General features: G+C 35.0%; 1 long non-coding RNA gene and 1 pseudogene across 1 annotated transcript; one reads left to right on the top strand and one right to left on the bottom strand.

Moving 5' to 3' along the window:
• Positions 1-121,291: 121,291 nt before the first annotated feature.
• On the bottom strand, positions 121,292-124,369 carry LOC122918123 (annotated as a pseudogene).
• Positions 124,370-220,698: 96,329 nt separating this feature from the next.
• Positions 220,699-502,800, top strand: LOC122917068. Its single transcript, XR_006386347.1, has 3 exons — positions 220,699-220,791; positions 221,992-222,082; positions 502,750-502,800. It is a non-coding gene; the product is annotated as an uncharacterized LOC122917068 (long non-coding RNA).
• The last annotated feature ends 73,916 nt before the right edge of the window (positions 502,801-576,716 follow it).

Here is a 576,716-nt window from a genome sequence, read left to right as displayed (position 1 = left end):
ATATTTATTTAAGTTTCTTCCATGTTTTCCCATGGGTTAACAGCCCATTTCCTTTAAGCAATGAGTAATTTCCCATTGTCTATAGGTACCTCAGTTTATTTATTTATTTATGTATTTATTTATAAGATTTTATTTATTTATTTGACAGACAGAGATCACAAGTAGGCAGACAGGCAGGCAGAGAGAGAGAGGGAAAAGCAGGCTCCCCACTGAGCAGAGAGCCTATGCAGGACTCGATCCCAGGACCCTGAGATCATGACCCAAGCCAAAGGCAGAGGCTTAACTCACTGAGCCACTCAGCGGCCGGTACCTGAGTTTATTTATCCATTCACCTAATGAAGGACATTTTGGAGGCTTCCAAGTTTATGCAATTGTGAATAAAACTGCTATAAATATTCATGAGCATGTTTTTGTGTAGACGTAAGTTTGTAGCTTCTTTGGGGAAATACTAAACAAATGATTAGTTTTGTAAGAGACTCCCAAATTGTCCTTGAAAGTGACATTCCATTTTATATTCCTATCAGTGGCATAGGAGAGTTCCCATTGTTACACATCCTCATCAGCACTTGGTCTGTCAGTGTTCTCATAGGATACAATGAACTGTCCTGTGAAATGAGATGCTGGGGGGCAAGAATGATGATGTTGAATGTCATGCCTATTTAGCTGAGAGATCCATGGTCAAAATTCCTTTGATTTTAAGACTGTGAAGAAATTTGATAATCTTTATATATCTGTATGGTAGGTGTTGTTCGTGCCCTATTACTGCTCTAACATATTACCATAAACTTGGTGGCTTAATACAAATTTATTATGTTATAATTCTGAGGTCAGCAGTCCTAAAATCAAGGTATTAACAGGGTTGCATTCCTTTTGGAGGCTCTACAGGAGAATCTGTGCCTTTGCCTTTTCAGCTGTTAGAGGTGGCCTGCTTCTTAGTCCCCTCTTCCATTTTCAAAGCTAGCAGGGTAGTGTCTTGAAACCTCTTTGTCTCTGAACTTCCATTGTTATATCTCCTTCTCTAAGCATCCTGTCCTGATGAACCTCTTTGATTACCCTGGGTCCACCAGGATAATACAGAATAACCCCTAACTCAAGATCACATCTTGAAAGTCCTGGTTATATTGTAAGATAACGTATTCATAGGTTTTAGGGAATAGGATGTGGAAATCATTGGTGGTGACATTATTCTGCCAACCACATGAATTGAAAACATTGCATACAAATGTAATTTGTATCAGAAGAATATAACTTTAACTCAGGGAGGAGAGGACCAAAAACAACCAAACCAACAAATAAGAGTTTATAATTCATAGTTGAAATGTTTTATTACCTTTTATCATGAAATAATCCCATGTTCATTGTGGCTCATCCAACTAGTAAAGAAATAGTTTATATATCTGTATTTTATATGTATATATACATATATATGTGTGTATATATATATACACACACACATACTGTTTCTTCACTTTTATATATGTATACATACACACATATATACTGTTTCTTTATATATATATATAACATGAAGTAAAAATGAACATGAAATTCTAAGGCCCATTGACAATCACTATTAAAATATGGTGTTTATTATTTCCAAATCTTTGTCTTTCAAAGAGTGTCAATCCAGGACCACAATAATGAAATCTGATGCATGCTTCAATCATATTGGTAGACTGCATATTTCTTTGATGAAGATCCAGGAAATGATTGGCTTCAGGTCAAGTTCTGTATGTCTGTTATTCTAAATAGTTGATTATTTCCTGTTTTATTGACTTGCTATGAAAGTGAAATGTCAATTTTAACCCTCTACTTTTGCTAGTCTATTACTTATCTCTTATTAATCAACTACTTATGTATCTTTTTTTAAAAAGATTTTATTTTTATTTAGTTGACAGAGACATGGTGAGAGAGGGAACACAAGTAGGGGGAGTGGGAGATGGAGCAGCAGGCTTCCCCCTGAGCAGGGAGCCTGATATGGGACTTGATCCCAGGACCCCGGGATCTTGACCTGAGCTGTAGGCAGACACTTAAAGACTGAGCCACACGGGCGCCCCACCTACTTACTATTTATCTTAATTGAGGAAAAGGCTATTGTTTAAATCTTCACTTGACTGACTCTTATTCCCTTCTAACATGAACCTTCTTGGTATTCATGTCATTTTATTATTCTACCATAAATTTTATATTTAGATTTTATTCTACAGAACTTCCTTTTGGAGTCTTCTGGCAAAGAACCATTATATTCAAGATTTAATATAATAGACAACAATCAACTGAAGATGAGCTAATAGAATATATGCCTTGAAAAACTAGCAAAATAGCTGCAACTGTGCCAAGACAGATGAAGAAAAAAAGTTTAATGTGTGTTTTATTTAAATTTTTTTTAAAGATTTTATTTATTTATTTGACAGAGATCACAAGTAGGCAGAAAGGTAGGCAGAGAGAGGGGGAAGCAGGCTCCCCACTGAGCAGAGAGCCTTATGCAGGGCTCGATCCCAGAATCCTGAGATCATGATCTCAGCCAAAGGCAGAAGCTTTAATTCACTGAGTCACCCCTAAAATGTGTTTTAAATAGAACATAGATATAAGGTAGCATTTTAAAAAGAAGCAACAAAGCCAAAATTTGACATGAAATGTAAGGTTTCTAGATGTACTGTATACTGAATTAGTAGTAGGAACCATCCATCGGAAAGGGGTACCAGGCCTGAAGAGTTTTGCAAATAATTTTATTCCAAAACTCAAAAAACAATAAATCTTATCTTGAACAAACTCTTCCTGTTATTGACTATCTCCTTTTATGTAGGTATTAATACCAGGGATGCAAGAATAATTCAACAGATCAAGGTATTTTTCTATACAGAGTAAGATAGAGCAAACAAGTGAACACTTCAACTGATGTAGGAAACAATTTGATAAAATTTAATATTTGTTTGTGATAAAAATCTTACAGATTAGGAATAGAAAGGAACATTCTTAATCTGATAGTATTTTGCATTAAAATCATTTAAAAGTATAACTAATGGTGAATAAATAGTATGATATTACTTTTGGGACATAAAAACAATGCTTTTATTTCGCCTACTTTTGAAAATAAATGACAAGTTGGTGTAAGAAGGATAAAGGTAAAAATAAAATATAGCAGCTTTATTATTGATAAGGATTCTTAAAGAACGTGGTTTGTGTATGCAGCCACATTGGCTTTCTAATTCTTTTCTCCTCTTTTGAGCTTGTTTCCCAAGTGGAAACGTTCCTCTGCCTGTCTCAATGTGAGCACTGCGTAGATGGCCAAGGAACCTAGGATTCCAAAGGGTCAGTGGTTTTGAGGAAATATACCCCAAAAGGGGGTGATTAGAGAATGCTTAGTTCCTTATCCTAAACTTAACAGTTTGATGAGTAGTGGCAATAGCCACATGGTATTGTAAACTTGGAAGTCTATGGAAATGTGAGGAATGAGTAATAAAATTATAACTTAATAGTTTTTATTGAAACCAAAAACAAGGTGGTGATTTCTACATTATATCCACTATTTGATATTGTACTAGAGAACCAGGACAATAGACTAAGTCATCAAAAATGAATACTGTTACACTGAAAATAAATTTAAAAAATTAAAACAAAATTAAAACAAAAACAAAAACAAACAATAGTTTAAGGAAATGAGAGAAAGACATGAAGATAACAAGTGTAAAATCAAGAAAAATAGATAAGAAGTTAGAAACATTAAGGGGATTCAATGAAGTTGCCAAATATAGCATGAATATTGAAAAAAATAGAAGAAAATTATACAAAGGGATAAAGGAAAACTTGAAAACTGGCGAAATGTGTTAACAATTATTACTGAGAATATACATTTCATAAAGGTGACATTTCTCCTTCAAGTCAATCTACACATTAAATGCAGTACCAATTACAGTCCAAAAATAAATTTTTCTGTGTAAATTTACAAATTGATTTACAAATTTCTGTGGAAGAATAATGGTCCAATAATAGTTAAATAAGGAAAGTAAGAATATGGAGGTTAGTTGATAAAACAGAGTAGGAACTCAGGAACAACCTGTGGAACTCATGGAAGTCTGATGCATTTGATATGAAATAAAGGAAGAGAGGCAGATTATCCAATAAATGGTGTTAATACAATTTATTGTTATGAAAAAGAAACATTACTACACTATGTACAAAAAGGAATTATGTAAGTTATGGAACTGATGTAAAACATTAAATTTTTTAAAAATTAGAGGAGATTATGGGTAGAACTTCTACTTTTTTGTAGGAAAATATTTATTAAACAAGACATTAAAAGTATCAAATATAAATGGAAAATTGATAGGCATGTCTATTTCGAAATTTTTAATATTCTGAGAGTATATTTCAAAATAAATGACAGCAGATTACAATTAAAATTATATACATTTTCATGGGCCTCTGATCCCTTTGAAAATTATACAAAATTGCAAATTATGTTCACAGTCTATAAAATGAGTGTATGACCTCCAAATTAATTATAAGAAGCACTATTTTAGGCAATCTGTACTAAACTCTGCCTGTATTCACAAATACTCAGGAGAGCAGGAGAGTCCCCTTTAATCTATTTGTTCCCCAAATTCTAATACTTTTTGGCACTTGTCTTGACTCTTCAACTGGTCCTTGGCTTTCAGACTCAATACATGTATACCACTCTTTGCTTTAGGAAGAATTTGATTGACTTTTTAAAGATGTACCTGTTAACGATAGTCTAGAAAAGACATCTGTTACCCTCAGTTTTGCAATAGAGCTATGGTGGGATCATTCCCTCTGAGAATTAGAAATTAGGAGTAGATATATCTGATAGCTATACCTGATAGCTTAAGTGTTAAATTCAAATTTCTTATGAAATTTTTAAAAAATGAATACTTTTTAGTATATCTTTTGCAATATTTTGAACATACTTCTAAAAATGTGTGGCTTATGTGAAATTCAAATTTAACTGGTATAATACATTTAGCAATCCTATTCTCTGGTGTAAAGGCTTGCCATTGCTCACTCCTAAGTAACTTGAGTAACACCAGTATTTCCATTCTTTGGAACATAAATAGGGATTTTATGAATATTGTTCTCTGAATCAGAAAATGATTCATCCCTGGACTCCTACATTAAATTTATTGCAGCAGACCAAAATCATTCATCATTCATTACATTTACCTTCCCAGGTGATTAAAACAAACAAACAAAAGAACCTATGATTTAGTTCACCAAGATTACCAAAAATACTCAAATTATTTAAAACTGTAATTTGAGGGGTGCCCTGGGTGGCTCAGTGGGTTAAAGCCTCTGCCTTCGGCTCATGATCCCAGGGTCCTGGGATCGAGCCCCACATCGGGTTCCCTGCTCAACAGGGAGCCTGCTTCCCTCTCTCTCTCTGCCTGCCTCTGCCTACTTGTGATCTCTGTCAAATAAATAAATAAAATCTAAAACAAAAACAAAAACAACCCCCCCCAAAAAACCCACTGTAATTTGAGTCAAATTTCTAAAACACCGAGAATGCTAGTTTTACAGATTCTCTTTGAGAATATTTCTTTCACCTTTACTCCTCATCTCCCCCACACATACACAGTTATTACCTCCAAGCCTTTTGTTTGACTTTCAAATTTATGTTCCAAATACATTTTAGGTGGGTGTTATGCAGGAAATCAGGGAACTGATACATAAAAGCAAGCCTTAGAAAAATCTAGTCAAAATTGAAGAATTTAACGATATAATACATTTTGAGTATAAGAAATTTAAGTTTCCTAAATCTATTATCTCTGTTCCATAGCATTTTAAAACATTGACTCAAATTATACTTTAATGCCAAGGAACAATTAAGGGTGCAGATGAAATTAAGGTTGATAATCAGTTCACCTTAAAATAAAGATATTACTTTGGATTATCCGCTGGGCTGAATATGTTCACAGGGATTCTTCACACTATAAGGGAAGCAGAAGAGGAGTCAGAGTCAGAGAAATACTTGAAGATTATATTCTGCTTGTTTTAGAGATGGAGAAAGAAGTCATAAGTGAATGGGCACAGGCAGACTGTTGAAGTTAGAAAAGGAAAGGAAACAGATTCTTCCCTAGAACCTCCAAGAATGCAGCCCTGTAATATCTTGGTGTTAGTCCAATGAGAGCCTTTTTGGACTTCTGACCTCCAGAACTTAGAGATAATGAATTTGTGTTTTTTTAAAGCCATTATATTTGTGGTGATTTTCCAGAGCAGTGATAGGAAACCAATACAAATATATAATTTATATAACAGTAAAAATTTTCAATTCTAAGCTAAAGTTTCTCTCTTCTAAGGTAGTGCATTGGGTTGGTATATTTACTTTTTAGCCATCATTTATTGGGCTTACTATATGTGAGTACTTTGCTAATATACTTTACATATTTTACTTCATTTTTCCCCAACCAATTAGGTTATGCTCTCTTCATGGATAAAGAGACTGAGCCTTAGAGGGATAAATTCATATGTCCACCTTTGAAAAGCAAAACAGATCTATCTGAATTTAAAAGCTCTTAAGTATTCCATCTTCATTAGTAGAAATAGCTAATGTGTGATATGCACATCACTAAAACAAATTTTGGTGGGGAAAAGGATACACTGTTCTCACGGGTAGAAAGATTAAGGAAGATAATGGAAGAACTTTGGGTTAAGAAAAGTTTGCCTATATTATTTATACTATAATCTGGGTAGATATTTATAAAATTTTTTAAAAAGATTTATTTATTTGACACAGAGAGCACAGCAGTGGGAGTGACAGAGGGAGAGGGAGAAGCAGGCTCCCCGCTAGGCAAGGAGCCTGTTGTGGGGGTTGATCCCAGGACCCTGGGAATATAACCTGAGCCTAAGGCAGATGTTTAACCAACTAAGCCACCCAGGCATCCCTGGATAGATATTTCTACGGAGACGTTTTCTATGGTTTTCTGGTGTGCTCGTACTGAAAGAGATATATTTCACGTGGGTTGAAAGTTGTGATTTTTCTTGCTTCATGCTAATGTTGGCATTTTGTTAAACATTTAAAAGAAAAATTTGATATTAATTCAAGTAGTGACCTTAACTAATATTGGTTGTACTTTTGGTCCTGATAAAAATATGAATCGTGAACATGACACTGGATGTAGATGGCTGGAAGAGAAGTTGAATGATCTAACAGTTCACAGGACTAGCATCATATTGGGCCTAAATGAAACAAAACGTACTTTGCCCAACATTAACTATATATCAAGGCTTGGTAATGGAACAAAAGATGTGGGGGAATCTGCTTTACTCTTAATTCTAAAATTCTCGGATACTATTCTAGTTTGTTTTATTCCATTTAACTTTATTTTAAAACAATCAGGAACCATGAATAGAATGCCGTCTATTTTATTCTTTGCCATATTTCCTGCTTGAATGCAAAATCCCATTCACTGTTGGGATTTGTCTCATCAACTCTTTTTCCCAGACAGAGAACTTAGTGGACTCACATTTAATGATAAGTAAGTGTATGCAGTATTTAGGTAAAGTTTATATTACTTATAACTGGTATTTCAGAAAGTGTTCAGACTCGGGGAAAAAGAAATTGACTGAAAACTAAGAAAGCAATTAAATTCCTTTGTTAGACTTCTTTTTTTTTCTTTTCTTTTTATTAATTGAACATTGCGATAGTTTACTTTGCTTTCTTGTATCAAGAGTGATGTTTTGCATCTGATTGTTGATGTCTCTATCTTTACTAGAGCAGATTTCAAGAACTTTTTGTTTTCCAATTGTGAGACCCAAATGTATCCCTGCTCTTTTTATGAAAGAGACTCTGACCCAATCTGGCTGAAGCAAAGAAACTCACCTTACTGAAAAGTCCTAGGGTATAGCTGTCTTCAGGGGCTGAAACATTATCATTAAAATTGACTTTCTCCCCGGGCGCCTGGGTGGCTCACTGGGTTAAAGCCTCTGCCTTCAGCTCAGGTCATGATCTCAGGGTCTTGGGATGGAGCCCCGCGTCAGGCTCTCTGCTAACTCCTCTCTCTCTCTCTCTCTGCTTGCCTCTCTGCCTACTTGTGATCTCTGTCTGTCAAATAAATATATAAAATCTTAAAAAAAAAAGAATTTACTTTCTCCATCTTTTAGCTCTTCTTTCCACTGTGTTGACTTTAATCCCATGGGAGCATCGATTTCTATCATCACAAAATCAGTTTCAGAGGGAAGAGAGCTTGCTTTCTAGGTTTGAGATCTGTTGACATATTTGGTTTAATGTGAATCTTGTACCCTTCCTGTACCAGCCCTATGGTTGATCAGTGGAAAATCCTAAGTAGCTAAGCATAAGTCATGCATTTCATTTCTGGGGACAGAGTCAACCTCACCAGATCCAAGCAGAATGGGAGTAGTGGCATCATTATCATAAGAGGTGGAGATGGATGCTAGGTTGGGAAACCAATGAATAATCACAAGGTCCTATTTTTCTAGACCCTGCTTTACAACCAAAGTGTGAGGAAAACAGTCACCCTTGATTATTCTGACAAATGGTACTCTGCATTCTCTTTGCCTGGTTAGGATGAGTTGAGTTTAGTGTATCCTTTGAGGATTATGGAAGTGACTTGACCTTTGTAAGAATAAAAGTAACACCACTGACATCAGCTCAAATGAAACTAGATTTCCATAGTCAGGTGAAAAGTTGCTGAACAGTGCCTATTCTAAAAGCAGATTACAATGAAAGATGACACACGGAAGAATTAAAGTAGCTGTTAATTTTAGGTTCTTGCTAGTTTTAGTTACAAGAAAGAATTTAATTATCTTCAGTTTAGGTAGCTAGCAGAAGAGAACATCTGCTTTCTTGATCTAGAGGGAGTTAAAATCAAAGTTTTGAGCCATTGAAATAGAAGGGTTGGGAATCCTGATTGAACTTTATAGCAGATGAACAAGTACAAGAACATAACTTTCCTAAAGATACATAGATAACTAGCTTGAGTTTTTTTGGACTGGTTAAGACCAGGATGGGTTTATTATTAATTGAGGGAAACCCTAAATGTATTCAGCTTCATATGTAAGTACTATGTCATTTAAAATTATGAGTAACTTTCTTAGAAAAAGATTTGAGGAAATTGAGTTTGATAACTTGAACCATGTATATTTACTCACTGAAGTGAACTTTTAATCAATTTCTTTTAAATGACAATGCAATTGGGATCCAAGGAAATGAATCTCGTTTACCACTCACATTATCCAGCTAATTGAAGTCAAATGAGTCAGACTTATGCACTGCCTTTGGTGCTCTGATGTGTATAGTTTTCTGGTTTGATTTCTAATCCAGAGAATTCATTGATGTGGCAAAATGATGGGCTGAGAGCTCAGCCAGCTAACAGAAAAATGGTACACAATGTATAAGAGACTCCTCTGAAATCCAGTTCAATGAAAGTAGTGTTTAGGGCTTCCTGAATGAATTACAGCCTGGTAAGATACTGCTAGAAAAGCAGCGAAACCATTAGCATAGACAGTAGAGATGCTAGGCTGGAATGCTTTTATATGCCAATTTAATGTTTGTGATTATGCTGCACAGATTCAGTCCTTCATAAACCCATTTCTATGGCAACAGAGAAATGTTGAAAGCCCATGGCATATAGCTAAGACTTTTGAAAATTCTGACTACTCTAAAGGAATATGTTATCTTCTTTTAATGCACAAATTTTAAGAAATTGAAAATTACTGAATAACCCATGAAGCAGAAGATCTGACATCTTATAGTTAAGCCTGTTGAAAGCCTTATTTGATAGCTTATTAAATGCAGCTGGTATGTTTAAAAGTAGACTAGAGGGGGAAAAAAAGAGTTGAGTCTGTAAAATGCTTTAGTCCAAATAAGCCTTTAACACTTTGGTGATAGTAAGAAAATGCAGCCCATCTTCCTGCAGCAGTTTACTTTTAGGATTCCTTTACAGTTTTTGAATGGGATATTGTGAGATGCAGCACAGAGATTTCAATAACAAATAAATAAACAGAAGATAACCCGGGGAAACTTTTAATAATCTGATAGCCTTGTAAATGCTTTCTTCAGAAATTAACTTTGGGGACTTTGACATTTATTTTCTTATAACAAGGGTGAATCGATTATTGAATGGTTGAAAGCACACAATGCATATTGATCTGTTCATGCGTAGCCACTTTCTCCCAGCAGGCACCTTGCTGCCTGCAACATATTTTTAAATAGGATTACTACTCATTAAATTACAATGACCTGAAGCAGTGGTCAACGAAAATGAAATTGCCTCGGTTCATCATGGTTTGGAGCATTGCCATGGACATTCAGTGGCTTGCTTTCCCTGACGGAAGTCGATCTGAAGTATATACATGGATGACCGCTTCAATGTCTAGAATTGAGCAGAACAAAACCCTAAATTTTGTACCTATGACCAAGGCTGAAATATGAACAGAGCATTATATCACAATGACAACTAGTTTTGAGAAATCTTTATTAAGCAATATATATTCTTAATCGATATTTGATATTTTGTGTAGCAGTTTACCAGCTACTGATGCAAGAGATTAGAGTTTAATTTTAGTCAATATCAGAATGCTGATGAACAAAAAACCTGTTTTCTTGCTGTAAAAATAAAGCATGTTTTGTAATTTAGACTATACAAGGCAGTCTTTTGGAAAAAAAGTTAATTGTCCTCGATTTTTTTAAGCTAAGGGGAATTTTTTCCTTTTGTTTTTTGCTTTTTTTTTAATGGCAAAGAAAGTGTATAGGCAACTGCTTTAAATTAATGTCCCAAGAACGCCTGGGTGGCTCAGTTGGTTAAGCGGCTGCCTTTGGCTCAGGTCATGATCCCAGCGTCCTGGGATTGAGTCCCGCATCGGGCTCCTTGCTTGGCAGGGAGCCTGCTTCTCCCTCTGCCTCTGCCTGCCACTCTGTCTGCCTGTGCTTGCTCTCGCTTCTCTCTCTATGACAAATAAATAAATAAAATCTTTTTAAAAATAAATAAATAAATAAATAAATAAAATAATGTCCCAAGATATTAATGGAGGCATCTAGATTGGATGATCATTGGAGGGTATGAAGAGGTATAATGTGGGCATATTAACATTTTTCCAAAGGTAATGTATTATTCATGTAGTAATTCTTGACCATTGGGGATAAAAGACCTTAAGTGCCTTGTTACTCTCTTCCTGCTTATATTTTATTATTCCATGATTTAACCTCTATTTATACATTACAATCTGTCTAATAATTTCTACCTTCTTGATTCATTTTCTGATACATGAGGACTTGGTATTTGTATATGTTTCATATCTTTCTCTGAGAGATCCAGGTCCTATGTTATGATAAAAACTTGGGGGTCCAAAACCCTCATTCTGGTATCTTAAACTCTGTGTCTATCAGGACTTCCCATTATATACCTTAATGCATTGAGAATTTATTATTCATAAAAAGATCATGTAATCTCTTCATTTCCTCTGAGAAATTGGGGCCAGGCCAAAAGAGTCTTGTGATAAAGCATCAGGACCATAAGCTCAATCACAAGGTCTGAATTTCCTTTTTTCTTTTCTTTTTTTTCTTCTCTTCTCGTTTTTTTCTCTTTTCTTTTGTTTTGTTTTCTTTTCATATCTCATGTAATATAGTTAGTTACAGGAGCCCATTTAGTTCCACATCTCTGTCTCTCTAAAGTTCAATTTATTGTCAGGTATCTTCATTCTGGTGTGACTCTGACTTCTATGTCTACTTGAACTGTCGCAACTCTTTGGAAACTCAGAGATTTCACTATTGAGTTAAGTCCCTGGGGCTTTGGGCTGGGATACCTATGAGCTTGATGCCGCACTAGTAAACTTACTATTCAGGTGTGGTCTTAGTGTTTACATTTGTCTCTGTATCCATACTATTTCTTTATATTCAGAGTGAGCTTCCCTTTTTCCTGGGATATCTATAATAGTATCTTTAGCACCCCACTGACTCTCCTATATAAAGTGACACCCTCTCTACTGTCTGCAGCATTCTCTGTTGCGTTACTTTGCTTTGCTTTCCTCTGTAGCACTTCTCATCTGACATACTGCACATTTACTTAAATATTTATTTATTGTTGGTTTCCTTCCATTTGAGCCCCTTTGGGGCAGAGACTTTGTTTACTGCGATTTCTCCTTTTCCTAGCTATAAATGCCAAGTAATTATTAGTTGAGTGATTGACTACATGCATGAAAGGCTGAGTTTTGAGGGTTAAGATCCTAATGACAGTCTTCTATCTGCTTTTAGGAACAGTCGTTGACAATAAGATTCATGGGTCTTTGAGGAAGATATAAAACTGAGAGACCAAATTACATTCCTGATATTTATAAAAATTTTATAATTATTTTAGTTGAACAGTTTTATGTTTTACTGGTTGGAACCTTCCGATAATTTGGATCTACATAAATAGGTATTACCTGTATGCCAAGGAAACAAGAAAAGTGGAAGAGAAAAACTTTGGATCTACATTAATCGGCATTATCTATATTCCAAGGAAACAAGAAAAAGTGAAAGGTAGAAACTGATATCTATCTAAGAATGATGTTGCCCTTTTAGAGAGTAATGTTAGTTAACATAGGTAAGAAGTTCCATATAATAGTTTTTGCTTTATTCCTGGTGCTGAACTAAGCTATTCATGTTTATTGTTCAAAAGTATAACTACTGTTTGGACATATGAATGGATTATGATCTTGATAATGTAATGTTTGGAAGACTTAGCAGTTCTTTCACCATAAATCCCAGGAGAAACTAGCTCCTGGTGTAAGTCCTATGTAACCTTCCTGTTGTGGAAATAAATAACATGACCACATATGAGAAAGAACTATCACCACAAAAAAGAGATCATTGCTCAATCAGGGTGAATTTAAGGATGGAAATTTAAAATGCAACAACAAAAAAATGTCAGCTGTTTAGGAATAATTGGTTAAATGGAACATTCAGCCTCACTTGAATGATTTTGGATTATGAGTCATGATTTCATCTCAAAAGTTAAGTACTGCAAACCCCTGTGAATTTTAAAGTCTAATAAATAAACCAGAAAAAATTAAAAAAAAAAAAGGAAAACTAAGCTGGTTGGAGTATAAAAAGATCTTAACAAAAGAAAGTTCACTTGAGGATATGAGCATATGTGAAGTTCCGGAAAATATCTAGAATTGATGATCCTTTCTTTATGCTGCTCATCATTTCCTTCTAGAAATTGTGCTGCTTCCCTTCTTGGAATTCTTTTCTCCCTGATTTTATTATCCAAATCTTACTCATTATGAGGGCTTCCTTCTGCAGGAAACCCACCCTATCAGATTTTACACTGAGCAATCTCTATGTTTATAAAACCTGGGAGATTTTAAACTTATACATGGTATTTCTAAACTTTAGTTCTTTGATTTTTTCAATAGGATTTTCAGTAACTAGGGGGCAAGGATCACAGTGGTTTTGCTTCCTCTTCCTTTTTCTCCTTCTCCTCTTTCTTTTCTTTTCTTTCTTTCTTTCTTTTTTTTTTTTTTCTATTCTTCTTCCTTTATTTCATTTGATTGGTGGCCCATTGATAGAGTTGAGTATGTTTTCTATTTCAAGGTGCTTGATAAAATTTGGGAATGTGTAGTGCAGTTGAAAGGTTTGGAGTCAAACAGGTGTGGCTTTTAATTAATAATCTGCCAAAAATCTAGTAGGTTCTTTGACCTTAGGCTAGTTTCTTCCCTTTATTTTTAAGTGACTGCTTTAAAAGGATATACCTGTTAATGCCTTTGTGAAATTAAACTTGATAATGCACATGATCTATTTGACATACAGAATGTACTTGGGCATGTCCTAATCTCTTCTCATCTTTATTTTACTCATTTGACTTTGTGATGATACTCATTTTTTGTGTGGGTCATGAAATCTAGTATGGCAATTCTAAATGAAGATACTCTGTCTGATCACTGTGGTGCTACCTAGAAATGCTTGGTAAAGTGGAAGATAAAAAGAATTATTTAGTGAAGTAAATGGTCATTTTGGGGGTATAAATATTGTCCTTTCATTCCAGTTTTCTAATTTTACTTCCTCTCTTCCTTCCCTTCCTTCCTGCCTGCTTACCCGCCCCTTCCACAAAAAAGTATAACACTTATATCCAGAGATAAAAAGCAATTTAAAAACTTTATATAGTGGTTTATAAAGTGGATATACACATAAAATTCATTTTATAACACCTCAGAGAAAAAAATGGTATTTCATTACTTCATTCCTTCCTTAGTTTGACAAAGAAGCAGTATACCCTTAATGCGTTCATTCCGTTGACAAAATATATTCTCTAGAAACTCATTATGAATTTAAAACTATACATGGCTCTGACTAGGCACATCTTATATCGTTTAAAATTTTGATCTAATTCTGGTGGTTAAACTTGACATTTCTTTCATACATTTTCCACAGATGATTTACCTTTCATATGATATATAACATTAACATCAATTTTCCTACACTTGATCTAATTTTATTTTTTGTCAACATTTCTTTTCACTCAAGTGCCTTTGTCTAGCTTTTTTTTTTTTAAAGATTTTATTTATTTATTTGACAGACAGAGATCACAAGTAGGCAGAGAGGCAGGCAGAGAGAAAGGAGGAAGCAGGCTCCCCGCTGAGCAGAGAGAGCCCGATGTGGGGCTTGATCCCAGGACCCTGAGATCATGACCTGAGCCGAAGGCAGAGGCTTTAACCCACTGAGCCACCTAGGTGCCCCTAGCTTTTCAGTTCTTATTGAAAGTTGCAACACTATCTGATTTATCATAACTCAAATATTTCATTTCATAATCTTTCTTCCAAATCATTTCTGATTGTGTTAAATAAGACAGATTCATTTTCTATCCTCTCATCATTTCCTCAGTGGTCTCTATTTTCATTATTATTTACCTTTACTTTTAGCCCTTAAAATAGTTTATAATTCTCTATTATAATATCTTTATGGAGGCCATTTTAAATTTTTGAATAAAATTTTATGATACACAAAGTGTTAGCAGAACTGGAATGCATTATGTCTCTGTACCTTATTTACTCTCTTTCTCTCTTTATATATATTTTTATGTGAACACTGAAAAAAAAGATTATATACACTTATACATATATTATTTAACTAATGTTAAAATGTGAAGAAATTACATTTTTCTCTTATGATAAACCAGTATTGTTTGTTTGTAATTTTATTTATTTTTAGTATCTTTTCAATTTTTATCTTGCTTTTTTTTTTTGCTCTTTCCAGAATGGAAAAGTTTTGTGCATTAGAAAGTATGGACAGGATTAACCTAGCTATTTGCTTTTTTTCACTTTTGAGCAATATGTTTAATACCACCTTTCTTGAGAAAAAATTATTTGGTTGATTTTTATAATAACTACTTTGGCATAAGAGAGAAATCTCTGTACTTTGGGGACCCGAAAATAACCTTGTATAATTTAGAAATAGTATTTCTAATTACTGAACTTTTTGTAACTTTGATGATAATACTGATTTCTAAACTTTTCCCATATCCATATAAATAGATCTATGTTTACTATTGATCTCATGACCTAATTTTTCTCTCTGGACCATTTTTTTTCTTTTTGTTTGAGAAAAAAAAATTGCATTTTCAAAATACCTAAGGACCAGATTAAATTAAAAAAATATTTCGAGCATTAAAGTTTTAGTTGCACCTGCAATCACTTTTTTTTTTTTTTTGACTAACCATTTGGAATAATTTTGCCTAAAACAGCTCCTTTTTATTACTTTCTTACTGGCACTTAAAAAAAAGACACATGTTGCCATCTAAAACTGGCATCCCTCCCTCAGCCTTAATGTATTCACTTAGGAGTAGTTGTAAAATTCCAACTTAAAGTACTTTAGGGTCTGCTTCCTATTCCAAGATCTACTGGAAAAGAAAATATTTGGAAGGGGAGCATACCCAGGAATGATTTAAATATAAATATGGTAACTAATGTTAGTCTCACTCTATGACTATACTTACCATTTTAATTGCTGCATAGGGATTCTAATTACTATTTGTTCTTGCTATTATTAATTTTTTTTTCATTTGGCTTCTTTTGATACCAATTTAAGGAAATGTTTTCTAAGAAGTAAGGCACTTGTAGGATATTGTGATCTTTAATAATACAAACAACTATTCAGAGATTTATAATCAGAGATTACTTTGAATTTCTTAATTCCTTTATATAAATGGGCACTTGACTATATGTGAAATTTTTTTTAATTAGTTATGGCTGACACACACACATTAGTTTCAGGTGTACAACATAATGAACACTCAACTATAATGAAACTTCTAATTTTACTGCTCCAACCTAGTCTTACTCAAAATTTAAAATTAAACCTAGTTTTTTTTTTTCTTTTCTTGTTTCTTTTTTTTTTTAAGGCTCCTATCCTGTATTTAAATCATTTACAATGGAGTAACCAGGTACTAGGGGTGTTTATTTCTTGTATCCATAGATCCAGCAAAGACTCTAGATGATTCCAAAAGTTTCCTTTCTGCAAGAATAAAACTTCCTGGTTTCGTTTCTTTGATTCCTTGAGCCTAGCTATAATAGATTGTGTTAAATTATATGACCTAATTTATGTTAATGGATAAACTAACCAATATGTTGTAAACTTCTCCCCAGATAGTTTTTCCTCTATCTTAGCAGTAGCGAGAATTTTAGAAAGTGCATCTTAACAGAAGAGGTAAATTTTATCATGTTGATACGTATTGCATCTCCCACATCATAAGGCATTTTTATCTGCCTATTTTTCCCACAAGTAAAATCAGTTCTGTTGAGTAGACTTCAGTGTTAGGGGCTCATCTGGGTTAACTGAACCTGATCATGTTTATCTCATGAGATTTTAATTGGTCTGATACGATTATGATGCATTATGCATTCAGCACCAGATTAGTGATAATCTATCTATAGAGTACAATATCATTATTGATTGCATTTATCACATCTTAATATGCTAGCAATGCAATATTTCTAAAATTTTAAACTTTAATGTTTTTGAATAGGTAATCATTCACATGGCTCAAACATTCAAAAACTGTGAAATGATAGTAAAACTTCCATAAAACCAATGTTTCTCAGCCACCTGGTTTTTCTTCATATAGGCAACCACAGTTATCCCTTCATTTATATCCTTATGAAAATATTGTGTGTGTATATATATATATGTATATATACAAGACATAAATACACTTCCTCATTTATCTTTTTAAACCAAATGGTTGAATATTATAATCATACATATCAGATATCATTGTTTCATATTAGTACATAAAGATGTAGGTTATACTTTGACTATGGATGCAACATATAGATATACCACAGTTTATTTAACTAGTCCCTTATTAATGGATATTTAGTTTTTTCCCAAACCTACTCTAGTTCAAACAGTCCTACACTGAATAATCCTGTGCATAAATTATTTGTACCCATCTGAGTTGAATTATATTTGAATTAGTTGTATTAATAATACTTGATCCTGATTTAATAATACTTGGTGCCTTGCCTTACTCAGTTTTTGGTAGTTTAATTTTCCTTTTATTGAGATAAATTTAAAAGCATTTCCAAATAAAACATTTTGTCACTAAAAATAGAAGAATGTTATATCTTTAAAATTACCTTTTAAAGAATGAAGTATGTGATGGTTGATTTAATTAAATAAAAGAAAAAGGACAATGCATTCAGTGTTGGAGCTTACTTATTCAACTAGTATAGCATGAAAATATTAGAAGTAAAAGGATTTTGAGGATGCTTTTCTGTAGTAAGCCAAAGGATCAATGAAGGAGGATAAAACTGCTTTTCTTCTTATTTCTAAAGCCAATTACAGTATGAATTTGAATCTGGATATGGCAAAGTTTTTGGTTTTCTTGCTTCCCAGGCTTGGTGTGTACTATGAGAAAGAAAAGCAGGCACTCATTTGAGGCTGATTACATTATAGATACAGGGAAAAATCATAACATCTCTCTTCCTATAATCACATTTTTACCTCCTCATGCAGTGCACACCTGTGCCTTGTTGGCAATTGTACTCAATGGGAAGTCACACATCACATAGCTCCAGTAAGGGAGGAAATTAGTTTCTTGCAATATGTGTCCTTTCAGATGACACTGGGTGTTTCTTACTGAAGATCTGAGATATAAATAAATAAAAAGTCAGAAGAGAAACTTTGAACAGAATTCAGTGCAAAGGGCTTCTGGCATGATGGGTACAGATCTCCTTGCCATTGGTAATGGAATCATAATGACTTTAGTAAATGCTCATGTCTCAGTTTATTTAAAATTTAATAGCAATTCAAAGAAGAAAGCTTTAGAATAAAATTATGTATACTAACTCTGCACTTTGCATGAATTTTCAGGCTGGCTCAGCTGAACAATTAGGATGTGGCAGTGCATTCATTTGCCATATGAGTTCAACATGGTCTTCCCCTACCCCACCCCCTGCCCAGTCCTCACTGGAAATATTTTGCAGCTGTGTGACTTCCACGTTGCAAGACCATCTGAATTTCTCTTGTAAAGCCAAGATAGTTCTTGGAACTTTTACTTTGCTGGATAGTTTTCAGTTTCCCAATTATTTAATCTTCTTTTCATTTTTTTGTTAGCTAGTTTCAAGCTGTGTTTCCTATCTATGTCTTTGTTTTACATATTTTATGGTCTGGACTATCACATGCTTGGATGTATTTTGCTACTTCCTTTATACAATTAATGTCTGTATATAAAGGGAAATTACTGCATTTGTGAAGTTATTTGTCAAGTTGGATTACTCAGTAAGCATATTAGATATATGATTAGGGCAAAAACAGAGAGGGAAAATCATTCAAAGTTTTATTTGAAGTTTTTATATGTTTATTTCACAATAAACATAAAAGTAGTCATAATTAGAAAAAATCAGGGTTTTGCTGGAATTGTTTATTCTTATTTTGTGACTTTGTGTCACAAATATTTGGAATTTTATTTAGAAGGCCATGAAGTCTCTTGAAATCCTTAGGCTCTTTAATAATTTTAATCTGATCCTACTCGTGAATTCTCCCAACCATTTTTTTTCTCTTCTTCCCAAGTTCCCAGATATTAGAAAAGAGAAAAGCTATTTTTTCTTTTCATTTTTCTACCTCATCCTTTTTATAGGCAGACTGTTGTGTCTACAGAGCAAAAAGAGTCATAGTTCTAAAATCTTGATCTATTTTAGGGGTTGACAGTGATGACACATGAGCCAAATCCAATTTGCCACCAATGTCTGTATGGCCTACCTGCTAAGAAGGGTTTTGCACTGTTTTAATGGTAGGAAGACAATGAAAAGATGAATAGTATTTCATGATAAATTAAAAATTATCTGGAATTGGGAGACCCTTATTTCCAGGAAGAAAGAGTACTCATCCTGCTAAGTATATTTAAAAAATTACATATGAAACAAACAATAAGACCCTGAAAAATAGAAAAAGAAAGACCATTTAGGGTCTTCAGGACACAAACGGTAATACTGTGATATGATGAGTTTCTTTAGTTTTCTTTTTACCTCATATAGCCTATCCTTGGAACTGAAAGAATCAGAAGCCTGCAAATGTCAATGGTCATATAACAACAAAAACCTTATTTTTCTAGCCAAACACTAGGAAAGGCACAGGCTAGGAAGACAGAAAATTTTCTGACAATAACAACTATACTTCAGTCAAACACCACAGAAAAGCTTAGTCCAACTCCCTACTTTTCTGGCAAAGTCTGAGTATGAAACCTTTGCAAGGCTGTAATGAGGCATCCCAGCCTCCCTGGTTTTTCTACCAGGGTTCATGTGGTGGGTCCTTCCTTTCATCTCCCTAGCATCTGTGGAAACAGTGTGGGGAGCCTAGACTCTTATCTAGTAGTAATGAGATGGGTCTCCTCCCTCCCACTGTGGTGGTGTCAGAGGAAGCTTAGTGGTTATTCAGGACGTTCACCAGTGTCCAGTTGTAATGAGTCCACCCCTTACAACCCATGGTATCAGTGGAGGCACTCCTGTTCCTCCCAGTCACAATAGTATTAATGGAGGCCTGGTGGGGAGCTAGAACTCCCACCCTGCCAGCAGCATCAAGGTCTTTCTACCCTTGAGAGTCAGGGTATGTCAAGTGGAGAATCTGGATTTCTACCCTGAGTTTGAAGTAATGAGATGGTAGTACTTCACATTTTTCCTTTGGAGCAGTGTGAGAAAAAGTCAGCTAAAAATACAGGTTTTAAAGAGTATCCAGAATCTCATAATATAATACTGAAAATGTCTATTTCCATTTGAAAATTTCAATTTGAATGAGAAATCAGTAGATAGCAATATCAGTATGAAAAAAAATCTTAGAATTATCTGACAAAGATTTTAAAGCAGACATCATAAAAATGCTTTGATTAGCAGTTACACAATTGAAATAAAATGAAAAAAACAGTCTTAACAATGAAACAGAAATTCTCATCAAAGAATAGAAGACATAAAGAAGAGCTAAATGGTAATTTTAGGATTAAAAATCTAATAACTGACATTAAAAAAAAAAACTCAGTGAGATGACTCAACATCAGAATAGGAAAATTAGAGGAAAGAATCAGTGAACTTGAAGATATAACAATAAAATTTATCTAGTCTGAACAACAAAGGTAAAATTTTTGGAAAAAATAAACAAAGCTTAAGGACATGTAAGACTGTAACAAAAGATCTAATACATCACTGGATTCCCCAGAGGAGAGGAGAAAGAGGGGTGGGAGTAAAAAATTAGTCAAAGAAATAATGGCTAAAATATTCTTTTTTTTTTTTTTTTAAAGATTTTATTTATTTATTTGACAGAGAGAGAGATCACAAGCAGGCGGAGAGTCAGGCAGAGAGAGAGAGAGAGAGAGAGAGAGAAGCAGGCTCCCGCCAAGCAGAGCCCGATGCGGGGCTCGATCCCAGGACACTGAGATCATGACCTGAGCCGAGGGCAGTGGCTTAATCCACTGAGCCACCCAGGCGCCCCATGGCTAAAATATTCTTAAATATGTTAAAAGTCAGTCAAGTTGTTATTCAGGCCCAGAATTCTGAGAACTCCACACTGACACATTATAGTTAAACTTCTGAAAACTAAAGGCAAAATAATAATAATAATAATATTGAAAGCCAAGAGAAAGAAACAAGTATTTGTTAAATAGGGACAAACAATTCAAAGGACATTGTGTTTTTCATCAGAAGCCATGGAAACCAGAAGGAAATAGCACACATTTTTCCAAATCCTAAAAGAAATGGGCTCTTAATATAGAAATCTTTACTTGGTGAAAATAAACAAAATTTTATTCTAAAATAAGCAATTATATCTATAAACTATTAATTATATTATTATTGGTAAAATGTTAACACTTCTAGAGCACAGTGAGTTGTTTATATATAAGATAATACAGGGCATTATTACTATAAGTGATATAAAGAGCATCTTGAAAAACTGTTGGAAAATCAAAATGGAATCCTAAAAGAATGTTCAAGTAACACACAGTAAAAGAGGAAGAAAAATGAAGGAACAGAAACCAAAAAATAAAATGGCAGACTTAAGCCATAGCATATTAATAACTACACTAAATGTAAATGGTCTAAATATATCAGTTAAAAGGCAGATTTACATAGTGGATTAAAACACATGCGCATACATGTTCACACACACACACATTTGATCTTGCTTGTATGTTGTCTGTAAAAACTCACATTAAACATAACAAAGCAGCTAGGTTGATATTTATAGATCATGTGAATATTAGTATACATAATAGCATATATGTTATAATCCTAAATATGTATGAACCAAGCAACAGAGCTACAATGTATGTGAAACAAAAACTGATTGAACATGAGGAAGAAATAGACAAATACATAATGATAGTTGGAAACTTCAGCACCGTTATATTAATTTTCTCAAATGTCCATAACTAAGTACCAGAAACTTGGTAGCTTAAAACAATAGAAATTTATCCTCTTTCAATTCTTGAAGTCAGAAGCCTCAAATCAAGGTGTTGGCAATTCCCGCCCCCACTCCCCGAGGTTCTAAGGAGAATCTGTTTTATACCTCTCTTCTAGCTTCAGGTAGTTGCCCAAAATTCTTGGCATTTCTTAACTTACAGAGATACCAGTTCAATTTCTGTTTCCATAGGTCCTCTACTGTGTCTCAAATCTGTCCCTCCTTTTCTCTCTTAAGGACCCTTGTTGTTGCCTTAGGGCCTATTCTCTATTCAGGCTGATCTCATGACAAGCCCCTTAACTTAATTACACCTATAAAGAACCCCTTTGTCAAATAAGGTAACCCTCACACCTTCTGAGTGAAGATGTGTTTTCTGAGGACACCATTCAATCTATTACAGCTCCTATTTCAGCAACTGACAGAGAAAATAGGCATAAAATTGGCAAGGATAAAGTAATAACACTGCTATCAACCAATAAGATATAATCAACATTTATAGAACATTATACCAAACAGAAGAATACACATTCTTTTTAAGTGTTTATAGAACATATACCAGATTAGATCACTTTCTGTGTGTAAAACAAACCTCAGAATATTTAGGATTGAAATCATACAGAATTTTTTCTTTTGCCACTATAAAACTAAACTAGACATAAGTAACAGAAAGATAACAGGAAAATCTCCAAACACTTGGAAACACATGTAGCTATAAACAACACATTTCTAGATAATTTATGGGTTAAGGAGAAAGTCTCAAGAGAAATTACAAAGGAAACATTTAATTAAATGCATATTAAAATAAAACAAACAAATTTGTGGGACACAGGTAAAGCAGTTATGGGAAGGACATCTATAACATATTTTATATTTAATTTTAATTAAGCAGATTAAATTAAATAAGTTTAAATTAAATAAACAGAAATGTCTCAAGTGAGTAATCTAAGACCCTCTGTAAAGAGCCTATTGTAAAAAGACCAAATTAAACCCAAAGGAAGAAGAAGAAAGGAAATAATAAAGAGAAGAACAGAAATCAAGGAAATTGAAAACAGAAAAACAATGGAGAAAATCAATGAATCCAAAAATGGCTCTTAGGAAAAAAGAAAATCAACAGACCTCTGGCAATATTGACAAAAGAAAGAGAGAAAAGAAAAAATATTACCACTACTAAGAGTGAAATGGGACCTGTCACTACAGACACTTTAAACATCAAGAAGGTCATGCAGGACTACTATAACTGTATACACATATATTTTACAACTTAAACAATTTCTGAATTCCTCAAAAAGTAAAAATTTCTACAACTTACTTAATATGAAATGGGACATTTGAGTATCCCTATAAATATTAAGGAAACTAAATTTGTAATTTAAAAACATATAAGCCCAGATGCTTTCACTGAAGAATTCTACCAAATGCTTAAAGAATTAATGGCATTTCTACACAATCTTTTTCAGAAAATAGAAGAGGGAGAACATTTTCTAACTGAATTTATGAAACTAGTAGTACCTAGATACCGAAACCGAAAGTGGTTAGAAAGAAAGGAAAACTATTGAATTATATCCATACCATGGCATACTACTGAGCAATAAAGATGTACAAATGTGACACATAAAATTTGGATGATTCTCCAGAAAATTATGCTATATAGAAAGAGCCAACTGCAGAAGTTATAGTATTCTTGAAATGACAAAATTATAGGATGGAGAATCAATTAATTGTTGCTAGGAATTAAGAATGGAGCTTGGGGAATAGAATGGGTGTGGTTATAAAAGGACAACATGAGGGTTCTTTATGGTGTTGTAGATATTCTGTCTCTTGACTCTGTCAATATCAATATGCTGGTTGTTATATTCTACTATGGTTTTATGAGATGTTATCTTTGGGGAAATAGGATGAAGGGTGTACAGGATCTCTTTGCAGTATTGTTTACAACTTAAGTTAATCTACAGTTATCTCAAAATAAAACAAGCAAAATTACAGTAAATTCAAATTTCAGTGTCTATAATTTTTTATTTTTACTCAATCATATGCAGTTGTCTATATATTGTCTATATGTGCTTTTGTGCTGAAACAGCAGAATTGTTTAATTGTGACAGAGACTTATAGCCTGCAGAGTCCAAAGTATTTACTATCTGTGTTCTTTTTTTTTTTAAGATTTTATTTATTTATTTGACATACAGAGATCACAAGTAGGCAGAGAGGCAGGCAGAGAGAGAAAGGAGGGGCAGCCTCCCTGCAGAGCAGAGAGCCCAGGATTATGACCCAAGCTGAAGGCAGAGGCTTTAATCCACTGAGCCACCCAGGCGCCCCACTCTCTGTGTTCTTATAGAAAAAGTTTGCTGAGCTCTGATCTATTTGATGAACTTCCCTCATCTCTGCTTCAGCAGCTGTCTTTTTTTGCCAGTCTTTAGCATTTTCTTGGTGGCTCAGTCCTGCCCCATACTTACCAGCTCATGTTTTCAGGCTGAGAATGCAATGCCCTTTGGCTCTCTTGATTAGTGCTCTTTTGTTAACCTTACTTCTGGTCTATTCTAGGGCTTATCTTGTATTGTTGGACTGGAAACTCATCTTTTGCTTTATTTCTGAGGACAGGCCTTTAAATCATATCCCATTTCTAATAGGTGATTGCTATTTGGCTGCCTCAAGAAAATTTGTTTCTGAAACAAGATAGTACCCTGTTTTGATTTCTTCATTCAATAAGTACTTATTAAATGATTTTTATACCAGATCCTAGAAATTCAGGATCACAAGGCAGACAGTTTTCAGTCTCATGTAACTTAAATTCTTGCAGGATAAACAGACAATATTCAAGTAAGCAAATAACTAAACAAGATAATTTCAGAAAATAAGAAAGTGTTGTGAAGAAAATAAAGCAGCAAGAAGTATTATGGGTGGTTGTCCTTAACTAGGCAGGTAGAATTCCCTCTTCCTCAGGAATGATCAGTCTTTGTCTTAAGGTCTTCAACTGATTGGATGAAGCCCACTTATGTTATAGAGGGTAATCTGCTTTACTCAAAGTCTACTGATTTAAATATTAATCTTAAAAAAATAACCACAGCAACATCCAGATGTATTTGATCAAATACCTGTGTACCATGGCCTAGCCAAGTTGACACATAAAATTAAATATACCTAGAGAATTTAAGCTGTAGATACCACAGCCCTGAAGAGACCATGTTGGACAAAGTGTAGGAATTTCAGGAGTAATAGGTGGAATCTGATGCCTAATGATCAGAAGGACACACCCTGATTTTGGGGCTGTGCAAGTCTTGTCAAAGTTATTGTTGAGGGTATGAGTAAAACCTTGGAAATAATAATTATGATTAGTTTATCAGCTGCTCAGAGAGGTGAAGGCTTAGAATTAGATTTGATTCAAAGAAAATAAAGAAATGTAGTTTATTTTTCATACTCAGATTTATGGACTTGATGTTAAACATGATGTAGAATGCCAAGGAGGGTGAGAACAGGTCACAGGTTAGGTTTTAATTTTATAAGAGAACATCTATTTAAGAATTAAAAAGGCACAGGTAAAACCTCTTATTTGTGCTGCTAGTGTTAGAGTAGGATGTCTCTGTTAATGCTAATTCTAGTCTACTTCAGCTCCTGTTTCCCCTCTGAGACCTGGTGAATTTGAGAGGCAAAAAATAAGACCACCATCAGAGTTTTTGTGATCCATTTTCAGAGTTCTCATTACAACAAATGTATATTATTATATTAGTTATATTAGTTATTATTATATTGCTTATATTATATATTTATATATTATATATTATAATATATATTAGTTATATTAGTTATTATTATATTAGTTATCTTGTATTTGTAAAACACTGGGCTGTGTACTCAGGAAAACACAAAGACATAATATCTGCACTGAAGGAATTAATGCTGTAGGTGGAGGTCGATAAGCAGGCAGTGTATATACTGACCACTTTGACTTTTGGGTCAGACCAGTAGGGGTTATAATTCCACACTTAAACTGACCACTAGCTCTATGCCCCTGGACAACTAATATATTCTCTTTGAGACCATTGTAAATGGTAATAATACAGTGGATTCACATGTTATACTTGAGTTACTTACTCAAGTAAAAGAAAAAATGATAATCCCATCTAATCAATATTATGCTTGAAAATATCCCATCACTTAGGAAATACTGCATCCACAGTTTCATATATACAGAGCTACACAGTACCTCTTATGTACTAAAATTTGGCAATTTCTAAATTGGACTAATGAAAGAATAAAAGGATTGTCTGTAAGTAAGTGTCTGAACATTCAACCATTTTTCTTTCGAAATTGCTATCAATCCCCAGGGAAAAATGGGGAGTTAGGTAGGGAATTATTTGTTTCTGCTTTCTTAAAACATTTTCTTCATAATAAATCTTTTTAATTATGTGTATGTGCTTATAGATTTGATTTCATCGTGAGAATTAAATTGAATAGTGAAATAGCTACATTTTTTAAGGAGTCGAGGGAGAGGAGATTTACTGGGAATATGTTCTAAAGCAAGTCCAACTACAACTCCAGTGTTGTAAGACCACTGTGCAGAGTAAATAAAACACTTAGATAAATCACCTATTCTCACACCTGACATAGGATAAACACTCAAATGGTAACTATTTTTGGTTAGTTTAATTGATTTATATGTTATAGATATAATTTGATCATCATAAGGTTGATTGAACTAAGTGATGGCGTCATTCAGCCTTAAATTCTCTTAAATATTTTTAAAGTCTAATACATGATTGATTCTGACATTTTGCACAACTGTTTAAAGTATCTTGAAAAAGGATCCCTGGTTTGGAAAAATGATGCCTTGTTTGGAAATCAGGAAGGGCCACATGGGTGTTTTGGGGACACCCTTGAATAGTGGTGTTTATAGGCTAAAAAGAGTGATTTTGACAGCCACTTTTGGCTGAATATACAACAATCGCTCCGCTTCCTACTCTGGCCTTTCCCGATGTCCTTGCTGTGTAGAGCCCTGACTCTACAACAGACCAGAAGCTTTCTTTTCCAGCTTTCCTTGCTGCTAGGCACAGAATGATTTATAAAATATGGCTACTTGGTAGCTTCTAGATCTTTTATCTCTAATTATCAGAGTGAAAGATGAGACAGACATTTTTCTATGAGCACAAAAATATAGGAAACATTTCTGTAATACTATATGCCACATGCCATGTTAAGACATTTATATTTATATCTTTCATATTAAAATATTAAATCCTTACTTCACATATATTAAGTCATGAAATCCTAGAAACTATTTTTTCTCTATGTTATAGATGAAAAACAATCTAAAGCTCAGAGAACTTATATATATTCTGAAGGTTACAAAGCAGTAGATTTTGAACTCAAGTCATCTAATTCCAGCAGTTGTGGTCTTGGCTATTTTCTATGTAATGAATTCCAGCAGACTGGTGATGATAACTGATAGAGGGAAAACACCGGCTCCTTTTCTCTTGGGACAGAAAATTAACCAGAACATGCAATTGAGTTCCTCTGCATCTTTTTTCCTAAAGATTTTATTTATTTATTTATTTATTTATTTACTTGTCAGAGAGAGAGAGAGCACAAACAATCAGAGTGGCAGGCAAAGGCAGAGAGAGAAGCAGGCTTCCTGCTGAGCAAGGAGCCTGATGTGGGACTCCATCCCAGGACTCTGGGATCATGACCCTGGGATCATGACCTGAGCTGAAGGCAGCGGCTTAACCGACTAAGCCACACAGACATCCGAGTTCCTCTGCATTTATAGAATTTAGGAATATTTAAGGTCTTTATTGTTTAACTCATGGTTAAGTGGATTTTCTCTTATTTACAAATAATAAGAGATAATCTAGGGATTCCTTAGGCAGTACTGGTGGTAGTGTTGGAGTGGGAAATGAACATTTCAGGGAGAGCAGCATGGACAAATTCAAGGATGGGGTGGGTTTAGGAATTGTTATTAATCTACATTTGCTGGACCAGGTTCATGTGAGAGAGTTGTAGGCAGTGAGTCTCGAACTACAGGATAAGTTTTAAAGTAATAGCATCTAATTCCAATCTTCATTAATCTCAGACAGCACTGAGTGTTTCTTTTTAAGGTCGTTTAACATGGGAGCAATAAATGGAGAACATTGCTTTAGGAAAACAACCAGATAGTGTAGAAGGTCTTTCTTCCAGAGGTATGGACAAAGCTGCAATTGCATTTCATAAATGTGGCTACAGAAACAAATTTCTCTATGTCATTTGTAACTGAAGAGTTATCTCTAGCCCTGAATTGTATTTATATATTTGCAAACTCCTAAGAAATATCTATGCCAGGAATATCTGCTGCCCTTTATGTTTACATGGAGATGTTTGATTTCTCACTATTATCTCTTTAATCCATTGCAAAATGTTTTAGAGCAAAATTACTTCCATTATCATGTCCTCTAATGCTTTTTTCTTAGAATCCATATAATGTACAGCTTTGTAGTTCCCCTGTCTAATGAAACACTACTGGCAAAGGCTCTAAATCAAACCTAGGCTTTACTTTAGTCCTCCCATTTTGCTGAAACTGAAGGACAGATCATCTGTATCACCAACATTGGTTGTTTACTTTTTAACATTGCCTCTATTCTCCTGATAGTAGAATATTCTTTTCATACCAGAGGCAGTGTACTATAAAGAAAAAAAGATGGCTTTTGATTGAAAGAGAACTAATTTCAGATGTGACTCTAACATTTATATTTTATGTCCTTGGATAAGTTCTACTTAAGCACTCCAAACCTCGGTTTTCTCATCTATAAAATGAAAATAGCAGTTTTTCCTTGTAAGGCTGTCGTGAAGAATAAATGAGTCAATATATGTGTTCAATAAATGCTAGACATCTTTTCTTTTTTTCTGACTCCTAATGAGTAAGTGGAGGTAATTATTAAGAGGTTTTTGTAATATATCCTGGAAATATGAAAGATTAGAATTATTTTTTTAAAAAGGTATTAGCTATTTTGAATCTGTTTAAATATTACTTTATTACTTTATATTATGTAGTTCAAGATGAAGTACTTCTTTTGGAACTCTTTGTAGTTTGTTTCTTTAAGATACTTGTATTACACTGATTTGCAGAGCGCTTAACCCATAATTTTTATATCTAAAAAATATGTTTCTTCTATACTCACCTGCTGCCTGTTTATGATATCAACAAAACAGTCACTATCAAATAGTAGCAAAACAGAAAATCAAACGAAACATGGAGGGCATTCTTTGTGTTCTATTTGTACTGATTAGTTCTTTGAAAAGAGAAGATTTTATCATAGGTTCTGAAGGAAGTTCTTACTAAATTTGAATTTATGTTCACAGATTGATAGTAACAGATTTTCACTTTGTTTTGACATAAAGCAACCATGACATTTAACGGTGACTCACCTGCAAGAGAATGATAAAAATCAGGCAGTTGATCAAATGAAAACCAGTCACTAAGTCAAATATAAATCTGATTTACCCTGATACTCACCTTTGGTTTGATTTTCATGGGCATCTCTGGAAATTCCAAATGTATCTACTAAAAGCAGGTACTTCAATGGTTCTAAACTTAGGGATACTCTGAACAGAGAAGTTCAGGAACTGGGAGACCCATAGGTGAAGGTATGAGATAAGTAAGTCTAAATTCAGGAAAAATCCAGGACAAATTTTCTCAATAATGTGATATTTTTCATAGGACTGATAACTTCTAAAAAGAGCAACAAAACTAAAGTCATCTTTGGAAATTGAAAGCACTTTCATAATTTCCTGCTAAATAAGTACTGACTTAATTTTGACATTCAGTATTTAAAATTGGGTTCACCATGTGTCTTTCACAGTTGAATTTATCCTGGGGATGTTTAAGTAAGTTTCTGGTAAATGTAGTGTCAGTACAGTAGTGATGATGGAAGAAAATTAGAAAAATCCATACATTTCAAACCTTAAAAAATTATGTAACAGAGTTATAAATTCCAGATATAGCACTTATCATCCCTGTGTCTTCCCTTAAACATCCAAGGGAATTATAGACACAGTATCAAGATTTAAAGAAAGCTCCAAAAAGCATTTTAGATCCCCCAAATAACATAACTGGAAAGGAATTGTTTGAACCAATGTACTCATTTCATAGGATCAGAGACTGAGGCACTGAATTGATTTACGTTGAATGACAACAATAACAAGGGTTATGAAGATTTTACAATCCAGCTGAACAGGCAATCACTGGAATCACATTATTTGCACGTGAACAACAATTATAAGGAGAAACTTGAAGGTGATGGTCTTTCTGATAACACTACACATAGAAAAGAGATGATAAAAGGACCACCAAATATGTCAAATAAGCATGTGAAAAGAGGCCTCACATTGTGTGTCAAGAAAAATGCAAATTTAAACAACAGTGAGATATCACTCTACACCTATTAGAAAGCACAAAATTCAGAACACTAACACCACCAAATGCAGGCAAGGATGTAGAGTAATGGGGATTCTTATTGCTGATGGGAATGAAAAAGGTTACGGCCACTTTGGAAGAGAGTTTGACAGTTTCTAATCTACGAATCATACACATACTATGTGATTAGCAATTTCACTCTTTGGTATTTACCCTAAGGAGTTGAAATTTATGTCCATATGAAAATGTGCACATGAATGTTTATAGCAGCTTTACTCATAATTGTCAAAAGAGGGAAGCAATCGAAAGTCCTTCAGTAGATGGGGCACCTGGGTGGCTCAGTGGGTTAAAGCCTCTGCCTTCATCTCAGGTCATGATCCCAGGGTCGTGGGATTGAGCCCCTCATCGGGCTCTCTGCTCAGCAGGGAGCCTGCTTCCTCCTCTTTCTCTCTCTCTGCCTGCCTTTCTGCCTACTTGTGACCTCTCTCTGTCAAACAAAACAAAACAAAAGTCCTTCAGTAAATGAATGTAAATAAACTGGTATATCTATACAATGGGAAATTATTCAACACTAAAAAGAAGTGAGCTATCAAGCCATGAAAAGACGTGGGAGAATCTAAATGCATATTACTAAGTGAAAGAAGCCAATGTGAAAAGGCTACATACTGTATGATTCCAATTATATGACATCTGGAAAAGGCAAAACTATGGACACGGTAAATCCCAAATTGCCAGGAATTGGGGTGGGGAGTGGAGGAAGGAGGGATTAATAGGCAGAGCATACTGAATTTTTAGGACAGTGAAAATACTCGCTATGACTCTATAATAATGTATACATGTCATTATATATGTTTGTCCAAACCTATAGAATATACAATACCAAGAGTGAATCCTAGGGTAAACTATATGGACTCTCGGTGACTATGATGTGTCCATGTAAGTTCATTAGTTGTAACAAATGTACCGCTCTGGTAGAGGATATTGATAATAGTATACTATGCATGTGTGGGAGTAGGACACAGGGGATAGAAGTCTTTGTGTCTATCTCTCTATTTTACTGTGAACCTAAAATTGATCTAAAAATATAGTCCTGAAGATACAAAAGTTTAAGAGAGTTAGTATTAGTTTAGCTTGATCCTAGATTGTCCAGGTGGCGACAAGCTCAGTCTAATCCAATGGAACCATTGTTTTCACTCCTATAATTTCTTAAAGAAAAATTGCACCAAACAGTTTATACTGGCAGGGAAGATTTTATTCAAGACTATTGTAATAGGGATTGAGGTTATTGAAATAAGGGAGACAGTGAACTCAATTCTGTTGAAACAAAAGGTAAAAGAGTTTTTAAACATTGGAGTAAGTTAATGGGAAGGTACCAAAGGGCACACTGGTCAATGTGATTAGATCATCTGTGTTTGCTAATTGCTGCTTATCAAAGTTAGGCTCCTACTTTCTCACAAAGTCTCAGAGATAGGAGTACTATCTTTCTTGATGATTACTTCTCACAGGGATGGTTCCCAGGTCTTAGAGGAAAATAGCCTTGGATTACAAGAGTCTCAGAGAAGATTTATATCTGAGAGGCAGAGAAAGAATTTACAATTGAAAGATTTCTTTTAAAAAAGGGGGGGGAGGAGATTGGGGCTTATATTCATGAAGATACCTGTCTGAAGTGTTATCAAGGTAAGGGGAAAGGTAAGGCTATCTTGGTATGATACCACTGTTTTATAAGTCACCTTTATATATTCACATGACATTTATGATTATCTAGATGAGTCATGTAATTCTCATAAAATGGTATTAAAATCATTTTGTAATGAATCAAGTGCTCAGGAAGTACATGGTTAGACAGTGTCTCACAATAAAGACTTGAAAGAAGTTGCATCTAGGTTTTTGACTTTTATCTAGTACTTCTTCTAGGTGTTAGCTTGTTTCTTTAAAATAACAACAATATTTGGATAATTTACAGTTTCTATAGCACTTCCATGTTGATTACCCAATTTGCATTTCACACAGAAGGACAGGTAGAGAAGCAGTAATTACCTTTAATTATAAATGAGGTAATTGAAACTCTGAGAAATTAGGACACTTTCCAAATAATGGAATTGGAATCCAGTTATCATGATCCCATTAACTAATGAATTAAACACATATTTAGACAAATACCCAATATGTGTTCAAGTTCTATGTCAAGAGCTCGAGATTCAAAAGGTAGCAAAGTCTCTGCCTTTGTGGAGTTTGCATCCTAATGAGAAGATGAAAAGGCAGAATGAGAGGAAAGAAATATGAGAAGGAGATTATAACAGGAAGCGATAAGGGCCTTGAGAGAAAGGGTATCCTATCAGGAAGGGTAGTTTTGCTTCTTTGAATGAGATGTTTGGGAAGGCTTCTCTGAGGAGCAGACATTTGAGCTGAGAATTAGTATAATAACTTCCTAAGAGAGGGGACAGAAACTATACAAGTCTAGAGGGGGGAAAAATCAGCAAAATACTTATTAAGTGCCAGATATACTTCCAGTCCCTTGTGAATATGAACTCGGATAATGCTCAAAGCTTCCTTTAAGGAAGCAATTTTTTTTTTTTTTTTAATTCCAAAGCTATAAGTGGCCACAGGAGGAAGGCTGGTGTGGCTGGAGCATAACGGGAAGGTAGGAGTACAGATAAAGCTGAGGTCAAAGAAGGACTAAAAGTCACTGGTAGGGCTTATGACCCATAGTAAGGAGCTGGGATTTTATTGTACAAACTATGACATCAACTAGAGTGTTCAGCAGGAGGTCATGAGATCTGACTTACCTACATCACACCAAACATCATGGACTCCAGGGCACCTGGGTGGTGCAGTAGGTTAAGTGTCTGACTCTTGGTTTTGGCTCAGGTCATGATCTCAGGGTCATGAAATAGAGCCTCGTGTCAGGCTCTGCACTGGGTTTGCACTCAGCACAGTCTGCTTGAGTTTCTCTCTCCCTCTCCCTCTGCCCTTCCTCTCCATGCATTCTCTCTCTTGCTCTTTCTCTCTCAAATAAATAAAATAAATAAATATTAATATTTTAAAAAATTAAGGTTTCCTTCTCTTTAATGTTTGATATTTATATTCAGGAACTATTCCTGAGGCCAGCTATTATCAGCCCTCTACCTGTGAAAATAGGTGAGGGGAAGTAGAAATAGTGTATAGATGGGGAGAGTTGGGGCTAAAGCTGGACCATACCTTATTGTATGGAAACTCTCCAACAAAACACTGGGACACATGTTACAGTACTGATATTGACAAATATCTTTTTTCTGTCAACATAGGAGAGCTATGTAGTATAAATATTACAGTAGTAATATTCATTTTAATAAAATTTCATTTTATTATTTTTCAAAGTTTTTATTTAAGTAATCTCTATACCCAATGTGGGGCTCAAACTCATGACCTTGAGATCAAGAGCTGCACGATCCACTGACTGAGCCAGCCTGATGCCCCTGTAAATGGTCATTTCATTTTAATACACTTACTGCAACTCTTTATCACTAGTGGCATCATTCTGGGTATTTTTCAACAGGCACATTTATCTCTTGTTATTCAAAGTAGTTGACATGTTGATCTGCAGATTTGTGCCTCTTTGAAGAGACTGTGTTTATTGTTATTACGTTGAGACAGTTTATCAAGGTCAAAGTGTAAATGAAAATAACCAATATTCTACACAGGAGTATTCAGGAAGAAAGTTGCAATTCTTTCTTGACTCTGAACATATGGAGCTTAGGTTGATATTTGATATCTACTTGGGAAAAAATATGATGGATGTATTGAAAGTTAAAGGGAATAAAAAATAAAATGTATATAAACTGCAGTCTTAAAAATGAAGTTAAAAAAATTTTTTTCAGCAATTTGCATTATAGATTTTATAATCCTTTAACATCCTGAAAACAGAAGAACTTACACAGAGATTTAGTGACTTTCAAGTCAAGCAAATTAGTTGATGAACAGGGATCATACAAGAATATCTTTCTTAATAGAAAAGGCTGAGATGAATAAAAACCCTTGAGATCAAAACACTAAAAAGATTAGGCCAATTGAGTTCCAATCAGCATACTTTTCCGTAGGCAGAAGAGGATTTTCAGCCGTGTTCAATGAGTTCTTTTTAAAAAATGATACCTGAGTGACGAAGTGACGAACACTATTACAAGGTAGGGAGAAATGCTGATGGCACTTCTCTCCCTCCTTATTGCAGCACTTCCTTCAGTGCAGTTGGTGGTCTCGTTACAGACAGAAGAGCCCACTTGGCATATCCAGTGTTGGGTAGTTCCGACCTCTAACGTGCCTCTGGGAGAGACTGAAGATGAATGCACCGAGAGCTCTGAGTGTCCCAGGGTAAAGAGCGCCTGAGTGCCAGTGTGAATACATTTATTCCTGGGACTAAACATTTTTTCCCTTTCTCCTTGGACCTTGGTAGAATATCTTCTCATGAACTTCTAGGTGGGTACTGTCCTTACTTAACCAATCTGGCTTCCGGGTTGTCTGTTTAGTAAATGCTCTCAGAATCTCCAGACCCATGCAGCTGTTCTAGTTTGATGGTCGACTTAACTGTGAACGGTGCCTCCTGACATTTGCCTGTGAAGATGACTTTGGCAGAGTTGTTAAGAAGGAGAGAAGGCGATTTTGTGTCAGTTAAAACGCATCAACATTTTAATTGTTTTCGTTCATTTCCTGCCCAGAGAGCTCTTGAAAGTTTACCCATTCTGCCTAGAAATCCGGGACATTTATTCTGCCCTGGGGGTTCTTGGTGCTCGGGTATATCCATTTGGCCATATTTCTCTTTGGTGTGATTTCATGTTTATAAATTATTGTTTGTCCCTTTTGTAATAAGGCGCAGGACAAGATTCTAGGGAGGAAGGGGGAATAATTAGCATTACCATTCATGGGGAAATAGAAATATGGCAAAACCGGCTTGCTTCCTTGGAGCGTTTGGGATGAACTACCATGATTTGGAAACATTTTGTGAATTTACAAAGATCTTCAGGACTAACCATAGTTTACCATGTGAATTTTGTATTGATTTTTAGCAATTTCAAAAATTGGAAACTTAGCTTTGTATACAGTTCTAGGCTCTTTAATTAGATCTGTATATATAATTCCAAACTGCTGATGGAAACTTTATGAATTGTTTTAAGGTTGAGGAGAAAGAAAAAGAAAGAAGCACTTTATCTTTTTATTTAGTGGTGATTTTCCTTGTAGTGATTGAAGTGAATACAATGGAGAATTTTACTCTTGTTAGGCTATTTTGAATATTTAAAAATTTTTATAATATTGTGCTTTCATATCATTCCACTATAAGTTGTTAGAGCATGACATTTTCATAATCCAGTGTTAAAATAAACTTCATAAAATAAGAAATTGTTAAGGCTTTATTTTGTTTGAGAAGGAATGTGTGTATTTTCCACTTAATTTTCTAGGCTGCTAATTTAGTTACTAAGAGCTTCATAAATTCTCTTTTTATAAACTGGAGAATTATAGGATGATTTACTAAAGGCAATGCATGTGGAACAAAATCTAAAGGTTTTACAATCTCTGCTTTTCTGTGAAAAATGTGGTTTAACATCTACCTGGATAATTTTGCTTCCTGTATCACTGAGACATGTCTCATTTTGTCTCCACTTTGATCATCTTTCGCGGGGATTAATTCACAACCTTCCTGACTTGTCATTTCCTCTTCATTCTCACATACCGCCAGCTAGCTCGCTTTGCATTTTAGTAAAAAGCCTGCTGTACTTTAGTAAAGGCATGGCTCTGTGTCTGGTCTATGTCAACAAATAACACTATGATTTGGGGTGGATTATTTGATAGTAATCTATTTACTACATGCCTCACAGAGTGTTATGATAAGACATGAGATAAAATACATCAGGACGTTTTTAATGATGAAGTGCCATATAAGTAAGAGACATCTGCGCTTATTATGTCTCCCTTGCTCGGAAATCTTCAAATTGTTTTCTGTTTCTTAAATAATCAATTCAAATTTTTCCTGTCATTCAAGGACGCCCAATCTCCTACCTTAATATTGTCCCTTAATATTACTCTTACTTTTCCAATCCTATTCCCTTCCCTTTCATGCACTGTTGATTTCAATGATGTTTTCCAAATTCTGAGCTTTTGTACATGTTATTTCTTCTACATAGAATTTTCTTGTCCAAATATCCAAACTGTTATACATTCAGGAGGTTTTTCATGATTGTGCTCCCACATATGGAAGCAATCTCTCTAATATCTGAAAACCCAAATCTGTTTTTCTGTGTTTCATCACTTTCTGTGTTATTTATGATCAGACCTTATCTCCAGTACTCTACTTTTCTGAAAGGTTCTTTTTACCCCAAAGTACCTAGAATTTCCAACTGCACATTTTAGTTGCTCTATAAAATTTGGTGAGTAAATATAAGAACTTATTGTTTTTCTTTTTTCTCTCTTTCAACATTTTTTTCAGCTTTGGACAAAGTAGTAAGATACTTAACATGTACAATGTGGTGGTTTGATATACATATACATTGTAATGAGATTCCCCTCATTGAATTCATTAACATATCCATCATTTCACATATTTACCCATTTTGTGTGTGTGAGAATATTTAAGTTCTACTCTCTTAGCAAATTTCGATTATATAATATAGTATTATCAACTATAGTCATGCACTAGATCCTCAGACCTTATACATCTTTTACTTGAATGTTTGTACCCCTTTATCAACCTTTTTCTATTCCCCCTCTTTCCAGCCCCTGGCAATTACTTTTCTACTCTGCTTCTGTGAATTCAACTGTTTTGTTTTTTTTTTAAGATTTCACTTATGAATGATACCATGCAGTATTAGTCTTTGTTTGTCTGCCTTATTTCACTTAGCATAATACTCTGCATTTCCATCCATATTGTTGCAGGTATTGTTGCAGATAAGATGATTTCCTTCTTTTAACAGGCTAAATAATATTCCTTTAACTGTATATGCGTGCGTGTGTGTGTGTGTGTGTGTGTGTGTGCATAGATGTATAGACAGATAGCTAGATAAAGATGTTTATCAAGAACTCTTAGGCAGTTTCCATACCTTGAGTATTGTGAATAATGCTGCAGTGAAATATGGGAGTACAGATAACTCCTTAAGATAATGGTTTTGTTTCCTTTAGATATATATCAGAAGTGGGTTTCTGGGTCATATGGAAGTTCTGTTTTTAATTTTTTCAGGAACCTCCATGCTATTTTCTGTAGTGACTATACTAGTTTACATTAACACCAAAGTGTATCAGGGTTCCCTTTTCTCCACATTCTTGCCAATATTTATTGTCTCTTATCTTTTTCATACTCACCCCAACATACTGGTTTAGGATACCTTCATAGCAACTTTGATTCATGTTTCTCTGATGAGTGATATTGAGCACCTTTTCATGTAGTTTTTGTAATTTATGTAGTTTATGTCTTTTTTGGAAAATACCATCTAGTAAGGTCCTTTTTCCATTTATTAATTTGGTTATTTTTTTTTTTGCTATTGCATTTTATGAATTTCTTACATATTTTGGGTAATAACCTCTTATTGAATCTGGGGTTTACAAATATTTTCTTCATTTCCCACTCCACAAGTTGCCTTTTCATTTTGTTGATGATTTCCTTTGCAAGCTCTTAAGTTTGATGTAGTCTTACTTGTTTATTTTTGCTTTTGTTTCTTTTGATGTCAAATCCAAAAAGCATTGCCCAGACCCATGTCTGTGGAACTTACCCCTATACTCTCGTCTAGGAGCTTTATAGTTTCAGGACTTATATTTAAGTTCATAATCCATTTTGAGTTTATTTTTATGGATAGTGTACAATAGGGGTCCCATTTCATTCTTTTGCATGTGGCAATCTAGTTTTCCCCACACCATTTATTAAAGACACTATCTTTCCCTGCTGAATATTCTTTGTTCATTTTTCATACATTAACCATATATGTGCGGATTTATTTCTAAGTTCTGACTCTGTTCCATTGTTCTATGTGTGCATTTTTATGCTACTAACATACTGTTTTGATTTTGATAGCTTTGTAATACAGTTTTGAAGTCAGAATTGTGATGCCTCCAGCTTTGCACTTCTTTCTTGAGAATCCTCTGGCTCCTCACTGTCTTTTGTGGTTCCTTACAAATTTTAGAATTGTTTTTTTCTATTTCTGTGAAAAATGCCCTTAGAATTTTGATAGCAATTGCGTTGAACCTGTAGATAGCTTTAGATAGTGTGGACGTTATTTATTTATTTATTTTTAAAGAGTATTTATTTATTTATTTGAGAGAAAGAGAGACAGAGTGAGAGAGTACGAGAGGTGGGGTCAGAGGGAGAAGCAGACTCCCCATGGAGCTGGAAGCCTGATGTGGGACTCGATCCCAGGACTCTGGGATCATGACCTGAGCCGAAGGCAGTCACTTAACCAACTGAGCCACCCAGGTGCCCAAGTGTGGACGTTTTAACAACATTAATTTTTTGTTTCTTCTACAATTTCTTTCTTCAGTGTCTTACAGTTTTCAGTGAATAGACCTTTTATTTCCTTGGTTAAATTTATTCCTAGGTATTTTATTCTTTTTTAAAGTTATTGAAAATAAGATTGTTTTCAGATGAACCTTTTTTTCCAGACTTGAAGGATTAATAACGCATTGGTTTCAGAGAAATTAAGACGATCATTTTTCTTATTCCCTGAACTCCTTTCAAGAAGTTTCTATGTTTAATGGATCCTAAGGAAAAAAAGATTATTACTATGATATGATGATTGCAAGTATGTACAGATTGCAAACATTTGATGTCAACTTTCATTTTTTAATTGAAAGTTAGATAATGAGCAAATCTTTTGTTAAGAACTGCTCTTTCTCTCTGTGTAGAGATTTTCTTTGAAGGTTATCAATTTCTTCTGACAATCCCCTCAAGTTAGTAATATCTCTTGTTTAGACTTTACTCTTAGGGACAAAATGCTGGAATGTTGTGAAGGCAAGGAAAATTTTTTCTTTACTCTCAACATCTTCCAGAGAGACATATTAACAAAAGAAAAAACAGAAGTTTTATTACATGTGCACAGAGGCCCAGTAATGAAGTTGAGTCCTAAAGAAATGACGAAGGTAGGCAGTTTTTGTACTTTTTAGACAAAGCAACAATAAATCTGTGAGGCATTGACAGGACAAAGAAAACTTAATTTTGGGAACTTCAATTAGTAAGGAATTCTAAACAGAATTAGGGTTGTGGTGAAAATCAGTAAGAAGTAATAAGTGTTGTTTATACAACCTTCTCGGCTCTAAATTTCCCATCTCTGATGATAAGGATGCCTCTTTATTTCCTCGTACTGGGAGGGTACCTTGCACGAGAGATTTATTTCTTGCTTCCAGGGGCACAGGAGAGGATCGGAGTGTCTTTCCTGCCTTGACTGTCTCTTAAGTAACTTTTATTTGGAATAATCAATATGCCAAAGTGGCCCATTTGGGGGTAGCCTACCTCTGGCTCCCACATTTGGAAATAAGAATGAGGAATAAGAGGGACATGTATCTATCTCATTATTTGTTTTAGTTCTTGGCCATATTGGAGATAGTGTGTGTGTGTGTTTGAAGGAGTGCGTTGGGGGTTGTCCCAGGAAATGTGGGCAAATGACAGAATTTTGAGAGTCATTTGGGAAGATTTTACATTTCATTTGCTCTTAATGATAGTTCAGTGTATTTAATGAATGTTATGTCATTTGTATTTGTATAGTTGATGGGACATGTACTTCTCTTATTTCATTGAGGAATTGAATACTTATTTGGAAATGTTACACCATTCCTAAAAGGCAATAAAAAATGAAGGGAAGAGTTAGATTCACTAAGTGGAACATTTGTCCCAGGTTTACTCTATATTTCTTTTATGTGGGTTTTCTAGTCAGTATAATGGCATAGTAAAACTTCCTAAAACTTTAGTAGCACAAAACATCGTTTATTATTTTCAGAGACTCTGTGGGTCAGCGATATTTTCAGGGCATGATGGGCTGCTTTGTCTCTGCTCCATAACGTGTAGGGTCTCACCTGGAACGTATGAAGACTGGAGACTGAAATTAGTTGAAGGTTTCTCTGGGCATCTCTGCTTCTAGTCTCTCTATGTGATCTTGCAAACTTGGTGGGTTTAAGGTAGTTGGACTTCTGACAAATCAGTAGAAGACTCTGAAGTCTCACAACCAGAGAAAGAGAGGGAAAGTCAGCAGAAGCTGAATTGCCTTGTTTTGACCTACTCTCAAAAATCACACAGCATCTCTTCCTGTATTCTCTTTGTCCAGGCAATCACAGAGTCCTACTCAATTTCAAGGGGAGGAGAAATAGACCATACCTTTGGTGAGAGAGTGACAAATTTCCAGAAAATCATGTGGGACCAGAAATCTCACACTGGCCATTTTTGGAAAAGATTATGGTGCATGTGTTGAACTTTCAACTTAAACTATGGTATAAGATTATAAAATTTAACATAAATTACTAAGACTTGGTTTGGGAGTATCAGTCTATTTCAGACTACTATTCTAGATTTATTGTTTTTTGGGTGGTTCCCCCCACCCCCAGGATTTTAGAACTTCTTAGTTTTTCTTACTAAGTTGCTTCAGCAATGGTCATATGCTTGACAACAAAAAATAAAAATTAAATGGGCATATTTAAACAAATATATACTCCCACAATGATTTCCCCAGAAATAATGACCATGTAAAAGTAATTAGAACTTCAACTGTATTAAAGTTGGCTTCCTTTTGCTGACTTGGTTCGGCAGACACTAATCAAGCTTAGGAGGACGATTGTAATTTCAGCATACAATATCCAGAAATAAAGTGAACGTGAAAGACTCTGTGACTTTCAGAGATGGAGTTGTGCCCTTTCTAGCAAAGCCTTTTATTTCTAAAATGTGTGCTGTTTCTAGCAGACCTGAGTCATTAATGCCTGTCTCCTTTCCATGTTGTTCTGGATGGCCAAAGCATCATTATTGAGAAACTACTTTGTGCAGGGCACACTTTTTTCCTAATTGCTTTGCATAGAGATGAGTGCTTTTTCAAGGTTGAAGGCTTTGGTTGAGATGAAGACTGCTATTGAGATAATCAGAGCATATGTGGGGAGGGTAAGGGGGTCAATGTTGTTCTAAGAACAGAGCCTTTTTCTCTTTTTCAAATACAGATCTATTCTAAGCCTTTAACATTTTCTTATTGTTGTTTTGCTTTATTCCCATCTGTATATTCATTTTACCTTTCACAGTAATACCCCTTAGACACACACACACACACACACACACACACATTAATTCTAAGAAAGACTAAAATCTGTATTTCCATGATATGGGCCTTCTTTTAGAAAATAGTTCTTTTGTGTTATTATGAATATTGCAATCAGTTGGTATATTTCTGTTAACCCACTCTAAATATATACTTTATAGAACTGAAGGCAAAGAATACATACTTTGGCCTGCAACTTTATGCTTCTAGAGTAGTCAAGCTTTTAGTACATGTCATGCTCTAACCTTTAAAGCATAGTCGTAGACCACTTTTTTTTATAGACTTTACTAGGTTGATAGTAAAGTAATAAGTGAATATGTTGATAGTGTAAGTCTATACTTCAAATGCCATTTTATTATTCACTGTAGTTTTTATGCATTTTGATTTAACTTATTATATTTTTGCCCTGAGATAATTCATGCAAACTGTGCCATTCAGAAAGGCAGAGTATATACCTACATGGTTTTTAATGTATTTTTTATATGGATTTAGAGAGCTGAAGTGCAAAATGAAAATGGACTTCTTGCTTCAATATTTTGGTCCTTGTCCTCAGGCAGGTAAATATCTACTCTGAACCAGGTGCTGGGATGTAACTTCATGAGGTGCAGCTCTTAGTGTTAACATTACTTGGAGTAGAAAACCTCAAATGAGGTTTTTGTGATGCACTTTTCTTGCCCACACCCATGTTTGTGTGGCCCAGGGACATCTGTAGTGAGGTATCTCTCAGGGGCAGGGGGCAATATTAGTTACCAGCATTCTGTGATTTCTCCAATAATTCAGTGAACCACTAGTATTTCTAGTAATGAAATAGGAAGAGAAAAAAAAAAGAGGAAAAAGGGACAATGCAAAAATGAATAAAGGAAAATACAGCTAAATGTAGGCAGGAAAGCAAAGATTAGATTAGCCATACGGAAGCAATTCCTGTCTGATTTGTTAAATAATATAATTTGAATAAGTGAAAAAGGAAAATTAAGCCAAAGGAAATAGCATGGGCATATGGACCAAATTGAGTCAAGATTATAAAATTAGAATTTAGTTTTTTTTGCCATCTTCTGTTTCTCTAAATGTTTATTTCTGTTCAGAATCTATGGCTATAAAGACATATGCATCTTTTCTCTGAATGTTTTTGAAATGCTTTTTCTGAAGTCTGGGCTATACTAAAAATTTCAATTGTTTATTCTAAACTTTAGGTGGCTGAGTAACTTTCTATATTCAATAATAATAATGCCAACAATATAATAAATATCTACTCTGAACCAGAAATTGTACATACATGCATACACACACACAGTCTACTCTGAACCAGAAATTGTACACACACACACACACACACACACACACACAAAGAGTAGATGAAAGTGTGCAGAATTAACCACCTCAAAATATTCCTTTTTGGCATATGGGTTATTTTAGGATGGTTACTTTTAGGAAACAGAGGGCAGGAAAAGCTCTGAAAACAGTAAAACTTACCCTTTCATAAAAGACATTTATATATATATATATTTTTGGGAAATCCCTCTCTGTACCATGAAGTGGATGACTCCAAATCTCTAGAGACTGCTATTAATGAAGGGGCAATGACTTCAATCTGCATAGCAGCTTTACTCTTGTTCACTGTGCTTTCCTTGATAACCTCCCATAACGGGACCCCTACTACCTCAACATATTCTTTTGTCTTTAGCTGAAGATGGTATTTAAGGTGATAGCCTGGGCCATTTGGAGTAGTTACTCAGTTTTCCAGGATGTTTCTCATGCACAGTAGAGGTACACGTGTTATTAAATTTCTTTTTGTTTTTCTTTTGTTATTCAATCTTATTTTATAGGGGGGGGTCTCAATCATGAAACTTGAAGGATAAAGGGAAAATTATTTTTCCTCCCCCACATAGGTCATTTTGATTCTATTATACATATACATATACAACTGAGATTCAGAATGTTTGCCCAGAAGTACATATTTTTTAATTGGCAGGCCCAAACTACATCTTCATAAAAAGTCTGTTCTTTCCCCACTGTTCTGTCATATCTGTTGGTCACAAGTAAGTCATAAAATTTAGAACAATAGTTCTTAATGTGGCTTCTGCTTAACAGGTGCAATTATTTGTAACTCTGGTCAGATTTTATTTTATTTATTTATTTTTTCATTTCGTTTCATTTTATTTTATTTTATTTCTTTTCAGTGTTCAGCATTCACTGTTTATGCACCATACCCAGTGTTCCATGCAACAATACATGCCCTCCTTAATACCCACTACCAGCTTACCTAACCCCCCACCTCCCTCCCCTCCAAAACCCTCAGTTTGTTTCTCAGAGTCCACAGTCTCTCATGGTTTGTCTCCCCCTTCCGATTAAAAGGATATTCCATTGTAAGTGGAAAAAAGGCTTAAACTTGTGTCAGGAAATTTGAAGTTTCCCATTGGAATTATGGGTTTTTGTTGTTGTTGTTGTTGTTCAGTTAGGTCATCTTAAAAAATGTAATCTTTATCTTGTACTGGCTAACCTACACTGAAAAGGTCTTTTTAGAAGAATGAATTAGAGATCAGAGGTTTATGTTCAAAAGCAAAAAGATCAGAAAAAAACTTTATCTCTGCTAATAACCCTTACTCATGGAAAGACCCCCAAATCAGATTTTTGTGTGTGACTGAGGAAAGGACAGAAATTTCTCTTGAGCCTACAGGGTCTCAAGTGCCTTCTGCTCAAAATTATCCATATTCTGGGGGAGCTATTCTGAACCCCTTCATGTTTCATTAATTATTAGTTATTTACAAAAGTCTCTTTTCTGTCTTCTAAGAGTAGCCCTAGTGTCCTCCCCCAAAATTCATCTTACTCTTTCATCCTTAATAACATCTCAAAAAAAAGAATGTAGGTTAACCAAAATAAACATTACCACTCCTCTGTGACTTCCTTTTATCCTCACGTACTCTTAATTATGTTTCTGTTGATGCAAAAATAACAAATAGTCTGTTGGCATTTTTAGCATGTGCCTAGCACAACAGCAGAAGAACATAATGGATAAGAATTATTATTATTATTATTATTTTTAAAGATTTTATTTATTTATTTAACAGAGAGAGATCACAAGTAGGCAGAGCGGCAGGCAGAGAGAGAGCGGGAAGCAGGCTCCCTGCTGAGCAGAGAGCCGGACACAGGGCTGGATCCCAAGACCCTGAGACCATGACCTGAGCCAAAGGTAGAGGCTTAACCCACTGAGCCACCCAGGTGCCCCTGGATAAGAATTATTAATTGAAATTTCAGAATGTAATGTAAGTAGTCATAATGGACAGAAAGCTATCTCTGGATAATTTTTACACCAAGTGTATAATTTAGTATTATTTGTGAATTACATGTGGAGGTGATGAGGCTGGAAATGAGGGTTAGGAATGAGACCTTTAAGTTTATAAAGATATTAATTCCTCCCTGATTCCCATTCACGGGTTCACAGGTTTCCATTCAGTTTAGATCACAGCCATACTACTCACCTTCTCTCCTGCTTGATTTTCAATGTGGGTTTTCTCCATAATACATCCTATGAACAAAATAAATCCTTCTATTACTTCATTCAGTGGATCTATGTCCTATGACATTGTATTTATTTCCATAAGTTAGTATTCGCAGCTGCCTTTGTTCAATACCAGCATGCAGGGCAGTTTGATATCGTTTGGTTCTCTAGCACAGAAGTGAAGTCACCCTGTGGCTAAGCAGACACGTAGAATGACCTGGTGGTAATTTGTGGATATTTGTTCAGGAAGGCATCTCCCTTAGGGGCTCCCTCTGTTCCCTTCAGTGCAGGAGCTGGACTTCCTATTTAAATCTTGGGATATAATGAGCTGCAAAGTAGTTATTCTTTAAAAAAGAAGTGTTGAGGGGCTCCCGGGTGACTCAGTGGGTTAAGCCTCTGCCTTCGGCTCAGGTCGTGATCTCAGGGTCTTGGGATCCAGCCCTGTGTCTGGCTCTCTGCTCAGCAGGGAGCCTGCTTCCCGCTCTCTCTCTGCCTGCCGCTCTGCCTACTTGTGATCTCTCTCTGTCAAGTAAATAAATAAAATCTTAAAAAAAAAAAAAGATTTTATTTATTTGACAGAGATCAAATGCGGAGGCTCAATCCCAGGACCCTGGGATCACGACCTGAGCGGAAGACAGAGGCTTTAACCCACTAAGCCACCCAGGCACCCCAAATAAATAAAATCCTTAAAAAAAAAAAAAAAAAAAGAATTGTTCGTATTTCATTCAATTCCTACATTTCTGAGAAAGGCCTACAAATATTCCTCTTTTCTGTAACATTAGTCTAGTTGTAATTTTAGTGGGGAAAATGCCTTAAATAGCTTAATTTGGGATAGACAAAAATTAGATGAACAGAAACAGAGCTTGAAAGGTAAGTAGAGAGCTGAGGTGCTGTAGTTGGTCTTTGTTCTTGAGAAAGTTGCCAGACTGCTTACGAGTGTGAAAGAGAGGATGTGTTAGGGTCCCATGGTGCCTATTAAGGCTTTCTAAGTAACAACTGAACTTCACTGGGCTCTGAGTGCTTGAGGTAGATAGATGGCTGATGCTCAGATTCAAATGCTACTCCTGCCTGAAGGCCCTATTTTTTGAAATACTGAGATAGCTTGTAAATTCGCTGAATGCAAGGGAATAAAAGCGACTGTTATTCACCAATTAAATTCTTTCCTCCCAGTGCAGAAATCAATCCTGTACTTTAGTCAGTGGGGGAGATAAAACTCTAGGACAGCAACCAGCTGTGGTGGCAGAAGGAAAGGCAATGAGAGTTTAGAGACAGGAACCACGCTTGGCTCAAACAGGGGAAGAAAATGGACTCAAATTGGCATTGGGTGTTCACTCAAGGGCATGTATCCTCTGTCCTCGGCATAAGCTGATAGAATCAAAATAGACCACATGGGGCAAAGGGCTGGCTTGAAAAATCAGTGTAAGCAGCTTGGTTGCCTCCCATAGATGTGGAGGAGCATTCTGCGGTCACATCCCAAGGGCGGACAGGAAACAATACTCAGTTTTCACTTTGTTTGCCATGACTATTAAAGAAAAGTCCAGGAGATGGCTGTTGGAGTAATGAAACCAGCGTATTATGAGTGAGTGGAGACCAGGTGACTGGGAGCATTGTGGACTGAATGCAAAGTACTTTGAATGAATAACCCAAGGCAGTGATTGTAATTGAGTGAGATTAAATTGGAAAACTTTCAGAGGCCACGATGAAGGGATTACATTGCCCACAGCGCTAGGAGAGAACATGCATGTAAATTAATTGAGCTCACGTAGGCCAGAACTTGGATCAGAACATCTATATTTCACCAACGGTACTTATGGAAAATTATGTATTTTACATAGTGGTACATAGTGGTATAAAAGAAATTCTTTCCCTCTTTAGGAAAAAGCAACCCAGGAGTCCTGGAATAGTGAATTGGTTCTAGAATTTTCCCTATGATCAGTTTCCCTTCCTTAGCGGATCCCTGCCTTATAGAAACAGGGACTGTGATTTATCCCTGCTGTGGAACAGGTGGCTCCAGGTCCTTCATTATAACTGAGCAATTTGTGATGGTCCTGTCACACTCTCAATTTGCTTGCCCATGGATTGGTGGGTCTTTCTGGGTCACAGGAGAAAAAAGCAATCCCAGAAGTTCCTCCTTTTAAAACGGTATTCTTAGGATAATCTAATGTGTTCGCTATTTTACATCAAAAGCCACTGCAAGAATAGCTCACAGGATTGCAGCCTTGAAGAAGCATGGGGCTGGAGCTTCAGAAGCCCCAGCTTACCTTGTGTTCTTTTTTGTAGGGCTCTGAATAAGCCATACACAGGGAACATCACAGTGGTAACTCTGCTTAGTGATCACAATTTCCTGCTTTGTGTTTTTGAAAAGTTTTACTTCTCAAAGGGCCTAGATCAGTAAGCCCTTGACATCAAACTTGGACAGAATTTTTGAAATTTCATTTAAGCACAGAAATTTGAAGTTGCCTATGATTGTGGCATGCCTTATCCCCAAAGTGCATGAGTTCACATGTTGGGCTCCTGTGCAAAACAAAATTGTACACATCCACACGTGTGTGCATCCACACACGTATGTTTAAAAGGTATTTACTTATCGAAAGTGTTTTTAGTGACCACATGCTCAGCCTATACAGGTAGCAAAAGTACCGTCATGTTTTATCCTCTGATGTGGGGTAGGGAGCCCTATTGTGTCTACTTGGACTTTGGGGGAAATTAGTTTATTACACACCATAGCCAGTTATGAGCAAGGATGTGAGTGAACAAGAAGTAGAGGATGATACACTGAAGAAAGAAAGGAGAGAAAAGGATGGTGAGGAATGCGTCTTACTTGGGGGTAGTGCTTATATGATCTGAGAGGTGACATCATGGGAGGTGGCAATGGAATTTGGGAAACCCAACTCTTGACAATTATACATACCTTTAAATCATCTCTTGCTGTTAGTCATCTATCCTTAATATTGCAGGATAGCAGAGTTTGCTACTCCAAAATATCTCTTTGTATAAGGATTATCTTGAGCTGCTTATTTTTAGGCAACCACAGACACAGGAGAAGCTCTGAAAACTGAATAGAAGTTAACCTTTTGTAAGAGGCATTCAGATGTATAAGGAAAAAATCTCCATTTGTAACGGTGTCTCCCTCTGTACCAGGAGGAGGAGGAGGACCAAATCTACCCTCATAGGTAGAGCAGGCAACTGACAGATCTGCCAACAACCAGACCTTATTGTACTGTGCTTTGTCTGATCATCTCCCATACCTGATTTCCCTCCCACACAATCTCTTTCCTCTTTAGCCGGAGATGGTATTTAAGATGGTAGCTTGGGCTATTTCAGGGAGTTACTTAGTTGTCCTGGGTACTTCCCGTACAGAAGTATGGGATATATAGAAGATACATATGGCATTAAACTTCTGTTTGCTTTTTTCCTGTTAATCTGTCTTGTATTACAGAGGAGTCTCAGCCAGGAACCTAGAAGGATAGAGGAAAACATTTCTCCTTTCTCTAATAATATTTTTCGTTTATTGTATTGGAAATTCAAAATCTACCACCTTTCTCTCTCTCTCTCTCTCCCTTTCTCTTTTTGGGGAGTCACCCCATTGTTCTACTTTTCTTACTCTATCTGGAAACACAAGAACCAAAATAACATCATCAGCAAAAATAATAACTCTTCTCTTTGCATTTTTAAATTCTTTTCATTTTGCTTATTTATTGCCTCTTCAGGTGTTCTTCTGAAAAAAAGTTTGCAGACAGGAGTTAAGTAAATATGAAACTGACCGCATCAGGGGTCATACAGCTGAACCTAGTGATCTCAAGTTTCTGACTTCTTGGCCTGTTTCTTATGCTTCTAAGCATAAAGGCAAAAAACCTCATTTGTGTCTTTGCTCTGTTTGCTATACATGAAAAGCTCTGATGCAATGACATTGGTTTGATATCTTTAAATCACACAAAAGTTACTAAGTGTAACACATTTTTCCAAATTTTATTTTGCTTTTTAATTTGTTTTTACTTTTTTGATATGCATGCTGTTCAAGATTTGACACACATGGAAACACACACCTACATATACACATTAATATGTTTTTTTTCCTTTCTGAGTTATTTACTGTTTTTTAAGCTCTTTCTCCTTCTGAATCAGTTTCTTACCAATGTCTTTATTTTTCTGATACACTTTTTTTCTTTAACTTGAATCATCTGAGATTTGTATCAAAGTGTGCTATGAAGTGTAAATCTGTCCTTTTAAAAAAATAATTGTTTCATACCACCTACTGAATAATTTACTCCTTTGTTATTGGTATCCATGATCCTTTATATCACATATTAAATTCTTTTGTACACAGAGGTCTATTTCAGGGTATCTTTGTGGTTTTCATTATGTCTGTAAATTTTCTTGCCACTATCACAATATCTTATTATTGTAGATTTATAATACACTTTTGTATTTAGCACAATAAATTTACTTCCATTATTTTTCTTTGTCAAAAATATATTAACTTTTAGACGAGTTAATTCGTGTTTGTATACAAGGAATCGCTGTGCTAACTTCAAAAACTGTCCATCTGAATTTTATAGGCAGTGCCATTAAATCTATATATTATTTTGGAAGAATGTGTACTCATAAATAAATCAGTTTGCTTTTTCTTTTTAAGGATTTTATTTATTTATTTGACAGAGTAGAAGAGAGAGAGCACAAGCAGGGAAAGCAGCAGACAGAGGGAGAGGGAGAAGCACGCTGCCCACTGAGCAAGGAGCCAGATGCAGGGCTCTATCTCAGGCCCCTGATATCATGACCAGAGCCAAAGGTAGACACTTACCTGACTGAGCCATGCAGATGCCCCAGTAAATCAACTTTCTGATTTATACTAATAGAATAGTTTATGATTTATTCAAATCTTAGTATTTTATATGTTTTTCATGAAGATCCTCTGAAATTTTTTTTGCTATCTGGAAGAAATTTTTTATTATGGTTTATAGTAGCTAATTTAAATTATTTGCTTTTATTATTTTTTTCTTAATAAGTGTCTATACTAATTAATTCCATTATTAACTATAAAACTTTATAGTAGAGTATATGGGGTTTTCTCAGAATAGAATTATACTAATGAGAATATTGTTTCCTCCTTTCTAAGTGCTATGTTTTTCTTTATGTTTCACATCTTGTGTATTTGTTAGAATATTTAGAAAAATGTTAAATAATATTAGGAAATTAAATATGCTAATCTCATTCCTGAAACCTTTAGAATTTGATGACCAGAACTGGTTTTGGTCTGATTTTAAGATACATTAATGGTGAATTGTTCATTTCTTAAAATACATATCAAGAATAAGTATTGAATATTATCACATGTCTTTTTGGAATCTGTTGAGATTATTAAAAGTATTCTCTTATTTGAACATATTCCTGTTAAAAAGATTTTCTGTGATTTGTATTCCTGAATTGAAACTGACTTGGTCATGGTAGATGCACTGTTGAATTCAAATTGCTTGTATCTTATTTAGAAATATTCATATCTATATTCATAAATGAATTTTCTTTAAGGTTAATTTTATATGTCAAATGTATAATATTAATCAAATTAAAGTTTAATATTGAACAGAATTTAAGTGAATATAGAGCAGCAGAACATTTTCAAACTTTTTATGCCATTCTCTGCCAGGTATGGGATCATGCTTTTCTTAAGACAGTATAGTTTTGAAAAGCCACACATTTGCATAATGTCTTTGCTGTTGTTCCTTTGTTCTTTGAGTTGTACTGAACCAATTGCTTTAGAAAGTTATTTCCCAAATTCTTCCCACAGGTAACATTTAGGTAAATAAGGGTCTTCAAAGTTAGAATCGGGGACTTGATACTGTTGGTATACATCCTGGAACATCAAAGAGCAAGGCCAGAGACTCTGAAGAATCATAACATCAAAAACTTCTCCCACCACTCCTTTGGTTAAAATGTCTGTTCTGATTAGAAAGGTATCAAGAAGGAACCAGGAAAAAAGGCAATAGTGCTGCTGACAAAGTCTTAGGGAAAGGCATTCCTTCACATTGATTCTGATGAGGGAGTTCTATCAGACCATCAGTAAACTCTCTTCAGATCCTTCCATCCATTGTCCATTGTTCCTATCTGCTTTCTGTAATGGTGTATATGCCAATTATCTGTTCCTTGGGAATGGGAAAGAAGTTACTGATAAAACTTTCTTTTGAGACATTTCGTAATTTCTTTTCACACTTCTACTTTATATAATGCTTTTGTTTTTCTCAGGTTTTCAGCTTCTACTTAAACTAGATTTTGTAACTGTGGTTCCCAGAAAGGAGTACACTGACATTGTTAAATTTATCATCACAGAATTATACATACATAAGTTAAAAATCTTCTCTGTTGTTGCTTCTGTAGGTCCTTTGACAATGAATCATTAATTTGGTAAACTATTTCAGGTGGATCCCCCTGAGCTGTAGTTCACTCTGAAGGTTTTGCTGAGATTTTTCCATTAATTTCTAATTACTACAGTGGAATTAAATTTCCTTTTATAAGCTTTCTTGTGCTATATATGGCAGTTGTAACTTTGACACCCTTATCGTGTCACTTGGATTTCTGTGTCTGGATGCTCTGTGGGCACAGTGTCTTTTCTTCATTCAGAGTTCTAAATTTGCCCTTGGCAGTGAGCTGTCTCTATTTTATGACATGCTGATCTATGAGCTATGTCTCTCCTTTGTCTGTTGTTGTAAACAAACCTGAGATGACTGGGAGTATTTCTCTAGTGAATGAATAGTCTGCTTAACATTCTACAGTTTCAAGCATGACAGTATAAGAGACTCATAAATACCCTGGTTGTCTTGCCCCATCACTGACTTTCAGGAAATCCTGCTTAACTTTCATATCTTTACTTTGGAATGAAAACTTGGAGGTCTTCTGAGAAGCCTGAAAACAATTTCACTGAAAGATCGGGGAATTCTTTGTATTAGCCAGGTATGGAAGTAAAGTACATCTGGTTATTTTCTACTCTTTCGGCTTTCTATTGACCTTCAATGGATATGAAATTTAATTCCCTCAGTCTCCTCACAGCATATGGTAAATGATTAAGAATCAGTGATTCTCATCAATTGTGGAAAATGACAGGACAAACATCATCTGAAGATGTGAACTTTTTTTTTTTTAAGTGTAATGACTGATTTGCCATAAGCCACCTACATCTCTCTGTTTTCCCTTTCACCAAAGGCCTGGATCTGCCAAGCAGCTCATCTCTCTACTGGGGCATGGAATAGAATTTTTTTTTCCAAGTGGTGATTAAAAACCTACTAATTACTTTAACTAGAATCATTCTGTAGTATAGAAGCATAGTCTCTGCTTAAGCCTGATCTATTTTATAGTAAACCTACACATGCTAGACTGTTTTATTTAATGATAGCCTTTCTCACTAGCTAAAATTGTATTTTATATTTTAATTTATGTATTTGTATCTATTCTATGAAAATATAAGCTATATCAGACTAGGGACTTGTCTGTCTTACTCTCTATCATATCTCTATTGTCTAGAACAATGCCAGGCATTTAGGAGTAAATCTTTCCAGACTTTCTGATATATTTACCCTTCTTTTTATTAGTGTGGATTAATATTTACATTTTAAATTGAATAGTCTCATCTATATGTATGTTAATACTATAAACTATCTCAAATCTTTTTAAAATACAGTAGAGTACAAATGAATAATAAATAAGAAGCCAACCAGTATAGTGTACTTGCAGATATGGCTTGAATTTTCTTAAATTATGTTGTGATTTAAAGAATATGTCAAGAGAAAAGGGAAACAGATACTCTCATGTACTGTTGTTGAGCATATGACTTGGTATAACTTTATGAAAGGAAATTTGGCGGTATCTAACATTATATAAAAAGCACACACTTTTGACAAAGTGATATCATGTTATCAATGTTAGAAATGTTTATAAATATAGTCATTCCAGTGCACAAAGATTTTCGTTAATGAATATGTATTTCAATATAGTTTTAGTAACAAACAAATCAAACCAAAACCAAACCAACCCACCCCAAACAAATCAAACCAAAACCAAACCAACCCATGCCAAATCTGGAAGAAAATCCAATGACCAAGAATCATTGAAAATTATTATGGGGAATATCTGATGTAAGACTATGAATCAGTTAAAAAAAAAAAGGAAAAGAAAAGAAGTAGTTCTGTAAGTTCTGACATGAAAAATTGCCAAGACACAAAATAAACAAGTTGCAGAATAATGAGGTTGTATAATTTCATTTTTAAAAGGTTTTTATTTTCATATTTATATAACAATAATTAATAAATACTAGTACAATTACCACATTAGTTAGATTTTGTATTTTAAGATTAGAACCAGTTTGTCAGAAACATAAACCAAGTAAAAAGATCAGTATAATGACTTAACTTTTGGTGAATGTATCACAGAATCATGGATATTCTCCAGGTGAGGATCTAAGAAGTGATTTTTGTTGAAGGAGAGGAAGAAATTTTCCTTAGTCCAAGGTTCTTCCACCCTGACAAAGAATTAAATTTACATGAAAAAGACTAACAGGAAAAAAAAAACCAAAGTGTTTTATGTGCATATGGAGGCCCAATAATGAAACTTAGTCCTGAAGAAATGACCAAAGCAGGCAGTTCTAATACTTTTTAGACCAGAAGACAATAAATCTGTGAGGAATTGACAGGACAAAGAAAATTTAACTTTGGGAGCTTCAGTTAGTAAGGAATTCTAACGGAATTTGGGCTGGGGTAGTAAATTAGTAAAAAGTAATAAGCATGTTTTTTATGCAGCATTCTTGGCTCTAAATTTCTTATTGGTGATAAGGATGTCTCTTTACCTTCTGGCACAGGCAGGGTACCTTTCAAATGAGAGATTTATTTCTTGCCTCCAGGGGACAGAGGAGGTTCTGAGTGACCTTCTTGCACAGGCTGTCTGTTAAGTAACTTATTTAAAATAATATGCCAGGGGCGCCTGGCTGGCTCAGTGGGTTAAAGCCTCTGCCTTCAGCTCAGGTCATGATCCCAGGGTCCTGAGATGGAGCCCCACATTGGGCTCTCTGCTCAACAGGGAGCCTGCTTTTTCCTCTCTCTCTCTCTGCCTGCCTCTCTGCCTACTTGTGATCTGTCAAATAAATAAATAAAATCTTTAAAAAAATTTAAAATAATATGCCAAAGTGGCATATTTGGGGGCAGACTGCCCTTAACCTCTACACAGTGTAGCAGATAGGAATGTAATTTAAGAACTACAGACGGGGTTGATTTTTAGCTATGACCTTTGATTGCTATGTAATTTCAGATCATTACTTAAATTCTCTGAGCCCCATTTCCCTATATGTAAACTGGAGATAATAAGAATGGTTGATATGCATTGAGGGCTTACTGTGTGCTTGAATACTTATTTAAAACCTATATCACCAAGCCTGTAAGAAAGTAATTATTTCTGTCTTACAGATAAAGAAACCAAGGTACAGACAAATTAAGTAACTTGTCCAAATGATAGAGTTAAGCAAGTGTTAGACTTGACATTCCAATCCCTGCAGCAGGACTTTGTATCCTGGCCACTTAACCAACACTCCATACTCATAGCTGTCCATACTCATAGCTCGTTTTGCTAGAAAAAAGTGTATTTGACTATCATAACAGAATGCCTGACATCTGGTAAGTTGTCATTAAATATAGTTATTTTCTTATTCCAGAAATTATGGTACTGTGTTCTGTCAGGTCGAGACAGTAGAGGTCTCAAGAGCCAAGCCTTCGTTTAGTATTTTGGACTTTGACAATTTACTGAAATATATGGTTGCAAAATATAAATTGTACAAAATGGATTTATATGTTAAACTAAAAAATAATTAATACCCAGACTTATGAAGTTTTCCCCCCATAATCAACAAGCTAATGAAAGGCAGAACCTCTCCTTCATCTCCCTTTCTTCCTTCCTCCCTTCCTCCCTCCCTCCCTCCCTCCCTTCCAATTTCTCTCCCTCACTGCAGCCTTCTTTCTTTCTTTCCATACATAGGTATGTTGGGATGGCATATAGTTGGAACAGGGGTCTAAGCTACCTTTAACCTTAAAATCTGAGCACCTAAGTTAATGAACTCTTCATGAAACTGCTGCAAGTTCGGCATACCCATAAAAATAGCAACGTCATTTGGAGCTTGGTCATGGACAGGTGTGGATCTGAGGGTGGTGAAGAGTCACTCTATGGCTGCCAGCTAGATGACTGTACACCTGTTTATGGGTGCCACATAAACTCAGGTGGAATCCTGGTACTCAGCAATGGAGTATAAAACAGATCCCTGATTAGAAATGTACAGTTGGGAGAATACTATATATTGATGGTAAGCCTACCGTGACATGGCATGGGAGATGGCAGTGCTCTACAGTTATCACACCTCACGTTTGAGGGAGGTTAGCAGAGCTGTCTGCGCACATTGAAGGATGGAAAATGATAGCTATTGGAAATGTAGTCTAACAACAGTCTTATAGTGACATAGACTATTAGGTAAAGAGCAACTTAGAATCCATGTTGGTTGTCATGGGCCCTGGGTGTTATATGCAACTAGTGAATCATTGAACATTACATCAGAAACTAAAGATGTGCTATATGTTAACTGATTGAACATAATAAAAATAAATACATAAATAAAAACAATGGTCACCAAAATCAACCAATCAATCAGTCCATGTTTGTTCTTTTTTTAAAAAATTAATTATTTTTATTAACATATAATGTATTATTTGACCCAGGGGTACAGGTCTGTCTTACAGATAAAGAAACCAAGGTACAGACAAATTAAGTAACTTGTCTAAATGATAGAGTTAAGCAACTGTGAATCGTCTGTGACTCGTGTGTGAAGGTCTGTGAATCGTCAGGCTTACACACTTCACAGCACTAACCATATCACATACCCTCCCCAATGTCCATAATCCATGTTGGTTCTTAAACTTTGCCCAGTAGCAGAGATGAATGACTAAATTTATAGTTCTCAGGAATTCATTCCTGGAATGCTTCAAAAATGTTTTAAGAATTTCCAGCATGAGGTACAGTGGTAAGCTGAGAATGTGTGTATTTGGTAAGGGAGGAAGTAATGAAGTGACTATCCTATAGCAGTGTTAGGCAGGAGCAATCCAGTTTTATTTCCCAGTTCTTGTGAACCATATGGGTAATTTGACACAGAGCTCATGTGATAGAATTAATAACTGTAAGTGATGCTCTTATTTCAATTTTGGTCTATAGATCTTTGAAACTTTGATATTTCATTATTTTGCTGTCAGTTTTCCCTGGAGTAGACCTTGGCATAGGATCATTTGATTTTTTTTTTTTTTTTGTAGTGTTAATACTACTTCTGCTAGATATTTATTTTTAGCAACATTGTCAGGTTTTATATGATGTATTTTCTCCGCATCTTTGAAGATAACATTTTGAGTTTTTAAGGTATATTTTTGGTTGGCATTAAATCATTGTCATATGCATTACCACACTGCCATCCCAATTCTTACTCAAATGTACAAGATAGTAAAAATTCAGTTATTTTTTTTAATATTTTATTTATTTATTTGACAGACAGAGATCACAAGTAGGCAGAGAGACAGGCAGAGAGAGAGGGGGAAGCAGGCTCCCTGATGTGACCCTGGATCCCAGGACCCTGGGATCATGACCTGAGCTGAAGGCAGAGGCTTAAACCACTGAGCCACCCAGGCACCCCAGTTTTTCTTTTTTTTTTTTTTTTTTAAAGATTTTTTATTTATTTATTTGAGAGAGAGAGACAGTGAGAGAGAGCATGAGCGAGGAGAAGGTCAGAGAGCGAAGCAGACTTCCCATGGAGCTGGGAGCCCGATGTGGGACTCGATCCCGGGACTCCAGGATCACGCCCTGAGCCGAAGGCAGTCGTCCAACCAACTGAGCCACCCAGGCGTCCCCCCAGTTTTTCTTAATAGGAAAAAATAGAGTAATCTCCAAATTGAAGAGGTCAAGAGGGAGAATATATTAATGCGTATTTGACATAATTTAGAACATTGATTAGCTTAGTCTGTGAGCTGTTACTCAGGTATTAAAAGTAAACTTTTCCAAACACTGGGATCAAATAGAATGCTGCATATTATCATTAGAATCCTTTTTTTTTTTTTTTTTTACAAACCGAATTTCTTTGCAACTTTTCTTTTAATTCAAAAAGGTATAGTAATTAGGTCAGCTGATGATCTAGATGTTGGTCACACTTATTTTTAAGTGAATTAATTTTTGAGTTGTGTAAAAATACACTAAAGCCTATGATATATTTTCTGCTTTTTAAAATTGAAATAACACCAAAATTTTTATTGTTCATGTTTTTAAAAATAATTTTTAATGTCATAAAACCAAATCCTTTCTACCTACAAGTATGTTTTAGAAATTTTATAGTTTTGCTCTTTTGTACCTGAGAATTTCTAATGAAGAGTGTGACAAAGTGTCCACTTCTCTGGATGGAACTGAATATTGTTTCTAAAACAAAATGTCTCCCCTCCAGGGTCTAAAGGTCTAAAGGTTGAAAAGGTCTAGGGGTATGGGTTTATCTAATGAAAAGTAAAAATAAAAGAATTACAGCTAGAAGCTATGTAAATGAATCAGGATGGCTTTTGTTTAAAAATAAATCCAGCATGTGAAGCAATTAGCAAATATTAATATAGACTCATGAATAGAATCCCCTCTTAAATTAAACCCCTTTACCTAAATTTTAGTATCAACCATGTTGATATCATGGAGAACTGTCAGGAGAGCTGACATTCTTGGAAGACATAACATCCCCTGTAACCTTTAAAGAAAGCTGCTTTCTGAAAGCCCTAAAGGCAGACTGGTCGGAATGGCATTTGTATAGTGTGGTAGGAGATGTTAAAATAGCAACACACGGAACCCTTTCAAGCAATTTTTATGCCATGGACAGTGAGGCTTTTGGAAAGAAATCTATAAGTAGTGATTTGTCACCACTTATGTAAAGTGGAATAATTTCAGACATTTTTTTTCCTAGATCAGAAAGTGCTATACCCAAAGTGAATAATAAATCAAATTTGAATCTTCTCATCTTGATATATACATCTCTGAGGATATTATTTTTAAACCTAACATTTATGTCTTCATTCTCCACAGAACTAAAGTCCAATTTTATAACTTTGCAAATTTTTTCAATCACTTCCTTTGGTGTAACAATTACAAGTGCAACATATTTGTAATAAAACTGTCAACCATGGTTCAATTCAAAATGTATCATGGGGAAGTCAAACTTCTGAAGTGGGAAAAATCTGGTACTTTCCTTTGAGAACCAGTAAAGGTAAACTTACAGGATACTTCAGAATCAAATAGAAATTTCCCAAACTCAGGGAAGTTTGAACTCCAACTTTTCATAATTACAAAACGGACTTTAAGGGTACTTAATAAACTATTGTCTCCACATTTTTAACCAATGTGGCGGACATCGTTTTCAACTGTTGTCTACCCTGAGAAAAGACTGACTTCATATTAGAGAAAAAAAAAATATCTATTTATATTTCACCCTCAGTCAGTTGTATTTTTACTATCAGTGAGGCTTCTGAGATCAATGTGACTCTATGGTTTCTTGTGTGTGTTTGTGAAGTACAAAAATGAAGCTGTCTATCTCCCTATCTAAAATATCCTGGAAAGACTTATAAGTCCTCTATTTTGTATGTACTTTATAATCTGAATATACTCTGTAATTATTTACTGATTTTGTCCTCTTCAAGTTTGTACATCAGAGATTTAACTCAATTGCTCAAGATTCCACATTTGTTCACAGGATTCACAGTTTCAATTATTCATAATTGAGTATGTGATGATCTATAGTGTTGACTTTGTTTAATACCTTCCTCTCAACAATAGTTTATAAGATGTGGGAGGTATTTTAGCTGAGGTTTTGGTTTCCTCACCATCAGCTTTTTATGCTACAGTACGAAAACAGTCTGAGATTACTGATGAACTTTTTCTACTTAAACCAGGTTACTGACGAGGTTCAATGTGCATAAAGAAGTTGGGATCTGCCAATTCACAAATACATTAATGGCTAAGGTTCAAACCGTAGTATAATAAATGTACATAGTTAGGGGTTTTACTCTTTGAATGCTATCCCTTAAAACAAACATCTATTTGTGATTTTCATATTTATGTCTTCTCTTGATTACATTTTAAACCCTAACGTGTAGAGGTCTTATTTGTGCATGTTGAATATAAATGTAGGAGTAGATATTCAGTTGCCAAGGTAAAACTCCACTTTTCTATTGACTGTGAGGATTTCCTAAATCATGATAGGGGTATTTCGGTAGGGCATATGAAATTGCTGAGTATAAGTGTCAAGATATTGTAACTTTACTTGTAGTGATCTCATGCCTTCTAAAGTAACCAGGCAGTAGTAATGCTATGTAGATGTTTTCCTGGGTAAACAGCCAGTCTGTCCATAGGGAATAAGTTTAATTATCAGTTTTTCTTTGCCTCTTTGATCATTCTAAACCTCTGAGTTATGAATACTTTACTCTGAAGATACATCATCTGGGAAGGTTTCCAGATTCATCTTTAAAGAACTGAACTCCCAATTTGTGATTCTTTAGGTCATCTTCTTACATTGGAAATATGACCAGTAGCAGTACATTAATACTAAAAGATAGAATGAAAATTCTTTTATATTAAAATCCTTTAGGAATCATTTTGGAAATTACTTGTGAGTGAAAAATGTAAAACATGGGGGGGGTTTTTGTTGTTATTTCTGGCTAAATTTTTAGTAAAGTAAATTCTTTTTTCGTCAAGTAGGTTTATTTACTGCTTAGAAGTCCATAATTCAATTTCGATAGAGGATCCTATTTACTGATAGCAACATAATGTTTTGAAAACATTTATTAAATTGTTACATATTTCCACAAGTGACTTGTTCAACATCAAAAAAAATCATTACGTACTAAGAAATTCTTTATCCTCTGAAGTGGAATAATGTAGAATGTCACCTCATTCCTAGATAATGGCGATATAACTCCGATCCTTTTAGTTTTCTTGTCAGAGGACAAAAAAAAAACCTATACTAGAATTTACACAATAGTGAAGTCACTTTGCCGAGATAAGATTATATGATAAAGAACACCCTTTACTTGAGATATTTGAGACAGTGCCTTTTCCCTAAATATTAGACAGACAATTACGAACACACACATCCATGCACACATGCACAGCCTTAGAAAATATATATTGATCTTATGACAGACTTTTAATTCACTGAGTTACTTTTTTGGTAAAGTTCATTATGACCACATAAAAGAGAGAAAGTGATGGTTGCTAACTGTCTTTGAGATAGCTATATCAACTCTTTCTTTTATGGCACTGAAATAAGATATAAAATTCAGTTCGAGCCAACCGGCCCTTATCTGCTTTGATGTTTCCTACTGTAGATATCAGTCTTTTGAACCTTAAGCTTTTGACTTGACCACTATTTCTCTTGTATCTGGACATACTTCCTGCGTTTTCGGTTGCATTTCAATAATTCTAATTATAAAAAACAATGCTGTTTTCCTTCAAATGGAAAGGGACTTAACCAAAAGCAATTTGTTCAAAACAATATTTTGTTAGAAAATACACATTTCTAGTTCCAGGGTTTTTTCCATCCCTTTTTTGATTCTTTATTGTTTCATATTCCCCTTTGAGTCATTTAATTTTACCTTGTGCTCTTTCAATACTAAAATATTTTAATACTGAAATATAACATGTAAGTGTACTAGTTGAAAAAATCTATTAGAAAAACGATAAATACATATGTTGCATATTTAGAAAGCTATCCTGAAGAATGTGACTTGTGTATGTGCATGTCCATACACATGTCTGTACATACAAGCCAGTAACAGAACTGGACTTTGGAGACGTTAGAAGAATTATGGTTATTATAGATTTTCATATCTTGAATTCTCTCGAATGAGCCTGCTTTGCTTTCATACAGTGAATTCTGCTTCCATTTTTCATTGCTTTAAGACAAAGAAAGCCTAGTCCTAGGCTTTGCAAGGTACCCACAGTGATAGTTGCAAGACAGAATTGGGTTTGAGGTAGAGAATGAAAATACCACAGGGAAAATGCCAGTGCTACACAAATGTGAGCTGAGCACATGTCCATATGTGTGCGTATACACACACCACACACACACACACACACATAAACACGCACACAGTTTGCTTTTCTCACATACCATTCTGTCACATAATAAAGAAAGTAGTACTTTGAGAGAAAGATCCCGCTAATAACACTCAAATGCTTTATAAATATTCACAGTGGTTTGCATGCTGGATGCTGATCCATTCTGCCCAGTAGTTTATTCTCCCTGTGACTGCTTTTCAGTGCAAAGGAAACGATACTTGACTAAGCAGACGGGATCAGCATGATGCAAATACTGGTAGGAAATGCATAAAAGAATGTCACTTGAAGAACAAAGTCCTACCTCATTTCAATTTCAAAATATTTTTAAACATTCTGTAATTTTGGTCAGTGTGTGGTTTTGTATTTGCAGTTATAAAGCGTTGTATTTACACATAAATTGCAGACTCAACGCAGTGAGCTACTGGCTGGCATAAAACATTGACAACACGTTTAGACAGCTTGTGTGTTTGTATGGAAGGCAGTCACATATAAGGGATGAGTTCCTGAAAACCAAGCATAATTCAAAGTTATCGTATTTCAAGAAAATTTTCTTAGAAGAATAAATGTAAACAGTGAGTGCCTCCTTTGAATGCCTAAATATTTAAGTTTGTCGCCTATTTTAAAATTCTTTTTGTTTTCTCTAAAATAGTTACAGTAATTTATTTAATAGTAACATCAGGGAGAATCAGAGTCATTCAGTCATCATTTCTATCAGTCAGTGTCCATTCCGAAGACAAAATCTGTGGAACAATTTGAATGAGGAGAGTTATGTTAAAAAGGTTTGGTAGTTAGAATTCTAAAGATTACAGTATTACTGATACGAAGAGCGGTTCTTACCCCTAGGGATGAGATAGAGCACCCAAGGAAGAGTTACCTCACGACCACTTAGAGGCAGACCTTGAAGGAGGTGGCACAGCTGAGGCTTCCTGGATGGCAGAAAAATCATCGTACTGCTGCCCTGGTAGAACCTGCTAGAAACCTGACCTCTAGAGCTTGCCAGAAATCCACCTCTGAGAGTGCTGGGGTAACCGCTTCACCATGAGGTGTCTCTCCAGAAAATTCTCAACTACAAGACTGTCTTAGCCAGGTGCTATGGTAACTGCTGTGCTCCAGGTGCTGGTGACTAATCAAAAAGAACCTGCCTACAGTGCAGGCGAGGCACACACCAGAATCAGGAAGGAACACACTTTTCTCATGCAATGTCCTTCTCACCCTCCTGACAAACCTTAACATCCTGCCAGCAAGTGAAGGAAAAAAAATACTTAAAAGGTTCTATTTTTTCATTGAGCAGGCAATGAAAAATGTATCAGGAGCCAACAGACAGTAAGTTGGTAACAGGCACAGTCTTTATCTTAATATTTTATTGCCTCTAAATTTTACTACCAAATTACGGATTTCCAGATTTTTTCCCCTACCACCAAGCGCCATTTATGGCCACTTAATCACTTGAAAAATAAAGACTATAAAAAGATTTTATATTACATTGAAGGTGAACATTAAAATAATGTCATGAGATGCACTCAAATCATTAATAGAAGTATTTAAGCCCATAAAAATGTGTTGCTCAGATAATAGGAATATTCACCAAATGAAATGGAGTTAGAATTTATAGTTCAATCACCATGATTTTAGAAACTAGGCAATTCTTGATGTGTTTAATTTTTCGATATTTGTGTTATGTTATATTTTGCATACAAAGAGATTCATAAATATATTTTTTTCATATTACTTTATATTTTCCAAAATCAAGTTCATGGAAAATACAATTTCACTAAGGATATCCTCCATCATGTGGTTAAACCATTACTCTTTGCTGTTGGACAAACAGACGAGAGTCTAGAATGATGATCCTGAAGCTAATCGCTGTAATGGAAAGAAGTTGTTCTCTCTTCCATCCATCCCAGTGAGGAACTGGTCATTTTTCAACACTCTCACATTGTCTTTAACCTGTGCTTGACTCATTCTTGCTTACATAGTTGAAATTATACTTGGGGGAGTTTCTTCATCTTCTTAAGCCATTTTACCTTTCAGAGTTTCACATTATTTTTAGAGAGTAGGAGTCTGGGGCTCTGGGCCTGGAGCCCAGTCCTCTATCCAAACCTCTAATTTGAATTAGTCACCCTGTAAAATCATGCAGGTCATTTAACCCTTCTCCTTAGCTTTTCAACCTCTGAAGAAGAGGTACTGTTTTCACTGATAATGCTGAAACTGAAGTCATTCTACTTTAAAATGCCATTAAATTTAGAAAAAAAAAAAACACAGGCTTGAGTCACATTTTATAAGAAGTTTTCTTCACATTGAGCTTTCCTTCTGTAAAACCAGTGCTAATATTACAAGGAGAAAGCATTTTCCAAGACGGATACTTGGTCGACATTCCTGGCTTATGAAAGACAATGATTTCATGTAAGAGAGTGCCAGGTATGCCTTTGGGCTTTATATTAATTTGTGAAACATTCCTTTCATTATGTTTCCTGTTCAGAAATTATGCACATTTGAATCAAAGCCCAATGACAGTGTCTAGTAACTGAAAAATATTTATTTCTCCTTGGAAATCTTACCTGCTTAATTACCCAATCTTTTGGGAACACAGCCAAAGCCTAGAGTAAGTCTTTTGTTGTAGGAAGAAAAGTGAAAAATAATTTGGTGCTAAGGGGAAACAACTCTCTTACAGCTCTTGTGGACCATCTTGTCATGTTTGGAGTCGCTCTGCTAGGCTGCTGTTGTTATCTGGTTTTGTGTCATTATGGTTCACATCATATGATAACCTCAAGGTAAAGAACTCATTTCCTTTACCACCCTTCTTTTTTCTTCTGCTCTCTCCTATTCATGTCCAACTTGCTCTGGCTTGTTCATATTCTGGGAGTAATGGGGTGAAGTTAATATAAGACTGTTAACTCTCAATTACTCAGGGGCTAATTATTCAGTCTATTGATTGCACAGTCCAGCCTTTGCTTTTCCTGCCTTTTAAAGGGTGGTTGGCTGCCCGTTAGAACTTGAACCTGACAAGAGTAGGGGGTGGAGAGAGAAAGCGATAAAATTCAAATCTATCTCTTCTGCAGCTTATTAGCACTGGTTAAGAGCGTAGGTGAATGGCAAAAATATAGTTTGGGGACACCTGTGTATTTAATTTAGTCTTACTTTTCCGTGTCATCTTTTACCATGGATAATTGAGTTGGCTTCATTACCTTATGTTCATATAGTTAATTCTCAGAAGTTGGGTTTTTTATTGCTTCAGGGCAGTGACTTAATGGATACTTAAGGCATTTGAGGGAGCTATGGGTAAGCTACATAAACTTCATTTTTCAGATAGGGAAGTGGAGACACAGAGTTTTCAAAATGAAGAGGGGCATTTGGTGGATTAAATGGGTCAAGTGATTTTTCACTCTTTGGTGTGAGCTCACACATGTATAGATGTGCTAGAACTACCTAATGCTCATTTGTCTCATCCAGTGGTTCCCTACAATAGTCAGCAAATCTAATATAAGTGGAATATTAGAATAGTGGAAATCTAATATTAATGGAATGTTATGGAATGTAGTAAGTACTCAATAAGGGTCAGCTTAATTCCATTGTAGTAATCGTAGGTGTAATGGTATTAGTACTACTACTAATGAGGTCTTTGGTTTTTTAATATTTCAAGAATAATAAATAAAATCATGCATTTACCAGTGGTAAGACTGTGTAGGTAATTAATTATATTAATTAATTATGTAGTAATTTAATTTCATAGTATGGTTTTATGAGATTTCCTTAGTGCAACTCCTTTATTTTATAACTATGGAAACATGGGTCTAAAGAGTATAATTATTTTTCTAAGTTCACCTTAGAAAGGCAGAGGTGCCAATGGAATAAGGATGTAGGACTAGTGGCTCCTAACTCACCTCCCCCCTTTTTTTGATAATTGTACTGATGTTGGATCACCAGTGATTTAACTCCTAGAATGAATAAGTGCCCTTCACTACCAGTGTTCTTGATGTTCTGATTGGAAATGGGATAGAAGAATAACTTTAATAAACTTGGGAGGAATGATAACAGCAGCAAATCCTTAGGTGTTAGTAGTCAAACAAAATGCATGGAATGGTTGTAGAAGTAATGTACGTTACTTCTAAGGCAAGTCTTTTAGAAATATGCATGCCATTTCCATATTCTTTCATGTTCTACCAGCTGGGTACAGAAATCCATGAAATCTTAGGGGATAGAAAACCTATAAGATAGATATGTCCAGTGTCTCTGGATTGCTACATGGCGGAAAACAGCTTTTTAAACAGGAATATCTGCATCAAACTGCAAGGACAATGAGAAAATTCCATCATCGTAAGATAATGACATTTAGGGGGTATGTTAGTAGTACTGCAAATAACATCTATGCTAATTTTTTACAAAAAAAGTTATAAATTTGCAATGTCTAAACTATAATACATATAAGCATAAGTATTATATTTTCTTATGAAATGAAAATTCAGTTTGGCATAAGTAGTTACTGTTTATTTTAAAGAGGCTTCTTGTAGTTATTTGATAAGGCATTCATATAATAGTATCAGAAATACTGAAATATAAATCTACATTCTTCTCAAATAATATCTTGTTATGGCGAACAAAATAAATTACACTTCAAATTATTTGGACTAAAAACAATAGTGAACAGAGCGTGCAGAATGGCACATACAAAGTATGCAAGACTATATGAAGTTAAAGCAGCAGTAATGTACCATAATTTATAATAAGTATAATACTTTTTATTCTGTCAGAGAAGTTATCACACTATGAAATTTAGGTGAATTTCTATAACTAATATTTCTCTTTGAAAATAAAATTAGATTTATAGTTTCTCTTTTTGTTTTGTTTTGTTTTGTTTTATCACTTTACCAGTGTCTCAAAACTACGGTAATGTTCACAGTTTCTCCTGATGCCACCTGGTATTTAATCACATATATTCACACACAGAGACGTGAGCACATTTTAAAAGAAAGACTCCTATATTTGACTGCCACCATACTCCAGATCGCCGTGCGTTTGTCTTTAAGGCTTTAGCTGAAATCTAACGCCAAAGCTTTCTTCCTGCTCCTCTCTTCCTGCCAGTCTCATTTATTCCCTGCTTCTCATCTCAGAGATTCTTTAAGAGTATAACCAGTGGCTCCTTTCCCAGAAGACCCCATTTACAGGACTGAGGCTTAGAGCTAACTTAGAGAAGCAAAGTCTCTGGTCAAGATCCTACGGCGGCTCCTACGGGGGTGACAGTTAAATCATGCTAGATTGGGGCTGATAAAACCAGGAAGCCAGAAGCTTCCAGACTGCATTGGCTATCAGTGTGAAGAATTGTGCTGCCCACTCCACCCTGTAACGTTGCTGCCCAGCATGACCTGAGAGGAGATTCCACTTCTCTCAGATTCAGTTGCCGCGTGCCTCTCACACCGCAGGCGTATCACAACACTGAGAAGGATCCAAGCAAATATTTCTCATACAACATACTTCCCATACTTCATCTGGTACTCAACTAAGAGACAGTAATTTACGACCTCTACGACTGGAAGGGGGAAAAAAAAACTGGCCTGTGTCCCTGTTGAACTTACTGAAAAGATCCTCATTAAGCAAAATTGTTGATGATTGATTCTACATGACTTTCATGATATAAACAGACTTTAGAACCTAAGTTCTGAGTAACACATGGGAATCCTGGTCCACTGGGATTGGAAGTAACAAATAATGCTTGCATATGGCTTCCTCGCACCCATTGTCCCTCTCTAGGAATGCCTTTTCCACTTCCCACTTCTCCCCCTCTCAGCCTCTCTTCTTCCCTCCATTCCTTACTTCTTTTTCTTTTCTTTTTTTCTTTTTTTTTTTTTAAAGATTTTATTTATTTGACAGACAGAGATCACAAGTAGGCAGAGAGGCAGGCGGGGGGTGGGTGGGAAGCAGGCCTCCTGCTGAGCAGAGAGCCTGATGTGGGACTCGATCCCAGGACCCTGAGATCATGACCTGAGCCGAAGGCAGAGGCTTAACCCACTGAGCCACCCAGGTGCCCCTCCTTTTCTTTTCTTTTTTAACGGAGACAGCTGCATCCGGTTTTTGGAACCTGAGAATAAGTATGCTGCCCTTCCCAGGTTGGCTATTTCTATAATATAGAACATACAACTGTTTCCTTCCATCCCTCTGATAGCACTGAATCAAGCTTGACTTCACAACTGATTCTGAGATGTCGCTGGTACAACTTTTGGCAAAACAAAAAGATTTGCCTGACTTTCTTCCAAAAAATCTGTTTTGTTCCACTTTCAGCCTTACCTTTTGCCCTTGAATAATACATCTTACCTTTCTCCCTTTCTAGCTGGGGATAGTTTTTCTGTCTCAGGAATAAACATTTGGAAAATGCAGATATCTCAGGAAAAGTCAATTCTTTGACTTAAAATCATTTGTCCCGGGAGTCAGAAATTGTGTTAAGTGTTTGACCTGAGACAAAGACAAGAGGGAGTTTGAGGTATATGTGTCTGTGGGGGTGGGAGTGGGGTAAGTTCTTGGTGGCTGGGGAAAATTCATGACTCCGGAGGATTAGAGACCACAGAAAGAAGCTTGCTTAGATTTCCATCTTCCTTTTACCCATGGCCAACTCTGTTCCTCTTCAACTATGTGGATGCAAATAAAAAAGAGAGGCATTGAAAATATGCTACTGGCACAAACTACTCTTTCTTATTCCTTTGTAATATGGTTCTCTATCAAGTTACAGTTCTAATGAGAAATTGCCTCTTTGCAACTATGGAATATGTACCAATGTTCTGGAATAATCTTGCTGAGAATGCAGGAAAAACACAAGCAATAGACAGAGCATTGCAAATCAACCCATTCGAGTTTTTTGTTATGGGCGGGGGAGGCAATCATACTCCATTCCTGCTGACAGAACTCTGGCTCAGAAATAAATATTGGCAACATCTCTTTTCTATACCAAATACAATGAATAATTTTTTTTCACTATAAATGCCATAATAAACTTGCTCTGTTAGGAAAGAACAGAGATGAATGAAGCTTGACGTTCCCTGGTTTATACTCAGAGAATAGCTATTCATTGTGTTTTATTCTTGTGCTACAAAGTAAAATATGCAAGTTTATCTTTTAAAATTACTCAGGGAAAAAAATAAAATTACTCAGGAAATGACAATGAATTGCAAAATGTAGCACAGGAATCTGGAGGAGAGAAAATAGAGGATATACTAATTAATAGAAATGTCTTGTCTCCCCCATAGGAGATCAAGCTAAAATATAATAAATTTTTCCTTAACATAAATCTGTCTTAATGATCAGTAATTCAATGTCTTATCTGTTTGTGATTTTAAGCCTCAATGCAAGTTGCAGTGCTTTGATATCCAGTCCGAATCTGTTATCATTGGCTGATGCAGTGGGAGAAGTTGCATTCTGCCCAAGGCTCTAACAAGCCTGCCTAGTTTTCCATCAAAGGACTAAAAACAATCAGCGGCTTTTTTGTTATTATTTTAAAAGAATCTGTAGTGGGGAAAATGACTATTCTGGAAGAAACAGTTAATATATTCAGTGCTTTGTTCAGTTAGACCCCCAGTTTCTTGATGGCGACCATGGTGTTCAGCAACACTCTATAAAATTAACATCTAAAGCACAAAAGACCCCCAACAAATAGTTTTAACAACAACAACAATAACAACAACAACAACAATCCCCCAAATTGGCAAAGAAGCAAAATGTGAACTGAGGAGATCCTTAAGTTTGAGACAAATGTGTCAGGAGATGTTTCCAGTTTCAAATCACATGAGGTAGGAAAAGTAAGAGATTATACAGGTGTTACCTCATAAAACTGAACTTTAACACTGTACTTATTTTTTTCTTTAAAATGCAGTACAAAATGGACTCATCCTTATTGTAGTCTTTAAATAATTATTAGGCTTAATTGCCACAGTTCGTAGAAATTTTAAAATTAGCTAGTGGAGTTTATCTCTCTGCAGTGCTCAGTGTTAATAAAACATGCCGCTCCATAAACACATTTCACATCATATTTGTCCATGATTATTTCATTGTTTTTCCAAGTACAGATGCCAAGAGACAAAGTGTTGCTGAATTCCTGTAATTACAAGCATTTCCCTCAATTTGTGTCCATGAAGTCTGTAGTCAATCTCTATTGTCTTCTGCCTTAGTTTTGAATCTGTCCCCAGTGCAGGAATGTCAAAAACACCATTTAGCTACACAGCCAGCTCAATTTAAAGAAAAAAAAAAAAGGAAAACCGTATTCAAGCTACTAATTAAGAAAAGAAGAGAAGTGAGCTGTGAATAAAAAGAACTGCCTTCTAAAAGGCTTTAAAGAGAAACTTGCAGCTCTGCTGCTTTCATAAAAGGGATGATTCTTAGTTTTCAAAGCTAAATTCTAATATAGCAGTCAGAGGCAAATTTAACTAACTCCTTAATGTTTTAAAAGCAGCAATGTGAATGAGAATTCAGGTAATGTCCATTTCTTTTCTACCTTTAAAGGGGAGCTTAGTTAATTAATTTTTTTTTTCAGTTAACAGGCGCTTGTTTTTCTAGAAGCTGCTTCTGTCTCTTTAAGATCATTTTGACAATTTTGTTAAATATGCATTCCTTTGAAAAAAATGCAGTGATATCCTATAATGCACAGATATCTGGCAAAATTGTCAATAGCATTTTCTCCTCAACAGATAATCTTCAAAATGATTTATTTCAACAGCTTCTCAGATGTATTTAGAATAAACCGTATTGTGAGAACCATAGATAAAGGGTAAATGATTTAGACAGGTCAATTAATAGCAAATAGTGAAAAAATTCTCCTTCCATTTAATGTTGCAATGTAGAATTCTCTTGCAAGAAGAGGGTGAAAAATTCCAGATATATAACCGGAAGTAGAATCTAAGCAGGCTAAAATCTAAAATCTAAGTGGATTTTGAATCTACTTCAAAATCTAATATCTACCTTGAGGGCAGGAATGTCATATGTTCTCTTGAAATTCATTCTTCATCGTTCCAATGCTCTCTGTATTGATTGACAAAAATATGGAAAGTTCTATATATTCAGCAATATGTTACTGATTTTGGTTTAACTGGATAACTGTGCTGGAAGAATACCATATATTAAACTATTTGGATATCTTATGTTTCTTTATGTTCCCCTCACGATGCTTTGAACATGTAGTAGTCTAGTCAGTTGCCCTTATTTCCATTATTATTCTCCCAGAAATGAGAAGCCCATTGAAGTCCATCAATAGTTCACCATGTTCATTTAGGTTCTCATTTTTTGTACCTTAGGACCTACGTCCAGGAGCACTTACATAAGAAGGCCACTAGATGCTGCTAGTATTCTTTCCATTGCTCAGTATTCCGCAAAGCCTTTCCCTTCCAGGATGAGTCCTCAGACATTGAAGTCTGTCCTATCAAATTGGAGCCATTTGGCTTCCCACCTTTAGGAGTAGCTTGGTTGCTATCTTCAGAGTATTCCTTCTTTTAGGCAGGAGGAATTAAAGAAGGCCCAATTTTGGAGACTTATTCTCAAATGACCTTGTAGGATATTGTACCAAGACCCAGTTTTTACCGAAATTCTATTTCCTCCATGCCTGCAATTCTGCTTTGGACCTCATGCAGCGTCTATGAAGGGTTGGATACTTGGCAGTCTCCATTTTCCCTTCTACCTTCAGCCCCCAAAGATGGAGTTTTATTTTTCAACCTGATTTTGACAGCTGGATCCCTGCCACCTTCTGAGAAATGGCCTGTCTTCCAGTTGCTGATAACCATCTGAGTGTTTTTGTTGGTTAAAATACATGGTCTGTACATATATTCATAGTTAGTTCAGATGGAAGGACAATATGGCTTCACTCTGGTGACCAAACCAATACAAGGGTTTCATCTGCTAATCTGACTAGCTGGAACAGTGTCCTTTTCCTTTCTGTAAGTACTTCTTATTTCTACCTCACTCCACTAACTTATTTAATAGAGTGAAATAGATGAAGATAATGTTCGTTGGTATAGGAAATCATTCTTTGCCCAAGGTTATGCGAGTAGCCCCCTTTCCTATGATACTAAAACTTTTGGTCTTACTTGAGTGAATCATGTTTCCTAAAAATTAATACTTAAGTGTGTTGATTGTAATGAGATTATTTTTTAAACTAGTAACATTTCTTGTGATTACTATTATAAATAATATATTTTGTTTCAAAACTACAAAAGGATATTGAAATAAGGAAAACTTCAAAACTTCAGTTATCTGTGCTCTTATGTGTTATTTCTATTATAAATATATCTAGTACTTTTAACTGTGTGCCAGTATTCTACTAAACCCTTTATAAAGAGTATCTTGGGCGCCTGGGTGGCTCAGTGGGTTAAGCCGCTGCCTTCGGCTCAGGTCATGATCTCAGGGTCCTGGGATCGAGTCCCGCATCGGGCTCTCTGCTCAGCAGGGAGCCTGCTTCCTCCTCCTCTCTCTCTCTCTGCCTGCCTCTCTGCCTACTTGTGATCTTTCTCTGTCAAATAAATAAATAAAATCTTTAAAAAAAAAAAAAGAGTATCTTTCTAGGTTACATTATTAGGTAGGTAAAATATTTGCTCTATTTTTTCAGGTGAGAAAACTATAACCCAACTATAACAAAACTATAACAGAGAGAGATTGCCCAACATATCCACTGTTTTACAGCTCCTAGGTAGTAGGGCTTGAATTAAAATACAAGTTGGACATCGGAGTTCAGTCCATCAATCAATGTAATACATCCCTCCTCTACTTTAAGCAAATTTGTTTACAAGAATTAGAATAGCTAATAAATTTTCCATAAATTCTTCACTTTATATCCTTTAAATATACTTCAGTGAAAGAAATTATGAAAAATGAGCTTTATTAAATTGTTTACCTTAAATATGTATTTGCTCTTTTTATGCTGGTAGTCAGGCCCTAACACAGTCTCATCTTTCACACATTTTCAGTGGAATTATTTGGTATGAAATGTCCATGAAGGTCTTAAAGCAAAAATGTCTTTAAGGAAAGGCTAGTATTATGTTGAGAACAATTTTTTTTTTCCTCACAGGTTTCTGAGTTCTTCAGGGATCTGAATTTCATTTAAATTAGTGGAGCTCTGATCAGATTGTTCACTTTTCACTTATGATGCTTGCTATCTATAATTTAGGAGAAATGCATGGATCTGTTTTGTTCAGTGTGGTCTCTAAAGGGCAAGTTTGATATGGAAAGCATTGAAAAATGGTAGCATATAGTAATTTATGGATTTTTAAAATACACCATCTATAGTAATTGGGTTTCATCTAAAGACTGTAAGGAGAGTTTTTCCCCTAATTCTGACAATAAAAATTATTCTTATCTAGTTTAGTTAAGAAGGAAAATAATTCAGGTGCTCATTGCTCAGAAACTAATGATGACTTTGAAATCACTCACAGCTATGCAATAATTCCATAATCTATAAAGAGGATAGGAACATATCCTCCTGTAAGAAATACTGAGCTCATTGGGTGAAAATGAATTACCTATGATCATTTGTTGGAAAAAGAATATTCAGATGTAGATCTGACTATGAGGATATGTGGCAGAGAAAATGCAAGTGCTATTAAAGATAACATACTGTGGTGTCGAAGGAAGAAGCCTATCTTCTACTGAAGATGATTTTGCAAAATATATCTGGGTTAGTGGACATCCTTCAGTAAATATTTAAAAAATATGTGCACCCTAACTACAAGTAGGCTTAACAGAAAAAAAATATTATACATAGCATATGATATTGTAATAGATTTTAAAGACTATAAAGTCTATTCATTTGCTTTTCAACGTTTCTGTCTGATTTGATGAAATCTGAGCCTGATTTCTTAAGTGTGTATTAATCAATGTAACTTGGAGGTCTACAGTAGATGTCAAGTAAGATCTGGGCTCTATGTTTAGACTTAACATGAACTACTCATGATAACTTTGTTAATGATCTTTATGCCTCAGTTATTTTATTTCTAAATGTGCGATACAGTTAGTCCTCAATATTTCAGAGAGAAAATTGTAACACACTCTAAGTAAAAGCTAACATGAATTGTTCACATGGGAAGAAAGTTTACCAAGGGAGATTGTTCAGGATATAGGGAGGGAGGGAAATAAGAGAAGGTGATTAAAACAAAAGGATGGAATAGACACGGAGAGAGTTGTTCCCAGTGGAATTAAAGGGGAAGGAGAAAATTTAGAGTTTTTTAGGGGTGGAGAACTGATCCCATCTTTCAGTGGACAATTCATCAAGATATCACCAATGAGAGATCTGTGAATTCCCATATAAGTATTATGTTTTGGAAGTTTGATTATGAAGTCAAGAGGATGACCTTGGAGGAATTGTTTTCATTGATCCAAATACCAAATGTAACTGCAAATACCAACCATAGCTTTACTCAAAATGACATGAATTATTACTTTCAAATTGATACCTGGAAACATGTATTTAAGTACCAAAGATGGGAAGGACGACTCCTAAGCAAGCAAAGAAAGAAATAAAAAATCATTATGTATATTCATTAAATAATTTCTACCCATCCTTTAATTCTTATAAAGATATTAAAAATTTTAAGTTATCTAATTTTTTTAATGGTTAGATTTCGAACGTGTAAAGTCTAAGTCCCACATAAAAAGTGAGACTATCTTATTCTAAAGAAAAAGACCAAGGAAGAAGATAGTTAATTTATATATTGAGACAAAGTATTTAAAATATAAGTAATACATATTTTAGAAAGAAGCTGGTCATAATATAACAAAAGCATTGTCAGAGTCACTTATATTAGAAGCAAATCCACTTCAAAAGAAGCAAACAAGAGAATCTCCTCATCTTGGCTAAAGCCTGATGAGGGTAGAGAGAATATTTGTATTCTGCTTATTGCTGCCTAAGTGTAATCATGAGCAAGTGCCTTCATCCCTTCGAGTCACCTTGAAGGGGGAAAGAGTAAGAGGATCATTAACTGCAGATACTTGGACTCTGAAAAACAATCTGAGGGGTTTGAAGTGGCGGGGGGGTGGGAGGTTGGGGTACCAGGTGGTGGGTATTATAGAGGGCACAGCTTGCATGGAGCACTGGGTGTGGTGAAAAAATAATGAATACTGTTTTTCTGAAAATAAATAAATTGGAAAAAAAAAAAAAAAAAAGAAAGCATCATATTGAAAGAATGGCCTCCAAAAGGAGGGAAGACAGGCTGAACATATTGTAGAAATACAGCTGAAGTTTACTATTACTTAAAAAAAGTTTTGTTGACTCATACTCCATATATAATACAATTCCCCAATTTAAATTATATAATTTGATGTTTTTTAGTATGTTTGCAGGCTTAGGCAACCATCTCCACATTCCATTTTGGAACATTTTCCAAAATGAACCCCCTACCTATTGCAATGATTCCCCACTTAGTAACCTACCTTTCAAGGCCATTCTTGGCAAACACTTCTATCGATTTGCTTATCATGGACCTTTCATAGAATCCAACAGTAAATGATCTTCTATTACTGGTTTCTTTCATCTTGCAAAATATTTTCAATGTTCACCCATTTTGTAGCATGTATCAATACTTTATTCCTTTTCGTACCAATATGCCATGTTTTGTTTATTCATTCATCGGTTATTAGTTTTTACTTTTTGGCTATATGAATAGTGCTGCTATGAACATTCCTGTACAACTTTTTATGTGGAAATATGCTTTTATTCCCATGATTACTTTTTGTATCAGAAATTTTTTTATATCTGATTAGTTTAAGGTAAATAAAAAGTATGGCAAAGATGAAAAAGGAAACAAACAATACATATTAAAGTTTGTGAGGTGTAACCTATTTGCTACATTGTCCTTGAAGAAAATAAGACTTATAAAGACATGAAATAATTATAAATGTAAAAGTCTTTTGAGCTACTCTAACAAAAGGCAGGATATTAATCTAAGTTTTGGGGTACTTATGTTGTGACTCTGGTCTAGGAGACATATTGAAACTGAATTCTATCATAAAGGAGGAGATAGCTGGTATAATTAAGAAGAATGTTTTGCCAGTGAAGTCAGGCTTCTGATTATGATTTCAGTGTATTTGAGTTCGGTATCCCTTGATAGTTTATATTGTAGGGGTCATATTGTTACACATCTGGCATCATGTCTTTTAGGGAAATTCCGTCTCCACAATACCAGGTGGACTTTCAACACATGATACATCCCTTTGGAGCAAATTAACTGGAAGTAGAAAGATGTGGGTGTGTATTTTCTTGTTACTAAGTGATTAGTGAGAATAGACTAGAGTGATGAACATAAATAAAAAATTAAGAAAAATAAGTAACTGTTCTCTATTTAGATGTGGTAAACATATTTATTCCAAAAAGAAGAAAAAGGATAATTTTGATAACTAAGGACATACTTAATAAGTGGGTTAATACATTCCTGACTTTTTTTTATTTTTTTAAAAGATTTTATTAATTTATTTGACAGAGAGAGATCACAAGTAGGCAGAGAGGCAGGCAGAGAGAGAGAGAGGAGGAAGCAGGCTCCCTGCTGAGCAGAGAGCCGGATGCGGGACTCGATCCTGGGATGCGAGATCACGACCTGAGCTGAAGGCAGCGGCTTAACCCACTGAGCCACCCAGGCGCCCCCATTCCTGACTTTTAAAGTTACCCAAACAAATAACTGAACATTCTAATTCCAATACAGAAATTAACATAAAAATCATATTTGAGTTTAAACTAAATGCTAAGATGCTTGAAAAATCTCTTTAAAAAAGCTTTTTAAAATGTTGTTTAAGAAAAAACAAAGGTTTGGGGCGCCTGGGTGGCTCAGTGGGTTAAGCCGCTGCCTTCGGCTCAGGTCATGATCTCAGGGTCCTGGGATCAAGTCCCGCATCGGGCTCTCTGCTCAGCAGGGAGCCTGCTTCCTCCTCTCTCTGCCTGCCTCTGTGCCTGCTTGTGATCTCTCTCTGTCAAATAAATAAATAAAATCTTTAAAAAAAAAAAAAAAGAAAGAAAAAGAAAAAACAAAGTTTTTTTGTTTGTTTTTTTCCTATCCCTGAAGATGAAGGCTCTGGTCCCAAATAATAATAATCACACAAAATTCATAAGTATACTGAGAAGAGGTGCCCAGGGAAGTCCTAGTAAATGAATAAGCATATGTGTAGTGCTGTGATTAGAATATAAAGCAAAACCCTGGGGTGCTGGGTGGCTCAGTTGGCTAAGTGTCCAACTCTCAATTACTGCTCAAGTCATGATCTCAGGGTTGTGGGATAGAGCCCCACCTTGGGCTCTGCGAGGGGTTGAAGCCTGCCTAGGATTCTCAATCTCCCTCTCCCTCTGCCTTTATCCTCTCTCTCTCTCTCCCCAGGGAGGGAAGAAAAAAAAAAAAAAATATATATATATATATATATATATATATAGTAAAACTCTGAAAGGCCCTAAGTTGAAGTTAAGTTTCAAATGTCTAAATATGCTTTTTCTGGGACTGTATTTTTAACTTTAAAAAAATTGATATTCTTCAGACACATTATCTCAGAGTACATTATATTCTGATACTCATATGCCTACCTGAATGTCAGATTCTGTATTTACATTTATCTTCCAATTGGTATATAACTCAATTTTGCACTCCCAACAAGAAATCTTTTGTGAAAGACTCCATACAGTTTGTAAAAAATATTTCTTCAAAAATAAAGCAGGTGATGTTGCTTTAGTTCTTACAGTTCTAAGCCCGAGTTTAATTGTCCTTGGTCTTCCCTTGTCAACTCTTCTCAGACATAGGAACCAGTTAGATAATGACTAAGGTTCTTAGCAATTGATTTTATTTTAAATTTTTCTGGGGGAGGGAACTTAATTGAAGTAAAACACTAGGGAAAACTTGAAATGATACAATTTGATGGATATAAAAGCTTTTATAGAAGATATAAGCATAATGAAAATAATACAAATCTGCATTTTTTAAAAGTAAAGACAAGCATAAAATCTTACTTCTTTGGCTCTTTAAATTTTTGTTTTTCATTTTGATTGCCTGATTGCTTAAGTTTATATTCTAGTGTTATAAACTATCTTGTTCTATTTGCATCAGTGCAATGATGATCATAGCTAAAATTTCTACATAGTTTTTCATATATGCTGTATATTGTTCTAAGTACTTTCACATACATTATAACAATTGTTATCATCAAAACAAACTATGAGAGAGATAGATTATTTTCACATAAAGAAATGAGAAGTGTGGAAAAGTTAGGTAATTTCTCCAAGGTCATCATACAATAATTGTCAGAAATGGGATTTGAATTTAAGCAGTCTGATTTCAGAGTTAGATCGTTAAAAATTACTGCATCTGTCTTTCATATGTTAATATTATAAGCAGTCTCTTTTTTTTGTGTGTGTGTGTGTGTATGAAGGGGCTTGATGCGTATCTCTAAAGATAGATTCAGGGGTGCCTGGGTGGCTCGGTGGGTTAAAGCCTCTGCCTTCAGCTCAGGTCACAATCCCAGGATCCTGGGATCGAGCCCCGCATCGGGCTCTCTGCTCAGCAGGGAGTCTGCTTCTCCCTCTCTCTCTGCCTGCTGCTCTACCTACTTGTGATCTCTATCAAATAAATAAATAAAATCTTTTTAAAAAAGTACATACCTTAATGAAACAATTTATTTAAAAAAAGATAGATTCATTATTTGCCACATTTGTGTGTATAATATACTTATTCCTTAGGAGTATTTGGCCAAATATTAAATATTGGCCAAATATGAAAATCAAAATAAATAGTTATTCTGATATTACCTGAGACAGGGGAAACTTCTGAAGAAAAATACATTATTCGGTCCTGGCCTTGCCAACACCAAAGTTTAAGGTTTCAGGTTCCCATCCTCATTACACGGCACTTCCCTCTAGGAATTAAATATATCATCATCTAAATGTATCAGATCTAAATCAAAACCTATAGCTATGTTTTTCAGGTCCTCTAGAAAAATAATAAACTTTGTGGAATAGAGAAAATGGGGATTTATCATTTTGTTTTAAAAATAGATGTTATGATATTTTAAATATCCCATAAACTATAGTGTCAATATTTTTGATGGAATAGGACAAAGTAAGTCAAACTAATTTGTTAAATTCTCCATAGTGCTTCAGTATCAATGTCTTTCAAGTGTATTTTTTCATAACTCCTCTTCTGAAGACATATCTTTCATTTCTCCAGTGTGTACACTAAAATTAACTATCATTTTTTCTTTTTTAAAATTTTTATTTATTTGTTTGTCAGAGAGAGAAAGTGCGCAAGAAGGGGGAGCAGTAGGCAGAGGAAGAAGCAGGCTCCCTACCGAGCAAAGAGCCAGATGTGGGACTCCATCCCAGGACCCTGGGATCATGACCTGAGCCAAAGGCAGCTTAACCAACTGAACCACCCAGGCATCCCATCATTTTTTCTAATATAACATTGCATTTAAATTAATATAGGGCATTTAGTTTTATTTCATGTGAATTTCATAACAACCCTTATCATAATGTTTTATTATTTTTATTCACTTGAAATTCAGATTCCATTTTGTTTTCTTTTATTCCATGTCAGGATGCAGTACCTTCAGCAATGATGAGACCATGGCAAAGGGCTAACTTACAGTGTCCACTACTGTGTCTGTCTCATTGTTTGGTTAGGGATCGTAACTAGAAGCTTTGGCAATTTTATAAACTCAACAGAATCAGTATCAAACCATGATTCTAAGGTGGTGTGGTTTGGGGTTATTTTGTTTGTTTGTTTTTACCTTCCAAAGCATTTTCCTCTCTGATTATGGAAAAATGACTTTGATGTGGTATGACAGACTACTGGGTATTGATACCTTTTAACAATCTACTTTAAAATGGAAAGACACCCAGCTGTGACAAAATGACAATGCAGAGGAAACAGGTTGATGTAGTTACTTGCCTCCATGTCTCATTAGGAACATTTAAAGATGACTTAAAATTCAGGAATTGGGAATGTGTGTGTGTATATATATTTACACCATATATATATGTTTTGTTTTATTAAAAATGATTGGAATATGAGCTTTTAGGACAAAGGAATTATGACTTCACATAGTGTTTTGAATAGTCCTTATAAAGTGTATCTACTCAAGTGCAATTAAGTAGCCACTGTGATAATTATCTCATCTATATTTTGCTTTCTCTCTCTAGCCTTTGGATACTCTGCTCTCTGACACAGCAGGTAGCTGAGATACAAGAACTTTGTCAAAAGCACTTTGAATATGACTCTGACAGCCTTAGTGGCTAGCAGCTTTTGTGCCTTTTTAGGAGACAGAGTTGTAAATTGCCAGTCACAAATACAAATGAGCATTGCTTGCCAAAACTAACAAACTAATAAATAAATAAATAAATAAATATTTGAATTTTATTCTAATGTCCTATAAACCAGACTACATGCTTTCTAAGGATGGAAAGATCTATAGCTTTGCAATTAATCTGAATAACAAATATCAGTTAGGAATACTTCATGAATAATTCATATGAATATTAAACTACACAATGTTAGGAAGCAGGGTGTCTGTAGAGGTAGTTGGCAAGTGTTTCTGGTATGTGTGAAGTTACCAAAATTGGGCTGTTGAAAAATATTATTCTTTTTTTTTTTAAAGATTTTATTTATTTATTTGACAGACAGAAATCACAAGTAGGCATAGAGGCAGGCAGAGAGAGAGAGGAGGAAGCAGGCTCCCTGCTGAGCAGAAAGCCCGATGCTGCGGGGCTCGATCCCAGAATCCTGAGATCATGACCTGAGCCGAAGGCAGCGGCTTAACCCACTGAGCCACCCAGGCGCCCCGAAAAATATTATTCTTTTATAACTACATCTTTATTAGAAATGCAGGAAGTACTTACAATGTTATTTGAACAGCCTCCCAACACGTAAGTTATGTGGCAAAGCTTAGATGTGGTAAAAACATGATGGATTAGAAAGAGGCTTTACATCTTTGAAAAAGAAAGATGTTCAATTGCATTGTCAAAGGAACTATACTTATTTGAATTAACGGCTGCTGACTTTTGCCTGGGGTTTTTTCCAGATGTCAACAGAAAGGATAAACATAATCCTCAATTACTCCCCCTGCATCTGCCAAGCATTCAGGCCGTGTCCAGGTGAACAGCATAGAGAATTAAGGGGAAAGAAACCCTACCACCCCCTTCCCCATTCCTTTAAAGCAGAATTAATGCCATGCTAATTGAAATGGTTTCATTTTGTTCAGAGTATTTCTTGAAAATTCAGGTGCTGTAAAATGTCAGTTGTTATGTTTTGGCTGAAAATGGATTTTAAAAATACTTTAAATGGTGTTGTTATTGATCTCTTGAAAATAACAGTTGAGTACAGTGCTCTAAAAACACACTTACACAATAAAGTCCCAATCGTTTCCATTGAGATTTAAGAACACAATGATGACAAATCTTCCCTCAAGTGGGCTATGGGGTTCTCAGAAGCATCAGGATTCCTTGATTAACTTTTGCAGAGTGCCTTGAGGAAGCAAATTTCAGGAGCAAGAGAATTCTCTAACAATGTGGTACCTGAGAGCAGTTAGACAATGTAACATTGACCAAGCACCCAACTTTCCCCGGGGTCTAGTTCTGTTTGTAAAACCAAGAGGAGTAAGGTCCTTCTTTTTGGTGGGTATCTTAACCACCTGAGAGGACCAAATCTCTGAAGGTTCATTCTTATTCTACATCTGGTAATATTTGTAGATTTTGCAAGAAAATGGCTATAAAATCTCACTTTAGGGAGTGAAAGAATACACTTCTCTGGTTCATTTTTCTTTTGTACTACTCAGACTAAAACATTTTTTTCCCCATCTTTTCCACCTTCCTCCTTCCCTTTCTTGCTTCTTTTTTACCTTTATTTCTATTTTTTGTCTCAGATGCTTATTAAAATCAATAAAAGCAACTGAAACATCTGCTTGAGTTAAGATGCTTATTGGTTTTCTTAAACTAGAAGTTCAGAGATACCCTGGATTCAATTGATAGTTGATCAGAGACAACCCCAAGTACTTAGTTTCTTTCCATTTCTGTACTTTATCCTCTACAGGGTCAGCTTCATCTTAATTCAAGCTTTTCTCTAAAGACTACCTCTTTTCTGATAGCTTTCATGGGAGATCAGGAAAAACTTTTTCCTTGAAGATCATCTATTCCCATAGCCAAAGCTGGACTGGACCCAAACCTGAAGTCACTGCCAAGCAGATGGAATTTCTGATTTGCTTAAGCCAAGGAATTTCAGTTAGGTCTCAATACCACCTGAATTGCCTGGCCCCAAATGGAGGAGATGGAGGAGAAGTAATTGACTAAAAGGAATCAGCATGCTATACTCAATTTCTACTCAGTTTCACCTGGTCACGATACTGTAAATTTAATTCAACAACAGTGTCTCTAAATTATATATGGATAAGATTTATAAAAGGCACTTTACATATATATAAAAGGCACCTTCCTGTGCCTTTGAAAATTATATATAGATATAATTTTACATAATATATAATAACCAATTAGATCAGTTCCCTCCCGTCTCCCCTTCTCTCTCTATAGATAGATAGATAGATAATAGATATTTTGTTGAGTTTGTGTACTCGACACCTTCACTTTGATGTGTACCTAATAGACCCTTACAACTGAGATTGTCTCATATCGAACTCTTGATTTCCATTCTCTGTCCACTATATTCTACCTCTACTCTTTCCTGTCAATAAAAATTCACCCAGTTGCTGAGCACAAACATTTTGAAGTTATCCTTGAGTGCTTGCTTTTCCTGACATTTCATATCTGTTTGGTTCAATATTCATTATGTATCCTGTCTTCTCCTCCCTCCACTGCTCCTGCTCTCATAAAGCTACCAGCTCCTCATTTCTGTAATGACCTCTTGCTTTCCTTGGACTTAAACTCTCACTACGTTATTCTACTCTACTCACTATAAAAAGCATGATATTTTATAAACAGATTTTTGTCAGAAACAGCAATGGCCTCTGACCACACTGAGAAAAAATTCCAAAAAAAGATCCTTTATAATCTGCCCCTTGGATATCTTACCACTTTCATTGCTTCCCCATTTATAAGCCTATTTTGGTCTTACATCTTTCCTCAAAAGTAGTAAGCACATTTACTGTATTTCACTAAAAATCTATTTTTAAATAGATTGATGAGCAATTTTTCCAAGTTGTACCACCTTACACTCACTGGTAATGTGTAAAAATTCTGTTTGCTCCACATTCTTACCAAAACTTTTGTCTGATCAGCCTTTCCAATTTTACCCATTTTGGGTTCTGCTATTCATTCCTTCTTTTCCCTGCTCTTTTCATTTCTTTCTTTTTCCTTTTCTTTTTCCCTTTCCCTTTCCCCTTTCCTTCCCTTTCTCTTTTTCTTTTTGTGTGTGAGTGTGTATATGTATGTCTGAAGGGCTTGCCTTTAACAGTTTTGCTTGTGCATAGAAACCATTAATGAGTAGAAATTATATATCAGGGAGATTATTTGTAATGATTAGATTAATCATCTGTTCTATTAAGGATGGATCCTTTTTCTTCTTTTGGTGAAGTATTATTTACTGAGCAAAAATAGTGTCTGCCAAAATAGAGTGTCTTGAAGTCCTAGAGTTCACAATCCTGTCAATTTATTATTTTTTCTGGATATCTGTGTTTTTATATAAGAAGTAGTAGGCTCGTTCATTTTTATTTAAGCTATTCTGCCTTTCCTGTTTGCTTGGATGTTCAGCATGACTGAGAGTCCATGAGACTTTTCCTGTGCCTTTGAAACATGAATATATATTTGGGAAAGCATTTTAAGAAGGTTTTATTTTACACCATCTATTTGTTATGTTATAATTTACTAGTACCTTGTTGGCTCCTCTCTGTTGAAACATGATAAAAAAGGTAATTAACTATAGGCAAAGTCTAGATCTGGGGATTCTTTCTTCCATAGTTAGAATAAAAAATTGCATGGACACCATTTGTTATATAGATTCTTATGTATGGACAAAACATGACTTTTTTTGAGTCTGGAGGTATGAAATTATCTTATTATATAAACAAATAAATACATGATTTAGGGGAAAAGTTTTATGTCATATTTCTCTTATTTTGTGAATACTAATCTTTTGGAATGGTTACAAATTTATTAAAGGAAAATTATTTTCTGTTTGATGAATATTTTGTTTCGTTTCTCTTTAAGAGGTTAGAGTAGTGTAGATTTGGAAGAAGAAATGGAAATAAAATCTTTCTGAAGTTCTAAATCCTTCAAGATAAAATATGCAAAATTTCTTGTAACTGCTTTTTATATGTAAATCCCAATGTGTAGCACATAGTAGTGTCTCAATAAATAGTTATTTTCTGGCTTTTTAAATGGTTGAGTAATAAACCACTGAATGAAAAAACCATGATTTATTTATCCACTCCCTTGTGATAGACATTTGGAATTATTTTTTCTAGTTTTGGACAATTATAAATAAATCTGCAATGAAAAATAATAGCTAGCTAGCTAGCTAGATTTCTCACAGATATGTTTTTTTTTCTATACTATAAATATCTAGAAATAGAATACATACAGATAAGTATGTATTTTACTTTCAAATAGATTGATTAGCAATTTTTCAAAGTTGTACCACCTGACGCTCACTGGCAATGTACAAGAATTCTGTTTTTTCCACATTCTTGCCAAAACTTGGTCTTAGCAGTCTTTTTTTTTTTTTTAAATAATGGCATCCCCTTTATTTGTGGTGATTATATTATTTTTTTTTCCAATTTATTTATTTTCAGAAAAACATTATTCATTATTTTTTCTCCACACCCAGTGCTCCATGCAAGCCGTGCCCTCTATAATACCCACCACCTGGTACCCCTACCTCCCAGCCCCCCCCGCCACTTCAAACCCCTCAGATTGTTTTTCAGAGTCCATAGTATCTCATGGTTCACCTCCCCTTCCAATTTACCCAAATTCCCTACTCCTCTCTAATGCCCCTTGTCCTCCATGCTACTTGTTATGTTCCACAAATAAGTGAAACCATATGATAATTGACTCTCTCTGCTTGACTTATTTCACTCAGCATAATCTCTTCCAGTCCCGTCCATGTTGCTACAAAAGTTGGGTATTCATCCTTTCTGATGGAGGCATAATACTCCATAGTGTATATGGACCACATCTTCCTTATCCATTCATCCGTTGAAGGGCACCTTGGTTCTTTCCATAGTTTGGCGACTGTGGCCATTGCTGCTATAAACATTGGGGTACAGATGGCCCTTCTTTTCACGACATCTGTGTCTTTGGGGTAAATACCCAGGAGTGCAATTGCAGGGTCGTAGGGAAGCTCTATTTTTAATTTCTTGAGGAATCCCCACACTGTTCTCCAAAGAGGCTGCACCAACTTGCATTCCCACCAACAGTGTAAGAGGGTTCCCCTTTGTCCACATCCTCTCCAACACATGTTGTTTCCTGTTTTGTTAATTTTGGTCATTCTAACTGGTGTAAGGTGATATCTCAATGTGGTTTTAATTTGAATCTCCCTGAGGGCTAATGATGATGAGCATTTTTTCATGTGTCTGATAGCCATTTGTATGTCTTAATTGGAGAAGTGTCTGTTCATATCTTCTGCCCATTTTTTGATGTGTTTGTCTGTTTCGTGTGGGTTGAGTTTGAGGAGTTCATTATAGATCCTGGATATCAACCTTTTGTCTGTACTGTCATTTGCAAATATCTTCTCCCATTCCGTGGGTTGCCTCTTTGTTTTTTTTTGGCTGTTTCCTTTGCTGTGCAGAAGCTTTTGATTTTGATGAAGTCCCAGAAGTTTATTTTCACTTTTGTTTCCTTTGCCTTTGGAGACGTATCTTGAAAGAAGTTGCTGTGGCTGATATCAAAGAGATTACTGCCTATGTTCTCCTCTAAGATTCTGATGGATTCCTGTCTCACGTTGAGGTCTTTTATCCATTTTGAGTTGATCTTTGTGTACGGTGTAAGAGAATGGTCGAGTTTCATTCTTCTACATATAGCTGTCCAGTTTTCCCAGCACCATTTATTGAAGAGACTGTCTTTTTTCCACTGTATATTTTTTCCTGTTTTGTCGAAGATTAATTGACCATAGAGTTGAGGGTCCATATCTGGGCTCTCTACTCTGTTCCACTGGTCTATGTGTCTGTTTTTATGCCAGTACCATGCTGTCTTGGTGATCACAGCTTTGTAATAAAGCTTGAAATCAGGTAAGGTGATGCCGCCAGCTTTATTTTTGTTTTTCAACATTTCCTTAGTGATTCGGGGTCTATGGTCTTAGCAGTCTTGTGAATTTTAGCCTATCAGGTGGCTGTGTAATTATAGGAATGTCATTGTGATTTTAATTTGCATTCCCCTCCTGATACTATTGATGTTGAACACCTTATTTTTTTCTGGCTATTTGATACTCTTCTTTTTAAATGCCTTTTCTTTTGCCCATTTGAAAAATTGAGTTGTTTTCATTTACATCCGTACCTTGATTTGTAGGAATTCTTTATATACTCATGATACAATTCCTTTGTCAGATATATGAATTGCATATATCTTCTTGTAGCCTGCACATTTTTGTGGGATCAATTTTAAGTCAGAAAAAGTAATGAAATGTTTATCCTGATGATACCAATTACTGTCAAGGGTGAATAGAGTCAGACACTTGAACTGAATGAGCCACCTAGAATTTCACTTGTTGTTGCTTCATTATTAGTGTATAGGAATGCCACAGCTTTCTATACATTGATTTTGCATCCTGTGACTGTAGAATTCCTTTATCAATTCTTGTAGTTTTTTGGTGGAATCTTTAGGGTTTTCTAAATACAGTATTATATCATCTGCAAATAGAGTTTTACTTGTTCCTTACTAATCTGAATATTTTTCACATCTTTATGCTGCTGATTGCTGTGGCTAGGACTTCCAGTACTATATTGAATAAAATGGTGAGTGGACATCCTTGTCTTGTTCTTGACCTTAGGGGGAAAGCTCTCTTTTTTTTCCCATTGAGGATGATGTTACCTGTGGGTTTTTCCACATAAGGCTTTTATTATGTTAAGATATGTTCCCTCCAGACCTACTTTGCAGAGGATTTTTATCATGAATGTATGTTACACTTTGTCAAATGCTTTTGTCTGCATCTATTGAAATGATCATATGGTTTTTATCCTTTCTCTTATTGACATGATGAATCATGTTGATTGTTTTGTGAATATTAAATCACCCTTGCATCGTGGAATAAATCCCACTTGATTGTGATATATGATTTTTTAATATATTCTTGGATTCAATTTGCTAATATTTTGTTGAGGATTTTTGTATCTATATTTATGAGAGGTAATGGCCTGTGGTTTTCTCTCTCTCTCTCTCTCTCTTTTTTTGGTAGTATCTTTATCTGGTTTTGGTATCTGGGTGATACTGGCCTCATAAGGCACCTCTACTCTTAGATTTCATGAAGGTCATTAATTTTTTTTCCTGCTCAATTCCAGTGAATAGACAAAATCAATTTTTTCTTAAAATTCTAGTTACAGTGGCTTCATGATATATTTATCAGCCTAAGACTTCTCAGGACACGGACATATCCTGCAGAGAATGTGAGTTCCGTGGCCCTGGTGGCACAGTTTGGTACCGAGATGTTGTGACATTGTCTCAAATATTGGAGATGTAGATGTACCTGCAGTTACTAAGGAATTGCATTCTCTGTTACATTTGACTCTGTTAAATGCTGCTGTGAAAAAGGGGCAGATAAGTGAGAGACTTTTGGGTATAGAATATATGGGAAGGGGCATCTCAGCCAATTCAGTGACCATTCTTCAAGTCAGTCCCCCCAGTGCCACTGAAACAGGGCTAACACAGTATTTTAAAGCTCTGAGATTAATACTGTGTCTTTAGGGTGTATCCACTGCTCCTTTAAACCTCTGGAATTGCTTTCACGATGATGAATTCTGGTCCTACTGATATGCTACATTACAAATGTGACAGGGGACCCTTGAGAATTATAGCAGAGTGTACTTTGGAGAGATCCCATTTTCTATATGTAAAAGCCACTGGGTTCACTCTTTATATAATTCTAACTTGAAATGAAAATTAATATATGGTAATCAGAGTTCATGTCATAAGAATACTTATCTTGAGAATACCTCTTTTATCTAAGTGTTCATTAGCAAAGGTAATAAATCTAATAATCTCTCCCAAATAATCATGCATTAAAAAACTATTCCTGAACAGGGATACAAATGTGTGTCACCTGAATTAACTAAGGAACAATTCTGAAGAATTTAAAGATCAATTTTAAGCAGGTGCTAGGATTTTATTAACTGTTTTTTACTTGCCAGAAAAGAGAGCCATTTCTCTTTATCAATCAAGGCTCGTACACTTCATTTAGAATCTTTGACATTTGTAGTTATAAATAGAGCATGCGAACAAGAACAGGACATTTAGGTGACTCTTTTAGTAGAGTTGTGAAGGATAGGGTTATGCACACTAATAATATGATTATCAAAATTGTTTCTGATGATGTATAGTATTGAAAAATGGGTATGATGATTTCTTAGTCTGTACTCTACCTAAGGGAAATGGAAATAGATGAAAAGATGTATAGCAGTTAAAAAGATCAGGATACGGAAAGAGCAGTTATCATTATTACAGTAAATTTGGTCTGGAATATTTGAAAATGAGCCTGAGCACTTGGTTGATAACCATTGCCCTGAAGAAACCTACAAATGATTTCCCCTGGAAGTAGGCTAAGGAAGATAATTCCAAAAGGACCTTCTTGATTATAGTTAATAAGCTTTCAGCCTGTAATGATGTCCATGCACACGGAATGAACAAATTCCTGAAGTGGACTTCTGATTTCAGTAAGTCCTCGGGATTTTCTTAAGTAAAAATGGTCCTTTGTGTGTATTAACTGTAGAGGTACATATGTGTAGGTCCATTTGTATATGCAAATTGTAATGCACATGTAGGCTCTAGTTAGAGAATACAAATTCTCTTCTCCTGTACATTTAGCTATTTGCATTGATGTCTGTAAGACTGGCTATTATTCAGCAGGAATGGCATAGTAATTCTCATTTCATTTACATTTTATAGGTTTGTACCAGGTGTATGTCACTTCATGTATCGCATTTATGACTCAGAAACAGCTCTATTTCAAGCCTGTATTTGTGTATATGTGTTTGTAGGTTTCTATTTTAAGAATTTAAAGGTTAATTATTTTAAGAATTTAAATTTATATTAAATAAAATAAAATTTATATTAAATAAAATTTAATTATTTTAAGAATTTAAAGGTTAATTATATTCACCTGAATAGTGTTATTCACCTTTGGATGGGCTAGCTTAAGATAGGGAACTATATTAGGCAAAGCTCATAGTAATGAAAATCTCAAAGGAGAGGAGGCATTGACGCAGGACAACTTGGCCTTGAATCCTGGTTATAATACTTACTGCCTATTTGGCGTAAGTCCCTAGTTTCTTCACTTGTAAAATATGAATAATGATGATAATAGCACCTACCCCATAGGAGGTTTTTAAGATTAAGCAAGATAACAAATGAAAAGCACCTAGCATATGACTTGAATGAAACATAGTAAATCTTGAGTAGCCAGTAGATACTGCTGTAATTCCTTCTAGATCAGTAAACTTCATGAAAGTGGTGGTAATGGTGGAAGAACTGCCATCTATTATATTTCCAACATAAGCAGCTGCCTCACCACGAGGTGCTGTGGGCCAGAAGAGCTAAGAGATTACAGATGGTCTGGAACAAGTTATTCCTTCTGCCTGAGAAATAATTTAGGATGAATTTTGAAGTTTAATCTTCGTAATTCATCAATATTCTTTAATAGACACTTTAATAGACAAAATTAGAAGGCTGAAAGAGGAACGGCATGCTAAGTTTTCAAAACTGGGTATTCCAAGGCGTTTTTGGAAGAACTTATTCAAGATAGACATCCATGCCAGGGCTGAAGAATCAGAATGAAGCATAGAGTTATTTAGAGAACATTCACAATTCCAAAAAGGCAATCTGGGTAATTCATAATAAATAGTGGTGGCTTTATAAGACAATTATCATCAATAAACATTTATAAGCATTCACAAGGGCCAAGACCATACCTTGCACTAGATGTTACTGAATAGACTAGACTAGACTAGGCTGATTACTTAACTCCAAGTCTCACTTCAGTTCTGGAGACCTGGTTATCTGTTGATGCATCAGGGAGTAGTTATGATGGGAAGTGATCACAGTAAGCTTTTATTGTGACTACTGAAAAACATGTCACACATGGTTTCAGATTTTTGATGGAGCAACTGAAAATAGGATTATGTTCAAATATGTCATATTCATCAACATGACTTTATTTAATGTAGGAACTGTTCCAATGAAATTTTTAAAAGACTTGAAAACGACATTTCTTTGATCTTGTTTTTGTATCACTCTACGCTATCCCGCTTTTCGGTTAGCTTTACAACCACAGCTTTACACATACACACACACGAAATCATGGGGGAATTCTCACAGAGAAATACTTAAAGATTCCAACTTTATTTCAGGCTACAGCAGAATAACTTAGAGCAGACAGAGTGAGTCCTAGTGATTGTACTAAGTGAAACTCCCTAAACTCTATTTTTGCCAGTGGACTTGGGGTAATTCATATCAGCATAGAAAGAATGGACAGTTTGGGGTTACTCATATATTGTGCTTGGCTCATGAGCAACGTTAATGTACCTTGTTAGGTGACTCTATATATCTCAGCATTGAATGCTATGCACATAATATTAAGATTACCTTTTATTTTCAGAAAGAAGCTCTTAATTACTACATTGGTTACCTCTATCTTTAGTAAATATCTCCCCCTTCCTTTTCTTAGACCTGGGGCTTCTTAGATTTTGTATAGACACATCATGGGGACCCATTCTATTAAAATGCAGATTGTGATTCATTAGATTTGGGGGGGGACCTGAAATTTCCAACAAGCTCTCAGTTGAGGTCTTTGCTTGTAGTTCAGGTACTACAGTTTGAATAGGAAAGCCTGAGTCAACACATTGGCAGCTACTCTATTTTAAATGGAAATGCCTCAAATTAGGGGAAAATGTGCCTTTGTCCTTACTGGGATCTGTTTGCTTTCAGTTCCAGAACTATGAGGAAAGACATTCTAATGACATTCTATCAACCTGAGGGAACAAATCCTATATCTCAGGATATTCCTTGTTTTATGTAAGACTTCTTTTAGATTTCCTGACAAATGTCAATAGTGAAGCCACATTTTTTATTTTGTTGTAAATTTATGAGGAGAAGCTTATCAGAAAGTAAGTGTCATCTTGGAAACAAAATCTGAAATGTTTTATTTCCATTCCTTTGCAAATTAACATGGATGGCTATGTTTTCAATCTTGGATCCTTTTTTTTTTTTTTGAAGATTTTATTTATTCATTTGAGAGAGACAAAGGGAGAGATCGCACAAGGAGAGAGGCAGAAAGAGAGGGAGAAGGACTCCCCACTGAGGAGGGAGCCTGACATGGGACTCGATTCCAGGACCTGGAGATCATGACTGAAGTGGAAGGCAGATGCTTAATCTCTGAGCCACCCAGGTGCCCCCATTATTTTATTTTAGTCCCTCATTTATTATTGGGTTAACATTTTGAAAGAATACCAGAGAGATCATTTATTATTGGGTTAACATTTTGAAAGAATACCTTTTACATAGTTCTTTTGCATCCTGGAACCTTTCTCTCAGTAGAGCTTGATCAGGAGGCCGAGGCATACTATCCACTGAAACAAGCATGCACAATAATCTAAAGGGAATAAAGAGTCAAATTCTTGACTTTTGAGCTCATAGGTAGACGTTTGTAAATCTGCTATGAAGTCAAAAGTTTGAAAGTTGAACCTCTTTTTGAGCTGGAATGGGTAGACTTTAGTCAGAGAGAACAGTTTTGTTTGAATTCCGAAAGAGGGGCTCTGAATATCAAGAGCAAAACCTAGGGAACTCAGGGCTCAGAGTTGACACAGCAAACCGCACACTAGGGAAACTGTATGAATGCCATGAAAGCATTGTCCCCATTCACATGGAGCCAGTTTTGATCACTGGTTGAGAGAAGATCAGAGGGAATGTGACTAGAACTCAGAGGCTGCCTGGAATTGTGATCTGGGTGGTGGGGGTGAGGAGTGGGGCTGGGCAGTTTATACATACACAGATATGTTTAGGAGAATCTGAGAATAGAAGACACATGTGACCGGCTTCACAGAATATAGTTGATGAGAACTACAAACCTCTTTGGAAGACTTGTGTTTAGTGTATTGTTAAAGAGACAGAGCGGCAGAGGCTGAGAAGAGCACCTCTAATATACCTGCTGGACTGTCTCAAAGTCCTGTCCTCTTAAGATGGGGAGGGATATCTGAGAACAAAGAAGCCTAGGTCAGCATGAGGAGTGTATACATGCTTGAGCTGGATGGAGGCTATCGGCAGAAAATAACAGCAACTCATGAGGAGACTAGAAGAGATGTGTTACATACAACATTGAGAATGGAGCCCTGGACCAAATCCCCAACCATACTGCCAGCCTTTGAGAAGAGAGATTACCTCAAGAAAGAAAGGAAGGGAAGGTCAGAATGGAATGGAAGTCGTGGAAGAATCCTAAGGCGTGACCGCTCTTTGACGAAGTTATATCCTAAACGGAGATCAAGATTCAAACTAGAAGTGATTGTGTTTAACTTGAATTGTGAAGACTGAGTTACCATCTCATCCCTGGGAATTGGGGAATTGAGGCTAAGTGAGCTAAATTAAGTTTAGCAACATAATAATGAAGTTACAATTTATTAACCTGAGCTCTGTGCCTAGGTCAATTCATAATATCTATAGTAAGACAATGATAATAATAATGCTAGCCCTACTTACTTCAATTTTAATTAGTAGGAAAAAAAACACATTCCTATTGAAATTCAGAGTAGGGATCAACCTCAGGGATAATCAGGTTTTGTCATTACTCTTCTCACAATCTTTGAATACTTTTTCCTCATTTTCTGCATAACGCTCTAAATCCTTTATGTCCCTGGGAGACCTATAGGATCTTGCCCTTTAGCCCCATCTTTTTCCGGTTGCCCTGTCACTCTCTTTGTTCCAACTATATATTCTTTTGGTTTTTCAAACCTGACCTGCACTTCCCCCACCCTAGTGCCTTTTCAGATGTAATTCTCCCTGCTTGGAAAATTCTCCCCTCCAACCACAGGTGCAAGTCAAGTTTCCTTGTTAAATGCTCCCATATCACCTGGCATTGCTTCTTTATAGTACTTACCACAGTTGAAATATGTATTTGTTGTTGCTATGGATAACATAAGTCTTCCCTCACGGTCTGTGGACTTCAGTGCCTCAGAGACCATGCCTGTCTTCTTCTTGGATGTAGTCCCAGAGTATAGCACGGGCCCGATGTGGTTACTTACACATTAATACTTGAGGAGTGAGCAGGTGTATGAGTGAATGGTATGATCCAGTACTCTCATTTTACACATGAGTATATAGGGATTGACGCATCTGCATTTTCCAGATATTGTTGAACTATAACCGAAGGTGTTTTGTTATACCTTGGGAAGAAGATTGGAGAAAATTTTTTCTAACCCTCGAAGATACTCAAATGAAATTCAGGAATATCAACTTGTTTAAGAAATCATTACCCCATCTCCTACTGTCCCAGCCTTTTTTTACTATATATTATTTTATGTTTATTAGTAAAACTTGTTCTTAAAAGAATTGTTGGTCATACCAACATATGTTGGTATCTTATGTATTGTGTTATGGCTAGAATGTAACACTTCTATTTATGAACAGTGAGTTGGTCTCCTTGGCTAGCTTCTTAAATTCTGTGGGATGTTTGGAAAGACGAATACCCATCAGACTGATAGTGGCCTCTTATAGGTACTTTTTTCCCCCATGTTAGCCAGAAAGGTGCATAATATTTTTTAAAAAGATGTTTGTTATACCATCAATAGTGAAGCATTATAAAGACCATGGAAACAGCCATACATGTCACTAGACAAAATAAGAGTCTCAGCTTGTATTCTCTTATACAAAATTACACAATTTTAAATTGCACTAAATTGGTACTAATTTGGCAATCTTAGCTTGGATATGCTTCCAGTCTTAAAATTCTAAGGACTCTAGACTTGAGGGGAATTCACACCAGGTTTAAATGAAATGTATTTACAGCACAGTGGGAGAAAAGTTTTATTTTATTCCTGGTTTTCTCTATGCTTCTTGGTGTGGAAGCTGTGGAACTAACCAATCCTTATCAATATTTAGCATCTCTTCTTTAAAAATGACAAGCTTTTGGAAAATAATTCAATATCAAGATAAATAACCATAGTTCTGGCTGCCTAGGTATGTTTTAAATACTGTTGAGGAGAGGGAACATTTTTCCTAAGAAAACTATATGAATGTCAAGCAACTATTTTTTTCTGTAAGACCTTATAAATAATAACTAACATTGTGCTAGGACAATAGAGGATTTTCTCAATCTCCTCTGGGTGCCAGGTGGAGTACTGGCTGTTAGCTCGCATTTATGACAAAGTATTATTTTTCTGCTAAAACAGATGGATTTTGAATTGACATTTTGACATCACAGGAAAATACATACTGTCCTTTCAAATACTCCTCTCGGATATATCAGGAAAGCAACTATTAAGTGAAATGTATGACAGCAGGACTTCATTCTACTTTTCTTATTCGAGTGTTTATTTGTTTGAATTGGCCATAGATAGGTTCCTAAGGATTTGAACTGTGTCAGAAATGATTTGATTTAAGTCAAACAACGAACGCAGTCACACCTTGTCACCACTCCCCAAATGACTTTTTGGGGGGATGGGCCACCTTCGTGGGCAAAATGTAATAAGTTCAGTAAAGCTTTCCTGGGCATTGCCTCATTTGTAAGATATATTTAAGACTGGAAAATGACATAGGAATATTTACCAGCTACAGATATTAACAAAACAATTTCTACTTCTATAAATGTGAATGTGAAAGTGCTTAGAGACAAGTATGTGACAGCTTGAAAATAGCATATAAATTATATAGCATACCAGAGAGAGACATTACCAGAATAATTTCTGTATCTGTAAATGTAGACTTAGAGATATGTTAGTTTTCATTATAGAAGCATTTGCTCAGGGGAATTATCACAGTGGGGATTTTATTGTAACTGTGTGTATTTAATGGGCAGTTGGTAAAGATTAATTGATTATTGTGTTTAATTAGGTATAGGGGAATAGTCAAATCTATTTTATTTTTTATTTGGGAACTTCCTGTTATTCTTCATGTGCAGATTTCTCCACGTTTTCACATATTTGAAATTTAGATTTTTTTTTCTTGATCTACTTACTAAGTTCATTCCTTTGGATTTATTTTCTATTCAGATATGAGATTGTTTCTAATGTAAAAATACACCTTATGCATTTTGACAACCCCATTGAAGATATACCTTCTGTTCACATTTGCCTTACCCACACTTACGTCTGCCTGTATGAGCCACCGTAGTAAGCTGTAGATCATTGCACCTTTTTCTTCAATTCTTCTGAAATCATTCTCAATCATTTTGATAAAAGCTGTCAGTCCTTATTCATTTTCCCTTTCAAAAGGACTCGAAAGGTGCTGCGTTCTCATTTGTGTGCCTAATCCAGTCTTGTTAGCAGTACACTTTGCTTCTCCAGCGTGAACTTAGGTACTATTTAGCGTGAACTTAGGTACACCACAGGCAAAAGTATTATTATTATTACTATTGAGATTACTATTACAGACATTTAGTTGTGACTTTTTTCTCAAGAACTTACTTTGTAAAGCTGGCTAAAAATTATGTTCAGTTTATATTAACTTTACCTTTTAAAAATCATGTTTCTAAATCTTTTGGGTAATATTGTAACAAAAGAGTGTTTCAAGGTCCCCTTTCTTTTACGTGAAACCAGTTCAGTCAGCAAAGTAGAAGGCAGAGCTTTGACTCTCTTCTTAGATGTCTCCTTATTTGAACGATCCAGCTTTGTCTGCAGTGATTACAGTGAATCACAGTAAAATGAATATGCTGAAATATATATTCCAGGAAGTGTGGGTATTTTTAATTTGCCTGTTCATGTAATTTAGACCTCAAATCCATATCAACCTTACAATTTAGTCAAAAGAAAGATGTTGTCAAGCAATTATTGTGAATTCCTAATGTATGCCAGGTACAAGCACTTTGTCATTTCAACCATACTGATGGGGATGACTCTATGCAGATGAGGAAATGGATGGTTATCAAGTTTCAATAACTTGACTAGTTATTGTAAATATAATAACTTGACTTCTGAATGACAGAAGTGTGAGTCAAATTTGTGTCTTTCTGATTCTAAAGACTGAGATCTAGTGAACTTTTGGATTAGGTTCTTTCATGTTTGTTTTCCTTATCTCTAATGCTTAATGGTATGCTTTTAGACCTTGGTAATGAATCCATGGTTATAATCTGAGTCTTAGATTCTTAAGGTTTCCATTGCCAACATTTTCCTCTGCTTCAACCGATTTTTTTAAATGATTCAATACAAGAACTAGGTTGATTGAAACCTAAAATTTGAGATAAGAGACTCAATAGTCATGTATTTCAAAATTCAAGCTCCCCCCCCCATATGAAAATCTCTCTTATGGTATTTGGAGATAGCAGAGAGAGAACCTCAGGTTCTCAGGTATCAACCATATCTTATATGGTCATTAATATTTAAAGTATTTTACTAATGATCTAACTGCTCAGTTTACTTCTGTTGGGGGAGATTATCAAGAAGATATAACTGCCAGTCGACCTGTGAGCTGCATCTGGGCAATTGGAGACTCTGAACCACCTCACCTGCCTTAGAATATGTGTTCTGCTTGCTTTCCCTGCTCCCGGAGGTTGCTCCAAGCATTCAGCCTTGAGATAGGAATGTGTTGAGGCTATCTGGACTGGGTATGTGGCTAAACCCGGTTAGGGCCTCTATATAAACCTCTAGGAGTTGGCTGGTGAGTGCAGTCCACTGTTTTGAGGCTGTCCAAGTCAAGCCTCGTGTATCAGTTCCCTGCATTACTAAACTGGCTATCCACCAATCTGGATTCATCTGCCTCTTAGGTCTCTCCCTATACTTCATGTATGGGGGCCAGTTTCAGATTATATTGGGAAGTTTCATTCCAACTTTCCTCTTGTGGTTGAGTTCTAGCTTCAGAGCATTGTGGTCTGAAAATATGCGGGAATGATCCTAGTCTTTTGGTACCAGTTGAGACCTGATTTGTGACTGAGGATGTGATCTATTCTGGAGAATGATCCATGTGCACTAGAGAAGAATGTGTATAATGTTGCTTTGGGATGGAATGTTCCGAATATATCTGTGATGTCCATCTGGTCCAGTGTGTCATTTAAGGCCTTTATTTCCTTGTTGATCTTTTGCTTGGATTGTCTGTCCATTTCAGTGAGGGGGTGTGTGTGTGTGTGTTAAAGTCCCCTAGTATTACTGTATTATTGTCGACGTGTTTCTTTGATTTTGTTATTAATTGGTTTATATAGTTGGCTGCTCCCATGTAGGGGCATAGATATTTAAAATTGTTAGACCTTCTTGTTGGACAGACCCTTTGAGTTTGATATAATGTCCTTCCTCATCTCTTATTATAGTCTTTGGCTTAAAATCTAATTGATCTGATATAAGGATTGCCACCCCAGGTTTCTTTTGATGTCCATTAGCATGGTAAATTGTTTTCCAGCCCCTCACTTTAAATCTGGAGGTGTCTTTGGGTCTAAAATGAGTTTCTTGTAGACAGCATATTGATGGGTTTTGTTTTATCCATTCTGATATCCTGTGTCTTTTGATTGGGCATTTAGCCCGTTTACACAGGGAAACTATTGAAAGATATGAATTTAGTGCCATTGTATTGCTTGTAAGGTAACTGTTACTGTATATTGTCTCTGTTCCTTTCTGGTCTACTACTTTTAGGCTCTCTTTTTGCTTAGAGGAGCCCTTTCAATATTTCCTGTAGAGCTGGTTTGGTGTTTACAAATTCTTTTAGTTTTTGTTTGTCCTGGAACCTTTATATCTCTCCTATTTTCAATGACAGCCTAACTGAATATAGTATTCTTGGCTGCATGTTTTTCTCATTTAGTGCTCTGAATATATCATGCCAGTTCTTTCTGGCCTGCCAGGTCTCTATGGATAAGTCTGCTGCCAATCTAATATTTTTACCATTGTATGTTATAGATTTCTTGTCCTAGCTGCTTTTGGGATTTTCTCTTTTTCACTAAGACTTAGGAGTTTTACTATGAGATAACGGGCCCTATTTTTATTGATTTTGAAGAGGGTTCTTTGTGCCTCCTGCTTTTGATGCTTGTTCCCTTTGCCATTTGGGGAAATTCTCTACAATAATTCTCTCCAATATACCTTCTGTCCCCCCACCCCTTCTTCTTCTTGTGGAATCTTAATTATTCTAATATTGTTTCATCTTATTGTATGACTTATCTCTCGAATTCTCCCCTTGTGGTCCAGTAGTTGTTTGTCTCTCTTTTGCTCAGCTTCTTTATTCTCTATCATTTGGTCTTCTATATCACTAATTCTCTCTTCTGCCTCATTTATCCTAGCAGTTAAGATCCTCCGTTTTTTTTAAGAGCCTCCATTTTTTTATTGCACCTCATTAATAGCTTTTTTAAAATTTCAGCTTGGTTAGATTTTAGTTCTTTTATTTCTCCAGAAAGGGCTTTTATTTCTCCAGACAGGGTTTCTCTAATATCTTCCATGCCTTTTTGAAGCTCAGAGCTTCAAAAGCTTAGCACCTTGAATATCGTCATTCTGAATTCGAGATCTGACATATTACCAATGTTCTTATTGATTAGGTCCCTAGCCTTTGGTACTGCCTCTTTTTCTTTTCTTTTTGTGGTGAGTTTTTCCACCTTGTCATATTATCCAGATAAGAATATATGAACAAGAGAATAAAATACTAAAAGGGTGGGAAAGACCCCAGAAAATGTACACTAACAGAATCAGAAGAAACCCCAAATTCAAGGGAAAGAAAGGGGATAAAAAGAAGTTTAAAAAAATAAAAAAAAATTTAAAAAGTATATATTAAACTGGTGAATAAAACAGATCCATGCACTTGATTTTGGGTATATTTGACTTCTTAAAAGAAACTACCTTCCAAAATTTTAAAGAAAGAAAAACTTAGATATATACAAAAATAAGGGTAAACACGATGAAGGGATGGACTATGACTGTAAAGATGAAAATTTTAAAAAATTCTAAAAATGGAATTGATAAGTTGGTTGGAAAAAGAAAGTGGAGGGAATTTGCTTAGACTGGAGACTAGAACAAAGCCCTATGCTATATTTAGGGTATATTTTGATCTATTAGAAGAAATTGTATCCCAAGAATTTTTTAGAAGAAAAAACCCTATATGTATACAAAAAATAAAGTTAGGTACGATAAAGGACAAAATATGACTATAACAATGAAGGTTTAAAAGATTTTTTTTTAGAAAGGTATTGTTAAGATAAACTAGTTAAAAAACATTAAAAGAAGAAAGAAGAAAAGTTTAAAAAGTTAGAATAAGAAAAAAATTTTTAATTTAATTAACTTTGCAAGACTAAAGAATCATGGGGAGAAAGCCATGAATTCCGTACTTTGCTTTCTCTTCCTCTGGAATTCCACTGTTCTCCTTGATCTGTGAGCTTGGTCTTGGCTGGATTTCTTGCTGATCTTCTGGGGAGAGGCCTGTTGTAGTGATTCCCAAATGTCTTTGCCTGAGGCGGAATTACACTGCCCTTGCCAGGGCCTGGGCTAAGTAATCTGCTTGGGTTTGATCTCGGGAGCTTTTGTTCTCTGAACGCTTTCTGTAGAGCTGTAGAGGACAGGAATGAAAATGGCAGCCTCCCAATCTCTGGCCCCACTCCTCAGTGCACCCTTGTAGAAAAGCGCTCAATCACTCCTGGTCCTCCAGCTGTACTCTGAGCTCACCTGGCCTGTGACTGAGCATTTCTGTCTCTGGCACACAGCCCCATTTGGAGTCACCAAACCCAGCAGATTCCTGCCTCCAGAGAAGGAAGGTGTGTTTCCCTGAACCTGCCACTTGTGGGTTTCCCTAGATCTGCCACCTGTTCAAAGAGCAGTGGTCTGACTGCCATGGATCACAGTTTAGGGTAACCCAGAGGTGAGAGCTTGCTCCTCAGCTCCTTCTCTGTAGCCAGCTTCTCCGCTCTGATACCTGCGAGCTCTGTTGCACTCAGACATCCCTGATCCTTCTGTGACCCTGCAGGACCTGAGACCACGCTGTCCCTGCGAGGACACCACTCCCCTTGGCCTTTGGAGCTATGTCCCTCAGTGGAGCAGACTTTTAAAAGTTCAAATTTCATACTCTGTTGCTCCACCTTTGCTGGGAGCTGGCCCCTCCCCCGGTGGTCTATCTTCCTGTTGCTTCAGATTCACTTCTCCGCACATCCTACCTTTCAGAAAGTGGTCGATTTTCTGTTTCTAGAATTGCTGCTCTTCTTTGATTCGATCTCCTGTTGGGTTTGTAGGTGTTTGAAACGGTTTGATAACCGTTTCAAATAGCTGAACTTCTGCCACTGATGTCGTCTCAGTCTGCTACTCCTCCGCCATCTTGACTCTCGCTCCTGTAGTGGGAAGTTTCAGAAGAGGTTTCTAACCAACAACTTTTACCACTTTAAAGGAATAAAAGTGAGTAGCTATTTTATGGGATGCCTTGGTTATTTTGCCCTTTCACTCAGCGACCCCTGTTATAATATTGGTCTAGAATTTATTCTGAGTTTCAGATAATGATTGACAGTGAAATCATCATTAATATTTGTAGGGTTTCCACAGGGTATGTGATACAGATGGTGAAAAAGAACATACATCAAGAGATTTGCTAACACATAGCTTAATCAAACTCACTTGTATCATGGAATGATAGAGGTCAATGAGTGTGAAAGGTAGCATAATCTTCTTTTAGTTGAGGAAAATGGATTATAAAGGAATAATTAATTGATAGTAGAGCCAAGGCAAACACCTGCTCATCCACAGAGCCGATCAGTCAAGGAGGCTTGATTTAAAGTCTGGCTGCTTGAGTTTCCATCCCATTATTCTATATAGTCTATGAGGTCTGGATATCCCCTGAGTAGGCCATTGAAGGGTTTTTGGAGGAGGACTGGGTCATATATTTCCTTCCAGTGAGTTCTGAGTCTTTTAGGCAGAGGTGGAGTATGTGTTGCTCTATGAAAGTGACCTCACATCATATCCCCCACAGTTATAGAATAAGCTGCCTCCACACTCTCCCCATGCACTGCCCCACCAAGCAGTTTGTGTTGCTGCTGTAGGACTTCTGGGTGGGGCTGCCAGTCCAGAACTATTCTGAAGCTCTATACAGACAGGTTCAAGTTCCTTCTCATCATTGAGTCCCAGAAATTACCACAACTCCAACACCATCCATGCCATTCCTAGTCAGGCACCAGGCTAAGAGTGTTTTCTCTTTATCCCACTGCTTTGGATAAGATGGAGAGTGCTGGATTCACAGGGAAGATGACAATACTGAGGTAAAGAGAGGGAAAGGGACTTGGCCTGCAGTCACAGAGCCAGGAAACAGCTGGTAAGAACAGATCACTGATATAGCCGTTTCTTCTTTGCAGCAAAGCTAGAAGAGGGGTTGATTTCCCCCATCTTATCCCCTGAGGAAGCTGAGACTCAGAGAGTCTAAGGAACTTGTTCAAGGTCACAGAACTGTGAAGGAGGGCAAATAAAAACAACAGGAATAATAATATTAAGATAACATTCTTGATAGTTACTATATATCAACCATCATCTCAATGAATGCTCATAGTTCTAGGAAAGTAGATACTATTTACCCCTATTTTGTAGATGAGGAAACTGAGGTCTCAGAAGTGAAGTAACCTGTGGAAAGCTCATGGCTATAAAGTAGAGATGAAAAGAAAAAGAAGCTAACCTTTATGGGTTGTCTTGCTATTTAATTCTCACATCCCTACTGGGAGAACTGGTGCAATTACCTCCATTTTGAGGAAAATTGGGCTTAGAACATTTATTTGATGAAGGTCACACCATTAATAAATGGAAATATAAAAACAGTAATAATAATACTAATAACAATAGTAAGCTAACATGTATTGAGTACTTACTGTGTGCCTAGTATTATATCACTCAGAGAGTTAAGAGATTTGTGCAAGACCACAGGGCCAGGAATGACAGAGTGGGGATTTAAATTCAGATTCCTAAGAGGTAGAGCCTACTGTGGGAAGGGAAGTTGCTGAACACCAAGGCCCTTCAACTTGGAGGACATCAGCTGCTTGGAAGTCTTTCTGGCACAATAGGCATTTGCAAGGTAACTTCCTCACCTATTGTATTAGTTGCTTCAAGACAGGGTAAGGTCCATGCCAAGACTATCTCCCATGATGCAACTCAGTGTCTCAAGATACAAGCTTGCCAGCAACTCCTGGCAGACATCATGCATGACATCAGGGTGCTGACCCCCAAAGACAATGATGAAGCTGGGTACAAAGACAAAGAGGCCAGGGGATCTCAGAGCAGGGGCAAAATGACTGATGACAACCACCTGCAGAGGCATGGAAGGAGATGGACCTGTACCTCCAGCCTCTGAGTCTTACTCACATTGGTAGAATGCCATTTCCAGGCTCCTTCTCCATACCTGAGTGGATCTCCACTATTGGTGGTTTTCTAGTTCTGTCCCTGCAGTACCAAGAACGTTCTGCAGGGGCACAGGGGCAAGAGAAGTGACCCTGAAGTTCTTGATCAGAGTCCTGGTTGTGAAGGGTCCCACTTTGTCCCACTATCACCAAAGTAAATTGGTCCCAGGACACCCATAACCATGTAGCTTGCTGGAGGCCAGGGAGGAGTATGGAGGGGGTCTAGACTTCCTGGCCTGACCCACAGGGAGAAGAATTCCCACAGTTCTGAGGCCTCTCTGTTAGTCCTATTTTACAGGTTGGAAAACTGGGGTTCAAAAGAGGGAAAGGGACTCAAAACATTTTTATTTTTGTCCTCTGACTTTTTATATCTTATTTTCTACTCCAATATATTGTTTGTTTTAATAACTTTTAAATCATTATGAAGAATCTAGAGTTTTAACTTTATTTGAATAAATGTAGAATCTTGTGTATGTACTAGGAGTCTTTTGTATATGGTAGCTATTCAATGACTAATTGTTAATTTGAATATTTTAATTAGAAAATGTAAAGGAGTCTCTTTATACCATTTCAGAGAATCCATGAGTCCTATTGATAAAGGGATTTAAACCGAAGTGCTATTCAAGAAAGGGTAAGATAATAAGCCCCACAGGTAGGAAGAAAGAGTATGCTAAGGATAACGACCCTCATGCCATGAGATGTAAGGTCCTGATGGATAGCACAAGTGGATTTAAGAGGACGTGAAAGCAAATGTGCCTATTCAGTTGCTGATCAGAAAATGACAGATGGATTCCCTGAGAAAGCTGAAAAGGCACACCAGAAGAAGAAAACAATACTATTTTTTAAGATAATGGAGACATTCTTCACAGATCATTTCTGGAAAAACCAGCTGGCAAGTTTATCCCCTGATTGAGGCACTGAATACTTTTCAATCAGAGCACAATGAGTTGACCTAATAAAAGTTTTCAGAACAAAAGTAAAGCAAAATTGAAGACATTATAGGCAGCAAGCATTTTACCTTTGCACATTTTGCAGTGCCATTGAACGATCACATTAACCATCTTAAGGCAGTGTTTCTTAAAGTGTCTAGGGGTATTCTGAGACCCTTTCAGGGTTTTGTGAGGTCAAATCTATTTTTATAGTATTACTAAGATGTTATTTGCCTTTACCAGTTTTACTCTCTTGTGGATACACAATAAAATTTTTCCAGAGGCTACATAAAGTGTGATATCACAACAGATGGAATGCAGATTTGTGAATATAGCTGTCTTCTATTTAGTAAAGGTACTGCAGAGGTTTCCAAGAATGTAATAGAATACACTTCTCTATTTTTTTTGTTTCATTTGGAAATCTAGTTATTTTTACTAAAAAATATTATTTATGTTATTGTATAATAGGTATATTACGATTCTCCTAAAATTAATTCATAAATTTCTCAGCTTTAATTTCAAATATAATAAATATTGATAGATAAAATAAACATCAAAAAAGCTCTTAGCATTCTCAATGATTTTTTTAAGTATGAAGAAATCCTAAATCCGGAGAATTTCAGAACCTCTGTCTTTAGGGATATGAGAATATTTCTTCTAAAAACTGCCTGTGGATGCTAAAGATTGCACATGATCACCAATGCCCATTTTTCTTCCCCATTTGGAAATACAGGAGGAGAATACTTTCTCACATCCGTACAAATAAGCAAACCTATGTGGCTAGTTCTAGAATGCATTATGAGTAGCAGTGATACCTATGTGTCACTATTTGTCAAAATGTTTGATGACCAGTATGAGATTTTTTTAAAAACTCTCTTTTCCTGCCATTGTGACCATGGCAGCATGTGTTGACATAAATGTGCCAAAGATTAAAGCAGCCTGGAATACTGAGCCAACCTTAGAAGAAGAGTGACTCTGGGGGACCACCTGGACTGGCAGTAGATCTGGCATGAGCAAGGAAAAATTTTTTGTTAGTGAAGCTTACAGGCTGGTTAGTACTGGTTAGCCTATCTTAGCGTGTACCAGAATTGACAGATAATTTTAAGGGCTCATTACATTGATAGCTAAGGGAAAGTCCTCATACTATTAGAAAAAATGGTGATTCAGAATATTTTTTCAAAACTATCATTGATTGATTTTTGATGCTTTAGAGGTAATTAAAAAATTACATCAGGCTCTGTGTACCTAATATACCTAATATAGATATATAATACCTGATATAGATAATATATAGTTCCTTCTCTTTAGGAACATGTGACCAAAATGCTGTGTTTTGGGGGGGGCTGCTTTGGGATATCCAGAGCTCAGATATAATAATCATTTGCATTTATAGAAAGTAACATTTTCCTATATAGTAGCTCACTGAATGTGGTTATTAAATGATTACTATGTAATATGCACTCTCTTGGAGATAAAACAGTGACAAAGTCTTCAATGTCACCATTTAACTTAAAGGTAGGAACTTGAGGAAAAAAGGGCAAAGTCTGAATGCCAAGGCAGTTGGCACATTTTTCCAGTGCTTTCCAGGATGTCCCTGCAAGGCCTTAGGTTGCATCTTATTGACCACTCTTAGCTATGAGGAAGGTTGGAAATCACAGGGTTTTTTTATTAGGTAAACTGACACCCTGCAGAAAACTGGTGGTTCTCAATAAGGTAGAAGAGCAGATGGATGTTGAGTAGGGAGCCAGGCATGTCTTCTATACTTATCCTTGGTGTTTTTGAGGATCTTGCCACCTTAATTATGCTGAAAACATGAGCTCTCATGTGCTGGGAAGGCGCGGAGTTCTCAATCCCTAGTGCTCCAGAGTATCACTGTATCACCCTCCACCCTGGCTCAGAGAGCTGCTTCCGGTCTAACAGCATTCCCCTTCTCACATGTTACTTTAGAGGCTAAGACGTCTTTGAAAACTGCCTGCTGATCCCTCTGCAGCAATGTACCACACAGTCATACTCTCCCCTGGATCTGCTCTGGGAGTCAAGCCCAGGTTCCCTTTGCTCTTGGACCCACAGACTTCTGTTCTCACAGTGTCTTCTAATAACAAGGAAATTGGCTTTTCTTTATGTTGTAAACCCAGTCATATTGCCTATACCTAAAAATCCTCTCTGTCCTTTGGAAGCAGAAGGACTCATGGACTATTTTTTCTGATGTCTGTCTCCATAAAGCAACATTTTCAGCACCAGCTCCCCATTGGGATGGAAAAGAGGGTGAAGAAAATACCAGTTACCATCACAGTGTCATTCTACTACATTAGTGACTGGTTTTCAACATAAGGATGTAAGGTTTCTGATATGCATATGCACAGCATGCTATGGGAAGCCCTAGAGATCCATTTCAGGAGCTCTCAGTGATGACTTCCTGGAAAAGGTGATGTCCAAACTGAGAAGTTAGTTGAATTTATCCAGTTGAAAATAAAAGAGGGAAGGAAAGGCCAAAGAAGGGAAAGAATGAGAAATATTACAGAGAAAGGAAAAAACATGTGTAGAAAAAGAAAAAAAAATTATGAAGGAGTCAAGAGCTTGTCAGTAATTCAGTCTATGGCTTGAGAGTACAGTGGGAAATGGAGAATGGTGGGGATGGAGAAGGAGTAAGAGAGGAAAAACTCATTTGGATTTTATCCATGAGGAAACTGAGCAGTCCTAAAGATTATACTTCAGTAATATCTCTCTGACTGCAGTTTGAAAAAAGGATTCAAGCAGTGCAAAATTGGAGTTAGGGAGACCTTCTAGAGATCTGCTGTAATTCTTTTGATAAAAGATAATGTGAGGTTGACCTCTTGCTATAGTAGTGGGAAGGAAATAATTGAATGAATTGGAGTGTTGGTATGGATATAGAGTAATTGCTACAACACAAATCAACCTTTGTCTTTGGATTGGCAGTTGAGTGTATTTGGTGACATTCTCTGAGACATTCCTCATTAGAGGAAGATCACATTCTATGAAGCAGCCCGCCTATTTAAAGTCCCTCCCCATTTCCTGTTTCATTTGTTTTTAGAACTTAGTAATATGTGTTATATTTTATTTTTTCTGAGTTTGTACATTGCCACTACAATGTAAACTCCTTGTGGAAAGACATTTGTGAAAGTTTAGTTCTCTATTATATCCCTGACTTCTAGAACAATGCCAAGCACATGGTGGCTACTGAATTAATATTGGATACATAGTTGAGCGACTGGCTGTTCAAGTGAGTAAGAATGGGCCAATAGTAAGATAAATAATGTTCAGTATTTAGACCTTCTGTGTGTGAGTTGCCATTTGACATTCTTTTGGGGATATCCAGGAGACATTAGAGATATTGTATGAAGCTCAGATGATGAATTGATGTAGAAATAGAACTTCATATGGGTCTCAAATTATGGGTAGCCTTTTAAATAGTAAGAGTGAATGAAATGTCTATCCTGTGATTCATCTCTTGGTTAAAGAAAATGTCCTCTCCGGGGTGCCTGGGTGGCTCAGTGGGTTAAGCTGCTGCCCTCGGCTCAGGTCATGATCTCAGGGTCCTGGGATCGAGCCCCACATCAGACTCTCTGCTCAGCAGGGAGCCTGCTTCCTCCTCTCTCTGCCTGCTTGTGATCTCTCTCTGTCAAATAAATAAATAAAATCTTGAAAAAAAAAAAAAGAAAAAGAAAATATCCTCTCAGTAGCTATTCTACTTCACAGCTACTTTTGTTCATGATAGAAATTTCATTTCTTCATCAAGACCATGGAAGACTCCTTTTTGAAGGCAGCTTTCCCACACTTCACTCTCAATATTTTCTTCACCAGGAATATAATCTCTTCATTGAGATGTATTGATTTTTATGTTTCATGTTATATCTTACATGTCATGCTCTATCTCATGGCTTAAGTTACTTAGATACATGGGGACCTTTTAAGATTTTGTGATTGACAACTAAGAAGTTGCCAGAAGCAAAGGCTACTTATCTTGCACTCTTTCCAGTCTTATTTAAGTGTTCTTGAAAAATGTTATATTCACATAAGTATTTTCCTAGAACTTCCCATTTTCTTTCTTCTAATTATTCCTTTTTACATTTTTAAAATGTCCTGTACCTAAGTGATTTTTCTCAGGAGAAAAAGTTTAAGATATCAGACAGATACTTGCTTTTTCTTTTCCTTTTCTCTTTTTAGAATGGAGTTAGCCTCCAGTTGGCCTCTGTTTGTAATAACAAGGAAGTCAGAATTCTTCCCACTAGTCAGAAACAGAGCCAAATTTCATCATCAATGGTAAATTTCATCTACCATCAACTAGAAGGTAGAGGTTAGTGGTGGCTCTCTGTAGTAGTTATTTTGGAGATAACTTAATTTTTTTTTTTTTTGCTTTATTTTTTAGAGTAGATGTGAGAGGAGTCCTCAGATTGGAAAGTGTTGATGTTCATAAAAGTGGCTGGAAATGTTATGGGGCTGAGGAACTGATGGGGGCCAGGCATCACTAGTATGTTATTTTCATCCCAGGCAACAAGGTACACCATAGGAGTCTTAGGAGACTCAAGACAGATTCATGAGGTGGGGGATAAATTGACTGACTTTATAATAAGAAGAAATATTTCTAGGTTTTATGCGATAATTAGAGTATTAGTTTCCTTAAAGTTTCTACTTAATTGATAGAGTTTCTTTGTAAGAGCTTTAAAGAACTTGAGGGTTGCAGATGTGAAAAAGGGCACTATCTGCCTAGTATTTTCTTTTTCAAGAAAGTATGCCAAATTATGTTGAGATTCCTTAAAAGTCATCTCGGCCCTTGTAGTAGCTTCTGTTCACCCAGTGTGAGGGATGGCTATTGGTTGTTATAAAATTGTTTGCAATCAGTCTATAAATGATTCTAGAAACATGAATGAAAATATCAAAAACTTGGCTTTGCCATATAAATTGTAACATTTGTGAAGTCAGGGCCTGTGTGTTATTTTTTTAAAAATACTATTCATCATATGTCACAGCACTTCATATAAATGGGATTAAACACATATTTCTTGGTCATTCATTTGTTAATTATACAAGTAATTTGAAATCATGCTGTAATACATGATTTTTTTTTTTTTTGGTAGTAGCTCTGTATTTGCTGTATGCAGGATGTTTGTTTTTAGCTTTTAATTCCCTGACTTGGAAGTCTTACAGGTAAACGTTTGAGGCACAGCATACTTTACCTAGAAATTTATTAGTAGAATTTTAAATGGAACTAAAGACTTAATATTCTTAGCGTTTGTATTTGATAATAGAAATGATTCTTAAAATGTTTTTTTTCCCCTGTGGATAGAATAAGCCCTTTGGGAATCAGTTATTCCTCAGCTGTGCAATGAATAGTTTTCTCCTTATCTTGAAAAAACAAACTAACCCTTGGAGATCAGCAGATATTCATTAAGGGAGTGGTTTGAGGTTGAAACATGGATGGATCTACCCGTTTGCAGGGCAGTTCCTAGATACTTATTTGAAGCTCTAAGCAGAGGTCTCTATATTCCTCCTTCATCCACGATCATAAACAATTCTGACGTAGTTAAAAAGCTTTTATAGTAACAATTTAATCTTCTGTCTTTGGGGGAGGAGGCAATGATAAAATAATTATTGTCCATAGAAACAGCTCCAGCTCTTCATTGAAAATCCAGTAACAAATTGCACATGGAGTCAAATAAAAATAATCTGTTTCCTTCCAGTAACCATAAATTCCAAAGGCAGATTGTTATTTAACCCTTCGTCCATTTTTTTTTTTTTTTAATCCCTAACACCAATCCCTGGCATTGGTGAATAACATGATTTTAGATTTAAGCCTGTTTCCCACCTCAGGCTTAACATTTAATGTCACAGTTTTAATAAAATGATTCATTTTGGAGAGGTAGAGAGCCAAGCAAGCATGTTAGGTACTGGCTATTTATTAATAATAAATGTAAAATACCCAGAGAAAATATACATTCTTAAGCTAATCAGACAAGTGGCTTCAGGAATTACAACACAAAATCTTTCATCTGTTTCTTGAAAACACTGGAGCACTGGAGTTCAATATTGATGGAAAAAAATCTGTAAGCACAGGCATGGAATGCACAATGAATCTCTTTGTATAGTATACACAGTGAATGTGTTTTATGTCAGTGTGTGTGCATGTACAGCACAAGGAATCTCTATCTAGGAAAGGGTGACTTGTGGTTAAAGGACTTGCTCAAGTGAGCTAAATTACTTTCAGGTACCTGGCTCTCAGTAATGCCATGTGATTTAGTGTTGCTCCTCCTGATCCATTCGCTTCTATGTGACAGAAACTTCCAAGGAAGGTCAGTGGTATATCTAAGAGATTATGACAGCTGAATTATGGTTTCAAACAGGTTTGGCTTTTATACTACCCTAGAAAATGAAATAGCTTTTGATTTATAGTCATTTTCCATTAATATGCATTTCTCTCTTGTATTTCACTTGAAATTAGGCAGGCCCGGTTTATACATTCCACATTACTTCTTGAGACGCCTTCCGAATTACATATTTTAAACAAATCATTCTGTCTAAGCTGACATCAGGTGCAAACAATGAGAGAATAAGTAAGAGGCTCTGAATTTCCCTAGCTATTAATAGCAACATTAAAGGCATCGAGACCTCTCTGTATGACATGCTAGTCACGGTATATTTCTCTGTTAATAATCTTGTATGCAGCAAAAATTTAAAAAGCACCAGATTAGAGCTTCTATGATATCCATCATTGGGTTTTTTTACGTTATAAATAATTTGGGAAATAAATTTTCAGGTTTCTGGGTCTTTGATGGTAGAAAAGTGAATCCGAAATTTTATAAACTTAATCAAAAGTAGAAGAGAATACATTTTCTTCTACCTGCTAAAATGTACTATTTCCCTTTCTGGATGGTCTTGTGATTTTCCCTATTACGATTGACTGGATAGAAACTTCACATTCCTCTGCCTCCTCTTTCAGTCTACTCTGGATGACTTTCAAGGGCACTTCAATCCAAGCTTTAGAAGGATAGGAAGAGTGTCAGCTGATAGTCCCAAATCTTCACACTGTGGTTGACTGCAACTTTTGAGCTTAAAGATATGCTACTCTGGGTTCTCTTAAGTCTAGGTTTTGAATGTAAAAAGAAATATATTTTACAGCACAGGAACACTAACTTACATTTGCTTTGCCTCACTCCGTTTACTGTATGGAAGAGTAGATCTGCTATCACTAATTCATTGATTTATTCAACAAATGTTTGTCACGTGCCTGTTGTCTACCAGATCTTCTTCAAGAAATTGAGAATACAGAGATGATTACAACTATGTCCGTGACTTTACAACACCAATTTCTCACTAATGAATTAATAATGTTATTTGTATTATTTATTGAAATTAACTCTGAACTCTTAAGTTTCCATGACCTGATGAAATCTCACAACCTCTTACCCATAAAAGGAAGGGCATATTAGGGGAGAAAGAATAATTTCATGTATAAGTATTGGGAGTTGAAAGGGAGGGAAAAGTTCTGCAGGAGACAGTGATGCTGAGGCCCTTATCCATGCTTCATCCATCAGGAATGGCCTTTCTGTGGTGCAAGAACACTTTTCTTACATTTTAATTCAGGTAGTGACTCATTCCTCAGTAAACCAAAAGCTTCCTACATGCCTGATATATTTATCTAAATTATGTGTAATAAGGCATCTCTTTATACTTTTCAGAATGCTCAGTTTGAGGAAACTATTTTAAAGAGAATTATACAGTTTTGCCAAGGAAAGAGACATGGGACCCCATTAAAAAAAAAAAAAAGATGACCTGTAATAAAGTTGCATGGAAGTATTCTCACAACCACCTGAAAATATTTAAATGCAACTGAGTTCTTTGTTAATAGAAAGTTTGCTATTATTTTGGAGCATTAGAAGCTTTTGCTCTTACAGGGACCAGTTAACCAGGAGCTCTGATCGCCACAGCAGGAAGTATTTTTTCTTTAATATTACAAATTTATGCCTGAATGCATGAAGCAGTTTGTGTTGCTGGAGCTGATGGTCTTCCTCCTCTTCTTGTCTTTTCATGCAAACCTCATTTAAAGATCAGGTCTGTGCAGGCCTGCTTCCAGCTTAATCTGTTCTTCTCCATGTATTGCTGTCTGCATCATTCTTACTGATTTGCTAAATAGCAAATCAAATCCTGTGTTACATGCTTCCCTAAACATCGCTCTGTGCCTACCACGTGCTGTGTTTCAATCAAAAACTTATAAATAAATAAGTAAAAAAAAAACTTTAACAGTGAAGTTTGCGGGTTAGTGCAGTTACTCTTCACTATGGATGAACATTAGACTCAGTGGAAGACTTTAAAAAAATGTGGATTCTTGGGGCGCCTGGTGGCTCAGGTCATGCTCAGCAGGGGGCCTGCTTCCCCCCCTCCCCCTCTGCCTGCCTCTCTGCCTACTTGTGATATCTCTCTCTCTCTCTCTCTGTGTCACATAAATAAATAAATAAAATCTTAAAAAAAAATGTGGATTCTTATTCCTCACCAAGTCTGAGTGGAGAGTTATATCAGTACCTTAACAATTTTCTCCTTGTGATTTTACTGCATGTCTGCATGTCCCTTGGAAGTGGAAGAGATGGCCTTGACAACAAATAGATATTAAAGGATATAATAAATATTATTGTCTGGGTGCAGCATATAGTGAGCTTACAGATTGGAGGATGCCTAGCTCTGCATGGGCAGGTCACCTGACTGAGGAAATGATATTAGTTTAAAGATGATTGGAGCTAGATCCGTAGAGTAGATAGGGAAGGTCAATGTATGCAAAGTGCATAGAGGCATGAAATAACTAATATTATAACAGTTTTCTAGTACATAGAAAAATTCCAAGAGTTCTGTGGTGAATACACATTTACCTTTACCTATATTCCCAAACTGTTAATATTCTAGAATAGCCTTTTGAGAAAAACAAAAACAAAAAAAAACAACCAAAACAAAGAGAAGAACCAAACCAAACTCTAACCAAACAACAGACCTTTAGCTTCTTCTTAATGCAAATATCAATGAAATAAGGCATTTGATGTTCTAGTTATACTTTTGTTGATGCATAAATAATATGCCTTTTAAAAAATTAATGTGCCCTATCAAAATTACTTACTGCATTTATGAGACAACAGTCTAGTTTATCTGTACAGTTTTAGCTAACTCTTAAAGTCTGATTCTGTGTGTGTGCACGTTTTGCTAACAAAATAGACATATATGCTTTATATAAATATATCTATTTTTAAGATAATACTTTATAAAAACCTCTCCTTCTCCCTGCAATTCCAACTTGTGAGAATTTGCCATATTTCTTTGGGAAATTATCTGATATAATCCAGTTCTAAGATGCTTATTTGCTTTCCATGAACACCTGTGATAATACTGAGGAAGAAAAAAGAGGACTGTCAATAGAGTTATTTGACAGCCAATATACAGGGGTACATTTTCCATTAGAAATTTGAGAATTAGTAACTCTGGAAAAAAGGGCGAGAGTTAATGTTTAAGATGACCACTTTTTTTCTGGACACAAAAGTAAATGTCAAAGGTAGGCAGCGTATTGGCTTTCTTACCATTTTTTTAAACCATATATTCCTTATAATCAGAAGCATGTAGGATAGTATCCATCCTTAGACCTATGTTCTGTATTGAATTGTATTTGATTTTAATTATGTAACATGTACTATTAGAGCATTAGTGATCTCATGAAATAAAGAGTTTAGACTAAAATGTTTCTTAATCACCTTCTAAGACACACATCTCATAACTCTATGTAACACATCCTTTAGAAATTGTCCTAAGGTATCATTTTGGTTCATAAAACTATTTTAAAATTTTTGGAATTATTCCAACTTGCTCATTAATTTCCACTATTTACAATGTATTTCTTGAGCAACACACAATACACAAATGGTCATATTGTGTAAGATGTATCTGTGTTACAATAATTATTAACTCGGGAAATAGAAAAGTCAGGACCACTGAGGTGGAATTTAGAATTCTGCTCAGTGTTCAGCATTATTTTATTAGTTATCACATTAAATTGAAACCATTTGAATGTACTTTTGGTAACATTTTTGCTCAAAGCAGATAACGCTTATGAATCGCAGATATGTGAAACATCTATAACATTATATTAAGGTTTAATGTTTGTGGTGGTCAGATCAGAACTATCAAATGCAAATTTCTCTCAGGTGTTCATGCAGTCAGGAATGATTTTTAGGATAGATATGCTAGTTTGAAGCATGGGTTAAATAATTTCTGAGGTGATTCCACTTCTTTTCCTTTGGGCTGGACTAACTGCTATCTCTATGTTAGATATACAGTGACTTATAAATGTGAAGCCTGATCTGTAGCTCTAGAAAGAAATAATAAATTGTTGGTCACCTCAGGCATTTAGACTGTTGCTGGTAAGCAAAGATATTTATATACACTATCACTTGAGGAGGGCACTTGTCCCAGATTTCCAGTGTATCCTCTGTTGTCTTGATTTGGGGATCTTTTTTTTTTTTTTTTAAGATTTTTATTTATTTATTTGATAGAGAGAGATCACAAGTAGGCAGAGAGGCAGGCAGAGAGAGAGGGGGAAGCAGGCTCCCTGCTAAGCAGAGAGCCCGATGTGGGGCTCGATCCCAGGATCCTGAGATCAAGACCTGAGCTGAAGGCAGAGGCTTAAACCACTGAGCCACCCAGGCGCCCCTGATTTGGGGATCTTTGAATAATGTATGTACTTTCTTATATGTTAACAGGCATATTTTCATTAAGGGGTAGCCATTATTATTGTTATTATCATCATTATTTCCTTCAAAATCAATGCTAATATTTTTGTCTTGAGGTGGGTAAGTCTTTAAAATTTTTACTACCCAGCATGAGTTCTCATTTCTTAGTAATACCCTGATTTTCTTTTTGAAAAATTACCTCTTTCCCATTGTATGTGGTCTGGAAAGTGTAGTTAACCGTATTGTACTGTTTTTTTGGCCTGTTGAGTTCAGCTAGAAGTTCCCCCACATCTCAATACTCATATATACTCAAGGGGTACATGTGAAACCCAAGTTTAGCCAAATAGAATCTCTCTTCTAGGATTTTAAGTCCTGAGTAGAATGAAACAGGGTGGAAGAAACATCTAGAATTTATTCATTCCAGCAGTTAGTTAGTTAGTTAGTTTGTTTCTTGCAGAAAAACAGCTGTAGTCTGGGTTTTTGCCTGATTCTAATTCTAATCTTGGTTATCCTCAATTCCATCCACTTGTAATGGCCTAATATTCTTCTAATAAGTTTATTTTCATTATGTTTATTTAGAATGGGTTTCTTTTGTTCACAAACAAATTAATATAGCTCACCCTGAAGTTAAGTTACATAGTTAAATAACACCAATAACTTTGAACAAGGAAATTAATATAGCTGTTAGGCTTCTGGTCCAGAAAACTGCCACCTTTTTTGAATCTTTTTTTAACTTTGAGAAGTCCTTTTGCTCTTGACCTTCAGAAATGAACAATTCTAATAAAATATTAAAAGATATGGACTTGATTTATTTTAGTAGAATGAAAATGAAAGGGGAGAGGTTTTTTTTTTTAAGCTTGACAATATCGATGTCTACTTCCCTCTAATTTTAATGCAGAAGCTGTCAGTGTACATTAGAGACAACTCAGTAAATCTTTACAGAGAGGAGACATTGAAAAATATTCTCCTGATTATCCATTTCCCTTTTGAGACCAGAGCTAAACTACATATGATATACAATATGTTTCAACCAAAATGGAAAATATAGCTAATTACCATTTTAGTCAAACACATCAGGGATTACAAAAAAAAAGGTAAGCAAATATAGCCTATTTCTAATTATCCAGGGAGAGAAACTTTGTGAATTGTTTTCATAGATCTTCTTTCTTATTCTCTGTTTCTCTCTCTCTCTCTCTGTGTGTGTGTATGTGCATGTGATCACCTATTTGAAACTTTCTTTTGCTCATTTGCAACAAAGAGGCTGCATAAGCCAGAGTTTAGCCCAAGCTGTTCTCCTAAAGGGTAGATGGAAAGCAATTGCTTCTATTGATCATGGCCATTTTACTCAATTTCACTGATCTACATACTTACATAAATAAGCCAGAGAGCTTCTTTAATATTCCGGCAGTTTTCACTGTAGTGGAAGCATTTGGTCCTGGTTACACTGCAGCTGCTTATTTTCTGTATGACCTTGTATGACATCTCTTAACCTTTTTCAGGACTTGCTCTTCATGCTGCATAATGAAGTGCTTGGATTAAGTGATCTCTAAGGACTTTTTTTCCCTCTAAAATGAGAAAGGTAGATACTGTTACAAACGATTGTCAACATATGCATCCCTAGGATCCATTTCTTCAGCTGAGTGAAGTCAAATTCTGGTAACCTACTTTTCTGTGGAAAAAACCATCATCAAAGATTGTGTATAATTGCCGTGTTTCCTCCGTATTAGTTTTAGGTTTACCAAGGGTGTCTCTTCATGTAGTGCAATCTTTACTTAAAATATCTCATGAACAGGATGACTCATCTAGTTTTAAAATTAAATCTTACTGGCCAAAATATGGTATTTGAATCAGATCCTCTGAGTTTTAGGATGAAATTGGAAGCTTAGTGTTCACTTTTGCTTTCGAGTGGTTTGCTAGCTTGAATATAAGACCTTTATGCTCTGTGTGAAGAAAGTATTACAATGTAGAGTACTATGTGGTTTATCTCTCAATTAAAAAAAATCTTTTCCATATATCTCAGAATAAGTTTAATTTGACAAACATTGAGTACCAGGAACGGTTGTGGAAGATAATGGTACAAAATAAAATAATAGCTGTATTGTGCAATAGTAAGCTGCAACAGTCTACTTACTGAATATGCCTTTCCAATCTTCAGTTCCTTTTTTCCACTGTACCCATACATTAACTTAAAGGTAACTTTTAGATCCTTGATTTTTCAATTTTCTATCTCCATATCCTAGCCTCATTTTCTTCTGCATTTCGTCTTGAAACCATGAACCTCCTTTTCTCCCATAACCTCAAGAGCTTTGTCTCCCTATCTTTCTCAAAACCTGCATGCTGAAGTCTTGTTGTCAGCCTGGATTATCCATTCAGCTGTGTTCAGGCAACCAAGCACTGTTAAAGGAAATCACATAACTAGGGAAAGATGGGACAGAACAGATTTATGGTTTCTAGCTTCAGTTGGGTACTTAAATCTTCCTGGAAATCCTTTAAGCTTTTCATCAGTCTCTCTTCTTTTATTACAGGCTTCCATAACTCTTCCCAAAATCCCTAGCCTACTCCTGTCCTTTGACTCACAGAAGTCAACTCTGCCTTGGAATTCATAGAGAAAACAGACCAGACTAGGAGGACTCTTCTAGTTTTTCAACATATCTGTATCCACTCTAACCTTTTCCCTGTCTTCTCAGAGGAAGCAGACATTTTTTCTGTTAAAAAAAAAAAAATCCCCTACTTTGCTATGGGTACCATCATGCCCATTTCCTCAGGGACATCAGTTCATCAAATATCATAGCCGAATCTTACAATCTTATAACTGCAAGATTCCTGTAACTACTTCTTTCAATAAATTTCCATTCCTGCAACCTAAAACAGTTAGTAAGCCCAGAAATCACTTCAATCTTGTATATTTTTCTAACCTTCACCCCATATAATTCTGTCCATTAACAACCAAGTTTATTGAAAGAATGCCCCTCATCTCTTACTCACGCCTCTTATACATATGTGATTAGAGTTCTATACTTGGAAATTACTGAACTACTCTTGCCAATATTTCCCAAAACTTCTAATTGTAAAACTATATGGTTCTTACATAATTGATTTCTGAGTGGTATTTGATAGTAGAGTTGACTTTTTCATTTCCTTCCCTTTAAAATGCTTTCTTCTCTTGGCCTCTTTGTTTTCTTTCTACTTTTTGAACTGTCTTGGCATCCTTCTTGGAGATGTATCCTCTACTGCATTCCCTATTTCTCTGTTTCCCATGGTTTCATCTGAAGCCCATTACCTTCTCAAAAAATATGCTGAGTGACAAAGGGCAGATTCTGCTACATTTTCTGTGACCTCACTATTGCCATCAGCTGCTTCTTTGGACTCCTCAGGAAGGAAAACCTTGGGAATCAGGTTTCTGAGAAGATCCATGGTGATAACAAAGAAATATAGATTGATGACTCACAATGCTGGACTCAAACACAAACTTGCTGCTGTGCATCTTAGCCAATCTTCAGTAGTTCTATGTTTGCTCCTGTTAACTGGCCAGTGGCACCTCAAATCAGCTTGTATAAGACTGAACGCATGATTTCTCTGCCCTAAATCAATGGTTTCATTTTATCCTTCTTAGTAAATGGCACTTCATGTTCATCTGATTTCATAAGCTAAAAATTAGAAGTAATTTTTTTATTATTCCTGCCCTCCTCATTCCTATTGTTTCCTAAGTCCTGTCAATTTCTAAATACCTCTTCAATAAATTCTGTTTTCTCTGTACTCAAACTCTATCTTAGCTACGTTAGCTTTGTTTAGCATAAATATCAACTGTATTATTTCAGTAGTTTTATAATTAATGCTTTTGTCTCTCACTTAGCTTTTTTTTTTTTTAATTTTTAAAGACCTGATTGTTCAAACTCTTGTGTGAAACCTTCAGTTGTTCTTTATTACCTTTAAGATAGAATTTAAACAATCTTGGGTATAAAAAAACAAACAAACATGTATTTATTTTATTCAGTCTTTTCCATGTCTTTTCCTTCCATGTAGCCCCTTTTTGGACCATACCCTAATACATGCTTTTTTTTTTTCCCCCCCTGTGGCTCTTCACTACAGTCCTTTAATGCTTCCTTTCTTTGCCTTAGGAATCACTATAAATATAATCTCTCAAAAGCATTTTGATGGTCCTCAGCAACCCACTCCCAACCATACCTATTGAATTCTTTTGTGCTGCCCTTCTCATGTCTGTTCTTATCTGCCAGCATATCACTAATGTATATTTTAATAGTTTGATAACTTTCTATTTAGTTTATGAGAATGTGAGATCTTTGAAGATAAGAGTTATATCATTTCCTGAGTGCCTAGCATCTTTCTTGTATAGGGCCTATGAGATATAGCTAATACAAAATGAAAGACTGATGAATGAATTAACTCTAGCAACTTCCAGAGTCTAGTGATTTCTATAAAAATACTTAACAAATTTGTAAGGTGAGTGAGATTTTTAAAGGTAAGTGGGCCTGGTCCGTCATGGACCTGGAGCTCTGATTTTTAACTGCTCTCTACTTATAAATGAGAATCATATATAAACATATAGACATATATAAATAAATGAGAGTCATATATAAACATGTCATATATAAACTTATAAATGACAAAAACCTTCTCCAATCTCATGTTAGACAGCATGTACTCATATCAGAATGATGTGAACAAGTTTGTTGATGATTAATGAATTCAATGAAAAAAAAAAAAAACTGTACCTTGCAATGTCAGGAGAATTTCTTTGTCTGGACAGGTAGTCAAGTTTCCTGTAGAAGGAGCTAGGGAGATATTTATTCTTAGTTTTTTTTCAGGCTGGGATGGCTTATTCAAGTTAACTTCTGAATCTGCTTTCTGCCAATGGTCACAAGTCATAAAAATTGTTCCACAAAACTCCTTCAGTTTGCAATATTGACTTTCCTGTCCACTAACTTTATTCTGTCTCTTGATTGATCTTATTTGCCCTTTGGATTCAGTACAGTTTTCTTGCTACAAACTTGGACCATAAATACTGTCGTTCTAAATCCCAGTTACATAGCCTCAGGCTTCCTTTTGGTATAACCCTTCCTTGGTTAATCTAGGCCAGTGTTTCTCACTATGGCAGTATGCTATAAATATCTGGAGAACTTAAAAAACACAGATTAGCAGTATTTCAGCCCAGACCAATTACAGAAATCCCTGAATATAGGGTTCAAGTGTGGCCATTTTAAAAAAAGCCAGACATGAGTATTATTGACAGAGACCCACTGGTCCAACACAGTGAGAATTTTGTGTTCTGAAAGGAGAATAAAGGACACCATCCTCTGTTCTTTGGAATAGGGAGTTGAGAAGAGTCTGTAACTCAGTATGGAGTTAGAGTTTTCGATGAAGGCAATATTCCACTAAAGGGATTCACAGGTAAGTAAAGTAAGTTTTAGAATGGTACCATAAATAACTTACAGTAATTACTAGATCATTGATTCAGTTTAACTGTGTTCCAAGACAAAGCAATTTCCCAAAACCTCATCTAAAACTTTTGATGTGGAAACACCTTTGTAACAATACATGAAATTTTATTTTTCTCCTGATTACATTGAGTAGAGGATATGCCAGAGATTTTAATTTCCAGAGGTTTAATTAAATTTTCTTTCAATTAAAATGTTAAGTTTCCTCTATTTGAAATTCCATCTAGTAGTAGCAGTAGTAGTACCAAACTATTAAAAAGCTGTTAGGAACATATACTCATACACTTATCCACTAATGGCATTAGTATAATAAAAGTTTGTTTCCAGCATTTTTGTTTCTGGGGAGGTCTAAAAGCTGAAAAGCTTAATCTCTGAACACATTGTTTTTATTTGCAGGACAAAAATGAAGTAAGTTTACTTTGAAATTAGAAATTGCTAATCCTATTTCCTAGAGTTGTTAACAGTGAGTCACTGTTTACAATTGGATTATCCACTGAACCCAGGGCCGCATACCATGTGTGATGGAAATTGAAAAAGCCCGTATGACTAGCTGCCATTGATTTCATGTTACTGCACAATGGTAAATGTGCCGTCTCTTTAACACTATACTCTATAGCTCTATTAAAGTGCACATTCACGATTAGAAGCACATGAAAGTAAGTCATTGGTGAGGAGAAAACTTTAAATACAATTATAATATTAATGAAACTGACTGAACTTTCGGCTGCCCCAAAATAATAATTTTTTTTTTTTTTAGGAAAGCATTTATAAAAATGTGCAGGTGTCATCAAAGTCATCATATCATTCTAGGAGATAACTATTCTTTTAATTTTGTTTTCGTTACCGGATAACACGAGTTGATCTCCTGGTCCTCATGTTAGGATGTAAATGTTATCTTCAGTCCTCTTTATGTAACAGTATATTACTCAGGGTACTGCAGAGAAATGGATTATGTGTATATGTGTTTGTGTGTGTGTGTGTATAATGGCATCAATACAATAAAAAATTCTTTTCCAACATTTTAGTTTGTATATCTTCATTAGTATCTCTATCTGTATATCTCTATTATTATCTATCTATCAAGAGATTTATTATAAGGAATCAAGGAATGGCCTTAATGATTACAGAGGTTAGCAAGTCCTAAGATCTGTAGGGCATTCAGCAAGCTAGAGATCCTGATGGTATAGTTCTAGTCCAAAGGCCAACAGAGTCAAAACCTAGGAAGAATTGGTATTTTAGTTCAAGTCTGAAGGCAGGAAAGAATTTATCTTCATAGTTCTTTATCTGAGTATCATCTATACTTGGATTCTCTCTTTCTACACACACACACACACACAGAAATCCACTCTTTTTCACTGTGTTTTGTTTTACTCTTACTTAAATATTAGCAATAATAGAGCATTCATGTTATGTGTGTGTGTGTGTGATAGTGGGATTTAGGTAGGGCAGAGAGTTAGGTGAGGAAAGCTGTGGGGCAAGTACCCCAGTACATTACATTCGTTAGAGAATATTTTGGGGGATGCATGGGTGTAGGTGGGACTTGATAGCCAAATACTGACAAGAAATGTCTTTGTAGCCTGCTCTCCTTACTCTCATCCAAGGAAGTCTAAAGGGTTCTGCACAGGACCTGAGTTCGTTCTAGAATGTAGAGTTCTAGTTGACTTTGCCTAGATGCTTTATGGTGGACTAGGGTTTTGTATAGGCAACATCTCCAATTTAAACCACGGCTTCTGAGGAAGTCGGTACTAGAGCAAGAAGACGCCATGCCTGGGGGTGTCAAGCAAAGGACAGAGTGAGCTAGAGATCAGGGCAGCCTCTGTGCTAGAGATCTCCTTGAGCTGGAGCCTGCTCCTGCTAGAGTCAGAGAAGCAGGAGGCCCAGGTGTAGGGTTAGCTGTAAAAGTGAGAAGAGGAGAAGATCTTGACACACAGGGTCCTGGGGTTTCCCTGTCTGCCTTGCTGCTTCTCACACTCACCCTCCTCCTACGAGGGACAGTTCCACCTACACATTGGTCAGCATACCTGATAGGTCCAACTACTAACTGCCATGTTTATTTTTTTCTCAGTTTCTTCTGGGAACCTTCTTGTGAGGGGTGTGTGCAGAAGGAGGACACAAACATTAACTTTGTGTTTCCTGGAATCCAGACTGGGTTCGCCTTGTGCAGTGAGTGCGAGAGGTGATGAAGAGTACCCCCGCCCCTCATTACGGGGAAGAAAATCCATGTCTCACAACCCAAGGGCTGCAAAGGTCTTGGCTGCCCCTCTACTTGGGGAATGGAACCAAATCTACCTCTGTCCTACCCCCCCTCCTCCAAGTGATTCTCACTCCCTGCTCACCATAGGAAAAGGATGCCTTGGGATCAGTGACCCCAGCTCCAGAGCCCTGAGGCAGCGGGGATGAGGGTCAGTCATGGAGTCATGGTGGGGACGATCAGAAGAGAGATTACTTTTTCTTGAATTTGTTCTGCTTCCACAGAACAGTTTTTCAAATTCTTCAGGAGATAGGGAAAGTACTCTGGATAAGTCCTCACTTGACAGACACATTTCAGACCTCATCTGATCCCCACCCGGAGGAAACTTGGTTCACCTCTTATTGTTTGCTGCCAGCATTTCATAGTGACAGATCTGCAGGCCTGGCCTTCCAGGCTCACTCCCCCTGGGCTGAAGTCTGTGGACTGTAGCTAGCTCAGGGTGGTCTCACCATAGTCAGAGAACAGTTGGATGTCCTAGGTCTTGGGGAGGTTTGAAAGGGTGTCTGATCCAATAGGAACTGAGTTTTCCTTAAGTAGGCAATGACATTTTCATTTCTCCCTTCAAGATTATCTTTCTCGAGTTAGAGAGTCACCTTACTGAGTTCCTGTCTTTGACCCTTCCTGAGACCCTCCATCTCTTTTCTGGCATTATCATCTTCCTCTAACTCTTCCGGTGATGTCTTCTGCTTCTTTCTTTCTATCTCCACAATGGCCGGTGACAAACTGCATGACCAATAATCAATTTCAATCTTGGTGAGCAGGTTGGAGTCCGGGGCTGGGCTGCAGGGAGCATGGATGACTTGATGACAAGATCCTCAGAAGAAGGCTTGTGCTGAGAGCTGTTATCCATGGATTCTCTCTGCTTATGGATCTGTGTCTGCTTATACATGTTGGAATCTGAGTAGGATGATGATGGAAATGGGCCAGGGTATTCTGGGGGGTCCCGGTAATTCTTGGGGCTAAAGCCTGGGAGATGGTTCCAGAGGTCCTGCTCTTTACCCACACTTCTGGGGATGGGAAGGGGGAGGGAGACATGGATTTGGTGAAAGCAAGATCTTGGCTTCTGAGCCGTTCCATGTGTTCCAGGAAGCAATAGGGACAGTGGAACTTGTAGATCATGATGAGGTAATTATGTCCAGGATAATTTTGTCCTTGGGGATGGCAGCCAAGTCCTTGTAGCCCAGCACCTTAATATCTATGATGTTTGTGTGCCAGCACAACTAATAAAATTAGTTGTGCCAGCACAACTAATAAAATATTTGTAAAAATTCATCTGTGTATTATGTAAAATAAGTCAGGTTACCACCAACAGCTTGTGATAAATTAAAGCTGTGAAAATTGTTGTTAAAGGACTATAATACCGGTATAACTTGAAATGTTTAAAGCTATTATTTTTAAAAAACAAATGTTTAATTTTGTGCAAATGCCTAAAAATGGGCTATATGTGGGATTTTGGTAAACTAGATATAAACTAGTAACTAGATTACTATTTGGTAATTTGGATATTTGGTAAACTAGATATAAGAGTTTGGTAAACTAGATATAAGAACAATGGGCAATAAATTTGATTGTATAATATTAACATTGTTAGATTGATAATTTAGGTCTAAATATATGAACATGGGTGTATTCATAAGTAAATTCAATATGCTATGTAATATGTATTACATAAAATAAGCCAGATTACCACCAGAAGTTGGGATGAATTAAAGTTTGTGAAAATTATTGTTAAAGGATTATAATACCAACCATAACTTGAAAAGTTTTATATATATATGTAATGACATATATATAACATATATATGACATTAATGTATTCTATGAGCTGGAAAATATAAGAATTAAAAGTTTTAACAGATAGTATATACATATGAATTGAAATGTATATGTAAAAATAGTTTTTCTACAACTCAGTTAATAGTCTTGAACAACCCTGAGTGCTTTTACTTGCATTGGGTCAATCTGTGAATCAGTATCAAAATCTGACTGCCTCGATGAATCAGTGATTTCCTATTTTTTGAAGACTCTCCATTTTTCCCTTGATCTCTTGGGATGCAGTTTGTTTGTTTTATTATCTCCCCTCCCCAATTTCTAATTATTTGAATACTCTTATTTTAGTTGAGTCATGGTAGTAGCAGAACAAAACAATAGATTGGGAAATCAGGGAACAACTACTGCAGAGCCAATATAAGCAGATTTAGGTATACTAATTAGTGGTTTTCAAGAATTTAAACATAGATGTGTTTTCCTAGAAAAGCTTCAGCTCCAAACAGAACAGAGATAGCTGAGTTGGCATATAGATACTTTGCAGATTGCCGACTCAGTGTTACATTACTTCACAGTTGTTTACTGTGAACTTAAGGGCAAACAGGACTCCTTTAGCTTTTCCTTATGAAGGCAAAGGGAAAACCTTCTGTTTTAAGTAGGATGTGGCTTATAGAAGCATCTTATTAAAATGACATTCTCCCTGTGGGCATATGTATTAAGAACCAGTTCACCCAGCCTAAAATCAATTACTTCTGCCTATGGCAAAGAAAGTCTGAGTTAAACATAATTCTCAGAGGTAGTTAGCATTCCATTGAAGGTTATTGCTTCCATCCAAGAGAGGAGTTATCCAATTTAATCAATTCTCTGAGTGTTAAACCTCAGATAGTAAACAAGTTAAATTATGAACAGTGCAATTATTAGGTATAACAATTAAGACACTGTGTTTTAACTGGATAATTCGCTGAGTAATCAATGGTTAGCCAGAGAGTTCTCGTTGTTTAATACTTATTTGAACTCTTTCTCAGAAGTGAACACCTTTCCAAATTCACTTATTTCCATGGCTTTAGACTTGCCCTCCTCTTGTGTGTTTCACACATTGCTCTCAGAGTTTTCTTTCCAGAGGAAAAACTGGGGTTGCTCTTCTGCTCAAAATAATCACTTTGCTCTTCTGTGCTCTTTTGGTAGAATGCAAACAAATTTATGTGTCTCCGTCAGTGCTTCATGATCACCCTATTTGCTTCTTTAGCCTCATCTTTTATCTCTGTGTGTGTCTTTCCTTTCTTTCACTTGACTTCTACGCTCCAGTCATTCTGGATTTTTTTTTTCTTTAGTTTCTCCAGACGTGATATAATCTCTCACTTCCTAATTTATTTCGTCATTTAGTTTTCAACATAGATACCAATTTCACTGGACATCTTTTCCAGACTGGCCAAGATGAAATTGATATTCTTGCTGTGTGGTCCCAAAATGCTCTGTTTTTCATCTATCCTGTGTCTCTCCATGTGGAACTTGCTGGCTTATTTAATCCTATACCTCTTCTTCACACTGTTGTATTCCTATAGGCTAGGCCTTAAGCAGGTAGTAGTTGATCAAACAAATGTTTATTGAATGATTGCATGATAAACTCTTTGTTAATGTAAAGGTGTTTCTAAATCTCTTACGGTTAATAAAGAAATAATTCTCAACACATCCCAGAAATTTGATACACTTCCATTAGAAGTTATAGCTTACCTTGTAATGATTTCAAAGGCAAACGGGAGGCATAGGAAGATCTCTATTATAGGAGTTGTGCATGTGCGGGAGGGTACATTTAGTTAGAAAAGTTCCCAGCTAACATATATTCCTCTGCAGCAGTATGGCTTCTGAACTAGATTCAGGTATTTAAGCACAGAAGTCTGAGCTCTTCCTAAGCCAGCTATATTTTAAATATGACTTGAAAGTCTTTATACCTAAACCTTGGGGGAGGGAAAAAGAAAAAGACCTCATCATTTGGATATTACAAGGAAAGGAGAAAATGGCTAAGCAATTACCTGTGCCTCTATTTTCCCAGTCTAGTTTTAATAGTTTCATTTCTCACTTGGGAATTCTTTTACTTTCCATTAATGTTAATGGCTCCTTCAAGATCAGGACTTAGCTGTACTAGCTCCCTGTTTAAGAGGTATATGGAAGTGCTTGTTAGGTGTTAGGGTTTACCCAGATAGCATGAATCTTAAATTATAGATAGAAATCTTATCTGTAAGCAGCTACTGTCCCTTTTCCTAGTTACAGTTCATTAAAAGATTTGGGCCATGTATTCATACTAAAAAAAACAAAAGAAGACATGGATATTAGAAAGTAAAATGTTTAGAAATTTTTTTAAAAAAGCAAATATTGGCTTTTGGAATCATCAGCTTTTAGAGATAAATTAGGAGGGAGCTTCAGAAGCTTCAGAATTCTCTCAGTAAGGAATGGGCAGCTACTTTCTTAATACTGGACAGGATTTACTGAAGTGTTGGGAGAGTGTAGAGGAAAAATGGCTTTACCGATTTTTTTTTAAATTTTGCACCCTATATCTTAGAGAAAGAATGCTTTGATAGAGAAGAACTTACTATTTGAGAATCAAACATTGAGGATCATGATGGATGGGTCCATTAATGGTATGGAGATAGGAAGCTCTCTGAGAAAAGCAAATTTGACTCCTATATGACACAATGTAAAGTTGTTGATGACTTAAATGTAACAAATATTTCGTAGTGTTTGAGGAAAAATAAGTAAGTTGTATAACTATTGACATTAGTAAGTCATTTAAAAACAAAATACCATATTGCATGGAGCACTGGGTGTGGCGCATAAACAATGAATTCTGTTATACTGAAAAGAAATTAAATATAAAAGAAAAACAATTCTTCATTGACTTTGTTTATCAGAGTAGACGATAATTATATGGAGAATATGGAAACACAAACCTTAAAAAGGAGGATTTCTCAAATATTGTAAAATATTAATCATAAGTTAGAATAAAGGTATAGCTGTTTTTCTTGTATGCTTAGAGCATATTTGTATTTATAATTAAATATTCAGTAATAGAAAAAAAAAACCAGAAGCCAAAATCACCATAAACCTCTTTAGTAAAATTTACCACAAAAAATTTTTAAAAATAGATATTTTTCTATCATATATACATGTTGGTTTGAGGACATGTTTGAAAAACACATACCTAACAGAATTTTCTTAGTTTATAATGAAATGTCACAAATAAATTGGAGATAAAAATGGAAAAAAAAAAAAGAAAATCTTTCTGTTAAAGGGATAAATAGGCATTTCATACATGCAAAAAAATAACCGGAGCACCTTAGTGGCTCAGTGGGTTAAGCCTCTGCCTTCGGCTCAGGTCATGATCCCAGGGTCCTGGGATTGAGCCCCACATCAGGCTCTCTGCTCGGCCAGGAGTCTGCTTCTCCCTCTCTCTCTGCCTACTTGTGATCCGTCTCTGTCAAAAAAAAAAAAAAAAACCCACATAAATCAATGATACAGATGCATATACAAGCATATTATTGTAGGGGGTGCGTGGGTGGCTCGGTGGGTTAAGCCACTACCTTCGGCTCAGGTCATGATCTCAGGGTCCTGGGATCGAGCCCCGCATCAGGCTCCCTGCTCAGCGGGGAGCCTGCTTCCCCTCTCTCTCTGTCTGCCTCTCTGCCTGCTTGTGATCTCTCTGTCAAATAAATAAAATCTTTAAAAAAAAAAAAAAAGAATATTATTGTATATCCAAAATGTTAAGTTCCATGGGGGCATGGAATTAGTCTGTTTTATTCTGTTTAATGAAAATTATTGGAACAGTGTCTGACACATAGTAGGTACTTAATAAATATTTATTTTTGTTGTACTGGTATGTAGTAATGATAAAAAGCAATTTAATGTGGGGTGGCTAGGTGGCTCAGTCAGTTTTAAGCATCTGACTCTTAATTTCAGCTTAGGTCATGATCCTGGAGAGATGAGATGGAGCACTATATCCAGCTCTGTGCTCAGTGAGGAGTCTGCTTGACATTCCCCCCTCTTTCTCTGTTACTCCCCCTGTTCATGTTCTCTCTTTCTCTTTAAATAAATCAACAAATAACCCCCTTTTAAAGGAAGCGATTTAAAGTGTAAAAATATAGAAATGGTTATGTAATTAGGATGTATTCAAGAAATATACTTTTATGCAGTTATTTAAAAGAAAGATATGAAGAGTGTGCTATTCAAGGACTTTTATTATATATTAAATATGTCCTTTAAAAAGCAGGTAACATGGTGATCAGTATAGTCTCAGGTTTGTAAGTGTTTTTAAATGGTGCACACTGAAAGGTTAACTGTGGTTAGATATCATGTAATAATTTTTTCTAATGTTATATTGTTACCTTTTACTTGCCAAAGAAAATAATAAAGTGAATTAGTGAAAAATTCATGTTAATAATTCTCCACAACTAATGGAACACATTTCATACTTTTTTTTTTTATGTTATGTTAGTCACCATACACTATATCATTAGTTTTTGATGTAGTGTTCCATGATTCACTGTTTGTGTATAGTATGGCTAAAGGCTTGTGATCTTACTCTCATTGTCCTTTGCATATTAATGAACTACTTTCTCTTCATGTACCCTTTGTTATAGGCAACCTGAGTCTCTAACTTATCTACAAAGATAACTTTATTCTGTGTATTTTAATATTACTTCAAATATTTTCTTTTTCTGAAAAAATTTTTTCTAAAAAAATAAAGTTACCTTTTATTTCTGTTAAAATGTCCAAAATGTATCTTAATAATAAACTTTTAATTTATGGAAATGTAATTTTAATTTAAAATTTTTTCATTTTTCTATTTTGTATCCTTCTTATGGCATTTAACATATATATTATGTTTTTTTCTTTAAAGATTTTTATTTATTTGAGAAAGAGAGAGAGAGCAGGAGCAGGGGGAGGGTCAGAGGGAGAAATAGGCTCCACACTAAGCTGGGAGCCCAATGCAGAACTTGATCCCTGGGATCATGACCTGAGCCAAAGGCAGACGCCTAGCCAACTGAGCCACCCAGGCACCCAATATATTTGTATTTTCTAAACATGTAATTTTCACTCATAGAATATGTTTTTTGATGATATGGACTAATGTGTTATTTATCACTTTACACTGTATAATGCATAGCAAAATAACTTGAATAGAGCAGATGATTTTTTTGAATTCCTAAGCTGAGAAGATGTTGTCAGAAAAGTTCAAATATGGTGTTACTCCTGTAGAAAGAAAAAAAGATAACATTTATAAGGTGGCTTAAAATTCTAAGGAGAAATTTCAGAGTAATTAGCCAGTTTTTATTTCATCTGCAAAATAAGAGTTTATGAGTATATTCTTAAATTTAACTCAAGTATACAGCATTAGAATGAGGGATATTTTTAAACCAATGTTTTATTAACTCTGGGTCATTGTTATGCTTCATTTTACAGCAATTAATATATGTCAGTGATCTTATCAGATCACACATGCAGGAGTCAGAGCAAATGTAATTTTGAAGCTCTCCTGAGTAAGAGATTTGGGACTGATATATGCCTGCAGAAGTTTTTGTGATTTTCTCCAACTTCCAAATATCTGAAATCTTTCAGAGCTGATATGTTTGAGAATTTAAGACCAGAAAGTTTAGATAAGCATCTTAGGAATTATGACTATGTTTTCTCAAATGTGGCAGGTGTGCAGCACTTTATTTTGGCTTTCATACAGAATCTTGATCCATGCAGGAAGTATGCCACTTTATCTGTCTCAGTCATTAGTTCTACTGACACCACTAAGTTGGGAGATCCAAATGCAATCACGGATAGCACACACCTGTTTAATACTTAACAGCTCTTGTCATGGTGGTCATTTAAAAAGAAGGTGGTTCTAAATGCATCCTTATCTCCTGGGCAAGTCATCGTGGGGTCAGCACATTTCCTCACTTGTCTGACTTTGCTTCTGCGTCCATCGTGTCCTTTAACTCTGCCATTAGCAAGCAGTCGTTCAGCGAAAGGTCCCTGTTGCCTCAGCTGGACCCTCCAAGTCCTCTGAACTTATAGTACTCAGATGCTCCAGGAATGGCTGTTTTTATTTCTGTTTTTCCCAAGAATGTCTGAGTAGGTATGTGTTAGACTTGAGTTTATGAAACAGCTGAAGCAAAACAGCCTGTTCCACAGTGAAAAATTGGGAAGTCTCACGATGAGTTGCCCCAACTCTCTGAGCTGGGGATAAAACAGGGCTGATTTATTTTGAAGGGTTTTTGCTCAGATCTCATTACAGCGCTTAAGAGGCTGCCCCAACTGTCCTCAGGTATGAACAGGAGAATAAACTACAGCCCAGGGAAAGGGTTGAGCTCAAATGTCCTATTGAGATCGGGCCTTTTTCTTTATTATTGATAGCAACATCATTACCAGCGACCGTCACCACCACACACACACAAAAATATTTTCTATTTTTTATTTATGCCCACAATGCATGTCTAGTCAGGTTGCACATTTGCCTGGAGAACACCACTAAACTGCTTTCAGACCATTTTTCCATGTTACTCATGTGATTATATTGTGATGTTGTAGATGTGATCACGGATATTTAAAATATACAGTTTAATTGTATTGTAATTTGCTTTTTTCCCTCTGTTTTCAAAGCTCAGGCATTTTAACAGTTTTCAAAACCTCAGGCATTTTAACAGTTTAGAAAAATATTTTAGGGTTTCATTTTTTTTTTCCAGATTAAGACAATGTATGCCTATAGCATTATTTAAGAAAATGGTGTTTTTTTCTTTCAGACCCCAATTTCCACTCATTATCAGAGAGCTGAATCCTAAATCAGAGATTGCGGAGGAGAGATGTGCAACCTGAATAAAACATTTCCAGAAGAGCCTGAATAATGGTTCTGAATAAAGGGAACTGAAATGTTCTTGAATTATAATTGGGAAAATTTTAAATATGTGTACTCAGGAACACATGCACTAAGAAGAGGTTAGTTATTATTATTCTTTGTGGTTTTTAACATTTATGGGGCCCCCAAAGTATTTTTAGTTCTGAATTGAACAGAAGTGGTCTGATAAGTGAGCTCCCATCTAAATTACCCATGTGGAGATTCACCTATAATCATTCTCTGTGCAGAGAGAGGCAGCATTGATAAACTACTCCCGAATAAGTGGACTGTTAATGCTAGCCATAGAGTCTAACTCACAGCAAAGTAAAATAATTAGTTCAGACAAATATGGCCTTTAAAAATATCACTTGACCCCTTTTTTTTTTCTTTTGCCTAATTTCTCTGTGGTAGGGCATTCAGAAATTAGCAAACACATTTATTGGATTAATACAAGATTACTGAGAAATTTGGAGAAGGAAGTAAAGATGGAAAGATGAGGAAGACTAAAGATTAGAGTCAATCTCTAACTCCAAGGGCTTTATACTCCATAGGTAAGTAACCGAATATCTTTTCTCCTTTGTCTCATATGAACAATATAGAATAAAGCAATGGCTACTTTAGAGAAACTGCCTCTGATACTTAATTCTGTAGAGCTGTGGTAGAAAAATTTCTGAAGCAATGAATATTATAGTCCAGAAGAAACTTTAAAAAAGAGAGCTTAATCCTATGATAATTGAATGTTAGATAGTCAAGAAAGGTAGATATGTGAGCCATGATAGAATCTGTAAGAATGAATACATGTTTCTATATGTAAGTTTCTGTGCCTGTTAATTTATAGGCACAAAAGTAAAAAATGGTCCTACCACCTAAGAATAAACCAAATATCCACCCATAATTATAATACAGGGGATGCTTTGAATTCTAAGCTAAATATAGACTTTATTCTCTAGGCATTGGGGAGCTGTTGAAAATATTTGAGCAGGTGAGTGACATGTCCAGAATTGCGTTTTATGAAGATTAACCTGATGGCATTTTCAGGATTGATTAGCGTGAAGCCTGCATTGTGACAGAACAGATTGTGGTAATGCAAGTCTGAAATATGGTGGTGGCAATGAGAGTAGAAAGGAAGAAATTGATTTGAAAGATCCATGACAGTGGACTACGGGACTTGATTATTAAATATGTGACCTGAAGTAGGGAGATGTCAGTGATGACTCCAGACACTTTGAAACTGGATGAGAAACCAAGGATGGAAGGGAAAGAAAGTCCCGACTGTTAGTGGTTTATTATTATTTCTTGGATGCTGTGAATCATGTAACTGATTACATTCTAAAAATCTTGGGTCCAAATCTGTGTTCCACATCTACTAAGCATGCTGTGTCATCCTACCGTTTATTTTCTGCACAGTCCTGCACTGCCAACCATAGGTATGACATTACTGAGAAGTGTACCATGTGGCAAAACTATAGTTGACTATACCAAGAGAATGCAGAGATATGTGATTTAATGTATTTTTAAAACTTTAACTTTAGTCAATAAAAATTCTAGTAAAAATCTACTTCCAAGATAAACTAGATCATTGAGTTAGAAATCTTTTTTAAGGGGCACCTGGGTGGCTTAGTGGGCTAAAGCCTCTGCCTCAGGTCATGATCCCAGGGTCCTAGGATCAAGCATTGCATTGGGCTCTCTGCTCAGCAGGGAGCCTGCTTCTTCCTCTCTCTCTGCCTGCCTCTCTTGTGATCTCTGTCAAGTAAATAAATAAAATCTTAAAAAAAAAATCTTAAATTTATCTGTCTCACTGAAACCAATACTAGACAAACACACACACACACACAAACACACACACGTATACCACATAGGTAACTTTTCTCTGAGATCACTGTTCGGGAAATATTGCTGAGGTGGTGTAATGTGCTAGGGCAAAATCTTTTAGAATTTTTATATTATGCAATGTGTATTTCATTTTAAAGTTTTCAAACCACCCCTTACTGACTTGAAAGTTAATGTATCTCACACTTACATTCTCCTTTGCATTTTTAGCAAGTTGCAGGCAACTTCTTTTGTAATTGCTTCACATGTTCACAAATTGCCAAGATCCAGAAGGACATGTATTTCTACTCTTCCCTCCACATATTAAAGAGTATGGGCTTTAAATAGATGCCTTATACTTGAAGCATCCCGTAGACTTGTTTAAATGGTTCAGAAAACTGGGGAAGTAATAATTCCAGTAGACTCTTTTGCTTGAAGGGATTAGGGCTATTCTGTGTGGAAATATATGTGTGGCACTTAACAATTTTATTCATATATAACAATTACGCAGAAAAACAAAAACACAATTGGTAAAGCCACAACTGGGAAGGCATTTTACTAACTTCCTTTGTGATTTCAAATATTCTATTCCTTTGTGATCTCAAATATTCTATTTTCCTCTTTTTAAATTTCTTATCTTTATAACTTCATTTTCTTTAACAATATGTGTTGTCATTCTCAAACTGTGGAGATATCATGGTGGTACATAAAGCCAGAGGATAAATGTCACTATCTTTATAGAAAGTGTGAAAATGTTACTTTAATTTTTGGGGACAGGTTCCAAAGCTTTAGCAGTAAAATAAACATTTACTGTTGTTTTTGTGTATAGGCAGCCTTCACAGGAATTTAAGTGATAAACTGAAAATTTCAAAAGGATGTAAGGTTTGGAACAGGAAGCTATATTCTCTGCCCATGATTTTTTTTTTCCAATTTATTTATTTTCAGAAAAACAGTATTCATTATTTTTTCACCACACCCAGTGCTCCATGCAAGCTGTGCCCTCTATAATACCCACCACCTGGTACCCCAACCTCCCACCCCCCAGCCACTTCAAACCCCTCAGATTGTTTTTCAGAGTCCATAGTCTCTCATGGTTCATCTCCCCTTCCAATTTACCCAAAAGCACATACCCTCCCCAATGTCCATAACCCTACCCCCCTTCTCCCAACCCCCCTCCCCCCAGCAACCCACAGTTTGTTTCGTGAGATTAAGAGTCACTTATGGTTTGTCTCCCTCCCTATCCCATCTTGTTTCATGGATTCTTCTCCTACCCACTTAAGCCCCCATGTTGCATCACCACTTCCTCATATCAGGGAGATCATATGATATTTGTCTTTCTCCGCTTGACTTATTTCGCTAAGCATGATACGCTCTAGTTCCATCCATGTTGTCGCAAATGGCAAGATTTCGTTTCTTTTGATGGCTGCATAGTATTCCATTGTGTATATATACCACATCTTCTTGATCCATTCATCTGTTGATGGACATCTAGGTTCTTTCCATAGTTTGGCTATTGTGGACATTGCTGCTATAAACATTCGGGTGCACGTGCCCCTTTGGATCACTACATTTGTATCTTTAGGGTAAATTCCCAGTAGTTCTCTGCCCATGATTTTTGAAGGACTTGCTCACAAAGTGATGTGAGTTTAGTGGCCAAGACTTCCAAGTATTAGGATTAAACAAATCTAGTTTGAGTTCTGATTCCATTACTAACTAGCTGGGTGGCTCTGGTATTTACTTAATTTCTGTAACTGTTAGCTTCATTGTTTGTAACATAAGAGTATTACTGTGATCTGTGGTTACAAATATGAAATAAGATATTGAGTGTAAAATACTTAGTACACCCCATTGCATGATTACGGGTTCATATAGGGTTCCTTGTATTAATTCACACCTGCTATTAGCGTTATAAGGTAGTCATAAGAGAAGATACCTTTTGATATTGTGAATTTTAAAACACCTTCCTCGGGCACCTCATCAGTTAGACAGTTGTTTTTCTCTTCATTGCTTTGTCAATTTTGTGTTCTTTCCTTCATTACCCCATACATCTCTATATTGTCATTGTGATTTAATAATTTGGTTGCCTTTGTTACTCAAAGGAAAGTGTGGGCTTCCTGAGTACTTGTTCTGGGAGTGGCTATGGCTGTCTCATTATATGCTAAGTGGGGATAGGTTTGTGTAAGATCATATCTAAACCTAAAGTTAAAATATTGTTCATCACAAGTTTTGTGTACTTCCATTCTTTGGTTCTAGTCTGAACCAAAATACTTTATTAACTTGATAAAGTTATTTATAATGAGTTTTAATCACATTTAAGTAATGTGTAAGTTTTAAACCTCTGTTTCATGGTATATTATGGACAAAGCAGGACAGTTTGTACCTCTGCAAGGACAAGGACAAGGACTAGATCATTTATGAGATGAAATTCCCATTCTAAGGGAATACAAAAAATGCAAAAGTTTCAAACAGATCATGATCCAATTAGGCATTCATTTCCCAATTCACCATATGGGAAGGTGTTGATAATACCCATATATTATTCAGTTTCCTCAAGAGCCTGATTTATTATTTTGAAATTAGATACAGATTAATTTGAAGCAAAACGCTGCTGTATTAAACTTTGCTCAAATGCCTAAAGATGCAAGTGTATTTTCAGTGTAAAGATAAATTTCAGAAACAGCCTTGAAGGTTGAGGGCAATCCTTTCTTTCCTACCCCTGAGTTTCTCTTTCTGTGATATAAAATAGGAACATATATAATCTTCTTTTATACTTAATGACACTTTAGCAACTATCTAATTTTCTTCTAAGCCCCCAAATCAGGCATAAAATAAAAATAACTTTGTAAAACTTAACACAATAAAATAAACCACATACAAAGTAGACTTAAGCAAATTAGAATATGTGACTCATCATGCTAAGGCCAGTTCTCCTTAAGCAAACCTATGGATAGAGATGCTTATGTTGGTGATTTAGGAATAATGTCCATCTCATTTTAGTCTGAGTTACCTTGGCAAATTGAATCATGTAGTTTTACATTTTTTCCCTCTATAACATGGGGAATGATCCTGGGGATTGCCTGGGTTTCTGTTCTTCAACACAGGCTAAATTTTGGAAGAGTGTGTGTGTTTGTGTGTGTGTAAACAAAGTTATTTAAAGTCACCACTTAATATATAATCCTTGTCAAAGATTGTTGGGGAGAGATAATTAATGCTTGGCTCTTTAAGATTAAAGTATTTTTAACATTTTGAGAATTTCTTGTATGTGGAAAGATTTGGAGCTGTCCTTCATTCATAGGTGGGTGTGAGATTATCTGAAGAGCAGTGTTCTTCTCGACTGGGGCTCTTTGAACATGGATTCTGAAAATGCAGGGAATCAATGATCACTTCTAGGACATGAGCTAATTTTAGGTAGTAGGAAAACAAGCACTTTTTAACTTTAATTAGTTGAGATTTTTAACTTAAATGTGGGGTAGGAAAATAACAGCTAGCAAAATAAACAGAGATTTCATGAGATAACTGGAATTAGTGTGAAATCAAATAGGTAGTGTCAATAGCAAATATCTGTATTCTTTGTCATGATATGTGACGTCTTATAAGGATATAGCCAGAATTATGATGATATTATGTAAGTGATTGAAGTTTGGGAAAAACTGCCCTTAAAAGGGGGGAAAATAGGCAAATCATGTATCTTTTCCTCTGTCTTATTTCAGTTGGGGCTACTGAGCATTTTTTGCTTTCACCACCAATGAACAAGGGTGAATGCATTAGGCTAATATCTTCCAATGGAAAAGAATATAAGTAATTTTGTATGTACTGTCTGCTAATGCATTTCTTTTGCTTACTTTGGTTTAAGGTAACGCAGCAACTGGTTTTAAATTACACTTTGTGAAGAAAGCTCATCAGTTTTAAGTAGGGTTCATATTTCAGGTTAGAAAATTTAAGTATTCAGAGAACAGATGTTGGTTAAATCTGTGTGCGCATTTTTTCATTCACTTGAACATTCAACAAATATTTATTAAGTTTCCATTTTCTCTTTGAATTAGCCATAATATCCTTATAACAATATTCATATTTTAAAATTTTAGTTTTATTTTTGTTGCTGTCAGGAAAAAGAAAGCCACCCACATTTATTTGTTAGGTAAAATTATCATGGATCTTATTATTTTTCTTGTTTTAAGAATCTAAAGCAGTGTTTTGCAAGTATGAGGTCATGCACCATCTTAAGAAGTCTCCTGAGATACCTTCCAAAATATAAGTTCTCTACAGGTGGGGTCTATGAGTCCATAACTGTAATGAGTTCTTAAGGGATTCCTATTTGTACTTCAAAGATTGGGAGCCACTGAAGAAAAGAGTAGGGACTGAATTAGAATTTGTGCAAAATTCTGCATATAGATAGATGTTAAACACACTCTTTAAATAATAAATAATTATGGTTCTATAAGTGAAGGAATAGCTGATTGGTTTTATTCTTCTTTCATTCTCTTCTCCCCTCTTTTCCTTCCTCTTTCTCCTTCTTGCTTCAAACCCCCTCCAAAGGCAACCTCGCACAGGGCCTCAACTCCTTAATTAAGGCTCCTTGAAAAAGTTGATTCCTCTACTATTATCTTTATATACTCTTGGAGACCCCCCAAGTACAATGTTTCCATTTCATTTCCTTTTCAAAAATGCTTAAGAAGTGAACAATGCACATACAATGCTCTCCATCTAGAAGCTGAAAAATAAAGTGCCTTCTTTCAGAGAATGCTGTGGCTTGAATAGGTGACTCTGCTTTAAGATATTTTCATTGATTCATTTGATTCACTTTCTGTTGAACTGATCACAAATTGTCAGAGTAATTGTCAGTCTCAGAATAATAATATTACTACTTCTAGCTGTACCTTGGCGAGGAAAAAAAAAAAAGGAAAGTTAAACACATCTTGTTCTAATGCAGAGATGAATAACACTCAAAGAGTCCCATTGTGGTGCTTCTGGCATTGGTCAACAAAGCTGCAAAGCAACGTGGGACAAACAAGGAAAAACGGGGCAATGTTCCCATAAATTCAAAATTAAGTTCCTTCTTCAATTTCCGTGAAGCAAACTCCCCGTGGTGAACATCTGGCAGACCATTAACTTTTGTTACTTTATTTTATTAAAAAATCTTAAGGTGAGAGAAATTTCTCCATTTGGAGACTTGATTTAACGTTGAAGCTGAAGTCTGGGCCATCATGTTATCATTTGCATAGTACCCATGATCCAAGACAACATATTGTCTGTACAACCTTTACGAAGCTTTCCACCAAAGGTTGCAATTCTCTGTCACTTTTAAAAATCATTAATCCTGAGAGTTATATTTTTAACATATAAATCAGCTGATCAGTGGCCTGTATATGCTGGAGGAAAAGTGACTGTGAGATTCTTCATACTTTATAGCTTCTTGCTTGCATTTTTTTACTGTATTATTTTCAACAGGAGCTTGAACGTCAAAACTATTTACACAGAGCTTTTTCAATGATCCATCAGAAGGATGTGAACTGTTGATTGCACCATTTTCTTTATTTGCACAGCTGCTATAACCTTCAATCTAAATCATTTTCTTACTGTGTCTTCCCTTTCTCTTTTTTTTCTTTTGTAAGCTGTCACTTTCTAAAGTAAACATTTCATATTCCACCATCAGAACTATTTGTGCACATTAACTTTCAAGCCATGCACTTGCTTATTAGTCAAGTTATTTTCTGTGAAAAATACTGGGTAAATGTTAGAGAAACAAATGATTTATTTTTTGTTTAATTTAATGCAATTATGAACTTCCGTCTTTATAATGCATTTCTTTGATTGCATGTATGCAGCTATCATACCTCTCATCTATCTTAATTATTTGACATGATTTTTAACCTAAGCAATTTTAAGTTGAAACATTTATTCCGTTTTGGGAATGATTTTAATAGATTTTTCTCTAAAATAGCACAGAAATACAGTTTCTGTTTATTACAGTTACCTTGTCTCTGCACATTCATACAATAATTACAACAAGCTGCTAACCAACCCTGTATCTTTCGAGAGTATTTTGAATGTTCTTTTAGTTTTACAAAGTCTTTTTGAGTATAGGCAGGTAGTAAAACTTCGAAATTGACTTCTGAAACTATTCCAATGCCCTTTTTTTTTCAGTTTATAACAATTTTTTGATGAAAATATTTTCAGATGTAAAAAAATTAAGTAGCTAAATCTTAAGATTTGTTTTTGAATAATCATATATTTCTGCATAGAGTTAAATTAAAAATAAAAAGAAATTTGGTTGTTATGTATTTTTCCCCAATAGTCTCAACTTAAATATATACATCTGCCCAATCAGTATACTAACTACTCTGCTGTTTGCAAAGTGAATTTTATAGAATTACTTTGTATTTGGTGGTAGCTCTGAAAGTTGAGTTAGGGTAGATATGATTAGGGAGATAAGAAGTCAAGCAGGAAAGACATGATTTTGAATAGGGAAAAAATAAGGTTCAGATTTTAAGGGATTTTTATAAATGTTTATATAAAAAGTAAACGCAGCAACCTCTTCGACCTCAGCCGCAGCAACATCTTCCTAGGAACATCGCCAAAGGCAAGGGAAGCAAAGGCAAAAATGAACTATTGGGATTTCATCAAGATCAAAAGCTTTTGCACAGCAAAGGAAACAGTTAACAAAATCAAAAGACAACTGACAGAATGGGAGAAGATATTTGCAAACGACATATCAGATAAAGGACTAGTGTCCAAAATCTATAAAGAACTTAACAAACTCAACACCCAAAGAACAAATAATCCAATCAAGAAATGGGCAGAGGACATGAACAGACGTTTCTGCAAAGAAGACATCCAGATGGCCAACAGACACATGAAAAAGTGCTCCACATCACTCGGCATCAGGGAATTACAAATGAAAACCACAATGAGATATCACCTCACACCAGTCAGAATGGCTAAAATCAACAGGTCGGGATATGACAGATGCTGGCGAGGATGCAGAGAAAGGGGAACCCTCCTACACTGTTGGTGGGAATGCAAGCTGGTGCAACCACTCTGGAAAACAGCATGGAGGTTCCTCAAAATGTTGAGAATAGAACTGCCCTATGACCCAGCAATTGCACTACTGAGTATTTACCCTAAAGATACAAACGTAGTGATCCAAAGGGGCACTGCACCCGAATGTTTATAGCAGCAATGTCCACAATAGCCAAACTATGGAAAGAACCTAGATGTCCATCAACAGATGAATGGATCAAGAAGATGTGGTATATATACACAATGGAGTACTATGCAGCCATCAAAAGAAATGAAATCTTGCCATTTGCGACAACATGGATGGAACTAGAGCGTATCAAGCTTAGCGAAATAAGTCAAGCGGTGAAAGACAACTATCATATGATCTCCCTGATATGAGGAAGTGGTGATGCAACATGGGGGCTTAAGTGGGTAGGAGAAGAATAAATGAAACAAGATGGGATTGGGAGGGAGACAAACCATAAATGACTCTTAATCTCACAAAACAAACTGAGGGTTGCTGGGGGGAGGGGGGTTGGGAGAAGGGGGTGGGGTTATGGACATTGGGGAGGGTATGTGCTTTGGTGAGTGCTGTGAAGTGTGTAAACCTGGCGATTCACAGACCTGTATCCCTGGGGATAAAAATATATATTTATAAAAAATTAAAAAATTTATTAAAAAAAAAAAGTAAATGCAAAGTTTTATGGTTCTAAATGTGCTGTTCTTTCCTATATAGTGGGGTTTATTATATTTTTGGAGAATTTTTAATTTTCTTAAGCCATTTTTAAACATATATACAAAATAGGTTATAAAAAATTCAAACAATTTTTGATGTATAATTGAATCCCATAGCTCCTTGAGAGAAATACAGGAATCATAAAGAATTTTATACTTGTATTACTTTTTAATTGTATGAGTAATACAGAAACACTTGATAAATTATTCTAAAACCCTGAAGTATATAGAATTAAAACAGGCAAACCTGCTTTTAGCTTTTAGAATTTTAGGAATTCTAGTTCCTTCTACAAGGTAACAGTGCAACTTCTTTATCTATTTCTGCTACTTGATTTTTTTTCTTTTATTTAAAATATGTCATGGAGTTCTTTTCATATAATTTATCTTGTTCTTTTTAATTACTTCAGAGTTTTCTGTAGTAGCAATATAATATAATTTTATTTAGAATTCCCTCATTGTTGAGCAGTTTACTCTTATTTTTGCTGTTAACAAACTGTGCTGCTGTGAACTTCTTTTGTGATATGTTTGTATACACAAGTAAATATTTCTAACAGGTATGTTTCTAGGAAAAGAATTATTGGTTCACCAAATTCTCACTTTTGGGTTTGACACATCTTGCTATAGTACTTTTCTCTATCAACAACATATAAGTGATCATTTGTCTCTCCCAGTGCCAAACCAGATATAATCAATTATCGATTATAATTATTTTCTAGTAATATTACATTATTACCTCAATTTCTATCTTGTTGATTATTGAGAGCATAGATCAGTTTTTCAGATGTTTATATTTTTCCTAGGAATTGTATGTCCCTATGTTTTGACCATTTTTCTGTCAAGTTTTTTTTTTCTTATTGATAAGAAGAAGTTATACTTTATGTAATCTAGTCAAAATCTTAACATAAAGGAGATAGAAGAGTGAGGTAAGTTCCCAGCCCTGTGTTGTAGCATCTGCAAAATCTGGACATTCAAGGTACCTTTCTCATAGTAAGGGCTGAATAGTTGTTAGCTTTTATTAGTTATGACTATATATCTAAATCTACAGTGCTCTTTCTGAAGAAGTCTATTGAGACTATGGAGCATAAGAGTACAAAATAGGGTAGAAAAATTCCAAAAATGTTAATTATGTGTATTTTTCTTACCTAACCTGCAGATTCCCAAAGGGAATGAATCTTTAAGAGGGTCTTTGGGCGCTTTTCAAAAATTAAGTGGACATTCACTGTCTGATTCATTTAATCAATACCGACACAAAGGGAATTTGCTTAGGCCTCCTCTCCAAATATATGTCTTTCTGATTCATTTAAATTTACTTCTTGTATGGTATAGTTTAATCAGATAATTGCTGATTGCTAATGAATTTATTATTTGTATATATAAGTAGTGTACCTATAAAATTTGTGGGAATTTATTTCCAAATTTAATGGCTAGACTATTCCAGATTACTAATAAGTTTCATGAAGTCCCAATATTAAGTCTATTTTCCTTGACTCTTTGAATTTTAAGTTCCACTCTATATTTGTGTATAAGCATATATATATATATACATATATACATATATACATGCATATTTTATCAGAGAAAGATTATTTAGAGAAATGGAGGAGAAATGAACCTAAATCTGACCAGAAGACATACCTCATTCTTGAGGAACAAGAAATTTATTCTAATGTCCATGCAGGCAGATTGTGATAGGTGATTTTAATATATAAGGACTTTTCCCTGACAGTGTTCTCATTATTGCAATTCCCCAAAATTCCTAGTCATTCCAAAGACTTGAATACTTTTATCACCTTACTGTACTTTTAATCTTCTTTGAAGTTGCTTATGTATTGCTCTTTTATTCGGAACCTTGATTTTTACCCACTCGATCTGTGACTTGGGATTTTACCTGCTGAGGTTCTTGGAGCTGCTTTCTTACCGGCTGACCCTTTGCGCTCTCAACATGCTTCTTTACACTCACCCTCTGCCTTTTCATCTTTCAATTTATATCATCTCCCTCATTCCTCTTTTCTTCAGCTGCACTGAGCTTGTTTTATTTTGTGCACATAGACGAAAAATGCCCTCATGACAAGAAATGTCACCACTAATCTTATTTTCCATTTCTAGTGTGTATTTTATTAAATTTTTTTTTTCATTTCTTAACCTACATAGTGACACAGTGCCAGGCTTATTTCAAGATTTTTAACTCAGTCAACACCAACTGGCATGTGTTAAACCAGGAGAAAAAAAAGAAATCAAACAGAATAAGAATTACCGGAAATCAACTGCACTTTCTGGATGAAGAACTTTGGTAATTGAATTGTTATGTAGCCACTAGGTGTAGAGAAAGGAATATAGAATGCCCAAGATAAAACTGAGGAGAATTATTGAGTCTGTTAAATTAGATTTGAATAATTGGCTCCTGTGATAGAACCTATTCCTATAGGAAAGTGTCATATGACTCAACCTGAAAAGAAAATTACTGTCAGTCCTAAATCTCAATGACAAAGCAGCAGCAAGCCAGATACGTAGTACATTAAGTAACATAACCAAGTGCCTGGTTATGACTGACCACTAACATCAGGAAACAAACATTGCATAGCTATTAGGTGTAGAAGAGCTTTTTTCTGTTTCTATATGTGCAAGTAAGAATGGGCAAATGGGAAGATTTGAAGTTTTCCTGTTTTTGACATTTTACTGAATAAATTGGGGCTAGCCTGGAATTTTAAAGTCTTTTAAAAATATATTTTCATGGGGACGCCTGGGTGGCGCAGTTGGTTGGACGACTGCCTTCGGCTCAGGGCGTGATCCTGGAGTCCCGGGATCGAGTCCCACATCGGGCTCCCAGCTCCATGGGGAGTCTGCTTCGCTCTCTGACCTTCTCCTCGCTCATGCTCTCTCTCACTGTCTCTCTCAAATAAATAAATAAAATCTTTTAAAAAAAATATATATATATATTTTCATTACAATCTAACTCTTTGCACATTTTGGTGTAAACATTTGTTTGAGTAACCCTACCCATGTGGGTGTATGCCATAAGGTGAGGGAAAAAAGAGTGTCAAATAGCAAAATTTTGTTTCAGAAAGAGCTTTTGATTTCTAATGATGAAAAAATGAAATTGATTTTTAAATACAATGAGAAATATTAGCTTATGTTGTATCAAAACAGTGCATTGTAATGATCTTTTCCAAAGCCAGAAGTCATCCCAACATAATTCTAGTGTTTCTGGAAAAAAAATTGTTATTATTTATGATTATTTATACCTTATAACCTTTCAAAATAATCTCTTATTTTGATGTTTACAGAATATCCTCTACTTACTTAGGTGGTCTAACATAATCTTTGAGGGCCAGTACCTTTGTTGCAGGATGAGTTTACTGGTCTTCCATAACAACTACAGCTTTGGGTTGGGTTTTGATGTCTTATATCCTGAAAAGGAAAAAAAAAGTTGAGTTTTCATTTTTTAATTTTTACTATTTATTATTTTTAAAAAGATTTTATGTATTTATTTGTCAGAGAGAGAGAGTAAAACAGGGGGAGCAGTGAGCAGAGGGAGAATCAGGCTTCCTGCTGAGCAAGGAGCCTGATGCAGGACTCAATCCCAGAACCCTAAGATTATGACCTGAGCCAAAAGCAGACACTTAACTGACTGAGCCTCCAGGCTCCCCAAGTTGTCATCTTTTTTTAAATAAAAATGATGAAAAATATAGTAACCTAAATATAGTTTTTAGGATAAACAAAGAGTTGGGATGAAATTTAAATGTAGCTTACATATTATGGATAGATTTTGTGTAGCTTAGATTCATAGTACTATTAGTCTTTTTTATCAAGCTGATGAAGATACATATCTCATCAAAAATGTGTTGCCATTTTCTTATATTTCGGTGTAATTTGACTACTTCCACTTCAAAAAACCACAGTTGCCTGATGGGATTTACTAGTTATGTCTTGTGAAACAGGAGAATTTATGCTAAGGCCATCGCAATTTCCCTGCATTTATTGAGGATTAGCAACAGATTGGTAGATAAATGATACCCATGGAAAGCTAAGGATACACTGATCTTATAAAGGTATTGTTTTGTTTTGTTTTTGCAGGGATGGGCTTAGCATGAAAGGCCTGCTGTGTCTGCTTCCAATGCTCTGCGCTTTATCAGTATAATCAAGAAAGGCTCAAACCTGAAGTAGCAAGGGATGAGTCAGGTCCTCAGTTCAGAGGCAATGTTGGGGACATAGGTGAAAACCCCTGTTTGCTCAGGGCTCTGGGCTTCAGCTTTCCTGTCACTGCCCTGTACTTTCTCAAATGTTAGAAAAGCACAATTGGAATGACATTCCACATGACTAGTGCACAGGCTAACAATGTTGATAGAAAGGATAAACAATAGCTGGACCCACATATTTTATGAGAGAGTTGGGAAAGAAACACTAGCTAAAGAAAAACAGCAGACATGCTGAATACTGAGAAAAAAGAACATATTCTCATACGTTAAATTGCAGAAATAGATATTTGGAACAATTTTGAAGTCATTGTTGTTGATGGGAACAAATAGGTAGTGTTTATATATATATATATATATATATTTTTTTTTTTTTTTCCATTTTCTCCAACTCTTTTCTATCCCTTCTCGGCTGATGATATTGCTTTTTAGATGATTGAGGACGACTTCCTTCTAGGAGCTCAGATTAAAATATAATATTTTAAAACATTATAATTTACAAATAACCTTCACATTCACTATCTACGTAGTATGGCCTTAATTATGTGTGATGTGCATTTTATTCCTTAATATTTAAGGATTAAAAGGAAGACAGATTATCTAACATAGTTTAGTGTTCCCCAACTTACTTCATATGGTTTTCTGTAAACCAAATTATTGATCCCATGAAAAACTCCGGAGCTAGAAAACATAAAGAAAATAAAAGGACTAATCAATTTGAATAGGTAAATTGTATGTTTCTGCATAAATTGTATGTTTCTGCATGGGGGAAACATAAAACCCACACGGAATGATGAGGAGAATAATGATATGATGGTATATGATTTTCGAATTGCTATCTATTCCTTTAAATTTCTTTGTCCTAATGAAACTTTTTCATTCAGACAACTAAGTATTTAGTGTTTTGGCTTCAAGAAGGGATAAGATCACAGAAAGTAGAAAAAAACAGCACTTGAGTTCTGTTATTCAAATTGCCAGTTCAAATCAAGAGCTAAAAATTATGGTTCTTTTTTTTTTAATGTTATTCATTTATTTTGAGAGAGACAAAGATACAGAGAGCAGAGGGAGGGGCAGAGGCTAAGGAAGAGAGAGAATTTCAAGCCGACTCTATGCTGATCATAGAGTGCAACGCAGGGCTCCATTTCAGGACCCTACGCTTGTGACCTGAGCCAAAATCAGGAGTCTGCTGCTTAGCTGACTAAGTCACCCAGGTGCTCCATGGTTCATTTTTATATCTTACACTCCAGGAAGAAAAATATAATTGGAAGAGAAATAATGTATATCACAAAAGAGTAAGTGAATAAGTAGGTATGTAGATAGGGTAGATCCCAAACAAGAGGCTTTTAGAGCCATTGCTTGCGAGGAATGGACCTGGCAAGGATAGAGCACTGATGTTTCAGGGTAATTTGAAGGCATAAATGATCTGTCCTCCCCCATACTTTTTTAAGATTTTATTTATTTCTGAGAGAGAGAGAGAGAGGGAAAGGGCATGAGCAGCGGGAAGGCAACAGAGGGCAGAGGGAGAGAAGCAGACTTCCTGCTGAACAGGGAGCCAGACGCGGGGCTCAATCCCAGGACATTGGTATTATGATCTGAGCTGAAGGCAGACACTTAACTGACTGAGCTGCTCAGGTATCCCTGCCTTCCCTTTCTGTACAGAGTTCACATTGCATCAGGACACAGAGAGGAAGTAGCTGTAAGCCATGCCTCGTCAGGGAGAAACAGATGGGGAGCAAAGTAGTTAACTTCACTCCAGTTATGTTTCCAAATAACAGAATGAACTCACTTGCCTCTGGCCAACTTATATTAGTAGTGAGTGAGGAGGGCTCTTTCTGAAGAGGCTATGTACTTGGGAACAGGGATGGTTTAATTTTCTCTACAGGTAGTGATGTTTGTACACCTGTTAGAGCTATGTAGAGTTCTGTGCACTCCTGGCAGAATCTAATCCGCTTGGGGGCATCTGAGTGGCTCAGTCAGTTAAGAGTCTGCCTTCAGCTCGGGTCATGATCCCAGGGTCCTGGGATTGAGCCCCACATTGGGCTCCCTGCTCAGTGAGGAGACTGCTTCTCCCTCTCTCTCTGCCGGTCCCCCTGCTTGTGCTTCTGCTCTTTGTCAAATAAATAAATAAAATATTTAAAAAAAAAAAAAAAAAGGATGTAAGCCCCTTAAACCGAATGCAACCCTGAGTATAGTTAGGAGGAGGCTTAGACTGATTGGAACTATGCTTCTATCACTCAGTGAGACAGAGATTAATAAATACCTGTTTTTGTTGTTAAATTAGATATAGCAGATTAAGGCTTACTTGTTAAGGAGAAGGCCTTCTTTCCCTGACTAAAGGAGATGCCTTGGCAACATGGTTATCAGGCTTCACAAATTTGGCATTAATTTAAAAGGTTGAAAAAGAAAGTGAAACTAAAAATTAAAAACAAAACAACAAAAACATGTCACATGTACTTGATCAGAGGAGTTATTAATTACTTGTATTTAAATATTTAATGCTACTTATATGTGATTACTGTGTTGTAACTAAGAAGGAATGGTATAAAATAATGTATAATTTTGATGACAAATTATTTAAGGTAGCATCTTATTATTTTTAGCATTTTAATGGGTTTGACTATCAATTGCATACTAATTATGCTTCATATTGCTGAATTTTGTCTCTGGTTTATTATGTAAATTTTAATCTCCTATTATGAGTATAGCCTTTTAGCTGTTTCAGAGTGGCTCTCTTTTTGTTTTGTTTTGTTCTTTTGCTAGACTCTTTCTTTTGTTTAACTCTGTTTCAAAAATTCATATTCAAATAAATTTTCCTCTTTATATTTGTGGCCTGCTGGCTCATTTGGTAGAACATGCAACTCATCTCGTTCAGGGTTGCGAGTTTAGGCCCCACATTAGGAATAGAGTTTACATTAAAAAAAGAAAGAAAAAAGACACCATTTAAAATGGGCTGTCTGTTACTTCCATGTCTAATTTATGTTCATTCAACTTAGCTAATGATAGCATAATTTTGAGTTTCACAAGTCTACCAGTTGGCTTGTTTCAGTTGGAGGCTAAATTTATAGTAACTTATAGAAACTCAAAGCAATTGACATCATTCAATTACTTGACTCTTCCGATAGCCATGTCTTCTTCATGAGAGAGAATTTGTATATAATAAGAGCTAAAAATCTTTAAGTGGGCCTGGGAAAAAATGGATAATGGCTAAATACATGCAAAAGCCTGAATGATCTTTTTAAAATGCAAATAAAATCATATTATTTCCCTCTTAAAAACATACTATGGCTTCTCGAGACATTTAGAATAAAATGGGGGGAAAAATACCTACCTTTACCAACAAAGCCTAGTATGTTCTATCCCCTGCCTACCTCTGAAATATAACCTCATGTCTCTTCATCTCCTGAAATTTTATTGACCTTTTTCAGTTCCTCCAGCATCTCCTGCTCTTTCCAGCTTTAGTATCTTTTGTATGTACTGCTTCCCATGCCTGAAAGCTTTTCTTCCCGACCTCTTCAATCTGGCTCTTACTCACCTTTCAAGTCTCATCATGAAATATAATTTCTTCTGTCACTCTGGACACTGGAGTGCCATTCTGTCATTCTAGTCAGAATTATGTAATTGCTCCTGAATAGTACTTTTTCATGGCTTTTTCTATTACCTAGCTCCTATCTTGACACATTAAGGGCATTCTAAGAATGCGTATTGACTGAGGGGTCATTGGATTTCTGAAGTCTCTCAGACTGTATTTCTTAAATATCAGTACATCTTTATGTGAGAGTTACTGAGATCTTTGCTATTTCACTACCTCATCATACTTCCTACCCCAGTGACTATTCGCTTCCATTCCAAATTATTGCTTAGTTGCAAGTTCAAGAGCTCTTGATCTGGAAATTCATTGCTGTAATCTTCAACACTCAAATTCCAAGTCTTTAATGTTTTCCCTCTTCCCCCAAGTTCTGTCATAAGGGCCGAATGGGAAAGACAGTGCTGGGAAGAAGTTGAGCAGAGGAGCTCAGCCATTCCTCTGGAAATTTCCATGTTTATAGCCCTTGGAGATGAGGTAACAGAACATGCTCATGTTAGCCATCAGATAAAGAAACTGCTTCCTAATGTTTTATGTCCTGATGTAAATGGGTGAGAATATATGAGGACAGATAAGAGCAGATTTCTCAGTCTATAAATTTACCTAAAAGCTTGATGGCAAGCATTACATCATGGGGTATTTATATCTGTCTGTGGATTTAGAAACTGCATTTTTTCCCCATTGTTTTATTTTCTAGTTTAAGTTTCTTTCTCTTGCATAACTCATTGTTCAGTGAGAGTCCCCATGGATCAGTTGGCTAAGCAACAGTCTGGAAACTCAGGTCCTCTGTAGCCCATACCCTGCTGGGTTTTTAATTTGCTGTGTAACCTTGAACATGCCTCTTAATATCTCTGTGCTTCAACCTCAGGATCTGTGAATGAGTGGAAAAAAGTATTAAACTCCGGGCATATTTGTGAGGAAAGACTAGTAAATGTGGTTGAAAAGCACTGTGAAAATATCAAGTCCTGACCATAAGAAAAAGAGGAAACCAGACAAACCCTAGAACAACTGAGCTATGTACTTACAGCTGCTGATGGAGAGATTGAGTTTTGATGTGAGGAAAATTTTTCTGACAGTAAGTTGTTAAAATAGGATACCTCTTTGGTTTATAATGTTTCCCTGCTGTTTCACATTTTATTATGTCAATGCCAATCTCTCATCAAAATATATGTGGAAGCCATAAAATAGAAATTGTCATAACTACAGCCAGTTATATGAGACATGGCCAGGCTTTGAGTAAACAGCCTTTGTTAGTGGTCACATTTTATCTATAGCTCAGATAACTACTAGGCTGGTACTACCAGATTTTGTCAAGTAAAAATAATGGTTTTGTTGTTGTTGTTGTTGTTTTGGCGGCTTTAGAATTTTACAGCTTAAAGTACTGTTCTTTCCACGAATATTTCCTTAATTAAATACCAAAACAGAAATTGCAAATTGTTGAATTTTAGGCCCTTGAGAACAGGGGAAGAATGTGTATCTATGTACTTTTTAGGGGCTATAGGAACCACATCCTATATAGTCATTTATTTTCTTCCTATTTCCAAATTTATTACCAGACTTATTTAACCTCTTTCTTGAATATATCTGAAGGAGCTGACATCTGGTAAGGAATGATCTTCTGGAGGAAGGGATTAAAATAGTGATTTAGGAATTGATGTGGACATGAAATATTGTTTAAGGAGATTCTAAAATATTTGCCTTTAGAAGTCATATAATGAATTCATATAAACCCATTAATTTTCAGGAATCCAATGTTGTTCTCTTCAACTTTAATATTAAATATTATTAGATCTACTTTTTTATAGTTGGAATATCAGTCTTCTGAATGTGTGTACGATCAAAGACCCCACCTTTGGAATCAATATTTTTGCAGTGATACCTGAGCAAGATTAGAATGTTGCTAATAATAATGAAAGTCTCAATTAAATATAAAATCCAATGTAAAAATTCTGTGGCATTACCATATGGTTAAGAGGTTTGCTTTGCATTTATAAAGATTGTCCTAGATATGTCAATAAACTCTGATGGATATGAATAATATTTCCATCAATTTATCTGAAGTAAATCTTGTGATTCTTAACATAAAAGAAAGGTGCTTGAAGATTGTGAGATCATTTTGGTTTTATCTACAGTTTTTAAGTTGAAATACTTAGTAGTTTTAGTTCAAGTTTGAGTCGCTAACTTGTCTGTCCTTGATGAAGAAACTTCAAAGAATTTGGAAACACGGTTTCAATAAATTTGTCAATTTGCAGTTTTTCCTAATTAAATTACAACTTTTAAGCATACAGCTTTTAATTGTAGCTATAGTATATTGCATTTGATTGTTTAATTATTGAAAATATAGTGCAGGCCTTTCTTAACGTGTACTTCATATACAACTTTCAGTTTCTGAGCTATGGTCATGTCTTAAATGGATATTAAATTATCTATGCGCTCTTGGCTTAAAGTTTCTTTCTGATATAACCCTTTTCTTTTTGTTTTTGGTTTTTGAATTTATAAAAACAGTGGTGGCAAATGCCTTTTTGAATTACGGCATGGTTAAAAAAACTTGAATCAATATCCAATACAACGTGTAGCATTAATAACATCTGAAGCTCTATATTGAGTTTTCTTCATGATCACAGTAAATATATCTTTTTCCAAGAGGAATATACAGTGTTTGCCTTTAACAGTATAGGTTAAAATGAGAGAATCTTAAAGGAATAATGGAAGAAAAACAGATCCAATGAAGGCAGAAGCTATATTTTACTTAGAAAACCAGAAACAAAATTTATAGCGCACTCTTTAAATAATACGTTAGTTTGACTCCTGCTGTGCTATATAATTTCATACACTTAATGTGAACTTGGGGACTCATTTATATTTGGACCAAGTTCATCTTACCTGCATCAGTACCAAGTGAACTTAAAGGACAAGCAGGAGAAGCAGTAGCTTATACATGGCAATTTTCTGAAACTAGTTGACTCTTACTGACTTATCACAAAACATTTGTTTGATATAGTGTGCAAAGCAGCATTCAGTATGTTAAGACTTCTTCATGTGGCATAAAATTCTATTGGTCATTAATAATATTAATACTTCTGTAATTCACATGATCACTAAAATTGAAATTACGTGCTCTGTTCACATTCTGTTCACAAATTATGTGCTCTTTCACAATGGAAAGTAAAGAACTGAAGAACTGACAATTACTTCCTGGAGTATAATATATTGGCTGAATATAAACAGTTTAATAAATATCTTGCCTTCAAACTTCATCAATAGGACAACTCTTTTCCTAAGATCTATTCTACACATACCTCTCAGTACATCACGATATTTTTCTTTTTTTCTTTCTTGGAGAGGATTGACTAGTTAATGTTTACAAAGTATTTTGAAGGTGTCAAGTGCTATGGAAGTGCTAAACCCAATAAAAAGTATTTTATACTGAATCTGATAGCTGATTTGTGCAGCATCGAGCTTTGTGAGTGAATAGAGCAAAGATGATTAAAATCAACATCATTTGTAATTTAAAATACTGTGAACAACAAAGAAGATCCAACTATGGCTTTCGTTTTGGCAGGCTGCAAATATAGATTGCTGAACAGCGGTAGTCTGTCAATATAAAGCATTTAGCACTTCACTAAGCAGCTTGAGAGTTTTCTACTTTAGGAAGAAAAAAATACAGATGAAATCAGATTTGGTGTAACATTATTTTGATGGATTGACTATATCATTATTAAAAAGAAAACTAAAACTCAACAAAATCTGAGAAGAAATAGTCTTCGCTATAGAACTTATCAGCCTGGTGAATGTCCAGAATGAGATTCTCTCCATGAAGTCTCCTCATTCCATCCTGAATGCACAGAGTGATGATGAAGCCAACTGCACAGGAAAACAAAGCACAGAATTCATAAAGAAAGATTGACAATGGATAAGAAATTGGTAGCCACTCATATAAGAAGTTGTTTTGGAATCCAGTTGGGCAGTTCCCACAATCAGTTTCAAAAAGGCACAAGATTTTTTTATTAAGTAATCAACATTGATTGAGTCCATAAAATATTCTCAGGCCTTTGGGGGAACACTTTTATTTATTATGTTTATATAATGCCAGTCTTAAAAATAGTTTAAGATTGCTCTTAAGGGATATAAAATGAGTAGGACACAAATAATAAACTCACAGAAGTAATAGTTGGAGAAGTATAACACAATGCCTAAGTAGAATATCTATACTACAAAGGAGAATGTGGAAGTTACATGAGTAAGATATTGATTCGACATTTAAGGAATTCATAGGAAGAGATATTGCATCCATCAGGGGAAATCAAACACTACTTTTAAATAAGGTGTTACAGATTTGCCAATATCTATCTCTCTCTCTCCCTATCTCTCTCTCCCTCTCTCTCTCTATCTATTGAAATGTTTCTGAGAGAAGAGCAATATAAATAGATTAATTTGGTTCATTAGTTACACAAATATTTATCCTGATTCTTATATTTAAAAATAAAGGTCTTGTATTTAGGAAATGCATTACTTTGCTAATAAATCAAGGCTGTGCATTTGCGGTTCACTGATTAGTTTTTTGTTCTGTTACAGAATATTACTAAGACAAGTGTGTTTAAGAATAATCCACATGTAATTTTTGAAAAGTTGCAACAAGATTCATTCTCTCTTTTTTTTTTTTTTTTTAAGATTTTATTTTATTTATTTGAGAGAGAGAGACAGTGAGAGAGAGCATGAGCGAGGAGAAGGTCAGAGGGAGAAGCAGACTCCCCATGGAGCTGGGAGCCTGATGTGGGACTCGATCCTAGGACTCCAGGATCACGCCCTGAGCCGGAGGCAGTCGTTTAACCAACTGCGCCACCCAGGCTCTCATATTTCTACTTAAGTTTTGGGCAGATAGGCAGAATCATTATGCTTCAATCATTTTATTGGCCAATGGACTTTCTCAGTAACAAAATTGGAAATATGACCTGCCAAAGAGTTAAAGAGAACTAGGCACTTTGATAGTAGTAAGACTATATTTTTATTATCATTCTAATCCCTTCCACTGATGCTTTTATTCTTTAGCTTACAATCTTTATATACCTAAGACCCCCATCCTGCTTCTTAATTTCCTGCCATCCATATTCCTGCTCTCCCATCACTAACGTGTTTCCTTTCCCATATTAGAGTTTCTCATGTATCTGCTTTAATATGCACACTCCTTGGAGAGTATTTTAAAAATTCAGAAGTGTAAGGATATTAATAAAATCTCTCATGATCTCACCATCAGAGATATTTTTCTAATATTTTAGGGTATGTCTTCCAAATCATTTTTTTCACCCCTACACTTTTAAAAGTTAGTAGACTATATAAATACATATTTAACCTCATATCATCAACTTTCCAGAGGTTTCTTTTGGAAGATGGTAGTGGTGTCTTTTCACCATTCCTTAAATCCCAAGAAATAGGAAATAGCAGTGTCTCTCCAGGATGGAGAGACGTTCATTTGTAAAGCTCCAGGTCAAAGTATTGTGTGAACAAGGCTAGCCTTACTGTTTTTCTGAAATATTTGAGAATGGAGCATCAACCAACATTTATTGAATTCTCATTGCATGCTGGGACAGCATTATATCTAGAATGGAATGGGGTGTGTTGGGATGGCAGGACTATAGCTCTAGCAAACCTAATCTGTGCATTCATGGCACAATAGTTTTTGTGCATCTCCAGTTTTTCATTAAACATTTGGCTTCTTGAGCCTTAAGATAGTTAAATTCATTTTTAGATCACCAGCACCTAGCATAAAACACAACATATGCAGCGTTTAATGAAGGGTTCTTGAACTGAATGTCAGGGCTATCCTAGGTTACTTTAAGATGACTTGAAGTCCATTTTTTTTGATGAATGATTCCCAAGTTATATATGAAACACTCATAACTAAAACAATGACTATTAATTCTGGTCCTTCCCACATGGCAAGTCCTTACTCTGTAACAGTTAGTGTGCTTTATATGTATTGGCTGATATCACCTACAGAAACCTGAAGGAGTAAGGTCCCTTACTGGATGATTTTACGATAACTGAGGTTCCGAATCTTGACGCAATTTTCTCAAGTTCATGTAGTGAGCAAGTGGGGAACAGTATGTGGACCCAGTTCTGACTTGAGTGTAACCCTTATGCGAGACTGCCTCACACCAACTAAAGGGAGGCACCAAGGATAAGAAAACAGAACTCCCAGAACTTAAAACCACTCATCTGTTCAGTTCAAAGGTGATCTGAGAAGGTCCTTAAACTCATTTGCAAAGATGAAATAACTTAAGTTCTATTAAGTAGAGGTAAGACATAGAAGAACCATGAGAGACTATGGACTCCAGGAAACAAACTGAAGGTTTTGGAAGGGAGGGGGGTGGGGGGATGGGGGAGTCTGGTGGTGGGTATGAAGGAGGGCATGTATCGCATGGAGCACTGGGTGTGGTGCACAAACAATGAATCTTGGAACACTGAAAAACTAAAATTAAATTTTAAAAAGGGGGGAGGTGGGTGGGGGGATGGATGAGCCCAGTGATAGGTATTAAGGAGGGCCAGATTGAGTGCCTGGAGCACTTGGTGTTCTATGTAAGCAATGAATTGTGGAACACTACATCAAAAACTGATGATGTACTGTATGGTGACTAACATAACATAATTAAAAAATGATTATGAGGCAAAAAAAAAGGACCTACTAAATTTTCTTGTACTGTATTCATTTCTAAATGCTTAATTCTGAGAAGGATATTTTCAACTTGGGATTTATCCCACAGAGACTGAAGAAACTAAAATCCATTTCATTTAAGAGCTACAGTAATGGGGTTTTAAGAGCTAGGAGAAGAAAAATAAAAGAGTATATGTATGATTTTGAGGGAGGGTTATTTGTAGGATGTGGGGTTGAAGCGAAGTTTGGGGATGTTGACAGGAATCGAATCCTATTCGAAACATTCCATGTTGGAGTGTGGATTTGCAGAAGTCTGAATGAGAATCTATTCCATGTGACTATAGAGTTCAGACTTAAGAACAATGGATGAAAATTCCCAGGAGACCAAATCTAACTGTGTATAAGGAATATCATTTTAACAATTTCAGCTGTCCCTCCCACCAAAGGGCAGGTGAATGTGCTTTTGATCTTTTTATTACCAAATGTCTGGCAACATGCCTGACTTGCAGTCAACTTCAGTGTTGGTTTACTAAATACTTGAATGGATGTTCAAAAGCAGTCTAAAGAGCTAAATGATGAGGTATGGATTCCTATTAATGTAAGGTTCATTCATTCACAGTCATTGACAGGGACTGGCTAGTATGCCGTGGAATGGTTCTTGAAGAGCCTGGTATGAGGAAAACCTGGCATCAGGCAAAGTGCAGAGGCTTTGCTACGAAAATCTGGTTGCCAGGTTAGGGTGGAGGTGTAAGCTGGACAATGAGCTATGGATTCCTGCTTAGAGACCAGATGAGTCCCAGTGCTCGGGGTGGGGCTGAGGCGGCCGATCCGCACTAAGAGGTTCCAGCTGTCAGGGAACAGGCAGGCCATTTACATGAGTAAGTCTTAGACAACTTTGATATAAAAGATTTTAGCATTTTGATGAGTTAAGATTACTTGAACACTTGGAAAAATAAAATTGCAGATCTTTTCATAAACTGTTAGTAATTACTAAAAGAAATCATTTCCAGAAATAGTATGTTCAAATCAGTGGTTCTCAAATATGACAGCATAAATCCCAACTGAGAGCATTAATTCTGATTTAGGAGTGGGATGAAATTATTTCTAAGTTAACTTTTCTCTTTTAAAAGAAATTAATCAGCCTCCTTTTCTCTTTCCCCAACCAATAAAATATAATTATACAGATTTTTTTAAGGTTTTGGGTGCTCTCTGATATATGGAAATGTTTTTTTCACTTATATTTATGAACATCAGTGAAATATTCAGTTTAAAAATGAAAGTTTAATTAGCTTTTGTTTACATTATGGTAAATAATAGATTGTTTTCATTTTAATTAGACTGAATCATCTAGTAGTTTGGGGTTTTTTTCCCCCTTCTAGGAGGCTAGTAGTCTGTCTTTAATGTTTTTAAAATGAGAGAAAAAATTCTGTCTATTCCAAATATCAATTATTCTGCTCTTCTTATTAATAAGAATCCCAAATTTTAGCTGATGACCTTGATGTCCATTGCAAAAGTTAGGTTTCCTTTGAAATGGTTATAGCCTTATGAGTAAATGTTGATCAATGAGAACTAAGTGTTACTTGCAACTTCCAGCAAATATCCTCAAAAGGAATGAGGTTTCCATTCTGATACTCTTTCTTTATTCCTGGAATGTGGACATGATGACCAGAGCACAAGCAGCCATCCTGTGAAATGAGGCAACACACAAAGGATGGTAAAGTAGCAGGAAGCTGCAAAATAGCTCTGGGCTGCCTAAATCTGTTACTGAAGGAGAAATGTTGACCTTGTTCATCCTTTTTTATTGGTGGTTTTTGCCGCTGTTGTATATTGCTGAACTTACTGCTGCTATACCAGAAGATTTAACTGTCAAGGGCATACGTATACACGCACATACACACACACACACACACACACACACTCATATTTGTGTAACACAATTGTAATTGATTTGTGTTGGAGCTGCTCAGTAACCTTTACAGTTGTGACAGTGATTAAAATTTACCAAACACCTTTGGCGATTTGAACTGTCACAGATTGACATCAATGACTGATGTATTTCTAGATTTTGCCTTCTGGGAAAGAGGAAAGCTGCCCTTGAATCTTCCTCCAAACAGTATTTTCTAAGTTGTTGAAATCTGTGTTTGGAAAATAAATCATACATGGGAAAGAGAATTTAGAAGAAAATAATAAAGTTTTTAGGTTAAAAATACATTTTTGGCACTTTGAGTCCACAATAGTATAAAATTATTTGTGATAAATAATTATTTTATTTAAAAGTACTGCAGCTTAGGCTGTTCATTCAAATGATGTGGAAATGATGTGGAGTAGTATAGGATGGATTGAGTCCCAAGTTTTTGCTTCTCCTTGTGGTCTGGTACCTTTTGATCCCATGGGTTTGCTCTTTAGCACAGACTTGACTGCAATTAATTAACTGAAATCTTGCCGAATTCCGTTCACGGAAGCTGGAGCCAAAGGCTCCCTCCTTGCCTTTGGGTGCTAAGGGCATTGTGCCGATACTTTGATTTGAGGTCATGTTTATTCCTTTATTCATGCTGTTCACAATGTGGCTGCTAAATGTACACCTATATTAAGAATTCCTGCTGTTAGCGTAGGTATACCAAATGGAGTCCAAATCATGAGTAAATGCTCTACAGGGAAATTGGGCAAAGTCTGTGAAACTTTTTTTTAAGCCCTAGGAATGTTTAAGAACATCTTTAATAGAAGGAACTAAATTACATTTCCATTTAAGTCTTGTTTTAAACAATAGTTCACCCAAGGCAAGAGGAATATGTAAAGATTTTTGTGACTCTAAGATCCGTGCAAGAAAATAATTGCAAAAACAATTTACACCGAAAGTAATTCTAGCTAATTGTTTTTAAAATGTGTTAAAAGTAGCATCTCAAAGAGTCGTGTTGTAGAGATTTACAATTTGTTATTGTGCAAAAATTACTAATAAATGTACTGTTAACCCTGTATCTATAATAGCAGACTGTCCTTATATACATTCATCTACACAGATGCGCCATGTAGTAGAGAAAGAAAGTGAGATTTGTAATTTCACTTAGCTGATTCTGATGTGGGACTAGGGGGCGTAGTTTGAAGAAGCTGACTTGCTTATCTCATCACAAATACAGGGAGGTCTTATGTCATATAGTCATATATATGCATATATATGTTATTCACTTATTCTCACTCTTTTAATCTGTCAAGTATATATATGTGTGTATATGTATATAAATGTGCATGTGTTGTAAGTGTGCAACTCGATGAATTTTCACAAATTCAGAATACCAGGCAACTAGGACTTATGTTAAGTAAAAGAAAATTTCTAACTTCCCAGGTGCTCCTGTTCTCTTCCAGTCCCAACTCATCACGAGGATAAATAGTATCCTAACTTCCAATGATACAGATTTTTAAAAATATTTTTCTCAGTTTTAAAAATTGAGGAGTAAAATATTTTCATTCAAGCAAAGAGAGTACAAGAGTTTTAAGAGTTCAGCTTAACAAATGTTTATACATATTATATACTCATATAACCATCAGTTAAGTCAAGATACAGATTTCTATCATGCAAGAAGTTTTCTTCCTCCCCTTTTCCTGTCAATACTCATCCCCTCCCCAGAGATAACCACCTTATAGTCATACAAGTCTTATAGTCTTACTCTTAATTATTTTTCCAGTGAGACTTTATTGGGTTAACTGCTGTGCTGCCTGCTAGAAATGAACAGCATGTCTCTGCCTCTAAGGAAATTACTACAGAGAATCTAGATCCATAAGCAGGAGATTTCAATATTTTGTGCTGGGGGTTATGATTGAGATAAGGTGAGAGCTCCCTGGGAACTCTAGAAAGAGCAGCTAAATCCAACTTAGACATTCCATTAGGCATCCTAGTGGAAGGGTTGACTACAGCAGAGGTGAAAGCTGGGGGGGAATTAGCCAAGTAGAGGAACTGCAGAGGAAGCCCTTCTACTGAATCCTAGAGAATGAAAATCGAATGACTTGGAATGCAGGAGGACTGGATCTTAAAATGTTAGATGGAGAGACAGAAAATAAGCTGCAATGATAGTCAGAGACCAGGCCACGTAAGAAATCCGGGCTTTGTCTTGAGAGTTTGTGGCAGATATGATATGAGCAGATTTGAATTACAGAAAGTTTGCTGGCTATGGTTTAGAGACTGAATTGAAAAGAGCAAGAATGGACTTAGGAGATTCAATCTTGAATTGAAGAAAGGGGATTGTCTCAATATTCGAAGTGACTCCTGAACCAGAAACAGGAGTAATAAGAACTACATCTAACATTTTAGCCCACATTCACCAAACCATTAACCTCAGGCACTGCTGAGCGCTTTCATAACCTACTGTTTGTGGATCCTCAACACAACAGGGGCAGATCTAACCAACTCCATTTTATTGGTAACAGACTGAGGCACACAGCTGAGCAACATGCCTAAAATCACACTGTGAGAGATGGAGCCAAGATTCAAACTCTGAAATTCTGACAGTAGGACTTGCCTTCGTAACCACGCTGAATAGAACTTCTCTGTTAATACATTTGATTCCTCATTGGCACGTGTCTTCAGTTCACATCCACTGTGAGCTGAGAGGACTTTTCTCTGTGAGGAGAAACCTGTGGAGTTTTGTTTTCTTGAACCTGTACTCCCATCTTCACTCCCACATATCTAAAATGTTCTTTACTCTAAGTTAAGGTGTTTTAATAATAAAACTCTTACAATTTTCTGAGGGTTCCGTTAATAATTAGCGTAATGGTCTAAGCCATTCATTAATGATTTCTCAGTTTCTTCTTTTCTTTTTTAAATTTTTTTTAAAAAGTTATTATTATTTTTAATTTTATTTATTTGACAGCCAGAGATCACAAGGAGGCAGAGAGTTAGGCGGAGAGAGAGGAGGAAGCAGGCTCCCTGCAGAGAAGAGAGCCCAATGTGGGGTTCGATCCCAGGACGCTGGGATCGTGATCTGAGCCGAAGGTGGAGGCTTAACCCACTGAGCCACCCAGGCGCCCCTCATTATTTTTTTAGATTTCTCGTTTTCTTTACTACAAGCGAATTAAACAAAATAAACCTTGTTTGTATTCTGTGTTGTTCTAATTGCCATCTGAATCCAGTGCACAGTCCCTAACCCAGTACTTTAGATCCTCCGAAATTCTGAGGCAGTCTGTGGCTACACTCATTTTTCTCTCTCCAAATCCCAATATATCATAAGCCAAACTCCACCTGAAATTCTTGCTTTTCCTTGTGCTGCCCTGCTCCCTCATACTTGTTTTTGTTGCCATCTTGAATGATCTCTGCCTCTCTGTTGGAATCCAAGGCACTGTTCAGGGCCTCTTTAACCCCTCACACCTGTCCCTTAGACTTCATTTAAAATGGAGTCCTTCTCTACTAAACCATTGTATTTCTATAGTATTTGTTTATAACAAATATACTTGTTTATACAAATATATTTGTTTATAACAAATAATAGTACTTTGTTTATAATGCTCCGTGAGAATTCTATTTGGTGCCCTTTCAAGGAAACTTAGAAGGACTGCTTGCCTGCTAAAGTGATCTCACCATCTGGCTCCTATTGCCTAAAGTTTTACAATTAAAACCAGAAGCGGATTTGCCATGAAGCTAACCAAGTTTCAGCTTCAGTGCCCCTCACTTGAATAGGCAGGCTCCTGTGAGTGCTGGGAATTGAGGAATATTCTAGGGGAGAATGGAGACAGGTTGCTCTCAGGAAGCATGCATGTGTAATCATATTTGTAAATTTTCTAAAGATATCTAAAAATATAAACATGCACGCTCTCTCAGGTCTTCAATATTTTGTTGGGATTCTTTTCTTATTCTAAAGCCATGATCACTTTCATACCCGATTTTGCATTTGTAATGTTGTATTCTCTTTCTTAGCCCTACAAATTATACAAGCTTCAGGTTTTTTCAAATCTGGATCTATCCCTAATTATCACATTATTTCACTTACTTAAGTCAGAGTAATGCCTTGCCTGGTTTCATATTCCGACATACTCCATTTTTATTGCTGAGATAAAAAATTGTTTCCATTTTTATTGCTGAGGATACTTAACCATTTTTCAGATAAACGTCAGGCCTGGTTAGAAATCAGTCTTATTCCCAACCCAAGCATGAAAGCAGTAACTCAGTCTGTCTGCAAAGGTCAGCAATGTTTGGATCCTTTTGTGGTCTTGTAGTCAGGTTCTAGGAATCCGGTACCTTTTCCCTGTTTGTTATCATCACCTAATGACTAAATCACTTTGTTTCCTTGAGTCCCTGCCTGGGATATTTGTTAGGGAATATAATCTCAGAGCTGTAGGAAAAGACATACTGCTTAAGAAAAGCTTTGACTCAAGCCTCTAGAAAGACTAGACACCGGATTGTTTTACCACACACGGCAACAGCAAAACAGCAACAACAATGGCAACAAAAAGGCGGTATTGCAAGAATGAGTAGCTTGAGTGGAATCAGCAAGCTGGGAAGGAAGGACAAACAGGGAGCTGCCATGATAAGAGATGGGTAAAAGGGGTAGGGTAGGAATTGATTTGTCAGAAAGAACACTGGGACATAGCCTTGGTAGCTAAGAATTAGAATTGCCATTTATCATGACTTGCCTTGACAGTATAGTATCAGAGAATATTTCTGATTTTTCTTTCTTAAGTGAACCCCTGGATATATTTTGATGTATACTGAGTCACGTTAAAAAGTTAGCATTTGTTTATAGATAACTGAAGTATATAGGATTCAAAGCATGTTGATAGTACATGAACAAAATTATCTGTAACTGTTTTCTGGTTAAGGTCATAGAAAATTTATTGCATTCTTTTTTTTTTTCTCCCTCTGCCAGTTGTTCTGCATTAAGCATTTAGTTATTTTTTAATTAGGGGAAAATAAAACTACTACTGTTAAACAATGTTTGGAGGAAAAGATACAAAACTAAACACAAAAAATGTACTGAAAGATCATATACCAATTTATTTACAATGATTACCTTTAGATGGTTGAAATACATGGGTTTTATAAACATTACATTATTATTATTATTTTACTTTGTGTCAGTTGATTTATCCACATTTTCATATTTTGGTGTATTTTATTTTTGAATTAGGAAAATGAATAATGTTATAAAAGGACATGGAAAGAAATATTCTGAAATATTAAGGATGATTATCCTTAAGTGGAGCCAAGTGAGAAGATTTCCTTGTTTTGACATTTTCCTTTCAGCAATTTCTATAATGGAAACTGTGAGCATTTCAATTTTATTTAAAATAAGTCAACATATTAATATCTATTGTATATAGATAAGTTTGTGTATAACTATTTCTAGAAGAACAACCATCTTTTCTGTAAGTATATTACTTTGTTATCATATATTCTAAATAGATAACTAACGTATTTCTTAACATACATATCTTTTTGACAATATCTATTTTGAACGTCTCATAAATTTTCTTGAAGTATTGGATGAATTCATTGCGGAATGCAATAAGCATAAAGTTAGCATGAGTTAAAAATTAAGTAGTTATTCATTTCTTCTGTAGGAGTATCTCAAACTTCTTTCATTTTAATAGTGGCAATGTGATAATAAATGAAAATATTTTCAAGAATGATTTCATTGATAGCCACTCTAACACACATGATTAAGTAGAAAACCGTAGTCTGTACTTACTAAATGATAGTTTCATTCCCTTCAAAATAGATATTCATCTTGGTTGGCTACTCTAGTAGAATTTTTTTAAGACTCTAAGAATTGCATTAGAAGGCAGATGTGACTTAGTCTAACTTTAAATTCTTGTTAATATAGTACACAAAGAAAGGACAACTAGTTGAAGATCCAAAATGTATACATCTTAATCCTGAAAGTGATATCATTTCAAAGTGAATTATAGCACTCTACGGAAAAAGCTTGCATTGTTATTTAAGTTCATCCATTCATTTCAACAGGATTAAAATAAATGATGCACTTACCTTACATAGCATTGAAATTCCTGGTGATGAAAGGAAAGGGTGAACTTCAAAGGTGCAGTGTGCAAGATTTAAGATCTGATGGAGGGATTTACTTTTCAAATTGTCATTGCCATTGATTGGATTTACTAATCAATGAGCAAGGATTGACTGAAATGAGAAGCTGTGCCTAAAACTGGTAAATCTATATATTTCATATTTTACTTTTGCCTTTTGAAAGACAAGGCAATTTTGATCAGTGGCTGAGATAACATTATGTATGAACCTCCAAAACTTATATCCTGGATCCTTACAAAACCACTTCAAAAGCACATCTAAATTTTTTTGAAATCTATTTATTTGGAAATGTTTTTCTAAAACAATGTTTTATAGTTTTAGATTTTAACAATGCCTTGATTCTTCTAGCCTTGTGACTTCATTTTTGTATTTCTATGTTTTTATAGCCTTTGACATAACTTTCTGCTCTTGTTTATTTTTATTTTCTGAGCTATTTTTTCAATAATTAGTATGATTTTTGAGGTCATCAATCTTAATCATTGAAATTGTATATTATACAAAAATGTATGCCCAATTAGATGAAATTAGTCAAAGCTACTGTATGTATTGTGCAGGTTTAGTGATGAGTTACAGTGATTATACACTTTTCCAATAATTATTTTAAGCTAGTTCACTTCTTTTTAGAAAATACATACATGACTACCAATCATATTACTTTAAGGTTGCATTGACTATACCTTATGGCAACCATGATAGAAAAAAAATTCTTTTCTTTTTTTTTTTTTATTAACAAATAATGTATTATTTGTTTCAGGGGTACAGGTCTGTGACTCCTCAGTCTTACATAATTCACAGCACTCACCATAGCACATACCCTCCCCAACGTCCAACACCCAGCCACCCAGTCCCTCCCACCAACCTCCCCCCTCCTTCAGCAACCCTCAGTTTGTTTCCTGAGATTAAGAGCCTTTTATGGTTGGTCTCCCTCTCTGGTTTCATCGTGTTTCATAGCAAAAACCATTCTTTAAAAATGTTTTATTTGGGGGTGCCTGGGTGGCTCAGTGGCTCAGTGGGTTAAAGCCTCTGCCTTCAGCTCAGGTCATGATCCCAGGGTCCTGGCATCGAGCCCTGCATCAGGCTCTCTGCTCAGCAGGGAGCCTGCTCCCCACCCCCTCTGTCTGCCTCTCTGCCTACTTGTGATCTCTGTGTGTCAAATAAATAAATAAAATCTTTGAAAAAAAAATGTTTTATTTTACCGAGTTTCTGTTTGGTGTGGTGAAATGGTTTGGAAATATAGTAGTGATGGTTGCACAACATTGTGAATATAAGTAATGCCAGGGATTTGGACATTTAATAATGGTTTAAAGTGGCATATTTTATGCTATATGTTTTTAGTAAAATAAAACTTTAAGAAACTTTTAAAAACTTCAGAAAAAATTAAGTTCTGTGTGTTTTGCAATCAAAATAACATTTAGAAACATTAGGGTTGGGACAAAAGACTGCCACTGTATCCCGACAGGCTCATGTCGAAGATTCAATGTCTTCATCTGGAATTCTAGGAAAGAGGGATGCCTGGGTGGCTCAGTCGGTTAGGCTACTGCTTTTGGCTCAGGCCATGATCCCAGGGTCCGGGGATCGAGTCCTGCATCAGGCTTTCTGCTCAGCACGGAGCCTGCTTCTTTCTCTCTCAACCTCTGCCTGCCACTCTTCCTGTTTGTGCATGCTCTCTCTCTCTGACAAATAAATAAATATAATCTTTTTTTTTTAAATAAGACATAAAAATTGGAAAGGAAGAAGTAAGATTTTTTTAAAAAATGGAATTTTAGAAAAGAAATAGCTTGTAAGTTGCTCTCATTGAGAACTTTTTAACGAGTTCACCATGGGTGAATATGAACTTGACTTTCAGAGTCCTCTGAGTGACTCTGTGGCATTTTCAGTTGATGATGTTTTGAAATTTTCCGTCTGATTTAATCAACAAGGGGGTTTTAGGAGTATCCCTCTCCAATATGGAGGTTGCGGTGGTTGGCAACTTGATCCTTTTATTGCTCTTGGCCACCCTCCCCTTCACAAGAATCCCCAACTCTCCACAGCAGCCAAGTGCTGCTTAGAGGCATGTGGGGGAGGCCAGGAGTGTGACTCCCACATCCTCTTAAAATTCTGCCTCTCTGTTTGGACTGGGCATCCCAGTCCTCAAAACCATCCCTGAGAAATGGGAAGGGAAAAGCTCAGGGTGAGAGAAGTGGGATATTTCAAAATTCTGCCAAAAATAGCAAGACCGGAAAATCCTTGGCAAAACAGAAGAACTGGCTACTTTAACACCTTTCTCATTCCTGAGATCCCCTGTTAACTGCAGTGCTACTGTCCCTAAAGGTTCTGTTTTTGCAGGTGGAAAAGCAGTTGGAGCAGCAGCACCTTCTCTCCAACTCAAACATTCTTTTCCAGGCCCTCTGTGGAGCAGCTTGCTCCAGTGAACACAGCCTTCAGCTATCAAATCCCAGAAGACCCATTAGACCTTAACCAAATGACAGCCTGTAAAGTTCCTTGGAGTGAAGAATTAGGTTGAGCGGTTAACCTTCCCCATGCAAAGGACAACAAAGAAATTCTAGTAAGAGGTAAAAGGACAGAAACTCAATTTACTGTTTTACTCTTAAATTCTCATCCTTTGCTCACGGTGGAGAAAAAAATGCATTCGCTTTCACAGCCATTTTCCTTTGGCAGTTGGCATAGGAGTCTACCTGCAGCAACAGCCTCTGCTTCTCTGCCACTTACTATCCATTCCCGCTTGCTGCCTACTCCACTCAAGAACCTTGTATAAAGTGATACTGCTTAAGCCGAAGTGCTAAAATCGGCCTGCCCTAAATGGGATATGAAAATGTGGGAGTATTAGCCCTTAAACAGTAGGCTAGAATTTCTTTCATCCATCCATCCCTAAGGCAAACTGGGTTTTAAAGCCAAAATCACAGGTTGCCTTTTGCTTTGTAAATCAGCAGTTGGATGTGTAATTGGGATTTTTTTTTTTTTTAATGTCAAAATGACTCTTGGGTGTTGATCTGGCAAGTGGAAATAACATAGAAAGGCTGTATAAGTAGTTTTAGAATGGCAGTTAAAATCTCATAATCTGACTTTAACAATTGATTTTGCTCCAAATTTCCATATTGGTATTATTCAGCTTTTGGCTGAAGATCTGGAAATGGAACTTTTCCCAGTGAAACTTGGACTAAGCCTAATATTGGACTTATCGTGTTCATAGTTTGGGTAGGTAAATTTTATACATCTAATTTGCAGACCAGCTTATAGAAACAGGAGATGAAAAGACCATTTCATTTATTCCCCTGGTGGGGTGGAACATTTTCTCCCAATATGTTTTCCAATTTACTTTTGAAATTTATGGAGCTTAAGAAAAGTACCATTCCATTATCTAATAGTTCTTGCTAATAGGCAGTTTCCTTAAATACCCAGCCTAAATTTTCCATTGCTCATCTGACTTCAAATCTTCACCATTTTCCAATCTTACGGACTTTATAACTTAATGTTTGCTAAATCCTTAGTTAATAGCCATTCTCAAGATTGTGATTTAAAAAAAATGTATATTAAGTGGTTTTGCTCCCTTAGAAATTCTATAAACTACTGATGGAATGTGCTAAACATTTATGCCCAATTTCTAAAAGAGCAAAAAGTATTCAAAAAATTGCTCTGGATAGCAAGAGATGAACCTATTTCTTCTGCCTTGCTAAGAGAATTGTTTTTGCTTAGTTTGATGCTATCAAAGTATCTCTAAGAGAGAATAAAATGTGGATTGATCATGTTTGTGGTTGTTTTCTGAGGTGGAGCCAAGAATGGTGCATATGGAAGGACATAATACATTTAACAGAACTGGAAAGCAGCAATTTCTTTCAATCACTAGTAACCTGTGGGGTGTTTTAATCATTGACCTACCAGCAAAAGACTGCATCTTCCATTATCAGTTCACTGATATATTTGGATCTTTTAGTCAACTCACATTTCAACTATTTTTTTCCCTTAAGATTTTATTTATTTGTTTGACAGAGAGAGAGCGCTCAGGCAGGGGGAGTGGCAGGGAGAGTGGGAGGGAGAAGCAGGGAGCCTGATGGGAGGCTCCATCCCAGGACCCTAGGATCATGACCTGAGACAAAGGCAGACACTAATTGACTGAGGCACCCAGATGCCCCACATTTCAACTTTTATATTATATGTTGAAAATCTGTCTTTACTAGACTTGTCAGTTTGGCTGCTGTGTGGATAACAATTATTGGGAATATTTTCTGCATGTTCCTCTTTATAATTAATGTCAAGTTTTTGGTAATAATAGCTAAAATATATTGAATACATACTATGTACCTAGTGTTATTTGTCTTTATTTATGTAGTCTTGACAGAAATCTTATTTGTTAGGTATATTTATTATCCCCATTTCACAGGAGAAGGATATGAGATACTGATTAATTCATTTGCCTACGGTTTCAGCACTATGATGAGGCAAAACCAGAATTAGTTTCCATGTATTCAGTCTCCAGAGCCTATGGTTTTCACCACAACTCTACAATGGTCAAAATGTGAATATTTTTATTATTAAACAATACTTCACAACAGCATTTTTGGAGTATTCTTGCCAAAAGTATTAATCTGTATTTGATTAAGCTTTTATTTTTTTTTAAGGGTTTTTTTTTTTTTTTTTTTTTTTTTTTTTAATTTGAGAGAGAGACAATGAGGGAGAGCATGGAAGAGGAGAAGGTCAGAAGGAGAAGCAGACTCCCCATGGAGCTGGGATCCTGATGCCGGACTTGATCCCGAGACTCCAGGATCATGACCTGAGCTGAAGACAGTTGCTTAACCAACTGAGCTACCCAGGCGCCCTGATTAAGCTTTCAGATGCAATTTCTAATTTACAGGAAATACGATAGTGTTAAGGAACCCATAGTGATGTTGTCAGTAAAATCCAGACTAAGGGAAATTGGTGGATAGTACACAGAACCTACTTCCTTCAACAAATAAAATTGCAAGGAAGAGAGTGTATGCATGTTAAAAGGGTAGAAATTGGTAGATTAAAAAAAACCTTAAGAATCTGTACTCCCATGTTTATTGCAACGTTGTTCACAACAGCCAAGAGGTGGGGAGTATCTAAATGTCTATCACTGGATGAGTGGGTAGAGAAAATGGGGTCTATACATACAACTGGATATTATTCAGCCTTACAAAAGATGGTGGGGATTCTCCATTTGTGACAACATAGATGAATGTGGAGAACATTATGCTAAGGGAAGTAAGCCAGGCACAGAAGGACAAATACTATACGATACTACTTATACAAAGGATCTAAAGTAGTTAAACTCATAGAGGTAGAGAGTAGATTGGTGTTTTCCAGAGCTGGGGAGGAGATGAAACAAGGTGGTTTTAATCAAAGGGTACAACATTCCAGTTGTACAAGACGAATAAGTTGTAGAGATCTGCAGGCCATAGAGCCTGGAATTAACAGTGCTGTAGTGCATATTTAAAAATCTTTTAAAGAGTAGATCTTATGTTAAATGTTCTTATCACAAAAAAGATGAAATAAGTAAATGGGGCAGGAAGAAACTGTTGGAAGTGACAGATATGTTCATGACATCGATTATGGGGATGGTCTCATGGATGTCTACTAACTCCAAGCTCATAAAGTTATATGCTTTTACTTTTATGCACCTTTTACTATGTCAATCATACCTCAATAAAGTGGTTTCAAAGAAAGCAGGAGATTTAGTAAATTTAAGGCACCAGTAACAATTAGCATTAATTAATTAATTAATTATTTTATAAAAGATTTTATTTATTTGAGAGAGAATAAAAGAGACAGAGCATGAGAAGGGGGAGGGTCATAGGGAGAGTAGGGAGCCCAGAGAGAGATCTGAGCATTTATCAACCAGTAACTATGTAGGGAATTTTATTTGGATCCTTATATAAGAAAAAAAATTAGTAAAGACATTAATGAGACTAGAAATTTGATCTGGAGATGTGATGATATTAACAAATCATTGTAAATTTTTGAAATGTAATTATAAAGTGGCTAAGTTTAAAAAAGGTGTCTTGGGATGCCTGGGTGGCGCAGTTGGTTGGACGACTGCCTTCAGTTCAGGGCGTGATCCTGGAGTCCCGGGATCGAGTCCCACATCAGGCTCCCAGCTCCATGGGGAGTCTGCTTCGCTCTCTGACCTTCTCCTCGCTCGTGCTCTCTCTCACTGTCTCTCTCTCAAATAAATAAAAAAAAAATAAAATCTTTAAAAAAAAAAAAAAAAGGTGTCTTTATCCTCATTATGTATATATATATATATTTGAAATGAATATTTCACATATTCATTTATACCTATTCATATATGTATTCATTTCAAATATATATATGTTCATGCACATGAAATATTTAAGCATAAAATTATATGATAGCCAAGATTTCTTTTAAAGTAATATTGGATGGGACAAGGGGGTCAAAGTAGAGAAGATAAGAGATTGGTCATGGATTAAAAACCAGTTGACATTATGTGATAGGTATATGCAGGTTTATTCTATTTTTGGTTTCTTTTGTGGATTTGAAATTTTTAAAAATTAAAAGTAAGAAAAACAGAAAAAGGATAATTGATGACAATCTTTTCCGTCATTTGTGAAAACTGTGATTTATAACAATGTATGAAATTAATTATTACAGAACAGTGAGCCAAAAGGTTTCAGATACTTATGGTTTTATGTTATGAGCTGTCATTCTCATATTTGAGCTAGCTTATGTTTTCTTTCCTGAAGAACTCTGCAGGCATCATTGTGACTTTAAGGGACGATAGTGGGAAAATTTATTTTCAAAAGGAGCTGACAGCAAATAAAAAGATTGCCGAAATCCTTCAGAACAGAATATGATCAGATTTACTCTAAGTGGTACTCATTTACCAAAAGTGATTAAATTACAGTCAGGATGTACCCTGAAGTACCCACTTCAGTAGACAGCTGGGAATATATTTAGGAAATATAGAACACTGCAGTACCTCTGTGTTTTATCTCACGCAAACTACTCTTAGGTTTTTCATGATAGTAGAATACACCACCTGTGTTTTCACTGCATATTTCATTGGGGCTTAAAACATGAAACTTGTTGCAAAGGAAGATCATATTTTTCCTAAGAAAAATTGATCAAACTTTGTTTAAAAAAAAAAAAGGCACTATGGGCACTGTTAATGTTTTTTCTGTGATGTTAGAAGAAATATGTCCTAAGAAAGGTAATCCCTGATTTAAAAGAAAAAAAAAAACAGGTAGTATAATCATAAAAGTTAGAAAATGCCACATATGGGAATAACTTCAGCCACAACAGAAGTGCTAACTTTTGTTGGTAATGCCTGGCTGACTTCCTTCAAGCAAGCATAACTATATGCTTTGGGAAAAGCATATACCCTACTGGTTATTAGATGTATTTTCCTTCAGGAATGGCAGAAATAACTGCTCTTAAAATTAACTATCAAAGTAAGAATTCCAAAATATATAATCTGTCAAAAATCATATTTTGGCCTTTAATACCCAGAAGGAAATCATTATGAATTTATGGGGCCAGAGCCATAAATATATATAACATCTGCAGGATACTGTGCTTATGAGAACTGCTTCATCTGCTAGATTAAGGTTACATTTATTGCATTTGAGTATAGTTAAGCAGAACACTTCAAAACCTCATTTTACCGCAGTTTACTTCTCTGCCATAAATTACCAGCACTTTTAACGGAACAGACGTGAGAGGTGTGCAACTGCTGATCCCCCTGTTTATCTCTGTTCTCTGTAGCAGAAATTTCAGGTTTACATTTTCATTCAACAGTCTGCAGGGGAGAGGAATCCGACAGACTGTGACGAAAGCAGTGCCTGACAAAACGCCTATTGCACTGCCTGGCCCAGCCTTGCTGCCGCCCATAAAGGTGCAGTGAGTAGCAAGGTCACACCACCACAGCAGTTCACGCCAGTTATTTCAACAGGTTTTGTGCATTAATATATGATACGCTGGTTTTTTAGATCACATGGCAAGATGCTAGTGAAATCCTTTTCCAGGAAAATGATCAAGACCCCTAATTGGCTATTTTAGGTTCAATATTCCACTTATTATTTAGCTGCTCGGGAATAGGTAGAAACAGAAGTCTTTTTGCTAAAGAGACTTGATTTCTAGGAAATTTGGTGTTTGCTGGTTGAGTTTGGTGTCTAAAGGGCTTTTTTTAGCATGATTTTTAAAGCAAATATTTTATTTCCGGTGTTCTGGGCACTGTTTTATGTGGTGTATTTACCTTAAAGAGATAAGGTAAGTTATTATGATCTTTTGTTATTTACTTGGACACAAGGATACTGTCCTACTAATTGTGACTCATTTTTATCCCTCAAGAAAAGGATGGTTTAAAGTTAAAAATAATTATTAATTAATTTATATTATGACAATTATGATTCCCAAGAAAATAATCTTCTGTTATCTGTACATATCTATGAATGAACAGTTAGTTGTTACATTATGCAATTAAAATGTTTATGATGATTTGATTTATCCCTCGATGTCACCTATAAAATTTAAAAAATGAAGGGATGAAACAATTGGGTGAAGATTTCTTTCCTATGTTAAAGTAGTTTCAAGAAAATGTATTATGAAATAAGTGATGAGAGATGCCATTATTGCCTGTATCATTTTACACAAAGTTCTGATTTTATGTCCCTGTCATAAATACTAAAAAGTGGAAAAAACAATGACTTGTCACTTTCTAGTTTTTCTCAATTCATAATTTCTCCCTTGAAAAACTGATTCTACTTGAAATATTTCTGCATGTACCAAACAAATATTTTGCTTCACAGTCAACCATTTGCTTATCCCAGAGTGACCATTATTTCCTTCCTGGTTTTACAACTTTTCTGGCTATGTAACTCTTATTAGCACCCATTTTCACTCTGAAATAGTCTGAATTAGAAAATAAATCTTACGGTCAGTCGAGTCCATACCTGTGTACGTAACTAGTTCAAAAATTCTAGTTGACTTTAGAATCCTGCTCTGTCTGAAACGAATCTTATGCAGTTACAATATGGGTTGTGTCTTGTGATGGGGTTCAGGATATGCTCCCCCCAAATACGGCAAGTTGGCACACTGATTATTTTAAGCTGAAGAGGTTTGAGAAGACAAGCAGAAGCAGGAAGGTCTCTCTGGGTACTTTCTTCTGCCTTCCCCCGAAATAGGTTAGAAAACCCCCATGTGAGAAATACCCTCCATATTCCAGGAGGAAAGGAACATCCTTATGAAGACAAAAGTATGCTGAGTACAATCCTAACAAACTTTCCTTGCTAAGTTTCCCCCAGTTTACTGCACATACTTCATACTCCTTGATCTATCATATTTCTCCATGACTGTCCATCTTTCATCAAATCCAGGGTAAAAATACTGATTTTTTTTTTTTAGGTCTTTGTTTCCTTATGAGGGCTCCGTGTCACATAAAATTTGTACTACATACATTTGTATGCTTTTCTTCTATTTGTCTTTGTCAGTTTAATTTTCAGTCCCATCAAGGGGCCCCAAGAAGGTTGAGGAAAACGTTTTCCTCCCCTACATTTATGTTGCCTTTTCTATGAATATCAAGGATAAAACAAAGAATGCTGAAAATTTAAAGGACTTTAAATAAAGTATGACTTAAAAAAAACAGATTGGAAAATATGAATCAGAAATTAATACATTAAACATTCATATTTTATGAATTTTGGAGAAAAAGATTATAAGGAGTTGTAAAAAATGTATTTGAGCAATTACATATTGATACATGAGTATATGGACAGGAATTTCTCAAAAATGAAAGTATATTAAGGTGATGAAAATTTCAACAAATATTTTCTCTGAAGCAGTCTGTTAAGCAATGTCATATAGTAAACTACTAAAAGTAGATAGATTCAAAGTATTACAATGTATTTACTATGTAAATTATATTAGAAAGTTAATATTATGCATATATATATATTTAAATGGGTCAGGTACAATCTTAATTGATCAATGGGGAAATCAGTTTATGACATTTAGATTCACCCATGACCTCCTGTAAAGTAGGAATTGTTTCCTGTGTACTTTTTAAGGACATTGGGCTGGCATCAATTATCTGGGGAAATAGAGAACCTGAACTGACACTTTAAAGGATAAAGAACCTTTTAGGCACCTCTAAAGTGTGTTTTAGTAAACCATGCAGATTGATGCAACAGTATCCTGAATGTAACGTACAGAATGAAATATGGATAATAATTAGGTAAAATGTTACTTTGAGATTTTTTTATTCCCAAATGGCTTATTGCTTTCATATTCTTAATCCAGTGCCCTTGTAGGTCCAATTAAGATGCATAATTGAAGAATTCCAAGTAAGTAGACTGCCTTGGCACCCAGAGGGTATCGTACCTGGTAATGATAACTCTGAGTTGGACAGAAAGAATATTCACAAATGTTAGCAGAGGAACATTATTTAATAACATGAAAATAATGTATTTTCTAAGCATAAAGAAAATCAAGCCCGAGAATCCAGGGTTCTGTGGTAACTTAGAGTGCCCTTGTTTTCTTTCTTCAGGTCTAATTTTTTTTTTAATTGAAGTATAGTTGACACATATGTTACATGAGTTTCAAGTGTACAACACAGTGATTCGACAAATTTACATACTATATTACATCCACCACAAGTGTAGCTACCACCTGTCACCATACAAGGCTATTACAACATTTTCAGGTCTAATTTTATACTTCATTCCTTAGTTCTTTCTTCTATAATGCCTTCAGTCTTAAGTAATGGATAAAAATAAAGGCAGAGGTAGCAAATTTTAATTTATTAACATTATTTTCTGGTTTTTGTCTGCAACTTCCTTTGAAATGCTGGGTGAGGCAAGCCATTTTACGACTACCAGGGACTCCTTCCAAAGTATTCTATTAGAATAATCAATGCTTTAGTTTTAGAGAGAATTGCATACACATATTTGATTTTGACATGTGCATTAGTGACCAAGTATACAGGCAGTATGTTGAACCAACCCTTGTCATGATGCACTTCAACTCTTTTATGTAGGGACTTTTATTATTTTACCTGTCCTCTGTCTTATACATGTGGAGGCAGGTGTTCTCTGTACTGTTTTTGCACACAAAACATGGTGAAAGGGAATCACTTGTGCAGTATTTACATTTCTCTGATAAATTGTGTGACTGTAACTATGCTGTCCTTAACATTTCTCTGTTATGAATTATATTTATGTCTTATTAGTGTGTCATTCCAAAAAATAGGGGAAAAGGGTAATTGCTAATAAGAGTACCATTCATCTTTGTAAAAGGAGGTTAGGACTTTATTTATGACATATAATTTATCCATAAATTATATATTTATAAATATAAATGAATATATATAGAGAGACACACATATATATGTGTAGAATATATATATGTGTAGAATATATATACAGACACACACATATAAATGAATAAGAGTAGAATAGAATATTCTATGTTCTATTCTAAATTCTAAAAGGTATTTTATTTATATTTGATATGGGTTTGTCCAACTATATAATGAGAAACAAATGGAAAGCTATAATTGGATATAATCATTTTCTATTTCTATCTGAAGATGATTACCTTATTAATATTTTCTCTTTGCAAATAATAAGTACTTATGAATAACTGTATCCCTGCCCCCACTGCCCGGCTCTCCTTGGTTGAAACTACCCCTTTTGTGTTTGAAAGTCATTCCTTTTTCCATCCATTGGCATTTTAACTGAGTACTCAGACCAACTTTTGTAATTTCCATATGGTGATTTTCTCTGAAAGTAATACCAGTAGTGCTAACGTTCCTTTCACTGAACAGCAAATATTGGTAATCCTTATTCACCAAGCAGAAACAATCTCTGCCATATATCCTGCATATAAAACTAGTGTCCTAGGTCATGGGGCAGAAGGCAACACTAAAAGTACATTTGTGTTGTTACAGGGCTGTCTATTGGTCAAATATCCCTGATTATTGCTTGTTTCCAGTTTCATTTTTCTTCTGATTTAGCACATTTTGGAATCATATGTCTGAATTAAACAAATGCTGCTCATGTTCAAGTATTTTATAGTTGTCAAGAAGTTAAAATACATTGAATTAAATCACTTTTTATTCTACTTATCTCTTAAGAGACAAAATCTAGAGGAAGAATTATCATGGAGCCAGCTTATACAAGTCTTTTTGCTTAATTTATATGAGGAATTGACTATGGACTTTTCTTCCTACAGGTGATGTTTGTGTATTTTTAAAATATATAACAACAACAAAAGAATATACTTTTGCCACAATTCAAACGATTCCTGCCAGCCAAGCTACTCCATTTGACATCAGTCTGCAGCTTCTGTATACTCAGTCCCAGAGAACTGGGATTAGATGTAGTTTCGCTTCCAACAGGTGTTATGAGAGAATTTTTTAAAATCAATATATTCATTGTGGGACTCAGCTTTCAAGATTTGTTTTAGTCTTTCTGTTTGCCTTTCTTGTTGAAAACTGTACCCTCAAAAGGAAAACCTTCCTTCAACCTCTTGACTTAAATTATTGGTATTTAGTTAACGACTGAGCTTTACCAAGACTTCTGGGAACAAACTTGGTGAAATAGAATATAGAAAATTATGAAAAAGTAGAAGAAAACAAGTATTAGGAACATGGTGTATAGCAAATAAGAACTTTTCACCCCAACAAGATTGCTTTAGTTTGTTGTTTAAGTGGTTTTGGTCCTGGAAAACTTCATGAGGTAGCTCTCTATTTTTTAATGAGAATAAAGAATGCTTATTAAACATGCGTTCTTTTTTATGAACTTGTGTGTTTATCTTCTTTTTTTCAGAGACAGCAAAATGTTATATTTTTCCATTTCAGCATAATTTTAGTCCACTGAAATATTTATTTGCCATCTGATAGGAATGGGAATACCTTCCAGGAGCTATCTCAATCAAGAGGGCCTCGCTACGGGCAACCTTTGTCTCTCATCACTATACTTTCCTAAAGATAAGACAAAATACAAGCATCTGGGTTAGACAAATAGTGCTTATGTTGAAATAGTGCTCTTCATTCTACAACTGGCAAGCAGTGGAATTTGAGTTGGCTTGTTCCTTATGCAATACTACAGTGCCAGGATTTACTGTTTTAATGGTCAAACCTATTCAAAGTATGTAAGTGTGAATGTGGGGTGTGTGTGTGTGTGTGTGTGTGTGTGTATGTGTGTGTATTGTGTTTGATGAGGAAATGCTGTTTACAGGATATTTCAATTGATATTTTATTGAGAATGTGTATGTAATTCTTTCAATAATGGCTATATCGAAATGTTATTTTTATTTATTTTTTTAAAAACTTTTATTTTTCATCTTTTTACTTATATTTTTATTTAAGTATAATCAGCATGAGCATTATATTGGTTTTAGGTGTGCAACATAATGCTTTAACAATTCTATACATTATTCAGTGCTGATCACAAGAAGTGTACTCTTAATCCCTTTCACCTATTTCACTTAATCTCCTCCCCCCTATTTCCCCTCTGGCAATGACCAGTTTGTTCTCTATATTTAAGAGTCTGTTTTTTGGGGGCACCTGGGAGCTCAGTGGGTTAAGCCTCTGCCTTCAGCTCAGGTCATGATCTCAGGGTCCTGGGATCAAGTCCCACATCCGGCTCTCTGCTCTGCAGGGAGCCTGCTTCCTTCTCTCTCTCTCTCTCTGCTTGCCTCTCTGCCCACTTGTAATCTCTCTCTGTCAAATAAATAAAATCTTTTAAAAAAAAAAGAGTCTGTTTTTTGTTTGTCTGATTTCTTTGTTTATTTTAATTCTCAGGGTTTACATATGAGTGAAATTTTATGAGATTTGTCTTTCTGTAACTGACTTATTTCGCTTAGCATTTAATCCTCTACATCCATCCACGTTGTTGCAAATGGCAAGATTTCATTCTTTTTTATCACTGAGGAATATCATTTTTACATGCATACCGCTTCTGCTTTATTGAGTCATGCATTGATAGACACTTGGGTTGTTTCCATATCTTAGCTAAATAATGCTTCAGTAAACATATAAGTGCATATATCTTTTTGAATTAATATTTTCATTTTCTTTGGACAGATACCCAGTAGTGGAATTGATTGGTAATGTGGTAATCCTATTTTTAATTCCTTGAGGAACTTCTGTACTGTTTTCCACAGAGGCTGCTTGAGTTTGCATTCCCACCAGTAGTTTAAGAGGGTTCCTTTTTCTCCACATACTTACCAATACTTGTTGTTTCTTGTCTTTATGATTTTAGCTATTCTGACAGGTGTGAAGTAATATCTCTTTGAAGTTGAGGATCTTTTCATGTGTCTGTTGGACATCTGTATTTCTTATTAGAAAAATGTTTATTCATCTCCTCTGCCAATTTTTGAATTGGATAATTTAGTTTCTTTGGTGTTGAGTTATATAAGTTCTTTATGTATTTTGGATATTAACCCCTTATTAGATATATTGTTGATATATAATTGTACATATTATTCTTGTATTCAGTAGGCTGCCTTTTTGTTTTGTTGAAGGTTTCTTTCACTGTGTAAAGCTTTTTATCTTGGTGTACTCTCGACACTTAATTTTGCTTTTGTTTCCCTTGCAGAGGAGGCGTATCTAAAAAATATTTCTTTGGCTAATGTCAAGAAATCACTACCAATGTCTCCTTCTAGGATTTTATGGTTTCAGGTCTCACATTTAGTTCTTTAATATATTTTGAGTTTATTTTTGTGCATGGTATAGGGAAGTGGTCCAGGTTCATTATTTTGTATGTAGCTGTCTAGTTTTCCCACCACCATTTGTTGAAGAGACTGTATTTTTCTCATGTATCTTCTTGCGTCCTTTGTTGTAGATTAATTGACCATAAAAGCATGAGTTTGTTTTTGGGGTCTCTGTTGTATTTCATTGATCTGTGTGTCTTTTTTTGTAAAATTACCATATTGTTTTGATGACTACAGCTTTGTAGGATATCTTGAAATGTGGGTTGTGATACCTCCAGCTTTGTTCTTCTTTCTCCAGATTGCTTTGGCTATTCAGGACTTTTGTGGTTTCATACAATTTTTAGGATTATTTGTTCTAGTTCTGTGAAAAATGCTGTTAGCATTTTGATAAGGATTTCATTGAATTTGTAGATTGCTCTGGGGAATATGGGTAATATGGATATTTTAACAACATTGGTTCTCTCAATCCATTAACATAGTACATCTTTCCATTTGTTTGTGTTTTATAGTTTTCAGAGTATAGGTTTTTCACCTCCCTGATTAAGTTTATTCCTAGATATTTTGTTCTTCTTGGTGCAATTTTAAGTGAAATTGTTCTCTTAATTTCTCTTTCTGCTACTTCATTATTAGCAAAAAGAAATGCAACAGATTTTTGTATATTAATTTTTTACCTGTGACTTTACTGAATTCATTGATCAGTTCTAGTAGTTCCTTGATGGAGTCTTAGGGTTTTCTATATAAAGTATCATGTCATCTGCAAATAGTGAGTTTTACTTCTTTCTTACTGATTTCGATGCCCATTATTCCCTTTTGCTGTCAACTATATCTCCTGATCTTGAAAGTAGTGGTTTTATGAAGGAGAGGTTCTGTAGTGCCTTGCAGTGCATTGTCTCTTGTTCACCAGAACCAGGTACTTCAGGGATGTCTCCTGTACATGTTGCATCTGACCTACTGCTGTGGTTAAGCCACATTTGCCTTTGGTCCAGTCAGTTCTAATAGACGCTTTGTCTGTTGTGGGCAGGGTTTGATCCCTGTGCTGTTAAGGGGCCAACCTGGGCCCCCTCGGTCTTATAGTTGGGTTCAATCAGATACCTTTCCTCATCCCATTTGCTGGAACTGTGGTTGCAATGAACTCTGGGTGCTTTCCTTTCATCATCCCCCGAGAGACTTTTGTTGGTGGGTGTAGTGTGCAGTCAGACCAGATATCTGCTCCCAGTCTATCTGTTGGAGTTTCAGTGACCCTAAACTACAGGGCTCTCTCTTTGTCCTGCCCCCTGTGAGGTTTTTGATGGTGAATAGGACCAGCAGTCAAATCAGATGTCTTCTCCCAGCCCACTGCTCCTGCTGCAAAGGAACTAGAGTCTTTGATAATCTGTCTCTCTCCCCAGAGCAGGGGTTACTTTGGAGTGGTGCTGGTCATTATTAGGATGTCAAGAGAACTACTTTGGAGGGATTCCTGCAAAGTGGGGCAGTTTAGATGGGGTAAGTCAACAGGAGAATGCATGGGCAGAGCGTGGGTATTAGTAAGCCTAGATGGAGAGTATTTGTTCTGGTTTCCAAAGATTTCAGACTATCTAGGCTGGGGTGGAGGGAGAGAAATGGCACCTGCCAGCTCTTTTGTTCTTGGAGAAGTCTCCTAAAGATCCCTGCCCCTTCAGTGCACCTTCTGAGATTAGTAAGCGAATCTTCCCATATAGTGCAGGCGCTTTTCCAGCTGCTTCTTTGATGTGGAGTTGTTTGTTATGTGGTCTCTTTAAGGGTGAGGTCTCAGCTTCCTACTGTCCTCTGGCTTTCCCAGGGCTTAGTCAGCTGATTTTTTAATTACCCACCTTAAGCTCCATTGATTGTAAAATCTGGCAAAGTTAAGCCTCACTTGTTTTCAAAGCCAAGTGTTAGTGGGATTTGCCTCCCAGTGCAGGTCCCCCATCTGGGGTGCCTGTTGTGGAGTGTGTTCTTCTCCCTTTTCCATGCTTGTGGTGTCCCTCCCATTTGTGGCCAGTCTCCTTGGAGTTGGTTTCTGACCACATATCCACCCCTCCTACTATTTTAGATGTGGCCTCCTCTTTATGATTAACTGTGAGGTTTCTTTTCCCAGTTTTCAGGAAGTTTTCTAGCTTAGTTGTACTAATACAGCTATTATCTGGGTGATAGTATCTGTGGGACAAGATGAACTTAGGAACCTCCTACTCTGCCATCTTCCCAGGATTCCCTTCCTATATCTAAATTGAACATTGTAAAATAATTTTATGTTTGAATAAAAGTTGGGTGAAAAATAACAAGTAAATACCCATTTGGAGCAAATTGTCTATGAAACTTGCTTTCAGACAAAGCTGTGTTTTAATTTGTATTAAGCACTTTTTAAAAACTATGACTTATTGCCAGCAAATAAATTCCCACCATTTGAACTGAATTACTAAATTCAGTACTTTTAGATCAGAAAAAAAAAAGGGGGGGCAACAAAATACTAAGTAGTACCTTACCGAATGTACAAAACAGTTACATGGGTATTTTCTTTTCTGTTTTTAGAAAGAACTAAGTCTCTTATTTTTTGAAATTTCTCATAAAAAAGAAATGCATATTATCTTTTATTCAGGTCATTGTAAGTAAAATAAACAGCCTGACCTTAATAACTTTAACTCCTCTATTAACTTTGTGCATGCTCAAGAATTATAGGCACAGCTGAGTAAATTACAGGAAGAATAATTAGAAAAACAAGGACAACAGGTGACAATTTGGTCAGGCTGCCAAAATCCTAGCTTATTAATTTATTTATCTATCCTTTCCCATTTTACAGTTTTCCTCTTGATATTGGATACTGTGCTCATTCCCTATTGCTCATTTTAATGAATACTTAACCATATAAAATATTTGTTCATTTCAGGGGAATTCCCTCTGGTTTCAAAAAAGAATGCAGAAGCCATTTCAGAGCTTAATTAGGGAGATTTGGAACCTCTATGCTTGTTCAATCGATTTTTATCACAAGTAAAAGCATTTTAACTATTCCCTTTGTCTACACAATCATTTGCAACCCAGCAAAAATATTCCATTTCTTCCACAGTAAGCTTAACTAAGCAGGACAGTCAGTTGGAGTGAGGTCACACTGGAAAATGTTTTTAAAAGGTTTTATAAACCCTTTAAAATTTTAAGTTAAGTTTTAATGAGCATTGCAGAAGAGTTAGATCCCCTGGGGGCAAATCAATTTTGAGTGTTACAGTGCCTATTCCTTCAGCCTGTGAAGTACCACCTTAACTGACTTCTCCCTGGTTATGTTGAGCCAGATATTTGGGATGAAAGAATGCAAATATACAGCCTGTGAATTTCTCCCTTACCAAGGGTCACCAAATCCTTCAGCCATTTTATTTTTTCAAGTGGTGAGAGGGATGGAATGGGTGGAACAAAGTAGTTGGCTATTTTAGCACTAAGAGAAGTGTGAGGTTTAAGGTGAACCATGGAGGATTTGGGAACCTTCATCTGTTTTTTGTTTGTTTGTTTGTTTCTCCTTTCCCTTGGGTCTAGATCAGCTCCCAATATAGTAAATTTAAAATTCAGTCTGGGACCCACTGTGGTTTAATATGACTATTGAAGGATGAAGGAAAACTGCCTGATGAAGTTCAGAGGCCATGTTTACTTTCACTTTTTCACTCAGCTGTGCTTTGTTTTCTGGATTTTTAGACTCTCATAATGTTGGACATATGAGATCCTCTCCTACACAGTTGCACAGTTGCTTCTTCCTGTGTTACCTCAAATAAACTGACACCAAGCATCGCCCTAAAAAGGGCATTATGCTCCAGAGTGTACTTCTCTGGAACTATTTACTACATTCTGCTGTCTCCCTGCAGTAAGGAAATTATATATTAAAGATTAACTGAGCATATCATTTCCTCTCTCTAGGCTGCCATGAAGTAAGTCTCACTGTGCTCAGTATTTTTACAGCTTACCCCTCTAAAAGAAAAATGTTAAGGCTAGATGAAAGCATGTTCTTCAGCCCATCTGTGAATAAATATTTAGCCTTCTACAAATGCTAAGTAATGTGCTGTATTGAATCCTAGAATGTATTTCTATAATGTTTTTTATTACTACATTTACCTGTTACCTTCTCAAATTTTTGTTTAAAGGTCATCTTCTCAGTGAGGCCTACATAACTGTCCTATTTAAATTTTGCAACATGTACCACAACCCTCTCTTTATTCTCCACCCTTGCTCTGTTTTTTTTTTTTTTCTCATTGGATTTTGTACACCTAACATAGTGTATCTTCATTCTTATTAGTTCTGTCTTCTCGGCCTTTTGGCTAAGATCAAGTGTGTAGTTCTGTCTTTTCCCCAGGGAAAAGACATAATGCATGCTGCCATGGGCCAGTAGTTGTGTCTGTTTTGTTCACTTGCATATCCCAATTATCTAGAACAGAGCCTGGAACAAAAGGAATGCCAAATAAATGTTACATTACATAAACGTATTCAATAAATATTATTATTAAAATATAGATTTAGATACATAAATAAATATAAATTGATACAAACTAAGCTCATATATTATTATATTCATTTTTTCATAATTGCATTTCACACATGATTTAATATTTATAGCAAAACTATGAGTAGCTGTTGGTCCCGTTTCACTGAAGAGGAAACAGGGAGGTTGAATAACTTGTTTGAGGTCATATGATTTGTAAGAGGTCAAGGTGGACTTTAGGCCCATTTGTATCTGACTCCAGTGTACATATTCTTTATACTTACTATGAGATTTTATTTATCCTTGATATGTTTGAGAGAAGCCCTTGAATAATATATGTAATCATATTAGTTTCTTCTTGATTAGAAACTTGGTTTTTTTTCTATCTGAATTTGCTTTGGATATTTCAGTTCTTCTGTGGTAGAGTAAATGATCCCTGACTTAAGATACCTCAGTTTCTTCTCAAAACTAGTCTAATCACTGATCAGAATTTAAAGCTGAATTTAAATCTGTTGGCTCCTTAGCGTGTGTTTTTTTGTTTTTGTTTTTGTTTTTTTTTTTTCCTCCCAATTTATTTATTTTCAGAAAAACAGTATTCATTATTTTTTCACCACACCCAGTGCTCCATGCAAGTTTTGTTTTTGTCGTTTCTTTTTTTTTTACTTTGACCTTTATATAATCCTTGGGCTTCTGGTGCTAAGTGACACTACGGGCGACTGGCATCTTATTCTTACACTTAGCTATTTTGTAAACATTTTGTAGCTGCTTCATAAGAAATTGCTTGCAAGTATAAGGCACATAAACAACAAAAAGTAGCTAATTTAATGTAATTTTTCCTGGATGAATTATTTTAAATGTTTTTAGAGTGAGGATGTAATTTCTTTTAGAATTTTTGATTGGATTCATCCCCAGTTTGGAAACACAAAAGAAGAACACAAGCTATTTAAAACCTCATCAGCAAGGGAGAAGGGGGGGTTAAAAAGCTATTTTTTTAATGACTTTTTCAATACATTGTTACATTAAGTGGGATAGGTTAGATTATAATGAAATAACAACTTGAAAAATTGAAGTGGCTTACAACAAACTTTTTTCTCCCTTCCATCCCTCCCTGGTCAGTTACTATTCTGCTCTATCCTGTTCATTCCAGGACTCAGGCTGATGGATCAGGCTCTAACTAGAACATTACAACTGGTTGTTCCAGAAAGACAAAAGAAACCTGGCAACTCGCATGTTGGTTCTTAAAACTTTCGCTGAGAAGTGGCATTTCACCAACCTAAACAAACCACACGTTCATGCCTGAATTCAACAAGGCAAGGAAGGAGGCACCTGCTGCACTTGGTAACAATGGGGAAAGGGTGCCTGATAGTTTTTAAGGGAGGTAACGAGTAATTTCAAGCATTAATAAGATCTACTTAAGAGATCTTTTAAAATGTAACCTCACTGGCTTTTTAAGAAATTATTTCTGTCTCCAAATAATGTGAGAATGTTTTTCCTTTGTTTTTGTTGTATCTTAAGCATAGCTAGGCAAAACTATATAGTGCTATATACACACTTGCATAACACTCTAAGATTACCATGCTTTCCACTAATGGTCAAATTAAGTAAAAACATTTCCTACCACATTTTTTTGGAAGTAACTTTGTATTTACAATAAGAAATATAGTCTTTGTTCTGAAAATCACTCATTTAGATAACCGCACCCTAGGCTGGCTCTTCCAGTGTTCAATTTCACCTCACGTGTTTACACACACGCATTTGTTGTCATACCTCTGCCAAACTGGAATAATCTGTGTCAACCATGCTGTCCAAACTGTAGTGCGTTTTACATAATGAGAAGGCAGCTGGCACCATGCATTGATTCCACATACTCTGAACATATGGCTTGGAGAAGGCTGGAGAAGCTCTGATCAGGAAACTTGATTCCAGTTAGAAAAGATGTATTAGAGTCCATAGTCCTGTGAAGAAAAATATTGTTTCATAAATACAGGCTTCATTAAGCACCTGTCTGCACAGTTTACTGAGGTTATTCAAGTTTAAAGTAAGAATAGCAATGAGGGATTATGCGTCAGTTTGAATATCAAAATTTATTTTGACTAAGGTCGGGACTACAAAGTGAAATGAAACATAAACCTCTTTATGCACCTCTTACTACTGGAAATGTGAAGGTTGACTTCACTGTCCATTTGGCTTTCTAAATCGCTAACAGGCTAATCTTTTTCCTCTTTGTCCAAAGAGACATTTAGACAACTTTTGTCCTCTTGCCTGACATACTCAAACAGTAAATGTTACACTTCTATTCCAAGTTATTGTGTTCCCCAAGAATGGGCTAGGGGTAGGAGGGATGGAGATTTGCTCAGTGTCCTATGGGCTTAAGGCCTTGATCAGCCTTGACACAGTATAAGATGGCTGCTTGCACTATGTCTTTTATCTCAGTCATTATTTGCCACGGGTACTTTTTTATTTTTTAAGATTTTATTTATTTATTTATTTGAGAATGAGAGAAAGATACAGATGGACATCCAGAGAGAGAAAATGAACAGGGGAAGGGACAAAGGGAGAGAGGAAGAGAGAGAAGCAGACTCCCTGCTGAGCAGGAAGCCCACCACAGGGCTTGATCCCAGGACCTGGAGATCATGTCCTGAACCAAAGGCAGATGCTTAATGGACTGAGCCACCCCGGACTCCTGGTTTTTGGGTATTTTTAAGGCAAACTTTTTCCTCACTCTCAGAGCTGGGTGTTAGAACTCTGTCAGCTGCTCCTATAGGCTTTCCCTTATTAGTCTTGAACTCTAGCATCCTTAGTAGAAAGTTGCTCCAAGGAGCTTCTGGTCAACAACCATGCCCATTTTGAGAAGTAGAGAGCAATGATTTGGGGCACAGACTCTTCCACTCTCTCTGCAATCAGTTACGTTATTCATCAGTTCTATTACCTAGAGCACCTCTTGGGATACTATATTGCAGAGCATTATTCCTTCAGGCAGCAGCTACTTAGGAAGCACTTTTTGATCTCCTAGGATTGTCTGGTAAAGTTAGATTTGGAAACACAGCGTGAGATCGTTGTATTCCTTCCACAGCCTATTAGTTAAAGGTGATTTCTAACACTGCATTAGCATATATTGAATATTGGAGCCAAGTGCTTCCTCTGTTAGTGGTTCTTAAAGTTATGAGATCTAGAAATAAGTGGTCTTGTGCACAGAACTTGGTGGGAGCTCAAGGAACGGCTCTGAGTTTCCTATAGCTTGCGAAGAGCCAACAATGTGCTCCAGAGATTTCCCAGTTATTCTCCATTTATCCCACCATACCCTTCATTCTCCATCTTGTCCTATGCCTCAAGAGGTTATCATTTTGAACTGCATCAGTAGGTACACTTGCCCTCTGGCTTCTGGTTTGGTCAAGTAAGGCACTGGTAGGAGAATGAAAGATGAAAGGAGAGTGAGATAGGCACATTTAGTCCCATGATTCCCACCGTATGCCATTTTTATAGTGGCTTCTCCTTCACTCCTAACACGTGTGGTAGTTCTCCATGTCTCAAATCCTGATAATCTGAACCATTCCTTTTTTTTGACTTATCTTAAAACTACCCACATGTCGTAAATAGTCCCTCAGATAAACTCTCCTCCATAACCCCTTTTGATACATCTCTTTCTTCCATGACTTTGGATGATAAGAAAGCATTTTGTAATCAAATGATTGTGGTTGTAAATAACTGATCCAACAAATTATGTACCACCATTGTGCATGGTGCATTCCTAAAAGTTGTTTGCTACAACTTGTGGATGCAGTTGATCCTGTTTAATTGTATCTAACTTTTATTCTACTCTTGTGTTCTTAGTTTCCCGAGATAGAACCTCTCCCTTCCCTTACTACATAATCTTCCAATTTTGATAATACGTGTTTCTAGATTTGGAATCTAACAGTGTAGGGATATTACTTTTCTATTCAGATTGACCAGATGCAGCTCTTTGTTTTTAGAAGAGTTTGGGAAAAAATGATTAGAATGAAGGATGAGCTAGTTTTGCTGTTGATTTTGTAACTCTTGAGTAAGATTTTTAATGTCTCTAGATTATAATTTCCATTTTTGTAAAGTGAAAAAGCTGGGCCAAACAAGTGCTTTTTTCTATGACTACAGTTTTAAGCCTCATCTATATGGAAGGCACTCAGAAGACTGCTGATGATCTATTAAATATCTAGAGCAACTTAATGGAGAATTGTGATAGGAAGTGCCATTTTTGTTCCAAATTATTTTCCCTAATTCTAGCATTTCCTAAGTTGGGATCTGTCACCTTTTGTAAGATCCATGGACGGTCAGATCATGGATCAACTTTTGACTCATAGATATGAGAAAGAGGCTTTTTGTCTATGTGACTTTCTTTTTAACTATAAACAGCAGAAATATTCAAAGATTCTCTTAGGAAAAAGGAAAGAAGCAGATTTCTCTCACAGAGAAAAATCAGATTAGGAGACTTTATTTTAAAATAAAGTGTGTATGTTTTGTTTCTTACTGTGTTTTTCTTTCTCCGAAGTACTAACTGCTCTTAACAGAATTCTCATTGAAGTTTCTATCTCTATTACACTGCTCTATCAAGCCTTTGTTTTTTCTTTCATCGATTTTTTCTCCTGTTCTCCTTATAAAAGGCATCAGGTCACATCTACATGATAGTAAATAGAGTAGCAGATCAGTACTTTCATGCAGAATCAAACTCTAGAGGAGGCAGACAATTACTTGCCTATGGGTGGTGTTTTGTTTTTCAAAATATAACCCTCTCTATTCAATATATTTCAATCCATTTTCCATCCTCAATATTCCCCCCAAACATTTTAGTTTAACCAATGATTGTGTATCTGTCTCCCTATCTACCTACTTTTGGTCATCCATTTTTTTTTTTAAATCTTTCTGTCATCTACTTTTCTATCATCTATTTTTCTATCTCTGTTTTTCAATCTTAAGATAGAATTTTGAGATATCATCTTAAGTAGTTTATAAGAATTAACTCATACATTTTAAGAATTACCTTATCCTCAAAACCTATAATTCTCAATTTTTTTCATCAGAAGCCCTTTTTATTTTTACAGTTATCAAAGATCTCAGAGGATTTTTTGTTTGCATAGGCTTTCTCTGTTGATGTTTTTTCATATTTGAAAATCAAATAGAGAAAACTTCAATATTTATTCATTTAAAAAAGTAACAAAGCCATTGCAGTCTTAAATAAATAGTATTTTATGAAGAATAAAAATAGTTTCTAATACAAAAGCAATGTATGAAAACAGTAGCAGTGTTTTATATTTTTCTAATGTTTTTAAGGCCTATTTTAATAAAAGATAGCTAGACTCTCATATCTTCTTTTGCATTCAGTCTGTTGTGATGTGATATTTTATAGGAAGCATATGAAGAAATTCTAGCCTCATTTAAATATCTAGTTGGAAAATGTATGACTATTTTAATAACCTAAAGGTTATTTCAATGTTGAGTCCAAAATCATGTCAATAAGTTTTTTATAGTCTGTTACATTTGAATCCACTGGAGTATTTTTCACATTGAATGGATATTTTTACCCATGTAGAGTTTTGAAACATCATGCATTAGTCATTTGAAAAATGTTGGTTCATAGATATATGTGGATCTTGGCAGTGTTTACACAGTCTTTTATATAATATAAAAGAACAAAATGAAATAAAATTAATATTTTTTACTGGTTTATCTATAACATTCTTAAAGGGAAAAGGAAATTGTTTTTTTTTAAGCTGCAAGTGCTTTGTAGAAGAATAGAATCATAATATACATTAGTGCTCCTACCTTTGTAAAAGTCAACACAGTGAAAAATGCAAATAATGTTTTAACATTATTATGAAAGTGGTTTTAATCTCACACATCTCCTGAAAAGGCCTCTAGAATCCCCTTACATCCACAGAGCACACGTTGATAAGCACTGCTCAAAATAGCCCTTTGAGGAAGGTTAACATTATTTCCATTTTGGGTAGAAATGGTAGGTTGAAAAAAATTGAGGCAAAGGGAGTTTCTGTGGCTTACTCTTCAACCAAGGAGTAAGTGAAGGAGATGGGTATTACTATGATAATCTGCTGCCAAATTCATGTCCTGAACCTCCATTTTGATAAATGCAATAACATTTTTCAGTCCTCACCTCATTCAACCTACACCATTTATTATTACTGCTGTTTCCTCTCTTGACTCCTTCCTTCCCTCTGCTTCCATAGTATCGTTCTCTCCTACTTTTCCTATGCCACTCAGGCAACTGGTTTATAGCCTCCTTTGCAGTTTCATTGTCCTGTAACCATCCATTCTCTAGCCAGAATACCTTACGCCTTCCTCTTTCCTCTCCCATCTTGCTCACTTTAGAATCTTGCTAGGCAATATCCATGTGTAAGCTTTAATTACCATTGATATGCAAATGACTCAGAGATTTATATCTCCAATTCTGATTTCTCATCTGTGAAACATTTTTTATTTTTAACTCATTTTACATGATTTCTTCTCTCAAACACATTCTAAACTCTGGAGGACCGTAAGCAGAACTAGGCATCTTCTTCCCACCCATGACTCCAATTAAAGCTATTTTTCTGTTTCCTATTGAATAAATGTTATTTCCATCTACCTACTTGTAAGACAGGAGCTTATGAGTTATCCTGGTTACTTTTTTTCTCCCTCGATCCCACTCCTCACCATGTACCCCCAAGCTACCATTGTATCTTATTTGGCTACCAATTTCCACAGTGAAGGCAGAGTGTCATGCAAGTTCAATCCTGTTTCCTAACTTCTAAAGAAATTCTGGGACTCTTCACTGCATTTAGGATAAAGCCTAATACTTTCAGACGGCCAATGAATAGGATGACTTTTACCCAGCAACCAAACTATGCCTCTTGTTATTAGTAGGAGCCTGTTTCACCTTTGAAGTGCCATGGTTTGGATGATTAACCCACATGGGCAGCCTATCTATTGAGATCCTGTCTGATTTGGTTTCTGAAAACATGTACAAATCTCTCTATTACTGTGAAATTCACCATAAATGCTTTTCTTCTAGTCCATGAGTTACAAGCATTTTTATCCACTTACATCCTATTTTTTTTTTTTTTCAGATTTCATCTCAGTCTTCTAATTTTAAGGTAGGGTTTCAAATTCTACCCGATTCACCCCATAGCATCATAAACACTCTATTGTAGCTCTTGTCTCATTTGTACTGGGTGGTTTTGTGATACATTTCAATAACCCATTTTAGACTATAAGCTTCTGGGAACAAAGAATGTCCCCAGAGTATTTTAGAGTATTTTAGAGCATTTTATACTCTACAGAGTATTTTATAGTATACAGAGTATTTTATAGTATGCAGAGTATTTTATAGTATTTTAGACTATAAGCTTCTGGGAACAAAGAACGTGTGTGTGTGTTTTCTTTTTAAACTCACTGTAGTATCCTTAGTGCCTTTCAATATCTGGACAGAATGTACATTCAATAAAATAATTCAAATAAATGAATTTTCAATGCCTGAGATAGTAATTCATACTCTTTGCTAACCTTTGTGAAAAAAATGTTTATTTATTTTTGGATACTCTTTTAAAATGCAAATATGAAAAGCTTTAAGTAATGCTAAGATCTCTTTTTTCTGAGATAGTTCATCAGAGAATTTTTCATCTTCATAAGAAGAGCCAGTGGAATAAAAAAATGGAGTTGGTGAAAGGGAAAGAGAACTCAAGAATAGGGAAATGGCAGGAGTTGAGAGTGTATGTGTGTATGTGTGTGTGTGTGTGTGTGTGTGTGTGTGTTTACTTTAATGTGGGAGGAAGATGATGATTTCTGCCCTGCAGCCCTGTAGGGTAAGATAGAGAGTCCCATGAAATTTTAGAGTTTAACCACTGGAGAAAAATATTTGGATATAAGCAAGCCAATGGACCTTTTGTTTTTCTATTTTTCCCATGGTAAGAGAGTTCATTCTTGGCTCGCTGGCCCTCCAGCGTAATGGAATGGCAGCTCATGAAGGAGAGGCAAGAGAAAATGGTACAGTTGGTGCCAGATAAAGAGGGTAACTGGAGACGGGTTACTGTAGCTTTGTTTAATGAGCACATGGGAGGACACAACCTCTGCCCCCAAGTCATCAGAATTTTCCAGAAGTTCAATATTGATCTAATACCCTGAGTCATAGGTAATTTGATAATGACCTTTGTTATAAATGCCTTGAAGAAAGCTTCTTTAAAAGGGGTCAGCCTGGGATCATGCTAAATTTGATAAATGTTCTCAGATATTTTAGCCCATTGGTTGTCAGTGGTTCGAAAACTATAAACCCCAGATTCTAATGGCAGACACTTTTTTTAAACTAAAATTATGAAAACATCAAATGACCTCTGATCTACAGGACAGCAGGAGACACTTCACATTGCTTTGCTGACCTGCAAAGTGGCACATGACTCCTGTAATTGCGTGATTCAAAGCTCTTCCTAAGCCTCTCCACTTCCACCTTCAAAGCAGATGATGTAATAGCCACATGTCAAAGCATCTGAGGGTATATTGAAGGCCTCTGGTATTTAGTTTATTTAGCCCCAAGGCGTGGTGTGTAATCTATTCCCTTGAAAGGTACCAGACACATTTGAAATACAGTTTGGTGTTGTGCATTTTCTGTGACTTAATGATAGTGCTTGTTTAGCAGTGTGTAGAAATCTTCCCAATGACTAGTTTTCAATCATAAAGTGACTTAAAGTGTTAGACATTTTTTATAAAATAAATAACAAAGCTTATTTCTATTAGTCAAAATTTTCTTTCCTCATAATTTTCAATAACTTTTCAATTGGTGATTTTTCCCTTGTAGCTTTGCAGGTTTAGTATAGTCATTGGCAGCAATATGTAGAGAGAGAAATCTTTTACCTCTGTAGTCTCCATTATTAAATACGTAGGGACAAAGATTATTCCTACCAGTCTAGAAAACTAAAGAAATCAATTTTAATTAATGCAGATCTCATCATAAATTCATTATTAACTTGTTAAATTTCACCTTCCTTTATATTTTTGTTTTATCAGCAAAATTATCAAAATAAATCTCTTCTAGAATTAAGAACTAGAAATAATTAAAATAACGTGCAGGTAAAACTCAAAAACTTGATAGTTTTGGGGGCGCCTGGGTAGCTCAGTGGGTTGAGCCCCTGCCTTCGACTCAGGTCATGATCCCAGGGTCCTGGGATCGAGTCCCGCATCAGGCTCTCTGCTCAGCAGGGAGCCTGCTTCCTCCTCTCTCTCTGCCTGCCTCTCTGCCTACTTGTGACCTCTCTCTGTCAAATAAATAAATAAAATCTTAAAAACAAAGAAACACTTCTGAGGAATTTTCTAAAAAAAAAAACTTGATAGTTTTGAAATTTTACTCAAATTTTATAAATGTTAAATTTTTTTCCACTTAGAATATAAATTAAGCGCCACCTAACAACATATTTGGAATGAATGATTCATTTTGGATTTTGATTTGTATTGTTATACATTGGTCCATAAGTTTTAAAAGAAACGCATTAATAGTATTTGACTGATAAATGTTTTTTAAACACTAACAATGTTGAGAGTCATGATTTAAACTATCCATTTTTAATAAGCAATGTTCATTAAGTACACATTTTGACATCCCTTTATTATAGAATGTGACACGCTGAATTCTCATTATTTCTTCAAATGTCTCTTATCACATCAATGGTAAGATCGTCTATTGGAAAAGCACTGTTGATTTATTTAAGTTTGTATCTCCTGAACAAGCACAATTTCTGGTCCATGACCAGAACTTGATAATCCCTTGTTGAATGAATAAAATCTCTACAGTATATACATAATTATAAGGGAGTAAGCTTATGAGAAGAATCAACCACTCAAAACCCAAATTCAAAAGATAACTCAAACGCAAATACATCAGCAAAGAGAGTCAATGATATGCTGTGGAATCAGTAGAATTGGTACATTTAATTTTGCTTTCTGGCATGTATATGTGTGTGGGGCTGAGGGGGCTGTCAACATGACACCGTCAGGGACAGTGGAGGATGAGCATACCATAGAGTCTGAGAAATTCAAGGTAGACTTAATGTAGCAACATCATCCTAAAAGTGTATTATTTTGTCCAACAAATATGTATCAAATTCTTGCTATTGTGAGGATGTAGCAGTAGATAAAACAGAGCCTCCATTCAGAACTAACTTCCTAATTAACGAATAAAAAAGTTTGGAGGATAAAGGAGGTTCATTTGTTATGGAGACAATAGAAAGATATTTTTCCCACTGTAAAGAGAACATTTTAGATCATCTCTAAAAAAAAAAGAGATGCTCAGAGAAAAGATTCCCGGATTTCCGTCTAATTCTCTGAATGCTGAACAGATTTACCTGAAAGAAATTTTTCCCATTGTCTTACCAACCACTCCCCCCACCCCACTGCATTGTTAGCCAGTTTCTTCAGCATATGTCTATGATGGGAATGAAGGTAAATGAAGGACATATGCTTGAATGAAATAATGAACAGGAGAGGAATGTTTAACAGGAGAGAAGACTTAGGGGGGAAAAGCTGTATTCAGATTTTATTTCTAGAGCAAGTAGAAAGGAGAAAAGAAATGTTTGTGAAAACAGCATCCTGCTTGGCTAAGATTCCACAGGATTATATTCAAACCTAGGTATTGATATTTAAACCCTCGTATTTCTTTAGAATATTTTACTCAGTTGTGGTGAACAAATATTCTTTAATCCACCCTTTTAATTTACTTCTCTGTAAAGTTCAACACATTATAGTTTTCTTTACTAATTAGGGGTATATTTCCTTTACCATGTTCTGCAACTTTTACCTATTTTTCTTTTTACATGCGATCCCCCAAACATGTCATGGTTATCAATTTTGGAGAAAATTATTATGCTTCTTTCTTTTTATTATTTTTTACATATTAAAAATCATCTATCTTTTTTAAACATTAGAAGTTGTACATTTTTATATTAGAGAAGTCCTGAGATTTCTTTCAAGGGATGCTTGAAGCTACCTCTTTATTAAAACTCTATCTTGACATATTATTAAGGAGACGTTTGCCCATGTCAAAATTTGAGAGGTATTGGAGAATGCAGGAGGCCTGCCTCTTCCCTCATTGAGGGCACCAATATATATGACATCTCTCAGTAATGTGTGTTGCGGCCTTGATCACTCTACTTTCCGTATCATTCAACATAGTGCAAAAAATAGTCATTTTCTTGTGCCACTTAAAATTTTATTGCTTTGCTTTCCTAATTTTTTCTTTGCATAAATGTATTTTAATAAGCTAACACATTCTAAGACAAGTATCATTCTAAGACAAGGTAAAAATATGTAAATAGTCACTATGACCAATTTTATTTTTTCTCCTGTACTTCCAAATTCACCTATTGGGTTTTCATGCATTCTGGCTTGAAATTAAAATCTTGCTACTGCCTCTAAACTCGGTCTTCTCTCTGGCTAGTCTAGTTTTATGAGGGCAGAAACATTTTTGTAGGTAAACTCATCAATTCACTGGAAATTGTGTGGTTTAACAGCTTCCAGGCTGTGCAAATTTAAAGACTTAGGCATTCTTCAACTCAAGTGCAGTTGATTAACCTAAGGATTTAGTAGTTAATACAAGTTACACATTTGCACAGTCATTCCTAATGTTTATAAAGGTGTAAGGTTTGCATAACATTTGCATTGTTATCCTTGTCAATCAGCTTTAGCCATTCTTAGTTTGAGTAGACTAGACAGGTCTAGTTGGGATATGTATAGAGGCATGAGGCTGGGAAAAGCAGTTAAATGTTATTTGATCATGTAAGTGAAATAAGACGAATACAGGGTCAAGAGTGGGTTCCTTAGTGACCACCAAATTTATTGGACATCATTCTTTCATTTTAAAAGTATTCAGGATTATTAGCCTGATTCTTCATTTTCTCTTAACTGAAGTATTTTCACTAGCTGTGGTTCTACTTTGCCCTTTTAAAAAAATTACGTTCCTATGTGGTTGTTCTCTTCCTTTTCTAATGATAGCACACAAGAAAATCATTTAAACCGTAACCTCTAAAGCCACTTAATCAAATCTTACCTATAAAATGGAGTGTGCATCTTCACCACAGTACATTCAGATTGGCATTAGAAAAGGGAAATCTTAATTTTCAGACTTACGGAGTTGAAAGGACTATACCACAAAATGTGCATGATGACATTTACACAGCCTCAATGACACAACACTTTAGAATGAGAGCTCCAATCTCTTGACTGTGGCCCACCTGCAAGTCATTACAGACCATAAAATGTTTCTCAAGTCCTGACCATGTTATTTATAGAGCTTGACCAGCCTGTCAGAGAATAATAACAACATTTTATACTTCTGCTGTGCCCTACATCTCAATGTTCCTTACCAACATGAATAAATTCGTATATCACTTCTGTGCGGTACTGGATAAATATTATGACATCAAGTTTTACAGATGGGGAAGTAGAAAATGAAGTACAGATGTTAAATAATTTTCTCCAATCCCTAGTCACTATGTAGCACTTTTCTACAGGCCATATAAATAATATCAAGGATCAAAACTGATGTGTAGGGAAGTAGGGATGGGTGGAGGGAAGTGGGGCTCATTTAAGTCAATTGAATATAGAAAACCCACAGTGGGAGTAGTTAAGCTAAGAAAATGGTTGGGGGGAAAAAAGAGGGATTAAGTCACTATGATTTATTTATAGCTTCTATCCTACTAACTTCCAAAAAGGGTTTGAAATTGGAGAATTAGGATGTCTCTCTCCCCAGGGTATTTCTGCAGGGAAAAGGAATGAGAATAGACACTGAGAGAAAATTGTGAGATTCCTGATGAGGGATTACTGCTCAGTTGATCTGATTGTATTTTTTTGTAATGAGCTTGTAGATGGAATAAGCAAAGAGTTGGTTGAGAATTGGTATTTATTACATCTTTAGCCCTAGAATTCTCATCTTCATTCTTTTCTTCCCCTTAATCTTTATCCACATCTTCTCATAGCTAGTCACTTACCCACTCCCTTCTATGTCATATATATCTATGGTTGATATGTACTTAATAATATAAATTGAATGTTAATAAATAATATAAAAGTAATTAATATATAACCATATAATATAATAACATATAGACTATATACATAATATGTTATATATATGTGCGTGTGTGTATATATATATATATATATATACACCATTATTTCTGTCTTAATGTTTTGATTTTTTCAGAAACTCAGATGAAACCAAGTTTCACTCCACATGCAGACCCCACATGATTAAATGACTATTTGGATAATTATGTCTTTAATATCTGTCTCCTATAGCGGATTCTATGGCAGCAGGAACCATCTGTCAAGTTTCCAGCACTACTTCTTTCTTGGTACATACCACAGGGTCTGGCATATACTAGGGCTCAATAAAAGTTTTGTGAAAGAGTCTCCCATGGGGATAGAGCATACCGTGCAGTGGAATATACAAGGCACTCATGGAAAGTAACTTTAGAACAAGAGAGTAAAAGGGCTTTAACATTTTTTACCTGTGGAGAAGCTAGGCTTCAAGTGAATAGTATAAACAATATGATGGAAACATTTGAAAGAAAGCTCTAAAATTAAATTAATATGGAGTCTGTCATCATCCTGAGAATAAATTAAATGGGAGAATTCATAGTTACCCACAACTCTAGCAATCAGAGGATTAAGTGAGAATAGTTATTATATGACAAAAAATGCACTGAATAGAATTTGGTTCTATTAAAATGCTATAGATAGTTTCTTGATTATTTTGAAATAGCATAGACATTTTCTTTCTTTTTTTTAAGATTTTATTTACTTATTTGACAGACAGAGATCACAAGTAGGCAGAGAGGCAGGCAGAGAGGGGCGGGGAAGCAGGCTCCCTGCTGAGCAGAGAGCCCGATGCAGGGCTCAATCCCAGGACCCTGGGATCATGACCTGAGCCAAAGGCAGAGGCTTTAACCCACCGAGCCACCCAGACGCCCCAGCAAAGACATTTTCTTGATTTCTTTGTTTTAGGCAGTGGGGATTGACTGGCAGCAAGATTCTGGATTTTGTGGAAGCTATGTTTAACCGCATGGAACCAGACATTGCACACCTAAACAAGTGTTGTTCAGTTTAGTTTAGTTCTAGGGCTAAATATAAATATGGTCATTTTGGATAACAGTATTACAAAGAAAAGTGGTTAATATCACTGTAAACATAGCTGTAGAGAAAGAGGACTGTTCTAAAAGGAAGCCGGAGACATAGGCAGGAACTTTACTTGGGTCCATGTGTAGTCCATGGAAAGTTGTTAAACAGTGAGTTTACGTGAGCTAATTTACTTTTTTAAAGGATAGTTCTGGCTCTTATGAGAAGAATGAAATGTATGAAGACCACAGAGGAGGTGGAGAGAGGTAAGAATTCTTGAAGAAGTCTGGGTGACTGGAAGTAGGAAGAGGGCATTCGAGATGGAGATGTGTAGATGCGAATATCAGTAGAACTGGGCAAGTACTGATGGGATGATTGTGCAAGAAAAATGTTTAAACTCAGAGATGTCCCATAAATATTTGGTGTAACCAAATCAATGTATGGTAGTACCCTCCTATAAGGTGGAAAAGATTGAGAGGAACAGATAATGAGAGTTATAACCAGGAGTTTGAAATTGGACATGCAAAAATGTCAAGTTGGCCTTTGTTAAGTCAGGCTTTCCTAGGAGACACCTGAACTGCAAATAAAATTGTTTAAAGGCATTGGACTATGTGAGAATACTGAAAGTGAAAAGCGAGGAATATGCCTGACCCAGGCCTTAAAACACACTAGCATATGAAGATTCTGTAAGTCCTTGTTACTTAAGATATGTTCTGTGGACCTACAGCATCAGCATCACCTGGAATCTTACTAGAATTGTAGAATTGCCAGACTTGCTGATTTATAATCTGAATTTTTACACAAATTTCTATTCTACAGCATTATATTATAGTCTTCACTAGAGTGGTATAATGACTGAAGTAGAAGGAATAACAAGAAATGTGTGGTAACAGAAATAGCAAAAGAGGAAAGAGTTTTAGGTATGAAGAAGTTGTCAAACTTGTGGAATGTCCCCGATAGGTCAGATGAGGTAAGGACAGAGATGATTTTTTTTTTTAATTTCATCCCAAATTACTTTCTTAAAGAATCAGTTTAAAATTTTACATATTATTATTAATAATCTGCATCAGCACAAGACATACTCTATTGGCTCTCATGAGGTCATCTCATTATCTCATAACCACTACTAGTACTAACTCATCATTCTCCTTTTTTCAGAAAAACCTTCAACCAAACTGATAAAACAATTGTCTCTGTGTCTCCTTTTCATATTTCCTCTTCAACAAATTCCAATCTGGTTTCTCTCCTTATTGTACCAGTTAGGGAGGATAAAATAATTTTACAGCTGGACTGGGAAAGTTTAATGCTTTTATTGGGGAATCTTAGATACTTTCTTTGAGTATGAAAACTATTTCTTAAAAATACTTTTAAATAAGTGTTGCTAAGTAGGCCAATTTTATGTTCATTACGGGTATATTTCCACATAGCAAATCATATCTAGGATTGAATGGCGCATCTATATACAAGCGTAGCGTAAAAATGAGTTTAAATAATCACCTTCATGGTAAAGTGGATAAAATTAATACTGCACCAAGGGATCTGTCAAGATAAATAGAAAGAGGAAATTGAAGATGTTGACAGCTATATCTATCTGGGTCATGTGTTGATGGGGAATTTAGCAGATGAAAAAAGCTAGAGTGTGTAAAAAAATAGTCTTCATCATTAGGTGAAGAGCTGCTAAAAATAAGAAGAAAGGAAAAAAAAAATAAAAGAGCTATGTAATTCTACCATCCCGTCTCCAGCGGTGCAAGTGCCACATGTCTGAAAGATGCCACTAAATGCTAGGTGAGAGCTCTAGCAAAAGGATGTAATCTTTAAGTAACTCAAGGTGCAGTGAACAGAAAATGCACTCAGCTCTACTGATAACATTATACCTGGGCTGAGTTATACTCGTAATGTGGCAGTTATAAGGCAGGTAATGAATAATTCAATTAAGTTTCATTCCTTTTCTCAAGTTACAGAACTAGGCCCTGTTCTAAACATCAAGATTTGTAAGTCTATGGCATCTCATTTAATGACAAAGGAAAGGTATGTTTATCAAAATGTTACTAGAGACAGCAGTAAATGGAAATTCCCAAAGTACAGATGAAGTGTTGTGTGTGTCAAGGAGTGAGCAAAGGAATGATCTTATTAAGTTGTGGGGATGAGAAGACATCTCATGAATAAAAAATCTGCTATGCATCCCCAATCCCAGTCATAGGACCTACTACATCAGCACACATAAAATAAAGGGTGAGTGCTTACTAAATGAAATTGAAGCTTCAGAAAACTTAAGAAGTGTCCAAATGTATAAATGGGGAGAAAGGAACATGAATTAAGGCACCAAACTAGAGAATAGCAGAGGGTACTTTGAAGAATTGCAAATGAACCATCGTAACAGAAACACACAGGGTGTTACGTGAAGTGCATGGTTTTTCACTTTGTGATGTCTTACAATGCTTTGCTAGATGCGGCATGTGCCCTGGTATGCAGGGCACACTTATCCAAAGGAAGAGGCCAGGTGGTTGTGTGCTCTAAGCCCAAATGTGTGCCTACAGGATTACATCTTCCCAGAGTTAGCGTCTTTTTCTAATTTGCACAAATGTGCCCTATAGATACTAGGGTCATTTTGTATAAGAAGGTATTGGAGAATGAGTATAGAAAGATTTTTTAAGGGCACATAGCAGAGGATCTTGAATATTCCTGGGAGGAATCTGTTCTTAATTCAGGAGGTGGTGGGCAACCTAATCAAGGAAAATTTTTTTTTTAGCAGAGAAGGGCCATGTTTGGAGCTATATATCAGATCTTATAATTGGTATGGGAAGAAATTGGACTGATAAGATTAATTAGAGGAGCAAGTCACAGAGTAAAAAGTATCTTTTATGGATTAAATCACAGATTATGGTAATTTTGTGATTCATTAATTTATGTGAAAGCACATCTGCCTTAGTAAACATATGAAATCAATGTCTAAAAAAATCAATGTCTATGACTAATAGAAAAACACCTTCTATGTATGTACATGTTACATAAGCAAGATAAAAGTTGTGTAATTTTTAAAAAATGTATATATAGGACAGTTTCTACATGCCAGGCACTGGCCAGCTTAGTTATTAGGGATATTAAAATGAATAAAACAGGGGTGCCTGGGTGGCTCAGTCAGTTAAGTGTCTGACTCTTGATCTCAGCTCTTGTCTTGATCTCAGGATCATGATTTCAAACCTGCATTGGGCTCCATGCTGAGTGTAGAATCTACTTAAAAAAATAATAAACTAGAATAAAATGAATGAAACATAATCCCTGATATGGTGAATGACACTTAGCATGCTAATAAATATCTCTTGATGTTTCTGGAATTTATTTTAAGCTAAATGTTTACAAATTGTTGCAAGGTAAGAGTATTCTTTTACCGTAACCAGTTATTCCTAGTTTTCAGTGGTATTTTACTCTTTTTTCATTTTTACATGAGACAGTCAACTTTATTTAAAATGGCATGAGAAGAACTTTTATGATACTTAAATTATATCTAAGTAAATAAACAAATAACCTTTAAATCTTATGTATAAACATAAGAAAGCTTCATGAATATGTTACTCCTGATTCAGATGCTGTGATACCTATAGTCTTTAGCCTACTGCATTATTAATAGAAGCACCAAATGAAAGGAGATATATATTTAAGATATGTCAGTCACTACATTTAATGTTGAACAGGTAGCATAAGTTTTTTTTTGTTCTAACACTATTGTTAATTAATTTCCACTATATCTGGATAATCTATATTGGTACCAGAAACAATAGAAATAATTTAATTAAAAATTGATTAAAATTAATTAAAAATAGAATTGGATTCAGGACAAAGAATTGGGATGATGAGAGCTCACATCAGGGTGAGAATAGATTGGACCATAATTCAAATTTGTGGGGAAGGAAGATTATTAGATAGTTGCCATTTATCCTTCCCAGTTTGCTCTCCACTCTTTCTCACTCTGTTCTCATAGCTGTTGTGGACCACAACAATGGGCTTTCTTGCTTCTTGCTGGGTTTGGCTAATGGGAATGGATTTATTCTCCTGACTTCCTCTCTGCAGGGCCATCTTGGGTTAGCTATTTCCCTCACTGAAGTTCATTGCTCTTCCAACAGTGACTAACTTTCACCTAACGTATTCCAGTAACCATTCCCTCTTGTTCCCTCTGGGTCTTCTAGGTCTTAGAACAATTCTGATTTTACTAGCTGGCATTATCCCACAGTCCCTTGAAGTGTTGTGAAATTTTGTAAATAATCTCTTTAAACTCTCTTCAAATTACCCTAATGTGAGAATGATATCTCTTTTCTTTTGAGGACACTGAGGGGACAACAATGGACCAGGAGGCTATAGCAGTATGTGCTATATTAAGTGATCTTGCCAAGAGGACAATATTCAGATATTTTTAAGGTTGAGAACACTCAGCCAGGTAGAAGAAAAATCAGAGAACAGAATTTAGAGATTAGAGAAAATAGGCAGATCTGAAGTTCTGGGTAACCATCAGAATACAAGAATTAAAAGATAAGGACAGAACAAGTGGTAAAACAGAAATGACATCAGTGAAAAGGAGGATATTAAAGGCAATCACTTTATTTCCCCACTTATCTGAATAACTACAGGGACAGGGACGCACTTATGTATCTATCTATTTGAAGCACACGGCTAAAATGATGGGGGTAGAGGCATATATGTTGACCTTACTCAAATCTCTTCCAACACTTCTACCAAGTCTGAACCTCAACTTTTTGTACTCCCTAGGGATAAGAAAAATAGCTTATGAAAAATAGTACATGGAATTAAGAAGAATTATTCAGGAGGTATGGTACGCAGAACAATAACCCCCAAAGAGGTTCACATCGTAATCCCTAGAACCTATGGATATGTTATCTGACATAGCAAAGGGACTTTGTAGATGTGATTTAAGGTCAGGATTTTAAGACTGGGAGATTATCTTGATTTATCTGGTGGGCTTCATCTATTCACATGTATTAGTCTCCAAGAGCAGAGAAACTTTCAGACTGTGGTCACAGAAATGGATGAGACAAAGAAAGAGTCAGAGATATATGACATTTCTGGCTTTGATGATGGAGAAAGAAGACCACCAGCCAAGGAATCTGGGTAGAATCTAGAAGTTGGAAAAGACAAGGAAATAGATTCTCACCTAGAGCCAAGAGAAAGAAATACAGCCTAGGGAAAACTTTGGTTTTTATCTTGGTAAGATCCGTGTTGGACTTACAGATGATAAATTCATCTGTAGTAGGTTGGTAGTAGGTTGGTGGGGATTTGCTAAAACAGTAATCAAAAGCTTATACCAAGAGGGTTCACAGAGTATGGAACTTGGAAATTTTGGATAAAGAAATAAAATACAGGGTTGCCTGGGTGGCTCAGTGGGTTAAGCATCTGTCTTTGGCTAGGTCATGATCCTGGGGTCCTGGGATTGAGTCCCATATTGGGTTCCTTGCTCCGCAGGGAACCTGCTTCTCCCTCTGCCTGCTCTGCCTGCTGCTCTCCCTGTTTGTGAACTCTCTCTCTCTCTGACAAATTAATAAATAAAGTCTTAAAAAAAAAGAAAGAAAATACAACAGATAATCCTAGCTCTCTTGGAAAGAAGTTGATAAGAGTAAATGCCTATCAAGTTGGAGTTTCCTTTTGAGTCAATACACTTTTTTTCACCTATACTAAGGTGAAATTTCATGTATACCTTAGTATAGGTGAAAAAAAGTTGATAAAAAAGACAATCAGTAAATTAATGACTGGCTCTGCCAATAACTATTTAAAAGTTCAATAACTTATGCATAGAAAGTTCGGGGTTATTCAGAAACTCAAGAATATTCACTTGTTTGGCGTATGTGGGATATGACAGTGATGGAGATGAAGAGAAGATAAGCTTACAGTTTATAGTTAAGCAAGGCTCACTGCTGCCACCTGAAGTCACCAAAAATATGCCCTCTCCTACTGACTTTTGTGTGCTCTTAACTGTTGCATAGCATACCTATATGCATTTCTTTTTGTGTGTGTGCTTTTCTTTTTTTTTTAATTTAATTTTATTTCTTTTCAGTGTTCCAAGATTCCTTGTTTATGCACCTCACCGAGGGCTCCATGCAATATGTGCCCTCCTTAATACCCGCCAGCATGCTACCCATCTCCCGACCCCGCTTCTTTCCAAAACCCTCAGTTTGTTTCTCAGAGTCCACAGTCTCTCATGGTTCATCTCCCTGCATTTCTTAATTGCCCTTGCTAGGGGGAAACAACCCCATTTACTGTACTGTTCCCAGCAGTGAATCTGAGGTTAGTGTTGGCAGTAGTTGTAGAGATTTTGATTTGGTCACACAGTTTTAGTGCTGATTTTCATTTTGATCACACCGTTTTAACGTTGATTTCTCAAAATTGTCAAGAATTTAACTCTGTCTTCTACTTTAGAGAAGAAATAAACTATTCTTACACCTTGTTCTGCCCATTTCAAGAAGAGCAGCTGGAGAAATCTCTATATGCTACGGGGAATGATTCTCAGATAAGGACCCATAGGTTCTCCATAGCCAATCAATTTCAGGAGAGACTGTGGCGCTGGAGAGTGGGATTCTTCTCTCATTTAGGACTAGAGAACAAGGAGGTCTTCACACTTAAAGGAAGAAAAGTAAAAGATATGTTAATAAAATAAACCCGTGTATACAATTCATTTCTATAAGTCATAACCCAATTTGAAAAGCAGACCGAAAGAGAAAGAATTTTGGAACTTTTTCTAAAAGCATTCTGTATTTTTAAAAATTGGTGCTTTAGATTTTGTGATGAGTGTGCATTAAAAAAACAGAAGTCAGCTGGATAATTCGATGACTGTAGATTTTTTCCCCCACATTGTCGTGTTTCAATACAATTCACAGCTGTATAAATAATGCCATTCATAAGCAGAACTCAGGCAAATTCAATTCTGTCTCTATTAATGCGGAATGTGCTAAAATTTTCCACTTTTGTTTGCTTAAAGAACATGTATGTCTTGGCACACAAAAGCTCTCTTGTGTTCACATAATTGTAAAAAAAAGTTAAACACCCACCTCAAAATCCTAAAGGCACTAAGCAGTCATCCTTCCAAAGAGGTCTATATTTTCAGACATGACGTGTATTACTGATTGTGGAACAAAATCCACTGTAAGATTTCTGTGGTTGTCTAATACAGACAAAGCAGCTGGGAGAAAAATCTTACTGGTTGCTATTTCCCCAGATTTTCTTTCATCTCCCTCTGAGGAATTTGTTTCCAGAGCATATACAACACAATCCAAAAAGGGAGGCTTTTTTGAATGAAACATGTTCTGTCTTAAGCGAGTTCTAAAGTGGTCTGAATGTGAAGCTTTAGAATCTGATGATACCTACTCCATGGAGGCCTGACAGTAAGTCATGTAATACATCGATGAGTTTATGGGTTTCTCGGTTAGTAATTCCAGATGGTGTGTCTGTGCTCCGGCTGTGCACTCTGTGTAAATCATCTCACTCACAATCAACAGATACCCAGAAGCACTTTAATTGGAAACATTTATTTTTACCAGTTATTTATAACTTTCAATAGAATCTCATTCGAGAACATGGAGTCCCTTGTTTTTCCTATTAGTTGAGCTCTTTCTTTCTTTTTTTTTTTTTTAGAGAGCAGGTTTTGACTGGGTACATACTGCCTGAAATGATGTTTTTCCCGAGATTTTTGTATGCTCAATATATTTGTGGTTGAATCTTAAGAAATGCTGCTATCGAATCTTTTTCCCTCTCAACATCACCTTCTTGCCAACTCTTATTGTGGACTAGGAAGGACTTCAAAAGAAAAGCATGTTTGCCATAGTTGAAAAATGATTTCTGTTAATGCCAGGGTTTTGGTATCAGCTCTTCAAACCACCGTCATTAATCTTAATTAGAAAACTAAAGCAAAGGTTTTTACCATTTGCAATTAATATGGGACCTAATTTGGATTCAGATTCCAAACTGAACTCGCTGTCTGCCTGTGTTGGAAAGCGTGTTTTATACCTGCCAGTACCAATATTGTTTTAGTAACCAAGGAAAGAGCAGTGCCTTGACTGACATCAGAATAATCTGTGTCGACCATAAACATTAATCTTGTTTAGAAAGTCAAGCTGAACTTTGTCAAAGAAGAAAGGTCTAGGAGGAAAAAAAAAAACAAAAACAAAATACCCAACAACCAAAAAACAAAAACCAAGTTTACTTCAAGGCTATACAGAATATCAAAACCACTGAGCTACATCTTCACATTTCTCTCACTGGAGAGGCAGTGGATTTGTCCATTTGTAACAATGGCCCTGGCCTTTGCTCTTTCTTATATTGTTCTACAACTTTGGAGGAAATATGACATCTGAGCTCATCACAGGAAAATTAGGAGACCTACTTTTATGTTGCTCTGTGTTGAAATGACACAAAAACATTTGTATAGAATACTAATTAAAAGATGATATCTCAATTCTCAGAGACATTACTTCCAACTTGGTAAGCATTTCAAGTTGCTTTTATTTATTTTTATTTATTTATTTATTTGTCAGACAGAGAGAGAGAGAGAGCGAGCGCACAGGCAGACAGAGTGGCAGAGGGAGAAGCAGGTTCTCTGCGGAGCAACGAGCCTGATGTGGGACTCGATCCCAGGACGCTGGGATCATGACCTGAGCTGAAGGCAGCTGCTTAACCAACTGAGCCACCCAGGCGGCCCTCAAGTTGCTTTTAATTTTAATTGAATTTAGTTGAATTTACTAAACACAGAGATCTCTCTAAAGCGATATTGGCCAGACTATTTATTATATTAGAACCACTATTTATCTCACCTTCGAAGTGAACCTCTTAACACTGATGGTCCATTGGTCTATTTTTTTTTTTTTTTTTAGCCCCCTGGGGTTGTGAGGACTTTTCAGGAATGTTGAAAACTGAGCTATGGTGTTTGAACTTAAATGAAAATTATCTAATGTTCACAAGAGTATTATTTTCAAAAATTTACCAACTGCTATAGTAAAATGATATTTGTATCCATATAAAGAAACACATATATCTTGGTATTTATATGTGTTCAAATATCAGCTTATTAAAGCACATGTATATGTGTGTGTGTGTATATATATATTTACACATATAATCTATATGCATATAATGTTACTTGTGTTTTACACATTTTTAAATGTGAAAGAACAAAGGTTTTAAAAAAGGTATATGGTAGCTCTCAAATCAGGACCAGAATTCCTAGTATCTAATTTTTAGTAAATTGATAACCAGCCTGCCTTTCAGTTTTAACACACCCAGATGAACAAAGCTAATGATTGGTATTTAAGTGTTTTATCTAGTTTTATTAGGCTAGCAGAGAGGAGTATAACTGCTAAACATTCTCCTAAAAAGGGAAAGGAATTTCTGATGCTATTTTTCATATGGTCTCTATTTAAGCAAACTTTTTACATCTTGATCCTAATAAAGAATACAAAACATAATATGTTTGAAGATGGATATTATTTATATGGAAATTCATCATAGTAGTTTGTGTATGTTTTGCCCATATTTGAAAAAATCCATAATAAAATATTTTAGTTTTTAATTTTTTAAAAGATTTATTTATTTATTTTAGAGAGAGAGAGAGCATGAGTGAAGGGAGGGGCACACGGGGAGGGAGAGAGAGGGAGAAGACTCCACTGAGAGCAGAGCCCTCTGCAGGGCTTGACCTCACTATCCTGAGATCATGACCTGAGCCAAAGTCCAGAGTTGGATGCCTATCCAACCGAACCACCAAGGTACCCCAATAATAAAACATTAAAAAAATTAATATGGTTGATAAACACTGATTAACAAGAATAAATTAAATGGAAACGCAAACATGACAGCTGACTCTATTGACTTCAAAATATACCCCAAATATAAACCTTTCCTCAGTGTACATCCTTCTTACCACTCTCTTGGACCCAAAAATTTACTCCAGCCAAATATAGCTGAATTTCACTCATCACTAAACACCTTGGTAATACCAGCATTAGGGGAGGCTGGCAACTGTGAAGAATTTTGCTCTTTCAAAGAGTATCCACTTTTGCCTTGTCAATTTCATTATGGGAATGGCATTTCTCACAGTTTTATATAATATGGTTTTATGCATGTATACAAATGACTTTTCAATGCTAGACATTCACCATCAGAATTCTATTAAAATAGTGCTATTCTGGCTATGAAGGATGTTAGATGAATTAACATGGGGATCATTTATGTAGACAATTTTCATTATTCTTATTTAGAAAGTCATATTTTCTGATGGCCATGAAAGGGTTTTATTTTGTTTCTGAATTCTCAGCTGGCAACTAAATCAAAAACCCATTTCCAATAACTGCCACCACATAGCTTACATATTCCTATGCTTCATTTTCTTCAGCTATCTTATAAAGTGTAAGTGTGATAAAGCTGCAGAATGATCTTCTCTTGCAAAGGGCATCAGTAGACACCTAGTTTGTATCTTCTTACCACTCTCTGTTTCTCACTAAGTACAGCATTGTCTTTATCTTCTCATCTCTAGTTATAGATGTCTTCATTATAATCTGAGGGGAGTTGTGCTAATAAGCATGATGAATTGGGAAATGTCTTTAAAGTCTAGTCTAGGGGCACCTGGGTGGCTCAGAGGGTTCAGCCTCTGTCTTCGGCTTGGGTCATGATCTCAGGGTCCTGGGATCAAGCCCCGCATCGGGCTCTCTGCTCAACGGGGAGCCTGTTTCCCCCTCTCCCTCTGCCTCCCTCTCTGCCTACTTGTGATATCTATCTCTGTGTCAAATAAATAAATAAAATCTTTTTAAAAAATAAAAAAATAAAATCTGTAGTCTGGTGAATAACTCTAGCAGCAGGTTAATACATTGTAATAAATTTGAAAATAATTTAACTATGGAGTATATTATTGTCTGCTTTCAGTATTTTTTTTTTTTAGACTTGAACTGTAAGGTTTTGAAATAGAAACAAAGAACATCTCAGAAGAGATCTTGGCAATCCCAAAGGCAATCCCTGTTCCGCATGTAGTACCATATGTCGAAAGACACTAGTGCCAAATGGCCTATTGTGGCAAATTGTACATTTTTCTTACTTGTTGGAGTTTTCTGTTCAGTCAATACCATTTTTTTTTTGTCAGAATAGTGAAGCAATCCAGTTGATTGAAATAGAATATAATTAAAATCATGTATCATTTCAAAGATATTAACTAGCTAGTCCAATATTTCTTGAAGAACACATTCGTAAATTAGTTCACAATTTGGTTTAGCTTAATTAGTCTTCCGTTTAGGGTCTTTCAACATATGGTGAGCCTGAATAAGATGCAAGTAGCAGTTTTTCATATTAAACAAAGTGATACTTGTTTTGATTCCTATCAGCTTATTCTGACTGACCTAGTGTTATGATTTGTAAATGCTTTAGAAGTTTGGGGGGAAAGCAGGTCATCTAGAAAATAAACATTTTAAATTAAATTAATCAAAAAGGAATTTTTGATTAAAAATAAAATGCCTAGGGGCACCTCGGTGACTCAGTCAGAGTAGCACCTGGCTCCTGATTTTGGTTGAGGTCATGATCTCAGGGCTGTGGGATTGAGCACCGCCTAGGGCTCTGTGCTCAGTGTAGAGTCTGCTTGTTCCTCCCTCTCTGTCCCTCCCTTTGCTCTCTCTTTCTCTCTCTAAAATAAATACACACAATCTTTAAAAAAATTAAAAAAAGTAAAATGCCTGCAACACTCCTAAGCAAGTTTTAATAATTTGACTACACTCTTTTGAAAAATAATTGTTAGTAACTTGGGGAAAGTATCTTCTTACAAAGTCTAAATATTGATGCTTTCCTCTGGGGAAAAATGAAAGAAATACATGAAGAGAATACCTATATCCATATCATTTTCCTATAAATATATGTCTAGAAGTAGCAGCAGCTTTGGAACAAGTGGGACCAAAATCTAAAATTGTTAAATAAAAGCATTGCATTAAGTCAAAGTCATGCATATATAATTGTTTTAAGTTAAGATAATACTCTGCTGAGTATCTCAGGAGATAGTGGTATAAAGCCTTGCAATATTTTCATTGTACGTTTTTTCCATACACCACTAGAGGCCACACAACTCCAAAAATAAATGAATGATTACACAGACTGCTAATCAAGGCATAAAAGAAAATAGGAAGTTAAATGGAAGGATTACCACTGTCTGCATGGCAAGGTTTTATGTTCAGGGATTTTCCTGGAAGAGTTTAGATGGCCCCTATGAAGCCACCAGAATTTGTGCTTTTTATTTCCTTCTCTATCTGCAACATACTCTTCTGTTGCACATTCCTTACACAAACCCTCCCACACAGAGTATATGAGATGTGTGAGTCAGTGCACGTGGCATACAGAGCTTTGAAAGAATTATAACTCTGTGCCTAATGAATTATCTACCAAGAAACTGAATTAAAAAAAGAACGTGCTGTATTATAATTTAGACTGCTAAAAATTCGTTTGCTTTCTTTTTATATTACATTAAATAACAGTGTCTACATGTGTGACAAAAATATCACCATTTTTGTGTGTCAAACTTTACATTATGCCACAAACATATTTTTATATTAATTAGGTAAAGACCCCCTGGAGACGAACTGCCTTCTTCCTCCAAGAGCACACCTCCTCCCAGATGATCTGAGAATAGCGTGGGGATACATGTTATGTTACTAGTAAACAGACCAGTCTTCTGGATCTCTTCTTAACATCCTAAGTGAAATTAGATGTAGCGTTTTCAGCCTAGTTTCTAAATGTTTTGTCTGTGAGCCGCCGCTTGTCACCTTGAGCAGACTTAACCAATTAATTCAGTTCTCTGGTTCCTGGCTAGACTTGAATCATAGGAAGCTTTCATACCATCTTAGAGGAAGTTTAAACTGTGATCTCTATGGTGAATAAAGAGTGTCTAGGCTCTGGAAATTTATTTTATGAAAAACCAATAGCACCTGTGCTTGCTTTTATAGAAGACATGGCAATGTTACCAAGTATTTCTCTAAATGCCTTTTACTCTGGGCACTTCTAACAGTTTTCCTGATGAGTAAATATAATTTTTCTTCTTTTTCAGCTAAGAGAAGAGTAGTTGAGGGAGGTTAAATAGCATTGTGATAGCAAACTAAGATCTAAGGCAAAGTGTCCTTGGATTTTTCAAATACAATAGTTCATATTGACAATTCATAAATGATGTTATGTCAGAATTAATAGATCAAAATCCTATAGGGCTTCTCTCATGTCCAGAACAGTGTAGACTACTCAGGAGATATAAAGACATGTAAGGTCCAGTTCTACCTCCCAAGAAACAACAATCTAGATGTAAAACTAGAAATCCATTTTTAATACCAATATAACTACATGCTGTTTACAGAGGTACATCTGAAATAGTTAAAAAAAGGCTGGTCAAAGAGGATTACCATATGCAAAATAAGAAAACAGAATGGTAATAGTGTTCTTGAAGAAGAACACAAAATAGAAAGGAAGTATTAAACAACAAAAAATGTATACCTTATAAAAGAGACTGCAATCTTTGCTGAAGCTCAAAACTATTAATATTTTCCCTCCAAATGTGATAGCTTCATGACACAAGGATGTTATAAATACAAAGAAGTATCAATAAGGAATGTTAATGAGATACTTTGAAACAATATTATCAATGTTTGGAAAATCAAAATGAATTAATAATAGAGAGGTATATTTCCTACTTGAGTAATACAAGTAATTGTAGATTATGTAGATATCTTTGACATTTTATATTGCATATAATTCTATATATGTATTTTATATTAGATAAATATAAATTGCATTATAATTTATCTGTGTATGTATGCCTCATACCTAATATATATTCATATATTTTGTGTTATATATTACATATAACATATATCTTTATGTAGTTATATTTTAGAGAAAAAAACTACTTGTCATCAAATGGTATAGAGAAAGGATTAATATATTCCAAATTTCAGATATTATGTTTCTTTTTAAATCCCATTGGATATAACTATAAACTAATAAAAACTTTAAAAATGATAACTCTTAACATTCATAAAAATTATCATACAGGGGGGTACCTGGGTCGCTGAGTTAGTTAAGTCTCCAGGTCTTGGCGTGATCTCATGGGTCATGGGATTAAGTCCCGTATTGGCCTCTGCTCTCAGTGTGGAGTCTGCTTGGGGATTGTCTCCTTCTATCCTTCCCTTTTCTCTCTCTCTCTCTCTCTCAAATAAATAAATAAATCTTTAAAATAAATTATCGTTCAGAGTAACTCTTACATGAAGACATATAACTGAAGAGATAGTTAATGTTTATGTACTTTAAATACTTTAATAGTGTCAATACTGCGTAGATATAGATTCAAGGTTGCTCAAACAAGTTTGTTCTTTTTTTCTTTTAAATATTTTGTTTATTTAATGAGAGGGAGAGAGAGAATGAGCGGGGGTGGCGGAGAGGTAGAGGGAGAGGCAGACTACCTACAGAGTAGGGAGCCTGATGTGGGACTTGATCCCAGGACCCTAGGATCATGACCTGAGCCAAAGATGGATGCTTAACTGACTGAACCACCTAGGAGCCCCAAACAAGTTTCTTCTTAAACAATAAACTGTTTCTAAAACTTATATGGAAGTACAAAGGGTCAAGAGGAATAAAACCACCCCAATAAAAGAAAATTTTAAAAAAGCAGATTAAAAACACTTAGATGCAAAAGTTGTGTGTTCATCCTTTCTGATGGCTGACTAATATTCCATTGTCTCTATGGACCATATCTTCTTTAACCATTTGTCTGTTGAAGGGCATCTCGGCTCTTTCCACAGTTTGGCTATTGTGGGCATTGCTCCTATGAACATTGGGGATAAGGAATAGTATGGAGGACATTGGAAGAAGGAAGGGAAAAATGAAGTGGGGGGAAGCAGGAGAGGGAGATAAACCATAAGAGACTATGGACTCTAAGAAACAAACTGAGGGTTTTAAAGGGGAGGGGAGTGGGAGGATAGGTTTACCCAGTGATGGGTATTAAGAAGGGCACAGGTTGCGTGGAGCGCTGGGTGTTATATGTAAACAGTGAATCTTGGAATCAAAAGGTTGCATCAAATACTAATGATGTATTGTATGGTGACTAACATAACATAATAAAAAATAATAAAATAAAATAAATATTTCCATTAAAAATTTTTAAAAAGCCTCTTAGAAAACAAAAATATTAAGATTGTTTAGGAGTGATTCAGGGACAGACAATTGCAAATAGTAGAGAGGATTTCTATGTAGGAGGAGCTTTGCTGTATGAAAGATGTGGGATGGCATGTTATTGACCAAAGGAGTGACTATTGCCCTTGGGGATATGGAAAAGTAGATTTCTTATACAAGAAGTAAGGCAGTAAAAGATTGAAAAACTTAGTAATGTCAAAAATTAAGAACTATAGCACTACAGCAAAAACTTATGATGTATTACATGTTGACTAACTGAACATAATGAAAAACTTAAAAAAATTTAAAAGAGAAAAAAGAATTCAAGCTTGTGAAAATGCATTTTAGAGAAAGTGAAAAGAAAGAACACAAACTGGAATAAGATATTTGTGGCATGTGTAAGCAAAAAGTATTAATTTCCAAATCTATGAAGATTCTTGGGGTTAATAAACAAGTTATCATAACTGAAAAAAATCTTCAGACGTGAACAGGTATTTTGCAAGAAAAGTAATACAAATGGCTAAAAAAGATGTGATGTGCTAAACTTCGTTAGTATCACAAAACTCTAAGTCAAGATAGCTATGAGATACTATTTTAGATCCATCCAGTCAGAGGAAGGAAGTTAAATCTGCCTACACTGAGTTTTACAGATAAGGTGGGTCCCGGGGACCAATTCTGCTGGCAGAAGCATAAACTGGTCAGTATGGCAACCAGTTTGACATTATCTTGTAAAAATGGGCTTTTGCTTCCTCTAAGATCCAGTAGTTCAACTCCTAAGTATTTACACAAAGAAACTCTTTTGAAAGTTCATCAGGAAACATACAATTAAGGTGCAGAAACATACTTTTCATAATAGAATATCAAATATCATAACTTCCATAAATAATAGATGAATATGTTTTATTATAACCACATAAGGGAATATTAGGTATCAGGAAAAACAATTGAATTGTAGCTGTGCTCAGTAACAGGGGTGACCTTATTACGATAGTACTGAATGGGAGTCCCATATGCAGTATGATGACCTCTATCTAAAGTTAAGAAAAAAAAATCCATGTAAATTGATTATCTTAGTTATCCTTTATTTTATTTTTTAAAGGTAAATTTTACCCTATTACTTTTTAGAGAGAGAGAGAGAGTGAGCATGGGGAAAGAAGAAGAGGGAGAGAATCTTAAGCAGGCTCCACACCCAGCACAGAGCCTGACAGGGGTTCAATTTCACGGCCCCGAGATCATGACCTGAGCCGAAAACCAGAGTTGGATACTTAACCGACTAAGCCATGCAGGTGCCCCAATTATCTTTATTTTATACTTTAAAAAGGCTTTTTAGTAACAGATGGTAGATGTGAAAAGGTAATTAGTATAAAAATATGCCTAGAAAGTAAAAATGTAAAATATTTAAATATTTAATCAAGGAAAGGGTATAGTCTGATAAACACTTTTCATTTTCTATGGAAGGGTAAATGGAGAAAATCTCTCTGCAAAGCAATATATTACTATCATGAGTAACTTAAAAAAATTTTTTTTGAAGACATAGTTCTTAGACTCAGTTCCAAAAAATAATCAGTGATACAAAGATTTTATATAAAGATATTCATCACAGTGTGACTGACAGTAACAAAAATTAGAATTGAAATGTAAACTATTATAATTGTATATAGTATATACACAAAATGCACATTAGGCAATAATTTAAAATTATACTTTAAACTTTTTAGCATAATCAGTTAATTATTTTGTACCAAATAGTACCTAAACATCATTTTAAGATGTAAGGGGGAAGAACCAGGAAATTAACTAAAACATTTCTCCATCCAGAAATAATGCATTAGTAGAATATTGTTCCTAGTTCCCCAGCCCCTTTCTCCCTTTTTATTTATTTATGTATAAAAATAAATGAGTATTTATTATTTATAATATATTTGTATTTATTTTACACACAGAGCCCTCTGATTCATGAATTTTCAGGAGTATCTCTTTTACTACTATTGTATGTGAACAAAAAGTTATCACTGTTTATAATTTTCTTGCATCAACATATATTCCTTGCAGATCTACAGATAATTTGTTCACTGCTCTCTGAAACTTCTTGTGGGAAAACCTGAGGCCAATTGACTGGGTCCACCTTTAACCCCCAATGGTGACATTTTCTGCAAGGATCCTGAAGAGTTCTTTATTTTTCAAGTCTGATGGTATAATCACAATATTTTCAATATTTTATTATATGTTACATTATTCAAAAATGCAATGTGCCATTTTAATATTTATATATACTTTTATTATGACAGATTTTTATTCATTCATTGGATTCTCCTTTCTCAGCCTCATTTATATCAATACTATGATTTTCGGGCATAGCTATCTATTCCACATGTTTCTAATTCAGTTTTTATTTCTATAAGTTTTTTGGGGGCCACTTCACTGTAATATTCCTGTTTTTTCTTGGTTGTGAGGCACTCTCAATGAGCTGTTGCTTTTTTTTTTTTCTTTTCCTTTTTCTTGCATTGTGTTTCCTTTTAGATTGGACTCTGACAGTTTTAAAAATGTGTTGTACATTTCTTTTATCCATTTCTGTGGTATACTTGCTTACTTGCTAAATATTTTCTTTCTCTCATCTCACTTTGCCAAAACCTTTGTTTGTTGTTACATCATGTGGATTAATTCTCCTCAACTCCATGACTACTATGTTTGAAACTCATCTTTCATCCTCTGCCTACCTCTAGTTTGTAACTAGAGATGTGACTTTTTGGTCCACTTGGGAGTAAGATCTTTGCTGGAATTATATGTAGCTTTTGTTTAATATCCTGGGCATTTCTTACACTTCTTAGCTTATGTGACATGGTATGAACTAGAGTTGTCTGGACTTAGCTACAGGGAATATCATGATCCTTTGGCGGAAGACTTGGGTGCCTCAGATCACTCCCCACAGCTCATCATGCAATACTTGTCAATGGCTGGAGGCTCTTACTCTAGAGGGTTTAGCTACTGCTTTTCCTAGATTATCTGCTTACCATGTTTATCCACTGGTCTTCAAACTGGTGGGTATTGGTGAGAATTTTGGAGATTTCCTTGACTCACATTCTGTCCAGAAATGATACAAAGGTGTTATAACAGAAACATTGACATAACAGAATTCTTTCCTCGGTTGAGATTTTTCAGAGATTATGGCATTAAATTTTACATCTAACTTGGTTTGTTTTGCAGATGTTGAAATTTCTCTCTGGTTATTTCTGCTTTTTAAATTTTTTTTCTAATATTGAGGATGTACATTCTGTAATCTTGCTTTGTTATCTAGAAATCTCCTTTTATTACTTTTTTATGTTTTGTGTTTTTTTAAGACATCATTTTAAGTAATCTCTACACCTATCATGCAGCTTTAATTTATAACCCAGTGATCAAGAGTTGCATGCTCTACTAACTGAGCCAGCCAGGCACCCTAGAATTCGCCTTTAAATTATACACTTCTGGAAAAAAAGACGTCCGTATGAACAGTAAAATCCCCATATTAGAATGCTTAGAAAAACAATTGTAAAACAATGAGTAATATCTTTTGTTAGGGCTTTACTGGTTATTTTATTCTTTATAATTTTCTGCTTTTCAAATTTATTATTTTTTTTAAAAGATTTTATTTATTTGACAGAGAGAGACACAGCAAGAGAGGGAAAACAAGCAGGGCAAGGAGAAGCAGGCTTCCTGCCCAGCAGGGAGCCTGGAGCTGGATGAGGGTCTAGATTCCAGGCCCCTGAGGTCATGACCTGAGCTGAAGGCAGAGGCTTAAGGACTGAGCCACCCAGGCACCCCTTTCAAATTTATTTTAAGTATTTGCTGCTTTGATTGTCTAAGCAAAAAACTGAATTATTTTGGAAATACATAAAGTTCTTCAAACATATCAGGACAAATAAAAAATAGTAGTTTACTTGTGTTTTGCAGGATTCAGTTACATTTTAAGTTTGATGTAAAATGTTGACCGACTGGTAGCACCTTGTTAATGAAGTCTATTAAGTGTATAATACGCAGAAATTTTAAACACAATAGTATACAGATACGGGAAATTCTGAGGAATGTCAAACTTCAAACAACTTTTATAAAAATCGAAATTTATTCAATTATATATCTAGTGTTCATTCCATAGGAAACCAATTCTGTTTAATTTCCCTTATTTCCTTATTCCCTGAGTCTTTGTACTCGAGGTTATTCATGTGAGTTGTTATCTAGGTTTCTTTAGGAACTGTAATTTTTCAGATTTCTGGTTTCCATAGACCAGGCCCATTTTAAAATCCATTTGGGGACTGGTAGAATATTGCCAACATTTTGTTTTTTCAACCTCCAAAATGAAAATATGACTAACATCTCTTTTTATCACCTTAAAGAAAAGATTGTATATACCTGAATAATCCCCTGTAATTATCGGCTTTGAAGCACAAGACCTATTTTCTACATTTGGTTCCCCTCACTTAAAAAAGTTTGAAACAGGAGACTTTGTGGCTCTCCCCAGAAGTTCTGGCTCTTGATTTTGGCTCAGGTCATGATCTCAGGATTGTGAGATGGAGCCCTAGGATGGGTGCTCCGTGCTGGGCTTTACCCTGGTCTCTGTGCTGGGCTTGGCACTGGATGTGAAGTGAAGTTCTCTCTCTGCTTCCCCCACCCCCAACCAAACCCCTCTCTCACTACAAAAAAAAAAAAAAAAAAAAAAAAAAAGAAAGAAAGAAAGAAAGAAAGAAAAAAAGTTAAAATGATGCTAATAGTAAGTTGTGGAGTCGTGACTGTTAAAAAAGCTTATAGTTTAGTCACAAACTATTGCATTGTAGGATAACTACAGTAAGAAGTATGGGGCTCTTGAGCACATTGTTGCAGCGTAAGGTATATTACATATAACACACCACTTTCTGCATTAGGAGGTGAGAAATGTATATCTTGATTTAATTGGAAACATCCTTTTCTCCTAGAAAAGATGCTTCACATACTCCACTGGGGAGAGCACACTCACAATTCAAGATACAAAATGGACTGAGCACAGTCACAGAAACAATGAGGAACTGAATCGACTGCAGACAAATCATTTCAATTCATTACAAAATGAAAGTTAGGCCTGGACTATTTCATTCTAGATTGCTTTTTGCAATCTCATAATCTCTTTAATGGAAGTGATTTGTTAATAAAACAGTGGTAATGAAACAGAAGTATCTGTTTACAACAGTCCCCTTATATTTCTTGTGCTTATGCCTGCTTTCATTATTCATAGAGAAAGGTACACAATTTGGTCTGGTATATATCAGTAATGGAAAGCCGCTTACAGGAGGATAGGGAAGGACATCATCAATAGAGTATAATCTCTGTTTCTGGAATCATTATTGCCCTCTTTGGAGTGCTTTTTCAACCTCAAAGGCAATAGATCTTCAAGCAAGCTAAAAGCTATAATAAAAACATATTTTACCTTTAGTCCTTTAAACGTATCTCTTTGATCTAAATGGGCTCTCTGGTTTAGCAATTACCACTTAAGTTTTTCTCATTTCTTGACTTGGGAACCTATATTCTAGTCTCATCCAATGGTAAAATTCTAGAAAGAAAAAATTCTCTTTCAGAGATAGATGAATTATTTTTCTTCATATGGCAAAAATCCCTTTATAACACAAATGATGTTGCAATAGTCTGTTGTGTCTTGCATAAAAGTCTGAATTCCCTTAAAATTAGTGGTCCATTATTGATAGAGGGGTGGTAAAAAACCTTATCCAGGATATTGACAAGTTATATTAATTAAAACTGGGGCAGAGAGAAGACATTTGATCTAAAGCATTAAAAAGATTAATAGATTTTTATTTTTGAAATAAAGTGTGAAAAAATTCATTTTTGAAAAAAAATTTATCAGAGCACAAAATCTGAAATAAACATTTATTTAACAGAAGCTTTCAATAACACACTTAGAGAAGGTGTGAACTCACCATTTACAATGATGTTTCAGGATACTTAAGTCGCTCAATTCATAAGTATTACACCTTATATAATTTTCAGTCTCCAGCACTTAAGATATCATAGACACAGGCACAGACACAGATCTATCTCACTAGAATATCTACGGGAAGAGAGGGACCGTTTGTCTATGGAAGAATGGTGGAACATTCTTCTGAACCTTCTGTAGAATCTGCCACATGCAAGTGAGTGACTTAAACTCTTCGCATTGTTTCATGTTGCTGAGAGCTCAGAGCAAGATCAGATACATACTTTGTGGGGCTCAATGCAACATGAAAATGTAGCATCCTTTTCAAATAGTTTTAAATTGACTATTCATTTGCATGCTCTTTGGGCAGGAGGATATCTGGAGGGTGATTGTGGATATTCCCAGGCCCCTCAGGGCCCTGTTCCATCACTGAGTGTGCTTGCATGGCTCACCTGCTGCTGGATCCCCACGTCCTGCCAGGCTTCAGACCAACATGCTGAATCTCATAGAGCAGGGAAGTCAGGCCAAAACCACAAAGGGCACGAAGACTTGCTTCTGGAGGCACTAGCTACATAGCTCAAGGTGAGGGAGAGACTCCTGTAGAATGTCCCAAGCCTCTACCATCTGGGGAGGAATGATCGCCACCAAGTCCCACCAGGGTGAATATGCCTGACCTCCACCCTCTGCATACTCATGAGCAGGCGCTAGCTGGTGACAGAGGGCCCATGCCATCATGGGGCAGGCAGGGAGAGAGAGAGGTTGAGAACTTGTCCAGCAGAGGTGGAGGGGGATGGGACTGCAGGTGAAGAGACATTCTAGGTCCTTGAGCTATGCAAAGGTCAAATTCAAAGATAAAATTATTAAGAACTTCAAGTCAGTGATCCAAGTCACAGTAAAACCCGTGTTGGGCCTTTACTGTGCATAGGGCCCTCTGCCACTGGTCTGGCTGCAAGTAGATGAAGATTGTCCTGGCCCAAAGGGCAACAGAGAGTGAAATCTGTACCCTGGGCATCTGAGGAGGATGTGCCTCCCTGGAGCATTAAGAAGAGTTGGGGGGGCGCCTTGGTGGCTCAGTGGGTTAAGTCACGGCCTTCGGCTCAGGTCATGATCTCAGGGTCCTGGGATTGAGTCCCGCATAGGGCTCTCTGCTCAGCAGGGAGCCTGCTTCTCTCTCTCTCTCTCTCTCTTTGCCTGCCTCTCTGTCTACTTGTGATCTCTCTCTGTCAAATAAATAAATAAATAATATATTTTAAAAAAAAAAAGAAGAGTTGGGATGATGTTTTTTCATTTCAGTATGAAAAAAATATCGGTTTCTTTGTTTTTAAATTATATTTATGAATAAAAATCAAGCAATATCCTCAGAATGAGCATTGTTTGGAGTAAACCCTCTTTGCAGGTACATGCCACCTGATCGTGATTTGGTTCCCTTGCCCATTGGGTCGACTGATAGGGAAATTTGTATTTATTACCTACATGATTTTCCTGACTGCTATTCCCACTGTCCGCATTGACTAATGTGACTTAGTGTTTTTCCTCCTGTTTCGGTAGATAGGCTATTAGGATTCTCTGTGTGATTTAATTAAATAAGGCGTTCCCCAGAATTCAAAGACAAAGTCAGTTGACATTGAAACAATTAGAAATACAAATAAAATCTGTGAAATTAGGTGGAAAGATTTCACTGGCACTGTTTCCATTATTTTTCTCCGTAGAGAGGTCTGTTCCTTCTCTCATCCCCTACACGCCTCCATAGTGAGGGTGAGGATAAGGATGCATCTTCCACTCATAATCAAAAGGCCTCCTTCTTGAATGCTCAGGACTACCCACTCTTGGCCAACACTGTCCATACATTCTTCTGAGAATTTGATAACTAACTCAGGGTCTTCCTCTCTCCTTCAGGTTTCTCAAGTTATCCAGGGAACCTCAGGGCTGTTCACATGATAAATCCAGCACCTTGCCCGTTTGGTTTTCCTAGTGAATCTCCATTCCCCTTTAGCAGCAACCCACACCGAGGGGTCACACGGGACAGCCCGTCCTCACTGACAGTTTTTTCAATTGTGAAATCGTGGAATTCATTAATCCACCTCTGCACAGTTTTCCATTTCTTTGGATTTCTCACCAGCGTGCTGCCATTCCTTTTGCTCTTCCACACCCCTACGATTCCCAGTCCTTTGCTTTATTTTTGTGGATACTACTAGTCCTTACTGAGTTTCCCTTCTTCCTTTTACGCACTCAACTCCTTGGGCTATCACCTTAATCTTATCTCATTTCTCTTTCATCACCGCCACCTTGTAAAATTTCAACTTTGATTCTGTTCACTCCATCCTTCTCTATGTCTGTGGCTTATAAGTGGTATAATGGAATGGGGGGGGAATCTAATCTAGGATTGAGTTTTACTTCAAATTTATAATTTTAAGTCTTTAGCTGAGCAGGACGTTCATTGTTCCCCAGGATTTGTTTTTTATTTAAATTCAAAGATAAAATTGTTGGGGCGCCTGTCTGGCTTAGTTGGTTTTGTCTGACTTCAGATCTGGTCATGATCTTAGGTCCTGGGATTGAGCCCCACAGTGGGCTCTGTGCTCAGCAGGGAGCCTGGTTGTCCCACTCTCTCTCTCCCTCTGCCCCTCCCCTTGTTTATGCTCTCTCTCTCAAATAAATAAAATCTTAAAAAAAAAATCCAACAAAAACAAATATAAAATTATTTACCCAGTTTTTTCTCCCTGGATGTATATACTCATATTTTTGTCACTTTCCTCTGCACTTGAGTCTATTTAAGCACTCATTCAGCAAACTACTTTCCTAATTCACAGAAAATCTAGAAGTTCTTTGCCAAAATTCCATATTTTGGCAAAGGAAGCATTCCTTCTTCCTTTTCAAACTACAAAGTTACAGACATCTCTATCAGTTCTTTCTCTCTCTATTCAAACTCTGGCATGAACACTCTGATCTCTCTTTGGAAACTGTGCTCCATCAGTCCATTCTATTTTTATCTGTAACAATATCTTAACATTTGGCCCTTTTCCTCTAACATATAAGCAATTGCTAATTTCCCCCACATTATAAATAGGGAACAACAAAAACTTCATTTCTCACACCGTCATACTCCCTACTATCCTTTCTTTCTCTAGTTTACAGTTGAAATTTTTGAGAGAATTTTCTATATTGGCTATCACAATGCTTACATACCACTTACAAGTGAACTTTCACTTATACTTCGTTTCCAAACATACTGTAACTGGGGAATCCAAAGATATCTTAAGGACATTTTCTTGTCTGACTCTACTTATCTACTTATCATTTATTACCCCTGTCCTCTTGATTCTACTTAAACTTTTGCTATTCACTCTTATCTGAGAAAGAAAATTACTGGAATTAATAGGAGATTACATATTACAAAGGACATAGGAGATTTGAAGCTATAAGAACTCTCCGAAATGGGGGAGGGGAAGGAGAGAATAAAAAGTAGATATATACCTGTGGGACAACTTCGAATAGCCTAATATAGGTATAATTAACTTTCCTAAAATAGCGTGGGAAACAGTATTTATTTAAGTGTCACCAAAAATGTTGCTAATTTGATGAAAATTATCAACTCATAGATTCTAGGAGCTAAGTAAACCGCAAATATATACACATGAATTTCAACTTCTGCATATTTGTGGATGACTGCCAACTAGGGAAGGCATGCTTTTATTTTTTATTTTTTAGATATTTTAGAAGATTTATTTATTTATTTTAAAAAGAGAGATGGCCCGGGGAGGGCAGAGGGACTGTGAAAGAGAGAAAGAACTCAAGCCCAATCTTCCCTGGCACCAGTGAGAGGCAGGCTTGATCTCAGCACCCTGAGATCAGGACCTGAGCTGAAACCAGGAGCCGCAGGCCCAAACCACAGCGCCACCCAGGTGCCCCGCGAAGAAAGGCTTTTTGATCAATTAGTTTTGTATGTAATGGTCAACCTATTAGACACCCTTACCTGGATGCTCCGTATTTTAAAAACAACATGGGGCCGCCTGGGTGGCTCAGTGGGTTAAAGCCTCTGCCTTCGCCTCAGGTCATGATCCCGGGGTCCTGGAATGGAGCCCTGCATGGGGCTCTTTGCTCAGCAGGGAACCTGCTTCCTCCTCTCTCTCTCTGCCTGCCTTTCTGCCTACTTGTGATCTCTGTCAAATAAATAAATAAAATCTTTAAAAAAAATAAAAATAAAAACAACATGGCTACGCATTTGCCTGTTTGTCAACCGGCATTTATTGAGATGCTAAGTTCCACAAAGGGCAACCGGGATCAGAGTTGCAAAAATGGAAAAGAAGGCTTCCCAAGGAACTCTAGGTACCTACGCAAGACAGACAAGGTATTTAAGATGCGATATGTCAAATTCCATAATGGTGATGACTAAAAGGTTAAAAGTACCACAGGTCAGGACATAACTGAATCGGACTGAGAGAATCAGCCAAATGTACTACTATTTCAATTAAAGGCTGAAGGTTGCCCATTAACTGTTGTGTTCAAAAGGTCATTGGCGAGAGCTCTGCAGCAGGCTTTGCAAAGTGCAGCGTCTTGCTACGTTGGCTGCTACAGCCACCAGAGGGCGCCCTTTCCCCCAACCGGAAATCCGTCTGCACCACACGGAGGCCCAGTTACTGCTGGCCGCGGGACTTTTGGAGTGTGGTCGAGGTCCCTGGCCCCAGGTGGGTTGGGGGAGAAAGGCGAAGGCTGCATGGGGGTACTTTAAGGAAGGGTACCTGGGAACACAATCTAGGGGCTAGGACTGAGTCAAAGGATGGCCTCGGGAAATGTGGGGAGGGGGCTGAGGAGATGCGGGTAGGAGGATATGGGCTCCCTGGGGCTCGAGGCGGGGTGGGGGTGGGGAGGGGAGAGGTGAGGGCTTTTATTTTTTTTTTTTTTAAAGATTTTATTTATTTGACAGAGAGAGATCACAAGTAGGCAGAGAGGCAGGCAGAGAGGAGGAAGCAGGCTCCCTGCTGAGCAGAGAGCCCGATAGGGAACTCGATCCCAGGAGCCTGGGATCACGACCCCAGCCGAAGGCAGCGGCTTAACCCACTGAGCCACCCAGGTGCCCCGGGTGAGGGCTTTTTGAGGCGGTGGTATTGGCCTGAGGATATTTAGGCAACGAAGAGAGGCGAGGAGGTCCTGAGAAGTGAGAGGAGGAGGCTTCTGTCTGGAGACAGACCGCCATTGGCTGGGAAGAGCCCCGCCCCCGTCCAGAGGGTGTGGGGGAGGGGGCGAGAGAAGAAATGAGTTAAAAAAGAGATCATTTGCTCCCTGATATGAGGAAGTGGTGATGCAACATGGGGGCTTAAGTGGGTAGGAGAAGAATAAATGAAACAAGATGGGACTGGGAGGGAGACAAACCATAAGTGACTCTTAATCTCACAAAACAAACTGAGGGTTGCTGGGGGGAGGGGGGTTTGGAGAAGGGGGGTGGGGTTATGGACATTGGGGAGGGTATGTGCCATGGTGAGTGCTGTGAAGTGTGTAAACCTGGCGATTCATAGACCTGTACCCCGGGGATAAAAATATATGTTTATAAAAAATAAAAAATTAAAAAAAAAGATCATTTGTCACTTAGTTAAAACGTATTCATTAAAGTAGTAGTGACATAAGCTAGATTCCAGTAGGATGAAGAGAGAATAGGAAAGTGGTAGTGCTCACCAATATCTGGCTTCCCTGCTTCCTTGCAACACCGTTGCCCTGTATCCAGCTGCAAACCCTTGCCTTTAGTGCGGGCATGTGACTGACTTCTGATCAGAGAAGTTTGGGCAGAAATTATGTTCAGCGCTACCAGATATGACCTCTAAAATCTCGTATGGACTCTTCTGTATTCTTTATAAAATTAAAAGAATTCTTGTTTTCTCATGTGGATGCAGGTGATCCAGAAGACTTGGTGAAATTGTGGAGCACAGGGAGGAAAAAGCCTTGGTTTCTTAACCACAGTGCGGAAGCTTATCTACAGACACGGTACTGTGACATGACTATCTTTAAATTTAATTTCTATTTCTTTAAGCCTGTGGATATTTGCTTTGCAGTATTTCAGGTTGCAGCAGTTTTTTAAAGCAGAGCGTCTAAACTCTTTGAAGGATTTTAATAATTCCTTAACATGTTTTATTGGGATGTCTGAATATATTCTTTTATTTACTTGTGATTTATTGCCTCTGGTTCCCACAGTCCCCAGAGTTAACATTTGTGCAGTTGGGTGCAGAGAGATGAGCCAAACCCGCACTGCCCTCATCAGAAGACACTCCTCTCCCTCCCCTTCCCTTCACTGCCACCCCAGCTGCTGTTTCTGCGCCTGCTGCTGTGGATCTGTACCCAGGTCGTGGTCAGCTTATTCTCTCAGAGTCTCGGGAGTCCTGGAGAGGGCTAGGCAGGCACATGTTGCTTTGACAACCCCTCCTGTGCTAGTTGCTGCCAGGTGTATCTTTTTTGCTTAGAGACAAGGTCTATAGTTACAAAGGATCTCACTTAGAAACGTAGGCCCTGAGATAAAAGTTTGTAACAATTTTAAGAAGGCAACAGCAGAGCATTAAACCAAGTGTGGAGTTCCCTTTTGGGCATGGAACCTTGTACAGCTGAGCAGATTGCCTGGCAACTGAGCTGGTGAAATTCCAAAGGTGGTGCAGGTGTAGGTGCTGTTTGATCCAGAGGTTTATAATGTCAGGATTTCATTCTATTTTTCTCTGTAGTTTTTCCGACTTTTCACTCTGAGTTATTTCCTATATTGGTTCCATCCTCTGACTAGCTTCCTGCCTGGAAGAAAAATGGTCATAGGAGTTCCGGATCTTTTATGAGTGTGTTAGGTAGTCGTAAGCAAAATTGTATTTTTGTTCCCTATATCTCATTCCATGTGTTGAGATTCTCGCCAGTTAAATAGGCATGGGTTACATGGCATGTGCTTAGGGGTAGGCTACCTGCTTGGCTTAGTGTAGATTATGTGCTTCACCACTGTCATAAGGTTTCCTGGAACCAGTGGCTCCCAGCAGGATAACTAAGGACTTTTGGAAAGTAGGAATTGGTACTGTGGAAGAAATCAGAAATGTCCAACACAAAACATTTCTTGAGTTAATGATTGACAGATTGGAATACTTTATATCCTGGGAGAGGGTTTGTAAATATGCTTCTTGTTTCTAAAGTCTTAACTGAAATTGTAACTAGTATCATATAAGCTGCTCTCTAGGTAAATATCACATGACAGTTGTTAAAAAATTGTGATGAGAAACAGATGTCTACTTAGGGATGTTGAAAAGAAGCACTGGGTACAGAAAATGCTTAGTGTTTTTCCAGCACTGCTGGAGAAAGATGTCTCAAGGCTTCAGATGACCAGTACTAGTTATATCCTAGATTTATGTCTCTCTGAAGATTTAAAGAATAAAATACTCACCTGATGTAAATATCCTTGCAGCAATGGCAACATTTCCTATAATTGTTCTGTGGTTAATGGACAGATTTATATGATTTGGTTTGCCTAATGAAACTGCACACTGGGAGGAAGTGGTATATATAAATTAATAGTAACTACTAATAAATTATCAATCTAGCTTAAAATAAGCCTTTTAAGAGAGTTCTGATGTGTTCCATCTCCCAAGAAACTGAATGTCATTCAGGAATGAAAAACCAAAGAAAATAACAAAATTTAAAACAAGTAAACAAAAAGATCTTGATGATGTTCTCAACTTGTATAGCTGAGGATCTGACCCCTGGTAATGTCATACATTTGTTTGTTCAGTAATTGATTAATATCATGTATTGGGCTCTCTAGTGTTGTTCTCAGGTTTGTGTTGAGATGCAAAGATAAGGCTAATCTGATAGAATGGACCTTTGGTCATTAGGCCCAAAATCTTGTTTTCTCACGATCTTAACAATAAATCCTAGCCATTGTCCCTGATTCCTATGCTTCACTACCAGATTGCAAAAATTCTATTATATAAATTTAGCTATAATTATATATACTTGTTGATTTTTTCTGGGGAGTTGTACTAAAATATGTACTTTTATAACATGTTATTATGTTATTTCTCTATCTAGAACTTATATATTAAATAGGAAAAATAGGCATGGAATGAAGAAAAATGTAATGTATTTGTTTTGATTATTAAATAATGCAGCATATAATTTGATTAATTTCATTGGCATTTATTTTTTACTATGATAGCCACTGAATTTAACTTTTGGGGGCTATGTTGTTTTTTACAAAGCAGATTATTAGATTATAATTCCCTTCCCCGAGTCATTTTTGGTTTGGGTTTTCAATTAACAAGACAAGCAATTACTACTGTTGAATCTGGCTGCTAGCCACTGTTTTTAATTGAAATGGTATTTTGCAAAATAAAGAGCATGAAGTAATTCAAGGAAGTGGTGTTGATGTGTTAACAGGAGTGAAGTATAAGGAATGGTGATTATATATTTTTAACATGCTAAAAATTTTCCAAATTAACAGTTGGTAAAATTGTTATGAATGTTGCAGCAAATTCATCTACTTCTTGGAGAAACTCGAATAATATGGGGGCACTTGCAAAGATGCTTTTTTCAAAGAGACAAACAGATCATAACAACATCACAGGAAAGCAGGACTTAGTTTAAATAGAAATAGCATGGCTTCAGAGTTAGATGGGTCTGGATGATCCCATATTGTCCATCATTTAGGTGAATGACCATAATTAAATACTGTAAACACTATGAAGCTTCAGTTCTCTCACCACTAGAAACTGGATTCAGATTTTACATTACAGATTTTTTGAGTGTGTTTGGAGAGTAAATGAGATAATATCTTGGAAAACACAGATTTCTGTGTCTGGAGTGTAGGTTTTCAATAAATGGTACATGCTGTTTTTGTGTTTGCTTATTGGGGGCATATTGATAGAAATGTATAGAAAAACAGATAACTTGTATGAAGAAGTTTTACATTCTACTGGTAGTCTATTAATATATATCAGTATTCAAATCTCACAATATACTTAACCTCAGTTAAATTTAGCATCTCCTTCTGCTCAGTTTTTTTTTTTTTTTTTTTCCTTGCTCAGTTTTGTTTTGAGCTCATCTAGAATGAATCTAAAGTCAGGATTAAAATCTTGCCAAGCCTATGAAGCCTATGCTGACCTCTGAAGTTTATAAATAAAGGTTATATTGCTTTCTGTAAAAACTATAGACTACATGCAAAAAAGAATGATTGCATAATCAAAATAACCAAAGCTAATTAATTATTAATTAATTCATTCATTTTTGTCCGTCACCAAATTTTTGTCTTGTGACTATTATAAGTCAGGAATCATCTGGGGCACTGGAAGTTTAATCTAGTTAGTTGAATGGTTTTCAGCCCTGGTCTCGTATTAGAATCACGTGGGAACATTTATAATGTTCGACTGCCTGGGCTCTATACCCAGAAATTCTGATTTAACTAATTTTTGTGAAGCTCAAATGTATCTTAAAATCTCCCCATGGCAATTGTAGGATGTAGCTGTGCTTTGAGAACCACATATTTAAAAAGGTGGATCTCAATCTTGTGAACAATTGTAATCGTCAAGGTAGTTTTAGAAAAATACTAATGTTTGGGTACCATTATTACTTGTGTGAGAGTTCTGCAATGTATGTAATGGAGGTCTAGGTCCTTGGATTTCCCACAAGAAGATTTGCGTGGGGATCTGTGCTGGAATATAGACAGCAGGAAGGAAGCAGCAAATACAAAGTTTATTAAAGCTAATGTACACTCTCAAGGTGGGATGGGGGCAGGTTTCAGGAGGTGAACTGGCCTCTGGCTTGTTTTGGTTGTTATTGGATCTCCCAGGGCTCGGAGGAGCTGTGAAGTACAGTGAGGTGGTATCTAATGGAGGCTGTTTCCGATAATTTCGGGGACGACTCCCACATGTTGGGAGAGGGAGTTTTTTACTCTGTAAGGTTTGTACCTGAACTGTCGTGGCAGCCTTTCTCCATCCTGACAGGAGCTGTGCTGGGAATGCAGCTGCATTATAATGAGTCTTGGGGTTACCCTGGAGCAGAGGTGGAAGAGAAGAGCTCATGCTCCACACCCGTGGCTCTGGATCTATCACCCCTAAGGTCTTGGAAACCATAAGATCAGGATGTTGTGCCCCTGGGCTTTTTAATTTGTAGCTTATTCATCATGGTGCTTGCCTCTAGCTCTTGTTTATATCATTCCCCTTCAAGGACTCTGCCTCTGGGCTTTCCTTCCTCTGCTTCTGTCTAGCTTCTACTTAACACCATCTTGGAGAATTTGATGTAATTGGCAATTTTAATATGCCAACAAATTTGAGAAGCACTAATTCTGGAAAAGATTAATAGAGGTTATGAATGTATTGAGTATGAAGTTACTGACATTGGGCGTGCCTAGTTTGGATATCAGGGAAGACTGTTCTGAAACAGTGGCTGTTGAACTGAGAACTGAATCATGGGTAGACAGCAGCATTTATGATGTGAATCTAGAAATGGGGGTGGTTCTTCAAGGGGAATGTGTTTAGAGGTTGTGAGAATGCGGAGAATAGCAAGGCATGAAGAGCAGGGAAAAAACTGGCATGAATTGAGGCAAGCAAGGTTGGTCACTGGGTTTGATCATGAAAGAGTTATATATCAATTATCAATTTATCAATTAGCAAATATCAGTTTTTTAAAAGATTTTATTTATTTATTTGACAGACAGAGATCACAAGTAGGCAGAGAGGCAGGCAGAGAGAGGAGGAAGCAGGCTCCCCGCTGAGTAGAGAGCCAGATGCAGGGCTCGATCCAGGACCCCGGCCGAAGGCAGAGGCTTTAACCCACTGAGCCACCCAGGTGCCCCAGCAATTATCAATTTTGATAAAGTTTTTCTACCCACAGTTTAGCTAATAAGTTAGAAGGAAGAAAAATGGTTGCAGATCTGTTGGGAAGCTCTTATGATATTCCAAGAGAGAGAGAATCGTGAATTAGTATAATGTGGTGATAAAGAAAGATGGAAAGATGAATGGATTTAAGAGAAGGAAGCCTTAGGATCTGCTAATTGATGAATTGGGGGCAGAGAGAAGAGGAAAAAATCAAGGATGCCCTATAAGTTTATGGATTATGTAATTAAGTGGCACATAATGCCATTTAAAGGGAAACTATTGAGTAAAAATGTGTTTGAAAGGAAAGATCATGCATTGATTTAATTGACTAACATTAACCATAATATTATAAATAAGAACAGGTACATAAAAAGAGGCAAAAAAAAAAAAAGGAAAAGGAAAAAGAAAGCCTATACATAATTAGGGTTAGGTTTAAAATCTGAAATCTCAAAGTAAAAAATATTAAATCAAAATAAAGGTATTTGTTGAAGTTTCTCTAAACTAATTCTTTGTGAAATGACTAAGGTTTCTTCTGAAAGGGAGAAAAAAGCAAGTGGGGGATACTCTAGTCTCTGATTTTTGCTTGCATTCCGTTTTTTTTTTTCTTTTGGTCATACTAAATAGATATGAATAAACATTAGCAAGCTAGATTCATCTATTCTTTAAATAGGTGGACAGTATTTGTATGTATGTAGTACTTTGAAATCCAATTAATGTACTTTTTATTATTGTTCATTCCTGGGAGTTTCTTTTTTCTTTTCTATCATTTTCCCTACTCATTTTCACATTTTGTTTTATCTTTTTAAGTTATAATTGACAAAACTGTAAGATATTTAAAATGTCGAATGTGATGATTTGATATAGGTATACATTGGAAAAGGATTTCCTTCCATTGAGTTCATTGATATATCTATCACCTCATTTGAGGTGACTTTGTTTTTGTTTGGTGAGGACATTTAAGTTCCACTCTCTTAGGAAATTTCAATTCTATAATACAGTGTTATCAACAATACTCATCATATTAAACATTAGATCCTCAGACTATCTTCACATTTTGAATCGGTAACATTCATTGCCTAAGGCATATTTATCATAGAACAAAGAAAGCACTGCTCAGATTTGATTAGAAAATCAGAGATTTTTACACTCATAGTATATCAGTGATAACAAATGTACTGATTTATAAATTACTCAAATTAGTTATTCTACAGATCAGTTTTAAAGCATAAGATCATAAGGGAAGGGAGGAAAACATAAAAGAAGATGAAATCATAGAGGCAGATAAACCATAAGAGACTCTTAATCGTAGGAAAAAAACTGTAGGTTGCTGGAGGCTGAGGGTGGGGGATGGAATAACTGGGTGATGGACATTAAGGAGGGCACATGATATAAGGAGCACTGTGTGTTATGTAAGACTGGTGATGAATCACTGAACTGTACCTCTGAAACTAATAATATATTATATGTTAATTAATTCAAATAATAAATAAATAAATAAATAAAAAAATAGTGGAACAAATAAAGATCAGGGATTGAAGCTCATGAACTTTTAGCATAGGATTTTTCAAACCAACAGACAGTAAAGTGAGTGTAGGATGCTCATGTAAGAGCAGTTGTCCTGGGCTTGGGAGATCAATTTCTAGGAAATCAAGAGAAGAGAATCAAGAGTATACTCTGGTGTTTGCTTGGGGAAGACATTTTGCCACATGGCTATTTCTTAGAGTCACAATTCTTTGGAAGAGAGGGGTAGGATGGTGATAGAACTACTTAGGTAGATTTGGAGAGAATCCCCAAGCCAGACTTTTTTTTACTTTATTTCTCAAGGTAGAGCCCAATCCTATTAATGAAGCCTTGCACCAAGACGAATCTAAGCTGATGGACTGAAGAAAGCTTCACAGAGAACCATATGCTTCAGTATGACTTTAGGAAAGAAAGTATAGCACCCATGTGTCCATGAAAGAGATGTCGTAGTATGGGATAGAGGGGGGTAGTTACTATAAGACACTAGATTTGGGGATGCCAATGGACAGCAGCAACAGTTGGTCAGCAACACCAACCATTATCGACCAGAGGTTGTTGTGGCATGTCTTATTTTAAGTTATTATTAATTTAATTAATGTAATATAATTGGATAATTATATATTGAGATATATTGAGATATATATTGAGATATATAAGCATAGAAGTACACTGATCTAAAGTACACCGCTCAATGAATCTTACATGTGTATCTCTCTGTATAATGACTGCTGTGGTCATTACCTTTCTTCTACCCCAGAATATTCCCCATGGCCCTTATAACCAGTAATCTACCCCTCTTAAGTAATTACTTTTTATCATCTTTCATCGACAGGTAGTTTTGCCAGTTCTTGAAATTCATGTAAATAGAATTACACAGCAAGTTCTCTTTTGTGACAGGCTTCTTTTCCTCAGAATAGTATTTTGAGATGTATCCATGTTTTGATGTGTACTCACTGTTTTTCTTCTCAATTTCTATGTAGTATTTAATTCTATAAATATACTACAATTTATTGTTTTTATTCTCCTCTTGTTGGACATTTTGATTATTTGCTGTATTCATGCTCCTTGTGAGCTGGAACTAGTGATTTGTTTCTGATGATTAGAATATGGCATATGTGACACGATGCCACTTCTGTTGGGTTCATTTACAAATGACTGATACTTTTGTGTTTTTGGCATTCTCTCTTTATTGCCTTATTGTTTTGTGTGCACTGATGAAGGAAGCTGCGCTTTGAAGATCTGGGGTAGCCTGTGACCCACAGTTAGCCAGAACTAAGGGTTTCAGTCCAGTAGACAATTAGGAACTGAAAACCACTGCCTCCTGTGTTTGGAAGCGGATGAGTCTGTAGATGATACCAGAGCCATGATTGACATCTTGATTGTAACCTTGTAGGAGACCTGGAAACAGAGGGCCCACCTTAGTTGTGCTCACATGTTGGGTACATAGAAACTGTGACATAATAAATATGCATTGTTTTAAGCCTGTAAGCTTTGGGGATAATTTGTTATTCAATAAGAGATAGCTGGTTGAATTGGGTATATTGTTTTATAACTGTCAAGTTGGTTGATACCGTTTTTCGGATTCTTACTGAAACAGGTAAACAGTTGGAGCAATTACATGAAAATAGGTTTTGTTAAGACTTTGGACAGCAGACAGTCATATACAGTGATATTTGAGAGATGAGAAACTAATAAGGTAAAGTTGTGATTGCCCAGTTTAGCCTTAAAAAGAGTTTTCAGGCGACATTGCAAGGAAGGGAGACTTACATGGAGTCTAGAAGACTCCCTAATTTGAGGAGCCAGAGCAAACATTTAGGAAGGACAGGAAAGCTTAAGTTCTTAGAGCTGAATATCCACAAGGAGAAAGGAACAAAGAAAGACAACTCTGGAATCTTCATTGGTTTCCCCTCTAGTGTTCAGTGGATACATTAACAAATGCATGTGTTAAAACTATATTAAGTCAGGGATTGTTCTATAGAACAATCACCATTCATCGAGCACTGATTAGAGTAGTCAGGTCTTGCCTCTTCACAATAATTAGCTTTAGAGAAATACTGCTTTGGGTCCACAGAATGAACTTCCAAGTATTTTAACTATGTTCTAGAACAAAGCCCGAGTATATTTATAGAAATTACATTATATATGTTATATATATTAATGGATATATATACAGTGTGTGTGAGAGTGTGTGAGTGTGTGTATCTTAGCCAAAATCTAATGAGGTAGAATTCACAATATACTACATCTAATGAACGTTTTGAAGCACACAAAAAAGAACCAGGGATGTATGATTATGAGGAGGAAAATAAATCAGTCTAAACCTACCTAGGTGTTAGAAATAGCATACAAGGACTAAAGCAGTTATTGTAACTCTGTTCCATAAATTCAAAAAGCAAAAGGAAGTTGGACATTTTATGTAGAGACGTGAGTTAAAAAATACATCAACTAAACACTGGATGAGATTAATGGCATATTAGATATGGAAGGAAAAAGATGTTACTGAACTTGAAGACATAGTAGTAGAAACTATCCAAAATGAATGCAGTGGGAAAAGGGAGAAAAAAAGAACTGAGGCCAGGAGACCTGGAGGACTACAAGTGGTATAATATATGTATATTGGAGAAAACCCAAACCCAGACCCAAACTTCTTTCCTCACCGTTTTATCCCCAATATCAAGCAGAGAACCTATATTATGGTAGGACTGAATAAAAAATATTTCTTAGGTGTATGAGTTAACATTTAAAGTGAATCAGGAATTGTGATCTTTATATCATTACTGACTTGAAGTATATTTATTAGGCAAGTGAACAAGATCTAAAATCCATTTTGTGGTAAATACTGAATATTATATATTACATATACAAATGTATATATTCTTGCTCAAACAGATGTTTAGATCACTATTTTGAATCTTTAGTAATTAAATCTGTTTCTATATGTTGAATAGTCAAGAGGGAGAAAAATACACAGTGAACAAAGAGTTCACATTTGAGCAGCAGAAAAAGATACAGACATGCTACAAACCTGCAAGCACTCACAGTAGAAATACGCATTTATTCATAGAATAGAGACAAATTTATTTATTGTATGGGTTCAATAAGAACAGGACTTCTGAAGACAAGTATGAAATGGATCTTCCTAATATTCTTGTGAGCTATTGACTTACATGGCATTTCTAAAAAGTCATTGTAGTCTCTGTCCTATAGCAGTCCTGTGCAGTTCATTTTAATCAAGAGTTGGTGCCGACAGCACTTCCCTTTAATATAGAATACCTTTAGGAGATAATTTAAGGGGACTCCCTAAAAATTTCTTTTATAGACAAAAAAGACCTACTACATTTTTTATCAGATTCTTCTTATCTGAGGTTCCTGCTACTTGAAATCATGGAGGCAGGAGCTAGATTTCAGTCTACTACTTTCAAAGAGGCAGAACATATGGGCTACCCATAATGGTTTCCTTTCAAAGAGTGCAGTATATAAAGCAGGGGGAAGAATGACTTTACAGTGAAGAAGGCTGACATTTAATCTGTTCTAAGATCATAAGTTTATCAAAAAAGTGAAGTAGAAGACATGAATAATATACTTAGTATATAAGAGAGGAATAAGTATCTGTGACAGTGAATAAGAGCAAGTTTTGAATAAAATCTAAGAGACTTGACATTCCCTAACTTTAGCTGTTTTTAAATATTAAGCTTTTATTATGTTTTGTTGACCTAAGATTTTATTTGTAAGCACACTGATTGAGTCCCTACAGTCTAGGTACTTCCCAGTAACCAAGGACTTCAAGACTATGGAACAGGTTAGGTAAGATACTTATTTGATACTGGCTTTACCTTCTTATGCTTTAATGTTTATACTGAAAGCATTTTATTTCAGTATATATATATATATATATATATATATTTATATTTTTTATATTTTATATTTTTATTTTAAATTTTATTATATATTTTCAGCAGTTTATTTCAAAAACTGGTGACTACAAAGAGTGAAAAATGGATATTCAAAAGTGAAAAAATAAATATATGACCTGGCTTGAAGAATCTCACAGTCTAGTGAGCGAGATTAATGCATAAACAATTAAAGTGCAATGCATTTTGTGCTATGATAAGGCAGGGGAGGGAATGCCTAAGCATTCTGAGCTTCCTAGCACAAAGTCTTAGAAAAGTCCTGATCACCCTTGTTTTTTGCTTCATTAAAGTGTAAAGTCACTTTTACTCAAAACCCTGCTGTTTTCAAAGCATCTTTCTTTTCTTAGGCCATAATCTCTTTTTTTCTTAATAAAGTCATAGAATATTAATGTTGAGACAATAAAAGGGTTACTTAAGCTCATCCATTATATCTTACTAACTCATTCACGAGTCCCATGTGGAGTATCTGAATTAAAGGTCATCTACCCTATGTTTGAGCCCCTTTAGGCTGGAAAACTCAATATATTTTGGAGTAACCAAGTTCACTGTTGTAACAACCCAATTATTTAAAATGTTCTTTAACAGTAACTCTTAGTTTTGCTTCTAGTATTTTTTCATTTATTATAGACCTGCCTTTGTTTCTTTCAAGCTTTAAATAGAGGACATTAATAGAAACACATATGTAATTTAAAATTTTAATTACTTTTCAGGTACAAATGGCAGAATAAATTCATAAACATCAATGAAAACATTTTATGCAGCTTTAATGTATTACATATTTAATAGCTGTCATTTTAGTGGGATATCATTAAATATTATTTCTCAACTTGTGGTAAGTGTGTTTCAGTTAATGTTAATAGTTCATAAAAATTTTTAAGACTATCTCCAACTCATCTAAAAAATATAATTTTGATCAATAAAAAAGTGCTTTTAAATGGCACCATAAAGAGTAATCGAATAGAACTAGGTTAAAGCAAATGAAGTAGTAAAGAAATTTTTCTTCATCTGAAAAATTCATTGAAGAATATTTGTGGGTTTTAAACATGTCATTAGGAAGCATTATTCTTAGGGATGTGGTATGGAGAGGTACATTTAAAGTATATATCTAGATATCAAAGGTAGAATGAAAAATACTCAAGTGACTTGAATAATATATTTCTCTTGATTGTTGAATCTATTACAAAAAAAAGAATGAAATCAGTTATGTGTGATGTTGAGATTTTATATATAGTAAATAAAACATTAATGAAAATATTAACAGACAGGCAGTAATTTAAGGTTCTATATTCCCTGCTTTCTTGAATTGGTAATGTCAATTGTTATCTCCTTTCTGATATAAGAAAATTAAAACGTATGTCTTAAAATTTTTAAGTAGTCAGATTGACTTCTTGTATTTACTGGTTAAGTTATTTTTGTTAGGGGCGCCTGGGTGGCTCAGTGGTTAAATCCTGACCCCTTGGCTTAGGTGATGATCCCAGGGTTCTGGGATTGAGCCCTCCATCGGGCTCTCTGCTCAGCGGGGAGCCTGCTTCACTTCCTCTCTCTCTGCCTGCCTCTCTGCCTGCTTGTGATCTCTGTCTGTCAAATAAATAAATAAAATCCTTAAAAAAAAAAGTAACAGAAAGAAACAATATGAAAACTGTATGTTTTTTCACATTCCTTTACGTTTGCAGTTAGTGTTTATAATGTCTAGAAAGTTATTCAATTTTAATATTCCAAAGTGAGTATTAAACTCTCTGCATTTAAAGAATAATTGCATACCTTTTGTAAAATTAAAACCTAAATTATACTTATTCTTAATTTAACATAATGTTCCCAATTTTGGCTGGCCAACCTTCTATATTTCCTTAAGTGTTCTACAACCTTGATATATATAGAATTGAAGAATGTCAGATGTGGTCAATAAAATGCTACTAATTCTACTTATGTACTTCTAATATTGCAAGTTACAATAAACTTATTCTCTTTATGAGCTCCTCTATGTTTTGAATTTCACAAGTATTCTTTCACATTAGTGATTACTTTATCTAGTATACCTACAATGATGTTCACTTTAGTTGCAATTATCTTTACCATGAATATAGACCTTTACTGTCATCTGTATTTATTCTTGTTGGCCTTATATGCACTATAGGAGATATATCCACTTATATTCACTGTAGGGGATATATCCATATATCTCTATGGATCTTTATATCCTCTGCAGATATAGATATATTCTATAGATATATCCTATCTATTCATATCTATATCTATATCTATATCTATATCTATATATATATATCACCTACAGTGAAAAATATTGTGATGGTTAACCTTATTTGCCACCTTGACTGAATCATGGGGTACCCAGATATTTGACTGTACATTGTTTTTGGGTGTGTCTGAATCATCAAAGTAGATTGGCCTCCCTGATACAGGTGGAGATCATCCAAACCTTTGAGGGCCCTTTGAAATAAGTCAGAGAAAGGCAATTATCATATGATCTCTCTGATATGAGGAATTTGAGAGGCAGGGCAGGAAATCATGGCGGGGAGGGAGGGACAACTGAAACAAGAAGGGACCTGGGAGGGAAACAAACCATGTGAGACTCTATTTTTTTTTTTTAAGTATTTTTTAAAAGATTTTATTTACTTTTTTGACAGGGAGAGATCACAAGTAGGGAGACGGCGGGGGGGGGGGCACGCAGGCTCCCTGCTGAGCAGAGAGCCCAATGTGGAACTCAATCCCAGGACCCTGAGATCATGACCTAAGCCATCCAGGTGTCCCCATAAGAGACTCTTAATCTCAAGGAACAAACTTAGAGTTGTTGGAGGGGAGGAAGGTGGGAGGAATGGGGTGGCTGGGTTATGGGCATTGGGGAGGGTATGTGCTATGGTGAGTGCTATGAATTGTGTTAAGACTGATGAATCACAGACCCGTATCCCTGAAACAAATAATACATTATATGTTAATATATTATATGTTAATAGTACATTATATGTTATTTTTTTTTAAAAAGTTGGAAGAAGGAAGAATTTGTTCTCTGCTTCACTGTTTGAACCAGGGCAAGAATATTCTTCTGCCTATTGATTGCGATTTATACCCTCAGCTCCCTGGTTCTCAGGCCTTTGGACTCAAACTGAGTTATATTTCCACTTGAATTACACCACTGCTTTCCTGGGTCTCCAGCTTGCTGATGGGTGATGGTGGGACTTTCCAGTCTCCATAGACATGTAATGAACTTCTTAAAATAAATATATAAGATATTTTAAGATTTTTAAATATTTTAAATATTATAATCCTCCTATATATATAATACATGCTTATATCTATTATATGTATTTTATATATGTATTACATCTCTCTCTCTTTATATAATATATCTATATCTCCTATTGATTCTTTTCTCTTGACATTCCTATAAAATACATACACTTATGTATGCATATACATATATATATATAAATGAATATCATAATATATCACAATGTATGTATTATGATATCTATCTGTCATAACCTCTTTATCTATCATGCCTATGTTTGGGCTTCCAAGCAAGTCTCAGTAGTGAAATAGGTCAGTGATTTGTTTCAAAAGTTTGGAATAAACCAAAAAAACAAAAACAAAAACTTAAAGGATAAAAGCAAAAAGAAAGGAAAATTACTGAAATCATTTGTATAAAGATGTTATAAGTTTTTTAGATGGACAGAAAAGTTACATTAATTTTAGTAAACGAAATATATATGTTATTTTAGGCAATTAATTTACCTTACAAGTGGGATTTGGTTTCCTAAGACAAGAAATGAAATGGGTTTTCTTCCAGATTGTTTCCTGAAGACATTCTAATATATTCATTAGGTCAAAAAGGCCAATCATATTCCGTGTGTCATTAGAAATAGTATGGGGAACAACCCAGAAAACATCATTATAAAGTTATCTTATTTTTCATTGGAATTAGCAAAAAATCAGAAACATTATGAAAGCTGTCAAGTCCTTTGGAAAATCTGTAGGAACCATGATGTCAAAGGTAACACTAGAACCTCAAGTTCACCAGGATAATTCTCCCCATCTATTTTCTGTTTCTACTTGCCTGTTCTTAGCTTTATTTTGCAAGCTGTTTCCCTTCATATGGTTGGGATGAGGACCAACATTACCCATTCCCAGTTTTAATCATTTTCCCAAGAAAGCACTATTATTTTTCTCCACTCTCTTCATATCAGTCCTGGACTCTGATTACTATGCCTTGTTCCCAAACCAATCCCCATCTCCAGGAGAAATGACCTAATTTATGTTGATCAACTTTGTATCAGTATATGTCCACTGAAATCAGGGAATTGGACATTAAGTTTATAATCAGGAATAGAAGGATATGGAATGATACAGCAGGTGACCAAAAGCAATAAACACTATTTTCCATTATATATAGTAACATATTGGATGTAGTGTGTCTCAATCTGTATTACTAAGTCTGATTCTGTATAAAAAAATTTAATAAATACAAATTAGAGCTTGGATTAAAAACCATATTGTAGTATGAGACATTTATTGCACCAGAAATCAGGGGTTATATATTCTAGGTTAGTCTCTTAAAATTCATAGTCTTGGACAAGTCATCTTATTGTTGTGTTATATTTTTAAGATTTTAAAATGGGAATTTTACTACTGTAAACGCTAAATTTTCTTCACAGTGTCTTTGAAAATGATACTGGATTTAGAAGAGACTAAATAAAATGGTAAAGGAGAGAAATATTTATAGACCTAAACTGTTTTATCTGTCTATATACCTATCTGAAGTAATTATGAATATTATAGTGTTTAAAATGTTTGCTGTCGGAGTGCCTGGATGGCTCAGTCAGTTTGGGCATCTGCCTTTGGCTCCTGCTCATGGTACCAGGGTCCTGGGATGAAGCCTGGCATAGGGCTCCCTGCTTAGCAGGGAGTCTGCTTCTCTCCCTCTCCCTCCCCCTTCCCCCTGCTCATGCTCTCTCTTTCTCTCCAACTCTGTCTCTCAAGGAAAAAAAAAAAAAAAAAAGGAAAGAAAATGTTTGCTCTCTTCTCTGCAATTCCTCAGTGACACTTAAGGTGGCCAGAGACTATTGCATAGATAGATAGATATGCCTACTGATAAATATTTTGTCAAATTATTTGTTAAATTTACTTAAATAATTTTCTTCTTGCTTTTACTGTTACAGCCTTGGAACATGTACAGTTTTACCATGCTGGATTCCAAATGTTGCTACTATATAAAGTTTTGAATAAAACCTCAGTTCCCCTCAGACTATTTACAAGCTTACTCTGAACTATACAAAGTACCCCTGATCAATAAAGTAGCACTAACGAGACTTGCCCTGTAATATGCAACCTTCCATTTCCAAATTTGTTAAATATTCAGAAGCTACCCATAATAGGAAATCTGAGTGGTCTTCACTCTTTCTTTGTCCCTAGTATCGATTTTTATATATGATGGGAAGGAGGAAAAGGTATATTTGGTATGCTCCTTAGCTCCTTTCTTAAATATTTCACCTTACTGGATACCCAAATGCCAGCTCTACTTTTATCCCTTAATTACTGCTGTGGCTAGACAAGTTACCTGGAAGCTCACAACTTGCAGAAATATCTAGAAATGCAGAACTAGAAATATCATAATACTTAGAACCATAATCATTTGAGATATTGTGGGCAGAGAGCCTAGGGTCAAATTTCTTTCCCCTTCCAAAACTTTCAGTTATGCCTTAAATATCCAAAAAGCAATATAGATAGGGTAGATTAGATCATCAGTATTCCTCACAGAATCACTTTCTCATGCATTCATAAGAAAACTTAAGAAACATAAGAACATAAGACATAACATAAGAAAACAAAAGACAAAAGACATAACATAAGAAAACAGGATAATCCTGTTAGTCCCATTTGTTACATTTTCAGATGACAGCTTTGGACCATTTTTCTTTCTGTTATCTTGTGGAACAATACGGTAGTATTTTTCTCAAACAAAAAACTCTACAGCTAGCTTTAACTTGCACTTAGATGAGAATATACTGACATGATTTCTCAATTCGCTATTTATTTCATACTCATAATTATGTTAATAACAAGAAAAGCTATACTTGTATTATAATTATGTAATAGTTACAACAAACTATAGAACATACACCATCTTTACAGTCATTGTCATTTTCCCAGGAATAGCTAATAAAATAATGAAAATATAACAAAAGAAAAAACAGCCATTGGAGTCATAGGAACCTGGTTTTAAATCAGGTCTCTATCTATTTCTAGCTCTTGGATATATGGAATTTACCTGCCTTTATGAATGTACACTTTTTGGTCTGTACATAGCATAACAATATTAGAGCATTTGTGTTAAGAATATAGTATACTGTCTAGAATGTTAACTTTCTTCCTTCCCTCTGTAGTACTCTCATAGAGAGCCCAACTGTCTTCAACTGATTTCTCACCAAATTAGAGAAGATTGTTTCTTGTATTTGTATATAATGTTTATGTTAAGAGGTAATATTTTATAATTTACCATGTGTCAATGAAATTGTTGCCATAAAAAGGTGATGTAAATCATGAAATTGCCTAAGACTGTACATGTGAAACCAAGTTTCTCATGGAATTGCATGTCTGCCTGGGAATAGGAGGTAGTTGGCGAGTGGTACTTCACTTCTTTCTATATTTTATTATTATAACATTTCTTTGTGCTTTATACTTTGTTTTGGCTAAAATTAGCATGCTCGCTCATGCCTCAGAACTTCTCTGTGTTATCCCTTGGGGTGAAAGAAATAGAATTACGTGATATGTATAAACAAGGATTAATTTAATCGTAGTCAAATCCACATTTGCTCTGTGAGTGAGGTTTGTAGAGGATTGTATATATGATGACGTTAGATATGGTTTGACATCTTGTTTTTTGAGGCTAACAATTTTTGAAAGCATTTAAAAATTACTTTATTATGTTATGCAAAATCACACAAAGAAATAAAAATGAATTCAGCAACAAGTCAAGTTTACTTTGAATTTAATGTTTAAAATAAAATTTCATATCTGTTAGCATAGAAATTAAGTTTGATGTGATTTTCAAAGGCATCTCTATCTTCTTTGCAAATGGCAGTTGTCTTGCCTAGAGATGCGTGTCTAAACAGTATCGTACTTGGGACATCCTGTTCATTTTTCTTCCCAGCATTGTTCATCACTCAACAGCATACTTATTTAGTGGCAGTCTATGAACTCCAGAGTAGGTAACTTTAGTTATAAGGGTACGTGTGGGGGAGACTGGGAGAAAGAAGCCTAACATACATGTGGATGACAAAGACGTAAGAGGAAATCTTAAGGAATCATACTCCTCCTTGGTTTAAGGTTTAGCTGTTTTGTGGTTAAAAAAATAGTTTGGGGAGATTCAACTTTATCCCAAATCAGTTTACAACTGTCAATTTTTTAAAGCCTTCACAGAGGGAGACATGAATTTGACACCTCTGTTAGAGCTAAACTTCTGAGATTATCAGGAATCAACATATCAGCTTAATAAAGAGGGAAAAAAATCCATTCAATGTAACATTAAGGTTTAGGATGGAATAGAGTGAGTTGTGGATTTTCTTTCAGAAGACTAATAGTAAGGTAATGTTAACTTGTGGGATGTTGACAGGTATTGGAAACTGGATTGTATAATAGAATTGAATAAAATAACAGAGATCACATTTGTTTTTAATATCTCTTAGTGAGAGAGTAGTGAAAGTGAAAGTAATGATTCTTGAAGTCACTGAAAGTCTTGACTAGTCAAAGCGTAGAGGATTGTCAGCCATAAAGGGTTATAGCTTCTGCAGAGTCAGAAATTCAAAAATAGAAGCAATAATATATGCCCAGGATAAATAAATTTACTTGTCTGTGACTATGAGCATGAGCTGGCTGCGATTAGAATCAAAACTATTGGGGCGTCTGGGTGACTCAGTGGATTAAAGCCTCTGCCTTCAGCTCAGGTCATGATCTCAGGGTCCTGGGATCGAGCCCCGCATCAGGCTCTCTGCTCAGCAGGGAGCCTCCTTCCTCCTCTCTCTCTGCCTGCTTCTCTGCCTACTTGTGATCTCTGTTTGTCAAATAAATAAAATCTTTAAAAAAAAAAAAAGAATCAAAACTATCCTATCACAGTTGGAGCCATTAGAATGGGCTTGGGGTAGATTTAGAATGTGAAAAAAATCTGAATTTGAATCTTAAGACTGTCCTTAAAATTATAAAAAGTCCCTAAAAGCTTGCTTCTCATAAAAAATTGTACAAACTAGAAAGGAAAACATGACTTTGACTACAGGTAGGCTAAAAGATAACACTCATTTAGTCAGCATTTAGGTTTAATTTTAAAAGAACAAATTTAATCATTCCTGAATGATCCCATAAAAATCTAAAGCTTTATATAGGAGAATTTTGTTTGTGAAAAATTTTCAGAAAACAAATTTTCATGTGTATGAATTTTTTTTAAAGGTAAGGAGGGTATTTAGGGTAAATTGAGTAAAGAGTTAAAAATGTTGTCATGATCCTAAAAAACTCATTCTGGTTTCAGTAACTTAAGGAGTTTCCCTATATGGTTTATTAAAAAACATTTTCCTTAATTAGTCACTGTTTAACCTTTATTATATTCTACATATTCCATTCAAAGTTCCATAAAAATTAACATCATACCTATCTGGCTATTTTGGCTTTATTTGAGGTAGATTTTTTTTCCTTTTATTTTATAGCTACCCTAAATTTGGGACCATTATTCTCTTGATTTTATTACTAGAACAGGTGCTGTGCTGGGTTTTGGTTACCTAGCTTTGTTCAGGTTAGACTTTCAGAGGCAGGAATTAAAAAAAATAAAAGTGTAATGGCTAAAATACAGACCAGGCACCTGCTGTCAAATAAAATCAACATGGAATAAATCACCATTGCCTGTGAGTCAAAATTTTACCTTTACTTTGGCTGTCTGCAGAGCATAGCGCAGCACCTGAGACATCATTATGGGATGGCTTTGTCAAAGGGTGCCATTGCCTTTGATGTCAGATGCCAGAGCATTTATGTTATGCCTGGGATTTATAACATTTTCTTTGGATACATCTTGGTATGGTCATGACCAGAATTTATTTTATTATTATTTGCATATTAGCCATTATTTCATATTTTCTGTTAGGTTTAATGAAAGATTTTTAGTCATACAAGAAAGCCTTACATAAAAATTTGGGGGGGCACCTAGGTGGCCCCCCAGTGAGTTAAGTATCTGACTCCTGATTTTGGCTCAGGACATGATCTCAGGGCCTGAGATTAAGCCCTTCGTTGGGCTCTATGCTCAGTGGGGAGTCTGCTTGAGATTCTCTCCCTCTGCCCCCCAAATAAATAAATAAATCTTTAAAATTTGTTTATAAAAACAAGTACTGTATTTTGCTAAGTAGATTTTGTCAAAGTCATCTAGTTCATAAAATAAGAAAAAATTGATTCAGTTGACAAAACCATACTCCTTTCAAAATGTATTTTTGCTGAAGTAGAATCATATCCCTTGTATTGAACCACTTAAAATAATGTAGTGATATACTGGTTCAATTTTTGTTAATGCCATTTGGGCATCAACTCTATGTTAAATTTCTTTTTTAGACATAGTGAAATTTAAGATGATGCGTAAGAGTCAGCTCTCCTGTCTATAAATTTATAATGCACAGTGATCAAAGAAAATAATATATGCATGCCTATATGCATATTTGAGGGAAATAATTTAAGTGACACAATATAGAGGTTCTCAGAATTTAATCCTTGGATTCTGGGAGCTAATTGGGAATGCATATTCTTAGGTTGTATCTCAGACCTACTAATTCAGAAACTAGAGGGTAAAGCCCAGAAATCTGTACTCTAACAAGCTGTCAAGATTATTCTGATCTGTGATTCAGTTTGTCAGTCACTGTTTGGTATATTTACAAACAATTTATTCATATTCAGGAAGTAAAAGAGAGAATTGTTCTTTTTTATTGAAAGGAAGACATCTTGGGAAGGCAGTTTTGAGCCAAACTTTCAAGGGAAAGCAATAAAGGAATAATACTACCTATGAGCTAGAATATTTATTTAAATATTACAATAATCTATGAGATTACTTTCACTTTGCAGAAGAGGAAATGATCAAAGACTTTAGTGAAACTGCCCAAGGTCACAGACTTAACTCTTGACCAAGACAGGAATTGAAACTTGATATATTAAGATCTCAGTGAGAAGAATGTATAAGAAAAAAAAAATCTCACTCAAATATAGTTTTTTCAGCCTCATGGAGACTCTGCTAGGCAGAATTCTAAGATGGCCCCCAAGATTCCCAGCCTCTGCCATATCTCCCTATCATTCATTCAGACAATATCTAGACACTGCTATAAAAGGATTTTAGAAATCAGTTGAGGGGTGCCTGGGTGGCTCAGTGGGTTAAGACGCTGCCTTCGGCTCAGGTCATGATCTCAGGGTCCTGGGATCGAGTCCCGCATCGGGCTCTCTGCTCAGCAGGGAGCCTGCTTCCTCCTCTCTCTCTCTGCCTGCCTCTCTGCCTACTTGTGATCTCTCTCTGTCAAATAAATAAATAAAATCTTTAAAAAAAAAAGAAATCAGTTGACCTTATGATAGGGATATTATTTATTTGGTTTTGACCTATTATATGAGACCTTTAAATCTGAGTCAAGAAGTCAGAGAGCAATGAAATCACAGATTTGAAGCATGAGAAGGATTCCAGGAAGACTTGCTTATTTGAGATGAATGGAGTCATTTGGCAAGGGATGTAGTTGGTTGTTAGTGGTCCCTGACAGTGGCCCCTGGTTGATAGCAAGAAATGGGACATTCTTTCATGTGGCCGCAAAGAAATGAATTCTGCCCACAGCTAGTTATGTTGGAAGCACATGCTGAACCTCAGATGTGAATTGCAGTCTCAGCTGAAACCATGATTTTGGCCTGGTAAAACCTTGAGCAGAGGGCTCAGGTAAACTCACTGGACTTTTGACTACCAGAAAGAGTTCATTCATAAATCTGTGTTGCTTTAGCCCACTAGGTTGTAGTAATTTGTTATGTAGCAGTAGAAAACTCATATAGATTTTGGTTAACAGAGGTGGTAAGGTGCTCTAATGAATACCTAAAAATGTGGGGAGTACACAGTTGGAACTGGTCAGTACAGAGAATAAGGGAGAATTTGGGGAGTTTGTAGAGGAAGCCTAGAACATAGTGTTAGAAGAAATATGAATGTCAAAGGCATTGATGGAGAGAGGTCAGAAGGAAATGAACATGGTAAAGAAAACCTAAAAACCTTGGACAGATTATGAGTAGCAACCTGGACTTTAAGGAAACTGACAGTGAGGGCCCAAAAGGAGGTAATGAATGTGTTAGAAACTGAAGGAAGGGGGATTCTTAATAGAATGCTTAACAAAATTGTATTCTACAGCTATGTGGAAAGAACTTTTAAGCAATGAACTTGGATGTATAGCTGGGGATGTTACAGGCAAAAATACTGGAGGTCCTGCTTGGTTTCTTTTTTGTGCTTATAGTAAACATAAGAGGGGGAGACATTTGAGGAAAAACTGGTTAAAATAAAAACAAAAACGAAAACAACAGAAAAAAAAACCAAAAAACAAAAACCAGAATAAACAAAAAAAACCCCAAATGCTTAGTGATTTTGGAAATTAGCAGACTGTCTTTCCATTGGAAAAAGATTATAAAATTAAGATTTTTCTCTCAAAGTATGGCATAGAGTAAAAGCAGAGGGTATGGCTCTATAGTCTTTTGTTAAAATGACAGGAAGATAAAAGATCAGTCATATGAGAGTATCTTTTAAGAGATTAAGGGTATGCCTCACCAGTTTTCTCAAAGGGGTGTACATTTGGGAAGCTTAGGAGAATTGTCCCTTAGCCATCTTAGCAGGAACAACAACAGCAACAAATATATATATACACGTGTGTGTGTGTGTGTGTGTGTGTGTGTGTAATCTCCGAAATATTTGTAGTTGTGGATTTTATGTAATGGACTAAAACCCAGTATAATTCACCGTAGATATTTATGATTCTTGAGAAAATTATATCAACAGAAGGATCTCTAGATTGGATTTTAGAGGAAAGAGGGAGAGGATATAAAATGAAGAGGCTGTCATACACCAAAAATTCTGTTGGGAAGAAGGCTGATAAAACTGTTCAGCTGCCAAAGTTTTCTTCTTGTAATGACTCAGAAGGTCAAATCAGGAGCCCAGAAAGAGGATGGAACTGAAAGCCCAGAAGGCTTATTACCTGATCAGAGAAGTCTGGTTGGATTTTGCCTGGCTGGATTTCAAAATTGGCCCCAAATTGGCCCTTTTAAATTTACATTTTCTTTCTTTTTGAAATCAACTGCCTATACTTTTTATCCTATACCAGTTCCACCATTAAAGGTTGTGAGTGTGCATAACTTGGGCATATAACTTTATCTTTAGTTCCACAGGTCCACAGATAGAAAGTATTGTAACCCAGGGTGGGTTTTAACTTGGAATCTGATTAGCCCTAATTCAGATCACGTAGATAATGAGATTTAGATGATGAAATTTTAGACTTTAGCCATTGTTTGAATGGGATGAGATTCTTGAAAAGCTTAGGAAGGGGTGAATGCACTTTTGCATTTGGGATGGGCATGAATCTTTTGGGGCCAGAGGACAGACTGGGTTAAGCTGGATTTTTAGATGGCCTCCAAGATGTACACACATGTTTACTAGTTATTCAGTCGAACATTTAACTAGTTACTGCTGTGAATGGGTTTTTTTTTTTTTCAGAAATAATTAAGTTCTCAAATCAGTTTCCTTCTAAACTACCTGGAAAAAATATGTATTATTATTATTTTTAAAATTTCAATTCTAGTATGGTTAACATACAATGTTATATTAGTTTCAAGTGTATGAAATAGTGTTTCAACAATTCTGTATATTGATCAGTGCTCATCCTGATAAGTGTATTCTTATCTCCTTTGGCTATCCCCCCCACCCCCCGCCGGGTAACCATCTGTTTGTTCTCTACAAGAGTCTGTTTTATTTTGTTTTGTTTTGTTTTCTGGGCATTTTCTGGGGTATTGACATTGATATGAGTGTTATCTAGTTGTATCTGTGTTTAAAGTTTACTCCAACATCTTCCCCCAAGTCAAAAGATGTATTTTTTAAGAGTTGATTATATGTGGAATATAAAGTTGTTTTGAATAATGGAACCCCAAATAGCTGATACAAATGGACCACTGTTTTCCTAAATTAAATATTACTTGCTTTCTTCTATATTGTACCAAATTATCACATAAATTACCTTACTTCAAGAGAATCTTTTGATTTGTCACATGAAGAGATAATCCTTCCCTCAAATTATTCTGTCTGAACAATCTGCTCTATCTTCCATCTATCTATAGGTCACCATCATTAATGTCAAATGCCTTTTTAAAAATTTTTTCTCTTTTCTGTTCCTTTTTGTTTTTATGCAATTGTTTTTGGAATTCACTTTGAGTCTAGAGTTATCTTAACTTAAAAATACCTAGTTTTTGAAAATATTTTTATGTATCCTTAGATTGTCTTAAACAGTTTCATTGTATAGCTTTGAGCATTCATTAAGAAACAATTTTAATGTTTTATTTTGGGTTATCTTTGGTACCTCAGAATTTGGGGGCATTCACTGAAACATACTCATTGTTTCTCCTATATTTGCAGTAGTTAGTGGTAGTAGAAGGGTTCGCATGCAACAAAAATTTGACCTTTCTAGCTACTACAGATATATATTCCGTATTTTTCTCATATATAAAACTAGTGCCATTAAAAGAATAAGAGTTTACTTTCCTAAAATTCAACCATCAAATCCATCACCACATGAATTGGTGACCAGATTTTTTCTGCTGAGAGATCTATCAGTAAGAATGGACTGACTATACATTTAAATTTGACTTAATTAAAACCAGATGACCTTTGTAAAAGCCTCCTATACACCACTGAGAGGGAAACAAGAGAGTAAGTACATAAACCTTCAACTTCCACATTATATACAGTAGCTGATTTCAACTACTTTACTTAAGTACCACATTTCAGATTGATTTAGTCTCCCTAGAATGTATGTGTGGCAACTTCACTTTTGCAAAGATAATGTTTCTCAAAATTACAAGATGACATTTATTTTTCAAATGAAGCTCACTTGAAGAGGGTTATCATTTCAAGGTAAACTTAATTTCTTCCATTGGTTTGAGTTCTCTCTGTGAAGCTAAATTTGTTTAAGCCTCTCCATAATGTTGCTGACACTAGACTTAATTCTTTTTAATTGTGTGGTCCCTATTGTAGAATAGAGTTGAATTCTGTACATCAAGAATGAGGTACTGGCAGTTTCTGATATAGGAAAAATTTTGATGTGGATAGAAACAGAGAGAGATAGAGGAAGGGAGAGAGAAAACTCTAAGATAATTTGATTATTAAATTTTTCTTCTTAACCAGGTTTATTAGTAAAAAAGAACTAACAGCTCTAGATACTCTAAACTTATTCAGAATCTTACAAAGTAGACATTTAAAAAATATTTACTTATGGGACTCCTGGGTGGCTCAGTTGGTTGAGCGGCTGCTTTCAGCTCAGGTCATGATCCCAGCATCCTGGGATCGAGTCCAATATTGGGCTCCTTGCTCGGCAGGGAGCCTGCTTCTCCCTCTGCCTCTGCCTGCCATTCTGTTTGCCTGTGCTCTCTCTCTCTCTCTCTCTGACAAATAAATAAATAAATTAATAAAATCTTAAAAAAATATTTACTTATTTGAGAGAGAGAAAAAGTTTGAGCAGGGGGAGAGGCTTAGAGAGAGGGAGAGAGAGAGAATCTCAAGCAGACTCCTTGCTGAGCACAAGCCTGACTGGGGCAGGGGGTGGGGGGACTCGATCTCACATACCCGAGATCATGACCTGAACCAAAATCAAGAGTCAGACACTTAACCGAATGAGCGACCCAGGTGCCCCAACATTTTCTACATTTTAGGGTTTTATCTCCACAATTAATAATCTTTGATTTGGACAAACTTTTACCTTATTAATATGCTTTTGTTGGATATAATGTATAGATAGGTACACATATATGCACATGCATTCTGTTTATCATGTTTATTCTCTGAAATAGCCCTAGAAATGTCAGCAAATCTCCCAGAGGCAGGAGGTGAGATTCATTTCAATTTTAAACTACATTAATTCTGAATGAAATCAAGCCTATTTTCACATTTATTATGGTAACATGGCCTGAGGAAAAAATTGCAGATTTTTAATAAGGGCATTTCCATTGGTTTCCTTCCATTCCCAAAACTCATAAATCAATTTCTGTCTGTTAGCCATTATAAATTTGTCAGTTCTTATGTATAAATGTGACAGCCAAATACTATTTAAATCTATAGAGTTATATCTCTCTTAGTGAGCTAAACACAATGTTGGCCTCAATGATGGCCCCTTAGTTTTTTCGAGTTTATTTTTTTTCCAGCTCATTTAAACTATCTAAAACAGAAAGACTTTGCCCAAATTGAATACATTCCAAATACCAGCAGAGTATATATTTCTTTAAACAATCTAGCAAAAAGTAAACTTGAAGTCACAATAAAGGAAGTGGGAAAACCAAGATATTCAAAAGTTTTTTTGAAGGATAAAAATATATATTGAACTATATTATAGAAACAAATGACTTTCAGGATCTTCAAAACTTAACACTTCATATCTTTAACACCTTTGCATTCACATGGTAAACATTAATTTTGGGGTAATAAAAATGTGATTTAATACCACATCTACAGCGTTATGCATATTCCAAAAGTCTCAGCAGACTAATTAGAAGTATCACGTTTTATGGAATGAGCATTCCTTCTTATTTTCTTGGCCTCTAACTACTGTGTAAAATTTAAATAAGGGATGTGTGTCTACAGCAGAGAGAAAGGTGGAGAAAATGCTAAATGGAACTACAATTAAGTTAATAAGGTGAATGTATTGGGTCTATAATTTTTGTACCAACAAAAATTCTTTAGAAGGGTCACGGTGAAAAAGTGATGATAATCAGACTAGATTTTTGAACATTACAGAATTTATGACAGTATCCAAGGCAGTCATTCCTTAGACCAGTTGAATAGATGTTAAGAAACAGTCAATAGTACTAATTTGTGCCTATTATTTCTTACTGCCAGTCATGTAGCTCTGTAATTGAAATGCTCAGTAACAGTTTTCTACCTAAATTTTAATGATGCCCTTTATAATTCTCTTTTTAATGCAGTTCCTGAACTTTAGAAAGGCTCCTCACTGCCAAATGTCAGTTCATTATGAAGTACTGCATTGGAAAACCTTGTGCTTAACCAAAAAAAAAAAAAAAAAAAGTATTGTTCATTGTATCTGTTGAAAATCACATTGTCCAGTCATCTGCTAAAATTGTTGATCAGTCCTATTATACAAAAAAAAGTAGAGAAAAGATTACTTAAAATTAATTGTTTTCCAATGAAACAATTGTCATGTGCAAACTATTTGAAAAGAACGTTTTTAAAGTATACTCCTAATTAATTTATTAAATGGCATGTGGCTGCCATAAAAAACAATTTTATAGCTACTTAGAGAACTCTAAGAATTATCGTCATGGCATTTACCTTTAAAATTTCCCGGATAATTACCAGATAAAATTCACTGATTGTTACTTTTTACCCGTTCGTACCTCCTGGGAAATAATTTTCTCTTCTCTTACATATTTTAGAATCAAAAGACCCCTTTGCCCATTCTGCTTTTCTGATCTACTGTGCAAAATCATGTGAAACTAGAATTCCTGATGTATATACAGGTTACTAATTTGAATTTGGTAAAAGGTGTGCTTAAAGAGCAGAAAGAGACCACCAGAATTTTTCAGAGTAAATAATTATTAACTTTACTATTATTTTAAAATTTGATGAAAAATTGACAGTTTTGTAACCTGGGTTCTGCACTAAGCAAATATAGTTTAAATTTAGTTGAAGAGATTGAATAATGTTTATCTTTTGGACATTTGGACATTTATTAAGATCCCTAAAACTAGGAGATCAAAATTAAAAGCCAACTGCAGTTTTGTTTATCATTTCAGAGAGATTTACTATAATGCATTCTGTTTATACCTATTTAACAGTTGCGTCTGCAGACTTATTGGACAAAGGTACATATGTCTTTTGGGATTCACAGCTTTGGAGAGATTAGGACTTTTAGATTTGCTTTTCTTGTGGAGCTCTGTCAGGAGTCATTTATGGGCAAATTATTCTGATTAGGAATAGATCGTTTCTCAGGACTGCCATAAAATAAATCTAAATGTCTCAGCTGTGTTTCTGGTCCAGCAACACCCTCATTAAAGAAACACCACACAGTTGCTATGTTGGCAGCCCCAATTTTAAACACCAGTCTAGGCTGCATGCAAAAGAGAATAAATTGCCTTCTTATTCCTCTAACGGTCTGTAGTGCTTGTAATTTAGGATCAAGAGGCTCTCTGAGAACAATGTCCAGAAGCATAAACTACTTCTCCCGTAAGAGTATGATACCTGTGAAACAGATGTCATTAACTACAATTCTCAATTTTTCATGTTTGACAGACAAAGCCAAATATTTTAGGGGTTATGTAACCATTATTAATAGGTAATAAGTGAAAATATTCCCAAGTTAAATTTCATTTCCCAGTTTCAGAGGACTTCATTATCCTTAGTAAAACTGATAAGTGTAATGTGAGAAGAAAAAAAAAAAACCCTGAATTTAAACACTCAAGGTACTAAAAAAATTAAGATTTCAGTGGGGCTTCAGTCATGTCATAGATCAACTGCAGTGCTTTTTTGCAGTGCTGGTTTTAGAATATAGGCTCTATAGCTTGTGTTTTTAACCAAAACAATCCCTGAGGTTTGAAAATATGAGAAACTGGCCCTGTCAGAATGCAGACTGCTTAGAGGTAAATGTTCAGTATCAAATTCACCTTTATTTTTAAAATGTGGCTTTTGGGGTAGTTGTTTACCACTTAGATGCTATCTCCATCTCTCATTTGTGCTGACCTGCTTTCAAAATGTAGAAAATTATATATGTCTCAAAGCTAAGGAAAAATATCAGAAGTGAATGAAGTAATATGTTTTTTCATAAAATTCCATTATTAAAACTGAGCAACTATTAATCCATTTAATTGCATATACCATGGATTCACATAAGAAAGCAGAAAATGAACAAATGCCTGTGCATGACAAGATACACATTATATACATATTGTATCAAGTTTTATGTTAGTAATTGCCTCATTCATTTTATCCTCTTTATCATAATGACAGAACACTAGACTAGGACCTTTGAGAATACTTGTAACATTTTGATTCTTTATTGAGAAGAGGAAGAAAATGTTCAGTTCAGCCCAGCAGACATTTAATGAGCACTTACTTTGTTGCAGCCACTGGTTGGGACCCTTAGGTGCACAGTGAAGAAAACAGAGTTTCTAACTAATTTGCCTTATAGCCAAGAATAATTTACATATTTATCTAGATTAAAGGGCATATTCAACTCCTAGGTTCTTTCCAGCTAAGAACAGTGACAACAAAACTCAAAACTACTAAGCAAAAATCTGCAAAGGATGCACCAAACTTAAAACTGTAAACAGTTTCAACATGAACATTTTGTTTTCTTTCTCCCATCCTCTCTTCACTACAACTTTCTCACTACATAAATAAAATTACCTCAAATTTTTCCAGTCAAGAAGCGGAAGTAATGAAAATTAGGTAATTCATCTGGCCTTCCCAGAAGCTTGTAACAGGTGTGGGAGAAGGAACCCAGACCTCTGGCATTTTATTGAATGGAAGAATTGAAATTAGAAGACTGTGCCCTGAGTCTGGCCTCAACACCTCCTATTTATGTAACTTATTTCTATAATCTGTATAACTTTGGAGAATTCACTTAGATTTGTAGCACCATGACCAATTCACCTGTAAAGTGACCTATGATACTTTTCCTTCCCGCAAGATTGAAACAATTAATATATGAAATAATATACATGAGCAAACCCAATTAAGTACCTCAGTTTCATAATAAATAGATTTTAATGTAAAATATCCCCCTGATATTAACTATTTCTCATATTAAGAAATGTCAAAAATTCTGAATGGTCAACAAATGGGCACCAAATAGAAGTTATTAATTTTAATAGATTTAGTTAACATGATATTTTCACTTACGCATATTTTTAAGAAACAAATGTTCTATTTTTTTAATTATTATAATCCCAGTTAATCCTTAAAATGCCCTGATTTATACTTAAGATTAGAAAAATATTAAATTTTGATATTTTGCTGATCTCCCCCAACACATTAGTCATTCTGCAGTGTCACTGGCAAAGTGCAGGCTCTAGCAATAGAAGTAAACCCTGCAAATGGAATGATCTTTCTTTTTTTTTTTTTTTAAAGATTTTATTTATTTATTTGAGAGAGATTTATTGAGAGAGATCACAAGCAGGCAGAGAGAGAGGAGGAAGCAGGCTCCCTGCTGAGCAGAGAGCCCGATGCGGGGCTCGATCCCAGGACTCCGAGTTCATGACCTGAGCCGAAGGCAGCGGCTTAACCCGCTGAGCCACCCAGGCGCCCCTGGAATGATCTTTCAAAGGAGCTTCAGTGCCCAGCTATTATTAGTGTCATAGAACATGAAAATTGAAGCCAAAGAATTTAATTCCAAAGCTGGAGAGCTTCAGATTTAATTCAGTTGTCACCATAACAATTATATGAAAAAGATTTATATCACTAAGTTAATAAGTATATAAATGAAAGTTGCTTGGCAGATCAACGGAAAAGTGATGTTTACTAAAAATTGAATTCTTGTGGTTTTAGAGGTAACAAACTTTCTAGGGTCTGGGCCAATACATATTTGTTATATTAACTCAATGAATATAATTTGTTATATTAACTTGTATATTAACTCAATACATATTTGTTATATTAACTTATATTTTGGCTTATTCACATTATTGAATGTAATTAATTTAGACTTACATTTTGTTCTCTTAAGATAGAAAACCATATCTATCTGTTTTGAAAGTCAAGATGCAGGTCCTAGATACTTTTTGATAGTTTTGAATGAGGCAGTGGGAATTGCTGCATTTTCTTGTCCATGTGTCCCCCCAAAAGGCTTTGCAAAACAGCCGAAGACAAACTTCCATCAGTGAATGAAAGAAATTTCACAGATACAAGGAACTTTCGAGGATATGGGTCAAAGGGTCAACTGATGTTTGACTTACGAATCTTGTTTGGGAAATACCAGAGGAGTGAATTCATGTGAAAACTCCTACCTTGAGCTTTTCTTTCAAGATATGTCAATGAGTTTTTCAGACAATGAATAAAAAGAAAATGAAAGATCAGAAAAGGTCACATTTGCTTTGGATCTGGGATATTGTGCTTTTATCAAAAGAGAGGAATTCTGACAAAAACTTAAAAAACAACAAAAAGAAGATTTCTGAAAAAAAAAAAAAAAGATTTCTGGTTTGACAGGACAGCTCTTGCACTCCAGGTTGCAATGTTTGAGTAAGGGCAATTTACTGGTGCAGACAGTTGGTTCAAGGGTGAAAATGGCAGGTGTGGTAAAGGTGGCAGCTGAATATTAATTGCCCACAGGATTGTATCCCACTTGGTCTCTTTCAGATATAAGCTTTAAGCCGCGAGATGACTTTCAAGTACTGTATCTCTCACTCTGTACATTCAAAGCCACTCAGTCATCTTGAAATTCTGCAAGGTGGTGAATGTTGCTTCCTTTTCTCAGATGCTCAGAACTTCTAGTCAGATATACTTACCTATTTTTACATTAAGCTATTAGTGCTAACAAACAGTAATAATGAATCAAATACCTTGTTTTCATTTTTACCCATTTTATACTCTAACACAGAGTAAGTAGTAAGATAGGAAGAAAACAGATTTAGTAGTCATAAAATCAGACTTGGACTGTTTGCTCTCAGCACTGAAAAGCCCTTAGATTTTCTTAAGATCGTAAAATCCAGGTTTCAGTTTCCTTTTCTATAAAATGGGAATAATGATGTTAAATATTTTAGGATATTTTAGGAGAGCACATATTAAATAAAATAGAATTGTGAATTCTCTGAACAATTACCTGGCAAAAAAAATTTATCCAATGTGTATTTGCACATTCTCTTCTCACAGAAGGAATTAGAGACACCTCTGATTTTATGTATCTAATTACTTATTATAAGTTTGCTTACTATCTCATGAGTATAAGAGAAACATCTTGTATCTCATTTTTCTCTCTGTTCACTTTCTTTCAACTTGAAAGTGTTCAATCAGAATCTAATGTCTTTTTTAAGGATGACAATTTTGTGCCCTTGTTTTCTCCTTCATTATATACTTATATTTTAGTGGAAACAAAATAGTTTATTATGTTATTTATTCTTATATAGTTAGAATTAATTTGACAAAATTTCCTAACACTCCTTAAAAAGTTAACAGCTGTAGGCAATAGAATTTCATCTCACATTTTCATTTTACAACATCACAGTATAGCATATGTGATCTCCCACAGTGTGGCAAACTTGTCAACAGTTCATCAAAGAGCAGATACATTCCTCATGGTAGAGGAGAAACAATTAATCCTCAGAATGAAACAACTATAATTACACTGTGGGTCCCCCCTCTCCCCCGCAATGAGCTTTAAGTGTTATTTTATTTTCTGATTAATCTAGTGAGGGTAATTCAGAAGTTTTTATGCCTATTTTTCAAGTCACGTGAATGAATATTACAAAAGGCCCACATTTATATATTTGTTAAAATTTAAATGTAATACTGAGTCTTTATATGCACTAAATGAAAATCAGTTGCTGATGATGAAGAAGAAGCAGTGCTATCTATCAATGGAAAAGCTGTAGGCTATAGAGTAAAACAAAACTCAGTTCTTAGTATCACTAGCTGATTCATCTTGAGAAAGTAATTTAATATTTCTAGGGCTCATGTTCCTAATCTATAAAATGGATAATGATAGTTGTACCCACCTTATAAGGTTGGTTTAAGAATAAAATGAGATGAAGCTTAGAAACACTTAGCACAGTCTCTGGGACACTATAAGCACTTGATGGGTATGTTTTGTTTTCATTATGATAAAATAATAATAACCATATCGTTTTTATTCCCACAGAAACATATTTGGAATGTCATGGGCATAAATCTAGTTAAGTGTTTAGTTGATATTAAAGGCTTTATTTGTGACATCTGCCTTTTTGGTAGTACTGAGATATTGACTTGCTCTTCAGTTATAATACAGGATTCTGGCATTCAGGGGGTTTGGTTGGACGGCAGAACTGTGAATTATCTGCTAGCCAGCTTCTTTCAAAATTCAGTATGATATAAAGTGTCATCTTTATGCATTTTTGTTACATAAGCAAACATACAAATCCTGAATCTGATCAAGTCTCTACAATTATACTGTAGATTTTTTGTATGTACATATCATTTAAAAATACATAGCAAGATATTAAGCTGTTTATATGTAATGAAATTTCAGGTGATTTGGATTTTCTAAAGTGTATGAAAAGTATAATAATGCTTCAGATATGGTAATAGAGGGGGTGCAAGGAATAGAAAGATGGGCAGGTTTAAGAAAAATTAAATAGAGGAGTTGCTAGACACAGTGATGAGTTACAGGTAAATAGAGATAAGAGCTGACCAGGTTTTCCTAGTTCCATAGAAAGGATTACTACAAGCTTGATGGCTCTATAGAAGGAAGAGCAAATATGGGTGTAGGGGGAGGTAGTTTATGTTAAGGACAGTTGGTGACATGTTAAAATTGAGGTGCCTGTACGATATCTGGAGTGAACTTGAAATGGCTTAAATTTGGAGAATGGTTAAAGCTGAAGATATAGTTCATACAAAACAGATAACAAAGTAATTGATCACTAAAACATGTTCTAAATAAACTACTTGGGCTTTTTTTTGGATCCCATATAAAAATATTGTATCTTCTGCAATTAGCTGAACTATTGATAGCTAATATAACATTTTTATTATAAATATTATTTCCTTTTGGAAAGCTTTATTTTCTTAATCCATTATTTTCTTTTCTTATGTTGGGAATGTCTATACACCCTTTAGGGAAGAGAAAGTAATACTTAAATAGGTTAAATTTGGTGAGCATACTTTGAAAAATATTTTCTAGTTGGTTACCAAAAGGAAAAATAATTAATTGCTGTACTGGAATGAAAATATTTCACTTTTTTCCTTTTTCTTTTAAAACCAGGCTTTGTTTCTCTTGCCCTTCCCCTGTGGAGAAACAGCAGGGAGTAGATTTTTTTAATACAAGAATTCATTATCACCCTTGTATTACCTCCCTGTGGTTTCTGGAAAAATTCAATCCTGACTACAATCCCTGGCTGTGGTGTTTGTCTATGCATGTTTTGAAGATGATTGTAGCTATTTTATGTCATCAGGCCTCTAAATTATACTCTTCAAAAAGTTGCTCAACTTATTTTCCCCATCTTTTATCTTAGTAAAAGAATTTTAAGTCCATGGTTTTTGTCCCCATCTTACACATCTTAAGTGTCCATCTTGTTTCCTTTTAACCACACAGTTATTTCTACATTATGGAAAATATGTTTTCTCATTGTACCACCTGTCCTCTTCCCTCTGAATTCAACCAAAATCAAAGCTTTGTTATGGTCTTAAATATTAATAATTCATTACTGAGATGAATTTAGAAATGAAATTTGCTGAGGCAGAGTATAAGAAAACCTACATGGAAAAGACAAATCAGCTTGTACACTGGAGAATTTTGTGCTGAAGAAAAACTAATAAAAGAATTGTAAAAAGTTCATTGCCCTTAAGAAGGGCAGTCAATTAGAAATTTAGTAAGAGTAAATAAATCCTGGGATTAATGCTTCATGCATGTAAAATAGTTTCTGGTTACCATTTAGTTCTTCTGAAAATAATTTACTTTAGATACCAGCATAGCTGGTATACTTTAATTGCAATATGGTGTAGATAATTAAGGATGATTTTGAATAAGAACGAAGTACCGAGAAAGAGGAAGATGACAGCAGAGTAGAAGGACTTTGGGCATACCTCATCCAACAAACACAACTAGACAACTATCAACTCATCCTAAATATCCCAGAAATTGATCTGATGACTGAAAACAAACTCCACAAGTAAAGGGAGAGAAGAGGCCACATCAAAGAAAGGAGGAAGTGTGGAGAGGTGTTTTAAGGAAGAAACGGAATTGTGGTTCCTTTGGAGGGGAGGGGGCCATGGTCGCAGAGAAGAGTGAGAGGGAAAGAGAGATAGAGGGAGAGAGAAAAAGAGAGAGAGAGGCACACACAGAGGGGAACACACAAGGAGAATATACCCTCAAACCCACTGTCTTGGAAAACAAGAGGACTTGAATTTCATGAGTTCTTGCAACCAGCAGGGCTTAATCCAAGAGTTTTAAAGGTCAGTGGGCTTGGCAAGGTTAGAGCTCAGAGTGCACTGCAGTGCTCCTAGAGAGGAGGCAGACAAACAACCTGGGAATGAATAGTGTGCAAATAGTGATCTGCAGAGTGCCTGGGGCACATAGTGGGGAGCTTATTTGCGCTTCTCAAACTGCTTTCTTGAGAGGCCGTGTTCATGGAAACAACTCTCCTTGAACAAGGGAGCTGGCTGGTGCCATTTCTTCCCTCACTCCACATGATAAACGCAGAGCCACATGAGGGAAGCAGCACAGCACCAAAACTGTCTGCCTAACTTGCATACACCAAGCCTCACTCCCCCGCATGCTCTGGTGGGACTGCCCTTGTTACTCACTTGCCTCAGTCCCAGTGTTGCAGTGGGCTCCCTCCCCCAGAAAACCAGCACAAACCCCTACTCATACCACATCTTCCAACCAGAAGGTTCTACAGGTCCTCAATTCTGGTACAGGTGGTGGCAGGTCTTATTTCACAAGCAGACCAGGACCCAGCTAGTTAAAGCTCACCACATTCAGACTAGGGACCAAACATTGCCCACAACAGGCAAAGAGAGCCTCTGCAGATGACTGGCTTGAAGGACAGAGCAGCCAAAAACAGCAGCACGGTGCACACAGCACACACTGGCAACACTCCCTGAAGTGCCAGGCCCCAATGCACTAAATGACTATTTATTCATAAGGCCATTAGCAGGAGACAGAACTGGCTTTATTATTATTATTATTATTATTATTATTATTTTTAATACACAGAAGCCAGAGATTTAGACAAAATGTGAAGATGGAGGAATTTATCTCAAATTGAAGAAAAAAAGCCATTGTCCCAGAACTAAACAAAACAGATGTAAGTAACATGAATAGAGAGTTTAAAGTAATAATCATAATGATACTCACTGGCCTTGAGAAAAGAATAGAAGACTTCAGGGAGACCCTTACCACAGATATAAAAGAGTTAAAAAAAGATTCAGTCAGAGGTGAAGAGGTAATAAATGAGATTGGAAATAGGCTTGATGTAATGAACAAGCTAGAAGAAGCAGAGGAATGAATTAGTGACCTAGAAGATGAAATAATGGAAAATAATGAAGCTGAACAAAAGAAGCAAAGAAGAATTATGCAACACCAGAATATAGTTAGGGAAGTCAGTGATTTCTACAAGTGTAATAACATTCATATTATAGGAGTCCCAGAAGAAGAGAGAAAAAGAGGGGAGAAAATATATTCAAAGAAATAATAGCCAAAAACTTCCCGAATCTTAGGAAGGAAACAGATATCCAGATCAAGGAGGCACAGAGAATTTTTATCAAAATCAACAGAAAGAGGTTCTTTTGTTGATTTGTACTATATGTTAGTATATTTTTTTTGGTACTCTTTTGTACTATATGTTTTACATATTGTAATTAAGTTTGCAAAATGCAGTGATAAAGAAAAAAATCTTAAAAGCAGCAGGAGAAATGAAGTCCTTACCTTACAAGGGAAAAACCCATAAGGCTAGTTGGAAATTTCTGAACAGAAAGTTGGCAAGCCAGAAGAGGGTGGCATGATATATTCAAAATGCTGAATGGGTATTATCTGCAGCCAAGAATACTCAGTCCAGTAAGGCTATCACTTGGAATAGAAGGAGAGATGAAGAGTTTCCAGACAAAAACTAAAGGAGTTTGTGATCCCTAAATCAGATCTGTCAGAAATATTAAAGGGGACTCTAGAGTGAAAGGAGAGACCAAAAGTGGCAAAGATAAGAAAGGATCATGGAAAATCTCCAGGAATACTAACAAAATAAGTCATCAAATGGCAATATGTCAGTAGTTGTTTTGAATGTAAATGGAATATTTGCTCCAATCATAAGAGATAGGGTGTCAGAATGGATTAAAAGAAAAAAAAAAAGACCTATCTATATGCTGCCTATAAGAGACTCATTTTAGTTCTAAAGAAACCTATAGATTGAAAGTGAGGGGATGGAGAAATATTTATCATACAAATGGATGTGAAGGAAAGCCAGAGCAGCAATACTTATATCAGACAAACTAGACTTTAAAACCAAGACTATAATAAGAGACAAAGAAGGGTACTATATAATAAGGGGGACAGTCCAACAAGAAGATAGAGTAATTGCAAATATTATGCACCCAATGTGGGAGCACACAAACTCATAAAACAGTTAACAATAAACATAAAGAACTAACTAATAATAATACAATAATAGGAGGGGATTTAACACTTCTCTTACATCAATGGACAGATTACCTAAACAGAAAATCAACAAGGAAACAATGACTGAATGACACACTGAACCAGATGGACTTCACTGATATATTTAGAACATTCCATCCTAAAACAGTAGAATACACATTCTTTTCAATGCACATGGAGCACTCTTTAGAATCGATCACACATATTAGGTCACAAAACAGAATTCAACAAATACAAAATGATTGAAATCATAACACACATCTTTTCTGACCACAATGCTATGAAACTAGAAGTCAACTATAAGAAAAAATCTGAGAAGACCACAAATACGTGGAGGTTAAACGACATGCTACTAAAAAAAGAGGGTCAACCAGGAAATCAAAAAAGAAATGTAAAAAATGGAATATGCAGTTGAAAACACAGTGGTCCAAAACCTTTAGTATGCACCAAAAGTGGTCCTAAGAGGTAACTATATAGCAATACAGGACTACCCCAAAAAGTAAGAAAAATCTCGAACAACCTAATCTTATACCTAAAGAAGCTAGAGAAAGAACAATAAACAAAGCCTAAAGCCAACAGAAGGAAGGAAATAATAGTGATTATAACAGAAACAAATGATATAGAATCTAAAAAATCAGTAGAACAGATTAATGAAACCAGAAACTGATTCTTTGAAAAATTATTTAAATTGATAAACTTCTAGCCAGACTTATCAAAAGAAAAAGAGAAAGTTCCACATAAATAAAATAACAAACAAGAGAGGAGAAATAAACAGTAGCACAGAAATACAATAATTTATAAGAGAACATTATAAAAAACTATATACCAACAAACTAGATAAGTGGCAGAATGAATGAATTCCTATGAACATATAAACTACCAAACCTGGAACAGGAAGAAAATGAAAACTTGAACATACCAAAGACCTGCAAATAAATTGAATCAGTAATCAAAAAAAGTCCCAACAAACAAAATTCCAGGACCAAATGACTTCACAGGCAAATTCTACCAAATGTTTGTTTGTTTGTTTAAGATTTATTTCTTTCTTGACTAACAGACATGTGAAAATGTGCTCAACATCACTCGGCATCACGGAAATACAGATCAAAACCACAGTAAGATACCATCTCATGCCAGTCAGAATGGCTAAAATTAATAAGTCAGGAAATGGCAGATGCTGGTGAGGATGCAGAGAAAGGGGAACCCTCCTACACTGTTGGTGGGAATGCAAGCTGGTGCAGCCACTCTAGAAAACAGTGTGGAGGTTCTTCAAAAAGTTGAAAATAGAGCTACCCTACAACCCAGGAATTACACTGAGACTCTTAATCTCAGGAAACACTGAGGGTTGCTGGAGTAGAAGGGGGTAGAAGGAGGGGTGGCTGGGTTATGGACATTGAGGAAGGTATGTGCTATGGTGAGCCCTGTGAATTGTGTAAGAGTTATGAACCACAGACCTGTACACCTGGAACAAATAATAAATTCTATGTTAATAAAAAATAAAAAATAAAATTTTATTAAAATTTTATTTATTTTTAGGGAGAGAGAAAGAGAGCATGCAAATGGGGTGAAGAGCAAAGGGAGAAGGAGGGAATCTCAATCTGATTCCCTATTGAGTGTGGAATCCAACATGGGGCTTGATCTCATGATCCTGAGATTGTGACCCAAACAGAAACCAAGAGTCAGCTGCTTAACCCTCTGAGCCAACCAGGCACCCCTCTACCAAACATTAAAAAGGAATTAATACCTGTTATTATGAAACTATTTCAAAAAATAGAAAAGGATGGAAAACTTCCACATTCAAAGAGGCCAGCCTTACCCTGATATCAAAACCAGATAAAGATACCACTAAAAAAGAGAAGTAGAGGCAAATATTCCTGATAATGCAGAAATTCTCAATAAAATACTAACAAACTGAATCCAGCAGTACACTAAAGAAAATTGCTCATGATCAAGTGGGATTTATTCCTGGGTTGCAAGGGTGGCTCATTATTTACAAATCAAACAACTTGGTACACCATATTAATAAGAACCATATCATCATTTCCATAAATGCAGAAAAAGCATTTGACAAAGTACAACATCTATTCATGATAAAAACCCTCAACAAAGTAGGCTTAGAGGGAACATGCCTCAACATAATGAAGAGTATATATGAAGAACCCAGAGCAAATATCATCCTCAGTGGGGAAAAACTGGAAGATTTCACTCTATGGTCAGGAATAAGACAAGGATCTCTGCTCTTACCACTGTTACTTAACACAGTACTGGAAGTTTTAGTCATAGAAATTAGGCAATAAAAAGAAATAAAAGGCATCCATATCAGTAAAAGAAGTAAAACTTTCACTATTTGCAGGAAAACTTTCACTATTTGAAGGAAGAAGTAAAACTTTCACTATTTCTATATGTATGATAATACACATAGAAAACCCTAAAAACTCCACCAAAAACCTGCTAGAACTGATAAATTCAGTAAATTCAGTTAAGTCCCAGGATGTGAAATCAATGTGAAGAAATCTCTTGTATTTCTGTATATAATAGTAAAACAGCAGAAAGAGAAATTAAGGAATCAATCAATCCCTCTTACAAGTGCACCAGAATCAATGAAATACCTAGGAATAATTCTAATCAAAGAGATAAAAGACCTGTATTCTAAAAACTATTAAACACTGATGAAAAAAAACTAAGGGTGACACAAACACATGGAATGATATTCCATGCTCATGGATTGGAAGAACAAATGTTGTTAAAATGTCTACACTGCCCAAAGCATTCTAGAGATTTAATGCAATCCCTATCAAAATACCACCAGCATTTTTCACATAGCTAGAACAAATAATCCTCAAATATGTATGCAATCACAAATGACCACAAATGGCCAAAGTGACCTTGAAAAATAAAGCAAAGCTGAAGATACCACAATTCCAGACATAAAGTTGTATTACAAAGCTGTAGTGATCAAAAGAGGATGGTACTGGCACAAAAATAGGCATATAAATCAAAGGAACAGAATAGAAAACCCAGAAATGAACCCATAACTACATGGTCAGTTAATCTCCAGCAACACAGGAAAGAATATCCAATGGGATAAAGAATGCCTGTTCAAGAAATGGTGTTGGGAAAACTGGACAGCAATATGCAAAAGAAAGAAACTAGATTACTTTCTTATATCATACACAAAAACAAGTTCAAAATGGATTAAAGACCTAAATATGAGACTTGAAAGCATAAAAATCCTAGAAGACAGTATAGACAATAGCTTTTTTGACATTAGCCTTAGCAAGTTCTTTCTAAATATGTCTCCTTAGGCAAGAGAAACAAAAGCAAAAATAAACTTTTGGGACTTCATCAAACTAAAAAGCTTTTGCACAGTGAAGGAAACAATCAACCTACAGAATGGGAGAAGGTATTTGCAAATGACATATTTGATAAAGGATTAGTATACAAAATATATACAGAACTTATAAAATTCAACTCCCCAAAACCAATTAATCCGAATAAAAATGGGCAGAAGACATGAGTAGACATTTTTACAAAGAAGTCATCCAGATGGGCGACACCCGAAAAGATGGTCAATATCAATAGTTATCAGGGAAATGCAGTTCAAACATACAATGAGATATCACCTCACACCTGTCAGAGTGGCTAAAATCAACTACAACTACAAGAAACAGTAGATTTTGGTGTGAATGTGGACAAAGAGGAATCCCCCTAACTATTGGTGGGAATGCAAAGTGGTGCAGCCATTCTAGAAGATAGTATGGACGTTCCTTAAAAACTTAAAAATAGAACCACCCCACAGTTCCACAATTCCCCTTTTGAGTATTTATCCAAAGAATATAAAAATACTAATTCAAACATCCTTCTAATGTTTATGCCAACATTACCTACAAAAGCCAAATTATGGAAACAGCCCAAGTGTCCATTGGCTGATGAATGGATAAAGAAGATGATATGTATTTATAATGGAGTATTGCTTAATGATTAAAAAGATTGAAATCTTGCCATTTGCAGCAACATGAATTGAGCTAGAGAATATTATGCTAATTGAAATAAGTCCATCAGAGGAAAATAAATACCATATGGTATCACTCATCTATGGAATTTAAGAAACAAAAGAAATGAACAGAGGGAAAAAAGAAGAGAGTGGCAAATCAAGCAATAGACTTTTAACTATAGAGAACAAACTGACAGTTACCAGAGGGGAGGTGTGTGGAGAGAAGGGTTGAACTAGGTAATAAGGATTATGGAGTTCACTTACTGTGATGAGCTTTGGGTGTCATATGAAGTGTTGAATCATTATATTGTATACCTGAAACTACTATTACATAATATGTTAACTAATTGGAATTTAAATAAAAAATGAAAAAAAAAGTGAAGCAATGTGGATTTGCTTGGCAGTTTCTCTCCTTCATTATGTAAAAAATTTTAAAATGAGAAAGGTTGAAGGGAAAACTTAGCCTATGTTTACAGGTGTAAGGTTTCCAATTAGTTAAATGACTAATGGCTTGATGTTTTCTGACTAATGTAGAATTTTTCCTTCAAATCCAATCTTGGGGTCTGCAGTATTCCTTTATACTTTACTTTGACACTGGACATTAAGGACATTAAAAGAAGGAGGAGGAGGAGGAAGGGGAAGGGAAGGGAAGAGGGAGTGGGGGAGGAGGAGGAGATGGAATGTAGTAACAGAAGTATTACCTTTGTACAACTTAAGCCTGTTACCTCTGAGTAAGCTCATGTAAAGAAAGAAAGGAAGGAAGGAAGAAAAAAGGAAGAGAGAAATGCCTTGAAGTATTTGAATACCAGATAGAACTGTCATGTTGCTAAATTTTATTGGATAGAAGGTTACTTTACCTACATTTTATTTTACCTAAATTTTATTGGATGGAAGGTTACTTTACCTACATTATTTAGTACATTTTTTAGGGTGAAATAAAGTAATTCAAATGTCTGAACTTAATTCTGAACTTCATGAAAGACCAATCTGATGGTATGAATGTGCTGGGAACTTTAGAAGAATTTTGGACATCGACATATACTTTAAATTTCAGAAAAGTAAATTCTGGTGAGGCAAAAAACATAGGTATGGTCTGATACATGGAAATGGAAGGCCATAGTAATTCTAAAATTAAATCTCTTTATTTAGAAATCTCAAATTTTAAGATCTTTGGAATTAAGATTAAAATATACTAATATAGTTATATAGGACATTTAAGAACTTAACAAAAAATGAACACATAATCTTAAATTTCTTTCATGTTTTTGACTATTGAAGGATAGGCAGGAGCAGGCAATTCCATTAAGAAAATGTGTCTTTCCATAGCATGTCTTACCACTACAAACAGAAATTCCAAACTGTCTGTGATACCTAGTCTTTGAAAATGGTTCCCAATGAGCTGTATCTCTCAGTATGCTCTCCCGTAGTTCCCTTCCTCTCTGAGGTATTCTGTGATTTGCTTTAGCTAGTAGTATATGGAAGTAATGATAGTCTGCCAGCTCTGGGCCATGTCTCTGAGAGGGTGGGCAACATCCATTTCTTTACTTTTGGAAGACTCACTTTCATAAACCACCATAAAAGAAGTCTCATTATACTTCTAGAGAGATGATATGGAGTAACTGCAATAGAAATGTTGGGATAAATAAGGACTGTGCCAGAGATGGTTATTTGTTTCTAACTCTGCACTGGAAAATTAGAGCAAAAGTTTAAGACTTGGAATTCTCAACTCAAGGAAGAGACCAAAAAACGTTTACAACTGCTCCAAATAATGCCTCTACTTTCTGTAGTTTCATGGTCAATCTGAACACTAAACTATGACCAATAATCTAGATATTACATTGTAATATTAGGAGAAGCTCAGTGTCATGCACAGTGGTCACCAAACAAGTGCTGGGTAAATAAATAAAGTCTTGGCACAAAAAGCATGGTTCAAGATAAATATGGTAAAAAGAAAAGCAATGTTTATATACGAATATACTCTGAATTCATTTTAAGGAAAATGGAGAAGGATAAAACATATGGCCCCTTTCTTATAAGACTTTAGGAATTATAATTTTGACCCTTTGATTTGAAGGAACTTACGGAAAACATATCTTTTATCTATAATAATAGCTTTGGTATTAACGTCTTAGTTTCTTACCTATTTTAATTAAATAATCACTTTAAATATATTTTGGGGATGTTTATTCTAAATGTGAAAGATTAGGGTTTTAAGTTCTGCCTCCAGTCATGGTAATTCATGTTTTCGAAAAAGTGGAAAAAAAACTTATTTCAGTAACCCTTTCTGATTTCTTATTTGAAAATGATTCTTCAGCTTACATTTTTTGATGATTATTTTTAAATAACAGGCAGCTGGCATTTCTGACCTGACATGAAAAGCATGACAGTTGAGCTTTAAGCCACACATACAAAAATCCAGTTCACCATAATCTTAGTGGAAGGATTAGATTTCTGGTTTTGTTTAACTTTTCCTCAGGAGACAGACACTTGGCTATTTACTTCCACTTCTACTTGGGGGGGTGTCATTGTTGTTGCTTCTGGGTGACATAAACGACCTTTTCAGCTTAAATTCACCAAACTTTCAGAATGCAATTTAGTATCTGCTGAAGCCTTAAGGTAAACATACATGTGAGACAATATTTCATACTGGAGTATTCCCCATCCACCTATGTTACAAAGAGTGATCTTCGTAGAGGTAGTTGCACTCTATTCTCTAAATTGTTTTTAAATTTCCTTGTGGCTGACTTAAGTCAATAGAGCAGTGTAGTGCACCTTTTGAAAAATTTCCTGTCTCACTTCTCAATACTCCCCATTTTTTTTTTTTTTCATTTTAAGCAAGCGAACCCACCGTCATATACTGTATAGTTATCTATGATCTATTGGTCCAACTCTGCTGGATTAATGCCAGATTTCAACACTTAGCTCCCCACTGGCAAACTACTTTCCCACCAGTGGTTAAAAAATGATCACTTTTACGCTTAAGCACACACATTGACATCTCCCGTCTTGAATTCCTCTGAAAAAGAAGAAAAATAGCTAGAGAAGTCTACCATAGCAGCCCCCTCTGGCAGGGATTCGAAAGTAAAAGAGCATTTTCAATTTCAGTCAAAACCAACTGGTTCAGAAAAGTCAGGTACTTCAAAAGTTAACACAGGGCTCCCTTTGGTCCCATCAGGATTGATATTCCTATCTGCCCAGTTTGCTTTTACTTACTTCAGCTGTTTTGTTATTACTTACAGAAAATGTTGCCTCAGCTGGAAAGCAGAATCATATCAGAAACCATTTTTAGAGGAGTTTAATGATGATATTTCAGTGGGACAAAAGGAAAAGAGTGCCCCCTCAGGATTTCTTTAAAATCCATAAAGCTAGGTTTTGAAAAGAACATGATTGGAATGCAGCAAGAAACCTATCCTTAACAATTCCTCTTCATTGAATTGCTTCCTGGTTGTTCTTTAAATGGCAACCCTTCATAGTATGGGGCTTCTTTACTTACTGGAAAAAAAATGTCAGCCTTCTTATGACACAAAACTATTAGTTTCACACAAGGAATTGAAATAATTTATTTTTTCCCTTTCCTGTTTTAGGATGAAATTTTAAGCTTTGGTCAAGAGATTTTTCATTTACTTCTCAAGGGTAAATGGGATAAGAAATCTTGAAATTAAAAAAAAAAGTGCCAATTGAATTTGAAAAAGAAAAGTCGACAATTTATTTTCTTGAATTTGAAATTTTTGTGCTTTCCTTGATTTCTCAAGCAAATAGAGTTGTTAGATTATTGTAGGTGTTTCATGAGTTGTCCACATACAACAGATTAAAAAACCACAGTATTTTAATGAGGCTTTAAGAGAAAATCCAGAAGTTTTCTGAGATATTTATGAAAGAGATCTAAATAGAAAATTGGTGCTTACAAAAAAATCACAATAAAACCAGAAAGGATACAGCAGAACCCAAGGAGACAAGAGTAAAGGAATGCTGTGAGTTAGGTGGTGCCTTATATGAGACTATCCATGCATAAGCATTTACAGAAGGACCCTGTGGACTTACAAAGACAGGGGTGCTTTAAGAAACAAGTGCTGAAATAGTCCCTGGAAGAAATAAAGAGCTAGATTTCATTTTAGAGGCCATACCTTAACTTTTTCTAACTCTTTACAATAAAAAATGGACATTTTTATAAAAGCAATATATAAGGAAACAACCCTGAGTATCCATTTCCCAGTTAAAGCAGATGAACATATTTAATGGAAATATGGGGGACAAAAAGAAACTGAGTCTAGGAGGAATGAGAAAAGGAGATACACAAGAATACTATCCTTGCAGAGAGAGGAGACAGCATCAGGAGGAGGAAGTCATAAACAGTTAAAGTTGTAGAGTAAAGATCAAAGGGGGTCATATCTGTTGGGTGGCCAAGAAAGATGGGGACTGAAATGCATCAGTGAACTTTGTGACAAGGAAGTTTTTGTTGATCTTACAGGAATTTCAATGGAGTGATTGCTGGAAGTTTGAAGAGAAAAAGGAAAAATCAGGAACAATAAGTAAATAATGTTATTTAAGAATTTTAATTGTGGTAGGGGGTGATCAATAGGATAACAATCAGAAGTAATGATAGCAGAGGATTATGTTTGTGTGTGTGTGTGTGTGTATTTTGATATAAGGTATTTTATAATATTAAAAAATACTTCTTATTTGAATTTTAAAAAGTGAGGAAGAAATAGAAGTTGAGACAATGCCACTTAACATGATAGTGAGAAAGAAAAAAGATGATAGTGAGAAGATATTTAGAAATAATATTCCTCAAAATTAATAGAATATGTAATAAAGCACTATAGTAGAGAAGTGAATTTAGAGAGAAGAAGGAGTTTGCCTTTCACTCTGAGGTCACAGGGATAGATGGAAAAAATCAAGTAGAAAAATAGTGAGGATATATATGTGAACATACATGAAAATTTTTTTTGTTTTTTTTGCCTTTCAATGTTTTATTGGTAAAAATCAAGTGTAGAGAAGAAGTAAAAAAATTGTATAGCAAATGCTTTTATACTGACATATAGTTTCAATAGTTAACATACTTCATAAGTTGTCTGTCTCTGTGTCTCTGTCTCATTCTTTTCCCCTTTCTATAACTGAAAAATTTCAAAGTAACTTGAAGGTATAATGACATTTCATATATCAGCATTCATCTTCTGAAGGTTTAATTAAATTAATAAATATAAGGTTATTCCCTAATATTTAAGATCCAATTTGGAATGATTTTGATCAGGTGAATAGAGATTGCAAGTGGATGTGGAGACAAGAGGTTCGAGTTTGACCAGACATCAGGAAGTTGGAACATTACTTACAGACTAAGAGCTAGAAAACATGAAGAATAATAAGCAAAGATTGGAACAAAATTGTAGTTTTACAGTCTAAACATTCGGAAAACTATCCCTGCTGTATAACTGAAGAAAATAGACAATTCTCTGTTATGTGAATTTTGAGTGCAGGAAATTCGTCACTACTTGCCCTATCCCATACTTCTAGCCCTGCAATTTTCCTTGAATTTTTCATGTTATACATTATTATAGGTTAAATGAATTGACAGTCTCTATTAAAGAGTAAAAATAGTGTATCAAATTTTCTGTATCATTAATATTGTCATTCAGTGAACAGTACTTATATTTTAGCAATGCCTACCATAAATAAATGGCTCTTTAATGCTAAATCTCTAGAGCCTATGGTATTCTACTTACAGCTAATTTTGTAAATGAGATCTCAGTAGTGTCTCTAAGACACACCGTGTTTTAACTGCTTTCCTTGTTTGTGTGGAGTATTGGACCTCCAATTCAATTGACTTTTCATTTATAAGTAACTAAAATGACCATTGTAATATTTTTACTAGTTTGTGCATATACATCTAGCATATACATCTCTTTTATTTCTTTTTTTTAAAGATTATTTATTTATTTATTTGACAGACAGAGATCATAAGTAGGCAGAGAGGCATGCAGAGAGAGAAAGAGGAGGAAGAAGGCTCCCTGCTGAGCAGAGAGCCTGATGTGGGGCTCGATCCCAGGACCCTGGCATCATGACCAGAGCCAAAGGCAGAGGCTTTAACCCACTGAGCCACCCAGACACCCCATCTCTTTTATTTCTTAATAATTACTTATTATTAAGCGTTACTGCTTTTATTAAGAAGAGTACCAGTATCTAGTTCTGGAGATTTCCTTGACATGAAAGGGCCTATAATCTATGGCATACTCAGGGTTTACTCATTCCTAAATGCATTGCTACTTACAACAAACACAGGAGAGAAAGTGAGAGAGACAGAGAGATGGCAGGACAATCAAAGAACTCCACTGCCTGGTTATTCTATTTTTACACTTCATGTGCAAAAACCAAGGTCATTGGGAGAAAGTCTTAGAATAACTAGAATAAAATTGCTTTTATAGCACAAAAGAGAAGTGTATAGATATAAAAAGGAAAAAATAATATTTCAGTAATATTTCCCTCATATTGTCATTGTGAAGTTGAAATGAGTTGATACATGTAAGCCATTTATAGTAATACAGGTAGGGGAAAAGAATGCAATATGAATATTATGTGATACAGTTGTTTTCACTACTTTATGTGCTTGGTCATCCAAGTGAAATAGAAAATATTTCCCTTTTCTCTTTTATTTTTATTTATTTATTTTTTAATTTGGCAAAAAATGAAGTCACACTTATGTACACACAGCAAAAAATAACTTAAAAATATTTCTCCAGATTATTTGGTTCTCTTAGATTTTCTCCTGTCCATCATGAGGACAGGAAGGAGCAGAGTGGAGACACAAAACGGCCTCAAAAAAGCGTAAGTCCAGATGTGAGCATTTTTTTTTTTCTCTAATGGGTACTAAATGGAAAGAAAATCCAAAATACTTTATATTGCCTTTTAAAAAGTAAATTTACCATTTTTATAAGAAAATGCAATAGTTCTGTAGCAGTTAAGCATTTTTTATTATTTTCCTGTCTTTGAAGCCTTAAGAGGAGTCAGATCTCAGGTAACATCCACTATAGAATCTGATTATAATGCTACACCTTGGGTGAATATTATGGTTGTTTAAGACATGTTTGAAGAAGGGCACCTGGGTAGCTCTGTCTTTAAGCAACTGCCTTTAGCTTAGGTCATGATCCTAGAGTCCAGGTATCGAGCCCCAGGTTGGGCTCCCTGCTCTGCGGGAGGCCTGCCTCTCCCTCTCCCACTCCCCCTGCTTGTGTTCCCTCTCTCACTCTCTCTCTTTCTGTCAAATAAAGAAGTAAAATCTTAAAAAAAAAGTTTGAAGAAAATAAACTAAATATACTTTTACAGTGACTGTTGAATATTTCAGAATATATATATGTCCATACTGACTCATCAGAAAAATAAAAATTGCATCATACCAAATTTATTTTATTCTGCATTCTTAAATGTTGGTAATTCATATTTCTTTATGTCAAATAACAAGCATATTTAATTAACCAACATTAATAGGATTCTGCTATTTTAAATTCTAAATATAAATTTATTTTATATAAAAATAGTCAGAAGCATAGGGGCTTCCAAAAATTTGATGTGGTGCATTATTTTTCCCCTATTATTTTGAAACTGAAACACAAATTTCATGTATTAGACTATAAAAATGAAAAATAATACTAGGTGGTGAAGACTGAATTTGGAAGAACTGCCTTTTCTGTGGAAGTTACAAATTTGCCTCCGAAATGAGAAAAGTGATTGTTAAAACAAAATACGTCCCTTGCTTTCTAAAATACATCAGTTCTATTAGAAGTCTCTTATATAATATCTTACATGGTAATCAGTTTATTGGGCTTTCAGAGTTGAAATGTGAAATTCAACCTTGTGTGATTAGGTATTTCTGGACACAGCCTTTCCCTGAGCAAAAACCCTTAAGCCTGTGATGTAACTTGGCTTCTGGTAACAATGGACAGATTTTTAGTATCAGATATTTTAGTATTTTTTGAATTTAGTTAAACATGGAAATGTCCCTTCTGTCATTTTCTAAATTTTGTTCTTGTTTTACTGATTTTTTTAACAAAACATATGCATGCTCCAATAAAACAAAATCTGATTATTATTCATTAAATACCTGCAATCTGTCACAATCTTAAGGATGTTGTTTTTCATTTCCCAGTCTATTATGATACAATGAATCTGATTATCTGTGTGAATCAAATTATCACCCAGAAAGTAAAGGTAAACAAAAACACTAGTTGTCTCACTTTTGAAGTTTATGTGAAGTTTGTCAACTGACTGATTGATTTACAATATTTTAAATATCATTAAAAATATGTGGGGCACCTGGGTGGCTCAGTGGGTTAAGCCTCTGGCTTCAACTCAGGTCATGATCTCAGGGTCCTGGGATCGAGCCCCACATCGGGCTCTCTGCTCAGCGGGGAGACTGCTTCCCCCTTTATCTGGGCCTGCTGCTCTGCCTGCTTGTGATCTCCATCAAATAAATAAACAACATCTTTTATATATATATATCTATATATATATATCTATATATATATGTAAGTGTTGAAGGTAAACTTTTTTTTTTTTTTTAAGATTTTATTTATTTGAGAGAGAGAGAGAGAGCATGCAGTGAGAGGCGCACAGAGGAAGGGAGAGAGAAAGGGAAAGATTCTCAAGTAGATTTCAGGTTGAGCACCAAGCTTAACACAGGGCCCTCTCCCAAGACCCAGGGATTATGACCTAAACTGAAACTAAGAATCTGGTGCTTAACTGACTAAGCCACCCAGGCACCCCACTGAGAGTATATTTTTGATACTAATTCAAAGTTAGAATTAATAAAGTATTCCTTAAATGCTATCATTCTGTGATTCATAAATATTTTTGTCTTATTATTCAACCAGTCTTCCTTACTCTTATTTTATTTATAAGGCAATAACAGTACAGTTAAGAACACAAAACTATGCAGTGTAGACCAATCCTAGCCACTCAAGAGATGAGAAAAATAAGATTTACACAGATGGGGAGATCTTACATTTCTACAGGGCTGGGACTTGAGCTCATTCTATTTCTATAGAGGGGAGTGCTACAGCTGTGCCTTATATTTGCTTTCCAAAATTTTTTCATGCCTAACCCAGTGCTGAGACATATCTTGATGAAAGCTATTTCATTTTGTAAATGCTAGAGAACGAGTAAAGAAACAATTATTCTGGTTATCAAATGAGTTTGTTAGAGGCCCAAAGAGTATTTAGCTCAAAATCTAACAATGAAAAATGACTGTATTGGCTCTGGTAGTTTGATTTTAATGTGTGCAGATTTTCACTTAGTAACTTTATATTTTAGTAGCTTTTAGAATAGGACTTGGCATTTGTGTTTTACTTTTTAATTTCTTTGGAATGTATTTAATTCCAAAATCTAATAAATAGCTGTCTATGTACACATTTAATCAGTGTGTAAAATATTTAATATATATGCATTGCACTTAACAGATGCTATACAGAGTCTTCTAGCATCATTAGCTTCTGAATAAATGTCTTGTTTAAGTGGGTCCAATTTGTAGTGTTAGGCTCCTTTCTTGAACTTAAGCCTTAAGGGAGTCCCAGAAATTTGGTTTCTTATGTCTGTTTTGGAAATTTATTATTTATTGTAAGGGCTAAGTTGCTATAGCGAAGATAGCCCAAAATATAGCTGCTTATAGAAAAGATGAGTGCATTAATTTTCATAGGGCAGTCCCAAGATGAGTGTCTGCATTGCAGGGTGGCTATGCTCTGCATTCTCATTCTGGGCCTGGACCTTTCTATTTCCTTGCTCAATAGTCTACAAGGTTGCTATCCTTATCTGTATAATCAGAGCTTAATTGCAAACACATCATTATTTTATTTTTATTTTTTTAAAGATTTTATTTATTTATTTGACAGAGAGAGATCACAAGTAGGCAGAGAGGCAGGCAGAGAGAGAGGGAGAAGCAGGCTTCCTTGCCGAGCAGAGAGCCTGATGCGGGACTCGATCTCAGGACCCTGAGATCATGACCTGGGCTGAAGGCAGAGGCTTAACCCACTGAGCCACCCAGGCGCCCCCTGCACATTATTTTAATGTGCAGAAAGAGGAAAGGAGAACACTAGTAAAGAAGGGGGCTTTTACGTTGGTGATGGCTAAAAGCTAGCAGTCAGTCTCCTTAGAATCTTTTTTCAAAAGAGGTTTTTTAGAGACTCTGAATTTCAGAGGAGGCTGGGAAATATTTCTTGCTGGGCAGCAAAGTACTCCATTACAGCTCTGTTAACTGTGGAAGAAGTGGAGAAGACCTGCCTGACCCTGACATGGGAATGCCTGTCTCCAGGAATTCCCTGAAATTAGTAAAGGTGGGCTGCTACATAGCTGTATGTACTTTTGAACAGTATTTTAAACTCTTCAAGTAATCTATGTAAATTCAAATTCTATAGTGGAAATTACTTATCTGTAAAACTTAAAATGTATATTTTATAAAACATTCTAACATTTTTACAGAACAGCTAATTTATAGCTGTCATTAAGTTCTGCATGACAGACTCAAAAAATATGACTGTAAATGTATTAATAAAAATATGGGGCCTTTATTGGATCCTTGAGATCTTAGTTCATTTTTTTATATGATCAATGAATGTACTCCAATTTACTCATTTGTTCTAACAAATAGTTATTGAATGCCCATGTTCATGTATGTGCACATGGAGAATTAAAAATAACATGTTACCTTCTGTCAAGGAAATTAAAATTTAATAAAAAATATGATACATGCAAAGAGATCTTATGCAAAAAACAAAATAAAATGAACATGCCTTTTTTGTTTGCTTTGTGAGAATTTGATTTCCAGAGGTACATAGAAAATTTAAGTTCAAGAAAACAGTAATGCATTCTGGTTGGGTTCCAACTACAGAAACATCCAAGAATTATTTGTTACACTTTGGAGAATAATGTTTCTACAAGAGCTAATTGATCAGGGAATGTTATTTCTGTATTGTTCACAATTCCTTGAAATTTTCAAAAACTGTTTCTCAGCAATTTTGCAGCCTCAATGACATATAAGTTCAGAAAACCCCAGACAGTTGTATCTTCTCAAATAGAGATAAGGAGACTGTCAGAATGTCCATCTTCTCTTCCAAACTGCTTTAACAATGACAGGCCACAAATCACTCTGGGCAGAAAGAAATGACAGTCTGTGTCAACTCTGTTCTTTCCCCTTTAGGTTTGAAGATGAAGAAATCCTCTTAAACTATACACTAATGCGTAGTAATTGATATCTCTAGATCGGCTTTGATGCTGTCATATTTATTGTATATCTAAAGTTAGCAGCTTACAAATAGCAATTTGCCTCCTGTTCAGGGAGCAGAAAGATAAATTTGCAGGAATTCCTACCAGTATGTAAATATGGGTAAAGACCACTGATAAATCATTTCTAAGGGCTGCTTCATTTATACTTAGTAGACATATTATGTCCCTCTGATACTTAATAGTAATTATCTTTACTTAAGTCAGAGTTTCTCAGGAACTGTTTTGGTAATGTATATAAGAAAAGCTTGTGAGACACTGAGGCCTACTACATTGATTAAAAACAATATGCTCATGGTATTCCTTCATATTAAAATTCATAGATATTTCAAGGATCTTCTTGAATCAGTTGGAGCCAAGTCCCTTATGATTTTTACTATAAATACAGCAAATGATCTCTCTTTCTCTCTCTATATATTATATATATATCTCTATATATGTATAATCTATATCTGTTATATAGATTATACATTATATGGTGTTTACCTTTCTTTGACTTATTTCACTAAGCATAATGCCCTACAGGTCCATCCATGTTGTTTCAAATGGCAATATTTCATTCTTTTTTTATGGCTGAGTAATATGCCTCTGTGTGTGTGTGTGTGTGTGTGTGTGTGTGTGTGTGTGTTTAAATACCACATCTTTAACTGTTTACCTGTTAATGAATACTTGGGTTGCTTCCGTATCTTAGCTATTGTAAATAATGCTGCAGTAAGCACAGGGGTACATCTATATGTTTGAAATAGTGTTTTCATTTTCTAGGTAAAAACTCAATAATGAAATTAATACATTATAAAGTATTTCTATTTTTAATTTTTTGAATAGCCTTCATACTGTTTTCCATAGTGGCTATCTACTTTATATTACCCTGTATTCAGGTTTCCTTTCCTTTACATTTGTTCTTTCTTGTCTTTTTTATACTAGCCTTTCTGATTGGTATGATGTGATATCCTCTTGTGGTTTTGATTTGCATTTTCTTGATGATTAGTGATGTCGAGCATCTTTTCATGTCTCTATTGGCCACATGTATGTCTTATTTGGAAAAAATATCTGTTCAGTTATTCTGCCCATTTTTAATTATTTTATTTTTTTAAAAGATTATTTAATTATTTGACAGAGAGAAAGAGCACACAAATGGGGGAGTGTCAGGGAGAGGGAGAATCAGGTTCCCCCCTGAGCAGGGTGCCTGATGCGGGCCTTAATCTGAGAACCCTGAGATCATGACCTGAGGTGAAGGCACTCTTAAGTGACTGAGCCACGCAGGTGTCCCTTCTACCTGTTTTTTAATCACTTTTTTTTTTTTTGGTGTTGAGTTTTAAAATTTCTTTGTGTATTTTGGCTGTTAACCCCTCATTAGATATATCATTTGCAAATATTGCAAATATCTTCTTCCATTCACTAGGCTACCCCATACCCCCACCCACCTATTCTCCAGCAACCCTCAGTTTGTTTTTTATAGTTAAGAGTCTTATGGTTTGTCTTCCTCCCTGATTTCATCTTTCTTTATTTTTCCCTCTCCTCTCCTATGCTCCTCTGTTTTGTTTCTTAAATTTCATGTGGGTTAAATAATATATTTTTCTTTCTCTGACTTTATTTCACTTAGCATAATACCGTCTAGTTCCATCCATGTCCTTGGAGATGGCAATTACATTCTTTTTTATGACTGAGTAATATGCCTGTGTGTGTGTGTGTGTATCACATTTTCTTTATCCATTGATCAGTTGATGGACACTTGTGCTGTTTTCATAGTTTGGCTATTGTAGATAATGCTGCTATAAATAGTGCATATATCCCTTTGAGTTAGTATTTTGTATTCTTTGGGTAAATACCTACTAATGCAATTGCTGGATTGTATGGTAGTCCTATTTTTAACTTTATTTTTTAACACTATAGCTGTTCTTTAGTGACTCCCCATTTCTAATTCCTGCTAACTCTGGAAACCAGGTTTTTTTTTTTTTGTTGTTTCTTTGTTTTTTTTGTTTTTTTGTTTTTTTTGTCTGAATTTTTCCATTCTGGACATTTCATTAATTGATTCATATAGACTTTGAATCACATTTAATCGTACTGAAAATGTGGTCTTTTGTGTCTAATTTCTTTTATTGTGTTTTCAAGGTATTACTCATGCTAAAACATGTATCAATACTTCATTCCTTTTGGGTCAATAAATATTCTGTTTTATGGATTTACCACATTATATTAGTCAGGATTCTCTAGAGAACCAGAGCAATAGAACCAATAGGTATTCTATATAGGGCAGTTGTATGCATATATATGATTTATTATATGGTATTTCATGTGATCATGGAGTCTGAAAAGTCCTACAGTTGGCCACCTACAAGCTAGGGAGCTAGGAAATCAGTGGTTTAGTTTGTAGGCTTGAGAACTGGAAAGCTGATGGTACATATGCCAGTTCCAGTCTTAAGGCCTGGGAATCAGAAGTGCTGAGAGAAGATTGTTGTACCAGTTCCATCAATAGTTAGAGCAACAACTCATCAGGCAGAGTGAGAATGCAACCTTCCTTTTTTTTTTTAAGAATTTATTTATTTGACAGACAGAGAGATCACAAGCAGGCGGAGAGGCAGGCAGAGAGAGAGGGGGAAGCAGGCTCCCCGCTGAGCAGAGAGCCCGATGTGGGGGCTCAACCCCAGGACCTTGAGCTCATGACCTGAGCCGAAGGCAGCGGCTTAACCCACTGAGCCACCCCGGAGCCCCATAACCTTCCTTTTTTTGTTCTATTCAGGCCCTCCATGGATTGGGCAATGCCCACCCACACTGAAAGAGGGCTATCTTCTGTATTCATTGCACCAATCAAAATTTTAATATCTTAGCACAACAGAAATATTGTTTAACCAGTTATTTGAGCTTCCCCTAGTCAAGTTGACATGTAAAATTAATCATCATACACATTTTGTTTTATTCATTCATTATTTGATGGACATTTGGGATTACTTGGGGCATTTGGTTTTCACTTGGGCCTCCTGTGAATAATACTGCTCTTAATATGTTTTCAGTTCTATTATGTATATACATAGGAGTGGCATTGTGGGGTCATGTGGTAACTCTATGTTTAACTTTTTGAGGAACTACCAAACTATTTTCCAAAACAGCTCTACCATTTTGCATTCCTACCAACAATATATCAAGGCTTCATTTTCTCCACATCACCGGTACTTGATACTCTCTTTTTGAGTATAGCCATCCTAGTCATTTTTTTGTTTTGCTTTGTATTTATTTAATGTCCGGTGGTGTTAAGTGTCTTTGTATCTTTTTAGGTGCATTTAGGGCATTTGTATATCTTCTTTGAAGAAATGTCTATTCTGACCATTTGCCATATTTAGGTTGGGTTATTGTCTTTTTATTACTGATTTATAAGTGATCTTCAAATATTCTGGATATTAGATATATGACAGGTAATCACATATAATACTGAGATATATCCTGTCTAGATATATCTACTGAGATACATGATTTGTTCATGCTTTCTCCTTTTCTGTGAGTATCCTTTTGAAACCCACATGTTTTAGATTTTGATAAAGTTCAATTTATCTACTTTTTTTTGGTTGCTTATACTTCAGCTCTAAGACTCTAAGGTCATGAAGATGTGCACCTATTTTAAGAGTTTGATAGTTTTAGATATTACATTTAGTTATTTGACCCATTTTGAATAATTTTTCTTTATCGTGAGAGGAAGAGATCCAATTTCACCCAGTTACTCTGTAGTGTTCTTTCATTTCAGTCTGAAGAACTTTTTTTAGTATTTCTCATGTGATGTGAAATACTGATAGTGAAAAATGTTCTCACTTTTTATATCAATTTTAAGTTTTTTCTTCAGTTTTAATGAATCACTTTGCTGGATACAAGATTTTTGTTTGAGATTTTTTTGGTTTATTGGTTTTTCTTTTAGCACCTTAGGTATATGTTCTCCCCGCCTTCTGGCCTCCCTGGTTTCTAATGAAAAATCAACTGTTAATCTTATTGAGAATCCAACATACATGGTAAGTTTTAGTTCTTTCATGATTTCCTCTTTGTCTTTGAGTTTGACAGTTTGTCTAGTTGTAGATCTCTGATATTTTATTTTGTTTTTTTTTTGTGTGTGTGTGTTTTCTGTTTGTTTTGTTTTGTTTTTCCTATCTGTAAATGGGATTGTTGGATTTTTTTGGATAGGTAGTATAGGTTCATATTTTTCATTAAATTTTGGAAATTTGGGGGAAATTACTTCTTTCAAGTATTTTTTCTTCTTTTTGTCTCTCCTTTCCTCTAACACTCCCATTTTGTATATACTAGCCTGCTTAATGGGTCATAGGTCTTTGAGAGTCAGTTCATTTTTCTTCATTCTTTTCTTTTTCTTTTTCCTTCCTCAGTCTGTGTAATCTAAATTGATCTATCTTCAAGTTTGTTGGTTCTTCTGTCTCCTTAAGTTTTCTTTTTAGTCCCACATTCCTCCAGTATAGACTTCACTTTAGTTTTTTACTTTTAAGCCCCAGAATTTTTATTTGATTCTTTTTTTATAATTTCTGTCTCTTTACTGATATTCTCTATTTGGTTAAACAGTATTATCATACTTTCTTTTATTTCTTTAGACATGGCTTCCTTTATTTTTCAAACATATATAAAATAGCCTATTAGAATTCTTTGCCTAATAAGTACAATGTCTAGGCTTTTCAGGGACAACTTTTATTAATTGCTTTTTTCTTCCTGAATAGTGGCTGTGCCACTTTGTTTCTTTTTGACTCATTTTTTATTGCTGTTTTTGAAAACTGGACCTTTTGAGTAATTTAATGTGACAACTTTGGACATCATAATACCTTATCCCCCTGTCTTTGGCAGAGTTCATTGTTGCTGTTTTTTTAGTGAGTTTTTTTTTTTTTTTTAGATTTTATTTATTTATTTGACAGGAATCACAAGTAGGCAGAGGGGCAGGCAGAGAGAGGGAGAAGTAGGCTCCCTGCTGAGCAGAGAGCCCAATGCAGACCTCCATCCCAGGACCCTGAGATCATGACCTGAGTGGAAGGTGGAGGCTTCACCCAGGTGCCCTTTTTTAGTGACTTTTCTGAGCTAATTCTGCAAAGTCTACATCCTTCATCCTCTATGACCACTGGAATCTTTGCTCACTTAGCTTAATTGTCAGCTAACGTTTGGACAGAGATTTTTCTTTGTCTTTTCTGAGCATGGTTCTGTATCGTGAGGTTTATCTTCAGTAACCATTTAGCCAGTTGAAATAGTCCCCCTTATTTTCACTTACTGCCTGAACAAAGCCTCAAGTCAACTAGAGGTGAGATCTTAGGGCCTTCTCAGATCTTTCCTGGGTATGTGCAGAGTCCTTGGCAAGTACCTAACCCAGTGAATTCACATAGCCTTCTAGAGTCCCAGCAATATGTTGGAACTTTTCAAAGATTTTGGGGGCATCTCATTCTGTAGGTTTTCTCTATAAAGGTCTTGGTTAGTCTTTGGCTTGCCCCAATTCTTGTCCATTACTCCAGAGAGTTGCAAATTTAAATAATTACCTGTAACTTTTTCAGTACATACTCCAGGGAAAGGGTTTTCACATTGGATTAGTTCAGAGTGAGGTCAAATAAAGCAGGTTTGTAAGTGAGGTCTTCTAAGAATTACCACACAAGTCAAATACTTAACATTTGTCTGGAAATGAAGCTTTCAAAGTGCTCTAACACTCTTCTGCCCCCTCTGGTGGCTGCCATACTGCTAGATTTCACTGTGATTACAGCTTGGTAGTTTGCAAGGCTACCACCAAGATTGGGAGTTGTGACTATGATCAAGCAAGTTAAAAATGCCACAAAGCTCACTGGTTTTACTGAGATTCAGGTGTTTTTCTTGAATAAGCACTCCCAAGAATTGCTGCAAGTCTTTGTCTCATTTCCAGAGTCCTGAAGATATTTATTCTGACAATATTTTATAGATTTCTAATTGTGTATATATAGAAGAGAATTTTTGGAGGTTCTTACTCTGCCATTTTTGCTAATGTCTTCTGGTTCTCTTGAGAATGTATTTACATGGAAAGTAACTTTCTCTCTCCCTTTATGGATGCAGTAACAGATTTTCGTTATGTTTTCAGTCTGACTATCTTTTCCACAGGAGGGGCCATGGACAAATAGGACCCAGATCACTGTTCACTATCATTATTCCTGGCAATTTAACTGGCTTACCAGTCTTTACAACAGGACTCCATCAGCATTATGAGATAAAAAGAATCAAAGTAAATGTTTTAAAAGATGAAATTAATCTCACAATAACCTCTGATTGGATATCGTACACACAAATAATCTAGAAAATCAATATTAACGAGGAAGGCAAGGGCCCCAAGACATTGTTAGGAACCAGATTATACACTGCTGTACATATGATAGGAACATACTAATATGAAAGGAACATACTAATCATGTTCTTTTAAAGTGTGGCAGACAACTTTGTTGCCTTTGTCATCTTGGATTTGCTCAAATATAAAAGTGTCCTTTTGAAGACATGGGTTGAATTCTAAAAGATAATGATTGTTTTATTTTTTATCAATTAAAGCTTCTCACTTGAAAAACAGAAGATTGCTCTCTTATGTAGATACTTGCAAGAAAATCATAATCATTGGTCTAGGAAAATTATTTGAAGAAAACTTAAGAGTACCTGACTCGAAAATTTAGAGGTGGAACTAGTGCAATCGAAAAGGGAGAGTGGATTTTATTAAGTGTTTACTGTAGCAAATCTGGTAAATATGTTTGTTGTTCCACAGAAAAATCTTCAGTTTAAACAGTTCATTTAAAAATTTCCATCAGGTGATTCATCATGAAATGTCTAGAAAGGAGTTCTGTTGTATGAAAGTTTCAGTAGTTGTGTATTCAAAAATGGTATGCTAAATTTTGAGATTGAAGGTAGGAAAAAAGTGATCTAAAATTAAAAAAAGTATTTTCTATTTTCTTTTGATGAGAAGTGTTCAGTTTTAGTCTTTTGGCAACTTTCACATATGAACTATAATATTGATTGTAGTTATCATGCTATGCATTACATCCCTGTGACTTATTTATTTTGTACTTTTGACCCCCTTCGTGCATTTAACTCCCTAACCCATTTTCCCTCTGGCAACCACCATTCTGTTTTGTGTATCTATGAATTTTGTTTTGTTTTATTCGTTATTTATTTTGTTTTGTTTCACTTTAGATTGTACATGTAAGATAGAGCCTATGATACAGTATTTTTCTGATATATTTCATTTAGCATAATACCCTCAAGTCTGTCCATGTTGCACATGACAAGATTTTATTCTCTTTTAGGGCTCAGAAGTATTTCTGTGTGTGTGTGTGACATCTTTATCGATTCATCATTTGATGGACACTTAGATTGTTTCCATATATTGGAAATATATGGAAATATTGTAAATATTGTAAATATTTCTGCAGTTAACATAAGGGGTGCATATACCTTTTCAGATTTGTGTTTCCATTTTCCTCTGATATATACCCAGAAGTACAATTGTTGGATCATATGATAGTTCTATTTTTAATTTTCTGAGAAATCTCCACACAGTTTTCCATAGTGGTTGAACCACTTTATATTCCCATTTAATAACATATTAAGTTTCCTTTTCCCAATAGCCTTGCCAGCACTTGTTTTTTTTCTTATCTTTTTGATACTCACTATACAGCATGTGTGAAGTAATACCTTATTGTAGTTTTGATTTGCATTTCTCTGATGATAAGTGATTTGAACTTCTTTTTATGTACTTATTAGGCATCTGTATGTCTTTTTTGGAAAAAATGTCTATTCAGATTCTCTACCCACTTTTAAATCAGATTGTTTGCTTTTTTTGGTATAGAGTTGTGAGAGTTCTTTATATATTTGGGATATTCGCTCCTTATCAGATATATGATTTGTGTGTATTTTCTCCTGTTCGTTAGGTTGTCTTTTCATTTTGTTGATGGCTTTCTTTCAGTGCAGAACCTTTTTAGTTTGATAGTTTCACGTGTTTATTTTTGCTTTTGTTGCCTTTACTTTTTGGACATTTTAATCATAATGTGGCTTGGTGTGGATCTTTTAGGGTTGATCTTTTTGGAACTTTCTGTGCTTTTTGAAACTGGGTATCTGTTTTCTTCCCCAGGTTAGTCAAGTTTTCAGCCGCTGTTTTTCAAATAATTTTTCTACCTCTTTCTCCCTTCTCCTTCTGGGACTCCTATAAATGCAAATATCATTTTGCTTGATGCCATCCATTGGTGCCTTTTACTCTCTTAACTTTTAAAAATTATTTTTTTTTTTTCTGCTCTTTTTGAGTAAACCTTACTGCTCTGTTTTCTAGATTACTGATTCTTTCTTCTGCTTTGTTTAGTTTGCTATTGAATGCATTGAGTCTGTTTTTCAGTTCAGTTATTTTATTTTTCAGATCTGTGACTTCTGCTTGGTACTTTCTTGTCTTTTCTGGCTCTTTGTTTAAGTTCTTACTGTATTAATCAATTCCTCTCCCAAGTTTGGTGAGCATTACTTTGAACTCCTTATCAGGTGAATTTCTTATCTCCATTTCATTAAGCCCCCCCTCCCAAGTTCTTGTTCTTTCATTTGGAAAAAATTCCTCTTTATTTCCTCATTTTGCGTAAGTCTCTGGGTTTGTTTCTGTGCATTAGGTGAAACAGCTATCTCTCCCCATCTTGAAGGAGTGGCTTTGCTTAGAAGATGAATCTTATCTTTCAACCTTGCCCTAGCTCTTTCTTGTCTCTTGAACCTTTGTGGTGTATAAGTAGCCTGATGATTTATCTTTGATAGGTCTCAGTTGTTAAAGGTGTGTGAAGACCTGTCAGTGTTCCAAAGGGAGGAATCTCATTCAGTACCTAATTTCAGGCTAATTGGAAGCCAGATCATTATGCAGTAGCTTTTAAAGTATACAAATATGTAGGTTCTGTTAGACCATGGTTGTAAACCCTGCTGGCCTCTGAACTATGCGATCTGGGATGACTCAGGTGATAGTTGCAAAATTATGGCTCCAGATGAATGTATAACGTTCTTTTTTAATAGTACTGGTGAACTGTCATGGGCCTGGAGGAGAGTGCAAAGATCTGGTCCCTCAGCCTTTGTTACCTGCGAACACATCTGTAGCCTCTGGATGTATGGCAAATCTGAAGTCTGCCCCTCAGATTGAAGCTCCAAGACAAGTCAGTAGGCCTTTATCACAGAAAGACTTGATGTGTCAACCTGCTATGTATTGCCCTGGGAATGGTTGCCTGCCATGAACTGTTTTCTCTGATTGTTTAAGTCCCAGGAGATCCAGGAACACAAGTCTCCCTGACCCCCAGAGCCATGCCATCAAGGAGCATCCCCTGTATGGACTGCATGTTTCCATCAGCTTTCCCAGAGCTGTGGGAAAGCACAGGGCCAGGGTGTGCTTGCTGTGTTTAATGAGGCAGTGGAAGAGCACCTGGCTGGGGCATACCCAGTAGTGCTGTCAAGATAGCGGAACACAAATACAGTGCCTTCCAGCACCTTCATCCCCAGAGAGTGTCCCAACAAACCCCTGCCCCTCTAGCAGGTGCTTTAATATTAGCAAATTAATCTTTTTTTTCATACAGTCTAGGCACTTTGCAAACTGCTGCTTTTGTGCTGTTACCTGGGGTCATTAGTCTGCTTGTAGGTCCTTTAAAAGTATCTCATTTCTCTGTAGTTCTTGGGTTTCCTAATTGTTTGCCCTGTTGATTTTCAAAGACAGATGTTTTGGGGGCTTGTTTCTCTATTTCAGGTTCTAAGGGTTTGGATGCCTGATGTGGGGCACAAACTCCTTACTCCTCAGGGGGAAAACTCTGGATTTGGGAGATCCTCCCAACTGTTGCTGTTAAGGGCATTGAATTCTTGGTGGGACTGTATCTCTGCCTCTTCTACTAATCTCAGTTTGTCCCTCTTATCATTTGTTGTAAAGGAGCTGTTTAGCTAGTTTTCAGGTCTTTTTCAGCAGGAGTTGTTTCATATGTAGCTACAGATTCAGTATGTCTGTGGGAGGAGGTGAGTTCAGAATCTTCCCATATTGCCATCTTAGACTGCCTTGAAACAAAGTGATTAACCTTCATCTGGGGAAGACAACAGGTTTTTTTTTTTTTTTTTTTTTTTCCTTTCCGAATAACTGAAGGCCACCAAGTTACAAGTATTTTCAGCTGATTAATTTTTTGTTTATATTTTGTTTTACTTGCCAGATTATCACACATACAATCTCTAAAGCCCCTAAACTACTTGTCGTATAAAAGTTATTTGTCAGTTGGCTATTTGAAACTTAGGATACATTTTTCTCCTAAAATAATGTTATAAATAGTTGCTTGGTCTTAAATCACAGTTTCTGAAAATAAAATATGTTGTTAATATATAGTAATGGTGATAAAGACTTAGGATATGAGACCCCAGAGCGTTTGGGTTTGATTTAAGAGAGGATGAGTTTCCTCTTGTATTTGTGGGTCTTAGCCAATCTTGGGGAATATCAAAAGGAAAATAAAAGTTTGTTTTTAAAATATACCTACCTTCATTTTATTCCTTTCTTGTAACTGCTTAATGTCTGTTTTTCATAAATACTCAGCATCCTTAGCCATGTAATTTATAAATGACTCAAAGCTAACTTACATTAGTACTCTGTGCATCAAACGTGCTCATTTCTTTTGTACTAAAACCTACTAAGTATTATCTAGAAAGTGACCAGGTGCCAAAATTCTTACCAAGTTGTAAATCATATTTATAGTTTTGAATGCTTAAATGTGAGAAGGCTACTACTCTAGTGTAGTTATCTGTTAGCTTGAATCTGTGCAGCACCTCTTAATGATTGCTTGATGTTAGGCAGGTTTCCTTCCATGCCTGAGTTTCTCCATATCAAATATGAAATAATAAGAGTGACATTCTGCCTTATCTTTTTGGGAGTAGTAAATGATATACTCTATTACTGCCCTTAGAACTATACATAAAGTAGGGTGAATATCAATAAATGTGAACATTTACTCTAAATAAAAGCCTTTAATTGTGAAATCCCATTGTACCCAGTACAGTAGGATGAAAGTAAGAGGATGGCTAGAAGAAAATTTTGATTAAGAGATAACAAACTCAGATTATCTTTGCCTGGGAATAGTTCTTCCAAGCATTTCAGAGCTGCTTTGTTTTCTTGACTCTCCTTATAGGTTCATTTAGTATGTTGAAACAGTAGGTCCTGCATTAGTTTCTTATTGCTACTATAACAAATTACCACAAATTTAGTGGCTTAAAACAACACACATTTATTAAATTACAATTGTAGTGGTCAGAAGGCCATACTTCGGTCTACATTCTGTGGCTCATGATTCTTCCAAAAATGCCATTAACTTCTGTTAACCCGTCTTTTTATTCTGACTTTTATCTTTTGCTTCCCTCTTATAAGGGCCATAGAGATTACATTGGGCCACCTTAGATAATCCAAAATAATATCCCCATCTCTGGATCCTTAAATTAATCATAGCTGTGAAGTCTTTTTTACTTTTAAAGGTAACATATTTACAGATTCAGGGGGCTAGAATGCAGACATCTTTGTGGGTCCATTTCTCTCTCTACTACAGTTCTGTTAAAGCAGATGAGGAGAATACACAATGACTGAAGCCTTCATAACTATCTTTTTTTATGTATAACAGATTTACTAATATTCCTTCAGCCTTTACTCTCCTAAGTAAATGGGAACCATATTCAAACTGAAGTTTTCTTTTTCTCTAAAACCCTTGCTTTTTCCATGTTAGTAACCAACTATAAGTGATTTTTTGAACATACTGTAAGAGCAATAGTTCTTAAGTTTAGACTGTTCTGGTTTATCTATCTATGCAGATGGAGATAATTCAGTAAAATAGGGTTATCATATAAGAGTTATTTGAAAACCAACTTTGGAGTGAATGAAACCATATAAGCTCCACCACTAGTAATAGAATAACTTCAAATAAATAATGCACTGTCCTCTCTGATCTCCCACTTCAGTACATGTGAGTGATTTAAAACTATTTTCAGTACTCTAAACCTTAAGACAGCAGGTGCCACACCTGTCTTAATCAAATATGTATGTCCATAGCCTTGCACAGTAGATGTTCAATAAGTATTTCTTGAATTAGTATCTTCTCTCTACCTCATAGGTCATAGCATAATATATTTATAAGTAATACAAAATGTTTAAATGGTAAGTCTTATAGTCTGTACATACTCATTTTTCCATTTCACATTAAAATACCTTAAGAAGTGTAATATTACATAAATCTTGGAAGTTAAAGCTGATTGTCCAGCTATATTCCTAAGAGGATTGAAAGTTTGAACAATTAATTGTAAGTCTTTAAAGAATCATATGAAAATAAAAACAGCATGTTTTAGTGAGGATGAAGGATATGTGAAAAGAAATAGGAAGTGGAAAAGATGTGAATGAAAGCTGAAGAGAATTCCCAGTTCCTTTCTAATATACTGTAATGTTGATAAAAGTAATCAGGAACTGATAGGGGAGTTAAAATAGAGAACCTGGGTAATATTTGGGAGATGGGGAAAAAGGCTCAGAAATGTAGTTGAATGAATAAAGAAGAAACGGGGTGTTTGTGTGTGTGCATGTGTCTGTATTATATATTCCACTGTGTGTGTAAATATTCCATGGTGGAATATTACTCAACCACAAAAAACATGAGATCTTGCCATTTGCTACAACATGGTTGGACTTACAAGGTATATGCCAAGTGAAGTAAGTCAGTTAGAGAAGGACAAATACCATATTATTTCACTCATATGTGGAATTTAAGAAACAAAACTACTGAACAAATAGAGGAAAAAAGACACAAACTCTTAAATACAGAGAACAAACATGATTGACATGGAAGAGATCTAAAGGAGATCAAAAGTATACTTACGGTAGTGAGCACTGAGTATTGTATCCAATGTTGTATAATATTGTACACCTGAAACTAATATAACACTGTATGTTAATTATATTTCAGTTAAAAAAAACAGTGATCAGGAACAGCTAGGGAGGTTATAATAAGGAGAGCTTGGGTAATATTTGGGAGATGGGGGAAAAGATGTAGAAATAAAGTTTGAATTTTACCTTAAATCTGTTCTAATGATAGATTTTCTAAGGAGACAGGTACTTTGTGTTTTGAAAAATGAATTTCACATTTATACCATTTTTGGAGTAGTCATAGTAAAATTTTCTTTAAAAAGTTATGTGTTACTGAATCACATTAACTACATGTTATTCATACATGAGAACATGTTCTACTTCAGTTCAGTTGTCTAGTTGGACCTTTTATACTTCTGAATTCCATTATGAGAATGCAGCAGTGTATTCTTCCAAGAAATGAAAAGAAAAAAATGATAATTTTGTACAACCCTAAAATGATTTTTTTTTGTTTTTCATAAGAAAGATGTATTTAAGAATATTATTCCTGACTCACTTGCCCAGGAGTTAGCCTCAGTGACAGTCAACTAGGGGTGGGATGAGAAAAGTTGAAGTTTTGCTTTTCCCAGAAAGAGCCTTAGGCTAGGAGCTGAGGAGAGTGAAAGCCCTGGCAACCATTTCCAGAGTCTTTAAATGATTGTTTTTTAAAAATAATTTTCACCAGTCCTACCTTGGAGTGGGTCAGTAGAGCTCCTTATCCTGTCATACTGAAAGTTGATCCAGTCCTACATGTATTTCTTAATGTGTCCTTGTTAGTTTTAATTACAAAAATAGCACAAGTTTTTTTATAAAACATTTCAATAATATAGAACTTCGTGAAGTAATAAAATTATACTCCCTTTCAGCCAATTCTGCTCCTTAGGAAAAACCACTGCTAAGTTAAAGTTAATAATTAAATTTTAAAATGGCATAAAATGAGTTCTACAGGAGCAGATGTCCCTTGTAAACAGCATGTGACACCTTTGTTTTAACCTTCTTATGTTAGTTCCACAACTGCCTTGTCTAACTTGGGCCTCAATCACAAAAGCACGGGACTGTACCTGTGCTGCCTGTCTCCGTCTTTGACTTGTTTCCATAAATTCTAATGAAATCAAAGGGCCATTTCTCAGAACTCATCTTACTTGATTAACCAGCAGTACTTGATAAGAGTTGAACACTCTCTTTCCTGAAAATGCTTTCCATTTCCTGCTGACCCACAAATTGCCCGATTTTCCTTCTATTTTTATGGCTACTCCTTTTTAGTCAACTTTATTGGTTGCTATTCATTTATCTATAAACTCTAAAGTTCTCAGAATTATTCCTTTGAATCTCCTTTCTGTCTACACTTAATCCTTTTCTAATCCTTTTCCTTTTCATTCAGCCAGGTAGATTTAAATGCTGTCTGTACACTATTATTCACAAATGTTCATTGCCAGACCTCTCACCTCTTCCTGAATTTGAAACATATATCTTATGTTGAATGGGGATCTCAGAATTCACGTATTCAAAACTGAGTTCTTGATACCATACTGCCCTCAACCAGCTGTTTCCATAGACTTCTCTATCTCAGTAAATGGCAACACTGTTCTTCAGTTATTCAGATCACAAATCATGGACTTACCTCATTCTGTCATACCCCATTTGTATTCAGTTCTTTGGCAGGTCCTGTTGCCTCATCTTTAAAATTATATTCAGATTGATGACCACGTCTCATTAATTCTATTGCCAGCATTCTGGTGCAAGTTACCACCATTTCTTTTACTGAATATAACTAGGATCCCAACAGTAAATATATATGATACTCAAATATGATAGTTAAAAGTTTTCTTTACAAAGACATTTTACATAAGTACGAGTTTTAAGAAAATCAGAACTGGAGCTAGTGGCAGCTAGGTAATTTTCATTCCTGAGCCTGGGAGACTAATTTTATGGATTGACATGTCCTCCCAGTGGGAGCAGGGCAGGGGGGAAGATACTGAAGTCCTAATCCCTGGTACCTATGAATGTGACTTTCTTTGGAAATAGGTTCTTTGCAGATAACAAAGTTAAGATGAGATCATTAGGATGGGGGCTTCATTCCAGATGACTGGTATCCTTATAAAAAGGGGAAATTTGGACACAGAGTTGACATGTGCTGAGGGAAAACAACGTGAAGACACGGGATAACATCATCCGTAACCAGAGAACACCTGAGGGTACTGGAAATTAGAAGAGAGATATGGAATAGATTTTCCTTCATGGCCCTCCAAAGGAGCTAACCCTGCTGACACTTTGATTTAGGCTCCCATCCTAAGAAAAGTGAGAAAATAAATGTTGTTATTTAAGCCTTTCAGTTTGTGGTGCTTTGTTAGGACAGCTACTAATGAGGATAATTGGACTAACCCAGAAGTTTAGAAAGTTGATTTAATTTGGTAGATTGGAAAGGATCAGTGACTTTTTGTTGAATAATATGACCAGGCATAGGCAAGCTCTAAATCCAAGGACATACTGACCTCACACATTTCCCTTCCTCTGATCCCTTCCCAGATTTTCCTGGGAGCTCTGCTGGTTGAGTATACACAGGTCAGCTTCCTAGCAGAGAGAAAAGCGTGAAAAGGGTAAAGGTGGAAGGACAAAATGAAGCTGTCTGGGATGGCTTCCAGTTAGTCTCTCTTTCATCTTCTCTGTCTCCCACTACCTGCTGTCAGTACAGCAGTGAGAGTGTCACCCCTCTGCTTATAGGCTCAGGTCATTAAAAAAAATTCCTAAAAAGACCCAGTAAGGTCATACATATGTGGCTGGCCATTAACTCTAACATCACCTCCTAGTACTCTTTCCTTTGCTCATATTGTTCTAGCCAACTTGGCCTTCTCTTTCTACATTTATTTCCACTGTTCGAAATATTCATCCTACAGATATCTGCATGACTTCCATTCTCCTTTCATTTAGGGATTTATTCAATAAGGTCTCCTCAGACTAACATTTTATTTATTTATTTATTTATTTATTTAATTTAAATTCAATTAGCCCACTTAGAGTACATCATCAGTTTCTGATGTAGTGTTCAGTTATTCATCAGTTGTGTATAAGACACAATGCTCATCACTTCATGTACCCTCCTTATGCCCATCACCCAGTTACTCCATCCCCCCACCCATCTCCCCTTCTGCAACCCTCAGTTTGTTTCCTGGAGTCAGGAGTCTCTCAAGTTTGTCTCCTTCTCTGATTTCTTCCCATTCAGTTTTCCCTTCTTTCCGCTATGATCCTCTGCACTATTTCTTATATTCCACATTGCTTTCTCTGATTGACTTACTTCCCTTAGCATAATATCCTCCAGTTCCATCCACATCAATGTAAATGGTAGGTACCATTCTGATGGCTGAGTAACATTCCATTGTATATATGAACCACATCTTCTTTTTTAAAATAATTTTTTATAAACATATAATGTATTATTAGCCCTGGGGTACAGGTCTGTGAATTGCCAGGTTTACACACTTCACAGCACTCACCATAGCACATACCCTCCCCAATGTCCATAACCCCACCACCCTCTCCCTACCCCCTCCCTCCAGCCACCCTCAGTTTGTTTTGACACATTAAGAGTCTCTTGTGGTTTGTCTCCCTCCTGATCCCATCTTGTTTCATTTATTCTTTTCCTACCCCCCAACCCCCCCACGTTCCATCTCCACTTCCTCATTATCAGGGAGATCATATGATGGTTGTCTTTCTACGATTGACTTATTTCGCTAAGCATAATACCCTCTAGTTCCATCCATGTCATCGCAAATGGCAAGATTTCATTTCTTTAGATGGCTGCATAGTATTCCATTGTGTGTGTGTGTGTGTGTGTGTGTGTGTTTGTGTGTGTGTGTGTATACTACTTCTTTATCCATTCATCTGTTGATGGACATCTAGGTTTTTTCCGTAGTTTGGCTATTGTGGACATTGCTGCTATAAATATTTGGGTGCACGTGCCTCTTCAGATCACTACGTTTGTATCTTTAGGGTAAATACCCAGTAGTGCAATTGCTGGGTCATAGGGTAGTTCTATTTTCAACATTTTGAGGAACCTCCATGCTGTTTTCCAGAGCAGTTGCACCAGCTTGCATTCCCACCAACAGCGTAGGAGGGTTCCCCTTTCTCCACATCCTCGCCAACATCTGTCATTTCCTGACTTGTTAATTTTAGCCATTCTGACTGGTGTGAGGTGATATCTCATTGTGGTTTTGATTTGTATTTTCCTGATGCCGAGTGATGTGGAGCACTTTTTCGTGTGTCTGTTGGCCATCTGGATGTCTTCTTTGCAGAAATGTCTGTTCGTGTCCTCTGCCCATTTCTTGATTGGGTTATTCTTTGGGTGTTGAGTTTGCTAAGCTCTTTATAGATTTTGGATACTAGCCCTTTATCTGATATGTCGTTTGCAAATATCTTCTCTCATTCAGTCAGTTGTCTTTTGGTTTTGTTAACTGTTTCCTTTGCTGTGCAAAAGCTTTTGATCTTGATGAAATCCCAATAGTTCATTTTTGCCCTTGCTTCTGTTGCCTTTGGTGATATTCCTAGGAAGAAGGTGCTGCGGTTGAGGTCAAAGAGGTTGCTGCCTGTGTTCTCCTCAAGGATTTTGATGGATTCCTTTCTCACATTGAGGTCCTTCATCCATTTTGAGTCTATTTTTGTGTATGGTGTAAGGAAATGGTCCAGTTTCATTTTTCTGCATGTGGCTGTCCAGTTTTCCCACCACCATTTGTTGAAGAGGCTGTCTTTTTTCCATTGGACATTCTTTCCTGCTTTTTCTTTTTTTTTTTTTTTCTTTCCTGCTTTTTCAAAGAGTAGTTGACCATAGAGTTGAGGGCCTATTTCTGGGCTCTCTATTCTGTTCCATTGATCTATGTGTCTGTTTTTGTGCCAGTACCATACTGTCTTGATGATGACAGCTTTGTAATAGAGCTTGAAGTTTAGAATTATGATGCCACCAACTTTGGCTTCTTTTTCAGTATTTCTTTGGCTATTCGAGGTCTTTTCTGGTTCCTTATAAATTTTAGGATTATTTGTTCCATTTCTTTGAAATAAATGGATGGGATTTTGATAGAGATTGTATTAAATATGTAGATTGCTTTAGGTAGCATAGACATTTTCACAATATTTGTTCTTCCAATCCAGGAGCATGGAACATTTTTCCATTTCTTTGTGTCTTCCTCAATTTCTTTCATGAGTACTTTATAGTTTTCCGAGTATAGATTCTGTGCCTCTTTGGTTAGGTTTATTCCTAGGTATCTTATGGTTTTGCGTGCAATTGTAAATGGGATTGACTCCTTAATTTAATTTCTCTTTCTTCTGTCTTGTTGTTGGTGTAAAGAAATGCAGCTGATTTCTGTGCGTTGATTTTATATCCTGAGACTTTACTGAATTCCTGTACAAGTTCTAGCAGATTTGGAGTGGAGTCTTGTGGGTTTTCCGCATATAGTATCATATCAACTGCAAAGAGTGATGGTTTGACTTCTTCTTTGCTGATTTAGATGCCTTGAATTTCTTTTTGTTGTCTGATTGCTGAGGCTAGGACTTCTAGTACTATATTGAATAGTAGTGGTGATAATGGACATCTCTGCTGTATTCCTGACCTTAGCGGAAAAGGTCTCAGTTTTTCTACATTGAGAATGATATTTGCGGTGGGTTTTTCATAGATGGCTTTGATACTATTGAGGTATGTGCCCTCTATCCCTACACTTTCAAGAGTTTGATCAGGAAGGGATGCTGTACTTTGTCCAGTGCTTTTCAGCATCTATTGAGATTATCATACGGTTCTTGTTCTTTCTTTTATTAATGTATTGTATTGCATTGATTGATTTGTGGATGTTGAGCCAACCCTGCAGCCCTGGAATGAATCCCACTTGGTCATGGTGAAAAATCCTTTTAATGTACTGTTGGATCCTAATGGCTAGTATTTTGGTGAGAATTTTTGCATCTGTGTTCATCAAGGATATTGGTCTGTAGTTCTCTTTTTTGATGGGATCCTTGTCTGGTTTTGGGATCAAGGTGATGCTGGCCTCACAAAATAGTTTGGAAGTTTTCCTTCCATTTCTATTTTTTGGAATAATTTCAGGAGAATAGGAATTAATTCTTCTTTAAATGTTTGGTAGAATTCCTGTGGGAAGCCGTCTGGCCCTGGGCTTTTGTTTGTTTGGAGATTTTTGATGACTGTTTCAATCTCCTTACTGGTTATGGGTCTGTTAAGGTTTCTATTTCTTCCTGGTTCAGTTATGATAGTTTATATGTTTCTAGGAATGCATCTATTTCTTCCAGATTGTCGAATTTGCTGGCATGTAGTTGTTCATAATATGTTCTTATAGTTCTTTGTATTTCTTTGGTGTTGGTTGTGATCTCTCCTCTTTCATTCATGATTTTATTTATTTGGGTCCTTTCTCTTTTTTTTTTTTTTTGATAAGTCTGGCCAGGGGTTTATCAGTCTTACTAATTCTTTCAAAGTACCAGCTCCTAGTTTTGTTGATTTGTTCTATTATTTTAGTTTTATTTATTTAGTTATTTTTTGGTTTCTGTTTCATTGATTTTTGCTCTGATCTTTATGATTTCTCTTTTCCTGCTGGATTTAGGCTTTCTTTGCTGTTCTTCCTCCAGCTCATTTAGGTGTAGGGTTAGGTTGTGAACTTGAGACCTTTCTTGTTTCTTGAGAAAGGCTTGTACCACTATATATTTTCCTCTCAGGACTGCCTTTGCTATGTCCCACAGATTGTGAACTGTTGTGTTTTCATTATCATTTGTTTCCACTAATTTTTAAAATTCTTCTTTAATTTCCTGATTGGCCCATACATTCTTTAGAAGGATGCTGTTTAGTCTCCATGTATTTGGGTTATTTCCAAATTTCCTCTTTTTTTGAGTTCTAGCTTCAGAGCATTGTGGTCTGAAAATATACAGGGAATGATCCCAATCTTTTGATACTGGTTGAGACCTGATTTATGACCCATGTTGTGATCTATTCTGGAGAATGTTCCATGTGCACTATTCTGTTGCTTTGGGATGAAATGTTCTGAATATATCTGTGATGTCCATCTGGTCCAGTGTGTCATTTAAGGCCTTTATTTCCTTGTTGATCTCTTCTTGGATGACCTGTCCATTTCAGTGAGGGGAGTGTTAAAGTCCCCTAGTACTATTATTATTGATGTGTTTCTTTGATTTTGTTATTAATTGGTTTATATAGTTGGCTGCTCCCACGTTAGGGGCATAGATATTTAAAATTGTTAGATCTTCTTGTTGGACAGATCCTTTGAATATGATATAGTGTCCTTCCTCATCTAATATTATAGTCTTTGGCTTAAAATCTAATTGATCTGATATAAGGATTGGCACCCCAGGTTTCTTTTGATGTCCATTAGCATGGTAAATTGTTTTCCAACCCCTCACTTTAAATCTGGAGGTGTCTTTGGGTCTAAAATGAGTTTCTTGTAGGCAGCATATTGATGTTTTTTTTTTTTTTTTTAATCCATTCTGATACCCTGTGTCTTTTGATTGGGGCATGTCGCCCATTTACATTCAGGGTAACTATTGAGAGATATGCCATTGTATTGCCTGTAAGGTGACTCTTACTGTGTATTGTCTCTGTTCCTTTCTGATCTACTACTTTTAGGCTCCCTCTTTGCTTAGGGACCCCTTTCAATATTTCCTATAGAGCTGGTTTGGTGTTTGCAAATTCTTTCAGTTTTTGTTTGTCCTGGAAGCTTTTTATTTCTCCTTCTTCTTTTTTTTTTTTTTTTTATAAACATATAATATATTTTTATCCCCAGGGGTATAGGTCTGTGAATCGCCTGGTTTACATACTTCACAGCACTCACCAAAGCACATATCTTCCCCAATGTCCATAATCCCACCCCCCTTCTCCCAACCCCCCTCCCCCCAGCAACCCTCAGTTTGTTTTGTGAGATTAAGAGTCACTTATGGTTTGTCTCCCTCCCAATCCTATTTCTCCTTCTATTTTCAGTGGTAGCCTAGCTGGATATAGTATTCTTGGCTACATGTTTTTCTTGTTTAGAGCTCTGAATATGTCATGCCAGTTCTTTCTGGCCTGCCAGGTCTCTGTGGATAAGTCTGTTGCCAATCTAATATTCGTACCATTTTATGTTACAGACTTCTTGTCCTGGGGTGCTTTCAGGATTTTCTCTTTGTTGCTAAGACTTGTAAATTTTACTATTAGATGACAGGGTGTGGACCTATTCTTATTGATTTTGTGGGGGGTTCTCTGCACCTCCTGCATCTTGAGTCTTGTTCCCTTTGCCATATTAGAGAAATTCTCTACAATAATTCTCTCCAGTATACCTTCTGCCCCCCTCTATCTTCTTCTTCTGGAATCCCAATTATTCTAATGTTGTTTCATCTTATGGTATCACTTTTGTCTCGAATTCTTCCCTCATGGTCCTGTAGTTGTTTGTCTCTCTTTTGCTCAGCTTCTTTATTCTCTGTCATTTGTTCTTCTATATCACTAATTCTTTCTTCTGCCTCATTTATCCTAGCAGTAAGTGCCCCCATTTTTTATTGCACTTCATTAATAGCTTTTTAAATTTCAACTGGGTTAGATTTTAGGTCTTTTACTACTTCAGAAAGAGCTTTTATATCTCTAGAGAGGGTTTTTATAATATCTTCCATGCCTTTTTCGAGGTCAGGTAGAACCTTGAGAATCTTCATTCTGAACTCTAGATCTGACATATTACCAATGTCCATATTGATTATGTTCCTAGCCTTCAGTACTGCCTCTTGTTCTTTTTTTGTGGTGAGTTTTTCTGCCTTGTCATTTTGTCCAGATAAGAATATATGAAGGAGCAAATAAAATACTAAAAGGGTGGCAAAGACCCCATCAAAATGTGTTTTAACCAAATCAGAAGAGACCCCAAATAGTGGGGGGGAGAAAGGGGGTAAAAAGAAGTTCAGAAAAGAAAAATTAAAAAAAAGAGAAAAAATATAAAAAAAGAAAGGAATATATATTTCTTTCATATATATATATATATGTATATATATATAAATATATCAGACTGGTGACTAGAACTGGGTCACCCACTTAATTTTGGGAGTATTTTGGTCTCTTAGAAGAAACTACCTCCCAAAATTTTAACGAATGAAAAACATATATAAGAGTAAACACAATGAAGGGATGGAATATGACTATAAAGATGAAAAAACAATTTTTTTTAAATTTCTTAAAAAGGAGTTGATATGATAAGTTGGTTGGGAAAGAAAAATAAAGTGGAGAGAACTTGCTCGGGCTGGAGACTAGAACAAATCCGGTGCTAGATTTAGGGTATATTTTTATCTGTTAGACGAAGTTGTACCCCAAATTTTTTAGAAGAATAAACCCTATGTGTATACAAAAAATAAAGTTAGGTACAATGAGGGATAAAATATGCCTATAATAGTGAAGGTTCAAAAATGATTTTTTTTAAAGAAAGTTATTGTTAAGATAAACTAGTTAAAAAGCATTAAAAGAAAAGGGTAAACGTTAAAAAAATTTAGCAGAAGAAAAAAAATAAAATTAAAAAAAATTAATTAACTTTGCAAGACTGAAGAATCATGGGGAGAAAGCCATGAATTCCGTGCTTCGCTTTCTCCTCCTCTGGTATTCCGCTGTTCTCCTTGGTAAGTGAACTTGGTCTTGGTTGGATTTCTTGTTGATCTTCTGGGGGAGGGGCCTGTTGTAGTGATTCTCAAGTGTCTTTTCCTGAGGCAGAATTGCATTGCCCTTACAAGGGGCCAGGCTAAGTAATCCGCTCTGGTCCGCTTTTGGGAGCTTTTGTTTCCTGAACACTTTCTGTAGAGTTCCGGAGGACGGGGATGAAAATGGCAGACCCCAATCTCTCTCCAGAGGAGCCAAGAGCTCAGGGCCCCACTTCTCAGTGCACCCTCAGAGAAAAGTGCTCAATCACTCCTGTCTCCCTGGCCTCCGGCTGCGCTTGGACCTGTGACCAAGCGTCTCTGTCTCTGGCACACAGCTCCGCCTGGAGTCTCCGAACCCCACAGATCCCTGAGCTCTTCCAGGGGTGGGTTTCCCTGGATCTTGTGAGGACCGTACTCACAGAGCAGTGGCCTTTGCCATGGATTACAGTTCAAGGTAACCCCGAGTTGAAAGCTCACTCTTTGGCTCTGTCTCTAGCCAGCTTTCCCTCTCTAATACCTGCAAGCTCTGCAACACTCAGACACCCCTTATCCTTCTGTGACCCCTTGGGACCTGATGCCACACTGTCCTCACATGGGCTTCACCCTGGTTTAGCCTCTTGAGCAATGTCCCTCAGTGGAGCAGACTCAAAAGTCCTGATTTTGTGCTCCATTGCTCTGCCACTTGCCGGGAGCCGGCCTTTCCCTCTGGGGTCTATCTTCCTGTCGCTTTGGATTCACTTCAGAAAGTGGTCGATTTTCTGTTTCTAGAATTGTTGCTCTTCTTCTCTTCCATCTCCTGTTGGATTTGTAGGTGTTCCGAATGATTTGATAAGCTGTCTAGCTGATCTCCTGCTACCTGATATCATCTCAGCCTGCTACTTCTCCGCCATCTTGACTCATGAACCACATCTTTATCTATTCATCTGTTGAAGGACACCTCGGCTTATTCCACAGTTTGGTTATTGTGGATATTGCTCCTATGAATGTTGGAATACATGTGCCCCTTCTTTTCACTATATCTATCTTTGGCGTAAATACCCAGTAGTACAATTGCTGGGTCATAGGGTAGCTCTATTTTTAACTTCTTGAGGAACCTTCATACTGTTTTCCAGAGTGGCTTTACCAGCTTGTATTCCCACCAACAGTATAAAAATGTTGCCCTTTCTCCACATCCTCACCAATATTGTTGTTTTTCTGTTTTTAATTTTAGCTATTTTAAACCCTTATTGTTCAAATATATTTTTTATTTCCCTTCTCTGTAGTGTTTATCACTAACTAAGTCTCTGCACATCTTCCTTGATTTACAATGGGGCTAACTACTGATAAACCCATTGTAAATTTGAAAATATACGAAGTTGAAAATGTATTTAGTATAACTAACTTACCAATTATCATACTTTATGTACCTTAAATGTGTTTGAAACACTTATATTAGCCTACAGTTGGGCAAAACCATTTCACACAAATCACATTTTATTATAAGATGTAGTTTATTGAATACTGTACTGCGAGTGAAAAACAGAATGGCTGTATGGGTTTAGAATGGTTGTAAGTGTGTGGATGTTTGCTTTCATGATCACATCGTGGACTGAGAGCTGCCGCTCACTCCACTGCCCGGCATCATGAGAGAACTTCATACACTTTATCACTAACCTGGGAAAAGATCAAAATTCAAAATTCAAATTTGGAAATGCCATTTCTAGTTAATCTATATCACTTCTGTGCGATTGCAAAGTCAAAAAGCCTAAGTTGAACCTTCGTAAGTCAGGGACCATCTGTATATTTTATGTATTTATGCTATATATTGTCTCCTTCCTCCAGGAACCTGTAAGCTCTTCAGGGAAATGAAGCTTATCTACTCTGTTCACTGCTGTACTCCCAGTGCCTAAAATAGTGCCTGCTTGTAGTGCCTGCTTATAGGCTTTAATGAATATATTTTTGAATTAATGAATATTTTATATTTTTGTATTTATGTTCTCCTGTCTTATGAACTTAATCTTCTCAGCAGCTAGTTTTGTAATTATTATCATCTTATTATTTTCTAAGTCTGATATTTCTACCATCAGATTTTCTAGTATGAAGAGATCCAATGGGACAGATGGCTTTGTTGTAGCTGATGTTTAATGGCTTGCTGTAATGAACACAGAATCCCTAAAATCCAAATATATGCACAAATCCCATGTATGGTATCTTTCTGATAAGCCTGCAACATTCCTTGATAATAAACAATGTGACTTCAAAGGGATCTTTTTCATGTTCTTTTAAGTTGGGGAACTGTTTTATCTTTGGCCTTTCTTTCTATTTCACCCTATTTAATGTATTGAACTGTGCTCCTTAAGTGTAAGCAACAATGGCAGACAGTATTTATTGTTTTGTTCAAAACTATTTTGAAAAATTTGGTGAGGAACATTATATTTCAGTACACATTTCTTTTGGAAGAAGAAAATGTAAACAGCCAGTACTGCCAAATTGTACTGTCAACTCCATGTATAACTATAAAGAAAGAATAATGCTATTTTTATTGCTATTCTCTATGTAGATCTGATACAATAGATCCTAGGTAAATACATTATTACTAAAAGCCTACAGGAGTTGACAATTTAAAATACCACTATTCTTTGCCAGGACTTTGAACCCCAGTGTAGATTATTATACTGATTTTGTGGCTAATAATCCTTGCTATTTCTTTTTTTCTTCCCAGTATTCTTATTGGCCTTTTGTCTTTTTTATTCTAATACAAATCACTGTCATGTTTTAGAGTCCCTGCCTCTAAAATGTAGATCCTTGTAAGTCTCTTATGCTGTGTCTGTACAAACATTTGGGCTTTCCAATGGTGACACTGTGTGTTCTTTTTACAGAAAAAGAATTGGAATTAGAAAACACAAAGCAGATAGCATTTATAGCTTTTAGGTAAGTTTTTGATGGCTTAAAGTTTATGAAAATTTTACATTTTCAGAAACCCAGAAAAAATTTTCTAGGTGATGTGATAATCATACAGAAAAAAGAAATCGGCTCTTCTTTGGAACAGAAGTTGATTCCTTTTAACAACATAATAAGGTTAACAGGTCATAGATGCTTATGTTCTTAAATTAGACTAATCGGCTTTGGTAACAGTATTTTAAGCAAGGCATTCTTCTATGAGGAAGAGAAGAAAGTCTTGATTTTTTTTTTTTCTTTTGAGTTTCTCTTCTTTCCCTGATACTAACCTCCACCAGCCCCTCAAATTCTGAATTGCTTCTCTCTACACACCCTATAAAACTTGCTTTCTCTCTTTCATTCTGGATAATAATAAATTCCAAGAATATGGTTTGCATATACTCCCTTTGCCTATTGCCCTTGTGTTTTTTTTAAAGATATGAATTAAAAATTTTCTCAGTTCATCTATAAACTTGAAAGCAATCTACTTACAATTAAATGAGGGATACTTGTCCCTCAACATCTTTGGCAGGCATATTTGGTTTAGAGAAGACAGGGTGGGGTGCTCAAAATGTTATTTAAATTGAATTCTGAGATAAGATCCTTTTCTATGGTCTCCAAGGCACAGATGGAAGCACAATCACATATTGAAAATCTTTCCAAAGGCTGTGACCTTGAATGACTCTTCAAAAAAATGAAACAACTAATTTAAAAATGAAATGCAAATGTGATTTGTGATTTTTGTGCCCTATATCCATGCATCTCACAGAAAAAAATGTCATTTAATGGAACTCAACTTTTTATAATGAAAATTAAAGTGGTATAAATAGGTATAGTTTTTGAATATAGTAAATTCTTGTATAGTCAATTGTTTTGGTATACAGGTCATAAGGATGACATATAGAAGACCAAAGAAGTCTCCCATTTTTAAAATAGAACACTTTTTTAAAATTAATAAATAAAATTAATAATAAAATTTAATAATAAAATTAATAAAAATTTAAACAGAGCCCTATTTAAAGAGGCAGTAAGTAGATGCAACTAAACCCATTTTAAAGTAGCTGTAAAAGAAGGTTATGAAAATATTTATTATTCCACATATTTGCCATTTATCCTTTAGCTTCAAGGGCAATGCTTGCCGCTCAGCCTTAAATCTGCAAAAGTCATGTGTATGAAGAAATGGGCATGATTGCTTATTGTAGGCTAAGTTGCAGCCCAAGTCTTAAAGGCACACATTTGTGAAGTTCAGAGCACTCTGAAATGTTAGTTGGCATGTGCTTGATGAAGAAGCTCAGTGAGAAAGCCAGATGGCCTGCAGTCATACTAACTGCAAATAAACAATTAATACCAAAGGATATATATTCATATAGTCAAAAGAGCAGTTTAATCCCATGGAATCCCTTATTGTGCTGCTCTCAAGCATGTGGGGTGACAGGTGCCATAAGTCAGCCTTTTGAGTAACAGCAAGTAATTGTAACAAGAAAATGAACAGAACAAGCTTGCAAAGAACAAACAGAAGGCAGGAAGGGTGGGTGGTGTCAGAGAGAAAACTGAGGGGAAATCTCTCTTTAAGTATGAAACTTTCAAGCTGTTCTCCTAATTAGAAAGCACATAGAATACTTGGGTGTACTTTTTTTTTTTTTTTTTCCTGTCCTGATTTTTTTTTTCCCAATTTATTTATTTTCAGAAAAACAGTATTCATTATTTTTTCACCACACCCAGTGCTCCATGCAAGCTGTGCCCTCTATAATACCCACCACCTGGTACCCCAACCTCCCACCCCCCCCCCGCCACTTCAAACCCCTCAGACTGTTTTTCAGAGTCCATAGTCTCTCATGGTTCACCTCCCCTTCCAATTTACCCAAATTCCCTACTCCTCTCTAACGCCCCTTGTCCTCCATGCTATTGGTTATGCTCCACAAATGAGTGAAACCATATGATAATTGACTCTCTCTGCTTGACTGATTTCACTCAGCATAATCTCTTCCAGTCCCGTCCATGTTGGGTGTACTTTTTAAAAAAAATCTATTACCAGAAAATTATGAATGAGATGACATATTTACTATTGAAATAGTAAATTTCTCAGTATGGATATAATACTTTTCATTTTGCAGTATTAACAAGTGAAGTGAAACATACTGATAGAGCACACCTGTAGAGCACTCATATTTAAAGTTTTGTGAAATAAAGTTAAGTATAGCACTCTAGAGAATTGAAAGTGAAGCTATCCCTTTCCCCTCTGCAGTCATATCTAAAGTGTGCCAAAATATATAGAAAACTGAATAAGAATAAGGCAGATTTCCCCCCATATTTATTTCTAATAACTATCATAAATACCAGTTAATGACAATTCATGTAGCATTGTGGTTAAAACCATGCCAAAAAACATAAATAAAACTGAGCAGTTGAATATTGAACCTATCCAAACCTAAGGGTTCTCACCTAAAATTTGGAATAATAAGCCAGATTCATAAAGATATTGTGAGGCTTAAAGTAGAAGTTTTAACCTTTTTAAAAATATTTATTTATTTATTTCAGAGAGAGAGAGAGAGGGAGTACACGCATGTGCACACATGGATGAGCTGGGGGTGGGGCAGAGAGAGAGAAAATTTCTAGCAGACTCCCTGCTGAGCGCAGAGCTGGACCCTAACCCCTGGGCTCCACCTCACAAACCCATGAACCCATGAAACCCCTGAGCTGAAATCAAGAGTCAGATGCCTAACTGACTGAGCCACCCAGGTGCTCCAATAGTTTTAAGTTTTTAAGTATTTGATGCAGTTATTAGCACATGCAGGGATCAGTAAATGATAGATGCTATTATGTGAAAGCATGTTAAATTATACATTTTAACTTGGATGTCAAATTAGTACAGATAGGCACACCTGGGTGGCTCAGTTGGTTAAGCTACTGCCTTTGGCTCAGATCATGATCCCATGGTCCTGGTATCGAGTCCTGCATTGGCCTCCCTACTCAGCGTGAAGCCTGCTTCTCTCTCTGCCTCTGCCTGCCTCTCTGCCTGCTTGTGTTCTCTCTCTCTCTCACAAATACAAAAAATAAAAGTCTTTAAAAAAATTACAGTAGATAAAAATTCCATAGAGAAGTACCGGATTGGATTGTACATTTTCAAGTGATATAAAGGAATACACAGTTGTAAAATTCCCAGTTGTAAAATTCACAAGGAGTGGATAAAAGGGTCAACAGAAGTGAGATTCGTGAAGAGATTTGTTTTGGATACATTTCCTGAACTGCTTTGAGTCTCATTCACAACTCCATTAGAGATAGTTTGAGTTGTTTCCTTCTAATTTCAATCCTTGTGTGCACTAATTTCAAAAGAGCAAATCTGAAAGCTCGGTGTGTGCTGCAGGAAATATGGAAGCACATTGATTGGGGTGTTTGACCCACATGTGAGATAACTAAAGGCTCACACAGCCTGAAGCCACAGTGTAGAGAGGGCTGCTGCTACTTCAAGAAGCTAGTGACTAAACTGCTATTGGTGAATAAAAGGGCACCATCTCCAGGCATTATTGCGCAACACCTGGTAGGGTGTAGGTATGTATTAAAAGGGATCTTGTCCAAAATGGTTTCTACTAGAGGATGCAGGGCCCCCAGAAAGGAATCTATGATAGGACCTAGGGAAAAACCTGAGGCTGATGTGATGCCAGAACAGTCAGCCAAAGCAAAAGGGTTACATGTGGTAAGATGAGTCCATCAGGAAAATTTCTTAAGAATCTACTAAAATTCCTGCGAGAGAAAAGTTCAGTCTTAATTATTAGCCATTCCCAGAGGGTATAGAATCCTGTTAAAACAGTCAGATGAGAACTTTGCATAATCCTCTCATTCCTTGCACTGTTCCAATTCCAAGGAGCCAGAAACTATGTGTATACATTAGAGTAGGTGAGTTCACATTAGAGTGACAAATAAATCCTAAATCACACTGGCCTAAAACAAAAAGCTTATGTTCTTATTTGTGTCCCATGCCCTATGCAACATTGTAGGAAGTCATTGCTTTATTGTACTTATTTGGGAATCCAGATAGATGGAGCTTGAACCTTCCCAAACATTGAAAATTATACATAAAATAGACTCGGGAAGAACTCACATCTTTTCCAGAACTAGATTGGCAACATTTTAAGCTGCATATTGTCCAGAACTAGGTTGGGTGACCCACTAAATTATAATATGTCAAGAAGAATGATGCTATTTTGAAGATTGAATGTGAGAAATATTTGATAAACATCACTAAAAATTTTATGATCTGCCCTTTTAACCAAAAATAATTTATATACTTTCTTATAGTAAAATATACCACCACCTTCTCAACAGGTGCCACCCCAAAGTCTTTCTCATTTTTGGCATCTAACTCCAAGTTTAAGATTCCTTGATGATGACTAGTAGTCTCTACATCAGGTTTGATGTGTGTTTTTCCTTGACATGGAGGACAGTGAACTAAGAAAGAAGAGTTATCTGCTATCTTCAGAACCAAATCACAACAGTAAAAGATGGGCAGAATAACCATAATAAAAATTCCATTTGGAAAAGTTCTTGCCTATGGAAGACTTAAAAATAGATGTTATAGGCGCGCCTGGGTGGCTCAGTGGGTTAGGCCGCTGCCTTCGGCTCAGGTCATGATCCCAGGGTCCTGGAATCGAGCCCCGCATCGGGCTTTCTGCTCAGCTGGGAGCCTGCTTCCTTCTCTCTCTGCCTGCCTCTCTGCCTGCTTGTGATCTCTCTCTGCCAAATAAATAAATAAAATCTTAAAAAAAAAAATAGATGTTATAAATGTTCCCTGTCCTGATAATGGGGAATGGATGAGGCTCTGATTTTTGTCCCCCCTCCCCCACCAAGTACTTGTATTGTTCTCTTTGGCCCCTGGATCCTTTCTCTGTTTCTTTTCCAGTATCCTTCGACTGTATCAGCAACAGGTATTGGGAAGTCTGTTCTTCTGGGGTAAAACAGATAACTCAGCATAACTCTTACCAATGTATGTTAGGAGATACAAAGGTCATTTTCAGTCTTGAACATTCACAGTTTCCTTTAGGAAAAGCTGATGGTATTTTTGGCAGTAGTACTGTCTAAATGACATAGAAAACCTCTAGTGATTAGAAATCTCTTATGTTTGATTTCAGTCATCTCCACATTGCAATAGCCAGATTTTCCATTCCTTTCTAGAATATACTTTAGATTTGCTGTATTTCTATGTTTTCTCTCACTCTTGATTCTTCATCTCTCCAGAATTAATTACGGATACTTTGAGCTTTTTCATACATCTGGGGGAAAATCCCATCATTGGTTTCATTCCTGAGACATGTTGTTTAATTCAAAGTGATTTGGTACCACAGTTCAAACTGAGTATTTTCTCTAAGACTAATCAGATGTATGTAGTGGTCTTAAGAATGCATATTGAGGACTATGCTCTTGTTTTGATCCTTGCTATAAGCCTAAATTGGAATCAACATTTATTACTCAAAGCTTTTCTTAGTTTAATCTTTTTACTAGTAAGTGATGAAAAGCAATTGCATCTTTTGGGCCTGGAAGTTCCCAAATTTCAGGACTTTCTTAATTCCTCCTCATTCCTTTTGAAAAACCAGCTAATTCTTTTCTGATAAATGTCTTCTTTATAGAAGTTTGCCAAACCCAGCTATCAGCAACCAACATACATCAATAATGTTGTTTTTCAACCTCATCCCTTCAAGCTACAAATTAAGTAAGTATCTTTCTAGTTACCATTACTTCCATTGTCATTTCTAGGTCTGGTATTGGTTTCTCCCATTTTTTGCCACATAGCCCCTAAACTACTGTGTGTGTGTGTATGTTTGTGTGTGTGTGTGTGTGTGTGTGTGTGTGTGTTTTGTTCTTGTAGCACTACTTATCCCATCAGAAGAGGTTGGATTTTTGGTCTAACAGTTAATTCCACAAACTCAGTGGTTTAGAAGAATCATTTTTTTCTTGTGCCCATTACATTTTCCTTATTAGTTTGTGCTGAGAGGGTAGGAGAGGAGTTCCTATTCAGAAGAGATCGGGGTGGGGGGGCACCTGGGTGGCTCAGTGGGTTAAAGCCTCTGCCTCCGGCTCAGGTCATGATCTCAGGGTCCTGGGATCAAGCCCCTCATCATGCTCTCTGCTCAGCGGGGAGCCTGCTTCCCCCTACCTCTCTGCCTGCCTCTCTGTCTACTTGTGATCTCTGTCTGTCAAATAAATAAATAAAATCTTTAAAAAGAAAAAAAAAAAAAAAGAGACCTAGAGGAATCACTGTTTTGAATGTTGTTGTTCATTGCATATAAAGGAAAGAGAAATTTTGGAGGTATTTTCATCAACCATGTAACTCATGCTATTTCACACTTGGAGCTTATTGGCCAGAACTGTTGATGCAGTTCCACCCAGTTACAAGGGGGCTAAGAAATGTAGTTCGACCACGTACATTCAGATAGAAAGCTAGAAATATTGGAAAACAATGCTGATGACTAAGGCAGCAAGTTGTTAGCAGTCTTGAGGGAAAGGGAGATCCTAATACCACCTTCCACACAAGTAGCCTTCAGGAACTTGGCCCTGGCTGGGGAAGGAAAGAAATTTAACTGTAAATCAAGCTGAGTTTTGATGGAAACATTGTATTATTCATCCTAAGTCTCAGTTGTGACTGTCTTGTATGATTCTAAGTGATAAAGGACTATATATTATCCAATACAAGAAAACTATGGATTGCTCTATCCATTGGCCCCACTGAATAAATTAAAAAGTGACAGTGGGAGACAGATGTTCATTTTGATTACAAGAGTTTTGTCTGTTTGACATGCCAGTTGCCATTGCCAGTGGCCACCTCTAACATCATCATCAGCTGCACTTATGTTTATGAATACTTTAGATTGATAAAAATATTGGGTTTGGGTCACCTGAGTGGCTCAGTGGGTTAAAGCCTCTGCCTTCGGCTCAGGTCATGATCCCAGGGTTCTGGGATCGAGCCCCACATCGGGCTCTCTGCTCGGCCGGGAGCCTGCTTCCCTTCCTTTCTCTCTGCCTCTCTGCCTCCTTGTGATCTCTCTCTCTCTGTCGAATAAATAAATAAAATCTTTTTAAAAAATATTAGGTTAAATAAATAAATTGGAAAAGAAAAAAAAATATTAGGTTAATCTTTCTTAGCTGCTATCTGCCAGTAATCCATAGATAATAAGGAAAGTTTTCTCTATAATCAGTATTTGTATAGCAGTGCTTTTTCCTGTCTTTTTCAATGGAAGTACCATAAGACAGTACATTTTTAAACTTTCTCTCCCAAACACTGCATTATAGTTAGGGTTCTTTGGTTTAACTACTATCAGGTAACTCTGGCTAAGTTAAATTAAGTTAAACTGAACTTACTGAGTGGACCTGAGATAGTTTACAGGATTGACGGGGAGGGCTAGGGAATTAGACTGAAAACAGAAAAGGGAAGTTTGAAAGTTTCAAGGACATTAATTGCAATTTCTGCTCTGTTAGGATGGATGAACAAATTCCACTTTTTCCCTTGCTTTCATCAGTCCCCTCATGATTCAAATTCATTGAGAGAGAGTTGATTGGTTAAGCTTAGTCTGATGACTTACCCACCTTTTACTGTATCTCAGAAGTGAAAGGAATGATCTAGCATGATCTAGCTTCCATGGAGGAAGCTAACAGGTTTTTTTTCTTTCTTCTCTTTATAGTAGAGCAGAGCACTGTATTTACTATTCCTCCACGCTGTTCTGAGTGGGAGATAAGTTTTGCTTTTCCCAATACATAGAGTGCCATTAGGAACAGTGGTAGTAGTTGCCTGGTAATCAAAAAACAAAACAAAACAAACATGCATATAGCTGGTTTGCTTCTGTTTGAAGGGTTTGGAGAACATATTTTAATAAACATTTGCTTGTTAATGATAGGAACAACCTTGTAAGAAAAATAGGTTGGGAAGAAGTTTTGTACCCATATCACTTTTCCAGTCAATAATCTATACACAATAAGAAATAAAGAGGCGTGTTTAAAAAACTGGTAAAATTAGCTCATTCGAACCTCTTGCTTTTTGGCCCTCTTCTTGTGGTCATACTCCGCATTGAAAACCAGAGTAGCAGCTAAAAGTTTCAGGACCCTACAGTGCCATGTCTTTGGCAAAATTGTCTTTTCTGCCCCTCAATTTAGTCATTCTCTAGCTTCTGATAAGCTGATGTAATTTCCTCACAGCAAATGAACTGATTCAGTTGAGCCTTTCCCTGACACTGACTATTAATTCTTGGTGGAGGCCAGGCCTCGGGGTTGGTGGTGTGATGGTCATGGTGGAAGTGATTTATGACTGGGTTGATTTTTTGGAGCCTTTACCACATGTCTAAGGATTACGTGAAGCCCTGTCATTACAAATAAGCTATCACAAAACAAAGATGTAATATTCATTAGAGCTACAATGTAAGTACTGTAGCTAATAGAGTAACATGGGGGAAGCTCCAGAAAATCAAAGAAGACTGTGTTTTCTGTTTTCTTGAAAGACAGCAGGAGTAAATTACTTTGACATGCATTGTGTGTTCATGTTTCCTATGCATTTTTTATTTCTTTGCATAAAAAAAATTAAACCTTTGACTGGATAGCAGTTGGCAGTGGTTCATTTTTATTCACCACTGTCCATAACTGCATTGAATAATTATAATTTGTCCTACCATCTGAGACTCTTTCTGACATTTGGCTGCCTCTGCCCTGCTGCTCATTTATGCTTAAGTTTGTACCTGCTCATTAACAGATTTGTCCTAAAAATAACTTTGAAAGTCTCAGATCCTGAGCTGTTAGCATTAGCCTACATAACTAAGGTTATAAAATCAGCATCTGGCTAGAACTCAAAAAGCTGACTCTGTTCTCACTTGCTAAGATAAAGAAAGGTATGTGCTTCTAATTAGCTATAAAAACTCTAAAATACTGTATGCTATCATGAAGGTTGTGTCACATTGTACTGCTGTGTTTGTTACTTCATTTCAGGCTTACAATTAAATTATGGCATCTCTCTTCTATGTGTGATGAAAGCTGTTTTCTCTTGTCTTTTTCACAAAACCTTAAGCCAGAATGCTTAGCAGGAGTACCCTGTTTGGTGGTTAAACATTTCCATACAGTTTTGCAGTTTTTAGAAATAAATGTATTAAGCTACTTTAAATTGATCTCATTCTGGATATTTAAGAATCACTGCATTTTAGAGTGCCAGACTTATTTGGTAACATTTGCATTTTATCTTTGAGTTAAATATTCCCAGGTTTGACTAAATTAATTCCTCACTTTCATAACAAAAGACATTCTGGGAATAATTCCATGTATGTAAAGATTCTAAGAAAGATTTTTTGTTTCCAGGATTCCCCGTAAGAACATATGGGTAGTTTCTCTTGTGGGAAAGTAAGATAACAAATAGAATATAAGTACAAAATAATTATTTTATATTTTTATGCAAATTAATTAGATATTTAATGCAGTTAATAAAGTGAAAATAGACTGTTTAGTAAAATCAAACCTTGTGGTGTGTGGGGAGGCAGAAATTTGAAGAATTTGAAGTTTGAGAGTTTAAAATTCAATTAAATTGGTGTAATATTTGGGTTAAGTCTTCATCTATTGATTTTGCACTTAAAGTTTGCCTTGTATAGTTGTTTGCTTTAAAAACATGATTCTATTCTAATCTACTTGAAAGCAGGCATCTTAAAGTGCTTCTTTTTCTATATCTAGCATAAAACCTAGCATACATAATGAATTAGATAAAAGTACTTACTAATGGAGGGCACCTTGGTGGCGCAGTCATTTGAGCTTCCCACTCTTGGTTTTGGTTCAGGTCATGATTTTAGGGTCCTGAGATTGAGCCATTTTGGGCTCCATGCTCAGCATGGAGTCTGCTTGAGACTTTCTCTCTACCCCTTATCTCCCCTGACCCTGGCTCTTTCTCTTTCTCTCTCTAAAAAGCAAATAAATCTGGGGTGCCTGGGTGGCTCCATCCGTTAAGCCTCTGCCTTCAGTTCAGGTCATGATCCCAGGGTCCTGGGATCCAGCTCAGCATCAGTCTCCCAGCTCAGCAGGAGGCCTGCTTCTCCCTCTCCCACTCTTCCTGCTTGTGCTCTCCCTCTCTTGCTGTCCTCCCTATGTCAAATAAATGAATAACAATAACAATTTTTAATAAAATATCTTAAAAATTTACAAAACTCTTAGCATTTTATCTTCTCTGTCTTCCTAGAAATTGTTTACCTGAAAAAAAAACCATAGATACATAATGTGTTTTCTGAGTCTCAGTTACCTCATGTTAAATCAGATCTCAAGCAGAGTATATAACTTTTTATTATTTATGTGTTATTGTTATTAAAATAAATAATATGAAATAAAATCTTACAGAAAAAGATCCAGCAGAAAGTGAAATGTTAGATTTAATGAATACCCTGTCTCACTCTAATGACTAATAGTAATGACCATTGATAACATTTTGCGTCTTTTCAGAAGTTTCCATATGTAAAATGCGTATATGTTTGTAATTATTGTACAGCTATAACATAAAAATCTATACATCTGTAGTATTTTTAAGGTGTGATATATTCCAAAGGGTTGTATATCTCCCTTAAAAATAGTTTTTATTTGAATTTTTGTTTCCAGTAACATAATTGGGAGATCTGTCCGTGTCAGTATGTATAAATATAATTAACCACTGACTAGATTTCTTTTGTATGAATAATAACAATTTAACAGACCTAGTCCCTATAGCTGAATATTTATGTTGATTCCAACTTTGGCTATTATATACAATGGTTCAGCATATATCCCTCTAATGTCAATCTTTTGATTTAGCCATAAGACTATAAATCTATGATAAAGTCATAGAAACAGAATTTGTGTATAGAAGAATGGGTGAAATTAATATTTTGTTACATTATTTTCTTGCTTTCCCCTGCAGAGGTTAGCAGTTTGTTTTTATTTATAAATTATTTTTTGAATCAGTTTAGGCAATTTATATTTTCTTAAAAAAACTGTTTATCCACATTTTTCATTTTAGCTAAGTATTTTTTAAATATTGTTTTTATTTTGCAATGTACACATTTTTCCATTTTTATTTTTAAGCTCTTTCTTTCTTTCTTTGCAGTCTCTCATGTTTAACTTAAGTAATAGATTGTTTTTTAAATTCTTTCCCTTTTTGTTTTCTAATTTATTATTTTTTCATTTTCTTATTTTTCATGTCCAATTTTAAAAGCTAAGTTGTTTCTATTTTCCTCACATTAATTTTTTCCCAGCTTCTTTGGTTGAATGCTTAATTAATCTCTTAAGGGTATGTGTTTGTTCTGAAGTGAATCTGATTTACTATTCCCATTTTTAATTTTTTAGCACCCTACAATGAAAGATGGTAAAATCAGTTTGTATTTCTTTATTTTCTTTTAATTCACCTCCTGATCCTCTCTCCTACATTTTATTTTCCAATTTTACTGTACTCTTAATTCTCTACCACTAGGATTTATAACATAAGTGTTCTGTAAATAACTATAATTCCTTGATATAACTTATTAACATATATGTGTTTTTGTTTTTAGTTACATTTGACCCTCATTCCCAGTTGATTCAGCACGGCTTCATCATTACTTTCCTTATTAAACTGATTTCATCATTTAGTTTTCCTAAGAAGGGGTTCTAAGGGACATTGTTATTTTTGCTTGCCCACTATACCTTAGTTTTTTATTTAATAATGGTTCCTTCTTTAGGAAGTCAACCTGTTCTAAACTTATTTCTTATGGTTTAAGTGAGGCTGACTTTAACCTTCAACTCTAGATATAACTTAGTTATGACTAAATAAATTACCTTATTAATAACAGTTGATTCAATAAAGTACATAAACCAAGGTAGGATGAGATCAAATCCTTGAATAACTATTGAAATCAAGGTGAATAAGGAGCTATCTTTGCAGAGATTTTTAGTGATGTGTCTGTAGCCATCTTTGCCACTATGAAAATTCCCTCTAAGAATGAAGATCATACCGAGGAGCTCAAAGTTTGTATATACAGAAAGCAGTAATATCCCAATGTGATTATTTGAGCCTCTGGACTCGGTTCTGGTTTAGTCCACCTATACTCTCCAATGATATTAATGCAGGGCCAACTCTCACCAACTTTTCCTCACCAACTGTACTGTATTTTATGCCTTGGACATTTATCACCAATCAGAACACAATTGATACTCTTTACACTTTTATTGAGAATAAGAATTCTTTATGACTCATAGTGAACTCACTGTATTGCAGGTTGATACTCTTTTGTTTGTGGTAATTTAGGATTAGAATCTTTCATTATCACTGTCTTTTTGCCAGTTCCAAATCTGATTGCCTTCTTCCATCTCTTCTCCTGCTAACCCCCTACATCTAGTACTAATAGAGTGTCCTCACATTTCCTTATTAAGCCTACCTATCTTACTGCAATGTCATGTGATACAGGCTAACATGTGTCCCTGTAGCCCTCAGAATTTCCAGTTCCAGGCATAGGACCACTGGTTAGGACCTCTGAGACTCTACTCGAAGCTTTGTTTATCTTCTGTTCAGTTTAATCCAACAATCATTTATTTAACAGCTGTTTTTCATAGTTTAGGATTTGAGGCTTTCCTTTTTCTCTAGTTTTACAAAATATGAAATAACTTCCTCTTTTTATATGCTGGATTGGCTAGATTTAAAGAGAAGGTAGACACTTTTTATTTTGATGAAGTCCCAATAGTTTATTTTTGCTTTTGTTCCCCTTGCCTTAGGAGATATATCTATTAAGAATTTGCTATGGCTGATGTCAAAGAAATTACTACCTGAGTTCTCCTCTAGGATTTTAATGGTTTTCATGTCTCACATTTAGGTCTTTCATCCATTTTGAATTTATTTTTGTGTATGGTGTAAGAAAGTGGTCCAGTTTCATTCTTTTGTATGTTGCTATCCAGTTTTCCCAACACCATTTGTTATACACAGCAAAGGAAAAAATAACACTAAAAGGCAATGTGTGGATTTGGCGAAAATATTTGTAAATGACAGGTCTGATTAAGGATTAGTATCCAAAATATAAACAAACTTATAAAACACAACACCCCAAAATGAATAATCCAATTTAAAAATGGGCAGAAGACATAAGTAGTATTTTTCCAAAGGAGATATCCAGATGACCAACAGGCCCATGAAACAGTGTTCAACATCACTCATCACCAGGGAAATACAAATCAAAACTACAATGAGAGATCACCTCACACCTGTCAGAATGGCTAAAATCAACAATACAAGAAACAACAGATCTTGGCAAGGATGTGATGAAAGGGGAACCCTCCTGCACTGTGGTGGGAATGTAAAGTGGTGCAGCCACTCTGGAAAACAGTATGGAGGTTCCTCAAAAAGTTAAAAATAGAACTACTCTACAGTCCTGCACTTAAACTACTAAGTATTTGTCCAAATAATACAAAAATACTAATCCAAAGAGATAACATCCTCCCCCCAATGTTTATAGCAGCATTATCCACAATAACCAAACTATGGAAACAGCCTAAATGTCCATTGACTGTTGATAGGTAAAGAAGATGTGGTGTGTGTGTGTGTGTGTGTGTACTGTGTGTGTGTAATATATATATAATGGAATATTACTCCAGCATTAAAAGGAATAAAATCTTGCCATTTGAAGAGACATGAATGGAGCTAGAGAGTATTATACTAAGCAAAGTAAGTTAGTCAGAGAAAGGCAAATACTGTATAATTTCAGTTATTTGTGGAATTTAAGAAACTAAACAAATGAGCAAAGGGGAAATATACAGTGAGGCAAATCCAGAAAAGAGTGCTGATTTTTTTTGCACTTTCTTAATTTTGAATTTATGTGTGTTTATGTTACATTCCAGAAACAATTGTGATGAAATTGATTCTATAGTTAAAAAGGTATCCATCTGAAGGGACTTTTTTTTTTTTTTTTAAAGAAACATATCCTCTCAGTTCTCTCGGAGAATAATTTTTTAAGCCATACAATATTGACAAAGACATAATATATTGATTATAGCTATTAAATTCCTGAGTGGCTTTCTTACATTTCACACTCCATATCCAGGTAACTTTCTAAAGAACAGCTTTTCTCTTGTCACTCTCAGTTTAAAAACCTTCAAAGAATGTCATGCTGAAATGTTTGATTTCCTTAGTATTAGAACCCATGATTTTCCATCATCCTTTCCTGTCTTAGCTTCATCTATTGCATATATCCTATATGACAATTAAAATCAATTATTTTGTTCCTGAAAAGGGCCTCACATATTTGTTTTCTGCCTTTGCTCAAATGTTTTTTTTTCTTTCCAAACTCTTCTGTTCTCATGCTACCTGCTAAAATCTCATCCATTTGTAATGACTGCTTAAATACTACCTTTTTGTGAAGATCTTGAAGATCTTCCTGATTATTCTCATTTAAAAGTTTAGTCTTATTTCAGCTTAAATGCTTATTATTCATTGTAGAAAAAAACTTAACGGATTTTTTTTTTTTTTGGTCATTTGTGTATTATATCGTTCTCAATTTCAAACTTCTTAGGGGCAGAAATATTGGTTGTATTTGTATGGTATTTAAAAAGCAGTCTATTGAATGATATAAGCTTTTTCATAGACATTATAGCATACTTATTTATTTATTTTAAGTTTTTATTTATTTATTTGACAGAGAGAGAGAGAGAGAATGTGCATAGTCCTTGGGAGAGGCAGGCAGAGGGAGAGGGAGAAGCAGGCTCCCAGTTGAGCAGGGAGCCTGATGCAAGACTCAATCCCAGGACCCTGGGATCATGACTTCAGCCAGGTGCCCTGATGGCATACTTACTTTAAAACAGAAGGATGGTGCATGTACATAATTAGGTGTGATGGATTGAAATTATTTCTTTCAAAGATAGATGGAGAAACTTCCCTGCAAAGCTATGTGGTGGTATTTATCAGGCTTACGTATGGCATATTTTATTGAATCGCACATTTTACCTGATGATCAATAATTTAGAGCATTATTTTATATTAAATATTAGTGTGTTGTGATACATGTGCTAAATTTGGCATGGGATTTAAAGATAAAACATGAGAACTAAAAAACTATTTAAACTGCAATCATGTTTTTGGAACGTATCTAAGTTTTTTAGGTAGCCTCATAATATATTACCTTAGAAAGAAAACATTTGAAAATCACTGGAGGAAGTGGAAGTACCACAAGAGAGAGGAACATTTAAGAACCCAGGAACCTAACACACAGTAAAAATTCAAAAAATACTTGGCAGGAGGCACACTAGAGAAATTTTGCATTCACAGATTCCAGCGTAGTAATGCAGGAATACCAAACTAATAGCAAATTATGTCTCAAAAAATTGTAAAGTTTTATAAAACTTGGTAGCTGTGAAACCAGACTAATATATTTTGGTAGTAGTTATGAGATCTATATATCACTACTATATATGTTTTAAAATAATTGCAGTAAGTTTTGTTCATAACCTCATCCCTATGATTTTAAATAACAAAATAATCATAATGATAAATATACTAATTCTAAATCTATTGTTATAATTATTTGATTATAAAACCAGTTTTCTATATTGTTTTATTCTAGAATATCTGTGCAGGGAATCCAGCAATCAGTAAGCAAAATGTTCACTTTTGACAAGTCCCAAATTATTCTAGGTTAATAGTAAAAATGTACTTGTATTTTAACCATGCTCCATTTTTTTAAAAGATTTTATTTATTTATTTGAGAGAGAGACAGTGAGAGAGAACATGAGTGAGGAGAAGGTCAGAGGGAGAAGCAGACTCCCCATGGAGCTGGGAGCCCGATGTGGGACTCGATCCCGGGACTCCAGGATCATGACCTGAGCCGAAGGCAGTCGTCCAACCAACTGAGCCACCCAGGCACCCCAACAGTCACCAATTCTATACAGTACTCCGTGCTCACCTAAATAAATGTTGTTACCATCTATCACCAAAGAACGTTCCTATAGTATTAATGACTATATTCCCTATGCTGTACTTTTAATCTTTCTGACTTTTTTATTGTATAACTGGAAGTTTGTACTTCTTAATCCCCTTTATTTTATCTGTATTTTATCCTAGCAACCACCAGTTTAGTTTTTTCTCTGAATTTAATGGTCTGTTTTTTCTGTTTGTTTGTTCATGGTTTTTTTTTTTTTTTTAAGATTCCATGTATAAAGTGAAATCATACGGTATTTGCCTTTCCCTGTCTAATTTATTTTACTTACCATAATACCTTCTAGGTCCATCCAGAGTGTTGCAAATAACAGGGTCTCATTATTTTTTATCAATGAATAATATTTTATTTTACCACATCTTCTTTATTCATTCATCTATTGACGGACACTTGGGCTGCTTCCATATCTTAGTTCTTGTAAATAATGCTGCAATAAATATAGGAATGCATACATCTTTTCAAAATTAGTGTTTTTGTTTTCTTTATATAAATACCCAGGAGTGGAATTACTGGATCATATGGTACTTATATTTGTAATTTTTGAGGAACTGCCACTTTTTTCCACAGTGACTACACCAATTTACATTCCCACCATCCATGCAGGATGGTTCAACACATGTTCTTCTTGTTGGTTCAATGGTATTTGAAGTATTTTATATTTATAAATATGTAATAATTCTATATATTTCATATTTCATGCTTTTATTTAGACATTATCCATTTCAAAACACTCAGGAAACACTGCATACTGGCATAGCCAAACTTGTCTCTTCATACTGTATCCAAGCTCCTATTTGCATTTCCTCCCCTCAGCTTTTATAGTTACTTTATTTCCCATCTGACATGCCTTTTTCATCTTTTCTCATAGGCTTTACAAATCTTAAGATTTCTCTTGAAAGCCTTTGTTGACAGAAGAATCCCTGTCTTTGAATTCTGTGAATCTATTTTTTGGGAACCTGTTATTTATCAAATACTCTACAAATGGCATTTGCTGTAGTTTCAACATATTCAGTCTCACTGTGCAATCCTTTGAGTACTTGGGGAATTAGCTATAGTTCTTATGTGGTATTTGTTTTACATATTTAATCTCTGTGATTTTATAGGGACAGATCATGTCTTAAACTAATATGAATATAATGATAATTCAAAAAAAATTTATACATTTCAGTTTAAGAAATATTGATTGTTCATTTGGGGCAGGGTTTTCTGGGAGATTAATAAGACTGTTTCTTTGTCCCAGGATTTAAGGTCCCGAGAAATTTGGGGAAGAGATTAGGCAAATATTAAGTATAATTATAACAATTTTTCTTTAAGCAGTATAACAAAATATAGGCGAGGGTCCCAGGAGGCGGTTTCTCATTTTATTTGGAGTATAATGAGGATATTTATAGTAGGAAAATTCTAGGACTGCAAAAGTTTTTAAGCTGTAAAGATACGGTTAAGTAATCTAAGTTTAAGAAACAGTGATAAGGATGAATCTAGAGTGTATAATGCTAAGCAAAATAAGTTAGAGAAGGACAAATACCATATGATTTCACTCATATGTGTAATTTAAGAAACAAATGAGCAAATGTTATAAAGGTAAAAAGACAGAGGCAAACCTAGAGGCCTACTCTCAACTATAGAGAACAAACTGATGGTTTAAGAGGAGATGTGGGTGGAGTCATGGATTAAATAGGTCCTGGGTGTAAAAGAGGGCATTTGGGATAAGCACAGGGTGCTATATGCACGTGTTGAATCACTATATTATACACCTGAAATTAATATGACACTGTATGTTAACTAACTAGAATTTCAGTAAAGACATGCAAAAAAAAAAAAAAGGAACAGCATAGATAGTCATATACAAGAAAGTATAGAGCATGTTTGCAGAACAAATAGCAAGTGGGAAAAACATACATAAGATCCCCAGGAGATCTCTATAAATAATAAGAGTCAGCTAAAAATTTAAGTGAAAATTAAGTAGATTCTGAATATTGGTGATACTTAATGTTACATTATTGAGGAGTTTGCTTGAATTTTGTAGACAAGGGTCAACATGAAGATTTTAAACAAGGGAGTAATGCCATTTGAGGAGTGATTTAAAGAGATTAATTTAGCCACATTGGGCAAAATAGATTGAATGAGTTTTTAAATAAATTGAGTTCTCTAGAAAGTAGACCATTGTAGATAATGGGTAATGAAGGCCTTAAATGCATGCTGACTGTAGCAAAAGAGAGATTAGTGTCTGAAGATATTTCAGTTATTGAATGAATACAACATGGCAGCTGATAAGAGGGTGCTACAGAGGGAGAAATCAAAGTCTTCAAAGAACTTGTTTAATGGAAGATCTTGGGTCTTACTAAGTCAAGAGAAAAGTCAGGGAAATGGTCAGGTAACATGGGTTGATGAGAATACCTAGAACAGTGGAGGTCCCAACATTTTCAGGACATGTGAATCACCTGGGATACTTTAAAAAATACTGATGACTAAATTGCACCCTTGGAAACTCTGAGCTAGTGAGTCCATTGTGTTGGGTACAGGAAGCTTAAAAGCTCCCTAAGACAATTCTCATATTAAGGGAAGTTCTCATCTAAATTCTGACTGCTTAATGCAGTCCACAAACCAGCAATATTCACATTATCTGGAAACATGATGGAAATTTACATTTTTAGACCCCCACCACAGAATACGTTAAATCAAATCTGCAATTTGAATACTTGCTTAGGTGATTTGTATGCATATTACATTTTTAGTAGTGCTTATTTATACATGCTAGAGTCATCTGAGGTACTTTAAATACCAACCACATCTTAATCCCACCCTCAGAAATTCTGATTTAATTAGTATGGGGGGTGGCTAGGGTGGGTGTAGGTATTGTTTTAAAAGTTCCCCGGAAGATACAGACACGAGTTAGAGATGAGAGCTACAGGTATAGTGTTGTTACCTATACATCCAAGAGTCAGAATCCCAGGGGAGTTCCCCCCCCAACCCTTGATTGCTGGTAACAGCATTAAAATGTAACTAGAAGGAGAATGAGAAATGTTTTTGTTCTCTAAATGTATTGCAAGATAGAAGGTTGGTTAATGAGAATCTACAGAAATATTTTACGTGACTTGAATTTTAGGTTTATTTGGAGCAATTTGGAGCAAGATTGAAGAATAAAACAGTGCAAAAAGGTCTCCCAGAAAGCACTTTAAATATCCATATCATCAGTGTACAATAATCTATTTGGAGTTAAGGTAAACTTTTTAGGCATCTCTGATTTTTCCTTCTGAACCGATGTGGATAGCTACCCCATTTTGAGGGACTTTATAATGACAGCCAATGTGAATTGTTGCCACACTCAATTTGCAAGGGCAGAGTTTCAAGCTAGAATAATTGCCTATTCCACTCCAGAGATGGAATGCTGACTGCTTCATTACCAGCTGGATGAACCAGGGCATGAGCAATTTCAGACAATGTGAACCATGCTCCTTTACACTACCCATGGGTGCTAGTTCCCAAATCTACTTACTCACTCTCCCCAAGTGACAACAGATATGTTTTGCTTGCTGAAAGGTGCCTTGGATAGGACTAAAAGAGTTGAGCAAATGCACCTGTGCCATGCTCTCTACACAGTGAATCAATAACTATGTTGGAATATTACATAAGACTTTGTGGAATCAGTGATTTGGTTTCTGCCATTATTAATTTTTTTTCCATCTAACTTTATTCCACTTCCAAGACAAAGGGAAGGACTGTTAGAGGTCTATTAATAAATAGATTACATAGTAATATTGACATATGCCAAGCCAATAAATATTAAGTAGGAAGGTTTAACTCAGAATTTGATCTGTTTCAAGAAGTTCTATGGAAAAGCGCATGAACCTTGGGAAATAATGTTTTTAAAAAACATTTACACTTAGAACTTTGCATAGTTGATAAAAACTCTTATGAGAACCTTTTAAGGCATAACATTTTTTTCTCAATTTAAGTTACTTATAATATGCTAAAGGTACAACTTAAATAACAAATTACTTCATTTAAAATTGGTATTCGTTTCATTCTGAGTTAGAGGAAACATTACCATTGCTTGCAACAAGAGTGAATTTCAGATTTGTATTAGTGAATTATAAACTATAGTTTTAAACCATATCTAAGCACATGGAACATTAGAAGTAGTTTCTGGTACAATGGAAACCGTGATGGAAATATTGGTAAGAATGGATTCAAGTAACTAAACATCATTTATTTGTTCTATTATTAATTGTGAATTACTCTATATTTACATCTCTTTCTATGTATATTTGCAAAATATACATGCATAAAAATGATGAAAGTATAAATTATTTTCTAAATAATTATGTACACCACACCAAGTTTAGAAATACAACATTTTTAGTTACTCCAGAGTCTCCTGTGTGTCTTCCTCATCACCCTTATTCTGCTCAGACATAAAGAGTTTCTTGAATTTTGTAATGTTTTTAATAGGTAATATTGAGTTATAATGCACATAACATGCAGTTTACCCTCTTAAGGTGAACAATTCAGTGGTTTTTAGTACATTCACAGATATGTTTAAATATAGGCACAATCAAATGTAGAACATTTTTACCACTCCAGAAAGAAACTCTATTTGATAATAATCAGTTCACAGTCATTCTCCATCCCCCAAATCTGTCCCCAAATGATATTAATTTGCTTTTGCTTTCTCTACATTTTCTTATTTTAGATACATCAGGTAAGTGGAATGACAGAGTGTGTGATCTTTTGCAATATTTTGAGTTAGCATAGCATTTTCATGTTTCATCTATGTTGAAAAATGTATCAGCACTTCATTTTTATGACTGAATAATACTCCATTGTATAAGTATAGCACATTTTGCTTATCCATTTGTCAGCTGATAAAACATGTAGGTTATTTCTACTTTTAGCTAATGTGAGTAATGCTACTTTTAGCTAATGTGAATAATATTCATGTACAGGTTTCTGTGCAGGTATATATTTTCATTTCATAGTGGAAGAAGACACAAAAATAGTAAGCATGGGGTCTCTGTATTAAGAATTGATTTTTCATAATTTCTGAATCCACTAATATCATATATGTGTATGATATGTGTGTATGTGCAAATGTGTATGAATATGTATTTGTCATTTATTTTATATGACCTGTTGTATATATCACATATAAGGTATTATATGTATCAAATCATATACATAGCATATCTTCTAGGAAATAAGCAGAGACATAAATCCTGTTTTTTATAAAATTAGAGAATTTTTGCATCTTGAAAATATCCACATTTTAAAATTTATATTACCCTAGTTTATTTTCCATCAGTGCTTAGAATCATCTTTATCCCAGAGGAAATCCTTTAACATGTTTATGAAAACTCTTCTAATAAGACTCAGGCAACGTATCTTTTCATTAGGGAGCTAAATAATATCCATTCACATTATCTGTTAGCTGTTTAGGAACTATATATTGAGAAATAATGAATAGGTAATTCATCTATTTTTATTCTTTAAGTAAGTTGGTTTAAACATGAAGGCAGAAAGTTATCTATGTGAAGTATTACATAATTCAGAAACTTTTGACAAGTGAACTACAGTTTCAAAAGCCCCCCATATACAGCTAGACTTATTCATTTCTTATGGTAGGTATGTACACATTTTTGCTTCCAGATTTAGGTATAAATATTTTTATTCTAAGAACATACTTGGGTATTTGAAGCTGACCCACTGGTGATTTTTTTTTTTCTTTTTTGTAAACATGGCACCTCATCTTGGCAGAATTCCTCAGAGAAAAGTAATTATGAAATTGGGTAAAAAAAAAAAAGCAAGATGAAACTAACAAAATAAGATCAAAACTAAAGTACTGTTTTAACTCTCAGAATAACCATTATGTGCATTGTGTAAAAAAGAAAGGATTTAATTAAAGTAATATCAGGAATAAGTTATACCTAAATGATATCTTAATGGAGAATGTTAGAATTATTTTAAATTTGGCTATATATGTATTTTTTTGTGATTTTGTAGAATCACTTATTAAATCAAGTAAATAATTTATTGTCTTACTATAATATAATCATTTGGAATCTCCATTGACAGTAAATAGTTTTCATTGCCTACTCGATAGGAATGGTGTAATATTACCAAAAGAGAATGGTTGTCAAATAAAAAGTTTGGTAACTTTTATATAATAGGAATATGCTGTAAATTTGGGAGTTATTACCTCCTATAATATTTTATACCTTACATATTATTAGTTTCTCTCTCTGTTCTTTTTCTTCTTTCCTTCCTTCCTTCCTTCCTTTCTTCTCTTCTTCCTCACCACCTCCCTACCCCTCTTCCTTCTCTTCTTCTACCTCCTCCTTTCCCCCCTCTTTCTCCTCCTTTTTCTTCTTTTTTTCTTATAAAACAGTTAAATTGTCATTGAAATTACCAATTTATTCTTTGGGCATTGTATCTGATAAACAAATTAGACTTTTATCTTTTTTTAAATTGCATAGCAGTAAAATAATATAATTTCTCACTAGAGCCATAGGTAAGGTAGTAGTCAACCAAGACATAAATTAAAGTTTGCCCTTTTTTGTGGCTTGTTAGTATTTAGAGTTTATTACTTTAAGATTCCAAATTAAAGTTATTGATTTTATGGGGATTTAGAAATAAGCAGAGATAAAAACTTTCATGAAATGCATGTACATACAAGTTGATGTATATAATCTCTTAAAGTTCTCTGTAAGTGAAAAAGTGAGAGTCATTTTAGGTTAGTGTCAATCAGTTCCTGCCCCATTCTGTCAATGTTGCTTGAATCATGATAAATAAAACTCATTCAATTAAACAAATTTTAGTTCCTACTTCTCTTTGTATAGCTCTTTGTATAGCTTTGTATAAACTCTGACGTTTTCTTCTAAACATCTTATAAACATATGGCATTTTATCTCTTAACTCAATTTAGTCTTAATTTTTAAAGTATGAGTTTTAGGAGGAATTAGAAAGAGGAAGTAGGGTCACCTGGGTGGCTCAGTGGGTTAAGCCTCTGCCTTCGGCTCAGGTCATGATCTCAGGGTCCTAGGATCGAACCCCGCATCGGGCTCTCTGCTCAGTAGAGAGCCTGCTTCCTCCTCTCTCTCTCTCTCTCTCTCTCTCTGCCTGCCTCTCTGCCTATTTGTTATCTCTGTCTATCAAATAAATAAATAAAATCTTAAAAAAAAAAGGAAGTAAAAGCTCTAAGGTGCATACTATGTTCATTTATATTTTATGGTCCTACCTTTTCAAAGCCCTCTCACTTGTTCCTTAAGATAACTTTATTAGGTTTGTATTTTTATATCATTTCTTTAAAAAAACAAGGTTCAGAAAGCTTTAGCAGTTTTCTGGAAATCATAGAGTATGAGTGAGTCAGAATTAAAGCTGAGATATGTTCAGTTGCAGAGACCTAACCTGTTCTTCTAAATCATTCCTACCAGAAATCACACTCTTCAAATTATCTAGAAATCAAGGATACCTACATGTTTCAGAATAGGCTAGGTTATGCTCTGTTAATAATAAGTATGCCAGGGGCACCTGGGTGGCTCAGTGGGTTAAAGCCTCTGCCTTCAGCTCAGGTCATGATCCCAGGGTTTTGGGATCGAGCCCCACATTGGGCTATCTGCTCGGCCGGGAGCCTGCTTCCCTCTCTCTCTCTACCTGCCTCTCTGTCTGCTTGTGATCTCCGTCTGTCAAATAAAAAAAATAATAATAATTAAAAAAATTTAAAAAAAAATAATAAGTATGCCAGTAATCTTACTAAGTTGACATACCAGCTTGTGATACTCTGGCATGAGTTGCCTTAAAATTTATTTCTTTGTATTTACAAAGAGATCCAGGCTATTAGAGGCTTTGTTCCTACACAGTCTTCCATGGTCACCAGAGAAGCAGGAAGAGATACTGTGCATAGATTCTTAGAATTTCAGCTAGGAAATAACATATGCCATTTATTTTCATTTCCTTGGCCAAAGAAAGTCACATAATCGGGTATAATTTCATCAGGGGCAATGAAGTCCAATCCTATCCAGTTCCTAAAAAGGGGAAAATAAAAACTATTTGATGTAAGCATCAGTGGCTACAAATGTTCATCCTCTAGTCAGCACATACTTAGCTGACCTTTCCGTAGGCAACATACACTCATCCTCATGAGGCAAAGCCAAAATATCCCATTAATTCACAGCTTTATCTCAAAATTCATTATGTTTACATGATATGCAGTAGCCTGAACATAAGGTTTGATGCAGAGCTTCATGATAAGGCTTGTAAACTCAAAACACAAGTTCTCTGCCTCTTACCTATCTAATAAATGGTGACAGAACAGGCAAAACCTACTAAACAGTCTTGGTTTGAATGGAGAGGATGAGAAACGGCAATAACCAGTACTGCGATTTTGAAATTCTGCTTGGCAGAGATCATAATTCTACACTGAGGAAGGGGAAAGTTTCTTAATTAGATGTGAATTTTGCTCTCTTCTAGGCATCTCCAGTCTGTTGGCTGTGACCTCTGGGGGTTTTGGTTTGTTTTTATTTTTCTCTTCATTCTCTTTCTGGGCCATATCCGAAGTGGGCATTAGAAAATAAACCTTCCTTGGGGGCTGGGCTGAGCAGTTTCCTCAGTGTGATACCTGCCTCTACAGCTTGGGACTTCAGGATCATTTTGATGTGCACAGAATCACAGACTTTTTGAATCTAAGCTCATTCTCTAGGAATATAACTCTCTTAAAATTCAGTGTACTTACTATCCATTTAACTCCAGTCTGTTCAGTGTAATGAGAGTTCTTAGATTTGTCTAACTTTTTTTTCTTTCTTGTCTCTGTGTTTCGTTTTTGTCACTTAGTTGCTGTTACCTTGGGTTAATACTTGTCTTCTTGGAAAGTCTTTAGCCTATTTTCCCTGATCTGTGTTGTCAATTGAAATGATTTACTTGGTAGAACAATCTTAATTTATTTGGTAGAACAATCTTACTAAATGGCATATTTATTATCTACATTTCTTTGGGTCAGGAATTTGGTTTAGCGGGGTCCTTTGTGTCAGGGTCTTTAATAAAGGCTACACTCAACTTGTCAGCTGGCGCTGAGGTCTCACCTGACTCCTAGAGGGTTGGAATGATCAACGTCTGTGCTCCTTTACATGTTTGTTGAAAGGATTTGGTTTTTCAAGAACTGTTAGAATGAGGGCCCCATTTCCTTATTGACTCTTGGCTGGAGGAGGCTGCCCTCAGTCTTTGCCTTATGCACATATCAGACATGGCATTTTGTTCCACTAAAACCTGCAAGAAACAGAATCTGCAGGCAAGATGGTAAGTTGCTATCTTATGTAACACAATCTTACAAGTAACACGCATCACCTTTGCCATTGTTTAGATGCCAATAACAGGCCTATCCAAACAAGGGAAGGGTTTTACACACAGTGGGAATACCAAGAGGAAGAAATTAATTTGCATTTATCTTATAACCTGCTTCACACAGATGTGATAGATAACTGTAGATTTGATTTAATCTTTGTGAAAGACTGAGGTATAATTTTTACTTTGTCTTTTGTCTCTTTTAAGACTTCTCAGTTTAATCTTATACTAGTTAGGATTAAAAAATAAATTACCTTTTTCAAAACTGTAAGTTTCTGTTTTCAGAACTTGATATTATCTTTCACTACTACTTGCACACTGGCTAGTTATTTTTTGCGATCAGTAGTACTTTGTGTAATATCTTGCCAGTTCAGCCAGCTGCACTAACAATCTGTTCTCCATTTGGTTCCCTAAGGCTGCTGTCCCATAGAAGTTCACAGCCAAGAGAGAGTAGGGAGAACAGCATCAGCCCTCTTTGCTTCTGATTCCAAATGTTTCTATCTCTTCTACTAGTCCCACACTCAGTGATACAGGATATTTCTCCTGTACTCTGTACAGTGAGAATTAAGTGTCACTTAATTCCAGACTCGCCAAACTCTCTGGAGAATTCCATCTCCACCCTTGTCTTTTGAAGCCAACCCTGAAAGTAAAAGTAGTAGAGGAACCATCTCTAAGCCCCACATAAGGACTACATTTCTCTCTGATTCCACTTTATCATTCAGAGGCAAGAAAGCCTGCCCTCTGTAACTGGCTATTATATATATTTGTTATTCTTCTAAAACATTTAGATGAAAAATTTGCTTCTAGAGAGTAACATGTGATGACCAAGAACCCTACCATTCTTATTTTCAATAAGTTATTATTTAGAATTTAATATATCTTGAGAAAAATGATGTGTATATGTATATAGGAATGCAAAAATGTATGTATTAGAGATGTACTTTGGCATGAAATTACAGAATAGCTCCAAAAGAGAAGAATTGGTGTCTTCTATTTCTGAGGTGTATAGTCTCTGAATCAGAGAACAGGTGAGGATTAAAGCTTGTCTTCCATTACTTTTTACTAGATAGGGTTAGTTCTGTGAACTGCATGTGTCATGGACTTGTGGACCTTAAGTCTGAGTAGCTTTTTTTTTTTTAATGATTTATTTGTTTATTTGAGAGGGGAAGGGTTGGAGGGACAGAGGTATAGGGAGAGAAAGTCTCAAGCAGGCTCCACATTCAGCATGGAACCTGACATGGGGCCTGATCTCTGGACCTTGAGATCATAACTTGAGCTGAAACCAAGAGTTGGACTCTTAACTGACTACGCTATCCAGGCACCCAGGTCTGAGAAGCTTTTTAAAAATTAATTCATTTATTTGTAGTTGAAGAATAGTTGACATACAATATTTTATTGGTTTCAGGTTTGTAACAGTGATTTGACAGTTATATACTTTATGAAATGCTCATGATGATAAGTATAGTTACCATCTGTCCCCATACAAAATTATTGCAGTATTATTGACTGTATTCTTTATGCTGTACTTTATATCACAGTAACTTATATATTTTATAACTGGCTGTTTGTACTTTTTAGTTTTTGCTTCCCTGCATGGCAATGACCAGTTTGTTCTATTTATGTTTCACCACAGTCTCTGTTCTGTTTTGTTTTGTTTTTTTAGATTCCAAATAAGTGAATAAGTGAAATCATATAGTATTCATCATTCTCTATATGACTTTTTCAGTTCTCATAATACCCTCTAGGTCCATCTATGTTATTGCAAATGGTACGACACCATTCTTTTTCATGACTGAGTATTATTCCATTGTATATGTATACCAAATCTTCTTTATTCATTCATCTATTAATGAGCATTTAGGTTGTTTTTTATCTTGATCCATGTAAATAATGCATGTAAAGTGGGGCATTTATCTTTTTAAATTATTATTTTCATTTCATTTGGTAAATACCCAGAAGTGTCTACTGGGTTATATGTTGTTTCTATTTTTAATCTTTTGAGGAATCTCCATACTGGTTTCCATAGTAGCTTGTTTTTTCTTCAGTCAGACTTTCTGAATCTTAAATATTTTTTCAGTTCCTCTAAGTTTTGGCTTGTTTGTCATTATTAAATTTCATGTTATAGATGTTTTTTAATCCCTTATTTATGTCTTGGTTATTTTGTGAGAAAGTGGAAGAAGCTAACTTTCATAAGTTCCTGGCTTGAAGGCCATTAAACATGCTTTCAGATTTTTAATCATCGTATGATTATATTTAATAACATGCTATATTTTACTACTTTTAATTATATAATATTTAAGTAAATAGTTTATATTGATAAAATTGTATGTTAATAACCTGGAGAAGTGCCACCCTAGAAAGAAATGAAGATTCAAAAAAGTTACATGATACTGTCAATTATAGTGTGAATTAGGAAACCAAAAAGGACACTGTGGTCAATACTTAAGTAATGTCAATTCAATTCAAATGTGAATATAATATATAGTATTAATTGGATTTATGTGTATATAAAATAAAAATATTGGCAGAATTTTATGATGTGTCATTATAATAAAAGTAGCTCTTAGAGATGCATCTCTAACATATTCTTGAAGTTCTAAGAATGTATCTGAGTCATACCCAGTGTATGAGAAATTACAAAAATAAACAAGGTTGGAGAGTAAGTAAAGGAGAATCTTTCTGAAATATACTGCTGCCATGTCCTCTAGCACACAAAATTGTTTCTGTAATTGTTGTAATAATGACTTTTCTTTTTTCTTATTTTTAAATTTAAGATTAACAAATAACAGGTAGCCAGAATAAGGAATCCCTGAGCAATGTATATAGGATTTAAAGTCATCAATACCTCAAGAACTAAACCATCGCAGTGATTATCTTTTGCTTATTTGAGAAGTGTGATCTATTGCCTACTCACCATTTAGAGATGCATATATCAATATACCTCTGTCCAAATAAGATCATTTGGAAACATCTACAGGGGCACTTGACTTTTTTTTCCAATTTCTGTTCAATAATTAACTTTTTAAGAAAAGTACTACATAAGGAATATAGTCCCATCTGAATTTTATTTCTTTCTTTTAATTTAATTTAATTTTTTTCAGTGAATTTTATTTCTTTAAACAAACTTGCTATTGTGCCAGGTGGGGAGACATACACTTAGTATATTTTAGTGGTGTCATGCCAGTGCCTCAATGTATTTTCATAATAATATAAAGCTTGCCCCTACTAGGAAGCAATAATAAATAACAGAAGCTTTAAGAGTAATAACACTTAGAAAACATACTTTATATAAAGATCTTTCTAAATTTATGTTTAAATTAAACTATATGTAAATTATATTTGTGCTAAATTTATACTTAAATTACATGTATAATTTAAAACTTATATTTGTATTTATTTGCATATGAATATAACACAAATTTAATTTATAACATAATTATATTTACAATAATGCCATGAGTTGGGATTAATTTAAGGAAGTACTGTAGAATCCCTAGTACAGCAGTCAATATAGTTTGTTGAGATAAAAAGGGATAATAACTTATATATTAGTGTATTTAATGAAGTAAAATACACTATTTTGCAATAAATGTGATATTGTATTTGTCTCTGACTGCCTCAAAAGTGAATACTATCACAATAAATTTTACATTTGCATTCATAAATTAATGTGTTATACATGATAGGCCTATTTTTATAGATATTATAGATATATAATATATATTTCTACGTTTAGCTTGAATTTAATATTGGCAATAAAACATGATCTTGTAGTGGAAGTTGACAATAAATATTCTTTGTAGCCAACTAGATTTTGACATACAATTAAGGAGAGTCTCACAGAGTAATTTTCACATAGATCAATAACATTAGAATCTCAGCACAATTCTGCCTCTGCTGATACAAATGAAGGACTCATTTTAAATTACTTCAGCTAAAATGGGATTACTCAAGTAATGTTGGATAAAATATCTTTCTTTAGGCAGTGTTGAGGACTTCACATAAGAAAAGATAAATATTTAAGTAATAATTTAATCATGGATTATGGAACTTATTAAAGTTATGACACAGATGGTTTGTTATACAGAAAAGAGCTAATTTTATAACATATAAGCAAATAGATTATTGGAACTTGTTCATTTACAATGTGTTATATGTGTTTAGCTATTGCATAGTAAGTCCAACTTTTTTTTTTTATTATAAAACTCATCCATATATTGAAAACATCTGGAGACAAGACCTAAGGAAAGGATAGAATAGTGTTTATTCTACCAATGGCTCTGTTTCTCTATTTTTATGCCCCCATATTTTTACCAAACTCTCATCCTCTGAATCAGATTTTGCCTATCTAAATTATACTTTTTCACTGAGAATCCACATTATCCCCTTTATTCATCTGAGAGGTTCAGAGGGAAAAAAGAGACAACTTAGTCTAAAATGAAACCCTTTTAATAAGGCTGTGTGTCAAGAACCTGGGGTCATTCGTGGATAAAGTATTATATAAAAAATATAAAAAGGGTGCTTGGGTGGTTCAGTGGGTTAGGCAGGCCTCTGCCTTTGGGTTGGGTCATGATCTCAGGGTCCTGGGATCGGGCCCCGCATTGGGCTCTCTTCTCAGCAGAGAGCCTGTTTCTCCCTCTCTCTCTCTGCCTGCCTCTGTGCTTACTTGTGATCTCTGTCTCTGTCAAATAAATAAATAAAATATGTAAAAATATAAAATAAAGTAGTACCACATCATTTAGTAAAGACTTGCCCAGTTATGATTTAAATTAAGTTAGGAGTTCTGACTGCAGAATCCATATCCTTAGCCACCATGCTATACAACCTCTCTGGATGACTTTTTATGTCCACTGAAACCTTTTATGATGACATAATTTCTGCTTTATTAATTAGTACTGGAAAACTGAAGTTGCATGCACATTTTAGTTGCTTGCAAAAAGATTTATATTTTAATAGGCTGCACAAAAATGTTTAGTGACTGTTTCAAAGTCTGGCTGTTGAAGGCCAGGGGAAATGCTCATTTGTTTGAGCAATGAGTCTTTCTTGTTAAGACTATGGAAGTTGTGAAATCAGTTTATTTTTCCTTTCTTCTGAATCTTTTCATGTGTCAGCTGTAATGCTGTTTGAATCAAAGACATTTGATTACCATCTATGTTTTTCTCTAAAACTGAATGGAGAGCTTTGTGGAAGATTGGCAGGCTTGAGTAGTGGACTATTTTGACATTGGCAAAGTATGCAACAGAAGAGAACTTGCAACTCTTCTGTTCTATGGTTGTCAAAGCAGAATTCAATGCCAAACTTGGCAAAGGTTCCAGAGCTTTTTGCTTCATCAATTACTGGTTCCCTGAGAAGCCCGAGCCATCTCTTTCTATTCCAAGAAGGTGTTCCCATTGGTCAACTAGTTTAAGAATCTATAGTGGGTTGCTGTGGTATTTTCATTAGGATACGAATACCAGTCATATTTTTATCTGTAATATAAAAGACCTTAGGGAAGATACGAATTCCATTCAATCCTATTCAGAATTTGTATTATTAGAAAATGCTGCCCGAATAAATGTCACAGTCCTCCTTCCTGGGTACAGTCTCTATAATCAGATGGATAGGTCTTATTCCTGCTCCATTTGCTTGGTAACTGTGGTACTTTTGAATAAATGCCCAATAGGCTTCTTCATATGTTAAATAGGTATAAAAATAAGACCAATCTGATAGTATTTGTCTGAGGAATAATTGAGATGATTTCTATTAAGTAATAATGGCTCTTCCTGGGACATAGTCAGCATTCAATAAATATTTGCTGCCTTCATCATGATTATGATCATGGACATAAATAAGTCTAGATAGATAAAAACATTATGAGGCAGCTTTATATTTCTTTATGCATATGGTAACATAAAAGGAAATAAGGAGGGCAAAGGAAGATTGGAATGGGGAAAAATGTATTGATTCAAAGTAGATTGACATAATCTGGAATACAAAAGGATTGGTCATAATTTGAAATACTAAAGACAGGAAGACTTATGGCAGGATTCTTTGGAGAATTTAGTAATCCATCATATATCCTAGAGAGACCTGGATATGGACTATCTTTATTAAGTTCTCTCTCTCTCTTTTTTTTTTTTTTTTGAGAAACTAGATTTGCCGTGTCCAGAGTCAAAAGGAATTAGGCTTTTAGAATACAAGGTATTATGAAATATGCCCCAAAGAGTTGAAGTCCAAAGGAAATAATTGTGAGTCTACTGAAGATTGAAGCATGGCAGCTCTCCCTCAGTAAAAGGGGGCTACAGGCTTGGGAACCCCACACTGCTCACACTATTAGGAACAAGGCACAGGAAGTGTTTCTACAAAGATTTGGCTGGATTCTTCTTTTTTTAATTATAATATTTTTATTGTGTTATGTTAGACACCATTAGTTTTTGTTGTAGAGTTCTGTGACTCATCGTTGGCTGGGTTTTTCTTATTTATCAGGACTTAGCTGAAATGTGTCCTTCATAAGAGGCCATCTCAGACAACCCAATATTAACACCTCTCTCCCTTTCTTTTTTGTTGGTCTCATTTTCCCCTCTTTATTATACTTATCATAAATTGTAATTATTTAGGTATCATTTTTTATATAGTATCCTCTAATGTCCGTGAATATAAACTCCCTATATGATCGGTTTGTAGAGAACACTGGATATAGTGGTTTTGTACTGTAAGCCCTTAATATGAATTTGTTAAGTAGAGAGAAGAACAACAATTTATAATAACAAGGACAATAAAGTTCGAGGCAATCTAATTCTACATTTGTTATAAAATAAAGGCAAAATTAAAAGGATAACCCCTCAACAATGCAACTTTTTTATGTTATTTCCTCCCTCCTTTGTGGAATTATCACAAAAATGTTGAGGGCAGGGAGGCAACATTTTTGCCCCATTTCTACAGCAATCATCTTGGTGATGCTTATTAATTTAAATACTTCCCATATTTCTAACATATTCTGCCTCATATTTATAACAAATTCTATAACTGAAGTTCATCATAGAAAGCTCTGTGAGATTTTAAGCACCATCTTCCTAAGCTATATAAACTTTTTTAGTTCAGATACCTTTATGATAAATTACATTGTCTGCACTTTACTGTATTTCATGAGACTTCCAAAGAACTTCCAATAACTTCTAAAGAAAAGATAATGATTTAGGATTGATTACCCACAGGGTCCCTTGAATAGCACATTGTTTGTAATTAGTTCCTTTTCAGAAAAAAAAAAAATTCTCTAATAGATTAAGAAGACCTGTTTACCACATTCTATTCCTAGCCATTGTAGGAATTAGAAAGATTTTTTGGGGGGGACCTCAAATAAGAAAATGTATAAAGTAAAAGCTTTATAAACATACTACCAACATGTGTATCTGAATGGTGAAAAAAGCTTCCTTCCTTGAAGAAATAATCACTGTGTTCATTCTCTTTTGTAGACTCATAGCAGTTAAATGTAGCAACTTTAAGAAATTGTCTTTTATTTCAATATGGTAAGGAATTCTTGCTAGAGTAAGGTGATGTGTAGTTACAGACTTGAGATTTCTACACATATAGATTGAAGAGAAGCAGTAATTTTCAAATTCACAACAAGCATAGAATTCAAGCTATTTTCAAAATGTTCGTTTAAAGGGAAAATAATTGCTTTTGAAATAGTTATCAAGTAATAAGTCTTTTTTATTTTCTCCATTATTTTAGAAGCTGATATAAAGAGACACAGTACTCTCAGGAGAGCACATTTTAATTCCAGTTTTTTTTTTAAATTTATTTTTTATTTATTTTCAGCATAACAGTATTCATTATTTTTGCACCACACCCAGTGCTCCATGCAATCCGTGCCCTCTATAGTACCCACCACCTGGTACCCCGACCTCTCACCCCCCGCCCCTTCAAAACCCTCAGATTGTTTTTCAGAGTCCATAGTCTCTCATGGTTCACTTCTCCTTCCAATTTCCCACAACTCCCTTCTCCTCTCTAACTCCCCATGTTCTCTGTGCTGGTTTTGATTCCATTGTGCTTGATTAGCAGCTGGTATTACGATGAGTCCAAGTTACGTGAAGGGCCTAGGGAATGTACTCTATGAGGTGTCACCTCCTAGAGAAAGTACACAATAGCTAAGGGAAATATTTCATTCTTTTGAGTCTAAACAAACTGTGGAGAAGTTACTATGAGTGACAGGAATCCAGGAAAAGACAGAGAACTGAAAGGAAACAGAAGGTCCTTAGAAATCAGAAAAGAATTTGTGTTATTAAACAGTTCATTCTAAGTTAGTTACTTGGGACTGGATCTGATACAGTAGGTCTTATATATATTTGAAATATTTTTCCAGACCCAAGTAAGTCTAAATATGGACATATGTGTATAAATATGTTAAACACACACACACACTATTCTTATAAAGGATCGGTCTTCAATACTTATAAAATACAGAATTAGTCTATGAGAAATGCAAAATTGTAAAAGATCATAAATATGGATAAGTAAAAAATCTTTGACAAAAATTAATTTGCACATTTCAGCCTTTTGAAGAACTCTAAGTATTATTACATATTCAAAAAAAAAAGTTACAGATTCAGTGTTAAGAAATAGTTGAGTTCCTGGAACTTCGACCTGAGCTAGTTTGTAATGTGTGCTTCAGTGACTTCAGTGATAACATGAATACAGTGATCCCTATATTAAAGGTCTATTGTGTCAAGGGATAGTTTATGCAAAGGGTACCTGAAATATAAGCATTTTAATGGTATGTATTTTTTAAGTGCATTGCTTTTCATGATCTAAAATACAGAAGAAAAGAGCTAAGTAAAAAAGGAAGAAAAAATAGTTCACATATTTGTGTCTGTCTCTCTGAGCCAAATGGTTTGACTGAGCAGCTCATGATTGTGAGAGTACGTTCAGTTGATGGCACCAGTGTGCTAATACTAGTCAATATTTTGTTGATTAAGCAGGTTACATGTGCCCTAAAGGGCACTTGATACTTGTTGTTCAAGTTTAGAAGTCCAGTTTCTATCTTTCCTCCATGATAAAACCATTTTTTTTTTATGAGCGAGTTGATCACCCAAAAGTAGTTTTGATATTTTCTTCCAATAATAACTTCATAATAGCTTATGAACTTAGAAAGTTGAGATCTCAACAGGTTGCACTATCTGGTACATAAGAGACTTTGATTTAGAAGATGAGTATTGACGGGTAGCTAACCTAGGTTTTCGAGAAATTTAATACATGAGAAATACCTGATTTTTAAGAACGTTGACAACTTAAATGCCCACCAAAAATGAATGAATTTTAAAGTGTCCTCTTGAGTACTGTGTTTGAATGAACTCATCCATAGGATATGACTTGGTAGTTCTAAATGCTGTTCTAAACTGTTCATATAGCTAGCAAGCTTTTTATCTGTTGCTTAATTCTCCCTCTAGGTTACAATAATAAAATCACATCCATATATATAGACCATTTATGTTCCTATTTTCTATCAAATGCAAATAATCAAATAAACTATTAGTTTGGTAACAGACTATGAAAAGACAGGATTCTAGAACATAACCCAATTTAATATAGTTTAGAATTTCTAGTCATGTTAAACAGCTCTTGAAGATGTTAAGCAGCTTGGATTATTCATTAATAAATTCTTGTTTAAAGGACTACAAGTAAGAATAGTCAATGATGTCATATTTTTAAAAATCCATTTTATAGGTGAAATTATATAGAATAAAAATAATAGTGATAAGTATCACTTGTAAATTTGTCATATTCCATAGTGCTCAGTTTTTTGTGGATATTATTCATGTGGCATTCAACATTTACCTTTAAGAGCTAAAGGGTACTATTACTGTTTTTTTTTAAGTGAAACTTAAGCGTAGATCATGAAATTAATTTGCCTAAGTTATAGAATCATTAAGTGCAGAACTGTATGTAAACTTAATTCCAATGCCTACAGATTCTCAGGATTGATAGTGCTTGCTTCTCCTAATGAATATCTTCGTATTCTTCACCTCTCCCACCCTTACTGGCATGAAAACAGATAACTAAATAACTCCTATAATCATATTATGAATTAGGTTACTTCTAAATGTCTCTATGATTAGAGCCATATCCTTCTGATTTTTGAGAGTATATCATTTTTTTGACCTTGAGACATTTGTGTTAATTGCCATGAGAACATTTTTTGACAGTAAAATCAATAATACTCTGAAAAGTTTTTAAATGATAGTAGAAGGAATGCTATCAATCTAACATTTACAAAAACAGGAAAAGAATACTTCTTATTTATAATCTAGAAAATTGTCTCTGCTCTGAAAGATTAAAACACTGTTGTAGGAATTAAGAATTAAGTGAGCTTTAAGAAGATTTATGGAAAAGTAAATTAGATTTCTATTTTAGTTTGTACCACTTAAGGTTCTATGAACAATGCAAGTAACATCTCAATAAGTAATTATGATGGAACTTTGTAGGCTAAAGGTGTTTTCTATAAACAACATGTTGAGATCAATTAGCATCCCTAATGAAATATATAGAGCAACTCTAAATGACATAAATTGAAATGTGCAAAAGCAAGGGAATGTAAATTTTCTAGGAGGGATTTACTACATTTACTTTGGAAGCATACCAAAGCTTTCACCTCCTGTGAGCAACATCTGAAATCATGTCAGATAGAATCCAATTAGCTATATTGTCTATAATTGGGTTTTTCTTTATTAAAAGGGCTTTAGAAGAATGAAGATACACAGTATAAATAATATATATAGCTAATAATGATAATAGTTAATAAATATGTAATATATAATATATACAATATATATAATAATGATAATAGTTAACTAAATAATGTATAGTTAAATTTTCTACTAGAATAGCCTGTGCCAACATTTACATTAAAGAACCAATTAGAAAATAAGATTGAATACTGGAACAGAATGAAGGTGAGGAAGAAGGTGAGAATATTTGTGTAAAATATTGTCCACAAATGTTTAATAGGAGCAATTAAGACAGAAATTGCTGAGAGTCCAGATCTACCTGTATAAGAAAACTCAGGGCTATTTATTTCTTCCTTTATGCATTTTGTAAGATAAAGAGTTCAGATCTATGATCCATTGATGAAATACCATATACGAAATGTTTTTATAAAATCACAATAGTTAGTACTTAGTTTTAGAACTATGGCAATACACAATACACCATACAAAGGCCTTTAAGGGACAGGGTGAAGAAGGAGAAGTAAGAGGAGAAGGGGGAGAGGAAAAGAATGAGAGAAATCAGGGAAATGAGAGAAGTCAGGGAAATAAATTTTTTCTTTAATTCAGTTATATTCTCTTATTTACTATTATCTCTCCACATTAAAAACATGTCGTATTTATTTCAGAATAGTCACAAATCCCAATACCACATCATTTTTCCCTTTAGTTACTCTGTATTGCCTGTGGCACAACCCAGTGCCCCAAGCTAATTTGGTGTTATTTCTAGTCATGCTTCTCTTTGTCTTCTATAAGCATCTTAAGCTATTCCTTTTTCCCCCTCTTGTTCCGTTCATTCTTTCACTGTAATGTTATAGCCATGAGTTTTCCTCATGTACTCTAATGTGACAATTTAAGATTTTAAATTATTCTTTATGAATACCAGTTATAAATAAGACAAAAGAAACCATACATAACATTTCGCAACATTTATAAAAGGCTGAAAGTCACTATCTCTAATATATTAAGTGATTTTTTTCATAGAAGTAGAAAAATTAAAAAAAAAATCTAGGAGAAAAAAAAGTGGTCTGATGATACGGGGATAATTATCCAGGAAATACATAAAAATATTTAACCTGTGTAATAAGTAAAGAAAAAGAAAACCATGATAATGCTATATCACTTTTATCTTTAAAGCTGTAAATCAAGGGGTGCCTGGGTGGCTTAGTTGGTTAAACCTCTGCCTTTGGCTCTGGTCAATGATTTTGGAGTCCTAGGATCAAGCCCTGTGTCAGGCTCCCTGCTCAGCAGGGAGTCTGCTTCTCCCTCTGACCATCCCCCAACCCATGCTCTCTCTCTCTTTCTAAAGTAAATAAATAAATTTTATAAAAAAAGGAACTGTAAATCAGAAACTTTCATATTTAATTGAACAATTTGTCCTTTAGGAAGCAATTTCAAAGAAATTAATAGAAATAAAGACCTTTACTGCATACTCCTTTTAATAGTGAAACTGAAGGCTTTCTAAATATGCCAGAATAGGAATGTGGTTAATTATGCTAATAGATCTAGGTATAGATATAAATGAATGACAAAATGGTTTTATTAGGTAATAGAATTGCAAGGAATTTTTTTTTATTCTTATGTTTAAGTTTTAAAATATATATGTAAGATCTTGTTGGATAGACCACTTTATTCAGATACAGTGCCCTTCTTCGTCTCTTCTTACACTCATGGTTTTAAAATCTAGTTTGTCTGATAAATATTGCTATTCTGGTTTTCTTTTGATGTCCATTTCCCTGATAAATGTTTTGCCATCTGAGTTCCTTGTAGGCAGCATATAGATAACTCTTGGTATGTTTTATCCATTCTCACACCCTATGTCTTTTGATTAGAGCATTTAGTCCATTTATATTTGGAGTACTTAACTGATAAATATGTATTTAGTGCCATTTTATTACTTCTTTTGTCATTGTTTCTGGAGATTTTCTCTTTTACTCTCTAGTATTTATTGCTTTTGGTCTTTCCTTCCCACTCAGGGTCCCCTTAATATTTCTTCGGGCTGGTTTAGTGGTCAAATTCTTTCAGTTTTTGTCTGCTGGGAACTCTTTATCTCTCCCTCTATTCTGAATGATAGTCTTGCTGGATATAGTATTCTTGGCCGAGATTTTTCCCATTCAACATGTTAAAGGAGATCCAAAAATTGTAAATATTTATGTGCCCAATTTGGAATCACCCAAATATATAATACAATAAGGGACATAAAGGAACTCATTGATAATAATACAATAATAGTAGGGGTCTTTAAAACCCCACTTGTATCAATGGACAGATCATCTAAGCATAAAATCAACAAGGAAACAGTGGTTTTGAATGGAATACTTGACCAGATGGACTTAACAGATATATTCAGAATGTTTCATCCTAAAGCAGCAGAATTCTTTTCATGTGCACATGGTACATTCTCCAGAATAGATCACATACTAGGTCACAAATTAGGCCTCAGTAAGATAAGTGTTGGTAAATGTGTGTGTAGAAGGTAATAGAAATAGCTGCACTGTTAACTCACTAAAGGTATCCTGTATATAATGTGTTAAAAATATAAAATACATATGTAGTGATACGAGACTGTTAAACTTTTTATCAGTTTATTTGCCAACGTGTACATATTTTTTATAAATATCATTACTCATTCTTTCAAATTTTTCTTTGTAGATCCTCTCTGCTCATTTTAACCCACTAATGTGTATAAACAATTTTATCAATTTTAGCTGTCTTTGCCATTCCTCTTCATAACATGCACACGCACAGCTGTACTTTGGTTCCATAAGGACAAACTCCCCTCAAAGCAGGTTAATCAATGAGGAAATATATAGGATCATGTAATTGCTAAGTTCAAAGGTAGACATGGAACCCTTTGAACTAGAATTAGGCTTATAGCATGGAATATTATGCCTCTTGATTCTAGGGATTTCTCTTCCATTTACGAACAATGATGAGTGCTAAAATTTCTGGCATCTGTGGGCATTGATGCCTGTAATTCGAATAACAGGTTTTATTAAAATTGTGTGCATTTTCAGAAAAAAATTAGAGACAAAAAGTAGAGATTAACAAAACTAAGAGCAGTTTTTTAAAAGATTAAAAAGTTGACAAACCTTTAGCATAGATGAGAGAGAGAATACTCAGATAAAGAAAATCAGAAATGAAAGAGAAGACTATATCTGATGCCACAGAAATACAGAGGATCATGAGAAATGAAGAACAGTTCTATCACAACAAATTAGAGAACTTAGAAGGTATGGATAAATTTCTAGAACCAAGGCTATACAACTTACCAAGGCTGACTAATGAATAGAAAATCTGGAAAGACAAATTACAAGTAAAGAGATGGAATCAGTAATCAAAAATTTCCCAACAAACAAAATCTTATAACCAGGTGGTTTCACTGGTGAATTCTACCAAACATTTAGAAATGAATTAATGTTAGTCCTCACAGTCTTCCTTCAAAAAAAGAGAGGAAACACTCCAAACCAATTTTATGAGGCCAGCATTATCCTGATAGCAAAGCCATATATGAACACTACACAAAAGATAAAACTATACACCAATATTTCTGATGAAATTAAATGTAAAAATTCCCAAATATATTAACAAATTAAATTCAGCACAACATTAGAAGGAGCTAACACCATCATCAAGCAGAATTTGCCCATGGGATACAAAGATGGTTCAGCACATGCAAATCACTAAATATGGTACACCACAATTAAAAGAATGAAAGATAAAAAATCATGATTATATCAATAACTTCACAAAAGCATTTGAGAAAATACAACACACTTTTGTGATAAAAAAGCACTCAACAAACTGGGTATAGAAGCAATATATCTCAACATTATAAAGGCCAATATGACAAGTCCACTGCTAACATCATATGTAGTGATGAGAAGTTAAAAGATTTTCTTCTAAGATCAGGAACAAGAAATGTACTCACTGTCACCACTCCTCTTCATCAGGTACTAGAGCCAGAGCACTTAGGCAATAAAGAAAATAAAATGCATTCAAATAGTACAGGAAAAAGTAAACTTGTCTTTGTCAATGATATGATATTATATGTAGAGAATCCTAAAGAATCCACCAAAAAATTATAAGAACTAATGAATAAGTTCAATAAAGTTGCATAATATAGAATCAATTTAAGAAAATAGTTTGTGATTCTATACACTAACAATGAAATATCTGAAAAAGAAATCAACACATCATTCACAAGAGCATCAAAAACCATATAATACTTAGAAATAAATTTAAGGAAATTAAAGATCTATGCACTAAAACTACAAGAGTTGATAAAAGAAATTGAAGATGATATAGACAAATGGAAAGAGATCCTGTGTTTATGGGTCAGAAGAATTAATATTTATTGTTAAAATGCCATATTACCCAAAGACATCTGTATATTTAGTGTAATCCTTATCAAAATTCTAGTGGCATGTTTCACAGAAATAGACAAAAATGATTTTAAACTTTATATGGAAGTATGAAAGATTCCAAGGAGTCAAAGCAACCCTGAGAAAAAACAAAGCTGGAGACATCATGCTTCCTGATTTCAAACTATATGACAAAGCTATAGTAATCAAAACAATGTGGTACTGTATGAAAAGTAGGCACATAGACCAATGAAATGGAATAAAGAGCCCAGAAGTAAATTTTCCTTATATGGTCAACTAATATGTGACAAGAGTCTCAAGGGAGAAGGGATAGTCTCTTCAATAAATGGGGCCATGGAAACTGGGTAGCTCTGCAGAAAAATGAAACTGGATCTCTTTTTTATACTGTTCACAAAAGTGAACCTGAAATGGATTAAAGACTTAAACACAAGTTCTAAAACCTTAAAGTTCCTGTAATAAAATATAAGGCAAAAGTTCACTGACATTGGTCTTGACATGGATTTTTCGGATATGACACCAAAAGCAAAAGCAACAAAAGCAAAATGTAATACGTGGGATTACAGCAAACTAAAAAGTTTCTGGAGAGTTAATTAATAAAATAAAAAGGCAACTTCTGGAATAGGAGAAAAAAATTGCAAAGCATGTATATGATAAGGAGTTAATATTCAAAATATGTAAAGAGCTCACACAACTGAATAGAAAACAAAAACAACCTAATTAAAAAATGGGCAGAGGAACAGAATGGGTATTTTTCTAAAGAAGATTCTGAAATGGACAACAAGTACATGAAAAGATATTCACCATCACTAATCATCAGGGAATGCAAATCAAAGCCACAGTGAGATATCATTTCACATCTGTTAGGATTACTATTATCAAAAAACCCAAAAGATAACAGATGTTGGTTAGGATATGGAAGAAAGGGAACCCTTGTATATTGCTGGTAGTAATGGAAATTGGTGCAGCCACTATAGAAAATAGTATGGATAGGCATAGGAGTGGACAGCTTGGTATAGGGATCCCCTGGCTTGCACTGGGAACAGAATGTTCCCCTGACTGGAGTTCATTTGGAAGCAAGTGTATTGCCTCTCCAAGAACAAAGACCCTGTGGGTACTGTTGAGGATCTGTTCATCAGTAGGGGACAGAGTCATGGTAGAGGGCAGATAACCTGGTCGCTGTTGTTCACTGTGCTTCCCCATAGACTCCCGCCACTGATGCAGGTATACAACTGTTTTTCTGGGAAAAAAAAAACAAAAACCCAGCACCAGACACAGGTACTCCTCCAGCTGAGGGGAGCAGGTCTATACCTTGCTCGATCCTTTAAGATTCAGAGTTTCGAATCCCAGTGGCACTCCAGGTATAAAAGAGGAGACCTGTGGCACTGGGCGCGTTAATGGCCCCAGGCATAGACAGGTGAGGGTAGGGATCTGACAGCCCTGGGACACAGGAAGAGAGATTGTTTGCTTTTCTCTGAGGCCTCCCGAAATAGTGGCTGCAGCAAATTCCCCTCCGCAGGGATGAGAGGGTAGGGTGATGCCATCTCCCACCCCTCTCCAACCAGTACTGTGGGACCTCAGTGAGTGACACATTGCCCCTAGTGGAGGCAGGATCTGCTTGCACCAAACCCTGCCCCACTGGACCCTAGAAGTGCATGGTTACTAGTGCAGTTCTGACTGTGAGCCAGTTGCAGTGGGTCTCTCCCCCAGAATTCCATCATAGGCATCCTACATGCACCAAGTCTGCTAATCATAGAGGCTCCAAAGTGTCAGTTTCAATTATGGTGGAAATAGGACCAGGCTTTATATATATATTTTTCTCCTTTAGAATGAGGCTTATAGTTTTTGTTTTTTCATTTCCTTTTCTCTCTCTCTCTCTCTCTTTTTTAGATCAGTCTTCTTCTTCTTCTTTTTTAAACTTTCATTCCAAGCTTATTCTAACAAACAAATCAAAGCACATCTAGTTAAAGGTCCAAACACTGCTCACTATAAGAAAGGAAGAACTGTGCAGAGAATTGAATCTGTGGGAGAGAGCAGCCAAAACACAATAGCAGAGTGCACACAACATACACCAGAAACACTTCCTGAAGCACCAGGTGCTGGACAGTATATGGCCCTTTTTTAATACAGCATTACTCTCAGGAGCAAGAAGCATGCAAAGTGACAAGATGGAAGGACTCTTCCCAAAACAAAGATCAAGAAGAAATCACAGCCAGGGATTTGCTTAATACAGATATAAGCAATAGATCTGAACAAGAATTTAGCACAATAGTCATAATAATACTAGCCAGGCTTGAAAGAAGCAAGTAGAAGACATCAGAGAAACCCTTGCTATAGAGACAAAAGACCTAAAAGCTAGTCAGGCTGAAGTAAAAATTACTATTACTGAGATTCAAAACTGACAAGATCTAATTACATTGAGGACAGAAACAGCAGAGGAATGAATAAGTGATATTGAGGATAAAATTATGGGAAATAGTGAACCTGAAAAGAAGAAGGAAAGAAAACTATTAGATCACCAGGGTAGACTTAGGGAACCCAGAGATTCCATAAAGCCTTATAATATCCATATCATAAAGGTCCCAGAAGAAGAAGAGCAGGGAAAAAAATGCAAAATTTATAGCTGAGAATTTCCCTAATTTGAGGAGAGAAACAGGCATACAAGTCTAGGAGCACCTAGAGCACCCCTCAAAATCAACAAAAGTAGGTCAAACCTAGACATATCATCATGAAACTTGCAATATACAAAGATAAAGAGAATTCTGAAAGCCGCTGGAAACAAAAGGTCCTTAAACTACCAGGAGAGACACATAAGGTGAGCAGCAAACCAGTACACAGAAACGTGGCAGCCAGAAGAGAATTGTATATTCAACATGCTAATTGGGAAGATATGCAGCCAAGAATACTTCATCCAGCAAGACTATCATCCAGAATAGAAGGAGACTGAAGAGTTTCCAAGACAAGGAAAAACTAAAGAAGTTCATGAACTCTAAACCAACTCTGCAGGAAATGTTAAAGTGGACCATTTGAGCAGAAAAGAGAGACAAAAAGCATCAAAGACTAGAAAGGAACAGAGACAATCTGCAGGAATAGTGACTTTGCCGGTAATACAATTGCACTAAATTTGTATCTATCAATAATTAGTCTGAATGTAAGTGGACTAAATGCTCCAATGAAGAGACACACTGTATCAGAATGGATTAAAAACAAGACCCATCAATATTCTGCTTACAGGGGACTCATTTTAGACAGAAAGATGCCTCTAGATTGAAAGTAAGGGGGTGGAAAACAATTTATAATGCAAATGGACATCAAAAGAAAGCCAGAGTAGCCATACTTATATCAGACAAACTAGATTTTAAACTAAAGACTTTCATAAGAGTAGAAGAAGGGCAGTATATCATGTAAACAGAAGATCAACAAAGAAACAATGGCTTTGAAAGCACAGTGGACCAGATGGGCTTAACAGCTGTATTCAGAGTTTCATCCTAAAGCAGGAGAATACATGTTCTTTTTGAAGGCACATAGAACATTCTCCAGAATAAATAACACAAGGCATCACAAATCAGGCCACAACTGGTACAAAAAAGTTTGAGATCATACAATGCATATTTTCAGACCATAGCACTATGAAACTTGAAGTCAACCACAAGAAAAAATTTTGAAAGACCACAAATACATGGAGGCTAAAGAACATCCTACTAAAGAATGATTTGTTTAACCAGGAAATAAAAGAAGAAATTAAAAAAATACATGGAAGCAAATGAAAATGGATGCTGCAAAGGTAGTCAAAAGAGAGAAGTATATAGCAATGCAGACCTTTCTTGAGAAGCAAAAAAGCATCTCAAAGATATAACCTGATCTTACACCTAAAGTAGCTGGAAAAATAACATCAAATAAAGCCTATAACCAGCAGAAGAAGGGAAATAATAAAGGTAAGGGCATAGAGCCCCTAGGTGGCACAGTCGTTTAAGTGTCCAGCTTTTGGTTTCAGCTCAGGTCATGATCCTGGGATCAAGCCCCACATCTGGTTCCATGCCTAGCTTGGAGTCTGGTTGAGATTCTCTCTCCTCCGTCTGCCCCTTCCACTCAGGCTGTTACTCTCTCTCTCTCAAATAAGTACATCTTTAAAAAAAAGAGGAGAAATAAATGAGAAAAATTTTAAAACAACAACAAAAACAAAAAACAGTAAAATAAGTCAACGGAACTAGCAGCTGGATTTTTGAAAGAAGTATCAGAATTGATAAATGCCTAGCTAGACTTACCAAAAGAAAAGAGAAAGGTCCAAAATAAATAAAATGAGGAACAAAACAGGAGAGATCACAATCAATACTGCAGAAGTACAAACAATTATAAGACAATATTATGAGCAATTATATGCCAGCAAGTTGGGCAATCTGGAAGAAATGAATAAATTCCTGGAAACATATAAATAATCAAAACTGAAACAAGAAGAAATAGAAAATTTGAACAGACCCATAACCAGCAAAGAAACTGCATGAGTAATCAAAAGACAAGAGTCCAGAGCTGGATGGCTTCTCAGGGGAATTCTATGAAGCATTTAGAAAAGAATTAATACCTATTCTTCTGAGACTGTTCCAAAAAAAGAAATGGAAGGAAAAGTTACAATGAAAAACAATGAAATTCTGAGTCTGGCATTACCTTGATTCCCAAACCAAACAAAGACTCCAGTAAAAAAGGAGAATTACAGAGCACTATCCCTGATGAACCTGGATGTAAAAATTCTTAACAAGGTACTAGCTAATCAAATCCAAGTGTACATTTAAAGAATTATTTGCCAGATCAAGTGGGTTTATTTCTGGGCTTGCAGGGGAGTCCAGTATCTGCAAATCAATCAATGTGAAATATCACATTAATAAAAAGAAAGGATTAGAATGATATGACCCTCTCAATAGATGCAGAAAAAGCAATTGACAAAATACAGCATCCTTTCTTGTAAAAAACCGTCAAGAAAGTATCATAGAGGCCATGTATGAAAGACCCACAACTTAATACCATCCTCAATGGGGAAAAACTGAGAGCTTAGGAAAAACTGGAAGGTTAAGAACATGATAGGGATGTCTACTCTCAGTACTCTTGTTCAGTATTGGAAGTCCTAGCCTCGGCAATCAGATAACAAAAAGAAATAAAAGGCATCCAAATCAGCAAAGAAGAAGTCAATCTTTCACTCTTCGAAGATGACATAATAAATAAAACCTGAAGGACTCCACGAAAAAATTGCTAGAACTCAAGCATGAATTCAGCAAAATTGTAGGATACAAAATCAATGTACAGGAATCTGTTACATTTCTATACACCAATAATGAAGCAACAAAAGAGAAATGAAGGAATCAATCCCATTTACACTTGCACCAAAAACCATAAGACAACTTGAAATAAACCTAACAAAGAGGTAAAAGATGGGTACTTCACAAACCGTAGAACACTAATGACAGAAATTGAAGACAAAAAGAAATGGAAAAACATTATATGCTCAGGGATTGGAAGAACAAATAGTGTTAAAATGTCTATGCTGCCCAAAATAATCTGTGCATTCAATGTAATCCTGATCAAAATAACACCAGCATTTTTCAGAGAACTAGAACAAAAAGTCCTCAAATATGTATGGAACCAGAAAAGACCCCAAATAGCCAAAGTAATTTTGAGAAAAAGTAAAGTGGGAGGCATTACAGTCCCAGAATTCAAGTTATATTACAAATCTGTAATCATCAAGAAAGTATGATACTGGCAGAAAAACAGACACATAGATCAAGGGAACAGAATAGAACAGAAATGGATCCATAACTGTATGGTCAACTAATCTTTGACAAAACAGGAAGGAATATCCAATGGATAAAAGATAGTCTCTTCAACAAATGGTATTGGGAAACTGGATAGCTGCATGTAGGAGAATGAAACTACACCACTGTCTTACACCATACACAAAAATAAATTCAAAATGGATGAAAGATCTTAATGTTAGGAAACCATCAAAATCCTAGAGGAGAAATAGGAAGCAACCTCTTTGACCTTGGCCACAGCAGCTTCTTACCTGATACATCTCTAGAAGCAAGAGAAACAAAAGCAAAAATGAACTATTGGGACCTCATCAAGATGAAAAGTTTCTGCATAGTGAAATAAACAATCAATAAAACTAAAAGACAATTGACAGAAAGGGAGAAGATATTTGGGAAAGACCTATTGGATAAAGGGCTATTATTGAGAATCTATAAAGAACTCCTCAAACTCAAATTCCAAAAATAAAATATCCAGTTAAGAAGTTGGTAGGGGGGTGCCTAAATGGCTCAGTTGGATAAGCCTTTGTTTCAGCTCAGGTCATCATCTCAGGGTCCTGGGATCGAGCCCCGCATAGGGTTCTCTGCTCAGTGGGGAGCCTGCTTCCCCCTCTATTTTTGCCTGCTGCTCTGCCTACTTGTGATCTCTCTCATTCTGTCAAATAAATAAATCTTTAAAAAAAAAAAAGCTGGTATAAGATACGAACAGACATTTCTGCAAAGAAGACCTACAAATGGCTAATAGACATGTGAAAAAATGCTCAACCTCACTCATAATCATGGAAGTACAAATCAAAACCACAATGAGATACCACCTCACACTTATCAGAATGGCTAAAATTAACAACTTGGGAAACAACAGATGTTGGCAAGAATGCTGAGAAAGGGGAACCCTCTTGCAAAGTGGGAATGCAAAGTGGTACAGTCACTCTGGAAAACAGTATGGAATAGATTCCTCTAAAAGTTAAAAATGGAACTACCCTAGACCCAGCAATTACACTATTAGGTATATATTAAAAGGATACAAAAATAGTTATTTGAAGAGGCACATGCACCCCAGTGCTTATAGCAGCACTATCAACAATAGCCAAATTATGGTAATAGCCCAAATGCCCATCAACCGATGAATGGATAAAGAAGATGTATCTTTTCTCTCTCTCCCCCTCCATTTGTGTGTGTGTGTGTGTGTGTGTGTGTGTGTGTGTGTGTGTGAATGCATGTATATATATATGTTTGTGTGTGTATAATATATTCTATTCTAGATATATAATATATATTCTATTTAGTCAACTATTAAAAAGAATGAAATCTTGACATGTGTAATGACATGGATGGAACTAGAGTATATAATACATAGGGAAATACTAATATTAAGTGAAATAAGTCAGAGAAATACAAATACCATATGATTTCACTTATGTGGAATTTAAGAAACAAAACAGATAAACATAGGGGAAGAGAAGGAAAAATAAAATAGAGTAAACACAGAGAGGGAGGCAAACCATGAGAGACTCTTAATTATAGAGAACAAACTGAAGGTTGCTGGAGGGGAGGGGAGTGGGAGAATGGAGTAAAAAGATGATGGACATTAAGAAGGGCACTTGTGATGAGCATTGGGTGTTATATTTAAGTGATGAATCACCTAAATTTTACTCCTGAAATCAATACTACACTATGAAGATATGGAAATAATACTACACTATGTTAACTAACTTGAATTTAAATAAAAATAAATTTTTAAAAATAGTGTAGAGTTTTCACAAAAATTAAAAAAAATAAAATTACTTCATGATACATCAATCCCACTTCTGGATATATATATAAAGGAAATGAAATCAAGATCTTAAAGAAATATCTGCACTAATTTGTTCCTTAAAATAGTATCACAACAGCCAAGATATGAGACCTATAAACAACCTAAGTATATATACAAAGCAGTATTATTCAGCCGAATCTTGTAATTTGTGACAACATAAATACATCTTGAGGGCATTATGCCAAGTGAAATAAATCAGAGAAAGAAAATTACTGTGTGATATCACTTATACGTGGAATCTAAAAGACCTAGACTCTTAGAAACAGAGAGTAGAATGGTGTTTACCAGAGGCTGGATGGGGTGAGGTCTGAATGGTAGCAGTGGTAAAAGAAAAGGTTGAAAGTTCTAAGCATCCATTTATAAGATGAATAAGTTTTGTGGATCTAATGTACAACATGGTGATTATACTTAATAATAGTGTATTATATAATTGAAAGTTGCTAAGAGAGTAGACCTTAAGTGTTTTCACCACAAAAAAAGAATCGGTAATTATTATGATGTGAGGGGAATGTTACCCAAAGCTAAGTTGGTAATCATTTTTCAATATACAAGTGTATCAAATCAGCATGTTGTATACCTTGAATTTATACTGTTTAATGTCAGTTATATCTCAGTAAACCAGGAAAAAAAATGTCTGCATTTTCAATTCCAGGTAAAAGATTTTAATTGGTTCTGTTAGGTCATATAAATTGAGTGCTTTGATTCACTACAATGGGTTTAGTAACTCCTCTCTGACAGAGGAGGCATAGCATTAATTCATAGCCTTGCCAGAGGGAAGGGTAGGTTCCACTAATAATGTAAATGAGTTTGCAGAAGTTCAGGCAAAAGTATGGCTAAAATTTTCCAGTATACAAGTGTTCTAAATCTTAATCCAAATTTATTTTCTGCTTAAATGTTTTTTTTTTTTTTTTTGGTCAGTCCTCTTTTATCCAACTTACACCATACGTTCTCTAAGTCGTTTTAAATTATATACACACACACACATATGAATCACAAAGTATTTCTTATTCAGATGATAATTTTGATTATTAATGATTTTTTTTCAATTCTTTATATGATATGTTTTCCTTCTGGATTTTTATGTATTTTTATTTTGAGAAATGGCAAATTTCTCCACATCTTGTTTAGGTCTTTGCATATTGATTATGCACCTATATTTCAGCAAAATCACTAACTTGTTACTAACATTGGCTAGACATACTGCTTTTTTGTGGGCAAACTACTTTTATTAAAATCAAAAGATTTTAGAGATTGTAGGGACAAATACCCATCATTCAGCTTTTTCTTTTACACAGTTGAGCTATGCTTGGTGCCACCGACAGTGCTTCTCTGAAGTTGTCTCCATGCACACTAGGCATCAGATATTTGAGGTTCTTTCTTTTTTCTTTTTTTAGCTGAATAGCGTATTGACATTAGTTATTACTGGAGTATAATAAACTGAACATTCAAAGACTTCCCTAAAGGGCCCTTTGGATTGTACCTAATCTACTCTCTTATTCTCTACCAATGTTCATTTCATACTCTGGGAAAATCGGGGCGTTACTCATACCACATACTTAATGAAACTTGCATATGCAGTGATGAGTTGAGTTGTTGTCTTACGTCATATTTATGTTATTATGAGAAAAGCCTGGACAGACAGCCTCTTCAGCTGTTAAGGTAAAATCTTGTCACTGAAGAGGGGTGTTTTGGTTGGGCACAGCTTTGATATTTATAATGTTTCTATAGTTAAGAACATCATGTTAATTTATAGAGCTTTTGGCACATGCATGTTGATTAGTCTTGCAAATAACCACTCATCAAAATGAGCAATATTTCTGCTGGAGCTGCAATAAAGAATGCTGATTTATTTTTAATACCAAATGTACAGTCAACTGTCAGTTAACTGTATTAATGAAGAGATGGAACACTAAAAATTCTCAGCATTATTTTGATAAATAATTGAAATTTTTCCTTTACTATTAATTCTACTGCAAAAAGCAAAATTGAATGGCTTAAATTTCATGACTTTTAGTTTTTCTGAACTTCACTGTAGTAGTGAAAGGAGAAATTGGCAAAATGGGCAAAAGTCATTCAGCAAAAGGGAGAACTTTTTTTACAAACTGTACAATTAGTTCTGAAATAATTAGGGGTTCACTGTATCTCTTCTGAAAAGAAAGAGAAAGGAAAATAGTATTTGTGTTAAATAATGGAGCTAGATATTACATTTTATGGGGGAGTATTTATTTAATAACTTCTGTTAATTTTACTCAAGTTTATCACATTGAACTTATATAAAATTAATAGTAACTTTTCAGTGCAGGGCATAGATAAGGAAGAACTATGGCATAGGAAGACCTCAGTTCTAGTCCAAGTGAACAATTATGTTATGTTTTCTTTTGGATACTTCTAGAAAACATAATCTGTCGAATGCCCATTCTGTGTCAGTCACTCTGATAATTACCAAAATTTAGGTAGGCATACAATTAAATTATACTCTGGAGTAATGTGGAAGTTGTTTTAGGGAGAAAAAACTTGTATATAAATAAATCTAATATAAGTTACTATAAAAGAATGTACTAAGCCACAGTTTAAGGTTACTAATTATTAATTACTTCTTAGAAGGAAAGCAGTCAGTCTTTCACGGAAGAAACAGTATTTCAAATGTCACTTGTAGGAGGGATATGGAAATCTAGGGAATATGGAAAAGGACAATAAAAGGTGAATTAAGTAATGATAATAGAGTGATGTAAGAAGAAATCAGAAAGCATGCTCAAGGATTAGCATGAATTTGAACTAAAATGTAAAAAAAGTGTGAATCTGCATACTGAAATTACTGTTGGAAAGGGTAAAAAACATTTGGAGCCAATACCTACAGGACTTTGAGAATCATAGACTTCAATGGGAGATGGCTTGATAACATGGATAAAAGTGCCACTTTTGAAGTTAGAACTTGATTCCATCTTATATTTGTAGCTCACTAACTGTATAAATATCCTAAGTACTTCTGTCTCTGTTTGCTCATCTGTGGAATTATAGTATTACTGCTTGGGTTAATAGGAAACCTGGAAACTGCATGTAAGGTATCTAGACCATTGTCTGTACCAAATAGGCATTTTGTTCCACAAAATAGAGGCAGTCATGATCTAGATTTCAGTAGAAAATGATTATTTCTGTAGTACAGGGTGTCAATACAAAAATGCTTTGCATAAAGTGACACTGGAAGTAGAGAGACCAGTTATACCAGTACTATTATACCAGTAGTCTGGGAATTAGGAAAGGTGGTAATGTAAATGATGACAGCTGATAGGGAAATTGCTTTGTAAGTCGGACAGAAAACTTGAAGCTGAAAGTATCAGCTGGACAATTTTCCACTGCTCATCCAGGAGAAGGTTTGTGGAAGGGTAAAAATCACTGGGTGCCACAGTTGAAATTACATAAGTGAGTCTAGTAGTGATGTTTTGTGTGTGTGTGTGTGTGTGTGTGTGTGTGTGTGTGTTTTTAGCAGTGATGTTTTCATGCAAAATACTTCTGGGGAAAAATATAGCTATTCCCAAAGTTAAAAAGGGGCTTCTAAATAATCTAAGCAGAAGAGACAGAGGATGAACATAACTTTTATTTTTATAGGAGAGGATACTGAGATTTGTTTAAATAACTAGTTGTGAGATTTAGACAAGCAGAATTTGGAGAAACAAAACTTTATATTAAATAATTTCTACTTTAAGAAACAATGATTTCCCTAACCACTAAAATAACCCCTAAATTAATAAGACTATTTATAATAATTTGTTAAAAAACCTGAGAGTCAGAACCGACCTTTTAAATCTTTGCTAACTACAACAGTATATCTAAATTTAAAAGAACAGTCTTAATACTTAAAGAAGGAATTAACATCTGTTCTACTCAAACTATTTCAAAACACAGAGTAGGAAGGAAAACATCCAGATTTGTTCAGTGAGTCTAGCATTATCCTGATAGCCAAACCAGACAAAAAGATACTACACAAAAAGAATTCTACAAGCTATTTTCTTTGGTGAACATAGGTGCATAAATCCTCTACAGTATTTTAGCAAACTAAATTCAACAGTGCATTAAAAACAAAACAAAAAAAAAAACACCAAAAAAACAAAAACAAAAACAACAACAACAACAAGAAAAACCATTCACCATGACCAAGTAGGATTTACCCCAAGGATGCAAAGGTGGTTCAGCAATCACAGATCAACCAGTGTGACTCATAAAAATAATTATCTTATTAGGAGCAGATATAAAGCATTTGACAAAATACAACATCTGTTCATGCTAAAAACTCTCAGCAAGATAGGTTAAGGGGAAATATACCACAACATGATAATGACCATATTTGAAAAACCTACAGCCAACATCTTATCTAGTGGTGAAAAACTGAGAATTTTTCCTCTAAGATCAGGAATAAGGCAGGGATGTCCTCTCTCACCACTTTTATTAAACATAGTACTGAATGTTCTAGGCACAACAAACAGATAATAAAAAGAAGTAAGATATCCACATTGGTAAGGAAGAAGTAAAACTGCCATTATGTGCAGATGACATGATAGCTATATATAGAAAACCCTGAAAACTACTAGAACTGATAAATGAATTCAGGTAAGTCACAGGATACAAAATTAATATACAGAAATGTATTGCATTTCTATACACTAATAACGAACTGTCAGAAGGAGAATTTAAAACAATTCCATTAACAGTTGCACTGAAAAGAATAAAATACCTAGGAATAAACTTAACCAAGGAGGTTAAAGACTTGTACTCTGAAAATGATAAAACACTGATGAAAGAAATTAACGGTGATACAAAAAAAGAAAAGATATCCGATGTTGATAAATTAAAAGAACAAATATTGTTAAAATACCCATACTACCCCAAACAATCTAAATGAATTTAGTGTAAATCCCTATCAAAATACCAACAGTGTTTTTCACAGAACTAGCACAAATAATCCTAAAATCTGTATGGAACTACAAAAGACCCTGAATATTGAATCAATCTTGAGATATATATATCTATCTATTGTGGTGCATACTGAGTAATATATGGAATTTTTGGATCATTATGTTATACACCTGAAAGTAATATAATAATGTGTGTTAATTATACTTCAGTGAAAATTTAAATGAAACTGTAGTTCTGATGTTAATAATAATAATAGAATATACAATAATTTAAAATGGTCAATATTTATTAATTAATCACTGTGTAACAGGAATTAATAGGTTATCACCCTAGTTCATACAGGAAGGGACTCACTCTTACAGAAGTTAAGTAGTATCACATGGCCATCCTTGTAGAAAACGGAAGTCTCTGTTACTCTTTTCTCTTAATCTTCCATTTACTCCCGTTCACAGTGGAACACAGGTTTCATATACCATTTGCAGGTGTTGAGTGAGGATAAAACCCAGTTAGAATGAATCATAAAAAAGCTAATTCACTTATGCCTCTCTCTAGATCAGAGACCAGCTGATGCTCAGGACCATAAAATTGGTATACTGTTTGTCTACTATCTAAGAGCTCAGTAACTTCTTCAAAAACTTTTTTTAATTCAAATCAATTAATTAACACATAATGTATTATTGGTTTCAGAGGTAGAGTCCAGTGATTCATCAGTCTTATATAATACCCATTGTTCATTATATCCTTATGCTATCACACTTTTTTATGATGTTCTCTATTCATCATTAGTAATTCTTCTTTTATATCTTAGGGTAAATATAATAACCAGGAATAGAACCTTATTGGACACAGAATAACAGGAGGCATAAATAATGGGAAAAAAGTACAATGGGTGATATTAGTTTTATCATTTTCCATGCAAAATTCAACTGTACAAGAGATTGTAAGCCATTTAGATCTCCAAAATTGAATACAAAAAAAAAAAAAAAAAGTAAATAGGCAAAATGGAACACACACACACAAAAACAGCAAAATTAAAAAAAAAAACACATTTTCTTGTTTAGAAACAGGTAAGAATGACATTGGATTTTTATCAATTATAGCTACTTTTATAGATATTTTTGAGAGTAAGATTCACCAGTAAAGATGTCTATATCTATCAGTAAGGATGTTATTTCAGAAAGCAACAGAGAGATATCCCAATGTGTCTAAGAATTCAGAAAAAAAAGTTATTAAGGATGAATTTAGATCTTAAAAAGGAAAAGAAATCAGAAGGCAGAATTCTCATATACTTGTCCAAAAATAATATATCCAAAAGTTATTAATAAGTCTTCAGAAATTAGTGAAAATAACTAACTTAAGAGTAAGAAAATTGTTATACTTTTATTTTTTTATGTTTTTGTTTTAAAAAAAGAAAGCTGTTACACTTTTAAAAAGAATAGATGGATAGAATCATGGCCAGTAGCATAAAACTAAGCCTAAATAAATGATATAAACATGAGTTCAAACTTAACAGAAATGTTAAAAGTGAATAAACATTTATTTTCAAAACTACAAAAATTAGATATATTGGATGAGAAAAGTGTCAAGAAGTGTCATTTCATCTTTTTGTGAAGGAATTATGTTTAATTTTAAGAGTCAGATGAAGAGAACAAGTTCCTTAAACTACCAAAACTTAACATAAGCAGAGACACAATCTGAGTGGTCTGTAATTATAAAAGACTTAACTATTCACAGAAAGAAAATTTGAGACCAAAATAGCTTTAGAAGTATATTTTACAAAGCATTTAAGAAACAAATGAAGAAAATACTACTCAAAATCTTCCACAGAATAGAAAATGTAGGAAAATTGGTAACTAATTTTATGAGCTCAGTATGACTTTGAAACTAGCTTGATGAGGACATTACAATTCAGTAAAATTACAGACCAGTTTCACTAAGAAACACAGGTGCAAAATCCTAAACAATATTTTAACTCATCAAATGTAACAACTTATGAAAAGGACACTGTAATGTCATAATTTGTCTTCTGTCATGAGTACATTGTTAATTTAACATTTGAAAATCAATGTGTTTAACCACATTAGCAGGAAATGGAAAAACTAATTAATTCATCTCAGTAATTTCAGAAAAAAGCATTTGATAAAATGAATATCTATTATTTATAGACATTTATCAAACTAAAAATAGGAGTTAGTTTGATAAAAAGTTAACTACAACAACCCACCCTTAGTTAAACAAATTGGCGCTAAATATTATGCTTATTTGTAGTATATTGAAAGCACTCCTTCTCATTTTCTAAATGAGAAAAGAGAATTCCCATTGCTACCACTTTTACTAAATATTTTACTAGCGAGTCTAGGTGGTATCAAAAGGAAAAAATAGTGTAATTGTTAACAAATGAACAAAAAACTCATTATTTATAGTAAATGTCATTGTGTATATTGAAAGTTCAAAAGAATCTATAAATAATATACTAGATTATGTGAATTTAGCTATGCTCTTTCATATTGTTTTAAAACCTGTTTTATATCTGTAATCAGACAGAATAGTCAGAAAATATATTAAAAATTTTTATCGTTTGCAGTAGTGTTTATATATAAAGTAATATAGAAAGTATAGAAATATTTCTTTTTATCCTGACGAATTTTATTAATTTAGTAGGTTTGTTTATAAATTTGCTGTACTTACAGTTGTTACAAGAGAGTTGTAATCATAAGTGGTTTATATCTAATTTTATGTCTGAATGTTATATAACATTGACATAAAAATTAAATTTATTTTTCAAAATAAATTAAGTAAATGCAGGCAGTCAGATTTCTTTCTTTCCATTTAACAGGTTCTGTCCTTTATTCAAGCCTAAGAATTACTATGTCAGTCCATATGTAATTATGAAAAAATGCAAAAGGTAGGCAAAAATTCTGTATATAAGGTCCCATTAAAGGAAAGGATCTGATATATCTGTGGTTATATGGTCAGTTTTCCTTGAATTGGTCTACACATTAAACTCAATCCAATAAAACTCCCAGCAATGTGCATCTGTATAGAAACTGGCATGCTGACTCTAAATTAAAGGAAATACAAAGGACTAAGAATATAAAAACACTCCTTTAGAAAAAAAAATTAGAGGACATATACTAACAGATTTCATGATTTATTATAAAGCTACAGTGATTAAGATAAATTAATATTGGCCAATAGAAGAATGGACCACAATTAAGGGCCTAGAATATAACTCATGCTTGATATTTTGACAAGGTATCACTGTAGAACAGTGGGTGAAACTTTAGTCTACTCAATCAAGTGCATTTTGGCAATGGGATACCCATATAGCAACTAATAAAAACAAACAATGACAGTGATTGGTTATTTGCAATACATAATCACCAAGAGAGAATTCATACCAAGAATATATAAAGAATTCCCACCATAGGAAAACAGAGATAACTGAAGAGAATTAATGTCTTTTAATTTGAGCAAGACCATCACAGAGATACCCAAGTAGCTGGCTAATAAATATATGAGAAACGTCTCACCTTCTTTCATCAGAATGAAAATTAAAAATATGAGGGGATAGTGTTGGTCATGATAGATGAAGTTCAAAAACTAAAAACTGACCTAGAGTAATGTAAAAATGTACTGTTGGTGGGAGTATAAATTGTTAGAACCGCTTTGGCATAGTTGTTACTACCTACTAAAATAGATATACATACCCTATGACCCAGCATTTCCATTCCGAGTTACAAAGGGAGATACTTAACAAAATTTTGGTCACTATACCAGAAGACATGCACAAGAAAGTTCATGGTGTAATGCTACAAAATGGGAAAAATCATAAAGCGCCATCAAAAGTAGAATGGATATATAAACTGTGGTAAATTCATTCAGTGAAATATTATGTAACACTGAAAGTAAGCAAACTGTATCTGCTACGACAGTATGAATTAGCAAACCTATATAGCAGAGTCAAAAGAACCACATGAAGTGATACAGGCTGTGCTGGTCTCATTTATATAAAGGGCAAAACAGGTGAAACTGCCCTATGGTATTAAAAGTCAGGAGAGTGCCTACTTGTATAGGGAAGGAAGGGAACGGAAGGATACAAAAGAGAGCTTCTGAGGTACAGATAAAATTTCATTGATTGATTTAGGTGGTAGTAAATTGAACTATATTCTTTTGTGCCTTTCTCTGAGTGAATATTATACTTCAAAAAGTGTTAATAAAATAGCAACCAAAATTATGATTTGGAACAGTTCTAATTTTCTTTCCTTGCTCAATTATTAATCTGATAATAGCAAATTTAAAATGAATGTTCCCCTCTGGTCTATTGTCTTTCTGAAAATGAATAGGTAAAAAAATTAAAGTTGCTCAGAGAGCACAAGTTCCATGAAATTATGGATTAAAGGGTAAATATTCAAGGCATATACATTATAGTTAAGAGAAGAACAATAGTAGGGAGAGAAAGAAGGGTTAAATAGAAGTTTCTGTATTATTTAAAAATAAGTGCATGGAAAGTATTACTCCTATTTCAAAGAAACTATACTTTCTGAAAGCAAATAGCCTCAAAGTATATTTTTTATCTTTTTACTTTTTCTCTTTTGGAACTCATTTTAAAAATAAATCTTGACTTGCAACTTTCAGATAGTTCTAATAAACTTGATTTAATTGTGCAAGATAGATTACCCTTCTAATTGGAGAAAGCATTTTCTACTTTAACACCTAGTAGGATTTAACTGGTGTGAATGTTTAAATGGTGTGGTAGTTGATATAGTGTCTTAAAACTCTTTAGGATCTTTTCTCCAATTGTCATGGTTTAACTTAGTTTTCTAAGCTGTTTTGAATATGATGGAAGAAATAACAGGGAAAAAAATAAACTGTTTGAAAGGGCAGAATTACTTCTAAGGTATGAAGTTAGCTTTTCTATAATTAAGACTGTCTCCAGGCTTGATTCTATAAAGAAGTTTAAGTGATACCTGCTTGTTTTGAATGGAAAAGGGCTTCCTACTCAGAAACACTCCCACACTGGTGAGTTAACATGGCCAAACTCATAAAAATATGAAATTTTTTCCCTTTAAGTTAGATTGTTTTCTAGGATTCTCTGCCAATTGATAACATTTCTTTCAAGGATGTGATATTAAGCCATGGTTTGTCATGAGTGGTTTAGCAGAGATTTATTCATTAGATTATTATATTAGTTTCCTGTGGCTGCTGTAACAAATTACTTCAAACTGATGGTATAAAACAGCAAGAATTTATTCTCCTATAGTTCTGGAGGCCAGAAGTCTGAAATGGAGATCTTGGCAGGGCTCTGCTTTCTTTGGAGGCTCTATGAGAGAGCATCCATTCCTTGCCAATTCTAGTTTCTGATGGCTGACAGTGTTCCTTTGTTTGTGTCTGAATCTCACTCAGTTCTGCCCACTTCAGTGTGTGGTGTTGAATGAATTGCTTCTCTCCTAAGAGGACCCTTGCCATGGTCTTTAAGGCCCACACAGGTAATCTAGGATAACCTCCTCATGTCAGGATGTTTAATTTAATCGCATCTGGAACCACACTTTTCTTTATAAACTAAAATTTACAGGTTCTAGGGCTTAGGACCTAATACCTTTGAGAAGTCATTATTAAGCTTCTATATCTATTAAAAAGATTCCCTGTCTGATGTAAAGGAGCAAAATGTAAGCAGGTACATTTTTATAGAAAAAAATGAGCAAATGGTTCAAAGAGCAGACTATATCTTGGCAGTGGGCAATTGAAACATATTTAAGGCAATGAACATGAGGATCATGCAAGAAAGGATAAAAAAGATCCTGAAATGGCATATATGATAATGATACAGCACTAATTTAGCATTTAATGGAAGTCTGGCATTGTCTTCGATACCAGAACATCTGAGTTCCTTGTGGAAGGAATTAGGGAAAGAAAAAGAAATCACTTTGTTCTTGTCATAGTTCTGCATTTTAACCTGGTTCCAGTAAAGTAGTAGAATTATAATTTGCGTATAGGTAATTGACATGTACCTCATAACTAGCTACTTATAATAATATAGTATAATTTAAAAGTAGATACTTGAGGGATTTTAAATTTGGCTGTAGTTTAGAAATGTATGTATGGTAGGAAGTATTTCCATGCAGATTTATGATTCAAGTTTACTGTTTCTTTGGGAACTCATGCAGCTTTAATTTGCATCTGTACTTTTGTATAATTTTAAATATGTTATATCTAATCTAATTGAGCCTGTTACTTTCAGTATTACAAAAGAAGTATTTAATGCACATATCATGCATATGAAAAGTGTGTATTATGTAATATGTACAACTCAGGAATATCATGCTCATGAACTTACTTGCTTGCCTTCCTACTTATTATTATTAAAGTGAAATTTTAAGAGGAGACTACTGGAAATGACTTTGCTACTGGTTTTATCAGTTTTGGATAGTTTGAAACCAAGTAATTTCCTTTTTGTTGTTGTCTGTCATTCCTTTGATGAACAGTTTGCCTTATTTCCTCTTAATGGTTATGACATAACAGTTATAAACCCAGCCTTCCAGTTTTCTTACCTGCTGTGCAATGAAAAAAAGATGAGCCAGCCTTCACAGAGTTACAGAGTTTGAGACAGGGATGATAATTTCCCACTACAGTCCTCATTTGGTTGCCAAGATATAGAACATCAGAAAATATGGTATTTCCTGAGAACTTAAACCTATCTTAGTATATGTGCTGCCAAAGCGAGCACTAAACCTATCTTAGAATGACAAGCAGTATCTGTGTAATTTACTTGAGTCAACATTCTAAGCATAATAACATCAGTTCTTTAAATTTATGAATCAATATGATAAAGATATTTCTTTTGAAGCAACTGAACAGTAAAATATGGATGGTGAAATGAGATTCATTCTTTTTTTAAATATATTTGTTCATGACCTTTTATCAGAATTGTTTTAGTAGCCTCCCAATTGGTTTCTGTATCTACAATTTTCTACATATATATATATATATATAACACACATATATATATACTATATCTAGATATATCTATTTATATATACATACCTAGATATATATAAGTATGTATATATAAGTAGATATATCTACTTATATATTATATATATATCATTTTGCTCTTAGGCTAATGTTTTTAAGTCTATTGTATACATCCCAAATGAAGAATTAAACACTGATTTATTCAACAAATTATTGAGATCATTAAGAGGATTAAAACACCGTACTTGAGGCTATTCACCATTTTGACTTAGGTACATAGGAAATGCATGTAAATTGTTATTATATAGGATTGAAAGTGAAAAGCATGAGAAAGGTAAATATAAATTTTAAAAATTTTGGAGGAGAGGGAGATTATTTCCCAATGCGGGAAAAATATTAATCCATGTAGAAAGGCCTTCTTAAGATTGGACATGATATCTGGATATTATTTGTATAAAAGGGTTAGAAGGTACAGAGAACACCTAAAACATTTAAACTTAATTCTCTAGATAATTTTTAATCATTGGTAGATTTTAAGTCAGGGTGTTCTACAATGTTTATTTTTTCTTTAGTAAGATAACTTTTTTGAAAATATGATAAGTGGCCCCTGGGGTGGGGGGGTTGTAAGAAGAATAGTACATTAAGGAAGCTATTACAATGGGGTGAGTATCTGTATTAAGGAATTGCCCATTAAAGTGGAGAGGAATTGCTATTTTTTGAGAAGTACAATTAATAAAACTTGGTGAACAACCAGTATGGAATGATGAAAGTGAAAGCTGAAGATAAATCAGTTTTCTATATTGGTTGATTTGATGGCTGGTGATGACATTCTCTAACGAAAATTAGAGAAGAAAAGGTTTATGACAGAAAGAACATAGGAAGATCTTAGAACCCTAACATTTAATTTGATATCCTTTCATTAAATATATGTATATTTTTTTGCATGTAGAGAAGACCTTAAATGCTACCTTGAGACAGAGTGAAGAGGTTTGAAGATTCCTTGTGGTTCTGCCTTAGCTTGCACGTCGTAGTGAGTTAAATGAGTTTTGTAGTTAGCTAGATTCATCTACCTCAGGAGGTACTTAACAAATATCAGTTACTACTAAAAATGCATCTTTAACAGCAGTTTTGCTCAACTCCTAAGTATCTTATGCAGTTATCACTTTCAATAATTTAGAGTTCTGGAAACATAGTTTTATCCATCTTGTTACATTTATAGTGATACTTTGATTTTCCCTATAGTTTGGAGATTAGCTTCTTGGCAACTGTTGAGCTAGCTTGGCATTTAAAACACATATGGTTAAGAAATAATATATTATGTTTGACTTTTTTGAATCTTAAAGGTATAGTAGGGGAGACAGTGCAATTCTGGAGTTTAAAAGAAGCTACAGCAAGAGATATAACTTTAAAAAGTCATCGTAAGATGCCTGGGTGGCTCAGTCAGTTAAGCATCTTTCTTCGGCTCAGGTCATCATTCCGGAGTCATGGGATTGAGTCAGGCTCCCTGCTCAGTGTGCAACCTGCTTCTCCCTTTCCCTCTGCCCCTCCCTGCCCCACTCGTGCTCTCTCTCTCTCTCTCTCAAATAAATCAAATATCTAAGAAAAAATTAAAAAAACAAAAGTCATCATAATGTTGATAGTTGGAACCATGTTAATTGACATGTTATTTGTGAGAAAACAGAAGATAAAATACAGAGAATAGGGATGAGTTTAAAAGCACTTGGGAATGCTAAAATTTAAGATATGGAAAAAAGAACAATTGAGGAATAAAACTGAAAAATGCTAATCCAAATTGTAGAAGAGATTAGAAAGATTGTATAAGGGAAGACAGGAAAAGATGAGCACCTCAAGAAGATGGTGGAAAACAGAATAGGACGATGAAGTGACATTTTGCATGGAGTCATAGAGCAGGTCTAATAATTAGGAGACCTTGGTGAGAAATTTTAGTAGAATTGTTTATTTCAGACACATTGGAAGGATTGAGGGAAGGCCAGGATTGAGATGAATTGCTGGAAAATTCTCTTTCAAAGTTTGGAAATGAATTAAAAAATTATATATATTTTTATAGATACAGGATTTACATTATTTTTTATAGGCACAGGATGTAGAGAGTGGTTATGAAGGAGTAAGATTAGATCTTGGTTATAGGATCAGGAGAAAGAATCAGAGGAAATAGATTTGATAAAGAGATAGGCTGATGGAATAATATTTCCAAGGAGGCAAAAGAACCGAGTATGGGAGTAGGGAGGTGGAAACCAAGAACCCAGGGAGGTAAAATAAAAGAAAAAAAAAAAAAAAAAGAAAGGAAAAAGAAAAAAAATTAATATGGAAATCAGAGAAACTTTACAACAAGAAGAAATTTAGTATCTGTATCTAAGTTCTTTTAGTTAAAGTTTGTGCCAATCATTGAGGTAGATAGATGAGTAATGGTTATTTCTCTACAGCCTTACTTTGAAGTTACCAAGACCTAGGTCACATTCTACCATGCACAGAAATATTTATTAGTGAGCACACAAAAAAATTCATACAAAATATTTAATAACTTTGGTGGGCTTTTAGATTTCTATTGTTTAAGGTGTTGAATTAAAATTCATGAAAGGTTCATTGAAGACTTACATAAAAACTATTGTAAAATAAGCATGATTGAGGGCGCCTGAGTAGTTTAGTCGTTAAGCATCTGCCTTCTGCTCAGGTTGTAATCCCAGGGTCCTGGGATCAAGCCTAGCATCAGGCGCTCTGCTCAGTGGGAGGCTGACTTCTCTCTCTCTCACTCCCCCTGCTTGTGTTCCCTCTCTCACTGTGTCTCTATCAGATAAAATCTTTAAAAAATAAATAAAATCAGCATTTTTAAAATTTCATATCAGACAACTAAATCATCCAACTGTATAATGAGGTACAGAAATATTAAAGATTAATTCTAGAGTGTGTCTATGATCTCAAAAATTTCCTTAAAATAATTCAACATAGTATTATATCATGTATATAATATTTAGTTTCCATTGATTTCTAGTCAGTTTTCCCAAGCCATATTCCATGAGTGATCAGCTAGTATTATGTTTCATAATAGGGAATTTCAGGAGCCTCTGCTATCTGTATCAACCTTCTGTAATATTTAAATTAAAAGAGTCAATGCCAGAAATTGATTTTCATTGTTGGAAATAGTGGCCTGTTAACAATCATTTTGAACGGTAGACTAGCATTGTAAGCTGGAATAGATAATTGGAGATATTCAATATATGTGCACTGGTATTCCCCAGCCTCATATGACCTGGTTGTAAAAATCCTGTAGGCTCTGGTACTCAAAGCTTGATTCCTAAATGTGCCTGTGTCACTCTTAGGTTAGGAGAATGTCTGGCTTCCTATCTCCTATAAAGCATAATAGATTTCTGCCTCTGGAATGTTGTCATATATAACTCTAGGGAACATTTCATGCAAAGAGTTGATCAGAGAACATAAAAGGATAGAGAACTGAAAAGTAATATGCCTGACAGAATAGGTACTATAAACTGTTTGTGCCTGCTTGCTGCTGATGAGTGATTGTTTAATGAATGTTCACATGTGTGACAGAATTTGCTTTGAGGCATGCTTTCATTATCGCATAGTTAGGAAGTGGTGGTGGAATAGCTAAATCTTTGTCTGCTTCAAAGTTTTCCATTGTTGGTGATAGGCATGACCTGGTTAGCAAAGGTCAGTTTGTTATAGAGATCATCTCTATCCTGCAAGGATTGGAAGTGTCTAAAATATTTCATCCCATCCATGTTGCACTGTGATGACCACTTCTTCAGGGCACTTTGTTATTCAGCAAAACCTCATGTGTTATTGGGAACTAAAGGTACCTGAAGCTCTTCTTGTATCTCCCTCTGTAACAAAGACATTCTGAGAATGATAGCCCACAGTATTTTTTGTGTGAATTTCAATGCAAATGACTATTCCTAGAATTTAATTTAAATGTAAATCATTAATATATATGTAATACCATGTTGCCTATGCTGAAGTATTTCAAAGTGAATTATAGCTGTCTTAATACTCTTTGCCTTTTAAATAAGATGCCCATAAAGAATGTAGCCTCACAGGAATACATGAAAATCTAGATAGACTTAAATTGCGTTCCCAGATCTTTTCCTTTCATTTAACTACTACTAAAAGTAGACACTGTCTAGTAACATTATTCTCAAAGAGGGCAGTCCCACTGTATCAGGAGGCATTTGGAAATATGGGATGGGGCTTTTTCAGTTGTTAAGATGAATGTTGTGATGACTGAAGAATGCTGCCACAGTGCTAAATTCCACACTGAGGAACAGCAGTCTAAGGAATTCAAGGCAGAATCATCCCACTGACAGTGCCAGTTACATTTCTGTTGAGGAAAACTGCCAGACTAAGCAATATAAATTTCTTCATCCTTGTATATATTAAGGGGTTTGTTATATTGTAATTAGTGTTTCTTGTGTTTCTATATCCATTCATCTGGATAATTTGAAGGAAGACTGTCATTTTAATCTTCATTTGTTTGAGAACTCTTACAGTGTTGGCAAACAGGGGTTTTTTAATAAATGTTTGTGTTGAATAAATGGCATGCATATGGTCCAAGTTACTCAGCTTTTTGTCTTAAAGAAGGAAATGCCAGTGTTTTCTTCTTCTTTTTTTTTTTTTAAAGATTTTATTTATTTATTTGACAGAGAGAGATTACAAGTAGGCAGAGAGGCAGGCAGAGAGAGAGGAGGAAGCAGACTCCCTGCTGAGCAGAGAGCCTGATGCGGGACTCGATCCCAGGACCCTGAGATCATGACCTGAGCCGAAGGCAGTGGCTTAACCCACTGAGCCACCCAGGCGCCCCACCAGTGTTTTCTTCTTGAGGCCAATTTAATCACAAGCAATTGGGATCCGCCTGTAGATATATATACCTTCAGATCATAAAAGAATAAATCAGGTTGAATTTAATTTTAGTAGATCTGGTAGGAATTTATTTGGTATAATTCTGAGTGAGTGTAGAAAAACATAATGAAGGAAAGGACTTCAATCAGAGTCCAATGTTTCTAAAGATAATCCAAAGTTGGTTTTTTAAATATTTGTTCCTCTAATATTAATGTAAACCAAGTTTCAGCACAAATAGGAAAGCTCCATCTCTACTTGCAGTTTCTGCAACAGTATATTTCTGAGTTAATTTTTTTGCGACTTTCTGAAAATGTAGGCCTCTAATGCTAATTCATGGTCCATGTTGTGTAGGAAAATAATTATCAGTGTTGGGACATGCACAGTTCTCTTATTAAGCATCATAATACCATCTAAATCTATTGTGTAATTCTATTATAATATTAAATTTTAATTTTGTATTATATGTACAAATCTTTGTTCTTTGAAATATCTAAGTTTCTGTTAACCCATTAACTAAAGTCTTATAGGGGCGCCTGGGTGGCTCAGTGGGTTAAGCCTCTGCCTTCGGCTCAGGTCATGATCTTAGGTTCCTGGGATTGAGCCCCACCGAGCCCCTCATCGGGCTCTCTGCTCAGCAGGGAGCCTGCTTCTCTTCCTCTCTGCCTGCCTCTCTACTTTTAATCTCTGTCTGTCAAATAAATAAATAAAATCTTAAAAAAAAAACAAAAAACCAACAACACTAAAGTCTTGTAATTCCTTACCAGTTTCCAACACTGGATTATAAATTACATAGGATAGCTTGCTAACATTCTAGAGGACAAAGCCAACCAATACCAGCCTGAATTTCACTGTTTTCCTTGATTGTTTGGGATTTCTTTTCTTTTCTTTTCTGATTTTGTATGTGTGTGTGTGAATTATGTTGAGGTGAAAATTGGTTTTCTTTTTCCATTTTTATAAAAAATGTGTTTGTATGTGTGTATGTATATGTGTTTGCCTTTTAAAAAATGTTTGATTTCCATCTGTCATGTCTCAGTCAGTAAAATAAAATAGAGCTGTTACCAGAACTTTTTGCATGTTCATAATACTTGGAGCTTTAGGCTTTCTAGATTTTACCTAACCTCTAGAACCTCAGCAGATTCGGGTTATAGGACTGGTTTTAGGAAATTCTATTAGATCATTAATTTATGATTATAGGTTATCTGGTGGGGTGTGGGATAGAAACTGATGGGAAGGTACAATATTAATAGTGGTATATAGCCTGGGAGAAATTTTGAAGGTGTATGTGGTAGTGATGAGTTGAAGCAGGTGAATGCATCATTTGAACAGTGTCTCTGTAGGGCAAACGTACTCATATTAGATTCAGCACTCTGACATTTGCTTGAAGATAGTATACCTGCAACTTTCTGTTATTTCTCACTGCCACTGGTGCAAGGAAGAATACTTTCCACCTAACCTAATTCTGAATTCTTTCCTAAATAAACGTGATAGCTACTCAAAGATGAGCTAGGCGAACAATGAGTTTCAAATCCTCCCTCTGCATGCATAAACTCAGTTTTACATTCATAGTATTAGACCACATAGCAGATGAATTGTTTCTTCTGCTAGTAACATGATGGCACTAAACTGCAGGTAGATGCCTTTTTTTGTGCAGTTATGCTCTCTGGGGAAAAGGAGGGAAAAAATCTCTAGTTGTATGTACTCTAGAAATAGATCAAGTAAATGTCAAGTGACCTCACAGGTAATGTAGAAAATTAACAAAGAAAATGTGTGGACTATATTTGGTAGTACTCTTATTTCTTGACATCATTGCAGAATCATGTACCAATCTTCCACCATCACCAAGAAATTCTATTTTATAAAACCTCTTTTTGAGTTAAGTTTCTTGACCAATATATAATATTTTCCTAATTTTATTGTTCAATAAGAGTGGTTAATAAAATACTGACAAATATCATGAATTTTTGGCAGACTCTTGAACTCCAGCATTCAACATATAATCGGAAAATATCTTTAACAACAGTCACAATTTGACCTATGCTTAGATAATCTGAGTTAGTACTAGGGGATAAAGTCTGCAAGAGAGAGATAAGTAAAAATACCTGAATATAATTAAAATTATATTTTTGATTTTATCTTCATTTCTCTAGGGTATGGTATGGTTGTTCCCCCCCCCTTATTTATTAAAGCCATGCAAACCATTCAATTATGATTGACTTAATTTAAATACATATTATTATTTGGTTGATGAGAAGGAAATGTATGATGTCTTAGTGATATTGGCATGGCAAATTTTTATATGGTTTTCATGAGTTAAACACCTGTTTGCAAGGAGCTGGAGAAGAGAGGCAGCCAAATCACATCATATCAATTCTAGAATAGCTGTCAGATGTCATTGACATTTAGCAACTGCAGTAATTAGGATTAAAATGGAACTGGTACGGAAACTTTGCTTGAAGGCTAGGTGTCATTCCCAAAGCTAGATTCATCGAATTCCATTCCTTGTTCTACCTTTGAAGGGTGATACATCATAATAGAATTTAATGGTGGGGTTGTTTGTTTTTTTCATAAGTTTCATTTATTAATTTTCTGTTCCTTTTTTTTTTTTTAAAGATTTTATGTATTTATTTATTTGAGAGAGAGAATGAGAGAGTGCATGAGGGGGGAGGGTCAGAGGGAGAAGCAGATTCCCCACTGAGCAGGGAGCCAAATGCAGGATTAATCCCTGGGACTACAGGATCCTGACCCAAGTGGAAGGCTGTTGCTTAACCAAGAGCTATCCAGGTACCCCAATTTCTGTTTCTTTTCATGATCTATTAGTGTTATTTATTTTCAAAAGAAAAATGTGAACTCAGAATTTATGAAAACTTTTCTAACTTCCCTTGGCTCTTCAGTTACTCATATATTAATATTTCTTTTAAAGTAAGTAAAATATCTCATATTCAGCTCACTAATCTGTTGCATTACTAATCATTGAAGTCCTTATTTAATTTAATTTTTTTTAATGTAATATATTTTCATTAGAAATTATTATCTCAGCTATCTTCAGACACTTAATGCCACAACTTTTTGAATTGGGTAGATTGTAACAAAAATATTGTGTTAGAGCCTATGAATAACTTAAGAGTATACACCCAGTCTAATTTTTTTTAATAATTTTTTATTTTTTATAAACATATATTTTTATCCCCAGGGGTACAGGTCTGTGAATCGCCAGGTTTACACACTTCACAGCACTCACAAAAGCACATACCCTCCCCAATGACCATAATCCCATCCCCCTTCTTCCAACCCCCCTCCCCCCAGCAACCCTCAGTTTGTTTTGTGAGATTAAGAGTCACTTATGGTCTGTCTCCCTCCCAATCCCATCTTGTTTCATTTATTCTTCTCCTACCCACTTAAGCTCCCATGTTGCATCACCACTTCCTCATATCAGGGAGACCATATGATAGTTGTCTTTCTCCGCTTGACTTATTTCACTAAGCATGATATGCTCTAGTTCCATCCACGTTGTCGCAAATGGCAAGATTTCATTTCTTTTGATGGCTGCATAGTATTCCATTGTGTATATATACCACATCTTCTTGATCCATTCATCTGTTGATGGACATCTAGGTTCTTTCCATAGTTTGGCTATTGTGGACATTGCTGCTATAAACATTTGGGTGCACGTGCCCCTTCGGATCACTATGTTTGTATCTTTAGGGTAAATACCCAGTAGTGCAGTTGCTGGGTCATAGGGCAGTTCTATTTTCAACATTTTGAGGAACCTCCATGCTGTTTTACAGAGTGGTTGCACCAGCTTGCATTCCCACCAACAGCGTAGGAGGGTTCCCCTTTCTCCACATCCTCGCCAGCATCTGTCATTTCCTGACTTGTTGATTTTAGCCATTCTGACTGGTGTGAGGTGATATCTCATTGTGGTATTGATTTGTATTTCCCTGATGCCAAGTGACATGGAGTACTTTTTCATGTGTCTTTTGGCCATCTGGATGTCTTCTTTGCAGAAATGTCTGTTCATGTCCTCTGCCCATTTCTTGATTGGATTATTTGTTCTTTGGGTGTTGAGTTTGCTAAATTCTTTTTAGATTTTGGACACTAGTCCTTTATCTGATATGTCGTTTGCAAATATCTTCTCCCATTCTGTCAGTTGTCTTTTGCTTTTGTTAACTGTTTCCTTTGCTGTGCAAAAGCCTTTGATCTTGATGAAATCCCATTAGTTCATTTTTGCCCTTGCTTCCCTTGCCTTTGGCGATGTTCCTAGGAAGATATTGCTGCAGCTGAGGTCGAAGAGGTTGCTGCCTGTGTTCTCCTCAAGGATTTTGATGGATTCCTTTCTCACATTGAGGTCCTTCATCCATTTTGAGTCTATTTTTGTGTGTGGTGTAAGGAAATGGTCCAATTTCATTTTTCTGCATGTGGCAGTCCAATTTTCCCAACACCATTTATTGAAGAGGCTGTCTTTTTTCCATTGGACATTCTTTCCTGCTTTGTCGAAGATTAGTTGACCATAGAGTTGAGGGTCTATTTCTGGGCTCTCTATTCTGTTCCATTGATCTATGTGTCTGTTTCTGTGCCAGTACCATTCTGTCTTGATGATGACAGCTTTGTAATAGAGCTTGAAGTCGGGAATTGTGATGCCACCAACTTTGGCTTTCTTTTTCAATATCCCTTTGGCTATTCGAGGTCTTTTCTGGTTCCATATAAATTTCAGAATTATTTGTTCCATTTCTTTGAAAAAGATGGATGGTACTCTGATAGGAATTGCATTAAATGTGTAGATTGCTTTAGGTAGCATAGACATTTTCACAATATTTATTCTTCCAATCCAGGAGCATGGAACATTTTTCCATTTCTTTGTGTCTTCCTCAATTTCTTTCATGAGTACTTTTTGGTTTTCTGAGTATAGATTCTTAGCCTCTTTGGTTAGGTTTATTCCTAGGTATCTTATGGTTTGGGGTGTAATTGTAAATGGGATTGACTCCTTGATTTCTCTTTCTTCTGTCTTGTTGTTGGTGTAGAAAAATGTAACTGATTTCTGTGCATTGATTTTATATCCTGACACTTTACTGAATTCCTGTACAAGTTCTAGCAGTTTTGGAGTGGAGTCTTTTGGGTTTTCCACATATAGTATCATATCATCTGGGAAGAGTGATAGTTTGAGTTCTTCTTTGCCGATTTGGATGCCTTTAATTTCCTTTTGTTGTCTGATTGCTGAGGCTAGGACTTCTAGTACTATGTTGAATAGCAGTAGTGATAATGGACATCCCTGCTGTGTTCCTGACCTTAGTGGAAATGCTTTCAGGTTTTCTCCATTGACAATGATATTTGCGGTGGGTTTTTCATAGATGGCTTTGATAATATTGAGGTATGTGCCCTCTATCCCTACACTTTGAAGAGTTTTGATCAGGAAGGGATGCTATACTTTGTCAAATGCTATTTCAGCATCTATTGAGAGTATCATATGGTTCTTGTTCTCTCTTTTATTGATGTGTTGAATCACATTGACTGATATGCGGATGTTGAACCAACCTTGCAGCCCTGGGATAAATCCCACTTGGTCGTGGTGAATAATCCTTTTAATGTACTGTTGAATCCTATTGGCTAGTATTTTGGTGAGAATTTTCGCATCTGTGTTCATCAAGGATATTGGTCTATAGCTCTCTTTTTTGATGGGATCCTTGTCTGGTTTTGGGATCAAGGTGATGCTGGCCTCCTAAAATGAGTTTGGAAGTTTTCCTTCCATTTCTATTTTTTGGAACAGTTTCAGGAGAATAGGAATTAGTTCTTCTTTAAATGTTTGGTAGAATTCCCCCGGGAAGCCATCTGGCCCTGGGCTTTTGTTTGTTTGGAGATTTTTAATGACTGTTTCAACCTCCTTACTGGTTATGGGTCTGTTCAGGCTTTCTATTTCTTCCTGGTTCAGTTGTGGTAGTTTATATGTTTCTAGGAATGCATCCGTTTCTTCCAGATTGTCAAATTTGTTGGCGTAGAGTTGCTCATAGTATGTTCTTAGAATAGTTTGTATTTCGTTGTTGTTAGTTGTGATCTCTTCTCTTTCATTCATGATTTTATTTATTTGGGTCCTTTCTCTTTTCTTTTTGATAAGTCTGTCCAGGGGTTTATCAATTTTATTAATTCTTTCAAAGAACCAGCTCCTAGTTTTGTTGATTTGTTCTATTGTTTTTCTGGTTTCTATTTCATTGTTTTCTGCCCTGATCTTTATGATTTCTCTTCTCCTGCTGGGCTTAGGGTTTCTTTCTTGTTCTTTCTCCAGCTCCTTTAGGTGTAGAGTTCAGTTGTGTACCTGAGACCTTTCTTGTTTCTTGAGAAAGGCTTGTACCGCTATATATTTTCCTCTCAGGACTGACTTTGTTGTGTCCCACAGATTCTGAACCATTGTGTTTTCATTATCATTTGTTTCCATGATTTTTTTCAATTCTTCTTTAATTTCCCGGTTGACCCATTCATTCTTTAGAAGGATGCTGTTTAGTCTCCATGTATTTGGGTTCTTTCCAAACTTCCTCTTGTGGTTGAGTTATAGCTTCAGAGCATTGTGGTCTGAAAATATGCAAAGAATGATCCCAATCTTTTGATACCAGTTGAGTCCTGATTTAGGACTAGGATGTGATCTATTCTGGAGACTGTTCCATGTGCACTAGAGAAGAATGTGTATTCTGTTGCTTTGGGATGAAATGTTCTAAATATATCTGTGATGTCCATCTGGTCCAGTGTGTCGTTTAAGGCCTTTATTTCCTTGTTGATCTTTTGCTTGGATGATGTGTCCATTTCAGAGAGGGGAGTGTTAAAGTCCCCTACTATTATTGTATTATTGTTGATGTGTTTCTTTGATTTTGTTATTAATTGGTTTATATGGTTGGCTGCTCCCACATTAGGGGCATAGATATTTAAAATTGTTAGATCTTCTTGTTGGACAGACCCTTTGAGTATGATATAGTGTCCTTCCTCATCTCTTATTATAGTCTTTGGCTTAAAATCTAATTGATCTGATATAAGAATTGCCACTACTGCTTTCTTCTGATGTCCATTAGCATGGTAAATTCTTTTCCACCCCCTCACTTTAAGTCTGGAGGTGTCTTCGGGCTTAAAATGAATTTCTTGTAGGCAACATATAGATGGGTTTTGTTTTTTTATCCATTCTGATACCCTGTGTCTTTTGATTGGGGCATTTAGCCATTAACATTCAGGGTAACTATTGAGAGATATGAATTTAGTGCCATTGTATTGCCTGTAAGGTGACTTACTATATATTGTCTCTGTTCCTTTCTGATCTACCACTTGTAGGCTCTCTCTTTGCTTAGAGGACCCCTTTCAATATTTCCTGTAGAGCTGGTTTGGTGTTTGCAACTTATTTCAGTTTTTGTTTGTCCTGGAAACTTTTAATCTCTCCTTCTATTTTCAATGATAGCCTAGCTGGATATAGTAGTCTTTGCTGCATGTTTTTCTCGTTTAGTGCTCTGAATATATCATGTCAGCTCTTTCTGGCCTGCCAGGTCTCTGTGGATAAGTCAGCTGCCAATCTAATATTTTTACCATTGTATGTTACAGACTTCTTTTCCCGGGTTGCTTTCAGGATTTTCTCTTTGTCACTAAGGCTTGTAAATTTTACTATTAGGTGATGGGGTGTGGGCCTATTCTTATTGATTTTGAGGGGCGTTCTCTGAACCTCCTGAATTTTGATGCTTGCTCCCTTTGCCATATTGGGGAAATTCTCCCCAATAATTCTCTCCAGTATACCTTCTGCTCCCCTCTCTCTTTCTTCTTCTTCTGGAATCCCAATTATTCTAATGTTGTTTTGTCTTATGGTGTCCGTTATCTCTCGAATTCTCCCCTCGTGGTCCAGTAGCTGTTTGTCCCTCTTTTGCTCAGCTTCTTTATTCTCTGTCATTTGGTCTTCTATATCGCTAATTCTTTCTTCTGCCTCATTTATCTTAGCAGTGAGAGCCTCCATTTTTGATTGCACCTCATTAATAGCTTTTTTGATTTCAACTTGGTTAGATTTTAGTTCTTTTATTTCTCCAGAAAGGGCTTTTATATCTCCCGAGAGGGTTTCTCTAATATCTTCCATGCCTTTTTCGAGCCCAGCTAGAACCTTGAGAATTGTCGTTCTGAACTCTAGGTCTGACATATTACCAATGTCTGTATTGATTAGGTCCCTAGCCTTTCTTTTGTGGTGAATTTTTCCACCTTGTCATTTGTCCAGATAAGAGTATAAGAAGGAGCAAGTAAAATACTAATAGGGTGGCAACAACCCCAGGAAAATATGCTTTAACCAAATCAGAAGAGATCCCAAGTCGTGAGGGGGGAGAAAGGGGATAAAAAGAGGTTCAGAAAGAAAAAAAGGAAAAGGAAAAAAAAGAGAATTAAAAAAAGAAAATGAATAAAGAAAAGTATAAGAAAGAAAAAAATATATATATTAGATAAACTAGTTAAAAAACGTTAAAAAAGAAAAGGGTAAAAGTTAAAAATAATTTTAGCAGAAGAAGAGAAAAAAAAATGAAAAAGAAAAAAAAATTAAATTAACTGCAAGACTAAAAAAATCACAGGGAGAAAGCCATGAGTTCCGTGCTTTGCTTTCTCCTCCCTGGAGTTCTGCTGCTCTCCTTGGTATTGAAACTGCACTCCTTGGTAGGTGAACTTGGTCTTGGCTGGATTTCTTGTTGATCTTCTGGGGGAGGGGCCTGGTGTAGTGATTCTCAAATGTATTTGCCCCAGGCAGAATTCACTTCCCTTACCAGGGGCCTGGCTGAGTAATCTGCTCAGGTTTGCTTTCAGGAGCTTTTGTTCCCTGAGCACTTACCATAGAGTTCCGGAGGACTGGAATACAAATGGCGGCCTCCTGGTCTTCGGCCCAGAGGAGCCGAGAGCCCGGGGCCTCACTCCTCGGTGTGCCTTCAGAGATCAGCATCCAGTATCTCCCGTCTGCCTGACCTCCGGCCGCGCTCCGAGCTCACCGAGCCTGCGACCGGTTCAAGGTAACCCCGAGCTGTGAGCTTACTGTTGGCTCCGTCTCTGTAGCCGGCTTCCCCGTTCCAATACCTGCAAGCTCTGCGACACTCAGACACCCCCATCCTCTGTGACCCTGCGGGACCTGAGGCCATGCTGACCCCGTGTGGGCTTCGCCCCGGTTTAGCCTCTGGAGCGATGTCCCTCAGCGGAACAGACTTTTAAAAGTCCTGATTTTGTGTCCGTTGCTCCGCCGCTTGCCCGGAGCCCGCCCCTCCCCCCGAGGGTCTATCTTCCTGTCGTCGCTTTGGATTCACTTCTCCGCCAGTCCTACCTTTCAGAAAGTGGTTGTTTTTCTGTTTCTAGAATTGCTGTTTTTCTTCTCTTAGATCTGCCGATGGATTTGCAGGTGTTTGCAATCTTTAGATAAGCTAAGCTATCTAGCTGATCTCCTGCTAGCTGAAGTAGTCTCAGCCTGCTACTTCTCCGCCATCTTGACTCCTCTTCCCAGTCTAATTTATTTAAATTTCCTAATACTTTCAAGTTTATGCTTGCCAAACAAAACACTCCAGTGGGGCATACTAGACTGGTAGGTTGACACTTTTTAACCCTTGATTTAGATATTTCTAGAAATAAGTTCAGAGTCTAACTTATTAGATATTTTCCTTTGTATGTGTAATACCTGTGTGTTGTGTTATCATACAGATGTAAGGTTTTTTTCACCTTAAAGCACCAGCCAGTATTTATACCAGTTTGGGGGAGTGTATGTTCACAGAATTATTGTTGCCTTGTCATTACTACTTGGTTTTGTTAGTTTTCTCTTTTATTTTTGTGTAGCTATATTTGAACTTATTTAGTTTCTCCTTTGTTTTTCACTTTATTTTTTCAGAATTAATTCATAAAAGTGGAATTCCTGCATCAAAAGTTATGATTATTTTCACAAAACTCTTGAAACATTTTGCCGAATTACCCTCCAGCCATTGGTAGTACATGAAAATGGCCACTTGCTACGTCCTTGCCAAGGGTTGTGCCCTAGTTTTCTCATTTAAATATGAAATTACAGTAACGCTTTATAATAACTATGTGACCATGTAGGCTTGTATTAAATGAGTTAGTAATATGTAAAGTATTTAGAATCAAGCCATGGACATTTTTGTTGTTACTATTTGAAAATATGTTGGTAAAAATTGTTTCTCATTCAATTTAATTTTTAGTTGGGACACATTTTTTCTTATGTGTATTAGACATTTTGTTTCTTCTTGGGTGAATTGTCTATTTATATTCTTAGCACAAATTTTTAGTGGGTTTTTGCTTATTCTTATTTATTTTTATGTACTCTTTATATCATAAGGATGTTAACTCTGTATCTTTACTAAATGGTTAAAATATTTTCTTTAGTCTCTTTGTCTTTTTATATGCAAATGCTTAATTTTTTTTATTGAATCTTAATCTTTTTGTGTACATTTTTCCTTTTCTTTATTTAGAAAGTGATTTAGTTTTCTGTAGCTGCTATAACATATTACCATGAAGCAGTTGGCTTAAAATAACAGAAATGCATTCTGTCATAATTATGGAGACTAGGAGTCTAAAACAAGGTATTGTCAAATCAGTTCCTTCTAGAGGATCTGAGAGAATCCATTTCCATGCTTCTCTTTTAGTTTCTTATGATTGCTAGCAGTCCTTGGGATTCTTTGGCTTGTAGATTCCTTGGCATCACTCCAGTCTCTGCCTCCATTTCCACATGACCTTCTTCCCTGTATGTGTATGTAACTGTGTGTAAATTTCCTTCTTCACACAAGGACACCAACAATGCTGAATTTAGGGCCCATCCTAAGCCTCATCTTAAGTTGATTACACCTGCAAAGGCACTGTTTCCAAATAAGGTCACCTTCATGGGTCATGGATAAGCATGAATTTTTGTAGGACACTATTCAATACAGTGCAGGAGTTAATTTCACATTCCAGGATCACAAAAATAATAATTATATTTTTATTTTATTTTTTACAGTTCTTTAATCTATCTTGATCACCATTGTTTACTGAAGTAATCAGTAAATAATTATTAATCATTTAGACCTTGAAATTTAAGAATCCTTCCATTTTGGGACACCTGGGTGGCTCAGTAGGTTAAGCTACTGCCTTTGGCTTAGGTCATGATCTCAGGGTCCTGGGATCGAGCCCTGCATCGGTCTCTCTGCTCAGTGGAGAGCCTGCTTCCTCCTCTCTCTCTCTCTCTCTCTCTCTCTGCCTGCCTCTCTGCCTATTTGTGATCTCTGTCTGTCAAATAAATAAATAAAATCTTAAAAATAAAAAATCCATAATGTCACTATAGTTGGTTTGGCTTTTGGCTAAAAATTAAGTATTATTTATTTTCCTCTTACTGGTAAAATGAATTAGCTCAGTCTACGTGTGTGTGTGTGTGTGAGATAAATATAGTGTTCACTATCTCATTCTTATAAGAAAAATGTATTTCCTGCTCTTTGGTTATGTAGCCAAATTACATGAAGAAAACAGTAGGAATTTTTGTTATGTCACAATGCATCGCTATTCAGTCAATAGGGATGTAAAAATATGTAATGAAATACAAAAGGGAAAAAGGTAAATTGCCCTTTTTTGCATCTTAAAATCTCCAAAGAAAATTGAAGTGTTCATAAATCTTTATGAGTAGTGCACTTCTCACACACACACACACACACATACACACACACACACACAAATAACCAAAGAATGTATAATGCTGTTAATAAAAAAGGTCTTTGAACATTTGGTATTTGAAGTACTACTTAAATGGAGTGACATCTGAGATTTTTATCCTTGGATAATTCTTTTATCAGTTGTTTGATATAATGTAACAATTATTCATGACATGATGCAGTTGAAATGGATTCACTAGACAAATAATAACCTACACTCTGCTTCTCCATTATAATCCATGACTTTTATATTTATCCTTCAGATGAAAAATTTATTTAGGGATGTAGAAGAGGCATAAAATGCTTTGTTGAGTGGAGTATAGTGTAGAGCAGCATGTAAGAGGAGGAGCAGCTAGCCTTATACCAAAATTGCTTTCTTACTGGCCTGTTAGATACTGAGACACAGTAATGGAGGGATTTTTTGTTTGTTTGTTTGTTTGTTTTGTTTTACCATTAAAGTAGAGATTAGGGACAGAGAAGTATCTTTTTTAATGTGCCTCCTGTATATTTCCTTCTTTCCATAAGCACTGTAACGAATTCCTTCCATTCTACCTTCAGAGAAGGCATCATGTCTTTATAAAAATTTCTGAAATCCCAAATTAGCACATCTTATCACAGTTGCTAGAGTTACTTTTACTCTTTCAAACATCTTTCTATCAATTTGGAATATTTGCTGTAGCACAAATTGTCCACACTTATCTCACCCAAATCAATTTTACATATGTAAATATTAGATGAAACCAAACCAAACCAAAAAATAAATAAACAGAAAAGCTAGCAAATAAAACTATAGCAGTTTATAATTATAGCAGATCCATTGATTATTAGGACTGATAATACATTACAAAAGTACAGTAACACAGTTCTAGGCCATAGCAACCATTTTTCTGTTACCCATTTTCTAAGCTTAGTATAAATTTCCTACTCTTAATTATTGGTAGATTGCAAATTATTCTAGATAATTAGAAACAATATGATACAGATCGCATAGAATGTATGTGTGTCCTTCATGCCATAAAATGCCTTCTTTTCATCTTCATTTTTAGTGTAAAACTAAGAAAGTAGATTTTTTAAAAAGTATATGGTTATTTTCTCCAAGAGAGCTTGAGTTGTTGTACTGAATGACCAGCAAAACAAATCCCAAATATATTCACACCGTTGAAGTTATTCTTTTCATAGTAAAATGGGAAATTTTAAACTGGTTTTAGTGTACCGTTATTGCAGAGTTTCTTTTTCCAATTCTAAACATATATTGCCTATCACCAGCCCTATTAGCTTGCAAATGAGTATGCTGTGTTCAGTCATAAATTTAAAGGAATATTGGATAGAAGTTGTTCAGAAGAGAAAAGAATGAAAATGTAAAGTAAATCTGATGGTAATATTCATTGGTACAACATGGGAAAGTATAATGCTTGCTTTATTACAGAGTTTTCTTCTGACCAAAGCTTTTATTTTGTTTGATGTTGTTATGATATTCACAGTAAGCTCTTTCATGATAATATGAACTTCTGTGGCTATACTGGATCTCTTCCATTTGTCCGCTAGATCTACTTCTCCCTCAGGATATTGATTGTATGAACTACATCAACAGGCTACTTTGCCTTCCAGTTTCTTATTTGATTTGACTAATCAGAGGAACCAGCAGGAGATGGGGAACAAGGAAAGGAGGGAGAATACTGGATTTGGGTTAGTTATTTTCCTATTTCTCTTCCTGATATGGAAATAGTTTCATGTTTGTTTATTTGTTTGTTTGCTTTTGCTGTTTCTCTCTACTAAGAACCATAGCAGTGTCAGGCAATCTAACCCATAGAGCTCTTATTTGCCTATATACTGTAAAGTCTTCCTATTCTTAATATTTCTTTGTGTACTGTATTATCCTTTGTAGGTCTCCTTAATCCTTCCTCATGAATCAGTAGTTATCTCTTTAACTCCTCAAAGCACCCAGTTTCAATGCGCCATATGTTTCTTTTCTGGAACCTCATTTATACAGTGAGTGGGAATAATGGGCATGTGCTTCTAAAAGTAGTTGTTTATAGGCTTGAAGCATTAGGAGAGTACTTGCACTCATTCTACAGACTATTTTAATACTTAATCTAAGAAATGAATTGTGAAAAATACTGCTTTTGTTCTTTTGAGAATGTTCAGAGAAGTAATTATGAGGGAAACTAGAGACCCTATATTTAATATACATTTTGTAAATGCATATATACATAAGCATCCTGATATATATGTATATACACACAAACACACATAAACATATATATTTGTGAAACTAAAACCCTGTAACTTAAAACATATCTTATTTTTATTTTATTCTCACCTTCTCCTTCTGCAAAGCCCCTGTTGGGAATCCAAAGTACAGCCAATCTGCTGTCAGTCTGAGATTAATCCATGTCCTTAGCTCTAAGAGCTTCTGCTCACAATACACTATTTGAGAAGAAAAATGAAACAAAGAAGAGAAATTAAACCTATTTCTACAATTCCTGACATCCAAGTCCAGCTTCCCATTTTTTCCCCATATAGCTAAAACAGCTAGCAAATTGGCAGTTCTCAGTAGCTGAGGCCATGATGCCTATAGTTCCAAAAATTCAACTTCTCAGTTAAAGCACAATGATAATAAATAGGAACAAAGGCAATTATATAAAATCTATACCCTCATCATACCTAAACATAATCCAAATTTCAGATTACTCATGGGCCAAGCAAAGAAATAAGCTAACAAACTCATATTTGTGATCCTTTGGGAAGTGCAAAGGAAATTCCAGGAAAAAAATGCATGGAAGAGAGAGGGCAGCCAGTGTAATCTAAAATTAATCTCAAACCATTATCAGAAAGATCACTTAATATGTGAAAATGGAGATTACAGGGACAAGATCTATAAGAACATGTTGGATGCTAAGAATATGCACTGGAAAAGGTGGTGGGAAGGGGAAGAGAATAGAAAGAGAAAGAGATTTTTTTGGAATCAGCATGTTAAAAGGAAAAAGAATAAAGTGGTAAAATCCAAGATATTTCAAGGCGAAAGTGATTTTTTAAAAGACTTTATTTATTCATTTGAGAGAGAAAGAGCACAAGCAGGGGAAGCAGCAGGTAGAGGCGGAGGGAGAGGGAGAAGCAGACTCTGCACTGAGTAGGGAGCCAAACATGGGGCTCAATACCAGGACCTAGAGATCATGACCAGAGAAGAAGGCAGACACTTAAGCATCTGAGCCACCCAGATGCCCCCAAAAGTTATTTTTAAAAAATCAAGACATACCACCCATCCCCTTATTTCTTCATTCCCCCTTAAAAAAAAAAAAAATCTAGTGAAGAACCTTTCTTGATTACAGAGACAGAAGTGGGTGCTTATAAGGATTCTTATATAGTTTAACAGGTTGTCAGTCCTTGCCCACAAAGATGCAGGGAATCAAACACTCCTCTTCTTTGAAAACTGTGACGAAATTAAATTTTTAAAAATGTGATGCTATACCATTTGGCTGGCAAGAATTCTGCCAAAAACACTTTAAAAAACGGTGGAGCAAACAAACAAAAAAACTCTAACAGGACACTTGAAAGTATACTACGTATCTTTTTTTTTTTTTTTTTTAAGATTTTATTTATTTATTTGCTAGAGAGAGAGAGCACAAGCAGAGGGAGTGGCAGGCAGAAGGAGAAGCAGGCTTCCCCCACAGCAGGAAGCCTGAATCAGGCTGGACCCCAGGACCCTGGGATCATGACCTGAACCAAAGGCAGTGGCTTAACCGACTGAGCCACCCAGGAGTTCCCATATTACATATCTTAAACCAAACATTTGTGGATTTGAAAAACCATGTTGAATCAGAAATTCAAAATCTAAAATATAATGTTAAAAAAACAGAAAGAAATAAAACAAACTTGGTGGAGCCAAGGAAAGGAATGAAAGAACTGATAAAGTCTGATCAGAAATGAATATAAAACTGTAAGTTCATCAAGGAGGAATAAATTTGAATGAAAACATGAAACATAATAAATGTTGATAAATGCATATAGGCACATGAAAGAAAAAAATAGAGAGGATAAAGCAAGCAAGCAAATGGGTAAAATGTGAAAAACAGGTGAATCTGGGTAAAAGGTACATAGGTATTATCTGTATCCTTACCCTTAAGCTACTTTCCTTTAGAATTAATAATCAAGGAGGGTAAAAGCCTCAGAAAATAATTTATTTATTCTTTTTCAAAATTTAAATTCAATTAACGTATAGTGTATTATTAGTTTCAAAGGTAGAGTTCAGTGATTCATTAGTCTTATATAACACCCAGTGCTCATTATATCATGTGCACTCCTTAATGTCCATCACCCAGAATTCAAATGCTATAAAATAAATTTTAGGAGCCAGAGAAATTTCTTGGAGTAGAAGACAGGAAAATAAGAAATCGCAATAAAAATTTAAAAATTTAAAAATAAATTCTGTTCTTAGCTTACTATGCTAAAAAAGAAAAGGTACATGAAAAAAAGCAAAATTAAGAAGTAAATAAAGACAGAAAGTGATAGAAAATAGAGATAGAAAATAGAGATAGAACCATTTAATATATTCATATCTCAAATATTACTTATTTGAAAAAAATTAAAAAGATAAACTATGTGGTAACTTAATGAAGACAAACATGAATGAAGGCACAAATACACAAAATTAGTAATGAAAAGGAAAAAATAACCATTGAAACAGAAGGAAAAATATCAAGTGTCTGATAGTGTCGGTAACTATTGAAAATGGTATTCGAATATATATTATTAGAATCCTTAAAATGCTTTCTCTTAAGGGACACATTACTAAAATTGCAATTTATTTTCTGGAGATGATAACTTACACCTAAGACACACATATTCAAATAGAAAATGTAAGTTGATACTTAAATCTGATTTTAATATTAGTGGTAGAAATAATTAATACTCATTAGTAGTAACCACTACTAATAAAGTATATATATATATATATGATTGATCTACTTATTTTTGCTTTAATTACATATATATATATACACCTTGGAAGGTATGGTTTTCAATTAGATTTATGTTGTGTTTTGCTTTTATCTGTGATATAAAGCTAAAAATGTAGTAAGAATTCAGAATAATTCAACATGCAATATTTTTGTTGCATCAAGATCTTATATTAAATACCAAATATACTTTAAGAAAATATTACCTTCATAAAAGACTAACACATTACTACATAATTCAGATATTAATTGATATCTATTATTTTTTTTTAAAGAGCAGATCATTACATTTGTGACAGATTTAAAAATTTTGCAATAGAGGGGCGCCTGGGTGGCTCAGTGGGTTAAAGCCTCTGCCTTCGGCTCAGGTCATGATCTCAGGATTCTGGGATCGAGCCCCGCATCGGGCTCTCTGCTCTGCGGGGAGCCTGCTTCCCCCTCTCTCTCTGCCTGCCTCTCTGCCTACCTGTGATCTCTGTCTGTCAAATAAATAAATAAATAAAATCTTTAAAAAAAAATTTTTTTGCAATAGAAATTTAAAAAATAAAATTAAAATTAAAAAAAGACATTAGCAGGATAATAGACAAATGCAAAGAAGGTGCATAGACTATTAAGTAATATTATAGCAATGTTAATTTCCCAGTTTCAGTAATTGTATAAGATGGTAACATTAGGGGAGGCTAAAGAAGGGAACATTGGAGCCCGTTCTGTATACTATCTTTGAAATTTTTTGTAAGTAATTATTTTAAAACAGTTTCAATACTGAAGGTAAAATAAAGATATTTTCAAACAAAACACAAAAAAAGAATTTTTGCAATGGAGAAATGAAAAAAATGGACTATGAAAGTTTGTAGAAGTCCTGGACATTAATTTTAAAATCAACCTGAATGAATTTTTCAACGGTTACTGGGAAACTGAATTTGCAAAATTACAAGAATTACATATTTGGCTTTTCAGATTATTTTTTCTTTTCGTTTTCTTTCTTCTCTTCTTCTTCTTCTAAAGAACGAGGAAAAGCTGCTAAAAAACAAATGAAGTGGCTCAAGGAAAACACAGTTTTTGTCCTCTGGCTACTGGCTAAGTGGTCAAGGGTTGCTGAAGTGGTTTTGCCAGGTTTAAAATGTGCCTTCTGTATCTGACTTCAGGGAGACTGATCTTGCTCTTACCACTTTTTAGAAAGCAGGAAAAGGCAAACATGTGGAGGGAAAGGCATTTCCTTTTTAGGAAGTTGATCCCATTATTTTCATTTACATCTCAGAGCCTAGTCCTGTGGTTGGTCACACCTAGCTTCACGGGTAGTTGTATTTTTAAAATACTAAGTGAAAAATACATGTTGAAGTGTTTGTCTTCTCTTCCACAGGATTGAATATCTGTTTTTAAGCGATTAGACTATTTGGTGACTGATTACTTACTGTCAAATGAAAATTAAATAGTACAGTAAACCCAAGCATAGATTATTCTTGTTTATGATTAGGGGAAACAACATTTTTTTAAAAATGTATCTGTGAGGGACTCCTGGGTGGCTCAGTTGGTTAAGCAGCTGCCTTCCGCTCAGGTCATGATCCCGGCGTCCTAGGATCGAGTCCCACATCGGGCTCCTTGCTCGGCAGGGAGCCTGCTTCTCCCTCTGCCTCTGCCTGCCTCTCTGTCTGCCTGTGCTCCCTCTCTCTCCCTCTCTCTCTGACAAATAAATAAATAAAATCTTAAAAAAAAAAAATGTATCCGTGATATTGTTTAGGTGAAAACAATTTTGGTTGCCCTTCTTCATCTTGACCTTAGTCAACTGATTTCACAATATAGAAAAAAAAATTATTCACAGTGTTATACTAGTTCATGATCATTAAGACTTATATTCTGAATGTGAATAAAATGATTTGTTATTTTGTAGTTGAGGTAACCTGCTTACTTTGCTTTGAATAGAAGTTGGTGTTTTTTTTTTTTTATTTTTTATTTTAAAGCATTCTTTTTTTTTTTTTTTTAAGACTTTATTTATTTGTCAGAGAGAGGGAGAGAGAGCAAGCATAGGCAGACAGAGAGGCAGGCAGAGGCAGAGGGAGAAGCAGGCTCCCTGCCGAGCAAGGAGCTCGATGTGGGACTCGATCCCAGGACGCTGGGATCATGACCTGAGCCGAAGGCAGCTGCTTAACCAACTGAGCCACCCAGGCGTCCCTAGAAGTTGGTGTTTTGATTATACCTAGCTCCTAAGGAGGATAGACAATACTGTTTTCACTGTAAACTTTTTTGACCAAGAATGAGCACTGGGAGTTCTATGACCAAGAAGAAAATCACAAATAGATTCAGATAAATGAAAAAGAAGTACCATCTGATAAACGATGGCTAAATTAGATTAAAGGTGTATCTCCATAATCCCAGAACAAGCAGCAATATCTTATTCCCAGCTTGCTGTTTGATTCGTAGTCTGGTGAAAGTGTTTATCTTTTTCAGCTCTAATGTAAAAAATATTTAAAAGGTTTTTAAATTATATTCTGGAGTGTGCTGTTACAATACATAGATTCAGAGCAAATTAAGCTTGATTGGACATGTAATTTTTGAAAACCCCTTCTACTTGTCTATATAACTTTATGATTTCTCTTTCAGTCTTTTAAACTTAAAGGTTTAAGGGGACAAAATTACTTTGCCTTGAACCTGCAAGTGACAACTTCTAGCAGATATGGTACCCATCAATGTCACTGATGTCGTTTAAAAGAGTGAAAATGTTGACCTGTGTTCCTATGAATGTTCCTCCAGCCATCCAGTTTCATGTGAAGAAAATCTATTTCCATCCTATATATTACTTCTGATAAAAACAGCAAACCTCCAGGGCTCTGAGAGGTTTAGTTGATCAAAATGGTTTTTTAAAGATGTTCCTGAGGAGGGACCATTTGGATCATCTGTCTTGATATCATCTGTTACCCATTTCTAATTTGATTCTTCACATTCTTTCACATTTTGATATGTCTAAGGGGGAAAATACACATTTGGAATTGTGTTTTGTTATCCATGTTCTGACACAGAGATGCAGCCTTATTAAGAAATTGCATCTACGTAAATTAAAAAAAAAAAAAAAAAGCAACTCTTAGGTCTTTTGCTAGATACCTATTTTAGTGTTTTACCCTTAACACATATTAAGGACTTTGCCACCAGGAAAACATCTACAAATTAAAAAATGGAAATGCAGGCAGTAAGAAATGTTCTAAACCTTTGCTATAAATTTATATACTGATGAGTAATAGTAATATTGTACAAAAACAGACTTATGAATTCTAAAGTAATTTTTCAATTCTTAAGGAACACTTTTCCCATTACTGTAACTGTTTTATTTTGCTCTGTTGAATTTGAGAGCAGAATCACTTTTGCTACTTAGTAATTAAAAGATAAAATCTGTTATAATATGTCATTATAGATCATTGCCAAATAAAAAGCAAGCACCAGATGGTGTGCTTTATGCTAAGCTACAGTGAACATGCATTAGAACTCCTTTTTCTCTCCTAGGGAAATTGCAATTTATTTTAGAGAGATCCTTTATACTATGGAAGCTGTAGAGCAAGGAGCTGTTTTTGCTAACATAGAATCCATAAAAAGTTTGGTATCACCTCTGGCTTTAATGCTCTGTGATCAGTTACCTTACGAAACACTGTCATGCTTCATTTATTTTCCCTGCTTTCTGCCCCTCCCCCTCCCACCTCCTCTTCCTTTTTATCATGTAGACAATAGATGAGAGACAACTGAAGCTAAAGTATAGGAAATCTAATTGTCTATCAGTTGTTAATTAAAATTTTGGAAGATCTAACAAAGTCTTTATCTTTCTTTTATTGACATTCTGAGTGTTCTGTCCTGAGAGAAAAGATTCCCCATCCCGTCCCCTGACAGTGATGTGCTTTTAAAATTTTGCCTCTCATTTTACTTTCTTTTTGAGGACTCTGAGCCACATGCAGAGGCCTTGCTCATCACTGCATCTTAAGTTTTATCTTCAGTGTTCTTCCCTTTTTTCTCTGCTGTCTTGGTGCCCTGACTTCCTTTCTGTTTCTTGAAAAGGGCCAGCTGTTCCCCATGTTGGCTTTTCAAAAATGGTATTTCCCTCAGCTTTCTTGTCTCTTCCTCAAGGTGTGCCTCCTCCTGCTTACTATGTGATTTCATTCTGAGTAACAGGGAGGCAACACCCTCATCTCATGTCTGATCTTGACATTGAAACTTGCTCCCTTAATTTATGCTAGTCATATATTTATATTCTCTTAAATTGTCTGTCTTCCTCATTGTATTTTTAAAATCCAGAATGATGGAGACTATGTAATTTTTAGTAACTAATATATACTAATATATAAATTCTCTAAATAATATTATAAATAACTAAGATAAAAAACAGAAAAATACTTAATGTACTATCAATTTTTTTATAAAGTCAGTATTTAATTATCAATAGAAAAACTACCACTACTTCGGAAATAATTCAGGTTGAATCGGAGTTTCTTCTTCACTCTCCAAGTCCTTTGCCATTAACAGATGCAGCAGAAGTATATGGGAATAGTTACGGTGCTTTGCATTTGTAGAGATGTTCATTTGGAGAGAGATGATTAACTTAATGTAATTTAGTGAATCACTTCACTGTCTTCATTAAAAACGAATGAAGAAATTATATAATATTTATAAGAATGGATTTAGATTAAAGATTTTACCAAAATAGACAAACTACTGAGTAAAGGATTTTTGTTTTCCTTTCAAGATATTCTAAAATAGCACTAATAACTATGTAAATAACAACTGTTTTGTAAGTAGGAAAAAAGCAGTTTTACCACCTCTGAGATTTTTGAGATGGACATTATTAGGAAATTAAAGAAAATAATCTAGTAAAATAAAATTTTATCTCCCCTCCTCTTACTTGAAAAGTCATCTTGATTTCTGTATTGTTTGGACATAGCTCTGTAGTATTTAGTCTAAGTGAATAAATGAAACTGATCAATTATAAGGGAAATGTTAAAAACAAATTCAGAGAAACAAAAGTGTTTATATATACTTTAGTTTCTCTTTGGGAATCATATTACTCTTCTAGCACCGCCATAACAAAATACCACAGAATGTGCGGCTTAAACAACAAATTTATTTTTGCACAGATCTGTATGCTACAGGTCTAGCTGCAAGGTTGGTTTCTTGTGAGGCCTTTCTTTTTGGCTTGCAGGTAATTACCTTCTCACTGTGTGCTCCCTGGGCTTTTCTCTGTGTAAGTGCAGCTTCTGTCTCTTCTTATGTGGACCTTTTGGACTATTATGACCTCATTTAATGGTTCTCTGTCCAAATATAATTACTTTGGTGGTTAGGACTTCTACATGTGGATTCTGGGGGACACATTTAAAACTGTAACAGGAGCATTTGCCCACTATACTTTGAATGAATGATTATTTATTAAAAAATATGAGATACTACTTTCCAGTACAAAATGAAAATGTAAGGATCACATCTCAGAGACCCATTTACTCATAAAGTCTCCATGCTGCTAGTAAAGTAGTTGAAACTTAGAGATCGTGCAGTAAAATCCAGAAGTGAGACATATGAAAATATGAACACTAATGTGAAATGATTTTCTCCCAATCTTTAATCCACTGTTTTACAGTGTTCAGGTGAAGAATAATCTCCACTGATTCTCCTTTAGAAGGGTATTCCTTCTTCAAATGAAGTCTGTTGAATGCTGCATACAGAATGTGCTTTGTGAAGATTCACAATGCTGTGTGCTCTAAGAATTATATAAAGTTGGCAGAAAGATCCATATTAACAGAGGTTACTGTTTTCACTTCTTGTTAAAATATGTGAATTCCAGAGATATTTCTGTGTAAATGCACCAAAAAATAATCCCGACTTAAAGTACCATTGTTCTAAAGCACAATAGACAGATAGGGATCTGTCACATTAAGTACTAATCTACTTGCTGATTTACCTGTGCTATAGGGAAGTATATTCCTGTTTTGTTGTTTTGGGTTTTTTTGTATTGTCATTTTAGAGCTATTGTTCATGGGGAATTTTAACTGTGCAAACCTTTCTATAACTCTACTTTAAAAAGTAAAATGAAAAAGGGAAGTTTAATACTGTAGAACGAATAGAAGTGTCAGAATTGAGATTCACTATTTATTGTGAATTACCTTGCTTTCATTGGCTGTAGTCAAGGTTTTGAGGTTAAAGAAACAGTTTTCTGAGATTGGCCAAGTATGCTTCATTTGTACATAAACATGCTCAAGAACCATAACAATATTAGAGGTTTCAGAGTGCCGTTCGTATACATTAAACAAATGCATACATTGTATCTGAAGAAATTATTTATTCAACATTTGTCATGCATTTCAATGGGTAAAAATCACATGTGCATAGAAAGCACTTCCCTCAGAATCAACAGTCAGAGATTCCTTGTCTTCTTCCGAGAAGAAACCTGGCAAGAGAAAAGAGTATCTGAAGCGTTCAATGCCATTCAAGTTCAGATACTGAATAAACTTGCTGTCAGTCAAAAGTCAAGATATATTAGGAAAAAAACAGCTTGTAAGTAAACATCAATTCAGTTAGGTTAGAAAAAAATGAAAAGCCAAAAAGCACAATGGACTAACTCAGGGGTAGCTGCAGAATGCTTCAGGTCCTACTCTGTCTCAGAGATCAAAGAATAGAGTTTTGATGGGGAAGTGGAAGAGTACTTTTTGTTCTTTGACCCTGCTATTCCTAGATGTCTAGAATGTCTTTATGCTAACTTTGTGGAGCGAGGGGTTGGGGGGACTTAGGTTTTTTTTGTTGGATGTTTTGTAGATGATTTGAAACTCCATTAAACAGATTTTTGAACAGTACAGAAATTACATGTTCTTACACCTTTGTTATATTATTTCTAACACCCGGACTTACTGCAGAAATACTATTAATACAATAAAAATTGATAAAATGTAAAAAAAAAAAACCCCACTAATGTATTTTTTACCATGGAAATCTAATTGTAAATGTCAGAGAAACACAGAATTAACTGTTTAATAATCATTTTGTATAATTTGCCATTTGTATTTCCTACATTTAAAGAGTTTTTTGTTAAGTTAGTGAATTGTACATTAAGTAAAACAACATATGGACATGGAAAAGAGGTACAGTATATTTAACCCACATTTATATACTTTGAAGAGCATAGCTAAAAGTTATTGAGCACTATCTTATTTCTTAAATCGCATGTTACTGTTTTAGCTTTCAAAAGGAAAACATCCAAAGGATAAATAAGAAAGGATTCTTGCTCATTCCATGACAATTAAAGGAGTATTCTTCCTGGTATTGTGAAATAAATAAGTGAAGAGAGGGCATCCCAGTTTTAGTAGTTAATTTATAAACATTAATTATTTTATTATTTTTTCAAGCTTTAGTAACTATTTTGTAAATGTTAACTATTTCATTCTTTTTATGAAATGATCACACTTTATTAGACTTTCTTTGGTGTGAGTTGCAATCAAAACATTAAAAATATTCTGATGTAAGTTATTTCTCTATGCTTCCCTGTATTTCATAATGTAAAAACAATGAAACTCTATTTTTTTAATCATTTTTATGATTTTCTGACTTTACTTCTAATGTAAAAAATAGTAATAATAAATCAATTCAATAGCTTATTTTTATATTCTCAAAATATAAAATTTTTATAGAATTTTTGGATTATCAAAATGACTGCTCCTTCATTTATGCATTCCACAAATTTATTCCTTACTGAGCACCAACCCTTTCCTTGTAGGTCCCAAATATTGTTCCAGTTCTTATATTTCTATTTATTAAACAAATTCAGCAAAAATATCATCTGCAATCACCAATTACAGTTTTAAAATAATTTTGGTTCTTACTATATTTAAACTGGGATTTTCATAACAAGTGACAAAAGAAAATAGATTTTTTTCCTTATGATAATGCCAAAAAAATATTCAAAGCTCATTTTGGTATAAAATGTTATTCAATTAGGGATGCCCCGGAGGCTCAGTGGATTAAGGGTCTGTCTTCTGCTCAGGTCATGATCCCAGGGTCCTGGGATCAAGGGCTGCATCAGTCTCCTTGGTCGGTGGGAAGTATGCTTCTCCCTCTGCCTGCTGCTCCCCTGCTTGTGGGCTCTCTCTCTCTCTCTCTCACACACCTAAATAAATAAATAAAATCTTTTAAAGAAATGTTATTAAATTAAAATGATTTAGAGCTTTACTTCTATAATACTTTGAAAGTAAACACAGATTAATTAGCTTTTATCTTTCTGGACATCCTCATCAAATTTTGTTTTTTCTTTGATAAACATTATCTTAAATATTAATATTCTGATAAAACACATTTTTGAAAAAAAATACTTCTGACCTAGAATGAGCTATCTTACTACTTTGATTTCTAATGTATTAATGCACATGAATTGCATCTATAATGGTATAATTTTTTTCACTGTCATACTCTAAGTCCTAGAATTATATACATAAAATATATTGCACAATCTGTGCATTCATACATGAATAGTAGATGATTATTCAGAATGAATTTATAGGCTTCATATAATCAAACACAGAAATAAAAATAACAAATGAATATGTGTTAGCTTGAACTCTCTAAGTTGGAGAAGACAAAAATACTTCCGATATTTGATCATTTTAAAAAGAGCTCTCTCAAATGAACTTTAAAAAAGAACACCTTGGAATATTTAATTGACTACCTTATGAAAATATGACCTCAGAATTGGTCACACTGACTTTGAACACATCATCATTTCTTTCAAGATTGACCTTAGAGACTTGATGCATTTTAAGTGAGTTACCAACATCCATGATGAAGCCCTTCGATTTGCATGTTTCTAAACTCCTTCTCCCTGCCATTTACTTAAGACGATCAGACTCTAGGGGAGCTTCTTGCTCTAGAGAAATTTATACTAGCAAACTAAGTTACAAATTTTAAACTGGTGGTAGGGGTAGGAATAAGGAGGATGGTAAAAGCAATATTTATCCTGAGTAAGACCACCAAATATCTCCATAGAATAGTCCTTTTCCAAAGGACACATCTTATTAGAATATTATTTTAAATTATAATTGGTCATTGCAGATGATAAATTGACAATAGAAGTAGCACAAAGGAATTGAACTTTATTTTCAAATGTAAGTATAAGGTTTTGGTAGCTGAATTTCTTTATTGGATGAAAAGACTGCAAAGCAGAACAAAATGAGCTTATCATTTCAAATGTGCCACTTACAATCTAGGCCAGGTTACTATCCACGGGTTTGTGGATTTGTCCTCAATATCTTTATTTGTAAAACAACAACAACAATAATAGTAATGACAACAACAACATTAGGACACTTACTAGCTCCAGGTGACTATTGAGAACTTGAAACATGGCTAGTGTGACTGATAAATTATTATTTTAATTTCATTTAATTTAAATTTAAACCTACTCAGTCATATGTGTATAGAGACTATTTTATTGGATGTTGCAGTTTGAACTTTTTAAAAATATATATATTCCTCATTGTGGGAGATTCTGAGAAGAAGATATAGTAGTCAGGATTTTGGATATTTCTGCACACGTCATAGGAACAATGAGCGCAAATAGGGTAGGAAAAAAATTGCAAAGACAAAATTTAAAAAACAAAACAACTAGGTGACAAAGACTCTAGGTGACAAAGAATTCAATATGTCATCAAATAGGAACAAACTACTGGCAGCTACTAGACTGGTGTAATATCAACAGTGGAACATGAAAATGCACAAGAAATCAGTGGATCAACAAATGGACTTGAGAACTTCAAAACAGCCAACAGTTACTGAAAGGAAAATATGGAAAAAGAATCTAAGGACAACAAAAGCAAGAAGATTTTGTCCACTCCAATAATAGAAGAATGCAACAGGTTCCAGTAATATATAAATGAGATGAAGCAATCTAGGCCCAACAAACCTCAAAACTAATAAATCAAGGCTAGTTTCTAGAGCAATCTTCACATTAAGGAGAAACTGGAATAGAATCTAAATTAAGCAAACCAAATCCAACAGAGAGAAGGAAAGCAAAAGTCCAGATAAAAGTAAGGAAACAGAACAGATCTGAGCAATTGTTAGTAATAAGAGTCAGAATTACTCATATTGCTCATTTTAAAGATTTTCTTTTCCATAGTCGGTCTGTTTCCCTAGAAATGCCAAATATTTAAGCTCAATTTTTCTAATGTGAGTACTTAATCTTTGCTTGAATGAATATATGGTTTATTATACTACATTTTTCTTATGCAGCACCACAGACATTTCAACCAACAAGTCATAATTTCAAAGTACAATCAGTGGAGAAATCCAGATTCTTCAACAGAATTTGTGTACAGTGAATAGGCATAATTGTAAAGAAATCAAGTAGAAACTTCTTAGGCTTTGATTCAGTGATTTTTTTTTTTTCTTTACTGATAAGAAACAAATAAAGTAAGGTATAATTTTCAGTGGTTTAGAAGATTCTTGTTCCTAGTAAGAGGTTTTTTTTTTAAATTGAAAAAGAAATGCAGCAAATACAGAACCAGAATTTAACTTATTTAAATTTATTATACATCTAAAGAACATGTTGATACCCATCACTCAGGTCACTGCATCTTGAGAGGTGGCAGCCTAAATTACAACCTGGGTATCTCAACATTCTTCACTGCAAAATCGACATCCCATCAAGAGAATTTTTTTTTTATTTAATTCTCTTAATATCTCTCAGGACTGCATATGTATGTATATGAAAGAAGTATGTAATCTGTGTATGTGTATGTGTGTGTGTGTGTATATTATTTATCTAAGTTTGTACATAGGCTATTTATGTGTAAAACTTTATATGTCTGTATGTCTGCACACACACACACACACACACACACATAAATGTATGGTATGTGTATGTAGTGTATATACTCCTGCTGCTAAAATGTAGTATAAAGTTAATTTTTATACATTGAATTTTTCTACTTAGGAGTCTTGATGAATTCACTTATTGATTTTTATAGGTAATATGTAAACTTTTCTATTTCCTGCAACACAATCTCATCATCTGAGAATAACCACATTTTCATAAATTTTGATGCTCTTATTGTTTTTTGCTTTCCAGCATTGTATGTGTACTTCTTTTTCTTGTCTAATTGTAGATAACTTGCAGTGTAAGATAAAAAGAAAGAAAGAGGCAAACCATAAAAGACTGTTAACTCTAGGAAACAAACTGAGGGTTGCTGGAGGGGAGATGGGTGGGGAGGATGGGGTAACTGGGTGATGAGCATTAAGGAGGGCACTTGATGTAATGAGCATTAGGTGTTACATGCAGTGGGATGAGTCACTAAATTCTACCACTGAAATTAACAAATACTATGTGTTAACTGAGTTTAAATTTAAAAATTTAAAAATTATTTTAATACTGAATACATGTGCAGATGATGGATGTCCTTTAGAAAAGAGGAAACAATTTCAAGATTTAAAAATTAAAGCTAAGGGCTCCTGGTGGCTCAGTCCTTAAAGCGTCTGCCTTTGGCTCAGGTCATGATCCCGGGGTCCTAGGATTGAGCCCCCCCATTGGGCTCCCTGCTCAGCGGGAAGCCTGCTTCTCCTCCCTCTCTCTCTCGCTCTCTCTTTCTGTATTCCCTCTCTCTCTGTCTCTCTCTCTCTTTATTTATTTAAGTAAGTTAAATCTTCAAAAAAATTAAAAATAAAAACAAAAGCTAATATTTGTTTAAAAAATTTTGGTAGATACTCTGTTTAAAATTAAGAAATGCAACATAGGTTAGTATACAAAAACATTTAATCATAGATATTGAATTGTCTTCCTTAAAAATTATTAATTTGTGTTTTTCTCCTTTTTATCTAGTTTTGTTTTGAACTGTATTCAATTTACAAAATTAAGTTAACTTCGGAATCAGCCAAATTGCAACATGATCGAGTACATGTTTTAAGTCTTGTTGGATTTCTCGTGCTAATTTTGGTTTAGGAGTTTACACACAGGTAAACGGATTTTATAATTTTCCTTTCTTTTAATGTCTTTGTCAGATTTTGATATCCCTCATATCACAATTACACCTATCTGCATTTCTTTCTTCCTCTGGAAGAGTTCGTGTCAAATCTATTTCATCTTTTCCTTCAACATCTGATACAGTCTACTACTAGAGCTCTATGGCCTACATGTTTCTATGTGGGAAAGATTTTAATTATAAACTAAGCTCTTTAAAACACTAGTTAGATTTTCTTTTCTTTCCTGTACAATTTGCAAATCAAACTCATGCATTTTTTTCTTCACTTCATCTCTTTCAAATATATTAGTACTTTATAATTGTTAATAATGTCTTAGATTCTTTCTAATATTCATAAATTTATAATGTTCCTTTTATTGTTTCCTTTTGAAATTGATGTTGCAGATTCTTTTTTTTAAAAGATAGACATACAAAAATCTTAGCAATTTAATTGATCTTTATAAAGACACAAAGATAAAAAGTAATTTTTGTCAGTGCTGAATTTTTTTTAACATTAACTTTGCTTCTCTATATGTTAGGTCTTCTAATATCCTTGAGTTATATTCGCTCTCATCTTTCTATTTTAGAAACAGATGATTATATAATTGATTGGAAACTTTTCATCTAATTGAAAACATTTAGAATCAAATTTCTGCCTTATTACAGCTCTAGTTTTAGCTCTTAAGTTTTGTTATATTACAATATTTTTCTGTAGTTTTTTGAATTATACTAACTTATAAAATTGCAGTTACTTTTGGTTAATTATTTTCCATTTTCATTTGGGTTTTTATTTTAGGCAATGAATAATTAAGCATAATTTCCTGATTTCCAAGTATAAAATGATTTAGTATAATCTTTTATTGTAGCTGAATTTTTCTGTTATTTAATGAGTCAAGCCTTTGGAATTTGGAGAGGTATCTTTTATGTCTCAGGATATAAGTTATTATGGTGATTTTGTGTGCATTTGAAAGGCTAATATCTACCATATACATACAGATTTGTCTTTTTGTCTTTTCTTCTTTGATTTCTGATTATTTGATTCAATTATTTTTCAATAGCCTGTTGCCCTTTTTCTCTAACAATTCATTGGATCACAATGTTTACTTTTATTCATATAGTGAACATTAGGAAAAGGTAATTTCTTTTATTAATAAAATCATAGTATATACTTTTTCATTCTCTTTCAATCTCTTTCATTCTCTTTCAGTCAACAATTGTTTTCAGATGCTTAATATTTATTTATAGTTTTCCTTATGCATGCCCTTCTTATATTCTTTATTTCTTCCTGTATCTACAAGACTTCATCCAAGATCATTTATGTTCTACTTGAGAAAAAACACTTTAATGCTTGATTGTTGCTATGCTTATGATAAATTATCTCAATTTTTGTTCTTCTGGAATTTCTTTCAGCTTCTTTTTTAGATGGCATTTTTGCTGCATATAAATCCTATGTTTGAAATTTGTTGGATAGAGCATCCCAAAATGGAAATTAGTTTTCATTTTGGTATAGTAAGTATAACCTTTATCCTCTTGTCCTCTGCCCTCTGTTGTTTGTGTTGAAAATTCAGCCTTCAGTCTTATTGTTGCTTTTTTGACCTGACATTTATTTTATTTTAATTTTAGTATAGTTAATATACAGTGTTGCAGTTTTAGATATACAGTATAGCAATTCAACAACTCCATATATCAACCCAGTGATCATCACAAGTGCACTCCTTAATTCCCATCACCTATTTCACCCATCACCCCACCTACCACCCCTCTGGTAATCATCAGTTTGTTCTTTATAGTTACTATTTCTTGATTTGACTCTTTTCTCTTTTTTTCCCCTTTGCTCATTTGTTTCATTTCTTAAATTCCATATATGAGTGAAATAGTGTGTTATTCGTCTTCCTCTGACTAACCTACTTTCTCTGACTGACATATATATTCTAGCTCTATCTATGTCTTTGCAAGTGACAAGATTTTGTTCTTTTTCATAACTGAACACTATTCCATTGTGTGTGTGTGTGTGTGTGTGTATACATACCACTCTTCTTTATCCATTCATCTGTGGATGGAAACATGGGCTTCTTCTATAGTCTGGTAGTTCCATATAATGCTGCAATAAACATAAAGATGCATGTATCCCATTAAATTAGTGTTTTTGAATTTTGGGGTTAAATACCCAGTACTACAATTACTGGATCCTAGGGCATTTCTATTTTTAACTTTTTGAGGAAACTCTATACTGTTTTCCATGGTGGCTGCACCAGTTTTCATTCCTACCAAAAGGACACAAGGGTTCTTCTCTACATCTTGATCAACATTTGTTGTTTCTTGTATTGTGGATTTTAGCCATTTTGGCAAGTACGCGGTGATATCGCATTGTAGTTTTGATTTGCGTTTGTCCACGGAGGAGTGATGTTGAGTATCTTCTTCTGTGTCTGTTGGCCATCTCTGTCTTCTTTGAAGATATGTCTATTCATATCTTCTGCCCATTTTTTAATTGGGTTATTTTTTTTTTTTTGGATGGTGAGTTATATAAATTCTTTTGTGCATTTTGGATACTAACCCTTTATGAGATATGTCATTTGGAAGTCTCTTTTCCCATTCCATGGGATATCTTTCAGTTTTGTTGATTATTTCCTTCACTGTGAAAAAACTTTCTGTTTTGATGTAGTCTCAATGGTTTATTTTTGTTTTTGTTTCCCTTGCCTTAGGAAACATAGAAAAATGTTGCTATAGTAGATGTCAGAGACATCACTGCCTGTGCTCTACTGTAGGATTTGTGTGTTTTCAGGTCTCAAATTTAGGTCTTTAATTTATTTAGGGTTTATTATCGGGTATGGTATAAGAAAGTGGTCCAGTTTCATTCTTTTTGCATGTTGCTGTCCAGTAAACCAGCCTTACAGGAAAGATTAAAAGCAACTCTGTGAGTGCAAAACCATAAGTAAAAGTAAGAAAAAGAAAAAGCACAAAAGGAAAAAAAAATCAAGTATAGCTATAAAAATCTGTCAAGAGAAACACAAAAAAAAAGGTTGTAATATATCATATCAAATACCTGGATTCCTTACTCCATATTTTTTCATTATCTTTTACTTTTTTTGAATTTGTGGTTACCATTCAGTTTATATGTAACATCTTCTGCATATAGCAGTGTATATTAAGCTGATGGTTGCTTAACTTTGAATTCAATTTTTACTGCTCTCCTGTCTACATTTCAGGTGTTTATAGGGCTGGTTTACTGGTCATGAATTCTTTAAATTTTGATTTCCTGGAAAACTTTCTATCTCTTTATTCTGACTGATAGCCTTGTTGGATAAAGTATTCTTGGCTGCAGATTTTTCTCTTTCAGCACTTTGAATACATCATGCCACTACCTTCCAGCCTACAAAGTTTCTGCTGAAAATGTGCTGATAGACTTATGGGGTTTCTCTTGTATGGAACTGTCTTCTTTTTTCTTGTAGCCTTTAAAATTCTTTCTTTATCACTTTTTTTTGCTGTTTTTGTGTCATGAATTTGTTGGGAGAGCTCTGTGCCTCCTGAATCAGGATCTCTGTTTCCCTCTCCAGATTGAGGAAGGTTTTAGCGATTATTTCTCCAAGTAAATTTTCTGCCCACCTTTTCCTCTCCTCTCCTTCTCTCTTCTTTTGGGAACCCCATAAAGTGGTTGTTATTATACTTGATGGAATCAGTGAGTTCTCTAAGTATACCTTATGAAGCCGTCTTTGTTTGTCTCTTACCTGGTCACCTTGATTGCTTTGCATTACTCATTCTTCCAGGCCACTGGCACATTGTTCTGCTTCCTGTAGCCTACTATTTATTCTATCTGTTGTATTTTTAATTTTATTTATTGAGTTCTTCATCTCTGATGTGTTATTTTTTATCTCTTTGTCGAGGATCTCACTGATGTCCTATACCCTTTTCTGAAGTCCAGTGAGTATCTTTATGATCAACACTTTAAATTCTACAATAGGCATATTACTCATTTCTGTTATGCTTAGATCTTTAGCTGTGATTTTGTCCTGTTCTTTTCTTTGGGACATATTTCTCTGTCTCCTCATTTTGTCTATCTTTCTGCATCTGTTTCTGTGTGTTATGAAATTCAGCTTTGTTTTCTGCTCTCCAAAGTAGTGACTTTATGAGGAAGAAGTCCTGTAGTGACCTGAAGTGCAGTGTCCCCTTTTCACTAGAACCTGGCACTTAAGGGGGGTCTACTATATGTGTTTCTTGTGTCCTATTATTGTGTTTGAGTTGCTTTTCCTTTCAGTCCATATGTCTGCACTGACTCTTTGCCTGTTATAGGGTGTATGCATGCTCTGTGGTGTTAGTGAGACCCAGGTAGTCTGGCTCTGTGGCAGCATGTTTGCAAAAGGACTTGAGGGTAGGGCAGTATGTTAGCAAAATTTGCACTGAGCACCTAGTCCTAGGTCAGATCCCTGAAAGCACAGCAGCAGCTAGGCATGCAGTAGCCAAATTGGGCAGGGGCTAAGGAGTCTTTGTACAGGGCATATGGGTGGAGGAGCCAAATTGGGCAGGGGCTAAGGAGTCTTTGTACAGGGCATATGGGTGGAGGAGTTGGTGGGGTTAACAAAATTTGTACTGAGCCTAGGGCTGAGGCCTGTAGATTTGGGGTGGACAAGTCCTCAGGAGAACTTGGAGGTGGGATGTACTGCTAGCAGGTTAGGTAGCAAGTGTCTTTGCAGTGATTCCTCCTGCAGGTAGCTCTGTTTTATCCTGCGTGGGAAGAGAGGAAAAGGGCACCTACCAGGTCCTTTGTTCCCAGAGAAGTCCCCCAAGATTTTCTGAAATGAGTATAAACAGATTTCCTTCCCATTGTGCAAGCTGTTGCTTCTGTGTTTCTTCTTCCTGAGCTGTTGTTTCTTTAGGGATGGGACTGGTATCACTTGCCCTCTCTGCTTGTCCAGTGCTGAGTCAGCTGAGTTTTAAAGCTCCACATCCCCAGATCCAAATCCTGTTGGTTATACAAATTCATGGAATTTAGCCCACCTAGTTTTCAAGGCCAGATGTAAGGGGATCATCCATTTTTCCTGCGCTCTCTGGTGCTTTCCCCTCTCCTTGACCACAGCTCCCTCCCTCCTGCAGACAGCTCTTGTGCCAGGAATGGCCAGCAATCCCTATACTGAGGGATGAAAGATTACTCTAAACTTTGCTGTTAAAGAGAGAAGAAGGCAAGGGGGTCAATGCCAAGACACAAAAACCTTTGTTCTTCTTTACTCCTGCTTTAATTATAATTCTGTAATAATCAGAAATCCTTACCAGTGTTTCTCAAGCACCTGAGGTGTGACAAGGGGTCTTACTGAAACTGGAGGATCTGTTTATGGGAAAGATAAAATATGCTAATCTGCATGTTCTGCTAAACATAGCCTACGGGACAATGCATACATCTCTTCAATCACAGAGCAGTTGTTTGGGCTAAGAAAGCCTCAGGGAAGGCAACTCCCAGTGGCGTTACAAGGGTGGAGTGGTCAGGCAGGCCTTGGCTTTCCAAAGGCCTGCACCCTTCTCCAAAACCTTCCTTCACCTCCAAAGTTTTCTCTATTACATTTTAGCATGCCAGGTATTATGGCTGATTTCATGCATTACATTAACCTTAACACTCCTGGCCACCCATTCTGCCCTTCCTAATCTCTTCAGCTGGGGTTCTTTTCTATATTTAGTTGTGGAGTTTGCTCTGCCAGTCATTGGATCACTGTTCAATTTATTACTGGGATGTGAGTGATACCTCATTGTAAACATAGGATGAGATAAGCTTAGAGTCCTCTTTCTCCACCATCTTCCTAAGCGTCTACCTTTTTTTTTTTTTTTAAATTTTCTCCACTACTTTTATGATACTGTTTTTGTTCTGGATTTTCAGTTGTTTTAGAAGTGCCTCAGTATGGTTTTCTTTGTATGGTTTCTTCACTTGATTTTTAGAACTATTTGGTTGATGTCTTCCATCAGTTTTGCTACTTTTCTCTGCCATTATCTCAAGCAATGCTTTTCCCTCATTCTCTTTATCTCCTGTGATGCTCTTTACACATTTGTTAGTTATTTTAAAGTTTATGGCTGAAATATTCGCTATCCAAATGCATATGCTTAAATGTTCTCATTTGTTTCATAATTTATAATCACGTAGTTTAATTTCCTTATGTGTTGGAAATTTTAAATAAAAAATATGAGTTATTTGAGATTCTCAATTATCTTCCTTTGACTATCACTGAGATTGGATACTAGAAATACTAGATCACTTAAATCCAAAAAGAAGACTGAAGTAAATTGATGATGCATTTTTATCTTTGGGAAGAATGCTTTCTGGTTTAACCTTATTCCTAAGATTTAACACTTATCTTCTCAGCCAAAGCCTGTGGAATGAATAAGACTTTGTCCCGTTCTCTCACTCTACTTAATATCATGTGTTCATTTCAAAATTATTTTTTGCTTATTTACCTAGCAGTTACCTGCTATGCAGATCCAAATATCTGCTGGGGAAAAGCAGTGCCAAAGTACACAGGTATTCATCCCTACTCTCTGAGATATTTGCCTGACAATTCCTTACTTACTTTTAAGATGTTCATTGCCTTCACATATGTCCAGATAGGTATGTGCACACGCATATATATGTACATATATATGTACACACATACACACTTAGATATGTATATGATATAAGGATATTCTGTTTGTTTTTAAGGAATGATTATTCTAAACCAATAGACCACTACTCCAATTTTACAGAAAGTGGATTGTCATTATTTTATTTTAACACACTTGAGAAACTTCACTTTTCAATATTTAATATTAAATATTAATTTAATATTTAATATTAATTATTATTTAATATTTAATACCAGTCACTGGCTAGTATCAGTTTAGATCTTGAGTTGCCCTTATAAAGCATTTTACTTCAGTTTTCCTCTCCCTTTTCCCTGCTATTACGTATGAAGGATTTTGATGATCAAGATACATGTATTTTATATTATATATGTTTTTATATTTATATATATATAAATATTTAGATATATATAAACACTTATATATTACTCACAAACATGGTAGGTTTGGGCCAATTGAATCAAGATAGAGAGCACTTCCTTTGCAATCTCTTCCTTATTTCAAAAGTGTTCTCTTGCTTATGTTTGAACTGAGTTTTCCTTTTATAATCCAATTCTATCTGCTCTTGATCTTTTAGGGGTTCTTCATGTTTTCTAGTTCACTGAGAGTACTTCCTGTTTTGCAGACAAACCATAGAATTATTATAAGTATAGTTTGTTTGTTTGTTTTTTGCCCTGGATTTGAGGGGTGCCTGTAACTTATACTCTTCATGAACAAGACATTCTCAGTATTTAAAGCAGATTTTTGTTTGTGTTGTATTTTAAGTCACCGTTTAGTCAAAGCCTAGAAATCTGTAAAATTAAAAATATTTTGGTCACTGTGTTACATATAAATTACATTTTTTAAGACTTTTTTTTAAAAAAAGATTTTATTTATTTATTTGAGAGAGAGAATGAAAGAGAAAAACAGAACATGAGAAGAGGGAGGGCCAGAGGGAGAAGCAGGCTCCCTGCTTGGCCTGATGCGGGACTCAATCCCAGGACTCTAGGATCATAACCTGAGCTGAACTGAGATACCCAGGCACCCATAAATTACATTTTTGACCAAAGAGGGGACCCCTTTTAAACATGAAGTTATTTTCACACATTGAAAAGAAGAATTTGTTATTCTGTATTTGTGAAATACAAAGTGGATTTGTTTACATTGGGTAGATATGTCTATCTGGAGTATTTAGTTTCCCATGTATCATAATATCCCTCCTTAATTTTGACATTCATGCAGGCTATGTAGATAATATTTTCCTTTTCATGTAAATACTGTTTAGTTATAAGCATTGATAAGTGATTTAGGGATGTGTTAAAATAATCTGTTTAAATCCCCATGACACAATCTTGAGGTTTATAAATGTGTATTAGCAAAGAACATACGATTAATAATGTACTGTGTACCACTTTCACTTTTTGCAAATTTAGGACTAAAATCTTCCAAGTTTTCTATAGAATTTTGGTCACTTTAATTTTTTGCATTATCTATTGAAAAAAAAAATTGAATTAGCTGAGATTTTTAAAAACAACACAGTAAGAACCCCAAAGAATCAAAAAAGTTAAACTTCGATAAGGAGAATCTTAACTTTTACAGGAAGAAATTAGTATATAAGTGATGAACACAAATATGTAAAAGCTATTTTGTTAATCAATTTGACTATGGCTGTAGGGAAAAAACATATATATCCGTAAGGTAATGCCTTTGTTGTGGTTATCAGTTGTATTGTCATTTAGCAGAATACATGTTTTAATGAGAAGATTTTAGTATTTTGCTATAAATAATATAACATAAATAATTGTTCACCATAAAGTTATCAATTGCATTTTAGAGCTTCATTATACATTTTGGTTTGATAATGCTTTTTGTGTAGGTTGTCACAACCACAAGCTTTTTGAAGCCATCTTAAGCTATAGATATTATTCTTCATAGTTTACATAATGCATTCTTTGTGATTAGTTTCTAAATATCCTCTTGTAGTAATTATTTTAAAGAAATGAGACAGTTATTTTGACACTATTTGCAAAAATTGGCAATTAAGTTTGTCTATTAAGTTACTCAACTTGAATAGTCAAATGTATGTATATCAACCTCATTATTTTACCTTTTTAAATTACATACTTTTATAGAGAGACACATCAATGCATCTTATGAACTATAAAACAAACACCATTCTGTGAAGAAAGTTTTCTAATACAGTAGTCATTTTTTCTTCTACTATTTTTAAATTAAAGAAATAATTTACTATGTAAAATCAGTATGTACTGAATTGCTGTTAAATCTTCTAGGCTAAAAAATAGAGGCCCTTGATAGTAAAATTCATTACATTGATATGTATTTATATTAGTGCTGTATATGATATATTATTGTAAAATATTTCCAAATAATTTTTCTGAAAGAATGGAGGCAAGTATAGCATGGCTTTTGTAACTCATTCCCAAGCTTGAGAGTGCCAGAGCACAGGTCTGCTGGACATACACTCACAAGCCAGTAGCCTTGATAATACCACTGTTGACTTCAGTGCGACAGGCTGACCTTAAAATTAATTGGAAGTTACATCACATTAAAGATATGTCTACTGCTTTAATAGGCATTGTGAGACAGAAAAGCATCTATTAGCCCTCCAGCCCTAATGATTCTGTGTGGGTTGGTTAATGAGATGTAAACCTCACAGCCAATTCTGAGAAGCAAAAATGGTAGCACTGATCGCAAGAGAAAACATTTTTCCTTATCGTATTCAATTTTCTGAGTATTCTAAATATAAATTGTTTCTCTAAACATATTTTACAATTTGCTAAAATTTTTTTTCTAGTTTTCAGTAAATGGTTACTAGTTTTGCTAATGATGTATGTTTTTCACCTTTATTGTATGTTTCATAATTCTGTGCTTAATGATATTTTAAAAAAAATGATTATTTTTTGTGACCTCTGTCTGTGTTTAAAAATGTAAGGTACTAGGGGCTGAGAAATGTCATATTGCTTTGTTTACTTTTTTTCTCCCCCTTTTGTCTTTATAAGAGAGCTTCTGAACTGGAGAATTTAGGGGAAGATAGCCTATATATGTTTTTCAAAAAATGAAAGTATGAGTATTATCTGAACTGTAAATTGGGGACAAATTTTTCTTCACATCTGTAATACCTCCAATAATTATCTGTTTAAGATGATGTTATTAGGTTGCTGGCTTTTTTTACATAACATTCAGAACAACCCTTGAATTATCATTGTAACAATCAGCGCCAGATGTTCTATGTGCTTTTTTGGGCACGCAAAGAATCTCAGTGAGCTCATTAAACTCCTGACCAAAATGTTCAGTTTTTACCAAGAAAACTATTCATCTTGCCAGGCCATTAAACCCTAACAATAATTTCAACAGGTACAGAGCTCCAGCTATAGCTCACTTTATTCAGCTGTAATTGTTCCTCTGTGATTTGAACTTATTCTGAAGATTTCCAAATCAATATTTGAATAGATGTGGAGAGCCTAGGATATTTGTGTTTGCTTTGTATAGAGTAAAAATGCTACTGTACTCTTTTTGTGTGCTTATTCACACATTATCATGGACATTGGGATGCCTTTGTTAGCAAGTATGTCATGGGATTAGAAAATGTGGAGATTTTAAAATTCTTTGCTGGGGTAGCAGGTTTTTAAATTTAGAGTATGTAATTTGTTTTTAATTCAGAGTGGTACACCTAAGATGAAAATGTACTCAAATGTACCAACTTTATCTGCATCTTAGGTAATTGTGAGAAATGTGTAAGCATCTACATATTTATTGCACAGGATCGAAGGAAAAGGGACACACAAAAAGGTTTTCTGTCTTAAATCACAGAATTTCTCTTTTGCTTTATGGACTTTTGAGATTAGTGGGAAAAAAGACATTTTGAATCTGGTGGTGGTTAAAGGATATTGTGTATGAATGTTTTGATGAGCAGAACATGACAGTTTTAAGCAAGGAAAGTGTGGATTCACCTATTATTTTGCATGGCAGATTCATGTGTATTTATTTGGGTTTTTTCCCCCCTAGATTGCAGATCTTTAGAATCAAGTAAAAACTTGATCAGAAATTATATTTGTATGATATGGCTACTTTGACTCTAGGCAACAGCATAAACAGGCAGAATTCTCTTGATTATATAGGATCCGTTATACATTATAAAAAATACAAACAGTAGGTAAATAAAATATTAATGTAGAATGGATAGAGATTTTAAAATGTGTGTGTGTGTGTGTGTGTGTGAAGTAGAAGTAAATTGGTGTGGAATCTGTGAATTCACAATACAGTGAAGCGTTTACAATTTGCTAAAGATGTCATACTGGCAATTCCACATCCTTAATTGGTTTGAGTTGGAGAGGAGAGGGCAAAGATAATACCTAGTAGTCAATCAACAGGCATCCTTAGGGCAGTCCTCATCAAAGTTCCTTGTCTCTTTTTGAAAAACAGATTCACGTCCTTATGAATATATGAGATGGTTCTATTTAGTACAGCCTATTAAAATGTTGGAGTTTTCTTTACCTTTTTAATTGGGGAGGATTCATCTTTATGATAAATACAGAAAGAGTACTTTGGTGAAGGCAATCATTTATTATTTCATGAAATAAGCAAACATTTGAATTCTTCCCATGCCGTGTGTCTGCCTCCTATTTTTAAAAGAGTTTCTTTTTAACTGCAGTTTTTCTTCTTTTATATCCTGGAGGGAAGGAGAAAACAAGCTTGTATTTTTCTTTCAGCTTGGAAAGAGAGAAAGTATTCCCCCCAAACAAAAATATTGACAGTCAAGAGGTCCAGAGAAGATCAGTAAGCCAGAGCCGTGAAAGACATAAATAAGACTTTTTTTTTTTCTTGGCCCAAGGGATGTAAGCAGATATATGCAGTACGCTCTACATGCTCAGTTTTATTTTCCTGGGGGTGACATTTCTTAAGGTGACTGACAGAATTGTTTTGTTTTTTCATCAGGGTTTTTTTTTTTTTTTTTATCACTTAGTTGTATTCATGCAGCTTCCTCCACTATGTCAAGTCTCACTGTGAAAACAGCAATAGTCATATGATTATCTGGCACAACTTATTAACAAAAACAGAGGCAATGTAAGAATTGCTTGGTGAATTGTCTCTGTTTTGCTTGAAGGACATGTTTTCACAAATTAACAACTGATAGAGATGTGGGTACACGGTTGACCAGTATTCACTTGGAGTTCATTTAATAAAAAGTAACAACAAACAACCCAGAAAGGGCAAAGTAACTTGGGGACAACTTAAATGATGTGATGATTGTTCCAAAATTGCTTTATACCAAAAAGATAAAATTAACTTACACACTGAATTTAAATAAGTAGTAACTGTGCTTCTCTCATTGATGTTTACCTAAAATTTTAAGGTCAGAGGCAAGAACTAAAAGGAAATGAGGTTCTCCTATAGGGAACAGGAAATTGAACTTTCTTGTCTAAGGCTTTTCATGTCTAGTATGAGAATAGAGAACAATTTTCTTAGAAGACAGACTCCTTTAGTTCACTGCCCATTCATTGACTCAGTCTCTCATAAAAGCTGAATGTTTGTCAGGCACTAGAAATAAAAAGATGAAGCTTTCACCCTCTAGTATCTTACATTCTAACTGGAAGAAATATAATTACTTATAATAAAATATGGAAATACTTTTTTAAAAGTGCAGTGTACTGTGGAAATACAGATGTTATATTTGGCCCTGCTTCCTTACCATGATGCCTGGAATGGGGAAGCAGTGAATAAACTCTTTAAATATTGTATTCAAGGTAAAAGAAAAGAAAAAGAGGCTCTTGTTATTGTTAGCTGCTTTCTTTTTTTTTTTTTTTTTTTAAAGATTTTATTTATTTATTTGAGAGAGAGAGAGACAGTGAGAGAGAGCATGAGCGAGGAGAAGGTCAGAGAGCGAAGCAGACTCCCCATGGAGCTGGGAGCCCGATGCGGGACTCGATCCCGGGACTCCAGGATCACGCCCTGAGCCGAAGGCAGTCGTCCAACCAACTGCGCCACCCAGGCGTCCCAGCTGCTTTCTTTTTTTAATCAGCACTCATATTTTGTCAATATTATATTTTCTGAAACATCTGGGAATGAGGCATGAGAAATGGAAAATGAAGATAGCAAAACTTTCATGACTCACTTTAAAAATAGCCAGTGGACACAGAGAAGAAAATGTTCTTGATAAAATGATGTCCTGGAAAAAAAAAAATCGACTTGAGGAGAAATGCACATGTAAGTAAGAAATGAGTGAGTGAGTTTATTCAGAATAACTGCCCAGATATCTATGTACTTTAAAAACAACATTATACGGTTTTGATTTCTATATCTGTGTAGTTATCGATCTTTTTGGTAAAATATTACTGATTAGCAAAACTCTGAATTCTAGGTTTTATGTAAAAAAAAATGAAGAAAATAAAGATTTGTTTTTTGAGCTATTATAGGAGTCTGATAAGGAAGACTCAAGATCAGATTTATGGTCATTTCACTACTAACATCTTGTCATAGGGTCTGCAGGTGATACTTGTATATACAAGGTATACATAGATATCTTTATCAACATGAAAAAAATTTATTACATCTGTATGATTTTAGGCATATGTAAATAACATGTCAAAAATGAAATGCAAGGGCCAATTTCTTAAAAGAACAATAAGAAGAATAATAGCTCATAACTTTTTGAGAAAACTATAAAAACAAGAGGAGGGATAAAAAAGTCATAAAGTAAAACAAAGAACTATTACTTTTATTAATAAAGTCTGCAGTGTAGGAAAAAGAAACTTTAGGAGGAAATTCAAATTGTCGCCATATAAAAAAAGACATAAAATTATATATTATAATATTTTGGAGTACTTTATCTTCTAAAATCTATTGTATTTGGATGTACGTGTTTTTCTATCAAATTTTATCTGCCTTCAGTACAACAATTTACCATGTCATTAAATGTCATTTTTGTTTCCACAAAAATCTTATTGTATGCATAAAATTTCATTGAAAAGGATCCTTCATTTTTAAATTTTATTTTATTTTTTCAGTGTTCCAGGTTTCATTGTTTATGTACCACACCCAGTGCATGCCCTTCTTAATACCCATCACCAGGCTCACCCAAGCCCCCATCCCTCTCCCCTCCCAAACTTAGTTTGTTTCTCAGAGTCCACAGTCTCTCATGGTTTGTCTCCCCCTCCAATTTCCCCCAACTCACTTCTCTGCTCCATCTCCCAGTGTCCTCCATGTTATTCCTTATGCTCCACAAGTAAGTGAAACCATATGATAATTGACTTTCTCTGCTTGACTTATTTCACTCAGCATAATCTCCTCTAGTCCCATCCATGTTGATACAAAAGTTGGGTATTCATCCTTTCTGATGGAGGCATAATATTCCATGTATGGACCATACCTTCTTTATCCACTCGTTTGTTGAAGGGCATCTTGGCTCTTTCCATGGTTTATGGCCATTGCTGCTATGAACTTTAGGGTACACATGGCCCTTCTTTTCATTACATCTGTATCTTTGGGGTAAATACCCAGTACTGTAATTGCAGGGTCATAGGGTAGCTCTATTTTTAATTTCTTAAGGAATCTCCAACTGTTTTCCATCAAAAGGATCCTTAATTTATTGATATTTGACATATTTTCCATTGTTTCAATGATTTTTCTATTTGGCCAATTCATCTATCCCTTGTGTGTCAACAGAGTCTGTATTTTCGTTATCTAGAGATGAAATTTCATAGTTTTGGGGCGCCTGGGTGGCTCAGTGGGTTAAGCCGCTGCCTTCGGCTCAGGTCATGATCTCAGGGTCCTGGGATCGAGTCCCACATCGGGCTCTCTGCTCGGCAGGGAGCCTGCTTCCCTCTCTCTCTCTGCCTGCCTCTCCATCTACTTGTGATTTCTCTCTGTCAAATAAATACATAAAATCTTTAAAAAAAAAAAAAAGAAATTTCATAGTTTTAAGTTTTGGTTTTTTTTTTTTTTAAGAATAGAAGTTGGAGGAATATAAAATAAAAGTGGTAGTGGACAAAAAGAAAGATGAAGCTATCACTAGAGTACTATCATTTAATACCATAATGGTTGATGTAGTGGCAGAATAGAGTTTAATGAGAAGACTTTTATTGTATACCTACTTCATACTCGGCTGTATCTCTATCATCTCACTTAATCTCAATAATCCAATGATACAAATAAACTGTTACTCACCTTTTATGGCTGAAGAAGCTAAAACTCAAGAGTCTCGGAACCTAAGCTTTCTGACCCCAAAGCTTGCCCTGTTGACTAAGTTTTTCTAGAAAGTTACCTGACTATGCCTGTGTTCAAAGAACAGCAGAAACAAGTGCAAGAGTCCTTGGTACCTGCCCAGGTTTCCATTCGGGGCTGCTGCTTTATATTGACATCATAAATCCTGGGATGGAAGTAATTTTGAAAGGTCACCTAATCCATTCACCCTGCCTTAAACTTTCATGACAGATGAAGAGCTACCTTATTCACTACCCCTTCAAAAGAAAGTACAGCTTCCTTCTGTCCCTTATTTCTGGATTTAACAACTTCTAGTGCAGGAAATCTCATTTTTTTCCTTTTTTTTTTTTTTTTTAAATAACATAAATCCCACTCAATGCTTTTTAAGCTTGTTGCCTTTTGCTCTGCTTCTTGAGAATACACAGTGATGTCTAAATAACAGTATTTACTATACTTAGAGATGGATACTAAAAATGTCTCTTCTTCAAAATAATTCATGTCCTTTTATAGAAACACTTATTTTTCACTGTCTTATCTTTTATTTTTCTTCTTGCCATTAGAGTTAATTTATTTTAAAGTATTAATGGATTATTCACATCAGGGAATCCTAGAAGGGTTTTGACCTTGATTTTGCTGGCTTTCCTAGGAGACCTTTGTTTAAATTCCTCCAAAAAGGGGCACCTGGGCAGCTCAATCAGTTGTGTCTGCCTTTGGCTCAGATCATGATCTGGGGTCCTGGGATTGAGCCCCCCACATCCAGCTCCTTGGTCAGTGAAGAGTCTCCTTCTCCCCCTTCCTCTGCTGTTCACTCTGCTCGTGCTCTCTTGCTCTCTCTCTCAAATAAATAAAATCTTAAAAAAAAAAAAAAATTTCTCAAAAAAAAAAAAAAATCCACACCTGCCCTGTAGAGTTCATCAACAATGTCAAACCACTGTGAACATCTTCTTGCGTTTTTTTTTTTTTTTTTTTTCTTTTTTTTCCTTGTTGTGATTTTTGTCTGGCTACTTGCTTTTTTTTTTTTTTTTTTAAAGAAGATTTTATTTATTTATTTGACAGACAGAGATCACAAGTAGGCAGGGAGGCCAGCAGAGAGGAGGAAACAGGCTCCCTGCTGAGCAGAGAGCCAGGCAGGGCTGGTTCCCAGGCATGTCTTAACCCACTGAGCCATCCAGTCACCCCAAGGCCACTTGCTTTCTTTTAAAAAAACTTAATCAAATGTGAGTGTTGGTATAGCCACACTTTGTGGGTAAGTAAATTCTCCAGTGCAAACCCTTCCTACCTAGGTATTTATTGGTTAGTGATGTATTTTGAAATTCTGCTTACTGTTACGTGTTTTCTTTTTTTCTTTTAAATCTCTTGCCCTGACAGTAGTATTTGGTTCACATTGTGTAGCTAATAGGGGTTCATGTCTATTCAATTTTTCTATCTTAAATTAAATGGGATTAATGCACTGAAAATTCTTTTTAAGTCATTAGGTTAATAATCTGGAAATTATGACTTCCCATATAAGGCGTCCCCAGAGCTTTTTTACTTCATTTTTTCGAACTACATTTTTACCTGTCCTCAGATTTTCCAGTAATTAATGCAATGTTCACGTGATTAATAATTCTAAATATGATTTATCTTTGTGCTTTACTTTCAAAACAGTGGAGACCATCTTCTCAATTGATTTAACAGCTGTAGATCTTGCTAGAGGTCACATTGCAAGATGGCATTTGTCATCAATCATGGCTTTAATTAAAACTTGGGTTATAGCTTAGTAAACTTTCTCCTCTACTGATAATTTCTCAAACATATTTACCCTTAAATTTTTTCTTCTTAAAATACATTAAAATTATAATACACCTTACTATGCGTTCATGTTTTCTATTTCCTGGCATTGATTAGTATTCATATTTTAGCAAAAACAAAAACAAAGGAAGCGTTAAAATCTGAATGATGTCCCCCACCCCAGACAGAGATAAACCTGATTGTATGCATAGTACCAACCTCTGTAATACATAAAATGTCCTGAGCATTTACATACAAATGTGCTTCTTAATTTTCTATCCTAAAATAAGCTCCCGCTACCTCTGCTTTTGTACTCTTTCTTGTAAAACAAAACCAAAAAAAGCAAAACTCCAAATTGCCATTTACTCATTAAAGACTACAAAGAAGTACAGTACTGTGTGGACATGTAAAAAGCAACAAGATTTTTAAAAAGTATTCATGATAATAAAAAGTATCCAAAGGAAAATTAACCAAGTATTTTAAGATAGTTGCTTAAATTTTCCAAACAATCATATATGGACTCCCCTATGAAATCTGAAAAAGCATACTGTAAATCCACACCTTCATGGAAACCTAGATATCTAACAGTCATAAACTGACCAACTTATGAAACAACCATGTATCTTTGGAAAACTAGAATATTCAACAGGTTGTTTGTAGGTTTAAGTTTAGGTTAACTCTACAAATACGTGAATTTCAAAATGGTAGATTTTGTTAAGTATTTGAGTAATACTTAAGTATTAATACTTAATCATTAATATTAATTAATATTAATACTTAAGTAATTTGAGACATACATCAAATGTGTTTAAACCATTCAAAAAGCTATGTAACTATTTTAGATGTATATAATATATAAAACATTTAAATATTTTATGAAGTTAAAATTCATTTTGTTGAATCAACTTGTCAATCTTCAATTACATGAAACTTTTTATTTTTATTAATTTATTTATTTTTAAAAGAGAAATAAAGTATACACATGTGAGTGGTAGACAGGAAGGGAAGAGGAAGAGGGAGAGAATATCCTAAGCAGGCGTCACACCCAGCAGAGAGACTGGCATAGGGCTAGATCTTACGACCCTGAGATTGTGACCTGGGTCAATAACAAGAGTCAGGTGCTTAACCAACTGAGCTATCCAGGCACCCCTGAAATTTTTTTTCCTTTAAATCGTTTTTGTCTGGTCCATCATTTTACGTACTTAGGCTGGTGTAACAAAGTAACAAAGACTGGGTAGCTTATAAACCACAAAAATTTATTTCTTACAGTTCTGGAGGCTGGAAATCCAAGATTAGAGGGCCAGCATGATGGGGTTCTGTTTAAAGAACTCTTAGGGTTGCAGGCTGCTGACTTTGTGTTGATTGTTAAAAGGGTGAGAGAGCTTGCTTGTGCCTCTTTTATAAGTTACTAATCTTCTTCATAAGGACTCTACCCTGATGACCTAATCACCACCTCATAGGCCCCATCTCTTAATATCATCATATTAGGCATTAGGTTTTGATCATATCCATTTTGGGGGTAACAAACATTTAGACCTTAGCACCCTTTTTTTTAAACTAAGTGTTTAAAGATGACAGTGTGCTGAAATCATGTTTTATATAAATTTCATAGGAATTCTAAAGAAAACTAAGAGCAATAGCTATATCATGCAACACATCAAAACGTTTTATTTAATTTTTTTCAGTTCAGTGATGGTTCACCCAGGTTATAAATCCCACCATAAAGTAGTAAGAAAATGTGAAGAATGAAAAATTTTTAAATATTATAATAGATTCTTTACATTATATCCCAATAATAGATCATTTTAGGGAAGTTTAGGATTTAAGTTAATAGGTATAATTTAAATCTGTTAAGCAAATAACTTATTTTAATAAAATATCTGAATTAAGATTAGCCTGTTTAGAATTAATAAATTGTTAATCCATTTTGCTGCCAATATCTTACTTAGAAACTAATAAAAATTAGCAGCATTCTTTTAAGTTGGCACAACAAATCCCACATAATTTTTCTCTTATCTAATGTGATTGAATCTCTCTTTTTTATATGGAAAAAGAATCTCTCTTTTTATATGGAAAGCCTGTAAGAATTACCTTTATTTCTACTACACTACACTTAATAAACAGAAAAGACTTTATATTTCCAAATATTTTAAGTATTATTGATGATTTCAGTTTCTTGTATTTTATATGCAATTTAAATATCTAATTACCTTTTCCTTGCTCAATAACTTATTAGAACAACTTAATTGTTGCTCATTTTAAGCTTTGTTGAATGAGGGGCACCTGGATGGCTCAGTGGATTAAGTATTTGGCCTTCAGCTCAGGTCATGATCCCAGGGTCCTGGAATTGAGCCCTGCATTGAGCTCCCTTCTCAACGGGGAGTCTGCTTCTCCCCCTCCTTCCTACTTGTTCTCTCTTTCATTATCTCTTTCTCTCTCAAATAAATAAATAAAATATTTTTATTTTAAAAATAGCATTTGTTGAATGAAAGTTCAGTAAGTTTCAAGATTATCTTTAGGTCAGACTTACTGGTATTACCTAATGACAATAAAAGATGAATTGCAAATCAGGTGATTTTAACTAACATCAGTATTCAAAGTCTGAAAAATAAAACATTTAAGGAACAGCTCTGGTATCTCCTACATAAAAATTCATATAGAAGGAAATAGTTATACCATAATGAGTCAGACTGATGGGTGAGTGCATTGGAAAAGCACAGTAAATGCGAGATCAACAAGATCCATTTTCAAATTGTATTTTTCATTTCAACCATATGAGACCAAGCTGGTGCTGTATCAGGAAATGGTCCACACAAGGGGAAAAATGCGATTATGATATTTCTCATTGAATCAAAATAATACAATTGTTATACTCAGTGCTTTTCACCTTGCACAATCCAGCGACTGGCCTAGAAAGAAGTAATTCTCACATGTTTTGCATAAATGAAAAATGAAGGATGTAGTGCAAGATTTATACCAAAAAGAAAACCAAATACTGAATTTTTCTCAACAACTTAAAAATACTGCTATTCTTCATATTTAGGAAATTATTTTGTTAAAGTTTAATTAGCAAACAAAAAAGAGAGGCAGCTTAACTAATTTTAATTCTATAATGCAAGTATTAACATCAAGAGGATAGAATAAAACGTTTTCTTTGTATTTGCCTTATTTGCTCTTTACAAAAGGAAGTAACTGGTTTCTTCTGGAGTTTAGCTTTACTTGGTAACCAATAAAATGGGTTTTGGTCTAAAGGATGTGAGTGAACTTTAAGCTAGATGTTGCTAATTTTAATTATGCCCGGAATGGCCCTATATGGCATATTTTTAGAAGTATCTTGGTCTCAGAACTGAAATAAGTGAAAGTGTACTTGGAAATTCAGAATTTGGATACCCTATATTAATCATTTGTACTATAACTTGATATTTATACTTAGCACAGATTTCTGTTTCCATGAATATAGAAAAAATACAAAACAAGCAAGTGGCTTTCAGTGAACTGTAAATCAATACTTTGGCAAAAATATAACCTGTTAACTTTTCTCTGTTCCTATCCAAACCCCAGGCTAATAGCACTTCAATATTTCAAATGTTAAGTAAATCTTCTATAACAAAACCATACTTTTGAAACCAAAATATGTCTGGTTTTGATTTGTTATTCCCACATAAGCACAGAACATAAACTACTTCCCATTGCTCTGGCTTTACCACAAGCATGCTTTCTCTAGTCTATGAGCATAAATATGAAACAGGCTCTTTTCATAAAGGAGGAAACCAGTTTAAAAAAAAAAAGTTACTGTGGCTTAGAAACTTCACTTTTCCTATCCCACAACCCCATACAAGAAGGTCACTTTTTTCTCCCAGAGGATGTCTCAAATCAATGCTTGTTTCTGTCATTTTATTCTCTTTACCTTAAAGGATAGGACTAAAATTTCCTTGTGATGAATGGGCATTTAAACATTACTCCTATTGATCATATTTTCTTGGATTATATTAAAATGTTAATCCATTTTGAAAATGCATGGGGTTCTGAAATTTTTTTTAAGATTTTATTTATTCATTTGTCAGAGAGAGTAAAAGCAGGGGGAGCAGCAAGCAGAGGGAGAAGCAGGCTCCCCACTGAGGAGGAAGCATGTGGGGCTCAATCCTGGGACTCTGGGATCATGACCTGAGCCAAGGCAGAGTTGAACCTACTGAACCACCCAGGCATCCCAGTTCTGAAATTCTTACTTAAATTTATTTAAAACAAGTCTGGTCCCATAAAATTTCTTTGATTTAATAAGATTTATTAATAAATACTGAGACGATTATTTGGCCTACATTAATAACTCAGTTAACCTAAATCCAATTTAATTTGAAAACTCTTAATCACTAGTCATATCGGAACTACTAGAAATAGTAATTTTCTTTTCTAAATTTATTTTATTATGGTTCTGTTATACATTACAAAAATTTAGTCAGAATCTATACCCAGTAAAGTCTTCATGGCTCTGATGGTATCGATTATTGCCTAGACTATGCCAAGCGGGTCAGTGTGGTAACATGGCAATGAACTGGCAGGAAACCTGTACCTGCTTGGGTGATTCTGAGCACATCATTTGATTCCTGTATATCCAAGTCTATGGAAAATGTTACAACTTTCTCTTTATTAGGAAGGAAGGAAGGAAGAAGGAAGGAAGGAAAGGGAGGGTAAAGAAAAGAAAATCTAACTTTTAGACAGGAACCAGCTTGGCCACATAATATTGAACAGTATAATCAGATACATGTAGTTTAAGAAAAAAAAAACATTTGAGATGTTCTGATTGAGCAGAGAAGTGAGGACATATGGGCAGCATCCATGCAGTTTCTGCAAAATCCATTATGTACAGCAGATTGAGTCAGATGTATTGTGTCTATGTTTTCCATCAATATTCTGTCCTTGAGACATGGAACTACCAATACATTATTCTTTAAGAAGCCATTTAATGCCTTCCAATTGCAGAGGACATAACAGGGAGACACCTTAGGAAACTTACTCTCTTGCTGAGTTTAGGGGCTTCACTTGGGTGGATTTTTTCCTGTGATTAGATGGGAATTCCACTGGAATGTATTATTTAGGAGAAAGCAACATGATTTTCTATAAAGAATGACTTTTATTTTCTCCATAGAAGTACATGATAAATTCTTGCAATCATGAATATAACTTTTAGACATACTCTAATGTAAAAACAAACAAGTTTGATTGATACCATTTTTGTATATTCCAAGTAGTGGTTTGTGCTTTTGCCACTTTCTACTTGTAAATTATCCTCAGTGTACTTTTTTTTTTTTTAATCTTTTGTGCCCTTTTCTATGTCAGCATACATAAAAGCATTGAGGGAATCTTGGTGATACTTTATCTACTGTTATTTTATTTTGGTATCCATGCTTTTTCTCAAACCTCTTCTCGGCAGGAGATAAAGAGGTCAACAGGAGTCCCAAGTTGGATTTCACATCAGCCGACTGATTGGTGTCTTTTCTCTGAAGCATTGTGACACTGTTTGCTTGATTGGCAAAATAGGCCTATCTCACCACGTACATACTGTTCATTTTGTTTTTTCTGTTTTATGTGATTAAGCTCCATTATGAGGATTTTCAGGTCACCCACAGTTAAATGTTATTCCAGCTGATGGACACTTTGATCAACTTGTCTCACAACTTTTCTTTGAAAATTGCATGTTCCCTTTCAAAAGATTTCTCAGCAAAAGTGGTTTTAAATTAAGTCATCCAAGAAAAAATAATACACAGAAACCGATTAATATATTCACTGCCATGGCTTGTGCTCCCTCTTCTTTCTTTTATCCTGACCCATGCAGTTAATTTGAAGGACAAGTATTAAATATGTGACTAAGGGGAAGAAAAAAAAAAAGCAATAGAGAGAGATTGCCCTTGCAGTCTGCCCCAGAATTTATTTTCACCATTATTCAATGGAATGAGAAAACCATACCACATGTTGTGTTGTTGTTATTGTTGAAATGTGTGAACTTGAATCTTTAATCTGTTGATTGATGCAGGTTGTGCATTTGCCAGTGATGTAGCTCTGAATATAATACATAGAGACTGCAAAATAAAGGATATGTTTTTATGTTCATGATAAGGGTATATTTCGAAGAGAACATTTTCTTAAGTTTCAATGTATAAATGTTTCACTTATATTACAGGCCTATACTATTAGACATTTATAGTTCACATTTTTTGGAAATTTTATTTAAAACATGTATAATAAAGTGGACCACAAATGCTATACTAGATAGAAACTTTCACTTTTACCCTTGTTATTAATCAAGCATGTTAAAATAGTGTCATTTTACTGATGATTTTTATCTTAGAGACATTTCACATTTTCCTCCTGCTTTTTACAAAAAAAGATCTAATAATATGACTTATTTCTCTTAAAAACATGTGCATATATGTGTGTCCTCATAATTACATGCTATCTTACATTTTGCTCTCTTTTAATATGTCACCATTGTTACACTTTAAATAATAGCTCACGTTATCAAATACCCCAAGAGCATTGACAGTCTTTCAATGAGTTCAAGATATATTCCTAACTTAAAACACACTTGTAATGAATTCCGCACCTGCATAGCTGAAAGGCATTTTATGTATCTGGGTCTCCAGGGCTTTTCAGGTCTAGAGATTATAATACAGCAATTAAAGCAAGGTTTGTAGTAGCATTCTCATTATCTGAACAGAACTCCATCTGCTGAAATTGACAGAAAATATTTAATTCTAGACATTTAAGGATACTGTCTGGAACATTTGCATTAATAAAGGGGAAACCATACAGTGGGTCATGTTACTTTCAAAGAGATTAAAGAATGTATAATGACAGAGAAACTCAGGGAACTTCCTTATAACAAGAAAAGAAGGTGGGAGACTCTTACATAGAGCTTTCAAATGACTGTGCAGTGTTAAGCTGGCATGTGAGAAAAGAGATTAACTGAAGGGACTGACAGCGTGAAACTGCCAGAAAGCTAACCATGCTATTTCCTGATACTAGTACTACTTGTCAATGTCAAATTATAAGTTATAACATCCTAAGGGAGGGAGATGAGGGGATTACAAAATATTAAAATGAAGATATTGGGAAAAAATCTTTATTAACACTTGATCTTGATACTATCCTGATAAAGGAAAAAATAAGTAATACCTCTCTAAATCCATCGGTTGTAGAAGTAGAGCTTGCCAATACTTCTCATTATTGTAACTTAGATACTATCATGTACCTCAATATGTCATCCCAGTATCAAAACTCTAGTGTCTAACTGGGTGAAACTGGCATTTCATAGCATTTGTTGAAGAACCTAAAACAAAGCCAACTTAATAATAAAAGCAAATAATTGTATCACTTTATAGTGCTTTCATAGGTATCTAATTTATATAGTCTTCATCTCTTAAAATAAGTCTTCATCTTAAAATAAGTCTTCATGTCTTGGTAGTTGAGTCAGATCCTCTTATTTTATCCATTTCTTTCTTCTTTTTAAAAAAAGTATTATTGACATACAGTATTCTAGTAGTTTTAGGTGTGTTTGATAGTGACTTGATATTTTTATATTGCACAAAGTTATTAAAATATTATTGTCTGGATGCACATTGCAGTACATTAGATCCCCATGATTTATTTTTTATAACTCTAAGTTTGTATGTCTTAAATCCCCTTTCTATTTCACCTACCTCCCTTCCCATCCACCCTTTCTTCCCTCTGATAACTAGGGTTTCCTGTATCTATGAGATTCTGTTCTGTTTTGTTTGTTCATTTGTTATTGCTGTTGTTGTTGTTTTTAGATTCCACGTATAAGTGAAATCATACAGTACTGGTCTAACTTATTTCATTTAGCATAACATCCTCTAGGTCTGTTCATGTTGTCACAATGGCAAGATTTTATTCTCTATGATTAAATAATATTCATATATATATATATATCACATCTTCTTTATCCATTTATCTGTCAGTAGACACTTAGGTTGCTTCCATGTATCCATTTATTAATTGCTAAGAAGCTGGGTCTTTTAGCTACCTACTGTCTTCTGTAAGGTTATCAGTAGGTTGCGAAAGGAAGTTTCTAACATAACTCTTCTTATTTCCAGTTCTGTGCTTTTTCCTTTACACTGTGTTGCAACTTTAGTGGTCTCTGAAATGTTTTTATAAGCATCTAAATACAGACATATTTGATAACCTTTATTTTTTTTAAGGCTGTACTCATTTGCAACTGAGTGTGAAAGGCCATTCTAATGTTTTTTGTGTTTTATTTGTTTTGTTTTGTTTTGTTTGTGGCTCACATTTATTCCTTATGTAAAATGGCAGTATGTTTTATACAATAAAGACATAATCAAAACCAGGTTCTAGTGAGAATTAAGTTAAAATGGTATAAATGGTATAAAATGGATAAGCTCCTAAATCAAACTGTCATTATCTGCTAAGGGACCTAAATGTAGTCAAGAAAAAAGATAACTGTTCATAGCATTGAGAGCAACTAAGATTGATAGGCAAGTAATTGTCAAAATCTAGAAGGACTTCCAGAGAATGGAACCTCAAATATGATGCTTTAATAAAACAGCTAATGTCAGAGGTTCTGTTTCCACATAGGCTGTAAAAAAGTCACTATAGTGTATTCCAAAATTAACAATTAGAAACTGGATCATGTACAAAATTCATAGATACATGGCATGTCTATATTAATGTAAGACAAGCTTCATTTCAGAATATAAAATAGTACTAGTGATAGAAAGGATCATTTCATAATTATAAAGGGGTCAATTCACCAAGAAGTCATACTGGTACTAAATGTATATACACCCAACAACAGAGTTTCAAAACGCATGAGGAAAAATCTGATAGAATTGAAAGGAAAAACAGAGAAACTAAATTGATAGTTGGAAGCTTGACTATTGCTCTCTCATAAAGTGGTTAGTAAATCAACAATCTCGTAGAAGAATTGGCCAATGTTATCTATCAAGTAGGCCAAATTGATTTTTATAGAACAGTCCGTTCAAGAACAGCCAAATACATGTTATTTAAAAATGCGTAGGGGCGCCTGGGTGGCTCAGTGGGTTAAGCCGCTGCCTTCCTCTCAGGTCATGATCCCAGGGTCCTGGGATCGAGTCCCACATCGGGCTCTCTGCTGAGTGGAGAGCCTGCTTTCCTCTCTCTCTCTCTCTCTCTCTCTCTCTATCTGCCTGCCTCTCTGCCTACTTGTGATCTCTGTCTGTCAAATAAATAAAAATTAAAAAAATAAAAATAAATAAATAAAAATAAAAATGCATATAAAACATTAATCTATAGCTATATATTTATCTATCTATCTATCTACCTATATATAGATATCATATTCCAGGCCGCAAAACAAACTTCAGTATTAAATTAATAGAAATCATTGAAAATATGTTCACAGATTATAACAGAATTAAAGTAGAGATTAATAACAGAATCATATTTAGAAGAGTCCAAAGTATTTGGAAATTAAACAACATGATTACAAATAACCCCAGATCAAGTAAAAAGTCTCAAGGAAATTTAAAAAGTTTTTCAAACTGAATTAAAAAAAGAAATCATTTCAGAATTTGTAGAGGGCAGCTAAAGGAGGGCTGAGAGTGAAATGATGGCATTAAATGCTTATGTTAGAAGTTACGAAAGACCTCAAACCAGTGATGGAAACCTCCACTATAAGAAACTAGAAGCAGAGCAAATAAAAACCAAAGTGAATAGTACAGAGGAAAAAAGCATCATGCCACATCAGTTTCCAAAACCACCACCATGAGCAGTGATCTGGATGACTTGGTGCAGAAGATTAAGAGTGGTGTGAGGAATAGATGAGTAAAACAGGGATTATGAATAAAAAATGTAAACTTCTCCATCCTAGGGAACTTGATGAGTTTTTCACACTTGTTTTATTTCCTGTTGACATCAATTGTAGACATTGTAAATCATATATACATATATAAGCTTCAAGTACCCATATTTCTTCTCCTGTCCTCTTGGATATCATAGGTGCATGACAATCGACTGTAGGTGGAATACCAGCCTCACAATAATAATTATATCTAATATTAATATAGCAGTCTGTGCCACAAACTGCTCTAAGTGCTTCCTGTGTAGTTATGACACTTAATTAGCCTAACAACCCTGGATGATTATTATTATCATCATTTTGCATATGAAAAACCTGAGGCACAGAGGATTTAAGTAATTCTCACAAGGTCCCAGAGCTAGTAGGTAGCAGTGCAGGATTTCACCTCAGGCAGTTTTTATCATTATACTATAAAATAAGAGTTGTAATGCTTTTAAATTGTTCATAAGTATTTTTTCCTATGTAATTTTTCTCTCACTCTGTGCTTGAAAGCTATACCTATTTAAGTTGTGGCAGGAATACACAGTGCTGGTCTGACATTGAGCTCGTTGAATATTACCACAGCAATTGGCTCAAAGTAGAACTTCTCATTTGGAACGGAGTATGAACCACTGATTATTTTGGGGATCCAAATTACTTGGATTTCAAAATTTTTCCAAGATTTAATTTGGTTTCCACATTTTCATCCTTTCTTTTTAAAACTGTCATTCAGATTTTGAACTTGTAAATTCTCCTCCAAAAGTTTTAGTAAAAACTGCTTTGTAAAATTCTATCAATAGTACATAAAACTAGTTTATTTCCACAAAGTATAAATTGTAATGATAGATCATATCTGCAAAGCATTTTATTTTGGCGTCGTATATTCTTCTTTTAAAATGTACCTTTCAACAAAAAAATAAATAAATAGAATGCATCTTTCAAGGGTGCCTGGATGCCTCAGTGGGTTAAGCATCCAAATTTCGATTTTGGCTCAGGTCATGATCTCGTGGGTTCTGGGATCTAGCCCCATATCCGGCTCTGCGCTCAGCAAGGAGTCTTCTCCTCTACTTCTGCCTTTCCCTCCGCTCCTCTGTGTGCTCTTCTCTCTTTCTCTCCCTCTCTAAAATAAGTGGGTAAATCTTTAAAAAAAAAAAAAAAGAGTATCTTAAAAAATGTATCTTTCATATAAGTTGTTCATTGCACAGCCAGGTTATATGTTATATCAAATTCTTCTCTCAGTTTCTAAGTACTTACTATTTAAAAATTGAAAATGATTTAGAAATTGAAGTACATTATATATAAAGTTGGTGGGCTTTTTTTGAGATTTAGTATGGTAATAAGTTTTTTTTTTTAACATTTTATTTATTTATTTGACAAACAGAGATCACAAGTAGGCAGAGAGGCAGGCAGAGAGAGAGAGAGAAGCAGGCTCCCTGCTGAGCAGAGAGCCCATGTGGGGCTTGATCCCAGGACCCTGGGATCATGACCTGAGCTAAAGGCAGAGGCCTTAACCCACTGAGCCACCCAGGCACCCTAGTAATAAATTATTTAAAAAAATAGAATATCACATTAACATTCAGAATTAGAATAAATATATTTAATAGTAGTAAAGTACATATGCAAATGTATTTATGCATTTTTGGAATAATCTTATTAACTGCTTTTCAAAACTAATTGAAAACTATTTGAAATATGATTAAATGTGGCATAAGTCTATGGTTTTCTGAACAGTTACCACTTTGGAGCATTAAGACTTGGTGATTTTGCCATAAGCTGTTAACTTTGAAAATGACCCTTCAAGCTAGATATGATTGATATGGATGACATTAATGCATTAATATTGTCAAGGTAGCATTTGTCAAAGTTATTGTAATCAAAAGACATCCAACTGTTAGAAACTGCAGGAGAGTGTTCTTGTAAGTTGTATGTATCTTTCTCTGTGTAGGAATTTCTAATATATATTTTAAGAAGAAGGTGGTTAAAGTATTGTGACTAGAACAAATTTGAGAAAGTATAGATTTTATATTATAAAGATTGACTTCAAATGAAGATATTGGCTAGCTGCCCCTAATTTGTACTCTTTCATGTTCCTGTTGAAATATTCATGAAATTATATAAGAGATACTTTCAAAGTGCAGTGCCACTGAAAACTTGGAATAATGCCTGATAACCTTGCAGTTCCCATGAACAATTTACTAATTTCTACGATGAAAACATAAATATCACTCTGTAAGTGAACAAAGGAGAAACACAGGTAAAGTTTCACCTATCTGTATGTTTCTTGCTAGGTAAGTTACAATTATGCCTTACTCATAAAAAAGCACAAATGGCCAAAAAGAAAGAGAATAGGTAAATATATTATGACATATCTGTATGACAGAATCTTATATAGTCATTAAAATGGTGATTTTGAAGAATAATTTGGGATAATGTAACTAGAAACAATATATGTATAACTTAAACCAATTTGTTTAAATTCTTAACAAATACTGGGCATAGAAGGAAACAACAGAGTATATCACAATATTAATAGTTAAATTGATGAAACATAGGCTAAATGTCATACTTCAATGCGTTTTGAATACGGTGTTAATTTTTTTCTGTTTTTGCCCATGGGTTTCGTAAAGAGTATTTTCTGCATAAATAAAATTGTTTATATCCACAGGGTATCTTATGTTGCCCTTGGAAATGTATACCTCTTCTCCGTACTGGCTCATATTTGTTTTTATTTTACCTCTCTTGTCAAAGTGCTGCTGACGTCTAAACACTGAGAAAAATAGTGGAATAATATCTTAATTTTCCTAATAGTTGAGAATATGGAAGTATAAAGAAGCTAACTATGGCATAATTTTTTATCTCAAGTTTTCAAATTTGCCTGACATGTGAAAGCTAAATGCTAAACTAAATTGCCACACAATTTTTAAATGCCTATTTAAAAAAATAATTTTCCCCAAGCTATTTATATATTAAAATGAAAAATCAAACAAATTGAAGGGGATTTGTATCCCCTTTCTGAATATGAGTAGCATATTAGTGCAGATTTAATTAGGTTCAATAGAAAGTTTCTATTATTTCCCCAGAGTATGGTAAGCAAAGGGCATTTTTCACTTGGCTGCTGTGAAAAAGTATTGTCAAAGATTTATTCTCCACATAACAAAACAAAAGGACAAGAGTACTTGAAGGACTACCTAATTCTCTCTGTTGCAGTATGATTGGGCAAGGTGATGTCACATGCCCATAAACAATCGTAATCAACAATGTTTATAGAATAAATTAAGAAAAGCTGCCACAGCTTTTATTATAACTGAGATGACTTACCTTCTTGTTTTTAAAAAACTAATAGGCTTATTTACTCAATAGAGCAACATAATGGAAATTTTCACAAGAGAATAAATCTTGTGAACATACTGTACTTTTTAACATATTGTTCAAAAAGCTGAAGGTGAGGACATGGCCTTTTTCAGTTAAATTATTAGGTTAAAAGTGTGAGGAGAGACACCGGCGGGTGGGGTGGTGATCAATACGCTTTAGAAAAAAGAGTTTTAATACTGTTATTTCATGCTGATTTTAGTCATTGCTCTCTTTTGGAGATTAGAAATCAGTGTCAATGAGAGCATTATGCCGGGTGGCACATGTAGGGGTTGCAGGTTTAGCATTTATTATAGAAAAATCTGCAATATTCTACAAAAGAGTTCTTTGTTTTACTTAAAAGATCTAGTTCATAATCATGCAGTTTTGAAATTTGATTGTTCCTGGACTCCTGCCATGTGAATTTTGATGGAAAAACAGACTGCCATTCTCAGATTTTTAGGAGCTTTAATCTCCTTATCTATAAATACAAAGGCTACTTGCCTCACATTTATTACCAGTTATAAAATATGGACACAGTGGAAATGAATTTTCTCTCTTCCTTCTCCATTCTCCCTTTCTTCAGTTTTTTTTCCCCACCATTCTGGTGGTTAATCAGCTCATTACTAGACCCATGTTACCTAGATCATCAAGTAAAGCACTTCTGGAAAGATCTTTTAATAGAAAGTAAAGTCCCCACTAGATCTTTAAACTATGTTGAAATGAATACATGCAGGCAGATGGTAGCCATAAGTAATCATTCCCCTATGAATGAGTGGCCTCTTAAGCCTTTGGATCAAGTTCATTATGGTTTTCAAGGGGTCTGAGGCCTTTATATATATATATATATATATATATATATATATATATATACATATATAAGTATATATTTTATTTTTATATATGTGTATATATGTGTGTGTATATATATATGTATACATATATAAGTATATATTTTATTTTTATTTTCTTAAGGGAGAGAGAGAGTGTATGTATGTGTGCACGTGCAAGCAGGCCTGGAAAGGCAGAGGCAGAGGGCGAGGGAGAGAATCTTAAGTCAGTTCCACTCTTGGCCCTATGGGGAGTTCAGTCTCAGCACTCCTGAGATCTTGACCTGAGCCAAAATAAAGACTCAGGCACTTAATCACCTGAGCCACATAGGACCCCCCTCCCCCTAGCAGGATTTTAGATCTGATTTACTCATTAGAAATTATTCCAAAATCATTTGTTAAAACTGGAACTTTTTGAATCTTATACTTTGAAACATTCTGTTTTTAAAATCAAAATATAGTAGCAGATGATGATTAAGGGAGTTTGATACTGAGAGAATAAAAAATGAAACTAAAGTGCATCCTGTTAACTATTACAGTCAATATGTCTTTAGAAGTTTGAATATTATTAGTACACTAAAAAAGGTTTCCAGGTCAAGATTATTGAGCCTGGTATCTAAAAACAAAAACCTGGTTGGCTCAGTCATGTAAGCATCTGCCTTCCAATCAGGTCATTATCCCAGGGTCCTAGAATCTTTGATAGGCTTCCAGCTCAGCAAGGAGTCAACTTCTCCCTCTGGTCTTCTCCTGTCTCTCTCTCTCTCTCTCTCTCTCACTCTCTCTTTGACATAAATAAATTTTTAAAAAGCCAAGTAATTCTTAGAAAGCCTATGAGAGCAGTACTATATTGAATTTTTTTTTTTTTTTTGTTAAAGCTACATAGGAAAATTTTATTGCGTATCTGTTACGGCCAAGTGCTTTACATCTGAATTGTAGGTGTGGACATTCAAGTTTGATACGCGTGTGTGTGTGTGTGTGTGTGTGTATGTGTGTGTGTACATATTTGTAAAAGGTGGCAAAAACATATGAGAATATGCTTTTATTCCTTCCCTACATCAGTCTTTTTCTTACTACTGGCCTTATATTTTTTCAGTATTAATGTGTTTATGTCAGGAGAGGGAGGGGGTAGGATAAATGGAAACTAAGAGTCAGCAAAGGTAAATTTTCTGTGATGTTGTAACCAGAATGACAATGATGTCTAAGTCAAGGAGTAAACAAATGAGAGCAGTGTAGGGAAAAAAAATTACTTTATCACCTCAGCGTGATCATAATCACCAAATTGAAGCCACTAAGGAGTTTCAAAGTGAAAACTTCTACCTATTGCCGAAGAAAATTTAAAAAGGGAAAATGTTTATTTTTTCTTTTGATTTGTGTTTTGGTGTTCTTTCTTAATGACTAAAATTTTGAAGGAAAGGAGATATATGTTACTATGCTTAAGTTCAACAGGATGTAAAAATTTAAATATGAATCAATGGCTTGGGAGAAGAAAAATACTTGTTTTGCAACCTTTGTCAATTTATCTTTCCATTTCAGAGTGTGGCTAATGATGTCCATGTATATTTACATATATGTTAAAAATAAAATGCAAAACATGAATTTTCAAAGGTCTAAGTTAATTTCTGAAGTAAGTAGTGCACCAGCTTTTTCAGAGAGTTTTTTCTCTCTAAAGTATTATGGAGGATGGTGTCCTATGGATACTATCCTATGAATGTTCATTTAGTGCTCAAAAAATTATATATGTAAAATCACATACATAAATATGTATGTAATTATATGCATATATATTTTTATATATGTATATATATATTTTTAATTATCTGAAGAAATTCATTCTTAATGTAATATTTCTATTTAATTTGGTTTTTAAATTTTTATTTAAATACTTAAATAAATTGACAGAATTTCACATTAAATCATTTAAATATGTTCTTGTGGAATAATTTAATCTTTTATGGCATAGGGTTGGGAATCAACAGAGAATTAATATCTACTTGAACTTCTGTTATGTAAAAGCCAAATTGGCCTAGAGCATAAAGTCAGTTGAACAGTTTGAAGATCAGTACAATGTTAAATACAACATGGTGCTGAGCTAGCAGTGGAATTCCCAAAAAAACTGGAAAAACAAACAAACAATGTAATATGCTTGGAGAAAATAATACTATTTTTTAAAGTACAGATAGATAAAGGCAAATTAAACAAATAGAGGATAGAAAGAGAAATTGTCAAATGGATAGATAAGTCTATATTCATCTAGATCTATGTTTATCTGTCTAGATAGGTATCTAAGGGTCATGTGTGTTCTTAAAACAGTAAATTACTGTGCTTAAATATGCAGTAATCTCCAAAGGGAAAATCCTATTTTTATAGAAGAATACATTTTTTAATTTAGGATTGTTTATAGTTGAAATAAAATAATTATCTCCTAAAGAATAGACACTAGAAATTTGTGGATGTAGTAATATATGCTTAAAGCACTATTGTAAAATATGTAATATTGGTCAAAATTTTGTTACCTTCTTTTTTCCAAAGTGAGACAATGTCTATGACAGCTTTCAATCTTACCAATTGATTAAAATATTCGTTAAGACTCAGAATATACCTTCTCTCCAAATGTCTAACTCACTAGTTAGACAGTGAGTCACTAGTGACTAGAAAAATCTCTTGTCATCCTAACGGGCCTCTATGCAGCAATCTAAGCTGACCATTTTCTGTTTGAAAAATCTCCCCTTCATTTGTGATGCTCCGTTCTATAGGCTTTTTTCCTCTTTTATTCTGATAAACACCTTAATTTCCCTCTCTTTTTCCTTCTTTATGAGCACTTAGATTTTCATTCCTGTCTCATCACCAGGTAACTTCTTCTCATGACTTTTTTTTTTCCTTTCTGCATCCAGCTTTTTAATCTGTTCATCATCCATCATCTATCCATCCCCCCGTGAACCATTATCCATCCATTTATCCATCCATCTCCAAAGATTCAGTCAGAATTTCTACTGAAGTTTTAAAGAATATGGATTTAAATTAGATGTATTTCCTTCCTCATTTTAAGAAGTAGAAAAATAATATATATAAAGGTAATTGAATATACTACATATATGTGTGTGTGTGTATGTGTGTGTGTGTGTAGAGGGAGTGAGAAGGCAGGAAGGATCTGATAAGGGACTTAAAGACAGCAGAGTTGTAGATATGAGGTGCAGTTTAATGACCCAAAGATGTAAAATGTACAGATACTGATCAAGAAAAACTTGATTTGGATGTAGGGTAAAAGAAAGGGGGGGATTCCCAGGATGATTTCAAGGGTTTTTGTTTGTTTGGTTGGTTAGTTTTGGTTTAAAATTATTTTGGAAAAAGAATAGTGCTCTTCAGCAAAGTTGAGAAATAAAAAGAGGGGTGAGGAGGGGAAGAAAGGACGTTCTGTTTAAGACACATTGCATTGAAGAAACGAGGTGCAGAAGTTTAAAAAAAAGGTAGAAGCACAGTTCAGGTAATAGATGTTCTTAGAATAGATGTTTCTTTCTGCAAGTTTTCAGCATGTTGAAACTCTGAGAGCAGATGCATTTGCCTGGAGTTTATTAACAGAATGGAATTTATCTTGAGAAATGATTGGACCCACACACAAATATAAATGGGTAAAGAACTTAAATGTGTTTATTATAATGATGAATGAAGACAATAATGAAATTATTTGCAAGCATTAAAAGGTAGATATTAATTAGATTGCTATGATATAATGCATAAAAAAACAAGTACATGTAATATGTATGGTGTGATACCACTTTTGTAAGTATGTGTGTTAATAGAAAAAAACCTGAAAATATAAGCATCATTTAATACTGTAATCTTGAATCAGTGGGATTATGAATACTTGTGGTATATAATTTATGTATTTTGAAATTGGTTTAACACTATAATATGTATGTATTAGGATTAACCATATGTAACTGCTGTTTTTATAGGTCAGAATAGTCAAATACTGGCAAGTTCAACCTAATACTATCCATAGTTTTAAATGATAAGTGCATTTCAGATTTCGAAGAGAGAGCGTGTGGGTAGGATAGTCACCCCAGTTTAGGATAGAATATTAAGTCATGTTAATATTTGAAGAAGAATAGAATAAAAAACCCATATAGCTGATTAGAAGCCAGTGTTACAGAATGAAATCTAGTGAGCCCAGTATCATGGAAAGCTAGGAAGGAGAAATACAGTATTTTCTGTAAGCCATAATTGTGTGTATATTCCCAAGACAGAGTTATATTCCACTTTTAGATACATGTATCTACTCACCTGCTAGATATCTCCTTGTGAATATTTTGTGTGTACCTCAAACTCAACATGTCAAAAAAATTCACTAAATTCTCATCCTCCACTAATCTTAAATCTTGCTTCTTTTCCTTAATTTTACATTTCTGATAATGACACCTATTCCTTTATCACAAGTAGAAATCTTGATAGTATTCTTTTTAACTTCTCCAGTTCCAGTTAATTTCTGTTGATTCCACCTTCTTCATATCTCTGTCTTCTGTCTCACCCCCTGTATGTATTCTTCCACTGCTTTTGTTCACGGGGGTCATCATTTTTTACCTGGACATTTGGAATGGCCTCTTGACTCTTTTTCCTTTTCCCAATCGGTTTATTTTTCACACTGCAGCCAGTTTTCACTGTCTCTGTCTTTGTCTTTCTTTTTCTCTTGCAAGTCAAAACTCTGGGAACAAAAATTCTTGCCATGCTGACCCTTATTTCTTTATTCCTACTCTGAAAACAACTTCTGCTTCAGGCTCTAGCAAATGACTATGGATTTTTCTTAGAATCTTCCTCGCTTCCTTCTTATGATTTGTCACAGCATATTATTCCTGCCTCTCTTGAGGGATCTATCTCTACATTAGCATTCTCTAAGAGAAAAGGAGTCACATCTTAGTCATCTTTTCATGATTCTTAACATGGGAACTTAGGCATTTTGTTGAAGAAACAATAAGTAAATTATTCATCTATGAAATTTGGGATTCAAAAAAGACATTTTCCGTATCTAAAACTAGGAAAGAATAATTTTTGTGTAAAAATCATTAGGGTAAAACATGTGGTATCACAAAATGAGTGTGCTTATTATGCTGGAAAAAAGTTTCCTTCACACTTAAAAGTTTTGGTATATATTTTATATAGTCACTTAAATTTAAAAAAATCTACAAGTGTTAATGACTATCTGAGAAATCAAAATAATGTTCCTGTTATATTTAAATTGTGTTTAAAGGAAGAAAATATGGAAAAAGATTTTTTAAATAATGCCATCTCTCATAGAAGTTCTCATAGTAATATAAACTAATGAAATACAGTTCGGTAGGAAACTGTTGTTATAATAAAAGTCAACCCCTAGTTGTTTATACTTTGTGGGCTATTTTCACACAAACCGACCTTGAATTTTAAATAGGGCATAAAGCCCTTAAGCTTGCCCAAGATTTGCTAATCCTATACACAAATATACAATTATCTTTGCCAGTCTCCTTCAGTCCAGCATCCTGGGCAAGTTAAACAGGATTCTTTTTAGACTGAAGAAGAATGAGCTTCAAGGTCTGAGAGAAAGCTGGAGAAAAAATGTAGTACTTCACCAAAGGTAGTCTTTTTACCTTAAAGAAAGCATTTTTAGATATTTGGATTGATTTAAAAAATCACTTATCAAAATCAGGACCTGAGGACAGGAGTGAATAGAGAATAGAGAACAGAGAGTAGAGAACATAAAGATGAATATAGGATTTAAAGTAGAGGCATTTCTAAATGTCATTTTAAATATCCAATTTCCATAGTGTAAAGATTTATTTATTTGAGAGCGGGAATGTGGGGAGGGGCAGAAGGAGAGGAAGAGAGAATCTCAAGCAGACTCCTCGCTGAGCATGGGGAACCATACCCCCCCGCCCCTATTCAGGTCTTCCATAGTTTGAATGCTTATTATACTTGCAATAGCCTCATGGCTAACTTGATTGAAGTGTTGGATCCTCTTATTAACTCTAAATCATTGACTGGTTTTCTTTGTATTAATGGTTCTCTAGGACATAAATACTAGAAATGTAAGTTTAGCAATCACAACTTGGTCTGGGGCATGTGGGTGACTCAGTATGTCCAGAGTCCAACTCTTGATATTTGCTCAGGTCACAATCTCTCAGGTTTGTGAGATCGAACCTCCCACCTTCCCCCCTTCCCCAAAATGGGCTCTGTGGGGGTTGTGAAGTCTGCTGAGATTCTCTCCCTTTCCCTTTGTCCCTCCTCCCATCCCCTTGACTAAAACAAAACAAAACAAAACAAAACAAAACAAAACAAAACTCTCTCTGATAGGGTTGTGATTAATCTTTTCAATATTTCTATAATACATGAACTGTATCAGTTAGCACTGGGGTGTTTGTGTGTCTTTGACCCAAAATGACTACTGAAAGAAGACATAATTGTATTTCACTTTCATATACAGTCCTTGAGGCAAGAAAGAAATAGCAGTTTTACTATTTAAAAGTATTCAAAAAAAAATATTCCAAGACCTGAGCTCTTTCCAGCTGTGTTTTGCCATCCCCACAGTGTGGTCTCCATCCTCATAATCCAAATGAAGTTCAAGTTTGATATCTATGCTCCAAAATCAGAATGTAGTGGAAGGAGGAAAAAAGAAAAAAAAGAGAACATGTGGTCACATGTTCCTATAACTATGTCTCACACCTGAGAACATACCTTTTTGAAAGGGGACTTAGAAACTAAAGTCTCCATTCTGGGAGTATGACAGCCATGTTATAAGTCAGTAACTAATAAAGAGAGCATGAATATCAGGATGAGGAACACAAAATTTATCCACACTATGCTGTGTCTGCTATGTTTTCTTAGCTCTATGTCTGTACATCCTAACCCTTTCAGGTGGAGGAGGTTTTCCTGTATAGCATCAAAGTTCAGGTCAAATACATAGGCAGCAATTTATCAATCTCTGTGTACTGAAACGTTCATAAAATTTTAACTTTCTTTTGGTACAGTGTTTCTTCCAAGTAACAGTGTTCCCTGGTAGAATAGATAGAATCAAGTGGTTTATGAAAACTCTCTTAAACCATATCTGTAGGAAATAGAAGACAACTGCAGTTCCTAGGATGTCTCAAGACTGCAGTCTTTTCATCGTTTTGTTCAATATGCAGCCCTTTCTTACATGATTTCATTGAAGTCCTCTGCTTAAATTTTTCAGAAATCACTTTAGAACCCCCATTCAAGTAGAGTTAGCTGAATGAATATAGCTGTAGTCTATTTCTAATTAGTAGTTACTTTATTTTCATGTGTCTTTTATTAACAGAATATGGAGCCCTTGGATTCCAACCGTGATCTTAGTTCACCTTGCTCTTCTAATCATAAGAATAAAAATTGTCAGCAACCTTTGACTCCTTTCATGCTTGGACCTCCAAATATCTTCCTGAATTGTATGCAGTGTTCATATTTGGCATACTCTGTTTCTGCCAACATGATGAATACCATGGAGATCCACATTACCATATAGTAACCCAACTTTCTGAGGAAATATATATTATATACCCTTTATTTATTAATGTACTAAATAATTTACAATATTATTATAGATTGATTTTCTAATCATTATTACCAAATGCAGTATAGTCATTTTGTTTCTGCTGAAGGCAAACATGGTTCCTCATTTTCTTAATCTTGTGTTCATTGTACCAGTGAATTTGTAAAGCTAGTAGCTAGGACTGAGGCAATGTAGGAACACTTCCTGGGTCTCCCCATACTACGTGGAGTTTGGGTGTTACTGAAATGTGTTGCAGTTTCCTTATGTGTAAAATACAGACTTCAGTAGTATCTACATATGGCACTGCTAAAGAATAAATAAAATCTTAAAAAAAAAAGAATATTACATATGTCTTTAGAACTTGAACACTTGATAATCTGCTTAAAATTATCTTACCACAGCTAACTAACCATATATATCTCCATTTAGAGTTAGTTTCTTCCTTATTTGTTCTCCTGTAATATTTTACCAAAGATCTCTCTTTTTTTTTAATATTTTGCTTTTTTTAATTTTTTTTTTTTTATTTGACAGACGAAGATCACAAGTAGGCAGAGAGGCAGGCAGAGAGAGAGGAGCAAGCAGGCCCGCTGCCGAGCAGAGAGCCTGATGTGGGGCTTGATCCCAGGACCCTGAGATCATGACCTGAGCCGAAGGCAGAGGCTTTAACCCTGAGCCACGCAGCCACCCCCACCAAAGACCTCTTAAGGGACTTACAGAGTCTGTTTTTTCTTAGAAGTTTTGAGCTTTTATTGAGCAGGCTTTATGACTCCTTTATGATTTACCAATGATGCTTTATAGTTATTAGAATAGTTATTTAATATATATTTGTCTAGTTACAGTCAGTATTTTATTTTAAAGGTTTATTCATTTGAAAGAGAGAGAAAGGTAACGCGCAGTGGGAGGGGCAGACATAGAAGAGAGAATCTTGAAGCAGACTCCCCGCTGAGATGGAGCCCTATGCAGGGTTCTATCCCACAACCCTGAGCTCGTGACCTGAGCTGAAATCAAGAGTCAGATGCTCAACCAGCTGAGCCACCCAGATGCCCCTGCATTCAGCATTTTAGAAGAAAGGGATATAGGTATAACAGCCACAGTATTATTTAGCTTTTCAAATTTTTGTCTTGATTAAGCAATTTTATTTGTAATATAAGAAATGACATTTTCAGACCTGGGACAATTATTTATATTCATTATTAGTATCCTTTGCTTTTGTTGCAGTAGCAAATTCTTCCACACATATCTTTTGATCAACTTATGGAGACTTCATTTTAAATTATCCTATATGTTCAGTAGATTTTGGAGAATGTTCATTGTTTTATAGTCAGCTCAGATTGCCTTCTCTGTGGAGCCTTCTCTCATCAGCCCCCAAGTACTTCTGTTTTATTCTAGGTTCTCATTTTTTTCATCCTGTACCACTCTTTGTGTCATAATTTTGTAGAGATATATTCACATTTGTCTTCCCAAAGTGTGTACTTTTGAAGTGCAGTACTACATTTCTATTATTTCATGTCCTATCATCCTACATGATATAACTGAAATAAAAGTGTGTGTCCAATATCCCACATTTTATTTCCAGCATTATTAATGAAAATTCATTGTCAGCATAATGGTTTCCAAATACTGCATGATTATCAAGGTAGTTAAATAGAATTAAACAGTCCATTGACTCACTATAGAAGTAAATAAACAAACACTTGAGAAAGATGTTTAGTGAGACTGAGAGGCAGTGGGATTCATGTGTTTGGGAACTCACCTTCTGCAACAGGATTGTCTGCATTTATATCCCACCTATTCATTTTGCTGGATATGACCTGAGATAGGTTATTAACCTATCTGTGTCTCAAGTTCTCCATCTGCAAAATAGAGAGAGTTGTCCTCAACTCATAGGATTGTTGGGAGAATCAAATGAGTTAATAAATGTAAATCTCTTACAGCCATGTCTCATACATGGTAAGAACTATTTAAGTATTTTCTGTAGAATAAGACCTTTTCAATAAATCATGGTACCCCACTTCCTGAGCATTTCAGTTAATGGATATTTAACCACACAGAATTGTTCACCTGCATTCTCAGTGTTGGCATGTATGCATTGTTGGCATTAGGAAGAGAATCTTAATGGATGTCGAAGTCACTAGAAAGGAAGAATGAGGACAGTGGGCCCAAGAATAGAATAGAAAATGTGGGTCAGCAGAAGAACTGGATCTGCTGGAGGGAAACTATCTCATACACAACTATCCAGATCTGGGATGGAAGCAAAGCCAGGTGGCAGCTGATGTGGCATTTGGAATGTGATAGTAGAACTCAGTTGCAGTTGACTAGTCTCTTCCTCTTAAATAACATCATGCATTTTAATGGTTTCAGACTGAATGTTTAATGGCACATTTTATAAGTTGAAACTGCCATCTTCTCAATTTCATTTGTCATTTGAATGCCAGAAGCCCAAAGCTTTCTTTCACATAATTCCCCTGAGAAAGCAGCTTTATTGGAAACTACTTGTTTTCATCTGTTCACATGAATATATACATTAAAATTCAAAGGAATAGTTTTCTTTGCCTCCATATTGGCAAATTCTGTCACTATGCTTTCAACAACTGGATTTTATATTAGTTTTGATATTTTACTTTTTCTGGATCCTGAATTTTGAAAGCCTTCCTTTTGCTTCCTTTCTGTTCCTTAACAATTTTTTCTATATTTTATGTCATTTTTTTCTTTCATTGCTTTCTCCCTAAGTAATGTGTGATTAAGCATAGATTAAAAAAAAGTATTTTATTTTCTTGTAATTTTTTTCTGCTTTAAATTGGCCCTTTGTGGCAAAGAGTAATAATTCTAATATCATTTTGTTATTTGACTTTGTATTTTTCCCTGCTACATTTCTATAGTTCCTTTTTATTTTTTCCTTAAAGATTGACCTCAAAAAGATAGTAGATGAATAAAAATATTAGATTATTTTTACAAAGCTAGTTTACAATGTGCAAATAACAACTAAAACCTTAGAGCATTTAGTTGTTCATCTCTCCAGAAAGAACTCAAAGAAGGCCACAATTCCTTTATTTTTTGTAGCTATCATGAAATTGCACTACACGGTCACTTATACTCTGTTAAATAAGAACTATGGACTAGAGGTTTCCTTGCGATATGAATGATTCCTTGGATTTTCTATTAATTATTACTATTATTTCTAGCATCCTTAATTCCAGCATTTGGACAGTTGAGATTGAAAAATAAGGTGACTCATGTCTTGGAACATGTAAGGACCACACCAGAGCTCAGGCAAATTAAAATGGAGGAAAATTAATTGTATCTTTATTGCCCAATCACATACTTTATATTGCCCCTTTACATAAATGTTTCAGGAGATCATTGCTCTTCTATTGCCTCTTGGCTTCCCATTCCTCAGAAGATGGTTCTTTGCCCCTGTGATGATTTTGTAGTTCTTGTCAATACTTATTTGACCTGAGTCTAAGTCCCTCATAGCTACTCTCCTAGCTAAATTAGTAGATAACAGTGGTCGAACATGGCTTAATGAAAAATGAGATACATTTGTAATTTTAGATTACCTTCATTACTAGAAGAAATAGAGAGCCTCTCCTTTTTGTTATCTGGATTGAGTATAAATTCTCTAGGTTATTTGGAGGATTTTATGAAACTGTAAAAGTGCTTCATAGTAAATTTATAAAAGCTAAAATTTAACTGATATATTTCACAGCTAGAACTTAATGGGGGAACAAGTAATAAACTTTGACTCCTTATTTCATCAGGGCTGCTGTGCCTTCCCTCAAGGAAATTCTTTTTGTTTTTAAACATCCCAAAGTAGCCTCTATTGTGTGGCACACATTTGAGTAGTTTAGAAGTCTTCAGTCATACACTGCTAGAGCCCCAGATTCTCTTCACTTAGAATCTTCTTGCTGCTCAGTAACCCTCTTGGCAGGCTTTGGCAAGGCCAGCCTTAGGGGTTATGCACAGTAACCACTGCCGGCCCACTGAAAATCACATAGCCTTTTGGAGCCAAAAAAGGCGAGAACAGGCTGCCTCACTACAGACTATTCTCCCAGTCTACACACTACTTTTAGTTCTCCTTTATTCAGTTTCCCCCTGCTGAAATAAAAACAGAGAACATAACAGCAACATCTAACTATACAGTGAGATAAAGGATGCTAGTGTTCCCTTCCAGCAGGTGGCCCCAGTTTCTACAACTGATTTGCATGGGTTTCTCTTTCCTTCAGGTTTTTCTCCTGTGTGGTTCTTAGCTCTATTCCTTTAGAACCATCTTCACCATTAGGTTGGTATTTTCCACAGATCTTAACAAAATGGAAGGGAAATCCCTTAGTCAGGACTCACTGTCTATGACTGTCTTCACCTTTCTTCATGTTTCTCAAGCCTGCTCTCAGACAGACCACTGCCTAGGTGTGTTGATGTGGGTATAGTGAACTGAATCACATCTTACCAAACCCTCCAGGGGGTGTCTTTCTTCCCTTCTTCTTAAAAGTGTGGGTATATACTTAGCACCTATTATTTTCATCTTTGGGGGATATAGCAAAAATTCTGAGGAATCAGGAAATGTCCCTTCAAAAATCTTATTATTATTGAAGCATTTCAGGCAAGAATGTAAATTAGGACGGAGGACGTTGTGGGAATGCTTCAAGCAGGCTTCTGAGGCAAATGACAACTCTGCCCGTGGGTGAAGGGTGACTTATACATGCAAGTAATAAAATTTATAATAATCATGATACTAATAATGATAAAGATGATAATGGTGTAAAATTTACAGAAGTTGTATGCTTCTCCAGGGAATATTTTAAGTGCTGTAAAGGCACTCATTTAGTACCTATGGTAACCATATAAAATTATGTAACCATATAAATATGGTTAAATATGGAACCATATAAAATTATTTTATATTGGAAGAAAGTGAGGCAGAGGGAAGTAACTAGAAAGCAGTGGAATCAGTGTTGGAACCCAGGAAGTATGGCTCCAAAACTTTTTTTTAACCAATATGTTATTATCTCTTTCTAAATAAAATATTAAAATAATGACACCTTTATATTGATCAATATGTCCATTCATTTTTTATTTGAGTATAGTTGACATATGATGTTACATTAGGTACAGGTGTACAACATAGTGACTCAACATCTTTATGTGTTGTACTACGCTCACCACAAGTGTAAATATCATCTGTTAGCATACAGTGCTATTATAATACCATTAACGGTACTCCCTATACTGCACCTTTTTAGTTCCATGACTTATTCATTCCATAACTGGAAGCTGTATCTCCCACTGCCCTTTACCAATTTTGCCCATTCCTTCACCCACCTTTCCCTCTGGCAACCTCTAGTTTGTTCTCTTCATTTATGGTTTTGATTCTACTTTTTGTCTGTTTATTTATCCATCTGTTTTATTTTGTTGATTCCATATATGAGTGAAATCATATAGCATTTGTCTTTCTCAGTCTGATTTATTTCACTTAGCATAATACTCTCTAGATCTGTCAATGCTTTTGTAAATGGCAAGATCTTGCATTTTTATGCCTGCATAATATTCCAGTGTGTGTGTATGTGTGTGAGCATGTGTGTGTACCACATCTTCTTTATCCATTCATCTATCCATAGATCCCTAGGTTGTTTCTATATCATAGCTACTGTAAATAATACTGCAGTAAACCTAGGGGTGCATGTATTTTTTCAAATAATGTTTTCATCTCCTTTGTGTAAATACCCACTAGTGGAATTATTGCATCATACAGAATTTCTGTCTTTAATTTTTTGAGGAACAAAAAGACAAGAAACAGGTGTTGGCTAAGATGTGGAAAAAAGGGAACCCTCATGCACTGTTGGTGGGAATGTAAATTGGTACAGCCACTATAGAAAACACCATGGAAATTCCTCAAAAAACAGGTTCACTTTTTGATGAAATAATCCATATTATTAGTTGTTGATAAAGATGTAGTTTTGTTCATCTATGTATTTTGCATAAAATATTTAGAGAACATTTGCTAGCTACCTTTGAAACTGTGTTTATCATAAATTTATAAAATTAATCATGAAAGATAATTTGAAAAAATGCTGCAGCTTTTAGGGCAACTTCAGTAGTGGTGACTGAATGGATTAATTTAGGTATGCAGATTTTAACAAAAAGACTACATGTATAGATTTTATCTTCTTATGACATCTGGCATCTGCATTTTTCTTAACTATGTTACAAATTTTATTCCTCTACCCAGCTAAAACATTTAATCTTCTTTTCAATTCAATAATTGAAAAAGCTGTAGTATATTTTCAGATGGCAAATCTTTAAAACAAAACACCTTTTTAAATCTATTCTGCAGTTTTATTTCTTTCTCCCTAATGTTTTAATCTATTTATAAATGTAGTATGAATGCAGTTAGTGTGATGGCAAACTGAAAATTAATCATTGGGAAATTCTTTGAAATAAATATTTCATTGAGCACAAATATTCTAAATTAATAAAACTAATGTGATCACCTGTGTCCACAACATCTTTGAAGAAAACCATTCCCATATCTATAATTCTGCACAGAATATGTGTTATTATTAGACATAGCCTATTCCATAAAAAAATGTAATTGATTACAGAAGATTAAGAAAAAAAAGCTAAAGAAGGGAAAATTTTATTAGTTTTCCCTGAAATACAGATAAAGTTTTTTAAGGGTTTTGCTTTTAAAGCTTGAGAAGGTATATACAAAGTGGTTTTCCTAACTGGTAAAAATCATCACCTGGGAATATATTACTAGCATAAATGCCAGTATTGCATGGTTTATTTATTGTACATCAAACCACTTGGGTGACTTTGGATATCTTGCTATAATTAGTGATTCTTATTAAAAACAACAAAAGGATGCATCAGTCTGGAGGGATAGAGAAAAGAAAAAAGTACCTTTGATACTTTGTTGTTGTTTTATATATAATGTCAAATTTGTAGAAACTGAGGATTCTCATGTTTTGGTTTTATCTCTTGTTTTGTAACAAATCCTGAAACTACATGGCTTAAGCAGCCATTTCACTTTCTTTAACTTTATGGATCAGAAATCCGGGAAGGATTTGGCTGGGTGCTTAGTCTTTGATAGTTGTGGCTCATGTGAGGTGTCCGGTCCTAGAGAATGTACTTCCAAGATTGGCTCTTCTGAAGTCTTTGGTCTTTTTTCCTCATTCTCTATGCGGTATCAAGATAATACCATCCTTTATGGCTCCTTCTATAGATTAGGGTTCTTAAGCTTAACTACCTCAAGATATTTGGATTTCTTACCAGGTAGCTTACACTTGGACACCAAGGTGAAATCTGCCAGTCCTCTAAAATTCCTAAAACAGGATATGGCATTGTGCCCCTTCTGCTACTATCTGTTGGTCTCAATCTAGTACATATTCAAGGAATTGGGGGAAAAAAGACTCCCACCTCCTTGTGGAGATAGAGTCAGAGGATTTGTTGGAGCTTTTTAATTTGAGGTATGTATGTATTTAATTTGAGGTATGAGGTATGTATATATTTGAGATTAAAAAGACATTTTAGAAATATTGTTTTACTTCTTAGTTTTGCTTTCTCTTTTTCAAACCAGTGCTGCATTGGTTAACATATGGCTCGCCATACACTTTCTAATGAGAAAGCTTCAAAAAGCTCAATCCCCAAATGCCAGTACAAACACTAGCCTGGCAAAAAGTCACCTGAATTTCCCTCTTTGATACACAGAACGCAAGCTGCATGGACTTGTTTTCCCAACACAGAAAACATTATAGTAAACAAGGGATTTGAATTTAGATATTTACCCAGCTTCTCCGAATCCTGGGCTTATTTTTGCCTCAGTCCTCTGCCAGGAGTTCTGCTGTTTTTCTTACACTTTGGCTCCCCACCTCCCCTAAGCTAATATGCGCTTCCTGGCAAATTAAAGGCATTCTGGACTGGAGTAGAGATTGTGGCTTGAGGGTAAAATTAACTCTACGAACTGAATAGTTTCCCCTGTTCATCAAAATGTGCAGTTACAGGCTTAAAAATGTGTGTGTGTGTGTGTGAGAGAGAGAGAGAGAGAGAACTTGGCTGTCAGTTAAAAGAGAAATAAAAGCCAGAGAGAGTGAAGTTTTCATGTTTGGGAGACCCCACTATATGTTTATGTACCACTTAGTCTATGGTCATTCCCACATTGTGCTTTTGTAACACTGTTTGAAATGTATACTCTCTCCTCTCATTTTTCATCTCTTACATATGTTGAACATTCTCATTGAGGGCTAGAGTAAGTTCTCATTATTCTTTTTGTGTTTAAATATTGACTTCTTTAGTCTCAACTGCTCAAATATCATTCATGTTGCCGATGATCCATCTAAGCCGAATAGCAAAATGGTGGTGTGCTAGTGACTGTATATACCATCCATCAGAGTCTTCTTGAAAGCTACATGAGACAGAATATGGTAATGGATATATATATATATATAAAATATCTGATATATAATACTATATATACACATACACATATATGTATATATATATATAGAGAGAGAGAGATTGCTGCTCTACATTAAAAATTCTAAAGAAAATTGCATTCTTTAATTGCATTCTTTTATGATTTGCTTGGTCCATGCATACTTTTCTATACAGTGGCATTGGTGTGCTGTGCCTTTTATGGATATCGTCAACCTGTGCTAATTGAAATGTTTATAAAATGCTGATTCTGAAATATTGCAGCTTAACAGTTCAATAGTTCTTTAATGGCCCCTCTGTTTTATTAATGAAATGATTTATAGAAATATTTAATCTCACTGATTTACCATTAGCATTAATGAGTCTAGTTATTAAGCACTCTATTTCCAAAGGCTATGAAAACAGGTCTGGCAAGTGTGTAGTATTTTGCAATGAGTTATTTGTGCTGAGATAGAATCAATGTTGTGGGAAGCTTATTTCTCAAGTGGAACAGCATTATTTATGAACATGTAACTTGATGACTCTTTTTGTAATTTTCGTACCATTGCTTTCTTATTTATAAGAAATTTAATACCAATTATGAAAACCATCCCACAGATCTTTTAAAGACATCTAGATGATATATAAATATATTTCTTATATTAATTAAACTAAGCTCTGAAGTAAACCATTTAAAAATACTTAAACTGACCCTTGCAGAATACATAGGTTTATTCTTTGGGGAAACCACAATTGTAATTCCTATGTGTCTATGGTAAATGTTTGCAATGACCATTCCCGTTTACATAGACAGTCATCTTCAAATAAAAAATCAGACCCAACAAAACACATTTGTGTCCACTTAAGGCATTTTTTTTCTTTTTTGTGTATTTGAATATTTCATATTTTATGGGCAGAATTTAAAGATCTTTAATGTATTATGTGACATCTCTTCATTATGTGATGTCACATTTTATGTCCCTAAAACAGATGGGTGTTTGAAGGTTTTACCCTCCTTGACAATCTGAAACAAAACTATTTTAATTACGTATCTTGGGTATTAAAGAAAGTGATTTTTTTTTAGGTTTATTAAGGCTTTGATGCTCATAGTAATGTTGGTGCCTCTGAGATTTCAGTGGCTATTTTGGATTGCAGATCTGTTGAAATAAATGAAATTGGGGAGGGGGACAAGAGTATATCTTCAGGAAAAGAAAAAGAAAAAGAATATGCCTTGAGGTATAAGCCATCAAAAATGAGGTCTCAAACTATTCAGTAACTTGAAATGGCATCAGATGACTCTGCTACTATTACTCTCTCCATCCAACTTGTAATGTTTATGTATGATATATCATGATAGGGAATTGGCATGATCCAGTGACATAAAATACCAACATTATATGGTTTAGCCCACGGAAATGGCATATTGCCCATTTCTTTTCTTCTGTTTCCTGTTTGGAGCAGAATTTGTCTTTGAATTATTTGACAGCATGTGGATATGATTTACATTGGCGAGTTTGATGACTAACCAGAAACTTGGGGATTTTATGAAAATCCCTCTTCTATGGGTTAAGCAAAATGTCTTTAACTTGTTTCCTAAAAGTAAATTAGTGGCAGCCCAGGATTTTATGGCAGATTATAATTTCAAAGTTTTTATTCCTATTTAGAAAGGAATTTAGAAGAAAGAGATCTATGTGATTCTTTAACCACAGTTGAAAGAATTGAGGTATGATTCAGGTAATTTCAAGAGAAGACATTTGTACATCTTTAAGTTTGATTTTGCTGTTTAATCATCTGAGCCACTCAAATTGATGGAGCAATATAAATTCACAGAACTGATATTTTGCTAACATTGTACATTGATTCTTCAAAACAAAGGTGGTTGAATATGGGACGCCTGGGTGGCTTGGTTGGTTGAGCGGCTGCCTTCGGCTCGGGTCATGATCCCAGCGTCCTGGGATCGAGTCCCACATCGGGCTCCTTGCTCCGCAAGGGGGCCTGCTTCTCCCTCTGACTCTGCCTGCCACTCTGTCTGCCTGTGCTCACTCTCGCTCGCTCTCTGACAAATAAATAAATAAAATTAAAAAAAAAATTATCTGAAGCTATCAGAAAGGCTGAAGACTTTTAAATTGCCAATGAGTTATTTTGCAAAAGGTTCACAACATACCCTAGGGGCCTTTTGTGATTAAAAAAAAAAAAAGGATAAAATTCCTTTTCTTAGGATATTTATAATTTTTTAGGAGGCTTTAAAGGAAAATGTGAAATCTGAACAAATATAAATTAACATAAACCCTTTGGGAATCCATAAGAGAGAAAGATTTATAATGTAGAAGGATTGACACAACTTAGACTCTAAATAATACCAAGTGAGAATTTTTAGAAAACCTCAAATTATGTCAAGTAAGGAATTTACTGATACATTATTTTCAAATGAAATCTTGAACTTTTTACTTCTCTTCTTTCTATTTACACAGAATGTGTTCAAAAGAAGATCCCACACAGTATGCTGCATACAAAACATAGCAAAACTAAATAAAAAATAAAATGAAAATAGAATAAAGAGTAGTAACTGGAGGTCATATGGCTTGTCTTTTTTTTTTAATTTAGATAAAGAAAAGAAATGTAGATGCATCGTTTCTTATTCACTTCCCTAGGATTACAGAACTTTATAAAGGAAAACTCCTTACTAATTTATTTTGTTATAAATTCTGAACAGAACCAATGCAAGTCTATATAGAGTTTTTGTTTATTCTACTTGACATAAATGTTTGTAAGTTTGCTGATGAAACATTTAGGTGTTATGCAACAAACAGTGTGTGTGTGTGTGTATATATATATCTTATTACATTTCTGAAATTATAGTGAATACATATTCTGACTCATTTCCCCCAGAATTTCATCTGAGATAACTTGAATATAATTCAAGTGTAATGCCTTATTACCCATACCTTGTATCTCTTTGTTCTCAACATTAGTCTATAAGGGATTGTGATTGTGAATCTGGACATCATGACATGGATTAAAAACAATAGAAAACTGATTTAGTTAGCCTGTGCCTTTTAAGGTACATGTTTTCTTTTAAAGAAAATAAAATGTAGTATTTCAGAGCATGGGCTTCAAAGGCAGAATAATTTGCGTTTGGATAGCTGTGCTTTACTTGTTTTTGACTTTGGGCAAGTCATTTTGACTTTCTAAATCTCTATCTTTCTGTGAAACAGAGATGAAAACGAAATTTTATGCCTTGTAGGGCTGATATAAAAGCAAGGAAATGTTGCATGGAGAGAATTTAGGCCAATGCTTGGTTCATATTTGGGTTTAATAAATAGCTATCATAATGATAAGTAAATCTGGTCTAAAATTAAAAGATGAAAGGGGTACTAAGAAAAGGATTATTTTAATGCATCCAGGATCAACAGGATTATCATGCTGAATAACCTCTAAAACTGTTTTCTAAAATAGATATTTCTAGGGTGCCTGGGTAGCATCGTGTTAGGTTAAGTGTCTGTCTTTGGCTCAGGTCATGAACCTAGGGTCCTGGGATCAAGCCCCATGGCTGGCTCCCTGCTCAGCGGAGAGCCTGCTTCCCACCCCCCCACCTGCTTGTGCTCTCTTTCCCTCTCTCTCTCACATAAGTAAATAAACTATTAAAATAAAATAAAATAGGTATCTCTGTGATTGCTTTCTGAAATAAAGATTTTATCTCTCTCCTTTTAACCTGTGGTAATCTTGCTTTAATCTTTTCTTTCTTTTTTTTTTTTTTAAAGATTTTATTTATTTATTTATTTGACATGGAAATCACTAGTAGGCAGAGAGAGACAGTGAAGCAGGTTCCCTGCTGAGAAGAGGGCCTGATGCAGGGCTCCATCCCAGGACCCTGAGACTATGACCTGAGCTGAAGGCAGAGGCTTAACCCACTGAGCCACCCAGGTTCCCCCATGCTTAAATCTTTAAACATGTCTTAAGTTAGCTCATTTTGGGAGGCACAAAAAGGTGATAGATAAACAACCTATACTATTTAGTAGGAATGCAAGTTGCAGAGGATTCAAAACACTTTGTTGTGATTTCCAGTCCACATATCCAAAGACCACAAATTCCCTGAAATCCCTGTTTCAACCAAGTTACAGTGGAAGTGACTGATTCTTGTCACAACTTGTCACAACTCTCAGTGAGAAAAATCAAGTGAAAATTATAAAAAACAAATCACTTTCAGAATAATTTATTCATAGATATTTTGAACCTAGGAAGATCATATAGAATTAGATAATGTAATACAACCATCACTTTATTTTATATAGGGGAGGATAAGAACCAAAGACACTAATTTGTTTGTCTAATATGACACAGGTAATAAATAGCAGAAAGAAGCCTAGAATTAGTTTTCTAAACCAGTTTTTCACCCTTTTCATAGTAAAATTCCAAGTGTATTATTTCAAAAAAATGTGCAAATTACGAACTCTTCAGTATGAGCAGAAAGACAAGATGGCATTACAAGAATAAAATAAATATTATTATGTGATATTTGAGGCAATTTTTATTGTAGTTCTTGTGATAACAAGTATCGTGGCATACAAATGTACTTCATCATGCTAGGATCCACTCGCAATGCTTCATGTTGACGCTCTTTACATTGGTCAGCTTGCTTTATACCACAGTCTGCTTTTAGCAATCAAAGATGAAAATAATTTATAATAGAAAGTATATGCTGTGTCAACATCAAATTATAGATTCTTAAAAAGGATGAAACTGGAACTATGAAAGGTATAAATTTTTAAAAATTGTGAGCCTAAGACTCACAGTATTAGGAATTACAAGAAATGTCAAGTCTACATTTATTTATTGGATAAGAATTTATATTTATTTATAATTATTTTATGATATTTGTTTAACTTACTGTATAAATATTAATTTCAAAATCCATTTTATCTTTTTGTTATTAATTTAGTGAATGCCAAGGGAGATCTGATATGCACACACACAAACACAATTATAGATACTGTTAGCCTTGAAGTTATTTTTAATGTTGTTTTTAATATTATGTTGTTAAATATGCTCTTACTGTCTTAGGAGGGGTTTAGAGAACTCCAGAGAAAACTGAGAGTCAGATGGTTTATGATCATACAGTATTTATTCCCCTTTCTAGTTGTCAGACCTTGAGAAAGTTAAATGATGAACCAAAACCATAATTTTCTCATCTCTAAAATGGGAATAATACAATACCTATCTCTGCTGATTGCTGTGGCAATCAAATGTGACAGAGAATAAAAAAGTAGGTACTCAAAATGTACTAAATAGTATCACTGTACTTACCAACTCAAGTGTGTAAATTCCCCAGGTTATGTGAATTAGACTTAAGAATGAATTGAATTTTTTTTGGTGAGATTGCAAATTTAACATTTCTGGTGGGTAATTTGAGAAATTCTATCAAGTACCTTAAAATATTTTTGTGTCTTTTAACTTTTAATAATTTATTAAGTTTAAACTTCTTACATTAAATTTATGGGTGCACTCAAAAAAAATTTGTAAAATTGTATTCTGCAAGTATTATTTGTAAAAGTTAGGTAACATATGTTAGGTACTGTTTTGAGGCTACTAAAAATTTCATAAAGTGCTTAAGAAAAGAACAAATTAATTCTTATTTATTGGATCATAATTCTAATTACAGGAATTTACTCCAAACATTTTATCATTAAACTATGTCATTACTTACTTATAAAAATGCTCATAGAAGCACATTTAGGATTATTAAAAACAGCGGTATGGGGACGCCTGGGTGGCTCAGTTGGTTGGACGACTGCCTTCAGCTCAGGTCATGATCCCGGAAACCCAGGATCAAGTCCCGCATCAGGCTCCCAGCTCCATGGGGAGTCTGCTTTTCCCTCTGACCTTCTCCTCGCTCATGCTCTCTCTCACTGTCTCTCTCTCAATTAAATAAATAAAATCTTTAAAAAAAAAAAAACAAAACAGCGGTATGTAAAAATGTCCCCAAATAAGGAGTTGTTCACTATATTCATATATTATGGAGTTACTAAGAATTTTTTATAGAAAATATTGAAAAATATAGAGAAATTCTCATATGTTACTAACTGAAGGAAAAACAAAGTATGGTTATAAATACATATACTTAAAAATATACTTATAATATTTTTGGTTCTTGACAATATGAGAACTAATGCTAGTTAACTTCTGACTGCCTTCCTCAAAATCATCATGGGAAAAAAAAGTAGCAGTAGAAAACACTGAAATACCAAACTGCAAGGATGCTATGGCAAATCTGAGTGCCATATTTTTTTTTTTTTAAGATTTATAAATTTATTTTAGAGAGAGATAGCAGCATGGGGAAGGGGGGAGAAAAGGGAAAAGGAGAGCAAGAATTCCTCAAGCTGACTCCCAACTGATCACAGAGGACAGACGACAACATGGGGCTCAATCCCAGGACCCTGAGTTTCTGACCTGACCCAAAATCAAGAGTTCCCAATCCAAAAACTGAGCTACCCAAGTGCCCCTTAATGCTTTCCTGAACTAGGAGTGTGTGTGAGTGAGTGCGCACACGCTTATATGGAAAGTGGGTAGGGTCTGAAGTGTTGGGTTGGAGTTTAGCTAGATGAAGTGGTTTTAAAATGACTTTAAGGTCTGATTTTTCATAGCAACAGTGATCACTTGCTTTTCACAAGGACATTAGCACAGCATTGTTACCTCTTGCAGTATTACCTACGTGACTGATGAACTACCATGGACTCTCTCTCTTCCCAGTCAGTCCTCCAAAACCTTAGGCTTGGTAGATTACAACCTAGGCAGGCTAATTTCTCCAATGGAGCTTTTTTTTTTTTTCCAAATAAGTAAAGACCATGAAACCCTGATCCACGTGATTGCCTAGGAGAGCTTTCCGAAAAGGAAAAGAATAACAGTTGTTGTCTCTTTGGGGCTCTCCATCCTTGAACACGTGGCGATGTCCTAGAATTCTTTGACATGTCTTCATTGCACATTACCAGATAGAATATGTGATACTCTCAGTAGAAAATGAGTTCACAGCTAAAATAAAGTACATAAAAGAGGAAGGTGGAATAAAGGAATATATACATCATATTTATTTATTTATTTATTTATTTTTAACTATTTTGTTTATTTTTTTTACAGAGAGAGAGAGCGCGCGCACAAGTAGGCTGAGTGGCAGGGAGAGGGAGAAGCAGGTTCTTCACTGAGTCAGGAGTCCAATGCAGGGCTTGATCTCAGGACCCCGGGATCACAACCTGAACTGAAGGCAGCTGCTTAACCTATTGAGCCACCCAGGTGCCCCTATACATCATATTTAAATAACACTTTTCCCTGATTGCTGCTTTTGGGTGATTTTTGTTTCATTGTAATTTTTAAATTATTTTCTATATTTTTAGCTGAAAGTACAACATGACTGCCTAGTTTATATTATCAGACTAAGAAAGATAAATATTATGTTGAACAATATTTGATTTAATCACCTGGAGGATTCAGAGAATTCCACATTTGTGAATAAGCTTTTATCATTGTTTCCTAATCTCCTTTAAAAGTTCTTATTTTTCTTTCCATGTTTGAATGTCACTTTTTAAAAGTAGTAAAAGTTGTCATGTTGAATTCAGCAGTCCTCAAGACCACTCTCAATTTGAATGATTTGCTAGAAGGACTTACAGAATTCATGAAAGCTATTAAATTGATGGATATGGTTTATTTCAGTCAGAGTACTGATTAAGATCAGCAAAGGTAAAAGTCCCATCAGGCAGTGTCCAGGAGAGAACAGAGGCAGCCAGTTGTCTTCTCTCTGTGGGAGTCTTACACATGGGGCTTAATTCTTTCAGTGAAAGTATGTGACAATACATTCAAAATATTGAGGTTGAGCTTCCTGTCAAAGGAGAACTTTACTGTCCAGAATTTTTACTGGTCATTGTTCAGTTGACAGGATTGACTGCCCACCTGGCTGATCTTAGTTGCTTAATCTGCAACCCCTCTAGATGTGACACTGATACTGCATGGTCCATGTCCCACAATAAGTCACAGTGTTACTCTAAAATATCCTGGCATGTGGGCACCTGGGTGGCACAATTAAGCTTCAAACTGTTGGTGTCAGCTTAGGTCATGATCTTGGGGTCCTGAGATTGAGCCCTAGGTGGATCTCCATACTGACTGTGGAGTCTGCTGAAGAGTCTCTCTCCTTCTCCCTCTGCCCCTCCCACTCATGCTCTTTCTCTGTCTCTCTCTAAAATAAATAAATAAATAAATAAATAAATTTTTTAGAGTTTGTTTATTTATTTGACAGACAGAGATCACAAGTAGGCAGCGAGGCAGGCAGAGAGGGAGAGAGGAGGAAGCAGGCTCCTCACTGAGTGGAGAGCACAATGTGGGGCTCGATTCCAGGACTCTGAGATCATGACCTGAGCGGAAGGCAGAGGTTTAATCCACTGAGCCGCCCAGGTGCCCCTAAATTAAATAAATAAATCTTTTTAAAAAATATATCCTGGCATGGCTCAAGGCCTCAGGTAAACAAAGACATCTTATTACAAAGGATATTCCAAGGGCTAAATGTGTTCCAGAAGCTAGGGAATGGTCAAACGTTTCTTTGAATATGCAGGATTTGGACAACCCAGGTTTACTTACTTCATCTTTTCTTGTGCACATGTGAAATCTCCTTTATTTAATACTTGTTTTTCCAGTAGGGATGAAAGAAGTACTGGGAAGGGGCACCTGGGTGGCTCAGTGGGTTAAGCCTCTGCCTTCGGCTCAGGTCATGATCTCAGGGTTCTGGGATCGAGCCCTGCATCGGACTGTCTGCTCAGCGGGGAGCCTGCTTCCTCCTCTCTCTGCCTGCCTCTCTGCCTACTTGTGATCTCTATCTGTCAAATAAATAAATAAAATCCTTAAAAAAAAAAAAAGAAGTACTGGGAAATTACTATCAAACTTAGTAGAATTATTTGTACCAATGAAAATATCCGAAAGGCTTAACTGTTAGTATTACACAAGAGACAATATGGAATAAAAAGAGGACTGATTCTGGATACACAATGCTTGAGTTTATATACGTGCTCCATTATCTAGCTAGCCATGTGACCTTTTGTAAATATCATAAGTAGGTGCCTCAGTTGTGTTGTGTGCAAAATGAGGATTTTATTATAGTTAATTCACAGGCTTCTTAGATAATTGAATTAATACACATACAAAACTCAGATTGTGTTTGGCAAGTAACAATAATGTGGTAAATGTCAGTTTGTTTTGTTTATTAACCAAATGCAGATGCATACTTATATCATTTGAAGAGCTGTATACCCACTACTATTGATTATTTATTTTGTCATCTTTTTCATTTGACAAATAAATCATGTGAATGAATATATGGGTTTCTATACTTCTGAGATATTTTACCTCCTGGGAAAATTTGACCCTTTTCTCACTCACTGGCATCCATTTAAGTTCTGATTTTCCCTCTTATGTCAGATATGGATAATTTTATTGTCAAATAAAGATAAAATGAGGTTATCGTATGTATGAGCTAGTACATTGAAGGAAAGCATTACTGGAGGTGATTCTCTGGATGGGTCAGCTGCAGCTATCTCCAGGCTTTGTTATTTTTCTGTTTAAGTATTATATAATTGGGGCACCTGGGTGATACATTCAGTTAAGTGGCCAACTCTTGGTTTCGGCTCAGGTCATGATCTCAGGGTCATGAGATCAAGTGCCACATGGGGCTCCATGCCCAGCATGTATTCTGCTTGAGAGTCTCTCTTCCTCTCCCTCTGGCCCTTCATGCTCACTCTCTCCCTCAAATAAACAAATAATTCTCAAAAATAACAAAGATTTACATACACAAGAGAGAGGGAGTCAGGTTAATATCACTCATGTGTCCATAGCTTAGCTAGGAAAAGTTAAGAAAACTTGAAGGACAGCCCCACTAATTCCTTTTTTTATCATGGTAGTATAAACTCTCTGAAAGAAGATGTAGGTACTGTTAACACCCTAGGATTTGGGATGCTCTTGCTTGTAAACAGAGTCTTTCACTGTAGTAAACAACATTATCCATAAGCAAAGTCTATGAGATGTATAATGTGATGGCCAGATACTCAAGTACCCCAATGGCCTAGTTTAAACCATGATTTTTTTTTAAAGATTTTATTTATTTATTTGACAGGCAGAGATCACAAGTAGGCTGAGAGGCAGGCAGAGAGAGAGAAGGAGGAAGCAGGCTCCCTGCTGAGCAGAGAGCCCGATGCGGGGCTCGATTCCAGGACCCTGGGATCATGACCTGAGCTGAAGGCAGAGGCCTCAACCCACTGAGCCACCCAGGTGCCCCTAAACCATGATTTTAAAGTACCAGACCAGATGATTTCAAGCTCTTTTGATACCATATCTCTTTCAGTAAGGATGTGATACCTTGAGTTGGGCCCGCAACTCAAATATTATGTATATTAAACTTGAGAACTGTGTATGCATGTTTAACTACTAATTATTTTTACATTATAAATCAGTACAAAGATATAAATTAAGCAGGATGAGATATAAAAATAGAAATAAAAATTCTAATATTTTCTTTTTTTCCTATCTTGGGTGCCTGTTCTGTGTTGGAGGCTCTTGCAAAGCATTGAATGTACAATCTGTTAGGTATCCTATGTAAATGCTATTTTTTCTTTCCATCAAAATTAGATAGCATCAAACAGCCACAAATCAGAGATATGGCTACAGAACAAGTACATTTCATTATACTTTGATGGCAGATGCATGTGCTTGGTGAAGTAGAACCCATCAAGGTTATCCTATTTTTGTTATACAGAGGGGTACTACTAGAACACATTGTCCTTAGACCTGGGAGCTGCTCTTCAGTACTGTTATTGTGATCCATCTAGTGATTCTCTAAAACATTGCTTGAAGGTCTAAAAATCCTTTCTTTCATGCAGAATGCAGAATCATTTCATTTAGTATGGCTTCTGCCTCCTCTAAATAGCTTTCTTCTTTTGGGTTGTTAACAGGTCTGTAAGTCACCACTATCAATGTGCTCTTTCCTTTAGACGAGGGTATTAGACAGTCCCTGTGCATCAGGCACAATCTCTCCAGTTGAGCAGCTAGCAATGATGATTATCTTTTGACAAATTTTGCACAGTTTCAGGTTCCTACAGTTCTCACTGGTCTGACCTCTGAATAAGTTTTATTATACAAAATATAATGTGCTGTCCTTGCTGGTGGAGATTAGTGAGAAGTTAAGTGGATAATTGTAGATTTTGCAGGTTTTTGAACTCTTAGTAATTGTTTAGCTTTGATAGTATAACTCATAATATAATCAAAACTCTTTTTTAAAAGATTTTATTTATTTATTTGACAGAGAGAGAGATCACAAGTAGGCAGAGAGGCAGGCAGAGAGAGAGGGGGAAGCAGGCTCCTCGTTGAGTGGAGAACCCAATGTGGGGCTCAATCCCAGGACCCTGAGATCATGACCTGAGCCGAAGGCAGAGGCTTAATCCGCTGAGCCACCCAGGTGCCCTAATCAAAACTCTTTGATAGGCCTACTTACAATATGTCCAGAGATACATGATTTTATACATTTAGTAGCCCATGAATAAGTTCCAGAAGTTACTTTTAATAAGCCAAAGAGATACTACAAACTCCAAACATTAAATTCCCTCTTCTTTTTTTAAGATGTCAAATAATATTCAGATATTAAAATATTTTAAATTATATAAATATACCAAAAGATCAAAACAGCCTATGTCTTCATTAGATAGATAGAAATGAATATGTGTTTTTAGCATTCAGTTAAAGATAATGCAGTTTGCCCAATGTAGTAGTCCAAGTGCCAATATTTTTGACGACTTTTTAACCTATAAACCGTGCTTTCATATGGTTCAAATACATTAGCAAACCTTTTCAGTAAAGACTTGCTTCAGCATTTCTAAGTGGACTTATTATATTATTATCATATATTATGGAATTATTTGACAAAGTGGACTTCATTTCAAGGTTCTTAATTTATGTTGACCAAAGTTTTGAACCAAAAAGAATTAAAAAATGTTTGTGCTTAAAGCAACTGTTCAACATGTACTAAGATAATACAAACTTACCATTTCTTTAAGACTTGTTAAAGAATAAAAATGTAGTTCAGATTTTTCCTAAATTACCATAAATTCTAAATTGATGTAGTTAAATATAATGGGGAAATCTTATCTGATATAATAAAAAGATGGTCATGCTCTTTTTTTAGGCAATATGTTAAATCAGTATTAAGACCATACATAATTCATCTTCCTTTATAAAACACAAAATAAGGATATTTGTCATACAGGAAAAATAATACAATCCTACTTTGCCTCAGCAAGAATATGCAGTAAGTCCTGGAGATTGTATTGTCACATCACTGACTACCCAAAATGGCAACGGATAAGATCACATAGAATCGATATACATATTGCTATTCTTCTATTTTTCTGTGTAGATTTCTTAGCTTCCACTACTCTTTCTTTATAATCCTCAGATAAGGGATTGAGTTGTTACTAAAAGGATTTTTGTGACTTTCCAAAGATGAAATAGGTGGCCTACAGATTCATGAGAATTATAGCAGCATGAGCATGAGGGGACTTAACAGTATTGAATGTATTCCAATAACAATCTTTTAAGGAATTCACTAGGAGTGGTTTCTCAAAACAAAAAACAAAAACAGAAAGGAAAATGAACAAGAGCTTTATTATAGCTTTGTATATGAACTTTAAAGAGTAACAGTAAAGAATTTGAAATTGCAAATGAAATTGCATTTTCCAAACTGAAAATGTGAAATACATTGTGTCAGTTTAAAATATTCTCAGAAGTCTTCTTTGAATTAATTAAATGTCTGATTTTATCATATAAATTATCACCATGATCAAAAATCTCTAATTCGGGGCGCCTGGGTGGCTCAGTGGGTTAAGCCTCTGCCTTCAGCTCAGGTCATGATCCCATGGCCCTGGGATCAAGCCCCACATCGGGCTCTCTGCTTTGCAGGGAGCCTGCCTACTCCTCTCTCTCCGCCTGCCTCTCTGCCTGCTTGTGATCTCTGTCTGTCAAATAAATAAAATCTTAAAAAAAAAAAAATCTCTAATTCATTTGCCTGTCTTCCCTGCTAGAATATTAGCATACACAGGCCAGTTTTCATCTCTAATTCAGCCTTGCATATACCCAATCCCAATCACAGTAACTAAGCACTCATTAAATATTTATAGAATGAATTGAATAAATAAATTTGTTAGTGTATATTTAAACAAGGATATATGTGTGTAAATTTGAGTGTATAAGTCCCTTTCTTTCCACTAAAACTGATCTTTTAGGAAAATAGCCTCTAACTTTTTTGGTGTGATTTATTGATCTGTTTCTTGCTTAAGAACATGTGAAAAGTAGGTTTGAAACTATCGACAGTGAAAGCCATTCTTATGTTGTATTATACATGGAAAGGAAGATTTTTGAATGTTTTTTTTTTTTTCTCCTCCCCCCCTTGGTGATGATGCTGTGACTATTTCTAACAGTTTTAGTGAACTTTTAGTGAACTGCCAAGAGAAAAATAAAGAACAAAGCATAGGAGCATTAAAAAAGTCAGACAATTTGATAAGTGTATCCTAATTACATAGGAAAAGTTTTCAGTAACATTAGAAATGCATCGGCCTTTTGTACACTGTGGTATATACTTCAAATATAAATTTTCTTGCTGGAATTTGAAATTGTATTCACAAAAATGTCAGTGAATAAATGTATAGGAATGAGAGGACTTATAAATTATGTAGCAGTATTAGTATGTAATGAAAAATTATTTCTTACCATCTTAAATATTATCAACAGCATTTTGATAATCTTTAAGTATTGTTTTTATTTTATTTGTACTTGCACTTACTTATTTACAATGATTTTTCACCCTTGTATCAAACCTCAGTATAAATACTACACAAAGTTTGTGCACCCTAATATTAATTGAATTAATAATTTTGAAAGTGACAAAATGAATTTTAAAATCTATAGTCAAATGAAATGTCTTTAAATCTGCATTCTATTTGGAATATGTCATTCTTTTTCTTTTTATTCTTAGAGCATATTAAATGCTATCATAGGCTCAAGTGATTTATCCTCCATTTCCATTTTTGAGCTTTCACATCTATCATTAATATAATTTTATTTTTAATTAGAAAAAAGTGATAATAGAACAAGAAAAATCTTATTAGTGAGTTGAGATATATATATATATTATACATATAATAGATATATTTTAAACATGTAAAAATTGGGTTATTTTGTTATTTGTCCTAAGAGTTTCTTTGAATAGGTAAAGTAATGTGTGGGAAGTTTTTCTCCAAATTTAATATATCAATAACTCTCCATTTAAAATACTCATATTCATATGTAATTTATTTCCCAAAACTGTTCCAGCCATCTTCTTTCTTTTCCTTAATTAAGTTAATTTTGATATTGTACCTCTCTAGACTTTGGTTCAGCAATAATTTGAACTGACTTCTAAAACCGTCTTGGCAAAGATATTAATTTTTAAATATTTGCTCCCTCAAGCAATAATTTCACAGATATAATTGCAATGAACCACACCTATGCTATTATTAGATTAAAGTTAATTTTATATCATTAATCCAAGTAAAATAATTTAAGTTAAAGAGCTTAAAGATTCCTACAAAACAGAATATTGTTGATACATAGCCATAGAGATCTATATTGACATAGAGTTTTAAATTTGGAAAATATCTCAGTGATTGTATAGTATATACATTTTCTTTAATAATTGAAAGAAAATGTGTGGTTCAAGATTGATAAATGTCCAACAAACCAGAAGTGTGTCTCATTTCTAGAATTGTGCATGTTTTTGCATTCTACAAGTGTGTAATATGTTATTACTTTTTGATACTGTATCTTCAGCTAAGGTTTGATTTTCTATCCCTAATTGTATCTCAGTAGATTCTACTCAGATGCTCCCCTGTTAAAATTCATTAAGAACAAATAAAACTAAAGGTATCATTTTCCAAATCTGGGTTATTGGTACTAAGACTTGAAATATTGAAATTAGCATTGACTCTCCTCTCCTTTAGAAGCATTCATTAAATAATACAGTACCTAGCAATACATAATTGGTATAGTTCCAAGTACTTTACATGGATCATCTGATTATCTCTCAAATGAATCTATAGATGAATCATAAAATATAAATGAATCTCTACTTCCCACTTAAAAAGGGGGAAATGATCTTAGATAATAGAACTTGCTTATGGACACATTGTTAATAGTTTACCCAGGCTGTGGTGGAGACCATCTGATGTCAGAACTCTCTCCTATAACTACCATAATAATCCCCCCACTAGAGATGTTTCTTGAAATTTCTTCCTTTATTTTTCTTTCCTTTCATTCTCCTATGACTTTATTCCACAGTCATCTGTTATCAGATGCCTGTGAAGAAAAGAGAGATGAAAAAGATATTTCGAATAAAGAGATAGTTGACGTAATAGCAGTTTGTTCAGAATAATAGATTAGCAAAGGATAGAAGTAGGTTACATTTTTTAAAAGCTAGCAGTCTCAAATAAATGGGAGTGAAATTAAATAAATGTGGATTTTAGAAACAAGGTGTACTTTTTCTGGAATATCGCATTTCACGGCTTCTAAGACTTGGTTGGTACCCTTTATGATTATTTGTTTTATATATATATATGTCATTGACCTTGTTTTTTTTTTCCTGAAATAATCCTCTCAGCTGAGATAACTCACTGACTGTTTTATTTGATTTTTCTACTAATCAAGTAACTGAACATTCTACATCAAATAAAAATTCCAGGTAAGACCATAGGACACTTGCTTTTTGGGGGATTGTAAAAGTGGGTTATTGGCCAAGTCTAAAAACAGATAAATTAACATGTTGATTTTAAGCATCATCTAGTAATGACATGCAATTTAAGAATTTTTAAAAAATTAAAAAAAAAATTTAAGATGCTTTTTTTATTTGAGAGAGAGTGAGAGAAAAAGAGAGAACGAGAGTACAAGCATGGGTGAGAGTTGGAGGAAGGGGGAGAAACAGACTCCCCACTGAGCAGGAAGCCTGATGTGGAACTCCATTCCACGACCCTGGGATCATTACCTGAGCCAAAGGCAGATGCTTAACCAACTGAGCCACCTAGGTGCCCCAGAATTAAACTTTACCTTACACAAAGTATAATATATTTAGACCAAAGCCAAACTATAAATGTTCCTGAAGAATTAATGCTTTGATAATATTGTACTATAACTTACTATAGAAGGATCTGTGAGGGGAGTTCATATTTAATAAAGGCTACCATTGTTGTGTTGTTGTTGTTGTTATATTAAACAAATCCTGAAATTCCCCATTCTGATAGCCGCTCCAGTTCTAGTTTTTCTCAGACCCTGCACGCAGTGGGAGATTTAAGGAGACCTTAAATGAGAAAGGAAGTCATCCAAGGGTAATTCCTTCCACAGAGAATACTTTGAGGAAAAGACAAGTTTATCAACTAAAAAAACAAAATGATTCTTCCCAAGGAGGTGACCCTGTAGTAGTTTTTAACCTTTATGTTTTATTTGGCCTATATTTTTGGCTACATTATGTTTTAAGTTGGATTTTATAAATATTGTTAGTAGTTCTAAGTGAGTTATAGATCATGTTTTGATCTGTTCCTGGCTTGGAGTCTTTTCATATTTGGAATAGTAATACTAATAACAATAATTTTATATATAAAATTTGGCCTAGTCTCAAATAATTCCTAAATCATAACCCAAGGTTATCATAAAACTAGCTGATCTGTATCTAAAGTAGGAATTCATATTACTGAACTAAAATGGGTTTACTTGTTGAAATTCAGATTTTTTAACCAAATTAATTGCTAAAAGTATATAGCCTGAAGATTAATGAATGAATGAACATGATTGCATAGTATAGGTAGTAACTGATTTTTTTTTTCAAATAAATGGGTTTTGCAAATATAAAAAAATGACTGTAATGTTTTTAAGCATGTAATGGACCTATTTTGTCTACTAATTATAATTAATCATTTAATATTTACTTCATATCTTTTAACATTGTTACAGTCACATACTGAATAGCATTTCCTCTTTTTTTTAGGTATTTATTTTAATTCCAGTTAGTTAACATACAGTGTTATATTAGTTTTATATTAGTTTCAGGTGTACAATATAGTGATTCTGCACTTATATACACCACCCAGGTGCTTGTCACCACAAGTGCCCGCCTTAATCCCCATCACCTATTTTACCCATCCTCCCACCTACCTCCCCTCTGGTAACTATCAGTTTGTTCTCTATATGTGAGTCTGTTTCTTGGTTTACCTCCCTTTCTCTTTCTCTTTTTCTTCCCCTTTACTCATTTGTTTCTTAAATTCAATATGTGAGTGGAATCATATGGTATTTGTCTTTCTCTGACAGACTTATTTCACTTAGCTCCATCCATGTGATTGCAAATGGCAAGACTCCATTCTTTTTTATGAGTAATGTGTATGTGTATGAATGTATGCGTATGCGTGTGTGTGTGTGTGTGCGTGTGTGTGTGTGTGTGTATGCGTGTGTGTGTGTGTGTGTATGCCACATGTTCTTCATCCATTCTTCAGTCACTTGAGCTGTTTCCATAGTTTGGCTATTGTAGACAATGCTACTATAAACAGGGCAAGTATCCCTTGGAGTGCAGTTGCTGGATTGTAGGATAGTCCTATTTTAAACTTTTTTTAAAAAAGCTCCATACTGTTTTCCAGAGTGACTGCATCAGTTTGCATTCCGACCAACAGTGTAGGAGGGTTCACCTTTCTCCACCTCTTTGCTAACACTTGTTATTTCTTGTGTTATAGATTCTATTCATTCTGACAGGTGTGAGGTGGTACCTTATTATAGTTTTGATTTGTATTTCCCTGATGATGAGTGATGTTGAGTGTCTTTCTTTTCATGTGTCTGTTGGCCATCTATATGTCTTCTTTGGAATGTCTGTTCATGTCTTCTGCCCATTTCCTAACTGAATTATTTGTTTTTTGGGTGTTGAGCTTTATCAGTTTTTCATGTTTTATATTCGAATCCTTTATCAGATATGTCATTTGCAAATATCTCACATTCTGTAGGTCACATTTTAGTTTTATTGATCATTTCTTTTGCTGTACAGGTTTTTGTTTGAGGAAGTTCGAATAATTTATGTTTGCTTTTGTTTCCCTTGCCTCAGGAGAAATATCTAGAAAGAAGCTACTAGAGCTAGTATCAAAGAGGTTGCTATCAGTGTTCTCCTCTAGGATTTTTCTGGATTTAGGTCTCACCATTAGGCCTTTAATCCATTTTGAGTTTATTTTTGTGTTTGGTTTAAGAAAGTGGTCCAGTTTCATTCTCTTACATATTGCTGTCCAGTTTTCCCGTCATTTGTTGAAGAGACATTCTTTTCCCATTGGATATTCTTTATTGCTTTGTTGAAAATTAGTTGAACATATAGGTTCACTTTGGGGTTTTCCTCTTCTGTTCCATTGATCTATGTGTCTGTGTTTGTGCTAATACCATACTGTTTTCATTGCTGCAGCTTTGTAATGTAACTTTGAAGCCCAGAATCATGATGCTTCCAGCTTTGCTTTTCTTTTTCAAGGTTGCTTTGGCTGTTTGGAGTCTTCTGTGTTTCCTCACACATTTTAGGATTGTTTATTCCAGCTCTGTGAAAAACCCTGATAGTATTTTGACACAGATTGTCAAATTATAGATTGCTTTGGGTAGTACAGACATTTTAATAATATTTGTTCTTCTAATCCATGAGCGTGGAATGTGTTTCTGTTTCTTCGTGTCATCTTCAATTTCTTTCATCAGTATTTTACAGTTTTCAGAGTACAAATCTTTTACCTCTTCAGTTACATTTGTTTCTAGATATCTTAATGGATTTGGGTGCAGTTGTAAATGGGATCAATTCCTTGATTTCTCTTTTTGCTGCTTCAGTGTTGGTATATAGAAATGCAGCAGATTTCTGCATGTTGATTGTGTGTCCTGTGACCCTACTGAATCTGTGTATCAGTTCTAGCAGTTTTTTTGTGGAGCCTTTAAGGCTTTCTACATAAAATATTATGTTTTCTGCAAATAGCAAAAGTTTTCCTTCTTCCTTGCTGATTTCAATTCCTTTTATTTCTTTTTGTTGTCTGATTGCTGAGGCTAGGGCTTCCAGTTCTATGTTGAATAACAGTGGTGAGAGTGGACATCCCTGTCTTGTTCTTGCCCATAGAGGAAAAGCTCTTGGTTTTTCCCCATTAAGAATGATGTTAGCTGTGACTTCATATATGGCCTTTATTATGTTGAGGTATATTCCCCTCAACCTACTTTATTGAGGGTTTTTCTCCTGAAGGGCTGTTGTAGTAGTATTTTCCCTTTTAATGGAAGGATTTAGTAAGATCATCTGTTAAGCATCCCTTGTTATATTCAGTTTCAGTATATAATCACCATCATATCTGTTTAGCTATTTTCCTTTTCTTTTTCACTGAAAATTTTCTTACACATAATTTTAATACTTTTTTTTTTTTTTTTTAACCCTGGATCACTTTAGTTTTTCCAGAGACATCACCATTTTCAGGTGAAAGGAAGACAGGAAGAATGCCAAGTCATGTAAAACTTGAAATTCTTGAGTCTTGAAAATCAAAGATCCTGCCACTTGATTTGATGGAGACTTTGTATTAGTTATCACTAACATTTAGACTTTTCCCCTTCTCATAGAATAACTCCTGAGGTTTGAAAATACATGAAAACTGGTTCTGTTTTTGTGGTTTAATCAGTGCCTATGCACAGGTGGAGCACGATTATAATCTGTGGTAATTTTTAAGATGCTTAAAATCAAATATTTTATTTTAGTGAATAGTATTCCTCCTTAAATAGTATTTAAACTATATACCTTAAAACTAATGAAGATTACTTTGAAATATATGTAAAATATATCCCTTTTAACATCAAGAAAAGCATTAATATGTGAAAAAATAAATTAGTTGTCCTTAGGCACATAATGCCCTTCCATTCTGACATGTATTCCTGAGATTCCTGAATTAGGTAGTGAGATTGCTGTAACATTTTTTTTTTCTTTAATACTTCCATTGGTAAAGTAGGACATGTTTTTCCTTAATGTACCAGTTTCCCTAGGCTGCTGTAACAATGTACTGCACACTGGTGGTTTAGAACAATAGAAATGTTTTCTATCATAGTTAACTAGGCCAGGAATTTGAAATCATGTTACCAGAATCTATTCCTTCCGGAGGCTCTGAGTAAGAATCTGTTCCCTGATTCTCTCCTAACTTCTGATAGTCACTGGCAGTTCTTGACATTTGTTGCCTTAGAGCTTCATAACTCTAGTCTCTGCCTCCATGGTCATGTAGCCTTGTCTGCAAGTATCTGTCCTCTTCTTATAAGGACACTAGTCCTTGGATTTAGGGCTTGCCCTAATCCAGTACAAATTCATCTTGTCTGACTGTATCTGCAAAGATTTTGTTTTCAAATAAAACCCACGTTCTTAATGTCTGGGTAGACATATATTTGTGCAGAACACCCATAATACTCAAGTTTCCTATGTGAAAGTTTTTTAACTATTGATGGTATAATGGATGGTCCATATGGAACTTGGTGCTCAATTAATTTATGTTTTTCTTTATCCTGGGATGTACTAGTATAAATAATTGAATTTTAGAGCATTAACGTTTCTATATATATGAAAGATAATAATTTCCATGTACTTTCTACTTCTTGATGAGACCGTGCAAAACAGTAATTTATAACATGTTGGACTAAGGAAGTTCAATAACTTAATAATATCATTAGGATGAGAACAATTGTCATGTGTGCTAGCAATCTGTTATGTGATCTTGGGTTAATCACCCACCTACCTAAAAATCTACATAATTCATATATAAAGTAAAGAGGTTGAAGTAGAGTTATAGATGAAAAAGCAGTAGCCTGTGGGTCAGTTAACCATTGTACATATTTTATTTGGCCAGCAGAATTATGTAAAACAATGAATTTGATTTTCTCTATGTAAGATTTATACTCTCCAGTTAATCATAGGCCTTGTCCCTTTTTAAAATGTCACATTGGCCACTTTATATTTAGAACATTAGTGACCCCTAAAGACATCTGATATGTGACCCTAGAGTTTCTAACTGTGTAGTCTCACGATTACTAAGTTATAGATTATTTTCAAAATTATAAAGTCACGTTCTGTGACTAGTTTATCATATTCAAATATGTTAGAAGTTCATTTGACTTCTTAAAAGACAGCCATTTAATAGGTATAAAATACTATTATGTTGCAATCTCTTTCTTACTGCTTGAAGTACCACTGTGTATTAAGTGGACATCTGCATTTAGCTTTTCATTATGACTTCTAGATTATTTCTTTGAGAGGTTAAAACTAATTCAGCTCCTATCAGTGGATATGAGTAGTCACAATTGCCTCTGCCCAAGGACACTCATGTAAATCAAATGTTAATTTCATCTCTGCAAGGTGCCATTAAAATAGCAATAAGCTGTCTGCCCACATTTCTGCTTTGTGAAGACAACATGCATTTAAATACTCTTTTATATCTTTGGCCTTATGCTCACTAGAGAAATTTCTATTCAGAATAATTTTTGCTGCCAATGTCTGTCCGGTTTCTCTCTCTTCAAAATAATATCCAGTCTTTGGAAAAGTCTTAATTGGTACTGACATACAGACCAGTAGTTTGATATCTATATTCTAAATGCTAGTATAATTAAATATCCTACATACAAATGGGTTTTACATATAAAATTAATCTAAGATGTAGAATTCTCCTTTAAGGAGGGAATGAATCATGCATGCCACAAAAGATGCTTGGGGTCTCAAAGAAGAGACAAATTGTTATGGAAATATTTATTAAATTACAGTGCTAAGTGCTACGATGAAAAATTCTCATTCATGAGAAGACCTTTTCCTGGTACAGAGCTCAAAGTAAGCCTCTTAGAAAAAGGATCTTTCTTTCTTTCTTTCTTTCTTTCTTTCTTTTATTATTGAAAATACAATGTTACATTATTTTCAGGTGTGCAACATAGTGACTTGAGAATTCTGTTATGCTATTTTCACCACAAGTGTAGCTACCATCAGAAGGACAATATTTCTTTTTTTTTAATTTGATTTAAATGCAGGGACACCTGGGTGGCTCTGTTGGTTAAGTGACTGACTCTTGATTTCAGCTCAGGTGATGATCTCAGGGTTGTGAGACCGAGCCCTGCCTCTCCCTCCTCCAGTTTTGCACCGGACATGGAGCCCTTTTAGGTTTATTTCTCTCACCCTGCCCTTCCCCGCTCCCACGTGTGTACATGTGCACTCTCTCTCAAATCAATAAATCTTTTTTTAAAAAAGTTCTAAGGTTTTTGCATTATTTAAGAAATGGTAAAAGTTCTAGTTTAGAATAGATGCTACTGTGTCAAGGAGGTAGATTGTAATCTCTTGGCTAACCACTGAAGAATAATACACTATAAGGTCTAATAGATGAGAAAGGTGAAAAAGAAAGATTAATCCAAAAGAAGTCAAGATAGAAGAACACAGGGATAAACAAAAAGCAAAATCATACACTGATAGCAAATATACTGATAAAATCAGTAATTACAACAAATGTAATAAAAGAGAAATATTGCTAACCCTCTAAAAATAGTATGCTACTTACATTTAAAAATCACTGAATACTAGGGTTTAAAAAAACTCTAGATGTATAAAAATTCACATATATTTATATAATAAGCAATACACATTCAAATAACCTGAGTCAGAAATTGTCATAAAAACTAAACACATATATGTATATGTATTATATATGTAAATAATAATATATGTACCTATGTGTGTGTTTAACCTAGAGTTCACATATTATTGCACAGCAAAATTAGTAATGAACTAACACCATACTCCATGGGAATTTATATTGTTAAGTGGATTTGTTGGAAACAAAAATACTGAAAATCAATTATCTAAATTTATTCCTTAATAAATTAGAAAAAAGTTAATAAACCACCTTGAACCATCCCCCGTAAATAGAAGGAAACATTAAAAATAAGTATCAAAATGAATGAAACAGAAAACAAATGCACAATGCAGAAAGTCAACAATGTCTAAAACTATTTTTTTCATTGATAAAACTGATGAACCACTGGAATGGTAAGGGGGAAGTCACTTTAGAGTCCATAGAAGAATAGATATTATGAGAAAAGTTACACTAATTATGTAGAATTTAGATGAAATGGAAAATAGACACAACTTCCAAAAATGGACACAAACAGGAATAGAAATATGTATAGTCATATATTATTAAAACCGTGCAATACATAATAAGATACATTCACACAAATAAAGATGACATTTTTAGTGGAGTTTTTCTAATGTATAATCCTAAACTTGGATGAGTTTTTCAGTGGATTCATATAGGGAAGAAATAATGCTAATTTAATAATAAAAAAAAGTGCTTTATAATGTATTTTATAAAGCCAGCATAATCTTGATCCCAGATCTGGAAAATAATATATAAGAACATAAATATATAGGCCAATCTCTTTAAACAAATAGATGCTAAAATTCTTGAAAATGAAAACCCCTTGAATGATGTTCAATTTATTCTTGAAACACCATGTTAATTTACCATGTGAAAAATCAATTCATATCTTCATATTTATAAAATTAAGGTGAAAAGTCATGTGATCATCTTACTAGATAAAAAAATTCATTTTATAATATTTAATACCCATTTATGATAAAACAAACCAAGCTCCTAGAAACCCAGAAGTAAAAGACAGTTTTCTAAATGTGATAGAGTAGGTATACTGAATTTGCAACAAACATCCTTCTCTATAATCTTTTCCCTGAGACTGAGATTGAGACCAGAATGTCCATAGACCCCAATCCTATTGAACATGCCATGGAGACCATGGTAGCATTAAAGTGAGGGATGAGATTAAAGTCTGAGAAACAAATTAGTTGACTCTAAAGGTGATCTTCCCAAAAGTATTAATCAGAATAAATCATTTCCTTGTTCAAAACCTTCCAGTGGATAGAAGTTAAGCTTCTTAACCTGCTATACAAGGAGCTTCATGACCTGGTAATAATCTCTCTTGACCCTCTATTCAAACCCTCCTCCACTATGACTTAGTTGTCCCTACTGAAGAGGAAGGTAAAGCAGCTAGAATGTGATCCACTTCTGTGATTATCCAAGGTACATTGCCAGTTGAAAGCAAAGAAGGCAGACAAACAAGTCTAGTCTTCTTCTCAACATCATTACGAGATGTCCAGGTAAATGGTCAAATAATATTTATAGAGAGGAGAGCTTTTATCCATGAAATTTTCTTCACAAAATGTTCTTGTATAAACATTGCTTATTAATAATTAAAACCCAGAATCATGCCCCAGATAAATTCATATAAACTAGACTGGAAAATAAAGATTTTTCATGAACTTAATATCGCCCATGATGTGCGTTAATAACCTGTGTCACTAACTTAGTGGCCTGGTCTACACTAAGCCAGAAGGTACATGTCCAGTGTAGTGATGGAGAATTAGTAGAACCATCATCAATGTTCCCAGCCTCTTTGCTTGGCTGAGTTTCTTTATAGCTTATGTCCTTAAAAGTATTGATAAAGATAGATAATGACTAAAATCTCTAATTCATATAAGAATGATTTTATAAGCCAATCCATTATTTTAATTTATAGCCCTTTACTCATTCATTGCAAGTACTGTTATTATCATTTTGAATGTGTTATTGACACAGAAGATTAGACCTTTGCTATTTTTTTTTCCAATTTATTTATTTTCAGAAAAACAGTATTCATTATTTTTTCACCACACCCAGTGCTCCATGCAAGCCGTGCCCTCTATAATACCCACCACCTGGTACCCCAACCTCCCACCCCTCCGCCACTTCAAACCCCTCAGATTGTTTTTCAGAGTCCATAGTCTCTCATGGTTCACCACCCCTTCCAATTTACCCAAAAGCACATACCCTCCCCAATGTCCATAACCCTACCCCCCTTCTCCCAACCCCCCTCTCCCCAGCAACCCACGTTTGTTTCGTGAGATTAAGAGTCACTTATGGTTTGTCTCCCTCCCTATCCCATCTTGTTTCATGGATTCTTCTCCTACCCACTTAAGCCCCCATGTTGCATCACTACTTCCTCATATCAGGAAGATCACATGATAGTTCTCTTTCTCCGCTTGACTTATTTCACTAAGCATGATACGCTCTAGTTCCATCCATGTTGTCGCAAATGGCAAGATTTCGTTTCTTTTGATGGCTGCATAGTATTCCATTGTGTATATATACCACATCTTCTTGATCCATTCATCTGTTGATGGACATCTAGGTTCTTTCCATAGTTTGGCTATTGTGGACATTGCTGCTATAAACATTCGGGTGCATGTGCCCCTTTGGATCACTACGTTTGTATCTTTAGGGTAAATACCCAGTAGTGCAATTGCTGGGTCATAGGGCAGTTCTATTTTTAACATTTTGAGGAACCTCCATGCTGTTTTCCAGAGTGGTTGCATGAGCTTGCATTACCACCAACAGTGTAGGAGGGTTCCCCTTTCTCCGCATCCTCGCCAGCATCTGTCATATCCCGACCTGTTGATTTTAGCCATTCTGACTGGTGTGAGGTGATATCTCATTGTGGTTTTGATTTGTATTTCCCTGATGCCGAGTGATGTGGAGCACTTTTTCATGTGTCTGTTGGCCATCTGGATGTCTTCTTTGCAGAAACGTCTGTTCATGTCCTCTGCCCATTTCTTGATTGGATTATTTGTTCTTTGGGTGTTGAGTTTGTTAAGTTCTTTATAGGTTTTGGACACTAGTCCTTTATCTGATATGTCGTTTGCAAATATGTTCTCCCATTCTGTCAGTTGTCTTTTGACTTTGTTAACTGTTTCCTTTGCTGTGCAAAAGCTTTTGATCTTGATGAAATCCCAACAGTTCATTTTTTAATGGATCATTAAGTTAGAATAGCTGAAGGTAAACAAGTGAAATACAGATTTATTAAGATAATTTCAAATGTTGAATATTAGAAGACAATTAAATAGAGAGTGCTTTTGGTAAGGAATATATCAAATAGGGAGGACAATAAATGAACATTTAAAATCTGAGTGAAGATTTCAATAATTTGTGTATGAGAAACTTAAAATGATCTGAATGAGGCATGTGAGAGTTGAGAATCAAAGCTTAGTACTCAGGTAATAAAAGGAGAAGTGGCAAAGCTCTCTGATGAGTTGAATATGGAATGAAAAAGAGAACTCAAGGCGAAGTCTTTGGTTTGGGATTGAGTAGTTAGGTAAATGGTAAAGGCATTATTTGGAATGAGTAGAACTTAAAGAAGAACAAGTTTGAGAGGTGGGATTGAAGGGAGGAATCACAAGTTACTTGACATTAAGTTTGAGATACCTCACTGTCACACAAAAGGAGACCTCGAGTAGGAATTTGGATATCTGTGTCTGGAGTTCAGGGGAAAATCCTGGTCCGAAGTAATTAATTTAAGAGTTATCAGCACATAGAAACTATTTAAAGAAATGAGACTCCATAAAATTAGCGAGGCAGACTGTTCTATAAACAAGAGAAGATACAAAAGACTGAGTCCTGGGTCACTCAAATATTTAGCATGTGGAAAAAAGGAAAAGCTGGGAAAGGAGTCTTGGAAGAACTGCCAATGAGACTGGAGAAAAGCCAAGATTGTGGTATACCATAAGATAAATAAGAGACATGTTTTAAGAAGGAAGGAGATAAAGGATGACAAGTTGCCGAAAACTTAAAATGAGGGCAAGAAATTACTCATTTGACAAAATGAATATTGGTGATCATGCAGAGTGGTTTTAAAAGACTCCTGGGCAGGGGGCGGGGTGGGGGTGGTGATGGTAGAGAAGAAGCCTAATTGGAAGGTAATTAAGAAAAAATGGGAATTAAGACTGAGGAAGGTATTAAATAATATATATTCCTTTAGCAAGGGCTGCAGAAAAGTGAGGTAGCAGCTGGGGAAAGCACTTGCATTATCTATGTATGTTAGTAGAAATAATCCACCAGAGTGGGAATATTGATAGAGTAAAGAAGGTAAACATTAGGAGAACAAAGAACCTTCTGTTCAGACTAATTGAAGTGAGACCCAGGATACAAGTTATAGTTCAGATTTGGAAAGAAATTGCACTATTTTAATCAGAGAAAAATATAACATAAGGAGAAATAAATATGGACACTGCTGGTAGGAAAATTAAGGTAGATATGTTCTTATTACCTTCATTTTGTAAGATAATTAGGAAATAAAGTTATCATTATTGAGAGGTACAACTAGACTAGGGTATTGAAAGCTTAATAATGGAAGAAAATATGCTAAAGAATGTTTTGGTTAAAACAAAACATTTCCTAGTGAATTCTCCTAGTGCTGGGAGCTAGTATTGAGGACTAATTTGAAATTGGGGAGCATAAAATAAAGTGAAAAGTCTACCTATACCTATACGGTACACTCAGAAAATCTGAGAAAAATCTAGCTAAACCAAAATTGTCTTTGCAAGCAGAATATAATTCAGGAATAGAGGGATAAGAGAGTGAACCATATATGTAAAGGAAGGATTAAAATGGAAAGTAATCTAAATGAGAACATGAAGGAGGTCCTTGCTGGACAAAGAAAAAATTATGGGGTCATTACAAACTGATGTGGCTGAAGATCGGATACAATCAGGGCCCAAAATGATCTAAAAAATAAGAAGCTGTGGTCAAGGAGTGGGATGATTGTAATAAAGAATTTGGATGTGGTGCTCCTATTAAGACAACAAGATCTGGAACAGTGCCCTCAAAGAGGGTATTCCTGGTATTTTGGGGTGGAAAATTCTCCTGTGTAACTTAGCTGTACATTGTACTTAGCTTCCCTGGCCCCAGCTTGCTAAATGCCAGAAACATCCCTCCATTACAATAACTAAATACCCTTAACATATTTGCAAACTATTCCTGAATTACCTCCCAGTTAGAAACCACTGGTGCATATATATGGTGGATACACTCCATGGATACACTCATGGAAATGGAGAGGCATTTGGAACTACATTCTTCCTTAACCATGCTATGCCGTCTTTTGCATCTGTGTCTATTAAATATTAGTTTTAAATATCAAGGACCAAATCCATCTTTTCTGTTTTATGTTTAGCATAATAACTAGCCCACAGAAATCATTCAAAGGTATTTGAATAAATATGTAAAATGATTGAACCTATTTGGCCTGTTTTACTTTAAGTTTTGCTGCATATCTTGCAGATGCTTTTTGATGAATGATTGTATCTTACTTTCCTAATGAGGAGTTAATAACTGTGTAATTTCCTTCTGGAACGCTAAAGAGAAGTTCTTTCCTGTCTTACCTCTCAGAGTTCAAAATATACCATACAAGAAACAACCAAAATACCAAAAAACTAGTCTATTGAATTCAATGTATATTGCTATATTGTCATGTGTCCTAATAGGCTTATCCAAGTAATAGGGTAATTTTTTAACATCCACCCCAATAACGTTTTATGTAGTACATCTGATAAGGTAAAAATATATTTGATAAGATGAAAAGTGAAAAGGAAGATTGAAAAGAAGACATTAGATTTTAACTTGACTTCATTACATTTTAATTTGAACTCAGTTCTTTTCAAGACATTATTTTAGGTGCTTTTTATATGGTTAAATAGTTCTGTTTCCAACCCAGCTTTTTAATATCTGAAATCAAAGAGAATTTTTAAGTCATAAAATTATTCTCTAATTAATTGATGGAAAAAATGAATGAAGTGATTTAAACCAATATGAACTTTTATGAAATTTCACTAATTATTGCAATAACTTGAGAGTAAAATAAAATTATCCATGCAGTAGGCAATGAATTTATACTTAGTATCACCATGACTTCACAGATGTTAAATTAACCACAAAGGAACTCTTGGGAGCAATCCAAACTTAATAGGAATGGACAGGAATGCTATTTTAAAAGGAACATGAAGCCAAATATCTGGTGTATAGCCCTGATTCAGTCCACAATAATGTGTCAGTATTTCTCTGCTATTTTTGTAGATAGGGATTATATTTTTGCTTCTATTCTTAGACCTCTTTCTTTCTCAAAGAAAGCTGAATTTTAGAACTGGACTATCCCCCCTTCTCTCTCTCTCTCTCTCTCTCATAAAAACCAAACTATTTTTAGGCTTCAGGTATTTGTGTCATTAAACCAATGTGACAAGGCATATTTTGAAAGGAAACATGACTAATAAAACTGGTTTCAAACTGTGAGTGTGTGGGTATTTCTTTAATTCTGGAATAATATAACAATCAGGTCTCAAAAATCTCTTGAAGTGGCTGCCTGCCAGGCTTCAGCACACAGCCCCTTAAAGATGTCCCTTGATAATCAGAACTTGCTTGTCTGCCATAACATTGGGGCTCTTGGCAAAAGACTTTCCCAACTTATGGGCTTTGGGAGACACAGCCTTGGGCTCTGTTGGAATAGTTGTTGAGCATCTGCCATGCCAGAATGCCCAGGATTTCCACTGGCAACAGTATGTCCTTGCCTAGGCAAGCACTGTGAAGTGTGGGAGTTCCAGAAGACTCCCACAAGGCTGTAGACAAGGATGCCAGTTGTGACTGCCAGCATCAAGCAATTGATGTTAAACCTTGGCTGCAAAGATATCTTATAAAACTCTTTAAGAATATCTGCATTCGAAACATCTTTGTGTCATCAAATAAACTTTACTTAACCCCTGGGTCATCAATAGCCAGAAGAATCTGAGAGAAATGAAAGTACTCAGAACTAAGGTTGAGGATTAATTAGTCCTACACTGGAGCACACCTGAATTTCTTTTGTATTATTCCTGTAATATAGCTACTATTACTGAACATGTATCAAATGTCAGAAACTATATTAAATGTTTTAGATACCTTAGATTTTATATTCTTCACAACAGCTTCCTGTGTAGGCAATACAAGACTTGATTTCAAAATTGTGAAATTGTCACTAAAGTTAAGTCATTTGCACAGGGTCAAGGCAAATAAGTAGGAGAGCTAGAATTTGAATACAGGTTTTTCTGATTCCAAAGCTGCTAGGTCATCCTGCTTTTCCAATGGCTTTGTATTTTTTATTCTTATTCTCAGGGCCCATTAGAGCAGAGAGGATCTAGGTTTAAAAGACTTTATATATTGTTTGAGAATTCTAGGTTTAGGTATCTTGAGGAGATTTGAACAAAATCAGTTCTGTTGGGGTCACCTGGGTGGCTCAGTCAGATAAGTGTCAGGTCAGGTCATGATCTCAGGGTTCTGAGATGGAACTCTGTGTCAGGCTCTACGCTTAGCAAGGAGATTCTTGAGATTCTCTCTCTCCCTTTCCCTCCTCTGCCCTGTCCCATCATAGGTTCTCTCTCTTTGTCAAATAAACAAGCAAACAGACAAATCTTTGAAAAAAAAAAAAACAACAAAATTAGTTCTGATAAGAATCTTTTTTTTTTCTTTTTTTAAGGTTATTTATTTGACAGAGGGAAGCACAAGCAGGGGGAGCGAGAGAGGGAGAAGCAGGCTTCCTGCTGAGCAGGGAGCCCAATGTTGGGCTTGATCCCAGGACCCTGGGATCATGACCTGAGCAGAAGGCAAAAAATTAACCAACTGAGCCCCCCAGGCACCCCAGTTCTGATAAAATCTTTAATAATTCTTTGAATATCAAGGTTGTTGACCTTGGCTTACTCAGGGTTATTTTCTTAACTCTTTCACTGAGATTATGCTTAACTTTAGATAAGCCTATCTAGAGCATATGTGTCACAATTAGACATTAGAAAAATTACTTAAAAGAGAGGTTTAGAGGAATATGGTACAATCTGATGATGGCTTTTAACAACTGAAATGAAAAATTAGTTGGAATCAACATTATGTTTGGATAATACTGCTTACCCATGAAAAATATTTACTACACAAAACACAGGTATAGTATTTTTTATAGCTATATAATTTTCACTACCGTGGATGTCAGTGTCATGTATTAAGAGGGACACATGGTTGAGAATCCCTGTTATAACACAGACAGACAGACTCATAACATAGTCCAGGGAAATTTCTTGTCTTCTAAATACTAAGTTCAATAAAGTGGATATTTTTAAGAAAGTTCACTTTACTCTGATTATTTATAATGACATGATAGTTCATCATTTGTTCATTGTTGGTTTAAATGTTGTCTGCTGTAGTATGTCCTTATTCATTTATTAAACTATATGTATATGAAATGTAATAAAGAACATGCCCAGGAAACAAAAAGTGCTATCACCTATTCACCCAAAGAATAAGTGTTTTCCTTTTCAGACATTAATTACATCTACATCATGATGTGTTTGGAGAAGGTAAAACACAGCTATAATAAATATTTGCAAATTTCAAGATGCCGAACAAAGCAGGATTTTGTATTTTCATGTACTCAGGATCTGTTGTTAATGATATCACTGTAGGAAACTATAAAAAGAAGGCAACAAATGCTATATTCAAAAGATGATTTGTCTTATTTCTTCATCTTGGATACATCTGAGACACCATGTGCATACAACTGAGAAGGGTGGAAAAACCGGAAAAAGTAGCACAAAATGACCCTTGCATTTATCCCATTTTCAATCATTTCTCAGTCTCATGGCCTTTACGCACATTTTCTGTCTGCCTTAAACTCATCCTGCCCTCCAGTTAATTCTTTGATACCCTTACCTGAAGTATCACCTCCTTGGGGAAGTTGTGCCTACTGTACCAGTCTATATCAGACTCTCTATCACATATTTTCATAGAGCTGTGATAATTTCCTTTAGAATCTTTTCTGAGTCTGTAATGTTATTCATTGATTAAATTATTTGATTATCTCGCCTCACTTTTCCAAGGGAATAAGGATCATGTCTATTTATTTTTTTCCATTTTTTCTTATCATTAGCACACTGCTTGGCACATAGTTTTCAATAAATCATCCTTGACTTAATTAATAAATTAATGAATGATTTAAAGTTTAAATTGGATGTCTATTTAAAAATCAAGGAAGAACTACCCAAATAATGTGAAATCATTAATATATTCATAGTTTTGAATGTACTGTTTCTCTCCTCCTAGAATATTGTATTTATCCTTTAAGATTAAGATGAAATATTATCAATCCTGCCCCTTTGTGAAATATTTTTTCACTTGCTGAAAAAATTTTAATTACTGCTCCCCTAAGAGCTAATGCTTTTGGCTGTCTACCTTGAGAAACAGTCACTGGTCTCAGAATGAGAGGCATGCTGAGAAGACTTGGACCTTTTACAATGAAGTTGAGCTTCCCCAGACAATACAAAAGCAAGGACAGTAACCACATGTGAGCATAAAGACACTGAATGTTTAGGTTTGTTTATTAAATAACATTATTACAGAAATAGCTGACTAATAGAGCTATTAACACTTTAACCCAGTGACATCACCCAGGGGTCAAAGTAATCAGATTTGGTTTATAGTGGTATTAATACATGTGAATAATTATTTCCCCATATCTCACAATTAAAGTATTTTGCTGTATATGATGGGATGTGCTCTAAAGTCATTTAAAAATGATTAGAACAAATTTTTAAAAATACTGGAAACTTTGAAAGATGGATATGGCTTTGCTTTCTCTTTCAGTGCAGCTTCAAAACTAATTATCCAACCCCCTCTCCTAAACCTGAGTCAAAAAGAAAGAACTGTTTTTTACAAGATTACAGTTTATTTTTAGTGATGTGTTACTTAATGACAGATGTTAAGAAATAGTCACTGTATTCAACTCTGTTTGATATCACATATTATCTAAGGTTGTGTATGACCTATTGTATGACCTAGGTTTTACATGATAGCTAGATTTTTGCTGTAACTAATTGAACTAACCCTTTCTCTTCATAGAGAGTAGGTTGAGTCCAAGACAAAAAGGTGCCATATCAAATGGTCTAAAAGGGGTGTAACTAGTAAAGATTTCGATTTCCATTGATAATAAAAATGGTTTTGCTAACTAAGATCCGGGTTCTTGGTGGTTGTTAAATAGCCATGATATGAATAAGTATAAAGGCACATTGATATTGGTGAGATGGAATTGGTGGAATACCCAAGAAGGGAATGCATACCATACACTCTGGCTTAATTGGGATGGGGTGTGTTCCTCCATTTCTCTCTATCCTTGTATCACTAGCTGGGAGCCTGTAGCCATTAGCACTCACAAGAATATAGGCTTGAGTCTTTGACCTCAGACATTTATGACTTGTTCTGTCAGGGATAGTTTTTTTTTTCATTTTTTCATTTCTTATAGGCCTGAAAAATCAGCAGTATGATTACAAGCCACTGTATTGTGCCTTATATCTGTCACATTAATATTTCTTTTCAACAATAGGGAGATTCGAAAAGGGATTTTTCACTTCTTTAATCGAAGTGTGTTTGAGGGTATGATAGTCTGATTTTCCTACTACTGTCATCATCCTGAGATGGAAGAAAGACTGAATTGAAGTAATCATAGGATGTCTCTCTAAAAAGCTCAGATGACAGGAAAAGTTCTTGAAATTCAAACTGGTTTAGTGATGTGGAGAACAAATGCCAAAGAAAATTAAATTTTCTTAACAACTAAGAGCCCATTGGCAAATCCATGAGACAAGCAGAGTGACCTTCCTCTAGGAACTCAGCTGCCCCAATGTTAAGACTCCGCTAAAGGCAAAAGGCAATGTTCACTTAACATTATCCCAACCTCCAGGATCCTGTAAGTCTCCTTTAACATATAAAAATTACTTTGGAAACTTCCTTGGTTTTTCCCTGGCCCTCCCCAAGATATATGTTAGCAGTCATCCTCCAAGCATATGGTTCACTGATATACATCTGAAAGGTTTCCTTACTCATATTTTACTAGACAGTAATAAATGACAACAAGGTCCTGGAAACCCTGCTTCCAAAATTCCTTAGAAACTTACGCCATCCCTTACCCGCTCCCAACTTGAAAGGATATCAGCCACTACTCATAATCCCAGTGCAGCTCTTTCTGTCCAGAGGTCCTGTCCCCGTGCTTTAATCAAACTACCTTTTTTGCATCAAAGATGTCTCAAAAATTCTTTCTTGACTCTTTTCTCTGAACCCCAACATTTTCACCTCATTTAATACTGCCTTAGTGATTAGGAATGAGGAATCAGAGTATCAAAAGATTAACTGACTTTAGCTGACATGTTTTATGTTCACCTTCAAGAAGGATGCAAAGTGGTGCCTTCATTTCTTGAGTAAAGAAGTATGTGACAGGTGTTTGTGAAGGGTGAGTGGAGATATAAAGAAACTGAAAAAGAGGAATGACTTTTTAGGTTCTATTACAAATATTTTTCATTGTGTCTTCAGGAACTGTGCAGGGTAATAAATTTCTGTTAGGCAGCCTTATATATCTATAAATATTGTTCCAAGTAAGCAGTAAGTATAAAATGGAAAGATGTCTGAGTTCAAGTACTTAATGATTTCATTAACTACCGAGTGTCCTTAGGTCCATACCAAAACCACTTCTGGTTTCAATTTTCTTATCACATGAGGAAGTTGGATTACAAACCTTCCCTCAACCCCCTTTTAGCTCCACCATTCCCCAGAGCCAAACAAACTTTAGCTCAGATTATTTAAAAGGAGGCTACATAGCTAAAATACTTGAATTTTATTGGCCTCTTGTGTCCAATACTTAAAATTATCTAAATAATTAGGACTGCCATCAGTTATCTAAATGATTGGGACAGTCATATAACTTTACATTAATAACCAGATCTAATATAAAATATATGTATATATGGTTAAAATGACCAGACTTAATTGGGTAATTATACAAAGAAATAATGACAGATTTTTAGGGCTCAACTATCTTTAAAAATGTAACATAGTGCATCCTTATGATTCTGGAAATGGAGAGATGGATACACTTGAACACAAGTAAGGAAACATCTATTCAGTTTATGTGCTACATAAATACAGTGTCAGAATAATTTTCTTGGAACTTCTGAGATGATATACAGAAATTGTAATTGATGTGAACGTTTTAGTTGTAAATGGGTTGTTCTCCTACAGTGGAAATAAAGACAGAATCGTTTTACCAGTTTGGCTTGCACCTCTATAATGATTGCAGCAATAGTTTTAAATCTCTGCAGTGACTGGGGTGCCTGGGTGGCTCAGTGGGTTAAGTGTTTCTGTCTGCCTTTGGGTCAGGTCATGATCCCAGAATCCTGGGATCAGCCGCTGCTCAGTGGGAAGCCTGCTTCTCCCTCTCCTGCTCCCCCTTGTGTTCTTGTGTTCTTGCTCTCTCTCTCTCTGTCAAATGAATAAATAAAATCTTTAAAAAAAAATCTTTACAATGATTACAGGAACATCTAGTATTGGATAATAGGTAGAATGGGTGACCTGTTATAACATTTTCTTCCCTTTTATGTTTAAATTGTACAGGCTATGAAAATTATAAATTTATGCTCAGTGTCTTTACATAGCATGATGAATTAGCATGTTTTCTTTGAGGAAACCTCAGCTTTACAGACTCATTAGGAAAGTTTGATCTCTTGCAGAACCCCGGCGTGGGTACTTGGCTTCTGGTTTTCAGCAAGTTGCTAAAACCCTTGGAATTTCCTAAGTGATAAGAGCTGTTAAGGTATCCTTTGTTATATTAATAGGCGACCTTAAGAAGCACCCAAGGGTGGGGGCTGGTTGCTAGAGGAGCCAACCATCAGAGTAAAGGGTTGGAATTTTCAGCCCCATCTCCTTTACCTCTAGGGAGGGCATAGGGGCTAAGGGTTGGACAAGTTGCTAAAGGCCAGTGATTTAATCAGTCATGCCTATAATATGAGGCTTCCATAAAACTCAAAATGATAGGGTATCTGAGAGCTTTTGGGTTGATGAAAACACAGAGAGGTGGGGAAAGTGGTGTCTGGAGAAGATGAGGAAGCTCCTCAACCCTTCTTACATACCTTGACCTATACATCTTTCCCATCTGGCTGTTCCTGAGTTACATCCTTTCTAATAAACTGGTCAACTCTTAAGTAAAATGTTTCTGAGTTCTGTGTGCTGTTCTTTCAAAGTAATCAAATGAGGGTGTCTGGGGAGCCTCCAATCTATAGCCAGTCTATCAGAGAGTAGCTGACAGCTTGGGGCTTGTGACAGTTATCTGAAGTGGGGGTTCGGGGGTGGGGAAGGCAGTCTTGTAGGAGTGACCCTCCTTAACCTGTGGAATCTGATGCTGTCTCCAGATAATGTCAAAACTGAGTTAAACTGTAGGATACCTAATTGGTGTCTGGAGAATTGTTGGTGTGTGGGATGCCCCCACCCACCCATGGAATCCCACATCAGAATTTAGTGGGGAGAACCCAAAAGAACTTCCTGCTCATAAAATACCCAGTCATTTTCATATTGCTGTCAATAGACGTAAAAGTGTCCTCTCTGTTGTGAGTGATTATCATTATGGTGCTATTATTTATTTATTTATTTTAGTATGGCGCTGTTTTAAAATTGAGCAGATTTTGAGTCAAATTTCTGCTCCAGGACTTACTCTGATTTTTATAGATAAAATGCAGTCAAAATTTTAAGGTGCTGAGAAAGACTGGCCAAAGGATTTTGACTGTCCTTTCATTTTCTTTCCATTCATATGTTCTACCACATTTAAATATCACTCACATTGCTTTCTTCCCTGAGTTGAAAGCAGAATTATTTCCCTATTCCTTTCTTGTCTTTGTCTGTCTGTCTCTCTCTCAAATGTAGGCTGTTAAAAAATCCAGTTGTCTACATCCTCAAAATATATCCTGAATGATTATTATCCCTTACTGCTTTTTCCCTGATTATCTCACTGGGATTATTCTAATGTCCTCTTAACTAGTACTCCTGCTTTTACTTTTCCGCCTCCATTGTTCAGTATCTACTTAGGAACCAGATCATGAACTATAACATAATCTAGATCATGTATTTTTGTTCAAGACCTTATAGTGTCTCACATTTTACTCAAATTAAGTGCCAATATGTCACTGAACTAACATGAGTTTGCTCCTTGCTGAGTCGTAGACAGATACTAGACCTGGTGGAGTTGTCACACATAGAAAACTTTATTTACAGCAAAGAAGGAGATCACAAGGAATAACTTCCAAAACCATGACTCTCTGAGCAAGGGGGAATAGATTCCTTTTATTTAGAGTTAGGATGAGTATTTAGATAAGGGAGTCGTATCATATGTAGAGGTGGGCATTAGTTTGTGCATGTGCCTTAAGAAAATGTGCCGATACACACATTGTATGGTACATAAATGAGGTTTGTGCTTCTTGGGAGGAGATTTTAGTCTTATAATGAGCTAAAAGTAACTGTCAGTTACTTCCTGGGTCACTCCATGGCCCATCTTTGGAGGTGTGGGTCGGGGATTAAGTTCAAAATGGTCTAGGTGGTCTGGGCCTGTGAAACTCTTTGCACAGGGAGTCGTCCCTGCTTGAGAAGTAATTTCGCTTTCCATCACGGGATGCTGTGCCCCTTGGGTCTTTTACCTGTGTTAAGAGACAAGCTAGAAAAAAGAATTTAAGGAAAAATGTGGGACAAAGGTATGTTGGTATAAGCAAATGAGCAATAAAGCTTAGGTCTTAAGGGTCTAGCTGGTGACAAAAGTCCTTCAAATGGCTATGATCTGCTCGGAATTCTGGAAAGCAGTTAATTTTGTCTGTTCCATTCACTGATGTGTCTTTAATGCCTTAAATGGTATGAATACAAAATAAATGCTGAGACAATATTGATGTATGAATTATGTTTGAGTTGTTATTGAATTCCTGATCTGCCTTGGATTAACAGGACAAATGACCAACTTAGAGGCTTCCAATAGGGAGAATTGTTCTTGCTTGTTTTATTGCCTCAGTTAGGGTGGAAATGATGGGCCCATGGGGATAGATAGTCTGAACATCTTTATATCACTGCAGTTAATGTTATTATGGTCGTAATTCTATTTTATTACCTCCTTAGAGACACCGAGGGCCAAGTATTTCTGTTCTCTAATAGAATCATGATAAAGTACGAAAATGTAGTTTCTGGACAAAGAAAAACTTCTCATAGGAATATGGCAACTTGAAGTATTCAGTGTTTTCAATATATAAAAATATGGGGAAGAGATACACAGCTCTTGATATAATTGCATAGTCACAGGTGATTAAGTAAATCCCCCTTTTGTTAAAAGAAAAAAAGAATAATCAATACAAGGTGTCTTCAACATCAGATATTTCTCTTCTTCATTTTTCTTCATCTGAAACCTTTAAACTGGGCTACTATGAAGAATATTTCCATATGTGAACTCTATTCATAATCAAGAACTCTAAAAATGGCACAAATAAGGATCTAACTGATAAGATTTCTATGTTTTTAAAAGTTTTCAAGAAATTGTTGAAAAAATTATTGTTCTTTTTTAAATTTTTATTTTTTATTAACATATAATGCACAGTTAGCCCCAGGGCTACAGGTCTGTGAATTATCTGGCTTACACACTTCACAGGACTCACCATACCACATACCCTCCCCCATGTCCATAACCCCACCACCCTCTCCGTACCCCCTACCCCCAGCAACCCTCAGTTTGTTTTGTGAGATTAAGAGACTCTTACGGTTTGTCTCCCTCCTGATCCTATCATGTTTCATTTTTTTCTTCCCTACCCCCTAAACCCCTTACATTGCCTCTCAAATTCCTTATATCAGGGAGATCATATTATAATTGTCTTTCTCTGATTGACTTACTTCACTCAGCATAATACCCTCTACTTCAATCCATGTCATTGCAAATAGCAAGATTTCATTTCTTTTGATGGCTGCATAGTATTCTGTTATATATATATATATATACCACTTCTTCTTTATCCATTCATCTGTTGATGGACATCCAGGTTCCTTCCATAGTCTGGCTATTGTGACATTGCTCCTATAAGCATTCAGGTGCATGTGCCCCTTCGAATCACTACATTTGTATCTTTAGGGCAAATACCCAGTAGTACAATTGCTGGGTCGTAGGGTAGCTCTATTTTCAACTTTTTGAGGAACCTCCATGCTGTTTTCCAGAGTGGCTATACCAGCTTGCATTCCCACCAACAGTGTAGGAGGGTCCCCTTTTCTCTGCATCCTCACCAGCATCTGTCATTTCCTGATTTGTTATTTTGGCCATTCTGACTGGTGTGAGGTGGTATCTCATTGTGGTTTTGATTTGTATTTCCCTGATGCCGAGTGATATGGAGCACTTTTTCATGTGTCTGTTGGCCATCTGAATGTCTTCTTTGCAGAAATGTCTGCTCATGTCCTCTGCCCATTTCTTGATTGGATTATTTGTTCTTTGAGTGTTGAGTTTGATAAGTCCTTTATAGATTTTGGATACCAGCTCTTTATATGATATGTCCTTTGCAAATATCTTTTCCCATTCTGTCAGTTGTCTTTTGGTTTTGTTGACTGTTTCCTTTCCTGTGCAAAAGCTTTTGCTCTTAATGAGGTCCCAGTAGTTCATTGTTGCCCTTGTTTCCCTTGCCTTTGGCAATGTTTGTAGGAAGAAGTTGCTGCCGCTGAAGTGGTAGCGTTGAAGAGGTTGCTGCCTATGTTCTCCTCAAGGATTTTGATGGATTCCTATCTCACATTGAGGTCTTTCATCCATTTTGAGTCTATTTTCATGTGTGGTGTATAGTCCGGTGTCATTTCTCTGCATGTGGCTGTCCAATTTTCTCAACATCATTTGTTGTAGAGACTGTCTTTTTTCCATTTGACGTTCTTTCCTGCTTTGTCAAAGATTAGTTGACCATAGAGTTGAGGGTCTATTTCTGGACTCTCTATTCTGTTCCATTGATAGATGTGTTCGTTTTTGTGCCAGTACCATACTGTCTTGATGATTGTCTGTTGATAGGGATTGCATTAAACATGTAGAATTCTTTAGGTAGCACAGACATTTTCACAATATTTTGTTCTTCCAATCCATGAGCATGGAACATTTTTCCATTTCTTTGTGTCTTCCTCAGTTTCTTTCATGAGTACTTTATAGTTTTCTGAGTACAGATTCTTTGCCTCTTTGGTTAGGTTTATTCATAGGTTTCTTATGGTTTGGGGTGCAATAGAATATGGGATTGACTCCTTAATTTCTCTTTCTTCTGTCTTGTTGTTGGTGTAGAGAAATGCAACTGTTTTCTGTGCATTGATTTTATATCTGGACACTTTACTGAATTCCTGTACAAGTTCTGGCAGACTTGGAGTTGAGTCTTTTGGGTTTTCCACATAAAGTATCATATTATCGTAAAGAGTGATAGTTTGACTTCTTCTTAACTGATTTGATGCTTTTAATTTCTTTTTGTTGTCTAATTGCTGAGGCTAGGACTTCTAGTACTATGTTGAATAGCAGTGGTGATAATGGGTATCCCTGCCATGTTCCTGACCTTAGTGGAAAAGCTTTCAGTTTTTCTCCATTGAGAATAATATTCGCTGTGGGTTTTTCATAGATGGCTTTGATGATATTGAGGAATGTACCCTCTTTCCTGTATTTTGAAGAGTTTTGATCAAGAAAGGATGCTGTACTTTGTCAAATGCTTTTTCAGCATCTATTGGGAGTATCATATGGTTCTTGTTCTTTCTTTTATTAATGTATCCTATCACATTGCTTGATTTGAAGATGTTGAACCAACCTTGCAGCCCTGGAATAAATCCCACTTGTTGGTGGTGAATAATCCTTTTAATGTACTGTTGGTTCCTATTGGCTAGTATTTTGTTGAGAATTTTCGCTTCTGTGTTCATCAAGGGTATTGGTCTATAATTCTGTTTTTTGATGGAGTCTTTATCTGGTTTTGGGATCAAGGTAATGCTGGCCTCATAAAATGAGTTTGAAACTTTTCCTTCCATTTCTAATTTTTGGAACAGTTTCAGGAGAATAGGTATTAATTCCTCTTTAAATGCTTGGTAGAATTCCAGTTCTACCAAGAGCCCTTGGCTCTTGTTTGTTGGGAGATTTTTGATGACTACTTCAATCTCCTTACTGTTTTGGGGTCTGTTCAGGTTTTCTATTTCTTCCTGGTTCAGTTTTGGTAGTTTATATGTCTCTAGGAATGCATCCATTTCTTCCAGAATGTTGAATTTGCTGATGTATAGTTGCCCATAATATGTTCTTATAGTTCTTTGTATTTCTTTGGTGTTGGTTGTGATCTCTTCTCTTTCATTCATGATTTTAATTATTCGGGTCCTTTCTCTTTTCTTTTTGAGAAGTCTGGCCAGGGGTTAATCTTGTTAATTCATTCAAAGGACCAGCTCCTAGTTTCGTTGATTTGTTCTAGTGGGGTTTTTTTCTGTTTCATTGATTTCTGCTCTTATCTTTATTATTACTGTTCTCCTGCTGGGTTTAGGCTTTCTTTGCTATTCTTTATCCAGCTCCTTTAGGTGTAGGATTAGGTTGTGTACTTGAGACCTTCCTTGTTTCTTGAGAAAGGATTGTATCACTACATATTTTCCTCTCAGGACTGCCTTTGCTGTGTCCCACAGAGGGTGAACCATTGTGTTTTCATTATCATTTGTTTCCACGATTTTTTAAAAAAATTCTTCTTTAATTTCCTGGTTGACCCATTCATTCTTTAGTAGGATGCTGTTTAGCCTCCATGTATTTGGATTCTTTCCAAATTTCCTCTTGTGATTGAGTTCTAGCTTTAGAGCATTATGGTCTGAAAATATGCAGGGAACGATCCCAGTCTTTTGGTAGTGGTTGAGACCTGATTTGTGACCCAGGATGTGATCTATTCTGGAGAATGATCCATGTGTACTATAGAAGAATGTGTATTCTGTTGCTTCGGAATGGAATGTTCTGAATATATCTGTGATGCCCATCTGGTCTAGTGTGTCATTTACGGCCTTTATTTCCTTGTTGATCTTGTGCTTGGATGAACTGTCCATTTCAGTGAGGGGGTTGTTAAAGTCCCCTAGTATTACTGTATTATTGTCAATGTGTTTCTTTGATTTTGTTATTAATTGGTTTATATAGTTGGCTGCTCCCATGTTAGGGGCATAGATATTTAAAATTGTTAGAACTTCTTGTTGGACAGGCCCTTTGAGTATGATATAGTATCCTTCCTAATCTCTTATTATAGTCTTTGGCTTAAAATCTAATTGATCTGATATAAGGATTGCCACCCCAGGTTTCTTTTGATGTCCATTATGCATGGTAAATTGTTTTCCATCCCCTCACTCTAAATCTGGAGGTGTCCTGGGGTCCAAAATGAGTTTCTTGTAGATAGCATATTGATGGGTTTTATTTTTTTTAATCCATTCTAATACTCTGTGTCGTTTGACTGGGGCCTTTAGCCTATTTCCCTTCAGGGTAACTATTGAGAGATATGAATTTAGTGCCATTGTATTGTCTGTAAGGTGACTATTACTGTATATTGTCTCTGTTCCTTTCTGGTCTACTACTTTTAGGCTCTCTTTTTGCTTGGAGGATCCCTTTCAATATCTCCTGGAAAGCTGGTTTGGTGTTTATAATTTCTCTTTGTTTTTGTTTGTCCTGGAACCTTTTTATCTCTCCTTTTATTTTCAATGATAGCCTAGCTGTATATAGTATTCTTGGCTGCATGTTTTCTCATTTAGTGCTTTGAATGTATCATGCCAGTCCTTTCTGGCCTGCCAGGTCTCTGTGGATAAGTCTGCTGGCAATCTCATATTCTTACCATTTTATGTTACAGACTTCTTGTCCCAGACTGCTTTCAGTATTTTCTCTTTGTCACTAAGACTTTTAAGTTTTACTATTAAATGACGGGGTGTGGACCTACTCTTACTGATTTTGATGGGGGTTCTCTGTGCCTCCTGGATTTTGATACTTGTTCCCTTTGCCGTATTGGGGAAATTCTCTACAATAATTATCTCCAATATACCTTCTGCTCCCCTCTCTCTTTCTTCTTCTTCTGGAATCCCAATTATTCTAATATTGTTTTGTCTTATGGTATCACTTATCTCTCAAATTCTCCCCTGTGATCCAGTAGTTGTTTGTCTCTCTTTTGCTAAGCTTCTTTATGCTCTGTCATTTGATCTTCTATATCACTAATTCTCTCTTCTGCCTCATTTATCCTAGCAGTAAGAGCCTCCGTTTTTTATTGCACCTCATTAATAGTTTTTTTTTTTTTTATTTCAACTTGGTTAGATTTTAGTTCTTTTATTTCTCCAGAATGGGCCTTTATTTCTCCAGACAGGGTTCTGTAATATCTGCCATGCCTTTTTTAAGCCCAGCTAACACCTTGACAATCATTCTGAATTCAAGATCTGACGTATTGCCAATGTCCATATTGATTAGGTCCCTAGCCTTCAGTAGTGCCTCTTTTTCTTTTTTCTTTTTTTTTTTTTTGTGGTGAGTTTTTCTGTCTTGTCATTTCATCCAGATAGGAATATATGAATGAGAGAATAAAATACTAAAAGTGTGGCAAAGACCCCAGAAAAGTGTACACTAACCAAATCAGAAGAGATCCCAAATTGAGGGGAGAAGAAAGGGGGTAAAAAGAAGTTTAAAAATTAAAAAAAAAATTAAAATATATATATATATTAGACTGATGAATAGAATAGAGCCACCCATTTGATTTTGGGTGTATTTTGGTCTCTTAGATGAAACTACCTCCCAAAATTTTAAAGAAAGAAAAATTATATATATACAAAAATAAGGGTAAACATGATGAAGGGGTACAATATGACTGTAAAGATGAAAACTAAAAAAAAAAAATTCTAAAAAAGGAATTGTTAAGATAATTTGGTTGGGAAAAGAAAGAAAAAGAAAATGGAGAGAATTTGCTCAGGTTGGAGACTAGAACAAAGCTCTTTCCTAGATTTTGGGTGTATTTTCATCTATTAGAAGTTGTATCCCAAAATTTTTTAGATGAAAAAACCCTAAATATATACAAAAATAAAGTTAGATATAATGAAGGATAAAATATGACTATAATAATGAAGTTTAGAAAAAATTTTTTAGAAAGGTATTGTTAAGATAAACTAGTTAAAAACATTGAAAGCAGAAGGAGGAAAAATTTAAAAAGTAAGAATAAGAAAAATAAAAGAATTTTAAAAATTAGGTAATTTTGCAAGATTAAAGAATCATGGGGAAAGCCATGAATTCCATGCTTTCCTTTCCCCTCCTCTAGTAATCCGCTGTTCTCAATGATCCATGAGCTTTGTCTTGACTAGGTGTTCTTGCTGATCTTCTGGGGCAGGGGCCTGTTGTAGTGATTCTCAAATGTCTTTGCTGGAGGTGTAATTGCACTGCCCTTGCCAGGGGCCGGGCTAAGTAATGATCTCGGGTTTGCTCTCGGGGAGAGCTTTTGTTCCCTGAATGCTTTCCATAGAGCTTCAGAGGAGAGGAATGAAAATGGTAGCCTCCCTATCTCTGGCCTGGAGGAGCTGAGAGCTCGGGGCCCCACTCCTCAGTGTGTCCTTGGAGAAAAGCACTCAATCATTCCTGACTTCCTGGACTCTGGCTGTGCTCCGAACTTGACCAGCCTGTCACCGAGTGTTATTGTCTCTGGCACACAGCCCCATCTGGAGTCTCCAAACCCAGTAGATTCCTGCCACTCTGCTCTTCTGGCAGGTCTCCCTGGATCTGCCACTTGTGGGGTCTCTGTTGAAGGAGCCGTGGCCTGACTGTGCCACGGATCACGGTTTAAGGTAACCCCAAGCTGAGAGCTCAGTCCTTGGCTCTGTCTCTGTAGCCGACTTCCCTGCTCTGATACCTAGGAGCTCTGCTGCAGACACCCCCGATCCTTCTGTACCCTGCAGGACCTGAAATCATGCTGTCCCTGTGAGCTCTCCACCCCTGCTTAGCCTGGAGCGATGTCCCTTAGTGGAGCAGACCTTTGAAAGTTTGAATTTTGGGTTCCTTTGCTCTACCACTTGCCGGGAGCTAGCTCCTCCTCCCACAGTCTATCTTCCCATTGCTTTGGATTCACTTCTCCACACACCCTACATTTCAGAAAGTGGTCAATTTTCTGTTTCTGGAATTGCTGCTCTTCTTCTCTTCTATCTTGTATTGGGTTTGTAGGTGTTCAAAATGGTTTGATAACTATCTAACTGAACTCCTGCGACCTGATGTCATCTCAGTTGGCTACTCTTCTGCCATCTTGATTCCTCTTCCAAGATTATTCTGTTTTAATATGTTTAAATTAAAACACACTTTCAAAGACCTGGTCAAAGACCAACAAACTGTTGTTGTTGTTGTTTATTTGTTTTTTAATAATTGCTATGTAGAAAGGCTTGAGTTCAGTAGAATCAAATTTGTTGAATCAATCTAAGCATCTTCAAAAGTGAGCTCACTGTTCATATTTACTATTGCTCTTTTTACAGTGTTTTATTTTTCCATAGTAAGTGTTATCCCCTGATACCAAACTAAGGAAATAGATTATACAATAATAGAGTGTAATATATTAGGAAATAAGTTAAAGATACTCTAAATTCTTCAGCAAGGTACTATTACTCAATTACTCTAAGCAGTGGGGGAATTTAAAAATAATAATAAGGAAATTATATGAGAGTCACTTTTACATAAGATTATCTAGAGTGGAAAAATATTTTCCGTAAGAGCAAAAGTAAATATGTTCTTTGCTGAAATAAAAAAGAAAAAATCCCCATACTAAACTTATTTTTGCCAATCTTTAAGTTGGGTAATTGAGTTTTAAATTGAATCACATATACCATCCATTAAATCACAACATCTCATCCTAAAACCTCAAATGTCCTGTAGATTCATTGAATTACTGTTGTGTTTTCTCATAACACCATATACAATACAGTAAAAATAGTGCTGTGCCTTAATTCTTTTTTATTATCCAAGAATGGATTCCTCTGTTCTTCCATCCTACTCTGTTTCCTCTGTGCTTTTTTTACTTTGTTGTATAAAAGCATAGTTGCTTAAATTTAACTGAGCACCCGGGTGGATTTAAGAGAGAATGCATCCCGAGGTCTCTCCCCTGGAAGTATTTCCAGAATATATGATCTAAATTATTGGAATAATGGTGAAAATCTAGCTCTGATAAATCTAGTCTTGTACCCCATATACATAATGAAGCAAAATTAGAGAGATACATATACACATAAACAGCAGATAGTGTGAAAATGTAAATTTACTGAAAATGAACCTTTTATAATGGATAAGAACCTTTTTGAATGGTGTGTTAGAACAATTTTTTTTCTTCCGTGTCAACCAACTTTATTTTCTAGTGCGACTTTTTTGGTGAAAATTGGAATTACCAAAACATGAATAGTTCATATCTGCAGAGAACTTCATCTCCAAAATGTGATTATATCTGCTAATTCCTTAATTATTCTCCCCATTTTCACAGTATGTTTAAGTATACAAATGATGTGTTTATAAAGTCTAGTTACTAATTTTATATTACTTGAATATGTGAAACCCCTAAACTTTTTTTGAGTTGACATTCTGGTTTTAGGCCAATGCACATAGATGCACACAACTTCTTACACATTTTGTTAAGTTCTTCTATTTTTTATTATGTTTTTTTAATATATTTTCATTGTTTCTAGGGCTGTCAGTAATGATAAGTGCATTGTCATAAGCAGATCACTTATACATGCATCTTGGCATAACTTATTCAACTGTATCCATTTGTCTTTTCATTATTGAAAAAAAAATGTTCCCCAATGCATACTGTCTGCTAGAAAATGTGCCAGACGGTGTGTGTACAAGAAGCTCTGTTTTTTGACCTCATAGAATTGATTTTTCATTTTTCTGAAAGACATAGAATAAGCAATTGCATACATAAAGAATAATAAGTGTTGTGATATGAAAAGTATAGTATCATCAGAAAGCATAATAGTAACTCACCTAGTCTATAGGACATTTGAAATTTTAAGCTGAGACCTAAAATATACCAGTGTAAACATTCTGATTTTAATAGATGATGTTTATTTTATTCACTTAGCCTGGGTCAACTTCCAATATTCTACATATCATATATATAGTAGGCATACAGAAAACCTATGGAAGGGGTGCCTGGGTGGCTATTAAGCATCTGCCTTCAGCTCAGGTCATGGTCCCAGGGTCCTGGGATCAAGCCCTGCACTGGGCTCCCTGCTTGGCGAGAAACCTGCTTCTCCCTCTCCCACTCCCACTGCTTGTGTTCCCTCTCTCACTGTGTTTCTCTCTGTCAAATAAATAAAGAAAATTTTTAAATAACAAAACAAAACTGTGGAATGAAGGATGGTTGAATAAAGAGTTTGGCCAAGTGGTTTGGCAGTGAGGTAGGTGCAGGGTTACAGAGAGAACAGAAATAAGGACTTAAAGTAAGGGAATATAGAGGGAAAATGTTCACCATTACCAGGGGAAGAATGAAGAGATTAAGCTGAAGAGGTAAATGTTGGCCAGATTCTCAAAGGTTGTAAGATAATTAGAAAACACTGAAATGATCTAAACACATCATCATTGAATTACATTTCAGAAAGATCACTCTCTTTGCTCAGTGGAAGATAGCTTAGAAGAGCCAAATCTGGTAGAAGAGATTTTTTAAAACACTGTAAGGGTCATCAAGCTGAGACCAGATGGTTCAGACTAGTAAGATAACAGAGGTTTTCATGAAATGTGGGTATATTCCTGAAATACTTAGTTTAGAGATGTGACAGACTGGTTTTGATTAGATATGAGGAATGTGGGAGAAGGTGGCATCAAAAAGGATTCTCAGGTACTGTAGAAGCAACAGTGGCAACTGAGGGAGAATCAGGCCCTTGCATATAGAATCTGAGATACTATGAAGGAACCCAGTTGACAGATGAAAGGAAGAGTTCTAAAACGGCTGTCAGTTTCCCCCTCAATAAGTTGACAATATATGCCTCCAAGTTGGGAAGGGTAGTTTAATGACTTAATGTCTAATTTGTAGGAAAACAATTGACTCTTTCAGCTGAGAAGTCATTTCTGAGGATTTTGCTTTAAAAAAAAATGGGAAGTTTAAGATGCTGTCACAATAGAGGCGAAGAGTTGGATCATGGAATCTAAACTAGACAGCTTAGTAAGTGGAGGCAGGAAGAAGTGGAGAAAGGAACTGAATGTTCTTGAATCAAAAATAGCATGTAGGAGTAATTGACCAGCTGTTTGGAGGGAAGCATTCTTATTATTCTAGGTTAATTAAGAGTTAGTATGAAGGCTTAAAATTTTTGTTAGAAAATTGGGACGCCTGGGTGGCTCAGTTGGTTGGACGACTGCCTTCGGCTCAGGGCGTGATCCTGGAGTCCCGGGATCGAGTCCCACATCAGGCTCCCAGCTCCATGGGGAGTCTGCTTCGCTCTCTGACCTTCTCCTCGCTCATGCTCTCTCTCACTGTCTCTCTCTCTCAAATAAATAAATAAAATCTTTAAAAAAAAAAAATTGAGTGTAAACATATAATCCTGTGTCAGTACCTACATGCTGAGCATGTAACTAAATTTCTTGAAGCAGGATGAGAAATAAGCCTTGCTATCTTATTTATCTTTTCTTCCTAATTGCAAAATAGAGAAGTGGATTCATCAACACGTTGGGCTAACACTGTTCAAAAATTAAAGTAGGTGAGAAATGACAGATCTCTAGCATCTCTCCACGGACTCATTGACATCTAGGCCAAACAGTCTGAGAACAAAGAGAGGACTATTTTCATGTAAAAATTGTTCTCTCAGGGCAAATACAAATTCCTGCATATTCTGATACACCGTGATGCAACACTTTTAGCTTCATCCCAGGCCAATATATATATGAATGAATTTCTTGGCTCTTTTATAGGACAGACTTCTTTTTATTTAGATGCTAATAAATTCTAGTATATTACCTGTTCAAGAAAAAATCAATTGACAAAAGTATTTTGTGGTCCAAAAATTATTTATGTAGTAGGGAATCAAAAAATACCTAATCTGAAATAAAATTAAATGAAGCTATTTCACCTCCTAGACAATCCTGCTTTTGACAAATAGATAGGATCAGTTTAAATGGACACCACTGTCAACTCTCTCTGTTCATTGTTCTCCAAGAGAAAATAAAATGAGATAAATGATTTCTGAAATAAATGACTTCTATCTCTTTTATAAAGACAGGAGTTATAGGATAAATGTTTGCATTCAACACTTCCAGGTGGTTGAATGTTATACAGAAAGTTACTTAATTTTCTTCAGAATGAGCAAAAGTTCAGGAATGTAAATTCTTATTTTGCTAGGGAGATAATTGACTATTTTATTGAGAAATCAATTCCAAAGATTTAGTTACTGTGAGAATGAAGATTCTGAGACAAAGGAGATGTGGAAAAAACCTGCTTAGCATTGTCAAAACAGAATGAATTGTATAAATGCACAGTCTATTGGGGAAGTAGGGAATGATTTTCTAGCTATGTCTGTAGGGATCTGAGCTTACTATGCTAAATTATTCCTCATTATCACTTTCAGTTTACCACATGAGTCTCCCAAATTTTATGTGGCATAGACCAAAATGAGTGAAATCAGGGAGAGGCCAATATATGATACTTCCAGATAAATCTAGACAAGAAGCAGTCTCTTTTATTCCATTCTGAAATTGTATATATATGTATATATATATATCTATATGTATATATATAATTATAGTGATGACCTTTATCTGTTCTTAGAACACTGCTTGTTGTCATAATCATAAGGAAAGTGTTGAACAGACACTTCTCCAATCAAGAAATACAAATGGCTATCAGACACATGAAAAAATGCTCATCATCATTAGCCCTCAGGGAGATTCAAATTAAAACCACATTGAGATATCACCTTACACCAGTTAGAATGGCCAAAATTAACAAAACAGGAAACAACATGTGTTGGAGAGGATGTGGAGAAAGGGGAACCCTCTTACACTGTTGGTGGGAATGCAAGTTGGTGCAGCCTCTTTGGAGAACAGTGTGGAGATTCCTCAAGAAATTAAAAATAGAGCTTCCCTACGACCCTGCAATTGCACTCCTGGGTATTTACCCCAAAGATACAGATGTCGTGAAAAGAAGGGCCATCTGTACCCCAATGTTTATAGCAGCAATGGCCACAGTCGCCAAACTATGGAAAGAACCAAGATGCCCTTCAACGGATGAATGGATAAGGAAGATGTGGTCCATATACACTATGGAGTATTATGCCTCCATCAGAAAGGACGAATATCCAACTTTTGTAGCAACATGGACGGGACTGGAAGAGATTATGCTGAGTGAAATCAGTCAAGCAGAGAGAGTCAATTATCATATGGTTTCACTCATTTGTGGAGCATAACCAATAGCATGGAGGACAAGGGGCGTTAGAGAGTAGTAGGGAATTTGGGTAAATTGGAAGGGGAGGTGAACCATGAGAGACTATGGACTCTGAAAAACAGTCTGAGGGGTTTGAAGTGGCGGGGGGGTGGGAGGTTGGGGTACCAGGTGGTGGGTATTATAGAGGACACAGCTTGCATGGAGCACTGGGTGTGGTGAAAAAATAATGAATACTGTTTTTCTGAAAATAAATAAATTGGGGAAAAAAAAAAAAAAAAGAAAGTGTTGAATTAGTAGTTTAAGCACTGACTTTATACTCTCACATCTAAGAAAAATGTCTTTAACTTTAGATCATCCCTTTTATAAGATAATAACCTTCATTGTTAGCCTGATACATGATTTAACAATATTTCATACATGCCATTTTCTCCTTTTACTTCTGATTAAATAAAATCATGATGTCAAAACTGTGCAACTCCTAACATCTGTCTTTTAAATTTAAATTTAAGTTAATTAAAATCAGAAACAATAAAAATTCATTTCTTTGGTCACACTAGCCCAATTTCAAATGCTCAAAAGCCACATTTGACTAGAGGCTATTTATTTATATTATAGAACATATCCATCACTCTACAAAGTTCTGTTGGACAGTACTATCATAGAGTTACACTGAAAACACTCCACTATTCAGGTATCTGATCACTTCTAAAAGACTAGGTCATTATATTTTTATGGGCATTTTCCAATAAAGAAGCAACATGTGTTAAGAGAAGTAACATTGTTGGTTAAAAATTCAGAATAAATTTTTGCAAGACAAAAACAAAGGTTACAATATAGGTTAGATTCTCTGTCTAGTCCGCAAAACCTATTTAAGATTTTATTTTTTTTAAGATTTCATTTTTTTTTTATTTATTTGAGAGAGAGAGACAGTGAGAGAGAGCACGAGCGAGGAGAAGGTCAGAGAGCGAAGCAGACTCCCCATGGAGCTGGGAGCCTGATGTGGGACTCCATCCCGGGACTCCAGGATCACGCCCTGAGCTGAAGGCAGTCGTCCAACCAACTGCGCCACCCAGGCGTCCCCGCAAAACCTATTTAATAGTCATTGAACTGTATTAATCATCAACAGTAGTATTCTCAAGTCCTTCTGGGCCTTACAGATTTTTTGGCAGAAGTTTTTAAGGAGCGAGATTGTATATCCTCACTGACAGATCTCTAAATTTAAAACTATTTATACAACGAAGCAGAAAATAATCCAATAAATAATTCATTCAGATTAGATTTACAGATATTTACTAAGCTTAAATGTAACTGGTAGGAATGAAATTTCCCTAAAGTTCAGTGATTAGAGTAGATTGCATTTTCAATTATATACAATGATATCTACTCCTTCCGCTTCTTTGTAAGGTGACCTTTACTTTCCCTAGAAAAAGTGGAATCTATTTTCCCTACCCTTGAGTTTGGGCTGTCCAGGGCAGCCAGCCTTCCAGAAATTGCCCGGGAGTGCCCTGGTTTTAGCATTGAAAGTCCTGGGCCTCAGGAAAAAACTTAGCCCCAGGCAAAGAAGGATGGTCGGTGACCTTCACTGTCCCTGTGATTCATTTTGAACAATACAGTGCAGAATAAGTATCTGTAACTTCTGAGGATGGGCTTTAAGAGAGCTATAATTTCTACCTTCAATACTTGGAATGTTCTTTCTTAAAGTTAGTCACTATACTGTGAGGAAACCGAAGAAGCCACATTAGGAGGTCACATGGAGAACAAAGGCCCCAGGCCAATAACATCAGCGGATCTCCCAACCAGCAGCTAATCCAAACTGATAACCTTGTAAAGGGTCATTTTGGACATTTTGGACATTTAATATACCTTCATATCATTCCACATCAAGTAAGAACAAAAACCAGCTTAGCTTACCCGTGGAATCAGGAGAGATAGATAACAGTGGTTGTTTTAATCCTCTAGTTTATGGATAGTTTTTTTATGTAGCAATGAATAATTGAAAAAAGTGGCAAAAAGATCAGCAGGTACTCAGAAGTAAATGTCTAAACATTAAATACTGCGTGTGGGAGAAAATGGATTGGCTGTGTGATCAGTATGCTGATTTTTGAGCTCCAGATCCTTATTTTTTAGCTCTGGGATTTGGAACAGATCAGTTAGTCTAACTTCTTCCTGAATAAACTGGAGATTACAATATTTTACAAAACTTGGAGAATTTTCGGATAAGGTGACAAATACAGCCTTAAACCACAAAGTACTATAAAGATACAAGAAAATGTTACTATGTCAGCCATAAATAAACAATCATTATACTATTATTAAAATGTAAATATAACAACATGTTTATTTAGAATATGAATTTCATTAAAGAGGGGCAGCTTAGATAAAGGTGAAAGTTACCATTGGTTTCCATAAAAGCTTATTAGTAAAATCTTGACTAGGAGGAAAAGCAACACATCCTATTCCTAACTTAGCCAAATACACTAAGGTACTTTGTATAATGTCAAGATCTATCCCTTCATGTTCACTGAGAACCCACAAAATTATTTCAGACCTCATGAGACTCCTCCACATTACATTTCACTATGGTCTTTCATTTTAGTATTTTAAAGTTTCAAGATTTACTTTGCTCCTAGCATTAAATTCTCATTAGTTTTCCTGTTTTTTGTTTGTTTGTTTTGGCTCATTTTCTCTGTGATATGGGCAATGTAAAAAGAATTACCCAGATAAAGTTACACACAACTTCTAGCTCCTATGATGCTCTAGGAAGAAAGTAATTCTGTTGCAGAAGGGTCTTTGAGACAATAGTGAAAAAGGAATTAAAAAACATTTAATAAGCATGCAACTTGAAATAAGTTTTTTGGCTTGTTTTATTAGAAAAATTGACATTTGGTTAATGTACAGAAGTACTACATTATGAAAATTTTAATTAAAAATTTAGTAAACCCATGAAGAAAGGTTAACCATGTAACTTCCAAGTCTTAATATAGAAATGATGATAAAAACATCTCAACAAAACCATAATGTTTTTTGTGTCAGTATATTCCATAACATGGTAAAAATAAAACTGAGTTTTTACCAGGCAAAATATTTTTATCCTTTTCATGGTTAGTATAATGCTGCTGAATTTTTAAACTTGTTATAGAGATCTGTTAAATTTTACTGCTAAAATTGAGGAAGGAAAATTATACACATGGGGTCTTTAACAGGTTTTGTGTCTAACAGCTTTGACACTATTCCACTGATTTTTGTCCCTGCCCTGATGGGTAGTCTTGAGAAGTGCCTGTTGTCTGGAGTCTAATGTCACAGCAATTAAATTCCCACAGGAAGCAGTAGCTTTAGGAGATGTGATTAGATTGGAGACACTGATGCTTGTTTTGATTTTGAAAATGCATCATCGATCAAGACTACTGATTTCAGCAACTGCTCTTGCTGAGGGGAGGCGTGGGCTTAGCTTCTGCCTTTATATTTCACTGTGGGGAAAATAAAGTCTTCTCTGCCTGTCAAGCCTTTACTCTGATACAAGGCCAATGCCTTTAGCAGATAATCCCCCAAATGTCAAATAACCTTTATTTCCCAGAGGTCATGTTGATCTTTTTCTTTTCATTCTGACCTCAGAGCAGACCTATTCATTTTACATCTGACATCAGACCGTGAGAAAACAGAGTAAGTTTTAGCTTTTTTCCAGGCTTGTTGGGGTGCTTTTTGTTGTTGCTGTTACTGTTCTTCCCAACCCTAGCACCAGCCACCAAAGGAATGTGGGGTGTGTGTGTGTGTGTGTGTGCACGTGCGTGTACACATATGTGTTATTATTGTTCAAGGCATATCAGAGAAATTCTGAGCACTTCGTTTAAGTCAACTAATTTTGGAAACAAAGGAAGGCATCAGTAATACGAGGAAGTTGCCAAATGAAATTAACTAGTTACGAGTTTCTTGTTAATAGTCAAGAATTTCACCAGTCACCATTTTGGAACAGATTCCTCTCTTCATGATTACCAGGCCTCTAAATCCCGTAAGATGTTTTTCAAAGGCCCTGCACATCTGAAAATGAAGTTAAATGATTCTACTCATAATATTCAATGCATGTTTATTCACACAAAACTGCACTCTAATAGAGGTGACTCTATCATATAATTATCAGAGTAATATATATATATAATGAATATGCATTGATATGAATTGTGGAATCAAATGATTGCCTGACCAATTATATAAGTTTACCAATCCATACTATTGAGAATCCTGTAGCTTTCCCTAAAAAGACCCTCAAAATTATTACTTTTTATTTCAACTGCCAAATTATCCTAAGGGTAATGTTCTCAATATTATTTCAACATTATTCTGGAAAGAAAAACTCAAAAAGTTAAAAACTCCTTTTTTTGTTGTTCCCAAAATAAAGAATGTTGGAGAAAAGTACTAGTTTAAAAATAAGTCAGCCCTTCCTAAAATTATTTATATTGCATTAAAATACATAGTCTTCCTCATATGAAAACTGCTTTTCAAAAAAGCAAAAAAGACAAATTACTTTTAAAATGAGGGTAATACAATGATTAAGCTTCAATAACTGGGTCCACCATCTAGTTTTGTTATTTTAGGAAATATACCTAATCTTGTTAATCCTCAGTTGCCTTACCTGCAAATGGGGATTATAATAATACTTAACTCACAAGGTTGTTGTGACGATATAATTAGATATATATGTGAATCACTGTAATTGAGTGAATGATGCATAGTAAGAGGGCAGTAAATATTAGTGGCTGCTAGGCTAGCTCTTGAAATATAATTTTAAGGTATCATTTCTGTAAGTTTGGCTTTGCTCTAAGAATTAATCTTTAGTCTCCATTCAGAAGTGTTTTCTTGGGTGCCAACTATGAGTGAGCAACGTGCTTGGAGCTTAGGTTATGAACTAAGTTAAGACAAATTAGGAACTAAGACTTTGGAATGGGACAAAGAGTGGTGTACACACTCAAACACACAGCAATGGAGAGCTTCAATACATACTGTGGCAACATCACGGAGGAATATGCACAGTGGTCTGGTCCCCTAACCCCTTCTAGACAAATGATGACAATCAATGACACAGAGGATGAAGAGGTATGGATCATGGTGATTGACTTGGAAGTATAATCAAAACAAAGGACTACTAGCATGATCAAATGCACAAAGGTAGAAATAGCATAGGACAGAACTGTAAAGCACTGGATGAGAGCTAGGAGAACCTTGAATGTTCTCAGATGCTCTGACATTATTTGGTAGATGATAGGTGGTTGGTAAGCAGCTAAGAGATGTCATCAAACTTTGCATTTTAAGTAGACCATTGTAGCAAAGATTGTAAGTATGCATTTACTTAGGGTCTTTGAAAAGGATTTAGGCTGGGTTCTTAATCTTTTTAGCAGAAAATGAGTTAGGTCAAGAACTTGTCAGAGATAGAAGCCCATTGTTTTGAAAGGAGCTGATACAGATACCCCTTTTCCCACAGTACACATACCATGAATGCTCCTCCAACCCTTTGGATACTATTACCACTTCACCTCAAATCACCTCCATAATTAATTTGTTTCAGGGATGCTGCCACAAGAAAACTGAGGTGTTCTTGTATGTGTATGTGTTTTTAATTTCTCAAGCTCTTTTAAATATTGCTGTATTTAAACCTAAATCAGATGGGCAGAAGGAGTAGACTGCACTTAGAGACAACTACTGCCAGATTGGGGAGGGTTTCTTCTGTGTCTTCGGTTACTTTGCAGCCACAGCTGACTTCAGGGATCAGATTTTAAGAGTAAAGGAAGATGAGAATGTTCCATCTCTGCTGCTTCATAACAAATCAGATTTAGGAGATAAAAAGAAGGTTTCTGTAGAAGAGGTAGAGACCAGAGCCAATCAGTGGAATGTTAGCTATGTGGAAACATCTGCTAAAATGTGAGCTAATGTTGACAAAGTATTTTTTTTTAATTTAATAAGGGAAAGTCTAGCAAGAAAGATGAAAGACCTCTGAAATGGAATTTGCTGTGGTTCTGATTATATACACGTGAGATGTGCCTGACCCAGCCATCTGGGCTCACATGGTTTGTACCATAAGTACCTGTGAGGGGCCTGCTCTCTGTGTCTGGTCTATTAAGTGCCCATGCTAGTGGTTCAGTTCAACTTCCAGAATCCCAGGTTCATGGGGCATCACCTTCTCAGCACATTTGGCCCCTGGCATTCCTTGCATTTCTGGGTCAGCTCAGACTTTACCTGCTGGCTTCCTTGGTGTCAGGCCTTCCCAGTTGTTGCTGCCCTATGAGTTTGTTCTCACCTTAATATGTAGAGAATATTGCTTATAATGATGTTACATATGCACACAATTATAAATATGCATGAACTTTGCAAACAATGAAAGTCCCAACTAGAGAAGATTTTGTGCCATGAGAAAAATAAATAAATAAATAAGATGAAGTGAGTTGATAATTGAAATCATTAAGGTTGCACTGATACTGAAAAATGAGACTCATTTATCAAAAACACATTAAAGAAGTCATTTTAGCTTGTGGTCAAGAACTCTTCATGGATATGATACCAAATTTTCATGGATATGGTATCAAGGCAAAACATTTATTTTTTTTTTTTACCCAATCAGTATATGTTAGTTTCTAGCAATGTTTGCCATATATGAGGATGAACAGAATGGTATAAAATAAGAAACAGAGCTTTAATGCTCTCAGGAATAATGGTCTCAGGATTTTGTGAAAATTTTACTTCTTGGGTTTAATAGAAAAGTCAAGACATAAAACACATATCAAAGTCCATGTACAATCCTGAAATAGTGACAAAATAAATTGTGTGATATTCTTGAATATTTTATCTATTATTAAAAAGGTATTCAGGGGCACCTGGGTGGCTCAGTGGGTTAAGCCGCTGCCTTCGGCTCAGGTCATGATCTCAGGGTCCTGGGATAGAGTCCCATATCGTGCTCTCTGCTCAGCAGGGAGCCTGCTTCCCTTCCCCTCTCTCTCTGCCTGCCTCTCCATCTACTTGTGATTTCTCTCTGTCAAATAAATAAATAAAATCTTTAAAAAAAAAAAAAGGTATTCAGTAATAGTAGAAGCATCATTTGTGATATTGATTTGATTATGCCAGTTTATTTTTTTCACAATATCATTCTTTGAATATATGCTGTTGAAAAAGATGCTGCAACATCATATAGACAATGTGTTTATATAAACATGTATAGATATGTATAGACATATACATATATATACATAGCCAATATATATGAATACTCAATACATATATATAAACATACTCAAGTGTGTGTTTTTTATATATACATATACATACCCAAGGATATTGGCAGTTTTTTCAAGTAATAGGTATTTTCAAATGAGGGTATTCTGTAAACAATGACATTTTAAAAGAAATATTTAACTGGGGCTTATTAATAGGATGAAGAGAAAACAAAAGTACATTGAAACTATGGGATTGTTCCTCATAAAATGGGAACATTGTGTTATTCAGATATAGTAATAGGTATATCTACTCAAGTTTATGAGAGCATATTAAGGCAGTGACTTATTTATTAGCAAATAAATAGTATGCATTTGCAGACCTAAGATAGTTTCATTTTGTTGAGTACTCAAGTAACTTCTGCAAAAACAATTTTTTTTTTTTCTGGGCATATAGAGACAGCTTATTCAAATAAATGATTTATATTCATAAAAGCAATTGTTGGTCAAGACTCTGCTTCTTAATGTAGCTTTTTTGGTGTTATTTTCTTTTTTTTGTATTGACATTTTAGGTAATGTTAGCTTCTGTTTAAATGTAATAATTCTAAAAATGTAGGTCGTGATAAGCATCAAAGTTAAGAAAGAGGAGGGAAGGATGGAAAGAGGGAGGTGAGTGGAATGACAGGGAGGAAAGAAGGAATGAGAGAATGAGAAAAGAGTAATTGAAAGAAAAACAGAAAAAATAAAATATGAAAATGACATTTTCTAATAAGTAACGTTTACATGCAATGCACATGTTTTCAAGTAAGTACTGTATCAGAGGAAAAATACAGTAAGCTTAAGTACAGTCTCAGGATTGTCAGGAAAACTGATTAATTTTGCTCTCATTCCCATTTTCTCAACAATCTTTGTCTTCAGAGTGGATAAATGCAGTGTCACTCTGGGTTCGCTTGGCAATCTTAAAATTGTCACAAGAATGGATTGGGTGCCGTTTTCTCTTCTTGTTACAATCTTTGTCATGAGCTCTCACAGACCTTTTAATGCTTGATATGCTCTCATTCTCATTACATATTCTCATTCCCATAACAAAGATTATAATGAAAGAAGAAAATGTCATAAAATTAATCCATTCTCATAACAGTCTGTAACGAGGGCAGAAAATTGAGCAAAATTAATCCGTTCTCATAACAATCTGAAGATTGTAATGAGAACAGAAAATGGCATGAAATTTATCCTTCTTTTGACAATCTTTAAATTGTAACAGGGCAGGAATGGGATACAAGATTAACAAGCCCTTGGGACAAAGGCTCTAAGTAGAAGTGAAAATCATACAAAATTAATTTGGTTATGTGTGTGTGTATGTATGTGTGGGTTTGTGTTTGAGAAAGGCCTGAAAGCCTAAAATTTTAATGCCTGGTTCCATTGGGATACCAAACTAAAAGCAATAACTATTTTAATTTGCCTTAAAAATACTAGAGCCTGACACCTTCGCTAAGATAGTGAATTAAAACAAATATGAATATTCACTCTTCAAGTAGACCCTAAGGGCAAAACTGTTTAAGTAGGATAGTAAAGAAAGTGGAATTTGTTATTGAATTTATGAATTTATGAATAACCCATTTGTTATCCAATAATTTTAATTTAGAAATCTTTGGAAATGAATAGCAGTAGATGTAGTCTGATACTGAGCAACAGTTGTGTGACCACAAAGTTTAATTCCTTTGTATGCGTAACTGGCCCCTGTGCCTGTATGTATGCAAATTACAGTGGCCCATTTCCACTAGCATACATCTGCAGTCGAATATCCAGATTTTTGGTTTACACTAACTTTTTAAAATAGTTTATCAGTTGTATAATTTCCTCAGTTAGTCACTTAATGAGTTGAATTTATGACTGCCTTTCAGAACGTTTTCATTTTATAATATCCTCACTTTCTAAAAGGAAACTAAGGTCAAACAACACTTGCAGAGACTGCAAATCTATTCAAGCAGAACATGAACAGCTTTTTATTTGCCTTTATAATTGAAGTATAAACAATATAATGAATTAATTGCTAATTATTCTTACTTATGAGGGCACACATATTTGTGCATAGAATGGATTTTAAAAATACTTATTTAGCACCAATGTTAAAACATCCATTATAAATAGATTTATGAATATATTCACACTTTACAAAAATTATAAACTTTTTTTCTGTGAGTACAGGACCTGTTACAAATAAGCAATAATTTTAGTTGCTTAAACAATAGCCTATGATTTTAAAGGTATATATTAGGGACTAATAATGAATGGCAATAATATTAAATACTTACAAAGTTTTATTTTTATAGCATTAAAATGAAAAGTCTCATTTATGTATTGTTTTCCCTCTTTAAAACTGAACCTCCAATAACATTTGAGAAAATTGAAAGTTTATCAGTGAAATTGCAATAAATTATTGGGATGCAAACCTATTTTGTGGTATTTTCCTGATACTTTACAAGGAAATATCTATTTGAAAACCCTTGTAGTTATGTATAATGATTTCACTGGTTTAAATGCATTATTGAACATCAATTGTCTTGAACATAAAGATAGTATTCCAATAAATTGGAGGTATAATTAGCATGTTTAAAAAATATGCCTTCTTAATAGGTTTTTCATACCCAGAGCCTAGCTGTGAATGATTTGCTAAACTGTATCTTCTCTGTTTCTTTTGACAAGAAAATATATACAACTGTAAGTACAATTAAGAGTGCTTTTTTGATAAAAAGAAAATTAGAGTCTAGGTCAAGTAAGTAAATCGAGACATGGTCATGGTGCCATATTTTGAGAAATTTGCAAGACCTGGGTATAAATTGTCACCTATTTTTCTACATCCAGAAGAAAGATAAATATAGTGATTCATAGTACTTGTGAAACCTTCAGAAAGTAAACCTTTTGCTTCATGGAAAAATGAGAAATTTGGGAGGTGGCACTTTTCATCATCAACAAAAGCTATTTTTGCAGACCAAAGAAGAAATGAAAAACTTTTCATTTATTTAGCTGTTCCTGGAAAGGTTGTAAAAGGTCCTATCATGAAAGACGAAAAGGAAGAGCTGTTCATAGAAAGCTTTTAAAGAACAAACATCATAAGCTCAGATTCATATGGTAGGTGGAATATTGTAGGAAGGTGCAGGGGGCAAAAGCACCAGGATGTGATCCCAGAAAGAGGAGCCTCTTCTCTGTACTTTTGTCATTGTTCCCACCTTTTATATACTTAGCTATAGGTATGTTCCAATTTAATGTACTATTCTGTGTGGAAATCCAGGTTTCAAAAAAATGTGAGTGGAAGTTCTCTTTTAAATTAGTTTTATTAAATAGTACCCCATGGGGCATCTTTACAGCGTACACTCAATATAATTCCAATGCAATAGGAACCATTATCAAAATGTGTTTATCATTCATGGTAGGCTTTTTCAAATTGTACTGGTATGGTACACCAAAGTCTTTGTATCTGAATATATCGATACATACTACTAGTAACAATACCTCATTGTCATTGTTTTATTGAAGTAAAAATTAGCCACTTCTGACCTGGGCAAAATTGAATATTTTCATTATATTATAGCATAATCATTAAAAAAAAACTTTCATGTGAAATATATGGAGAATGTTTTGTGTTTTCACCAATCATATGAGAATTCCTTTGCAGTGGAGGAAACTCCAAGAGATTGTGGTTACCATAGTGGCAGATGAAATAGAGCCTTAGAGAAGAAAAAAGGGACTTGATAATACAGGGAGGAGTGGAAGGCAGAGCACTGTGCGAGGAAAAGGATGCAGAGAGAATAGAAAAGCTTCAGGTGACAGTGGTAACAGAGAATCTGTGGGCTTGATTAAAGTGTTTGTTTTGTATATATGATGAAAATATTTTCCTCTCGGTCATCTACAAAATAGTGAATAATTTATGTATTACTCTCTAATTCACCTATATAAACAGAATTTTGTTTTGGAAGCTTGAAGAATTGGATAAAATGATACTGATGATACTGAGTTTTACATGTGAGGAATGGAACAAGATAATTCATATCTTGTATTCAGCTAGTGGATAGAAATTTTACCAAAATAGAGAAAACTGGACTTGGGATGTGGCAGTTTCTCCAAACTTTGTCAGTCTTGGAGTATAGATATGATCCAAGATAATTAATAGATTATTTAATATATTTTAAAAGAAAGTTATGGAAACATATTCTGTCATAATGGTCAAGATAGTTCTCCAGGCAATATAAATTTCATTGGTTATCAGTAGAAATATACTTAAGAATGTCATTCAGGGCAATTACCTTAAAGCTACCTACCACCAAAATCAACTCATATTCTACTTATATTCTACTAATAAGAAAAAAAATGCTTTTTGTTACACTTTTGGCTTTATAACAGAATCTGAAAACATGTGGAAACTCAAATAAAAATGATCCCTCTCTTTGTTTCTTTTTTGAAGTGTGACCCACCTCCATCCAACTGAGACTTTCTCATTCCTAATTTCAATTTTGGTTCCCATTCTTATATTCTTATCTTTTATAAAGCATTATACAAAGTCTCAGAGCTATTAGGACTCAGGGCTAATTTCTAAGACAGGCTTTGCTTGTAAGAAACAGCTGTCAGAAGTGACAGGGTACAATTGTTAAATGTCTAAAATAAAGGCTAAATAAATGCCTGCGTATAAAGTGGTATTTTTCTTCTATGTCTAAACAAAACATTTTCTTTCCATTCATGTTGTTTGCCAGACTTAATATATCACTTGTCTCATTCTTATTAAAATGAATTATCAGTGCAGTGCTGCACATGATCAGTGAAATCCAAAGGAATTACCTATACTACTAATTCTAGACTCAGTGCAGAACCACTTCATGATTTTAGTGTTGCTAGGAAAAACAAACTGATCATTTTACTGACTGAACATATTATATTGAATTTTATTTGGTCGGAAGGAGTTTTCAATGGGTTTTGATTCACAGTATTTAATTCAAATCTAGGGATTTAACACAAATCTAGGGATTTAACATAAAGTTTATAGATTGCAGTTTGAGAGTTAATAGGGGAGCATAAAACCCAAACATAATTCAAGAGAGGTGTTGGTAAATAGCAAAAAAATAAAAATAAAAATAAAATTTGGGGGCAGAACAAAATAAACTAAAGGAATTCAAAAGGAACCTTTGGCACTATTGTCAAGTAATCTAAAATGGGAGATAAAATGGTGTGGGGAGAAAAAAAATGCCAAAATAACAAAGGAATGAGAATGCAGTTTTCTACCTTAGAGCTTAGGCTTTAGAAGATCAGGTCCTTGAGAAACATGAAGATGAATACAGACTATCCAGAATCATCATCAAAAGTAAAATGATAGGGAGATGGACAGACTCATCCATAGTTCGATACTAGAAAAAAGTGACTGTGTTTCTAGGGGAACACAGTTTCCACAGTAAAGAGTTAACACCAGTGGTGTACAAGGAATATCTAGGCTTGAGATGATGATACCTTCCATTTGCAATGGTGGGTGGATACTGACCCACCTGGCAAGGTCTTCTGGGATGGAACAATGGTTTGCTATGCTCAGAAAATGCTGCAGCTGAAGTAACTTCAGTGATAAGGGGCCTCTGAGAAGTTCTTAATACCACCTAGTAAATAATCTATTCATTAAAAAAATTAAAAAATAAAATAAAATATATTAATCAACAAAGTAGTAGAATACTTATTTATTAACAAAAAAAATCTGTGTGTGCATATAAAGGAAATGTTCACACAGTAATACACCATTCATTTATTTGCTGTATTAATAGCTTTGAGATAATAAAAAATTATTTTTGTCTATTCGGTAATGATTTCTGTGCAGTCAGTCAGTAATTTCCTCTCTGTTCTTCTAGGTACAACGGAAGTCCAGGTTATTTCAGAGTCAACTTCATCAGTGAATGAAAGAGAAAGTACAAAGGAGAGAGGGAAACAGTAAGTTTGATGTTGAAATTTGTAATAACTTGCACCTAGGAAGTATAATTATTATGAGACTTTGCCTAGATATCTATAATCTGCTATAAGTGAAGGGATTAGATATTGCACATTAGATATAAAATAATTAAAATGTTTAGATGAGCATAAATTACTTAAAGGGGTAATTTATTGTTTCTATCTTGATTTGTACAATTTGGAAATTGTACAAAGAGAAGATGAAACCATGACTAATGTTGACAGCTGGTCTCATTTATTTTTGATGCATACTCAGAAGGCTTGCAAAGTTTCATATTTCTAAAATTGTATTTAGTAGGTTTCCTTCTGGGTAGTGCAGGTCTCCTCTTCCTCCAAAAATAGTCTTTGTGTAGCAGAGGAACTGTTGTGGGATTATCTCCTATTTCTATACCAGTCTCTTTTACCCCAGCTGCCACTGCTGAGTCCTTACAGAAAAGTGAAAGGCCACAATAAAGACAGTATCCAGAATTTAGTTAACATATGGAGGCAATACCCCTCTGTTTTGTTTCTGAAGAAACATAGACATTTTATTGAAACACAATGTAAGTTATGCTTTAAGAATTTTCAAAAATTTAACTGTTTTTTAAAACAATGCTAGTATTGGTATCAATGCATCAAATGTGAAACTGATAATGAATCACATAAATTATTACACTTAATATTTAGAGAGAAGAATCTTGAGGGTATGCCCTTCAAAATCCACTATATACTGAATTTTTACTTTCTACTATAATATTCCTTTAGTTTTAAGACCGTTCATCATTTTTGAAGAAAATTTATCTTCACTAATAAATTGATGTTTTAATGTTTAACTCTTGTATTTATGAACTGAGAATCAATGAAAATATTAGGGAAATAATTTTATTTATGATTGCCTAAGTTATTGCTTAGCTTAATCATGTGAACTAGTTAGTTTATGCTGATTATAAGCAAAGGAATATTGTAATGGTAAATTGGAATGTATCTTATTCATTATTGTACTTCTGTGATATAATCAAGAAACGTCTTTAGGGGCGCCTGGGTGGCTCAATGGGTTAAAGCCTCTGCCTTCAACTCAGGTCATGATCCCAGGGTCCTGGGATCAAGTCCCCAAGACCAGCATCGCATCAGGCTCTCTGCTCAGCAGGGAGCCTGCTTCTTCCTCTTTCTCTGCCTGTCTCTCTGCCTACTTGTGATCTCTGTCTGTCAAATTAATTAATTAATTAATTAATTAAATCTTTTACAAAAATAAATAAAAATAAAGAAAGTTAAAAAAAAAGAAAATGTCCTTAAAATGGAATTTTTATTTTAGCTTTTCCTTATAAAGCCTTATCTATAGCTTTAGGTGCTCATACTGAACCTTCATGTTGTAGTTGACCTTAACAGATTTCCCTATTAAAAATAAGTTCATTTAAAAATAATTCAAATTGTGTATATAAATATATTTTAAAATTAAATGATATATACATATATCAAGTAAAAATTGTGTTGATGAGAGAGTCCACTGACATTTTATTTAATCATATATATCATACATACATACACACATATATAGGGTATCATACTAAGCTATTTTTAAAATTTTTTCATTTGATATGTCATGTGGACAAAAATGAGGATTGAATGTGATAATAGTATGTGGAAAATTTGCTGGAGGTGGTTTTTTGTTTTGTTTTGTTTTGTTTTTTTAGTGGGTTGCTGTTCCAGTTTCTACTGTTGCATAAAAATTGTCTCCAGAGAAGAATAAATGGAACAAGATGGGATCAGGAGGGAGACAAACCATAAGTGACTCTTAATCTCACAAAACAAACTGAGGGTTGCTGGGGGGAGGGGGGTTGGGAGAATGGGGGTGGGGTTATGGACATTGGGGAGGGTATGTGCTTTTGTGAGTGCTGTGAAGTGTGTAAACCTGGCGATTCACAGACCTGTACCCCTGGGGATAAAAATATATGTTTATAAAAAATAAAAAAATTAAAAAAAAAATTATTAACATAAAAAAATTTGTCTCCAGAACTTAAAGGCTTAAAGCAATATTAATTATTTTGTTACTTCTCAGTTTTGGGTTAGGAATTTGGGAATGTATTAGCAGGATAGTCTGGCTTCAGGTCTCTTTTGAAAGTTTAGCTAGATGGTGGATGGAGCTGGAATAGCTGGTGATTGGAGAAGCTAGGGGCTTTTCTAGACATCTCTTTTTTATGTAGTTTCTGGGATGTGAGCCCTCCATCCTGGACCATCCTGTGAGTCCCCTCAGCCTGGTGGCCTGAAGGCAGTTAGACTGCCTACATGACTGCTCAGAGCTCCAGCATTGGTGCTCACTTGATCAAGTCAGAAGCTGAATCGCCTTTTATGATCTAGCTTTGGAAGTCACACATCATTTCCATCCTATTCTTTTTGAAACAGTCACAAATAAAATTATTCTGTCTGTGGATATGATGATCATCAATTCTGGTTTGCTTGGAGACTGTCCTGGTGTTAACACTATAATCCCACCTCCTGGGAACCCCTAGGAGAGTTGTTCACCCTACTCTTATTTAACAGAAAAGTGTTTAAGTTTAATAAATTCCTTTAGTAAATTTCAGCAGTGTTTTATTTCATGGTTATTGATTTTAGGGTTCTGTATAGCCAATATTTACCATGAAGTCTCCAGTGTTATATTCTAGAAGAATGATTGTTTTGCTTTAATGTAGCTTTTATTCTATAATTACTTTCTGTATTATGGCTGAAAGGAGGTCAGGTTTATTTTCTTCCATATAATTTATTTATTTGTTTAATTTATTAGAAAGAGCACTTCCCCCAACAAATATTTATATTATATATATATGTGTGTGTGTGTGTATAATGTAATTTTTTATATGATTTCCACTGCCATAATTAATGGAAATGTCTTTATGTCTTGAATTCTGGTACTAAAATTCCTTCACCTTTGTGCTCTTATTATCCAGTATCACTTTGGTTATTCTAGATCCTTTACATTTCCTTCTAGATTTTATAATCGGCTTGTGGATTTAAGAAAATGTATCTAGGATTGTATTGAAACTATGTATCAATTTGGACAAAATGGGCATTTTAAATACTTAAATACATTTTAATACACTAATGTGGTTTTGATGTACATTTATTTAGTTACTGAGTTTTTCTCAGTACTTCTCTGTATTTTCCAGTTTCAAGGTCTTGCTTATTTTCATTATGTAATTTCCAGATATTTGATATTGATGTTTTTGTAGAGAAGTGTAACTGATATTTTCGTTTCATTTTTTCTTGCTTCTTATATGTGTGTATGTATGTGAATATGTGATTTTTTGTGTGTATGTATGTTGTATCTATATGATTTTTCACATACTGACCTTGTGTTTGGAAACCTTCCTAAATTTACTTATTACTGTCAACATCTTATATTTAGATTATTTTGTATTCTCTGTGTAAAATGTATGTTATCTAAAGTAAAACTAAGGTAGCTTCTTTTTTTCCAACCATATATTTTTTTCTGATCTGATTTTAAAAGCTAAAATGTTCTGTAAAATTTGAATCGTAGTTTACAGTATATCTAATCTTTATCTAGTCTTGGTCTAAATTTCAATAATGTATCTAATTAGTGAGAAAATAGTCAACATTTTGTCTTTCAGTATAATATTAGAGACATATATTTGGTAGATTCTCTTAGTTATAGTTTTAAAATGTTATTTGCTATGCCCAGTTTCATGAGAATAAAATTTTTAATGATAAAATGGTAGTGAATTTTAGCAAATAATTTTTCTAGCTCTTTGGTTTTGTTCTTTATTCTGTTAATATGGTAAATCATAAGTAATGGTTTTCCATAAATAAATCCCACTTTATTATCATGTATTAACCATTTGATGCATCAACTGGATTAAATTTGCTGTGATTTTTAAAATTTTCACATCAATGTTCATGGAAAAATCTTTTCCTTAATTTTTCTTTCTGATGTCTTTGTTTCCAGGTTATGGTATCAGCATAATGCTGGTTACATAAAATGAGATAGAAAGTGTTGCTTTTTTTTTTTTTTTTCCTATGGGAGATTTTTTGGAACATTTGATACTATTTCTTCCTTAAGTATTTTGAACAATGCATCAGTGGAAATACCTAACCTATTTATTTTCTTTTTGACAAAGATTTTACATATGGATTAAATTTCTCTTACAGATATAAGATAAGATTTTCTATTCATTTTGTATTAGTACCAGTAAATTGAATTTCTAAGAAATTTGCCTATTTCTAAAAAATTTGCCTTAAAAATTCTAAGCTATTAACATAAAGTTATATGTAATATCTGTTATTATATTTTTAGTATTTATAGTTGTGATATCCCTATTTCCATTTCCATTACTGGAATTGTGTATTCTTATTTATTCTTTTCTCTTAGGAGTTTATCAATTTTATAATGATTTTTGAATATCTACCAATTGGCTCTACTGATTTTTTTCTGTTGTACATCTGTTTTTGTTCTTTGATATTTCCTCATTTAATTTTTTTTACTTTCTTCTTTTATACTTTGGCTTTAATTTACTGTTGTTTTTCTCTGATTGAGTCAGAAGCTTAGATAATTTATTCTCAGTCTTTTCTTGGTAATATGTGCTTTTTAAGTCATAAATTTGGTACATTACACAAGTTTTGATGTGTTTTATTTTCATTGTCATTCAGCTCAAAAGATTTCTTAATTTATGTTGTGGGTTTTTTTGGGGGGGCGGTGTGTTGGGGTCCTTAATTTCCAAACCCCTGCAAAAAGATATAGTATTCTACTGTGTGCTATACTGTGCAATTTTTATTTTTAACTACTTAGAGTTTCTTTATGGTTTAAGTTGAAAACTACTTTTGTAAATGTTATATGTGCACTTTAGAAGAATCCTTTTTTCTACCATATGGGCATAATGTTCTATAAGTATCTATCAGAGTAGGTTATTAAATTATATCATAAAAATCTTTCTTACCAATATTTTAATTTTCATCACCTGTGGTACTGCGAGGTAATTGTTAAAATCTCCGGACAGGATGGTTTATGGCTTTCTCTGTTTTTGAGTTTTGATTTCAAACTGTATATTTCAGTGGGTATCAAAATTGGATTTATATGTCTTTTTATCTAATTAAGCCATTTATCAGTATAGAATATTTTATTTATATCCAATGAACTTCTTGCTTTAAGGATTATTTTATCTGATAACATTAGTAGCACCCACTTTGATTTCCAGTGTTCACATGGTAAATATTTCTCCATCCATTTACTTTCAATTTAATTGTGTTATCATATTTAGAGTGGACTGTGTGTGTGCGTGTTTCTAGGAGTTTCAATATCATTTAATTTAATGTAATGGTAAATGAGTTGAATTTAAGTCTACCATATTGCTCCTGTTTCGAATTTATCCCATCTTTTCTTTGTTTATTCTGAATTTTTTTCTTTGATTTAATCAGATTTTAAATTACTTTACCATTTTATCATCTTTTAGCTTTTGTTTATGATTATTTCTGTTGATCTGTTAATTATACTATCCATTTTTTAATTTGTTAAAAACTACATTAAAACAATATATGAGCCACTTCTCTAATATTGCCATAGGTAGGCTCCATTTACCTTCTATGTGCCATTTGTTCTATTCTTGTGTTTTACTATGTTTTACAGATTCTGTGATAAATTCTATCATTACTCGGGGCGCCTGGGTGACTCAGTGGGTTAAGCCTCTGCCTTTGGCTCAGATCATGATCTCAGGGTCCTGGGATCGAGCCCCGAATTGGGCTCTCTGCTCAGCAGGGAGCCTGCTTCCCCCTCCATCTCTGCCTGCCTCTCTGCCTACTTATGCTCTCTCCCTCTCTCTGTCAAATAAATAAATAAAATCTTTAAAGAAAATTATATCATTACTCTAAGATGTCAATATTCGTTATACTTACCGATTTATTTACTATTTTTGGAAACTTCCAGTTTTTCTTAAAGGTTTTTTATTTCATCTGGGATGCTTTACCTTTAACATAAGTAACTACTTCTAGTATTTCTTAGGGTTCATATCTGTTGGAGACAAATTATTTAAGCTTTTCTCTTTTTTATAAAATCTTAATTCTGCCTTTGTTTTTGAATAATATTTTATTGTCATGTTATATCTTTCAATATTTTAAACCTGTAATTCTGTTGTATTCTGCCTTTAATTGTTTCTGTTGAAAAGCAAGCTTTTTATTCCTTCATTTGCTTTTAAGTATTTTCAATCTGTGTTTGTTTTGTTTTTAGCAATCTGTGATTTTCTTCATAGTTTTCCAGCTGTATGGTCACTGAATTGCTTGAATCTGTGGTTTTATATCTTTCATCAGGTTTAGACAATTCCTAGTCTTTTTTTTCAGTATTTTTTCCAATATTCTCTTTTCTTCTCATCTTATACCTCAATTACATACATTAGAAATATTTTGAACTCTTCTTTGTATATCTTTTGTTCTCCCCACTTTTCTATTTTTTCCCTATGTTTCAGTTTGAAGATTTCTATTCATCTCTTTTTGAAATCACTAATCCCATCTTCTGTTAGTTATAGGCTTCTGTTGAACCCTTCGATCAAGACTTCAACTAGTTATATATTGGTATTTATATATTGGTACTTACAGGGTACAGATTAGATTCTTATTTCTATTGATTCCAGATATATTTTGAAGTTACTTTGCTTTTCATTCATGCTTTCTATATGTTATTCCATTTTATTTAGTGTATTAATCACATTATCTGAGATCTTTGTGCATCACATCCAATATATGAATCATCTCTGGTTCTGCTGCTGTTCACTAATAAACATAACTAGTAAATTTTTTGAAAGAGTTTGACATTATAATTGCTTTTGAATATAAGTCACTTTTTACAAGCTTGTAAACAGAATCAAATTAAGGCTGTCCAGTCCTCTAGGGATGCAGGCCAAGACTTGTGATCTTCAACAATAACATCATAATACAAGATGCTAACAATAGGGTTATAAACACTAAGTAATTACCACTTATTTATGTATTTCCCTTAGGAAACAGCTAAAATCCCAGAGCTTAAATGCATGATATATATAACATCTCTATCTGCAGAGGACAGGATCACCCAAATTATGTGCTTGGCTAAACTATTGGTAAACCAGATCAGAGCTAGCCATGAATTAATGAGCAGGGGAGATTTTTATATTTTAAAAACTTTCTCTGAGGCTTAAAAAAAAAAAAAGACAAAAAACACTTCTGATTGTTATTAATAAGAAAGGAAATAAGCAAATATTACAGATGAGGGTACCTGGGTGGCTCAGTGGGTTAAAGCCTCTGTCTTCGGCTCAGGTCATGATCCCAGGGTCCTGGGATCGAGCCCCGCATCAGGCTCTCTGCTCATCAGGGAGCCTGCTTCCTCCTTTCTCTCTCTCTGCCTGCCTCTCTGCCTACTTGTGATCTCTGTCTGTCAAATAAATAAATAAAATCTTAAAAAAAAATAAAGCAACATGGCAATCCAATTTAAAAAAAATATATTACAGATGCATCCAGACCAATATTTAATTTTGCCAGGACCTAAACAACTTTGATATGTAGTATCTGTCACCTCTGCCAATTGAGATCTCTCTTTTTGTGGGTTCTCTTTCCTCACAGTATGATCTGGACTCTTCATTCAAGGCAAAACTATTGTGAATATTGGCCTTATCTTCTAAGTTTATCTTCTCTCATAAATTGTGGCCCAAAGTTGATTATTGCCCAATGCCTAAAAAGAATTTCTTGAAAGAAAGAATTTGAAAATAATATTTTTTCCTTCTCCCTCTCTTCTTCCTCCTCTTCTTCTTCCTAATTTTCCATGAAAATTAAATTTGAACATGAAATACTTAGTGGAAAGTATGCCAATAACAGAGTGAATAAACATAGAGTGATCTATTCCAGTTCACATTTTAGTGCTACATGGAACAGTTTTCTCTCTTTTAAAAATTTTTTTACTTTTTATTAACATATCACTGCTCTCACCATAGCACATACCTTCCCCAGTGTCCATAACCCAACCACCCTCTCCCTACCCCCTTCCTCCCACCAACCCTCAGTTTGTTTTGTGAGATTAAAGAGTCTCTTATGGGTTTTCTTCCTCCCAATCCCATCTTTTTTCATTTTTTCCTTCCCTACCCCCCAAACACCCCACTTTGCCTCTCAACTTCCTCATATCAGGGAGATCATATGATAATTGTTTTTCTCTGATTGACTTATTTTGCTCAGCATAATACCCTTTTGTTCCATTCACATCATCACAAATGGCAAGATTTCATTTCTTTTGATGGCTGCATGGTATTGCATTGTATGTATATATACCACTTCTTCTTTATCCATTCATCTGTTGATGGACATCTAGGTTCTTTCCATTCTTTGGCTATTGTGGACATTGCTGCTATAAACATTCGGTGCACATGCCCTTTTGGATCACTACATTTGTATCTTTAGGGTAAATACCCAGTAGTGCAATTGCTGGGTCATATGTAACTCTGTTTTCAACTTTTTGAGGAACCTCTATGCTGTTTCCAGAGTGGCTGCACCAGCTTGCATTCCTACCAATAGTGTAGGAGGGTTCTCCTTTTTCTGCATCCTTGTCAGCATCTGTTGTTTCCTGACTTAATTAATTTTACCATTCTGACTGGCACGAGTTTTGATTTGTATTTCCCTGATGCTGAGTGATATGGAGCATTTTTTCATGTGTCTATTGGCCATCTGGATGTCTTCTTTGCAGAAATGTCTGTTAAGTGATTGAACAGTTTTCTGTACTTTTTTTAGGTTAACAAGCCAACACTGCAGCCGTTACTTTTATATGAGAGGATTTTTCTTCTAGTTCATTCAGTTATTGGTAACAATATAACACAGTTTTAAAAAACATATTTCTTTTACTTTTCTCTACCTTCACGTTTGGGGCTTTAATTAATAAGACTTTGCATTTGACTTGATTTCCAAGAGGGAAATGTATATAATATAATAACATTTATTCTAAAACTTTACATTTTTCCAAAGAATAATTGTAAATATTAAAAAGGGAAATTAATTATATTTGTGATACTTTAATGACATCATTGCCTGATCCTCAGAGTCTTCCTACAAGAGCTATATACACTATTTTAAGCCTCTTCACGGTGTTTGGAAATAATACAAAGTCTAGTAAGGATCAGTAAAATAGTATGATAGAGAACTCTTCCCTCAGTTTATATATCTTGGTGTTTATGACTAAATTGCCTGAGTGCTGGTTTATAAACAGAGTACCAATTAGAATTTTATGGATTTTAAGAAATAATACTCCAAATCAGGTAAACTTATCTTTTTAGGGAACCCATGACTAAAGAAAGAGAGATATTGTCCCAAGCTTCATATTTAATATTAAATTAAACTTAATAGTTACAAGTAAGGTATAATACCCAATTTCTTTTATGTATAAACTCTTTTAACATTATTGTTATACCTTGTGCTGGCAGGCTGCTCAAAAAGTGTTGCTTTTGTTTTATTTTTCTGTAATCCAGTTCTCCTTAAATATGAATGTATATAGATATATCTGTCTATAATCTAGATATATCTAGATATATCTATCTATATCTATATATCAACAGTGACATAAGGTGCCTGTTCAAAGTTTATGTCCTTTAGCTTCAAACTCAGAGATACCAAATGCCAAGTCTAGACTGGGGACTCAGATATATGCATTATAATAATGGAAATCTGATCCAAGTAGTTCAAGGACAACATTTGGTAAATACTACTGTAAGTACTCTAGTAAGTGCTCTGTAGCATTGGAGTTGTTGCTTAATATCTCTGAGACTGAATTTCCCATATTTTAGTGAATGGTACGATTAATCTACCTCATACTTTAGATAGAGTTTTAGATATATGATAAGTATGGCAGTATTATCTATTTCTATATTTGCCAGTAGTTAGGAATCATAGGTCTCAGGATGAAATCATGGTAAGTTTATTATATATAATAATTTATACATTTATGATGTTTTATACCTTTTTCCTTAATTATTGCATGTGCACACACTACATGCATGTACACACACACACTCACAAATAAAAACCAAGACCACTATGGACTCTGAAAAACAATCTGAGGGTTTTGAAGGGGCGGGGGTGGGAGGTCAGGGTACCAGGTGGTAGGTATTATAGAGGGCACGGATTGCATGGAGCACTGGGTGTGGTGCAAAAATAATGAATACTTTTATGCTGAAAATAAAAAATAAATTTAAAAGAAATTGTCAAAAGCTAAAAAAACAAAAAAACAAAAAACAAAAAAAACCAAGACCAACCAAACAAAAAAACACTGTACAAATGAGAGCATTGAGCCTGAGAAAGAATAACTGATTTTTAAACTGAGAGTACAAAAGGACTGAGGTGGAACCTGAACCCAACCTGACAGATTCTGAGTTCGTTCTCCTCTGATTATACTGTAGATCATCCCTGTTATCCCTGTTGATTAAATCATCAGAGAAAGAGTTGACCTACCCATTCCGTAAATATTTATTTAGTGCAAACTATGAAAAAGGCAATGTACAAGATACTAGATTATAACAGTTAATAAAGGCAACAAAAATCCTTGCCTTTATATGGCTTGCATTCTACAGTGGAGAGAAAAGGTTGCAAAGAGGTTTTGAGCCATGTGTAAGTTGCGAGACCATGAGATAAAAATGTACTTGGCATATTTGAGAAAATCAAGGAAATCCATGTGTTTGTGCGTAATGAGAAAGGAGAAGAGCAATAGGAGATAAGGTTAAAAGTGTTAGATAGCTTTGTAGACCATACATAGGACTTTGGCTTTTAGCATGAATAAGATAGAAAGTCATTAGAGTTTTCTGATGAGAAAAGTATTATAATCCAATTTATGTTGTTCCACGTTAATTTTGGTTGCTATTTTGAGATTATTGTGAAAGATCTAAATGCATAAGCTGAAAAAAAGAAGAAGAAAACTAGAAAGTTATTGAAATGAAATATGTAAGTGATGTGGGCCAGCTTGGTAGCTGTGGAAGTAGAAAGAATACACTAGATTCCCTATTATAGGAGTAGAAATAATAGTATTTTCTAACAGATTGGATATTGGCTTTGAGAGAAAGAAATCAGAAATGATTCCCCAAGGTCTTTCTTGACAGTGTATTGAGCTCGGGACAGTTACAGAGAGCATTCCTTCCTTGGAAGAAGCCTGTGATTTCACTTTGGACTTTTTAAGTTTGAAATGCCTAAGAGGCATTCAGTTGTATATCCTAATTATGGAGATGAACTCAAAAACCTAGAGTTCAGGGAAAGATTCAGATTGAAATCATAAATGTGGGAGCCCTCAGCATATATATGAGATACATCCATGAGACTGGATACTCTTTAAGAGAGTAGACACAATGAAAAAAGAGATACCAGGGCAGAAATTGAGGATGTAAGGAAGAAGCTAAAAGGGAGATTGAAAAATACCAAGCAATGTAGGAGTAAAACCAGATAAGGGTATTACTTTAGATACTTAGTGAAAAAAAAAAATGCTTTGAAGTAGACAAGATGCCTGCCAAAATGTCCAGAGAGATTATAATCTTTCATGTTTCTCTGGATTTTTCTAAGACAGGACATACTTCAGTGTTAAAGTATTTTATAAGGGAGGCTTATGCTTAACCTGGACAGACTTAAAGTATAACTTTTGTTCTCTAATAGATACTAGACTCAACTTTAGATCCAGTTTTCAGTTTGGAAACTCTGTAGCCCCAAAGAACTTTCCTAAACTCTTCACTTTTATTTTCTCTTTCTTTTTTGACATCTGGGGACTTCTCTTTTTTTTGCTTATCTTTATATTTTTTTCCATTCATTTTCCAATTTATTCTACTTTTTGTGTGTTAATCTAGTGTTGACTTAATCAGAATCTGTCAGAGTTGTGTGATATTTTCCTCGACTATTCCATGAGGAATTTATGTCTGATTTCAAACTAAACACAATGCAGAATAAAGCCATGTTATGGAACCAACCTGTCTTAAAATAAGCATACTTCATTTTTTTGAGTTGGGCAGGGTCTTAGTTCCTCTTTCTTGGCAATCTTATTTTATGAATTAGTTAGCCAGTAATATATAAGTCTTCTTCAGCACAATGAGTTCAGGAAATTAAAACTTAAAATTATTTTTCTAAGTTTTCAGAATACCTTAGAAGTGGTATTTCATTTGTTTTTGTTTTTTGGAATTTTTTTTTTACTTTATTTTTTTGTCCTTGAAAAAAATGATATTAAATTGCCTTGATGTCATCTTTTCAAGAAAATTCAGGTATTGGTTGAGTCTTTATAATAATGATCAATGTTGAACACATCAGAATGGGAAAAAATGGCAAATGAGAACCATTATGGCATATTCTCAGCACTTAGGTTATGGCTGGTGTCCAATTCTCATTTATTAACCCTACTTATGCTTTCTGGGGCACATAGTAGACTGAGGTTCTACTTGAAGTTAGGTATCCCCCATTTTCCTTTCACTTGACTTTCAAGAATGCCAGAGGAAAGAGATACCAAAATGTTGTCTTGTTTTTGCTTAGCATGCAGAAATTATAAGATTTTAGATCACTAAAATCTATTATAAAGAAAATTTGAACATAAATTTGAGTAATTGACCATAAACAAGAGTATTCAGATGATTATCAGTGGTACTTGCTTTCTGGAAGAGTCTAATCTCCCCTTATTAATAGTGAGTCTACCCAAGTTAGCTGCTCTGAACAGATTGCACATTCTGGAGAGAAGATGAAAGTTTGGAAAAGCCAAAGGCAAAAGTCAAATCTATTGGGAAATAAAGTCAAGGCCTGATAAGGGCAGAATAATGAAAAAAAAAGAGTAAAGAGCTTAGAACAAGGCTAAGCACTCACAGAATGTTTAGTCAGTGCATCATCGTTAGTCTTGCTATTATTGAACCAAAAGGTTCTACATTACACCAGCCAGTGCTTTAATATTAATAAAGTGGTTTTATATACAGTAATTGATTTGGTACATAGAACAAAGGGCGGGACTTCTGTATCGACTTCTGTCTGTTCTGTACCAAGAAGAAGCTTTACTGTTTCTTTCCATTTTATTGCATGGCCTTCAGCCATGCTAAAGTAAAAGATCCGGAGAAATAAGTCAGTTTCCTGATATACAGAATTGTTGTATGATTCCTATCAGTATGGAACTTACCCCAGTGTAAGCAGCCAGGTTTAACAGCAGGTAATAGACACCCTCATTTCAGAAAAAGAACCTGAGAAGGAGGGAGGAAAAGGGAGAGTGGAAGGAAGGAAAGGAAGGAATGAAGGAGAGAGAAAGAGAATATGACTGTTTTTTTTTCCCCCTGGCAACTAGAGTTGTCTTTCTTCTGACAGATAATGTTTTAAAGAGAGGAAAATTTTCCATAGCTTCTTTCCACTATAGACAGCCTGAGGCTGCATTTTGATAGTCATTGAAGCTATTAGAGCATTAGTTAGTCAGTCCTTGGTGAATGGAAATTATTGATAGAATACCCATAATTCTTAATAAGCATTCTAGACAGGCTGAAATGTACCTCAGAATATATGTAAATGTACAGGCAAAGAAACTATTTCAGTTCTGCTATCCAGGAATATTTCAAGGCTCCATAGCTCATATCTATTTTATTTATTCAAGATAAGTAACTATCCTAGATGCTGATTATATGCTTTCTCCATGTTCAGTGGTTTCTTAGATCAAACAAAACAAAACAAAACGAAACAAAACAAAACAACCAAAGAACAAAATCCTCAGCTTTCTTCTTGTGGTTCTTGTCTTCCTACTTTGCACTGTTTACTTCTTCCTTACCCCTTCTTGCCCCCAGCTCTGGAATCTTTTAGTAGATGAAATCTTTAGATTCTGACTTGGGTTCCTAGGGCCTGGGTAAAGATCTGTGTTTTCTCTGTTTTTATTGTAAAGTAGGTTCACTAATTTCAGTTGTTATTTTTCTTAACTTAGAATATCTGGTATTCTTTACATCTTACTGGTTCATTCTGCTTTTACTTGTAAATATTATTAGAACAAGTTATTTCTTTATAACATAATATATAAGTTGTCAAAAATTCAATGTGTACTGATAGCTAATGTATGAAAATACAACCACATTAACCAGTTTTATGTTTTTTATAAAATAAAACTACACAATCAAGTAGGAGAATATGATACACAGTACTTTTTTTTTTACTTATATGTATCCTTAAGAACTTTCCAAAACAAAGCACTTACCAATTTAGATTTTTTTTTTAAAGATTTTATTTATTTATTTGACAGAGATCACAAGTAGGCAGAGAGGCAGGCAGAGAGAGAGGAAGGGAAGCAGGCTCCCTGCTGGACAGAGAGCCCGATGTGGGCTCAGTCCCAGGGCCCTAGGATCATGACCTGAGCTGAAGGCAGAGGCTTTAACCCACTGAGCCCCCCAGGTATCCCACCAATTTAGATTTTTAATGATACAGTGATTTTTAAAAATTATGTAATGATTAAACATGTGCATGTGTATATATTTGCACACAGTAAAAACACATAAGTATGTTAAATATTTGAAGAAGAATTAGTAGTTCAAAGATGAGATGCCATTTGAATTTAATTAATTGTCTAGTTGCCTGGTCAAAAGTCAGAGATTTATTTTCTCATCTGTAGTATATATAAGCGCTTATTTCCTCTTGTCCTTAGTGTGCATTAGAACTCTGTAGTAGTTGTTCATCTTATAGGGGAAACTTTATTCTAACATGGTTCTAATTTGAATTTTGTAATATGTTGAATACTATATTATGAATATATATTTTGCAGATGAATTCCCATTCTGCAGTTTTATCCATTTGTTTTTGGCAGTTGCTCTTTTTCCCTTATAAATTCAAGTCATGTTCCAATGTTAAATGAGTAATTATGTCTATCATATTTCCTGCAAATATTTTATATTTTCACTTTGATCAGATCATTTTTACATTGTAGGTATAGTTGTGGCACAAAAATTCTATTTTTATGTAGTCACATCATAGTAAATAAATAAAACTTACCTCCCTGTTCCTGCTTCCACTGAAGTGCCTTTAATTTAATATATCTTATATTTTAGGGTTACATATAAGATTTTGTTTATATAAGATTTTGTTTGAAAACTATTCATCTGGCCCTTTTTATTAATATAGTCATGCCTTAACCTGATAATAAGATTTCTCCCCAGTATGACTATACACTGTATTTAGTCTCTCATAAATAGAAATCCATGTCATAAATCCAAACCATATTCTGTATTCTATCATTATGTTAATTATTTCTTGCTTTTATTCTATTGCTTTCTGCCAGGAATGTCTTTAATAGTCTTCATTTTTATAAAATCTTAGCAGAGTTTATTTTGAAAGGCATTACAAGAGAAAACAACAGGGGACTTCAACAAATATTTGTTGTTCTGAATTGTCTTATATGGCTATTATAGACATATTGAATTGATTGCAGTTAAAGAATTTGGTTTGTGTCCTGATGCCATTATCTAAAGAAGTATAACTTTTGATAAAACTAAGTCACTTTTTTAAAAACTATTAATTTTTAATTTTCAACTTCTTTATCTACAAAATAGAGATTATACAGGAGTACTGCCCAAGTTCATATGAGATTAAGTTAAATAATATTAAAATAAATGTTTGTAGTGGCATGAAGATAGACACATAGATCAATGGAACAGAATAGAGAGCCCAGAAATAAACCCACACTTATATGGCCAGTTAATCTATGATAAAGGAGGCAAGGCTATACTATGGAGAAAAGACAGTTGCTTCAGTAACTGGTTCTGGGAAAACTAGACAGCTACATGCAAAATAATGAAACTGGTCCACTTTTTAACACCATACACAAAAATAAACTCAAAAAGGATTAAAGACCTAAACATGATACCTGAAACCATAAAACTCTTTGAAAGTAACACAGGCAGTAAGTTCTCTGACATTGGCTATAGCAGCATTTTTCTAGATATGTCTCCTGAGGCAAGGGAAATAAAAGCAAAAATAAACTATTAGGACTACACTAAAGCAAAAAGTTTTGCACAGTGAAGGAAACCAAGAACAAAATGAAAAAGCAACCTAAATGAATGGGGAAAGAATTTGCAAGTGATATATCTGATAAAGGGTTAATATCTAAAATATGTAAAGAACATGTACTACTCATCAAAAAAACCAAACAATCCAATTAAAAAATGGGCAGAGGACATGTACATAAATTTTTTTAAGAAAGACATACAGATGGCCAACAGACACATGAAAAGATGCTCAACATCATTATTTATTAGGTAAATGTAAATCAAAACCATAATGAGACACCACTTTACACCTGTCAGAATGGCTAGGTGTGAAACACAAGAAGTGACAAGTGTCAGTGAGGATGTGGAGAAAAAGGAACCCTTGTGCACTGTTGATGGGAATTTAAAGTAGTATAGCCAGTGTAGAAAACAGTATTGAAGTTTCTCAAAAAGTTAAAAATAGAAATACCACATGATATTTTTGGGTGTTTACTCAAAGAAACCAAAGACACTAATTTAAAAAGATATATGCACCATGTTTATTTCAGCATTATCTACAATGCCCATGATATGGAAGCAACCTAAGTGTCCATCAATATATATGGATGGATAAAAAATATATAGTATACACACACACACACACACACACACACACACACACACCACAATAGAATATTACACAGCTATAAAAAGGATGAATCTTGTAATCTGCAACAACATAGATGAAACCGAGTATATAATGCTAAGTGAAGTCAGGCATAGAAAGAAAGATTCAATATGGTTTCACTCATATGTGAAATCTAAGAAAATAAATGAATAAACAAACCAAAAGCAGTATCAGACTTAAAAATACAGAGAACAAACTTGTGGTTGCCAGAGGGAAGGAAAATGGGAACATGGGCAAAATGGGTAAAAGGAAGTGGGAGATACAGGCCTCTAGTTATGGAATGAATAAGTCATAGAAGCAAAATATACAGATAGAGAATATAGTCAATGATATTATTATAGCAAATTACGAAGACAGATGGTAATTGCACTTGTGGTGATATTAGCATAACATGTAGAGATATAGAATCACTATTTTGTGCATCCAAAACTAATGTAATATTGTGTGTCAACTATACTCAAATAAAAATAAGTAAGTAAGTAAATAATGTTTGTAAAAGCACTTTTTATATTATAATTTTGGAACAAAGTCTTAATTATTATGCTCACTTGAATATAAAAGTGAAGGGGTAAAGATTCGAATGGATTAAGATTTCTTTTTTTTTTTAGAGTTTTTTTTTTAAGATTTTATTTATTTATTTCACAGACAGAGCAAAGAGAGGCAGGCAGAGAGACAGACGAGAGAGAGAGGAAGAGGCAGGCTCCCTGCTAAGCAGAGAGCCCGATGTGGGGCTCGATCCCAGGACCCTGGGATCATGACCTGAGCCGAAGGCAGAAGTTTTAACCCACTGAGGCACCCAGGTGCCCCAAGATTTCTTTTTTGAATAATTAAGCTCCTTTAATAATTGGTTAATTGAAGTTGTCTTATTTTTATAACCATGTGTTGTTCTCAGTCATCCATAAAGTTTAATAGATCACTCAAAGTCAGAATTCACTCTGTCCTCAGAATATTTCACTATATTGAGTTATTTTCAGAACTAAAAAGCTGGTGCAAAAAAGTCCGTTACTCAGCTATGTAGTTTTAATAACTGTGATCTAAGCCTATTTAAAATTGTGAACAGGTAAGAAAAGTATCTGTGATATATCCAATTATTTGACTTTCCAAATTTAGTTTATTTTTCCTTTTTCTTTGAAGGGTATGGAGCTAAATTTGTTATAAACATATATTGAGTAACAAATAGATATAATTCTCAAAGTTTCACTTTGAGAATAAAAATTTAACATTTATGTTTCTCCTGCATCTGCCAAAATCTTTCTATATAATCAGAATATACTCATTCATACAACAGCAAAATCTTAATGTCCAACTCCTGTTTTACCTAATATGTCCTGAACCTATTAACTCCTATTTCCAACTGAATTTGTTTTTCCATTCTCTGTCTATGCCACCATTGTCTTATTTGAGTTTTCATCATTTCTTTCACCTGGATAATTATAATAATTTCCTATTTGATGTGATTACCTCTAACTTTTTTCCCTCTTATCCATTTTTCAAAGTGCCACTAAAGTTGCACATTGAATCATGGCATATTCCTTTCTTATATATCCACACTTGCTTCCTATTCCATATATTCATCTAACACTATATTCCTCTCTAAGATCTGTAAGGCCACTCAGAATCTTGCCACAGCGGTATAGCTCAGTGGTAGAGCATTTGACTGCAGAATCTTGCCACAGCTTATTTTTCCAGTTTCAGCATCATAAACAACAAATCCTCTGAACAATCAGATTATTTGTTATATGTTGCTTTGACTGACCTGTTGAATTTTCTTTTCTTTTCCCACTTCCAGCCTAACGAAACCCTACTCCTCCATTATAACATATATAAATGTCACTTCCTATGGGAATATTTTTCTGGCCAACTCCATGATTACAATTACTTCCTCCTTTCTTTGTGGATCCTCCAATATATCAACATGGTTGGTATTTCTATATTTGTTTTGTAATTGCCTATTTATTTTTAGGTCAAATTTGGGTCAGAATCAGATGTCATGTTTTTTCCATAGCTATACCTTTTAGTCTGTGGTGCATATTTGGCCCATTGTGAGTATCTATTGTTGTTTGGAAAGAGGAATAATGTAAAAGAGAGCTCAAATGATCTGTAAAGAAGGAGAAGGAGATACGGCATGTGAAATGGTATCCTTCACAGAGTAGCATTTTTTTAAATTTTATTTTCCCACAGCACTCTTGCCATTTGCAATAAGTCTCATCATTCATGGGTTGTTATTACTGAGGTCTTCACAGAAGAAATATTATTCCATTTCTGGCTGCTCTCTGCAGCACTTATACTTCGTTATTTCCCTGTGGACTTTGTGTCCTTCAGTTTTTCTCACACTCCTTTTTTCTTCAGTAGTATCTGTGATGAAGGACTGATGCCAAGTAATCAACTTCATTTCTTTTGGAAAAAAAAAAATCCCAGTCTGAACTGATGGTTTATTTTATAGACAAAAGCATCCCTCCATATTCTCTGCAAAACCTTAGAAGCATTTCAGCACAATGTAGTAAAATATGCCAATTGATGAAATGCCAAAGCTCTATAATGGAAAACTAAGAAAAAGATAAAAATTCTTTTCACCTAAGAAATTGCTATTAGTTCAAGTAGCACTTAACAAGTGAAATGAATATGCCCTGGAGTAGAAATTTCATCTTTGGCAGCTGCAATACCTAAGACTCACTGGCTGTCCTTTGTTCCTGCTTATTCGGAGAGTCTCATTTTATAGGGAGGATGATTGAATTTGGATGTAATTCCTCTTCTTTTTTTATAATCATAAAATGGGGTGTTGGGTGATCATATAGGGTTCTCCCACTTGCACATTCCTCATTATTTAATGTAATGTCAGTTTAGTTTACAGAAATACCTTTTGTTTTCTGCTACCCAGTTTTATTCAACCAAAGTGCATTTTTATGATATAGAACAGAGAGGAAGTGAATGTGGGCATGGGGTTGAGGAGGCAAAACAGACGAGGTTGGCAGATGGTTAATGATCCTTCTAGCTATATCCTCAGGGATAAGATGTTAAAAAAAAGTACCTCAGTGTGTCATTATACAAGAAAAAAATAAAGAGGCAAGATAACCTGAGTTGAGGAAGGTATTGCAGCACTTAATTTACAGCTGTGGAAAGGTTTCTGATAACACTTTTTATGAGCAAAATTGGGTAAAATATATACATCTTCCATCTACTTCCACTTGAATAAAATATAATGAGTTCTGAGAGACAGAGAAGAGACTGTAGTCCCATTTAATTTGTAGCTAGATTATATGACACTGGATTGAGGACATCCCCTCAAAGTGCCTACTAGCAGTAAGTAGGGGTGGTTCTTTTGTGTATTAGCCATTCAGTGGGTGGATTAATTGTGAGGTTTCCAAATTTAGCAAATAAAAAGGAAGAATGCTTAGTTAAATTTGAATTCAGATGAAAAATAATTTTAAATATAATATGTCCCATGAAATGTAATAAAATATTCATTGATTATCAGGAATTCTCATTTAACTGGACTTTCTATATTTTATTAGGCAATTCCTTATTAAGATATTAGAAGTCTCTTAAATAGACAGAGATTTTTTCCTGTCCTGGAAGCATACATTCACATAAGATGAGTGAAGAATACCAGACATACTGAGCATAGAGGGTGTTTTCCTCCAAACACCAGAGGTTTTTAGATAAAAAATATTATCAATTATACCTTGGTCTTCTTGAGCCTCAATATCTTAACTAGAAAGGCCAATATAAGACTGGTCACTGTTGGACACATATGCACCCTGAGACTCCCAAATAACTCACCCAAGCCTCTGCCCTGAAGGATCTCTTGTATGGAGATCAGGAGACATATTGAAGGACATTTATTGTATCATTGTTTATAAGGGTAAAAAATTGGAAACAGCTGGTTTGTCCATTGGTAGGAAAATACATGCAAACATATGGTCCATTCTTTAATTTTGAACACAGGGGTAATGTGATTAATGTGTGGGCTCTGGATCTGGAGAGCTTAGATTCAAATTCTAGCTTTATCATTTACGACCCATGTAGCATTCTGTAAGTGGCTTACCCATCTGGATCATCTGTAAAATGACAATATTTTAAAAATATAAATAAAATATGTAATGTAAAATGAATTACAACATATAATATAAAGATACTCAAAGTCTGTCCCATAGGACTATTGTGAGGATACAGCAAATTAAATATACATGTATTTAACACAGTGCTTGACACCAAGATCACCTTGAAAACCTGGAAATATTAAATATTAGCTTCTATCAAAATGAAATATACAAAAGTAAAATAAATGAACAGAAAACATGACAAGTAGCATTCATGTGAAACAAAACAGACAAAGCAATGCTATAAATTATCTCATGCTTATGTATATAGTAAATATGTGAAACCATATATTAAATGATAAATACAAAATTATGATGGTAGATGTCCCTGAGAATTGAGGGAGGGGCCAGTTTAGGGAATAAAATAGTTATTTATAAAGTTGTAAGTATTCTACTTAGAAAACCTGAGGACAAAATCATAAAATGTTAATATTTGCTCATTTTTGGTTTATGGATATTTGTTATAGCCTAAGCAGTTTTCTATATGTTCAAATGAATTCAAAAGTAGACAGTGTATAGATAAAAAGACTTGTAGTCCAATGAAAGTTCTTTGTTAAAGTGTTAATTTTTAAATGATGTCTGCTGAATTAATGTACAGATGTGATACTGAAGAATCTTATCAAATAATTTAAGATATCTAACATTCATTCATTGAAGGTCTAAAATATGCCAGGTGCATTTTTAACACAACCATTCACATCAACCATGATGTGAATTGGATTTTGCTATTTCCACTTAAGTTATGAGGCTGAAGGGTAACTTTGCTAATTGCCAGTGTAAAAGGTAAGAAAGTTGGGAAGCCTATCTATGTCTGCCTTACTTCAGAATTTATTCTCTTTTAATTTCATTTAATGCATCCTAGTTTTACAAATGTTTATTTCTCCCAGTTATCATAGACTGGTAATCTGCTTTTAGAAATTTTACTTTCCTATAATTAAAACTTGTTAAAATTATGCATGATTTGTATGATATATATGTGTGTATCTATATAGTTATTTTCAGTTCTATCCAGGCTATTAGCAGTGTTTTCACATGACCTGTCAGGCTTTCAGGGGTAAGGAACATAATTTAAAACACAGAGGGAGTAAGCAATTCAGTTTAGCATAGGATTTGGGGTCAGGATCTTTCTGGCATGTGGTATTTGAGTTTAAGACCAATACCACATGAAGTCCTATTTTTAAACAGGAAAAAAAAAACCACATTAAACTATATTCTGTAGTTATATTTTTAACAAATGTTAAGTTAGTTTTAGCCTTTAGGGTTTGTTTCTGAAATAGGTGGTTCTAATATTGCAGGAAAATATCCTGCTTAATGAAGACGCCAACTAGTATGTGACATAAGCTCTATGTGTCTATGTGTACTACATACACCCATAAAACACAAAGAATGAGGCTTACTGATGAGGTCTAGATGCAGAGCTTTAAAAATGTTTAAAAATGTTTGATTTTGACTTTCATTAAAAAAAAAACTTTTCATTTGTTATCACATACAAAGCAGATAACCATAATATTTAATGTTGGCAACAGAATTAATTGATCATATTTCATAAACAGATTCTAAATGCACAATCTTCAGACAGAATAGGATAGGAGATGATAATGAAATGCATCTAAATGTGTAGTATTTAAGATGAAGAGATGTACTCATTTAATCATTTGAGAATGAGGGGGAAAAAAAAAGACATAAATGTCCAATCCTTTGCTTAATTTTGAATGCTGGAGATAAGTACAAATTTAATAATATAATAAGTAATGGATAATGTTTTTGCACATGCATGATTTTTGAGTGCTTTCCAAAAAGCTTAAAATTGTAAAATTTTTGGAATAGGACAAGTTCTAAGAAGAACTAAAAACTAAATAATAATGGAGAACAGTCTCCTTATATTTTAAAAAGGTCATAATCCCTCTTTAAATAAAATTATTGAAGATACTTCTCAGATGTTTCTTCTTCTAGACTTAATTTTTAGTGAAAAAAAAATGATGGGGCTTCTTTTATAATATAATGCCCGAAAATAGTTCCAAGGGATTTGAAGTTTATAGACATGCATGATTTACTTTTTTAAAATCTATATTGAGATCTATATTTATATTGACTAGTGTAAATGTGTGGCTAAAAGTAACTAACAATGGATGTGAGCCCAGTAGCATTGCATGTATAAGAAGTAAAGGAATGTTTATGCTTCACTTTGTAAAAACTTTTTTTTTAATTTTTTTTTTTTTTTTTTGTGAGTGAAAATCTTGCTTGAAGCCAGATACGCAATATGATAGTTGAAGTTTCAGGAAATTCAAGTAAATCATTCATTTATTTTTAAATAAAATTATTTAAACTAATGTTTAGTGGTGCCTGGGTGGCTCAATCCTTGAGCTTCTGCTTTTGGCTCAGGTCAAGATCCCTGTTCAGCAGCCTGCTTCTTGCTCTCCCACTCTCCCTGCTTACGTTCCCTCTCTTGCTGTCTTTCTCTGTCAAATAAATAAATAAAATCTTTAAAAAATAAGTAAGTAAATTAATGTATAATTTCTACATTATTTTAGCCAAAGAATGGAATTAAACTTACTCTAATAAATAACTAATACATCTTTAAAAATTAATATCAAAATATTAAATAGATTGGATAATAAAATATAAGCATACCTGTATTCTTTGATAGGAAAGAAATGAGTATTTATTCATCAATTTATTTCATTTCTTATAATCTGTCAAGAAAAATAAATTCTTGTAACTCACTTGAAGTAGAAGAGAATGGAGACGTGAAATTGCTGTTATTCTTTACATCATCCTTCTGCATTTCTAAATTTTGATTTAAAAAATGAGGTGGTATCCATATTTAAGAAAAGTAAATAAAGAAGGACAAGTAAATTCTTAATTTGTACAAATTATTTTAGAATACCGTTAAAATATAGTTGGTATTTTATTTTTGTGAGAAATCAGTTTTCATATCTATAATCATTATCTTTTTCTTTTGTAATGCTTGTTATTGTTAAATAGAGTCTAGATAAATAAATTTTAGTATTTGTATTGTATCTGCTATTCATCTGCCTTCATATTTTTGGGAGACTATTAATATACCAAAGAGAAAATATTAGAATATTGAAATAGATTTTTATTGTATGGATAATGCATTTAGTCTGGGGTTATAGGAAAAATATACTCACCTATTATATGAGAATAAAATATATTCAAGGAATAAAATATATGATGACATAATTTCTATATCAGAACATGAAGTATGTATGTAAAATTGTACAAAATAAAAAAAACTGAAAATGCAAAAATACTTTAATGAAAGGGATGAATAAAGTTAATTACATGACCATAAAATCTCACATAATCTTGTTCATCTTGACAAATTTTTTCTAAAATTCTTTTTTTTTTTTTTAAAGATTTTATTTATTTATTTGACAGACAGAGATCACAAGTAGATAGAAAGGCAGGCAGAGAGAGAGGAGGAAACAGGCTCCCTGCTGAGCAGAGAGCCCTATGTGGGACTCGATCCCAGGACCCTGGGATCATGACCTGAGCCAGAGGCAGAGGCTTTAACCCACTGAGCCACCCAGGCGCCCCAAATTTTTTCTAAAATTCTAAATAGTATATTTTGTGAGGATAAGCATTATATTTCTCTTATTCTTTATTATTTGTCCCCAGCACCTGTGACAGGACTTGACACATAGTAAACAGTCAGTAAATGAAAGAAATATACATATCAGAGTTTTTCTTGTACAAATATACACACATATGTATGGACATGTTGTTTTAAGTTTGGACAGGGAGTACACAGTAGAATAATTTTTAAATTCTCCATATACTTACTGGTAGATTAGTCTTATAAAATTCTGAGCAATTTTAATAATTCTCTTCTTGTGAAACTAGATTTATTTTTTTAAGATTTATTTTAGTTTTAGATTTATTAACTGTTTTGCATAAAAACTTTCTGAGCATAGGGTAGAAGAAGGATCTTTCTTTTTTAAACTTGTCGGTCCATTTTGAATGCATTAAACTGTACAGTGTATGCCATAATTGGGAAGGTTCTTTAATTGATGCTTGGTGATGAAGCTTTATCATTTAGTTTAATGAAATTATAGTGTGGGCTAGTAAGTAATCTGTTTAATTACAATTCTAAATTAATTCCATTAATGAAATATATCTGTGCATATTGTCCCTGTGCTTAGGCTGTAATTGTCCATTATCATTCTTTTACCAGCTCTGTGAATTATTGAGTTTCACTAATTAAATTTCATATTATGAGGTGTACATTAGGAAGTATGGAGGAAAATGCATCTTCTTTTTTCATGGAGATGATTTCTTGATTATTTGTTTAGTGCCTACATAGCAAATATATAATCATCACAAAATTTTGTTTGCTTTTAGAAACATTCAGTACAACCAAAATATAACCTACAAAATGAATTTCAAAGAACTTAATTCATATTGTGATACTATCTAACTGACCTCTAATTTACGGTCTGTTCTTTTTAATGGAATACAAATTTATTACCGAAAGATCAGAGTCCACATTAACAGCTACACTCATTATTGTGATAATAACCCAGAAGTGTGATTTGCAAGGAAAAGTGAAGTGTCAGTGAAAAAAATTCCAGATAATGACTCTTCACAGTGATCAAGAGTATAATTTATTGTCTTTATATTAATTTCAGGAATTCTAAATGCAGAACTTTTAACATTTAAACATGGTCTTCTCTCAATTTTTATCTTTTACAATCCTCTAAAACATGTGCAGCTAGATCACAAATTCAGGGGATTTTCATTTCATTCTAAAACGACCATCTCAGAATTTTTATTCCTGATTTTCTCACAAGGGCACAGGAGAAATCAGCACAAAATTAGAATGAACTGATGTATACAGGTTTTCTTATTAATTGTCTCTGTACATAGAGATGATACATATCCACCATTCTCTAATAATTATAGTTTAGGAATAAATTCCTCCTTTTAACCTATGTTTGAACCAGTGTCCTGATGGGTCTATCTCACAAGCCATGCAACAATAACATAAAATAAAATTAAAACATCTAAATGAGGAAATTCAAGTAAATATTGCCATTTAGTAATAAAATGATATAAAGCACATGCCTTTAAACTTTTGCATGAAGGAGGAACTTTTAGGAAGGATCATTTAGTTCAATTGTACAAGGGTGTTTTCTAGTTTGCCAGATAGCTATTGGTTTTTAACATCCATTTTATTTCTGTCTTACATCCATTTCTGTTAAATGAACAATATTTTCAACTGCATTAATATATCAAAGTTATTGATTCCTTCAAAGTGAATTGCATAAATGTTTCACTTCAAAGCATTTTAATACATACATAATATTTCTCAGTCTCCACACCATGAATAACTAGTGATCTTTATGCTGCTGCTTGTTCCAATATTGCTTTCACTTTACAATTAGGTACCATTCCACAGAGGGCTACTGTGAATGTGGATGGCCCAATCTTTGGCAAGTATACACACAATTAAAGTCAAGGCTACCTTCCTGTCACCCAAGGTACAGAGAGATGCATTAAAACTAACAAAGCGATAAAAGCGGCCTGAAATTGAAGCAGTTTAAGAAATGACAGTTTAATGAAAGCAGTGTAAAAATACTATCACACTGATGGAAAACATCTGTCCTCCACGAATCTTGAATGATAGAAGGTTGTGTGGCTCTTGAGGAATGTGTTGCCAGCCTATGGTTATATCAACAGCAGGTCAGGCATGGCTTGTCTCTTTAATACCATAGTTATGACTGTCCAAAAGTATACCATTCCACCTGATACTTTGGCTTCAGTATCACAATAGGTCACTTTAAAGTTATTTTCACTGCTTGTTGGGCTTTTCTTTCTTTCTTTCTTTCTTTCTTTTTTTTTTTTTAAAGACTTGGATTTTTCAATGGAGTGTGGGAATAACGCTACTGAACTATAAGGAAAAAGAAAATAAATGTATCATTGAGAGCTGTTTATAAAGGAAAAAAGTTTATAAGTACTTTAATTTTAGTTATTGTAATAATCAAAATGCAACATACCCTTCTATGATTTAGTAAAATCATAGTTGTAATCACCAGTTCGTGGTTTCTTCTGTTTTTATTATAGCAGGTGAATGTTTATAACAAGAGTGCATTAAAGATTGTGATTGTGTGAGGAAAGGGTTAATGTGTTTCTACATGGTATGTAAATTACCATGACAGACTTTCACAAGAGAGAAGAGAAAAATTTGTTTATATTTCAAACTGGCAATAAGCAAGTGGATTAGTCTCATGCCCCAAATTTGGAAGAAAATGAAAGCTAATACTTTCAGTTAAAGATCATTATATTTTCCTTGCCTCTTATCCATTAAGAAGTAATTTTTGAAATCAAATTTTGCAGGTGAAAAGCCTATAATGTGGAATAAAAAATTTCCTTGGGGATAAGAAAAAAAATTGAATTGCTTCTCACCTGCAAAAGTAGTTAATCTAGGTGCTATTCAGACATGCTAAATGTTTAGTTATATGTGAGTTTAAAATAAATGTGTTTTCGTTCTTCAAGGAGTTCATCTCTCCATTTATTCCATTGATGGCAATGTTTTCCTATTTTTCCCCCTAGGATGAATTTAGCAGGTCTATCAGGCATCTTTAATCATTTATTCAGTCTTGTCTATCACATCTAGAATTGCATTCCAAAAGTGCCCGTGAGTTGGAGAGTAGGATGAGGGAGGGCAGGAATATACAAGTATGGTAGCTATGTACAAAATACGACTTTCCTATTTATGTGTCTCAGTATTTTTTAACAGATCATGAAAATTGGTATCATAATTTGCATGGTTGTAGGTTATTAGTCTCTTTTCTGTGATCCATAATATTGTTATCATAGGAAAACTTTCCCTATATAAATTCAGACGCACTTACCTTTTACCTGAATAACTGGGTTACTCATAGACTGGGCCACATTTGTTCTGGTGTCCTCAGGAAACCTTGTATTGGTGAAAACCTTATTTCAGAGGGGAGTTCACTTGAGTTTTCTAGGTTAGATACAATAGTGATTTACATGTTGAAATCATTTGATGAAATAGCAGCTATTTTGGAGACTTCCCAACATTTTTATATTATATAGTAAAAATGTTTGTTGTAAGTCACTACAGTTATAAGTGGACTTACCCAAGTGTGAAACTAGGTCAGATTTCATATCAACATATTTAAATTCACATCTATAATTCTACCCAACAATGTATTTTCCAAAACAAATCTGGCTTAATATTGAGGTACAAATTACCCTTCATTTTTAGAAACTAAAACTCTATGGAGGATTTAAATTTAAAAATTTTAGTATTTCTCTTCTTACACATACTATTAAAAGGAACTTTTTATCCAGCACTCCTCCATTTCCAATGATATTTGAATTTTCATGATGTATCAGGAAGAAAAACTTAACTTTGTGCTAAATATCTTTAAACAACACTCTGTAATATCTGAGCTTTAGGTCAGAGCAGTTTGTAGTATTTGTCAATTCAAGTGAAATGGTTTTTCTGAAAGCATGTCAATCAAAAATAGAATATATTTGGTTTATAAATAAGCTGTTAGTTTTATAGAGCTATATTTAAACATAAATGGAGGTAAGGAAAAATCTAAGAACTGTTGTTAGCCAGTGATATCCTGTAGCTGCCATTTCAGTGTGATAATGTTAAACATAAAAAACAATAATTAAATATATTCTAAAGTTCTATTATTTCACCTCTGCTTCAGTTATACTAACATTTCCATCAGAATTATAAGGGTGCCTGGCTGGCTCAGTTGGTAGAGCATGGAACTCTTGATCTTGGGGTCATGAATTCAAGCCTCATGTTTCATTTCTCTTTTCATTTCCTAGTAAAATTTTTGGTTCTTTCCTTAGCTGGTATGATAATGTGACAGTCTGCCACCTGATCCTTACCATTTAGCATTCTCTTTTACAAAATTAAAGATTTGTAATTTCAAGTAAGCCCAGTATGTCTTGTTTCATTCAAGTAACCTGTAATCTAGATCTAGACTTTTCACTAATATGTTAGTTTTTTTCTGTGGCAATTTCTCTTTAAGCCTTCTTCCCGTGAGCTAGAAAATAAACAAGTGTTTTATACAAATTTCCTATCTTCACACAGAAAGTATGGTATAGAGTATATAGTTTAAGTCCAGTATACCCAGCTTGAAATCCTACATCTCTTCATAGCATTGGTGCTAGGCCTAAAATTCAGTGAGTCTCCTTAGTTTCAGTTCTTTTCCTCTACTACATCCACTTCATCCCCTTTCATTATTTGCAGGGTGCAGACACATGCAGTCTGCATATACAGAAGTCTGCATATTGCAAATAACCTTTATGGCATTATGATTTCACTACTACCAAGATGAATTTCAAATACATGACAGATACAAATTCACTTTTCACTGTATCATTCATACAAACAAAAGGAAGTATCATTTTCCAATTCCTATTTTTCTTTTACCCTAAAAATTTGGATAATATGTGAGGTTTTGGCCTTATCTCTAATGAAGTCATAATAATAACTACTTCTTCAGATTATTATGATGTTAACTTCCACAGCCCTCTCTGAGACTACTGATTAAGTAAGCAATTTTCATGTACATTATTATGCTTTGTTTCCAGGGTGCCAGAAGCCCTATGGGCATCCTCAACTCAATCTAAGGAGATTAAGACAGTGAATATCACATTGCATATTGCCAATCTAGAATCACTTAGACCCATTAATTATTTACAGCAAACACACCCAGAGAAAACATTCCATGTGTGATTCTAAAGCAGAAGCTCTCACTTGCAGAATGCTCCCTGAAGCAGACACTAGAGAGCAGATACAAGAGGGAGGCAGTAATAATGGATGCAGGGACATTTTAATTTGTTTAAATTAGCGCTTAAATCTTTCATAATAATATTTAAAGCCTGGTTTTTAAAATAACTTCTACGTGAAATTTCACAGTAAATAATCATATCCTTAACACACTAGCCATCCAAAGAAAAGTGGGAATAGAAATTAAATTAAAAAATAGAGACTAATTTCCACTGCAGTTGAACCTTAAAAGTAGTTTGTTACTAAAATAGTTATTTTTAATGTATCTACTCATTATTGGGGAACAATTAGTATAGTTCCAATTTAGGGGACTTTTTTGTTGGTATTGTGGATTTTTTTTTTTTTAGTTTAAATTCAATTATCCAACATATAATGCATCATTAGCTTGGATATAGTGTTCAGTGTTTCATTAGTTGTGTATAGGACTTTCTCTATTTCACTCTGAATATAGATTCTTTATAAACAAAGATATGGCACAGTTTCTGGTATTGTAATTTTTCTTTTGATAAATTATTTAATGGTACTCTGTCATGAAAAACCATCTGTTCCTTTCCTTTGTCTACCTCCTTTAAACTGTAAAGTCAAATACACCTGGCAATTTTAGTAACCAGGAGATTTTAGTCAATTATTGGAACCAATCCCACATTTTACGGCAGGGAAATGTTGCTCACTAAAGAGACATTGTATTCCTTCCTAATTTATCTAGTTATACCTCCCTAAATAATTAATAGCCCCACACTATTTTGAAGGTCTATAAGTCCCTCTTAATTAGTCCCTCTTTATACGTAGTTCTCTATTATTTGGGGAGCTTTTCTCCCACCTGGGAAATGTTACGGCATCTAGTACACAATGTTCTATGAGCAAACTGGATTAATCTCCATATCTCTTGGGGAAATAGCTGTTTGTCAAGTCAGAATTTCAGATTTTCTCCGACCAATCTAAGTGTAGGTAAATGTAACTAGTCTTACTCAAAATACAAATTTCAAGTGCAGTTTAAGCCATGTGGTTCATTTTTTGTTCTACGTCTCAGTTTTGGCAAAGTGTAAAGGAGCAAAGCTTCTCACAAAAGCTATGTAATTTAAATTCTAGCAACCAGTTTGTTGATATGGGACTTACATGTTTTTAAAACTCAGACTTTAATCTGTAGGACAATTGTATTTCTATAAACATGATGGTCATTTAAAAAGTAGTGTACATGACTATCAGAATGTGGTCATCTTGCTGTCTAGTGATTTTACCTATAATTTATAAAAGATATTTTTAATACCTTTGGCTATTAAATAAAGTCACACCCTGGTAAGCATTTGGACAAAGGAGATAATTTACTTTTTTGTTTAGAGAGAAAGTGTGTGAAAGACAGCAAAGTGTAAGATACAGCTATAGCTCCTTCTTTTAATTACTCAACATGCTAACACCAGCATTAGACTGAGATCACGAAAGTATAAAGTTACCTTTCTTCCAGTCTGTATCTTTGTATGGGTCTGAGCACACATGCACCTAGAAAGCTAGTCTTTTTCTGTAGAGTAACATATTTATTTGTTTCAGCATTTCTGATAGTATTTATAACTATTAGGTATTACGTTTAGTCAAAAAATTGGTGTTCCTCATTTTGCCTGTTTTAATAAATCAGTGTGTGCCTGCCTATTTCTTTCAGAAAGGGAATAAGCACGAGTGAAAATTAAAGTGAGAGAGGGAAAGAGAGAGAGAATAAATAACTGCAAATCATTTCCAGTGACAATGAATATCATTAATTTTTTGTATAATATAATGATACATAGTGATATAATTGCATATTCCATGTAGGGATTTTTTTTAAGATTTATTTATTCACTTTAAAGAGACAGAGAGAGAGTCAGTGCACACAAGTTGGTGGGAGAGGGGTGCCCAGAGAGAAAGAATCTTCAAGCAGACTCCTCACTGAGCAATAGAGCCAGATATGGGGCTTGATCTCAAGACCCATGAGATCATGGCTTGAACCAAAACCAAGAGCTGGACTTAACCAACCGAGCCATCCAGAACAACCTACACAATACTAAAATAATATAAAATTGAAAGACTGACACTTCGGGTGCATGGGTGGCTCGGTGGGTTAAGCCTCTGCCTTCAGCACAGGTCATGATCTCAAGGTCCTGAGATCGAGCCCCACATCGGGCTCTCTGCTCAGTAGAGATCCTGTTTCCCCCCCACACACACACCTGCCTCTCTGCCTACTTGTGGTCTCTCTCTCTTCTGTTAAATAAATAAATAAAATTATTAAAATCATTAAAAGAAAAGAAAGAAAGACTGACACACACAACTTAAAGACTTACTGTAAAGCTACAGTTATCAAGATGCTGTGGTATTGACAGTTAGATCAATGGGACAGAATGGAGAACTCCAAATAAGTACTGTCAATTGATCTTTGACAAAGAAGTTAAGACAATATAGTGGAGCAAAGACGGTCTCTTCAACAAGTGGTGCTAGAACAACTAGACATCTACAGGCCATAAAAATAATAAAATAATAATAAATATAGAAATATATATTTATGTAATATATTATGTTATATATAATATATATTTTAGATTATATTATTATTATATTTATATGTAAATATATAAAATATATAAATATATATCATTTCTATTAAATAATTTTTATTAATAATTAAATAATATTAATTATTTTTAATATTATTTCAAATTATTATTTAAATCATCAAATTATTAAATTTACTAATTATTTAAATTATTAAAATATTAAATTATTAAGATTATTATTTTTAATTTTAATATCACTTTAAAAATAATGTTAATTATAATTAATAAATATCATTTATATCAAATAATATATAATATATATTTATATATTTACATGTTATATATACATTATATATTATATTTGTATTATAATTATAAATATATAATTATATATTATATATTTACATATAAATATAATAATAAAAAATAATCTAGACACAGATCTTACACCCTTCCCAAAACTTGACTCTAAATTGATTGTAGATCTAAATGGAAAACACCAAACTGTAAAACTCCTACAAGATGGTACAAGGCACAACCTTGGGTATGGTGATGACTTTTTAGTTGTAACACCAAAGGCACAATCCATGAAAGAAAGAACTAAGAAGTTGCACTTCATTAGAATTAAAAAATCTTGTGCTCTACACAAGACAGTGTCATGAGAATGAGAAGACAAGTCATAGATTGGGAGAAAATATTTGCAAAAGTTTGCTAAAAGTCTGTGATACCAAATAGGTGAAGAAGTTTTAGAATTCAATAATAAGAAAACAAACCACCTGATTAAAACAACAAAAAAAAATGGGCCAAAGACCTTAACTATCCCCAAAAATTCATATGTTGAAATCTAATCCCCAATGTGATAGTATTTGGAGGTGGAACTTTGGGGAGGTGATCAGGTCATGATGATAGAGTCCTCATGAATGAAATTAATGCTCTTACAAAAGATTCCCCAGAGAACTCTCTTCCCCTTCTACCATGCAAGGATACAGTGAGAAAGAAGATGGCCATCTATGAACCAGCAAACTGGCTCTCTGAAGTCACCAAATCTGGAGCCTTAGTCTTAGATTTCCAAGCTTCCAGAATTATATGAAATAATTGTTTGTCAGTCTAATCCAGATGGCCAACAGACACATGAAAAAGTGCTCCGTATCACTTGGCACCAGGGAAATACAAATCAAAACCACAATGAAATACTACCTCACACCAGTCAGAATGGCTAAAATTAACAAGTCAGGAAACAACAGATGTTGGAGAGGATGCAGAGAAAGGGGAACTCTCCCACACTGTTTGTGGGAATGCAAGCTGGTGCAGCCACTCCAGAAAACAGCATGGAGGTTCCTGAAAAAGTTGAAAATAGGGCTACCCTGTGACCCAGCAATCACACTACCAGTTATTTACACTAAAGATACAAATGTAGTGATCCGAAGGGGCATGTGCACCCAAATATTTATAGCAGCAACATCCACAATATTGTGTGTGTACACACACACACACACACACACACACACACACACACACACACACACACACACACAGAATGGAATACTGTGCAGCCATCAAAAGAAATGAAATCTTGCCATTTACAATGACATGAATAGAACAGAGGGTATTATGCTGAGCGAAATAAGTCAATCAGAGAAAGACAATTATCATATGATCTCCCTGATATGAGAAATTTGAGAGGCAGAGTGGGGGATTTGGGAGGTAGGGAAGGAAAAAATGAGACAAGATGGAATCGGGTGGGAGACAAACCATAAGAGACTCTTAATCTCACAAAACAAACAGGGTTGATGGGGGAAAGGGGGCTATGGAGAGGGTGATTGGGTTATGGATATTGGGGAGGATATGTGATATGGTGAGTGCTGTGAAGTGTGTAAGCCTGACGATTCACAGACCTATACTCCTGGTGCAAATAATACATTATATGTTAATAAAAATAATTAATTTTTTTTAAAAAAGAAAAAAAACAGTCTACAGTATTTTTCCTGTAGCAGCCTGAACAGGCTGAGAGAAATATCATTTTAAAAGATATGCAGGGGCACCTGGGTGGCTTAGTGGGTTAAGCCTCTGCCTTAGGCTCAGGTCATGATCCTGGGGCCCTGGGATTGAGCCCCACATCGGGATCTCTGCTCAGCGTGGAACCTGCTTCCCTCTCTCCCTCTGCCTGCCTCTCTGCCTAGTTGTGATCTCTGTTTGTCAAATAAATAAATAAAATCTTTTTTAAAAAATAAAAATAAATAAATAGAAAGGTATGCAGATGGCAAATAAGCCTATGAAAGGATGCTTCCTATAATGTTCATCAGGGAAATATAAATTAAAACAACAATAAAATGCCATTATTCCTTAAAATGGTCAAAATCTAGAACACTGAGAACACCAAATGCTGGTTATGATATGGAGCAACAGGCACTGTCATTCATTGCTGAAAATGGTACAGCCACTTCAGAATAGGGCTTTGTGGTTTCTTATAACATTAAAACGTATTCTTATTATATGATCCAGCAATCACCCTGTTTTCCATTTACCCAAAGGAGTTAAAACCACACAAAAACCTGCACAGAAATGTTTATAGCAGTTTTTCTCATGATTGCCAAAACCTGGAAGCCACCAAAATCTGCATCAGTAGGTGAGTACATAAATGTGGTACATCCAGACAATGGAATATTATTTAGGTCTGTAAAGAAATAAGCTATCAAGCATGAGAAGACATACAGGACCCTTAAATATGTCTTACTAAATGAAAGAAACTAATCTGAAATTTATATGCTGTATGATCCCAACTATATGACATTCTGGGAAAGGCAAAGCCATAGAGACAGTAAAACAGGTCAGTTTTGGCAGAGGTCAATGTGCTAGGGGGGGAGAATGAACAGGCAGAATACAGAGGATTTTTTGGACAGTGAAAATACTCCATATGGTACCATAATGATAGACACATGTCATTGTACAGTTGTGAAAAACCAAACAATGTGCAAAACCAAAAATGAATTAAAATGTAAAATGTGAACATGGGTGATTATCCCTATCAAGGCAGGTTCAGGAGTTGTAACAAATGTACCCTCTAGTGGAGGATGTTGGTAATGGGGGCGTGCTGTGCACGTGAGAGGGGAGTATATGAGAAATCTCTGTGCCTCCATTCAGTTTTGCTGTGAACCTTAAATTGTCCTAAAAAATGGCCTTAAAAACTTTTTAAAAATCACAAAGGCCACAATTTGGGATACATATTTACATTTTTATATATTGTAAAATATCTTTTCAATGGCACTTAATATAGGCATGTCACCAAAATTCTAATTTACTAAGTTAACACAAGAATCTTAGTAAATCAAATTATTTTCTGGGAAATGCATTCGTATCTGCCAATGTATGCACATAACTTTTTCAACAGTAAATGTAGGTCTTAAATTGCAACAGAAAGTGCTAATTTACTTGGAATCACATCAAACTTTGCTTTTTCATGTTATATGTGTGTATACATAAAATGAGGTGTCCTTCATTTTTAAAGGCCCATAAATTAATAAGTTTTGACTATTTTGAATTATATGTTTAGGTATTTGCACATTGGGTATACATTATATATTACATATAAAAATGTTACAGATGATAGTAAGAATGACTATGGTAGTTCATATTTATTATCTATACAACACACATTCCCTTATTTACTCCAAAGCATCCTTCTGAAAAAGTACTATATTACTTCTGTTCTGTAGTCCCCAAACTGAGGCACAAAAAGAATATCACCCAGTTAACATATGGCAAAATCTGGACTTCATCCCAAGTATTATTAACAGCCATGCTCTTTACAACAATGCCACAATGCCACTTGATGTTAACATGAGTATCTCACTTGAGAGAAGTTTGAAATTATTCCTAAAATTCAACAGATGTTTAGAGTCTCATCATTTTTCTCTTGAGACAAAACCCCTGTCTAGTATTAAACATTATCTAACACCACTTTTGGTATTTAGATCTGTGATCTCACAGTTACCTTCACTCAATAATGAAACTTTTTTCAGTCATCTTGGTCTTATAGAAGTGTACTTCTAATCAATATTTCATAATAAATTTAACAAAAGAGTTGCAGTCATTAATTTGGAATTGATCATATATACAAGTATTTGATATACTATAAATTTTTTAGTGAAAGAAATAACAAAATTTTATGATCTCAGTTCTCTTGAGCCATACTTATATATATATAGGATACTTATCATATTTTGGTCTATCAGTTGTTAAATATTTTTCTACATTTGCGTTTAAAAGTAATTAAATTAGGTAACCAAGATAACAATCCCACAAAGTCTATATAATGATATAGAAAAATATATACTAATAGTGGGAACACAGAACATATATTGTATAAAATTTATATTATAGCTATCGGGGCGCCTGGGTGGCTCAGTTGGTTGGACGACTGCCTTCAGCTCAGGTCATGATCCTGGAGTCCGGGGATCGAGTCCCGCATCGGGCTCCCGGCTCCGTGGGGAGTCTGCTTCTCCCTCTGATCTTCTCCTCACTCGTGCTCTCTCTCACTGTCTCTCTCTCAAATAAATAAATAAAATCTTTGAGGAAAAAAAAATTATATTATAGCTATTGAAAGTTGAAGACAAGATTATGAATAAATACTGGAAGTGAAAATATAAAAATACATGAAATTAATAAGGCTCAATTTATCAATTTAAATTAGTAAGGCCCAACTTATCAATGATTTTTACCAAAGAGTGTACTTTTGCTGTTGTATCTCAAACTCATCACAAAACCCAGGTCACGGAGACTTTCCCTTGTTTCGTTCTAGAAGTTTTAAAGTTTTACATTTTACACGTGAGTCTATAATCCATTTTTATTTGATTTTTGTGAAAAATGTAAGGTCTCTGAGGTTTTTTTTTTTCCTCTCACCAAATGTTGTAAATATTATCATTTCTCCTTTGTACCTTCATCAAAAATCAGTTTACTATATTTGTGTGAGTCTATTTCAGGACTTCTGATTATTCTCCATTTATCTTTGTGTCTGTTTTTCAGCCATACCACACCATTTTGATTACTGTATCTTTATAATTACCCTTAAAATCAAGCTGACATCTCCGGTTTTTTCTTCTTTCTTAGTATTGTTTTGGCTATGCTAGGTATTTTGCCTTTCCACGTGAATTTTAAAGATAATTTGTCTTAGCTACAACTAGCTTATTGGGATTTTATTTGAGATTACATTCAATCAATAGATCAAGATTTGACATCCTAATAATATTGAGTCTTCCATTCATGAATATGAATATCTCTCCATTTTATTTACATATGCTTTCATTTTCCTCAGCATTAATTTTTAGCAATTAGGTAAACATTAGGTAAAAACTAAGGAAATGTCGATAAAGTATGGCCTTTACTTAATAACATACCGATATTGGTTCATTAATCTTGGCAAATGTACCATTATAATGTCAGATGTTAATTATAGGTAAATTGTGTTGGGGCATATTGGAACTCTGTACTACCTTTGCCATTTTTTCTGTATATCTAAAACTATACTAAAATTAAGAGTTTATATAAATAGGGAAACTATTGTCATAGTAATTGGATTGGGTAATTTTTTTCTGAGTTTTTAAAGCTGTTGTCATTAAATGTATATATTCAAAATGACCTTAATATTATAGTTTGGAAAGTCATATAAATTACACAAATATTTCTCTTTGTTCTTAAACATTATAGGGAATTTATATTATAATATTTTATGTACTATTCTGCTATGTGATGATATTAAATGCCAGCTAAATCTTACCTCATTAGCCTAAAGTACTAGAAAAACCTTCTAAAAAGTTATGGTTGTTCTAGGAATAATTTACAAACTAAGAGAATATGGATAAATAATATCTAAGCATTTTCTGAAAGGAAATACATTTATTATTCTATTCTTAAATGCTAAATGACTATTAAGTATTTTTCTGTTTTGTTTTTAAAGTATAACTTCAGTCCTTATGTTACAAACTGCCATCTATAAGTCATCTAAGAGAATGAATTTGCTAAATATTATAAAAATATGCAGAGCTCTTTGGGGGAGGTGGAATAGTTTCCTGTGGCTACAATAAGAAATTGCCACAAACTTGGCTTAGTACTCATTCTCTCACATTCTGAAGACTAGAAGTTCAACTTCAGGTTCTAGAACATAAATCACAAGATATCAGTAGGGCAGCAGTCTTTATGCTCTAAGAATTTGCTTCTTGACTCTGTTGGCTTTGAGCGACTGTGTGCATTTCTTTCTTGTGGTCACATAACTCCAGTTTGTGCCTTATGGTCACATTGCCTTCTCTTCTGTGTATGTCTGATTTCTCTCTTATAAAGACACTTATGATTGGGCTTAGGGCCTATCTGGATAATCCAGGGTGATTTTTCCTTTGTCAGGATCCTTAATCACATCTGTGAAGACTCTTTTTTTCTTGTGTAATAACATTTACCTTGATATTTTTGGGTGATCATTTTTTAACCTCTGTAGAGGACAAGGAGGACAGTTTTCATTGTGGGTACTTATTTAACAAAACAAAGATGGCCTAGTGGTTCTATAAAGTGTTAAACAGTGAAAGTTAAGGTTTGTATAATTTCCTAGGGGGATATTTAGGAAATCTAGCATTGAGCTTTCAATTTGTTTTCTTACTGCTTAAAACAAATACATGTTTGCATTATGCTTCAAGGAAAGATTTTTAGACTATCCCTATGAAATCATCATAACTTGCCTTTGTGTATTCGTGTGGCTTTTATTGTTTGTTAGTCATTGTACTCTACATAAGTGTATGGACATAGGAGAAATTGGGAATCTTAAAAAGTGGAACTTTCAAACGCCATTTGGTTTTGCTTTGTTGGGCACCCAGTTTAAGCAGCCATACTTCTGGGATATCTAGCAACTGAATAAAAACATCTAAGTACCTGCATGATAAATCTGCCTCTATCTCTATGGTTCTAAGAATGCCACAAACATGGGGCAGGGGAAGTAGGTGAAGGTGTGTTTTGGGGGGGAATGCAGAAGGTGAGATGGAGGGATAGGAGGTTCTGCTCTTACTAATAAATGGAATTTATTTATAAGTCAGACACCTAGTTAAATCATAGGCTGACTGAATAATAGCAGAAAAATAGCTCACCTAACCCAACCTTTTCATTTACCACAAGGCAATGAATATGGAGATGTGGATAATTATCTAATATCACCTACATAATTAATGATAGAGCAAAAATTAAAACCCAGGTTTTTATACTATTTTTGTTCCAGAATAAATAAGAAATGGTTCTGAGAAATTACACCATTTGTTTTAGATCACACAATTTGTAAGCTACAAAGCCAGAACAATCCAGATTCTCTGTAAAAATGTACCCAGTTATGTCTAGAAATCTCTTTATTTCTCAGTCCTATTGCCCTTAGATATAATTACTGATAAATTTACTTTTTTTTTTAAAAGATTTTATTTATTTATTTGACAGAGAGAGATCGCAAGCAGGTAGAGAGACAGGCAGTAAGAGAGGAGGAAGCAGGCTCCCTGCTGAGCAGAGAGCCCAATGCAGGGCTCGATTTCAGGACCCTGAGATCATGACCCGAGCTGAACGCAGCAGCCTAACCCACTGAGCCACCCAGGCGCCCCGATAAATTTACTTTTATCAGTAACTCATTGTATTATATTTGTTTTGTTTACTTACTTATTTCCCTTCCAAGACTTGACTATTTGATATGGCTTTATTTATTTCTTAATCCTCAACCTTTGTGGACATTTAGCTTCTCCTTTTTCCCTCTCTCTTTCTGTTTACACATTTATGCATATATGAATATCATAGAAGAGAATTAAATCTAACATTCAGTTTTTGCTACAACTTTTTCAGTTTGAGCTAAACTCAATTTTCCCATAGGCAACCTGAAAGCAAGATTTGCAAATGAAGCCTTGAAATACATACACATATACACATACATACACATATATAACAATTAATGAAGATATATCCATATTTATGCAAATGTGTATGTGTATCTATGTGTCTGCATACATATACACACATTAACCACATTAATGGTGGTTAAGCTACTCAGAAAATAGCACTGAGAACTTGTGTTCACAAGGCATTAATGTTAAAAAAAAAAAAAGCAAGTGGGTCACCTGGGTGGCTCAGTTGGTTAAGCATCTGCCTTCGACTCAGGTCATGATCTCAAGGTCCTGGAATGGAGCCTCATATTGGGCTCCCCTGGGGAGCCGGCTTCTCCCTCTCCCTCTGCCTTCAGCTCTCCCTGCATGTGCTTTCTCTGTCTGTCAAATAAATAAATAAAATCTTAAAAAAAAAAAGAGTGAGAAAAGAGGAAAGCATGTACTAATGGACTTTTTTTTTTAGTAGTTTTCTTTTGCTACCGTAACAAATTGCCACAAATTTAGTGGCTTAAAATAAAATACCATTATTATCTTATACTTCTATAGATCAGAAATTTGACCTGAGTCTCATTCGTCTTAAATCAAGATATATGCAGGATTATGTTCCTTTTTGGAGGTATTAAGAGAATTCATTTCCCTGTATTTTCCAGCTTCTAGAAGTTATCCATTCTTTGGCTGCTGAGTCACTTCCATCTTCAAAACCAACAGTGGCCAGTTGAGTCTTTCTTCCATTTATATATATATATATATATAAAGATTTTATTTATTTGACAGAGATCACAAGTAGGAAGAGAGGCAGGCAGAGAGAGAGAGGAGGAAGCAGGCTCCCTGCTGAGCAGAGAGCCCAATGCGGGACTCGATCCCAGGACCCTGAGATCATGACCTGAGCCGAAGGCAGCGGCTTAACCCACTGAGCCACACAGGCGCCCCCATTATATTTTTTTGATCCTGACTCTTCTTTTTTGCCTGCACTTTTATTTTAAAAACGCTTGTAATTACATTGGGCCCACCTAGATCATCTTTAAAAAAAAGTCCTATTTTCACATCAGTAGATTAGCAACTTTAATTTTCCTTTGTCATCTAATCTAAGATATTCATAGATTCTATGCATTTTATTGTGGACATTGTTGGCCCCATTATTTCACTGAGCACAGCCATCATGCTTCAATTTCCTGGAAGTTACTCTCAGAAACAATAGCTGTTATTTATATTGATGCATAAAAGCATCAATAAAATGTTGGAAGTGGGACGCCTGGGTGGCGCAGTTGGTTGGACGACTGCCTTCGGCTCAGGGCGTGATCCTGGAGTCCTGGGATCGAGTCCCACATCAGGCTCCCAGCTCCATGGGGAGTCTGCTTCGCTCTCTGACTTTCTCCTCGCTCATTCTCTCTCACTGTCTCTCTCTCTCAAATAAATAAAAAAAAAAAAAAAAAAAAAGAGTCTTTAAAAAAAAATAAATAAAAAATAAAAAATAAAATGTTGGAAGTGTACTGTGCTTGTCTAATTTCCAGAACACCATGGTAGTCATTAAAGGCTGATACTACATGTTTCCAATAGACTACAGAAAACAACTCTTTCATTTATAAAAATGAATTTGAAAAGTGTTAACCCAGATTTTTGGATGATAATGGATCATATGTAATATATCACAGCATTTGAGGAAATGCTTATAAATCCCTATCATCAAATATTTTGTTTTGGATTTAACTTTTTACTAACTTGACAGAGTGATTTATTTTTTTGAAATTTAGATAAGGAGCACTAATAAAGTGCTTATCTTGAACCATAAAATACATTCAGCAATACTTCATGATCATTTTGATAAGAATAATTCATAATTTACTCATCATATTATCTATCCTAATACTGCCCTTTTTACTTTGACTTATGGCATCTTATTGTCATTATGAATATTGCTTAAAAACTCAATCTTTCTTCAAAATCATTTGTTTCAAGTCTAGAATGATTTGATATTTTGGAGCATTTATATTTGTCTCTCATTAAAACATTACATCCAGATGTGTATATGAAGTTATAAAGATCAGCATTTGCCAAGTAAGAACTTTAAAAATATTCTTTGGTTTGTTTTTAGTGTAATAAGGTAGCTTAACAGATAAAATGTTACCAGAATTTTTCCTTTAAATAGATCATTGATAGTAGTAAAGTTCTACTACTTTAGTTCAATTTTTTAAAAAATTGATTTTTTAAAAGATTTTATTTTATCTTATTTTATTTTAAGGATTTATTTATTTGTTTATTTTAGAGAGGGACAGAGAGAGCAAACATTAGCAGGGAGAGGGAGAGAGAATCTCAAGCAGACTCCACACTCAGTGGGGAGCCTGACCAGGGGTCAGTCCCATGACCCTGAGATCATGACCTGAGCTGAAATCAAGAGTCAGATGCTTAACCAACTGAGCCACCCAGGTGCCCCTAAAGATTTTATTTTTAATAATCTCTACACCCAATGTGGTGCTTGAACTCACAGGCCCCAACATCAGGACTAGCATGTTCTACTGACAGAGACAGCCAGTCACTCCTCAAATTGATTTTTTTTTTTTTTTGAGCTTTAAATTATTTTTGCTCTGGATTCTTGCCTGTTATTCAGTAAATATTTTAAAAGTGAATGAAATTTATTGTAAAGTAGCTATAAGATACTTTTGATTATAGAATATCTCATTTCAATGTTCTTGTGGAAAAAATACATGAAAATCGATTTCATCAATCATTATTTTTTTAATTTACCCTTTATTGATTCAAACCAATTGAATCAGAGTGAGACCACTTAATAAATTACTTCTCTTAATAGCATCCAATGGATGATTCAGACAAAATAATAGATTAAAATATCTTAACGAACACCATAATTTTCAGGTATAATTCTTGCTAAGTCAAACATTTCAAAATTATTTTTCTTCCATAAATTAATCAAAGTGTGAGACATCCTTAGTCTTCAGAAATTAATGTTACAAAAAAAACCCTCTTCTAATAAGGAATTTACTTTTTAAGTTCTCTAGATTCTAATCTTAAAAGCATGGCTACCACTTCGAGTATTTTTTTTTTTTGTTTCTTTTTGTTTTTGTTTCAAAAGCAGAGTATTTGAAAACTCATTTTAACTTTTTAAAAATTAGTATTATGATCAGAAATTTGATCAATGATCTATGAAGATTGTACCAGCTTACAAAATATAATTTTTCTTAAATTGAATATTACATTATATTTAATTTTTATTAAATTAAATTAAAATGCTCCCTTATTTGACAAGACAATTCAATGTTCTGTGTCATGCCATGAATTATATGAGTATACTTGTCAGTATAAATTTTCTGGCAATGGTAATAAAGAATTCTATCATTCATTGTATTGCTAGAGAGAATAATCGTTTCTTATTCATACTAACACAGCATTTCCATTACTTCTCACAAAAGCCTTGGCAATGCTTCAAAATGAATGTTATTACAAAATATTCTATTACAACATGGTAAATATATGACTTTCTTTTCCATTATGTCCACAGTTCTCCAAAGAGGACTTTACTTTGATTATGCTGATATACTGTCAAGTGAGAAAAACCGAGTTTCAGATTTTGCCTTACTGAAAGTATGAATGGGTTTTTTCCTCTCATACACCAAATTTCATTGTCACATTGCAGACTTTGTTACTTCTCTTTGTTTTCACTTCATCACTTGAATGTAAAGCTTCTTTACTTTATATCTACTATCAAGATATAAGGTATTATGTTTATAAGTCAAAGATAAAAATTAATGTGTATTAATTATTTTAGTAAAAATTTGAGCATCTGAAGCTCATTTATTTTTAATCTGACAAGAAAGAGTCATAAAAGTAACAACTTATTGAAGAGTTTAGTACTAATGAGTATTGGTGGGCTAATACTTGACAGTGCTCTCTTAATATTCATTAATATCAGTGAGTGTTGGAATAATATAAAGTTTTTCCTAAAACACATTTAAAATGTTATTAATTATAAAAAACAAAGATTGTAAAAGGTTTCTGCCTATAGCAGTTATTACAGATAACTGATAACTGTTATTACAGATAACTGCTATAAAGTACATTGATATGAAATAGTATGAAATTTCATGATATTAATATTTATACAATTTTTATTTTCTAACTCATTTTTAATAGATCTATCAAATTGCATAAATATGTTATTAAAAATTAATCATTTTGTGTGTGTATTAGAGAGGGATAGGGTGGCTAAATGTAAACAAGGATTAACAAAATATTTGAGTACATATGCTTTATATAAGAATCATAAAATCGGTAAGATGTATTTTCTTCATTATGCTTTGTAGCATGCATATGGGGATAGAATAACTAAGATATTCAGTATCTTGGCTTTTTGAACTTACATTTAGTTTTTCTCATATTGGAATTTTCATTCTTTTTTTTTTTTTAATAAACATATATTTTTATCCCCAGGGGTACAGGTCTGTGAATCGCCAGGTTTACACACTTCACAGCACTCACCAAAGCACATACCCTCCCCAAGTCCATAAACCCACCCCCCTTCTCCCAACCTCCCATCCCCCAGCAACCCTCAGTTTGTTTTGTGAGATTAAGAGTCACTTATGGTTTGTCTCCCTCCCTATCCCATCTTGTTTCATGGATTCTTCTCCTACCCACTTAAGCCCCCATGTTGCATCACTACTTCCTCCTATCAGGGAGATCATATGATAGTTGTCTTTCTCCGCTTGACTTATTTCGCTAAGCATGATACGCTCTAGTTCTATCCATGTTGTCGCAAATGGCAAGATTTCATTTCTTTTGATGGCTGCATAGTATTCCATTGTGTATATATACCACATCTTCTTGATCCATTCATCTGTTGATGGACATCTAGGTTCTTTTCATAGCTTGGCTATTGTGGACATTGCTGCTATAAACATTCGGGTGCACGTGCCCCTTCGGATCACTACGTTTGTATCTTTAGGGTAAATACCCAGTAGTGCAATTGCTGGGTCATAGGGTAGTTCTATTTTCAACATTTTGAGGAACCTCCATGCTGTTTTCCAGAGTGGTTGCATGAGCTTGCATTACCACCAACAGTGTAGGAGGGTTCCCCTTTCTCCGCATCCTCGCCAGCATCTGTCATTTCCTGACTTGTTAATTTTAGCCATTCTGACTGGTGTGAGGTGATATCTCATTGTGGTTTTGATTTGTATTTCCCTGATGCCGAGAGATATGGAGCATTTTTTCATGTGTCTGTTGGCCATCTGGATGTCTTCTTTACAGAAATGTCTGTTCGTGTCCTCTGCCCATTTGTTCTTTGGGTGTTGAGTTTGCTAAGTTCTTTATAGATTTTGGACACTAGTCCTTTATCTGATATGTCGTTTGCAAATATCTTCTCCCATTCTGTCAGTTGTCTTTTGATTTTGTTAATGGTTTCCTTTGCTGTGCAAAAGCTTTTGATCTTGATGAAATCCCAATAGTCCATTTTTGCCCTTGCTTCCCTTGCCTTTGGCGATGTTCCTAGGAAGATGTTGCTGCGGCTGAGGTCGAAGAGGTTGCTGCCTGTGTTCTCCTCAAGGATTTTGATGGATTCCTTTCTCACATTGAGGTCCTTCATCCATTTTGAGGCTATTTTTGTGTGTGGTGTAAGGAAATGGTCTAATTTCATTTTTCTGCATGTGGCTGTCCAATTTTCCCAACACTATGTATGAAGAGGCTGTCTTTTTTCCATTGGACATTCTTTCCTGCTTTGTCGAAGATTAGTTGACCATAGAGTTGAGGGTCTATTTCTGGGCTCTCTATTCTGTTCCATTGATCTATGTGTCTGTTTTTGTGCCAGTACCATACTGTCTTGATGATGACAGCTTTGTAATAGAGCTTGAAGTCCGGAATTGTGATGCCACCAACTTTGGCTTTCTTTTTCAATATCCCATTGGCTATTCGTGGTCTTTTCTGGTTCCATATAAATTTCAGAATTAATTGTTCCATTTCTTTGAAAAAGATGGATGGTTCTTTGATAGGAATTGCATTAAATGTGTAGATTGCTTTAGGTAGCATAGACATTTTCACAATATTTATTCTTCCAATCCAGGAGCATGGAACATTTTTCCATTTCTTTGTGTCTTCCTCAATTTCTTTCATGAGTACTGTATAGTTTTCTTAGTATAGATTCTTATCCTCTTTGGTTAGGTTTATTACTAGGTATCTTATGGTTTGGGGTGCAATTGTAAATGGGATGGACTCCTTAATTTCTCTTTCTTCTGTCTTGTTGTTGGTGTAGAGAAATGCAACTGATTTCTGTGCATTGATCTTATATCCTGACACTTTACTGAATTCCTGTACAAGTTCTAGCAGTTTTGGAGTGGAGTCTTTCGGGTTTTCCGCATATAGTATCATATCATCTGCGAAGAGTGATAGTTTCACTTCTTTTTTGTCGATTTGGATGCCTTTAATTTCCTTTTGTTGTCTGATTGCTGAGGCTAGGACTTCTAGTACTATGTTGAATAGCAGTGGTGATAATGGACATCCCTGCCCTGTTCCTGACCTTAGCAGAAATACGTTCAGTTTTTCTCCATTGAGAATGATATTTGTGGTGGGTTTTTCATAGATGGCTTTGATGATATTGAGGTATGTGCCCTCTATCCCTACACTTTGAAGAGTTTTGATCAGGAAGGGATGCTGTACTTTGTCAAATGCTATTTCAGCATCTATTGAGAGTATCATATGGTTCTTGTTCTTTCTTTTATTGATGTGTTGTATCACATTGACTGATTTGCGGATGTTGAACCAACCTTGCAGCCCTGGAATAAATCCCACTTGGTTGTGGTGAATAATCCTTTTAATATACTGTTGAATCCTACTGGCTAGTATTTTGGTGAGAATTTTCGCATCTGTGTTCATCAAGGATATTGGTCTATAGCTCGCTTTTTTGATGGGATCCTTGTCTGGTTTGGGGATCAAGGTGATGTTGGCCTCATAAAATGAGTTTGGAAGTTTTCCTTCCATTTCTATTTTTTGGAACAGTTTCAGGAGAATAGGAATTACTTCTTCTTTAAATGTTTGGTAGAATTCCCCCGGGAAGCCGTCTGGCCCTGGTCTTTTGTTTGTTTGGAGATTTTTAATGACTGTTTCAACCTCCTTACTGGTTATGGGTCTGTTCAGGCTTTCTATTTCTTCCTGGTTCAGTTGTGGTAGTTTATATGTTTCTAGGAATGCATCCGTTTCTTCCAGATTGTCAAATTTGTTGGCGTAGAGTTGCTCATAGTATGTTCTTAGAATAGTTTGTATTTCGTTGTTGTTAGTTGTGATCTCTCCTCTTTCATTCATGATTTTATTTATTTGGGTCCTTTCTCTTTTCTTTTTGATAAGTCTGTCCAGGGGTTTATCAATTTTATTAATTCTTTCAAAGAACCAGCTCCTAGTTTCGTTGATTTGTTCTATTGTTTTTCTGGTTTCTATTTCATTGATTTCTGCTCTGATCTTTATGATTTCTCTTCTCCTGCTGGGCTTAGGGTTTCTTTCTTGTTCTTTCTCCAGCTCCTTTAGGTGTAGAGTTCAGTTGTGTACCTGAGACCTTTCTTGTTTCTTGAGAAAGGCTTGTACCGCTATATATTTTCCTCTCAGGACTGCCTTTGTTGTGTCCCACAGATTCTGAACCATTGTGTTTTCATTATCATTTGTTTCCATGATTTTTTTCAATTCTTCTTTAATTTTCCGGTTGACCCATTCATTCTTTAGAAGGATGCTGTTTAGTCTCCATGTATTTGGGTTCTTTCCAAACTTCCTCTTGTGGTTGAGTTCTAGCTTCAGAGCATTGTGGTCTGAAAATATGCAGGGAATGATCCCAATCTTTTGATACCAGTTGAGTCCTGATTTAGGACCGAGGATGTGATCTATTGTGGAGAATGTTCCATGTGAAGTAGAGAAGAATGTGTATTCTGTTGCTTTGGGATGAAATGTTCTGAATATATCTGTGATGTCCATCTGGTCCAGTGTGTCGTTTAAGGCCTTTATTTCTTTGTTGATCTTTTGCTTGGAGGATCTCTCCATTTCAGTGAGGGGAGTGTTAAAGTCCCCTACTATTATTGTATTATTGTTGATGTGTTTCTTTGATTTTGTTATTAATTGGTTTATATAGTTGGCTGCTCCCACGTTGGGGGCATATATATTTAAAATTGTTAGATCTTCTTGTTGGACAGACCCTTTGAGTATGATATAGTGTCCTTCCTAATCTCTTATTATAGTCTTTGGCTTAAAAATCTAATTGATCTGATATAAAGATTGCCACTCCTGCTTTCTTCTGATGTCCATTAGCATGGTAAATTCTTTTCCACCCCCTCACTTTAAATCTGGAGGTGTCTTTGAGCTTAAAATGAGTTTCTTGGAGGCAACATATAGATGGGTTTTGTTTTTTTATCCATTCTGATACCCTGTGTCTTTTGATTGGGGCATTTAGGCCATTAACATTCAGGGTAACTATTGAGAGATATGCATTTAGTGTCATTGTATTGCCTGTAAGGTAACTGTTACTGTATATTGTTTTTGTTCCTTTCTGATCTACCACTTGTAGGCTCTCTCTTTGCTTAGAGGACCCCTTTCAATATTTCCTGTAGAGCTGGTTTGGTCTTTGAAATTATTTCAGTTTTTGTTTGTCCTGGAAGCTTTTAATCTCTCCTTCTATTTTCAATGATAGCCTAGCTGGATATAGTATTCTTGGCTGCATGTTTTTCTCGTTTAGTGCTCTGAAAATATCATGCCAGCTCTTTCTGGCCTGTCAGGTCTCTGTGGATAAGTCAGCTGCCAATCTAATATTTTTACCATTGTATGTTACAGACTTCTTTTCCCGGGTTGCTTTCAGGATTTTCTCTTTGTCACTAAGACTTGAAAATTTTACTATTAGGTGACGTGGTGTGGGCCTATTCTTATTGATTTTGAGGGGCGTTCTCTGAACCGCCTGAATTTTGATGCTCATTCCCTTTGCCATATTGGGGAAATTCTCCCCAATAATTCTCTCCAGTATACCTTCTGTTCCCCTCTCTCTTTCTTCTTCTTCTGGAATCCCAATTTTTCTAATGTTGTTTCATCGTATGGTGTCACTTATCTCTCGAATTCTGCCCTCGTGGTCCAGTAGCTGTTTGTCCCTCTTTTGCTCAGCTTCTTTATTCTCTGTCATTTGGTCTTCTATATCGCTAATTCTTTCTTCTGTCTCATTTATCTTAGCAGTGAGAGCCTCCATTTTTGATTGCATCTCATTAATAGCTTTTTTGATTTCAACTTGGTTAGATTTTAGTTCTTTTATTTCTCCAGAAAGGGCTTTTATATCTCCCGAGAGGGTTTCTCTAATATCTTCCATGCCTTTTTCGAGCCCGGCTAGAACCTTGACAATTGTCATTCTGAATTCTAGATCTGACATATTACCAATGTCTGTATTGATTAGGTCCTGAGCCTTCGGTACTGCCTCTTGTTCTTTGTTTTGTGGTGAATTTTTCCGCCTTGTCATTTTGTCCAGTTAAGAGTATATGAAGGAGGAAGTAAAATACTAATAGGGTGGCAACAACCCCAGGAAAATATGCTTTAACCAAATCAGAAGAGATCCCAAATCGTGAGGGGGGAGAAAGGGGATAAAAAGAGGTTCAAAAAAAAGAAAGAAAGAAAAAAAGGAATTAAAAAAAGAAAACAAAGAAAAGTATGAAAAAGAAAAAAATATATATATTAGATAAACTAGTTAAAAAACCATTAAAAATGAAAATGGTAAAAGTTAAAAAAAATTTTAGCAAAAGAAGAGAAAAAAAATGAAAAAGAGAAAAATTACTTTAACTGTAAGACTAAAAATTCACAGGGAGAAAGCCATGAGTTCCGTGCTTTGCTTTCTCCTCCTCTGGAATTCTGCTGCTCTCCTTGGTATTGAAACCGCACTCCTTGGTAGTTGAACTTGGTCTTGGCTGGATTTCTTATTGATCTTCTGGGGGTGGGGCCTGCTGTAGTGATTCTCAAGTGACTTTGCCCCAGGCGGAATTGCACCGCCCTTACCAGGGGCCGGGCTGAGTAATCCGCTGGGGTTTGCTTTCGGGAGCTTTAGTTCCCTGAGCGCTTTCCGTAGAGTTCCGGAGGACAAGAATACAAATGGCGGCTTCCTGGTCTCTGGCCCGGAGGAGCCGAGAGCCCGGGGCCCCACTCCTTGTGCGCCCTCAGAGAACAGCACCTAGTAACTCCCGTCTGCCTGACTTCCGGCTGCGCTCCGAGCGCACCCAGGCTGCGACCGGTTCAAGGTAACAGCGAACTGCGAGCTTACTGTAGGCTCTGTCTCTGCAGTAGGCTTTCTCACTCCAAGACCCACAAGCTCTGCGACACTCAGACACCCCCGATCCTTCTGTGACCCTGTGGGACCTGAGGCCACGCTGAACCCGCATGGGCTTCGCCCCGGTTTAGCCTCTGGAGCGATGTCCCTCAGCGGAACAGACTTTTAAAAGTCCCGATTTTGTGCTCCGCTGCTCTGCCGCTTGCCGGGAGCCGGCCCCTCCCCCCGGGGTCTATCTTCCCGTCGCTTTGGATTCACTTCTCCGCCAGTCCTACCTTTCAGAAAGTGGTTGTTTTTCTGTTTCTAGAATTGCTGTTCTTCTTCTCTTCGATCTGCTGATGGATTTGCAGGTGTTTGTACTCTTTAGATAAGCTCTCTAGCTGATCTCCTGCTAGCTGAAGTAGTCTCAGCCTGCTACTTCTCCGCCATCTTGACTCCTCCCCTCTGGACTTTTCATTCTTAACTTCCTTTATTTCTACACCTTCCTCTTTTTCACTCTAAGTTTTTCTTGTTCTTCAAGATAATTTTTAGTAATTTGATTCTCTTTCCCCATCACTCAGTCATTTAGACATCTACATATGTTACAGGATGTTCACATCAGTTTTGAAAGGTGAGTAAAGCAAGTAGGTGTTCTCGTAGGTCCACTGAAGTAACAACATTGGGCCATACTTGCCATTTTGACAATCTTTGATCTTGAGTCATTTCCATTATCAACTTTCTCCATTCTCCTTCTGAAGTTATTAATTCCATATTTCTTTGAGAATGACTTCACCCTTTTCCTTCCTTTTTTAAAAATGGAGTTAAACATCTTATTACACCTACAGAAAAGCAAGAGCTGGTGTTAGCTCCCTGCATCTCTAGTTCCAAAGAATGACACAAAACCAGATACATCAGGTGACAGGTCATTTAATCATTTAGTTCTCAGCTCTATATTACAGCCCAATAATTTTATACCCCAAAGGGGAAGGGACAGAAATTGAAGTGGAAATGGAAGGGAAATATCCTTGTGGCAGCCTTCCATAGGTAGAGTGCTTATGCAAGATATGAAGATGACATACATTGCTCCCACCATGTTCCAGGGACAGTCATGGGACATTGTATCAAGACTTGGATCAGTGGTTAAGCTTTGCCTATGTCTGCCCTATGTGGAGAGAGGCAAGGTTTCCCAGGCTTCATGACAGATCTGTTCTCCTGTACTTACACAGCAGTTACTGCTCTTTATTTTCTGTTTTCAGTCCAAGGCTAGGCTTTCGTTATTTCCTCATTATACCTAGTGTTGTTTCCCTAGAAATTCCCATAACTAAAAATTCCCTCCAATTTCGGACCATCCTTCCTGTTCACTCTCCGGCTAGCTATATAGAGATTAAATCTAAGGGTAAAATTTATCTGATCTAAATCTATTTAATGGTTTTCCATTGCTTTTGGAATGAAGTAACAGCCACATTTTTTAAGGATTTCACAATCTTGCCCCAAACCATTTTTCTGATCATTTCCCAATAATTTAATCTGATTGATTCACCATTTCCTGAGTATTCATTGTAACTTGCCCTTATACTTCTCATGCCTAGAGCAGTTTTACATGTCAATATTCTCTCCAGCAATAAATATGCATTGCAAATGATTCCTTCTTCACCATTCCTTCTTAGTATATTAGAGGAAACTTTCCTACTTTTTACTTCCAGATGTCTAGTCATATCCTTCTTGCAATATATTTTTTCTTGCTTGTCTTATTGATACTTTCATAGGTGACATGTATCTCTACTGTATAAAATATAAGAGTCATGTTACTTTTTATTTCCTTCTTGTTCTTAGTACATAGGCTATACTCAGTAAAATGTGCTCAATGAGTTCCAGTGATTTACTATCAATTCCAAATTCAGGCAGTATCTGTCACTTTTGTTAGTTGAACTCCATTCACATACAAGATCAAGAAAACAATTCTTGTTTGATAACTAACTTACAGAGAGACATTATGTAGTATTCATTAACTACATTAACCAGGGCATCTGGATGGCTCAGCTGGTTAAGCATCTGCCTTCAGGTCAGGTCATGATCCCAGGGTCCTGGGATTCAGGCATTGGGCCCTCTGCTCAGCGGGATGCCTGCTTCTCCCTCTCCCTCTGCTGCTCCCCCTGCTTGCACTCCCTCTGTCTCTGTCCCCCTATCAAATAAATAAATAAAATCTTTAGAGCAATCACAAGTAGGCAAAGTGGGAGATAGAGGGCTAGGGAAAAGCAGGCTCCCTGCTGAGCAGAGCCTGATGCTGGCCTGGATCCCAGGACCCTGGGCTCATAATCTGACCTGAAAGCAGATGTTTAACCCACAGAGCCACCGAGGCACCCCATAAATAAAATCTTCAAAACACATGCACACACACACACACACACACACCCTAAAACAACCTGCATCACAGTTGCTGATTCACCCACAATTTACATCTTTTCTTCACTCAAAGTTGGTAATAGTGGAAGCACTGGTTCTATAGTTATGGTTTGAAATTGTTATGGTTTGAAACTACAACAATGATGGATCCAGGACGTGTATATGTAACTGATATATTAGCAATTCTTACTCTAATAAGTAATTCCAATATCATTTAGGTTCTGCTGGCGTTTATTGTAAGATCATGTTGGGAAGTTGACATGAACAAGGAAAAATAGATAGGGAAAAAGGGACAGATAAGGAATAGGATACCCTACAGACATACCTCAGAGATACTGTGGGTTTGGTTCCAGACCATTGCAGTGAAATGATTATTGCAATGAAGTGAGGCAAATGAATTATGTTGGTTTACACGTGCATATAAAAGTTATGTTTATACTATATTATAGTCTATTAAGTATGCATTATGTCTAAAAATGTTTATGCCTTAATTAAAAATATTTTATTGCTTAAAAATGCTAATTATCATCTCAGCTTTCAGATGTGATGTGGTCTTTTTGCTGGTGGAAGGTTTTGTCTCAATGTTGATGGCTGCTGACTGACCAGGATGGTGGTTGCTAAAGGTTAGGGTGGCTATGGCAATTTCTGAAAATAAGACCTCAGTGAAGTTTGCCACATCAATTGTCTCTTCCTTTCACAATTATTCTGCAGCATGTGATGCTTCTTGATAACATTTTAGCCACAGTAGAACTTTTTTTCAAATTTGGAGTCAGTCATCTGAAAACCTGCTACAGCCTCATCTACTAAGTTTATGAAATATTCTAAATCCTTTGTTAACATTTCATCAATCCTTTTTTTTTTTTTTTAAGAAGGAGAAGGCCTTTTTTTCCCCTTAAGATTATATTTATTCATTTGAGAGAGGGACAGAGAGAGAATGAATAGTAGGAGAGGAAGAGGGAGAAACAGACTCACCGCTGAGCAATGAGGGCCTCAATCTCAGGACTCTGGGATCATGACCTGAGTTGAAGGCAGATACTTAACCAACTGAGCCACCCAGGCACCACAACCATGACAACAGTCTTCACAATATCTTCACCATGAGTAGATTTCATCTCAAGAAATCACTTTCTTTGCTCAACCTTAAGAAACAACTTCTTAAAACTTTATCATGGGATTGCAGCAATTCTGTCACATCTTCAGGCTTTACTTCTAATTTTAGTTCACTTGGTGTTTCCACCTTATCTACATTTAGAGAGTTGAGTCCCCTCAACTCTCAAACCTTTCAAAGTCATCTATGAGGATTGGAATCTGATTCTTCCGAACTCCTGTTCATGTTGATCTTTATACCTCTATCCATGAGTCATGAAAATTTCTACATGAGGAACCCTAGTCTCAAAAAGATAATTTATTTTTCCAAAGACACATCACTGAGAAATAACATGATCCGGTGTCTAATTCCAACTTACTGATTTTGTCCTTCATAATATTTTCCCTTAAATTTTTGAAATTTTACAAAAAAAAAAAACAATAAAGAAATCTTATTTAATAATGAATATCAATTGATTAAACTGTATCACTAGATAAATTAAAGTGTTAACTTAGATACAAAGTTTAAGAGAATATGAACTTTGTGCTGAGAGAACAATATAAAATACCATTTCCTACTTTAGAAGCTTAGTTTTTCTTTCAACTGTGTCTATCTCCATGCCTTTGTTAAAGTTGACTTTAAAAATTATGAAAATAGAGAACAAGTTAGTGGTTGCAAGGGATTAGAGACATGGTGGAGAGGAAGGAGGTAGGTATGGCTACAAAAGTACAACAGAAGGGCTCTTGGTGGTGATGGAACTGTTGGTATCTTGACTATAATGTAAAACTAGTGCAGGCCATTGACATTTTGGGAACTTGCTAAAGGATACATGGAGTCTCTATTACTTTTTTGTAATTTCATATAGATACAATGATCTCAAAATGAAATTTTTAATTAAAAATTGCATCTTTAGGGGTGCTTGGGTGGCTCAGTGGGTTAAGCCTCTGCCTTCAGCTTAGTTCATGATCTCAGGGTCCTCTCTGCTCAGCAGGAAGCCTGCTTCTCCTTCTCTCTCTGCCTGCCTCGCTGCCTACTTGTGATCTCTCTCTGACAAATAAAGAAATAAAATCTTTAAAAACAAATAAAAATTGCACCTTTTTTAAACATAGTACCATTTTAAAGTTTTACCACTTTGAGAATATGCTGTAATTGAAATGACCAAAAATTTTGCTCAGAGTATGAAAATTACTATGAGTATAAAATGTTTAGGACAAATACTGAATTTATTTATGGAGGTCAAGAAAGCTATAGTGAAAAACATACTTTGATTTGTTGGGATAGTGTAGTATGTTATAATAGGAAACCTGATATTCTTAGTACCAGTTTAAGATTTCCTATTTAACTTTTTCATTTACCCATTGCTTTAAATCACATAATCCTGATGTTAGTCATTCTATATCATTTCTTGGGTCAGGAGTGTATTTAGTTGCTTTAGTGTACATATAAATAGCAATATTATTTTAATTTTTTTTAATTTTCTTGTTCTGCTCTAAGCCCAGGACAAAGTCAAAGAAATTGTGATGATATTTCTGCAATATATCTATATTATAATTTAATTCTTACTCTTAAAATGATATTCCTGGCATTCTTATAACACTATTTGACCATTAGAACATCTTCCAGGCCTAACTGAGTTCTGTAAAATGTGAGTGTGGGGATGTGATATTTATTACCCCATCTAAATCTAAATGTTAGGACTTCTAAGTTAAGTTCTTGTGTAACTTCTCAAATGCATTAGGCTTCTCAGAGTGAAAGCTGCCAACGTGCAGCAAAAAGATAATATCACACATAAATGATAAGAAACACTCCTGGATTAGATTTAGTTGGAGAGAACTGAGATGCATAGTTAAAGCCTCTTATATACTAAAATGTTGTAATTATTTGAATTATAAGTTACCTATGATATCTTGGTAGCAATTACTGTGGATTATAACATGATATTTATATTTTTACAGAGAACTAGGAGGAACATCCCAGAATTGCATAGCTAAACCTTTTATTTGTTCATTTATGTATCTATTTTATATGTCCAAATACAAAAGTAGAAGTATTACTTACTGTTTGGCTATGTTTTATTTGTAAGCCTGAACATTTTCATCATTGTATATGGAGAGGGAAAGAACCATGAAGAACAATATGTCTTCATTCAGAATCTAGAAATAGTTGTTTTCTGATGGAAAAAAGAAGCACATTTTGGAGAAAGGAGATGTATAATAAATTTTGAAGAAGGAGTTCTCATTCATATTTCTAAGGTGTAAAATGCCTTTGCCACCTTATTCATTCAAAATGGTTTTGAAGATCTACTCAGTCTTTGGCTACTTCAGATTAGGTCTTTTCCATGTCAAGTAGTTACCTGCTGAAATGATTCCTTTCTCATTCTTTATTGTTTTATTTTTTTTTCTCTTTTCAGTGTGTCTCATGTCCAAAGCTCTTTGAGCTCTTTACAAAGCTTCATATAATGTAACTACCCAACTCATGCTCTCTTCACTTCAACCATTTTACGAATAACAAGACAGAATAAAGCTTCTTCCTCAGGTTTAGATATTGATCTTTTTCCTGCCAAGAATGCTATTTATTCCAGATATACCACTCTTAGAATAACTTCCTTCCTAGACAATGATAATCTACAAGGCATAAAGATCAATATCAATTATCTCAATTCAGAAGTGAATAGTAAATCAGTAAGCCTAAAACATAAATGAAGTGGGGAAACCTATCTAAGCCTTTGAAGACAATTGAAGAAATTGGAAATGAAAAATGTAAGGGAATTATTTATTATGTACTCAGAATGTTTTCTTTTCTTGATTAATTGTTCTTTGTGTATTTGTGTGTTTGGGTCTGTGAATAATGAGAAGTATATAAAACAGAAGATAGTTACAGTCACAGAAATACCACAGTTTACTGTTGAAAAGTGAAGACATTTTAAAAATAACTTAAATGTTAAACATGGCAATATCATTAAGCATTTTAAACAAAGAAACTGATTTTTTGTTTCATTTTGTCTATAGCCAATCTTATTCTCATAAAATAAACATTCTATTTTTATAGAATGCCTAACTCTATGAGGGTAAAATTACCCAAAATATGAACAATTACCTAATTTTGTCCACATATATTTTATTTGCAAATATTTCTAAGTTTTTTATTTAAATTTCAGTTAGTTAACATACAGTGTAATATTAGTCTCAGGTGAACAGTATAGTGATTCAGCACTTACATACAATACCCCGTGCTCATCACAAGCATGCTCCTTAATCCTCATCACCCCACCCACCTGCCCTCTGGTAACCATCAGTCTTTTCTCTATTTTTAAAGGTCTGTTTCTTGATTTGCCCCTCTCTCTCCTTTTTTGCTTTTGCTCATTTGTTTTGGTTCTTAAATTCTACAGAAGAGTGAAATCATATGGTATTGGTCTTTCTCTGATTGACTTCTTTCACTTAGCATAATACTCTATCTCCATCCATGTTGTTGCAAATGACAAGATTTTTTTTTTTTTTAATGGTCGAGTAACATTCCTTTGTGTATATATGTCACATCTTCTTTTTCCATTCATTAGTTTATTGTCACTTAGGCTATTTTTGTAATTTGGCTATTGTAGATCCTACTGCCATACACAGGGTGCATATATCCCTTTCAATTAGTATCTTTTATTCTTTGGATAAATGTGTAGTAGTGCAGTTGCTGGATGGTAGTGTAGTTCTATTTTTAACTTTCTGAGGAACCTCCATATTGTTTTCCAGAATGGCTGTACCAGTTTGCATTCCCACCAACAGTGCACATCCTTACCAATATCTTTTGTTTCTTGTGTTGTTGACTTAAGCCATTCTGACAGGTGTGAGGTCATTTCTCATTGTAATTTTGATTTTTATTTCCCTTATGATCAGTGATGTTGAGCATTGTTTCATGTGCCTGTTGCCATCTACATGTCTCCTTTGGAAAAATGTCTATTCATGTCTTCTGCACATTCTTAAATTGGATTATTTGTTTTTTGGCTGTTGAGTTTTATCAGTTCTTTATATATTTTGGATACCGACTTTTTTTTTTTTTTTTCGGATAAGTCATTTACAAATATCTTCTCCCATTCTGTAGGTTGCCTTTTAGTTTTGTCGATCATTTTCTTCACTATGCAGATGCTTTAAAAAAAAAAAAAGATTTTATTTATTTATTTCAGAAAGAGAAAGGGCACAGGCAGGGTGGGAAGAAAGGCAGAGAGAAAGGAGTCTCTCCTCTGAGCAGGGAGCCTGATGCGAGGCTGGATCCAAGGACCCTGAGACCACAATGTCAGCCAAAGGCTGATGCTTGATGAAATGAGCCACCCAGGTGCCCTGCAGATACTTTTTATTTTAATGAAGTCCCAGTAGTTTATTTTTGCTTCTCCTTCCCATACTCAAGATAACTATCTAGAAAGAAGTTGCTACAGCCTATGTCAGAGAGGTTACCGCCAGTTCTCCTCTAGGATTTTATGGTCTCACATTTAGGTCTTTAATCCAGTTTTGAATTTGTTTTTGTGTATGGTATAAGAAAGTGATGCAGTTTCGTTTTGCTGCATGTGGTTGTCCAGTTTTCCCAACACCTCTTATTTTTTTTTCCAATTTATTTATTTTCAGAAAAACAGTATTCATTATTTTTTCACCACACCCAGTGCTCCATGCAAGCTGTGCCCTCTATAATACCCACCACCTGGTACCCCAACCTCCCACCCCCCCGCCACTTCAAACCCCTCAGATTGTTTTTCAGAGTCCATAGTCTCTCATGGTTCACCTCCCCTTCCAATTTACCCAAAAGCACATACCCTCCCCAATGTCCATAACCCTACCCCCCTTCTCCCAACCCCCCTCCCCCCAGCAACCCACAGTTTGTTTCGTGAGATTAAGAGTCACTTATGGTTTGTCTCCCTCCCTATCCCATCTTGTTTCATGGATTCTTCTCCTACCCACTTAAGCCCCCATGTTGCATCACCACTTCCTCATATCAGGGAGATCATATGATAGTTGTCTTTCTCCGCTTGACTTATTTCGCTAAGCATGATACGCTCTAGTTCCATCCATGTTGTCGCAAATGGCAAGATTTCGTTTCTTTTGATGGCTGCATAGTATTCCATTGTGTATATATACCACATCTTCTTGATCCATTCATCTGTTGATGGACATCTAGGTTCTTTCCATAATTTGGCTATTGTGGACATTGCTGCTATAAACATTCGGGTGCACGTGCCCCTTTGGATCACTACGTTTGTATCTTTAGGGTAAATTCCCAGTAGTGCAATTGCTGGGTCATAGGGCAGTTCTATTTTCAACATTTTGAGGAACCTCCATGCTGTTTTCCAGAGCGATTGCACCAGCTTGCATTCCCACCAACAGTGTAGGAGGGTTCCCCTTTCTCCGCATCCTCGCCAGCATCTGTCATTTCCTGACTTGTTGATTTTAGCCATTCTGACTGGTGTGAGGTGATATCTCATTGTGGTTTTGATTTGTATTTCCCTGATGCCGAGTGATATGGAGCACTTTTTCATGTGTCTGTTGGCCATCTGGATGTCTTCTTTGCAGAAACGTCTGTTCATGTCCTCTGCCCATTTCTTGATTGGATTATTTGTTCTTTGGGTGTTGAGTTTGTTAAGTTCTTTATAGATTTTGGACACTAGTCCTTTATCTGATATGTCGTTTGCAAATATCTTCTCCCACAACTCTATGGTCAACTAATCTTCGACAAAGCAGGAAAGAATGTCCAATGGAAAAAAGACAGCCTCTTCAATAAATGGTGTTGGGAAAATTGGACAGCCACGTGCAGAAAAATGAAATTGGACCATTTCCTTACACCACACACAAAAATAGATTCAAAATGGATTAAGGACCTCAATGTGAGAAAGGAATCCATCAAAATCCTTGAGGAGAACACAGGCAGCAACCTCTTCGACCTCAACCGCAGCAACATCTTCCTAGGAACATCGCCAAAGGCAAGGGAAGCAAGGGCAAAAATGAACTTTTGGGATTTCATCAAAATCCAAAGCTTTTGCACAGCAAAGGAAACAGTTAACAAAACCAACACCTCTTATTGAAGAGCCTTTCTCTTTCCTTTGGATATTCTTTCCTATTTTGTTGAATATTAATTGACCATATAGTTCTAGGATCATTTCTAGGATTTCTGTTCTTCTCCATTGATCTATTTGTCTGTTTTTGTGCCAGTACCATTCTGTCATGATCCCTACAACTTTGTAACATAACCTGAAGTCTGGAATTGTGATGTGTCCAGCTTTGCTTTTCTTTTTCAAGATTGCTTTGGCAATTTGGGGCCTTTTGTGGCCCCATACAAATTTTATCATTTTTTTTTTCTAGTTTTGTGAAAAATGTTGTGGTATTTTGATAGGGATTGCTTTAAGTAGGTTGCTTTTGGTGGTATAGACCTTTAACAATATTAATTCTTCCAATATCTTCTCTCTCTAAAAGTCTTTATTATTTTGTCATTAAAAAATATTTCCAAGTGTCTGGCCAAAATTTTACTGGTCTCATTGAAATTATAGTTGGAACAGTGTAACTTTGTAATACAAAGAGCCAATGGCATGAAAACTATTCTTGAATTTAAAAATCCATGCATATATTTACTATTTTGAAATAGGGCAAGATGCAAACCCAACTTTATTCAAGTTCTCTTGTAATTAAATTTAAGTTTTACTGGATGTCAGGTATTACAAACTCAGTTTCTCTGGAAATGCAACCATGTTTACCAACTAATGAGTCACTGAGTTAAATAAAAGTAACAAACTCCTTTGTTCTTTGTAGACTATTAAACGTGATAATTTGAGAAAACTTCCTGATACTATGAAATTTGAAAGCACCTATTTATATGGTGCAGATTAATTACAGACTACTAGAGACAGCATTTCCCAAATGTGAAACTATAGATAGTTTAACCATATTCACAGCTGAAAATTAATATTACCTAGAGCTCATACTGTTGTAATCATATTGAACTTGCTACTCTAAGAATGGTTTAAAGGATTTGCATAGTTTCATAAATAGAAGATACAGGAAATCCTTATTATTCATCACTGAATTTGATGCCCCCCCAATTTTTTTTAAAACATATGTAGGGAATTTACTGGGTTAAAAAAAAGTGTTTTTAACATTACATTTTTTTGAGCAAAGGTAACATTTAACACAGATTCTTAAGTCCTTTGGGCCACTTCCAGAACTTTTCAATTTGATCAAATTCCTGCCACCTGACAAAATACCATGGTCCCTGACCAGATTAACCATATCTGCTTTATAAATATCCTCTGTACAAACAAATTTTATTGCTAATGATCAATTACTGATTTAAGTTTTTTTTTTTCCTCAAATACCTTTCTTCATCTTCCTTCTAACAAAACCCTCTGAATAAATATGTTGTAGTAACCACAGATTGTTATAGCACATCAGACCCTGCATTCTCATTCTTGCTTCCTTGATTAAACCATGAGTGAAACTTTATTTTACAGCAACTGCCTGGCTAGCCAACTAACCAGGTGCTCTTGGCTCTTATATTTAAGTGATTAGGTTTTGAAATAAACATACTCATCAAGTATTTACTGGAATATTAAGCATATTAAGGTTGTACTTCAGCTTCCTGGTCCAATAACCCTTCTTCCAGAGTAGTTATTGAATTTGTAACCTTTCCTGGCCTCCATAAAAGAGAACCTACATATCTAAATCATCTAAAATAGTTATTATTTGCCCTGAAAATAAAACCTTTAAGTCTGTTGTGCTTCCTTCCTTTGACTAGTCTTAACTCATGTTTTGCTAATAAGTCCCCAACTATAGGTTTGGGGGTAGATATACTCCATAAGCTACACACACTCATTCATCCTTATTTGATTTTTCACAGGTGCTCTCTCTCACACCTGGGCATTTTCTTGTGGTTCAGGAACAGTCAGGGAGAATGACTACCAAATGGGGACTTGAAAATAAAGTTGGGCTTTAAACTATTACCTGTCTTCTTTTGTGTCTGATGTCTTCTTTCATGTCCTAGGGTTGTCATTGCCACAGAATAAGAAACAAAATACCGGTGTGCATGTCTGAAAAATTACTTCAGGGCAAAAATTAAACAGATCAATAAAAAGAAAGACACCTTGGACAAGGTTATTAGATTTGATTAAATATACTAAATTGTTTAACAGTATTTTGTGAAATTTAACTTAATTAAAGTTATTTCTTTTATCATCACATTTAAAAAGTAAAAAAAAATATGTCATGGGTACTTTTAATGAAATAATATTAAATCAGAAGACAGAAAATCTTTAAAATCTAATTGGTCACTAGTAAAGCTTGCTGTCTTTCATTATAGGTAGTACATTTCCTTTAAGTTCCTCCTTATCTCCTACATGTAAGATGCTCAGTTGCTCTTTAACTGCCATACAAAGGGACAAATTATTTCTGTCATATTAGAAAACTAGAAGCGACCATTTCTTATTTGGCAGCCCTCACAATTCAGCTTTCATTCATGAATATTTCCTAGTTTTTTTTCCCACCTGTCTCAGCTGTTGGCTCTGTTCCCACTCCAGTTATTTGTCTTTTGAATAACTGATATAACGTTCTAATAAATAACCGTACCTCTGTTTTTGCTCTCTTGCTTTCAGGTCAGCCATTGTGCCATTGTCAGTCATGATATTTCACATACATAAATGCTGTTCAGCTTGAAAGTCTCAGTGGCTTACAATAGTGTCAAAATAAAACCCTTTGAGTCTCCAGGAAGGTTTCCATGGTTTGATTCCTTCCTATATCAATCAGTCATACCTTTCTCAGTCTATCCTTTATAGTCCATGACTCAATTATAATAAACCTTTGAAGGTTGCCTAATAATGTAAGTTAATATTTGGTTCCATTTCTTTGGTGTTACTCCTAGTACCTAGAACAATTTATCGCTTTTCTTGTCCTAGAGAATTCCTTTTCATTCTTTATGACTCAGTTTTTTCAGAAAATGATTCCATCATTTTGGTTTTTAATTGCTTCTCTTCTTAGTTCCACAGGGACCCCGCACAAACTTTTTTGTCACGTATTTACACTGAAAAAGTACTGTCATGTTTATTTTCAGTTGTTTGAAGGTACGCATCATATCTCAAGGCTTAGTACGAGGTTTAGTATCTTAGGACTTAGTATGGTGTTTAGCATATAGTAGGCACCAGTCAAAGAATTACAGTACACTAGAAGATAAATTTCTAAGAAGTAAGCACCATGCATGTCTCATCCTGATAAATTTCTTGCAGATGTTTAGTGCTTAGTATAGTGAGTGCTTATTAATCTTTATTGAGTGAATGAATGCCTGAATGAATGAATGAACTTCATCCCATTTGTTTTATATTCTTCTGGGTCCCATTATTAGGGATGTCTCTGACTAAAGATTTTTCCACAACTTTTTCTTTTTTTTTTAAGTTTTAATACACACCAGCATAGGATATTTAATTTAAATATGCTATAATTTTAAATAGATATCAGATCATTATGCATACAAAATAATATTAATTATAGCAAGAGAAGAACATTCATAGCTCATAAAAATTCATAGCTCTATTATATTAGAACTTTGTCTCCCAGAGTCATTACATACTAATTTTATGTATGTTGTCCTGGTTAGGCTAATACAAACATATATTTATAAGAAGACATGCAGCATTTGCTGAATTTCCACTTTTTTTCTCTTTGTCTCTGTTTCACAAGTATTTGAAATCATAAAACAAAACTTAACATTACTACATGTATGATAGAGAAGCCAAGCTCTCTAGAATTATATTGTCCACATACCACTGAAAGAATAATTTAATATTAATTATTAATTTGAGGCTTATTTTTATAAGAATTTGTAAATGTGGTATACTTGATACCACATAATTCTATGTTTCTTCCTCCATGTTGCTAGTTATTACTGAGTTTGACAATGCAAGGAAATTAAAATTTCAAACAGAGCAAAAGTGATACAGAAAAATATCTAATCATACCAAAAATAACAGCTAAATGTTTTGAAGATAAACTGAATTTCTGAATGATCCATACTTTTGCAAAAAATTGAGTAGTTTGGAAAATACATACTAGCCATAGGCTACTGGTTACTCTCTTCATTATCTTCTTAGATATTACCTGCAAGCAAATGTAACACCAGGCAGATCTGATTGGGAAAGTTGTTTTCACTGTCTTATCCACATTCTTCTTTCTCCTTGGAGGACACCACACCAATTCCCTGTCCCTTTCTGTATATGAGTTTAAATACATTTCTCACTCCAGAGTTGGCCATGAGACCCAGGATTAAAATGGTCAATAATTCTACATTGATAGGAAGGTGACCTCATTAGGTCTGATAAGAATAAGCGAATTCAGGACATAGGTGGCATATATTCTTTTTTTTTTTAATTTTTTAAAGATTTTTATTTATTTATTTGATAGAGAGAGATCACAAGTAGGCGGGGGGGGGGGGAAGCAGGCTCCCTGCTGAGCAGAGAGCCCGATGCGGGGCTCGATCCCAGGACCCCGAGATCATGACCTGAGCTAAAGGCAGAGGCTTAAACCACTTAGCCACCCAGGCGCCCCGGTGGCATATATTCTTAAGGAATATATTTTTCTACTTTTTTAATGGGAATATGAGAGCCTGAAACTAAAGACAGAGGAAGGGGGTAAAGAGTAGGTTAGACAACACAAAACACAGAATGCTGCCTATGTAGAGAAAGCAGGGCTGAGAGATTGGGATGGGCAAATTTGTTTGATACCTGAATCAAACCATACTTAAAGCCAGACTTACCCATGAATTATAGTTTATATTAGCAAATAAGTTACTTCATTTGGCTTAAGCCAATTGAACTTTGGTTTTATTTAGCTGGCAACTGAAAATATCTTTCCCTTTATAATACTGAAATAATAAAAGTCTTTATTCAGCCAGATTTCCATAAGGAGCTTTCTTTTATTCTATCCAGTTGCATCTAAGTATTTAAGCATATACCTTTGTAACTGAAGATATTCTTCAACAGGATTTATGAGAACACCCTTCTGGTTATTTTGTTCATGGAGTTTATCTTTCCTATTGGAAAAGGAATATCCATTTCACAGATGGGAAAACAGAGGTTAGAGAGGTTAAGTAATTCATCTACTACCATGAAGCTGTTAAGTGATGGAACTAAGATTCTAAGTCAGAATGTGTGAACTCAGAGAGCACACCCTCTTAATTGCAATGGAATATTTTAACCACATTTTTATATGTGACAAGTCCAAATGAGTAATCAGAAAGAGTAACAGTGGGTACAGCAAATATGTAAGGAAGGGAGAAATGACTGTCCATTAAAGCCATTGCAATGTCATTTCCATCCTGGAGCACTGAGGAGAGGAGTCAATTTTAGGTTGGGTCTGAAGGCTCACGTTAGCTTTTAGAGAAATAAGCAGGCTGCTTAGAAAGACAAAGTTTGAAATTACTTCCTTTATCTATCTCAGAATAGAGTCTTATGTCCAATTAAGCCTTTCCCTAGTTGAAGTTCAGACCTTCTCTGGCTGAGCAGAGGTGATTTCACAAACTTTCTATCTCAAGTCTCTAGAGCTGTAGCCAGATTTGGCTTTGGATGGCTATCTCTGGTACAGATATGAAATGCGGGTCACCATAATATTTTCCCAGAGTAGTGTGTATCAAAAATTGTCCTATAGAAAATAAAGTCCTTGGATCAAGAGGTCTGAGGAATTTGAGAAATATTGCACAGTATATTGTCTTTTTGGACAGTATAAAGTATATCAAGAAATAAATTAAAGTCTCTGAGATATACATCAAACATATTCACTTAGCACAGTTTTTTCCTAAATGAATCTGACAATATTTTTCTGGCACAACACTGTTTAGCAGTTTATGCTAAAAACACTGACACAAACATCAATATGAAATTTTAAATCATATTATAACACTTTTGTCTTTTCATGACAATTAATTCTTAGTAAAATCATAAGCTTACACTCAGATGACCCAAAGGATAAAAAGACAAATATGAAATGAATACATTTTAACATTCTTATTGTTTAGTGTTATGAAGTGCTTTTGATTGTATTTGGCAAAATTTACACATTTTGTTATTAAAATTCTAATTTGATCAATAGATACCTGTGTCAAGTATCTGTATAAAATGTCTATATTTGTTTCAAATGTCACATAGCTGTCCTTTAGAATGCCTAATACAGAGGTATATATACACGATTGTTACCATGATATGTGTGTCTGAGAATTATCCATCTTTCTGGCAAAATAGCCTAAATTGGGAAATCCAGGTTTTTCCAAGCAGCAAGAACACTCAATCCATATAATTAGAACAGTGTGAAAAGCTAAGCTCAATTATACTCCTCAGTGTGAGTTGTATGAAGACCTTCCCAGGTTTCATCTTCATGAGCTCCGTTCTCTTCAGCTTTTGTATCAAAAGAGGATTAAGACCTGAAAGATACCAAGAGTGGAGCAGTCCTGTGCTGAGGGAGCTCTCTTAGCAGGAACACTTGAGAATATTTGGCCCTGATAAAAACAGTTGTCAGATTTTCGAGGAACCTTGAGCCTGGAAGCGATTGAAACTCAAGTTTACTCCTAATTGGTAAAAAGCCATGATGACAAAAATGGACTTTTCTATTTGAATCATTTTAAATGTTGGCCACTTTACTTATCCTGTTCAGTTTTTTGTCAGTCATTGTTTTACATACAAAGAAAGGAAATGCTGAGGATATTATGAGAATCCTATGATTTCTAATAATTACTATAAAGCCAATATCTAGACATATTTTTCTTAACTTTTTGTAAACATAATTCTAAAAATGCAAGTATCTTATATTTTGCTGTGATTAAAATGATATCAGATCTTCCCATGCTTATAGGGTTAATTTTAATTCCTGGGGGTACACAAGAGCATGCTGCCTCCATGAATAAAATAATACTTTCATTTGTAGATTTTAAGACAGAAACGGGAAGAAGTATTTTCAGAAATAAAGTAGCAGGAACAAGTGACATTACCTCTGTCACTCTGAATTTTATCTTCCCTTGAGGTGCTTTTCCTGCCATTAACAAGTAGACTCTCTGCACATACAACTCATCCTTTAACTGTCTGTCCTAGTAGTACACAAAACTGCTTTGTTTGGTAGGAGACATCTGAAACTTCAGAAGGACTTTAGTAAAGACAACAAGGAAAAAAATAGGTATTAGGCACACATCATATATAAAATGGTGGGACTTCCAAAATAGAATTTTGAAACTTAGTGTACCAAGCTTGCTCCCTAGATACATATACCCAGATTCAATTAACTATCTAGATTAAACATTTCTGTGTTAGACCTGTAGTTTTGATATGAACTTAAGAGATCTCTTGCCCAGTTTCTTTTTGGTCTAAATTTGAGCATACTTTCACATTTAGGATGTTGTCCTGACATGTACTTGTCAGGAATTACCTCCCAGCTACTTTGGTGCCTTGATACTTATGGAAAGTTATATTATTCTCATCAAATATTTCTGTTTTCCCAGCAGAAGCATTATGTTTACTCAGCCTATCAATGTTGAGTCTGGCTGTGTAGACCATGTGACTTTGTGGTTCTCTCCCTCTGAGGTTAATGCTTAGCCCATTCCAGTGTTCACTTTTGTCTCTGTGACTTGCTTAGTCCCGTGTAATATAAATAGAAGAGATATTTGTCATTCTGAGCAGTGTATTTAAGAGTCATTAATTTCTTCCTTTTTCTTTTTTTAAAGATTTTATTTATTTATTTGACAGACAGAGATCACAAGTAGCCAGAGAGACAGCAGAGAGAGAGGAGGAAGCAGGCTCCCTGCTGAGCAGACAGCCCAATGTGGGGCTCCATCCCAGGACCCTGCGATCATGACCTGGGCTGAAGGCAGAGGCTTTAATCCACTGAGTCACCCAAGTACCCCAAGAGTCATTAATTTCTTCCATCATTTTTGTTTCTTTTAATAATGCCGATAAGATGATGCCACAGCTCTTGGTCCCAAAGTGAAAAACATGCAGCTGGTTGGTGACAAATACGTAACAAAAAGGAGAAAACAAAATCATATATTACTGAATCCTGTTAAAATTTGGGGTTTCTTTGTTACCACGCATAGCTATCTTACTCTGACGAATACAATGGTTAAGACTAAAGGAGGCAGTTTCCTTTCTAGAGGCTGTCAGCTTGAATATTTACAGTATGTTTTACATTTCCATTTTAAGAATTTCTGTACTGTTCTTCTTCATAACTCTTAAAGAATGGTAAGAACTTTGTTTCATGCTACATAGGATTGGTGTAATGATAAATAAGAAAATAAATTTTAAAATGCTCTTTGCATTCTACAGTCCTGAATAAACATTGTAATAGTCATAAAAATAACTGTAGTCCTGAATAAACATTGTAATAGTCATAAAAATAACTGTAGTCCTGAATAAACATTGTAATAGTCATAAAAATAACACTTTTTTTTCACAATTGAATGTTTAAAGTTGTGTTAGTAGAAGGCAGAATGCCCACTGAAGGAGCTAACAGATCATTTGAAGGAGTACTCTCTTAGTAGCAGAATTGAAAAGCCCAGGATGCCCTGAACATCCTGGTGAGGCATCTTGGGAATCATTGTGCTTCAGCTGGTCAGCTCATTCACAGTGAGGTGAGGCTTCTCACTGATACATCTGATTGCTCTCTGGTAGTTGATGCAGATGCAAAGGGGAACTGATACAGCTTTTTGCTTGCAGTCAGAGCCTGCCTGTGGTTATTAGGCAGGCCCAGCTCTGACAGCATTTTTAATCTTCTGGACATGATAAGAGAGAGGCAATGACAGGAGTAAAGATATAGTAGTTTCACCACAGGAACTGAACCTAAAAGTCAGAAAACCTAGGGCAAATATAATTCAAGTAGGTTTTATTTCTACTCTCAACCCCTATAACGAGTATGAATCAGGCTTGTCCTGGCCTTCTAACACCTTTTACTTCCATTACCTCTGTTGAATGAAAGGGTCTTTCTTTAAGTTGACATGTTCCTTTCTGAGGACTTCCACACCACTCTTTTTCCAACGTCACTCAGTGTACTGACTCCTTAACACACACACACACACACACACATAAACACACACATGCACACTTGTAGACACACATACCCATCTCTTTCTTTGTATATCATTCCATTTGCTTTCAGTATGGCATTGTAAAACAAATTAAGAACATTTCTGCTTAAGCAATAGATACGAATAGGATATTCCTTTATTTGTGACAGAGTTGTTTAGATAATTCTGATATTTGTCAGACATGAGTCACAGTAGCCTTTATGCTTAACTTGTAGTTGTAATAAAAAAAAACAAATCATACATTTATAAAACATCTGATTTAGTCCTCAACATAATGTGCTACCTATCTCCAGCAAATACTTTTTAAATTTATTAATATTTTCTCTATATATGTCATCAAAAATAAAAGTTAAAAACAGAAGAATATTGATGGCCATTGAATAGTCCCATTGAGTTCAATATTGGGTTAAATTCTTGAAGCTGAAAGAAAAATGAGACTATTTTTTAAAAATTTTATCACCATGATAATAATAGTGTTTACAGTGTTTGAAAAATTTCAGTATCTCTTATTAGTATTTGCATTTTGTAGATTGCTTCTCCAGAATTGCTTCATGTTTCTGGTAAATGCAAGGATGCCTTATAGTAACTCAGTCTTGACTATAATACTTTGCTCAGTATTTATTTATTGAATAAATTTGTTGATTTCTTTTGAATAAAACTAAATATTGTTCTCATTAAAAATTAATGTTCTCCACAGAGAAAATCTAGTTTAAAGGATAAATTGTACCCAGAATTATTCTAATGTCTGTTGTATTAAAAATACAGCCAATAGCAAATATCATATTATGAATTGTCTCCTTTCAAAATTTATAAGCAGTTAGCATAATTGTTTTAATTTAGAATTTAATATTTCATGCCTCATCTTAAATGTTATTTCTTTTTCTCAAATAATAATTATGAAAGCACTTACAAGCCATGTATTTTTATTTAGATTGCTAATGCTTATAAATTATATTAAAAGCTTGAGTTTAGTTCTTATAATTAAGGCATAAAAAATGAAAAATGCTATTTTCCTCAATGACTGACTTCAAGAAGAATCATAAAAATAGACTAACAAAAATAAGTACTCAACTCATTTTATAGAACTTAAAATGTACATGGTTTTCTTAGACTCTTAAACAACATTGATTATAGAGTAAAACAAAATGCTGATTTAATTGTCCAATAATCTTTAATCAGTTTCCCCATTCAGGTAGTTCTCTGTGTGTGTGTGTGTGTGTGTGTGTTTGTGACAGAGAGAAAGAGAGAGAGGAAGGAACAGATTTCTGAAGAAACTAATTCAGGATACTGTAGGTTTTTACTAGCTTTTTATTTGTTTATTTGTCTTAAGGGGGCAGCAAAGGCACACAAAGCATCTGCTGGTAGTATATTCATCTGAGATGTCCTGAAATAAAATTAAATGCAAGCATTTTTGTGATAATAGAAGTTAAAGACAGAGTGGTGATGTTTCTCATTTCAAATCTTTATGAAAAACAAAGTCCAATGTTTTAGTAGGATGGAACCTTTTCTTGGCACTTATTAAAGATGCACAGTTTACCTATTCATTTAAGTATTTGCTATATGTCAAGTAAAGCAATTTACTTGGACAGGTATAAGGTGGTTGCGCTACCGTGAACTGTAACTGCATAGGAATGTTTTCACAAGCATAATTCATCTGCAGTTTCTTTCTTTAGTCATTACTAAAGCCTTGGGGACATAATATGTTAAAAATAAGATGCAAATTTCATACATGATTTTTTAAGAGCCACAGGTTCTATACAGACATGTTGATTTCATAAATGACTTAAATACAACTCAGATGATCTAATATAATTTGATTTTGACTAACTTTTAGATTCTATAAAGTAATGTCAAACATGTGTTTGTAGAACTAGAGAACAGTAGTTGTGAAATAATCCACACCCTTTCAGAAACAAGAACTTTACCATTGGGAAATTATTGAATCCTTTTGAAATACTAGGTAGCTATTTATAGTAGCATATGGTTCCAAAATATGCATGGTAATAAATGTAAATTTAAATGACTGTTGTAAACTTTTCCAGTCCGCTGAGATTTACTGCTTAGAAATGTATAAACGTAATGCAAATGCCCCTGAAAATATGTACTTCTGGAATATATGTCTATATCTGTATATATCCATACAAAGTAATGTGTAAAAGTTTAAGTATCAGACTAGTATTCCAATCAAATTACTTACAGATATTTATCTGTAGTTCTATCAAGCCTGGAGATCAGGCTTCTAAACATTCAACCGTTTCAAAACAATGAATTAGAAATTATAGGCACAGGACACTTGGATGGCTCAGTCCATAAAAAGTCTGAATCTTGATTTTCGCTCAGATCAGGGTCATGATCTCAGGGTCCCGAGATGAAGTCCCACATGGGGCTCTGCACTTAGCATGGAGTCTGTTTGTCCCTCTTCCTCTGCACTCCCCCACTCATGCATACTCCCTCTCTCTCTCTGAAATACATAAATAATTAAAGAAAAAAAGAGGGTGCCTGGGTAGCTCAGTGGATTAACCCTCTGCCTTCGGCTAAGGTCATGATCTCAGGGTCCTGGGATCCAGCCCCACATTGGGCTCTCTGCTCAGTGGGGAGCCTGCTTCCCCCTCTCTCTTTGCCTGCCTCTCTGCCTACTTGTGATCTCTCTCTCTGTGTCCAATAAATAAATAAAATCTTAAAGAAATAAAGAAATAAAAAGAAGTTATAGGCAGGCACACAGGGAAATGTACTGTGATGTGGGAAATGTGATGACATGTACTATTGTGGAATCAAAGAAATTATTTAAAAGATGACAATAAGTCAAGCAGAGAGAGTCAATTATCATATGGTTTCACTTATTTGTGGAGCATAACAAATAGCATGGAGGACAAGGGGAGTTAGAGAGGAGAAGGGAATTTGGGTAAATTGGAAGGGGAGGTGAACCATGAGAGACTATGGACTCTGAAAAACAATCTGAGGGGTTTGAAGTGGCGGGGGGGGTGGGAGGTTGGGGTACCGGGTGGTGGGTATTATAGAGGGCACGGCTTGCATGGAGCACTGGGTGTGGTGAAAAAATAATGAATAATGTTTTTCTGAAAATAAATAAATTGGAAAAAAATAAAAATTAAAAAAAAAAAAAGATGACAATAGACATTCCAATAAATTCTTGGCCTGAAAGTATAAGAGCAGTTTTAAAAGGCTAAACAAGCATTTACTCAAAGCATAATTTGTATTACAATATTATGTTATTTAGTAATTGAAACTAAAAGGTGATTCCTGTCTTCTAGAAAAGCTTAAATGATCTTGAAAGTAATATTTAGTAAAGCAAAAATGAATATACAGACACTATACTAGTTCAAAATTATAAATAACCTAAATTTTAAATAACATAAAAATTAACAAAAAATAAAATAATGTTTGGTATTTCCATACATTAGTATATTAGGTACCCATTAATTATGTTATTTTTCAATAATATTTGGTTAAAATAAAAATTAGTACTATATGTTAGGGACAAAATGCAGAGTATAAGAGCATGTATTTAATATGTTACCTCTTTTGGTAAAATATATTTTATATTTAACAATTCACTAGAATAAAAATATTTTATTTTGTTGGCCACAGAAATATCTGGCCTTTATTTTTTAAATTTATTTCTTTTCAGCATAACAGAAGTCATTGTTTATGCACCACACCCAGTACTCCATGTAATACGTGCCCATATGTAAATGTTTTAAAGAACATAACAAGTTTCAGTTTTATAAAATGTATTGTTTTCAAAAAATAAATAGAACTTCAGAGTCATTGATATATTTTGACTTATCAAATATATTTTGGTCATTCATTTTTCTGTGTTTTCAGCAAACATTTTTGAATGTCCACTATATACTATATGCTGTTCTAGGTTCTAGGGATATGCTAGTGAAACATGCAAACCCTCTAAGAGCTTACAGGTTTTTTTTTATTGTTTTGTAAAAGCAAATATACATTTTTGTTTGTTTGTTTGATTGATTTGTTAACCTGAATTTATTTTTTTAATTTATTTTTTATTTATTTTCAGCATAACAGTATTCATTATTTTTGCACCACACCCAGTGTTCCATGCCCTCTGTAATACCCACCACCTGGTTCCCCCAACCTCCCACCCCCCTGCCACTTCAAACCCCTCAGATTGATTTTCAGAGTCCATAGTCTCTCATGGTTCACCTCCCCTTCCAATTTACCCAAATTCCCTTCTCCTCTCTAACTCCCCATGTCCTCCATGCTATTTGTTATGTTCCACAAATAAGTGAAACCATATGATAATTGACTCTTTCTGCTTGACTTATTTCACTCAGCATAATCTCTTCCAGTCCCGTCCATGTTGCTACAAAGTTGGGTATTCATTCTTTCTGATGGAGCCATAATACTCCATAGTGTATATGGACCACATCTTCCTTATCCATTCGTCCGTTGAAGGGCATCTTGGTTCTTTCCACAGTTTGGTGACTGTGGCCATTTCTGCTATAAACATTGGGGTACAGATGGCCCTTTTATACTTTTAATGCCATTCCGATCAAAATTCCACCGGTATTCTTCAAAGAGCTGGAGCAAATAATCCAAAAATTTGTATGGAATCAGAAGAGAACCCGAATTGCTAAGGAAATGTTGAAAAACAAAAATAAAACCAGGGGCATCACGTTACCTGATTTCAAACTTTACTACAAAGCTGTGACAACAAGACAGCATGGTACTGGCATAAAAACAGACACACAGACCAGTGGAACAGAGTAGAGAGCCCAGATATGGACCCTCAACTCTGTGGTCAAATAATCTTCAACAAAATGGGAAAAAAGACAGTGGAAAAAAGAGTCTCTTCAATAAATAGTGCTGGGAAAATTGGGCAGCTATATGTAGAAGAATGAAACTCGACCATTCTCTTACACCATACACAAAGATAAACTCAAAATGGATAAAAGACCTCAATGTGAGACAGGAATCAATCAGAATCCTAGAGGAGAACATAGGCAGTAACCTCTTCAATATCAGCCACAGCAACTTCTTTCAAGATATGTCTCCAAAGGCAAAGGAAACAAAAGCGAAAATAAACTTTTGGGACTTCATCAAAATTAAAAGCTTCTGCACAGCAAAGGAAACAGTCAAAAAAACAAAGAGGCAA

This window comes from Neovison vison, chromosome 1 (genome assembly GCF_020171115.1).
Source record: "Neovison vison isolate M4711 chromosome 1, ASM_NN_V1, whole genome shotgun sequence".
Taxonomy (NCBI): Eukaryota; Metazoa; Chordata; class Mammalia; order Carnivora; family Mustelidae; genus Neogale; species Neogale vison.
This window is presented reverse-complemented; position numbering and strand designations above follow the sequence as displayed.